This window comes from Carcharhinus amblyrhynchos, chromosome 30, assembly GCF_965287045.1.
Source record: "Carcharhinus amblyrhynchos chromosome 30, sCarAmb.v2.hapA, whole genome shotgun sequence".
Lineage (NCBI taxonomy): Eukaryota > Metazoa > Chordata > Chondrichthyes > Carcharhiniformes > Carcharhinidae > Carcharhinus > Carcharhinus amblyrhynchos.
In genome coordinates, this window is record NC_137353.1 from 31,861,920 (window position 1) to 32,433,707 (window position 571,788).

At 43.8% G+C, this 571,788-nt stretch overlaps 3 protein-coding genes across 5 annotated transcripts; 1 reads left to right on the top strand and 2 right to left on the bottom strand.

The window, feature by feature from the left end:
• Positions 1-49,749: 49,749 nt before the first annotated feature.
• On the bottom strand, positions 49,750-456,522 carry nphp4 (nephronophthisis 4). Its single transcript, XM_080214939.1, has 29 exons — positions 456,517-456,522; positions 455,824-455,976; positions 410,404-410,582; positions 381,914-381,978; positions 348,178-348,333; positions 334,205-334,341; positions 327,286-327,437; positions 322,932-323,058; positions 222,363-222,548; positions 216,016-216,151; positions 200,666-200,709; positions 194,909-194,989; positions 184,666-184,796; positions 158,407-158,598; positions 145,597-145,763; positions 142,403-142,563; positions 137,113-137,293; positions 98,531-98,659; positions 97,398-97,603; positions 92,588-92,814; positions 90,792-90,981; positions 82,457-82,534; positions 81,439-81,595; positions 75,918-76,003; positions 63,728-63,813; positions 62,156-62,327; positions 61,077-61,256; positions 57,519-57,662; positions 49,750-51,167 (listed from the first exon to the last, which is right to left on the bottom strand). Exons 1-29 carry the CDS (start codon positions 456,520-456,522, stop codon positions 51,027-51,029), a joined length of 4,050 nt encoding a protein of 1,349 aa, XP_080071065.1. The 3' UTR covers positions 49,750-51,026.
• A 49,422-nt stretch (positions 456,523-505,944) lies between these two features.
• c30h1orf174 (chromosome 30 C1orf174 homolog) lies at positions 505,945-536,793 on the top strand. 2 transcript variants are annotated; one of them, XM_080215023.1, is made up of 5 exons: positions 505,945-506,070; positions 510,830-510,940; positions 521,992-522,573; positions 525,850-526,008; positions 531,030-536,793. In XM_080215023.1, exons 1-5 carry the CDS (start codon positions 506,056-506,058, stop codon positions 531,102-531,104), a joined length of 942 nt encoding a protein of 313 aa, XP_080071149.1. In that variant the 5' UTR covers positions 505,945-506,055; the 3' UTR covers positions 531,105-536,793. The 2 variants fall into 2 exon arrangements, with proteins under 2 accessions (XP_080071149.1, XP_080071150.1); XM_080215024.1 differs by lacking the exon at positions 505,945-506,070 and adding an exon at positions 506,196-506,519.
• A 4,402-nt stretch (positions 536,794-541,195) lies between these two features.
• On the bottom strand, positions 541,196-563,675 carry dffb (DNA fragmentation factor, beta polypeptide (caspase-activated DNase)). 2 transcript variants are annotated; one of them, XM_080215215.1, is made up of 7 exons: positions 562,939-563,675; positions 557,267-557,356; positions 555,091-555,282; positions 553,373-553,452; positions 551,824-551,994; positions 545,848-545,948; positions 541,196-543,305 (listed from the first exon to the last, which is right to left on the bottom strand). In XM_080215215.1, the coding sequence occupies exons 1-7, from the start codon at positions 562,952-562,954 to the stop codon at positions 543,086-543,088; spliced, it is 870 nt and encodes a 289-aa protein (XP_080071341.1). In that variant the 5' UTR covers positions 562,955-563,675; the 3' UTR covers positions 541,196-543,085. The 2 variants fall into 2 exon arrangements, with proteins under 2 accessions (XP_080071341.1, XP_080071340.1); XM_080215214.1 differs by having other exon boundaries at positions 557,267-557,393.
• Between the last annotated feature and the right edge of the window lie 8,113 nt (positions 563,676-571,788).

The window sequence follows — 571,788 nt, forward strand, 5'->3', positions numbered from 1 at the left end:
TCACTCTATGCATCAATGATCCAGATGAGGGCTCTAAGGAGACTGTAGCTGGGTTTATAGATGATATGGAGGGACAAGTAGTATTGAGGAGTTGGGGAGGCTGCAGAAGGACTTGGACAGGTTAGAAGAGTGGGCAAAGAAGGGGCAGATGGAATACAACGTGGGAAAGTGAGAGGTTACACACTTTGGTTGAAAGAATGGGGGGTAGACTATTTTCTATATGGGGAAAGAATTCAGAAATCGGAAGCACAGAGAGATTTGGGAATGATAGTTCAGGATTCTCCTAAGGTTAACTTGCAGATTTTTTTATTATTCATTAGTGTCACAAGTAGCCTTATATTAACAATGCAATGAACTTACTATGAAAATTCCCTAGTCCACACTCTGGCGCCTGTTTGGGTACACTGAGGGAGAATTTAGCACGGCCAATGCACCTAACCAGTACGTCTTTCGGACTATGGGAGGAAACCAGAGCACCCGGAGGAAACCCATGCAGACACGGGGAGAACGTGCAGACTCCACACAGACAGTGACCCAATCGGCCCCGGTGCTGTGAAGCAGCGAAGCAGCAGTGCTAACCACTGTGCCATCGTGCTGCCCCAGTTGGTAGTTGATAGTTAGGAAGGCAAATGCAATGTTAGCATTCATTTTGAGAGGACCAGAATACAAAAGCTGAGTCTTCATAAGGCTCTGGTTAGACTACATTTGGATACCGTGAGCAGTTTTGGGCCCTGTTATCTAAGGAAGGATGTGCTGGCCTTGGACAGGGTCCAGAGGAATGTCACAAGAACAATCCCAGGGATGAGAAGCTAGACATATGAGGAGCATTTGAGGATTTTGGGCCTGTACTCGATGGAGTTTAGAAGGATGAGGGAGGGATCTAATTGAAGCTTACAGAATACTGAAAGGACTGGATTGAGTGGACATGGGGAAGATGTTTCCACTTGTAGGCAAGACTAGGATCTGAGGGCCTCAGAGTAAAGGGACAACCCTTTAGAACCAAGATGAGAAGGCATTTCTTCAGCCAAAGGGTGGTCAATCTGTGGAACTCATTGCCACAGTAGGCTGTGAAGGACAGGTCATTGGGTATATTTAAGACAGAGGTAGATAGGTTCTTGATTGGTAAGAGGACCAAAGATTACAGGAAAATTCTGAAGAATGATTGAATGGAGGAGCAGATGTGCTGAATGGCCTAATTCTGCATCTGTATCTTATGGTCTCACGGTTTTATTGGGAGGCTAGGGCCTGGCAGCCCTCAGGGAAGGCAGGGTGTGGGAAGGGGTGGAGGACGGGTAGCAGTGGCTGTGACTGGAAATTTGAAGTGGGCAGAGGGCTGGAGTTTAGCGACACCCAAGGAAAATGGGTGGGGTCTGAAAGTAACAAAGTCTGAGCCAGGAAGGTCTTGTGGAAAAGGCAGGGTTCAGGGTCTAATTGTATAGTCTGATCCTCAGGCACAGTGGTACAACCTGGGCCTCAGGCACAGTGGCACAACCTGGGCCTCAGGCACAGTGGTATAACCTGGGCCTCTCAAGAGGGCTTCTGGGTAGGAATTATCCTCTGCAGTCTAGAGGTCCAACCAATCCTGATGGTCCTTGATTATGTTAATGCCTCTATCGAGGAACAATGATTCTCCTGAGGTCTGGGCCCTATCAGCAGTGTTATAGGCAGGGCATTTACCCAACATTTGCCAGTGTACGAATGGGACAGTTTCTGTGAGCATATCAATCACCTCAGATTGTGCCCTCTGATTCTCGATCCCTCGATCACTGGGGGCAGTTTATCTCAATCTAACTCTTTGTGGGCCCCTCACAATTTTGAGCATCTCAATCAAGTGGGCAGCACGGCGGCACAGCACTGCTGCTTCACAGCGCCAGGGACTCTGGTTCGATTCCTGGCTTGGGTCACTGTCTGTGTGGAGTTTGCAGGTTCTCTCCGTGTCTGCATGGGTTTCCTCCGGGTGCTCCAGTTTCCTCCCAGAGTCTGAAAAATATGCTGGTTAGGGTGCATTGACCCAAACAGGTGCCGGAGTGTGGCGACTAGAGAAATTTCAAGGTAACTTCATTGCAGTGTTAATATAAGCCTTACTTGTGAGTAGTAAATAAACTTTAAATGTCCTCTCGACCTTCTCTCCTCGGAAAGCAACACCAGCTTCTCCAATCTATCCAAGTATCCGTTCAGTGATATATAGTAATATTCCTGTGAAATACCTGGGAGCATTAAAGCTGCTATATAAATACAAATTGTTGTTGTTTCCTCCTCCTCTTCATTCCTGGGACAGTTCTTGCAACTCTTTTCCTGCACTCTCCCTGTACGATCTTTGCAATCTTCCTGAAATGCGATGCCCAGAAGTTACACTCAATACACTGGTTAATGTTGAGCCAATGCTTTCTAAAAGGCTCGATGTAGCGTCCTTGTCTTTTCTATGCTGTTATTTATAATATTCTAAATCCCTTTTGCCCGCCGGTTAACCACTTTCCAAACCCAGATTGTGGCGGTGATTCTGAGCCCATCTGCGCCCCGAGCAAATCGGCAAGGTTGGCGCAAATTCTCACGTAGAGGAGGATATGGGCCAAACGCGGGCAATTGGGACTAGCTTAGGGGTTTAAAAAAAAGGGTGCAGCATGGACACGTTGGACCTCGGGGCCTGTTTCTATGCTGTAAAACTCTATGACTCTAATCAGAAAGCGAGATTCTTGCCAGCAAGACATCATTTCCTGGTTTTCCCCGTCCTCCCATCAATAATCTAAGAAGCAGGAAACAATTTAGAATAAATTGTAATAAATTTAAATATAATTAATGGGCTTCCCCACCATATGTTCCGTCCTCACTGAATATACAAGTCTGAAGTTTATTTATTAGTGTCACAAGCAGGCTTACATTAACATTGCAATGAAATTACTGTGAAGATCCCCTAGTAGCCATACCCCAGCGCCTGTTTGGGTACACTGAGGGAGAATTTAGCACGGCCAATGCACCTAACCAGCACATCTTTCGGACTGTGGGAGGAAACCGAAGCACCCGGAGGAAACCCATGCAGACATGGGGAGAATGTGCAAACTCCGTACAAACAGTGATCCAAGGCTCGATTTAAACCCCGGTCCTTGGCACTCTGAGGCAGCAGTGCTAACCACTGCCATCGTGTCGCCCCCCCCCCTCCCTCTAGTTATGACTATACATAATAGTCATGCGATGTCATGTCGTTGAGGCATACAACAGGTATTTAAGAATATGGGGCGGTTGAGGGGGAAGCTACTGGGGCATAAATGTCAATATAGCTGCAGGAGGAAGAGGGACATGCCAAGCCAGTACCTTGGCACTGTCCCCCTGGCATTGTCCCTTGCCATCGTGGCAGTGCTGATGTGGCAGTGCTGGAAGGCACTGCCAAGGGTATGCATTCTGAGGAGCCCCATTGGAGAGGGGGTCGCCGTCATACGTGGAGGACTGCTTTTAATGTATATTCATTTGTGGGACATGGGCATCATTGGCTGGCCAGCATTTATTGCCCATCCCAAGTTGCCCGAGGGCAGTTGAGTGCTAACCACAGTGCTGTGGCTCTGGACTCACGTAGGCCAGACCGGGTAAGGACGGCAGATTTCCCTTTCTACAGGACATTACTGAACCAGATGGGTTTTTCCAACAATCGACAATTGTTTCATGGTCATCAGTAGATTCTTAATTCCAGATGTTTGTTTATTGGATTCAAATTCCACCTCCTGCCGTGACGGGATTCGAACCCGGGTCCCCAGAACATTAGCTGAGTTTCTGGACTAACAGTCTTGTGCTAATACCACTAGGCCATCGCCTCCCCGATGATTGTTGGAGGAAGGTTGGCCCAATGTTAGGGGGAAGGGAGTCTCCCTGATGTTTGTGTGGTACGGTGGGGAATGTCTGGGAGGGGGATTGGAGGTGGGAGTGGGTTTATTTCAAATGCTGATCAGCAACCTCTACAGATGGTCCCTGTGGATCTAGTGTTGCTGGCACAGAGTGCCAGAAAATCAGGAGAGCAAACCCAACTTTGCAGCTGCAGAGCTACATGCTAGTTTTGGTGCTGAAACTGACACTGACTAATTATCGCAAGGTTCCGCCCTATGACGTTATTTCATTGTCATTCATAAAGGCAGGTCCCCGGGTTCAGTAATTAACCTTGAACCGTAAAATACCTGCGTACTGCGGAATGAAATATCCCATTACCTTCAATGGCACCAGCCCATCAATACAGGTTAAATTATTCAATCAAGTTTATTATAAATAAAAAAACTATATGGAATCAAAAATCATGATAATGAGAATAAATACAGTAGATTAAGTCCAGAGTGCGTTCATTTGGATTGAGATGATGATTTTGGTCTCAGCAAATTAAATTCTTCAACATTTATGGTTTAATGGTAACAATCTGAACTTGTTGCCCTTGGACGATTATTCGTCCTGGCAGCTACGTCAAGGCAGATTAGGGAACCAAAAGAAATGGCAAGGTTCTTCCAAGAATTACTTAGGCCTTCCGCCTTTAAAATAAAACAACACTTTTTTTTTTAAACTTGGCTTGTCAGAAATTGAACAATCTGTTCTTTTTATTAAACAAGCACCACTAATGTCAGTCAGGGATTAATTAGGTTCAATGTTTTATTCTGAGTTTGCAATACTTCAAAGGAATTCAACTGTCTCATCCTAAATTAAAGTAATTAGTTTTCCCGCTTTGAAGAGAACTAATTGTTCAAACCCTGTGAAATTTGTATCCAGTCACAGTTAACAATCCCATTTCATTGAACTTTATTCCACTTTGCTGTTTCACATCCCTGTTAATCCCGATCCAGTGTCGATTCCACTTCCTTGTTGGCAATAAATATAGAACAGAATCATAGAATCGCCGCAGTGCTATAGGAGGCCATTTGGCCCATCGAGCCTGCACCGACTCACTATGAGAAAGTATCTTAACCAGGTCCTTTAACCTACCCTATCCTTCTAACCCCACATACTTACATGGTTAATCCATCTAACCTACACTTCTTTGGGCTGTGGAAGGAAACCGGAGCAGCTGGAGGAAACCCATGGAGACATGGGGAGAATGTGAAAACTCCATACAGACATTTACCCCGAGGCTGGAATCAAACCGGGATCCCTGGTGCTGTGGGGCAGCTAGCTGAGCTATCCTTCAAATATAGCTTCTCTTTATCAATTATGGGTGGCGTGGTGGCTCAGTGTTCAGCACTGCAGCCTCACAGCACCAGGAGCCCGAGTTCGATTCCACCCTTGGCTGACAGCCTGTGTGGAGTTTGCACATTCTCCCCATGTTTGCACGGGTTTCCAAAGATGTGCAGATTAGGTGGATGGTCATGCTAAATCGCCCCTTAGGGCAGAGTTCTCCCGTCCCGACCACCACAGGAATCGTAGTGGAAGGGAGAGATGGACCATACAATTGTTCATTGACCTCAGACAGGATTTTCCAGTCTTAGGGCGAGTGCAGTTGGAAAATCCCGTCCTAGTGTCCAAGATGATTAGGGGGATTAGCAGGGTAAATATGTGGGGGTATGGGAATAGGGCATGGGTGATATTGGTTAGGAAGTTGGTTCAACGGTAGAAGACAAAAAGTAGAGATTGTAGTTGAACTGGGAGGAAGTGATTATCCCACAAGAATCTGGGTTGGCCTCTCAACTATGTGCGATATTTATTTATGATTTAGATAACACAATAGAGAAGCATATGTCAATTTGCTGATGACATGAAGCTTGGAGTAGGCTGTGTAGACAGGTGCAAAAAATGATGACGACACATTGATAGATGAAATGAGTGGACCTAATGTGGCAAATGAATTACAATGCAAGTGTAGGGGCTATCCATTTTGGAGCAACAAATGGGAGCAGATCTGAGTATCCTGTGAATGAATGCAAGTCGGAACAAAGAGATTTTGGTGTCCACCTCCACAGATCAGTATTCCTGATGTAAGGTTGTCAACCTGAAACATGGGGCGGGGCTTTCCAGCTGCGCTCATTCCAAAACTAGAAAATCCCCCCGCCCCGAGGTCACAGACCTTTGCATCGTCCGCCTCTCACCTGCTCTGTAGCAGATGGGACGGGATAACTCCCCCCATGACCTCTAGTTTTCTCTCTACATTGCCTGACTGACAGTGCTCCCGGTACTTTCTGCTTTTATCTCTGTAGTGTATCAATCAATGCTGACCTTTGCATGGTCCTGTCCCCGTCCACTATGATTCCCGTGGTGAGTGGGACAGGAAAATTCCATCTGAGTAGTTTAACATCTCATCTGAAAGACAGCATCTCTAACACTGCAGTGTTCCCTCAAAGTTTATTTATGAGTGTCACACATAGGCTTCCATTAACACTGCACAATCATAGAATCCCTACAGTGGCCAGCTGGCTCATCGTGTCTGCACAATCCCATCCAGGCCCAATCCCCATAACCCCATGCATTTACCCCAGTTAGTCCCTCTGACACTAAGGAGCACTTTAGCATGGCCAATGCATCTGACCCGCACATCTTTGGACTGTGGGAGGAAACCGGAACACCCGGAGGAAACCCACACAGACGCAGGAAGAATGTACAAACTCCGCACAGACAGTGACTCAAGCTGCAAATCGAACCCTGTTCCCTGGCACTGTGAGGCATCAGTACAAACTACTGTGCCAACGTGCCACCCTTAATGAAGTTACTATGAAAATCCCCTAGTCGCGACACTCCGCAACCTGTTCAGATACACTGAGGGAGAATTTAGCATGGTCAATGCACCTAACCAGCACGTCTTTTAGACTGCGGGAGGAACCTGGAGCGTCCGGAGGAAACCCATGCAGACACAGGGAGAATGCGCAAACTCCAAACAGACAGTGACCCAAGTCGGGAACTGAACCTGGGTCCCTGCCGCTGTGAGGCAGCAGTGCTAACCCACTGTGCCACCTCGCCACCAACTCAGGCACTGCAATAGAGTTTCAGTTTGTTGTGCAATGAATCGGAACCTTCTGAGCCAGAGGAAAAAGCATCGAATCTGATACCTCAGGTGGAAAATCAAGAGCAAACTGGAGATAGGTCCACCAGGCTGAGAGCAGGGAGCAATCCTTCGCACAAAAGGTGGGATCTTCCTGAAGATCGGCAAAGGCTGAGGGCTTACTTCACCGTGTTGTCCAGGATTTAGTAAAAAGAATGCCAACTGGGAATGTCCCATGACGCCATGCTGGCAGAGGAGACTGTGGCAGCAACTTAGTTTCCAGAAGGTTGGGATGACATTTTTAAAGGCCGCCCTAATGCGCAGGAGTTAACCAGAAATCTTCCCTTGCCCCCGCTCCTGCCACCCGGCCCGCCACCATCCCCAGTCACTGTCTGGACATGACCCTCTCACAACCCCCCCAACCAAGTGACGTATTCACCTGAGCCCCTCTAGAAGGTTTGCTAACCAGGCTACAGGCAGCAGGAAACCAGTGTTGATTGTCACTGGCCTGAATGTTCTTTGTTATGGTGGGTGGACAGGGGGACTGATTCAGGCATAGGGCCTGCTGAGATGTCGACATTACATTATTGGAGGGAGGGGGTGGGTGGGCGAGTTTCTAAGGCAGAGATAGTAAGATTCTTGTGAGGTCAGGCGAATTCTGAAAATGCGGGGCACAGTTGGTTAAATGGGATTGAGATGCGAATCAGGCTTCATTTAATTGAGTGCTGGAGTAGGCCCGAGGTGACTGAATGGCCAATTCCAGTTCCTGAAAGATTATATTAATTTTAGAATTGAGAGAACTATTTGATTCTCTTTGAAAGGAGCTAATTGTCCCCAGAAATGGGTAATTCTATATCCTGTCCTGGCCAATAATTCTGCATGATTAAAGTTTTACTTATTATGCAGCAATACTGAAAATCTCTAGTAACCCAGAGCTAAGCTAGGTTCCACCCTGCCGATCTAAGCCAACACACAGAACACACTGTTTTTAATGGGGCTCATCTATATTATCCTTTCCTATGGTGCCTGCATGAGGGCAGATCAGCCTCCCACTGAGGAGAAATGACTCTTGGCCTGGTTCTCCTCTGACTCCTGCTGCAGGGTCCCAAGCTTAATTAGCATTCTCAAATCCTGTGCCATTCGTCAGAAGCTTTCCCAGCGCAGCAGTCCCTCGTGCAGGCTACATGTCTTGTGACAGCTGGGTGGCTCAACGATGCCCTTTAGAGTAATACCTCCACCCCCCCTCCATCACTAATCCCAGCGAGCGTACCACTCAGCTGAGCCGCGTACAGGAACCGCTCTGACAACATGTTATGGTCTACACAGGGCAACCAGGCTGCCCTCAATCCACAATCATTAAAAATCTCTTGTGTTATAAACCGCAGTACTTACTGACAATACGCACGGTGGAATATGGAGACCATTCCTCCCTCCTGTTCTCAACTTGTCACTTTGAAGGGAGGTGGGGCATAATTTTCCAGGATGCTTCCTCGGCTGATTTCACCTGGCTGAGAATTGGTCAAATGCGACAATCGGCAGAAGACCCATTTCCATTAGCCTGTCTGAACTTGAAAACGACCTTCATTAATTGTTAAAAGCAGAGCAATGTACAAAAAGGCTTTCAGTGAAACTTATCGAAAAGGAAAAACGTGCAGAAGGTGGAGTTAAACTCTTTCACAAAGAGCCAGCACAGGCACGATGGACCGAATAGCCTCCCTCTGTCTTGCAAGGTTGCAATGGCGCTGGATTTGCCCTGCTGTTCCGGCTGGCTCGCTCAACCTCTGGCCTGACATACGCCAATACCAGCACCAAATCATAGACAAGAATGGACGTTTGCTTCACTGAGTCTATCCTACGCTCTCCGATGATAATCAAGCATCACGATCCCCTCTACCCCTCTCCTGCCAATGTTTTCCAGCCCCCCCAGAAGCCACGCCACACCCTGACAGCATCAGAAATACTGTTTAAACTTGTGAGGCTAATTCAGGGCACTGAATGATCCTGGGAAATTTCTTGGTAAGCATCGATGGTGATCAGAGTGATTTCCAGAAGGCCAGGGAGATCATGAAACACATTAACCTCCCCTTCCCCAGCCCCCATCCCTCCGCGACCCAGCCCTGAATCAAACCCACCTCTCCCAGACCCATACCCCGGCATGACACCCACCTCTTCCCAATCCCCCCCAAATCAGACCCACCTCACACCAACCACCCAAGTAATATCCACCTCATGCCAACACCCCCCCACCCCCGAGTCATACCACTTCTCGCCAACCGCCCCCCCCCCCCCCGTATGAGTCATACCCACCTCTCGCCAACCCCCCCCCCCCCGAGTCATATCCAACTCTCCCAAACTCGCCCACTGAGTGATACCCACCTCTTCCCATCCCCCCCAAATCATACCCACCTCTCTCAGGCTGTCTGAGTCATACCCACCTCTCACCAACCACCCCCCCACAAGTCATATCCACCTCTCCCAAACACAACATCCCCAAATGATACCCACCTCTTCCAAAGCCCCTCCCCCCCGAGTCATACCTGTCTTTCCGCAACTCCTCCCAAGTCATATTCACCTCTCCCAAACCTCTCACCCACTGAGTGATACCTGCCTCTCGCCAACTCCCCTCCATCGAGTGATACCAGTCTGGATCAAAACTGGTGGAATTTCTTGACACCAAAAACCTTTGCGAATCCTTCTTTCTCAATTTGTGAGTTGCCTTTTTCAGCTCCTGAGAGGGTTCATAAGAAATAGGAGCAGGAGTAGGCCATCTAGCCCTTCAAGCCTGCCCTACCATTCAATAAGATCATGGCTGATCTGAAGTGGATCAGTTCCACTTACCCACCTGCTCCACATAACCCTTAATTCCCTTGTCTATCAGAAATCTATCTACCCATGATTTAAACATATTCAACGAGGTAGCCTCCACCACTTCAATGAGCAGAGAATTCCAGAGATTCACCACCCTCTGAGAGGAGAAGTTCCTCCTCAACTCTGTTCTAAACTGACACTCCCCCCCCACCCCTTTATTTTGAGGCTGTGCCCTCTAGTTCTGGTTTCCTTTCTAAGTAGAAAGAATCTCTCTACCTCTATCCTATCTAGTCCCTTCATTATCTTGCAAGTCTCTATAAGATCCCCTCCCAGCCTTCTAATCTCCAACGAGTACAGGCCCAATCTACTCATCTCTCCTCATAAGCTAACCCCCTCATCTCTGGTATCAACCTGGTGAACCTTCTCTGTACTCCCTCCAAAGCCAGTATATCCTTTTGCAAATAAGGGGACCAAAACTGCACACAGTACTCAAGACATACACCATTGGCCTTTCCGATCCATTGTCCATCAACACTATCAACCCTTCACATGTTAGCTGCTAGCTTGTAGACAGGTCAAAATGCACCAAAAGCTCTCACAATGCAGCAATTGCTGTTAAAAGCTTCTTTCTGGGGCATCTTCTAAAACCCACACTGGTGCTTTTTTAGCAAAATATTTCAAGAGGGCCAAAAACGTGAACAAATTCAATAAAAACACCCATAGTAATTCACCATTCATAAATATAACTAGAGCTCAGATGTGTTTTGCTGTCTCCTTTCTGGCTCTGATCTTATCTTCCATGGTATGTAATCTTTCTACATCTGCACAGAGTAGCCCAGGTAGGCTACATCATACGGCACGGTAGCACAGTGTTTAGCACTGCTGCTTCACAGCTCCAGGGACCTGGGTTCGATTCCCAGCTCGGGTCACTGTCTGTGTGGAGTCTGCACGTTCTCCTTGTGTCTGCGGGGGTTTCCTCCGGGTGCTCCGGTTTCCTCCCACAGTCCGAAGATGTGCAGGTTAGATTGATTGGCCATGCTAAATTGCCCCTTAGTGTCCTGGGATGCTTAGGTTAGAGGGATTAGTGGGTAAATGTGTAGGGATATTGGGGTAAGGTCTGGATGGGATTGTGGTCGGTGCAGACTCGATGGGCCAAAGGGCCTCTTCCTGCACTGTGGGGTTCTATGATTCTATGATCCGTGGCTTGAAAGGTACATTTCTCTTTCTTGAGGAGAATTCCAACTTCTAAAAATCTCTTCCTCACCTCCTTTAAGTTCGCTAGGTGCTTGGCCTTTGTCAATCCAGTTATGAGAACATCATCAAGGCACACTATAACTCATGGCAGCCCTTGCAACAGACTTTCCATTGTCCTCTGGAACATAGCACATGCTATTGTGTGTGTTTATCATGACATAACCTTAGGAAGCATCATCTAATTCGATAAGATGGACTCCAGCCAGCTTTGCATACAGGTCTTTAATCTTTGAGATTGGATATTTATCCAACTTAACAGTCTGATTAACTTTTAACTTGTTGTCCCCATAAATGTGGATGGTCTTGTCTGGCTTCAACACGAGAACTATGGGTGCCGCCCATTCCACAAGCTGAACTGGCAATGTGAAGCCCAGTTTTTCCAATCTCTTTAATTCAGTATCGTCCTTTTCTCATAAGGCATGCAGTACTGGCCTTGCCCTAAAAAATCAAGGGGTCTTCCCCAGGATTCACATTGATCTTTACCTGCAGACTTTTTATCTTGCCTAACTCATCACTGAAGACATTATCCTAATTCCTCATCAGTTTGGACAATGCTCCTTCTGAACTTGGAAAATCTCAGTCCAATTTGACATGATTGCCTTCAGCCAATCTTGGCCCAGAAGGCTTTGTCCTTTGCCTGACACTTATTGTTGGGAGCTGGGCAGACGTAGTTTGCAGGTACTGTTGTTCTGCCCATTACTTTTATGACTTCTCCCGTGTAAGTTGTTAACTCTGCTGCAATACACTTCAAATTCAATAGCTGGGCTCCTTCTCTTAAGTACCAAACCATTTGGCAACCTATCACGTGAATAGACGCCCTGGTGCCTGCTTCCATCTTAAGAGGCTTTCCACTTACCAGGAGCATTACAGCAATGGGAGCTACCTTGCCCAATTTCATACTAAGCAGGGAGGGAGCGTCTAATTCATTGGTGCAAGCTTCTTTCACATTATATACTTGTGACACTGTACTGGCTACTGGGTAGGCTTGACTTGCGTTTGCACCAATGCCTTAACTGGCCCTCCCTGTGACTCAAAAAACATTCAGCACGTTATAGCTGCAGTATTCAAGGGAGTGATCGTTCCCCCAATGGTATCATTCTGCTTCACTCTTTGCCAAACGATTTCTGCTCCTAACTCTTCTTGTTTTATTTGCGGCTGAATTTGCCTTCCGCTTCACTGTGACATTTTCATTTTTGGCACTACTGCTGATTGTAGGTTTCCAACCTAACTGGTGCCAGTTTGCAAGTTTTGTAACTCTTCTGCACTCTTTCCATTTCTCTCCATTGCCAGCACTATCTCCAAAACTTGCTTAAAAATTATAGCTTCCTCTGCGAGTAACATCCATTGACCAGCCTCATTATTCACCCCGCAGACTAACCTCTCCCACAAAACATCATTCAAAACAGCTCCAAAGTTGCAGAAGATTTGCTTCATCTTTGGTGGTGTACATTGCAATAGCTTCCCGTGAGGCCATTCCCCTTGAATTAAACTTAAATCTGTGCAATATGACCAATGGTTTCAAATGGAAATATGACTCTAACCAATTCAACAATCTCACTGAATGACTTGGAGTCAGGCGCACTTGGAGTTCTGAAGGTGGGAATCGAATTGTAAGCCCGGGCCCCAAATACGGTCAGGGGGATTATCTTTCTCTTACCCTCCACCTCTACTCCATTGACCTGAAAGTAAAAGCCCAAATGCTCCCTGTTTTGCATCCAGCCGTGGAATCATCAAATCCCGACAGTGCAGAAGGAGGCCATTCGGCCCATCCAGTCTGCACCAAACACAGCCCCACCAAAGCCCTATAACCTGAAATATTAACCCTGCCAATCCCCTGACACTAGGGTCAGTTTAGCATGGTCAATCTTGCATACCTTTGGACTCCATGGAGGCATCAAGAGATCTATCTGTCTAAATCAGGGCATTTTCATAATCACTCTTCTTCAACGGAAAGTGTATACCCACAGTTCAGGGTTCGTTTTTATCCTTGTAGTAGGTAGTACCTACATTGTCGTAGGTAGGAGGAGGATTGGAATGAGGCACTCACTGCGTTAAAATGGGCGGCAGGGGCTTGTAGGGCTGAAGGGCCTGTTTCCTGTGCTGTGTTGTTCTTTGTTCTTGTCGCCACTGTAATCATTCTTGCTCACCGGTTTAGGGAAATCAACAACATGTTTATTAACAGGTAAAGGCTATATATACAGATGCTTACAGTCTCATGGCTACAGAGAGCTCCCAAAACGGTTCTGGAACAGCAATGCCTGCTTACCAGGGTGACGACCCCCTCCCCCCTTGCCCCACCTTACCCCCCCCAATTGGTTCCCCAGATCATATCACCCTTACTCTGCAGATTGATTCAGTAAATGCGTTTGAGAGCTGTGTGTAAAAAAAAAATCACAATTACAGATCATTTTCCTGCACTCAGATAAACAATTTCACACATTGTGAGAGATAGGGAACACACTTGGAACAGAAGAATGGGCCAAAGTCCTGAGACAAAGGTAAGGAACCTTGAGACTTGGCGTGGCAGTGGGACACAATGAAATAAGAACAACGAATAAAGAAAATTACAGCGCAGGATCAGGCCCTTCGGCCCTCCAATCCTGCACCAATCATGCTGCCCAACTCAACCAAAACCCCCTACCCTTCCAGGGACCATATCGCACTATTCCCTTCCTGTTCATGTATTTATCAAGACGCCCCTTAAAAATTACTATCGTATCTGCTTTCACTATTTCTTCCGGCAGTGAGTTCCAGGCACCCACCACCCTCTGTGTAAAAAATCTGCCTCGTACATCTCCTTTAAACCTTGCCCCTCGCACCTTAAATCTGTGTCCCCCTAGTAATGGACTTTTCCACCCTGGGAAAAAGCTTCTGACAATCCACTCCATCCACGCCTCTCATTATCTTGTAGACTTCCTATCAGGGTCTCCCCTCAACCTCCATCATTCCAGTGAGAACAAGCCAAGTTTCTCCAACCTCTCGCTGAGACCCCCGTCAATAATGTTCGCCCACCGCAGCAGCACAGCGGGATTCGAAACATCCTGAAATAAAACAGTAAATGTATGGGACAGAATATCCACTTTCAGACGCTGGAAAACGTTAAGGGTGCCTCGTTTGTACAGCGTGTTGAAATTAATCTGGAGCCTGGGGCCTTCCGTCTGTCATGGTCGTAGCTAATTAACAGCTACCACGAGCCAGTGTTGTCTTAGCAACGGAGCAAGAAATGATTCCATGCCAGTCTGTGGTGGCACAGGGGATCGAAAATGAAATCCAGGGCACTTTACGAACCTCAGCCACTCACCAGCGGATTAATAGCACAACCTACCATTCCATTCAGAATTTAAATAGGCTGAAAGACGCACCACGGAATTTAAATGTTGAGCAGATAGACGTGTAGCTGGTGTAATACTTTATGTTTGTTTATTCCCAAATGGTTCTTTCAATGTCACTATTGCCTTGTAAAGTCAGTCCCTTGTTCATTAATTTTCCATCCAGCATCTCTTGGCTGTTGAAAGCTAAGGCAAGTTGTCCTGGGCTCCACCTTGTCCTGGGATTGAAGTTCCTTCACACCTCCAGAATACCCTCCCCGTGCCTCTCCACTTCTCTCTGCTCGTTTAACCTTTCATCGCGCTCTTGCTCCCCTGTCCTAATCTCTGGTGTCTGCTTTTCGTGGAATCATAGAACCCTCCAGTGCAGAAAGAGGCCCTTCGGCCCATCGAGACTACACCCGAGCCGAGAATCGAACCCAGGTCCCTGGAGCTGTGAAGCAGCAGTGCTAACCACTCTGATTCCACTGTTGTGAAGCACCAAGGGATAATTTACTAGATTAAAGGCACTATATAAATGCGAGTCGCCGCTTTTATTGGCAATGAACAACATCTCTCAACTCCAGATTTACACTGGATAGATTATATTGGGATATCCAGTGCAGAAACAGGCCATTCGGCCCACCAATCCATGCTAGTGTTTATGGTCCATTCAATCCTCTTCCCATCTTGCCTCTATCCTTCCCTGTCTTCCTCTATCCATCTATCCCACCCACTCCCTGTAGCAGAGTTCCACATTCTCATCACTCTGAACACAGAAGGTTTTTTTTTCTGAATTCCCTGTTGGATTTTTTTAGTGACTATCTTCTAGTTAAGGCTCTTCCCCACAAAAGGAAGCACAAGAGGCATTAGGGGTCTTCCATTTAAGACGAAGATGAGAAAAAATAGTCTCTTTTGGAGGGTGGTGAATCTTTGGATCTTTCTGCCCAAGGGAGTGGCGGAGGAATAATTTCAAGGTGCTGCTGTTTCACTGCGCCAGGGACGCGGGGTCAAAGCCTGGCATGGTCTGTCTCCCACTCCACTATCCTTCCCGTGACAGGTGGGCTAGAAAATTCCACCCAAAGAGTTAATTTTAGCACGGCCAATCCACCTAACCCGCACATCTTTGGACTGTGGGAGGAAACCGGAGCACCCGGAGGAAACCTACGCAGACACGAGGAGAATGTGCAAACTCCACACAGACAGTGACCCGAAACTAGAATTGAACCCGGGTCACTGGGGCTGTGAGGGAGCTGTGCCAACCACTGTGCCATCATGCCACCCGTATTCATTCTGGAGATGTGGGCACAGTAGGCAAAGCTGGCATTTATTGCCCATGCCTTGATGGCGTGGCAACCTTTTCAAGGCCATTGTGCTCTGTGTGGGGTAAGTGCTCCCACAATGCTGTGAGACAGCGAGTTCTAAGGTATTGATTTTGATACGTTTGGTGGTACCCCCTCGGACACAACAGCAACTTGAGGCTTCCTTCATTCTACTGCCAACCTGTCCTGTTTTGTTGATAAGCCAGCAGACAGTCCAGATGGCCCAGAGGTTGTTAATCCTCCCTCAGCCGTGTTTACCTAACCTAATGGGTAACAGTGGCAGGGTTTCGAGTTACTCGATTGAACAGACAGCCGCAGAGGTGCTATCTTACAGCAGGCTGTTAATAGGCCATCACTGGTCAATGTACCTTTGCCTTGTTAAAGTGGACAAACATGCCCCAGGCAAGGATTGTGGGCACAGGGGAGTCTTAGAATCATATTTGAAACAACATGTGTAGTTCGTTGCCCAGTGGTTGGGCTGCAGAGTATCTGGATAGATTTATAACACAAATCATTTTGCAACTGGAATTAATCAACGGTGGGAAAATATCAGGAATATTTCAATGCATTTCTATAGCACCTTTCCAAACCTCAAATTGCCCCAAAGGACTTTACAATCAAGGAGGGTCTTTCTAAAAGTAATCAATTGATTTGATTCGATTTATTATTGATTCGATACAGTGAAAAGTATTGTTTCTTGTTAGCTATACAGGAAAAGCATACCGTATATAGAGGAAAATGAGAAGGGGAGGGTGCAGCTATAGGTAGGGTGAACAGAAAGATCAGTTTATGATCCTTGCCCTTCTTTGAATAGTGCTATGGGATCATTTACGCCCTCTCAGAGGGAAGACAGTGCCACCGTCTAACACCTCAACAGCAAGACAGCGCCTCCGACAGTGCGGCACTTACTTGCACTGGTGTTCAGTTTAGATTTTATTCTCAAATCTCAGGAATGGTGCTGGAACCAGTGACCCTTCTGAGTTGGGAATGCTACCAACAGCATTTAACAGGTAAAAATAAAATCAGATTAATTTCAATAATGCACTGAGGCGAAATTAATTGTTATATTGACTTTTTTTTTGAAGTGGAAGTTTCAAAAGTTACTACCAGAATAAAACTTTAGCATAAAATTGGCCCCGTGGAGTTTTGCAGCCAGATCTTTATTACAAGTCACCCTGTGTAAATCTACGGTTGAAGTGTGTATTTCGTGGGGTTGGAAGGGAGAGAAAGACCTTCAAAGCTAACGCTGCCACCTGTTTCTGCACAAGTCCCACTTTCCTTTGGCACTGCTGTGGCCATTCGCAATGCTAATGTGAACAAATAAGCAATCTCACAACACCAGGTTACACAATGTGAACAGTGGCCCTCAGTGCTAATGGGGAAGCGAAAACTCCCACTTGCTCCCCAATTACATTCCACTGACAATAAGACAGTGATTCACAGCATCAGCTGAACGGGTTGTAAGAGAGGGTGTCCCACTGAGGTTACCCCGCTCCCTTCCGCAATCTTAATTCTCCGTCTGTGCCTGAATGGACCCAAAGAGGGGGCACGTTATGTTCATCCCTCCACTTCAGACCTTCAGAAAGTGGATTGTACGACAGGACATAGAAAGAATAGCATCTCGAGCAGTGATGGACAACCTTGGCTTAGTGAGCGAGCCGCATGAGTGACCCTCCTTCATCTCAGTTGGCCGCAAGATTGAAATTGGCCTTGTTCACTAACCATAACCCCGTGAATAAGATTAAATACATTCAACACGCACTGAATATTTCATAACGAGTTATAGAAAATGCTCAATCATTCATGTATTAATAGAAATGTCATCAACTCCAAATGTTAAAAACAAAACAAATATTTACGCTTGATTGGACACAGAGGGAGCACACGGTTCTCAAAGTCAATCAAAACAAACCTCACCATAAAACTATCAGAAATAGGAAGAGGAGTAGGCCATTCTGCCCCTCAAGCCTGCTCCTCCTTTACCAAGATCACAGCTGGTCTATCACTCACTCAGCCCACTTTCCTGCCTTCTCTCCATCGTCCTGAATTCCCCGACGGATTAAAAACCTATCCATCTCAGCTTTGAAAAAGTTCAAGGGCTCGATCACCACAGCTTCTTGGGGTAAAGAATCCCAAAGGTTCACCACTCTGTGAGAGAAGAAACTCCTCCTCAAATCTATCTTAAATGAACACCCCCTTATTCTGCCACTCTCCCCTCTGGTCCCATGCCCTCCGTTCTGGCCCCACGCTCTCCGTTCTGGTCCTACACTCTCCCAAAGTGGGAACATAGAACCATAGAACATTACAGCACAGAAACAGGCCTTTTGGCCCTTCTTGTCTGTGCCAAACCATTTTTCTGCCTAGTCCCACTGACCTGCACCTGGATCATATCCCTCCACAGCCCTCTCATCCATGTACCTGTCCAAGTTTTTATTAAAATGTTAAAAGTGAGCCTGTTTCACCACTTCATCTGGCAGCTCATTCCACACTCCTACCACTCTCTGTGTGAAGAAGCTCCCCCTAATATTCCCTTTAAACATTTCCCCCTTCATCCTTAACCCATGCCCTCTGGTTATTTTCTCCTCTAGCCTCAGTGGAAAAAGCCTGCTTGCATTCACTCTATCTATACCCATCATAATCTTATACACCTCTATCAAATCTCCCCTCATTCTTCTACGCTCCAGGGAATAAAGTCCTAACCTATTCAACCTCTCTCTGTAACTCAGCTTCTCAAGTCCTGGCAACATCCTTGTAAACCTTCTCTGCACTGTCTCAACCTTATTAATATCCTTCCGTAATTAAGTGACCAAAACTGTACACAATACTCTAAATTCGGCCTCACCAATGTCTTATACAACCTCGCCATAACATTCCAACGCTTGTACTCAATACTTTGATTTATAAAGTTCAATGTACCAAAGGCACTCTTTACAATACTATAGACCTGTGAAGCCACTTTTAGGGAAAGCACATTCTCCCAACATTTACCCTGTCCAACTCCCTAAGAATTTATATGTTTGAATCATGTCACCCCTCATTCTTTTAAAGTTTTATTTATTATCGTCACAAGTAGGCTTACGTTAATGCTGCAATAAAGTTACTGTGAAAATCCCCTAGCCGCCACAGTCCAGCACCTGGATAAAAGCAAATTACTGTGGATGCTGGAATCTGAAACCAAAAGAGAAAATGCTGGAAAATCTCAGCAGGATTGGCTGGAGAGAAAAGAGTTGATGTTTCGAGTCCAGGTGACCCTTTGTCAAAGCTAAGAGGCAAAGAAAGTGGAAGATATTTATATTGCAGGGGGAGGGAATGAATGATGAGTAATAGCCACAGAAACAAGGTGAAAGGCATTCTTTTCGTACATTATCTACATGTGACTCCAGACCCATAACAATGTGGTTGACTCCCAGATGCCCTCTGAAATGGAAGGGATTTAAGTAAAATAAAGTTTATTTATTAGTGTCACAAGTAGGTTTACATTAACACTGCAATGAAACTACTGTGAAAATCCCCTAGTCACCACGCCACAGCGCCTGTTCAGATACACTGAGGGAGAATTTAGCATGGCCAATGCATCTAATGTCTTTGGACTGTGGGAGGAAACTGGAGCACCCGGAGGAAGCCCACGCAGACACAGGGAAGGCATGCAGAGTCTGCACAGACAGTGACCCAAGCCGGGAATCGAACCCAGGTCCCTAGCGCTGTGAGGCAGCAATGCTAACCACTGTGCCACCATGTCACCCCAACTCTTCAGAACTCCGAGGAGTACAGACCCAACCTGTTTAAACAGGGATGGGTAATAAATGCAGGGCCCAGCCAACCACACCCACATCCCGTAAAATGAATAATTTTTTTTAAAAATCTTCATATGTTTGCTGTTTTCATGGGCCCTCCTGCATCAAGTTTTGAAATTTCAGCCAGGTTGTATCTTTAGTCCTCCCTGTTCCTTCTAATCTCATTGCAGCTTAAGGTGCCTTTTAACCTTTCTACACACCCCTCTTACAATATCACCAAGAGTCAACATTACCCCTAGCGTCTGGGGAGATGTTAACCGTGAAGATACTGCATGTACCTCACAGGCACTGATAGCATGGCTCCTCCAGATGGCCACAAATCGCGTTCGCTCCCATTAACCCAGAGAGTGGAAGGTTTGAAGGAGCAAGGATCGCAGTTTAGCTTCTCACAATTCAATGAACAGAGCCTCCCAAAATAACAAGGTGTCAGAATCCTACCCAACACAAACAGGAGGCAATGGTCTAGTGGTATTATTGCTCGACTACCAATCCAGAAACTCAGTTAGTGTTCTGGGTACCCAAGTTCGAATCCCACCACAGTAGCTGGTGGAATTTGAATTCAGTAAAAAAAAATCTGGAATTAAGAATCTACTGATGATCGTGAAACCATGGTTGGAAAAACCCATCTGCTTCACTAATGTCGTTTAGAGAAGTAATCTGTCATCCCTACCTGGGCTGGCCCACGTGCGATCCACAGCAATGTCGATGGCTCTCAGGCAACAAGGGATAGGCAGCTAATAATGCCCATCTCCCACGAATAAACTAAAAAAAAAATTAATGAACCCGATGATTAGGATTGTATTGTCAAAAAGACAGTGTTCACATTTAATGTCTTGCTACACAGTCTATGTTCTGAATCATAGAATTCCTGCTGTGCAGAAGGCAGCCATTCATTCAATACAGTCTGCACTGACCACAATCCCTCCCCAGGCTCTGTTCCCATAACCCCATATATTTACCCCATTAATCCCCTGACACTAGGGTCAATTTAACATGGCCAATCCACCTAACCCGCACATCTTTGGAGTGTGGGTGGAAACCCACGCAGACACAGGGAGAATGTGCAAACTCCACACAGACAGTGACCCGAGGTCGGAATTGAACCCAGGTCCCTGGCTCTGTGAAGCAACAATGCTAACCATGTGCTACTATGATTGATTAACAGCCAGCCACACAACATAATTTTAATGGTTTCACAACTTACCAATGATGTATTAAGCAACCTCATCAATTTGTCATCTGTATCTCCTCTACTTGGAAAACAATCATACTATCAAATACTCCCAGGCCACAAGTCCAGGCCAGTGGGGTGCTACTCGGGAGAATTCATGCTATTTAAAAATGCATCTCTGATTACACAGGTGTGAAATATCCATTTTCTGAAAAGGACGCCAGCAAACCTTGCCAAATGAATCTCAGTTTGGCACCGGACTTGCATATATTAAAATCATTTCATATCCGGAGAGACTGAGGCAGCTTTAACTCATGAAACCATGGAAATTACATTGCAGGAAGACCATCCAACTCACTCTGCTTATTCAACTGGAGCTAATGATTTCAATCTCAACCCCATGATCTTTCCTCCCATCTTTCCATGTTTCTGGGTTTGAAGTCTCTTTGAAGTGGTTTTGTTCCCTGCTACAAATCTCCACTCACAGAAAACATTCCACTTTGCAGAACAATCTATGTGAAAAGAATTTGTTCCACCTTCTCCTTTCATTCCTCAAGGGTAATCCTGTCATTTACACGTAACCAGTGGAAGCAATTCTTTGCTATTTACTCTTCGTAATTTTAGAAAATATCTATTAGATCAGTCCGTAACCATCTCACTTCCAAATAGGAACACTACAGGCTTGGCTGAGAGCCCAGACAGCAATTATTATACAAGATCACCTGCACCCCAGAGGAAACACTGTTCAATTAACAGTTCAGACTCTCTGATCCCTGTGGTTCATGTCACAATGTTTATTTACACAAGTTAAATGATTTGCGATCTTTGAAACTTCAAGAGGAGTGATAATTGACACCGAATAGTTTGCAATCCAGATTCAAACAGAGGAAAAAGTTATCAGTGGTTTTCCTTTATTTAAAGCTTTTTTTAATATGCTCCACTGTACACTATGGGGGTTTGTGAGTTCTAGAAAGTGTATAGTGGGTCAATGGGCATGGAAGTGCTACGGCTTGACAAAGTGGGTACGAACAACATGAGGGATGGATGAAATGCAGAGCTTGGCACAGGGCGTATGAGGAGACATAGGAGGTAAATGGGGCATAATTCAGCATAGGGCACAGGAGAAGGACTTATCAAACTTATCAGTTAAGAGTTCGCCTCAGACACACTAGGGTTCACAACTTCTCTGAGGGGCCATTAACCACAATTAGCATCATATAATCCCTACAGTGCAGACTGAGGCCCTTTGGCCCATCAAGTCTGCACCGACCACAATCCTACCCAGCCCCTATCCCCATAATTCCACATATTTATCTTGCTAGCCCCCTGGCACTAAGTGGCAAGTTAGCATGGTCAGTCAACCTAACCTGAAAATCTTTGGACTGTGGGAGGAAACCAGAGCACCTGGAGGAAACCCACACAGATTATGGGGAGAACATGCAAACTCCATCCAGACAGTGACCCAAGCCAGGAATTGAACCCAGGACCCTGGTGCTGTGAGGCAGCGGTGCTAACCACTATGCCACCATTCTTGAAAAACCTGGCCCCTCTTCAAGAAAATTACGGAGGAGTAGGAGGTCCCTATCTCTGCAATGGAGCCAGCCAGATCAGGGGTGCATGGTATGAGACATACCCCCAGGCAGCACAGAGGTTAGCACTGCTGCTTCACAGCTCCAGGGTGCTGGGTTCGATTCCCGGCTCGGGCTACTGTGTGTAGTTTGCACATTCTCCTCGTGTCTGTGTGGGTTTCCTCCGGGTGCTCCGGTTTCCTCCCACAGTCCAAAGATGTGCGGGTTAGGTTGATTGGCCGTGCTAAAAAATTGCCCCTTAGTGTTCAGGGATGTGTAGGTTAGAGGGATTAGTGGGTAAAATATGTAGAGATATGGGGGTAGGGCCTGCGTGGGATTGTGTTCGTGCAGACTCAATGGGCTGAATGGCCTCTTTCTGCAATGTAGAGTTCTATGATTCCATGAAACATACTGACTGCCGATATAATAAAGTTGAATTTTAACCATTCCCCTTAAACATAACAATATATATGTTATATAATAACACTATTACCATCACACTCCATTACCCTTAACCCTGTACTGCCACCGGGCATGGAAGCCCTCATTATACTTGCAGGCATCGCACGCTCCATTTCCAAGGTCACCAGGGGTCAGACAGGAGGGAGTGGAAGAGAAGTAGGTCATGGAGCTGTGAGAGTATGAACAAGTCGGCCGGAGTGAGCCAATGTTGCACAATCTCAACAGGAACAATCAATCTGAGACTGTTCAAAATGACCCAGAACAAAAGCTGCCCAACATTGGGTAAAGTGTGGAGCCGGAATGGAATAAACAGGAAAATCCCAACCTGCGCTCCGTGTTGCTGGAGCTGATCTCACGGTGGAGATATTTGGGCCAGAAGTTTCCCATCCCGCCTGCCAGAGGAAATGTAACAGCTGGGACACTGGCCATACAAAAGTCTATTGATCTCCGGCGGGATGTCCTGAATTAGGGGTGAGAGCAGCCAGAAAAACCCATTCTAGGGATGGCTGTGTTCACCCTGGTTCAGAAAATTCCACCCTCGGGATGGGTCCCTGAAGAAAAATTAGAAATAAGGTTCCTGCTCCTTATCACTGTCTATTTAACCCTGCTGTGAAGTGCAGGTATGTCAATGCCAGCTGAGAATGAGCAGGACAATTGAATACAGGAGTTGGGACGTCTTGTTGAAGTTGTACAAGACATTGGTAAGGCCACACTTGGAATAATGTGTGCAATTCTAGTCACCCTATTATAAAAAGGCTATTATTAAACTAGAAAGAGTGCAGAAAAGATTCATTAGGATACTACTGTTAAGTTCATTTTTCACAAGACTCTTCCATCCTTGATGCAAAGGCAAACAGCAACCGCTGTCTGATTCAAAAGTTCTTTATTCTTCTTACATATGCAAGCTGGCAAGCCTTTGCTACCCAACTTCCACTCAGTGCTGGGAATCAGTTAGCAAAGGCAACCTGAACAATGGGACAGTCCTCCTTTATGTAGCTTTACAATCCTCATGGTCACATGTGGCCTGATGCAATATAGCTAATCACAAGATACCCTTTGTTCTAGTCAGGTTAACCATATCTAAGGTCATAATATGGCTATGTTTAAAGAAAGAGAACTGTTAATGGGTAAGTTCGTTCATCACAGATGTCTTAAGCTTGTCATTTACCCAAGCTGCTGGTTTAGCCAGTTTTTGTGAAAGCTCTTAGTTGCACGAGATATTAACCCCTTAATATCTCACTATCGGGACTTGATTTTTAGAGTTATGAGAGGTTGGATAGACTGGGACTTTTTTTTCCCTGGAACATAGGGGATTTAAGGGTGATCTTATAGAGGTCTATAAAATAATGAGGGGCTTAGATCAGCTAGGTAGTCAACATTTTTTTCCAAAAGTAGGGGCTTCTAAATCCAGAGGGCATAGGTTTTAAAATGAAAGGGGAGAGTTTCAAAAAGGTCCAGAAGGGCAATTCTCACAGAGGGTGATGTGTGTCTGGAACAAGCTGCCAGAGGTAGTAGTAGAAGCAGGTACAATTTTGTCCTTTAGAAAGCATTTAGACAGTTACATGGGTAAGATGGATATAGAGGGATATACTGGGGCAATACTGGCAATTGAGACAAGCATAGTGGTTAAAAAAAGGGTGGCGTGGACAAGTTGGGCTGAAGGGCCTGTTTCCATGCTGCAAACCTCTATAACCTATGGTTAAATGAGTCACATATACTTGCTGTCTAAAGTGATAGGGGCTGATGAACAAATAGCTTGGATGCTTAACACTGGGCCGAATTCCAACAGGAGTCAGTGCTGTCAGAAGTGAGGGAATCATAGAATCCCTACAGTGCAGAAGGAGGCCATTCAACCCATCGAGCCTGCACCAACCACAATCCCACCCAGGCCCTATCCCCATATCCCTACACATTTACCCACTAATCCCTCTAATCTATGCATCTCAGGACTCTAAGGGGCAATTTTTTTTTAAGCATGGCCAATCAACCTAACCCACACATTTTTGGACTGTGGGAGGAAACTGGAGTACCTGGAGGAAACCCACGCAGACACGAGGAGAATGTGCAAACTCCACACAGACAGTGACCCGAGCCGGGAATCGAACCCAAGTCCCTGGAGCTGTGAAGCAGCAGTGCTAACCACTGCGCTACCATGCCATCCACATCTGAGCAAAATAATAGATTAGCAGTCACTGCATGAAGGTCAGTTGGTGTAAAATTGCTAACAGGGCTTAACATAAGCCTCTTAACTTTACAGGGCAAATTCTTGACATGAATGTATTTCACTCCTAAAAACATTGAACACTTTGACAAGGAATGAATTTAAATTTATGTAAAATGTAATCTTCAACGGTTTATTTGTAGATGTTTTCTAGATATCACACTTCAAAACATCAATTTTTCTTTATCAATCACTTTCCTTTCACTAACCTGCAGTTGGATATTTACATCACCTCCAGGTCTTCCCTCATCAAATGGCAATTAGACTCAGACTGTCCCTCATCTGCGTTTACCTCAACCAATAACCAATAAACCAATAAATTTTGTAGCCCAATCCATCACGCAAACCAGCCTCCCATCCATTGACACTGTCTACACTTCCTGTTGCCTCGGCAAAGCAGCCAGCATAATCAAGGACCCCCACACACCCCGGACATTCTCTCTTCCAACTTCTACCATCAGGAAAACGATACAAAAGTCTCAGAAAATGTACCGACTGACTCAAGAACAGCTTCTTCCCTGGTGCAGTCAGGCTTTTGAATGGACCTACCTTGCATTAAGTTGATCTTTCTCTACACCCTAGCTATGACTGTAACACTATATTCTGCACTCTCTCCTTTCCTTCTCTATGAACACTGCTTTTTTGTCTTTATAGTGCCCAAGAAACAATTCTTTTCACTGTATACTAGTATCTGTGACAATAATAAATCAAATCAAATCAAAACAAATCAGCCTATTAACTCAGTGGCCTTAAAGGGACAGGCCACATTAGACACAGAGCCACATCAGCAGGATAAAATGATATACGAATTATGACATTATACCCACCTCCCCGCCTTCCTCAGACTTATCATTTGATTTTCAATGAATAATACCTCAGGCAAAATCCTATTGAAGCCAAAAGCAAAATGCTGGAATGTGAAACAAATACAAAAAAATCTGGAAAATCTCAGCCTCTGTGGATAGAGCCGACGTTTCAAGTCAGGGTAACCCTTCATCAGAGCTGGCGACTAGAATGGTCATCTGGTGAAGCAAATTCCTGACTCGAAACGTTGGCTCTATTCTCTCTCCACAGGTGCTGTCAGACCTGCTGAGATTTTCCTGCATTTTCTGCTTATGTTCCTGTTATTAAAGCCAGTTTTTAGTTGTAAGTTTATTGTCTGGAGTGAGTGGGAGAACTATAGAAGGTTACAGCAACAGGCCAATCAACCCACAATGCTACGTGCTGTTGTTTTCCTCCATGTGACATCTGCAATAAGTCAGCAGAGGCCAGTGTCCCTTCACTAGGTTCCCCTCCTAGTTGCACGCTCCAGTTAAGCTCATAGAGTGTTCGAAGCTCTGTGTCAGTGTCCGGAGCACCAGGAGACCTGCCACCCCCAGGTATACATACAGAAAAGACTCCCTGATTGGACAAGCAATCATGAGCTCAATCAGGGAGCTCATATTCCTGGAGGCCAACCTCAACAGGCCTCATAGAAGTCATTACAACTTCTATAATTTGTCACAGTTTCCATGATGGGGGGAAGGGGAATATTTTCTGGTCGTGTTAAATGGCGGCACGGGCTCGTTGGGCCGAAGGGCCTGTTTCACGTACTGTGTCGTTCTTTGTGTTCCCTCCAAGACCAGGAAATCCCGCCCGAGGTCAACTGCCCTCTGCATGCACCCACCCCCACCACACCCCCTCCGCCCCACACCCCCTCCCCAGGACAGGAAAACTCCCCCCAAGGCTGGCGTTGTTGGCATCACACCCAATCTCCAACCCTGGAGGCCAAAGCGCTGTGCAAGTATCTTCAGGATGCTCCCACCTTTGGGAAGGGGTGTCTGATAGACTCAGCACTACAGCAAAACAGACCGGGTCTGCACAGCAACAAGCAGAAAGCACAAATCGTAAGCTTCAGCGCACCAACAGTAACTCCGATCACCAATGATGGAACAATGTGGAGGATTCCATTTAACCTCAGGATCTGTAGAGTCGTAGAGATTTACAGCATGGAAATAGGCCCTTCGGCCCAACTTGTCCATGCCACCCTAAGTTAGTCCCAATTGCCCGCATTTGGCCCATATCCCTCTATAAAAGTCAAAAATGTACCTGCCTTTACTACTACCTCTGGCAGCTTGTTCCAGACACTCATCACCCTCTGTGTGAAAACATTGCCCCTCTGGACCTTTCTGTATCTCTCCCCTCTCACTTTAAACCTCTGCTCTCTAGTTTTAGACTCCCCTCCCTTTGGGAAAAGATGTTGACTATCTAGCTGATCGATGTCCCTCGTTATTTTCTAGGCTGTTACATTTTATGTAATGATCACAGTGCTAATAAGGACATTAAGACCAGGCTGTATAAAGCTAGAGTTACATTTGTCAGACTTTGAACCATCGGGAAGTCCATACAGTGCAAATTTCAGAACAAAATCAGACTCTACAACTATGAAGAAGTCAATCCTGCTGTAAAGATCTGAATGTAGGGTGGGGAAGAAGATATCGGCAAGGTTCATCCTTCACAATGGCTGCCCACATAAGGTCTGTAACATCTGGGGATGGCACAGTGGTTAGCACTGCTGTCTCACAGCACCAGGGCCTTGGGTGACTGTGCTGAGTTTGCACATTCTCCCCATGCCTGTGGTCGTTCAAAGAATCCCTACAATGCAGAAATAGGCCATTCGGCCCATTGAGCCTGCACCAAATGACAACAATCCCAACTAGACACTAGCCCTGTAACCCCAGGTATTTGCCCCTCTGACCTCCCTGACATTAAGAGGGAATTTAGCATGGCCAATCAACCTAACTCATCTCTGGACTGTGAGGAAACCGGAGCCCCTGGGGGAAACCCCAGGAAGATCACACGGGCTCCACACAGTTGGTGACTCAAGGCTGAAATTGAAACCAGGTTCCTGCCGCTATGAGGCAGCGGTGCTAACCGCTATGCCACCATTTTACTGCTTTCCTCTGGACGCTCCAGTTCCCTTCCACAATCCAAAGGTGCGCAGGTTGGGTGGATTGGCCATGGTAAATTGCCCATAGTATCCAATGATGTGTAAGTTAGCGAGGACTAGCAGAGTAATTACATGGGATTAATGAGATAGGTTGGGTAGGCCTGAGTAAGATGCTCTGTCAGAGAGTCAGGATAGAGTTGATGGGCTGAATGGCCTACTTCTGCTACTGACCAAGTAACATTTCCAATGAGGACCTGTACAAGAAGGCTGGCTCCTACAGCATCATCCTGGATTTTGGAAGTGCTGGGTAGGGTGGCTCAGACACATGTCCCAAGAGAAGATTGCTCAAAGATGGAAGCAAGTTGGAAAGGTAAACAGGGCAACGTCAAAAGCAACATGGCATGGGGCTGTGGTGATTAAACTGGAAGAGATAGGGCTTACATGAGGAGAGGCACAAACCATATCTCGAAACAGGGCTCAATGGGGGAACATTGCTGCTGCCTCATTTATATAGATGATCTGGAGGAGGGAACTGAGTGTAGGGTGTCGAAATTTGCTGATGACACCAAAATTGGTGGAACGGCAAATTGTGCGGAGGGTGTGGAGAGTCTGCAGAAGGATCTAGATAGGCTGGGCGAATGGGCCAGGAACTGGCAAATGGAATTTAATGTTGGCAAATGTGAGGTGGTCCACTTTGGTAGGAATAATGGTAGGAAGGACTATTACTTACATGGCGAAAAACTGCAGCATGTGACGGTGCAGAGGGACCTCGGGGTCCTTGTGCATGAGTCGCAAAAACCCAGCTTGCAGGTGCAGCAGGTGGTCAGGAAGGCAAATGGGATGCTGGCCTTCATAGCGAGGGGGATTGAATATAAAAGTAGGGAGGTCTTGCTGCGGCTGTATAGGGCATTAGTGAGGCCGCAGCTGGAGTACTGTGTGCAGTTTTGGTCGCTGCACTTACGCAAGGATATCTTGGCCTTGGAGGGAGTGCAGAGGAGGTTTACTAGGCTGATTCCAGAGTTGAGGGGGTTTAACTATGAGGAGAGGCTGAATAAACTAGGCTTGTACTCGTTAGAGTTTGGAAGAATGAGGGGAGATCTCATTGAGACATATAAGATGTTGAATGGGATGGATAGGATAGAGGTGGAGAGGCTCTTCCCACTCAGAAAGGACAGTAGGACTAGAGGGCACAGCCTCAGGGTAAAGGGGGGGCGGTTTAGAACGGAGTTGAGGAGGAACTTCTTCACTCAAAGGGTGGTGAATCTCTGGAATTCTCTGCCCGTTGAAGTGGTGGAGGCTGCCTCGCTCAATATTTTTAAGACGCGGGTTGATAGGTTTTTGATAGGCAAGGGGATTAAGGGTTATGGGGAGAGGGCAGGAATGTGGAACTGAGCCACGACAGATCAGCCATGATCTTATTGAATGGCGGGGCAGGCTCGAGGGGCTAGATGGCCTACTCCTGCTCCTATTTCTTATGTCCTTATGTCCCACCTGGGATGAGAAGGACGCGAAAGAGAGACAACCCTAATCCCATCTCAATCTCCTGTTAGCTTCTTAAAGTCAGTCAGTCTGTTTCAAGCAGCTGTACAACTTCTCTCCAAGTATTCCTGGAGCGTACTTTGCCAAGGATTTGTGGCAAAGGATTCCAGTCTTTAATAACATATCAATTGTTCTGGTATTCACCCCAAATTTGTACCCCCAGTGACTCACCCAATTTATCTTTCTGTAGTTTAATGTAACCATTTAATTACATTATAATTTTAAAACCTTTTTCTAGACTAGCCCTTAACATCCTTCCAGAGTTCACAACTCTTTGGTCTCGGTTTTTCCAGCCTGTTGTGCCGGTTGATCGGAGCTGCGAGCTGGGAAGGTGGTGCGCCAGGCTTTTGTGACAGGAGTGAGGAGGTCTCACGCCATCTTCCCAGCCCTGTTTTGCCAAACAGAGCGCAAAGCCACTTCAAAGTTTAATTATTATTGTCACGAGTAGGCTTAGATTAACACTGCAATTAAGTTACTGTGAAAATCCCCTAGTCGCCACACTCCAGCACCTGTTCGGGTACACTGAAGGAGAATTTAGCATGGCCAATGCACCTAACCAGCACACCTTTTCGGACTGTGGGGGGACGCTGGAGCATCTGGAGGAAACCCACGCAGACACGGGGAGAACGTGCACAGATGGTGACCCAAGCCGGGAATCGAACACGAGTCCCTGGCGCTGTGAGGTAGCAGTGCTAACCACCGTACTTAGCATGACATTAACATGTCCGGCAAGGCTGTTTACAGTCTGCCGGACGCTTCCGCCCTCAGTAGCGAGGGGTCTCGCCAATGAGAATCACTCATGCTCCCCGCCAACAGCAACCAGACGTGCTGGCCATGCGGGGGTGATCAGAGGTGACTGAAGCCCCTGGGTGGTCAGCGGCTTGGCCTGATGGGCAATGACACGGGGAGGCAAAGTAGGAACTCTGCAGGAGGCAAGCTCTGCGGGCAGAGGGGATTTGGGGTGGCGATTCCCATGGGGAGATGGTTAGGGGATTTCCCAGTTCAGTGGGAGATCAGGGCACCTGCGCAGTGATGCTCCAAGCAGTCTGTAGCTGGCTTCAGTGGCAACATAATGTATCACACACCCCCCCACCCCCCAACTCATCCAACTGGTGAGGATCGCACTTCTGTCCAAAAAAGCGACAAGAGTGTCATAAACTTGCATTTTCAAACTTGCCCAAAAAAACGTGTCTGAAACTCTCCCATTTTTGTGTTTGGCACTTAGAATTTTTGTTGAGAAAGGCCAGCACAGTGTTTGGCACTGCTGCCTCAGAGCGCCAGGGTCCTGGGTTCAATTCCGGCTTCAGGTCACTGTCCATGTGGAGTTTGCATGTTCTCCCCGTGCCCGCATGGGTTTCCTCCCACAGTCCAAAGATGTGCAGGTTAGGTTGATTGACCGTGATAAATTGACTTTAATGTCAAGGGGGATTAGCAGGGTAAATATCTGGGGTTACGGGAATAGGGGTTGAGTGGGATTGTGGTCAGTGCAGATTCGATGGGCCGAATGGCCTCTTTCTGCACTGTAGGGATTCTATGATTCTTTGATTCTAAGATCTGGCCCTTCAAGCCTATCATTAAGGTTGTATGTTGGCAACAAACTGGTGAATTTACATCGCACCTCTCTCATTCATTTCGCAAATGTATTTATGTATATTTTGTTGCATCTGCTCGTTCCATCATACCTACAATTGTAACCGTCACAAAGTTAAAGTAAAGTTTATTTACTAGTCACGAGTAGGCTAACGTTAACACTGCAATGAAGTTACTGTGAGAATCCGCTAGTCACCGCACTCCGGTGCCCGAGGCAGTGGGAGGGAACGGTCTGGGTTTATTGGCGATGGGTAACATGGCAATGAAAAGTTGCGAAATTCCGATTGTTGAGTTTTCTCACAAGATGCCTTAGGATGTAAAGGTAATAGATTGGAAACTTACTTCACCTGATGTGAATATTGAAATGATGTTGTGGCAGGCAAGAATGAATTGGAATAAAATTCAATTTCACTTTAGTTAACTGTGCTGATCATAAATATTCAGGATGCCGCCTGTTTAATCACCTGATGAAGGTATTCTGTGTATTTATTGTCTGTTTAAGCTTGATGAATATTCACTTCCACTTTACTAACTACAACACCGTGTTTTACATAATTACAACAATTATGGCTGCATGATTTCTAATGTAATTTATAACTAAAGATGACTCCTAGAAAATTAAAATGAGAGAACATGACTAAGAAATAAAGAGGAAGGGCTGGTGGTGCCACAAACAGAGGAGTTAGAATCAATGATTACAGTGCAGAAGAAGGCCATTCAGCCCCTCGAGCTTAAAACTTTAACATTTTCTTATGAGTGTCACCTTCCCAGCCCTGTTTTGCCAAACAGAGCATAAAGCCACTTTAAAGTTTATTTATTAGTGTCGTAAGTAGGCTTACATTAACACTGCAATGACGTTACTGTGAAAATCCCCTAGTCGCCACACTCTGTTCGGATACACCGAGGGGGAATTTAGCACGGCCAATGCACCCAATCAGCACATCTTTCGGACTGAGAGAGGAAACCGGAGCACCCAGAGGAAACCCACGCAGACACGGGAAGAATGTGCAAACTCCACACAGACAGTGACCCAAGCCAGGAATCGAACCCAGGACACAGCTCCTGTGTGTGGAGTTTGCACATTCTCCTCATGTTTGCGTGGATTTCCTCCGGGTACTCCGGTTTCCTCCCACAGTCCAAAGATGTGCGGGTTAGGTTGATTGGCTGTGCTAAGAAATTGCCCCTTAGAGTCCAGGGATGCGTAGGTTAGAGGGTTTCGTGGGTAAAATATGGAGGGATGTGGGGGTAGGGCCTGGGTGGGATTGTGTTCGGTGCAGACTCGATGGGCCGAAGGGCCTCTTTCTGCAATGTAGGGATCTATGATCCTATGACCCTGGCGCTGTGAAGCAGCAGTGCTAACCACTGTGCTACTGTATCACCCCCTGAGAAGGTCACACTAAAGAAACATCAGTTCACCCAAGGACTAGAGATCCAGTGGGGTTATGGAAATAGGGCCTGGGTGGGACTGTAATTGGTTTAGCCTTGATGGGCTGAATGGCCTCCTTCTGCACTGTAAGGATTCTATGAAGGAAAGGAGACGTGCCTGTGGTAAGAATAAGAAGAACATGAGGTTGTGACAGTGAGAAGAATGTGAGGGGGTCAAGGCAAGATGGTCATTCGACTGAAGACAAGGTTCTTTAAAAGGAATGGCTGTCAGCTGGGAAGAGGGTGAGGAAAGTCCCTGACCACCAAATCCTATAACGGCCAAACTCGAGCTGCCAGCCACATTAAAAATATAGGAAGAAGATGTTTCAGTCGCCCTTCTGTCAATTTGGCGATGATCAGGATTTGAAAGCTATCTTTGTAAGAATGGATTGTGCCTCAGTGATGCTGATTATGACAAGGAAGGCTATTTCCAAACTCAGCATGGATCACCCTTCACCATCACCTGGGTCTCTTCAGTGGGAGAATGGAGAATTAAAACTGACAAGGTCTTAGCTACCATTTCCCAAGTTGACCGTGCCAATTGTGCTAACAGTTGGGATTGGCAACACAACCAAAAGGCAAAAGAATAAGCAGTTGAAATCATCTTTAGACAACCATTACAGCTACGAATCTCACTAATGTTTACAGATGCATCATAGAAAGTGTACTTCCTGGTTGTATCACAGCTTGCAGTCTGTCCCAGACTGCAAGGAACTGCAAAGGGTCATGAATGAAGCCCAGTCCATCACACAAAGTGGGCACCCATCCATTGGCTCTGTCTACACTCTGGAAAAGCAGCCAGCATAATTAAGGACTCCACACATCCCAGACATTCTCTCTTCCACCTTCTTCTGTCGGGAAAAAGATACAAAAGTCTGAGGTTATGTATACACTGACTGAAGAACAGCTTCTTCCCTGCTGCTGTCAGACTTTTGAATGGACTTATCTTTACATCAAGCTGACCTTTCAGAACACCCTACATAAGAACATAAGAAATAGGAACAGGAATAGGCCATCTAGCCCTTCGAGCCTGCCCCACCATTCAATAAGATCATGGCTGATCTGAAGTGGCTCAGTTCCACTTTCCCGCCTTCTCCCCATAACCCTTAATCCGCTTGCCTATCAAAAACCTATCTACCTGCGTCTTAAATACATTTAGCGAGGCAGCCTCCACCACTTCAACGGGCAGAGAATTCCAGAGATTCACCACCCTTTGAGTGAAGAAGTTCCTCCTCAACTCCGTTCTAAACTGCCCCCCCCCACCTTATCTTGAGGCTGTGCCCTCTAGTCCTACTGTCCTTTCTGAGCGGGAAGAGCCTCTCCACCTCTATCCTATCCATCCCATTCATCATCTTATATGTCTCAACGAGATAACACCCTAGCTCTGACAGTGACACTGCATTCTGCATCCTATAGTTTCCTTCTCCCCTCTGTACTCTGTATGGTATGCAAGAAACAATACTTTTCACTGTCTACCAATACATGAGACAATGATAAATCAGATCAAATTAAATCAAATCAAATCCATTTGCAGTACAAGACTGAGGCAGTCTATTCTCTTCTCTGTCCCAGGCGTTAATTAATGTGGTTTTATTTATGGTTTATTGAAACAGAGAAAGAAAAATGTTCTGGTCATAATATCATCATTCAAAAATATGATATCTTTAATTCAAAAACATGTGTTATACATGCAGGGCATTGTATCATTAGCAGGTCATGTCTGCCCATTACCTTATCAGTATTTTATATATATATATATATAGGCCTATTGAACTCACGAATATTGGAAATGTGAGAGATAACCTGCTCTTTCAAACAAAATAATGCGCATTAAACATAATGCACACCAACCCATTTTGCAATCTGTATTTACCATCACCATCAGAGCAGAATGTCAGAATAAGTAGCCCTGAAATTAATTGTCAGACTTTGTCATTTGTTCGATTTAAGATGATTGTATCTGTGTTAAAGTCACAGAGCGTGGCGACAATTACCAAACATAAATAGATGTTTAGCAGTATGGCTACCCCTGAAAATTCAGCAATTTTCATGTCAACACGTTGTGAATTACCCAGCAATGCATATTGAGTATTCTTACTAACAAAGCAAGAATTTATGCATTGCTAAAATATTGAATTGTCGGGTAATTTAAAATCATAGACTAGAATCATAGTATCCATACAGAGCAGGAGGAGGCCATTCGGCCCATTGAGTCTGCACTGACAACAATCCCACCCAGGCCCTATCCCCATAACCCCATGCATTTATCCTAGCTAGTCCCTCTGACACTAAGGGGCAATTTAGCACGGCCAATCCACCTAACCAGCACATCTTTGGACATTTAAATAAAGCAAATTTGAAAAGAGACTAGATGGCTGTCCAAAGACATGTGAGTTAAGTGGATTGGCCAAGCTCAATTGCCCCTTAGTGTCGGGGGGACTAGCTAGGGTAAATACATTGAATCAAGGGGATTGGGCCCAATTGCAGGTTCGATGGACTGAATGGCCTCTTTCTGCACTGTGGGGATTCTGTGATTCTATGATTATAAAAGCCTTGAGACATATCTTAATGAAACTTAGGATGGGGTCAATAACACATTTCCACAGGATGGTTTATAGGCTTGATATGCTCAATAAAAAGGAAGCTAAGGAAATTTTGCATGTCTGCTGTGACTCTCACCAATGTTTACAGATGCACCATAGAAAGCATGTGTATGTTTTGTCTGTATAGCACACAAGAAACAATACTTTTCATTGTATTCCAATACAATGACAATAATAAATCAAATCAAATCAAATTGAATAGCTTCAAATCCTGGTGCACCCCTAATGCGTTCCCTTCACTTGGTTTACGTCATGCAAAATCTATTTTGTAAACCTTACCAAATTTCCAATGGAGCATACAGCGGCGAAACCCTTTGATCAGATGTTAATCAATTTCAATGAGGTTCCCGACCTTCCTGAGCAAGAAACTCAGTACATCACCGGTGAGGAGTGTAGAAAGTGAAAAAAAAGATCTCTCCAGCAAGATTCTTGTTTTCAGACTCCTGTGGGATGTTGTGCCCACATCCTAACTTTCATGTCATCCTCACCACATCTGTCCTACCTATCCTTATTTCATCCATAAACTTGGCAATAGTACATTCACTTCCGTCATCCAGGTCATTTATATTGTAAACAAATGTGACCCCAGCACTGATCCCTGTGGCACTTCACCAGTTGCCATCCTGAAATGCCCTTCTTATCCTGACCCTCTATCTTCTATCAATTAGCCAATCTTTTATCCATGTTAATATACTGCCCCCAACACTACGGGCTCTTATTAAGTAGCCTTTTGTGCAGATCGTTATCGAACACTTTTTGGAAGTCCAAGTATATTATATCTACTAGTTCCCCTTTATCCATCCTGCTTAATACCACCCAAAAAAAAGTCTAATAAATTTGTTAAGCCTGATTTCCCTTTCTTGAAACCACGCTGACTGTTTGATTCTATTAAATGCTCTGCTATTACATCCTTTATAATGAACTCTAACATCTTCCCAGTGACAAATGTTAAGCTAATTGGTTGAAAGTTGCCAGTTTTCTGTCTCCCTCCCTTTCTGAATAATAAGAACATAAGAAATAGGAGCAGGAGTAGGCGATCTAGCCCCTCGAGCCTGTCCCGCCATTCAATAAGATCATGGCTGATCTGAAGTGGATCAGTTCCACTTACCCACCTGCCCCCCATTACCCTTAATTCCCCTGTCTATCAGAAACCTATCTACCCGTGACTTAAATATATTCAGCGAGGTAGCCTCCACCACTTCAATGGACGGAGAATTCCAGAGATTCACCAACCTCTGAGAAAATAAGTTCTTCCTCAATTCCGTTCTAAACTGACTCCCCTTATTTTGAGGCTGTACCCTCTAGTTCTGGTTTCCTTTCTAAGTGGAAAGAATCTCGCTACCTCTACGCTATCTAGCCCCTTCATTACCTTATATGTCTCTATAAGATCACCCCCTCAGCCTTCTAAACTCCAATGAGTACAGGCCCAATTTACTCCATCTCTCCTCATAAGCTAACCTAACTGTTAATACCATTCTTATTTTCAGACTCCTGTGGGGTGTTGTTACACTGGTAATTTTCCAATCCTCTTTTCCAGAATTGAAAGATTCTTGGAAGATTCCTAAAGGAGCACAGCATTATCTCATGAGAAGACTTATTGGCCTTTAGCCCTATTACTTTTGCTCGTTACTTTGTCCTTAGTGATAGTTATTGCACTTATTTCTTCCCACCCTCCCTGCTTTGCCCCTGGACAGTTCAATATTTTTCTAATGTGTCTTCCACTGTGAAGACCTACACAACAGGAAATCTTGCAGTAGAGACAGGATTTGAGGAGCAGGTTGTTGTTTAGTCTGGGGTTCTGCTCCTTGTTGGTTCACTGGTTAGATGTTGGATTTCTCATTTCTCAAAGGAATATAGAAATTTCAAAGTGGTCCCTCAAGTCACGTGAGCTTCTTTTTCCACAATCATTTCAAAAGGAATGTTTTATCCAGTGTCCGGAACTGGCTTTGATTTCAGGACTGATAATGTCTCAGCCACTAGCCTCTGAAAAGCATTACCATCCACATTGAGATTCTTGTGTCCGGAAGCTATTGTTCGAGCAAACCCTTTGACTCCACTAGAGGTGTAAACTTATCAAGATACAAGTGAAATCCATTATCCCCTCAATAGTCCCCTTTTCAAATGGACATGGAAAATCTCTGGTGTGAGATGAGTTTGTTAACAGTTTGTTGGGAGTAATGAGTTTCAATACCTGTAAGTCCCCTCATATTGATTTTATGTATTACTGTCACGTATATTGGGTTACAGTGAAAAGCATTGTTGCTTGTGTGCTACACAGACAAAGCACACCAAAAATAAGGTACATTGGGCAAAAGGAAAGGAGAGGGTGCAAAGTATAGTGTTGCAGTTACAAATAGAGTAAGAAGAAAGATCATGATAGGACCATTCAAAAATCTGATGGCAGCAGGGAGGAAGCTATTCTTGAGGTGGTTGGCACGTGATCTCTCAGACTTTAGTATCTTTTTCCCAATGGAAGAAGGTGGACCCGCCTCACCAGAGAATGATCTGACCCGCCTCTCCCTCCCTCCCTCCACCCCACCACCAATCTGAGTCAGGGAGCTGTTGGAAGCTCTGAACTTACCTCTTCAGAAGCTGGGGCGCCCGGAACAGACCTTTAGCCAAGCACATCTGTTTTGCGCTGAATCTGGACGGGCGAACACGATGGTAAAGGGGGAAATGCTGATGAAGTTGGGAGGGCAGTTCATTCATTCAATTTAAATGCACTTAAATCACCTTTGCGCCAGTTTTGGGCACAAATTGGATTGCGACCATTCCTGGGCCTTGGTAAAGTGGGCATCTGCGCCGGCGTGGATTGCGTTAATGGCCTCCCGTCTGACTTTACCGCATTTTCATGCCCGAAAACAGGCGCAATGCAATGGTAAAATCGGGCCCTACATTCTGCACACTCTCCTTCTCTATGAAGGGTATGCTTTGTCTGTATTGTGCACAAGAAACAATACTTTTCACTGTGTACTAATACATGTGACAATAAGAACATAAGAAATAGGAGCAGGAGTAGGCCATCTAGCCCTTCGAGCCTGCCCCGCCATTCAATAAGATCATGGCTGATCTGTTGTGGCTCAGTTCCACTTTCCCGCCCTCTCCCCATAACCCTTAATCCCCTCTCTTATCAAAAACCCATCAACCCGCTTCTTAAAAATATTTAGCGAGGCAGCCTCCACCACTTCAACGGGCAGAGAATTCCAGAGGTTCACCACCCTTTGAGTGAAGAAGTTCCTCCTCAACTCCGTTCTAAACTGCCTCCCCTTTATCTTGAGGCTGTGCCCCCTAGTCCTACTGTCTTTTTTGAGCGGGAAGAGTCTCTCCACCTCTATCCTATCCATCCCATTCATCATCTTATACGTCTCAATGAGATCTCCCCTCATTCTTCTAAACTCTAACGAGTACAAGCCTAGTTTATTCAGCCTCTCCTCATAGCTCAATCCCCTCAACTTCAAAACAAAACAAATTTACCAAGCAACTTACAAGGGAAGGAAGCGAAGCAGAGAATTTATGGGAGGGAATTCTAGACCTTGGAGCCTGGATGGCTGAAGATACAATGACCAAAGAACAAAGAACAATACAGCACAGGAAACAGGCCCTTCGGCCCTCCAAGCCTGTGCCACTCATTGGTCCAACTAGACCATTTGTTTGTATCCCTCCATTCCCAGTCTGCTCATGTGACTATCCAGATAAATCTTAAACGATCCCAGTGTGTCCACCTCCACCACCCTGCTTGGCAGCGCATTCCAGGCCCCCACCACCCTCTGTGTAAAAAATGTCCCTCTGATATCTGTTAAACCTTGCCCTGCTCACCTTGAGCCCATGTGTTAACATAATGCGGATAAACACAGGAAAGGACAGTGTGTTAACGTAATGCAGATAAACACAGGAAAGGATGGTGCATTAACATAATGCAGATAAACACAGGAAAGGACAGTGTGTTAACTTAATGCATCCTAAACACAGAAAAGGACAGTGTGTTAACATAATGCGGATAAACACAGGAAAGGACAGTGTGTTAACATAATGCATCCTAAACACAGGAAAGGACAGTGTGTTAACATAATACAGATAAACACAGGAAAGGACTGTTTGTTAACATAATGCAGATAAACACAGGAAAGGACAGTGTGTTAACATAATGCAGATAAACGCAGGAAAGGACAGTGTGTTAACATAATGCAAATAAACATTACTGTTGACATTACTAATGACATTACTGTTACTAGAGAGGTGGTGCGCGACAGACTGGAGGGGCTGATTGTGGACAAGTCCCCAGGACCGGATGGAATGCATCCGAGGGTTCTGAAAGAAATGGCGGAGGTTATAGTGGATGCCTTGGTGGTTATTTTCCAGACGTCGCTGGATTCCGGGGAAGTGCCGGAAGATTGGAAAACGGCTAATGTTACGCCGTTGTTTAAGAAGGGTGCCAGGCAAAAGGCAGGGAATTATAGGCCGGTTAGTTTAACGTCTGTGGTAGGTAAAATGTTAGAATCCGTCATTAAGGAGGAAATTGCGAGGCATCTTGAAGGGAATTGCTTGATAGAGCAGACGCAGCATGGTTTCATTAAAGGGAAGTCGTGTCTGACAAATTTACTGGAGTTCTATGAGGATGTGTCTAGGGCGGTGGATAGAGGAGAGCCGGTGGATGTGGTCTTTCTGGATTTTCAGAAGGCGTTTGATAAGGTACCTCACAAGAGGTTACTGCAGAAGGTCAGAGGACATGGAGTTGGGGGTAGGGTGTTAGCGTGGATAGAGGATTGGTTGTCAAATAGGAGGCAGAGAGTGGGGGTCAATGGGTGCTATTCGGATTGGCGGTTGGTGACTAGTGGGGTGCCCCAGGGGTCGGTGCTGGGGCCTCAGCTATTTACCATTTATATAGATGATCTGGAGGAGGAAACCGAGTGTAGGGTGTCGAAATTTGCTGATGACACCAAGATTGGGGGAAAGGCAAATTGTGCGGAGGGTGTGGAGAGTCTGCAGAAGGATCTAGATAGGCTGGGCGAATGGGCCAGGAAATGGCAAATGGAATTTAATGTTGGCAAGTGTGAGGTGGTCCACTTTGGTAGGAAGAATGGTAGGAAGGACTATTACTTACGTGGAGAAAAACTGCAGCAGGCGACGGTGCAGAGGGACCTCGGGGTCCTTGTACATGAGTCGCAAAAACCCAGCCTGCAGGTGCAGCAGGTGGTCAGGAAGGCGAATGGGATGCTGGCCTTCATAGCGAGGGGGATTGAATATAAAAGTAGGGAGGTCTTGCTGCAGCTGTATAGGGCATTGGTGAGGCCGCAGCTGGAGTACTGTGTGCAGTTTTGGGCGCCGCACCTGCGCAAGGATATTTTGGCCTTGGAGGGAGTGCAGAGGAGGTTTACTAGGCTGATACCGGAGTTGAGGGGGTTGAGCTATGAGGAGAGGCTGAATAAACTAGGCTTGTACTCGTTAGAGTTTAGAAGAATGAGGGGAGATCTCATTGAGACGTATAAGATGATGAATGGGATGGATAGGATAGAGGTGGAGAGACTCTTCCCGCTCAAAAAAGACAGTAGGACTAGGGGGCACAGTCTCAAGATAAAGGGGGGGCGGTTTAGAACGGAGTTGAGGAGGAACTTCTTCACTCAAAGGGTGGTGAATATCTGGAATTCTCTGCCCGTTGAAGTGGTGGAGGCTGCCTCGCTCAATATTTTTAAGAAGCGGGTTGATGGGTTTTTGATAAGAGAGGGGATTAAGGGTTATGGGGAGAGGGCGGGAAAGTGGAACTGAGCCACAACAGATCAGCCATGATCTTATTGAATGGCGGGGCAGGCTCGAAGGGCCAGATGGCCTACTCCTGCTCCTATTTCTTATGTTCTTATGTTCTTAAACACAGGAAAGGACAGTGTGTAAACATAATGCAGATAAACGCAGGAAAGGACAGTGTGTTAACATTATGCAGATAAACGCAGGAAAGGACAGTGTGTTAACATAATGCAGATAAACGCAGGAAAGGACAGTGTGTTAACATAATGCAGATAAACGCAGGAAAGGACAGTGTGTTAACATAATGCAGATAAACACAGGAAAGGACAGTGTGTTAACATTATGCAGATAAACACAGGAAAGGACAGAGTGTTAACATAATGCAAATAAACGCAGGAAAGGACAGCGTGTAAACATAATGCAGATAAATGCAGGAAAGGACAGTGTGTTAACATTATGCAGATAAACACAGGAAAGGACAGTGTGTTAACATAATGCAGATAAACGCAGGAAAGGACAGTGTGTTAACATTATGCAGATAAAGACAGGAAAGGACAGTGTGTTAACATAATGCAGATAAACGCAGGAAAGGACAGAGTGTTAACATAATGCAAATAAACGCAGGAAAGGACAGTGTGTAAACATAATGCAGATAAACGCAGGAAAGGACAGTGTGTTAACATTATGCAGATAAACGCAGGAAAGGACAGTGTGTTAACATAATGCAGATAAACGCAGGAAAGGACAGAGTGTTAACATAATGCAGATAAACGCAGGAAAGGACAGAGTGTTAACATAATGCAAATAAACGCAGGAAAGGACAGTGTGTAAACATAATGCAGATAAACGCAGGAAAGGACAGTGTGTTAACATAATGCAGATAAACGCAGTAAAGGACAGAGTGTTAACATAATGCAGATAAACGCAGGAAAGGACAGTGTGTTAACATAATGCAGATAAACACAGGAAAGGACAGTGTGTTAACTTAATGAAGATAAACACAGGAAAGGACAGTGTGTTAACATAATGCAGATAAACGCAGTAAAGGACAGAGTGTTAACATAATGCAGATAAACGCAGGAAAGGACAGTGTGTTAACTTAATGCAGATAAACACAGGAAAGGACAATGTGGTAACACAATGCACCATTCAGAGGAGTACATGGCTGACCTTCCCAAACTTTACTATGAACTGAATTGTTCAAAATAAGATGATATTTCTCCTCACCTCTGACAAAAGCAATGCTTGGACTGTGATTTTTCAAAGTGCGCACATCTGTTTTGCTGATGTGTCCGCTGTGTAAATGTGGCAGATTCGTTATTACATTGTTTGGTGCTCATTACACTTACCAGCTTGCTGTGCGCAAATGCGCTGCAGAGCACAACAGATGGAATCAATTTGCATTCCCTTGTACTGCGAGTTGGGGCCCCATGGGGTCTGTAATAGGGCAAAAGAAAGTACATCTCCAGGGGTCATTTATGATGGCGATTAAGAGATTAATTTTCCAAACAATTGTTGTGTATGCGAACATTCCCGTTTATAGGCATACTGTACAGCTCTTGCAGAGACAGGAAAAGCATTACTCACTGCTGTGTTCCACCTGGTGTTGAAATGATACACTTTTGCACTAGATCCGCAACATTAAGTAAATAGTAATTTGTCAGGTGATGAATAGACATCGAGAAATCACAGTGATCAGAGAATTAGACTGCAATGAAACAGAGTGTCTGCGCTATTTTTTAATTCATTTTTGGGACGTGGGCATTGCTGGCTGGCCAGCATTTATTACCCATCTCAAGTTGCCCTTGGAGAGCAATTGAGAGTCAACCACATTGCTGTGGCTCTGGGGCCACATGTAGGCCAGACCGGGTAAGGACGGCAGATTTCCTTCCCTAAAGGACATTAGTCCATCGAAAGATCTATCCATGATGACATTAAAGCCTTTTAAGGAGAGGTGATGACCCAGTGGTATTATTGCTAGACTATTAATCCAGAAGCTCAGTTAATGTACTGGGGACCCGGGTTTGAATTCTGCCACAGTAGGTGGTGGAATTTGAATTCAATAAAAAACTGGGGCGGCACGGTAGCACAGTGGTTAGCACTGCTGCTTCACAGCTCCAGGGACCCGGGTTCAATTCCCGGCTTCAGTCACTGTCTGTATGGAGTTTGCACATTCTCCTCGTGTCTGTGTGGGTTTTCTCTGGGTGCTCCGGTTTCCTCCCACAGTCCAAAGATGTGCGGTTAGGTTGATTGGCCATGCTAAAAGCCCCTTAGAGTCCTGAGATGCTTGTGTTAGAGGGATTAGCGGGTAAATGTACAGGGATATGGGGAAAGGGGCTGGGTGGGATTGTGGTCGGTGCAGACTCGATGGGCCGAATGGCCTCTTTCTGTGCTGTAGGGTTTCTATGATTCATTTCTATGAATCTACTGATGACCATGAAACTGTTGTCAATTGTTGGAAAAACCCATCTGTTTCATTAATGTCCTTTAGGGAAGGAAATCTGCTGTTCTTACCTGGTCTGGCCTACATGTGACTCCAGAGCCACAGCAATGTGGTTGACTATCAACTGCACTCGGGGAACTAGGGATGGGAAATAAGTGCTGGCCCAGCCAGTGACACCCAAGTCCCATGAATGAATAACAAAAACACTGTTCTTTTTCAGACGTGAATCCACTTTTCCCTCTGTTGCTTTTTCTTTCTGGATATTCCAAGTCCTCGCAAAGCTCAGTGTAGGTGCCCCAACTCACAGAATGAAGGGCCACTGTCAATGTAGACCCCACTGTCGATACAGACCCTGTTTATGATACATTTTGGGAGGTCTAATAAGGGTTGGGTGTACACAATGAACAGCAGATCCGTATGGAGTATTGAAGAACAAAGGAATCTTGGTGTACAAGTCTATAGATCCCTGAAGGTGGCACCACAGGTAGATAGGGTGGTGAAGAAACCAAAAGGAATGTTTGCCTTCATTAGCCTGGACACAGGATATAGGAGCAGGGAAGTCTTGGTTATAAGACGTTGGTTAGGCCACTGCTGGAGTACCATGTGTAGTTCTGGTCGCCACACTGTGGGAAGGAAGTGATTGCACTGGAGAGGAGATTCACCAGGCTGCCCAGGATGGAAAGTTTCAGCTATAAGGAGAGACTGGATAGGCTGGGTTTGTTTTCCCTGGAACAAAGGAGACTGAGAGGGCGATCCGATATAAGTGTACAAAATTATTTGAGGCATCGGTAGGGTAGATCGTAAGAATCTTTTCCCCATGGCAGAGATATCTAAGACCAGAGGGCACAGGGTGAAGATGAGGAGTAAGTGGATTAGAGGGGATCTGAGGAAACTTTTTTTCAGCCAGAGGGTCTTGGAAGTGTGGAACGTGCTGCCTGAGGATGGTGGAGGCAGGAACTCTCGCAACATTTAAGAAGCACCTAGATGAGCACTTAAATTGCCAAGGCATAGCAGGTTATGGTTCAAGTGCTGGTAAATGGGATTAGTATAGATTGGTATCTGATGGTCAGCATTAACATGGTGGGCTGAAAGGCCTGTTTCTATGTCATAAGACTTTATGAAAGACCCTCGACTGTCGACATGGACCCCACTGTCAAAATCAACTCCATTGCTGATATTAACCCCCAATAGTCAGTACAGAGCTCACTCTAAATACAGACCCTGTTGTAATGTGTACAGGGGCAATACCTGAGACCCACATAATTGGGTGGGAGCCTATGGATAGGCAGTGTGGGAAGCCAGGCCACTGTGTGCAAGGACTTGCTTCCTGAGTCAGAGGGGGGAGCCCCAGTTGGAACCAGGAAGGAGTGGCGAATGATCGCAAATCCAGTTCTGTCAGACCCTTGTTTTGTAGATATAAAAATATCATTGTTCACAAATCCTTTAAAACAATGAGTTACCTTCAAAGTTATTACAGATCCTGATTGTAGATATTTCAGAGAAGATTCACTGAGCTTTTTGCTGGATGGCATGGTGGCACAGTGATTAGCACTGCTACCTCACAGCGCCAGGAACCTGAGTTCGATTCTCAACTTGGGTCACTGTCAATGACTGCACATTCTCCCCGTGTCTGCGTGGGTTTCCTCCGAGTGTTACGGTTTCCTCCCACAGTCCAAAAGCGTGATGGTTGGGTGCATTGGCCACACTCAATTCTCCCTCAGTGTACCCGAACAGGTGCCGGAATGTGGTGACTAGGAGACTTTCACAGTAACTTCATTGCAATGTTAATTTAAGCCTATTGGTGACACTAACACATAAAGGTGTTATGGTGAAAAGCTGAGCAGGTTGGGCTTATACTCACTGGAGTTTAGAGGGATGAGAGATGATTTTATTGAAACAGCTCAGACTCTAAGGGGGCTTGACGAGGTGGAATCTGAGAAGATTCTTCTTCACCAGGCAAAAGATTCTAGAACAAAGGTTTCAAAATTGGGTGTCACCCATTCAAGATTCTCTTCCACTGAGAGAGGGGTTAGAGCTGGGTCATTGAATAGACTCAAGGCTGAGTGAAATGGACTTTTAATTGGCAAGGATTATGGCAGGAAAGTTGAGTTCAGACCACAATCAGATCAACCATGAACTTATTGAAAGGTGCAGCAGGCTTGATGGGCCCAATGGCCTACTCCAGCCTGTGTTTCTTAGGTGGCATATCTCAGACTGTCAACCCCAACGCAATTATCAGTACTGATGATCAGTGTGAACACCCAATTCACTTTACATTCCTGACCATGGGTCATCCATGTGACCTGATGGAGGTTTATAAGATGTTGAGAGGTATAGATTGGGTGGATTCTCAGAGGCTATTCCCCAGGGCTGAAATGGTCGCTATGAGAGGACACAGGTTTAAGGTGCTGGGGAGTAGGAGATGTCAGGGGTAAGTTTTTCACTCAGAGGGTGGTGAGTGAGTGGAATCGGCTGCCGTCGGTGGTGGTAGAGGCAAACTCGCTGGGGTCTTTTAAGAGACTTCTGGATGAGTACATGGGATTTAATGGGATTGAGGGTTATAGATGGGCCTAGTAGGTTGGGATATGATTGGCGCAACTTGTGGGCCAAAGGGCCTGTTTGTGCTGTAGTGTTCTATTTTCTAACCTCTGAGGCCATTGTAAATAAGAACAGGAACACTATGCTGTTGGAGACTTGGACACTTTCTGTCCAGTGTAATCCCAGAATATAAATCAGACAGATAGTCAACATCTTTTCCCAAAGGTAGAGGAGTCTCAAATTCGAGGGCATAGGTTTGAAGTGAGAGGGAAGAGATACAAAAGGGTCCAGAGGGGCACTTTTTTCACACAGAGGGTGGTGAGTGTCTGGAACAAGCTGCCAGAGGTGGTAGTAGAGGCGGGTACAATTTTGTCTTTAAAAAAAGCATTTATATGGGTAAGATGGGTATAGAGGGAAATGGGCCAAATGTGGGCAATTGGGACGAGCTTAGTGGTAAAAACTGGGCGGCATGGACAATGTGGGCCGAAGGGCCTGTTTCCATGCTGTAAACCTGTATGACTCTGTGACTCTAGTGCAGTTCTAGGAATGTAGAGATACTAACTGCAGGATTTAGATGACAGCAAGTTACAAAACATCTCTACAGATTCTTCCTTGACCTGTGATTATTGTATTCAATAGTCCATTGTTGGCGGGGGCATGGCATTTAATTTCTGTACAATTATCAAAGTTTGCACAAAGGATTATTGAATAAACACAACAGTCAAGGAAGAATCTGCAGAAATTCCGCTATAATTAAGGATTCTAATGAACATTAGTAGTATTAATTCACTAATCTGCTTTTTAAACATTCAACATTAAAACCAAACAATATAGTTGAACAACTGGAAGATAACGCACAGTAGAAAAACTAAAGTGTGTCTGAAATCCAAGGAATAACACCGTAAAAATTCACAACGCTATCTCCTTGAGCAGCATTCAGAATCAGTGCTCTTGTGCGAAAGTATAGTATCTCATCCAGTCGGTGCTGGTAAGAAGAGATATCAGCAAGATCCTACATCAAGTGGTTTCACATGATTATACAGCATGATTAGATACTTAGTCACAAGCTCGGAACAGAGCATCTTACTGTTCCTGTTCAATAGCTCACACACCAGCCATCCTGTCCAGATGCACAGGAACACTGCCACTTGCAAGCTCTTCTCCAAGCCACAAGCCATCCTTTAATACAAGTGTACGAAATAAGAGCAGATGCAGGCCGTTCGAGCTTTCTCCGCCATTCCATAAGATCATGACTGATCTGTTTGAGTTCCACATTTCCAATCTACCCTCAATAACTTCCGATTCCCTTGCTTACCAAGAATCCATCTACCTCTGCCTTAAAAATATTCAATGGCCCTCCACCTCCACTTGAGGTAAATCGCGCAACCCTCAGACAAAAAAATTCTCCTCACCTCTGCCCTATAAGGGTGTCTGCTAGTTTTAAAAGAGTACCACCACCACCACCCCCCCAGTTCAGGACTCACCCACAAGAGGAAACATTCTTTCCACGTCCACCTTGTCAATACCGTTCAGGACGTTATATACTTCAATCAAATAACTCCCTCACTCTTCTAAGTTCAAATGGAACGGCACAGTGGTTAACACTGCTGCCTCACAGCACCAGGGTCCCAGGTTCAATTCCAGCTTGCGTCATTGTCTGTGTGAAGTTTGCATGTTCTCCCCGTGTCTGTGTGGGTTTTTTTCGGATGCTCCAGTTTTCTCCCACACTCCAAAGATGTGTGGGTTAGGTGGAGTGGTTATGTTAAATTGCCCCTTAGGGTCAGGGGGATTATCAGGGTAAATAAATGTGATTACGGGAATAGGGTCTGGGTGGGATGGTTGTTGGTGCAGACTCGATGGGCCAAATAGCCTCCTTCTGCACTGTGGGGATTCTATGGAGACGAGCCCAGTTTGTCCAGCCTTTCCTCATAAGATAACCTCCTCATTCCAGGTATCAATCAAGTGAACCAAAGCAGTTACATCCTTCCTTAAATAAGGAGGGTTTGGAACTGTAACACTGTTCCTTCAGTGTCACTGGGTCAAAATCCTGAAACTCCCTAACAGCATCGTGGGTGTGCCTACACCATATGGACTGCAGCAGTTCATGATGGCGGCTCATCACCACCTTCTTAAGGGGCAATTAGGGATGGGCAATAAAAATACTGGCCTAGGCTGCGATGCTCACATCCCAATAAAGAATAAAAAAACCTCACAGAGGTTGCTGAGTATGGCCAAGCTGGACCAAAGGCTAAGAGTTGCTCATGGGGACTCTGAAAGCCAACAAACCTTCTCTGATTGTCCTGGATTCGAATCAAACTCGGGTCCCAGACACTGAAAAGCCAATGTCAATCTCAGCTAAATTTTAATCGTCTCTTTAATGCCTTTCTAGAAGAAGAGAGACTCACTCCAACAAAGAAGATTGACTTTATTCTTTAAAAAGGTGTGAAAATAGCAGATTTCCACGCACTGCTAATTCGTAGCAAAACAGCGAAATACAAAATAAATAAATGATACAAACAGCCCTGAAGACCATTTGTACACACCCCAGTTTGATTGGGGCAAATCAGCATTTTCTCTTTTTTAAAAAAAATATATTGTGCTATTCATTCATAACAAAAAGGATCAAGTTATCCAGACAATTCCAAAAGCAAATTCCGTCTTGGACAGGGTTTTGTATGATATACTCATGCCAGCAGTGTGTTCCTACTGAGGTGACTGCACCTGACACAAAACACACAGGCCAAATAAATATTTCAGATTTCAAATATTTTTCTCCATACAAAAATGTTTCTCATCAGCTTTGTGTTTTTGAACCAATATCTGATATGCCGACTGTCAGTGAGGACAATACCTGTTAGCGTAGATGCCAATTGTCAGTGTGAACATTGCCTGTTAGTGTAAACACTGACTGTCAGCGTGAACGTTGCCTGTTAGTGTAAACACCGTCTGTCAGTGTGGACATTGCCTGTTAGTGTAAACACCAATTGTCAGTGTGAACATTGCCTGTTAGTGTGAACACTGACTGTCAGTGTGGGCAAGTTAGTGTGGACTCTGACTGTCAGTGTGAACAATGTCTTTAGTATAAACACCGACTGTCAGTATGAACACTGCCTATTAGTGTAAACAGCGACTGTGAACATTGCCTGTTAGTGTGGGGTGAGGATACAGCAGGAACCATCTGTATCAGGGGGTGAGGGTACAGCAGGAACAGTCTGTATCGGGGGGAGTGTACAGCAGGAACAGTCTATACCGGGATGAGGGTACAGCAGGAACTGTCTGTATCAGGGGGTGAAGGTACAGCAGGAACAGTCTGTATCGGGGGGTGAAGGTACAGCAGGAACAGTCTGTATCGGGGGGCTGAGGGTACAGCAGGAACAGTCTGTATCAGGGGGGTGAGGGTACAGCAGGAACAGTCTGTATCGGGGGGTGAAGGTACAGCAGGAACAGTCTGTATCGGGGGGCTGAGGGTACAGCAGGAACAGTCTGTATCGGGGGGGTGAGGGTACAGCAGGAACAGTCTGTATCAGCGGGGTGAGGGTACAGCAGGAACAGTCTGTATCAGGGGGGTGAGGGTACAGCAGGAACAGTCTGTATCGGGGGGCTGAGGGTACAGCAGGAACAGTCTGTATCAGGGGGGTGAGGGTACAGCAGGAACAGTCTGTATCAGCGGGGTGAGGGTACAGCAGGAACAGTCTGTATCGGGGGTGAAGGTACAGCAGGAACAGTCTGTATCGGGGGGCTGAGGGTACAGCAGGAACAGTCTGTATCAGGGGGGTGAGGGTACAGCAGGAACAGTCTGTATCAGCGGGGTGAGGGTACAGCAGGAACAGTCTGTATCGGGGGGTGAGGGTACAGCAGGAACAGTCTGTATCAGGGGGGTGAGGGTATAGCAGGAACCGTCTGTATCAGGGGGGTGAGGGTACAGCAGGAACAGTCTGTATCAGGGGGGTGAGGGTACAGCAGGAACAGTCTGTATCAGGGGGGTGAGGGTACAGCAGGAACCGTCTGTATCAGGGGGTGAGGGTACAGCAGGAACAGTCTGTATCAGGGGGGTGAGGGTACAGCAGGAACAGTCTGTATCGGGGGGTGAGGGTACAGCAGGAACAGTCTGTATCAGGGGGGTGAGGGTACAGCAGGAACAGTCTGTATCAGGGGGAGTACAGCAGGAACAGTCTGTATCAGGGTGAGGGTACAGCAGGACAGTTTGTATCGCGGGGTGGGGGGGTTAGGTTACAGCAGGAACAATCTGTATCGGGGGGGTGAGGGTACAGCAGGAATAGTCTGTATCAGGGTGAGGGAACAGCAGGACAGTTTGTATCGGGGTGAGGGGACTAACAAGAGCTCCATTTTAAGGCAAGTAGAGAAAGGTTGTTAATCAGGTTCCTTCCACCTGTGAATTTTGGGCTGTTTTTCTTGTGGAAATGAAAGATCGGGAAGAAACAAGAGCCAATATTTACGTGGGATGATGAATATAATGGAATGTCCTCAGGCGATTCACGTTGGAGAGCACAGACAAATTGCAGAAGGATAATTTGAAAAGTGAAGCAAAGGCACTTTGTGGCAACAGGAAATGGAGAACTGAAGCTGAGGGGCTTGGGGTTGAACTGCTGGGGAACCGGGTCAACACAGATACTCCCTTGGCCAACGAGGGTTGGATGAGGCAACACACAAAGGCCACGGTAAAAGACAGTGGCGGGGAGGTGAGCCGGGTTACAAGGGCAAAGGGGGTGAAGAGATTGGGCGAGGTGAGCCCATCGAGGGGCTTTGCTGAAATCCATGGGTCAGTGGAGATTAGCAATGACCTATTGAACTGGACAGTAGATGGACGGTGAAGTTCTGGGTAAACTGAAGTTTGTTTGGGATGGAGTTTGGGAGAAATTCAAGGCGATTGTTGGAGGAGGAGGATCTTGAGGTAACAGAAGGTGTGGCGGGAGTGAGGTAGGCAAGACTATGTAAGGGGGAGTATGCAGTCTTTGAGATAGATTCGGCATGAAGTTCCTTTGCTAGCCCTCATAAAGATCATTAAAGGGGCAAGCCTTAATAAAATTATTTTGGAATTGGAGCCAGAGACCTAATTGTGAATGAAGTGATTGGGGCAGGTGATGTAACACCAATCATTATATCCAATCTGAAGCAGGGTACAGGTCAGGGAGGTAACACTCACACGTACAGAAGGTGAGAGAGGAGATAAGCTGCTCCTGAGCAGCAGTCATGCCCTTATCCACCCGGTACTGACACATCGGGACATGCACACCAGGCTTTAGCAGTGACAGCTTGTCCGGGGAGCTTGTTGGAGGCTGTGGAAGAGGTCCTCACCTCTTTTCAAAGCGCAGTCACATCAAACACGCCGTGGTATCAGGCACTTAGGTGTAGTTTTTTTTTTATTGGTATGTAATTTTCACGCAGTAAGTTGCTTCATTCTTTTCAGTGTCGTCGTTAATTAGAATCAGGATTTCCTCCGTGCCGGGATTCTGGCCCGGTGCGAACCGCAGGCCGATGTGGTAAGTCTCACCACCACGGAGCTGAAAATAGATCAACACCTTGTGAAAAGTACTCCAGTCCCGTCCTCAGGACGATGACAATCCATGTTCATAAAAACATTCTACAGACAGGCTTTGGCAGTAAAAACACATTCAATATCGAATTGCTGGAATTTCGACAGGGGTTCCCTCCATCTGCAGGGTCAGGACAAACCTGGAGAAAGGCTGAAAATGCCACTCCCTTGGACTTGCTGTTCACCTTCCGGGAATCTGCATGGAAACGCTATCCCAGTGAATTCTATCTTTGAGGGACTATGCTGCTGTACAATTAACCCTGTTGCACTTCAGCCAACCGGTATTAACACCCAATGTAAGATTCACCTTCATTAGATGCAGAGTACTGTTCCACCCCAACACCTGATACTATAGACGGAACTTCATAGAATCCCTACAGTGCAGAAGGAGGCCGCTCGGCCCATCAGGTCTGCACCAACTCTCCAACACAGCGTTCCACCCAGGCCCTATTCCCATAACCCCATGCATTTGCCCCACTAAGCTAAACTTTTTAGGATCGTAACAGGCAATTTAGCATGACCAATCTACCTAACCTGCACATCTTTGGACTGTGGGAGGAAACCAGAGCACCTGGAGGAAACTCACACAGACACGGGGAGAATGTGCAAACTCCATACAGACAGTTACCTGAGGTCGGAATCGAACCCAGGTCCCTGGCGCTATGAGGCAGCAGTGCTAACCAGCGTGCCCTTAGTTAGCTTGTCGCAGTCATCTCATATTTAAACAGCACTCTTTCATCACTTACTTTCCTCTGTGCTGCTTTAAGCCAGTTATTGAATGATGGTCCAAATCTTTGACCTAAAAGAGGTCAAAGCCACCTGCCGCCACCCCCAGAGACAGCAAACAGCAAAAGCAATTGATTTGGAGGAACTTATCCTTTTCCATAATGCTGTCATGGTCGGAAACCCCAGAAAAGTCTTCTTCAATGAGGTGTTCAGTGGTCGGCACGGTGGCAAGCACGGCTGCCTCACAGCGCCAGGGATGTGGGTTCGATTCCGACCTTGGGTCACTGTCTGTGTGGAGTTTGCACATTTTGTTTGTGTGGGTTTCCTCCGGGTGCTCCGGTTTCCTCCCACACTCCAAAGATGTGCAGGTTGGGTGGATTGGCCATGTTAAATTGCCCCTTAATGTCCAAAGTTGTGCAGGTTAGATAGATTAGCCATGATAAATGTGTAGGGTTACAGGGATCACGTGGGGGGGTGGGCCTGGGTATAATGCTCTGTCAGGGAATCGGTGCAGATTCGATGGGCTGAATGGCTTCCTTCTGCACTGCAGGATTCTGTGAACTGGGTTTTTAAAACGATGATCTCCCACCTTGGGTCACTGTCTGTGTGGAGTCTGCACGTTCTCCCCACGTCTGCGTGGGTTTCCTCCGGGTGCTCCGGTTTGCTCCCACAGTCTGAAAGATGTGCTGGTTAGGCACACTGGCCGTGCTAAATTCTCCCGCAGTGCGTCCGAAAAAGGCGCCAGAGTGTGGTGATTTGGGGATTTTCACAGTAGCTTCATTGCAGTGTTAATGTAAGCCTACTTGTGAGATTAATAAATAAACTTCAACTTACGTGCTTTTGTCTGTTTGTAGAGCTAGGTCTATTTCCTGGAACTGGTTTCCAGCCTGTTGCCAGAGGCTGTAGCTTGAGGTGTGGTGCTCCACATCAGGCAGGGCTGACCAGCTCTTCCCGCCTGCCATAGGTGTAGACCTTACAGGGTGAGAATCATCCTGTTTCACCTCGTTCTGAATGCACTGTCTTCGGACATCAAGTCTTAGAGTGGGACTTGAACCCAGAGCTTCTGACTGAAAAGTGAGGGGTGTCACTCTTTGTGCCACGCGACCTCCCTAATATTAGTGTCCTTTGTATTAGCTTTGATGGGCCAGATAGCCTGTTCTCCTTGTCCATGTGCAGACTCCACACAGACAGTGACCCAAGGTGGGAGATCAAACTCAATTCATCTCTCGCTACTGATAAGAGAGAGATCCAAGTGAAGAAGGAGTATTTTGAACACTCCAACACCTTCCTCTTTGCAGCCTTGTCTGGAAGATTATTCCAAAATCAAGTTAGATAAAGAAGTTCTTATCAGCATCTGTTAAATTTACCTTAATCTGTAATTCCTGGCTCTGGGACCCTGATTTACTTTATACGGAGAAAGAAGGAACATATACAGTGTTTTCTCAGGTCACGTTTGCCAAAATCTTGTTACCATCCAAGCCAGCCAGATCTCACTGTCCTGCCAGAGGCACACCCCCGCTGGGGGTTTTGCAGTGGCCAGCGGTGCAATCATGGCCAAGTTGGGCCGAAGGGCCTGTTTCCATGCTGCAAACCTCTATGATCAACGGGAAATCCCATGGAAAGTGGCGAGGCCGTAAGATCCCACCACCAGCAAGCGCGCGCCACCTCCCACTGCCGTGAAACACACCGTGGACAGGGAGAAAAATTCCAACATTTCTGAAGCGTTTTGTGAGGTGAGATGTTACTACTTAAATAAATATGATAAGCAATATGGAGATGGCAGAGGTCCCAGAAACAAATTAAAGAGCAGTTAATTTGTATGCTAGTAGATTGGGAAATGAATATTGGCCAGAAGACAGGTAAATCTGCTACTATTCTCAAAATACTGCCATGGGATCTCTTAAATCCACACGAACAGTCAGATGGAGTTTTAGTGTCTTACTAAATACAATACTGAAATCTCAGCCTACATTCCGAGTTTCAGTGCCTGAGGGGGTGGCAAAAAGATTCGAAGTGTTGAATTTGTGTAAAAACTGGAGTAAATCATGTTTTTTACAGCAGGAGTTATAAAATGAATCTCCCATACTCTATGCATTGCTGAGCGCACTAGTGTGAATCAGTCCATAAATCAATGGGTAGGGTCTACTCCCGCTGGAGAGGCCGGCAGCGCAGCGCTGAGTGCGCCACTGCGCACGCGCCAATCTGTCAGCACCGAGATTGGCACATGCGCAGTTGCCTTGCACTGCCGGCTTCCCGATCGCTGGCCTACCCCACAGCCCCCGCATCGCCGGCTGTGTGACACCCCCACTGCCCGATCGCTGGCCCCCCCCGAACACGCCCAGGCCAGCCTCGACACTCCTCCTCCCCTCAGCAACCCCGGCCACCCCCTCAGCAGGCTGTCCCCCCACCCCACCCCACCCCAGTGGCAAGCCCGATTGCTGGCCTTCCCCTTCTGCCCCAACCCCTCCCCACCCCAACCAATTACTCCCAGAGACCCAGCCCCCATCAGGCCCCCCGCCCGGCATTGCACGATGGGGAGTTCCAAGGTGCTCCTGGGGTTTGGCACTGTGTCTCTTGGACGGTTCCAGTAAGGGGTGGGGGTGGGGCGGTGCCAAGCTGCCACTGCCAATGTGGCAGTGACCGGGGGCACCACCTCCCAGTGCCCAATCCTCTGTAGGGGGGGGGGGGGGGACCTCGATAGCTCTCCCTTCACTCCGGCTGGGTCAGACCGCCCACAAGTAGGGATCTATACTAAACCCTACTGGAGTGAAATACACCTGACCGGGGAGGCTAGCAGGCCTGGAGACTTCAGTCCTGGGCCCACCAATGGCATTTAAATTATTTTTGTAATTCATTAGGCAGCTCCGTGCTGATTTTTGGCACAGAGTTGATGGCGCCGGAAATCCAGCACCGGGAGATGTGCAGAGGTCATGGCGCCTGTGGGGAGCCTACAAAATGGCCTCCGCTAGAGCAGCACAGGGAGATGGGAGAATCACCCCCTCAGCCCCAGAGGCAAGCGTGCTTCCAACGGAGCCTAGCTGACACACAATACCTTGTCCACGACAGTAGGACCTGAGGACATGGGTGAGATAAGTCAGTGGAGGCCGGTGTCCCTTCACCAGGTTCCCCTTTGTTGACACGCTCTATTAAAGTTCATAGAGTGTTACAAACTCAGAGTCAGCATTCAGAGTGTCAGGCGTCCTGACGCTCCCAGTTACACATACAACAAAGGCTCTCTGATCGGACAAGCAATAATGAGTTCAAGTTTATAGTCCAAGAGGTCAATCTCAATGGCCTCATTGAAAACATTACAATGGCCTGTGCATGAGGAGGAAAAGCTAAGCTTGGAAACAACGACGGGAATCTTCTGATCCCAACTACGGGAATGTACTTTGGTTGGAGGCCAAAAGCCAGTTTCCCAACACTGGGGTGAACTTAATTATGTTAAAAGCGGGTCAAATTTCCTGGCCGAGTGTTGGAAAGCCCCTTTGAATACATGCACGAATGGCACGGACGACACGGCGGCATAGTGGTTAGCATTGCTGCCACCATGTCGTCCAGGGACTCGGGTTCAATTCCCGGCTTGGGTCACTGTCTGTTTGGAGTTTGTATGTTCTCCTCCTGTAGTCGTGGGTTTTCTCCAGTTTCCTCCCACAGTCCAAAGATGTGCGGGTTAGATGCATTGGCCCTGATAAATTGCCCCTTAATGTCAGGGGGACTAGCTAGGGTAAATATGTCAGATTACAGGGATAGGGCCTGGGGGGATTGTGGTCAGTGCAGATTCGATGGGCTGAATGGCCTCCTTCTGCACTGTAGGGATTCAATGATTCTCTACCATGCATGATCATTGAAAGGCCAGATCACTAGAATTAAGTTTCTCCTCCAAATTAAATTCCCTGCCAATGAGAAATTAGAATGGTCACAGTTACAACTGCATACAAAGTGGTATGTTCCTAGTAAGGGAGTGCCTCACCTGCACTATGGGGAATTACAGAGATTCTCAGTCCTAAATGTTTTTAATATGACTGTGATTCTGTGCCCCATCACCCAGCCAAGTTAAATATCTTTCCTGCATGGACCCTGCAGAGCCCTGTAAGACCTCTTGATACTTCACGTAGGTAGCCTTACAGTCCTTGGCACGGTCCAGCACACAGCCTGATTCTACTCATACTTATCTCAAGAGATAATACCTGGTCCTCCAATGATGTTCGGTAACTTCGATTAAAATCCCTTTGTGCAAATTCTGTTCCAAGCCTTGAGAAGGAGGCCCTCAAACCAAACAATTCTCCATGTGAGGTCTCAGTCAACTGCACGCAAACCTCTTTAATCCTACACTCAATCCCTCACGCAGTCAAGGCTGACTTGCTGGTTGCTGTGTTACTTGCTGCCTTCACCTGTATGTTAGCTCAACCTTACAACTGAACAAAGGCAACCAGGAACGATTAGTCATGCCCAGCTCATCATTCTCCTAATACCGAGGGAAGTCTCTGGTTTTCTATAGTTAAGGCCAGCTTCACTCTTTCAACTCTGAAACTGTATCTGCAATGTTGCTTGCCATTCACACAAACTGTTTAACTCCACGTGACGACTCACTGCCTCCAGCCACATCTCACATCGAGGCAACAGCAGCAGGAGGTGCGCAGAGAAGCAATGACTTCAGTGTACCCGAACAGGCACCGGAGTGTGGTGACTAGGGAATTTTCACAGTAACTTCATTTGGCCCATATCCCTCTATACCCGTTTTACCCATGTTACTGTCTAAATACTTTTTAAAAGACAAAATTGTACCCGCCTCTACTATTATCTCTGGCAGCTTGTTCCAGACACTCACCACCCTCTGTGTGGAAAAATTGCCCCTCTGGACCCTTTTGTATCTCTCCCCTCTCACCCTAAGCCTCCGCCCTCCAGTTTTTGACTCCCCTACCTCTGGGAAAGGATGTTGACTATCTAGTTGATCTATGCCCCTCATTATTTTATAGACCTCTATAATATCATCTCTAAGCCTCATACGCTCCAGGGAAAAAAAACAGTCCCAGTCCATCCAGCCTCCCCTTATGACTCAAACCGTCATCAAGTCCCGGTAGCATCCTAGTAAATTTTTTCTGCACTCTTTCTAGTTTAATAATATTCTATCTTTCGGATATCGGGACGGGCTGAGAGTCTCATTCACCCTTTGCTTATGACACCCCTGACAGCCCCTAACCTGTGAAATCACCCCTCCCTCCCCCATGACATCATTTTCCTTTTGCCTTGGTCCAACCTATGAGCCTGGGACTTTGGTCAGGTGCGGGGGGATGGAGGGGGGAACCAGCAGCAGCCATAGCCTCCTCCACGATTGGCTGGCTGCTCCTGCTGGGCTGGCGGGGGGGGCCCTGATTCCACAAGGCTGGCCGCTGGCCTTGCCACTGGTTGGCATGTGATTTGGTGAGCCTTCCGGAATTGAGATGGCGTGTTTCTCTCACCAGCTCTCCAGCCAAGACCGCTGGTGTCTGAACAATATTCCACCCGGTGTCTCTGCTTTTCCAGCTATTTTCACGCCTGACCTTGAGGGAAACAAGACATTCTACGAAACTGAATTACGTGCAGCACTCACCTCAAAAGAATCTTCCTTGTATTGCAGTAAATCGGGCCGATTGGTTTGCAGGAAGTACTTCTTCTTGTTAAGGTAGGGATTGGTGTAACTGATACGCTTGTTGATACCCCTCCCTTCTCCAATAGGAATAAAGATCTCAAAAGCCTTTGAACAAAGAAAGCAGCCTTAATGCAAACTGCAGGGAGAAGTCAGAAACATGAGTACGTTGACCTTATTACTTGGCCCCAATGTTTGTTAACACCAACTGTACAAAGGATTAGATTGAGGACTTTCTTCATTAGGGAGATAGGACCTGTAGTGGGCCTTTCAGCCCCTCAAGCCCTATTCCACTGTTCAATACAATTAATGACTGATCATCCACTTCAATGCCTTTTTGCTCCCATACTCTCCCCATATCCATTATCATTGGTACTTAGAATCATAGAATCTAACAAGGAAGAAGGAGGCCATTCGGCCCATCAGGACCACAATCCCAACCAGGCCCTATCCCCATAACCCCGTACATTTACCCTAGTTAGTCCCCCTGAATTGCCAAGGGGCAATTTAGCATGGCCATTCCATCTAACCCGCACACCTTTGGACTGTGGGAGGAAACCGGAGCACCCGGTGGAAACCCACGCAGACACAGGCAGAATATGCAAACGCCACATAGACAGTAACCCAAGTTGGGAATCAAACCTGGGTCCTTGGCGCTGATGAGGCAATAGATTTAGAAATCTGTCAATTTCTGCTTTAAACATACTCAATGATTAAGCTTCCACAGCCTTCTGGGGTCAAGAATTCCAAAGTTTCAGAAAACTTCCTGAGTTATAAAAAAAGTGGCTTCTCCTTTATTTTGAAATTGTGTCCCCTAGTTCTAGGCTCCCAAACCAGAGAAAATATCTCACGTTTCCCTCTGTCTGTCCCTACCGCCTCACAGCTCCAGGGACCTGGCTTTCATTCCCGACTTGGGCGTCAGTGTGGAGTCTGCACGTTTCCCCACGTCTGCATGGGTTTCCTCCGGGTGTCCCCGTTTCCTCCCACAGTCCAAAGATGTGCGGGCTAGCTGGATAGGCCATGCTAAATTGCCACTTAGTGTCCTGGGAAGTGTAGGTTAGAGAGATTAGCAGGGTAAATGTGTGGAGTTATGGGGGATCAGGCCTGGGTGGGATTGTTATCGGTGCAGACTCAATGGGCCAAATGGTCTCCTTCTGCACCGTAGGGATTCTGTGGTTTCTATGATTTTGATTTTTTTTTGCTCGTCTACATTCATTTCTACTCTTCCTTTCCTTATCAGTTTCTTGGTCTTCCTTTGCTGTACACTGAAATCCTCCCAATCCTTGGGTTTGTTATCACTGTTGGTAACTGCATAGGCCTTTTCTTTCACTCTTACACAATTCTTAACTTGCTTTGTCAGCCACAATTGACTGACTTTATTCTTGTGCCTTGAAGGAAGTTACTTTAAACTGTGTAATAATTATTTAAAGACATGTGCACCATCACCTTTTAATGTATTTTTCAAGTCCGCCTCAATCTATTTGCCCCTTGTGACTTCAGAATTTCCTTTGTTCAAATTTAACATCCTAACCACCTCACTTTCTAACATAATGTACAATTCTATCATATTGCGGTCATTCATCCCTAAAGGTTCTTTTTAGAATAAGTTTATTAATTAGACCTTCCTCGTTACATAACACACGATCTAAAATAGTCCATTGTTGAGTCAGTTCCTCAAGTCACTGCTGTAGAAAATCGTTCCGAACACACTCCAGAAACACGTCTTCCACAGCATTACTGCTCATTACATTTACCCAGTCTACATGCAGACTGAAGTCACCCATGATGACTGTATTACCCATGCTACACGCTTCCCTTGAGAAATATCATGTCCCACATGACCACCACTGCTTGATCACCTATAAACAAACCAATGTTAGCTGTCCCTTGCAGAGTCTCAGCCCCACCCAAAGATTCCACATTTTGTTCTTCCAATCTAAAATCCTCCCTTACTAATTATCCCTTATCAGTGCAATAGCACCTCCTCTTCCTTTTTTGCCTGTCCATCCTAAATGCTTGAATAAAGAGGAGTTAGATAGATTTTTAATTGGTAATGAGTCAAGGGTTATGGGGAGCAGGCAGAAAAATGGGGATAAGGAGCATATCAGCTATGGTCGATTGGTGGAGCAGACTCGATGGGCTGAATGGCCTAATTCTGTTCCTAAATCTTATGAACTTATAATTCCCAGCCTTGATCACACTGTAGCCATGTTTCCGTAATGGCAATTAAACCATCCCCATTTACCTTCATTTATGCCTTTAAACCATCTACCTTGTTGAACTTTGTCTTATTAACATCATTTCACATTCTAATCCTAGTCTTCGTCCATCACCCATCAGTCAACAGCAGGCTGATAATTTGTTCCTTCTCATTCATTGTATGCACATTTGGCTGTGTTTCCCTCGCTGTGGGCACAGAGGCATGGATGTCGACTGTAGCAGCCTTGACACTGCTTTAGCTCAGATCAACAATTCAGCACCAATCAGGATTGAACCTCCCCTCCCCGTGGTTTATAGAGCTCACTTTCACATCTGTCCATGCACTCAACAACTGAGGCAATCCTGGGAGCTGTGGTATTACGGGCCAGCAAAACAAAGGGCCAGAGGTCATGTATAATGGGTAGAAGTGTCTCTGCCATCTCGTACAACCCTGCTCGGGATTCAACTCAGTTGAAGTCAGTGAACTGAATTGACTTGCTTCAGGCGACTGCCCAAAATTATTGTCTCCCTTAGGGTGTGGGGTTTTTCACCCAGTGCGGGAGGCCTCACCTGTAAAGCCACACAATTCACCTGCGTACGTACTAATGGATTGGAGCAGCTCTGGACTTGTGATCCCAACCACATTCTGACCAGATGCCAATCTCGAGTGCAGCAATTCCAGGATCAGTGTAATGTTCAAGGGAGGCTTGATATCCAATGCCTCTTTATGGAAAAAATATCACACTCGCTAAATCTTATGGATAAATTACATATTGTGACCGAAAAAAATCCAGTACTTTATCAACACAGTTAAAGAGGCAGTACAATGCTATCGCTGGCATAAATTAATTGGATTAAAACACTTCAAATGACATTAGGATCTAGGCTGCTGCAACTCCATTTCTTTTTGTGTAATTAACATTTCATATCCAGCGAATGGACTGCACAGACTGGGCAGTGGAGGTCCCGGGGCTACAGGAGGTACCGGGGCTACAGGGGGGTCCCGGGGCTACAGGGGGGTCCCGGGGCTGAAGGGGGCGGGGGAGTATTGGGCAGTGGGACTATCAGGGCTGAGAAAGCCTTGGGAGGGCTAAAGGAGCAAGAAGCCCAGCTGAGCTCAGTTTTAGATGCAAGTCCACAAGCTGCTGAAGCTTGGCATTGTAGGAGAGGACACAGGGATACTGGGAGAAAACTAAAGCAGGCACTTACTGATGGGCAAGAAGAAAGGGCCTCATTTACAAGGCGGGATTCATGGAGAACAGACTGGAAAGGTGGAGAGAATAATCCTCCTAATAAAGATGGAACTGCATGAACTCTGATTACCTTACTGATGGGAGGCTGCCTACAAGTTAAGCAGATAAGCCAAGATGCCACCAACTGTCGGAAATCCACATCCACGACGTTCAGGTAGATGTTCCTGTCTCCTTCTTTCTGAGGCCGCAAACCAATGTGCAGATCCTTCACAGTGTGTGGTGGAAGCAAGAAGACATCTGATGGTACAATCTAGGTGATAATATCAACAACATTACACAGCTTTCCACCCGCTATGTATGAAGGTATATTTCAAACATTAATCAATAAAGATTGTCACACAGACAGAGCAGGTAACAGCAAAGGAACCTCATGTTTCTTCCCCATTCTCTCCTGTGGCTGCATGGGATACATTCTACTATTGCAGTTGTTTCTGCTACTGCATCTGAGTGACTATTTATCCAGAGTGGGATTTTTTTAGAACAGAATTCCCCCTGCCAGGTTCCCCCTGCACTCATTCCTGCTCCATGATTTGCAGCTTAACGTAACTGGTTGTCTCTAACTCAAAGGTGCAGAGTATTAGAATCATATCTCAAATAACATCTCTCTGCTCTCGATCATAACCAGGAGCTTCCTGCTCTGCAACCTTTGTTTGCATTGGACTTTTAGAGGGTCTTAAATGAGGTTGGGCCTCGATACGGTGGTGCTGGAGCAGCTCAGCAGATCCCCAACTCAGCCGATCCCCAGCGCAACCTGATTGTCACCTCACCTGATCCACAGTGCACCTGATCCCCAACGCAATCCAAATCCCACCTCACCTAATCCCCCACTCACTCAATTCCCAAACCATCCGATCCCCAACTCTTCCAATCCCCAGCTCAACCCAATCCCTAATCCACCTGATTGCTAGTCCACAAGAATCCCCAACTCAGCCAATCCCCATGCAACCTGACCCCAGCGCAACACGATCCCCAGCTCACCCCGATCCCCAGCTCACCCCGATCCCCAGCTCAACCCGATCCCCAATCCAGCCAATTTCCTTAAATAGCAAATGAGAAGACGACTAATCTTTATGCGGAATTTAAACAGAATTTCTTACAAGTAAGGCTTTATGTTCAGACCCAAAGGTGTGAAAATTGCTGAGAGTTTACCTGAAGCTCCTCGGGATTTGAGGTGTAAGCAGCCACTTTCCGGACAGTTTGGGTCCCTCGCAGGACTAGTGCGAGTTGGGTCAGCTCCCCGACCACACAGTTGACATCTATCCGTTGAAGGGAGTGAATGTAGAACTGCCATATCTGGACTGGCACAGCCAACCAGGGGTCCCTGCAAAATGAACAGGAAAAAGTTCACCCAACTGTTTATATACATTTCCCTCTCCCCTTATCTGAACAATCTCTAATAGCACAATGTGCGATAAATATTTATAACACGCTAGCCAATCTAGTCGTGATTCTAAGGGGGTAATTTCACAGTGTCCCCTGTCAGTGCCCCAATATAGCCTCCTACTGTGTTGCCGCTAAGAAAGATCACCCACATCTAACCAGGAAAATGATTCCCAACAGGTGATTCCCAATCTATGGTTCTGTAAGTGTAGGTCAGTGGGACTAGGCAAAAAATGGTTCGGCACAGACAAGAAGGACCAAAAGGCCTGTTTCTGAGCTGTAATTTTCTATGGTTTCTATGGTGATTATTGGTTAGGCAATTGAACAGAGCAAGGTGCAGCATCTGAACAGGAGAGATTGGCCAAACATTTTGTCAAAAGCAACTCAATAATTTTCTGACCTTATTTTCAGTTTTCCAGCTCTTGTTGTTTCCTTTGAACTCCTCCCAGATGAAGTAGACTGTGATAGCATGCATCTGAGGGGCTGAACAGCCTGCGTCTGTTCCATGTGATTCAATGACAGAATGCCCCCACCTTGGGCTAGGAGGCAGAATGAGTGCCACCCACAAAAACACACCTCCAACAGCGACCAGAAAGATGCATTACTCAAAGCTTCAGCTCTATAATCATGGACTCATAAAACCCCTACAGTGCAGAAGGAGGCCATTCAGCCCATCGAGCCTGCACTGACAACAATCTCATCTAGGCCCTATTCATGTCACCCCACATATTTACCCTGTTAATCATCCGAACACTAGGGTCAAATTCACATGGCCAATCAACCTAACCTGGCCCTGTTCCTGCCCTAACCCCATAACCCCACACATCTATCACGGCTAACCCATCTGGTCTACACATCTTGGGACACTAAGGGGCAATTCAGCACGGTCAATCCACCTAATCTGCACATCTTTGGAGTGTGGGAGGAAACCGGAGCACCCGGAGGAAACCCAAGCAGACACGGGGAGAATGTGCAGATTCCACACAGACAGTGACCTGAGGCTGGAATTGAACCTGGGTCCCTGGTGCTGTGACACAGCAGTGCTAACCACCGCTCCACCCATCCCCAGGCACACCGCTCCACATCCCCTGGACCCTCCCCCCATACTTAAACAAGGTGAGACGTGCAACGTGCAGACAGGAAAGTATATGGACATGCATGTGGTTCATATGGATATGCATGTTCTTCGTATGGACATACGTGATTGGTTTTAAACTGCACTAGACACCCACAGCTCAGTTACCAAGACAAATGCTTAGAAAGCAGCACTGATGTTACAGCAGACTCAGCTACATGGTCCAATGATGGGACAGTCAAATAGATTCAATGTTAGCTGCTCACATGTAAACAATGACAAAGAACTTCTTGATCTCCGGGCTGGGACCACACGCTACTTTTAGGAAAACATCCTGTGGCTCATTGACGGCCTGCAAAGGAAACAAAGATGAGATGCTTAAAGGGTTAATTGATACGGCATCGAGGATTACTCTAGTGTGTGACACCTGTATGTAATGTGAAGCACTAAATATATTGACACTAATGGGGCTGCAACTGTAATTGTAGAGAAATAAAAACTCCGGGTGCTAAAATGCAAAGCTTTCTCAGCCCTTTGATAGAAAAGAACATAAGAAATAGGAGCAGGAGTAGGCCATCTGGCCCTTCGAGCCTGCCCCGCCATTCAATAAGGTCATGGCTGATCTGTTGTGGCTCAGTTCCGCATTCCCGCCCTCTCCCCATAACCCTTAATCCCCTTGCCTATCAAAAACCGATCAACCCACGTCTTAAAAATATTTAGCGAGGTAGCCTCCACCACTTCAACGGGCAGAGAATTCCAGAGATTCACCACCCTTTGAGTGAAGAAATTCTTCCTCAACTCCGTTCTAAACCGCCCCCCCTTTATCTTGAGGGTGTGCCCCCTAGTCCTACTGTCCTTTCTGAGCGGGAAGAATCTCTCCACCTCTATCCTATCCATCCCATTCATCATCTTATACATCTCAATGAGATCTCCCCTCATTCTTCTAAACTCTAACGAGTACAAGCCTAGTTTATTCAGCCTCTCCTCGTAGCTCAACCCCCTCAACTCCGGCATCAGCCTAGTAAACCTCCTCTGCACTCCCTCCAAGGCCAAAATATCCTTGCGTAAGTACGGCGCCCAAAACTGCACACAGTACTCCAGCTGCGGCCTCACCAATGCCCTATACAGCCGCAGCAAGACCTCCCTACTTTTATATTCAATCCCCCTCGCTATGAAGGCCAACATCCCATTCGCCTTCCTGACCACCTGCTGCACATGCAAGCTGGGTTTTTGCGACTCATGCACAAGGACCCCGAGGTCCCTCTGCACCGTCGCCTGCTGCAGTTTTTCTCCACGTAAGTAATAATCCTTCCTACCATTATTCCTACCAAAGTGGACCACCTCGCACTTGCCAACATTGAATTCCATTTGCCAGTTCCTGGCCCATTCGCCCAGCCTATCTAGATCCTTCTGCAGACTCTCCACACCCTCCGTGCAATTTGCCATTCCACCAATCTTGGTGTCATCAGCAAATTTCGACACCATACACTTGGTTCCCTCCTCCAGATCATCTATATAAATGGTAAATAGCTGAGGCCCCAGCACCGACCCCTGGGGCACTCCACTAGTCGCCAACCGCCAATCCGAATAGCACCCATTGACCCCCACTCTCTGCCTCCTATTTGACAACCAATCCTCTATCCACACTAACACCCTACCCCCAACTCCATGCCCCCTTACCTTCTGCAATAACCTCTTGTGAGGTACCTTGTCAAACGCCTTCTGAAAATCAAGAAAGACCACATCCACCGGCTCTCCTCTATCCACCGCCCTAGACACATCCTCATAGAACTCCAGTAAATTTGTCAGACACGACTTCCCCTTAACGAAACCGTGCTGCGTCTGCTCTATCAAGCAATTCCCCTCAAGATGCCTCGCTATTTCCTCCTTGATGACGGATTCTAACATTTTACCTACAACAGACGTTAAAGTTCTCCTGACATGCTGATTTGCAAACTGTTAAATTTAAGTTTATCTGTTAGTGTCACAAATAGGCTTTCATTAACACTGCAATGAAGTTACTGTGAAAATCCTCTAATCGCCACGCTCCAGTACACTGAGGGAGAATTTAGGACAGCCAATGCACCTAACCAGCATGTTCTTTGGGCTGTGGGAGGAAACCAGAGAACCGGGAGGAAACCCATGCAGACACAGGGAGAATGTGCAAACTCCATACAGACAGTGACCCAAGCCGGGAATCGAACCCGGGTCCCTGGTGCTGTGAGGCAGCAGTGCTAACCACTGTGCCGCCGTGCCACTCCCTCTCCGCTGCTCCTAGTTGCAGCCCAATGATGACTCAAGAGGCAATGGCTTCAGAAACAGAAATATTTTCTGCCATTTCAACACAGCTTTAATTACATTATATATCAAACCAGCGCCTGCAAATTAACTTTTATTTTTAGATTGGGGATGGGAGATCAGCAAGCATTTGTGGGATTCCTGCCCCTGTGAGATCAACAGAATTGGGGGAATAGGAGGTCGGCACCTTATGACACTGTTGCATTTCATGTACTAAAAAATCAATTTGAGTTTTAGCTGAAAAACCTCCTCGTTTGGTATATTTCAGAAGCTGATAAAGAACCCTGTAATTACTCACTGCCTCTCTAGCAGCTCTTAGCAAAGAGCAATATGAAATGTCATGTTTTTCTGGTGCACATTAAAGTTCTGAGCAGTGAACCAACCACAAAGCTAAATATTCAGCCTCAACAGATGATCCATTCAGGTGGATAATTACCAAACCTCCTTCAAAGTGTCTAATCAAGAGGGGTCAGGCCTCCTTACCAGAATTTCTCTGTGTTTCTCTCCGATCTTCAGGTTACAGCGGAATCACCATTCAATTATTGATCTCGAATTTGTCTTAATTATTTGTCCCTTTCATCCTTCTTCCCACTCACTGATGGGAATGTCCTTATCCCAGTCCCGCAGAGCGATCCTGTGCCTGATTTCCACGCTCACAGCAAACTGTTGAGATTGTGTTACCATCCTCAGTAAGAAAGAGCCTACAGCATTTGGATGCTTCCAGGAGATTGTCCTGTTTGCAAATTAGATCTGCTGAACCTGGGTCATTCCCCCACACTGTAGGCTGAGCCTGGGACATTCTCCCACACTGCGGGCTGGACCGGGATCATTTCTCCCACACTGCGGGCTGAATTTATTTTGTCGGGTGCTGAGGGAACACATGTCAGAAAGGGAAAATGGAAGCATTCGGGGCCGTATTTTTAAATTTCCCTTCCAATTCCTGCTAGATCAGGAAATGAGGCTATTTAAGTGTCTTGTATAAATTCAAATTTCCCTGTCTTTGCTATTTTCATGGAGCTGGGTGGGTTCCCGCAGCCTGGGGGAACCACATCAAGTCTGTTGTTTGTGAACTTTGGGGAAACCTGCGGTAGAGTTAGAAACCTTGAACAGTGACCTCTAAAAGTTCTTGTTAGCTTCAGCTATAATAATGCAATGGAGTTTGATGACATAAGTATATTTAGAATGCAGTTATTTATAATGAGGCTCTGTACTAAAAAGATAAGAGACCATTGAGTTGGCCAGCACTTTGTAAGTGTTCAGAAGCATGACTGTCCTTTCTCCAGTGAAGAAAGTCCTCTTTTGCATTCTACGCATGAAGAATCATATGAGTGTCTGTGGGAACTCCGAAATGTGATTTTCATTTTGATAATTGACATCTCCTGAGCTTTGAAGCACTCCTCTAACATCCATTAGTAATATTCGTGCCACACAAGTGCCAGGCAATGGCCATCTCCAAGAAGAGAGAATCTCACTACCTTCCGTTGACCTTTAACAACATTACCATCACTGAATCCCCCATCATCAACATCCTGGAGATTACCAATGGCCAGAAACTGAACTGGACTAGCCATATGGTTATAAAGCAGGTGAGAGGCTGGAAGTTCTGTGGCAAGTAACTCACTTCTCGAATACCCAAAGCCTGTCCACAAGGCACAAGTCAGGAGTCTGATGGTGTACTCTCTACTGGCCTGAATGAGTGCAGCACCATCAAGCAGCTCATCATCTTACAGCACAAAGCAGCTTGTGCGACTGACGCCACATCCAAAACTTTCTTTATTAATTCTCTCCACCCCAATGCAGAGTGTTAGCAGTGAGCACCCCAGCAACTCACCAAGGCTCTTTTGACAGTACCTCTACCACCAAAAAGGACAAAGGTAGCAGATGAATGGGAACACCACCACCTGCAAATTCCCCTCCAAGCCTCACACCATCCTGACTTGGAACTATATTGCTATTCCTTCACTGTCGCTGGGTCAAAATCCAGGAACTCCCTTCCTAACCGCACCTTAGATGCACCAACACCACATGAACTACAGCAATCCACCACAGCCTTTTCAAAGAGAAATTAGGGATGGGCAATAAATGCTGGCCAAGCCAGTGACATGCACATCCCATGAATAAAAAAAACTGAACCAGTAAACCGTACAATAACCAAAAGAGAAAATGCTGGAAAATCTCAGGTCTGGCAGCATCTGTAAGGAGAGAAAAGAGCTGATGTTTTGAGTCCAGATGAGCTTTTGTCAAAGCTGAGTCCATACAGTATACAATTAAATAACACTGGCAAGTCTATGAAGTGCTCATAAAATTATTTAAAAAAACTACATTTGAAAAAATGTTCCCCCTTATATTCCTACAAAACTATCAAACACAGCCAGTGAAAGTTTCATTGGAAAACAAAACTTCAATCTTGCCCGAATAAACACATAGGCATAGAAAAAAACACTTCAAACAAAGATAAACCCATCATGTCTGGCCATCGGTTCTTGCTGCTTCTCTTGATAGTTACCAAATGTCCTTGTTCTGAATGCATGGCTGAGCTCTAAGACTGACTAATGGACTTAACAGGCAAGGGGTTGTTTACACATTTACAAACAGGACAGGCAACTTTTTAAATGATAGCTTCATCAGATTATAATAACTTTGTGTTTGAAATGGTTTTTCAATGCATCCGTGTTTATTTGGATTAAAGATTTATATAATGGGAATTTTCTGTCTGTTTGGCAATTTTATGAGAATTAAAGACAGAGTTTTCTTCAAAGGAAATGCTGAGTATCTATTTTGTTTAATGAGAATTTCAAAGGTATACCAGCGTTATTATAATGGCTTATGTTCTGCACCTGATGGCTACTGGGTGACTAAGCATGGTAAGGTACTGGAGAATTTTTAGGATATGGGGGATCTGAGGAGGCATGAGAGATATCAGGGGGCAGTGGAGGTACCATGGAAGTGGGTGAGGACTAGAGAGCCTAGAACCATAAATTGGGTTCATCTCCCAGTAAATAGAGACAGGTCTTCTAATCTCTGGCCTGGCCATTCACCTACCTCTGTAGCTGCCGCAAGCTTGCCTTGGGAAGTGGTGGCTCTGACATACCCTGCACCTGGACTGATTTTTAAAAGTCAGGATCATAATGGTGGAAAATGGCCTAAATCACGGTTCAGGAACTGAAGACAAAATTCCCACCATGTATAACAACAGGACTCATTCTCATCTTTGCTGCCCGGTGGAACCATGGAAACAATGAGATGAAAATCAGGACGTTTTACCCAGGGGGATGAGACTTCTTCTGTCAGGTTACTGCCTGAGTCGTGAAGGTAACAATGGCTCCTACTCTTTGCGTTCTGTCAGATTTGACCAGTTGTAGCAATCTTCCCTCTGAGTCAGAAGACCCTGAGACCTAAGCACAAAACTTAATTTTATAAGACCCTTGTCAGACCCCACTTGGAGTACTGTGTGCAGTTCTGGTTGCCTCACTACAGGAAGGATGTGGAAGCTATTGAAAGGGTGCAGAGGAGATTTACAAGGATGTTGCCGGGATTGGGAGGCACGCCTTGTGAAGATAGGTTGAGGGAGCTAGGCCTCTTCTCCTTGGAGAGACGGAGGTTGAGAGGCGACCTGATAGAGGTTTATAAAATGTTGAGAGACATAGATAGGGTGGATTCTCGGAGGCTATTTCCCAGGGCTGAAATGGTCGCTACAAGAGGACACAGGTTTAAGGTGCTGGGGAGCAGGTACAGAGGAGATGTCAGGGTAAGTTTTTCACTCAGAGGGTGGTGGGTGACTGGAATCGGCTGCCGTCGGTGGTGGTTGAGGCAAACTTGCTGGGGTCTTTTAAAAGACTTCTGGATGAGTACATGGGATTTAATGGAATTGAGAGTTATAGATAGTTCTATGGCCTCGTAGAGATGAATATGATCGGCGCAACTTGTGGGCCAAGGGCCTGTTTGTGCTGTAGTGTTCTATGTTCTAAAACCTTAGGCTGACACTCCAGGGAAGGCTGCGCTGTTGAAGGTGCTGTATTTTAGAGGTGAAGTTAAACTGTGGCCTCATGTACAGCTCCAAAGATGTGCAGGTTAGATGGATTGGCCATACTAAATTGACCCTAGTGATAGGGTATTAGCGGGGTAAATATGTGGGGCTACGGGAATTGGGCCTAGGTGGGATTGTGGTCGGTGCAGGCTTGATGGGCTGAATGGCCTCATTTTGTACTGTAGAGATTCTAGATTCTATCTGAGGTGCATGTAAAAGATGTTATGGTATAATTGGAAGAAAAGCAGGCATGATATCCCTGGTGTCCTGGCCAATATTTATCCCTCAACTCCTAAAGCAGATTTTCTGTTCATTATCTCCTGGCTGTTTATGGGAGCTAATAATGTGGTAAGTAACTCTGCCTACACCGACATTACTACAATGGCAAGACTTCAAAAAAAAAACTGGCTGTAAAGCACTTTGGAAATCCTGATATTGTGGAGGATGCTCAGCTGGGAATAAAGATGCTCCAGTTGCAAGAACTAACTTCACAAAGCAAATCAAAGAAAGGCTTTATTAAAAGAAACTTCACTACACCCACAATCAGGGCCACACCCTGGGCCACACATGCTCTCCACAATCCCCATCTGCTTTCTGTTTATACCGGATCAGCTGAACACATTGTTTTGACACTGGTTACACTGTCTACTGGGTCAGCTGAGCTTCAGCATGCTACCCTTAGTTACATAACAGAAGACACTATATAAATGCAATCTTTTCTCTCGTACATAAAATAAATGAAACTAATCCTATATCTGCCAAACACTATTTGATTTAACTTTCACTCTGTGCCAAAAGAAATCTATTACCATTTTTACTGATGGGATCTGGAATTTTCAATACAGATTCTGAAAATTAAAAGACTTGAGGTAGCAATAGAATCCCTACAGAGCAGAAGGAAGGCATTTGGCCCATCGTGTTTGCACCGACCACAATCCCATCCAAGCCCTACCCCACTGCCCTACATATTTACCCACTAATCCCTCTAACCTACGCACTAAGGGGCAATTTTTAGCACGGCCAATCAACCTAACCCGCACATCTTTGGACTGTGGGAGGAAACTGGAGCACCCAGAGGAAACCCACGCAGACACAGGGAGAATGTGCAAACTCCACACAGACAGTGACCCGAGCCAGGAATCGAACCCAGGACCCCGGAGCTGTGAAGCAGCAGTGCTAACGACTGTGCTACCGTGCCGCAATAATGAACTGTTCAGCGGGCACGTTGAAATGCTTGGCCAAGTTCAAAAGGTATCATAATTGGTGAAGCCTGCTGAGAACTAACAGCTGCGTTAGTCAAGGTAAAGATCCATGATTTGCTTGACGTCTGAAGGACAAGGAGAGATAAGGTTACGGGAAAAGTCTTTTTCAAGGAAGACAGAGAGAAGGAATACAAACAGGCAGCAGACAGCTGTTCCTGTGGCAGCAGGGGGCTACGAAAGCAGCCATCTTTTAAAGTGGAGCACTTCACAGCAAACAGAATTAACCCCTCAGTCTCACCCAGAGCAGAAGCCGTAACAGCGACGAGGGTGAGAAATATCTATCTGTACAACCGTTCACCATTGAAACCGGTTACTTTGAAAAGTTTAAGCCGCTGTTACTTTTTGCCTTGCAGTGTCCTGAAGAATAACAGGAAGTTAGAAAAAAACCCTGCATTCCTCATAGAGCAGTATTTTCACTTTATAGGTCACTGAATCCTTTGATGTTGCTTCAATGTCAGTTTATTTGCCAGCATTATGGATCACTGGCTTTGCAGTCTTATTCATTCTTGCTGGGAGCAGGAGAACCCATGGTGTGCTCCAATTACCAGCCGTACAGCTCTCCCAATACACGCTCCCAGCAGAGAAAGCTTCTTGCCATGAATAAAGCTGTCTGCATAATATTTATGAGAGTTCCTGATTAGAGTAGTGGCTGGCTTAGCTAAATTGTCTTTCTCTGGAACTTGGGAGGAGTCCATTCAGCCCCTTGAACCTGTGCCATCATTCAATTAGATCTCGCATTTTCTGGGTCATTCATCTGCCTTGATTCCACATTCCTTGTATTTTTTTTAAAATCTATCAAAAGATGCTGGCGAGGCCAGCAGTTATCACCCATCCCTAATTGCCCTTGAGAAGGTGGTGGTGAGCTGCCTTCTTGAACCACTGCAGTCCATATGGTGTAGGTAATTGTTGGGGAGGGAGTTCCTGGATTTTGATGCGATTTAGGAGCGCTACTACACTTTCGCCATCAGAGTGATCGTATTAATGTGAATCACTGAAAGCAAGAATTCTTATCATAAGCACAATTTCATTTGTGGCAGATCAAATGCAACAAGAATTAAATTGTTTTATTTTTATTATTTATTTATTAGTGTCACATGTAGGCTTACATTCACACTGCAATGGAGTTACTGTGAAAATCCCCTCGTCTGTTCAGGTACACTGAGGGAGAACTTAGCATGGGCAACGCGCCTAACCTGCACGTCTTTGGACTGTGGGAGGAAACTGGAGCACCCAGAGGAAAGTTGTGCAGACCCAGAGAAAACATGTGGACTCCACACAGTAACCCAAGTCAGAAATTGAGGCTGGGTCCCTGGTGTTGTGAGGAGCAGTGCTAACCACTGTGCCCCATGCCAAATAACCTTACATATTATTAGATATGCACCCATTATACGTAATTGGTATATATTTACATATCCCAATTATATATGTATATATAATTATTCTATGTATATATAGTACGTAGTATAGGAGTAGGCCACTCAGCCACTTGAGCCTGCTCCACCATTCAATAAAATCATAGCTGATCTAATTGTAACCTCAGCCCCACGTTCCCACCTATTCCTTATAACCTTTCACCCCCTCGCTTATCAACAATCTACCCTCTTCCGCCTTAAAAATACTCAAAGGCTCTGCTTCCACTGTCTTATGAGAAAGAGCTCCAGGGACACGCCACACTCTGACAGAAAGAAATTCTTCCCCTCTCTGCCTTAAGTGGACAACCCCCTTATTTTTAAGCAGTGATCGCAAGTTCTAGATTCTCCCATAAGAGGAAACATTTTCTCCACCCTGTCAAGACCCCTCAGGAGCTTATATCTTACAATCATGTCACTTCTTAATCTTCTAAACTCCGGCAGATACAAGCATTGCCTGTCCAGCCTTTCCTCATAAAACAACCCTCCCGTTCCAGGAATTAATCCAGTAAAACCTTCCCTGAACTGATTCCAACATATTCACATCCTTCCTTCAGCATTAACATGGAAAGGGACCATTCTGCCCAACAGATCAATTCCAGCGTTTATCTTCCACACAGATCTCCTCCCGGCCATCTTCATCTCAAGCATCAAATTATCCTTCTATTTCTTTCTCCCTCATGGCCGGAATACTCTGGCTGTTCACGCCAATGGGATTCTCCAGTCCCGCCGGCAGCACACACCTGCCCGCAGGTTTCCCATTGACAGCGGCGGGACCAGAGAATTCTGCCACTAGCCAACAACACACCACCTCCTGCCAGTGGGAATACGCGGCTGGGAGTCCAGAGAATCTCACCCAATGTGTTTATCTGGCTTTTCTTCAAATACGTCTATGCTATCCACCTTGTGAGTGTGCATTCTAACCTTTCTCCCTGTCTCTCCCCGCTCTGTCTCTCTCCCCCCCCTCCCCCTCTTTCTCACTCTCTGTCCCCCACTTCTCCCTCTCTCCCCCCTCTCCCCACCCTCCCTCTTGCTCTCTCTCTCCCCCCTCTCTCGCTCTCCATCCCCCACTTCTCTCTCTCTCTCTCTCTCTCTCTCTCTCCCCCTTCTCTCTCCCCACCCTCTCTCTCTCTCCCTTCCCACCCTCTCTCTCTCTCTCGCTCTGTCCCCCACTTCTCTCTCTCTCCCCTCTCTCTCTGTCCCCCACTTCTCTCTCTCTCTCCTCCCCCTCCCCCTCTCTCCCCCTTCTCTCTCTCCCTCCCTCTCTCCCTCTCCCCCCCTTCGCTCTGGGTAAAGGAGTTTCCCCTGAATTCCTTGCAGGGTTTATGAATTACTAACATTTATTTAAGCACCTGACCCTGGTCTCCATGTAAGTGAAAATATCTCCCTCCATCTACTCAGTCAGACCCTATTAGAATTTTACAGAACTTTATCAGATCACCCTTCAGTCTTTTTAAAGAAAAAAGCACAAGCCTTAAATTATTGTCACTATGCGGTAAATCTTTTTTTCACCTCCTCCTGTGCCTCAGTATTCTCTTTATAATTTATACACTAGAACGGCTCAGTGTCATCTAACCATAACATTCTAGATAGCTTTAAATAATTTCTCCACCTTTCTATTTTAACCAGATCTCAGTTAGCGCACTCTGCCACCTATTCAACCAAGACAATCATCAAAACCAAACATATTCCACCACACTCGCTGAAATACTTCTCTCTAACTTTTAGTTAGTTTGTACATGACAACACCCAACTCTACCTCACCACTACTGCTGTTGACCCCTTTGTTGTTGCTCAATTATCAGACTGTTTGTTTGACATCCAGCATTGGATGAACAGAAATTTCCTTCAGTTAAATACTGGGAAGACTGATGCCATTATTTCCGGTTCCCATTCTAAGCTCCGTTCCCTAGGCACTGATTCCATAAGACGTAGGAACACAATTAGGTCACTCCACCCGTCGAGTCTGCTCTGCCATTCAATCATGGCTCATATTTTTCTCATCCCCATTCTCCTGCCTTTTCTCCATAACCCCTGACCCCCTTATTAATCATGAACCTATCTATCACTGCCTTAAAGACACTCAGTGACTTCCCAATAGCAACAATTTGAGACTAAACCTGACCTCAAGGTGAGTTTCTGACCTCATATCCACACACCATCATTAAGACTTATTTTTGCCTCTGTAACATCATCTGACTTTATCCCTGTCTTAGCTCATCTGCTGCTGAAACCCTTAACCATGCCTTTGATACCTCTAGTCTAGTCTGAGGGTTGGTTCAGCTCAGTTTGGCTGGATGGCTGGTTAGTGATGAAGAGCGTGTTCAATTCATGACCTTCTCAACCTTGCCCCTCGCCTAGGGTGTGGCAATCCTCAGGTTAAATTACCACCAGTCAGCTCTCCTCCTCAAAGGGGAGAGTAACCTATGGTCATCAGGGATTAATGGAGACCTGACCTGGTTAAAATAGAAAGATAGAGAAATTATTTAAAGCTATCTCGAATGTTATGGTTAGATGACACTGAGCGGTTCTAGTGTATAAATTATAAAGAGAATACTGAGGCACAGGAGGAGGTGAAAAGAGATTTACCACATAGTGACAATAATTTAAGGCTTGTGCTTTATTCTTTAGAAAAGACTGAAGGATGATTTGATAAAGTTCTGTAAAATTCTAATAGGGTCTGACTGAGTAGATGGAGGGAGATATTTTCACTTATATGGAGACTAGGGTCAGGTGCTTAAATAAATGTTAGTAATTCATAAACCCTGTAAAGAATTCTGGGAAACTCCTTTACCCGGAGAGAGAGAGAGAGAGAGTTGTGGGGGGAAGAGAGAGGGAGGGAGAGAAAGAGGGGAGAGAGTGAGAGGGAGGAGAGAGAGAGGAGGAGAGAGAGAAAGGGGGGAAAAGAGAGAGGTGGGGGAGAGAGAGGGGGGGGGAGAGAGAGGGGGGGAAAAGGTTAGAATGCACACTCACTACCACAAGGTGGATAGCATAGATGCATTTGAAGAAAAGCTCGATAAACACATTGGGTGAGATTCTCTGGACTCCTAGCCGCATATTCCCGCTGGCAGGAGGTGGTGCACTGTTGGTTAGTGGCGGAATTCTCTGGTCCTTCCACTGTCAATGGGAAACCTGCGGTCAGGGGTGCGCTGCCGGCGGGACTGGAGAATCCCACTGGTGTGAACGGCTGGAGTATTCCAGCCTCAGGTCTTGACAATTGCAATACACTGTCCTGCCAAATTCTACCCCCTGTAAATTTGAAGTCAGCCAAAACTTCCCTTGGGTCCTGCACGTGGTGAGTCAAATAATGCCCTAGTGTGTCCATCCAGACAGCTCAACTCACTGCTGGCTGTTTGCACAATTGGCCCTAAAGTCTTCCCACAGTTTCCAAAAAGATCAAAAGCACTCAGATATTTGGATCAAAAAAATTTATAGGTGCATGAGTAAAACGAGAACCTACCACTTTCCTGGTCTCACAAATGATGTTGTAATCACTGCAGCGAACGTGGGTCTGAATGTCAGAATTTGGCGATTGTACGGTCATACCTGAAAAATTTCAAACAACACGAGCATTAAGGGCAAACGTAGGAATAGCACGCACCCAGCAGATGCCCCTCTCCTCCCGTAATAACAGGAAATATGAGCATGTGTAGAATAACCGACTGTGAGGTGGAGGATTATAAGGAGTGGTGATACAAATGGAGACGAGGTACGTTTGCTGGTACTTTTATTTAATTCACTCGTGGGGCAGGGCTGGGCCAGCATTTATTGTAAGAAGTCTCGCAACACCAGGTTAGAGCCCAACCAGTTTATTTGATGGTAATCTCACAAGCTTCCTCTCAAAGCTCGTGAGGTTACTATCAAATAAACTGGTTGGACTTTAACCTGGTATTGAAAGACTTCTTACTGTGTTTACCCCAATCCAACGCTGGCATCTCCACACCATCAGCATTTATTGCCCATCCATAGTTGCCCTTGCAAGGCAGTTAAGAGTCAATTACATTGCTGTGGCTCTGGAGTCTCATGTTGGCCAGACCACGTAAGGATGGCAAATTTCCTTCCCTAAAGGATACCAGATGGATTTATCCAACAATTGACAATGGTTTCACAGTCATCAGTAGATTCTTAATTCCAGATATTTGTTATTGAATTCAAATTCCGCTGTGGCGGGATTTGAGCCCGGAACACCAGAATACTAGCTGAGTTTCTGGATTAATAGTCTAGCGATAATCCCACTAGACCATCGCCTCTCCGTGTCAAATTGGTTCAACTGACAATGACATAGTTTATTGCGTTTCCAGAATATTGTCCCAAACTTCTACTACTTTTTCTGTGAAGGAATGTTTCCTCAATTCACTCCAAAGGGATTTAAATCGTCCTGTTAGGCTATTTCCTGCAGTCCCCACCCAGTAACAATAGCTTCTCTTTGCGCAACTCCCTTTGGTTCCCCTTCGTATCTTAAATTTCAAAAAAAAAATCACAATCAAAAAATAAATTTCAATCCAACTGGGGAGATGTTCCCTGGTGTTCCGGCCAACGTTTATCCCTTAATCAACACCAATCAAAACAGATCATCAGTTCATTACCACACTGTTGATTTAAAGTTTATTTCTGTATTGTCACAAGTAGGCTTACATTAACACTGCAACGAAGTTACTGTGAAAATCCCCCAATCGCTGCACTCCCGGCGCCTGTTCGGGTACACTGAGGGGGAGTTTAGCATGACTAACCAGCACGTCTTTCGGACTGTGAGAGGAAACCGGAGCACCCGGAGGAAACCCACGCAGACATGGGGAGAACGTGCAGACTCCGCACAGAAACTGATCCAAGCTGGGAATCGAACCCAATCCCTGGCAATGTGAGGCAGCAGTGCTGTCCACGATGCCACCATACCATTCTGTTAGTTAGTTAGCTAACAAACTTCTTGAATGTTTTTTTCAGGTTCAGTTGGTGGAATAGATACACTTGATAGCCAGGGACGCATACACTTCCACCACTAGTCTGGTTCACTGTCAGTAATTTATAACCAACAAATTCATAATCTCTCCGATTCCCTCACGCAAGTTCAAATGGAGTTGCAGTGAAACTCTCCCTGTTGAAATCCAACAGCTCAAATGAAATATAAATTAGTGCCATACGACCCAGTGCAACAGAAAGGAACTATAAAGTGGTGTTCAATTTACAAGAGCAATCAATCATAAAATGAACTTACTCAAGTGCTGAAATTGTTCTGTTTGATGAGGTTAACTGGGTGGGTGGGGGAAGGGGGGAATGGCAGAGGATAAGAAAATGTCAGCTGCAATAAGAGATTGTAAGCAATTGCTTTGATGTACTCTTCCAGTGGTAACCTATCAGAATCTTTTCCCATAGCTCTAGGTAGCTGCACCCAATTGATGGAATAATATTAAAACTGAATCCATAAAATACCATAAATCGTGGAAAATAAATCCTCCCGCTGTGTAAGATGACCACATTTTTCCAGTCCCCAAAACCATGTTTATTACGTATACATCGACTCCAAAACCCTGTTCAGCCACGATGATTTAGCATTAGTTTTCAGCCTCAATTTTTTACCCTACAAATGAACGTTTTACTTACTGGTACCTTATAACTGGGTGTAGGAGACCAAGCCAGCCACACAGGCTCTGTTGCGAAGTTGCCTTGGGAGTTTGAGACATGCACCCTTTGCGTCAGATGCCAATGACATTTTAAAGTGATGACCGCTCACACCTACACCAGCGGTTCACTTAGCTATCTGACGTTAATGGAGAATTTTGAGGCTTCAACAGTCAACTTAGATGCCAACATCTGCAGAGATCTTGCGCAACTGAAGTTACTTTGTGGAAGCCATGAAGCTCAGGCAGCTGCTCAAAATCATCCTGCAGTGTCTCAGTTGATATATGCGCTGTTCTATTTGTTCGCATAACGAAGTCAGAGTGATTTAGAAGTCTGGATATTATGGCCCCATGACGTGGAGATGCTGTTGTTGGTACACTTCTTTGCAGTATTCCGTTCCGGGATCTTGGGTTCATGTCACACTATCTATAACCCCTATGACTTGCCTGGGCTTGCAACATCTCACTTACTGTCCTGTCTGGAGACAATACACATCTCTTTAACCCTTGCTTAATGCTCCTCCACTCACACTGTCTGCACCTTTAAGACTTGAATAGCAGATCAGTTGTAAAGACTTGCATTCTCATCAGTATTCTGTAAACTGCGTGCGCCTTTATATGCCCTTCCCTGATCAGAACTTCCCACTCACCTGACAAAGGAACAGCGTTCCGAAAGCTTGTGGGTTTACTATCAAATAAACTTGTTGGACTTTAACCTGGTGTTGTGAGACTTATTATGATGGCTCCGTGCCGGATGTACTTTTGGCGGGGTTGTGGGGTGCGGTGGCCAGCCCACCATTTGTTTGCTCACCCCCAACCCATTCCACATAATACAGTGGGTGAGTATGGTGCCCATCAGCCTGCCATCCTGAGGCCTATTCAGGCCCTGAACTGCCCAATTAAGAGCCGACACCCCACTGCCACAGTACGTTGGGCAGTGGTAGATGGGTGAGAGTAGATGGCCCACTTTTTCCACAATCTCCTTCGGGATCTGTCTTACATACATCCACTCCACCAGGATCCAAAGATGGTACCCTCTCCTGCTGCCTCTCGATCTCTTCACCAGCCTCCAACCCCCTCCCTAGGGTATCCGATCTTCCTCTGCAGGAAACTCCAGGGATGTACCTCACTCCGGTCACCGTCAATCTTCTTTGGTTTGCTTGCAGTCCCAGCAGTGCCCACAACTGAAGTCTGGCGCTTGAGGCTGCAAAACCGCCAGCCAATCTGAGAACAGGACCTCTGTCTACTGAGGGGCAGAAGTGCTGCTTGCTAGTAATCAGTAATCTCTAAACTGTCTGTGCTTTATATGCTCTGTCTGAGGCCAGAACTCTCCATTCACCTGACGAAGGGGGTAACCCCGAAAGCTAGTGAGTATATTATCAAATAAATAGGTTGGACTAAAACCTGGTGTTGTCAGACTTTTTACTGCTAGTCTTCCAGCCATACACATTGGCCATAACATTCATTCCATTGTATTCAATTAAACGCTCTGTGAACATGTGTTAAGGACCCCACGCACCCCAGACATATTCTCTTCCATCTTCTTCCGTCGGGAAAAAGATATAAATGTCTGAAGTCACGTACCAACAAACTCAAGAACAGCTTCTTCCCTGCTGCCACCAAACATTTGACTGGGCCTACCTCGCATTAAGTTGAACTTTCTCCACACCCTAGCTACGACTGTGATACTACATTCTGCACTCTCTCCTTTCCTTCTCTATGAACGGTATGCTTTGCCTGTGTAGCGCGCAAGAAATAATACTTTTCACTGTTTGTTAATACATGTGGACAATAATAAATCAAAGGCACTATATGAATGAAAGATTCTTCATCAGAGTCAACTGTCAGTTTAAGTTTATTTATCAGTGTCACAAATTAGCTTACATTAACACTGCAATTAAGCTATTGTGAAAATTCCCTAATCGCCACACTCTGGTGCCTGTTCCGGCTCACTGAAGGAGAATTTAGCATGGCCAATGCACTCAACCAGCACATCTTTTGGACTGTTGGAGGAAACAGGTGCACCCAGAGGAAACCCATGCAGACTTGGGGAGGACATGCAGACTCTGCACAGATAGTGACCCATGCTGGGAATCAAACACAGCTCCTTGACGCTGTGAGGCAGCAATGCTAACCACTGTACCACCGTGCCGCCCCACATCTCAGTACACTGGTCAACACCCGTAGACCATCAGTAAATTTCCACCTCCTGCGTTTCAGAGAGTCCAGTGGACAATTAAAACTGTAGCCCACAAAGAAGTAGAGGAGCAGTGCCAAATCAGAACCAATTAAGAACAGCCACACTTCACTAAAATTGCAACTAAGCTCTGGGGTCCACTTCTAAAACAAGAGCATTGAAAAGAAGAGAAGTTATCTTAACCTTGTGTTGAACCATGATAATACTACACTCGGAATACTGTGCAGTTATGGATTACCATAGAACCATTGAACCACAGAACCCTACAGTGCAGAAAGAGGCCTTTCGGCCCATCGAGTCTGCACCGACCGCAATCCCACCCAGGCCCTACCCCATATCCCTACATATTTTACCCGCTAATCCCTCTAACCTATACATCTCAGGACACAAAGGGGCAATTTTAGCATGGCCAATCAACCTAACCCGCACATCTTTGGACTTGGGAGGAAACCGGAGCACCTGGAGGAAACCCATGCAGACACAGAGAGAATGTGCAAACTCCACACAGACAGTGACCCGAGCCAGGAATTGAACCTTTTTCTGAATAGGTTTCTTTTCCTCTGCAGTTCCATGCTTCCTATTGCTATTATATGGCTCTCTAGTTATGTACGCAATGTATACTGAGTGAATAGGCATGGAACAGGCATGAGTTAGCATTCATTTGGCACAGAGGGCATGTGGGGTTATGGTAAGACCTTTTGAAGTTACCTTTCAAAAGGTTCGCAAATGCAGACTGCAATTCTTGACTGCTTGGGCTTTTGATTGACAAGGGAGTCGAGGGTTGTTGGGGGGGGGGGGGGGTAGACAGGAAAGTGGAATTGAGGTCATCATCAGATCGGCCATGATTTGATTGAAGGGCAGGGCAGGCTCGAGGGGCCAAATGGCCCACTCCTGCTCCTGTTTCTTATGTCAACACCTATTACTGCTGACTCCCTGGACATACGCACCTATTCCATGCTCGCATCACTGGCCAACTGGAATGGAAAATCATGCTATCAAGAGGCGACTACTTAGCTGTGATCCAGTGGGATCTGAAGTGATACCTTGGGTACTGTTGTACTATCAGAGTTTGTTGATAAAAGGGGAATAAACATACAGCAATTTAGTGCAATTGATGGAAATATATAAACTGAAATATAAATACTATATTACAAGGATCAACACAATACCTGATAGAGCCTGCAGTGGAGCTAGGCGGATGGATTTCTTGAGGAATGTGAGCTCTGGGTGATAGAAGCGGAATGTCTGATCAATAACATACGGCTGATCCTCAACATTCACCTGCAGGATGGCAATCGGCTTCTGATTTTCAATTTTAAAAGACACCTGAAGAAAGGAAACTTTACCATTGAACGACAATTTGCCAAAAACTATACTGACGTTGTGATTATTTTCTTCAGAACTCCTCGCGTGCTGTGTGAAGCAATAAAAATGACAGATTAATAAACACCCACACTTATCACAGCATCGTTCAGGGGTTCGGACATTGCCTCTGAGTCCAACTCAAATCCACCCTCCACCCCACAACCCCCAGCATCCAAAGGATAAAATCTTCGGTCTAACACTGAGAAGGGAACTGTTGGGCATTCACTGGATTAAATGTTAAACCACGGCTATGTCTGCCTCTATGTCTGGATGGCACAGTGGTTAGCACTGTTGCCTCACAGCGCCAGGGACCTGGGTTCAATTCCCAGCTGTTTGTGTGGAGTCTGCACATTCTCCCCGTGTCTGTGTGGGTTTCCTCCGGGTGCTCCAGTTTCCTCCCACAGGCTGAAAGACGTGCCGGTTAGATGCACTGGCCGTGCAAAATGCTCCCTCAATGTACCCGAGCAGGCGCCGGAGTGTGGCGACTAGGGGATTTTCACAGTAACTTCATTGCAGTGTTAATGTAAGCCTACTTGTGACACTAATAGGTTAAGAAAAACTGGGTGAAGAAAGTTGTCCTCAGCTCAGTGTTAAATGCCCCGCACTGCCTTACTCTAAGAAATGGGTGGCAGAAACGGAGAGGTCACATAGGAGTACCAAAACAGCAGTATGATTTTAGTGATGTTGTCCATGGAATTATAGGGCTCCATTGGGCCTTTCCAGGGAGTCTTCGAGTGCTTACTCAGCAGGGCTGACTATATGGGTTAGCACAAGGTCCAGATGCCCAGTCTCTCCCCACCCGCCCCACACGATGATACATACTTCAATCATCTTGTGTGGGGAGTTAGGCTGCTGCTGATTATCAAAGTCCTTTTTTGAAAGTCTCCCATCAGCCGGTCCCTGAAAGAGAGAAAAACATCAACAATTTAAGGCGAAATGGAAACAGAAAATGCTGGCAAATCTCAGCGGGTCTGACAGCATCTTGGAGAGAGAGAATAGAGCCAGCGTTTCTAGTCTGGATGACTCTTCTTCAGAGTTCTGATTGTTCGTCATCCAGACTCAAAACGTTGGCTCTATTCTCTCTCCACGGATGCTGTCAGACCAGCTGAGCTGTGCCAGCATTTTCTGCTTTTATTTAAGATTCTGGTATCTGCAGTAAGTTGCTTTTATCAACAGTTTAAGATGGCTGGCCTGAGCGAAATAAAGTCAGATATATACTGGATCTTTTTGGTCTCTTGAAAAGCCCCACTTCCTCGATGCAATGTAACATTTCCTGTCAAGAGGGCAATCATGTGACCTAAACCCAGACCTTTGCCAATTTTTACACCATAACTGAGGAGCTTAAGCAATAATGCACCCAGGATGATTTGACACTTGAAGGTGGGAGTCCTTATCGTTGCTATCTTTAGTAACGAGTTTGGTGTGTAAAGAACCATCTGCTGACCTGTACCGTCTTGCTAAACTAAGCAAGTAGTCATTTCGTCCTTGCCTTCTATCCAGTCTTGCTACGATGGGTGAGACTTACAATTTACACTATGCAAATGATAGTTTGACCTCAAGAAAGAGGAACAGGAATAGGCCATTTAGCCCCTCAAGCCTGCCCTGTCAGTCAATATGTTCATGGTTCATCTCCTGCTTCAACTTAACTTTCCAAGCTGCTCCCCATATCCCTCGATGCCCTGAGAAATCATAAACCTCTCTACAAAGCTTTGAATGATGATGAAGCATTCACAAGCCATTGGGGTACAGAATTCCAAAGATTCACCACCCCTCTGAGTGAAATTTCCCTTCGTCTCAATCCCAAATGATCAATCTCTTACCCTGCAACCGTGCGTGATGTTTTAGACTACCCAGCCAGGGAAAACAACCTCTCTTCTTTTATTCGATCATGGAATGTGGGCATCAACAATTGGGCCAACATTTGTTGCCCATCCCTAATTGCCCTGCCCAGCTGCCAGGGGGTAGTGCCAGGAAACTGTCCAGCCACATCCTTGACAATGCAAGGGCTACAAATGTCTCTGAGCACACCGCCCCTCCCCCTTCAACACGGTTGTCATGTCTATCCAGAGAATTGAACCATGACTGCAAGAAGGTCTTCACTGAGGAACATCCGCACCTCACTATCTGTGTGGTGCCAGCTGCTTGCAGGGTGGAACACCACCTCCAGTACAGGCTTTCTAGGCAAAGGAGATTCAGAAAAATCCACTCAAGAAAAAAACAATCCGGGATCAGACAGAGCACCTGCTCTTTCTAGGAAGCACTTCAGAACAAAGGGAAATCCCCTATGACAAAATAACAGTGGTCAGACAGAATGCCTGCTCAAAGTGGAAGCGCTTTGGAATGAATGGACAATGAAGTGACGTGGTAAATGCATGGGGTTACGTATAGGGCGGGGGGGATAGCCTAGGCGGGATGCTCTTTCGGAGAGTTGGTGTAGACTCGATGGACCAGGTGGCCTCACTCTGTACTGAGGAGCCTATGGATATTATTCTCATGAGGGTCTTAATTCATTTATTTGAAATGGGTTAGCATAAAGCTATTTGGAACCTCTTGTCTCAGAACTTGTGAAACTTTCCTAAGTGGCTTGAAAAGTTGCAGAAAGTCCGCAGAGCTCTTGATTCAGCATGACATTCGCTTAAAACAAAAAGGAAAGCAGGAAAGCGATAAATTAGTGTTCTCCGATGAATGGAAACCTGCGACGAGAATGCTCCATTGAGTAAGCTGCAGATTAACATTTAAATATTGTCTCCCCTTTTGGTCTGGTGGTTAAGTTCTTCACTCTGTGTTACACTGAGTCTGATCAGCACAGCTCAATAGCACGGTCGGAACTCGCTGCACCACTGGGACAGTTTCCTTCCCTGGTGATTTTGGGGGAGTTTTCTGTGCTTTCTATTGTGTTCCTGAATCCACATCAAATTACACACATCAGTTCAGCTCAGCGCATAGTAATTGCCTTCCCCAGCATTTGTTTTGCTACAGCACCGGATTGAAAATGATGACAAATCCCATCCTTAGCAGGCATGGGGAAAAGAATATCATTTCTCAAGGTGAAAAAATAATGTTCGTACTGCAAGTCATTTTTTATCGTGTGAATACCAACATTAGGTCACCGCGCACCTCATTCATAATTTAGTGTTAGACTTTCGCTACCTCATATCACGGAAAATCAATAAGAATCAGATTGCATTCCTCTGATGCACTATGGAGAAATGAAACTGCTGCAGCACAAGGCCATTGCTCAGGGTTCACTGAAAAAGGACATTTTCAATAAATAGATCAGCATCTTGCCTGATCTAAACCTTGTACACACTGTGCATGGATTATATACCTGTTGACCAATAATAACCTCTTTTTCTAACTTGTTAATTATTAGAGTCCCATGCGCTCTTTGAGCACATTGTCCCGTAACATCTCTTAGGGCACCATTCAGGCTAAAACAAGCACCAAACTCGTGCCCATAGTTTCAGTCTAATGGGTGTGACTTGATTCCAAAATGGTGTTTACACCCGGATGCAAACTCTTGCTGTGGCTCGTGACGCCATTTTGGTGAAGGTGTTAACCTGGGCATTTGGTGTGTGCTCCAGGAGTATGCAGAGTACACAGATCGTAACATCGCTCAGCAAGCCAGACTGCTCTGACACCAGGGTCGTCATTATCAACCTCGCTGCTTCTGCAAACACCCACTTCCCAGACACACACACACACAATATATCCCCCATACACATACCCCCACGCACGTGCACACATGCATGTACACACACACACCCACCCACCCCGCCCCCACACACACACACTCAGACACACACACCCCCTCCACTCACACACTCCCCCCTACGTGCACACACGCACACAGACACGCATACACACACGCATCCCCCCCCCCCCCACACACACACACACACACACACACACACACACACACACTGCACCCCCGCCCCCCTCCCCCACACACACACACCCCTAAACATGCATTCAACTGCTGAAAGGGCTCACCCACAGGTCATTTGCAGATTAATGGGCCTCTTTGAGTATGTCAAAGTATTTGCTGTTCTGCAAAATGGCTTAAAGTTGGTGAACTCTATCAAGAGCAGTGCTGGAATTAGAGAAGGCTTTTGTTCTGTATTCAAGTCCTCTGCTCAGGTCATTTGCTCCCAGTCATCAGTGTTGTAATGACCTTTCCCCTTGTGCTAGGGGATACGGAGCAGGGGCAGCACAGAAAGGAACAAGTTGCCGACAGAGGGAGAAGAAGCCCATCCACGTAGGGTCTTACGGTTACACTTCCTTTACCTCAACCTAAACCAGGAACTGTGTGCAAATTGCTTGCAAGGAGATATAGAGATATATCACTTCTCGCAGGCAACGCTGCGGCTTCAGAACAGGGGGAGGACACCACTGCTGGTTCTTAGGGAAGCAAAATTAGTTTTTTGGATTTATATTTGTATTGGCAAACATTAGAAATAAGGATAAAAGCTTTGACAAAGGGTCACGTAGACTCGAAACATCAGCTCTTTTCTTTCCTTACAGACCTGCTGAGATTTTCCAGCATTTTCTCTTTTGGTATTAGAAATAAGGTATAGAGTTAAGAGGGTTTAATTTAATATTTTGGTGCAAGGAGGGATAACCTACAGTCGATTCATTATGGGCAAAGATGTTCATACGTGTGGGGCTTTTGATTTCAATTCTAACTGTGCTTCCATTGTGCTTAGAGAGAATTACGGCGTGAAAATTAAGCTGACAGAATCATGTACCATTACTTAGCAACTGGAGTCCCTATTACGGTCAAAAGGCTTCTTGAATTTAGCTTTAACTGAATTTGTTTGTCATTGGAGACAGGAAAGTGGGGAGTAACTATTTCTCAAGTCTGGGAGGAACAGGGAAACTGGGCAGGACAAGGGAGCTGCAAAGAGGCAAACTTCCCAAAGAACCAGATGGAGTTCAGACAACCAGGGAATTAGGACAGAAAGAATGTCTTAAGAAGCCCAAAGACAGTCATTAGAACAAAGAACTGTTCAGTAAAGACAGGCAGAGCTGAGAAGAAGGCAGAGTTAAAGAGACAGCTACAGTAACCAGATTTAAAGTGGGAAAGCAGACTTCAGAGGTTAATCAAAGCTTTGGTGTTGTTTTAATAGAGTGTGGGAACTGATAGTTAAAGCAACTGTGAAGACAAGAAACCCTGAAGGGGGATGGTGCAAAACCTGTAACGAATGGACGGCTCGGTGGCAGCCTCACAGCGCCAGGGAAGCGAGTTCGATGCTCGGCTTAGGCCATTGTCTGTGTGGAGTTTGCACATTCACCCCGTGTCTGCGTAGGTTTCTTCCGGGTGATCCGATTTCCTCAGGCCGATTGGCCATGCTAAATTGCCCCTTAGTACCAGGGGAACTAGCTAGGGTAAATGCATGAGGTTACAGGGATGGGGCCTGGGTGCGATTGTGTTCAGTGCAGACTTGATGGGCTGAATGGCCTCCTTCTGCACTGTCGGGATTCTATGATTCTATGAATCATTGATGGACAAACAACTGAGAGAAAGCACTATTTAAAAGAAGATTTGAAAGTGTCTCTTTTTGAAAATGGAACTTGAAATCCAGAACTCAGTGAGACAAGATGGCTCACAGTATAAGAATCATCCAGGGGGATTTCGGGGTCAAATCTACGGACTTTCACTTGGGTTCAGAGAAGTGTGTGTCTAACCACAGCCAACTTATGTGTTTAAAGGGACTTGGTGTTACTGAGACCATTGTAGTTTAAGATATACTTGGTAATACATGTTATTCTTAAAATCTGTGTGTATTTGTTAAACTAAGGGAGGGAGTAAAGGAGTATTGCAACATAATAAACATTTTTTTCTTGCTGTTAAGACTAATCAGCAGTTGTGAGACTCTGATCTTTCACATTTTCGAAACAAAAGTCACAGTCTTTTAAGAGAGGGTTCCGTTTTGGGATCTTCCCATCCTGTTATATCATCAACTGGGATCGTAACACAATTGCTGTGAAGGTGACCACAGCCATTCTTCAAGCTGAGAGCAAGTGACATTGATAACGTTTCCCAGTTCACTGTCAGCTGTCCCACAAGGAAGGTGATCAAAGCTCTTTGTGCCAGGAGAGGAGAATTCATTACCTTCTCTCTGACCACAGAGAAGTAGACATGGCAGGCATGTGGCTTTGCAAAGACAGTGGACTTTCCCATGGTGTAGGGTACCACAGCCACACATAGCATTGTTGATTACACATTAAAGCATTGAAATGTACCACAACATAAAGGATTCCAAAGCGTATAGAGAGGGTGATAACAGTATGGAGGGGGAGACTGTACCTAAGTACAGAGAACCGTGAACAAAATTGGTCAAATGGAGACCAGGAGGGGATGTTGGGTGATCAGTGGGAACAGGGTCATGAGAGCAGGAGGTGGATAAGATGCACTCGGAGGGGGTATGAGTGCGATAGGGGAGAAAACAGAAGAAGATGTGAACTCAGATTAATGATGGGGGGCATTCAAGGAAGTTTGGCTTGGTGAACTAGAGAAAAGGAACAAAGTGGAAAAGGCAGCTGATCGATCTGTCTCAATCTTAGTGACAAAGAAGTCCATGAGCCTTTGGCCTTTGAACATCAGTTCGGCTCCATAGGTCATGTTCAGATACAAATACCCTGGTCATAAACGAAGAAGGAAGGTGAGACGTACTCAACTGAAACAAAACTCTCCCAAATATAACGTGTCTCCAAAATCTCATTCTCCACAGTCCATGCCCATTTCAAGTCTACGAGTGACAACATCGATGCGTACACACAAATTGGAGAACAGTTAATGCTGCCTTCAATACTTCAGATCAAAGTTATTTTTCTAACAAGACAAGCAGCCATCGGGTCATCTTTCAGGTCATTCTCAAGCAGCCCATTTTACCTGTCCTTTGCTTGACAAGGATATCTCAGTGTACGTAAGATATTTTGGCTCCACGGGAAACCCTAAAATTCAAATTGCTAAGTTTTGAATGAGGTTAACAGTTTAAAAATAAAGTAATTTCTGATGCTTGTAAGAGAGAAGGTGATGACTTCCATTCAGGAAATTATCCATACACCCTCCACCTGAAACTTGTAGAGTGGGATATTCTAGTCGCGTTCACCCCGAAACTGGAATATCCCACCCTAGGTCAATGGATCTTTCCATGGTCCACCGCTGAGATTGTCCAGCATTTTCTCTTTTGATATTAGAAATAAGGTATAGTGTTAAGAGGGTTTAATTTAATGTTTTGGTGAAATGTTTGGTGTTTGGGGGCGGCACGGTAGCACAGTGGTTAGCACTGCTGCTTCACAGCTCCGGGGTCCTGGGTTCGATTCCCAGCTCGGGTCACTGTCTGTGTGGGGTTTGCACATTCTCCTCGTGTCTGCATGGGTTTCCTCCGGTTTCCTCCCACAGTCCAAAGATGTGTGGGTTAGGTTGATTGGCCATGCTAAGAAATTGCCCCTTAGTGTCCAGGGATGCGTAGGTTAGAGGGATTAGTGGGTCTAATATGTAGGAATATGGGGGTAGGGCCTGGGTGGGATTGTGTTCGGTGCAGAATTGATGGGCCGAAGGGCCTCTTTCTGCACTTAGAGTTTTAAGATTCTAAGAAAGAGCTAAATTCAAAAAGCCTTTTGACTTTAAAAGAGTTCCCCCAGTTGCTAAGTAATGGTACATGATTCTGTCAGCTTAATTTTCAGGCTGTAATCCTCTCTAAGCACAATGGAAGCATGGTTAGAACTGAAATCAAAAGCCCCACAATTACGAACATCTTTGTTCATAATGAATCTACCTATAGGTTATCCTTCCGTGGCAGGCGGAAGGGGAATTGTGAGACAGACTTGGAGGTTGTATTTCAGCTCAATAAAAAGATTACAGAGAACAGAAAACAAGTCGAAATTCATCGTACTTTGTGGTGACTGGAATATACAACAGAAAATCATCTGTCTTGATGCAAGGCGGAACTCTGTTTTCCGTCAGATGAGTTTCAATTGCCAATCGTTGTTTGATAACTCAGTCAGTAATGTGGGGTTACTGCTGCCCTCAGTATCACCGGGCTCAGCGGAGAGGGATGAAAAAGGACGCCATTCCATCTCTGATCGTTACTTAAAACTCCCGGGTTGGGTAAATCCAGTCTAGTCTCTCCTTGCTGAGGAACAAGAAAAGGAGAAGGAATAGTCTGGTATCTCAGAGCCGAGTGGATGAGGGATGGAAGCCCAGTGACTAATGAGGCAATAGATTTTACCCGGTGCCAAGTTCAAGGGAAGGTGGGACCTAAATGGCTTGCTGAGTTATGAGAAAATAAATGAAATTATGAAGCATCATTTGTGACCTTATGGGGTTTTGAAGAATTTTTTTTCACTTTGGAAATGTACCTTTAGGCAAATTAGGTTGTAAATATTGTACAACAATATCCATATGTCAGCACTTATTGCATAATGTTTTTCCATACATTATCAAAGATTTTAAGGTCGCAATCTTACCATTTTGCCCCACCGACAGGGCAAGCCGGTAAGACTGCAAAAGAGTCAAGAAATCAGGTTCGCGCCCGACTTCTCACTTCTTGCAACCTTACTGGCACTGGATATTGGGCAAGATCAGCCTTGCACCCAAAATGGGCACGGACTGATTGTTATATTTAAATTCTACTTAAAATAGAATGGGTATGGGCGGGGAGGTTTTGGCACGGAGGCCTCCCATAGCAGAGGGAGGCAATGAATGAATCTTGGTCTTTACAGAACAGAGACCTGCACATGCACAATGGTGTCCTCTGCTGCTTTCTGCTGGCTTTTGGCGAACTAGGCCCAGCCCCTCTCCCCGTGGCCCTGAGTTGTGTTAGTGTCTGATGCAGAAACAATGGCTAAACCTCACTGGCTGTAAAGTGTTTCACAACATCGTAAGTTTATAAAAGACGTTATGTACGTAAATATATTATTTTTGTAATTGTCCTGTGCCACCAAAATTAATATTTGCTAAATTAACACAAACCTGGAACTGAACCAGAAACCACATTGGTCTTTATGTCTTAGCTTAATATTGACCCTTGCCACCTGAGTCACTTGGGGAGCTTTCATTCATTTCTTTTTAATTCAGAAAATTGGAATGGACTCGGATTAAAGGAACCATAGATATGAAAAGTTACCAAACCTTCAGACTGGAATGTACCTGTGGAGCGACGGAGTGGTCAGCACTGAAGGTCTGGAATTTAAATGGGATCTGGACAGTCTCCTTTGGCCTGAGGTAGATTTGTGGGAACTGCACTCCTCCCTCTACATGGAACATATCCTCTTCCAATGGAGTCAGGGTTTTGGTGAGGTTCTTGAAGTACTTCCATTCTCTGCTGTTTACAATTACACTGCAGAAGATACAAGTCAAGACACTGAATGTCCACTCTGAAGAAAGAGTGATTACAGTTTGTTGTGGTGAGGTTTACATTTTTTTGCATGATACTGCGCAGAGAACAAAAGGAAAGAAAGGAAGTGGTACTTTCTGGTTGTCTTGAATTCAGATTTAACCCAGAGCGATGGGTTAAATCTACGGGCGCTTTGTGAAATGAGTTGAGTGGGCTCAATCCAATTTTATGGGGAAAATTACTGTCATTCATTCAACACTAAACTGGCAGTCTCACTTGGAAAGTTAACAACAGGAGGAACAGTGGCACAGTGCTGAGGGGGAATGTGCTCTCCTGGGGTTGGAGCTGCGGCATATCAATGGGGAAGAGGAATGGCAATTTTGGTCTGCGTTCAACCGTGTTGAACCTGATTTGGGAGCGATGGAATGATGGATGGCTGTAACAGAAAGTGCTCAATTGGCCAGGATAAATAGTGCTTTGAGTACAAAGTTAAGGAGGAGTTGTGGCACGATGCCACTCCAACAGGGCGCGCCACTGTGCCTTTAATTCGCTAGCTGAATTTTTTAAAATATTCATTCGTGGGATATGGTCGTCGCTGGCTGGGCTAGCATTTATTGCCCATCCATGAGGGCACTTAAGAGTCAACCACATTGCTGTGGCTCTGGAGTCACATGTAGGCCAGACCAGGTAAGGATGGCAGATTTCCTTCCCGAAAGGACACTAGTGAACCAGATGTGTTTTTCTTTACAGCAATGGTTCTGTGGTCATCGTTAGACTTTTAATTCCAGATTTTTTTTTAATTTAAATTTCATCGTCTGCCATGGTGGGTCCCCAGAGCATTACCCTGTGTCTCTGGATTACTAGTCCAGTGACAATAGCACTACGCTGTTGCCTCCCTGAGTACAAAGGATAACCAGTCTCCTGTTTTAATATGCGAGATTAGGTAGATCGGAATTGCCCCTTATTGTCCCCGGATTAGATGAATTGGCCATGGTGAGTGTGTGGGGTTACGGGGATAGGGGCAGGGAAGGGAAGGGCATGGAGAAGATAATTGTGTCAGAGAGTTAGTACCGTTTCGATAGGCCGAATGGCCTCCTTCGGCACTTTAGGGATTCGATGATTCTACCAGGATCACGCATTCCCAGATCAAATACTGATGGGAGGCATGAAAAGGAAAGGGGGAGAGTGATTGCAAGTCAATGCTGTACTCCACCTGATGCCCAGGACAGGACAGACACACCGTGGAAGAAGCCTACAAGTGGGAAATTGTCCTGTGGATGGGCAAAGGCAGGAAAAAGTGCCGAAATTTTATCTGATCGTTTTCAATACTTTTGAGCAGGAATATTTAAACCATTGGTCAAATCCTAGTGGGTAATCCTAATCAGTGACTTGCTCAAGGCCCATTCTCATTGATCAGTCGTCACTGCGTCTTGCTTAAATTCTTAAACATTTCCTCTGGCTCTCAATCCCCTCACTCCCCCTTCTAACTTTAACAAAGACGGGAACTAATCAAATCCATAAGATTTGCTCAGAGTCAAAGGGGAGTCTTGGGTGAGCATGCTGCAGTTTTTGTTGCCAGGTGGGGATCAGACTTTCTCCACTTGTGTACCTGAGTTCTGGATGTTCACATTCAATGGTTACTGTGTGCTGAACATTGTAGGGATTTTTCAGGGAAAATTCAAAAAATTCAGCATTTCCAAGGGTGGCGTACAAGGTGTATTGCGTGGTGATGGCCTGGGACAACATCTTGCTGATGCTTTCCATTTTAATCCGCTCGCGGTACGTATCTACGATTTGTAAGTCTCTCTCGTGGTGGAGTCGCTCCTCATGTTTTGCCTGGAAAAGAATAGAGCACCACTGAGTATGGGCAGTGCACCTCTCCGCTGGAAAAGAACAGAGTGTCACCAAGCATGGACACAGCTCACCCGGTCTATCGAAGGACAGGTGGTGGCCTTACACGTTCTGACAATGGTATGGCAAAGTGAAGGCCAGGGACAGTCCATTCACCAGTGGTTAATTTGGAAGCAGATAGGGAAACATTTCTTCCACAATAAGTAAATTATATTCAGGAATCACAAATAATAATTGGTTATCCAGCCCTAAATCGCAAGCAAACAAAGGATGGATAAAAGAAGAACAGGAGACATGAAACTCTTTTAAAGCTCGTTCTCTTAAGCCCCAAAATACAAACAATCATTGTGGAGTAAATTAATTCCAAACTGAAAATGGGGAATTATTTTGATCCTACATTGATTTGTTTTCACGTCACTGGCAAGACCAGCATTTGTTGCCCATTCCTAATTGCCTTTGAACTGAGGGCTTTGTAGGACATTTCAGAGGGCAGTTAAGAGTCAACCGCCTTGCTGTGGGTCTGGAGTCTCATGTAGGCCAGACCAGGTAAGGGTGACAGATTTCCTTCTCTGAAGGACCTTAATGAACCAGATTGTTTTTTTGATGGTGGTTTCAGAGTCACTATTACTAAGACCTTCTTTACGTCCCCGATTAATTAGCTGAATTCGAATTCCACCATTTGTTCTGGTGGGAACTGAGCCCGTGTCCATGGCATTAGTTTGGGCCTTTGGATTACTAATCCAGTGACATTACCACTATGCCATCACCTCCTGACAAAATGACCAGTAAAACACGGCTAAAACTAATTGCTCCTGAGGTGGTGGTTATGAGCTGCCTTCTTGAACCACTGCACTCTGTGTGGTTGAAGGTGCAGTCACAGTGCTCTTAGATAGACAAGTTCCAGGTTTTAGACCCAATGATGATGAAGGAACAGTGACAGATTTGGACGTCAGGATAGTGTATGATTTGGAGGCGAACTTGGAAGTGGTGAGATTCCCATGCATTAATGGTCAGGAATTTGGGAGATGCTGACAAAGGCGGCTTGGCAGGTTGCTCTACTGGATATTGTAGATGACACAAACTACAGCCACAGTGTACCAGTGATGGAGGGACATTTAAAGATGGATGTGGTGCCAATCAAGTGAGCTCTTTGTCCTGGATGGTGTCGATCTTTTTGAGTGTTGCTAGAGCTGCACTTATCCAGACAAGAGAGCATTCCACCACTCTGGAAGGTTATCGACCTGAAGCATTAACTACATAGGAACTACCTGACCTTTTGAATGCCTCCAGCATTTTCTGTTTGTATTTCGGTGACTTGTGGATGGTAAAAACACTCTGGGGAGTCAGGAGGTGAACTTGGTGGATTGAGACCAAAGGGGTTTGAAAGCAGTTTCACAATTCTAGATAATACTGTGTTCCTTTGTTTAGATGATATCAGTCTTAAGGCTGCACAATGTGCTCCCTGAGATAACATTTCCAAGGCCATCCCAAAGAAAGTGCTGATATTTGCAGTCAGGAAATGTGTCAATGTTTGCAGGTCCCTGGAAGCAAATCCATATTTTCAAGAGGGTGTTCTAGGAGGATGTCTATATTTACAGAAAAAATTGGAAATCCATTGCTATAGATAATGCACAAGTAACAGGGAAATCAGCATAATGCGTTTTGGATCACAGATAAGTACATGTTATAAAATTTATTTATTAGTGTAGATTAGACCTGAAATCGTTGGAGTTTAAAAGGCTGAGAGGAGACCTTATAAAGATATATAAGATAATGAAGGGGCTAGACAGGGTAGATGCAGATAGATTGTTTTAAATAAGGTTCATTAGCATTGGGGCGTCCTTGGTAAGGTAAATGGATATGGTATGATAATAATGTTTTTTCTCTTTTCATTTACAGGTTTTAAGTCAGTCCACCTCGTGTCCAATGAGGGGCATACACGTGATGGGTTGTACTTGGGCTGCTCTTGGTTGTTCGAGATTGGCCTAGTACTATGTCATGTCATGTCATTAGTGTGTGCTTAAACTGGACCAGATGCTGGGCAAGACGACAGCTCAGTGACTATCACTGTTTGCTGTGCAGACACATGGATTTGGGCCAGTGTCTGTGGGAGTTTGTGCATTCTCCCCGTGCTTGCATGGGTTTTCTCTGGGTGCTCCGGTTTCCTCCCACACCCCAAAGATGTGCTATCAGGCTGATTGGCAGTAATAAATTGTCCCTAAATTAGTTTCCCTCAATGTGGATAGCCACAAAACAATAGATAAGGGTCATGGGTGGAGGGGGGGGAACTGGTGGTGTTAAAATGGCGGCGCGGGCTCGTTGGGCCGAAGGGCCTGTTTCCCGGGCTGTTTTGTTCTTTGTTCTTAGATTATTTCCACTTAGAAAGGAAACAAGAACTAGAGGGCACAGCCCCAAAATAAGGGGGAGTCAATTTAGAACAGAGTTGAGGAGGAACTTCTTCTCTCAGAGGGTAGTGAATCTTTGGAATTCTCTGCCCATTTGAAGCAGTGGAGGCTACCTCGTTAAATGTGTTTAAGTCACAGGTAGATAGATTTCTGATCAATAAGGAAATTAAGGGTTATGGGGAGCGGGTGGGTAAGTGGAACTGAACCACTAACAGATCAGCCATGATCTTACTGAATGGCGGGCAGGCTCGAGGGGCTAGATGGCCTACTCCTGCTCCTATTTCTTATGTTAAGTAGGCTTACATTAACACTGCAATGAAGTTACTGTGAAAATCCTTAGTGGCCACACTCTAGTGCCTGTTCGGGACCTCTGTCCATTGAGGGGCAGAGATGCTGTTAGCAACTCTTTCAGTGATACAAGTTCACTATAAAATTCGTTCCATTGTATTCAATGAAACGCTTTGATACATCCCTCAAAGGTGTGTTCAGGCACTACATAAAAATAAGATTTTCCATCTGGGTCAACTGTCAGTTTAAGTTTATTTATTAGTGTCACAAGTAGGCTTACATTAACACTGCAATGAAGTTACTGTGAAAATTCCCTAGTCGCCACACTCCAACTCCTGCTCGGATACACTGAAGGAGAACTTAGCATGGCCGATGCACCTAACCAGCACGTCTTTTGGACATTGGGAGGAAACTGGGATACCCAGAGGAAACCCATGTAGGCATGGGAAGAACATGCAGACTCTACACAGACAGTGACCCATGCCAGGAATCGACCCAGGTTCCTGGCACTGTGAGGCAGCAGTGTTAATCGCTATGCTTCCAAAGAGACTTCTAATTCCACTACTTCAATCTATCAATTAATAGCACATTTCAGCACCATAGAGTATCATGCAACTTTATGCCTTGTCTCACATGTGTAAACATGACATTTGTGATAAACCACTTACTTTTCTAGACAGAGATCTATGGGTTTAAACAGCTGGGCCAGCTCATACACACAGAGGGACCACTGAGTCAAAGACCATGCATTAGTTTATCAAGCCAAGTAAAGGAAAGCAAGAAACACAAAATATTCATCCAGCATTTAAATTTGACTTGTTTCTTCCCGTGTGAATAACACACTGGGAAAAATCAGGACAAGTATGTCCTGACAAAATCACAACAAGTATGTTGGGTCCAAGTGAATGTGTGAACGAGAATCCATCTGCATCCAACAACCATTCCCAAATGCAGTTGTAAGGATCAATGTCACCTGGTGGGGACTTTCCTGGTGCGCAAACTATGGTGGCTCCCAGTCGGTACGATGCAGCATCTCACCCACAATCCTGGTGGACAGTTACAGGGCTGATTTAGCACATCAAATTCCTGCTCAGATGTCTTACCAAGGCAAAAAAAAGGGAGGAGGGAATAAAAAGTACGGCGACACAGTGGTCAGCACTGCTGCTTCACAGTGCTAGGGACCCAGTTTCGATTCCCGGCTCGGGTCACTGCCTGCACGGAGTTTGCGCATTCTCCCCATTTCTGCGCGTGTTTCCTCCGGGTGCTCCGGTTTCACCTTCAACGACCCCTTCAGTGATTTGCCAGGAGCAGATTCTGAGAAACCACAGTCAGGCCGCTTGGGAAATGGCCATGAATCTCCGACTGGACGTCCATAATGACCGGGAATTTTGTACCTGGTTCTGAGCGCTGGATCAAGGAAGTCACTTTTTAGGTCAAAGGACCTTCCAAAGTTAAAGTTAAATTATTAGTTACAAGTAGGCTTACATTAACACTGCAATGAAGTTACTGTGAAAATCCCCTAGTCGCCACACTCTGGCGCCTGTTCGGGTACACTGAAGGAGAATTTAGCATGGCCAATGCACCTAACCAGCATGTCTTTCAGACTGTGGGAGGAAACTGGAGCACCTGGAGGAAACCCACGCAGACACGGGGAGAATGTGCAGACTCCACACAGACAATGACCCAAGCCGGGAACCGAAACCGGGTCCCCGGCGCTGGGAAGCAGCAGTGCTGACCACTGTGCCCCCGTGCTGCATAATCAATCGTATTATCTGTCACTAAGCATTTGCGTATTATGTAAAATCTTGAGGTTTCCTTATGAGTGCACCATATTTTCCTATTGTTGAAGGAAATTAAATCAGAGTTCCTTATTACCAGGATGTGGGTCTTTGATTTAAGATCGGCACCGGATTCGAGCTGTCGGACAGCCATCATCCTCTGCAGCTTCCGTTTCCGCATGATATCCGCATCACTATCCAGGTCCTGATGCCCTTGGGCATCAATCCGTGCTCTGGCGAAAATGACCGAGGCCAGTTCGCTGTCCAGGTCTATTAGACGCTGCGCTCTGTACGTGTTATGACCTGAAAAAAAAAACACAAACACAAACAGCAAGCTAATCAGCAGAAAACCCAGGAGGGAGTTTGGATGGTGCTTTCATTTAAACACAGTGGGTCGCGGAGTTTTCTGCTTTCTTTTCTCAAAGTGCTGACTCAGGCAAGAAACGCGGCGTGCAGCTCGCCAGCTGCAGTGCCAACTTTTCCTGTCCTGTTTTCCCGCACTCTTGTACGCTCTGCTCCTATGAATAAAGTCTACAAGCTTTATTATCCGTGCCCTCAACCTGTCCCGCCATTATTTATGTATTTATATACCCAGGTCCCCCTGGCCCTGCATCCCATTTAGAGTTGTGCCCTTTATTTTGTCTATCCACGCTTTTCCTGCCAAAATGAACCACTTCACACTTCTCCACTTCATCTGCCGCTTGCCTGCCCCATGTAGTTTTGAAATATTCTCCACAAGGTTCACAATGCTCCCAAGTTTCTTACCACCAGCGCATCTTATCACCTTTACACCAAAGTCTCGGATGTTACATAGAATCAATCGTAGAATCCCTACTGTGCAGAAGGAAGCCATTCAGCTCATCGTGCCTATACCGACCACAATCCCGTCCAGGGTGTATTCAGGTAACGCCACATATTTACCCTGCTGACACTAGGGTCAATTTAGTATGGCCAATCAATCCAACCCCCACATCTTTGGATGCATCAGGAAGGAAGAATAAGGGTCCCAACACTGAGGTTGCACAGACTGGGCGACCTAATACAGTCATGTCACTGTCTGAGATGATTGCCTAACCCTTGAGAAGCAGGAAGCTAATTCTTTGTCGAGTACAGCCTGATCACCTGTGCTGCACTTTAGTAAAATCAGATCCCTTTGCCCCACTGCTGAGCATCTTGTGCTTACTGAACTACAGAGGGAAGGGTGCTGATTAATAGCAGACTAACACTCACCAATGAGTCTCTTCGAGTTCACTACAGACAAGCTTCCACCAGAAAAGCTGCTAATTCCAGCATGGGACGAGATTATCCTTGACTGAGGAGCAGGCTCAGAGCTTTTTTCTGTCCGCTTGGGTGGGTGCCCTGTGAAGACAAAACACACAACAAACATTACATCACTACGAGCAATGGTGATGTTCGACAAAAAAAGGGCTTAATTATTTGTTTAAAACTACACTCCATTCACGAAACGGCACTCTGTGATGAGGAACGGCACATTTCTAGCTCTTGGCAACCTTGCCTTATGAAGATAGGTTGAGGGAACTAGGTCTCTTCTCCCTGGAGAGACGAAGGTTGAGAGGCGACCTGATAGAGGTTTATAAAATGTTGAGGGGAATAGATAGGTTGAATTCTCAGAGGCTTTTTCCAAGGGCTGATTTGGTCGCTACGAGAGGACACAGGTTTAAGGTGCTGGGAAGCAAGTAGAGAGGAGATGTTAGGGGTAAGAGGGTGGTGAGTGAGTGGAATCGGCTGCCGTCAGTGGTGGTAGAGGCGAACTCGCTGGGGTCTTTTAAAAGACTTCTGGATGAGTATGTGGGATTTAATGGGATTGGGAGTTACAGATAGTTCTACGGCTTGGTAGGTATGGATGTGATCAGCGCAACTTGAGGGCCGAAGGGCCTGTTTGTGCTGTTGTGTTCTATGTTTAACCTGGGAGGTGGCAGTGAGGATGGGACAATTGCCCTCAAAACCTTGTGCTCAGGAAGGGCATAAAGTCAGCCTGTATTTCCTATCTGAAGACTCCCTGGAAAGCACATACAACAACAATGGAATGAAATACGATGTTGTCACAATTAAACTGCTTCCTGACAATCGGTGGAGCGACCTATTGTAAAAACGGAGATGGTAGGGAACTTCATTCACAGCTATCGTGCCTCCGAATATTACAGGCAGCACGTCCATGACTTTCGGAGTTGTGATGGTTGGTAGGCGAGATTTCCAGGCACCAATCCAGGCTGGAAAACTGGCTGTTCGCTGCCCAGGCAAATGCACATGGCGTGGGATAGCTGGCAAAAGTTATCAGAAACTTGTCAGCATCAATCGAAAACAAGTCAGCCTTTTGGAGAGGGAGAACAAAACAGAAAAGAGTTGCAACTTCAGAAGTAACTGTGCGCCCACCTCCCTTTGATGGAATCAATATCCAAATCATGACATTGCATCCTCAGCATTTCTTGTCTGCATTCATTCACCCAATCAGCAACACAGTCTACATACAAAAAGTCCATATGCTAACAAAAGGCACAGTGCTACAGTGGGTAGCACTGCTGCCTCTCAGCGCCAGGGACTCAATTTCAATTCTGGCTTTAGATGACTGCCTGTGTGGAGTTTGCATGTTCTCCCCATGTCTCTATGGGTTTCCTCTGGTTTCCTCCCACAATGCAAAGATGTACAGGTTAGGTGGATTGGCCATGGTAAATTGTCCATCTGTGTCCTAACGTTGGGGGAATTAGCGGGTAAATATGTAGGGTTACAGGGATAGGGCCTTGCTAAGATGCTCAGTCAGAGAGTCGATGCAGACTCAATGGGCCGAATGGCCTCCTTCTGCACTTTTGGGATTCTATGATTTCACCCTGCCTGCACATCTTGGAAATCCTGTAGGTAAAAATTCGACCCTTAGTGGTGTGCACCCTCTTTGCATGGGATGTGGTTTTAACTCAAACAAACGCAAAGTACTGCAAATGCTGGGAATCTGAAATAGATGAGATGGCTGGGATCATAGCCTGACAGGAATGTGGCAAAAACAGCAACCTCAACTAATACTGTCACCAATCACCCTTGGGCAACTTAGCAGTAAATAAAACTACCCATTACATATTGCTGCACGTCTTTCATTTTGGTCTGAATCACACTACAAGCACAGGCAACATCTAAGAAAGCGGCACATAAAAATTACAAGATGTGGCTGTCTTATTTGTAGGCAAAAACATTTACTGTGACATCCTCAGATGTCACCGAGAGAATAACTTCCCATTATTCTTAATGGGAGGGATTCTGTACCTGATTTCCATGCTTTCCAAATTCACCCTCTTATCAACAATTGTAACTGTGCAGCATCAGAGGTCAGCCACTGGCTTCGACAAGCACCAACTGAGTGTCCACACAGGTCACAGGGTCAGATTTACACCATTGACCTGAGTGAAATGCCCTGACGGCAATCTGTCACTCATTAACCGCAGATACAGACACCAGAAACCCTGTCAAAATGCAGGTTGGAAGGGGGTTCTGGGTTAACTAGTAGAACCACAGGCAGCATCTTGGGTTTAACAGCCAGGGAGGAAAGGGTTAAAGCAATTCACACCGCACTGGATCTGTTAATGGCTTGTTCATGTGCGGATGCATTAATGAAAGAAAGATGAATATAACATGATTTTTAAGTATTAAGTTAATATCAAAGTACTAAGCGTTGTATTTTAACAAATTAAAAGTATTTCAACATAGAGTCATCTCAGTCGGAAATGCGAATGCTGCAGAAAATGATGATTGAGGTTCAAAAGTATTGTGGTTGAGTGAGCAAGAATACAATAATTTCAAGTTTTGGGTACACAGGATGACACATAGTGTACTTGAAACAATGAGGCTTCCGTTGTCCAAGGCATAGAGTTGTGTCGTCGTTTGGGCCTAGGGCTGACATATCTCTATCTTGGTAATATGCTGTTGGGAAAATAGCCACATGGCAGAGTCCTTAGCACCATGGCTACCAGGAAGTGGGTTATACCGGAGAGGGGGTAAAGATACAGTAAGGGGAACAGGTAAACAGTAAATCATCATGACAAGCAGCGTATCACAACTGGCTGAGGTAATCTATCATAATGTGAATTGACATAGTAATGTGAAATGAAATTGAATTAAGCTAATTAGTAGGAATATCAGAGATGAGCAGAAACTATAATTGAATTGCATTTTGGCTCAGTGCCTCAGATCTTTGCAAAGGTCTTCTAGCACCAGCAGGCGTTCATTGACCCTCCAGGGAACTCCCGTGACCGAGGTTAATCTCTTGTGTGTCTTTTATGTTTTTAAAATAAATTCCGAGTACGCCTTCTAAATCAAAAATATTGCCTTTTGTGAAATTAACTCTAGCTTTTTCAAGTTCTTTTTAAGGGAACTCAGTCACCATTAGAGAAATTCCCTACGACAGCAGGTGATCGGGTAATTGTACAGTCAGTCACGCCTGGAGACCACACTGCTGGGGTGGCACCTTAGCACAGTGGTTAGCACTGCTGCTTCACAGCTTCAGGGCCCTGGGTTTGATTCCCAGCTCAGGTCACTGTCTGTGTGGAGTTTGCACATTCTCCCCGTGCCTGCGTGGGTTTCCTCCGGGTGCACCGGTTTTTTCCCACAGTCCAAAGATGTGCCAGTTAGGTTGATTGGCCGTGCTAAAAAATTGCCCCTTAGTGTCCAGGAATGTGTAGGTTTGAGGGATTAGTGGGTATAATATGTAGGGATATGGGGGTAGGGCCTAGGTGGGATTGTGTTCGGTGCAGACTCGATGGGCCGAAGGGCCTCTTTCTGCACTGTAGGGCTCTATGATTCTACTATAAATGGTTGTGATTATGTTAAACACACAATTTCTGTTGTGTATCTATCCTCCACTCACTGCATTTTTCTTGGGACAGCGTCTTGCTTTTTCTAGACCAATTTTTCCATAGTTCTGGCAAGAATTGTTGCAGTTCTAGAAATTCTGTTTACCGAGGCCTTGTCTGCTATGATCCCTCCCTTAACGTCGCCCTGTGTTAGTGGCTGTTACAGAGCATCTCAGTGGCTGATAGAGTGGTAGCAATGCTGGAAGATACACAAAAGAAATCATAACAAACGTAACAATCTTGATATTACAATTGCAGCTCAGGTGTTTCATGTAAAGTTTGATCTTTCCACTATCAGAAACATGAGCAGCAGTGTGCCGACTCTGCCATAAAGCAAGATCATTGCTGAACTTTCTACTCCGACTCCACTTTCCCAGCCTATCCCCATATCCCTGGATTTCCTCATGCTCAAAGATCTGTTGATTCTAGACTTGAACAATGCGGTGAATATATGCATTGACTCAACATCTACAACCCTCTGTTTCCAAATATTCACAATTCTTTGAGTGAAAGAATTGCTCCTCATTGTTGGGATACCATGCAAAGTTAGGATTTACAGAGTAAATCGATAGTTTATACAATTTTCAAAACATTAGCAATAATGAACATTTTTAACACGGTTCATCAGAAACTCAGTCTATCAGAGGAGTTTCTCTTCCTCTGCCAGCAATGTAGCATACTGGTTCAGGTTGAACTGCACAGATAGTTTCAATTGGATTTGCTTCACTGGGACTCTCCTGATACGACCACATCACTTTCCACTATTTCCACAGTTCCACTGGACCGGCACTTCGATCTGCCATTGACTGATCAGCCGCCTTATTCCTTGGACAAACAGCAACACGACTTGGTGGCACACTTGGGCAGTAACACCGGCTCTTGGGACGGTCCCATCTCTGCAAATAATCAACTCTTCCTGCACTTCCATTTCTATAGGACACTGACCCCATCCTGGTCACAACAATTCCTGGACTAACTTGGTCCGCCTTCTAAAATTCTTTCCAACAATTGGATCAGCTATCTCAAATGCTCCTTCCACTGCTGACGAATCATGGTTTGCATCAGTTGTAAAGGGCTCAGTTACAATTTGCTTTGGACAGTAAGGAGTACTGGGCTACGTGACCTGGTGATCCTTGACCTGGTGGCTGTACTAACGGGAAGGTGGGTAAGGTCTGAAAGTGGCAGGCAAAAAGGAGAACTGCAGACACAAATGAAAGCTACAAGAGTTACTGTTTACCCATTCCCCTTACTGGATCCTATCCCCCGGCATAACCCACTTTCTGGTAGCCACGTTGCTAAGGATTCTGCCGTGCGACTATTTTCCCAATGGCATTCTGCCAAGATTGAGATATCAGCCCTGGGCCCAAAAGACTACGCAATTCTATGCCTTGGACAATGGAAGCCTCATTGTTTTAAATACATTATGTTTCATCCTGTGTACCCAAAACTTAAAATTATTGCATTCTTGCTCACTCAACCATAAACTTTTGAACCTCAATCATTATTTTTTGCAACATTCGCATTTCCGACTGAGATGAATCCATATTGAGGGTGAAGGCGACCTCCGCATATATGCGGACAAAGAAAGAAAGAGGACAGACACAGAAAGAGGGAAAGAGGGTATTCTTGTGAGCAGTGCAGAGGGACCTGGTGGTCCTTGTGCACGAATCACAAAAACCCAGTCTGCAGGTGCAGCAGGTGATCAAGAAGGCGAATGGAATGTTGGCCTTTATAGCGAGGGGGATAGAATATAAAAGCAGGGAGGTCTTGCTGCAACTGTACAGGGTACTGGTGAGGCCGCAACTGGAGTACTGTGTGCAGTTTTGGTCCCAGCATTTGCGAAAGGATATATTGGCCTTGGAGGGAGTGCAGAGAAGGTTCACCAGGCTGATGCCGGAGATGAGGGCGTTAGCTTATGAAGAGAGATTGAATAGACTGGGTCTGTACTCGTTAGAGTTTAGAAGGCTGAGGGGGGATCTTATAGAGACTTACAAGATAATGAAGGGGCTAGATAGGGTAGAGGTAGAGAGATTCTTCCCACTTAGAAAGGATAGCAGAACTAGAGGGCACAGCCTCAAAATATGGGGGCGGGGGGGCAGCTTAGAACAGAATTGAGGAGGAACTTCTTCACTCAAAGGGTGGTGAATCTCTGGAATTCTCTGCCCATTGAAGTGGTGGAGGCTGCCTCACTGAATATATTTAAGTCACGGGTAGATAGATTTCTGATACACAAGGGAATTAAGGGTTATGGGGAGAAAGCAGGAAAGTGGAACTGATCCACTTCAGATCAGCCATGATCTTATTGAATGGCAGGGCAGGCTCGAAGGGCTAGATGGCCTACCCCTGCTCCTGTTTCTTCTGTTCTTAGAATAAGCAAATAACTCTCAGGAAGAGGTCAGTTTTTCTGCTGGTCAGAAAACGTGACAGGAGTGCTTGTTCTGAGCAAGCTGGGGTAAAAAGGTTTTAAACTAGAAATCTGCATGAACAGCTCGGAGATGCTAAAGAGTTGGGTGTTTTAAGAGAAGCAGCCATGCATGAACCAGGATGTCACTGGTTGGTTCAAAAGGAAATCTGGAAAGCTACACCATCAGGATTATTGTGACCCCAGGGAGGGAAGATTTATACAAGGGTGTCTTGCTGTTGGTAATTATAGCTATGAAACTCTAAGGTGAAATCTGCTGTCGGGTAGGACTCCTGATCTTTCTGCCTGAATAAAGTGCAGCATATTGTGGAACTGTGTAGGCAAGCAGTGTCAACATTTGTGTGGGGAATAATGTCATTGCTTGAATTGTGTAAGATGCATCTTTGCCATATCACTATTTGAAGTGAAATTTATCTTTATATTTGAAGTATCATTTTTCTGTTAATTCACACATAATTTGTGATAGCTCTGATTCATGCTAAAGCCTGGCAATTTCTTCATTTGGGAGCTATTCAGTAATATTGGTTTACAGTTTCCCCTGAGGATCATGACACTCATCAAGCATTCGAAACCACTAAATTGCACATTTTATTTTTATTCATAACTAATTATCCTCATGTCCAATGGCCAACTGTTATACTTTTTCACAACAAGGATAGCAGTGGCATTGTCACTGGACTCATAATCCAGAGAACCACAGTAATGCTTTGAGGTCTCAGGTTTAAATCCCACCACCGTTGATGGTGGAATTGGAATTCAATTTTTAAAAAATCCATTGTAAATTGTTGTAAAAACCCATTTGGTTCACCAATGTCCTTTAGGGAAGGAAATCTGCCGTCCTTACCTGGCCTGGCTTACATGTGACTCCAGAGTCACAGCAATGTGATTAACTCTTAACTGCCCCTTCAAGGGCAATAAATGCTGGCCCAACAATGCAGAAGGAGGCCATTTGGCCCTTCGAGTCCGCACTGACTCTCTGACAGAATACCTTGTTATAGAATCTCTACAGTTCAGAAGTAAGCCATTCGGCCCATCGAGTCTGCACCGACAAACAATCCCACCCAATCCCCGTAACCTCACGTATACACCCTGCTAGTCCCCCTGACGCTAAAGGGCAATTTAGCATGGCCAATACACCTAACGCATCTACACATAGGCAATCCACCAGAACAACTTTGGACTGTGGGAGAAAACTGGAGCACTCGGAGGAAAAGCCACACAGATACAGGGAGAAAGTGCAAACTCCACACAGTCACTCAGCTGAATTGAACCTGGGTCCATGGTGCTGGGAGGCAGCAATGCTAACCACAGATCCCCAAAATTCATTTCAGACAGCAGAGGCGGAAGCTGTTCAGCCACTTTTTTGGGCTACCATCAGTTGGTCATGCATGACAACTGTAAAGAAGGCTACTGTAAAAATGACCCTATATTTCATCCTGCCTAATAGATACACTAGTATTACACACGTTTAACTTTAAAGGTGGGGAGTAGTCAAAGCTTCCTCTGCACTATAGTGATGGTGACCCTCGTACTGGAAGAGTGCTCAAAAGCAGCACAGGTTTACGAGTTCTGCCTCACTGCTGAACAAACACAGCACTGGGAGATATGGAGAGCGAAGGTAGAAGAACAACTACTGGTGCTTATATGCCACTTTTAAGTGTAGTAAAAAAAAATCATGAAATAATTCATATGAATGTCATCAGAGTAAATTTGAGACCGAGTCACATAAAGCAGATATTGGAAAGTTGACCAAAAACATGGTCAAAGAGATGGATTTCAAAGGAAGGTCTTAAAAGTGGTAAGAAGTGAAGTGGTAAAGGACTGAAATCCCAGAGTTTAGACCATAGCTGGCAGAAGGCATGACTGCCAATAATGGATGGCTGAAACTGGATGTGCACAAGAACCCCCCTCCCCTCCCGCAATACTGAGTTTCTTCTGTGATGTGGCTGAGTTTTCACAGAAAAACAAATCTGACATTAGCTTAAACCCGACTGAGCCAAAGACCTCAGCTTGTTGCAATGGACAGCTAAGATTTTTAATATTCATTCTTGGGATGTGAATATCACTGTCCAGGCCAGCATTTATTGCCCATCCCTTATTGCCCTCGAGGAGATGGCGATGAACTGTCCCAGTCCATGTGGTGTGGATACAGTCCATGTGGTGTAGATACACCCACAGTGCTGTTAGGGAGGGAATTTCAGTATTTTGTACTGGTGAAAGTAAAGAAATTGCGATATATATTGACTTGGAGGGGAACTTCCAGGTGATGGTGTCCCCATGCAATTGTTGCCCTTGTCCTTCTAGATGATAGTGTCAGGTAAGGTGCTGTCTATGGAACCTCAGTGAGCTCCTGCACTGCATTTTGTAGATGTGACATACTAGTGCCATTGTTCATTGGTGATAGAGGGAGTGGATGTTTGTGGATGTGGCACCAATCGAGCAGGCTGTTTTGTCCTGGATGATGTTGAGCTTCTTGAGTATTGTTGGAACTGCACTCATCCAGGCAAGTTGAAAGTATTCTATCACATTCCTGATTTGTCCCTCGTAGATGGTGGACAGACTCTGGGGAGTCAGCAGGTGAGTTACTTATCACTTGATTCCTAGCTTCTGACCTACTCTTATAATTACAGTATTTGTATGGATGGTAACCCCCAGGATGTCAATAATGGAAGGGTTTCAGCAATGTATTAGGGACCAAATCAGAAACTGCAAGGTATGAAGTTAGCCCAGACCACAACTTATTTTAATTTTGGCATTAGTTTTTTTTCTTATTCATTCATCAGACATGGGCGTCGCTGGCTGGCCAACGTTTATTACTCATTCTAGTTGCTCGAGGGTAATTGCTGTGGCTCTGAATTCACATGTCAGCCAGATCACGTAAGGATGGCAGATTTCCTCCCCTAAAGGACATTAGTGAACCAGATGGGTTTTTACAACAATCAACAATGGTTTCATGACCATCAGTAGATTCTTAATTCCAGATTTTTTTAAAGAAATTAAATTCTACCATCTGCCGTGGTGGGATTCAAACCCAAGTCTCCAGAGCATTAGCTGAGTTTCTAGGTTAATAGTCTAGCGATAATACCACTGGGGCCATCGCCTCCCCACTTTTCGTGCGAGCATCAGGTATTTCATTGCAGGTGTGATTTAAATGACCCATCAGGAATCTTTTATTAAAGGTGCTTTAATTAACACCACAATTAAAATATAAAAAAAGAATCAGCATAACGTTTACCAATTGAAAATATTTAAACATGACAAGGTGTAATCCTTAACAGCTAACTATCTACGTGAACAACAACCCCGCAGACATATATCCCTCTTCAGACGAAGTTAACACAAAAAAAAGCCTCAAGTGGATGCTAGAATTCCAGCCTTTTAACTCTTCTGGATAGATACAGAAGACACTCTCCTGACTCCCATACAGCAGAGAAAGGGACTTATTTCCTGGCAGATCCTAGTCTCCAAATCCAGGGAGGAAGAGAGACCCAGAGAAAGCTACCTCTCTCTAAAGATCTCAAGGAGCAACTGACTTTATTTCTCTGTGTAAGCCGAGACTCTCTCAATCACATGATTTTTCCTGTCAATCAAGTGCAAACCCCCAGCAGAAAACACTAAAATAGCAGAATAGCATTAGCCCAGATTGAAACAAACATTCCAGTAATTAGGATTCATCATGCATTTGCAGCATCACCAGGGCTGCCTGTTACAGACAAAACGGCACCAATAAATTGAACTGACTGCTAAAAAAAACCTGCACAAGAAACATGACACAAATACATCTCTTCGAGGCACAGTATTATCACAAATGGCAATGTCATTGAATGACATGGGGTGATGGTTAGAGTCTCTCTTGTTGGAGATGGTCATTGCCTGGCACTTGGGTGGCGTGAATCTTACTTGCCACTTGTCAGCCCAAGCCTGGAACTGTGAGGAATGTGAATCCAAGGAGTCGCAAATGGTGCTGAACATTGCGCAGTCATCAGCTAACATCCCACTTCTAACCTTGTGATGGAAAGGTGAAGCAGCTGAAGATGGTTGGGCCTAGGACACTACCCTGAGGACCTCCTTCAGTGATGTCCTGAAATGGAGATACCTCCAACCCTTTGTGTCAGGCATGACTCCAACCCACAGAAGGTTCCCCCCCAATGCCTACTGACTTCAGTTTTTGAATGTGCTAAACTTGGTCCAATGCTGCCTTGATGTCAAGGACAGTCACTCTCACCCCACCTCTGGAATTCAACACTTATGTCCCTGACTGAACTAACGTTGTAAGTTGGGTGTGGCAGATTGGGTTACCTTGGAAGGAAAACCTTTTCCTTTCACAATTTTGTTTTGTTTTTTCAAAGGTCCTCAAGGCACATCATGTAATAGATCTATAGTCCAGCCAGCAGGTCCCTGAGCAAAGCCATCTCCTCTTTGGAGATTGAACTGGTATCTCCCTCTTACTGACTGCACAGACAAGTACAACCTCAATTCAAACATGAAGACAATGGAGAGGTCAACAGTTAAGAGGAACCACCATTGCAATAAAAGGTCTCTTGTGCAGATAATATCAGATTAAATAGATACATATCTGATAATCGAAAATATTCATTAATACCCTGGACTGTATCACTTGCACTCCAAGGCCAAAGAAGATGAAGAGAAGATTTAATCGAGGTATGCAAATTTATGAGGGATTTTGAGAGAGAAATAAAGAGAAGCCATTTCCAATGGAAAGAGGGGCGGTCATCAGAGGACAGATGACTGATAATAAAAGCCAGCAGGGATATTTAGTCTACGCTGCAAGTTGTTGCAATCTGAAATGTGTTATCTGAAAAGGCAATGGGATCAGGATCAATAGCAGCTGTCACAAAGCAATTGAATAAATATTTGAAAAGGAAAAGTTGCAGGAGTACGGAAAAGGGGTAGGGAAGTGGGATGATTTAGTTCACTCTTTCAAAAGAGGCACAGTCGGCCAAATGATGTCCTCCTGTGCAGTATAATTCTATCACTTTATGCCTCCGGCTTTCGGAATGACACCGAGAAATTGAGTACACCGATAAAGGGACACGAGTGTGAGCCATACTGAGATCATCAAAAGGGGAGAGAAGACAGAGAATAGGAGGGAACTACAGGAGAATGGTGATGGACAATGAGAAAATAATTGTACAGTATTATGATCTTGGTCTAGACAAGTAAATGTGTTCTTATAAACATAAATCCAAAATCCCAGTTATTTATTGAAAAAAAATGATGCCACAAGATTTCATGGTAAAACAAAAGAATTTTGCTATACAAAAGTCACAGCACTAACTACTATCTTGGGTAATCTGTGCTCTAAAACCTAGAACTAGCATGAATCAACAGGTAAATTGCAGCTGACTACAAGTTATAAGTGACACATTTAAACTGCAGAAACAACTCCAACAGATCTGACAAATTGGCTCGACAGTCCTTTCTGCAAATATGTCAACAACTTCAGGCACAAAGTCCTTCGAAACTCTATTCTCCTCATGAAGAATTTCAGCTCTTCCAGGATTTAGCCTGATCCCCAGGCGACAGCAGCGCACAACCAAGGCAAGGTCCACGGGCTTATCACCAGAAACGGCATGTCTCCAATCACTGCTCAGCTCTGCTCACCACAATCTGAATGGTGCAGCTCCACCAACATTGTCTTCAGAAACAGGTAAGGCAACTGTACCTTTCCCTATTCTCCACATCTGGATCTGGCCTCCGTCTTCCTGAACCTGCTTGAGCTGCACCACTGGGATCATCATCCGATAGCTCTACGTCCTTTTATATGCTTTCAACCAGTCTCATTCTACCCAGGTGTTTTGGCTTCCAATCTCAGTTTCAGCCTTAATTTCCTGAGAAACTGGAAAGTTCAGCTTCCCTTTTCAGTTCCGGGCTGTCTCAAAGAAAATACAAGCTTTGAAACCACAGAATCCATCACCACAGAGTGGCGCCAACAGCACCATGAGAAAAATGTCACTGCCAGACAGGAAGAGAACATTTTTGTATTGACCGGAGGCAAGAGAAACTGTGCATGCATTGGGTGCTAGCTGGAAGAAGGCTGTCATAAAGACAAAACAGTCTGATTACCAACTTTCTGAAACGGTGAGGAAAGACAATGTCGACCATAACCCCCTCAATAAGTCCCACAGTGCTTTACATCCAATGAAACACTACGGAAGTTTAGTCACAGTTGAAATGTAGAAAGTGTGGCAGCCAACTTCTGCACAGCAAGCTCCCACAAACAGCAATGCAGTAATAAGATACTGCCAAGCAATAACTATCCCCAGCAATCACCCCCTTGACATTCAACAGCATTACAATTGCTGAATCCCCCACCAACATCACTGGGGGTGGGGGGCCAGGGGGGGTGGTGGTGTTACTATTGGCCAGAAACTTCACTAGACCAACATTTAAATACTGCTGCAACAAGAACAGGTCAAAGGCTGGGAATTCTCAGGAAGTAACCTTTTGGCTCATAGGAGAATAGGAGAAGGAATAGGCTATTCGGTCCCTAGAACCAGTCGATAAAACCATGGCTGATCTGATTGTGGCATTATCTCTACATTCTGTCTACCCCCAATAGCCTTCGGTTTCCGTGTCAATCAACAATCTCTCTGCCTCAGAAGGGTTCAACAATCCTACTTCTATCGCTCTGTGGGAAAGAATTTCCAAAGATTCATAACCCTTTGAGGGAATTTTTTTTTTAATCTTACATGGCAAGCCCCTTATTTTTAAACTGTTTCTCCCAGTTCTAGTCTCTCCCTCAAGCATCCAACCTGTCAGTTCCCCTCAGGATTGTATATGTTTCAATAAGGTCACCTCTCATTCTTCCAAACTCCAAAGGATACAGACCCGGCCTGTGCAATCTTTACTCATAAAATAATCCTGCCATCCCAGGTAACAGAAATATAGAAAAATTACAGCACAATACAGGCCCTTCGGCCCACAAAGTTGTGCCGAACATGTCCCTACCGTACAGATTACTAGGCTTACCTATAACCCTCTATCTTACTAAGTTCCATGTACTTACCTAAAAGTCTGTTAAAAGACCCTATCGAATCTGTCTCCACCATGTTGCCGGCAGCCCATTCCATGCACCCACCACCCTCTGAGTGAAAAACTTACCCCTGACATCTTCTCTGTACCTACTCCCCAGCACCTTAAACCTGTGTCCTCTTGTGGCAACCATTTCAGCCCTGGGAAAAAGCCTCTGACTGTCCCCTCGATCAATACCTCTCAACATCTTATACACCTCTATCGTGTCACCCCTCATCTTTTGTCCCTCCAAGGAGAAAAGGCAGAGCTTCCTCATCCTATCCTCATAAGGCATGCCGCCCAATCCAGGCAACATCCTTGTAAATCTCCTCTGCACCCTTTCTATGGCTTCCATATCCTTCCCGTAATGAGGCGACCAGAACTGAGCACATTACTCCAAGTGGGGTCTGACCAGCGTCCTATATAGCTGCAACATTATCTCTCGACCCCTAAACTCAATTCTTCGATTGATGAAGGCTAGTACACCATACGCCTTCTTAACCACAGCTTCAACCTGCGCAGCTGCTTTGAGCGTCCGATGAACTCGGACCCCAAGATCCTTCTGATCTTCCACACTGCCAAGAGGCCTACCATTAATATTATATTCTGACATCCTATTTGACCTGCCAAAATGAACCACTTCACACTTATCTGGGTTGAGCTCCATCTGCCACTTCTCCGCCCAGTCTTGCATCCTATCAATGTCTCACTGCAACTTCTGACATCCCTCCACACTATCCACAACACCTCCAGCCTGTCTGTCATCAGCAAACTTACCAACCCATCCCTCCACATCCACATTCAGGTCATTCATAAAACAGACGAGTAAACCATCTCTGAACAGCTTCTAGAACATTTATGCCCACTTTTAAGGAGACCAAAACCGTACACAGTGCCCCAGATGTGGTCTCACCAATACCCCAAACAACTGTAGCAAAACATCCCTACTGTTATATTCCATTCCCCTTGTACTTCCCAAAGCCTGTCCACCAATTAGTTAGCATAATATTGGAATACTCCCCCAACAAAACTAGGGAGGCGGTGGCCTAGTGGTTATTATCACAAGACTATTAATCCAGAAACTCAGCTAATGTTCCAGGACCCGGGTTCAAATCCCACCATAGCAGTTGATGCAATTTGAATTCAGTAAAAAAAAAAATCTGGAATTGAGAATCTACCGGTGACCATGAAACCATTGTCAATTGTCAGAAAAACTCATCTGGTTCACTAATGTCCTTTAAGGAAGGAAATCTGCCATCCTTACCTGGTCTGGCCTACATGTGACTCCAGAGCCACAGCAATGTGGATGACTCTCAGCTGCCCTCGGGCAACTAGGGATGGTCAATAAATGCTGGCCAGCCAGCGACGCCCATGTGTCATGAATGAATAAAAAAAAGACTCATGAAGCTCAATGCCATCCAACACAAAGCAGCCCCGCTTGATAAGAATCCCATTCACCACCATAAATATTTACTCCCTCCGCCACAGTTGTGACGATGTGCACCATATACAAGATGGACTGCAGCAACTTGCAAAGGCTCCTTTGACAACACGTGTCAAATCCATGGCCTAATGATTTGGAGATGCCAGTGTTGGACTGGGGTAAACACAGTAAGAAGTCTCACAGCACCAGGTTAAAATCCAACAGGTTTATTTGGTAGCAAAAGCCACTAGCTTGCTACCAAATAAACCTGTTGGACTTTAACCTGGTGTTGTGAGACTTCTTACTCTATTACCTAGACAGAGAAGGGCAGCAAACACACAACAACACCACTATCTACAAACTCCCCACCAATCCCCACACCACCTTGTCTTTGGAGCTCCATCACCATTTCTCCATTGTTACTGGGTTGAAAGCTGACACTTGCTTCCTAACAGCACTGTGGGTATACCTACACTATTTGCAAGCAACGGTTCAAAAAGGCAGCTCACCACGACCTTCTTGAGGGCAACTTGAGATGGGCAACAAATGCTGACCAAGCCAGCGATGTTCATATATCACAGATGAATCAAAAATGATATCCAGATAATCAGATTCTTAATGAGTACTTGAGGAATAAGTGCTGGGCAGGATGCTGAAGAGACCCTCCCTACTCTTCTTCGAGTAGTGTCATAGAATCTTTCACATCTTCCTGAGAAGGTGGGCGGATATCCCATTTAATAACTCATCTGAAAACACCACGGGTAGTGCAGCCCTCCCTCAACTCTGCACTGAAGCATCCGTCTTATCTGCTCACATCTCTGGAATCTGACAGCCCGTAACTTACAAACTGGAAGGCAAATACTAACAGCAGGAAACAGTCACTCAGTACAGCTCCACTGAGCTGACTTCTATACCGGCACTGACTTAGTTTGGGTTCTAAAGATGTGCGGGTTGAGATGATTGGCCATGCTAAATTAGTGTCGGGGGAATTAGGGGGGTAAATATGTGGGGTTACTGGAATAGGATCTGGATGGGATTGCAGTCGGTGCAGGCTCGATGGGCCGAATGGCCTCCTTCTGCACTGTAGAGATTCGATAATTCCTGTCACAAGGAAATAGTGGATGTTTCCTGCAGTTTACAGAGATGAAGCTGCTTCTCTTGCTGTTAGAGCCACGGGAAAGTGTTCTCACTAAATCCAAACCAAAGCACCCCCAGAATAGCGGTGGGCTGACAGTGTGTTCAAATACAAGCGCGTGGAAGAATTACACAAAGCACCGTTATCCTTCTCAAAACATGGCTCACTTCGGCTTTCAATTTCGATCACAGCACAAGTCCTTTGCATGCTGATATTTTTCTGATTGAGTGACCAGTCATCCACGGGAATTTAATTTAGTTGCTGGGCAATTCAGTTTCAGCTTGGCACGCTCACTCAAACAGACTCTCTAACCAAGGGTCAATTTGCATGATGCTACAGATAGCGATGTGCCTGATTTTTAGAGTGTGTCTATAGGTGGAGACAGCAGTCTGTATCCAGTAACGGCGTGTTCAAAAACATGGAGTGAATAATTTTATAAATTTGGCAACATTAAAGACTCTCCTTCAGCTCACTGACAGCTGTGCAACCTTCCTATAAATGAAGGCACGGTGGTTAGCACTGCTGCCTCACAGTGCCGGGTTCGATTCCCGGCTTGGGTCATTGTCTGTACAGAGTCTGCACGTTCTCCCCGTGTCTGCGTGGGTTTCCTCCGGGAGCTCTGGTTTCCTCCCACAGTCCAAGAGACGTGCCGGTTAGGTGCACTGGCCATACTAAATTCTCCCTCAGTGTACCTGAACAGGCAACTGGGGGATTTGCACATTAACTTCGCTGCAGTGTTAATGTAAGCCTCTTGTGACTAATGAATAACCTCAAATTTTAATAAATCTTAAAATTTACAATTCCATTGAAATACTCCTTGTGTGCCCCATCTCCTGGAACCTGGTTTTTCAGCCTCTTTAGCTGTTTGATGTGGCCTTCTCAGATATTTTTCTCTCCTTTATTTCCTTCCCAGTGTTGGCTCAGCTGGTGGTACACTCATCTCTGAGGCACATGGTTCCAGCTTCAAGTCCCACTCCAGGGCTTGGGAACAGAAATCAAAGCTAACACCTCGGGGAGTGCTGCACTGCCGCAGGCTCTGCCTTTCAGATGAGACACTAAGCCAAGGCTTCAAAGAAGAACAGGGGAGCTATCCCAGTTATCCTGTCCAATGTTTACAGCTCAATCAATATACAATTTATTTGGAGGATCGCGATGCTGGTTGTGGGATGCTGTGTCTAAAATTTGATCTGCATTATAGAATCATAGAATCCCTACAAAACAGAAAGAGGCCATTTACCCATTGAGTCTGCACCAATCACAATCCCACCAAGGACCTATCCTCATTTATTTACCCTAATCCCCCTGACACCAAGGGGCAAGTTAGTATAACCAATCCACCTAACCTACTCATCTTTGGACAATGGGGGAAACTGGAGCACCTGGAGGAAACCCACATAGACATGGGGAGAATGTGCAAACTCCACGCAGACAGTGACCCAAGCCAGGTATCGAACCCAGGTCCCTGGTGCCGTGAGGCAGCAGTGCTAATCACTGTGGCACCGTGCCACCCAGGGTGCTGTCTGCTGCATAATCATTATTCCTTTAATTCTGGAGTTCCCACTGTCCATCTCTCTACCTCTCTTTCTTAAAACCTATTTCCATGGGTGTGTTCTCCGGCCTCCCACCCACGTTTTTCCTGCTGGCGGGAGGTAGGGCATTGTTTGCTGGCGGTGGGATTTTCTCATCTGTCAATGGGAATTCCCATTGATGTCACCCCATGCCAGCAGGAAACCCGCAGGTGGGGGTGCGCTGCCAGCAAGACTGGGGAATCCCAATGACGTGAACAGCCGGAGAATCCCAGCCCATATGTGTGAAATTTTTAATCACACCTGTAAAGTTCCTCAGGGCACTAAAGGAGCTCCCTAATTGTAAATAGTCGTTATTTCCAATTCATCCATCTGCTGTTACTTTCAACCACTTCATCAGTCACAAGGCAAACCCAATCGATGTCCACTCAGCTTCATGGCAGCTAAAGGCGAGTAAAGAAGTGGATTTTGCTGTGACATCCCTTGGCAGGAGCTGTAGATTGGTGGTTAAAATCTACAGCACTGCCTCAAGCTTTGTGCTGGGTGGCACAGCAATCATGGGCAGCACAGTAGCACAGTGGTTAGCACTGCCGCTTCACAACTCCAGGGACCTGGGTTCGATTCCCAGCTTGTCTGTGTAGAGTTTGCACATTCTCCTCGTATCTGCATGGGTTTCCTCTGGGTGCTCCGGTTTCCTCCCACAGTCTAAAGATGTGCGGGTCAGGTTGATTGACCATGCTAAAATTGTCGTGAGATGCTTAGGTTAGAGGGATTAGTGGGTGAAATATATGGGGATAGGGCTGGGTGGGACTGTGGTCGGTGCAGACTCGACGGGCCGAATGGCCTCTTTCTGTACTGTAGGGTTTTTATGACTTGTCCCTGCAGTGGGAGTTTTCAGTGTATCTGTACCATGCTGGCCATGTGGGTTCATTGTCACTGCCCTGGTAAAGACTGACCCACAAGGGAAAGGCAGGACGGGCCCTATGCACATCTCTCTCTCATTGACTGCTGCATAACCAGGCTACGTGCCTCAGCCCTGGGTACCAAAGTTTTTAAGGAAAAACTATATTCAGAATATTAAAGCTTCAGGAGACAGGCTTTATCCATTACTCTTAGTGGGATCAATTTTGCTTGCAACACATTTCCTGAGCATTTTGTTCCCCTGTGAATGGTTGTGCTCTTTGAGGCGAGAAATCTGTGCTGGGAGCAGAACACCTCAGCACTCTGTCCAGCGCTAAGCACTCCCAGGTTAATATACAGGCCCCATTAGGCACCGAATAAAGCTGCATTGCTCCAACTATGTATCACACTTTAACTTCAGGGCAATCCATCACTTAACTTTCCCTTCCATCTTTTACACCTCACAAGCTCCTGAGTAAGCATGGTTAATTTGCCGATAGATTGCATCGAGCAGCTCTTACGTCCAGCAGCCACATTAGGCGAGTCAAACCAGGTCATAAAAACCCTACAGTGCAGGAAGGGGCCAGGCAGCATTATCAAGAGCGGTCTTTTACTCCGGCATTAATGGGACACAGTGGCTCAGCTTAGAAATAGTCCATTCTCTGGCCTCTTTTTGGTGAAATGCAACTCAATAGGAATGAATAGTGATGTATTAAAGTGTGCCACAGCTCGGCAAGCTGTGAATGTGGCATCACAGACATGCGAGATATTAAATTGGATAACCAACAGAAAGGGCAAGGGGATCACAAAGAACAGTACAGCACAGGAAACAGGCCCTTCGGCCCTCCAAGCCTGCACCACTCATGCTTCCAACTGGACTATTCGTTTGTATCCCTCCATTTCCAGTCTGTTCATGTGACTATCCAGATAAGTCTTAAACAATCCCAGCGTGTCCGTCACCACCACCCTGCTTGGCAGTGAATTCCAGACCCCCCCCCACCACCCTCTGTGTAAAATACGTCCCTCTGACATCTGTGTTAAATCTCGCTCCCCTCACCTTGAACCTGTGACCCCTTGTGTTCGTCACCTCCCACCTGGGAAAAAGTCTCCCACTGCTCACCCTATCTATGCTCTTCATAATTTTACACTCCTCTATTAGGTCGCCCCCTCATCCTCCGTCTTTCCAGGGAGAACAACCCCAGTTTACCCAATCTCTCCTCATAGCTAAGACCCTCCATACCAGGCCAACACTCTGGTAAACCTTTTCTGTACCCTCTCCATGGAGTAGTCCACTCCTGCAGCAACCCGCAGGATGCTGAATAAAGAACCCCAAAAGAGAAAACGCTGGAAGATTTCAGCAGGTCTGGCAGCATCTGTAAGGAGAGAAAAGAGCTGATGTTTCGAGTCCAGGTGACCCTTTGACAAAGGGCCACCTGGATTCGAAACGTCAGGTCTTTTCTCTCCTCACAGATGCTGCCAGACCTGCTGAGATTTTCCAGTGTTTTCTCTTTTGGTTTCAGATTCCACAGTAATTTGCTTTTATTATGTTGAATTAAGGATGTCACCGACTGATATCCATGACTGCTGGGTGCACCCAGTGCTATCCAGTGGCTGCATATTGCCATGTTGCAGGCAGCTGGTTTTACACAAAACCACCCTGTACCCTCTTAATGGGGAGATACATTGCGACTGCAAGAGCATAGGAAAATAGGAAAGAGGACCAGGTCATACACTCCCATGAGCCTGCTCTGCCATTCAATACGATGGGGGCTGAACTTCAAATCAACTCCACCTTCCCGTCCTGTCCCCATATCTCTTGATTCTTGATTGCTATTGTAAAAGCGCGGTCTGACTGACTCTTTCACAGGGCAGCTGTTTTATTTTGAGAACAGGTTTTGAATGGGTGTTCTATTCTTATATTTCATTGTTTTAATTACCCCACCATCTCCACAAGCACATTAGCCAAGTTTTAAGCCAAAGCCTTTGCCAGTTTTTCAATGTGTGCAACTGGTTTTAGATGCAGAATTTCACCACCCCAGTGTCCCCAGAATCTCATCTTATCATCTGTTACATTTTGTCCAGAGTGCTTCTATCAGTTTGGCAATGGCGCCTTCATCCTCAGGGTTGACCTGAGCAGAAGCCAAGTGGTTATCCTGTCTACCAGCCTGCCTAGATCAGCCTTCCCCATTACGATGCAGTATGGGACCCCAGGTGAGGCAGGAATGCTAACCATTGTGCCAACATGCTGCCCCGTTCAGCTTCGCCCAGGGATGCAGCCTCCTCATTTTTGCTTGTTTGATTTCAAGCTGGTACTTGTGGGCAACTCTGAAGAGTTGCACGGCTGTTTACCTGTCCAGAGCCTGGTTAATAACCGGAGGCACCTTCAGACCACTCTCCGTAAAGGCAAACATAGTGAACCCACTTCACAAATCTGGTCATGTCCCTCCTGTGCTGAATGTTCCAGCCAACACCAAAGTTCTTAGGTGACTTTCCAAAGTGTGAGTTAACTGTTTATCTTCTGTTCCTGTCGCCAGAGGGCTGAAGGCTGTTCCTTTCAGTCTGAGTTTGATCTTTGGCCCTGGGAGTGACCTGGGAATTTGCTGGCTGTGAAGTTACTGGCAATGTGAAGCAGTCGAGGACAATTGGGGGTGGGGGACACGGATAATTGATAGCCCGGTGAGAGAGGGGCATATTCGGGTAGTGTCCTGGCACTGCTAGACTGGCACAGCTAGGGGTGGGCCCTTTGGGGAGCTCCATTGGGTAGTGTGGTGGCACAGTGGTTGACATTGCTCCCTCACAGTGCCAGGAACCCGGGTTCAATTATAGCCTTGGGTGACTGTCTTCATTAAGTTTGCACATTCTCCCCGTGTCTGCCTGGGTTTCCTCTGGGTGCTCCAGTTTCCTCCTATAGTCTAAAGATGTGAAGGTTAAGTAGATTGGCCACACTTAGTGCCCAAAGCTGTGCAGGTTAGGGGATTAGTTCAGTCAATACATGGGGATAGGACAGAGCTTTTGCTCTGTCGGAGAGTCGGTGCAGACTCAGTGGACCGAATGGCCTCTTTCTGCACTGTGGGGATTCTATGGGAGGCGGTCCCCTTGTACATGGGGGAGGGTTCTTCTTTTAATCTTAAAGATTGGAGTGAACATAAGAACATAAGAAATAGGAGCAGGAGTAGGCCATCTAGCCCTTCGAGCCTGCCCCGTCATTCAATGAGATCATGGCTGATCTGTCGTGGCTCAGTTCCACTTTCCCGCCCTCTCCCCATAACCCTTAATCCCCTTGCCTATCAAAAACCCATCAACCCGTGTCTTAAAAATATTTAGCGAGGCAGCCTCCACCACTTCAACGGGCAGAAAATTCCAGAGATTCACCACCCTTTGAGTGAAGAAGTTCCTCCTCAACTCCGTTCTAAACCGCCCCCCCTTTATCTTGAGGCTGTGCCCCCTAGTCCTACTGTCCTTTCTGAGTGGGAAGAGCCTCTCCACCTCTATCCTATCCATCCCATTCATCATCTTATATGTCTCAATGAGATCTCCCCTCATTCTTCTAAACTCTAACGAGTACAAGCCCAGTTTATTCAGCCTCTCCTCATAGCTCAACCCCCTCAACTCCGGCATCAGCCTAGTAAACCTCCTCTGCACTCCCTCCAAGGCCAAAATATCCTTGCCTAAGTGCGGCGACCAAAACTGCACACAGTACTCCAGCTGCGGTCTCACCAATGCTCTATACAGCCGCAGCAAGACCTCCCTACTTTTATATTCAATCCCCCTCACTATGAAGGCCAGCATCCCATTCGCCTTCCTGACCACCTGCTGCACCTGCAGGCTGGGTTTTTGCGACTCATGCACAAGGGCCCCGAGGTCCCTCTGCACCATCGCCTGCTGCAGTTTTTCGCCACGTAAGTAATAGTCCTTCCTACCATTATTCCTACCAAAGTGGACCACCTCGCACTTGCCAACATTAAATTCCATTTGCCAGTTCCTGGCCCATTCGCCCAGCCTGTCTAGATCCTTCTGCAGACTCTCCACACCCTCCACGCAATTTGCCATTCCACCAATCTTGGTGTCATCAGCAAATTTCGACACCATACATTCGGTTCCCTCCTCCAGATCATCTATATAAATGGTAAATAGCTGAGGCCCCAGCACCGACCCCTGGGGCACTCCACTAGTCACCAACCGCCAATCTGAATAGCACCCATTGACCCCCACTCTCTGCCTCCTATTTGACAACCAATCCTCTATCCACGCTAATACCCTATCCCCAACTCCATGCCCTCTTACCTTCTGCAATAACCTCTTGTGAGGTACCTTGTCAAACGCCTTCTGAAAATCAAGAAAGACCACATCCACTGGCTCTCCTCTATCCACCGCCCTAGACACATCCTCATAGAACTCCAGTAAATTTGTCAGACACGACTTCCCCTTAACGAAACCGTGCTGCGTCTGCTCTATCAAGCAATTCCCCTCAAGATGCCTCGCTATTTCCTCCTTGATGACGGATTCTAACATTTTACCTACCACAGACGTTAAACTAACCGGCCTATAATTCCCTACCTTTTGCCTGCCACCCTTCTTAAACAACGGCGTAACATTAGCAGTTTTCCAATCTTCCGGCACTTCCCCGGAATCCAGCGACGTCTGGAAAATAACCACCAAGGCATCCACTATCACCTCCGCCATTTCTTTCAGGACCCTCGGATGCATTCCATCCGGTCCTGGGGACTTGTCCACAATCAGCCCCTCCAGTCTGTCGAGCACCGCCTCTCTAGTAACAGTAATGTCATTGAGACCCTCCAGTCCTACCACCTTTCCATCTCTAACACCCGGCAAATTATTCACGTCCTCCTCCGTGAAGACCGAAACAAAAAAGTTATTCAAGACCTCAGCCATTTCCCCATCCCCTACCACTAAGTCCCCCCTCTGATCCTCTAAGGGTCCAACGTTCACCCTAGCCAGCCTCTTCCTTTTTATATATTTATAAAAACTCTTGCTATCCTTTTTTATATTAAGCGCTAGCCCAGCTTCATAGTTCCTCCTACCCTTCTTTATCAACTTCTTTGTCAATCTTTGTTGACATTTAAACCTCTCCCAATCCTCTTCTCGCCCACTACTCTTCGCTACTCTAAACGCCTCCGCTTTTAATTTAACATTTTCCTTCACCTCCTTCGTTATCCACGGCTTATTACCTCTCCTCCTACGGTCCTTTTCAACCATCAGAATAAATTTCTGCTGAGCACCAAGAAAGATCTCCTTAAAGATCCTCCACTGCTCCTCAGCAGACCTACCTTCCAACGCGCTCCCCCAGTCAACATTCGCCAATTCTTCTCTCATCCTACCGTACTCCCCTCTGTTCAAACAAAGGACGCGTGTCCGGGAACCCACTTTCTCCTCCTCCATCTGCACCAGAAACTCCACCATACAATGATCACTCTCCCCAAGAGGATCCTTCACCACAAGGTCCCCCAGTTCTTCCCGCCTCATTCCTCTATTGCCAACTTTAAGGACGTTCAAATGGTCAGTGGATAGACATATGGATAATATTGGAATAGTTTAGGTTAGAGGGTCATTAGATTCATTCCACTGTTTGGTGCAACATCGAGGGCCGAAGTGCCTGTACTGCGCTGTAATGTTTTACGTTCTATCTCAGGATTCCCGGCTGCTTTTCCAGCCCTGCCAGTGTGACGGCATGAACAACCTTTGACACACCAATCCAGCATTTTATTTCGGTGCTACACGTATGGCGGGAAAAGCCACAGCAGTGCTGTCGGTAAGCTACACACCGCTTCTCTCACCTGAGCCAACACTTTGGAAATTAAAATGCAAAATCAACAATGGCTTTGACAGTTTTTTAAAAACCCATCCAGTTCACTGATATACCTGAGGGAAGGAGATTTGAAGTCTTTACCTGCTCTGGCCTGGACGTGACTCCACGCCTGCAGCAATGTGGCTGATTCGTAATAGCCCTTTGGAACGGTCAAACAAACCACTCGGTTCATGGGCAATTAGGAATGGGCAATGCGATGCTGACATCCCATAAATATTTTTTTAAAGCACAATGATAGTGCTCTAACGGATTGCAATCTGACTTGATTCATAAGAACATAAGAAATAGGAGCAGGAGTAGGCCATCTAGCCCCTCGAGCCTGCCCCGCCATTCAACAAGATCATGGCTGATCTGTCGTGTCTCAGTTCCACATTCCCGCCCTCTCCCCATAACCCTTAATCCCCTCGCCTATCAAAAACCTATCAACCCGCGTCTTAAATATATCTAGCAAGGTAGCCTCCACCACTTCAACGGGCAGAGAATTCCAGAGATTCACCACCCTTTGAGTGAAGAAGTTCCTCCTCAACTCCGTTCTAAACTGCCCTCCCCTTTATCTTGAGGCTGTGCCCTCTCGTCCTACTGTCCTTTCTGAGCGGGAAGAGCCTCTCCACCTTTATCCTATCCATCCCATTCATCATCTTATACGTCTCAATGAGATCTCCCCTTTGACACTCCACTATATATTCTTTATAGTAGGCTGCTAATTGTTCTGATTCTTGGCATTGAAAGATTTCACTTGATTGCTGTGAGACCAGGGAAGGGAATAAAACAATGCCTTGAAAAACGTGGAGCTCTCTTCTGTGGATCTGCTGCGCCAACAGTCAAAATATTGTTACTGGCAGAGCGAATTAAGTCAGTGAAATCACACAGGGCCACTGCTCGCTTTGAATATTGAAACATACAACCAAAAGTTTAATGAATTATTAACACCTAAAGATCTGGGACCGAAGGCATTGCCTTATCGTGCTGTTTTCTCCACAAAGGGTAAGACAGGGATGAGAAAATTCTAACCAAGCTCTGCTGCTTGAGAGAGCTCGGGTACAACTCCTCCCGGTCAATGGTTGATGAATGAATGTTCTTGATCCCATAACTGCTGTTTTGTGGAATTTTCAATCGTGTGATGTTTATGCAATTGCGGCATTCTCGAGAATCACCGGTCCTGGGAGAATGGGGGCGGCAGTTACTTCACTGATAAATAACCTTGAAATCATCCGAAACCCAAAAATCACACAGGTTGTCAAAAAGAGGCTTTCACTAGTGGGAGTCTCTCTATATTCCACTTAACTCATTTTTGGGACACAGCCCCACAGGGCCCAGCTTTGGTTAATTGGATGTATTTGCAAGCCCCAGGCTCAATGGGAAGGATCTACACACTGTCTAACAGCCGGAGGCATGAAAGCAAAATGCCTGCTTGTAAATAAAGTGTTTGAAAGCAAAAGGAGGTAAATGCTGTCACTTGTGATACACGGCAGACAAAATTATGCAGCATTATGCAAGGAGCAGGGATCAAATAAGATACATTCTTAAATCAAAGTTAATGATTGAGTATTTTGCCTCTGTCTCCACGAAGGGAAACACTGCCAATGAAACAGGTGGTGGGAGAAAAATTAGGTAGAAGAGAAATGAATAGAAGAGGTTGTATTTGAAAACTTGGCAGTAATCAAAATAAAAAAATTTAAAATCTAGATTGGTGTGTCAAAGGTTGTTGAGGTAATGAAAGGGGCAATCGAACTTGTGTAGGCCATACTGCCGCTTGAGTCAGTCCCATCATTGAATTAAACCAGATTTGTATCTCAACTCCAACCACTTGCCTTCTGTCCATTGGTACCCCATGTCTAGCAAAATCAATCAAACTCAGATTTAATCTCAGGGGCACAGTGGTTAGCACTGCTGCCTCACAGCACTAGGGACCTGGGTTCGATTCCTGGCTTGGGTCACTGTCTGTGTGGAGTCTGCGTGTTCTCCCCGTGTCTGTGTGGGTTTCCTCCAGATGCTCTGGTTTCCTCCCACAGTCCAGAAGATGTGCTGGTTACACAGATTGGTCATGCTAAATTCTCCCTCAGTGTACCCGAACAGGCGCCGGAGTGTGGCTACTAGGAGATTTTCATTGCAACTTCAATGCAGTGTTAATGTAAGCCTACTTGTGACAAAAATAAATAAACTCTAAACTTAAAGTTATTGGGCAGGATGCTCCCCATGGGTTTCGCCATTATCCCAACAAAACTCATCTCCAAGCTCTGTGGCGGTCTTGGCTCCTCTGTGACTTGATCCTAGACTTCACAATGCACAGACCACAATCAGTAAGGATAGACAACAACATCTCCTCCATGATTATCCTCTACATCGGTGCACCGTGAGTCTGTGTCCTCAGACTCACTATACTCCTTACACACCTATGACTGTGTGGCCAAATCCAATTTCAAGTTTGCTGATGACACCACCGTAGTGCAACCGATCTCAAACAATGGTGAGACAGAGTACAGGAAAACGATAGAGAATCCGGTGAAATGGTGCAATGACAATAATGTCTCCTTCAACATCAGTAAAACAAAGGAGATAGTCATCAGTTTCAGGAAGCGGAGTGAAGGACACACCCGTCTACAGCAACAGTGATGCAGTGGAAATGGCCAAGAGCTTCAAGTTTTGGTGTCCAGATCACCAACAACCTGTCCTGGGCCCTCTGCATTGGCGCTATAGTTAGGAAAACCCACCAATGCCTCTGCTTTCTCAGAAGGCTAAGAAAATTCAGCATGTCCGCTACAACTTTCATCAATCTTTTACAGATGCACCATAGAAAGCATCCTTTCCGGACATATCACAGATTGGTAATGGCTCCTGCTCTGACCAGGACTACAAGAAACTACAAAGGGTTGTGAATGCAGTCCAATCCATCACTCAAACTAGCCTCCCATGCATTGACTCAGTCTATACTTCCCACTACCTCAGAAAAGCAACCAGCATAATCCAGGACCCCGGACATACCTTCTTCCAACTTCTTCCATGGGGAAAAATATACAAATGTCTGAGGACACGTACTAACTGACTCAAGAACATTCTCTTCCCTGCTGTCATCAGACTTTTGAATCAGCCTACCTTGTATTAAGTTCATCTTTCTCTACACCCCAGGTATGACTGTAACACTACATTCTGCACTCTCTTATTTCATTCTCTATGTACAGTATGCTTTGTCTGTACAGCACATAAGAAACAATACTTATCCAAATACATGTGAGAATAATAAATCAAATCAAAAAAAAATTGTTCCAAAGGACAGGAAGATTGCAAATGTTACACTCCTGTTCAAAAAAGGAAATAGGAGAAACAACATAAATGCAGGTCATACAGCATGAAGTAGATGGTGAAAAAAAAAATAGTCTTGGAGTGTGGGTATCACTGACAAGGCCAGTATTTATTGCCCTTGCGCACATGATAGTGAGTTGCTTTATTGAATCACTGAAGTCCATGTGGTGCAGTAACACCACAGTGTTGATAGGGAGGAAGTTCCAGGGTTTTGATCCAATAACAATGAAGGAATGGTGATATATTTCCACGTCGGGACAATAAGTGGCCTGAAGGGGAACTTCCAGATGGCAGAGTTCCCATGTTTCTGCTGATCCTGTCCTTCTAGATAGTGGCAATCATAGGTTTGGATGGTACACACTGCTGCCGCTGTTCATTGGTGCTGGAGTAAGTGAATGTCTGTGATTGGGATGCCAATCAAACAGGCTACTTTGTCCTGGACGGTGTCAAGCTTCTAGAGTTTTGTTGGAGCTGCACCCACCCAGCCAAGTGGAGAGTATTTCATCACACTCCTGACTTGTGCCCTGTAGATGGTGCACAGGTAGATGGCCCAGGGTAGATGTGCCCAGCCAGGAAATTTCCCGACTGGAGCTACCCATCTTAGTAGTGAAAATCCAGCTCTTAAGGGGGAAATGGGGAGAACTGTTTTACACTCAGAGTCATTGGGATCTGGAACATTCAACCTAAAAGGGTGGTGAAATTTAATTCCATAAATAATTTTTAAAAAGGGAGTTGAGCAGGTCCTGAGGATGAGGAACTTCCTCAGGTAGGAACAAAGAAATAGGGATGTGGTATTAAGCATAACTGCTGCTTCAAAGAGTGGCACAGTGATTAGCACTGCTGCCTCACAGCACCCAAGTTCAATGCTGGCCTCAAGTGGCTGTATGGAGTTTGCACATTCTCCCCATGTCTTCATGGGTTTCCTCTGGATGCTCTGGCTTCCTCCTACAGTCCAAAGGTGTGCAGATTAGGTTAATTGGCCATGCTAAATTGGTCCTTAGTGTCAGGGAGGCTAGCAGGATAAATACACAGCATTATGGGGATAAGACCTGGATGGGATTGTTATTGGTGCTGGCTTCATGTGCCAAATGGCCTCCTTCTGCACTGTAGGGAGCCTATGATTTTAATCACTCTTATGCGGAGAGCTATTAGAAGTTGGAATGCACTGGCTAAAATGATGGTAGAAGCAGATTACAGAATAACTTTCAAAGGGAGCTAGATGAGTACTTGAAGGGAGAAAATTGCAGGGCTATGGGGAAAGAACAGGGCAGTGGGACTAATTAGACAGCTCTATCAAAGAGCCACCACAAATGGGCCAAATGACCTTAAGATCCTGAGGGATCTTGTTAAGATGGAAACGGAAAGCATGTTTCCTCTTGTGGGAGAATCTTGAACCCGGGGTCACTATTTCAAAATAATGGGTCGCTCATTTAAGACAGAGATGAGTTGAGCTGAGAGTCACTGGAACTCTCTTCCTCAAAAGGCAGCAGGAGCACAGTCTTTGGTTTGTTAAGGCTGAGCTAGATAGATCCGTGATTAACACAGGGTGAAAGGTTATCAGGGATAGGAGGAACGTGGGGTTAAAGTTCCAATCAGATCAGCCATGATCTAATTGAATGGCAGAGCAGGCTCGAGGGGCTTACTCTGATTCCCGTACGTTTGTATGTTCCATATTGTTTATTCTATGGCTAAAACTGGAATAACGCAACTGAACTGGTCTTATCATGGCAGAGTTGGGGCTGATTTTAGGGTATTAGCCTCAACCCAACTGGCAGCACTCGCAAATATCCATTGGGGCCGGGTTGGGGGGGTGCGTGCGGGCACAGAATCCCAAAACCCATCTCCAGAAATCTGAGCTCATGATATTGGTTGAGAGCAGTGGACAGTAATGAGGAAGTGCTGCTTTGCCAGATGCTGCCTGTTGTATGGTGTGGACTGAAGAACGCTCTATCCTCTCAGAGATTAGAAAATATCCCGTGTCACTACTTAAAGAGCTGGAATGCTCCCCTGGTGCTATGACCAGCATTTATCCCTCAAGCAACCCCAGTAGAACGGATTATCTCATTTTTTATGTAATTGCTGTTTGCAGGCTGTGTTATGTACAAGTTGGTCATCATATCTACCTTCATTGCAATGCAGCTAACCTTTTAAAGTACTTTACATCCTGTGAAGTGGCTTGAAATATCCTGAAGACATAAATAAATTCAGGTTCTTTCAGTTTTTGATGCATGGACTGTAAGTATATCAGTTGTACTTTTGCTAAAAAATACTGTCACAAATTCTGGACACCTATAGATATCTTCTGGAGTTCTGAGGCAGCAGACGTATCCATTACTGGTCTGAGTAGTTTCCCGATGCTGTCTCCACATCTACTTGACTCAGGAATGCAATAATGAGACTCCCTTGTAAATTGAACCAAATATCTGTGTCTTACAAACATGTAATCACCAATCCAAAGGGAATCAAAACCTGTTGCCGTACAATGTCACAATTGGTCGATCTACAAGATGTTTTGGGACTGCGCTTTAACTTAAAAATGTAAAAATGAAGGGGATCACGTGATTCGTATTGATAGCCCGGCAGGGAACCTCATTGGTATGATTGCTAAAGTTTAAAAGGGGTGATACTGTTTTATGGGAATAAGATGTAAAGTGTTCACATTTGGAGACAGTGGCCACCGCCTGTCTGTTAACAGTGGATAGGAGTCTCAAAAATCCCTGAAAAGTGTTGTGAATGTCTGGTTTGTGAACAGTTGTGCTTTAAACTGTAAATTCTCTTACAAAATTTTAAATTTGATTTGATTTATTATTGTCACATTTATTAACATAGTGAAATATACTGTTCTTGCACGCTATACAGACAAACCATACCATTCATAGAGAAGGAAACGAGAGGGTGCAGAATGTAGTGCTATAGTCATAGCTAGGGTGTACAGAAAGATCAACTTAATGCAAGCTAAGGCCATTCAAAAGTCTGACAGCAGCAGGGAAGGGGCTGTTCTTGAGTCAGTTGGTACGTGACCTCAGACTTTTCTATCTTTTTCCTGAAGGAAGAAGGTGGAAGAGAGAATGTCTGGGGTGCGTGGGGTCCTTAATTATGCTGGCTGTTTTGCCGGGGCAGCGGAGAGTGTAGACAGAGTCAATGGATGGGAGGCTGGTTTGCATGATGGATTGGACTTCATTCATGACCTTTTGTAGTCCTTTGTGGTCTTGGGCAGAACAGGAGACATACCAAGTTGTGATACAACCAGAAAGAATGCTTTCTGTGGTGCATTTGTAAAAGTCAGTGAGTCGTAGCTGACATGCCAAATTTCCTTCGTCTTCTGAGAAAGTAGCGGCATTAAGAGAGAGTTGGAGTCTCAGGGCTAGTTGATAATGATTCCTACCTGGATACAAGGCCCGTGTGATTCATGTCACAATGGGGTTGCATTTTACATTGGCCAGGTGGGCACACATGCCCAACCTGGAAGCATGTTAAATATTACGTGATGACATTGGGTGTGTGTCCCAATGTCATTGCACAGTTGCACAATATTTTGGTCAGTGGGCGCAAGCGCAGAACAGCACCGTGCCCACTGACAACTATACTGCATGTTGAGGGGATTGAATCCCCTATTGATTAACATTCTATGCGCCGCTTGAGTGATTTCAAATTCAGCACATTGGGAACACAGGCAGATGGCCAAATTTTGTTAACATTTTGGATTTAAGGAAAGGATAAAAAGGGGAATGGAGCAGATGCTGGATGAGGTGTTGGGAGTTTCAGAGAGTGAGTTGAGGTGGTGTTTTGGGGTTTGAAGAGAGTGTTTCGTGTTAGGCTCAGCACAGTGTCGAGCTCTCAGGATATCTCTCTCCTCCTACCTACTGCGTCTACTAGCAGTGGCAATCTGCAGTGATGCCTCTACACTCTCTGAATGCTGCCTTTAAACCTTGCGGCAGGTCACCATTAGACACAGCGACTGCCTTGCACCTGCTGGCCCAATCATGCCACAAGTTATACTGGCTGCCACTTGAGTTGACCAGCCAGTGTAATCTCACGATTCTGAATTGATCTCAGCCAAGACCGGGAATCATAGCCACTTCCGATTCCACCCACCAAGTACGGAATTCCACTCATGAAGACGGGCTTCAAGAGCGGAAGATTTCCTAAGATTTCCCTGAAGGCTCACAGCCAGGATTTGGGGAGAGGGAGCAGCTGGAGACTCTCGGGCTCATTGTACAGGAATGCGGGTGGGAGTTTCTCACGGATTGCAAAGGGCAAACTTGTGAGGATGTGAAATGAGGCTGAAAGATTCACCTGGCCTGTGCTAGAGGAAAAATCACCAGGAAAAGCCCTCACCGTGAAATGTTTAAACTATGTTGGTAAGAAGAAAGGAATAGACATAAACCCTCAGCATCTAAGAATCACTTTGGACTGGATTTGGGAAAATCGAAAGACTACTTATTAAACATCATAAAGTATACTTGGAAAGCATATTTCTCAGTTGTGTTAAAGTAAAATGGGAAAGGTTTGTTCTATCAATTGAAGTACAAGTTGCTTACAAAAATAGTTAACGGTGCTTTTAGCCTGCTCATCACAGTAAATATTTTAAAACATAAATTTTGTTGTGACATCCTTTCAGCTATGAACTAGAAATTCAAATTTCTATTTTTCAAGTTATTGGTCGTAACAACAATCCAGCTGCTTGTGTGGCCTTGAACGCTGGATGAAGTGAAATCTCCTCCAGGTCAATGTTTATAAAGCTGAAGCCCTTTCTTCATCGACCTTCTTGCTGAACCTGGTAGTGTACAACCTCAGCATTCTCCTTAATCTTGAGCCAAACTTCAAAATCTCACATCTGGTCCACCATCAAGACTCGCACTTCTGTGTCACCAACAGTTCCCACCGCTCCATTAATGAAACTCTTTGTCCAGACCTTTGCATCCTCGCAGCTTAAGTTTCAAATATTGTCTTCCGCTGCAGAATCTATCAATCTCAGTGTTGTAATTTCGAGTGTTCTGGGAAGAGCACTCCAGTTTGCCACAGTCATTTGTGTGAAGAAGTGCTTTCTGATGTCACAACTGAATGATGTATCTCCAATTTAACATCAGACCCTCTTATCTCCTACCAGAGCAAATGGTTTCTATTGACCATATAACAGACTGGAATGATCTCAAACACTTCAATTGTATCATCCCTTTATCTTCGATACTCAATATAAACCTGGTTCAGTTTCTTTTAAGTTTATTCTTCCCTACTGCCATCAGACTTTTGAATAGATCTACCCCACATTAAGTCGACCTTTCTCTACACCCTGGCTATGACTATACTACATTCTGCACTCTCTTCCTTCCATCTCTATGAACGGTATGTTTTGTCTGTACAGCATGCAAAAAACAATACTTTTCACTGTATACTAATACATGTGACAACAATAAATCAAATCAAGTAGGCTTACATTAACACTGCAATGGGATTAATTGAAAACTCCTAGTCGCTACACACTGACGTCTGTTTGGTGCATGGAGGGAGGATATAGCATGGCCAATGCACCTAATCAGCATGTCTTTTGGACATCTTTCAAACAATATGTCCTCATAATTAACCTTTTTAATCCCTTTATCATTCTGGTAAATCTTCACATCACCCTCTCCAGGGCCAACATATGCTCTCTTGCTCCATTTATAAGATTGTCTCTAGCCTCTGTTCTGTGTTTCTTCCCTTCCTTCTCATTGCCCACCTTATCCCTTTTGTGAGACATCCATCTATTTGACAAATGCCGTGCAAATAAATCACTGTTGTATCTACTTCAGTGCTTTTGCCAAATGAACGCGAGGAAATAAATTCCAGTTTAAGTTCAGGGCATGTTGATTGAGTGCTTGAATCTCTTTCTTTCCCGAGGACAGATTTGTCCGGCACTAAGATCTCACAACCAGCTCACAGCTTCAGTCAATACTGTGAGCTGTGCTCGCTGCTCTAATACATTCAGAACATGGTCACACCAAACAAGTGGCTGCAAAGCTTGCATGGAGGAGTACAGTAGGTGCGGAGAATTGGTGGAGCCAGTGGGGCAGGAGGATAGGTCAAATAGATCAGAGCAGAAGGCGGAAATTCTTACAACATGCGCACCTGTCGCAATAAGTTGTCATTTTTGAACTATTTTTGTTAACCGTCACTGAACCTTTTATCATTCACGCCTGTGAGTCATGATTGGTTGCCTTCCTGTCCTTCCCATTAATTAGGCCAGGTTTCCAAATTTATCCACGGGAAAATGACATTTTGACAGGCGATTGGAGAAACCCACATTACTCGTTGTGTCAACGACATGATGTGACACATGATTTTGCATGTTTGAGCTTATAAAAGGTTCAGTGTATTTTTTTAAATTCTTAGTTTAAATTCTTAGTGATGTTCCGCAGGGCTCTGTACTGGGACCTCTGCTGTTTCTGATATATACATAAATGATTTGGAAGAAGATGTAGCTGGTCTGATTAGTAAGTTTGCGGGCGACACAAAGATTGCTGGAGTTGTGGATAGTGATGAACATTGTCAGAGAATACAGCAGGATATAGATAGGCTGGAAAATTGGGCAGAGAAATGGCAGATGGAATTTAATCCAGATAAATGCGAAGTGATGCATTTTGATAGATCTAATGGAGGAGGGAGCTATACAATGGCAGAACCATCAGGAGTATAGACACACAGAGGGAGCTGTGTGTGGAAATGTGCAAGTCCACAGACCCTTAAAGGTGGCAGCACAGGTGGAAGAAGTGGTGAAGAAGGCACATGGCATGCTTGCCTTTATTAGACAGGGCATAGAGTATAAAAGTTGGCATGTGATGTTGCAGTTATATAGAACGTTGGTTAGGCCACATCCGGAATACTGTGTCCAGTTCTGGTTGCCCTACACTACCAAAAGGATGTGGAAGCTTTGAAGAATGTGCAGAAAAGGTTTACCAGGATGTTGTCTGATATGAAAGGTATCAGCTATGAGGTGAGATTGAGTAAACTGGGGTTGTTCTCCCTGGAAAGACAGAGGTTGAGGGGTGACCTAATAGAAGTTTATAAAATTATGAAGGGCATAGATAGAGTGGACAGTTGGAAGCTTTTTCCCAGGTCAGAAATGACAAACACAAGGGGTCACAAGTTCAAGGTAAGGGGGGCAAAGTTCAATACCGACATGCGGGGGACGTTTTTTACACAGAGGGTGGTGGGGGCCTGGAATGCACTACCACGCAAGGTGGTTGCAGCAGACGCGCTAGGATCATTTAAGACTTACTTAGATAGCCAGATGAACAGACTGGGAATAGAGGGATACAAACAGATGGTCTAGTTAGGAACACATGATCGGTGCAGGCTTGGAGGGCCGAAGGGCCTGTTCCTGTGCTGTATTGTTCTTTGTATCCGTCAAATATCTGAACTTCGAAGACAATGAAAACCTTCAGGCTTTGCCTACTCCTTTTGGGGCCTGAACAGCCAGCAAAGAGAAAGACAGGCTATCACAGGGTGGCACAGTGGTTAGCACTACTGCCTCACTCCTCCAGGTAGCCGGGATCGATTCTGGCCTCGGGATGACTGTGCAGAGTCTGTATGTTCTCGCCGCATCTGCGTGAGTTTCCTCCGGGTGCTCCAGTTTCCTCCCACAGTCCAAAAATGGACTGAACAAGCAAAATTGCCTCTTAGTGTCCCAAGATATGTAGATTAGAGGGATTAGCAGGTTAAACACATGGGATTACAGGGATAGGGTCTGGGTGGGACACACCTTTGGAGAATCGATGCAGACTCCATGGGCAAACTGGCCTGCTTCTGCACTGTAAGAATTCTATAGACCATGTGATCAGTCAAACCTGGGCTTGGAGTCAGGCCCTAGAAATGAAAAGGAAATATACACAGGTTTAAGGTGCTGGGGAGTAGGTACAAAGGAGATGTCAGGGTAAGTTTTTCACCCAGAGGGTGGTGGGTGAGTGGAATCAGCTGCCGTCGATGGTGGTGGAGGCGAACTTTTTGGGGTCTTTTAAGAGACTTCTGGATGAGTACATGGGATTTAACGGGATTGAGGGTTGTAGGTAGGGATATGATCGGCGCAACTTGTGGGCCGAAGGGCCTGTTTGTGCTGTAGTTTTCTATGTTCTATATACTATCCGCACTGTGATAACCAGCGCCGCAATAACCAGCGCCCCGTTAGCCAGTACTTAAGGACCTTTACATAAAATAATTTTTAATAATTCAATGTAGTTGCCACCAGCAATGTCTTCAAAACCATTTGTTAAATAAAAGCATTCCTGAGGTGGAAAAGTGGTATAAATTGTACCTGAAAAAACAACAGGTGAAAATATCAGGTCAAAACAGCTGGATAGCTGGACTGATATTATCTTTTGTCTGACTACAACCATTGCTCTCAATTCCAAACATTCTCTCAGTAAAAGTTCCATTTTCAGTTCAAGTGCTCGCTGCAGTGGTTCATGTTTCCGAGTAACGAATGCAATTCTGCCTAAATCTCACAACAGTAATCCAATAAAGACGAGAACCGAAACCTCAATAGGACGAAAACAAGTTTATCAGGAAATGTTGTGCTGCGGTCACAAGTTTATTGGATGACTATTCCTACACAATACCCATAAATAACTTGGAAAAGCTTGGATTCGATCACTCAAATCTCCAGTTATTACTGCAGCTGCTTGCAATGACTTAGCAGAATTCATTGTTATATTTCTGTAGGTTAGGTGCAAGCATCGTTGTGAATCCTGAGGCCACAAACATAAAGATGCAAACATCTGACTTGAACATTTAAACCTTGAAAATTTAGGGTTAAGGCCCCAAACTAATATTGTGCAAAGATTAAGGTACAAAGACTTAGGATCAGACTTGTATGTCTGAGGCAGAATCTGTAGATGGAGCTACTGTGGGAGATACAACGGGCAATGAAGAAGGCAAATGGTACTTTGCTCTTCATAACAAGAGGATTTGAGTATAGAGATGTTGTGCTGCAATTGTGTAAGGCGTTGGTGAGGCCACACCTGGAGTATTGTGTGAAGTTTTGGTGTCTTTATCTGAGGAAGGATGTCCTTGCTATAGCGGGAGCACAGTGAAGATCTACCAGGCTGATTTCTGGGATGGCAGGTCTGTCATATGAGGAGAGACTAAATTGGTCAGCGTTACATTCACTGGAGTTTAGAAGAGTGAGAGGGAGAAACTTATCAAATTCTAATAGGGTTAGACAGGGTAGGTTCAGAAAGAATGTTCCCAACAGTGGTACGACAGATCTGCCATCCCAGAAATCAGTTTGGTAAACCTTCGCTGTACTCCCTCTATAGCAAGGACATCATGCTGAGATAAGGACACCAAAACTGCACACACTACTCTAGAACTAGGGGTCATAGTTTGAGGATAAGGGGGTAAACCTTTTAGAACTGAGGTGAGGAGAAATTTCTTCACCCAGAGAATGGTGAATGTGTGGTATTCGCTACCACAGAAAGTAGTTGAGGCCAAAACATTGTGTAATTTCAAGAAGAAATTAGATATAGCGCTTGGGACTGAAGGGGTCAAGGGATATGGGGGGCGGGGGGGGGATCAGAATTTTGAACTTGATGATCATAATGAATGGCGGAGCAGGATGAAAGGGCCAAATGGCCTACTCCTCCTTCTAGTTTTATGTTTCTGTGTAATCCCACCATCTAATTTCCATCTTGAGACTGTCAGAAGATGGGGGGGGTGCAAAGGTCTAGGCTGTAAGTGACCTGCAGGCAAGCATCCAGAAATAGAGATGGGATAAGACAGAAATGGAGGTGGATCATGTCATGAGGCAGGCGGTTAAAGGACCCTACCTCTCCTCCCAAAGCATCCCAGTGTTCCCAATGCAATCAGCACTCATTTATATATAACTCAGCCTTTGGACCATTTTCCTCACGCTTCTGCTTCATTCACACTTTCACCCATCACCACCGCGCCGCCACCCCCTCCCCCCCCAACCCCCATCACTTCCACCTAGTTGATTCATTATCCAATTCACAAACAGCGCTCACAAGCCCTATTATAACAGTTGGAAACCATCGAATAGCCCATCAAACTCCGAGTAAACAAACCTTCAAACCTCTTGTGGAAACAAAGTCAGGCCCTTATGAAATAATTAGGCAGTTGAATTGCAGCCAAGAGGCCATGAAACCCCTCATGTAAATAACCAGATTTCAGAACTGCTCTGTCAACAGATGTCTAGGCTGAATAAATAAAGGCAAGGGAAATTCTAAGCAATTATACACAGTTATCATTCCACACTGCCTTTTCAATAGTGAAACGTGTTCTATCTTTTTAACCATTAAAGGAACTACTTAAAACTAATCTGAAGACTTTACCAACTTTTACTTGATAACTTGCCAGGTGACAGAACCAACAATCTAACAAACATATTGTTTAAAGGGGTTCTACATCTACCAATCACCGCACTTTCCTGACTCAGCTCAATGAACATTAAGGATACAGAATTTAATAATGAACCGTAAAGGAGGCAAAACAATTTTTACCATCTTTTAAAACTGTACCTCGCTTCCAATCCAAGGTACACACCTCTCAAGTCCATGAGAATTAAAAGAGAACTTGATCTGGGGCAGGCTGTTAGTGTGTCCACAATGTATTCAGCTGCCCCCTTAACAAGAGCGGACAGCTTCTGGAAGGTGAAAATGGCAGAGTGCGGAAACAGAAGAGGGGGAGGTGCAGGAGAAGGCTGATACCGGAGATGAGGGGGTTAGCCTATGAAGAGAGACTGAATAGACTGGGTCTGTACTCGTTGGAGTTTAGAAGGATGAGGGGGGATCTTATAGAGACGTATAAGATAATGAAAGGGATGGATAGGGTAGAGGTAGAGAGATTCTTCCTGCTTAGAAAGGATAGCCGGACTACAGGGCACAGCCTCAAGATAAGGGGGGGGTTTAGTTCAGAGTTGAGGAGGAACTTCTTCACTCAAAGGGTGGTGAATCTCTGGAATTCTCTGCCCGTTGAAGTGGAGGAGGCTACCTCGCTGAATATATTTAAGTCATGGATAGATAGGTTTCTGATAGACAGGGGAATTAAGGGTTATGGGGAGAAAGCGGGAAAGTGGAACTGAGCCACTTCAGATCAGCCACAATCTTATTGAATGGGGGGGCAGGCATGAGGGGCTAGATGGCCTACTCCTGCTCCTATTTCTTATGTTCTTATGTTCTTATAGGAGGACCTTTCTTTCCAATCCCGCCTCTTTTTGGTCTCAAGCAGGACTGCCAAAATCCAGCCCTTAATGTGTGTTTAATTAAATTCCTCAATCCAATATTTCAACCAATTTTACATGCTAATCTTTTCAAGTACAATTTTCAGTGCTGAGTTCTCGCTTTTGTGTTGCCCGGCCCAAAATAAAGATGTCAGAAGTGTAAGGTTTCTCACCAACATTCCCGAGGCGCATGTGTAGCCTTCCCTTTGTTAGTGTCGTCATTCCATGAGGCTTAACCGTGCCATGCTTTGTGATGTCAGAGAAGGCCATTGGTACATCTGGGGCATATTCTGTGCTTATGACTGCCAGTTCATGGGAAACCTGGACTGCAGTGCGACCCTGACGTAGCAAATACTGCAACAATAAAACGTTGTTTGCCGATTATACTGAACGTTGCAATAAAACACATACAAAAGAACTTTGATAGGATGAACAAACATATTGACCCAAGAGTTAAGGTGGGCACTGAGTGAATGGTGCAGACATTCATTACACTTAAACTTTCCCACAACTTTTTTAGGCCTTTTGCACTGAAAATTGTGGCAATTAGATATCTGTTTCTGTCCATTTCCCCCTTCAGGTGATCTGGGACTTAGGTAAACACAGAAAATGACAGCATGGCTCTCCAACATGCGACACGGTGGCACAGTGGTTTTAGCACTGCTGTCCTACAGCGCCAGAAACCCAGGTTCAATTCCAGCCTCTGTTCACTGTCTGTGTGGAGTTTGCACGTTCTCCCGTATCTGTGTGGGTTTCCTCCAGGTGCTCCGGTTTCCTCCCAAAGTCGGAAAGGTGGGCTGGTTAGCTGGATTGGCCATGCTAAATTGTAGTAAGTCGTCTCACAATGCCAAGTTAAAGTCCAACAGGTTTATTTGGTAGCAAGTAAGTGACGTTTGTTACCAAATAAACCTGTTGGGCTTTAACCTGGTGTTGTGAGGCTTCTTGCTGTGTTTACCACAATCCAACGCCGGCATCTCCACATCATAATAAATTGACCATAGCGTCAGGGGGTTATCAGGGTAAATATGTGGAGTTGCAGGAATAGTGTCTGGAGGGGATTGTGATCGGTGTGGACTCGATGAGCCGAATGGCCTCCTTCTGAGCTGTAGGGATTCTATGATTCAACCAGATGCAATGGAGAATTCTGAATGAGTGGTGCAGAGTCTGAACCAGAACATTCAAACTAGAATAGTTAATTCAATGTCGAATCACGTACAGAAACGAAGGGAGAAAAAGAAAGAAAATGGAGAGGGAGACAGAAATAAAAAGTTTTTTTTAAGATCTCCAAAATGAATTTAAATCTGAAGGAGTGAGATGTCACACTTACAAAAGTTAACTTGCAGTGCCAGAGATGTTGTTCGGCCGTAATTAAGACTTATCACTGAATTAAAAATCCACTTATGAGAGACTGGGCAAGTCCCAGTTTTTTTTTTACAAAGGCTACAAACTGCAGATGCTGGAATCTGAAACAAAAACAGAAAATGCTGGAAAATCTCAGCAGGTCTGACAGCATCTGTGGACCGAGAATAGAGCCAATGTTTCGAGTCTGGATGACCGCTGTGAAGAAGGGTCATTGGACTTGAAACGTTGTCTCTATTCTCTCTCCACAGATCCTGTCAGACCTGCTGAGATTTTCCAGCATTTTCTGTTTTTGTCCTAGATTTTTATGGTGTGCTTAAGTGGGTATCATTTGGCTAAGTACTCTAATTTCACCTTTATTTCGATAGTAAGTCTCTACTTAAAATATCAGTATAGAGGAGCTTCTGGTGGGATAGGGCAACTTAGACTGCAAGTTCCAGATTTTCATATTTAATTGCCCTGTCTAATTTACTTTTTAATAATGGCTAGCATTAAAAATCTTGATGAGGTTATCAGTGCCAGCCATTATTAAAGAGTAAATTAGACAGGGCAATTAAATGTGAAAATCAGGAAGTTGCACTCCAAGTTGCCCTATCCCACCAGAAACTCCTTTATACTGATATTTTAAGTAGAGACTTACTATCCAAATAAAGGTGAAATTAGAATATTTAGCGAAATGATACCCCACTTAAGCATGCCATAAAAATCTAGGACAAAAACAGAAAATGCTGGAAAATCTCAGCAGGTCTGACAGGATCTGTGGAGAGAGAATAGAGACAACGTTTCGAGTCCAATGACCCTTCTTCACAGTGGTCATCCAGACTCGAAACATTGGCTCTATTCTCGGTCCACAGATGCTGTCAGACCTGCTGAAATTTTCCAGCATTTTCTGTTGTTGTCCTAGATTTTTATGGTATGCTTAAGTGGATATCATTTTGCAAAGTACTCTAATTTCACCTTTATTTGAATAGTAAGTGTCTACTTAAAATATCAGTATAGAGGAGCTTCTGGTGGGATAGGGCAACTTGGAGTGCAAGTTCCAGATTTTCACATTTAATTGCCCTGTCTAATTTACTCTTTAATAATGGCTAGCACTGATAACCTCATCAAGATTTTTACCGCAAAATCCCACTGAATGTTAACTCTGAACTTCTAATATTTCGAAAGCCCTTCATTGAGGCAAATACTGTACAGAAAATAAACCACTTACCATAAAAGCAACACCCTCAAGCATGTTTAAAAGTGCTTCCAATTAACAGTAGAACATAAGATTTATTTAGCTTTTAACTGAAGGAATATTTTAGCCATTAAGAGTGAATTATATATGAATGTGCACTGTTGAAATCATTTTACAGCTCAAACCTAGTTTATAGCATTAATAATTTAAAAAAAGTGAGTATGAAAAGCCAGATTGGAAGTAATTTTTCTATAGCACACATGTTTAATAGAACTTGAGTGGTGCAGAAAAAAAAAAGACATGCCGAAGATTTTTCACCTTGAACTTATCAGGTCAGACTCACAAGAATACCAAATCTCAAAGGGATTACACTGCATGGCAAGTGGGGTCTGATTGGCAGAGGCATTGCCATAAAGAACGCACCAGGGAACAGTTAACTGACAAGTTTCTTTTTAAATTTAAACCAGGCAGATTGAATCTGATTAGTCATGGCATTGACTGATTATGATGTGGGTATGCCGGCGTTGGACTGGCGTAAACACAGTAAAAAGTCTGACAACACCAGGTTTTAGTCCAACCTATTTATTTGATAATATACTCGCAAGCTTTCGAGGGGTTACCCTCTTCGTCAGGTGAATGGAGAGTTCTGGCATATGCTCTGTCTGAGGCCAGAACTCTCCATTCACCTGACGAAGAGGGTAACCCCTCGAAAGCTTGTGAGTATATTATCAAATAAATAGGTTGGACTAAAACCTGGTGTTGTCAGACTTTTTACTGTATTGACTGATTAGTCAAGGGAATGAACCACTCCCACTCCCCCCCGCATCACCCCAAGTCTTTTTTTAGTTGAAAAAGGTGCAATGCTTGGGCTAATTATTTCTGTTTGCAAATGATAGGGCCCTGTGTTTGAATATATATATAGCTTTTAGCATATCTTTTTATCAACAGAACTTATTTTAGAAAGGTAAGTCAATATAATTCATTACAGCAAACTAATTATTTGCACAAGTTATCTTTCTGCATTTGTTGCTGTCATCCAAAAGGTGTACTTAATTTGCCTGCAGCTAGGGAAATCTCTTTAGGTTCATGTGCCAAGGTAGCATTTCCTCAGTGGTACTGCTATAACAGCAATGGTTAAAGGAAGGGTGAAGGCAGTGTGTTTGTGACCCCTGGATGCACTTCATATTGTAATAATGGGGTTAAGTCACATCTTATTTTTGCCTTTTTAACACTGGATGCTCATGTCAGAACAAATAAGAATTGGCCTTGCCAAAAAAGGCAAAACAGAATAAAAACCAAAATCTAAATGAAGAGAAAGAATAAGCTAGTTTTATTTTATTCATTCATGGGACATGGGCATTGCTGACTAGCCAGCATTTGTTGCCCATCCCAGTTGCCCTTGAAAGGGCAGTTGAGAGTCAACCACATTGCTGTGGCTCTGGAGTCACATGTAAGCCAGACCAGTTAAGGGCAGTAGATTTCCTTCCCTAAAGGACGTTAGTGAACCAGATGGGTTTTTCCAATAATCGGCAATGGTTTCAGGTCATCAGTAGATTCTTAATTCCAGATATTCTTGCTTGAATTCAAATTCCACCACCTGCCGTGGCAGGATTCGAACCTGGGTCTCCAGAACATTAGGTGAGTTTCTGGATTAATAGTGTAGCGATAATACCACTAAGCCATCGCCTACCCTGCAGTTGTGTGACATTAGAGAGGCAAATCTACATCTACACAAATCTAATGCAGATTCTGCTACTTTATCAGTTCTAATGTGCATTGTTTATTGAAGGATACCTGTCTCTTTTAGTTGCTACACATGCAGACTAAAATCTGTCCAGTAAATTTCAGAACACATTTTCTGGTCAGTATTGGAACTGAATCCTATCTCTATGGCTGACAGCAATGGCATCTGGAGATCACCTGCCCTGTTTGGTGAGCTCCCAAATTCAGCCCTGCCATTTTGGGAGCTTTGAAGCATTCTATCGATCTGCATGCACCAATATCTCCGTTTCAAAGGTCAATGCAACTGATAAAGCAATTCTTTAAAAAGTGCAGATAGATTTATTTGTGCTAACGTTAATCTACCCTTACATGTGCTTTGGCAGTTGATGCTGGAAACGTCCCTCCTAGGGTGGGATTTTCTGGTCGCGCTCACCCCAAAACCGGAAAATCCCACCCGAAGTTAACAGACCTTTGCACGGTCTACATCCTCACCCACTACGATTCCCATGGTGGACGGGACAATACTATTCCCCCAAAGTCTCCAATACTGTTATGCTCTATACACCCTAAACCTCATTACATCTTCATGCTTTGCAATCATGATCCCCATCTCCACAAATTTTCCAGAACCTCCCAACGATGGACTCTTTATCACCTTCCATCTTTTCTGCCTCCTAGACTTTTACAACCATAACTCGATATAATCTGACCACTGTTTCTGATCTGCATTGTTATCTCTTTCGAACCTTGGTGGTACCATTTACTTTGGGCTTCAGACTTTATCTAAATGTTAGGCACCAAAGTAGATGTTTTAGAATAGAATAGAATCCCTCGTGTGCAGAAGGAGACCACTCAAGCCTGCACCAATGATAATCCCGCCCAGGTCCTATCCCCGTAACACCACATATCATCCCCCTTACACTAACTTTAGAATAGGAAGTAATATTCAGAATTAGCCAAATGTAGTCTGTTGTTATTTACATTAAGATAGTCATTTTTGAGGTCTAGGCGTAACAACAAAGAATTGCTCAAAAGCATTAACACAGAGCATTTCCAACTCTGAGGACATCAGTATTACTTGGGTTGTGTAACGTGGGAAAGTATTTTGAAGTAATCTGACACTCAACTGCTTTACCAACAAAATCAACTTGACTTATTCAATGCCTTTAACCCTTGTTCAAGTAGCATGCTTTGATAATCTTTACCTTTAGTTCCACGGCAGCAGTGCCAATCAGAAGCAAGGATTCTGCATCCCAAACGTCAATTTGCAGTGTCTGCATGGCCAGGTATTGCATAAACCAACGCTGCTCTCCTTCTTTCATGTTACTTGGCTCCACCATGAATTTCAGCTCCAACCCTGGAGAATCTACAGCAGACGGAAATGGGAATTAAGCAGGTATAAAAACTCGACGAGTTGACTATAAAGGAACAATGCTTTATTACACCAAATAAAGTAAAGCAAAAACCACAAGCCTATGGTGAACACTAACAGGTCCCAACTGGGACAATGCAATAATGGATCCGCTCAGAGGCCTGCTTTATAAAGGGTTCAGTATACAAGATCTGTTTGGTTGGTTTGTTACCAACCCCCAGGGAGCAATGAGTCCTCAATGAGTCCTACAGGGTGGTCAATCAGTGATTCCCCATGCAAGTCCTGCAGGCTATCGCAGAGGGCGAGGCTAAATTAATTCAATGAGACAATACTTGTGGAGATCAGAGGGGTGGATATTAGTGAAATTCACGCTAGTTATCCCCTGGTAAGAAATTTGTATAATACCAATCTTTAAACGTTAACAAAACCAAAAGTGCTGATGTAAACTTCTTGAAAAGTGAAGCACCAGAATTCCTACAGGTGGCAAAAATCAATTATAGCCCATAACCTTCTAGAAATCAAATCTGTAAAAGTGTTTGCTTTTGAGAATAAAGATAAACAGTTTTATAAAAAGAAACCCGGTGAAAATTTACACCGGAAATAATCATATAAAAATGGGAAGGTGGAACAGTAATAAATTTCATTATTTTTAAAAGGAGTTGTTTTTCTGCTGTAAGGACAGTCCCTTAAAATGTACATCTCAGCTCTCCTGGCTTTTACAGTCCGAGATATGAAACAGAACTTTGAAAAAGCAATCAGGCCTCTCAACAGCAACTATAAGCATCACCCTCCACAAACATAATGGAATGTTAACTCCACAGAAGAGATGGTGTTTGGAGGCAGAAGAAAAGCCCTTTGAGCAACCTCAAGATCTCCGTCATAAATTCCTCCCCAATTCTGAGCATGACTGTGTTTCAATTTCCTTAGGAATGTAGTGTTAGAAATACTAAGGGAGGTTAGTAACCAATTATATAGTTAAATCAGGAGGGGTTAAGTTCTAACGTAGGAAGTCGAGAACAAAACATTATGCGAGAGCTACATGCATTTATATCCAATTGGCTACTTCACCCTGGGTCCAGTGAGATTTAACTTATGCATCAACCCACAACGTGATTTGGTGCCAAAGGCCTTGCAAAAGTCCATGTAGACAACATCGACTGCACTGCCCTCATTTACCTTCTTGGTTACCCCTTCAAAAAACACGATCAAATTTGTGAGACATGATTTTCCACTCACAAAGCCATGCTGAGTGTTGCTAATCAGTCCTTGCCTCTCTAAATACCTGTACATCCTGTCTGTCAGAATACCTTCTAACAACTTAACCATTGGCCAGGGAACTACTGGCCTGTAATTCCCTGGCTTTTCCCTGCAGACCTTCTTAAACAAAGGCATGACATTTGCTACTCTCCAATCTTTAGACATCTTACCTGCGGCTGTCGATGATTCAAATATCTCTGGTAGGGGAGACGCAATTTCCTTCCTAGCCTCCCACAACATCCTGGGGTACATTTCCTCAGGTCCCGGGAATTTATCTACCTTGATGCATTTTAAAACTTTCAGCACCTCCTCCTCTGTAATATGTACATTCCTCAAGACATCGCTATTTATTTCCCCAAGTTCTCTAACATCCATTCTTTCTCAATAGTAAATACCGATGAGAAATATTCATTTAGGATCTCACCCATCTCTTGTAGATCCACACATAGATGACCTTGTTGATCCTTAAGAGACCCTATTCTCTCCCTAGTTACTCTTTTGCCCTTTATGTATTTGTAAAACATGGGTGAGAAGGGGAAGATGTCTACAACTCCTGGCATATTTATGTATTCCTCTTCCATACTGCAGGTATGCTTGCGTAATAACCTTATACATTATATACCCAAATGTATAAAGGCAAGCCACACTGTAGGGATTTTAAATGGTCCTGAAGAGTCTAGTGTGATTAGTCAGGCTTAGCTCAGTTAGCCGTACGACTGGTTGGTGACACAGAGAATCATAGAAACCCCACAGTGCAGAAGGAAGCCATTCAGCCCATCGAGTCTGCACTGATTATAATCCCACCCAGGCCCTACCCCCTACATATTTACCCACTAATCCCTCTAACCTACACATCTCAGGATTCTAAGGGGCAATTTTTGGCATGGCCAATCAACCTAACCTGCACATCTTTGAACTATGGGAGGAAACCGGAGCACCCGGAGGAAACCCACGTAGACACGAGGAGAATGTGCAAACTCCACACAGACAGTGACCTGAGCCAGGAATCAAACCCGGGTCCCTGGAGCTGTGAAGCAGCAGTGCTAACCACTGTGCTACCGTGCCGCCCCAGCATGAGTTCAATTCATGTTCTGGTTAAAGTTATTCGTGAAGGCCCTGACTTTTCAGCTTTGTCCCTCACCTGAGGTGTAGTGACCCTCAGGCTAAATCACCACCAGTCATCTGGAACTAGGGTGACTTCACTTTTAAGTTATATTTTCACTACATATTTTTGCACATTGTGACATGACCAGCGTTGGCAAAATAAGCCAATTATGAAGACCAATCTCCATCAATTCTCAGATCTTTGCACCTGTCATGCAAAAGAATAGTCCTATACCAAAATATACCCTTTGGTCTAATTGGTATCTTAGAGACAAATTAGGCTAACAGTCATCTCATAATTTATATTTCTCATTATCAACTGAGGTGACAATGATAATCCGTCTCTTTTCAATCAATGAAGGCACATGCTGCTAGATAAATGAGTTCAATTTACAAAATAAATTAAGCAAGTAATAAGTAATTCAATTAGCAAGGCATTTGCATCAATTCCTGTGAACCTGGCGGTTAGAGTGTGGTACTCTACTACGGAAGGAGTGAAGCCCAAAAGCGCAGATACATTTAAGGGTAAGCTCAATGAGGAAGAGAGGAACTGATAGGCTTAGATGAAGAAGGGTAGGAGGAAGATCTGGTGAAGCGTGAATCTCAGCATGGAGCTGTTCAAACAAATAGCCTGCCAGTGTGCCGTAAACATATTGCAGTACTCACTTAAATTACCGGTGCCATTTTTGTTCAGGGGCACAAGAATGAAAAGGCTAGACTTTTTCGTGTTGTCCATCTTCTCCAGTTTCAGCTGCTGCGTCGTCATGGGTGGAAAGCGGTAAAACTGAAAGGTAAAGTAGATTGATCTTGGCTGAAGGCTATCCACAGGTACTCTGAAAGAAAAAAAAATTAAAGCAACTTACTGAGAGTGCATACGCTTTACTCAAATAGTTATCTCTTGCATGTGTCAGATGGGCAAACTCCAATCATTTTGCACCTTGGTGGCTAATGGGGCAGGTGCCAGTTGCTGAATGTAAAACTAAGTTAGTGAGTTGAGTTATAAAAGATACCAATGGAAAGAGCAACCTTGTGTAATTGTGAATTCCCACTTTGAAATATTTTAAAATGTAGGCACACACATTCTCTAACAGGTAAAACAGGAGGCAATGCCACACAGCTCCACAAGGGCCTCATTTCTGATTCATTACTGGAGGTTGGCCTCACCATTAAGACCAATATTTGGCAGAGGGTGCTAATGTGAGCATCACAATCATACACAAAAAATCCTAAAGGCAGCAAAAATATATGGATTCTAAGCGGACTTGTGCAGTAACCAGTCATTTGCCCCGGCCATGGTGTCTGTTGGAGACTTTACAATCTTTTCTCTGATTTCCCTAGGTATAAAAAGTCAAGAAAAGGTGGAGGAAGAGTCGTTTCACCAGGTTTACATCCCTTTCATGTTGCCCCTGAGGTTTCAGGGATTTTGCCTCCAGGAGGGGATTGGCCAACACTAAGTGCAGGTCCGCTGGAGTTTGCGAAGGAGATGAGAGAGTCATAGAGGTTTACAGCATGGAAACAGACCCTTCGGCCCAACTTGTCCGTGCGAGTTAGTTTGAATCTTCGTGTGTCAACCACATATTACACTTTGTGTAAAACCCACGAGCCCAAGCATAGTTGGGGCATTACACTCTCCCACAAAGGGAAACATCCTCTCTGCATCCACCAGTACACCCACTATCTCTGTAGCTATTTCCTTTAATACCCTGGGATGCCACCCATTAGTTCCACGGGCCTTATTGGCCTTTAGCCCCATTAGTTTCCCTAGTACTTTTTCTCCAGTGCTAGTTGTTTTATTAATTCCCTATCCACCCAAACCCCCACCCACCCTACTTCTGCTCCTTGATCATTTAATATTTTTGGAATGCTATTAGTTTGTTCCACGATGAAGACAAACGCAAAGTATTGGTTTAACCCTGCAATGTCCTCACTATGAAAGGGGCCATGGGCATTCCCAGCTTCCCACTGATTTTCCAGGCTAAGCTCCGGCTGAAACTCGGTGTTATGGGCTGGTAGTGTTAATTCAGCCAGCAGTCATCTTGCCTTTGGTGAGGCTGAAGACAAGGTGATAAGCATGCCTCATTTTTTTTAGGACTGTCTTTCCTGACAAGGTCATTAGAAGCAATTGAAACCTTCCGACGATAGATCCTTTGATTTGATTTATAAGAACACAAGACGTAGGAGCAGGAGTAGGCCATCTAGCTCTTTGAGCCTGCCCCGCCATTCAGTAAGATCATGGCTGATCTGAAGTGGATCAGTTCCACTTTCCCGCTTTCTCCCCATAACCCTTAATTCCCTTGTCTACCAAAAACCTATCTATCCGTGTCTTAAATATATTTAGCGAGGTAGCCTCCACCACTTCAACGGGCAGAGAATTCCAGAGATTCACCACCCTTTGAGTGAAGAAGTTCCTCCTCAACTCCGTTCTAAACTGCCCACCCCCCCCCTTATCTTGAGGCTGTGCCCTTTAGTCCTGCTTTCCTTTCTAAGCGGGAAGAACCTCTCTACCTCTACCCTATCCATCCCTTTCATTATCTTATACGTCTCTATAAGATCCCCCCCCCAACCTTCTAAACTCCAACGAGTACAGACCCAGTCTATTTAGCCTCTCTTCATAGTCCAACCCCCTCATGTCCGGTATCAGCCTAGTGAACCTCCTCTGCACTCCCTCCAAGGCCAAAATATCCTTGCACAAGTGCGGCGACCAAAACTGCACACAGTTATCATTGTCACATGTATTAGTACACAGTGAAAAGTATTGTTTCTTGCACGCCATACAGGTAGAGTATACCGTTCACAGAGAAGGAAATGAGAGTGTGCAGGATGTAGTGTTACAGTTATAACCAGGGTGCAGAGAAAGATCAGTTTAAGGTGAGGTAGGCACATTCAAAAGTCTGATAGCAGCAGGGGAGAAGCTGTTCTTGAGTTGGTTGGCACATCCTGGTCATGGTTTTTAAAGGTGACTAAATCCATTCATTTGAAAGCCATTGTTATGAAACTTCATGGTCTTTTGTCCTTGCAGCTGTGGCCAGAAGACCCCATGCTCCCTCCAGCTCCACACCAGTTCTGGAACTGGAATTCCCTTCCTGGGGCAGGATGGTGGCGCTGTGGTTATCACTTGGGTCACTGTGTGTGTGGAGTTTGCACATTCTCCCTGTGTCTGAGTGGGTTTCCTCCGGATGCTCCAGTTTCTTCCCACAGTTCAAAGATGTGCGGGTTAGATGGGTTGGCTTTGCTAAATTGCCCCCTAGTGTCAGGGGGATTAGCTAGGGTAAATGCATGGGATTATGAGGATAGGGCTTGGATGGGATTGTAGTCAGTGCAGGCTCGATGAGCCAAATGGCCTCCTTCTGCACTGTAGAGCTCTATGATAATACCTCAAATCAAGTTGTGGTAAATTTTATTGCAATTGAATCTACATATAATGATAATTGAATAGGATACCTCATTGAAGAGAATCATTGAATCCCTACAATGCAGAAGCAGGCCATTCAGCCCATTGACTCTGTACTGACTCTCTGACAGAGCATTCCACCCAAGCCTCATTCCCGTAACCCCACGTATTTACTCTGTTCTTCCCCCTAATCTTTGGACACTAAGGGGCAATTTTGCATGGCCAATCCGTCTAACCTGCACATCTTTGGACTGTGTGAGGAAACCAGGAGGAAACCCACACAGACATGAGAAGAATGTGCAAACTCCGCACAGACAGAGACCAAAAGCCAGCACTGACCCCGGGTCCCCAGCACTGAGAGGCAGCAGTGCTAACCACTGCGCCGCCCTACGTAAATCTCATTTAGAATTGTGGTAAATCCCACAACTACAACAAGGAAAGTGATCAAAAGCACTCATAACAAATGATACTCTTTGAATCTGATCGATGAAACATGCTCCAGGAATCAACTGTTTGAAAGAACAGAGACCATGTCGAAATCTGTCAAAACATCAAGTATCAAAAAAAGCTTTTGTTCAGTGACAACTATCCACGTGACACCAGGATGCTCAGTTAACGCACAAAAAGAAAAACAGTGCAATAGATTTGATCTTTTGAGCCTTTCCCTGAAGTTTTTATGAGCTTTGCTGTCAATAGCTGAGTAATTCAAAGCACAAAACTCTGACTGGCCGGCCGAAGGAAAAGTGCTGAAATCATTTCCATGCTTCATTGACCAATTTAATACATCCTGCAATCTGCAAAGCCTATCTCTGAGAATAAATGAATGGACTGTTGCAGGTTCTTGCTAACTCCATGAACCTTTGAAAATGTTGGGTGAAACCCGGATGCCAAAGACTCCCAATTTCTGACAGATTCGATATTTGTCAGCAGCAGGAAAGGAGAGGGACAGATTCACACGAGGGGAATCAGAATTCAGCAGACACACTTGAACTGAGTGCTGAGTTCAAACAGACTCCATTTTCTCTGTTGCGGTGTGGGAGTCTTGAATAAATGGAATAGGTGCAAATGCTCTTGAAGGCTGGATAAGGACTGCTTAAGTGTCATGATCAGTTTTCTTTTAAAAACTCCATTCTTTAAACATGAAAAAACACCTTTTCTGGCAAAGCTCCTTCCAAACTACATATCTCCTCATCTCTTGCCATTAAAGATTGACTGGATCCCTTATCTCATATGTATGTTTGTGCATATGTTTCCTTTTTAACCTGAAGCAAACTGCCCTTACCATCTCCAACGAGAACCTCCTTACCTTAACCGCCTGCTGATTTCTCTTTCCCCCAGTTTCTATTCTTCTCAGATTGAAATTGATGGTTGAAAACCAAACCTTGCTTGATGAACTAATACAAAATCATGTGCCATTTCTGCTGCTAATCTCACAATTTTAACTCTTTGTTCTTCCTCGTGTGTTCTCACTACTGCGGGAAGTGAATATTAAATTCCTACAAAATAATCATTTCACTAAGAGCGTCATCCCTCTGGTTTATTTTCAGTGTTCTTACCCACCTATCGAAGTTATTATGTTTAATTCTTTAAAAATTCTATAAATCTCTGACCTGGTTCTTTCCTAAACGTCAGTCTGTCGACTTCTGGCACTAGTTAATATGCACTTAAGGTGGCTTTTGTCACCTCATCATAATCCCTAGATACCTCCTCTGATAGTGATGCAAACACTTCACTAGCTCTACCTACTAACTTTGCTTGAACCAACAGTATCTATATGGTCTGTGGTTATTTTAACTGTTTAGCCACTTTCTCAAATGAAATGAAAAAGGCTTTTGCATCCGTCTCATCAAATCTCGGTAGCGCTTGAATAAATTTAAACATATTCCCAGTAGGCTTTTGACAAAGGGGCCTACATCTTTCCGACCACTTTCTTCATCACTTTTCTCAACTACCATCTTTGCCTCCACCATTTTAAGTTGGTGTTCTCTTCAGTTTCTGAAGTTCAAATGCTCGCACTCTTTCCTTTGCTTCTAATTCAAGCTGTCTCATTTCTTTAGTTTGCTGTTTCATTTGTAGTTGAATTCTAGAAACCCCACCTTAAACATAAAATATATCAAAATAGCACAGCACCATCACGCCTGCCAGCGATGCCCATATCCCAGACAAAATAGAAACATTTCTATATCTCTGAATGTATAATGGCAGTTTCTCCATTGAGAAAGGATCTGTAACGCAGGTCAACATTTACACGACAGTCAATGTAATAGTGAGCTTATCTTTGCAGAACCATGTTCAAACACTGCATTAAAAATGCATCTACATTACTATACAGCATCTACTGGTGATATTCAAAGATGTCAAAATAATTCACGCTTACCTTGCAAAATGTTCCTAACTCCTCAGCAGGTACTGAACTTAGAATCATAGAATCCCTACAGTGCGGAAGGAGGTCTTTCGAGCCATTGAGCCTGCACCAACAACAATCCCACCCAGGCCCTATCACCTCAGCCCCATGTGTTTACCCTGCCAATCACCCTGACCCTAAGGGGCAATTTAATATCAGGGCAGGGCCTGGGTGGGATTGTGGTCGGTGCAGACTCGATGGGCCAAATGGCCTCTTTCTGTACTGTAGGGTTTCTATGATTTCTATGAATCAACCTAACCCACACACCTTTTTCTGTGGGAGGAAACCCATACAGATACAGGGAGAACGTGCACACAGACAGTCACCCAAGGCCGGAACTGAACCCAGGTCCCTGACGCTGTGGGGCAGTGCTTTTTGGAGAGCAGGGCAGCTATCAAATCTGCACCAGCGCACAAAAATAGCACGGGAAAGGAAATCTGAATTTCCTACGGTTCTCACAATAGTGACTCTGACCTCAGAAGTGCTGCATGCACAATTTTCACCCAAGGCCTTGATGATCCACGGAGAGGCTGTACAAAAACGGCGTGGGTTCCAGAAGGCAGAAGGAAATTGTTTTTCCAGTAATAAATAAAACAAGTTTGGCATTTCACAACCAGAATCAAAACTCCCCGAAGGGACAGTTAGGGTCTTGGATTAATGCCTCGTGCTACCTCAGGACATCCAATACATCCCCAGTAAGCACTGAGTGTTAGCTAGACTGCATGCTTAATTCATTTGACTCTCTGACTCAGGGGCGAGACGCTCACGTTGGCAAAGTGAAATCTAAAAAATACTTACTCTTAAATTATGGCAATTTAATGTTTCATTGTGACCAAGTTAAAGAAAATTATTTGTTGCTAACTGCATTCACACTGCTCAATAAGGCACAAACGATTTCAATAATTGAAGAAACCAGTGTTTAAGATGATTTATGGTTCATTTAAGTGCCGGCTTCAAATGCTGATTACTGGACTGAATTATTGAATCAATTTGTCTACTAAGTACCACTGAGTAACAAGCAAACAGTTCTTTGTGGGAGAACACATTATTGTCAATTTAACAGGGAGGGCCATGTTAGTTATTGACACAACTGCATCTGATCAATTCATTGTAGGTTGGCGAGGGTTTTTACGTCTTAACTGTGGATTAATAATAAATGAAGAAAGTAATGCTACCTTCTCCATGAATACCCTGTGATTAGAGCTAATGTTCTGGTCTCTCTTTGCTGTTTTGTTCTGAGTTAGAGTTGGGGGAGTGGTTTCTCAATGGTGAAACAGGCTATGTGAACTTGGACTATGTGATCCCTTGAGAAGACAATAAGTTCTGATATCACATATTATATATTTATTTTATATATATATATATAAAAGTTTGTTGGGCACAAACGGTATTAATCCAACTAATTCTCACTTTGAATTTTTGAGCACTCTAAGTAGAGAACCCAGCGATGCCTCTAAAAATTGATCAAGTCTCCTGGTTATTTCACTCCATGGGCAGAATTTCCTTATGTTATAAAAACCACTGCACTTCAGAAATGCTGCATTTGTCACAAGCTTGGGTAGTGACCTTGCTGCCAACTAAAACCCAAGTGCCATTCGGCCCATCGATTCTGCACTGACCACACTCCCATGCAGGCCCTATCCCCACAACCCATTTACCCTAGCTAATCCCCTTGACACCAAGGGGCAATTTTAGCATGGCCAATCCACCTAACGCACATCTTTGGGCTGTGGGAGGAAACCAAAGCACCCGGAGGAAACCCACACAGACACAGGGAGAACGTGCAAATTGCACACAGACAGTGACCCAAGCCGGGAATCGAACCCGGGTTCCTGGCACTATGAGGCAGTAGTGCTAACCACTGTGCTACCATGCTGCCTCATCACATTACCATTGGCAATAATCCAGTGGTGGGCAGGCAACTTGCCACCTAAGATGCATGATTAAAAAACATGTAGGGTTGTTGTGGGATCCTTGAGGGAGGTGGCATGGGGGTGCCAGCAAATGATGGGGAAGATCTGATTGTTTTGATTTGATTTATTATTGTCACATGTATTAACATAGAGTGAAAAGTATTGTTTCTTGCACGCTATACAGACAAAGCATACCGTTCGTAGAGAAGGAAAGGAGAGATTGCAGAATGTAGTGTTACAGTCATAGCTAGAGTGTAGAGAAAGATCAACTTAATGCGAAGTTGTAGGTGTATAAGGAGTATTGTAAGGGGCTGAGGACACAACCTTGTGGGACTTTGGTGTTAAGGATGATTATGGAGCAGATACAGTTGCCTATCCTTACTGACAGTGGTCTGCGGGTTAGGAAGTCTGGGATCCAATCACATTGGGAGGAGTCAAGTCCCAGGCCATGGAGTTTGGGGATGAGTTGTGTAGGAATAATCGTGTTGAAGACTGAGCTGTAGTCAATAAATAGGAGTCTGACATAGGTGTCTTTGGTATTCAGGTATTCTAGGGTTGAGCATAGGGCCAGGGATGTGGTGTCTGCTGTGGACCTGTTGCGGCGGTAAGCGAACTGCAGTGGATCCAGGCAATCTGGAAGGCTGGAATTGATTTATGCTATGATTAATCTATCAAAGCACTTCATAATGATGGATGTCAGAACCACCAGCCAATAATCATTAAGGCACATGAGACCTGAGAGTCAACTCTCTGCCTTTTCTGCCGACCCCCTTCTCCGCAATCCCTATCCCATGATCCCGCCGTCCTCCTGCCATATCTCATCTTTGATCTGGGATCCAATAAAAATCCTGATCCTTGGTTGTGTGTCATACGAACAGTGGCCACTGCCTCCCTGATGGTGCTGTCATCCAATTGAGCTGCTAGTCCATTGGGTTGGACTTCCGATCACAGGGTCCTTGATGCCTGGGAAGGCCTGCTATTGTCCCGTTAAATGCATGAACACCATTTAATTTGGTGGGCCTTTCCTGAAGGCGGTGACATGCTGGACTCTCAGCAGCTCTCCAGCCAGCAGACGAGACACCATCACCTCACAACAGCGAACGAGGACAATACACTTCCAAACTCAGATGATGTGTGATTTAAATTGGAGCTCAGAGGTGATGGCATTCCCAATGGACCTTTTGCCTTTGTCCTTCTAAGCTGTAGATGTCACAGGTTTGGAAGGAACTGACAAAGGAGCCATGGTGAGATGTTGCAGTGCATCTTGTACACACTACTGCCACTGTACGTCAGTGATGCACAGAGTAAATGTTTAAGGCAATGAATGGGGTGCCATTCAAGTGGGGTGCTTTGTCCCGGATGGTGTTGAGCTTCCTTAACATTGTTGGAGCTGCACTCACCCAGGTAAACAGAGAGTGTTCCACGACGCACCTGGCTGGAGTTTGTAGATGGTTGCCATGGCTCACCTGATGAAGGAGCAACGCTCTGAAAGCTCGTGCAACCAAATAAACCTGTTGGACTTTAACCTGGTGTTGTGAGACTACTTACTTTGTAGATGGTTAATAGGCTTTGAGTCGGAGTTACTCGCTGAAGAATTTGCAGCCTCTGACTTGATTTTATAGTCACTGTACTTATGAGGCTAATCCAGTTGAGTTTCTGATTATTGGCAACCCCCAGAATTTTGATGGTTGGGATTCAGTGATGGTAATGCTGTTGAATATCGAGGACAGATGGGAAGATTCTCTCTTGCTGAAGACAGTCATTGCCTGGCGCTTGTGGAATACAAATGTTACTTGCCATTTGTCAGTCCAAGCCTGGATATTATTACCCAAGGCTTGATGAATACAGGTACAGACAGCTTCACCATCTGAGGAGTTGTGAATGGTACTTCCATAATTAGTGAACAGCCTCACTTCTAACCTCACAGAGGGTAGGCTATTGATGAAGAAGGTGAAGATGCTTGCATCTAGGACATTATCCTGAGGAGCTCCTGCAGTGATGCCCTGGGGCCAAGATGCTCATCCTCCAACAACCACAACCATTGCCTTTTGTGCTAGTGATTTTTCTATAAATATTGAATGGAGGAAATGTTGCTATAAATAGTAAACAAAAGAAATATTCATAAGCTGCTGCGAATAGTGACCACGACAATACCTCTCAGCAATCGTGGTGGTGAATCCAAATCGTGCTGCTCCACAGCCCTGGTTATTGCTACAGCTCTTTATTTAAAGTTAAAAATCATTCATGCTGTGCATCATCTTTTGACTCTCTCTCGCCTCCATCAGGTTTAAGGTCAGCTGCTTTGGCAAATGCAACAGTCAACCTAATTTGGCTGCTTATCAGCTGTGATAACACATCCCTGCAGTTGTATTAGCAAACCCTGCCAGAGGCTGCTTTAGGGCTTAAATTGATGTTCCACTTCTCAGTTTCAGGTCTCCTTCATGTGTCACAGATTTAGCCTTCGAGGGACACTCTGAATTGAGTCATCTGTGCCTGTAAGAATATTAAATTGAAATGTCTCGGGGTGGATAGCTACTGCTTAGCTTTTCTCTGCTGGCTCCATTTATTTTCGCCAAAGTGCTGTAACTGTAAGTTGCAAACGCGCCATTGTGGACAATAGAAGCATAAGAAATAGAAGCATGAATAGAACAATCGGCCCCTCAAACCTGCTCTGCCATACAACAGGATCATGGCTCATCTGAGGTCTCAATTTCACTTGCCTGCCTGTCCACCCAAAACCCTCATCTCCCTCGTCAATCAAACATTTGTCCAACTCAGCCTTCAATATGACCCATGGATATGACCCAATGCTCTAGGGTAGAGAATTCCAAACACTGGTGACCCTCTGAGAAGACATTCTTCCTCACCTCACTCTTAAATGGGAGATGCCTTATTTTTAAACTGTGCCCCTTATTTCTCGAAACCACCGCCCCGCCCAGGGGAGGAAACATCCTCAGAGCATCCATTCTCTGTTTTGAACAGCAGGCATCAACTTGACAGTAGTTAAGACGGAGATAAAAAGGTTCTTGATCAGTAAGGGGATCAAAGACTACAGGGAAAAGACGGGAGAATGAGGTTGAGAAACACATCAGCCACGATCGAATGGCAGGGTAGAATCAATGGGCCAATGGTCCAATTAGGACCATATAACCATAGAACATTACAGCACAGAAACAGGCCTTTTGGCCCTTCTTGTCTGTGCCAAACCATTTTTCTGTCTAGTCCCACTGACCTGCACCTGGATCATATTCCTCCACACCCCTCTCATCCATGTACCTGTCCAAGGTTCCCTTAAATGTTAAAAGTGAGCCCGCATTCACCACTTCATCTGGCAGCTCATTCCACTCTCCCACCACTCTGTCTGAAGAAGGCCCCCCTAATATTCCCTTTAAACTTTCCCCCCTTCACCCTTAACCCATGTCCTCTAGTTTTTTTCTCCCCTAGTCTCAGTGGAAAAAGCCTGCTTGCATTCCCTCTATCTATACCCATCATAATTTTATACACCTCTAGCAAATCTCCCCTCATTTTTCTATGCTCCAGGGAGTAAAGTCCTAACCTATTCAGCCTTTCTCTGCAACTCAGTTTCTCAAGTCCTGGCAACATCCTTGTAAACCTTCTCTGCACTCTTTCAACCTTTATAATATCCTTCCTGTAATTAGGTGACCAAAATTGCTCGCAATTCTGCTCCTGTGTCTTAAGGTCTAATCAAACCGGTAGACTGGTGTATGTCTGACTGATGCCTAGCAACCACTTATCATGGATGTCCAGCAGTGAGCTCAAGTTTGGCATTCACTGTCACAACGCCTGTGGCCACCATCTTTGTTCCCAGGCATGAACAATTTTACTAGGCCCAAGTGACAACTCTTTTAGTTTTTGTGGGCGATTACTAAAGCACACTTACCCATATTGTCAGTTGCAACTCGTATCACTAAAAAGTAACGTGTTTTCTTTTGGGGGAAAAAAAAATCTGGCCACTTGTGGAGAATTTTGGTGATGAAGTGTTTAAAGGGCAATTCAAGACTGAAACATTCGGTAACTCCTGATCCTCGCAGAAAAATTGCTGAGGGTTGTTTTATAGTTGTCGACAGCCAATGAAATGTTGGATCGTGAGAAATGATCACCGCAGCATTGCTACTGAGCAGTAAGGAATACAATAGCGCTACTGTTCAGCTGAAAATCAAAATAGTCAATGGCATTTTGCTTTTGAAAATGACCTGACACATACGATATTTGCTACCTGTCGAAGAACGAGGGCCCTCCTTTTCAATAGCGTACCGGCCACCCTATCCTGTAATACCTCTATTCAGTGGACTCAACACCCCATCATTATAGTGAGCTGTGCCCTTCCGGAGGTTGCAACTACTTTGGATGGGAACTAGACAGAGGAAATAACCTCCGCAGGGTGTCCCGCCTTTGAAGCTAAGAAGGACTTGCGTTTATGGAACGCTTTCCTCAGAACATTCCAAAGCATTTTACAGCCAACGATTTACTTTTAAAATATAGTCACTGATGTAATCCAGAGAACAGAGGGTGGTGAACCTGCGGAATTCTCTAACACAGAAAGCTGCAGAGGCCGAGTCACTGAATATACTTAAAGAGGAAAGAGATCGATTTCTAGACTCAGAAGGTATCAAGGGGAGAATGCGCAGCATGGCGCTGAGATAATGGATCAGCCACAATCATGTTGAACGGTGGAGCGGGATAAATGGGCTTAAATGACAGCTCACAGGTTCATTTCTGGCCTCAGGTCACTGTATGTATGGAGGCTGCACATTCTGCCTGTGCCTGTGTGGGTTTCCTCCGGGTGCTCCAGTTTCCTCGCATACTTCAAAGATATGCGGGTTAGGTGGATTGGCCATGATAAATTGCCCGGGTGTAAGGGGTGAATATATGGGGTTACGGGGATGGAACCTGGGTGGGATTGTTGTCGGTGCAGGGTTGATGGGTCAAATGGCCTCCTTCTGCATTGTAGCGTCTATGACCTACTTGTGCTCCTATTTTCTATGTTTCTAGAGACAGAGGTGGAGTTCGACCTCAGCCCCATCCTCCTTGGTCACCTCAGATGATGAGGCAGAACAACCATTTGACGAAAACCCTTCAATGCATTCACCTGGACCCCCCATCAGTGCACATACAGGCACCTCAATGGATCTAGTTCCAGACTAGGTTCAGTGTCACTATCTGGTGATCACTCACAGACATCTGTCCAAGCAGAGACAATGATAGCCATGAGGTCCATGGCGCTCAGAGGACCACTGGAACCCAGACTCCAGCACAGCCTGAATCTAAGGACAAGCCTCTGCAATCTGCCAGAAGAAAATGTTGGAGATGCAAAAACAGGCAGGAAAAAAATCAGGCAGAGATGCCAAGTGCTGTCACCAGACTGAGTGGAGCATTCAGTGCACATCAAAGTCTCCATGAGAAGAGTGATGGCAACCTTGCTGGTGGCTAGCATGACCTGCACAGCACCAGGAGAGTCTTTCTAATACTCTCCACATAGTATGGCCTCAACTACAGGACAGTCACTCCAATATTACCCAGACAGTGTGGCCCACACAGCACCAAGACAGTCTCTCCAATATTCCCCACACAGTATGGTCTGCATGGCTTCAAGACTGTCTCTTCAATATTACCCAGACAGTGTGGCCTCAGCGCAGGACAGTCTCTTTAATATGGCCCAGTGAACATGGCCTCTTCTGCAAATCAACACACGTCAGCTACTCAAGGTAATGGACAACTAAGAGCGCAGACATTCCAGTCCTCCTTACCTGCCGAAAGCCAGAAATTGCAGAATAATCTCATTGCATTGAAGATTATCTGATTTTTCCCTCTGCAGATTAAAGTTTGAAAGTTCATCAGGGTCAATCACTGTGGCCAGTTCATTGTTATCATCCAGGATCTCAGGGAAGCCAACACCATGCATCTGCGCTAAAGCTGCTCTTGAAACCACAGTGGTAGTCCTAGGGACCAAACACAACAATCGTTAAGAAGATAGCTGCTATTCAGGTAATGTTCGGAGCGATACTCTTTGCTCACCAGCACTCAGTTTAAATTCATCGAGGCCAGCTAAGCCAAGTTCTCCTTTTCAGCATTCGCAGTGCAATTAGTTCAAGGATGAACAAACTCGGAGCAGAAAATTCCAAAGAGTGACAGTCACCACCCAACTAAAATAAAGTTTATTTATTAGCGTCACAGGGAGGTTTACATGAACACTGCAATGGGGTTACTGTGAAAATCTCCCTTGAGCCTGTTCGGGTATGCAGGTGGGTACTAGGCGACACAGTGGTTAGCACTGCTGCCTCATAGTGCCAGGGACCTGGGTTCAATTCCCAGCTTGGGTCTGTCTGTGCATGGGTTTCTTCCCACAGTCCAAAGATGCGTAAGTTAGCTTGATTGGCCGTGGTAATTTGCCCCTTAGAGTCCTGGGATGTGTAGGTTAGAGGGATTAGTGGGGTAAATGTGGGGATAGGGCTTGGGGTGGGATTGTTGTTGGTGCAGACTCGATGGGCTGAATAGCTTCCCTCTGCACTGCAAGGTTTCTATGATGCACTGAGGGAGAATTTAGCATGGTCAATGCATCTAACCAGCACATCTTTCAAACTGTGGGAGGAAACCGCAGCACCTGGAGGGAACCCATTCAGACATGGGGAAAATATGCAAACTCTGCATAAATACTGACCCAAAGAACAAAATCAGCCCGGGAAACAGGCCCTTCGGCCCAACGAGCCCACGCCGCCATCTCAACACCACCAGCCCCCTCTCCACCCACGACCCCTGTCTAATGCTTTACGGCCATCCAGATTGAGGGAAACTGATTTAGGGACAATTTATTCAGTTTCCCTCAATCTGGATGGCCATGCCAGGAATTGAACCTGCATCCCTGGCACGCTGAGGGAGCAGTACCATTCTGCTCCTACTTTTTAGACCTTGCGCCGGAGCACTGCATTCCCAACAGGGAATGCCAAACTAAACCTGTTCTGGGAGTTCTGTTCCTCAAAGCAGAGGCTCACATCCCTATTTCTAGCACTTCCCACCATATTCTGGGAAGTCTTCATTCACTAACACAGTGGAAAGCTTTGGGACATTTAAACAGCTTTTCACTGTGTTCACGAATGAGTGAGAGTGAGGTAAGGGTGCCAGCTGGGTAGATTGACAGGGTGGGTGAGGTAATAAGATGATGAGATCAGGTAGTTGGTATAGGGGCAGGTGAAGTTGGAGGGTGGGGAGTCTTTTGGAAGTAAATTCTGAAGAAGGTCACACATTTGTTAGACCCTGTGGGAATTCTGAAATAGGGCTGGTTACTCCATACCCACTTCACTGCGTTAAAATTCGTCAGCGTCTGTCTCGCCTGCTAACTTCCAATGAGATCTTTAAGCTCAGCTGCTTTGCAGAAGCTAGTGTCGTAATAAAGCGACAAACAGAAATAGAAAGTTATAGAAGTTTATAGCATGGAAACAGGCCCTTCGGCTCAACTTGTTCATGCCGCTCTTTTTTTTAAACCCCTAAACTAATCCCAATTGCCCGCATTTGGACCCTATCCCTCTACACCCATCTTACCCACGTAACTACCAAAGCACTTTTTAAAAGACAAAATTGTAACCGCCTCTACTACCACCTCTGGCAGCTCGTTCCAGACACTCACCACCCTCTGTGTGAAAAACTTGCCCCTCTGGACACTTCTGTAACTCTCACCATAAACCTCTGCCCTCTAGTTTTAGACTCTCCTACCTTTGGGAAAAGATATTGACTATCTAGCTGATCCGTGCCCCTCGTTACTTTACAGACCTCGACCAGATCACCCCTCAGCCTTCTTCGCTCCAGAGAAAAAAGTACCAGACCTCTTATAACTCAAAGAAATTCTGGAAAATCTCAGAAGGTCTGACAGCACCTCTGGAGGCAGAACACCTCAGTGGAGTATCGATTCCGGCCAGGTGAGATTCGGACAGCACAACACGTCCCCAGTCCCAAAGTAAAAGTACAAAAGAAAGCACAGCGAAGGAGCACACAGCCCTTTGTTCACAGTAAAGGAAAAGCAAAATACTGCAGATACTGGAAACTAACCCTGAAACACGAAATGCTGGAAAATCTCATAACAGTCTGATAACATCATGGAAAGAGAATAGAGCCAACATTTCAAGTCTGGATGCAGGTTCAGAGCAGAGTCATGCAGACGGAGGGTCAGGGGAGAGTAGGAGGGTCCGGGAAAGCTAGACATTCAGGGGAGAGCCGGAGGGTCTGGGGGAGAACCACAGTTTCCAGGGTGAGAGTCAAAGGGTTGGCCGATTTTTATGTAATTGAGTAGAACCTCCCTGCTCTTCTCCACCCCTACAGCACTACTTCAAACTGCATTTTCCCACATAAGCTTATACCCAACACTGTCCCCACCTCCTTTCAGCTACTGCTCTGAATCCTGGCAGCTGCTAATGTCCAGTCACCTCACTAAAGATCAGTAAAGCTACTTGGGACTAGTTCTTAATGAGTATTAACACTGTATTAGTAAGTGAAGGCTGGCTCCAAAGCCCGCTGACCCTGCCTGCAGGAAAACGGCAGGGGGCAGAACTAGAAATCGCAGTCCCTAACACACTCCTCAGTGGCCACTGTTTCCACCATCGCATCTCCACTCCCGTCTCCTCGGGGCTAAGAAAATCCGGATCCAAGTCTCAGATGAGGTGTCCAATTTTAACTCTTTGGAAGTGAATGGATTTTGAGTTAGTTGAAATCCCGCCCCTGTAGGTCCCAGTAAATTGGTGGTGTTTTCAGGCCTTGTTTTCCCAATTGAATCCAAGTTTTCTAAAACCATGGATATCAACATGACCCAACTCCTGTCATGTGTTCAGTATAAAAGCTAACATTACCTGTCAACTGTGTTCTCAAGAAATAATTGATGAGGAAATTATACATTTTATATATCTCTTTAAAGTGCTTGTCGTTGGTTGACCATTCAGTAATGGTCACAGCGGTTAGCACTGCTGCCTCACAGCACCAGGGACCTGGGTTTGATTCCTGGCTTGGGTCACTGTCTGTGTGGAGTATGTATGTTCTCCCCGTGTCTGTGTGGGTTTCCTCCAACTGATGTGGAGATGCCAGCATTGGACTGGGGTAAATATTGTACGTCGTATCACAACACCAGGTTAAAGTCCAACAGATTTATTTAGTAGCAAAGAGAGCCCCAAAAGCTACTGGCGTTAGCTAACAAATAAACCTGTTGGGCTTTAACCTGATGTTGTGAGACTTCTTACTGTGTTCCTCCCACTGTCCATGGATTGGCCATGCTAAATTACCCCTTAGTGTCAGGGGGACTAGCTAAGGTAAATGCATAGGGTTATGGAGATAGAGCCTGCGTAGAATTGTAGTCAGTACAGATTCGATGGGCTAAATGGCCTCCTTGTGCACAATAGGACATAGGATTCTAAAGACTCGGTTTCGTGTTCATGGACAAGAGAATACTCTATATACAAATTTATTGTCCGCAAACATTGTAGAAATCTAATTCTCAATTTAATGTAACCTATATTGGGACAGGTTAGTCATTTTGTTTCACTGCATTATTGTGGTCTCAATTAATTGCTGAAAATCAAAATATATCAACAGGCTCTGAAATTAAATGGCACTGCTTTCATTTTCAGAGACAAAATGGCATCATAGCATCCAATATGGCAGGCTACGTATACACACTCATTACGCCTCTGTCCGCCATATTGGCAAAGGCAGGGAAAGTGGTGTACAGGGCCTGCACCTCACACAAGTTCTGGGAACTTTGCACATAAAACAGCAGGACAATTTGATCCTTCGTTTGTAAAACTGGACTGCCCTAGAAACAGGGCAACTACATCCAAGTAAACGTGATCCCTTAGACTGCAGTCTGCCAACAAAAGGATAAGTTTAAAAAACATACTTACCCGAATGTGGAGTCAGGAGGTTCAGAAACTCTCAATCCACATTAAAACTACACAGTCAGACGCTGAACCCTGTTTGCCCTTCTCTTGATTGTCCCCCTCGTTCAGTCACCCCTCCTTCCTTCCGCCCATCCATGTGTCAGTCCCTCCTGGTCCCCTACCCAGCTTCCTTCCTCCTGATTACTTTGCTCCCTCTCCCAGGTCCTAACAAAGGTCTCCGCTGGTATGAGGGAAAGATGAAGAAGAAACTGGAGAAGGTGAGGGTTTGGGGATTGGACTTTGGCTTAGTAAATATGTCAATGTATTTCCCAGAAACATCACTGGTTCTAACCCTTGTGCAAGCATTGATGACACCTCCTGGGTCACAAAAAAATTCTCAATGCACAGCTTGCAATCTTTGTGGTTCACAATGTGCAGAAATACAGAGAGGCCATTCAGCCTGAATTCAAATACAATAACACTCCTTCCATGCTGCAATTTTTTTCCTGCTGGAAATAAAACATTGTTCTCAGAGAGTGAGCATGTTTCAGGCTGCAGAATGGCATGGTTCACAACAACTCTTTTACAAAGAAATACGTGTTCTCTTTCAAAGGCTTTGACAAAGGGTCCCCGCGACTCAAAACATTGGCCCTATTTTCATCTTCATAGGTGCTGTCAGACCTGCAGAGATTTTCCAGCATTTTCTGTTTTTGTTTCAGATTCCAGTATCCGCAGTATTTTGCTTTTATTCTCTTTCCATACCCCCCACCCGCCCCCACACATGGCCATCAGTCCCTTGTTGGTCAGTTTTGCTGCCACTCTGAACATAAGAAACATAAGAACATAAGAAATAGGAGCAGGAGTAGGCCATCTGGCCCTTCGAGCCTGCCCCGCCATTCAATAAGATCATGGCTGATCTGTCGTGGCTCAGTTCCACATTCCCGCCCTCTCCCCATAACCCTTAATCCCCTCTCTTATCAAAAACCCATCAAACCGCGTCTTAAAAATATTTAGCGAGGTAGCCTCCACCACTTCAACGCTGCACTGATCTCTGTTCCTCTATTAACACATTCTTATCTTTTGCCACTATGAGCACTCTTCACTCAGTCCTTAATGGCACCATTAACATTCCCCTTGTCTTGAGTCCATTAAGAAGTCTCACAGGTTTTTTTGATCTCCCAAGCTTTTGGAGCACAGCTCCTTCAGCAGGTGAGTAGAGAGCTGGGTTCACAAGCACAGCATATATAGACAAAGGCACAATTGCAAGATAATGGTTGGAATGCGAGTCTTAACATGCTGTACAATGGCATGGAAAGCATCTCTTTGTTTTGTTAAATGATAAATATTCAAAGAACAAAGAAAAGTACAGCACAGGAACAGGCCCTTCAACCTTCCAAGCCTGTGTCGATCATAATGCCCTAACTAAACTAAAAAAACCTTCTGCCCTTACTCAGTCCACATCCCTCTATTCCCTCCTTATTCATGTACCCATCCCGATGCCTCGTAACTGTTGATAATGTGCCTGCTTCCACCATCTCCTCTGATAGCAATACCTAATTAGCTGTGATAACTATATTATGGAGCTCTTCCTGATGGTTTTCCAAGGGATGATATCTCCATGATCTTTGAAGCTCAGGAATCATTGTATGCCATAGTTCAGTAAAGAATCTCCATCATTCAAGCACTCAATCCATTGCTGGCCAGATATACATCCACCTCTTTTCAAAGAAGTTAAACGACACTGCATTAATTGCTGCTGATGGAAGTATGTGAAACATATCCACTACCATGTCAGAAAATCACTTTATCTAATCTCTAGTCTTGCTTTCACTGTCCAATTTGTATAGCCGCTAACACATGTACATTATTCATGTCCCTCAGGACTCTCGAAAGACCTGAATCACGACCCTAATCAATCTTTCCATTTGGTGCACTCAACATCCTGAGGTCTTTTAGCCGTTTAATATCGCTGCACTTAACTGAGATTTGGACAGACCGGAGTCTCAGAGCTGTCTGAGATTCAGGGAGGCCAGTGTCTAAGAGCTGAGCATCTCACTTAATGTTGCTGAGTCCTTATTCCGGTGCAGGCCAGAAAATAAACTTTTCTTCGAGGAATTTGAGATGATTAAAAGCGTTAAAAGATAGACCAAGAGAAACTGGTCCCTCAGGTGAGGGTGTCCAAAACATAGGGCTATAGCCTTAAAATGAGAATGAGCCCATTAGGGAATCACTTCTGCGTGTCAAGTGTAGTGGAAATCTGGAACCCTCTCCTCCCAACAGCTGATGGCATTGGGAATGAGTTGAAAATTTCATATTTGGGATTGGGAGGTTTTTAATGGGCAGGATTAGGTGGAACTAAGGTGGGTAGATGAAAGTAAGAAACAGATTGTCTATGCTCTAACTGAATGGCAGAAGAGGTTTGAGGGGATGAATGGCCATTTCTAAAAGACGATGAGGCTTCAGCCCAGAAGGCAGAGTTAGCATCGCTGGCAGCCTGGCCATGAGCTGCAACCCCCTGAAATCAAAACTAAAATAGTCAGGAAGTTGGCCTTCTTCTCGAATGCTTTGGAAAGCCATTAAAGTCCTTTTCGAGATGAGGAGACACACATTTTCAGGGGCATGGGTCAAACAGGAATTAGAATCTGAGTGGGCCACAGTTAGAAATTGAGATTGAATCTGTCAGAAAATGCTAAAGCCCCCACCTTTGTTTTCTGTATGCCGGAGTGTTCCAGTGAATTGGGAGGATGCCTATTATGTTGCCGCACAGATTACATAATACAATTCTCATCCATCTGCACTCTAGTATAAGTGGGATGCAAGGATCATCTGTGCATCACCAGGTTGCTAGAGGTATTGAAGGACTTAAAATTTATAAGAATTATTCACAGAATGATTGTTGACAGTGAGCTGTTTAGAAATCAGTGAGTGTATTTAAAATTTTAGAAAAGTCCCCAACTGGTTCTCAAAGACTCTAGCCTAATTTTGTTTTGTTCATTCGTGGGCATGGGCATGGTTGGCTCACCAGCATTTATTGCCCATCCCTGTTTGCCCGAGGGCAGTTGGGACTCAACCACATTGCTGTGGCTCTGGACTAGGCCAGACCGGGTAAGGATGGAGATTGCCTTCCCTAAAGGACGTGAGTGAACCAGATGGGTTTTTCCAACAAACAATGGTTTCATGGTCATGAGTAGACTCTTAATTCCAGATATTTCTTATCTGGATATTTCAAATTCTACCATCTGCTGTGGCAAGATCTGAACCCGGGTCCCCAGAACATTAGCTGAGTTTCTGGATTAGTAGTCTAGCGATATTACCACTAGGCCATTGCCTCCCTCACCTTGGGAAAAGGGCAGTGGTGACTCTATGGGTTCGACAGAAGTATCATTTTTTCATCCAAAACTATCTCCAGTGGATAACTGGCCCGAAAGATAACTCAAAAAAAAAAAGCTAGGTGTGGTCTAACCTCATGAATGCCTGACACAAAGCCCACTTTTAATCAAATGCTCTTGAGATACACCCAAGTATGTGGATTAGTCTTGTAAGTCATGCCATCCTGACTGGAAACACTGGGCAAATGAAACAAAATTACTTGAGGGGCTAACGTTTATGTAGCAATTTATCACTCAGATAAAAAAACTCTTCATATAGCAGTTACTTGGAATTGTACTAACTTCATATCATCACAATCAAATCCCTCTATAATGGGCACTTCTTCATCAAGCACCACATTTCATGCTTCTTGCTCCACTCCAATTTAAATTACGCACATTAAAATTCATCTGCCATTAATTAAGCCATCCACAGAACTAGTTTAAAGACCTTTGATTCCCGTCAATCACTTCAACTCATCACCAGGTCACATAACATAGTACCAGCAGTCAATATTAGAATTAGCTTCCTACTTATCATTTATAAATAGCACAAATGGCAAGGGATTCAGAAAAGACCAATCATCCATTTCTATCCCTGACAGAGTTTCTTCCATTTACCATATAATCCCCACAGTGCATAAGGAGACCATTTGGCCCATTAAGCCTGTACTAACAACAATCTCATACAGACCCTGTCCCCGTAACCCAGTTAATCTCCCTGACACTAAGGAGCAATTTAGCATAGCCAATCAACCTAGCCGGCACATCTTTGGGCACCAAGAGACATCGTAGCATGGCCTACCCACCCTATCTGCACATCCTCGAACTGTGGGAGGAAACTGGAGCACCTGGAGGAAACCCATACAGGCATGGGGAGAATGTGCAAACAGGCAGTCACCCAAGGCCAGAATTGAAGCCGGGTCTGTGAGGCAGCAGTGCTAACCACTGTGCCATCTTTTGCTTACTCCAGCCAAACGAGCTAACTTGCCATTCGCTTTCTCATCCTTAATCTTCTCGAAAAGACTTAAATGTGGAACTTTAACTGTTTTCCCAAAACACACTTTATTCACTAGATAATCTCAGAAAGAGGTTCAGTTGCTACTTCATAATGTTATCAAGAAAATGGCTCTGTTGCATCCAAATCAGCACTTACTCTTCCCTAGGACTGTTTTGATGAGGTTTCATTTCCTCTGAGTGACGTGAAGATAGTGATTTTTTTAAAACCATCCATTAGAAACTATTCACAAAGCGCTCATGTTAAGCACATTGCTCTGTAGATTTGCTGTACTTGGCAAGTTAGTGCACTGTGGGATCGCACGATCCATATTTTCTCAGCAGTTCAACCTGAGCCAGCAAAGAACAGTTACAGTGTTAATCACCTCCTGTGTCTACTTGTGGACTGATTAATCTGCAAAGTACCAGGACCAAACATCTGACACTGCTGCCACGCTCACATCTTCTCTATCTCCATTCTCAGTGTCTTCCTGAAAGTTAACCCACGGAAAGCAACTGTCCCAATGGGGTATCTGGACAGGCACTCAGGTGCTGCTAGCGGGGTTATTTGCAGATGTCTTTAACCTCTCTTTATACCAATCTGAGGTCCCTACCAGCTTCAAGAAGACAACCATTACCCCTGCACCAAAGAAAAGCTAGGCTGCATGCCTTAATGACTGTCATCCAGCGGTTCTGACATTCATCATCATAAAGTGCTTTGAAAGGTTAGTCATGGCATGCATCAACTCTGGTCTCCCACATTACCTGGATCGTCTCTAGTTTGTCAATGGATGCAACAAGTCCACAGCAGATGCCATTTCCCTGGCCCTGCACTCAACCCTGGATCACCTGGATAACAATGCCACCTATCTCAGGCTCCTATTTACTGACTACAGCTGCGCCTTCAATTATTTTTATACCAACAAAACTCACCTCCAAGCTCCGTGACCTAGGGCTCAGCTCCTTCCTCTGCATCCTAGACTTCCTAATCCACAGACCACAATCAGTAAGGATAGGCAATGACATCTCCTCCATTATTATTTTCAACACCAGTGCCCAGCGAGGCTGTGACCTCAGCACCTCACTATACTCGATATACACTTATGACTGCATGGCTAAATTCTGCTCCAACTCAATTTTCAAGTTTGCTGATGGCACCACTGTAGTGGGTCGGATCTGAAACAACGAAGCAGCAACTGAACCTGTTTATGAGATTATCTAGTGAATAAAACATGTTTTGGGAAAACATTTAATTAAAGTTTCACATTTTTAAGTCTTTGAGAAGATTAAGGATGACCCATCGTAGTGGGTCGAATGTCAAACAATGACGAGACAGAGTACAGGAATGAGATAGAGAATCTGGTAAACTGGTGCGGCAACAATAATCCCTCTCTCAATGTCAGTAAAATGAAGGAAGTAGTCACCAGCTTCAGGGAGAGTAGTGGGGAACATGTCCCTGCCTACATTAAAGGTGATGAAGTGCAGATGGTCAAGAGCTTCAAGTTTTTAGGAGTCCAGATCACCAGCAATCTGTCTGGGTCCCCCCACACTGACACCACCAACACCTCTACTTTCTCAAAAGGCTAAGGAAATTCAGCATGTCCACTATGACTCTCACCAATTTATTCAAGCCTGTGAGCTGAGGTCAAATGAATGATCCAATGCCAGCTTGCCAGGTGACTAAGAGGGGAATTCAGTGATGCATAATTAATGAGGCTCCAAATGCAAAATCCAGCAGGGATCCTACCATTCTGATTGGCAAGACAGGTCCCACCGAGTCGCTCACTACCGTACTTTCTCTCAAAATAGGAGAATTCCACTGATTTGCGGAGTGAATCACAGAATCCCTACAGTGCAGGAGGCCATTCAGCCCATCGAGCCTACAATAATCCCACCCAGGCTCTATCCCTTTAACCTACGAAATCCCCCTGACACTAAGGGGCATCCACCTAACTGTGGGGGGAAGCTGGAGCACCCGAATGAAACCCACGCAGACATGGGGAGAACATGCAAATTCCACACAATCACCCGGGGCCGGATTTGAACTTAGATCCCTGGTGCTGTGAGGCTAACCAGAGCACCACCCTGCCGCTCTTTAAGTCCTAAGGCATTGCAGTATACAATGCAATGGTGGGATTTGAACCCATGCCCCCAGAGCATTCGCCTGGACCTCTGGATTGGTAGTCCACTGACATTAGCACTGTGCCACCATCTTCCCCAACAAATTCAATTTTTTTTTGGAACTTACTCTCACACTGAGATAATGAGTGCTGTTAACGTTCCTATCCAGTTTCAAACCCTGGACCTCCTGTGTGTAAAGCAAACGTGTAACCACTTTAGGAACAATGGAGTGGGATAGCAGCTTCTCACAACAACTAATCTCTGGGACGAAACTCCCACAGTGACCCAAAAATCAATGAAAAGCTGATTCAAGAGAGAAACCTTCAAGATTTGAACAATCACAACTCTTTGAAAAGACAACAAACTGACATTATCTCTGTGGTCTTCTTCTGCATTGTACACTGGAGAAATGTGGAAGCGGTGGAAAACGGAGCACTTTCAGCTCCGATGAATAACTTTTCAGTTGAATCACTCACTGCTGCTGTGATGACAAGAGAAGCATTCAACACCTGAAACATGACTGAATCAGGTAGAAGAAACCAAAGAATGTCCTGAAGGCAGAGCAATATGCAAGAAAAGTAAGACTTCCCTACTACTCTTAGGATAGGGATCTCACCTTCTCAAACTAATGGTGTCATTTCCAAGCTAGCTGCAGCGTGAGGCCACTCTGCTGAGGACAATGGGATCTCGGGGTTAGCTTGAGAAAGGAGAATTCCACCGTTTCCAATTACCACTGCCCCTCAGCTCCAGAATCCTCCCCCTACCTCACACTCCTTTTTAATGTTCCTAAAAACCCAACTTTCTGATCAGATTTTTGACATTTCTTGCTTCTACTGGCAAAAAAACGGCAAAAATGTTTGTATTGATATTGCTCTTGTTAAGCACCCCGCAGTGTTTTGCTGTGTTGAATGCTTGTTATAAGTGTAAGTTGTCGTTATGTTGGATGGAAGATCGGAAAGTGGTCAGAGGCATATTGGAATAATCAAGTCTAGGGATAGCAGGGACTTGGCTGAGGGATACAGCAGCACATGAGCTGAGGCAGGTTCAGAGTCAGACAATATTCCAGAGATTGGGAGTCTTTTTTTTATTCATTCATGGCTGGCCAGGATTTGTTGCGCATCCATAGTTGCCCTTGATAAAGTAGTGGTGAGCTGTGTTCTTGAATCGCTGCAGTTCCACATGCTGTGGGTTGGCCCACAATGCCTTTAGAGAGGCAATTCCAGGATTTTGACCCAGCAACTGTAAATGAATGGCAACATATTTCCAAGTCAGGATGGTGAGTGGCTTGGAGGGAAACTTGCAGTGGTGATGTTCCCATGTATCAGCTGTCCTTGTCCTTCTAATGGAGCACAGTAAGAAAGCTCACAACACCAGGTTAAAGTCCAACAGGTTTATTTGGAATCACAAGCTTTCAGACCACTAATCCTTCATCAGGTGAATGAATGATGAAGCGGCGGCACTCTATCAACTCATGATTTCAAATAAACCTGTTGGACTTTAACCTGGTGTTACGAGATTTCTTACTGTGCTCTCCAAATCCAATGCCTGCATCTCCACATCTTCTAGATGGAAGTGGTTGTGGGTTCAAAAGGTGCTGTCTAAGAATCTTTGGTGAATTTCTGCAGTGCATCTTGTAGATAGTACACAGTCTTGTTGATGGGCTGGATTTGTGATCACAATCTCATCCCAGGATCAAACACAATACTGAGGTTACAAATGATCTGACTCAGCTTCAAGTGGAAACAGTAGTCAGGGAATGGAGATGGCAGTGTGGACCAAAAGGTAATGACTTTGGTCCTCCTAATATTTAGTTGGAGGAGATTTCTGCTCCCGCAATACTAGATGTTGGACAAGCTGTCTGAGGAATCAGAGAATGGAGGTGAGGGGGTGAGTCCAAGATGGCTAGACAGATCAGTCTGTATGTGGAACCTGTTGTTATGATTCTGTGTATTATCATTGCGGGGCCATATATCGGAGAGTAGAGAGCAGTTGGAGGCAATGCTAGATCTTTGGGGCATGCCGGAGATATCAGAGCAGGATTGACAAGAGCAACCACTACAGGTAATTAATAATAAATAATAAGTTATTACAGGTAATTATCCTGCCGTGATTCAATAGGTATGAACGGGATCAGGCATAAGAACATAAGAACATAAGAAATAGGAGCAGGAGTAGGCCATCTAGCCCTTCGAGCCTGCCCCGCCATTCAATAAGATCATGGCTGATCTGTCGTGGCTCAGTTCCACTTTCCCGCCCTCTCCCCATAACCCTTAATCCCTTCTCTTATCAAAAACCCATCAACCCGCGTCTTAAAAATATTTAGCGAGGCAGCCTCCACCACTTCAACGGGCAGAGAATTCCAGAGATTCACCACCCTTTGAGTGAAGAAGTTCCTCCTCAACTCTGTTCTAAACCGCCTCCCCTTTATCTTGAGGCTGTGCCCCCTAGTCCTACTGTCTTTTTTGAGCGGGAAGAGTCTCTCCACCTCTATCCTATCCATCCCATTCATCATCTTATACGTCTCAATGAGATCTCCCCTCATTCTTCTAAACTCTAACGAGTACAAGCCTAGTTTATTCAGCCTCTCCTCATAGCTCAATCCCCTCAACTCCGGTATCAGCCTAGTAAACCTCCTCTGCACTCCCTCCAGGGCCAAAATATCCTTGCGCAGGTGCGGCGCCCAAAACTGCACACAGTACTCCAGCTGCGGCCTCACCAATGCCCTATACAGCTGCAGCAAGACCTCCCTACTTTTATATTCAATCCCCCTCGCTATGAAGGATGGATAGTAGTTTCCATAATAAAAATTAAAAGATGATAGAAATACTTAACAGGTCAGGCAGCAGAGAAGAACAAAGTTAACTTTTCAGGTTGAGATGACCTTTCATCAAAACTGAAGTAAGATAGAATCATAAGAGTTCTTAAACCAGTGGCAGGAGAGAGGAAGAGTGAAAGGGAAGGAAGGAGAGATTCAATGACAAAAGATCTCAAGCAACAGCCAGAGAAAGTGGTAATGAGCGTGGTAAAGTTGTGCCCAAATGAGGTGTAAATGTCTGTACAGCAAACATTTAAATGCAACATGAAGGGATAGAGAAAGAAACGAGACAAGCCCCATCCAGCAAAACAAAAGAAAATTTTAAAAACATGTAGAACAATTTGAAGGCAGAGGTTATGATCGAAAGTTGTTAAACTTGATGCCGAATCCAGAAGGCTGTAGAGTGCCAAGTCAAAAGATTTTCCTCATATTTGCATGGAGCTTCACTGGGACACAGCAACAGCGATATGGAGATGCCGGCGTTGGACTGGTTCTTGGAAAGCTGCCGGGATAGTTTCCTCGAACAGTGTGTGTTGGAGCCGACGAGGGAGCGAGCTATCTTGGATCCGGTATTACGTAATGAGGCGGGTAGAATTAGGGACCTTGTGGTGAAGGATCCTCTTGGGAAGAGTGATCATTGTATGGTGGAGTTTCTGATGCAGATGGAGGAGGAGAAAGTGGGTTCCCGGACATGTGTCCTTTGTTTGAACAGAGGGGAGTATGGTAGGATGAGAGAGGAATTGGCGAATGTTGATTGGGGGAGTGCGTTGGAAGGTAGGTCTACTGAGGAACAGTGGAGGATCTTTAAGGAGATCTTTCTTGGTGCTCAGCAGAAATTTATTCTGATGGTTAAAAAGGATCGTAGGAGGAGAGATAATCAGCTGTGGATAACAAAGGAGGTGAAGGAAAGTGTTAAATTAAAAGCGGATGCGTTTAGAGTAGCTAAGAGTAGTGGGCGAGAAGAGGATTGGGAGAGGTTTAAATGTCAACAAAGAAGTTGATAAAGAAGGGTAGGATAAACTATGAAGCTGGGCTAGCGCTTAATATAAAAAAGGATAGCAAGAATTTTTATAAATACATAAAAAGGGAGAGGCTGGCTAGGGTGAACGTTGGTCCCTTAGAGGATGAGAAGGGGGACTTAGTGGTAGGGGATGGGGAAATGGCTGAGGCCCTGAATGACTTGTTTGTTTCGGTCTTCACGGAGGAGGACGTGAATAATTTGCCGGGTGTTAGCGATGGAAAGATGGTAGGAGTGGAGGGCCTGAATGACATTATTGTTACTAGAGAGGCGGTGCTCGACAGACTGGAGGGGCTTATTGTGGACAAGTCCCCAGGACCGGATGGAATGCATCCAAGGGTCTGAAGGAAATGGCGGAGGCGATAGTGGATCCCTTGGTGATTATTTTCCAAATCTCATTGGTTTCTGGGGAAGTGCCGGAAGATTGGAAAACGGCTAATGTTACGCCGTTGTTTAAGAAGGGTGCCAGGCAAAAGGCAGGGAATTATAGGCCGGTTAGTTTAACGTCTGTTGTAGGTAAAATGTTAGAATCCGTGATCAAGGAGAAAATAGCGAGGCATCTTCAGGAGAATTGCTTGATAGAGCAGACGCAGCACGGTTTCGTTAAGGGGAAGTCGTGTCTGACGAATTTATTGGAGTTCTATGAGGATGTGTCTAGGGCGGTGGATAGAGGAGAGCCGGTGGATGTGGTGTTTCTTGATTTTCAGAAGGCGTTTGACAAGGTGCCTCACAAGAGGTTATTACAGAAGGTCAGGGGGCATGGAGTTGGGGGTAGGGTGTTCGCGTGGATAGAGGATTGGCTGTCAAATAGGAGGCAGAGAGTGGGGGTTAATGGGTGCTATTCGGATTGGAGGTTCGTGACTAGTGGAGTGCCCCAGGGGTTGGTGCTGGGGCCTCAGCTATTCACCATTTATATAGATGATCTGGAGGAGGGAACCAAGTGTATGGTGTCGAAATTTGCTGATGACACCAAGATTGGTGGAACGGCAAATTGTGCGGAGGGTGTGGAGAGTCTGCAGAAGGATCTAGATAGGCTGGGCGAATGGGCCAGGAATTGGCAAATGGAATTTAATGTTGGCAAATGTGAGGTGGTCCACTTTGGTAGGAATAATGGTAGGAAGGACTATTACTTACTTGGCGAAAAACTGCAGCGTGCAACGGTACAGAGGGACCTCAGGGTCCTTGTGCATGAGTCGCAAAAACCCAGCCTGCAGGTGCAGCAGGTGGTCAGGAAGGCAAATGGGATGCTAGCCTTCATAGCGAGGGGGGTTGAATATAAAAGTAGGGAGGTCTTGCTGCAGCTGTATAGGGCACTGGTGAGGCCGCAGCTGGAGTACTGTGTGCAGTTTTGGTCGCCGCATTTATGCAAGGATATTTTGGCCTTGGAGGGAGTGCAGAGGAGGTTCACTAGGCTGATTCCGGAGTTGAAGGGGTTGAGCTATGAGGAGAGGCTGAATAAACTAGGCTTGTACTCGTTAGAGTTTAGAAGAACGAGGGGAGATCTCATTGAGACGTATAAGATGATGAATGGGTTGGATAGGATAGAGGTGGAGAGACTCTTCCCGCTCAGAAAGGATAGTAGGACTAGGGGGCACAGCCTCAAGATAAAGGGGGGGGGGCGGTTTAGAACGGAGTTGAGGAGGAACTTCTTCACTCAAAGGGTGGTGAATCTCTGGAATTCTCTGCCGTTGAAGTGGTGGAGGCTGCCTCGCTCAATATTTTTAAGACACGGGTTGATCGGTTTTTGATAGGCAAGGGGATTAAGGGTTGTGGGGAGAGGGCGGGAATGTGGAACTGAGCCACGACAGATCAGCCACGATCTCATTGAATGGCGGGGCAGGCTCGAGGGGCTAGATGGCCTACTCCTGCTCCTATTTCTTATGTTCTTATGATGACTGGGGTAAACACAGTAAGAAGTCTCACAACACCAGGTTCAAGTCCAGCAGGTTTATTTGGTAGAACAAGCTTTCAGAATGTCACTCCTTCTTCAGGTGAAGGAGCGACGTGCTGAAAGCTTCTGCTATCAAATAAACCTGTTGGACTTTAACCTGATGTTGTGAGACTTCTTACACAGTAATAGGCCATGAATGGAACGGACAGAGTGGGGACAAGGTGGAGAATTACAATAACAAGCAACTGGAAGCTCAGGCTGGTGCTCGTGGATTAAACAGAGTAATCCACAAAGTAGTCACTCAGTTTTACGTTTGGACTCTAAAATCAGATTGTGAACAGTGAATGGAGTATACTACATTGAAAGAAGCGCAAGTAAATCAGTTCTGGTGGCATTTTTTTCACTTGTGCTTAGGACCTTGGACAGTGGGAAGGGAGAAGGTGAAAGCATAAATGTTGGAGCCTCTGCTTGGAGAGATGCTATGGGGAACAGAAGGCAGTGTTAAGGGTGACTGAGGAGTGAACTAGGTTATTGCTGAGCGAGCAGTCCCTTTGGAATGGAGGGGGCAGGGCAAGAAGTGTTTGGTGGTGGCGAGCATGGGAAATGCAAAACCTATCCTTTCACCTTCTCAAAGTCAAAGATCCCAAAGTCTTGTTAACATTCAACATAATTTTTAATCGAAAACACAAGCAAAGGTTTGACAACACAATCAATAAACTATTTCTGCTCTGCAGAAGGAAGTTCTTGTTAAGCCATATACTGTGGACCAGCATTCCTTAATGTTAGGGTAGATGATTTGGCAGAATTCCACAAATGAGTTTTTGCAATGTGTATTAGTTTGTGAAAAATCTCCCAGAAACAGTAAAAATGCCAATTTCTCAGCCATCAGAAAGAAAATCCTACATTTATATGGAACCTTATTTGTCTCTCAGGACATCCCAAAGTGTGTTACATACAAGGAATTATTGTGAAACACAAGCGAACAGGATGGATGTTTCTGAATTACAACAATTCACTCACTTTCGCTCACTGGGCTGGCACGATAGCACACTGGTTGGCACTGCTGCTTCACAGCGCCAGGGACCCAATTCCTGGCTTGGGTCACTGTCTGTGTGGAGTTTGCACGTTCTCCCAGTATCTGTGTGGGTGTCCTCCAGGCGCTCTGGTGTCCTCCCACATTCTGAAAGACGTGCTGGTTAAGTGCATTGACCCGAACAGGCGCCGGAGTGTGGCGACTAGGGGAATTTCACAGTAACTTCATTGCGGTGTTAACGTAAGCCTTACTTGTGACTAATAAATAAACTTTAACTTTACATTGAAAGGAGGGGTGGAAAGCATTAATGACCATGACAGGGGAGTACTAAATTATGCCTTATTTTCCTTCTCATCTACTTTGGAGGCTTTACTTTAACGTCCTTTTGTACTGACAAGAGGAGTCATAAATGTACTTCAGCCGGAGTTGCAGCATGTCCACACTCTGAAGGATTAATTTTACAGCATCTTTAAACAGAATGTTTTACACAAAGTCAGCTTTACACGGCAACGCAGTTCAAGTTTGTTTGTGTGGCTACTCCTAAGAATTAAAGGTTGCTGAAATAAACAAGTTGCAATACAAAAAGAGATAATATATTGAAATCAAATCATATAATTCCTCACTGCTGATTGGGTTACAATTAAATCACTTAATATAACAATAAAGTACAGGCCCAAAAGGCAAGAGCATAAGAACATAAGAAATAGGAGCAGGAAGTAGACCACCTAGCCCCTCAAGCCTGCCCCACCATTCAATAAGATCATGGCTGATCTGAAGTGGATCAGTTCCACTTTCCCGCTTTCTCCCCATAACTCTTAATTCCCCTGTCTATCAGAAACCTGTCTACCCGTGTCTTAAATATATTCAGCGAGGTAGCCTCCACCACTTCAACAGGCAGAGAATTCCAGAGATTCACCACCCTTTGAGTGAAGAAGTTCCTCCTCAACTCCAATCTAAACTGCACCCCCCCCCTTATCTTGAGGCTGTGCCCTCTAGTCCTGCTATCCTTTCTAAGCGGGAAGAATCTCTCTACCTCGCTACAAGAGCAACTGTACATTGCTCTTGCACTGACGTCTCTGCGAGGAACAGGCATTGATAGAAGTTTCGGTTTACAACATCAGCTAATAGCTTTTCTAGTGTTTGAAATATTCCACACGGTCAACTCTGGTGATTTGTGTGTCTTCTGCAGCAGTGGTTTATGATGCAAGTGAGAAAAAAAGCATTTAAAGTTACTGAACCTTTTTATTAACTCTCTGCTTCACTGTGCACCTCCATTCCCTCTGCAAGTGAGAGTAAACTCCAAACAATATTACAGCAAACATCGGCTGCAACCAAAAATTAGTTTCAAATTCACAAACTGCGTAGTTTTAACACTGAATAAGTCAGTTCAAGGCAAGCAACAATACCTGCACCAGAAATTTAAGAGATTAAATTTCAACTGGGGCAGAAGTGACTCTTAGCTGGTCTAAACTAGAGTATCTGCATCTTGCAGCCTTCACTCTCCGTGTACAGATAGCAAGCAGTAGAAAAGTCCATTAAAAGATTACAACATCAAATAATTACATTGGGAATATTGGTGATTTGAGGATACTAGCTCACTTCCTTCAGCAGTGATTGATTAAGTACCTCAAAGACGTTGCAGACAATTTGTCAGGACTTTGAGATTAATGTGGGGTTTTTCGATAAGACTGTCAGTAATCCTAACTTAATCAATAAGTTATTCCTTCTCGGCAGCAGAAGATTCGTGCTAAGACATTATTGAGGATCAGCATTCCTTATTGTTAGGGCAGGTAACTCGGCAGAATCCAGAAAACATCACCTGAATGTTTGCAATAATTGTTTGCAAAATCTCCCAGAGACTGTAAAAACATCAGTTTCTCAGCACTCAGAAGTAAGTATCTGGATTTGTATAAAACCTTACATGTCTCTCAAGATATCCACAAGGGGCTGGGTTAGCTCAGTTGGCTGGATGGCTGACTGGCGTCGCTCCAACAGCATGGGTTCAGTTCCCGTACTGGCTAGGAGCCGGCATGAAGGCCCCCACTTCTCAACCTTGCCCCCTTGCCTGGGTTGTGGTGACCCTCAGGTTAAATCAGCTCTCCCCCTCAAATGGAAAGCATCCTCTGGGACTATGGCAACATTTTGTTGCATACAAGGAATTACCGCGAGGTATAGTTGTCATGCTGATGAACATTGAAGAGACTGAATAAATCCATTTCAATGAAGGAGATAACGGGCTATTAGTTCCATGATGACAGCAATGGGAGTTTGGAGAGGTAAGATCATTGGACCTGTAGTTTTCCTACGTCCAAAACATTGCTATATATATCACCGTGTAACATGATGGCCATTTCGTATATAAAGTTCACAAACAACCGTGCGTCACTTAGCCAGCTTCTTATGTTGTTTCATGATTGGCTAGCACTGCTGCCTCACAGCACCAGGGATCCGGGTTTGATTCCCAGTTTAGGTCACAGTCTGTGAAGAGTCTGCACGTTCTCGTCGTCTTGCACGGGTTTTTCCAGATGCTCTGGTTTCCTCCCACAGTCTGAAAGGCGTGGTGGTTAGGTGCATTGGCCGTGCTAAATTCTCCCTCAGTGTACCCGAACAGATATCGGAGTATAGCAACTAGGGGACTTTCACAGTAACCTCACTGCAGTGTTAATGTAAGCCTACTTGTGACACTAATAGAAAAAAAGGATAGATTGCTCATGTTTGAGTATCTCCAAACCGTAAGTAATTTCATCTGTGGACCTTGTCCTAACTGAAGAGTCCTATGAAGGATCAACATGGATGTCCACAGAACTGAGAGTTCATTCTGCCATTGTTGGGGAATTTCTGCAGTTGCACTACCTCTGACCTTCCTTCAGACATATCAGATGTGAGTTTTGAAGTAGATGGTCCTTGAAACACAAACTGCTTAAATCCACATGAGGAGGCCAGCTGCAGTCATTTCCTAGAGGTGGTGGCCTCGAGTACTGCAGAAAGAAAGGCATTTTGTTGAAGCTTTTCATCTTGCACTCATCAGGACAATCACAAGAATACCAATGCCAGGGGAAACAACTTTGTACTGTATGAGAAGAGTGCTGATTGGTAGAGGAAGTACCATGGAGATGGTTGATGCTGACTGACAGTTAACTGCCCAGCATTGTTTAAAAATGATGGAGATTGACTCTGATTAATCAAGGCATTGCCCTGAAGAATGAACCAGCAAATGACTATCAATAATATAACGTTTGCATGTTCTATCTGCCAAGAGCAAGAGTTTATGCATTAATATATGTCATTTCCAGTATGTGCAACTGTGCCACACTGTGAGCCCGACTGATAATCTTGAATTGGTTGTCAGCGTAATTCTTAGCACACTGAGGGTTATTTAGCAAAATGTAGTGCAATCACTTTTAAAGCTTCTGCGACACCATTAACAGTTAGAGACACTGATTTGGAGAACAGAGTTTTTGATAGCACTCAAGAATCTGTTTGTCAGAGTTTGGAGGTCTTTCTTGTTGTGGGCAGTGAGGGTACCATCACCTGTGAACAAAGAACAACCCAGCACGGGAAACAGGCCCTTCGGCCCAACGAGCCCGCGCCGCCGCATCCTCCTACACCTACCCTGCCCTGCGTGTATGCGAGTGGAACCCCTAACTTAGCCAGATTCAGGGGAGAATAGTGTCAATTTGGTAAACCAATCAGCCTAAGAGCACATCTTTGGGGTGTGGGAGGAAACCGGAGCGCCCGGAAGAAACCCACGCAACCACAGGGAGAATGCGCAAACTCCCACAGACACAGGCCCAAATCCATGTATCTGCACAGCTAGCAGTGCTAGTCACTGAGCTGTTGCGGCGCCCGTCTACCGGTTCAGGATCAAGCACACACACCGACACGAAGTACTAGGCCACTCCCGGAACCTCCAAGAGCAGCCCACGCACGACCCACCATGTGCATGCCCCTTGTTTGACAACAAGGTGGACCGCCACCTGCGGAATAAAAAGACAAAAACATTAACATGTAAGTCTGCATTTCCGGTGTCTCCCGAGGCTCTGACCCTATTTAATACCCCCTACTATAACCCTCCATCCTTGCTTCGCTCATGTGTCTATCTAAGTAAACCTTAAACAAGTCCAACGTGCCTGCCTCCACCACCCTACTTGGTAGCGCGTTCCATACCCCCACGACCCTGTGCACAGCAGCTCTCTGACTGCTGCCCAGTCTGGAGAGATTGGCGAGCATCTTTGAATGGACTCTAGTATCAATGCAGCAGACATGCCTCTGGAGGCGTCCTTAGGCATTGCAGCAAAGAAGAGACTGAAGAGTTGGGGAGCCATGATTGATCTTTTGCCACTGGTTACTGCAAAGTCATTGGGCATCTCACATAGGCATAAACATCTCCAGCTGATTTTGACAAGCTTGTTTGGATATTCTAGCATAGACAGCAATTCCCTTAGACCAGGTCAACTCATCATCAAAAGCTTAAGTTAGGTGAGTGAACAACATGCATAGATCCTGATGTTACTTTCTGTGATTTTCTTGTAGTTGGCTTCCAGCAAACACAATATCAGCTGTCCTAACGTTAGACCTAAAACTACATTGTAATTCCAGGAGCATAAAGGAGCTGTAAACTAGAGGGCATGGGTTTAAGGTAAAAGAGGAGAGATACAAAAGGGCCCAGAGGGGCAATAATTTCACACAGAGGGTGGTGAGTGAGTGGAAAGAGCTGCCAGAGGTAGTAGTAGAGGCAAGTACAATTTGTCTTTTAAAAAGCATTTAGATAATTGCATGTGTAAGATGGGTATAGAGGGATATGGGCCAAACATGGGCAATTGGGACTAGCTTAGTGCTTAAAAAGGACAGCATGGACAAGATGGGCCGAAGGGCCTGTTCCATGCTGTAGACCTCTATGACTATATATCATCTTCAAGGCTGTCGAGCAGACAGTTCAGTCGGAGCTTAGTGAGGATCCTTCCAGCAGTTAAAAGACTTATTCCTTGATATTTGCTGTATCCATTTTTGAATTCTTTCCACTTCCAGATGTTGATTGCTCACATCCCGCCGAACATTTTTCTGATCTCAGATACACTTGAAGACAGCTGTAAGTTTGTAAGCAAGCTCTGTGCTATCCCACTTTCAAATATCTTCACTCGAGAGGGTGGTATATCTTTGGGATTCACAGTTCCAAAGGGTTGAATTATTCTCAATCACTGAGCAAGTTCAAAACAGTATTGGACTTTTGGATATTAATGACATTGAGTTATGTGGGGATAGTGGGGAAAATGGGCTAGAGGTTGACAATCATCCATGACCTGTTTGAATGGTGGAGTACTGGCTCGACGGGCCAAATGGCCTACTTCTGCTTCTAAGTTCCTAATTTCTGCTGGAATGCTGTCTGGGTCAGAGGCTTTACTCTTGTTTGATTATCACCTCTTCAGTGGAAGGAGGGAAAGAGAGGCTTCCCTTCTCTGGAATCTGCCCAGTTTGATGCAGAGATTTTTGCTGAGATGGGGGAATCTTTGTTAAGCAGCTCAGCAGACCTCCTGCCACCTGCCCATTCCAGCTACCGTATCAGAGATTAGGATAGGAGCAAAGATCGTGGGAGGGTAGGCCGTATACAGTCTTCAGCACATTATAAAAAAGTTGGATCATGCCGCTCAGCTCTTACATCCCACTGTTCCTCTTATTGCACGCTGGAGCTTACGTCTGAACATTTTTATTGTCCTGGTGCTTGGTTGTCGATTGCTAGAAGATTTGCATGTGCGAGCTGCTCTGTTTGATGATGCAAGTTGAGGAATAAACATCACCCATCAACAGAACCGCCTCCTGTGCTTCAAACATGTGTTGTGGTATTTTTTCATATCTGCTGGAAAAGGTAGATGAGCCCTTAGTTTAATATCTCGTCCTGGTACAGCACTGAACTGTCAGTCTGTGTTTATGTGGTCAAGTTCCAAAATGGATTTGAACCCATAGCCTTCCAACTCAGAGGTGAGTGTACCAACTCAGATGATACAAACTAAAATCACTCCGTTATATCCCAGATTGCAAAACTGTATTGTTTTAATACTCATTCATGGGATGGTTCTATGTAATACTGGAAAAATTATTAAAAATAGAGATCATAGGACACTATTCCTTTTGTGCCTTGCTCCAAATAAATATAGATTGACCAATCTAACACTCCTCTTCCATTGTCCCTTTTTAACGAGGCAGTACATCAGGCACTCTTCCTTCTCAAGCATGACTCACTAACTCCCGTCAAAAAAACGCCCCAAAAAGCAGTCAGATCACACAGGTATCATTTCAACAGCCTTAACATAATAATCACCATGTTTAAAATTATTCTCTGAGAAAGAAGAGTCTAAACACAGTGGCCAAAATCTCTGCTGCCCAGATTCAACTCCAATGCGGAATTCTTTCACGGGATGTGGGCGTCGCTGGCTGAACCAGCATTTATTGCCCATCCCTGATTGTCCTTGAGCTGAGTGGCTTGTTGGACCATTTCAGAGGGCAGTTAACCACAATGCTGTAGATCTGGAGTCTCACATAGGCCACAGTGGGTAAGGGCAACAGATTTCTTTCTCTGAAGAACATTAGTGAACCAGACTGTTCTTTTTTTAACAACAGTCAACAATAATTGCATGGTCACCGTTACTAACTTTAAATTTCCAGATTTATTAATTTTATTTAAATTCCACCAGCTTCTGTGGGATTTGAACCCATGTCGATGATCATGAGCCTAGGCCTCTGGATTATTAGGCCAGGATGAGAATACCACAAAACCACCATCCCAGCAATTCAGGCTATAAACTATACATTGGACTGTGCACAGCCCACATCATGAGGATACAAAGACCTATGGCAATACAATGAGAAATAGATATTTTAGGCTTTGTTTGCAATATTTCACCACGTAAGACTGAACATTGGAATGAGTTTTTTCCATTGATTGAGACTACATCTACAATTTGATGGACTAACTGATCAGTCTTACTTTGCCACTAAATAAAGAAGGATCCAAGTGCTCTCTCGAGTCTCAGAACGCGCAGACTAAAAGCTCAATTACTGCCTCTTCGTGAACAATGGACGCAGTACTCAGCTCACATGGACCATCCATCAGATTAAATGTTACATCCCTGGCTAATTAAAGCGGAAGGTGACATTTCAGTGTCCCAATTAACTGAGATCCTCAAACTCAAGTATACAACTCCTGGGTCATTCATTGTAACCATTATTTAACAGTGCGCATTTTCACATCCAAAAGTAATCATAAAATTGATAGTTTTACATTATGCTTTTCTAAAGTTGATAACAGCCTTTGAATAGATGACCTGGAAATTAATTCTCAGTTCTTCATTACACCACTTTAAAAAAAAGTTACTCACCGAAATCTAAAGTATTCCAGCAAAAAACAGGTACAAAAAGTTGCATCTTTACCGCCAGTTATTTCCACCTCTGACAGGTTTCAGCATGATCTGATGTACCTAGAACCTTGATAATCTTAATTCCATCTTTTCCACTTCTGCAGCATCGAGTACAAACTTGCACCAGGCTAAAATTAAATGGCAAGGAACCTCATTACATTGTTCTAATGTCGTGGATCTCAGAAATCTAAGAAATCTGGAGACATGGAGTTTTGAGCAGAATATGTAAGTGCAGGTACTGATGATTTCCCCTGTGAGTTACTTGCAATGTAGAAGATGGCATGAGATTGATTGAAAGTAAATTTTACCACTGCAAAGCTAGGAAGTCCGCAGAAAAACATTTGAAGATATTGATTGGCTTTGGTATGTGACACCATTGTGTAAATTAAGGAAGTATTTATGAAAATAAAACTTATAAAGCAAGGGAAGATTTTCAATTGCCTGAAGAGGTATTGTTAATGTCTCATGGATTCTGTTTCTGGTTCTTCTTAATTTAAAATCCTGGACATGTTTTCCTTCAATTTACAAGTAAAGGGGATTACTATGCAGCTATACCTATCTCTACATTACGTTTGGCTCATGGTCTTAGTCAACTTGCCATTTTTCAGCAAGCAATGTCAAGATAAAATTCTGGGGGCAGCCAGGAAAGGTGATATAGATCTTCCACAGTCATTAGCATAAAATAGAAATCATTAACATGTCTAATCCATCAGGAGTAGACCTGCAGCTCCGTCCATTTGTTTGATTGACTTTTGTAATTGAGAGTCAATGCTCATCTGAATGAAACACAGTCAAATGAATGGAGTTCAGGGAGCTGGTCTGATTGCTCTTTGTCCCAAACATACATTCTTGACCAGAAATATTTTCTTAAAATGGCTTAACAAATGCATGAGCATAAAAAAAGCTCACTCTGTTAATAATTTCTCCAACATCTCTTCTTTATCCTCCATATCCCCTGAAAAATATCTCGGACGGCACAGTGGTTAGCATTGCTGCCTCACAGCACTAGGGATGCAGGTTTGATTCTTGGCTTGGGTCACTGTCTGTGCAGAGTCTGCACATTCTCCCCGTGCCTGCGTGGGTTTCCTCCAAGTGCACCTGTTTCCTCCCACAGTCCAAAAGACACGCTGGTTAGGTGCATTGGCCTTGCTAAATTCTCCCTCTGTGTACCCAAACAGGTGCCGAAGTGTGGTGGCTAAGAGATTTTCACAGTACCTTCATTGCAGTGTTAATGGAAGCCTACTTGTGACATTAATAAATCAAACCAATAGATTCAATAAGCTCCTTTTCAAAAGCAACAGTTGACTCTGAATCCACTACCAACACTGACTGGGAGTCCATTTCACAAAATGTGTGAGACCATCGTGGCTAAATGTCGTTAAACTAGCCAACCCAGCTAGAAAATAGTAGAATATTTCCCAATTTCAACTTACATAGCCTTTTCTGGAGCTACATTCTGCAAAGGCTCAGGCTGATTTTGATACAAATGGATGCTTACCTTCCAGCCTCTGATCTCAGGGCAAGGATTGGCACTTGCGCTGGTGTGAAGGGCAACTCTTGCAAGTGTTCATCTGCTTGGAACTCTGGCCCATCAGTGAGGTCCGATTTATCGATGCTGTCTCTACGTTCCTAGAAAGACACAGGAAGTGGATCCAACTGAAAACAGTTTTCATCATTACAAGATGTAGAACACAGAATGGCTCATGTTTTCCAAGGGACTTGCATTGTTACACTGACTCAGCTACAATAACGGACCCCTTAAACACCATCAAAGAAAGAGGAAGTAATTGACTTTATGGCACTGGTTATGGTGGTCTATACTTCCCTATGCTTCCGCAGTTCTCCGCTATGATCCAGCATTGACAGTTGGAAGCCTATTCAACATAGCCCGACCATCACTGAAAGAATTGGTGATTACAATTTGACTAGATTCTCATCATTTTTCCCCACAGCTCCCACTTGGACTTAAAGGGCGCTAATTTAGTTCATTGCTCCATTTAAGGCTTGTCCTTGACTTCCCAATGAACCAATGGCACTGCATCTCCTCTTGCTCATCTGCAACACTAATGCCTCCACACACCAATGGGTCCATCACTCTGGAACCTTCTGCCCACACTGATGTTCACATTGCAATAATTCACACTGCAGCAACATGTGTGCACAGTTTCCTTTTAAGATGCGGCTTGCCTTTAAGAACAATAAACAGCACTACTGGGACCACACTGCCCTGCACAGAGGCACCAGAGTGAGCAATGTTGAACCTGCTCGGGTTAAGGCTGCAATTAAGTTGACTTATTAGTGTCACAAGTAGGCTTGCATTAACACTGTAATGAAGTTACTGTGAAAATCCTCTAGTCACCACACTCCAGCTCCTGTTTGGGTACACTGAGGGAGAATTTAGCATGGCCAATCCACCTAACCAGCACATCTTTCGGACTGTGGGAGGAAATCAGAGCACCTGGAGGAAACCCATGCAGACACAGGGAGAACGTGCAGACTCCGCACAGACAGTCACCCAAGCAGGGATTCGAATCCGGGGCCCTGGCGACGTGCAGCAGCAGTGCTAACCACTGTGCCATCATGCCACCTTGATGCAAATGAGGTGATCACACAATAATTGCAAGTCTTTGATCTTCATGATTGCAGGAGGATTGTGAATTCTGATCTATATGCTCAAAAAAACTAGCACAACTCCATAGCCCAAAAATACTGGGACCAATGTCCAGGCAGCAGCCTGTTTTATAGCTAACACAGCAGGTCAGAGAGCTGGGGATTAAGTACTAAACATTATGTAACACATCCTCAAGCCACCATTATCCACCTTACATCATTTCAGTGGCAATGAGTTTCGCGGCAAATTAGTGTCCTGCTCACCTTATGATGTGGGTATGCCGGCGTTGGACTGGCGTAAACACAGTAAAAAGTCTGACAACACCAGGTTTTAGTCCAACCTATTTATTTGATAATATTCTCACAAGCTTTCGAGGGGACAGCCTCTTCGTCAGGTGAATGGAGAGTTCTGGCCTCAGACAGAGCATATAAAGCACAGACAGTTTATTGTTAATAGCTTGCTGTTATCTCTAAACTGTCTGTGCTTTATATGCTCTGTCTGAGGCCAGAACTCTCCATTCACCTGACGAAGAGGCTGTCCCCTCAAAAGCTTGTGAGAATATTATCAAATAAATAGGTTGGACTAAAACCTGGTGTTGTCAGACTTTTTACTGCTCACCTTAAGCAGGGCAGTTCATTTACCTGTGAAAATGAGGATGGGGCTGACTCTCTCTGCACACGTAAATAAATTTAAATCCAAACGTAAAAATTGCAAACATACAAGAAGTCCCAATTTTCCTGCAGCCCTGAACATTTTTCCTTTACAGATAATAATATAATTTCCTTCCAAATGATCAATTGACCCTATCGCCACCACATCCTCAGACAGGGCATTCCATATGTTAACCACTCGTTATGTTAAAATCTTTGCCCTCATGTCACCACTGTTTATTTTGCCAATTATCTTTTTGTGGCTTCTGGTTCTCAATCCTTCCACCAATGGGAAGTGTTTCTCTGCTCTGTTCACATCCCCTCACGAGTTTGAGTATCTCCATCAAATCTCCTCTCAGCCTTCTCTTCCTCAAGAAGAACACTTCCTTTCCTCTTCTCTGGAACCATTCTAGTGAATCTTTTCTACCCTCTCTTTGAAGCCTTCACAACCTTCCTGACGTATGGCACAGAGCTCTGGATTCAATACCCTAGCTGAGGCTGAGCCAGTGCTTTCTACAGATTTAACATAACTTCCTTGCTTTTGAATTCTATGCCCCTATTGATAAAGTCCAGGATGAAATATATACTTCATTAACTGCTTTCTCAACCTACCCTGACACCATCAATGACTTGTGCACATATGTGCCCAGGTCCCTCTTCTCCTGCACCCCCTTTAGAACTATACTTATTTTATATTGCTTCTCTGTATTCTTTCCAAAATGAATAATTTCCCATTTTAATCTTAATCTTCCACTTGTCCACCAATTTTACCAACAGGCCTTTGTCCTTTTGAAATTCTACACCATCCTCCTCATAGTTCACAATACCTCGAGGTTTCGTGTTGGCTGAAAATTTTGAAATTGTGGCCCCTACAACCAGGTCTAGGTCACTACTGTTTATCGGAAACAGTAGGATCCCTAACGCCAACCCCTGGAGAAAGAAGCCCGCTATAAACCTTCCTCCAGTCTGAAAAACAACTATCCACCGCTGCTCTCTGATCTGTGACGCTCAGCGAAGTTCCTAGCTGTGCTGCTGCTGCTATCTCTTTTACTTCACAATCCCAAACTTTGCTCACAAGTCCATCTTGCGTCACTTGTTTGACGCGAATCTTTTTCCTTCAAATTTTATGTAGCAAATCTCCAGCAAAACGGCATCATATAAATATCTCCATTTGCGTTTCTGATGGACATTTACTGAAATAGTTTAAGTACGGGGGACAATGCAATCAAACTTGAACATGATTTGAGAATATGACTGAACAGCAACGATACAGCGCGATCGTGCCGTGCCAACTCCAATTGTGTCCTGGAGTGAACCATCCATCTCTATGCAGTGTCAGTTCCACATAGGGAATTGTGATCTTAGATTAAATCAGAGGTGATCAGCTCCATTATTTCAGTAATTAACTTAATGGTTGAAGTTCAGTTGCCAGAAGAACCTGAACTTTAAGCACTCAACTCGTTCAGGAGTATTTTGCACGGGAGCAGTTTCACTGCAATCTTGAAAGCAGCGCTACTTTCACAACCACCCATGCAACATCAAAGCCTGCAGTCACGTGGGGTCCTGGTGGTCCTGTAGCTTGCTTGCTTCAGAAAATTCCGAATTTTTTCTAGTGCAAATTTCTGTGTGCCTCTTCAAATTTCCAACACGTAATCATGACATTGGATGGCACGGCGGTTAGCACTGCTGTCTCACGGCTCCAGGGATGTAGGTTCAGTTCCAGCCTCAGGTCACTGTCTGTGTGGAGTTTGCACGTTCTCCCCATGTCTGCATGGGTTTCCACCGGGTGCTCCGGTTCCCCCTCTCAATCCTGCAGGTTAGGTGATTGGCCATGCTAAATTGTCCCTTAGTTTCCAAAGATGTACAAGTTAGGGGGAATTGGGGAGTAAATACGTGGGGTTATGGGGATAGGGCCTGGGTGGGATGCTCTGTCAGTGCAGACTCAATAAACCAAATGGCCTCCTTCTGCATGGGCTTCTTCTGATGCTGCGGTTTTCTCCCACAGTCCAAAGATGTCAGGTTACCCTGATCGCCCATGCTAATTGTCCCTTAGTGTCAGGGGGATTAGCAAGGTAAATATGTGGGGTTACAGGGATAGGGCCTGGGTGGGATTGTTGCCGGTGCAGACTCGATGGTTCTCCTTCTGCATTGTAGGGATTCTATGATTCTATTTTATGATTGTCACACATCATGTGTATGTCACTGCAACCAGTCACCTGTCAGAGAAGCACACTCAGGATTCTTTTGCACAATTTAGTCCTGTGTATCTGCACTTCTGTCGAGGAAGGAAACAGCAAGCTATTAACAACTCCCTGTGTGCTGTTTGCAAACAGTTCTCCAGCTGGACAGTCCTATTGCATGACAGTGATTAATGGTGCAAAACACATTCAACTCCCAGCTCATTAATCATACATACTCTACATCTGCATTGTGATATCCATACCAGATCATGGAGTTTGACTGCTTTGAATGAGTGAAACAGTATGTATTCATCAGAAGTACAGTTGAGCGTCTTTTTTCTATAACAAGCGTGATTAATTGTTATTTTCCTTTAAGAAAATGTTAGGATTGGAATAGGACTGATGTAGGCAGCAGGGTGGCACCGTGGTTAGCACTGCTGCCTTACAGCGCCACCGACCTAGGTTCAGCCTCGGGTCACTGTCTGTGTGGAGTTTGCACATTCTCCCCGTATCTGCATGGGTTTCCTCCGGGTGCTCCAGTTTCCTCCAACAGTCCAAAGATGTGCGGGTTAAGTTGATTGGCCATGCTAAAATTGACCCTTAGTGACAGGAGGATTTGCAAGGTAAGCGTGTGGGCTTACGGGAATAGGACCTGGGTGGGATGTGGTTAAGACAAGCTCGATGGGCCAAATGGCCTCCTTCTGTACTGTAGGGATTTAATGACATATGCTGCGGTACTGCCTCGTTACACTCATAGTTGTGGTATTGAATGATCAATGATCACTCTGTTGGACATGGCTGACCATCAATCTCCGAAAGACTGGGCTTCTTCACTCAATGAATGTGCAACCCAGTCTGATACTCACAGCTGCATTCTTGGTTCTGTCTGGTTGGTACCTCCATTTTACCACCTGGTGCCCACACAGGACAGGGGTAATTGTCTACTTGCCTATATCAGTTGAATAGAGCCGTCTTCTCAACGTGGGGGCACGTCTCTAAACTTTTATGGCAACTTTAGATTAAGGAGTTCAAGAGATTTGCTGACCACATTCTATACCAGACTCAGCTGGAGGCAAACCTGATCCAGTGTCAAAGTGAGATGAAAGTGCATCATTTGGGTCTTTAACAAGGTTTTCCACTACACATTTAGCATTTCTCCGAAACAGACATGGTTTCACTTTAACTCTAAATTTCCAGCAGAAACTCACCATCTGATTGTTTTCAGAGAATTGAACAGAAGACTTGCAATTGTACAACACCTTTCATGATCCCTGAATGTATCAAACCACTTTACAGTCAATAAAGTATTTCTGAAGTGTGGTACATTTTATATCCAATTTTCCCTTCTCACTTGAAGGCATTGATGTATGTCAGGATAGTTTCACATGCATTCCAGCTGCTCGCCAGTGTCTCATTTAGAGTACCCTATAGACCTGCTGTCGAAGGACTATTCAACTACAAAGACAAGACATCAAAGACAATTCCTGTTCCTGCCCAAAGTCCACATGCCAGTTCTTGCTAGCTTAGGCAGCCAAAAGCTGCAGGTATGCATGATCAGAGCTGCCCCTACCTTTGGTCCAAATAGCAAAGCCAGTTTCCATTCTACACTAACCGAGTTCAAGCTACTGATCTACCCTGGGATCTCACCGGGGTATGTGGCTTGGTTATAGACTGCTTATTATTTGTTAATGTCACATGTAGGTTTACATTAACACTGCAATTAAGTTACTGTGAAAATCCCCTAGCTGCCACAGTCCAGCACCTGTTCAGGTACACTGGAGGAGAACTTATCATGGCCAATGCACCTAATCAGCACGTCTTTTGGACTGTGGGAGGGAACCGGAGTACCTGGAGGAAACCTGCACTGACATGGGGGGAATGTACAGACACCACACAGACGGTGACCCAAGCCAGGAATCGAACCTGGGTCCCTGGCACTGTGAGGCAGCAATGCTAACCACTGTGCCACTTACATATTGCTTTGGTTCACTTATCTACTGGAAGCTACATTTCCAGAGTGCTTAGCATGATATAACTCAGTTTCTGTAGGTTTCACAGCCTAATATAAATTCAAGCGTAATCTGTTGCATCATAGCACCCGCACAAAGACACTTTTAATCGGTCATTTGTTCTATAAACCTTTGCTTTAACTATCTGTTCTTCCAAGAGTTCATCCATAACTGTCGAGGAAATCAGGCCAATAGATTATTCTTTTTCCTATTCCATTCACAAAGTGGCATTCCCAAAATGTAACAATGTTCTCCTGTTGAAAAATGTCATAAAGATTAATCCTACATGCTTCTGCCTGATCACTAATCCCCCATCACTATAAGGCTTCAGAAGCATGATTGTAAAATTAGTTGCAACCCTTGATTTGGTTTCCAGTAAAGAGAATGATTATATGGGGCAGAATTTCATTAAGTTTCAGTTTATTTATTAGTGTCACAAAAGCAGGCTTACATTAACAGTGCAATGAAGTTACTGAGAAAATCCCTTAGTCGCCACACTCTGGCGCTGTTCTGGTACACTAAGGGAGAATTTAGCATGGCCAATGCACCCTAACCAGCACCTAATCAGACTGAGAGAGGAAACCAGAGCACCCAGAGGAAACTCACGCAGACGCGGGGAGAATGTGCAGGCTCCACAAAGACAGTGACCCAAGCTGGGAATCGAACCCGGGTCCCTGGCTCTGTGAGGGAGTGGTGCTAATCACTGTGCTGCCACTCCCCTTTTGTGAGTTTGGGCTTGGGGGAGAGGGGGGGTGGGCATTCAATTAGGTGGAAAGATGGTAGGAGGGATGCCAGCCCTTTCTTCCCGACTGGTAGATCCATGGCAGGAAGGACCGTGGACAGCAATCCTGCTCTGTTGCCAATTAAGGCCCTTAAGTGGGCAATTAATGCTCACTTAAGGGCCTCATCTCGCTGCTACTGGTACTGTCCCAGAGGAGTAGGTGGAGGGGGCGGTCGTCATGCAGGGAACACAGCAAACACTTGTTTGAGTTGCTTACCAGCTCCCAGAGGCCATATCTTATTCAAAGGAAATCAGTACCTGATGACAACTCTTTTGCTACCATCACTCATCTACAGCCTGGGATCCAGTGACAATATAGGGTGGGCGTGATACTGGGTGGCACTACCACCACCCCAGTGGCGCTGTCGTTCATTAGGTCTCTATCTTTCAGGCAGCAATCAGCCTTGGGACCTCTGGTCCAGTACACCTCGCTGTCTAATTAAAGGCATGGATGGCATTTCACTTGGCTAGTATTGGCATAAGGAGGTGACACGAAGCTCTCATCAGCTCTCCTACCAGTGGACAAGACCTCCATTGCCTCCAACAACTACTGTCCATGGGGAGGGGCTGTGTAAAGTTTTTAAAGTCTAAAGTTTATTAATTAGTGTTAATTAATTATTAACATTATATTAACACTGCAATGAAGTTACTGTGACAATCCCCGAGTCACCACACTCAGGCACTTGTTCGGGAACACCGAGGGAGAATATTGCGTGGCCAATGCACCCTAACCAGCATGTCTTTGGACTGTGGGAGGAAACCGGAGCAACTGGAGAAAACCCACTCTGCACAGGCCTAAGCTGGGAATCAAACCTGGGTCCCTAGCACTGTGAGGCAGCAATACTAACCACTGTACTGCCTCATATTGTGATGCACAAGGTCTCTCAGTTGGGGGGGTTGGAAGGAGGCGGGAGGAGTGGGGGGGGTGGGGAAGGAGGCGGGGGGGAGAGCACGATTTCCAGACAATATGGGGGTCTTTACCTATCTGTTATTGTTCATATGAACAGATGGAAGATTGAAGGCTCTGCTGGCCCAGATTCAATACGAGATCTCACTGGGCAAAGATCCAAACCTGAAGCACAGCAGTGGAATGTTTACCTCTCAGTATCTTACTGCTCAAACCCGTCCAAATTGTTACCTTTCCAGAATTTACTGCCAGATCTTCCATCCCGCATTTTCTACTTTTGTTTATTGATAACTCTCAGATCTGGTCTTCCCTCCTCTCTCTCTCCCTTTTTAATTCGATCTAGTCTATTTGCTTCTATCGAAGTGTCACCATCTGTCTTTCTCACTTCCAATCCTCTCTAACCTCTGACCTTTACCATACCCCCCCTTCTTACTATGTGTTATTAACAATTTCCTCCTTTTTTTTTCCTTTCTCCTGAGCGCAGCACTCAATATCACTGCCTCTAATCCTTTTACAATAGATGTTATCTATTGCTTCCTTTCATTTCTTAATTCCATAAGCTTTACCTGTCATTTCCTTTTTTCAACACACGTCCCATTATTGGTCTTATTTCTGTCTTCACACTGTCACACTGCTTCTGAGCTTCTACTGTTGAGCACAATTTAAATTGAGCTGACAGTGGACTCAGTCAAGTCTGTTGTGCCAGCCTAGCCAACAGAACAGCTCTCCCCAAAGAACAACATCCCAGCTTCTACTCCTACTGAGTCTTAACAAGTTCGGCTTCAACATGCACCGGGTTCAAACTCTTTACAAAACTCAAATGACATATTATCACTTTCTGCTTCAACTTTACAAAAGAACATAAGAACTAGGAGCAGAAGCAGACCATCTGGCCCCTCGAGCCTGCTCCGCCATTCAATAAGGTCATGGCTGATCTTTTCATGGGCTCAGCTCCACTTAGCCACCCACTCACCATAACCCTTAATTCCTTTACTGTTCAAAAATTTATCTACCCTTGCCTTAAAAACATTCAATGAGGTAGCCTCAACTGCTTCACTGGGCAGGGAATTCCACAGATTCACAACCCTTTGGGTGAAGAAGTTCCTCGTCAACTCAGTCTTCAACTCCGTCCTAAACCTGCTCCCCCATTTTTTGAGGCCATGCCCCCTTGTTCTGGTTTCACCTGCCAGTATAAATAACTTCCCTGCTTCACTCTTATCTATTTCCTTCATTATTTCATAAGTTTCTCTAAGATGTCTCTCATTCTTCTGAATTCCAATGAGCATAGTCCCAGTCTCCTCAGTCTCTCCTCATAAGCCGACCCTCTCAACTCCAGAATCAACTTAGTGAATCTCCTCTGCACCCTCTCCCAGTGCCAACATATGCTTTGTACCCTTGTGATTTTCCTGAGGGTTATAGATGGCTCCTATTGGGATTATAATTCCATAGTTGCTTATCTGTGTCTTTGCTGAAGGACAAGAAAAAGTAAACACTATTTAAAAACATTAAACAGAATTTTAAAATTAATTGCACTAGATTCCCATACAACTTGGTTTTAAAATTTCAGCACTGAATATTTGACTTGGATTACTCTCACTTTAAAAATACTAAATCAGCAGAATTGCATTAACCTGGTGCATGTTTGAAAGGATATATTTTAGGTGTCTGAGTTAGTTATTTTTAACTGATTCTTTTCACAATGAATTTATTTCATCAAAGGAGATTGAAGGGAACGGATCTCGAATTCTAGTGCAGGGACTCAGGCAAATCAGAGGTGAGTAGCAACGCTCGACACTTGCAAAGAACCAAGATGAGGGGCTTAAGGTGGCAGCGGCGCTGAAGCAGGGGTGGCAAAGAGCCCAGATTTGTTGGCAATATGGTGACTCACACAAACTGCAATGTGGTTAGGGTTCAACTCAAATTATGGGGTCTCAGCTGGATGAGGTGGTCCATGACTATCAGGGGAGGTCTATACAAAGTCAGGGATATGCGGTGGGAGCCAGTGAGTATGGTTAGTCATGCACGGGAGTGGGGAAGTCATTACAGCAATCAGAGGGTGGAATTGATTAGGGAACAGTGTGACAGTGCACATGTTTGTGAATTTTATTTTCGGCAGTGGCTGGGGAATGACCATTGCGATTATATCTAGGCGACTTACTTTCGAGTGGAGTCTAACTGCAAATTTGTTTGGTGGAATGTGCAGAGAAAAATTGATTAGCCAGTAACAAAAGTAGGAGGTAAATTAGAAGGCTGAATAACAGTGATTTGAGCATATGCCCAATGCTGTCAATGTACATATAAACATGAAATAATATAACAACCCTCTTATTTGAAATTTAATTTTCAAATAATAAATGAACACAAGAAGATTTTCCATTCAGGCACGTTACCATTTCATCGAGGCTATTTCGAATCTCATGAAAGTTCCAAAGTGATTGTGCAGGAAACTATGTCCAAAGTCGATGAACCAATAATAATGAATCAACAAAAATTTATGACTTGGACAAATTAAAAATTAACCCAGAGATGGAAATAGGGAACATTCTTTTGTTAATCACTGAAGATCCTACCTTATGCACTGAAGTCACAGCTAAGCTACCAACCTGCTTCTGCAATGTTGTCCTCTTGGGAAGGCTTGTGACTGAGTACCAAGGGGAGACTGAGCTGTGTTGGGAAAAGGGGGTCTGCAGATGGACAAAAAACAAGTGGCAGCTCAGCTGTGATCGGGAAAACATGTTTCTTGACAACTCTCTACAGATGGACTTCTTGTTACAATGGTAACTGCCTCTAACATTATTCCCCACCAGCCCTCAGTTGTAATTTGCCTCTTCCCATCTCCCTCCATCCCCACACCTTGTGAAAGCAGATGCTGTTAGCAAATTGTCAGTGCTGAAGCGTCTCAGGTCAAGTGGCCATTTAAAAGGGTTGCATGATTGCTTTAAGATCTGCTCACATGATTTGATGGTGGGGTCATTTGCAGAGGTGGCTGTTTTACTTTCAGTTTGTCCTTGGTACAGGCAATGGCGGCACAGTGGCTAGCACTGCTGCCTCACAGCGCCAGGGACCCTGGTTCAATTCCCAGCTTGGGTCTCTGTCTATGTGGAGTTTGCACATTCCCTCCGTACCTGCGTGTGCTTCCTCTGGGTGCTCTGGTTTCCTCCAACAGTCCGAAAGATGAGCTGGTTAGGTGCATTGGCCATACTAAATTTTCCCTCAGTATACCTGAACAGGTACCAGAATACGGCAACTAGGGCATTTTCACAGTAACTTCATTAGTGTTAATGTAAGTATTGCTTGTGACTAATAAATAAATAAACTTTAGTTCCTAGGACAAACCTTGTTAGTTTGAATCTCCATGTGCAGACCATGTCTTTTCTCTTTGTTAAAGCCCACAACATAGTTAGAACATTACAAAAGGAAAATTGGTGACGAGTCGGAATGTTGTTTCATGGGCGGAAAAAAATATTGTGGGTCCTCACATTTTGAATATTAGGAGGCTAGAGAGAAGCAACATTCACAGAATCATAGAATCATAGAACCATACAGTGCAGAAAGAGGCTCTTCAGCCCATCGAGTCTGCACCAAACACAATCCCACCCAGGCCCAACCCCCATATCCCTACATATTATACCCACTAACCCCTCTAACCTACGCATCCCTGGACACTAAGAGGCAATTTCTTAGCATGGCCAATCAACCTAACCCGCATATCCTTGGACTGTGGGAGGAAACCAAAGTACCTCAAGGAAACCCATGCAGACACGAGGAGAATGTGCAAACTCCGCACAGACACTTAAATATTTAAGTGCCAGTGCAGGAAGACGAGAAAAAAAAAACTTTCTGTTTGGTTTTAAAAGAGGATATCTTTCTGATTAGAGAAGGATGAGATTCCAGGCAGTAACTGGCATATTTAAAAAGAGAAGGGAAGCTTCTCTGCACAGGTTGCGTCATTTGAGAAAAAAAAATGTCAAGTCAATGGCTTCCAGAGGAGCACTGGGGAGACAATAATAAAAAATACATGCTGAACAGTCTCACGTCGTTCGTGCCTGGAAAATAAATGGTGGGTCAATTAGGATCCATGGGGCCTTTCAGTAAAGAAAATGAACCATGGAGTTTATAGTCTCTTGACACTTTGAGATAATACCGTCTTCAATACTTTGTACAAGCAAATAAAATTGAAAGCGAGTTGCTTGTACCAGCTTTCCTCAGTGCAATCAGAAGTAAATCCTACGTGGTCCAAACGTAGTTTATCCAGTAAAACCGGAAGCCAAAACTCACGGTGACTTGACAAAGGTCCTTGAAGAACATTACCCTCCAAAGTTACTGACTATCGCAGAACGAGTCAGGTTCGATCGAAGGAATCAAGTGGAATGCAAAAAAATTGCTCAATTTGTGGCAATCTTAAAAAAGGCTGGCACAACATTGAGAGTTTGGTGAGTCATTAGAAGACCATTTTTGAGATCAACTAGTTTGTGGTCTACTAAATGGGGCTATCCAAAGAAGATTGCTAACTGAACATGCTTTGACTTTAAAGACAGCAGAAGAAATCGCAGCATTGAAGCAGCTCCAGAATTTGTTGCAGAAATAAAGATCCACAAGTTGGGAACTGCCCATAAGTCAAGAAAGCAAAAAACATGTCACAGGTGTGTCAAAAGGGCCATTCAGAAAGTGAATGCTGGGGCAAAAAACTTGAAAAATCTTTGCAAGATTTGGTAAACTGGAACAGATGGTTAGTGGTAACGGTTCACAGTTTATATCACAAGAGTTAGAGGATTATCTCAAATTAAATAGTATTCAGCATATAAAATCTGCAGGCCTAGATACTTTAGTCCCAGGCCCACTAATACCATTCAAATTTGAATTTAAATAATTTAATCAGCTCTACACTGATGTGGAATTAACGATGTCAGAATTCCGGTGGTTGAAGGCGCACGGAAGCCATGGCATCCAGCTGGGAGCCCACTAAATGGCATTTGCTTATGTCTGCCAGGATGTGGAGATGCCAACATTGGACTGAGGTAAACATAATAAGGAGTCTCACAACACCAGGTTAAAGTCCAACAGGTTTATTTGGTAGCAAAAGCTTATGTCTGCCGGCCCACTGCACTGCTCTGGCAATGTAGCAGGCTGGGAGAATCACCCCCCCAACATCTTTTCTCTGTATTAAAACCCACAACCCCGAACATAGTTAGAACATCACAGCCTTTTCTTTTCATTCCTCTGTGTACAATGTCAGCAGGGTATTTGTCTGTGGCGAAGCTGACACTGACACAACTTTCTGATGGGGACGGTGAGTGATCGAGAGTAGGAACAATAGTTGGTTTCTTCTTTTTGTAGCTACAAGCGGCACCAAGAGGATTTGCAGCATCTGAGTCACTACTTCAGTCAAGATAAGCATAGAGTAGGAATCGAACCTAGTCTCCTTTGACCTGGATAACTCAGTGCCACACAGGACTGTGTCTTAATCATTAAACCTTTCCTGTGCACCTAGCTGCCTTTTGTCTGCCGTTGCGTTTACTAGGCAGAACACTGAAGCTGGGAAGTATTGCAAAAGCCATCAAAGACTAATAGGCTTTTCCATCCTGTACCTTAACAGCGACAAGTCAGTCAGGGGTGAAGAGCAAACCAATGAAATACACAAACAGGCTTAAACTTGAGCGTAATACAGTAAACGTTCTGAACGATTACTTCCTCAACATAGTCACAAGGGAAGACTTTAACGACATGCCCTCACCAGACTAATGTATGCCAAGTAAAGTCAATGGCTTCACTGTAAACCAAATCCTGGACAGACGAAATGTGCTCAAAACAAATAATTCCTCAAGGATAGGTGGTATTATCTCAAAGTGTCAAAAGACTAGGGGGGCGATCTCCTAGGGACAAAGGAACAGGCAGAAGCTATTTAACTCCTCGGGACAATGCCATCAATCAAAGAATTGATGTTAATTTGCAACCCAACTCCCTTTACCTGCCTTTGCCCTGTATCCCTTAATATATTTGGATAACAAGAATCTTTCAATCTCAGTTTTAAAATTAGCAACTGATTTACTATCAAGAGAGTTCACAACTTCTACCACCCTCTGGTATGTAGAAGTGTTTCCCCATTCCACTCCTAACGGATTTAACCTTATTTTTTGGACTATTCCTCCTAGTCCAACAAGCAGTAGTTACTCTCTGTCTGCTCTATTTTTAGTAGTTCAAAAACTCTGATCAAATCATCCCTTAACCTTTTAAATTCCAGTGTGCGTAATCTCTCCTCATACCTGGACTCCAGGGCTTAAGTCATCATTCTAGTTAACCTACACTTGCACTTTCCCAAACGCCAATATATTATTCCAATGGTACAGCGCCTAGATCTTCACACAGTACTCCAGGTGTGGCCTATTCAGGGCTTTGAATGGCTGTAGAATAGCTTCTGTGCCCTCGTGATCTCATGCAGTGCATATGGAGCCTTTCGTTTCACTAGTCTTTTCATATCTGTTCAAGACATTTTAAAGAATTGCTAATGAACCCAACAATCATTATGAGGAAACCATTGTGCACTGGACAGAGACCAGGGAGTGGAATGAGATTGGCGAATTGGAACAGGACCACATCCAAAGAGGGTGACAAAACAGACACATCCAAATCAAAAATTGAAGGAGTGCAGAGAAGGTTCACGAGGACGTTGCCGGGACTTGAGAAGCTGAGTTACAGAGAGAGATTGAATAGGTTAGGACTTTATTCCCTGGAGCGTAGAAGAACGAGGGGAGATTTGACAGAGGTGTATAAGATTTTGATGGGTATAGATAGAGTGAATGCAAGCAGGCTTTTTCCACTGAGGCTAGAGGAGAAATAAAAAGAGGGCATGGGTTAAGGGTGAAAGAGAAAACTTTAAAGGGAATATTAGGGAGGGGCTTCTTCACGCAGAGAGTGGTGGGAGTGTGGAATGAGCTGTCGGATAAAGTGGTAAATGTGGGGTCACTTTTTAACATTTAAGAAAAACTTGGACGGGTTCATGGATGAGAGGGTGTGGAGGGATATGGTCCAAGTGCAGGTCAGTGGGACTAGGCAAAAAATGGTTCGGCACAGACAAGAAGGGCCAAAAGGCCTGCTTCTGAGCTGTAATTTTCTACAGTTTCTATGAACATTCCTGCCATTCTGCCAAAACTCACAGAATTGATTATCAGGGTGAGCAATGTCACAATCAACAATAATCTGCATTGATTCAGAGGGTAAATCCTACTTTGCTTCTGGATTTTTTTTAATGAAACTCACAACCCAGGCAGATAGGGAAAGCCCCACTGCACTGCACACCGAGACTCCAAAAGGTTCCAAAATGGCAAATGCTTAATAAACTCAGAAATCTCACAAAGGAAGTGCAGTAGGCCATTCAGCCCTTCAAACCCATTCCACTACTCAAGTAGATGATGACAGATCCATATCTTAGCTCCACCTACCCACCTTCATTCCATAATTCTTTGCACTCCTGCTCGACACACAACGAATCAATCCCAGTTTGGGATTTTCACTTGAATGAGCCATACAGTTTCTTGGGAAGAGCGTGCCACAGATTTCCATTATCCTTTGTGTAAAGGAGTGCCTCCTGAAATCACCCAGGAACAGCCTCGCTCTAATATGGAAGGTAGGCACTCCTGTTTTGAACTCCTCGCCAATGGAAATAGTCTCTCCACAGCCACACTGCCAATTCATTTGTTCATCTAAAACATTTTAGTTAACTCAACTAAATCACCCCTTAATCTTCCATACTCAAGGAAATGCAACCTGCCCTAATGATATAACCCTTTTAGCCCTGGTATCATTCTCCTCCCATCCCCAGTAGTGCCCAGGACTGTATGCAGTGCTCGAAATGGGGTCTATTTATTATACAACTTTCACACCTTTATAATCCAGCCTGCTTGAGACAAAGGCCAAATAACATTTGCATTTTTAATTGCCTTTTGCACAAAATGCTGTTAAGATTTAAGTTAAACCTGGAAATTGGATCAGGGGTTAACTGATGATAAGAAAACATAGACAAAAATGTGAAGAATTAGGGAGACAAAAATAGTATTTGAAATAACGAAGGGTAACACTGAGAGTTATGAATTCTCATAGATTTGATGTTAAACATGTCCAGTCAATACCGTTTGCATTGCTGTTTTATGGTATTAGCCCACTAATGACTAGATGTTGAGTATTTAATTTAATTTCTTGACTTGCTGTAATGGGACTGAACTTGTGACCTTTAAGTTGTTAGTTCAGTTCCATAAACCTCTCGTTACAATAAGAAATAACACATGCCACGGAACAAATTTAAAACTTGGGTGGGGCTAGAGAAAATTAAAGATTTCAAAAATGAACACTAAAAACCCACTCACCAATGGCCCACGTTGTGATTCAGAAACATCTGAGAGTGTTCTGCCTGAAGATTAAAAGAAAGACACACATAAATCATTTAGGACAAAAAAAGACTGTCTACCATCACTGACCAAATGCCTTGAAGATTCACAAGAAGGGGTTTTCCTTTTCCAGGTGGCACAATGGTTAGCATCGCTGCCTCACAGCACTAGGGACCCGGGTTCAATTCCAGCCTCGGGTCACTGTCTGTGTGGAGTTTGCATGTTCTCCCTGTGTCTGTGTGGGTTTCCTCCAGGTGCTCCAGTTTCTTCCCACGCTCCAAGAATGTGCAGATTAGGTTGATTGGCCATGCTAAATTAACCCTAGTGTCAGGGAGATTAGCAGGGTAAATATGAGGGGTTACAGGAATAGGGCCTGGGTGGGATTGGAGTCGGTACAGACTCAATGGGCCAATTGGCATTCTTTTGCACTGTAGGGATCCTTTGATTCTAGGATTCTTTGATTTTCCAAGTACTTTCTCCTTCCTCGAGTACAGTTGCATACCTACTGGGAGCTCTTCAATGCCTCCCTCAACTGGCCATTGTTGATGTCTGATGCTCTAACAGTCAGCACCGGAAGCCTCATAAACTACAATCATAAATTGTACCATAGCTCAAACCTACTCTGCCCTCATCCAACCCAAACATTCCCAGCAACAATACTGATGGCTCAACTTTCCCAGCCCAAACCTAAGGTTCCCCGCCCAAACCTAAGAAAATAACTGCAGCAGAATCAAACGTTTATTAAAACAAGTGGTCTATATTACACCAGACAAAAGGATTGGAAAGATTGCAATACAAGCACAAGACGACAATTCAAATTCCCATTATTCCTTTACACCAGCAATATCTTTACAGACGCAAATATCAGTAGAATCACCACAAGTTAGACCAAAAAGTCTCGCTTGGAACTGGCACAATTGCTAACGGTTTTCTTCCAGTCAATTTCTGAGCATTCATTTGAAGCTTCTCACCTATCTCCCCAAAAGCCACGCTCTAAACTCACTGTTTCTTCAACTGCAAACTAATGAGTTCCCTAAGCTCAAGCTTCAGCTAACACCTCTACTAAACTGAACACTTGAGTCCCAAAACTGATTATTCAGTTAACCGCCATCACACTAGCCTTGCAGATTTTTTTTTCTCTGATTCAAATATCTGTCTTCTCTCTCCGACACACACAACCCGGCCAATTATCGCTCCATCAGCGTACTTGCGATTGTCAGTAAACTGATGGAACATAACCAGTGCATTCAAGCAGCACTTGCTTAGCAATAACCTGCTCACTGATGCACAGTTTGGGTTCTGCCAATGTCACTCAGCTCCTGATCTCATTACAACCGTGGGTCAAATATGGACAAAACAGCTAAACTCTAGAGGTGAGATGAGGTGAGGGTAAGTGTCCTTGACAATTGACCAAGTGTGGCATCAAGGTGCCTTAGCAAAACTGGAGTCAACGGGGATCAAGGAATAAACTTCCAGCTAGTTGGAATCATACTTGGCAGAAAGGGAGATGGTTGGAGATCAATCATCTCACCTCCAGTACATCATTGCAGGTGCTTCTCAGAGCCCAACCATTGTCAGCTGCTTCATCAATGACCTTCCTTCCATCATAAGGTCAGAGCTGGGGACATTCGCTGATATTACACAATGTTCAGAAGCATTAGTGACTTCACAGATACTGAAGCAGCCCATGTCCAAATGCAGCAAACCTGGACCATATCCAGGCTTGGGCTAACAAGCGGCAAGTAACATTTGTTCAACACAAGTGCCAGAAAATGGCCACCTCCAACAAGAAACAATCGATTCATTGCCCCTTGACATTCAGTGGTATCACCACCACTGAATCCCTTACTATTAACATCCTGGGGGGTTACCGTTGAATGGTAACTCACCTCCTGACCTGTCCATTGTCTACAAGTATAAGTCAGGAGTGTGATGGAATACTGTCCACTCGCCTGGATAAGCGTATCTCCAACAACAACGCTCAAGAAGCTCAACACCAACCAGGACAAAGCAGTCCACTTAATTGGCGCATCATCCACAAACATTCACTCCCTCCATCATCAACGCACATTGGCAGCAGTGTGTACTATCCACAAGACGCACTTCAGGAACTCATCATCCTCAGACAGCACCTTCCAAACCCAAGACCACTATCATCTACAAGGACAAGGTCAGCAGACAGCACCACCTGGAAGTTCCCTCCAAGCCACCCATCATCCTGACTTGGAAAAAAAAACCTGAGTTCAATTCCAGGTTTGGTTCACTGTCTGTGTGGAGTCTGCACATTCTTCGCGTGTCTGTGTGGGTTTCCTCAGGGTGCTCCAATTTCCTCCCACAGTCCAGAAGATATGCCAGTTAGGTGCATTGGCCATGCTAAATTCTCCCTCAGTGTACCTGAACGGGTGTCACTGAACTTTTAATCCATCTCTTTCACTTCAGAGGTTGTAAGAACCTGTCCTGATCACTTCTCGGCCTTTTGGTTAAGTCAAGCATCAGATCAGGCCTTAGACGGGGTCTAATGCCTCATCTTGTCAGCTTTGGTCTCTCTTGTGGGGACCATGAATTGGATCCCATTTGAATTTGTTTTTTTGGAGCAAGCAAGGAGATAAGTTCAGGTTTGTTTGGTCCACTCTGCACATTGGCTTTGTAACTTAAAGAACGGAGTAAAAATTTAGTCTTGGATGACACTTAGTTATCAGCAGCAGCATTCAAGCAATAGAGGTGAGATTTTTACCACTGTTTGGGAAATCTCCTGACCGCCAGGGTTTAAAGGGCCCTATTACACCACGGTGGATTGGGAGGCTGTTTAGAATTGTGCTCAACAATCCCGGAGGCAGATCTTAAGAGGCCATGAATGTGGATGAGTACCAAGCAGGTCTAGTTAGAAGGCCTGCCTCAGTTCTTTGCAACTTCATCCCAGTTGTTGGCTTTGCCAGTGACAACTGCATCCCATGATGGAGATGGCCTACTGGTATTATTGCTAGACAGTTAACCCAGAAACTCAGCTAATGTTCTGGGGGCCTGAGTTCGAATTCCGCCACAACAAGTGGTGGAATTTGAATCCAATAAAAAATATCTGGAATTAAGAATCTGCTAATGACTAATGAAACAATTGCCAATTGTCAGAAAAACATATCTGGTTCACTAATGTCTTTTTAAGAAGGAAATCTGCCATCCTTACCTGGTCTGGCCTACATGTGATCCAGAGCCATAGCAACGTGGTTGACTCTCAACTGCCCTCTGAAATGGTCTAGCAAGTGACTCAGTTTCAAGGGCAATTAGGGATGGGCAATAAATGCTGGCCAGCAACACCAATGCCCCACAAATGAATAAAAACAATGAAAGAACAAAGGAAAAAGAAAGTGGCACCATATTTCAGACTTCCTCCCAACACTTCCAGTCAGCTAAAAGCCGTCAGACTCTCATTGACCAATCCGATGGTGCAGGAAGAAGTGCAAGAAGTGCAAAAATGCCAGAGGAATGCAAAGCAATGACTGAAGGTGGCAGGAAAAAGCTCCTGCCTAATGTTCCCGCCACAAAACACTTTCTTGTTCCACTTGTACCAAAAGGGCAAGGAGATCCACTTCCTGATATCTGACATCTCAAGCGATACTGCGGTATGATTGCTTTCAGCTGCATCAGGAGTTTGAAAGACTTGTGAGAGCCAGAAAAAAAGGGAGTACGGCTTTGATCCAGAAGCAGATGGTTTTACATCAACTGCTCGCAGTGAAAGGAATCAGGTCGGCACAATAATCAACATCTCACCAAATGCCTGAAAATTCAATTTTCCCTGACAACCTGCAGTCCACAAATCAATCTCAGTTCACGGGGGACCCTTATCAAATCATTACACCCGACAGGAGGGAGAAAGATGTCTCTTTGGCAAACAACTAGCAAAGCACAAATAAAATATGGCAGACATACTCCATCATGGAACGAGTTAATTTGAAAAATGACTGTGCGTCGGAAAGGAGTTGGGCTGCAGGGGATGCAGCAATTTTTGCTCGCTTTGATAGGAATTCCGTGTTAAAACTGATCCCCATTATGGCTCTGATGTAACCCAGTCGCAGTCCACTCCCACCCCCCTCCTAGGATTTCTTTTAGACATTTGGCATAGCGGCCAATAAAACTAGTTTACAACCATTGAAAATCCCATGACAACAACCTCCAGGCAAGTCATCAAGATAAAGGAACCCAAAACAGTTAAATTTTAAAATGTAGGGGGAAACAAACAACCTATGATAGGTAGGTTAGGGGCAGACAGGATTTAAACAAAGTTAAGTCAAGCAGTAGGAAAATAAAGAAGGAAGCAAATAGAGACAAGGGGTAATCATATTAATGATGTGGAGATGCCGGCGTTGGACTGGGGTAAGCACAGTAAGAAGTCTGACAACACCAGGTTTAAGTCCAACTGATTTATTTGATAGTAAACTCACTAGCTTTCGAGGTTTACCTCTTCGTCAGGTGAATGGAGAGTTCTGGCCTCAGACAGAGCACATAACAGCACAGACAGTTCACAGATTACTGATTAGAATGTGAATCTTTACACCTAATGTAGTGTACATCCACACACAAGAGGACGGTCTCAACGGGGATCTTAGGTTCATGTCGCAAAATCTGTAACCCCCATGACTTGCCTGGGTTTGCAAAACGTCACTTACTGTGCTGTCTGGAGACAATACACATCTCTTTAACCTGTGATCAGTGCTCCTTCCACTCACATTGTTGGCCACTTTAAGACTTGAATAGCAGGTCAGGTGTAAAGATTCACATTCTAATCAGTAATCTGTAAACTGTCTGTGCTGTTATATGCTCTGTCTGAGGCCAGAACTCTCCATTCACCTGATAAAGGGGCAAACCCCGAAAGCTTATGAGTTTACTATCAAATAAATCAGTTGGACTTAAACCTGGTGTTGTCAGACTTCTTACTAATAATATTAAAACAGCCAGTCTTTTTACATTTCAACATAAAATTGTGTTTTAAGTAATTAAATTAGTTGCTTAGAATTGTTAGTACAGTAATGGTGTTACTCCTGATGGCTTTACTATTGTAATCTTAATGTTCATTTCAACAGCACAGTGAATGCGTTGAAAGCAAACAAACAATACAGATTAGCCCAGAGCAACAGAAGTTTCACTGATCCTGCTCCTGAGTTTAAAGATTGGATGACTAATGACTGCCTGCAAGGTAGGTGAAGTTTCATTTTCTCTTTATACTGATACCAGTTCATATTGTTGTTTGCATTTGCCATGAAGCACTACAATAAGATCAAATGATGAAATAATTTTTCCTATCCATGACATGAAAAGATGCTCACTGGTTTCATATCAATGTGGTTATACAACTGCTGCTTATGGGTCCTGGTATTTATAGAAAGGCAGATTTATAGCACGGAGGTTGGTGAAATCTAGAAATCCCAGAAAACAATTTTTTTTTATTTATTCGTGGGACATGGGTGTCGCTGGCTGGCCAGTATTTATTGCCCGTCCCGAGTTGCCCTTGAGAAGGTGGTGGTGAGCTGCCTTCTAGAAACGCTGCAGTCTTCGTGCTGTGGGTTGACCCACAATGCCGTCAGGGAGGGAATTCCAGGATTTAGACCCAACGACTGTGAAAGAACAGCGATATATTTCCAAGTCAGGATGGTGGTTGGCTTCAAGAGGGACGTGCAAGTGGTGGTGCTCCCTTGTATCTGTTGCCTGGGTTTGGAAGGTGCTAAGGATCTTCGGTGAATTTCTGCAGAGAATTTCACCAGGACCTCCACGAGTTTGCGTATCCCACTTCCCTCCTGGCAGCTGGACAGATTGGCAAGCTGGCTGACTGTCAAGATGGAAAACCTGGGGCAGGGAGTCACAACCAAGGATCTCGGGCAAGAAAGAAAGATCAAGCGTTGATGCAGGGCTATGGGATGAGAGTTCAATAGTTAGGAGGGTGGGACAGGTCAGGTGGTAGAGGGTGATGGGGGATAAGGTAATATCCCCTGCTAGAGATAAAAGATTGGTTGGTTGGGATATTGAGGAGAGAAAATATTGCTGAAGAGAACACTCTTGCTCCTCGACGTGGCTCCAAGGGGAGAGATCTCTTGCCAGCTCAATCCGGCTGCTCCCATTTCCAGTTCAGTGCCATGTTTCCCCAGTTGAGAGAAACCTAGCCAGCCACCATTAAACTCAAATCAAGCTCCTAATTGGACAGTGGGAGACTGATTTAAATAATCTATTAGACTGTCTTGCCAAACCCAACTGGGACATTTGTACTCCACACAAATAGCAGCAGATTGGGGGCCAGATAACAATTTTAAATTAACCTCACCCACCCACCTGGGAGACGTCTGCAAGAGTTCAATTTGTCAGGCATCCAGTGTGGGAAAAGGATGAATGATCCCATCTGCTCCGCCAAGGTAAGTCAAACATTCAGCTCACTCCAATCTCAGACTCTCATAATGGCAGGCTCATAGCATACTTTTTTGAGAGGAGGCAGACGAAACCTAGGAATCTCAGGAACGCAATTTCAACAGCAGCACTTAAAGGGTGTGCAGGAATCTCACAAAATATAAGCAGGGGACACACCAGCACTGATTGTCTCGTGGGCACCTCAATATCACCAGTACCTCATCAATCATTCTTCACAAACTCCATCTTCAGCCCTTACTGGAGAGAGCTCAGCACACTCGGCAAGCAAGCATGCTTCCCAACCTCTCATCCACCTCTGCTCATCACTTGTCTTCATGCAGGCCAACCTTGCCCACAAGAGGGAGAGATCGCAGACTGGAGGAGAAGGCCTGACGTACAGGAGACCTCCAAATTTGAGGATGCCACCGAGTTGGCCGAGGAGGACAATCTGTGTAGAAGGCGAGGTCAGCCTCTCCCAGCGACCCCTCCATGAGTCAATCACATCCTGACATTCTGAGTGAGTGACATGCAACGTTCATGAACTACCTCTACCTGTACTCTCTCTCAGGCACCAGCAGATCTACAAAGACCAGAAAGGCCAACATAAGCCCACCTCAGATGAGGAATCATTTGACAATCACCTGTCACTGCACTCGCCTGCACCCTCCACCGGCACAGAGACAAACACCTCCGTGGCTCATGGTTATAGATTAGACTCTGGGTCACATTCTGGGGAACACCTCATGGACATGTCTCCACGGCATGTCAGCAGCAGTGACAGCCCAGGAAACTGCTGGAGACCAGGCACCCACTGAGTCCAACTGTAATGATGAGCCTCTGGAAACAGCCACATCACGCATGCTGGAGATGCGACAGCAGAAGCGGACAATCAGATGAGGGTGTGAGAGGCAGTCAGCAAACTAGAGCGAAGGATGGCGTGCATCCACATTCTGTCTAATGCCATGCAAACACCTCAAGGTCTCATGAAAAGGATAGTGACAGCTTTGGAGACATTAGTCCAGCAGATGCTGTACTGCACTGCACATTGTTGGGATTGGGATCCATCAGAAACTCAACAAGAAGGAGACACGACACTTTGACCTCCCTCCAGGAGCTCTTTCTCAGGAAATCAGGCAAGGACTCTCAGGCACCCATGAGGAGGAGGACCAGCAGCTGGAGACCCCAAGGTCATCCATCCAGGAGACCCTAAGCATGTCCAGCCTTACCTAAACCCCTCTGCCTATGAGCCAATCACCTCGAGCTGTGCGGACTGAGGAGCCCAACAGCAGGAGGCCAGGGATCTCAACGTTTCCACTCTCTACAGGTCTCAAAAGTCATCAAAGGCAACAGGGTGAGACAGTCCGCAGGCTGCCTCCACCAATGCTGCAGATATTGGGGATGGCTCCAAGATGTAGCAATTGGGTTAGAATGATTACAATATCATTCCTGGGTCATGGGGTGTTCAATCGCTATTTATATTTTGCATCTTTATTAATATATTTGCTGTTCATGAAAATGATCTCATCATCTGGAAGCATCATGCATCTATGGGCCCTCTTACTGAGAGGGTCAGCCATGCTCCCACTCTGTGATCACCTCCCTTTGTCAGCCTCACATTCATGTGATGTGTAGCTGCCTCATTACAGTTACTCTATTCTTATGATGTGTCAGGGAGATGTGGCAAACACTTTACTGGAAGAATCTACGAAATGCATTAGTAATCAATACTCCTCTCGGGCAGCATGGAGTTAGGCGTACTCAACAGCTTTGAAGGGTTAGCTGTAATTTTATCTCAAAATGAGAAGGCTGCCTTCATTGGTAACGCCCAAGCCAAGACTTGCAGCCATGAAGCTCTCCCTGCGATGCGTGCATTACAGTGTCTGCTAAACGTTCCTCATTAAGGTGACAACTGCATCAAGTCCTTTGACGCAGCATTTGCGCTGGGGTGATCACTTTCATTTCCCAGAGCTCATGGATACGGAGTTCGTCACTGGCCTTTCCAAAGATTAGGGCCTAGTGAATCACGAGGAATGAAGGTGCAAGCCCGAATGCTAAACTTCGAAACCCATTCTCTAAACCCCATTTACAGATTGCAGATGCCTCCCTTAACCATAACCATCCCACCTGCAGACCAGTATCAAGCCAAACAACTCCCATAGCCCCCCATACTGACAATAAGACCATGACCACACCCCTTACGTTCCAGAGTATCTGCATGCATCCTCTCCCATTCACACAGTTGGATTTGCACCCACCTCCTTCTGTCTCTGCAGTGTAGTCTTTCATGTCACGTTCCAGCTCATCAGCCCACCCTTAGCCCCTTAACTACTCCAAAAAAAAAGTCCTCTTAGGGACAAAGGAGGGGAACTATGTTTAGGGCGGCACGATAGCACAGTGGTTAGCACTGCTGCTTCACAGCTCCAGGGTCCTGGGTTCGATCCCCAGCTCGGGTCACTGTCTGTGTGGAGTTTGCACATTCTCCTCGTGTCTGTGTGGGTTTCCTCCAGGTACTCCAGTTTCCTCCCACAGTCCAAAGATGTGCGGGTTAGGTTGATTGGCCATGCTAAGAAATTGCCCCTTAGTGTCCAGAGTAGCAGAGGTTAGAGGGATTAGTGGGTATAATATGTAGGGATATGGAGGTAGGGCCCGGGTGGGATTGTGTTTGGTGCAGACTCGATGGGCCGAAGGGCCTCTTTCTGCACTGTAGGGTTCTATGATAAAAAGAAATGCCCCTATTAATCCTGATTGATTTCCCACCGGCGGGATTCTTCTCCCATCCGTCACTTAGGCCGATTCCGGGGATGGCGAGACTGATGTATGAGGAGAGATTGACTAGGTTAGGATTGTTTTCGCTGCAGTTCAGCCAACTGAGGCGGGTGGGGGGGGATCTCATGGAGGCTTATAAAATTCTAACAGGACTGGACAGGGTAGATGCAGGGAGGATGTTCCTGATAGTGGGGGAGTCCAGAACCAAGGGTCATGGGCTGAGGAGTTAGGGTAGACCATTTAGGACGGAGGTGAGGAGACATTTCTTCACCCAAAGCATAGTGAGCCTGTGGAATTCATTACCACAGGAAGTAGTTGGTGCCAAAACATTGGATGTATTCAAGAGGTGACTGGATCAAACACTTAGGGCGAATGGGATCAAAGGTTATGAGGAGAAAGCAGGATTAGGCTATTGAATCGGATGATCAGCCATGATCGTAACGAATGGTGGAGCAGGCTCGAAGGGCCAAATGGCCTCCTCCTGCTCCTATCTTCTATGTTTCTAAAACCTGCCACCGGTGGGACCGGGAACTTATGCCTAATGACCATTTTTGAGGTTTTATACAATTTATTACCAGCTCCAGAATAAGTTCACAAAATCCCCAAAAGCAGCAAGTCGTATCAATGAGCAAGGTTTCCTGGTTCCAATGAGTTAACTGCTCCCACCCGTACTAACGTACTGCCTCGGAGGAAAACAAATGGAAGAAAAATTTGCATTTCTATAGCATCTTATCACGCAGCATTCCAAACCAATGAATTAGCTTTCAGAATTCAATCACTCTAGTTCCCTTCAGCTAGTTTGCACGTCACCAGGTCCCAAGAAACAGCAAACAAACTAATAAGAAAGAGAAAAGCAAAATACTGCAGACGCTGGAATCTGAAACAACAACAGAAAATGCTGGAAAATCTCAGCAGGTCTGGCAGCATCTGTGGAGAGAAAATACAGCCAACGTTTGGAGTCTAGACGACCCTTCGGCGGCAAAGAGAATCAGCAATGAGGGTGGGGGGGTGCGGATGGGGGGTTTTGGGGGGGATAACTGGATAAAGGGAATGTAAATGAGGAAATAGAAGGCTGACAAAAAGCCTAAAAGTCCAAAAGTGTCCATTAAGTGGTCAGAATGTGTAACGCAGAGCAGAGGTACAGATGGTTAAGGGACTGCCTGGGGATTATGGCAGTTGTCCTGAAAAGTGCGTGTGTTGCGGGGGGGAGGCAAGAAGGAGAACTGGAATAGAGAAATGGAAAATGGAAGTGAGAAAGAAGGGTGATTAAAAATGGATGAATGAGATGAACAGAAGGAACAGAAAAAAGTAAAATAGATGGAAACGGGGTGAAGCTGGCAGGGAGAGTTCATGCTCTGAAGCTGTTGAACTCAATGTTCAGTCCAGAAGGCTGTAAAGTGCCCAATCAGAGGATGAGGTGCTGTTCCTCTAGTTGGTGTTGGGGTTCGCTAGAACACTGCAAAAGGCCAAGGACAGGCCTGTGGACAGGAAAGCAGGGTGGTGTGTTGAAGTGGCAATCGACAGGACGGTCTGGGTCCTGCTTGCAGACAGACCAAAGGTGTTCAAGCAATGTGGTCACCCAGTCTGCGTTTCGTCTCTCCGATGGAGAGTAGACCGCATTAGGAGCAGCGAACGCAATAGACCAGATTGAAGGAGGTGCGTGTGAAGCACTGCTTCACCTGAAAGGAATGTTTAGGACCTGGGATGGTGAGCAGGGAGGTGGTGAAGGGGCATAGAAACTAGAGGCAGGCATAGGCCATTCTGCCATTTGAACCTGCTCTGCCATTCATTGTGATCATGGCTGATCATCGAATTCAATATCCTAATCCCCCCTTCCCCCCATATCCCTTGATCCCTTTAGCCCAAGAGCTGTATCTAATTTCTTCTTGAAATTAAACAACGTTTTGGCCTCAACTACTTTCTGTGGTAGTGAATTCCACACATTCACCATCCTCTGGGTGAAGAAATTTCTCCTCACCTCAGTTCTAAAAGGTTTACCTCTTATCTTCAAACTATGACCCTGAGTTCTGGACTCCCCCACCACTGGGAACATTCTTTCTGAATCTGCCCTGTCTAACCCTGTTAGAATTTTATAAGTTTCTATGAGATCCCCTCTCACTCTTAGAAACTCCACTGAATATAATCCTAACCGACTTAGTCTCTCCTCATATGACAGACCTGCCATCCCAGGAATCAGCCTGGTAAACCTATGCTGCACTCCCTCTATAGCAAGGACATTCTTCCTCAGATAAAGACATCAAAACTGCACACAATACTCCAGGTGTGGCCTATGGCCTACACAATTGCAGCAAAACATCCCTATCCCTCTATTCAAATCCTCTTACTATAGAAACATAGAAGATAGGAGGCAAGGGGAGGTCATTTGGCCCTTCGAGTCTGCTCCGCCATTCATTATGACCATGGCTGATCATCCAACTCAATAGCCTAATCCTGTTTTTCCCCCATAACCTTTGATCCCATTCACCCCAAGTGCTCCAGCCACCCCTCAAATACTTTCAATGTTTGGCATCAACTATTCCCTGTGGTAATGAATTCCACAGGCTCATCACTCTGTGTGAAGAAATGTCTCCTCACCTCCATCCTAAATGGTCTACCCTGAATCCTCAGACGATGATCCCCGGCTCTTAACTCCCTCAACATCGGGAATATCCTCACCGCATCTACCCTGTCTAGTCCTGTTAGAATTTTGTAAGTCTCTATGAGATGTCCCCTCATTCATCTGAACTCCAGCGAAAACAACCCTACCTTAGTCAATCTCTCTTCATACATCAGTCCCACCATCCCCAGAAACAGCCTGGTAAACCTTTGCTGCATTTCCTTGGGAGCAAAAACATCCTCCCTCAGAAAAGGAGGCAAAACTGTACACAATATTCTAGGTGTGGCCTCACCAAGGACCTGTATAATTGCAACAGCAAATTACATCTTCAAAGAATTCCAACAGATTTGTCAAGCATGATTTCCTTTCATACATCCATACCAGGTCTGTCTGATTCTACCACTGCTTTCTAAATGCTGTGCTATAAAGACGCTGATAATGGGTTTGAGCATCTCTCCCACTGCCAATGTTAAGTTTACTGATCTATACCTCTCTGTTTTCTCTCTACCTCCCTTTTAGAATATTGGAGTGACATTAGCTACCCTCCAATCTGCAGGAATTGTTCCAGAATCGATAGAATCCTGGAAGATGACCACCAATGCATCCACTATTTCTAGAGCTACTTCCTTAAGTAAGCCAACATACTATTTGCCTTCTATACTTCCTGCTGTGCCTGAGCGCTCACTTTCAGCGACTGGTGCAGAAGGACTCTAAGGTCTCGTTAAGAATCCGCCTCTCAATTTACACCCATTTAAGTAATAATCTGTCTTCTTATTATTGCTACCAAATTGGATAACCTTATACTTATCCATGTTATACTGCATCTGGCCACACACTCAGCCTGTCCAATTCATGCTGAAGCATCTCTGCATCCTCCTCATGGCTCACCCTCCCACCCAGCTTTGTATCATCTGCAAATTTGGAGATAACACATTCAGTTCCCTCTTCCAAATCATTAATAGTTAATGTGAACAGTTGGTCTCCTAGCTCAGGTCCCTGCAGAACCCTACCAGTCATTGACTGCCAATCAGAAAAAGACCCATTTATGCCAACTCTTTAGTAACCAGCTTTCCACCAATCTCAAGGTATTACCTGCAATCCCGTGTGCTTTAACTTTACAGAGTAGTGTTACAGGAGACCTTGTCAAAAGACTTCTGGAAGTCTAAATAAACCACATCCACTGGTGCTCCTCGGTCAACTCTACTAGTTACATCCTCAAAATATTCCACTCGATTCGTCAAACCTGATTTCCCTTTTGTAAATCCGTGCTGACTCTGTTTGAGTATACCACTGCCTTCCAAATGCCGAGTTATGAAATCCTTAATAACATACTCTAGCAACTTTCCCAGTACCGATGTTAGGCTCACTGGTTCCCTGTGTTACCTCTACTTTCCTTTTTGAGTAGTGGGCTTATATTAGCTACCCTCCAATTTGTAGGAACAATTCCAGAGTCCAAACAATTTTGGAAAATAACCACCAGTGGATCTATTATTTCTAGGGCCATTTCCTTAAATATTCTGGGATGAAGGGTAACAGATTCTGGAAATACATCCACCCTCAATTCCAACAACTCCCCCAAAACCATTTCTCTGCTGATGTTGATTTCATTCAGCTCCTGAATATGTTTCTCGAGTACATTACTCAGGTCTTCCTTTGTGAAGGCTGAAGCAAAGTAAAAATTTAATTCCTCAGCCATTTCGTTATTCATAGAACATAGAACATTACAGCCCAGTACATGCCCTTCGGCCCTCGATGTTGCGCCGACCAGTGGAACCAATCTAATGACCCTCTAACCTAAACTATTCCGATGTTATCCAAATGCCTATCCACTGACCATTTGAACACCCTTAAAGTTGATGAGTCCACAACTGCTGCAGGCAGGGCATTCCATGCCCTTACTACCCTCCGGGTAAAGAATTCCCCATATGAATTCTCTCATTTCTGACTGTAAGGGGCCTACATTTGTGTCTGTCAATCTTTTTCTCTTTTTATGTCTACAGAAACTTTTACAGTCAGTTTTGGTGTTCCCCGCTATCTTACTTTCATACCCTATTATTCCCTTCTTAATCAATCCCTTGGTCCTCCTTTGCTGAATTTTAAACTGTTCCCAATCCTCAGGCCTATTGTTTTTTCTTGCCAATTTGTATGCTTCTTCCTTGAATCTGATACAATCAGAGGGCCTCCGTCTGCACTGCGGGGATCCTATTCTCTGATTCTATTACATTTGTGTATATGGGAGATCACAGGGGATGCCTAGCAATCTGCAGACGGCTTCCCCGGCGAGTTGAAGCTCTGCGACCCCCGTCATCACCAGTGTGAAACTCCCAATTGCCAAAAGATTGTCAGAGTCTGGTAAAATTGTGCTGTGCACCTCGCTGAAAAAACCAGAGTGAAACACATAGAGTCAAAGAGGTTTACAGTATGGAAACAGGCCCTTTGGCCCAACTTGTCCATGCCACGCATTTTTTTAAATCCCTAAGCTAATTCCAATTGCCTGCTTTTGGCCCCGATCCCTCTATACCCAAGTTACTCATGTAACTGTCTAAATGCTTTTTAAAAGACAAAATTGTATCCACCTCTATTACTACCTCTGGCAGCTCATTCCGGACACTCACCACCCTCTGTGTGAAAAAATTGCCCCTTTGGACACGTTAAACCTGTGCCCTCTAGTTTTCGACTCTCACTTTAAACCTGTGCCCTCTAGTTTTAGACTCCCCTATCTTTGGGAAATGATATGGACTATCTAACTGATCTATGCCCCACATTATTTTATAGACCTCTATAAGATCACCCCTCAGCCTCCTATGCTCCAGAGATAAAAGTTCCTGTCTATCCAGTCTCCTTATAACTCAACTCATCAAGTTCCGGTAGCGTCCGAGTAAATCTTTTCTGCACTCTTTCTCTTTTAATAATATCCTTTCCATAATAGGGTGACCAGAATTGCACGCAGTATTCCAAGTGTGACCTTACCAATGTTTTGTACAACTTCAATAAGACGTCCCCCAACGTCTGACCGATGAAAACAAACATGCCGAATGTCTTCTTCACCACTCTGTCCATCTGTGATTCCACGTTCAAGGAGCAATGAACATGTACCCTTAGATCTCTTCATTTCAGACTTTTGTGGTACTTAGAATTTTTTGGGGGGGTACATTCGGTCCTATATGATAGGATGGGACTTGAACACCCAAACCTTTCACTGGTAGCTAGCTTTGGTTGGAATGATCAACTCATTTCCTGAAAGGATTTAACTTGATCTGATCTTCATTAAGGTCCCACTCCACCAGTAATTAGAACCTCTTCCTTAAAGAAAAATCAAAATGTTGAATGCACGATGGTTTCCTCTTCTAGTTTACTTCAAACTGGTCAAAATACTTCCCACTTCCTCAAAGAGATTTGAAATGCTTGTTTAGAAACAGTACAATGTAACAAATTACAAGGTTGAAAATCTGTGTTACATCTGTGTTCTGCTAAACACATGAACACAAACTGCTTATTGTTGCTTTACTCACAATGTGTGCAAGACCACAGCTTCTAAAGCAGCTGGCAAGTAACTTACGGAATACGGAATGCTGTGATCCTTGAAACCGGTTTGATTTCCTGGACGCAGTTGATCGCTCGTACGTACTGCCTTCTTGCTTCTCCAAGCGACACGAGAAGCGGAAGGTGATAGTGCCTGATTCCACCTGCTTTACCTGAAAATAAGGAAGTAGCTTTGTGAAACTTTGCACTAAAGAAAGAAATCCTACTTGGTTACAGCTGGGTTTATCAGTCAAGGGTGCACTGAATCTTCCCAGCACAGGGAAGACGGTCAAAGAACTTAAATGACACAAAAAATATTCGCAAGTCACTGCTGCATGTACAACACATACACAGTGTGGCACAGTGGTTAGCACTGATGCCTTCCACCGCCAGGAATCCAGGTTCAATTCCAGCCTCCGGTGACTGTGCAGAGTTTCTGCGTGGCTGCGTGGGTTTCCTCCGAGTGCTCCTGTTTCCTCCCACACTCCAAAGACGTGCAGGTTAGGTTAAATGGCCTTCTAAATTGACCTTAGTGTCAGGGGAATTAGCAGGGTAAATTCATGGGGTTACGGGAATTGGGCCTGGGTGGGATTGTTGTTGGGAGCAGGCTTGACAGTCTGAACAGCTCCAGTGAATTCATATTTTAAAAAGATACAGGTTTTTTAAAAAACGCTGAGGCAGTTTCTGTTGCGTTGCAGGTTTATTTTTAATTTATTTAATATTTTTAAGAAGCGGGTTGATGGGTTCTTGATAAGAGAGGGGATTAAGGGTTATGGGGAGAGGGCGGGAAAGTGGAACTGAGCCACAACAGATCAGCCATGATCTTATTGAATGGCGGGGCAGGCTCGAAGGGCTAGATGGCCTACTCCTGCTCCTATTTCTTATGTTCTTATGTTCTTATTTTGTAGCAAACTTCTGCTCTTTGCTGATTTAGGAAAATTAACATCTTAGCCTGGGGTAGATGGAGATTGGCTTCCGAGTGTGGGTCCAGGCACACTGTTGGAGAAGAGCTGAGTTGGCTTTATTTTTCATCCAACCTTGTTAAACCTGTAAGTTCAAAGTGACCTCTATCTATTCTCCCAGCACCATTTGGTACTGCAGGAACATCTGGGTACAGGTACACTTCAGGGCAACTGCCTCTACTGAAACATATGAAAAGGAAGATTTGGAATTGTATTGTGCCTTCCATCACCTCAGAATACCCCAAAGCACTTAATAGTCAATTAGCTCAGAGTAATGAGGTAATAATAATCTGTTCTGGTGATGTTAAGTGAGAGTTAAACCTTGGTCCAGACACTGGGAAGAACCATCCAGCTTTCTCTCAAATGGTACCAATCTTAAATTTCATAGGGGCTGCACAGTGGCACAGTGGTTAGCACCGCTGCCTCTCAGCACCAGGAACTCAGGTTCCATTCCAGCCATGGATGACAGTGTGTAGTCTGTACATCTCCCCGTGTCTGCGTGGGTTTCCTCTGGGTGCTCCAGTTTCCTCCCACAGTCCGGAAGACGTGCTGGTTAGGTGCATCGGACACGCTAAATTCTCCCTCAGTGTACCCGAACAGGTGTCGGGAGTGTAGCAACTAGAGGATTTTCACAATAACTCCATTGCAGTGTTAATGTAAGCTACTTACATAAGAACATAGGAACTAGGAGCAGGAGCAGGCCATCTGGTCCCTCGAGCCTGCTCCTCCATTCAAAAAGATCATGGCTGATCTTTTTGTGGACTCAGCTCCACTTACCCACCCACTCACCATAACCCTCAATTCCTTTACTGTTCAAAAATCTACCTATCCTTGCCTTAAAAACATTCAATGAGGTAGCCTCAACTGCTTCACTGGGCAGGGAATTCCACAGTTTCACAGCCCTTTGGGTGAAGAAGTTCCTCCTCGACTCAGTTCTAACTTGCGACCCTAACAAAATAAACTTTAAACATATTTATGACCCCTAGTTTTATCCTCTCCAAGTTTGTGTAGTTTAGCAATTATCTCCCTTCTATCTAATAGATTCTAGCGAATGGGAAAGTGACAAAGAATAGCAAAGGATAGCAAAACAGAGGTAAGAGCAACAAAATAGAGAATGAAAAGAAACTTGCAACAGATGTGAAAATCAATGCAAAATACTTATAATTTCATTAGGAGAAATAAGGCGGTCGGAAGCAATTGTGCCCCTTGAAAACCGATAACAGCATTAGTGACAATGAAAATATGGAAAAGGCAGTCATGCTGAATATTACTTGGCAGCAGTAGTTATGGTAGCAGAAGGAGACAGCATGCCAAGCGTCACAAAGGAACTATTATTGAATTAGGGACTCAACAAAATTAATGTAAGCAAGACCACAGTAATGGAGAAATTAATGGCACTTAAAAGTGATAAATCCCCAAGGCCAAATGGTTTCCATCTCAAGATTTTCAAAAATGATGAGAGCATTGTCGACGCCTAACTATAATAATCCAAAGTTTTATCGATTAAGGAACTACTCCTGTAGATTAGAAAACTGCACAAGTCACTCCACTATTGAAGAAAAGGGATAAAGGGAGACCAGGGAATTATACTTAGTCTAACATCTGTGTTCAGGGAATCATTATGAGTCTATGATTAAGAATCAGGTGAATGGAAACATTGAAAATTTTCAGCCCGTCAGAGAAAGCCAAAGTGAAGTTATACAGGATAGATTATAACTTATATGGGGAGACAATAGCTTTGTGATATCATCACTAGACTATTAATCCAGAAACTCAGCTAACGTTCTGAGGAGCCGGGTTCAAATCCTGCCATGGCAAATGGTGGAGTTTGAACTCAATAAAAAATCTTGAATTAAAACTCAACTGATGACCGTGAAACCATTGTTGATTGTTGAAAAAACCCATCTGGTTCAGCAATGTCCTTTAGGGAAGGAAATCTGCTGTCCTTATCTGGTCTGGCCTACATGTGACTCCAGAGCCACAGCAATGTGGTTGACCCTCAATTCCCTCTGAAATGACCTAGCAAACCACTCAGTTCAAGGGCGACTAGGAATGGGCAATAAGTGCTGGCCCAGCCAGTAATGCCCATGTCCCACAAACGAACAAAAAAATGGCGAGTTTGATTGAACTTTCAAGGGGATTATAACATTGGGAAGCGGAATGTTGATGGCTATTATTTATATGGACTTTCAAAAGTCACATGATACACTCCTTCACAAGAGACTGTTAAAGTTGCAGCTCATGAAAGTAAAGGCAAATTATGAAACCATGTAGAGAATTAGGTTAACGGAGGGGGACAGAGAGTAGACGGAAATCGGCAGACACGCTAGTTGGCAGGAAGTGACCAGGTGCCTGTGTTATTCATTATATTTATTAATAACTTAGATAATTGAATAGAAAACAAAATATTCCAGTTAGTCGATGACACGAAGACAGATGCATATTAAACAGTGCAGCTGGAAACATTAAAATTATAGATTTGATTAATTAAGTGAATGGGCAAATGGATTATGATGCAAGTAACTGTGAGATTGTCCATTTTGGGACCTATGAGGGTAAAACGGGGTACTCTCCAAATGATGAAAAGCTAGACTTGAGGTTCCAAGTACAAAAATCATTAAAGTGTCGCAATAAAGTATTTAAAACAATCAAAAAGAATAGAAGGTTGGCTTTCGTATCTAGAAGAATGCAAAGATGATTTATGAGGATGTTGACCGGACTGGTGAGCGTGGGTTATAGGGAGCAGTTGGCCAGACCGGAGCTTTATTCCTTGGAATGTAGGAGAATGAGGGGTGACCTTCTCGAGCTGGACAAAATCATCAGGGGCATAGATAGGCAATTCTCCCAAAAAAGTTCTAAGAATATGCGTAAAAACTGGAGTAACTCACACTGATTTTTTCAGGGGATATTCAAAATGAATCTCCCACATTCTGAACACTGTAGATTGTCTCAGAGAGATACATACTGAAAATCAGGGGGCAGGGCCTATTCCTGCTGGAGAGGCTCGCTACATAGCGTGGAGCAGGCCACTGCATGCGCTGATCTGTCAGAGCAGAGATCGGTGTATGCGCAATGGCCCCACCCTGCAGGCCTCCCAATCGCCGGCCAGCCCTGCGACTCTGCATCGCTGTCACTCCAACCCCACCACCCCCCACGTCAGAATCACTGTCATCCCGGATCCCTCCGAACCAGCACTGATGTTCCCCCCTACCATCTCGGGGGACCAACCCCGACCTCCCCGCAGTCCCAATTCCACCCCATCCCCACCCCAACTACCCGGATGGCCAGCCTGATCACCCCACTCTCTTCGTCTGCCACCAATCCTTTTGCAGAGTGGATCGGTGGCAGACAAATGACTCTGCACCCCGCTGATCTTTGTTAGGCAGTGTCAAAGTGCCCCAGGCAGTGCCAGGGGGCCAGGCCGGCACCAACAGGATGGCAATGCCCAGGTGGCACCCCCCCTAACCTCCAGCCTCCTCGGAAGGTCTCCATGGCCTCCGTTCCCTCCAGTGGGATCGGCCATCAGTTCCCTGTTAATGGGTAGCTGTTGCAAATCCCGCTGGAGTGAACTACTCCTGGCTGGGAGTGGGGGAGAGAGGATGGTGGGGGGGGAGGGTGGGGGGGAAGAGAGAGGATGGTGGGGGGGGGGGTAGGATGGTTGGGGGGGGGGGGGAGAGGATGGTGGTGGGGGGGAGAGAGGATGGTGGGGGGGCAGGGAGAGAGGATGGTGGGGGGAGGAAGAGAGGATGGTGGGGGGGCAGGGAGAGAGGATGGTGGAGGTAGAGAGGATGGTGGGGGGGTAGAGAGGATGGTGGGATGGGGTGGGGGGGTGAGGATGGGGGGGTTTACGGTTGGGGTGTTGGGAGGCAGGGGGGAGGTGGTGGTGGAGGGTGGTGGTGGAGGGTGGCAGTGGAGGCACTTGCAGGCCCAGAGACTTCAGTCCCACGCCCGCGAATGAAATGAAAATACAAATTTTAATATTTAAAATTAGCTGATCGGCGCAGAGCTGATGACACTGAAAATCCTGGCCCTGGAGACGTGCAGAGAAAGTGGCGCCCAGCATGGAACCCACAAAATGGCCTCCGCTGATGTCTCCCAGCCCACTGCTCTGCTGCAGCAACGCAGTGGGCTGGGAGAATCACCCCCAAGAAGTCTTTTTCCCGGAGAGGAGGAATTGAAAACTAGGGGGCATTGGTTGAAGGTGAGCGGAGAAAGATTTAAAAGGGACCTGAGGGGCAACTTCTTCACCCAGTGTATGGTGCGTATAAATGGAATGAGCTGCCAGAGGAAGTGGCTGAGAGAGATACAACAGCAACATTTAAAAAACATTTGGATAAGTACATGAATGGGAAAGAATTAGAGGGATATGGGCCAAACACGAGCAACTGAGGCTAGCCGGGAGGGCACCATGGTCAACATGGACTGGTTGGTCCGAAGGGCCTGTTTCCATGCTGTATTGCTCTATGACTCTAAGACTAGAGCACAAGAAGCGAAAAGTCATGTTTCAGTTACACAATGCACCGACAGTTCTGGGTATCACACCTTAGGGAGGATATATTAACCATGGAGGAACTGCAATGTTGATACCCAACTCCAGGGGTGTGAGGAAAGCTTAAAGAAACATCAACTTTACAATGTTGATTTCAACTTTACAACACAATACAGCATGGAAACAGGCCCTTCGGCCCAACCAGTCCATGCTGACCATGGTGCCCTCCCAGCTAGCCCCAATCGCCCGTGTATGGCCCATATCCGTCTAATTCTTTCCCATTCACGTACTTATCCAAATGTGTTTTAAATGTTGCTGTCGTATCTCTGTCAACCACTTTCTCTGGCAGCTCATTCCATATATACATGATGTGCCGTCAGATTCTTGCAAACGCACTGATGTTCTGTATGACTCAACAGGGTGAACCATCTTTATTAATTGGAAACAAGTGTTTTGTTCTCTTATATCTTTTTGGCATGACCATCACGATCTGTATTTAATATGCACTTAAACTCACAGAAGTCCTGGGTTAAGCCGGCAACTGACAGTGATCTATGGCTTCATTATGAACCCATACCAATGAAGAAACTTATGCTAAGGTGTGCAGACATCAGGAGTTGCCTCAACGACTTGCCAGGCAAGAGTTGAGAGCGCTTAGCACCACCAGACACCTCCTGAGTGATTCCTGGCCCTGATTCAGAAACAAATCCCCCATTCCAATGGGAAAATCCGATGGTTCCAACTTACGATGTTCCGACTTACAACGTGGGTTACAGGAACCAATTACGTTGCAGGCCTGAGGACTTCCTGTAGTGGCAAAATGCAGCACCACCTGAAGAAGTGACTGGGGCTCCAACCCTCCAGCGGGTTCAGCTTTGCTGTAAAGTACACGCGGCACGGATAAACTCATATTGCTGAGCAGAAACCACCTACCTCCTCTGAGCTCATCTCAGTGGAGGGAGATTTGTAAACCAGCAGGTTGCTGGGATTAGATGAAGGTCCGCCATGAAGTGCCACCGTTATGTCAGAGGTATCCGATGCCAGGAAGGGATTCCAAACAGCCCAGCGCAACGTCTGCATGTACGCCATCTTATCCAAGGAACTGGTAGAACTGGAGAGCTGTGGACAAAAAGATTCCCTCCTTTAGGAAACGCAACATGGAGCTCAGCATTAATCAATCTCTATGCATTTTTAACAGCAAAGGAACTCCAGGTATTCCACGCGCCATTACCTATATCAGGCTTAAAGAGGCATCGCCCTTTATTGGAAAATGTTTGTCAACTTGTTTTTCGGAATCAGAGAATTGTTCTGTTGCAGAAGGAGACCATTCAGCCCATCATGTCTGTACTGAGCCTTCAAACGAGCATCATGACTTAGTGCCATTCCCCTGCATATTGTTTCTACTCAAATAATCATCTAAAGCCCTTTTGAATACCTCAATTGAATGGCTCCTCCGCCACACTTCCATGATGTGGAGATGCTAGCGTTGGACTGGCGTGGGCACCGTAAAAAGTCTCACAACACCAGGTTAAAGTCCAAATAAACCTGTTGGACTTTAAGCTGGTGTTGTGAGGCTTCTTACATTGACCACACTTCCAGGCAGAGCATTCTAGGCCCAAAACACACGCTGCGCGAAAAAGATATTTTCTTTCACGTCGCATTTGCTTCTTTTGCAAATCACTTTAAATCGCAACCCTTTCATTCCTTAAGAGCTGGAACTGTTTCTCCTGATGTAGCTCCCCAGCCCCCTCAAGACTTTAAACAACTCAATCAAAACTGTCTTTTTTTTATCAGAAGTATGTTCAATAAACACATCAAAAGGTAACAGTGCGCTACTGTCAATACGTTAAAATCAATACAGAACTTTTCTACAGTGACTGGTGGGTTCAGTGCAGTAATTAGAATTCAGCCATATTGTACCACCTCATGTCAGATGTACAGTGAATGCCTCATTGCCACATTATGCTCGAGTGACTTTCTATTCCTTATTTTCCTCTTTGGTGATCTTCTACATCTGGATCACTAAGTGGTGTATAAAAGTTCTCCTCAACACACTCTGCTCAACACCATTTGAGAATCTTGGAACGTGGAACGGAAGCGTTCCACAGAGCTCAAGTATCACATTGTTCTACACACCAATCAGCTAAATGATAACAGCAGTTTAATGGGGCAGTGCACTGCTGAGGGATCCATAAGATAAAACCTCAATCAGATCCAATTATGGTCATGCAACAATGGAGCGGTTGCTAATTATGCTCACTTTTTTGTAATAATAATTATGACATTACGTAGAATGTACAGTTCAGAAAAAAAAACCCAACCCTTTGAATGGGTCAATCTCAATGTTTATGCTCTTTCCACATCTCTTTGAACCATAGAATCCCCACAGTGCAGGAGGAGGCCATTTGGCCCATTGAGTCCACACTGACCACAATCCCATCCAGGCCTTATTTCCATAACCCCATGTCCATAACCCCAGCTAGTCAGTCCCCCTGACACCAAGGGGCAATTTAGCATGGCCAATCAACCCAACCCGCATGTCTTTGGAGGAAACCGGAGCAGCCGGAGGAAACCCACGCAGGCACGGAGAGAACGTGCAGACTCCACACAGACAGTGACCCAAGGCTGGAATTGAACCCAGGTCCCTGGCACTGTGAGGCAGCAGTGCTAACCACTGTACTACCATGCCTCCCTTCTCGTCACTGAATCAATTCCATCTGGCTTAGTGATGGGCAGCCTTGGCTTAGCGAGTGGGCCGTGTTAGTGACCCTCCTTCATCTCAGTGGGCCGCAAGATTGAAATCAGCCTTGTTCACTGACCGTGACTCCATGAATAAGATTAAATACATTCAATACACACTGAATAGTTCATAAGTTATAGAAAATGCTTGATCATTGATATATTAATAGAACTGTCATCAACCTCAAATGATAAAAACAAAAGAAATAATTACGCTTTGGACACAGAGGGAGCTCTCGTCTCTCTCAGTCATTTGTTGTAAGTAATCAGCATGCACCTCACTTCATGTGCTCTGGCTTTACATATGTATCACTTCAGACATATCGTCAGGAAAAAAAACCACATGGATGGAAATCAGCAGAACGTGGCAACCCTGCACATGGGCATTGGTCAACAGAATGTCCTGTGGGCTACATTCAGAACCCAGGGGGCTGCTGGGGGGTTGTGGATTGCCTACCACTGATCAAGCTTTCCATTCTTTCTGCCCTTGTCTTCATTGAACTTCCTCATAAATATTTCCCTGCTACTCACCTCATCTACACCTTTCTGATAGTGGGTTGCACATAATAACCACTCTAAGCAGAGGATTTTTTTTTCCCCCAGTCTGATGGGCCCAGTCATGACATTTTGGAGACTTCATCCACAAACCTAAATAATCTCAATAGGAATGGCACTCCTGAAGAGGTTTGCTAACCATTTCTGCTTATTGTGCCTATTCTCAAAAGATTTGAGACACGAATATAAAAGCAGACAACGCAGTGGGGACACTATGACGGCACATCACACTATTGTGCATGGAGGGACCAGAGAAGGGGATCAACATCATTTTAAACATGCCGTTTTGAGTGCTCACATAAAGGCTTCAGCATGCATTCAATGTCAGGCTTACTCACCTGAGGAGCGAATTCAGAGGCCAGCTTAATCTACCTTGGAGCACTTTCAGGAGGTTAGTTCAAGGGCAATCCTGAGGGACAGACCATGTAACAGTTGACTGGTTCCCCCACCCCCTACCCCCTTTGGGGGGACTAAACGGCTGCAGGAAAGCAAGTTAAAATGGGATAAACTTCAGATTTACATTTTTACACAACACTGCTTGACATCGGATACGATAGTAGGATTGGCCACATTATCTATCAGGTATAATATTACAACTAAACAATCGTTATGAATAGATAGGAAATACATGAAACACCTCAAATAGCATGAAATTAACCTTTGGTGAAGGGGCTAAATGCGTGATTCTAAATTGTAAGCCCGTTTTATACTCAATGGAAAAGAAATTTGAGTGAGTGGTAAATCAGACTGCCGACACATGGGTACCTATCTGCGCTACTGCAGAAGATGTGGAGATGCCGGCATTGGACTGGGGTAAAACAGAAAGAAATCCCACAACGCCAGCTTAAAGTCCAACAAGTTTATTTGTAGCAAATGCCGCAAGCTTTCGGAACAGACTGTCCCTTCATCAGGTGGGATGTAAGAACTCCCAGCCACCTGACGAAGGGGCAGCCTGTTCCGAAAGCTTGCGGCATTTGCTACAAATAAACTTGTTGGACTTTAAGCTGGTGTTGTGGGATTTCTTTCTGTTCTACTGCAGCAGACCCAATCTATTCTGAGTGCCTCTGAACCCATTAATAATAATTTTATTTTTTTTTCTTAAAAATAAACCTTTCATGTTGTAGGGTTAGTTCATTGGCGTGTCGGTATGAGGAATAAGTGACACAGTGGCTATGTCACGGGACTAGTAATCCAGAGGCCCGAGGGCCTTAATTCCAAGTTGCATCATGACAGCTGATGGAATTTAAACTCAATTAATGTTAAAAACAAAAAGACCATGAAACTATCAATGAGTGTTGTAAAAACCCATCTGGTTCACTAATGCACACGGGGGAAGGAAATCTGCTGTCTTTACCTGGTCTGGCCTACATGTGACTCCAGATCCAGGGAAATGCATTTGACTCTTAAACTCCTCTTGCAGTCAATTAGGGGTGGGCAACAAATCTTGGCCTTGCCAGCGATGCCCACATCCCACCAACATTTTTTTTAAAAACGTGTTCATACTATGGAGCGATTTAAGAAAAAAACAAGAGATTTAATTTCAAACAGATAGGATTGAGGATGTGCAACTTGTGCCAAGGTCGTGGAATGTGAACACATGCAGTTAGCTGCTCCCTGACCAGGCTCAGCAGCCAGTATTAGCAACCCATCATCGGTTTAGTTGATATTCATTTCTGGAAGCAGTGGGAGGATTAATTGCTAAAGCCCCTGACATTCTGTACCCGGCTAATAATTCAATGCCGTATTCACACTTCCAAAGAGAGGCGACATAGTGATCGAGAGGTGACATATTCACTGTGGCAACCACAGTGTGGGTGCTGCTACAACTCTGGAGAGCGGCAAGCTTTAGCAACAAATAGGACAGAAAAAAAACAGAAGAGATCAAAAACTCAATCGGTTTATTAAATCAGAATAAATTAATCATGAAGACTTCAAGCTTTTACGGTTCCCCGCATTTAAATTTTTAATTAAAAAAAAATTTTCAATTATTCTCCAATTGGGTACTTTTTGTTTGTAAATTAGTTTCCTAAGGCTACAAGTAAGCTACAAATCAATCATACGAACGATGAACTTATTAATAAACAATGCAATGCTTAAGTAAAGCAGGTCTCAAAGGACAGGTTTAACTTGCGATGTGAGGGGAAATTTATGAGTGTGTCATTGTGAAAAACAAAACAGTAAAATTGATTTTGGAACTTTAGTTATGAGGCAAGTATTGTTTGATTAAAATGCAATTACTAAAAGGGCCATCAATTTGGAAATCATATTCTGGCTAAAGTTGGACTGTGCAGATTTTAATTGCTTAAGATTTTCTCAATATTACAAAGCCTCTGCCTGATTTGTAATTGCTTTCCGTCACAAAGTAAACATAAAATGGGGCAAGTGCTTTATAGTTTAATTTGCTGGTAATATTTATTAAACGGAGGTGGTGAAGATTTTTTTTTAAAAACAGGATTTGAATTCAGGTTCCACGTTAAGTCAAAAGCTATGATAAATCCCTGTGCTAAAAATTATAGGCAAGAAGTGGATCATAAATTATTACTGTCCAAGATCCTGTTTTTAAGCATGTTCTGTATATTATTTCATAAATTGCAAATTAATTGAAACTAAATGAGAGTCAGGATTGGTCCATGCATTTGATTGTGTTTTTGACCTGCAGCAAATTGATGACTGCATCAAATTCTGATGAAGCATTAGCGGACTGCAATGGCATTTTTTAAATTAATTAGTGGGGCGTCAGCATTGCTGGCAGGCCAGCATTTATTGCCCTCCCAAGTTGCCCTTGGAGGGCATTTGAGAGTCAACCACATTGTTGTGGTTCTGGAGTCACATGTAGGCCAGACCAGGTAAGGGTGGCAGATTTCCTTCCCTAATGGACATTAGCGAACCAGATGGGTTTTTCCAACAATCGACAACGGTCTCACGGTCATCAGTAGATTCTTAATTCCAGATTTTTTTTTATTGAATTCAAGTTCCACCATCTGCCGTGGCGGGATTCAAATCCAGTTCCCCAGAATATTAATAGTCTAGCGATAATACCACTAGGCCATTACCCCCTCCGTTGCTCATGGTGAGGCAGATTTGAGGCTTGAATGTTTCTCTCAATCTTGGGGGCAGGGAGTGGAATTTCTACATGGTTCAGCCATTCCGCTCTTCATTTAAGCCCCACGTCTCAGCTCACAAGGTCGGCACATAACTCTCATCCTTCTGCCCTCTATGCCATGTTGCTGAAGGGTTCATGGGAGGAAACCAGACAGAACCCATCCATTCATGCAGGGGAAGTGCCAGGCCTTGACGGAATGCCTCTGTTTGGTGGTATTGCCAAGTCAGACAAACCAAAAAGGTGCCAACTTCAAACCCTGGCTGATTCATCTCATAAGCCAACACATTTGGGATGCTACCATTGGCTTGGAGTTAAGGGGGGCAGGGAGATGGGTGGTGGGAGGGCAGGTGAAATCAGCCAGAGTTCCTGTTCCTGATTAAAACTACAAAGTGCAAGCTGGAACATCATTGATGGTCGAACAGCCTGTCAAACATGCACGGTCAATCCCACTGCGTTGAAGTTACATTAATTATCAGCACGCATAAGCAAAACCTCAACTTGATTCAATGACTTCAGTCTAGGAGAATGAAAGGGAAAACATTTTTTTTGTTTATATCCAACTCAATCCAATCAAAGCCCAATTCAAAGTCTCAGCAAGTGAGACATTCCTGATCCAAGCTGACAAGACAAGCTTCACACTTCCTGTCTTGGGCTTGATCTAGATGATCCAAGCTGTTTGGAGCAAGCATTGCACCTTCTCCAAGGCTTCATCTTATTTGCATCTAAGCCAAAGGCCTAGATGCCACTTTAAAAAATTGGCCCAAATGGAGCCTCAGTGTAACCTCATGACTTCAACCAAGTGCACAATCCAGATCTACACTTGATCTTAGCCAGAAGGCCGAGAAAAAGAAAAAAAATGGCATTTTATAGTAATAAGTTCCCTCAGAAGGTGGTGGAACTGAAATGCTAACTCTGGCTGGGATTTCCCACTGCTGCTCTTCTTGGCAGGGCTGGCAACAGGAGTAGAAAATCTCGTAAGAAGTTTGACAACACCAGGTTTCTTACTGTGTTTACCCCAGTCCAACGCTGACATCTCCACAAGTAGAAAATCTCGCCAGAGATCCAAATCACGTTTTTTTTTGTCGGCAGGAAGTCTCATCACCATTGCGCCCCCCCCCCCCATTCCCCGCCCCCACCAGTGACATAACGGGAATCCCAACATTCAATGTTGGGAAACCAATCAGAATAAATTTGCATGTCATTATCAAGCACCTGATATTCCCCCTGCGTTGGATAATCCATTCACATCGACACGAGAGCAAGCTTCCCTGCAGGGTCTCCCACAGTGTGCGCCTGCCGGGCAAATCCACCGGAGCTGCCCAGCTGAGTGCATCGCTCAGGGGAGAAGGTCATGGATGGACAGTATCCGGGCACTGTCCCACAGTATCAGAAGGCAGTGCTGGTGGGTGGTACCAAGGTGGGAGAGGCAGGGGGACGGGGCTTCCCATTTTAACTTTAGTGCATCGGAACGGCCTTTAAAAATGGTGCCACGATATTTAAAAAGTTAATTTGCTGGCTCAATCACAGCCCACACTGCCAGCATGAGACACTAAGGTCCTAGCAATATGGTGAAGAAAGCCATAGTTGGTGCCCACTGCTACGCTCTACAAAAATAGGTACGAATTCCGCCCACTGTTTTTCACTTCACAGATGTTACCAGACCTGCTGAATATTTCCAGCGTTGTCTCTTTTCATTTCAGATTCCCAGCACAACTTTGGATATTCTCTCTTCCACCTTCTTCCGTCGGGAAGAAGATACAAAAGTCTTCCCTGCTGCCATCAGACTTTTGAATAGACTCACTCTATGAACGGTATGCTTTGCCTGTATAGTGCGCAAGAAACAATACCTTTTACCGTATACTAATACATGTGACAATAATAAATCAAATCATTTTAAATCAGCTGCAGCATCTTGCATTTGTGTTGACATTTTATCGTGATGTGGCGGTTATGGGGACTAGTGGGGCAAATGTGTGGGGTTACGAGGATGGGGGGGGGAGTGGGTCTGGATAAGATGCTCTGTCAGAGAGTAGGTGCAGACTCAACGGGCCAAATGGCCCCCTTCTGCGCTGTGATTCGATTCTATAATTCTACTGTTCTTGTTGTGGTCAACTCTGCTACAAAATCAACACGCGTTCGACAAGATCACTGAGTGATTAACTCTCCATTCATGAAACTAATCTGGAAGTGACAAGCAAGTCATTATGGAAAAAAGGACACTTCTATTGTGAGAATTCAAGGTTAGAGAAAGAATAGCAGCTTCTTGGAATTAATGTGTTTATCACATTAGCATTCCTTGGGTCAACTGTGCAGCCTTAAGCGACCAGGGTCCGTTTCTTGGTCTATTCCTTGCTGGCCTTATCTACATTGCTTCTTTTTCTTGCAGGTACAACAAATCCGCAGCATAAATCTATAAAGCATTACGTGATCACTGGTGACTATCTCCATGATAACAAAGGCAGTTGATTTATATTGTGGGCTGCTGGGGTCCTTTGGGGTTTCAGACCCAATGAAACAGTCAGGCTTCCAGTTTAATTGCATTTACCATGTGTTCGCAGATTAATTGCATTTACCATTGCTAGAGTGTAAATTGCAATTACAACCTAGCAACGTACAACTTAATCATTGTTGTTTTAAAGTCATTGTTGTATCGGATTCTGGCAAGCATGAAGTTTTTTGATGCATTAATCTTTGCTAATAACATTAGTTGCAGCAATAATCCAAGGGGTGGGGAGTTCAAATAAATATAGATAAAATGATCATGCAGGCGATAGCCTAGTAGTATTATTGAGAGACTATTAATCCAGCAACTCAGTTTATGTTCTGGGGACCTGGGCTCAAATCCCGCCATGGCAACTGGTGGAATTTGAATACAATAAAGAAAAAAACCAGGAATTAAGAATCCACTGATGACCATGTCGATTGTTGGAAAAACCCATCTGGTTCATTAATGTGCTTTACGGGGAAAAAAACTGCCATCCTTACCAAGTCATAAGAGTTATAGAGTTTTACAGCATGGAAACAGGCCTTTTGACCCAACTTGTCCATGCCATCCTTTTTTTTTAAAACCCCTAAGCTAATCCCAATTGCCTGCATTTGGCCCATATCCCTAGCTTGTTCCAGACACTCACCACCCTCCGTGTGAAAAAATTGCCCCTCTGGACACTTTTGTATCTCTCTCCTCTCATCTTAAACCTATGCCCTCTCGTGTTAAACTCCCCTACCTTCGGGAAAAGATATTGACTATCTAGCTGATCTACGCCCCTCATTATTTTATAGACCTCTATAAGGTCACCCCTCAGCCTCCTACACTCCAGAGAAAAAAAGTCCTAGTCTATTCAGCCTCTCCTTATAACTCAATCCATCAAGTCCCAGCAGCAACCTAGTAAATCTTTTCTGCACTCTATCCAGTTTAATAATATCCTTTCTATAATAGGGTGATCAGAATTGCACACTGTATTCCAAGCGTGGCCTTAGCAATGTCTTGTACAACTTTAACAAGATGTCCCAACTTGTGACTTGTCTGGCCTACTTGAGACTATAGAGCCACAGCAATGTGCTTGACTTCTAATTGTCCTCTGAAATGGTCTAGCAAGCCACTCAGTTCAAAAGCTACTAAGTATAGGCAATAAATGCTGGCCATCCAGCGATGCCCATGTCCCACAAGTGAATAAAAAACACTGAAAGGGGTTGAACTAAAGACAAGAGAGCAGAATTCAAGTCATACAATCCCTATGGTACAGAAGGAAGCCAGTCAGCCCATCAAGTCTGCACCAACTCTAAAATAGAGCATCTTGCCCAGATCCTATTCCCATAACCCCATGTATTTACCCACTAATCTACACATCTTGGAACACTAAGAGGCAATTTACCATGGCCTTTCAACCTAACTGCACATCTTTGCTGTTGGAGGAAAACTGGAGCACCTGGGTGCAGAAACAGGGAGAACATTCAACTCCAGGCAGACAGTCACCTTAGGTCAGAATCCCTGCTGCTGTGGGGCACTAACCACTGTGCCAGCGTTCCACCCATGGTGTAGGGAGCAGGTTAGTAGTATGTTCTCTGCACTGGCAAATGCTGAATAACAAACATAAACTCTCAAATGTTTACCTCTTCCTAAACATAGCCAGGAGTTCCTTCATAGCTGTTTCCACTCCACTGCATTGACTTTGTTGGCAGGGTGACAGTGGTCTAATTTACATCTATTAAACAAGGTTCTACTGAGTTTCCAATAAAGTTACAAGAATGGAACCTGGATCAGCCAGAGCTTAAACAAATTTTCAGAAGATTAGGCACTTTACAGCAATCGGGGCTTAATATGAATTCAACAATTTCAGGTTGTGATCTCTGCTCTATCTTGACCCGCTATTGTAATCCCATTTTTTTTGTCACAATGCCAGTCCTACACAGGGCCATAGAGTCATAGAGATATTCAGCACAGAAAAAGTCCCTTCAGCCCATCACATCTGTGCCAGTCAAAGACATACCACCTAACTATTCTAATCTAATTTCCCAGCACTTGGCCCATAGCCTTGTATGTCTAGGTATCACAAGTGCACACCTAAATACTTCTTCAGTGTTATGGGGGGGCTCTGTCTTCACCAGCCTTTCAGGCAGTGAGTTCCAGACTCCCACCTGCCCCTTACCTTAAATTTGTGCCCCCTGGTTTTTGATTTCTCCAGCAAGGGGAAAGGTTTCTTCCTGTCTATTCCATCTATGTCCCTCATAATTTACACATCACAATCATGCTCCCCCACTCAATCTCCTCTGCTCCAAGGAAACAACTCTAGTCTATTCAATCTCGATTCATAACTAAAACTCTCCAGCCTAGGCAATTGCCTCTGCATTCTTTCCAATGCTATCATATCCCTCCTATAATGTGGATTCCAGAACTGCACACAATACTTCAGCTGTGGCCTAACCAATATTTTAAAGAGTTCCAGCTATGCCTTTATAATAAAGAATATCAAATTGCCTTCTTACTCTTTTATCCACTTGTCATGCTATCTTAAGGGACCAGTGTACATGTACACCAAGGTCCCACTGAACCTCGGTGCTTCCCAGGATTCTGCCATTCATCAGCTATCCCTTGCCTTGTTTGTCCTGCCAAAGTGCATCACCGCACACTTACACAGATTGAATTCCACTTGCCTCTGATCAGCCCATCTGACAAGTCCATTTATATCCTCCCGTAATCTAAGGCTATCCTCTTCACTATTTACCAACCTACCAATCCACAAACCACCTGACACTTCTTTGTCAGTTTTGCTTTCACTGAGTACTGAGCGTTGTTCTGCTATGAGCACATTTTGCCATCTTACCTTTATCCTATCAGTACCTTCTTTAGTCTTTAACATACCATTAACACTCTCTTTTGTCTCGTGTTCCATGACATCTTTGTCAATCCTCTCCCAGTTCTCACCTATCCCTGACCTTCTCTTTTGCTCCACCCCCTCTTTAACAGTATAAAATCCATCACATGTCCCTCTCTCTAGCTCTGAAGAAGTCATATGGACTCGCAATGTCAACTGTTTCTTTCTCCATGGATTCTGCCAGACCTGCTGAGCTTTTCAGCATTTCCTGTTTTTATTTCAGATTCCCAGCGTCTGCAATATTTTGCTTTTGTCCCAGAAGATGTTAATCCGACAAGAGTACAGCCATAATGGCACTCAAAGTGTGAATGGTGGGCATTGCAACAATATCCGACAAAAGCTAAAAGTACACAAGAGAGGTAGATTAATATTTCTGCTTGGGCTCCAAAGACTTGAGCATAAAATCTAGGGTTAGGGTTAATTGGCCATACTAAATTGACCCTAGTGTCAGGGGATCAGCTGGGTAAATGTGTGGGGTTATGGGAATAGGGCCTGGATGGGATTGTGGTCATTACATACTTAATGGGCCAAATGGCCTCCTTCTGCACTGTAGGGATTCTATGATTCTATGAACACTCCAGTGCCTTCCCGATGGGAGTAATACACTGGACTGAAGGAACAGGAGAAGTCCATTCAACACCTAAAGTCTGATCCACCATTCAATCAGATCATGGTTGCTCTTTCTCTTAAGTCCAAGATTTAGCTCTGTAACTCTTAATAACCTTGCCTCATGAAAATCTCCCAATCTCAATCTTGGAATTTTCATCCCCAGCCTCTAGATTTTTTGGCAGGGAGCTCGGCTTTCAAATATTCTTTGGGTAGTTCCCTGATATCACCTCTAATTGACCTAGTTCTAATTTTAAACATATACTCCCTTATTCTAAACCTTCCCACCAGAGCAAATAGTTTCTCTTTATCTAGCCTTTAATCACATAAAACCCCTCAACCAGATCACCCACTAATGTTCTATACTCAAAGAAATAAAGCCCAATCTATGCAACCTTTAACTGAATAATTCAATTTAGCCCTTTTAACCCTCGTATCATTCCATGTTGCACCACTTCCAGGGCCAATATGTCCTTCTGGAGGTGTCTTTCCCAGATTCCAAAATAGAATCTAACCAGGAGTTTATACAGCTGTAACAAATCTACCTCTTAGTATTTTAAATCTCTTAAAATTAAGGCCAACATTCCTTCAACCCTTGAAATGAATTTTCTGAGTGGTCCATTAGATTTGAGTGATTTCTATGCTTAGATCGCTAAGAGTTCTTCTACTGAGGGATTACACCCAAGCCCAAGGCCCATCTACAATCTCAGCTGGATGGAGAAGATCCCAGGGATGTGTAGGTTAGGTGGATTAGTCATGGTAAATGCATGGGGTTACAAGGTTAGGATGGAGGATGGGACTGGGTAAGATGCTCTTTCAGAGAGTTGATGGGATGAATGGCCTCCTTCTTTACTGTAGGGATTCTATGTTGGAAACACAGAAAATAGGAGTAGGATTGGTACATTCAGCACTTTGAGCCTGCAATATGATCATGGCTGATTCTCTATCTCAACACTATACTACCGTTCTCTCCTTATACCCTTTGATGCTTTTACTGTCCAGAAAGCTATCTATTCTCTTCTTAAATATATTCAGTGACTTGGTCCCCACATCCTTCTATGTAGAGAATTCCACAGGTTCGCCACCCTCTGACTGAAGAGTTTAGTGCTCATCTTAATCCTAACCAGGAGTTTATACAGCTGTAACAAATCTACCTCGTAGTATTTTAAATCTCTTAAAATGAAGGCCAACATTCCTTCAACTCTTAAAATGAATTTTCTGAGTGGTCCATTAGATTTACCCCCCCATCCTGAGACTGTGATTCTTTGTGGGAGCTGATTGGGAGGTGGGAAGGGTGGGCGGGTCAGAAAGTAAAGAACATCACTGCATCCAGTTTGTCCAGCCCAGTCAGAATTTTATACATTTCCATGAGACTTCTCATTCTTCTAAAATCCAGTCAATACTGGCCCGGTTGACTGAAACTCTGCTCATCTCATTTACCATGTGCATGTACGTATGTGAGAGTGTCACATTTTACTTTGACAGCTGCATCCTGCAAGAGTCCTGCCACAGAACTGAGTTTTTCTGGAGTTATCCTGTTACTCATCACAAACTGACTGCCTTTTACACAGTCAGACTCTCCTCTTAAAATAGGCACACATTAGTTTGATTACTGCCCCTGTTAGAATGATGTTCTTCTGAACACAAGTAAAATTAATCGTTGAGATAGAGGCGAATGCTGGAATCTGAAACAAAAACAGAAAATGCTGGAAAATCTCAGCAGGTGTGACAGCGTCTGTGGGGAGAGAATAGAGCCAACGTTGAGTCATCTTGTTTAGAAACAAACAAACCCAGTATAACAAACACAGGTGTAGCAGTGCAGAAGATCATAAGGATCTTGGGGTCCGAGTTCATAGGAAGCTCAAAGTAGCTGCGCAGGTTAAAGCTGTGGTTAAGAAGGCGTATGGTGTACTGTCCTTCATCAATCGAGGAATTGAGTTTAGGAGTCGAGAGATAATGTTGCAGCTATATAGGACCCTGGCCAGTCCCCGCTTGGAGTAATGTGCTCAGTTCTGGTCGCCTCATTACAGGAAGGATGTGGAAGCCACAGAAAGAGTGCAGAGGAGATTTACAAAGATGTTGCCTGGATTGGGGAGCATACCTATGAGGATAGGTTGAGGGAGCTCGGCCTTTTCTCATTGGAGAGATGGAGGATGAGGGGTGACATGATACAGGTATTTAAGATGTTAAGAACATAAGAAATAGGAGCAGGAGTAGGCCATCTAGCCCTTCGAGCCTGCCCCGCCATTCAATAAGATCATGGCTGATCTGTCGTGGCTCAGTTCCACCTTCCCACCCTCTCCCCATAACCCTTAATCCCCTCTCTTATCAAAAACCCATCAACCCGCGTCTTAAAAATATTTAGCGAGGCAGCCTCCACCACTTCAACGGGCAGAGAATTCCAGAGATTCACCACCCTTTGAGTGAAGAAGTTCCTCCTCAACTCCGTTCTAAACCGCCCCCCCCCCCCTTTATCTTGAGGCTGCGCCCCCTAGTCCTACTGTCTTTTTTGAGCGGGAAGAGTCTCTCCACCTCTATCCTATCCATCCCATTCATCATCTTATACGTCTCAATGAGATCTCCCCTCATTCTTCTAAACTCCAACGAGTACAAGCCTAGTTTATTCAGCCTCTCCTCATAGCTCAAATTGGTCGAGTGGATAGTCAGAGGCTTTTTCCCAGGGCTGAAATGGTTGCCACAAGAGGACACAGGTTTAAGGTGCTGGGGAGTAGGTACAGAGGAGATGTCAGGGGTAAGTTTTTCATTCAGAGGGTGGTGGGTGTGTGGAATGGGCTGCCGGCAACATGGTGGAGACGGATTCGATAGGGTCTTTTAAGAGACTTTTAGATAAATACATGGAACTTAGTAAGGTAGAGGGTTATAGGTAAGCCTAGAAATCTGTAAGGTAGGGACATGTTCGGCACAACTTTATGGGCCGAAAGGCCTGTATTGTGCTGTAGTTTTTTTCTATGTTTCTAGTCCACTTTATTTACACTTGAGCACCTTTTCAACATTTTGGGTGGAACTTTACTAAAATTTGTCAGAGTTCTGACTCTGACTGAAAACCGGTGTACAGTTCCCCACAAACACAACCGCGTTTTCAGGACATATTTTTCTGTGGCTTATTGACTTTCAACACCCACCTCTAGCAGGATGGGGCCTGATAGAGCCAGCAAGGAAGTATCAGGGGCAGGCACTCACCACCCTGTCCAACCATATGGAAGTATTGGGGGGCACCTTTCCCCCTCTTACCCCCTCCCACACCAACACTGGGGTTCTCCCCTCTTTCTTCGCCTCCAACCACACCAGGGGAAACACCCCCCCCTCCTAGGGAGGAGGGTTACCCCCTCACAATGCCCACTTGACACTGCCTCCTTGGGTGCCAGGAGGCAATGCCTGGCCCTCAACCCACTGGGGTCTCCAGGCACTTTCGCACCCCTGGGATTGTCATCACAACTGGTTTTCCCTTTTGAAACCCAGAAGAGATGCGCACTGGTGCGTGGTGGTGTGGGTTGGGTGGGTGGGTGAGAAAGGAAGGATCCATCCTGGGCAAACACTACAGTGTAAAGCCACTTTAGTACATTAAAATTTATTCAAATTAAAGGAAATCAGGTTCACATCAAGTCATCAGCCAGGTGGGGGTGGGATTTGCACTCACAGCAAACAGGGCCATGAGATCTCATCTTTTATGTTAAAATAAATAAGTGAAAGGACACAGCAACCCAGTATTAGGTTCTTTTACAGTTCAATTAAAAACAACGGTTACTCAGTCCAATTATCTATTTAGACCATATAAAGCTATTGTGACTATCATTTATGACGGCACAGTGGTTAGTGCTGCTGCTTCAGATTACCAGGGACCCGGGTTCGATTCCTGGCTTGGGTCATTGTGTGTGCGGAGTCTGCACATTCTCCCCGTGTCTGTGTGGGTTTCCTCCGGGGGTCCAGTTTCCTCCCACAATCTAAAAGACGAATTTGTTAGGTGTGTTGGCCGTGCTAAATTCTCCTTCAGTGTACCCCAAAAGGTGCCGGAGTGCGGCGACCTGGAGATTTTCACAGTAACTTCATTGCAGTGCTAATGTACTTGCGACACTAATAAATAAATTTAAACATAAAAAACAGCCACTCAGTCAGATTATTTATTTAGACCATATAAAGTTAGAGTGACTATCATTTACTTTAAGGCTACACATCAAAATAATGAACTCCCAAAAATAAAAATCATAAATAAATTAAATTATGGCAAATAAAATACTTCCTGCTTTTACTTAAGAACTGAGTAATTATCCCCAATATAACGATGACTGATGTATGAGAAGCTGGAATCATTCAATGGTGTAGTAAACATCTGACAAATTTAATTCCGTAAATCTTCACTTTGACTACAAGTACAATTCAAGGTGGAGTGACGACTTCAGAAAAACGATATCACATTCAAGTTATTAGCTTCTTCTGTTGCCAAATGGCTCACAAACTGCGCTCTATGTGTTTGCCAAACAGCCACGCATCACCATATTTTCCAACCTCTTTCTGCCACCTACGCTAATGATCAGCACTCTGTGACCTCCTTCAACACCCACCAGCCCCCAGGCTGTTTTCACTGGTGTGTCCTCAATTACAAGATATTGGAAGCCAGGGGATGGTGCCAGTCAATAGCAGAGGACAACAGAAACAAATTAACACAGCAGCGTGCGTAGGTTTGCCATCTGTGTATCTCTCTGCTGCCTGAGGCAGCTTCCACCACCTGACAGCAAAGGAAGAGATCACTTTTTACCAGAAAGAAATTACTTCAAATCACCTTCGCAATTTGCAGGATAAAAAGGGGGCAGATTTCTTTGCTGCCATCCTAACAGACACAAATTTAAAGTTTATTTATTAGTGTCACAAGGAGGCTTACAATGACACTGCAGTGAAGTTACTGTGAAAATCCCCTAGTCACCACACTCCAGCACCTGTTTGGGGACACGAAGGGAGAATTTTGCATGGCCAATGCACCTAACCAGCACGATGTAGAGACGCCGGTGTTGGACTGGGGTAAACACAGTAAGAAGGCTCACAACACCAGGTTTAAGTCCAACCAGTTTATTTGATAGTAACCCCACAAGCTTTTGGAAACGGTGTTCCTTCGTCAGGTGCGTTCTTGCGGGATTACTATCAAATAAACTGGTTAGACTTAAACCTGGTGTTGTCAGGCTTCTTACTGTGTCTAACCAGCACACCATTCGGACTGTGGGAGGAAACCGGAACTTGTGGGAGGAAACCCAAGCAGACACGGGGAGAACGTAGAGACTCCACACACACACTGACCCAAGCCAGGAATCAAACCCGGGTCCTTGGTGTTGTGAGGCAGCAGCGCTAATTACTGTATCGCCGTGCTATCTTCTACAGAAATATTTTCACATGCTTGCTAAGCGTAGCAGTAAATTTGACCTTGAGATTGAAAAGTCAAACTTTGAGGAACAAGTTGAGCATTGTAAATTAGCATTTGTACACAACATAGTGGGATAAAAAAAAGGTATTATTCTTTCACAGAGCATTTCCAGCCAAGTGAAAAGGGGCTGATAAAAATCAAATTTATATTTAAAATCAGTTCTATTGCCCACTTAGAGTCGTTGCAAAATGGAAATGTACTTATTTTAAAAAAATGAATAAGTACATTTCCATTTTGCAACCACTCTAAGTGGGCAATAAAACTTGAGATTTCTGTGAAGAAGGGGGTCATATTTTCCTCTTCCTCTTCAAGTTGTACCATCAATCATTTACATCAACTTGGACCCTCTGTTTAATTAGAAACTCTAAGTATCGGCTTGGGTCACGTGCTCATATCTGGCAATGGGCTTTGAACACCAGAACCTTCCAGCTCAAAACAAAATAACAAAATGGACAAATGGGCAAGAAAGTTTGTGATGAAGAGGCACGAGTTGAAGCAGAAAAAGAGGAAGTAGTTTTGGGTGATCACTTGGAACACCATAACGCCATAGGATATGGGACAAGTGCTGGAAAATGGGATTAGCAGAACATTGGTGGTGGTTATTATCGGTGTAGACTTGATGGGCTGAATGGCCTTTTCTGCACAGTACATCTCTATGACTATGAAAGAATTTAGGAATCTCCTCATGACATATTACCACATGAACCAGTAGCAGAAGGTGCAGAGGGGGCATGAGGTAGAAATTCTTTTAAGCAAAGAGTGGTAATCACGGAGATAGGAGCTGGGTGGGATTGTTGTCAGTGCAGGCTCAATGGGCCAAACTACCTCCCTTCAGCACTGTAGATTCTATGACTCTATGATTTGCACCTAAAGTGCTATAAGCTACAAGGCTATGGGCTGGGTGCAGGAAGATGGAATTAGAAAAGGCACCTTGATGTCCTCAGGCTGACACAGGCAAGGTGGGCCGAAGGCCTTCTTCTGTGCTGTAACTTTTGTATGGTTCTATGTTTCTACATTTGGAGGGAATCTCTTCTCCACTGCAGTGATAATGGCAGACTAAGAGATGGCCGGAGGGAATTACTGAAATAGCGTGTTGTCCTGTTTGGATGATGTTGCTTGAGGAATTAATATTTGCCAACATGCAAGGAGGAATCCCGACCCTTTTCCAACTAACACCATAGGCTATTTCTATTCAAGTGAACAAGGAACAATGGTCTCAATTTAACATCTTATTAAAAAGATGGCATGCGCAACACTCCATCAGCACATCACCAACAAGGAAAGGATCATTTAGCAATCCCTAAGATTATCTTGCATACTGTTCAGGCTGCTGAGCCAGAAACAAATATCTGGTACAAAAGAGAAAATCACAAGCTTGATTACGAATGGACGAACCAAAGGCAAGTAGAGGGAGCTGTCAACAGAACAGTAAAGCCACTGCCCCAAAGGGAGTCATTAACCCTAATCCATGTAAAGGCATGCCTCTCCCTCATAACCACTCTTAACAGGTAGTCTCCATTCTGCACATGTTTTCACTTTCACTCAGAAGTCTCTTCTTTCCCTCCTTAGAGGAGAAGATAATGCCAAACATGAGGGAGAAACGGAGAAGTGGAGGAGATCTCCTGGCCATCTTCCAACTCACAAATGCGAAGGAGCAGGCACAGGACACTGGACCCTGGACAACAGTGGACTCTCAGAGACCCAACTCATCGCAGATGGGGAGATGGGGGCCTCCCAGCTACAAGGAGGCAAAATGAGGTATCAGACAGCCACACGACAAACAACACTGAGGCATACTGGTTTGATGTCAACCATGAGAGAAGTATGATAACAATAGTGTTAAACTTTCTCACTTTGACAAGTATTTATCCACGTTCTTTATCTTTCACAAGGCCTTCAAACATCCCACACGAGTGACTAGCTGACCAACAATGAAAACAATGCATCAGGGAAGGGCATTCCTTCTCACAGTGCACCATCACAGGACTCATGCAGACCAGGCACCCACTCAGATCCTTTGCTAAGGCCAGTAAGACAGAGTTGGGTTTTTGCCTGTTGACTCACATCACCAAGTTGAGAAAATGGTGGAGACAGGGGCAGCAGAGGAAAGGGTGAGGAACTGACCAAGCTCTGTGCGGCTGGAAACAGTAACTGAATATTGGGGCTGTCAGCAAGCGTTACATTTGCATTCCAGCCACACTGTGCATGTTTGTCGAGAGCTTGGAGGAGTCTGTCTGAAAGCATGAGTGACAATGATATCACAGGTCTTTCCAACAATGTCTTCCTCCATGGAAAAAGAGGCCATCCGCTCGGTGCATTAAACGTGGCAGTCACACCAGTGCAGACGTGACCTGACCAATAGCTCGCACACCCTGTATGCTACCTTCATTGCAACGCAGAAGACCAACATTAGCCTTCCTGCACCCTATTAATACGCAGCCAAATGATATCCAGCTTATTGTCAGCAGGAAGAGTGACTAACTATTACAGAAAGTCTGCAAAAGGGGGTGTGGAAATGGGAATTCCTGTTATTGCATCCCCACCCCTCAGACGGTACCCCACTTGCTGCCTCATATCCTAGTGGCCAACTCTGCTCTGCACTAGTCTAGGTGCGGCAATCTTTGATGGGGTGTTCATGGATTCCAAAACCAGAGGACATCAGGCAAGTATATGAGTATCACAGCCTGGATTGGAGAAGTCTGTCTCTGCCTCTACTGAAGCCACAGCTGTTCACAGAATAATAGAGACCCTACAGAGCAGGAGGAGACATTTGGCCCATCGAGTCTGCACCGACAACAATCCCACCCAGGCTGAATCCCCATAACCTCACATATTTACCCTGCTTGTTCCCCTGACACCAAGGAGCAATTTAGCATGGCCAATCAACCTAACCTGCACATCTTTGGAGTGTGGGAGGAAACTGGAGCACCCGGAGAAAACCCACGCAGACACGGGGAGAGTGTGCAAACTCCACACAGACAGTGAACCAAGGCTGGAATTGAACCCGAGTCCCTGGTGCTGTGAGGCAGCAGTGCTAACCACTGTGCCAGCATGATGGCCTTTGTTCTATGTAAAAGTGTTAAGAAATGAAAGAGTGAAGATTTGTAGTTCTACAAGGATATTCACACAGGTGTGTTACATAGTGTTAGACCTGTAAGTTTCAGCTGCACATGTGGGCCACATAAATATTCCTTTGCTTCACTTTGACACCTTGCCTATTTTCCTTTGCTGGCTACCAATGGTCGCTTTAGTTGTACGATGATGAGTGAGAAGATGTCAATTGGTACTGAGCAATGGGAGGCTGGTGAAGGGAAGCTTGGTGGTTTGTGGGACTGTTTGATGTTACTGGTAATTAGTGGGCAGGGGAGCAAGAATGCTTGCGGTTGTTAGATATGTGAACTAATCGAGTGTATGTGAGCCTCAAAATAATGAGAATATCCAGAGCAGTGTTCTGCACCACTTGTGGTGCATTGGTCACAGCACCTTCCTCCTCTACCTCCCCCACCAACCCATCTTTCTTTAACTCCACCGCAGAATCATCTGAGGATGTTGTGTACTTTGCACCTTGTTCCCCCTCGGCAATGTAGTGCCGAGCGCAGCATCCCACAATCATTCTGGAGACTCTGCGTGTATTGAGTGTTGCTTCCAGATCTGTCCAGATACCTGAAGCACATCGTCAGTATATCAGTCTATGGTTGATTCAATTTCATTGTGTTAAACGCTCAATTAGAGCGATATTGATGCCAGTTTTGTCACTTAAATTTGACCCCGTGGGTTTCTCAGAACTCTTCAGGGAAACCAAGATGAGAAAGAAAAGTTTATCTATCAGTCACAAGTAAGGCTTACATTAACACTGCAATGAAGTTACTGTGAAATCCACCTAGTTGCCACAGTCCCATGCCTGTTTGGGTCAATGCACCTAACCAGCATGTCTTTCACATACACATAGCTGCATTCTTAACTGCTTGTGTGGCCCACGTTCACACAAGTAGTTAAGAATGTAACTATGTGTACTCAGTACAAGTTGGCATGTCCCACTGTCCATGTCCTCAGCTCCCTCAGTGCACAGTGGTTAGCACTGCTGCTTCACAGCGCCAGGGACCCGGGTTCAATTTCCAACTTGGGTCTCTGTCTGTGCAGAGTCTGCACATTCTTCCCATGTCCGTGTGGGTTTCCTCCGGGTGCTCGGGTTTCCTCCCACATTCTGAAAGACGTGCTGGTTAGGTGCATTGACCCGAACAGGCACTGGACTGTGGCAATGAGGTGTGTTTCACAGTAACTTTATTGCAGTGTTAATGTAAGCCTTACTTGTGACTGATAAATAAACTTTTCTTTCTCATCTTGCTTTCTCTGATGAGTTCTGAGAAACCCACGGGGTCAAATTTAAATTACAAAACTGGCATCAATATCGCTCTAATTGAGCGTTTAACACAATGAAATTGGTAATCCAGTGCTAATATTTAATGTACTAAATGGATGTTAGTGGGTTGGAACTGGTTAGTAACACACAAGCATTTTTTCTAGATGTTATGTCCTAACCAAATCTGCTCTATAAATTTAACAGGTACAGCTGCCACAGCGCCATGGAAAACATGACAAAACCTTATACTCACAGAATCCCTACAATGCAGAAGAAGGCCTTTCAGCCCATCGAGCCTGCACCAACAACAATCCCACCAAAGCCCAGTAACCTCATGCATTTTCTCCTGTTAATTCCCCCTGACACTCAGGGACAATTTAGCATGGCCAATCAATCTAACCAGCACATCGTTGGACTGTGGGAGGAAACTGGAGCACCTGGAGGAAACCCACGTAGACACGCGGAGAATGTGCAAACTTCTCACAGACAGTCACCCAAGCCAGGAATCGAACCCAGGTCCCTGGAGTTATGAAGCATCAGTGCTAACCACTGTGCTACTCATGCTGCCCAACAACACTGCACATTTTAGATGCAAATTAAACAAATTAAATGTAACGTCAACAAATTTAACAGGTACAAATCAACAGCTTTAGTGTAAACAGAACTCTGACAAAGTAGACAGTGTTCTTTTTCAACCTCCAAAAAAAAAGATTCCTTGGGTATCAATTTAACATTGCTGGCTGCTCATTAGTCCTTAACATGTGAAGAACATGTCTTCCTTGAAATTATGTATTGATGCATCCTGTTCTTTTAACAATCAAAAAGAATCAAATGCTTTGTGAAAAAAATAACATTAGCAAAGATCTTCCAGGTTCCAGATTGTCGGAGCTCAGGCGTACAATCCAAGATGTACATCACCCCCAACAAGTCCCAACGCACTACCTCCGTGGGAACTGCCAGGGAAGTTTCAAGTTCCTGCTCGCCAAACCTTCCAAAAATGTCTCCACGTCTGTGTTAGCGTCACAGACTTTGGACTATTCTGATTTACTCATTACCCAGGGAATGTTAGACACAAAAATCTGACTCTAACTCCTGAGTAATGATACAACTGAGCATTTACATGCCCCTCAACACCTCCCCCAACTAACCCCCTCAATCTTCTCTGAACCCCCATCCTCAAAGCAACCTGATTGGCCCCCAACTCCCTGCTCCCAACCCTACCTGAGCTAGCTGACCTGACAACAGCTCCTGAAATGATACAACCTGACTACCCCCCCACCCCGATCCACCTACCCACTCACACCTCACCCATCTACCACCCTATCCATGTAACCACCTCATTCACCTGAAACCCCGTCGCCTCATCCACCTGCCAAATCACCACTCGACCTTCTTGCCTCACCCACCTTACTGTCTTACATCAGCCACTTACCCGCCCCAACCCATTCACTCATTCATTCACTCACCCATTCACTAACACTTACAATGGACATATAGACGCACTTGACAGCAATGAGTGCCATAAAAATGTTGTAGCTGCTGCGCTGATTCTCTTCTCTGCACCCGTGGGTGAGGATTCCAATGCTGAGGGAGTTCTTCTGCACCGTGGACTGGAAGTCAGAGTCTTTTCAACGTATCCAAGTGGCTAGTTTTCTGTCTGGAAAGCATTGGACACAGGGGTCCTAACTCTGACCAGAAGTTTTGGGACTACATATACAGCTGGGCAATTTCTATCAAAACTAATAAAGAAGTCCATTTTATGATATAGACCAACTAAACCCCTGTAGCATCTGTCCCTCTCACTGTCATTGGAAGGCCTGAAAAAGCCTTCACCCTCAGAGTTTCCTTTCTTCTCAAAATACATTGTACCCCTTCACCCCACTTCAAGAACCTTTCCCTGGTTTCAACAGATCCCTTCCATCAAGATTCTTCAGCTTTCCTCACTCCTCACAAACAGACCTCCCTCTTCCTTGGGTCAATAGAGCTTGCAACTCTTCTTAAAAGTACAGCTTTCCAAAATGATATTTATAGCTCCATCAATATACATAATAAAATATTCTGTCAGGTATCAAGAGAGCCAATTCAAGAACATATTGATTCTTTAACATAAGTGGCTCATTGCGTAGAGAAATTCAGCATAGCTCTCATGCAAGGAAAGAGCTAGAAAGTGAGATATTTGAAATACTCAGGTAAACATCGTCCTAGGAGGAAATGCTTTGGAGAGGAATCTGCAAGACTGCAGTCCTGATTCAGCACTTCCCTTGAGCACGGTTCCGCTGGGGTACGGGTTAGAGAGCTTACCCACCTCTATCATCGCTAGGGTCAAACTGACAAAATTATTTTACAATGTTAAATCTGGGGGTACGTGTGGCAGAATGAGTTAGCATACGGCACCCAGACTGAATCCAGACTAATGAAATAAAAGGTTAAAGCTCTCCTGAAACTGCAGAGTGGAATTTGGTCTGAGCGTGTGCAGATTTTAACAAATCCAACATCTACCATTGTGATGGATGTCTCGTTACATTCCCTAATTAACATGCGATCTTGGATAAATGTTGTTGAAAAAAAAAAGACCAACTTTGAGTATCATAGAATTCCTACAGTGCAGGAGGAGGTCATTCGGCCCATCAAGACCTCACCAACTCTCCATCAGAGCAACTTACACAGGCCCTCTCCCCAGCCCTTGTAACCTCACATATTTACTCCACTAACCTATACATCTTGGGACAATTTAGCATGACTAATCCACCTAACCTGCACATCTTTGGAGTGTGGGAGGAAACTGGAACGCCCAGAGGAAGCCCACGCAGACCTGGGCAGAACGTGCAAATGCCACACAGACAGTAACCCAGGGTCCTTAGTGCTGTGAGGCAACAGCACTAACCACTGTGGCATCGCACCGCCCATGGGTGTGGGTACACCCACAGTGATGTTAGGGAGGGAGTGCCAGGATTTTGACCCAGTAACAGTGGAGGAACGCTGACATATTTCCAGGTCAAGATGGTGTGTGGCATGGAGGGGAATTTGCAATTGGCGGTGTTCCCATGTGTCTGCTGCCCTCATCCTTCGAGATGTTGGAAGTCAGTGTAAAGACAGGGCTTCATCTCCCCAGGTCGTTTGGTGAGTGAAAGGGTTAAGAATCACACAACTTTAAAAATTACTTAAGCTGCAAGATATTAAACTCAGACATATAGGGAAAATTCTGAGAAAAACGCAGATCTTGATTAAAGCAGGCCCAGGCAAGACTCAGGTGTTGTCAAGCAGAGACACCTGGGGTGCAGGTGCAAAGTTCCTTGAAAGCGGAGTCACAAGTAGACAGGGTGGTGAAGAAGGCGTTTGGAACACTTGCCTTCATCATTCAGAGCACTGAATACAGGAATTGGGATGTTATGTTACAACTGTACAAGACGTTGGCAAGGCCACATTTGGAGTACTGCGTACAATTCTGGTCACCTTTAGAAGGATGCCTTAGAAGGAAGTTATTAAACTGGAAAGGGTGCAAAAAAGACTTACTAGAATGTTCTGGACTGGAAGGTTTGAATTATAAGGAGAGGCTGGATAGGCTGGGATCTTTTTTCCTGGAGTGGAGGAGGATGAGGTTCCTAAAATCACGAAGGGCATAGATAAGATGAATACCCAAGGTTTTTTCCCCCAAGATAAAAAAGTCCAAACCCAGAGGGCATAGGTTTGAGGTGAGAGGGGAAAGGGTTAAAATGGATCTGAGGGGCAACTTTTCCACACAGAAAATGGTACAAATATGGAATGAGCTGCCAGGGCAGGTGGTAAAGGCGGGTACTATTACAACATTTAAGAGACATTTGGGCAGGTACATGGATAGCAAAAGTTTAGATGGATATGGGCCAAACGCAGGTAAATGGGACTAGTTCCATCCATCGTCCATTTGTTTACACTTATTGCTGCCTTGGCAAAGCAGCCAGCATGATTAAGGACCCCATGCACCCCAGACATTTTCTCTTCTACCTTCTTCCATTGGGAAAAAGATACAAAAATCTGAGGTCATTTATCAACCGACACAAGAACAGCTTCTTCCCTGCTGCCATCAGACTTTTGAATGGGCCTACCTTGCATTAAGTTGATCTTTCTCAACACCCTAGCTATAAATGTAACAATACATTCTGCACTCTCTTGTTTCCTTCTCTACGAATGGTATGTTTTATCTGTATACCGTGCAAGAAACAATACTTTTCACTGTACGTTAATACGTGTGAGAATAATAAATCAAATCAAATCCAGTTTCGGAAATCTGGTCAGCAAAGACGAGTTGGGCTGAAGGGCCTGTTTTCATGCCATATATCTCAATCTTTGTGACTATAATGTTCTTAGTTACAAAGAAGGCTTCAGCACAGCATTCACACAAGGCCTTTATTGAATTATGCACAGCTGCAGGTTGTTAGTATCTGTTCTAACAAGAGACAGTGAGACAGGGGAGGGCATGAAGGGTTGATATACCACTGGTTAGAAACATAGCTATCATAATCGGGTCTGGAAGGGACGAGATAAATAGAACAAAATATATCCTTGGTGAAACTAAAATTAGGGTAGATGTGCACAAGCTCTAATTGGACACCTATGCCCTTACGTTATATATCAAGTAATCCCAATTGTTCGTTGTGAGTGGATATAGATAGCCTCCATACAACTGTACATCACTGACTGGTATATGCAAATTACTTGTAATTTCTGATTACTTGTACAGTGGCGCACTGTCTAGCACTGCTGCCTGACAGCGCCAGGGACCGTGGTTCGATTCCAGCCTTGGGTGACTGTGTGGAGCTTGCATATTCATCCTGTGTCTGCATAGCTTTCCTCCGGATGCTCCAGTTTCCTCCCACACTCCAAACGTGTGTGGATGAGGTTGATTGGCCACGCTAAAGTGCCCCAAGATATGTGGGTTCAGGAGATTAGTGGGGTAATTATGTGGACCTACGGGAAGGGGGCCTGAGTGGGATGCTCCGTCAGAGTCAGTGTAGAGTCAATGGGCTGAATGGCCTCCTTCTGCACTGGAGGGATTCTATGAAATCTGGAAATATATTTGTTTATATGATGCTGTATTCAGTGCTCTGGACTGCATCACCAGCTGGTGTACTGGAGCTCAAGCTATTGCTTGTATTAAAGGCCAATTTCAAAAGGCTGAAATTCTTTGTCTGGTCATTTGAAGGGAACAAAGTCCATCAGCAACTGGATGCTAATTTTGCCCCACGACAGTGAGGATGAGGTCAAATAGATTTTTCCCTCTTGTTGGTTCTCTCACCGGCTGCCACAGGCCCAGCCTGGTAGAAATGTCCTTCAGGACAGCTCAGTCAGTAGGTGCTGCTGTTGGTGATGGACATTAATGGCCCCACCAAGAGAACATCTGTTAGCTTCAGTGTTTCTTCCAAATGTTGTTTAAGTGGAAGAGTGTTGGCTCATCAGTTCAGGGATGGGGGTAAGTGGTAATCAGCAGGCAGTTTCCTTTCCTAAGACTGACTTAATGCCAGGGACTTCATGCAGTCGAGAGTCAATGTTGAAGGCTCCCAGGGCCACACTTTTTCCAATTGTAAATCATTGCGCTGCTACTTCTAGTGGATATGTCCTGCCAAAGATGGTGGTCATGGAGGAGTCTCAGACATTGGTTGTAAATGGCAATTTTGAGAGTATGGCTATACCAAATGGTTGGGTTGACTAGTCAGTGAGGTGGCTCAGGTAGTTGGGTGGTGGGGGTTAGTCAGGTCTGGTTCGGGGTAGTTGGATCGGCTCGGCTTGGGGAGTAGTCTGGAGGTCAGGGAGAATAGTCCAAGGAGTTGAGAGGTGAGCTGGTGTGGGGTGAACTGGGGTGGGATGGGGTGGGGGTGGTCAGGAACTAGCATTTTTCTGTTTAACATTCCTTCCAGGTAAACACATTCAAACTGTCCATGTAGTCTCTGATTCTGACTCAAATTCAGAGACTTTATCAAGAGGGTCTAGGCAGAAGAATTGCCCATCAGAAGTTGAAACTACCCGAGCAATTTCCATGGAGGTCAGCGTGTCTTGACATCCACAGAGTCCCAACACACATCCTAGGTCATGCATCCGGTCTCCAATGGTCTGGATTCAGCTTGATGTAAACTAAGTCTAGCTTGAAAAGACTTTAAAACTTTAAACCTTAAAAATTTCAATAGAATAATGACAGAAGGAGGCCATTCAGACCATCATAGCTACACCAGCTCCTGAAGGAGCAACTCAGCTAGTCCCTTAAATAAGGTACCCAAACTGAACACAATACTCTAAATATAGTTCTGACCACATAAGGGTACAAGAGCATAAAAGTAGGAGGGTGACTTAACCTTATTGAAGTTTATTTATTAGTGTTAAATTAACACTGCAACTAAGTTACTGTGAAAATGCCCTAGTTGCCACATTCCAGTCCTGTTCAGGCACACTGAGGGAGAATTTAGCATGCCCAATGCATCTAACCAGCATGTCTTTCAGACTGCGGGAGGAAACCTACACAGACATGGGGAGAATGTGCAAACTCCACACAGACAGTGACCCAAACCAAGAATCAAATCCGGGTTACTGGCACTATGAGACTGCAATGCTAACCGCTGAGCCACCCCTGAAAGCTCTTGAAATAAAAGTTTTTATTGGTGATGGAATTCAGATGAACTGTGTCTGGGTTGAGTGAAGGAACAATAAAGGATCAGCTGGTATATTGAGAATCATTTTAGACAGCCAAAAAATGGGAAGGAAATAAAGAGTGTAACGTGTAGGCCTTTTTTTTAAACTCCATCGTTAAAGTTACAAAGTCAATACTCAGAGCAGACCAGGCAAACCCAAATCCATCCCTTTCTTGCTCCAAAATCCAAATTCAAAGTCCAATAGAATCCAATTCCTAGTCCCCAAAAGAGGAACAAACAAGACCCAAACTGACAAGGTAAGGCATTGCACCCCATCTTGGGCTTGTTTTGACGCTTGACCTTAGCCAAAAGGCAGAAAAGTGGAGGCCATTTAGAGTGTTGGAAACTGCTTTGTTATGTTTCGTACCTTCACAAAACCATGCTAGAAGGGCATAAGGTAGATGTAGTCAAAATTGAGGAGGATTTACAGAAAAATTCAAAAGTAGCATTTTTCGGCTCCAACAAAGAACTACACAACAAATAAGCAAGTTACGTAGGAGAACATTTGGGAAATACTGAACACAATCTAATTAGGTTCACAATGAAAAGGACAAAGAGAAAGAGGCCTTCCAGGAAGATAAATTATTGAATTACAGGTGGAATAAAAGAACTCCAGAACAATCGATTGGACTAAAATGAAAAATTCAACATCAGATCAGTGAGAGAACAGAGAATTAGATAATCTTACAGGACAAAAATATGCCATTTGTCCCATCAGCTAAAACCAATGTTTTACTCCGTGGGGAAAACGTGCACGTGGTGCCCCGATAAAGGATCGATCTGCACTGTGAACACTTTGTATTTGTGTGATTTATTGCTTCAGGTTTCTAATCAGATCTTACATTCCTGATTATTTCACGCCTTTAATATTTCTCTCTCCTGAGTGGCTTTCTACAGTTTCTGATTCAACAACAGTTTATGATAGAGAATTCCACACTACAAATACTCTCTGGCCACATATCCTCAACCTGGTCATTCCAGGTCAATAAGAAGTCTCACAACACTAGGTTAAAGTCCAACAGGTTTATTCGATAGTAAACGCCACACCAGTTCAACTGCAGTCTAACCAGGGCTGCTTAAATGGACATCATTGTAAACTGTTACTAAAAAAAAAGACTTATCTCCATGTGGGCCAGATGGACAGAAAATTGGAACCGTGATGCAGATCCCTGTTGTTGGTCCAGGAAGTTCTACCTGCTGCATTGTCACCTGCTGACAGGATCCATCAATGAATACCCACCTCCAGTGCGTAACCACACACGTCTCTGTGTGGCAGCCTTTATAACTTTTAATTTGAATTGTGCTTGTGTCGGGTCCTAACACGCAAGTTGAAATGGCGCTCACTTCCAGTTCCACCAGTAGAAGGTGGGCCCCCAGTAATTAAGTAAAAAACATCACTTTGCAAAATCTTCCTTCCATTATTATTAAAACCTCCCCTTCTCGGCATTCTCAAAATATGAGTTTTACGAATCTCCCACACCTCTAACTTACTCCTCCCCAGTTCCACGCTTTATCCTCCAAACCATTCCTTTTTCTCATGTAAGCTGTGGGCGTTTAAAACTGGGTTTCATCCCTTCACTCCTTGGCTTTTTTCCCACTCTTCGTATTAAATTCCACCTCATGTCTGGGTAGGGGAAATGAAACACCCCCATTATGTCAAAGATCTAAGCTGCCTGTGGGATCAGTGCACGATGAGTTGAAGGAGATTTATCCTGAGTATGGGATTGTAAGCTATGTTTTATATAAGGGGGTCACACAGAAAGAGAGGGTAATGTAACGTGTGAAAATTACTCAGCCACATCTTCGATGGTCTGGAATAGCTCAGTTTGGTCAGCTGTTGGAGAATGTGACTGAATTCAAGCAGGCAATATAACTGTGGTTGCAAGACGATTGGAAGTGATTAAGAATGATTGAGTGTATTTTGCTGGACCTGATCTATAGGTATAGATCATAGAACCCACAGTGCAGAAAGACGCCCTTCAGCCCATCGAGTCTGCACCAAACACAATCCCACCCAGGCCCTACCCCCATATCCCTACATATTATACCCACTAATACCTCTAACCTACACATCCCTGGATACTAAGGGGCAATTTCTTAGCATGGCCAATCAACCTAACCCGCACATCTTTGCTTCACTACATTTTATTGATAGCATGCATGAAATCAAGTGATCAAATATATATAATCAAATCACTGATAGCAGACTGATTTGGGAAAAATGAGCGTGATACCCCAATACAGACCCGATCTTGCACAGTTCAAGTATTGATTTGTGTAATTTATTGTTTTGGGTAAGTAGTCCAGCACAATACTGTGGGAGTTTATTCCATCCTGCCTGTAGACTGAGTGGTCAGTCACGTGATGACGTGAGTTCAGGTGACAGAAGCGTGGGGGTTCTCCCCACAGCACAGGCGGAGTACATTTATTTATTATTTATTAGTGTCACAACTAGACTTACATTAACACTGCAATGAAGTTGCTGTGAAAATCTCCTCATCACCACATTCCAGCGCCCGTTCGGATGCACTGAGGGAGAATTTAGCATGGCCAATCCACCTAAACAGCACATCTTTCGGACTGTGGGAGGAAATTGGAGCATCCGGAGGAAACCCACGCAGACATGGGGAGATAATGCAGACTCTGCACAGACAGTGACCCAAGCCTGGAATCGAACCCAGGTCCCTGGTGCTGTGAGGCAGTTTTTGATAGAGTGCTACCCACTGTGCCGCATGTAATAATTGCTCAACAAATCAATAAACTATTGTTTGTTGTAAGTTCTTGTTCGCCAGTCTTTAGGAACCCAGCACTTCTCCACCGCTGACATGGTTTTTGATCTATGCTGTAATGTGATCAATTGAAACGATCTCCAAGCACATCAGTGAATCTGCAGATTGAGGCTCTGGTCATTAAGCAGTGGATTCTGTTGTGCTGTAAACTTGGCCACATCATGAGAATCACTCAATGATATATTAGAAATCCAGCGCTAAACATGCACTTTCTGCAACTGCTGTATTTTTTGTACACTTTCCCCAGCACACATTTTGACTATTTTTGACAACAGCAAACCATTGCTATAAAGCAGGAAACCTGCAAGTTACTCCAAACAACGCCACAGGAATTTTAATGAAAACGAGGTCTATAAAAGCAGAAGCGCCTTTCTAATACACAGATTTCATGAAATGATTCACTTATTTTTAATTCCTTGTCATTTCACAGGAACACCAGAAAAGAACACAAGAAATAGAAGCAGGAGTAGGCCACTAGGCCCTTCAAGCCTGCCTCACCATTCAATACAATCATGGCTGATCTCTGCTGGCCTCAACTCCTTATCTGTGCCATTTCCCCATAGCCCTCTATTCCTCCATCTATCAAATATTTCTCCACCTCCACATTAAATACTTCTAATGATCCAGCCTCCACCGTCCTTTGGGCAGAGAATGCCAGAGATTCACCACCTTCTGTGAGAAGAAATTTCTATGCACCCGAGTTTTAAATGACCAGCCCTTCATCTTGTAGCTACGTCCCCTCATTCGAGACTCTCCCACTAGTGAAACACCTCACCATCTATCCTGTCAACCCCCCCTTAGGATCTTATATGCTTGAATAAGGTCACCCCTCACTCTTCTAAACTCCAAGGAACACAGACCTTACTATATTCATTGAAATACAAAAGAATGAGGGGAGATGTTATAGAAACATGTAAGATTATGAAGGGAATAGATAGGATAGAAACAAGGAAGTTGTTTCCACTGGCGGATAAAATTAGAACTAAGGGACATAGCCTCAAAATAAGGAGCAGCAGATTTAGGACTGAGTTGAGGAGGAAGTTCTCCATCCAAAGGGTTGTGAATCTGTGGAATTCCCTGCCCAGTGAAGCAGTTGCGGCTACATCATTTTTAAGGCAAGGATAGATAAATTTTTGAACAGTGAAGGAATTAAGGGTTATTGTGAGCGGGCGGGTAAGTGGAGCTGAGTCCACAAAAAGATCAGCCATGATCTTATTGAATGGTGGAGCAGGCTCGAGGGGCCAGATGGCCTACTCCTTCCTGCTCCTAGTCCTTATGTTCTATTTAGTCTCTTTTGATACCCAGGAATTATCCCAGGAATTAGCCTGGTGAATCTCCTTTGGATTGCCTCCAATGTTACTATATTACTTTTTAGGTAAGGGGACCAAAACTGTACGTAGTATTCCAGGTAAGACCTCACCAACACCCTGTATAAATGCAGCAAAACATCCTTATTTTTAAACTCCAAACTCTTTTCAATAAAGGCCAAAGTGCCATCTGCCTTCTTAACCACCTGTTGGTTCTGCCTGCTAGCTTTTTGTCATTCATGCATTAGACACCTAGATCCCTCTCTACTTCATTCACCTGCAAGCTCTCTCTTTATTTTGATAATAATCTGCCTTTTGATTCCTCCTACCGAAGTGCATGGCCTCACACTTCCCCACATTAAACTCCATCTGCTATCAATATCCCATTGCAGAATCACAGTATCCTCATCACAACATGCCCTTCTACCTATCTTCGTATCATCGGCAAATATGGAAACCTTACATTCTGTTCCTTCTTCCAGCTCATTAATGTAAATAGTGAACAATTGCAGGGCAACAACTGATCCCCGACGTCCTCCATTAGTTACATCTTTCCAGTCTAAAAAGGACCCATTTATTCTAACTCTTTCTTTTCTATGGGACAGCCAGTTTTCAATCCATGCTAACACACTACCTCCAATTCCATGGGCTTTTGCTGTATGCACCAGCCTTTTATGCACACCTTGTCAAATACCTTTCGGAAATCTAAATACACTACATCCACAGGTTCTCTTCCATCCATTATCCTTGTTACATCCTCAAAGAATTCACGCAGATTTGTCAGATATGATTTACCTTTCATAAAACCACGCTGATTAGGTTTGATTAGATTCAGCTTTCCAAAATGATTGGCTATTTCTTTTTGATTATTGACTCCAGCTTCTTGTCAACAATAGATGTTAAGCAAACAGGCCTATATTTTTCTGCATTCTGCCTTTCTCTCTTTTTGAACACCCAGGTGGGTCACATTGTTTGTTTGCTCCCGGAATTTAATGAGTTACTAAAGGGTCCACTACCTCTGTAGCCACTTCCATTAAAACCCTAGTGTGTAGGTCATCGGGTCCTGGCAACTTGCCTGCCTTTAGCCCCTTGAATTTCTCTAATGATCTCTTGTGATTGGGGTTTTTGTCAGTTCTGCCACGCTAATTGAAATCAGCCCATCTGATATCTTAGGGATATTTGCAATGTCTTCCACAGTGAAGATTGATGCAAAAAATTTATTTAGCATATCCACCATTTCTGTGTTTGCTGTTATGACTTCACCTGCTTCGTTCAGTAGAGGTCACACATTTCCTTTAACCACCCACTTCCTACTTATATTTCCTACAAAAGGTCTTACTGTTTGTTTTTATGCATGTTTTCTCAACAAATTCATAAGAACATAAAAAATAGGAGCAGGAGTAGGCCATCTAGCCCTTCGAGCCTGCCCCGCCATTCAATAAGATCATGGCTGATCTGAAGTGGATCAGTTCCACTTTCCCGCTTTCTCCCCATAACCCTTAATTCCCCTGTCTATCAGAAACCTATCTACCCGTGACTTAAATATATTTAGCGAGGCAGCCTCCACCACTTCAACAGGCAGAGAATTCCAGAGACTCACCACCCTTTGAGTGAAGAAGTTCCTCCTCAACTCTGATCTAACCTGCCCCCCCTCCCCCCCCCTTATCTTGAGGCTGTGCCCTCTGGTCCTGAAATTCATTTTCTCCCTTCTTATGAACTCATAATCTTTTGCTGCTGGATTCTAAAAACTACCCAGTCCTCTGGTCTACCATTACCCTTTGCGACTTTGTATATCCTGCTTTTCAATTTAACATTATCCTTGGCCTCCTGTGTTGACCACGGATTTTGCCTCTTTCTCATGGAATCCCTCTTTTTGATCAGGATAAACTTCTACTGAGTATTTTGGACCAGCTGTTTGAATATCTGCCACTGCTCATCACTGACTTGTATCTTCGTTTGTTTATCCAGTTCACCTTAGACAAATCCTCCCTCATACCATTATAATTGCCATTCAATTTGATTTATTGTCAAATGTAATTGATATACAGTGAAAAGGATTCTTTCCTGTGTGCTTTACAGACAAAGCATAGTGTTCGTAGAGTACATAAGAGAGAAAGAAAGAAGATCGTGCAGGATGTAATGTTACAGTCATAGCTAGGGTGAAAAGCTTAATATAAGGTAGGTCCATTCAAAAGTCTGATGGCAGTAGGGAAAAAGCTGCTCTTGACTTGGTTGCCACGTGATCTCAGACTTTTGTATCTTTTACCTGATGGTAGACGATGGAAGAGAGCATGCCCTGGGTTCTTGATTATGCTGGCTGCCTTTTAAGGCAATGGAAAGCGTAGACAGTGTCAATGGATGGGAGGCTGGTTTGCGTGATGGCCTGGGATACGTTCACAACCCTTTGTAGTTTATTGAGGTCCTGGACAGAGCAGGAGCCATACCAAGCTGTGATGCATTCAGGAAGGATGCTTTTAACGGTGCATCTATAAAAGTTGGTGATAGTCATAGTGGACCTGCTGAATTTCCTTAGATTAAGAGGAAGTAGAGGAGTTGGCGGGCTTTCTTAACTAGTGTTGGTGTAGAGGGCCCAGGACAGGATGTTGGTGATCAGGACACCTAGAAACTTGAAGCTCTCTACGATTTCACCTTATTGATATAGACAGGGGTAAGACACTGGGTTATGGACCTAAAATGTTCACCTTCAAGTTGTATCTGGAATTCTATCATATTGTGGTCACTACCTTGTAGGCGATCCTTAACAACAGGACCCCTTATTAATCCTTCTTCATTACTCTAAACCAAATCTAGATTGGCCCATTTCTGGGTAAGTTTCACAACATACTGCTCTAAAAAAGCAATCCATAATGCAATCCGCCAATTCTTCTTCCACCATCCTTGCTAGTTTGTTTTGTCCAAACAGCATGCAGATTAAAATCTCCCATAATTGCAGTTCCATTCAAACGTGCCTTTGCTATTTCCCCATTTATGTTCTGACTACTTGAGAGGGCACATTTTGGGGGTCTGTAGACCACTCCCACCCTTGTGGTTTCAAATTATTTTGGGTTATGATTGCCGTTTTGTTTGCAACAGGTATTAGGGTAGTCCACGCAACCTCTCGCGAAAGTACTCTGCTTAAAAATTAAATCATATTGGATCGATAAATTTAAAATATGTGTAAGCTACTTTTAATTTAATAGCAAACAGTTTACACGAAGTTGGACTGGCATCACTGAAGTGCTCTATCTCTCTTACTATGTTCAAAGCAGTTCCACTGGGTGCATTGCAAAAATCAATTGGCTTTAATCATCATCTCAAGAAAACTGCTTCATTAAAATAAATCCAATGCATAATTTAGCAGCTGAGTGCCTATTTGTCTTATTTCCATCAAATCCAAATCTCAGTTCAGTGAACTTGCATAATAGAAAATGATTACCAGAATCAATCACATACACAGAAACACTAAATTCCCTGTAGGTGGTGTAAAGAAAACACTTGCATTTATTCTGTGTGGATTCATAGGTAGGATAAGGAAAACATAGAAAACTACGGTCTCTTCATATATTGCTGAAATACACTTTCCATTTTAACGTAGCAGTAGGCCACCAGACCCAGGAGAAGAAGTAGGCCATTTGGCCCATCGAGTCTGCTCCTCCAATCAATGAGATCATGGCCAATCTGATATGATAATCCTCAACTCCAATTTCCCACCTTATCCCCATAACCCTCAATTTCCTTACTGATTAAAATTCTGTCCATCTCAGCCTTGAACATACTTGTAGGTCTACAGTCCTCTGCGGTACAGAATTCCACAATTCATGACCCTTGGAGAGAAGAAATTCCTCCTCATCCCTGTCTTAAGCAGGGTGACCCTTTACTGAGATTATGCCCTCTAGTCCTGGACTCTCCGACAAGAGGAAACAACCTCTCAGCATCTACCCTGAGAATCCGACATGTCTCAATAATGTTGCTACTCCAATAAATGCAGGCCCAACGTACTCAATCTCTTCTCATAAGAAAATCGCTCCTCACCTGGAATCAACACAGTGAATCTTCTCTGAATAGCTTCCAATGTCATTATATCTTTCCTTAGATAAGGGGACCAAAACTGTTCACAGTAGTTCAGGTGTGATCTAACTAATAACAAGTATCTAACTATCTTGCGTAGCTTTAGCAAAACTTCCCTATTTTTGTACTCTATTCCCTTTGAAATAAAGGCAAACATTCAATTTGCTTCCCCTATTAACTGCTGAATTTGCATGCTAGCTTTTTGTGATTTATGCACAGTGACCCTGAAATTCCTCTGATCTTTCTTTCTGCAGTTTTTCTCCATTTAAGTAATATCCAACTCCTTTATTCTTCCCATCAAAGTGCATAATTGCACATTTTCCTACAAAACATTGAGTTCTTCATGTCTAGTCCAACATTCAATAAGATCATGGGTTATCTCCTATCGCAAATCCACAATTCCACCCTATCCATATCTACCTCTGTTCCATTAGTAACCAAGAGAACATTTGTTACACTCCTTTTAAGTGGACCCTTCCTTGGGTAAGAAGACCAAAACTGTGCACTGTTGTCCAAGTGTAGTCTCACCAAGGCACTATATAATTGTAGAAATACTTGTTTACTCTTATATGTCAAACACTATGGCTGGAACTTTACCATTCTGCTCGCCACGGGAATTGGAAGAGGTGAAGGGCAGACCATGGAAAGGTACGTTGACTTTGGGCATGATTTTACAGTTTCAGGGTGAATGAGGCCATAAAATCCCACCCTATGTAATGAAGGCTAACATACCATTTGTTTTGCTAATTGCTTGTTCTGCCTGCACAGGGTTGAAGTGGAAATGGTTAAGAGTTTCAAGTTTCTGGGTGTCCAGATAACCTGTCCTGATCCGGATGCTTAGTTAAGAAAGACCACCAGCACCTCTACTTTCTCAGGAGGCAAAGGAAATTTGGCATGTCTACCATGGCTCTCATCAATTATTACAGACTTTTACCACAAGAAGCATCCTTTCCAGATGTATCACAGCTTAGTTTGGCTCCTGCTCTGACCAAGACCTCAACAAATTATAAAGGGTCAGGAACGAAGCCCAGTCCATCACACAAACCATCCTCCCATCCACTGACACCGTCAACACTTCCCACTGCCTCGGAAAAGCAGCCAGCATAATTAAGGACCCCACGCATCCGGACATTCTCTCTTTCACCTTCTTCCATCAGGAAAAATATTCGAAGGTCTGAGGTCAAGTACCAATTGAGTCAAGAACAGTTTCTTCCCTGCTGCCATCAGACTTTTGAATGGACCTATCTCACATTACGTTGATCTTTCTCTACACCCTAGCTATGATTGTAACACTACAAAGAACAAAGACCAAAGAACAAAAACAGCCTGGGAAACAGGCCCTTCGGCCCAACGAGCCCGCGCCGCCATTTTAACATTACCAGTCCCCCCTCCACCCATGACCCTTATCTATGCTTATGGTATTCCACATTGAGGGAAACTAATTTAGGGACAAATTATTACCTCCAATCAGCCTAATAGCACATCTTTGGGGTGTGGGAGGAAACCGGAGCACTACATTCTGCACTCTGTCCTTTCCTTCTCTACGCTGAATAGCGCAAGAAACAATACATTTCACTGTACACTAATACATGTGACAATAATAAATAAAATCAGGTTGTTAACAGTTGTGGTTCGCACACAAGGACTCCCATCTGAAAACCAATCACATTATTTAAAACATAGTCTGCTTTTCTATTTATTCTCCCAAAGTGGCTACTGTCACACTTTCCACATGATTCCATTCTTCTCACAGTTTATTTCACACTTAACTTTGTAGTGTTACGAATGCGTGACTTTACAAGGCAGATATATTTTAAAATGTCCTCTTTGACTTAAGGTGAAACAGAATGTTATCATAGAATCTCTACTGTGCAGAAGGAAGCCATTCGGCCTATCGAGTCTGTACTGCCGACAATCCCACCCAGCCACATTCCTATAATCTCATGTATTTACCCTGCTAGTCCCTGTGACATTAAGGGGCATTTTAACATGGCCAACCAACCTAATCCGCACATCTTTGGAATGTGGGACGAAACTGGAGCACCTGGAGGAAACCCACACAGACACAGGGAGAATATGGAAACTCTGCATAGACAGTGACCCACTGTGCCGCCTTGTGGCCCATGGTTATGGATAGGGAGATTTTGACCAACCCCTGCCTGGGGACAGATGTGTGATCGGATTACCATGGGGAAAGAAATCCAAAGTGAAACCTATTGAAAATCAATTTACAGTTTTCACACTGCAACATAGAAAAGGGACAGTGACAATTTTAGAGTCAGATGGTGTGGGGGCGGAGGGGAGGAGATAGTTAACATCGTGAAATAAAATGCAGAAAAAAAACAAGGATTCTGGATAGAGTTGACTCTCAGTTTGAATGAAGATGATGGCCTTTCGAAATTTAAGGGACAGGATGAGTCTTATGGAGGAAGTCAGTTCTGAACATTCAGGCCGAGTGTAAACATTTTTGGAGAACACGAGACAATTCGACCTGGACTGGTCGGGAATAATAGAATCATAGAATCAAAGAACTCTACAGTGCAGAAAGAGGCCCTTTGGCCCATCGAGTCTGCACCGAACACAATCCCACCCAGGCCCTACCCCCATGTCCTTACATATTTTACCCACTAATCCCTCTAACCTACGCATCCCTAGACACTAAGGGACAATTTCTTAGCATGGCCAATTAACCTAACCCACATATTTTTGGACTTGACCTTGCAATGCTATATATCTGCAAGAAGTGAGGCACACAACGAAAAGAAGTGTAAGACATATCTTGATTGCATTAGTTAATGCACAAGTACCTTTTATTTAGTCTGGTGTATTAGTTGCCTCCTAAATAATGTTTGATCTATGTTGATTTTTTTGTTTGCTGGAGTAAGAGTCTTAAAATGTGAAACTTAGGTCTCTTCCATTAGTCACCAGGAAATTAGCCACATTTAAAAAGTTATCAGTCTCCACATGGATTGTAAGAAGTGTCAATAAACTTCGATAACTTGGTCCCTTCATGCAAGACAGTAATTTAGATAGTAAGTAGCTGACGTCCAAGCAATGATTTTTGTGTAGTCCATTATTAAAGCCTGCCAAATCAAAAATAACCCATTTATTCCTCCTGTGTTTTGTATCCATCACCAAACTGCAATCCACGCTGTACTATTAACCTTAAGAGTCTTACTTTTATGTAATAACATCTTGTGTAGCACTTTATCAAATACTTTTCCAAAATCCAAACACATTACATCCATTGGTTTCTCCTTAGCTATCCTCCTAGTTACAACCTGAAAAAACCCCAACTGATTTGTGAAACACAACTCCCTTTTCATTAACCCACATTGTCTCAGCCCAGTCATTTTATAATTCACTAAATATTTTGTTATCACCTCTTTGATAATAGATTGTACACTTTCCCTACTACTGATGTTAGGCCAACTAGTCAACAGTGCATCCTGTTTTCTCTCTCTCTCCCTTCATAAATAGGGGGGTTATATTTGCTATCTTCCATTCTATGCGGACCTTTCTAGAATCTAGCGAATTATGGAAGATCAAAACCATGCAAGAACTGCCATTGTAGCTGCCTCTAAAGCGCAGATTATAGGTCATCATGCCTAGAAGACTTGTCAGCTTTTCAGCCCATCAATAAGACTAATTTATTTAAGTTCCACATTCTCACACGGCACTAGGTTTTGCACCATTTCCCGAATAGTTTTTTTGAGTCTGCCACCGTAAAGACAGATGCAAATTTCTTGCTTAATGTTTCTGCCACTTCCTTATTCCCAATTGTCATTTCTCCCATCTCTGCCTTTAAGGGATCCAGGTTAAGCTTCACTAATCTCTTCTCTCTTTGCATTCCTATCAACTTTTTCTCAATTATTAACCTTGGTCGGACCTCTTTTCCTTTGGGGATTTTATGCCTCAAGGAAATGTATATTCTCAAGAATCATAAATTGGGTTATCATATTGGAATGAATATCAATAAACCAAAGTATAGCATGATTCCAGATTGCCGCTGGGAAGGAGAAAAGTGAATATGTATTAGAATATACCTGTAAACAGAAGCAGGTAGCAAGATGAGAGGGATTCACTTGGGTACAGCAATGTCAGGATATGGGAATGAGAAGCACAATTTCAAAACTTACGGATAACACTAAATCTGGGAGCGTAGAAAGAGGAAGACGATGACAAAATGCAATCACACTAAGTGGTAACACGAATGTTCAGAGTGGGGAACATATCGGGAAGCCTTTCCAACGGGAGAATCTGTAAGTTTGCTCCCAGCACCCTTACTTTCCAAGGAGAATGCGTCCTCCTTATCCTTCCTACAAAATGCATTTCTCGCACTTAATGATATTAAAGCTCATTAGCCATTTATATACCCATTCAGCAAGTTCTTTTTATATGACTTGTTCATAGGTTGTGGGCATTATTGGCAAGGCCAGCATTTATTGCCAATCCCTAATCATGTGGTGGTATATCACTTCCTCAAACCGCTGCAGGATATGTGCTGTCGACACAGTGTGTTTCAAAAGAGAATACCAATATCTGACCAAGCAAAAGGAAGGAACAGTGATATAGTTGCATGTCAGGACGGTGTGTGACCTGAAGAGGAATTGGCAGGTTGTGGTTCCATGCCCTAGGCCTTCTAGGTGGCCAAGGTCATGAGATTGAAAGATGCTGTCAAAGGCTCATCGAGTTGCTGCAGTGCATCTTGTATATGATACACACTGCTGCCACTGTGCGCTGGCGTTGGAGGAAGTGACTGTTTAAGGCGGTGAATGGAGTGCCAAACAAACTGACTACTTTCACCTGGTTGGTGTCAAGCTTCTTGAGTATTGCTGGAGCTGCATTCATCCAGACAAGTGCAGAACATTCCATCACATTCCAGATTTATGCCCTGCAGATGGTAGATGGATGCATTTAAATCGCCGTTGTGCCCATTTCAGTCGCGAATCAAATTGCAGCCATTTTCGGGCCTTGGTAAAGTGGGCATCTGTGCAGACGCGAGCACGGATCGCATTAATGGTCTCACATCCAGCTTTACCACATTGGCGCGAAGCAAAGGTAAAATCGGGCCCTTAGTCAAATGCTGCCTTGATGTCAGGAGCAATCACTCTCACCTCATCCCTGCAAATCAGTCCTTTTGTCCATGTTTGGACAAAGGTTGTAATGAGGTGTACTGCCAGAATATCACCAGTCCCACACAATTTGCTACACCTATCCTGTGCCTTCAACATTTCCTTGATATCACATGGGTTTAATTGAATTGGCTGAAAACTGGCATGTGTGGGGAGCTTATGAGGAAGCCGAGATGGATCACCTACTCTACACCTCTGGCTGAAGACAGTTGCGAATGCTTCAGCCTCGTCTTTCTTATTGATATGGTGGGCTCAGCCATCATTGAGGATGGGTATATTTGCGGATCCTCCTCACGCCTATTATGTATCTTGCACCAGAGCTCCATATTTCTCACCCAGACTACCAAATTGAGCCTCCTCAGAAACGAGGAGCGTAGAGTCCTCCTCCATAGTGGGGAAACGTCCAGGGAAGTCAAGTCACACCTTTCTTTTTTACAGCATTGGTTGTTGTATTCCACGCAATTTGAAAATCCCTAAAACACATTGAGAAGATACAGAGAAAAGGTAAACATGTGAGGGTTGAGGTGTTATGGTGGCAATTGGGTAGATGAAGGAGTAAAATGTCAGGTAAGTGGATGAGGGGGCAGAGCGTGTTGGGGCGGATTGGCAGCATATGGGAGGGTCACAGGCATAGTCGGGTGGTTGAGAGTAGTTGAAGGACTGGTCATGAGGATTTGGAAGCATTGCTGATTGGTCAAGGAGCAGTCAGGGGAAGGGGGGGGGGTATAATCAGTGGGATGGGAAAGTAGTTGGAGGTGTGCAGTAGGGGTCGGCAGTATTGCTACCCAGGAGCGAGAGCTGGCTTTAATCCTTCTAACTTTCCCTTTGTAACCACTCTGATTACTCATCAGACACATTCAAAGTCTGCAACATTTTCTTAGAGTTTCAGAGGTTCCAGACAGAGGGAAACTGTCCTTCGGAACTTAAAACTCCTTGGGCAGTTCTTGTGGAGTTTTGCATTGGGATTTCCATCTGCGTACTCCCAGATCATTTTCCAGGGTATCTCTGAGATGCAACCTTCTGGACATCAGAAGCATCTAGATCTTCATCTCCACAAGGACTGGTGATCACTCCTCCCAGTACTGTCATGGACCAAACAGGTTATCCCCTCTTGTTGGTTCCATCTCCACTGCTGGAGGCAGATATGTTATTTGTGCATTTTGTCCTTATTCCTTTTTATTGTCGTGTGTTATAAATAGCTTAGGTTACAGGGTTTCGGTAGTCCACAGTGAATTGAAAAGGTTAATGATCAAGTACGGTATTTTCAAAGTTCAAACAAGATAGTTTTCTTGCTCGTTGTTTCAATTAAATATTATTGGGAAGCCAATTAGCAGATGTATTTCGCATTAATCGGTTCAATTTTCTGTAGCATTGCATGTAATGCACTTGTATAAATTACTGTCTGCGTGCACTCATTGTATAGAGGTAGTAGCTCACTGAAGAAGAATGCTTTCTGGGGCAAAAAGGAATTTATCCAAATATTAACACCAGCGTAGAAAACAATTAACCAGCAAACATAGTGCTCCCAAGAACTATTGTCGGAGCTAATTCACTCGCAAAATCTATTTAATCTGTTTCTTGAATTCCTGACTGACCAGCTTATAAAAGTCACGATTTAGATCAGTACACAGGAATATTCATATCCAAGAACTCTTGGATGTTGTAAAGATTATATATGCAATTGGTATTTTTCACAATTTCATGTGTCATGATAGGTCGCTGATTTAATTATCTGTCATCAGTAATTTAACGCACTACACTGAAAAGCATGAAAATAGCAAATTAAATGTTGTGAAGTAATTGCTTTAGTTATACCCCCTTCCAGTTTTACAGATGTTACATATTTAGAAATTCCTGTATTTGAGCATTGCGTTGCAATTGGCAGGTTAAATGCTTTATATTGTTTCTTGTCACCTTCATTTTGTATTTTTATTAATCGGGCGCAATCTGTACCGGAGATAGAATTAGCATGTAATGGACTACAGATTATTTCTTAATAAAGCAGTAATACTGACGTCAATCCACTAACCCTGCAGTATGATTGTCAGCAGGCATCGGTGACACAGAGTGACAACTGCTATTTGCACTGACAGCCACTTTCAGCATCAATCTCAATCTTCACCTTTCCTCATACATTCCATTATGCCCCTGTTCTTATTGATATTCTCTTCTCTTCCTCAGCACCCATGTCCTCCATCTGCTCCCACAGGAAATGTCTCTTCTTATAACTCTCTCATTCTGTCTTTATCGCTCTCCCCATTTTACAACTGCCAAATCTAAACGCTCGGTGCCTTTTGGGTCAAGCGTTAAACTGACTCAGCTATCAAGACTGGTTGAATCAAGGGCAAAACAGAAATTTCCGCGAAGGAAGAAATGAATTAAACATCACAGATATTCAAAAAATTTCCTTGAAGTAATCCCAATAAGATGCAAAACCAGGTTTGATGACTTTTCAAAGTGCAATGATTAATCAGCATAATTATTACCAACGTCACTCAATGGACTCTTTACAGATGAAATACTCTGTTCCAGAACATGCTTATCGCACTAAGTTTTTATTGAGGGAAGTAGGTGAAGGCTACGTCACCAAGTGCAAATGTCAGCACAGTTGGAGAATGTGGATTCATCTTCTTCAATAACTCATTAGTTTATTCAGATAAAGCAGTTCAAGATGTTCTTGGATTGGATACTCATCTTTGCCGAATGATTTGGTTTCAGTTAAGCACAGCAGGAGGCTACAGAATTAGCCTGAAACACCCAGAGGTAGGGTTGGAAAAAGCGCCCAGGGTTTTCATTCTCGATTGACATTCAGTGACCACTGCTGGAAATGGATATCCAGTGGGAAGACAATTGGGCTCAGTTGTGATGCCGCGATGTTAATTAGGCCACGGATACCCCCTCTGATAAGACTGTGATATGAATAACCACTCCGCCTTGTCACTGAAGATCAAGTTCGCCGGCATTGAGCTAATTACGTTAGGAAACAAGTGATGGGGGAGAAAGCTGGAGGAAAAATAGCAGAGAAGATCAGGTAATTGAAAGATAAGATGATTAAGTATCAAACTTGGCAGCAACTGTTGGTTCGAGCCCTGTTCCAGGTAGTTGAACGTACAGGGCGAGAATTTCAGCTGCCATTCACCACGGGCAGAAAAGGCGATGTCAGTGAGAAATCCCACAAGATCGCAAGAATGAGAATCTCGGAGACAAGATCTCATTCTGAGATTTTCCTCGCCCCTTGCTGATGATGCGCTTGTAGGCCAGAACCTCAGTTGAATACATGCTTGTTGGCCGGGGGGAAGACCCCCATGTCCGTGAGGGGGCGGGGGGCAGAGGGTGAATTGCTTTCCAACACAGATCGGGCTGCCCTTTAGACTTGGCAGAAACCACACCGCAGATTCCCTATGCACAGAATGCCAGAGGATCTGGAGCGAAAACTCCGCTGTGCACCTGGTTTTCTCACCGAAACTGACGCTGACAAGATTCCGCCCGTAATGTGGGCTCCTACCTCACTGCAATACTGAGACTGCACTGCACTCCATTGTTACCTTTCAATTAAGAGATTAATTAAAGGGCCTGCTTTCCCTCTCACGTGAATGCAAAATAGGTTCCTTGAGTAGGAGGAGGGGAGTTCACCCTAGGCGTGTGGTTTTTCAGTCACACATTAGATCTTCGCTAAAAGGTTCACTTACTGCAGAAGGGAGCCCCTGAGGCAAGTCTTCCTTTTGTCCACAGCAGCTAGCATTGTGATGAGATGCAATTTTATCTGTCAAAGATTGCCACGCAGGAAAAGGACAGCTATTAAACTGTTACTTTTCACCATTAATGACGCATCTACCTGAGCTCCTAGCAGCATACAGACTCCCACTGCAGGGGCACAGCTTAATTAGAACAAAAATATAAAATGAAAACATTACCAAAAACTTGCAGAAGCCAATAAATACAAGCAATTGATTTTTCAACTATGACATATTTTCAGAGCTCAGAACACAGTCCTAAAGCTGTTTGAGTTTACTTGTGAGCTTTACGTTATCTTGATTAGATTTCCACTCTTGTAGTCAGCTCTGGTATGCATCATTTTATACTTGCTGCATTTTGTGACAGCATTTAGCTTTCAATCATTTCACGTCAGAATACACAGCAGATATATTTTGTACTGTGTGGTCATTGTCGCACTGGATTTATTACAAGCTCACGCAATTCAAAACTAAATGTGACTAACTATTCTCTAGTTTTACGCTGGAAATATTCTGAATGGCATGTACTTATTAATAAAAAGTCCAGTTAACTTGGGCACCTTAAAAAAGATTCAGATGGGCATATATAAAACCAAGGCATAAAACAAATGTGATACTAAAGACGTTATGGAAAGCACAGCAGTAAACTGCAGATTTAAATATTTATTCCGAGAAGAGCAGAACTAACAGTTGACAAATAACAGAGCCTATGAGTTAGGTAAAAAATGAAATAGGGCAGATGTTGGATTCACAGCAGATCACGCAGCACTGGTGACGGACAGGTGAAGGCATCATTAGACTGTTAATTTGAATACAGTCAATAGTTTCAGCATCATTTTCTCTTTTTCAAAACTACTGTCCTTAACCTCATCTAAAAAAAAATTTCCATGACCCTTCTTTGCAAACTGCCACCTCATCTCCAACCTCCGCTGAATGTGTCAGTTGTCTCTCTCTTATAATGTACTGTTTCAATCAAAGAATCAATGAGTGCCCACAGCACCAAAAGGCCCTGAGTGAAGTCATTTGTCTTCTATGACCATGACTGCTCTTCTTACTACTCAGTCAGAGCAGCACGGTGGCACAGTGATTTAGCACTGCTGCCTCATAGTGCCAGGTTCGATTCCCATCTTGGGTCACTGTCTGTGTAGAGTCTGCACGTTCTCCCCGTGTCTGTGTGTGCTTCTTCCGGGTGGTCCGGTTTCCTCCCTCAGTCTGAAAGACATGCCAGTTAGGTGCATTGGCCGTGCTAAATTCTCCCTCAGTGTAACCAAACAGGCACCAGAATATGGAGATGCGGATTCTCACAGTAACTTAATTGCAGTGTTAATGCAAGCCTACTTGTGACACTAATAAATAACCTCTAAAATTTAAACTCTTCAGACTTTGACACCATCCTCTTCCTCCTCTATAGTATAGTCCAGTAGCACTGCCCTCACTTTGTTCCACTCTTATCTAACCATGGCCACTGAATCTCTACCAATTGTTTCTCTTCTCATTCGCAAAAGTTACCTCACAATTCATTCAAATATCAATTCTTGACCCTCACCTTTTCCTCATCTATATGTTTTCTGTTAGTTATTAGTACACATTGGGACAGCTTTCAGATGTACATGGATTAACCCAGCTCTCCCTCTGCACCATCTCACTTGACTTTTGCACTGCCACAGTGCTGTCAGGTTGTCTCTCCAACATCCATTATTCATTCATGTGTTGTATCCTCCAGTTAAAGGTTGAATAAGTTGAGGCCATCAACCACAGTCCTGCAAATCGCACCGTCCCTTTGCTATTGACTCCATCTCCCTTACCAATTTGAACCAGATGATTCAAAGCTTCAGCATCCACTTGAACCTCACACAACTCATCTCCATTTTCAGTTCAATCACTTATCACCGAAAGCCTCTGTCACCTTCAAACTCACCTAGGCAATTGTTCTTCGAGCCAGCTACCTTCCAACGATGGTAAACTACAACTCATTTCAAACCCATATCCTAACCCAAACCAAGTCCTCTGTCATGAACCTGTGTCAAGTCCCTTGACATACATTGGTCACCGTTCCTCCAGCACCCCAAACTTAAATTTTTTATGACATTTAACCTGCTCCATTTCATTGTAACTTCCTCTGTGACCTTGTACAGCACTGTACAACAGTCTCAATTCCTCTGAGTTCAACCTGTTGAAGATCCCATTCCCTTCTTTTCACCATTAGTAGCGCAGCCTTCAGTGGTCTAGGTTCCACACTCTGGAATTTCCTCCCTACGTCTTCTACCGCTGTCTCTCTTCCTTTAAGTCTTTCCATAAAATGTAACACAGTGACCCTTCCTATTATGTCTTTCTTATACTCAGCGCCCATTTTTCTTTCCTTGCACCTTGGTACATTTTGCCACTAAAATTGCTACATAACAGCAATAATTTGCCTTTATGCATAAAAAAATCCAAAAGCATTTCGCAGCAGCGTAATCAAAGAAACGGATGTTGAGCCAAAAACAGAGATATTAGGACGATCTTTAACGTTAGCAAAGACAAATCCATTTTAACCTCATTAATATGGACAGTGAAGACGGTTATCTTGGATTGCAATGGGATCTTGATCAATTGGGCCAGTGGGCTGACAAACGGCAGACGGAGTTTAATTTAGATAAAAGCGAGGTGATGCATTTTGATAGACTGAACCAGGACAGGACTTACTCAGTTATTGATAGGGCACTGGGGAGAGTTATAGAGCAAAAAGATGTCAGGGTACAGGTTCATAGCTCCTTGAAAGTGGAGTCACTGGTGGACAGAATGGTGAAGAAAGCATTCAACATGCTTGCTTTCATTGGTCAGAACATTGAATACAGGAGTTGGGACGTCTTGTTGAAGTCGTACAAGACATTGGTAAGGCCACACTTGGAATGCAGTGTACAGTTCTGGTCACCCTATTATAGAAAATATATTATTAAACTAGAAAGAGTGCAGAAAAGATTTACGAGGATGCTACTGGGACTTGATGGTTTGAGTTATACGGAGAGGCTGGATAGACTAGGACTTTTTTCTCTGGAGCATAGAAGGCTGAGGGGTGATCTTATAAAGGTCTATAAAATAACGAGAGGCATAGACAAGGTAGATAGTCAATATCCTTTCCCAAAGACAGGGGAGTCTAAAACTAAAGGGCATAGTTTTAAGCTAAGAGGGGAGAGATATAAGTGGGTCCAGAGGGGCAATTTTTTTCACACAAAGGGTGGTAAGTGTCTGGAACAAGCTGCTAGAGGTAGTAGTAGAGGCGGGTACAATTTTGTCTTTTAAAAAGCAATTAGACAGTTACATGGATGGTATAGAGGGATATGGACCAAATGCAGACAAATGGGACTAGCTTAGGGCTTTAAAAATAAGGGGCCGCATAGACAAGTTGGGCTGAAGGGCCTGTTTCCATGCTGTAAACCTTTATGACTCTAATATGATGTTTTTCTAGTACAGATATTACTGCTACGATTCATTTCAGAATTGATCGCCACATTATCAAATTTATTACTAAATGTGGGGATTTGATCAATAAATTCCAATATGTTGGAGATGCCGGAGTAGGACTGGGGTCGACACAGTAAGTAGTCTCACAACACCAGGTTAAAGTCCAACAGGTTTATTTGGTAGCACAAGCTTTTGGAACACTGCTCCTTCATCAGGTGAGTGCAGGATTTGGTTCACAAACAGGGCATTTATAGACACAAACTCAATTACAAGATAATACCTGATAGGAAGGGGAACACTTCAGCAGTCAAGGGCAATCAGCCTCTGATCTTTGTGTAAGCGTTCCCCAAGGCCACCTTCAAGACACACAACACAGAATCGCCAAACAGAAACTGATAGCCAAGTTCCACACACATGAGGATGGCCTCAACAGCAATCTTGGGTTCATGTCACCCTATCTGCAACCACTACGACTTGCCTGGGCTTGCAAAATCTCACTAACTGCCCTGGCTTGAGACGATTCACACCTCTTTAACATGTACTTCACCTTCTCTCTACTCATCTGCACCTGTACAGAATTGATTACCTATTAAGACTCACATTTCAACCATTAACTTGCAATTGAGTTTGTGTCTATTTATGCCCTGTTTGTGAAACAATTCCTGCACTTATCTGATGAAGGAGCAGCGCTCTGTAAACTTGTGCTACCAAATAAATGTTGGATTTTAATAAATGTTGGTGTTGTAAATTCCAATATTTCAGGAACTTTGCAGAGTACCAGACCAGTTTCATTGGACACATTTTCTTGGAGTCCCTTTGCTACGCAATATAGCACTAGTTTGTAAGTGAGTATGGAATCTGCATGTGTGTACTTGAAATTCTCTAGAGGCACGGGAGCACAATGGTTAGCACTGCTGCCTCACAGCACCTGGGACTCAGGTTTGATTCCCGGCTTGGGTCACTGTATGTGTGATGTTTGCACATTCTCCCCATGTCAATGTGGGTCCCCTCCGGGTGCTCCAATTTCCTCCCATAATCCAAAGAGGTGGGATTAGGTGGGTTGGCCATGCTAAATGGGCCTTTAGTGTCAGGGGGACTAGGTAGGGTAAATTTGGGGTTACGGGGAAAGGGCCAGGATGGGATTGTGGTTGGTGCAGACTCGATGGGCCAAATGGCCTCCTTCTGCACGGTAGGATTCTATGATTCTATGAACTATGATTCCCAGGGAGATAAAGACTCAGGTGATGAGTTAAAAACAGCTGCCTTCCTGGGCTACTACTTCTCTTACCAATCATGCCATTATCCGCTCATTAAGGATACTGTGCCCTTTGCTAAGAGTGTATGATCAATGGGTTTTTCCAAGTAAACAGACAGAAAGAATTTTCTGTCTATCTGTTGAAAGCCAACAATTGTAATGTGGAGAATTAATTGCTCAGTTCACAGCCCTGTGACTAAAGCACTCTGGCAGCGAAGGCTCAGTTTTAAACAGACCAATGGTTTTGTAATTAGTTTCAGCGATCTTCAATCACAAGGTGGGCCAACTCGCAATCCTTTTATTTGGCCTGTATCTATCAACTGGACATGCAGTAATAATGGCCTTGGGAGTCACGGAGAACTGAATTCAACTTTCCGCTGCTGAAATGGAATCTGTGAAGGGGGTCACTGAAAGGGCAGGGTAAAAAAAAAGTGCAATAAACATTCCTTCAAAAAGTTGATACTCAAAATAGAATTCCAGATGTTACCCTTGTTATTGGTCAGTGTTCAGGAACAGAGAATCAAATAATGGTGCCTCCCAACTGATTTGATCTTTTTAACGTATTGTAAACTAATGCCCGTAATTGAAAGGATGTCACTTCAGAGTCCTGTTCATCAAGAAACTATTAATCTGCATTTGCTGCCTGTCTGTGTGTTTAGGAGCAGAATACTTTCTTTCCAGTCTGTATCCAGTGATGCCACTGAACCTCTGATAGTTAGATGCAATGTAATGACTTCTCATAATACGCCAATACACACCTGAACCAAATCTGTTGCTTTCTATCTTTGCAGTTTCCAAATGTGAAATTATGCAATTGGTTTAATCAGTGGAAAATGACAGTTTATATTATGTTAAGGCACGATTGCACAGAGAATATGCTACAGCATCACTTAGCTCACATTTGTTGCATCAAGGTTCTGATGATAAATGTGGTAAACGTTGGCCTGTGTATCTGTCCATATCTATGCCACTGTGGTTTGTGACTTATTTCAGAAACTAATTAAACTCCTTATTCCCTCAACTCATTTTACTCAACATTTTTCAAGGAGGAGGCTAAAGAAGAATTGTTAAAATATCCCTTCCATCTGTCTGTCAGGAAAGGGAAATGCAAAGTACTTTCACACTGATGAAATTTCATTTCTGCTTTTCACTGGCCGGTGCCAAGTTTCCAGAGTCAAGACCTAACATGACTTTCCCCTTCCCTCTCCGTTAATACTTAGACAGGATTTTTGTGGAGTAGGGAACACTCTGCAGGTCTTTAAATAGGGCGGCGGGAGACAGATGTGGAGGTCTTGCACCCCCCCCCCCCCCCCCCCCCCCCCGCCTCGTTTCTGACAGATCCTATTTTTACCAGTGGGGGTAAAGGGACAGGGTGTGATTCACAGAGACGGGCACTTGAACCTAGTGCTGAGTTCAAACAAACCTCATTTTAGCTGTTTAAGCCGTAGTGCGCGAGTCACTAACGGATGGAGGAGACATCAGCCCCTGGAATCGAATGTGATGCAAAGAAAAACCTTTTTCTCTTCTGATATTAATGACATTAATCTGCTCACCATTATAGCACCTCAGTCTATTTCTGGTATACAACTCGTGGTTTCCACTGTGGAGACAGGTAAAAAGGGCCGGAGTTCTCCGGCCATTCACACCGGCAGGATTCTCCGGATCCGTCAGCAACACGCTCCTGCCCGCGGGTTTCCTATCAGCATGGAGTGACATCAATGGAAATTCCCATTGACAACAGTGGAACCAGAGAATCCCGCCTCGAGCAAACAATGCGCCACCTCACGTCGGCAGGAACACGGTGCTGGGAAGCCAAGGAATCTCACCAAAATATCTGTTCAATGCCTCTGTCATTCCCTCATTCCCAGTGATAATTGCTCCTGTCTCTGTTTCTAAGGGACCAACACTTACTACTCATTTATATACTTATAAAAGCTCTTATAACATTTTTATATTTCTGGCTAGTTTGATGTTATGTTTTATATTTCTCTTTTTTTTAAAATCAACTTTATGGTGCCTCTTTGTGGTTTTTAAAAAAACTCCCAAACCAAAGATTCACTACTCACTATAAGTTTTTTATTATTCATTCGTGGGACATGGGTGTCACTGGCTGGCTAGCATTTACTGCCCGACCCTAGCTGCTCAAGGGCAGTTGAGAGTCGACCACGTTGCTGTGGATCTGGAGTCACATGTAGGCCAGACTGGCTAAGGACAGCAGATTTCCTTCCCTAAAGGATATTAATGACTAGATGGATGTTTCTGACCATTGACACTGGTTTCATGGTCATCAGTAGATTCTTATTCCAGATTTCTTTTCTATTTTGCATTCAAATTCCACCATCTGCCAGGGTAGAATACCGTGCATAGATAAGGAAAGGAGAGGATGCAGAATGTAGTGTTACATTCATATCCAGGGTGTAATTAAAGCATCGTCACAGTGTTTAAAGGAGTTAGAATAGAGATTTAAAAGCATAGAACGAGTAATAGAATTAGAGGGTATGCTGGACTCAGATCGCAAGAAGTCACCTCGCTCTGGAACCATCTTGGATCTTTATGAAAAGCTTTGCACTTCCTTTCTTATTAAAGGAATGGAAGAAATGTTTAAACAATTCTCTTTCTCCTTACGACATCTCCTTAGATACCCGATGCTCAGTTCCATGGGTAAACAGGGAACCAAGGTGGCTTTCCAGTGATAGCCACTTGATTAGCACTAGCAGTGCATATCCACTTTGCAGGAGGTCTTGTTCCAGGAGGCTGTAGATGTCAGCAATGGCCTGCTATGAAAACCTGAGCCCCAAGTGACTGGTGTTCCGACATGTCGCCTGCTCTGATGTGGGGGGGGCGGTCTCTGTGCTGTGGGGCGACATGTAGTTGGGGAGCAGGCAGCTCATCAGATTCAGGGTAAAAGCTGCATAAGCTGCTCCCATGCTGGGAGTCCTGGTGAGGTCCACAGCTCAAGGAAACATCTGCATTTACCTTTAAAATGAGTTGAGAGAGTAAGCTGTTTACTACCTGCAAACTTGCTGTTAGTAGTTGACACTGTTTTCCTGTTGTGACCTGTAAGTGCAGGTGAGCAAGCACACCCACTAGCAACAACCTCACAGAAAAAACTTCAAACTGCACAATTCCCTAGTCTAATCGTCATCACAGTCTCGGTGCAGCATTATACTTGATGAAAGGGAAACAGTGAAAGGAATAAAGACTGGAAATGCTCAGCAGGTCAGGCAGCACTTGTGAAGGCAGAAACACATTAGCATTTCAGGTTTTCAGCAGGTACAGAAGCAGGGAAAGAGGAAGAAGTTCAGGGTCTCGCTGCTCACGATGCGACCTCCTCCACGATGGGGATTCCGCGTTTAGACCAGGTAACCGCTTTGTGGACACATTCATTCAGTTCCCAAGGGAGACTCACGGAATCATACAGATTTACAGCATGGAAACAGGCCCTTCGGCCCAACTTGTCCATGCCACTCTTTTTTTTAAACCTTGAAGCTAGTCTCAATTGCTCGCATTTGTCCCATATCCCTCTATGCTTATTTACCCATGTAACTGTCTAAACGCTTCTTAAAAGACAAAATTTTACCTGCCTCTACTACTATCTCTGGCAGCGCGTTCGTATCTCTCCCCATGCACCTTAAACCTATACCCTCCAGTTTTAGACTCCCTTACCTTTGGGAAAAAATATTGACTATCTAGCTGATCTATGCCCCTTGTTCTTTTATAGACCTCAATAAGATCATCCCTCTGCCTCCTACACTCCAGAGAAAAAAGTCCCAGTCTATCCAGCCTCCTCTTATAACTCAAGACATTAAGTCCGGGTAGCATTCTAGTAAATCTCTTCCGCGTTCTTTCTAGTTTAATAATATCCTTTCTATAATAGGGAGAACAGAACTGTACACAGAATTCCAAGTGTGGCCTTACCAATGTCTTGTACAACTTCAACAAGAAGTCCCAACTCCTGTATTCAATATTCTTACCAATGAATCCAAGCATGTTGAATGCCTTCTTTGCCACTCTGTCCACTGTGACTCCAATTTCAAGGAGCTGTGAACATGTACCCCCTAAGATCTCTTTGTTCTGTAACTCTCCCCAGTACCCTACCATTAACTGAGTAAGTCCTGCCCTGGTTCAATCTACCAAAATGCATCACCTCGCATTTATCTAAATTAAACTCCATCTGCCATTCGTCAGCCCACTGGCCCAACTGACCAACATAACTTTCTTCACTGTCCACTATGCACCAACCTTGTGCAAACTTACTAATCACGCCTCCTATATTCTTATCCAAATCATTATTATAAATGACAAATAAGTGGACCCAGCACCAATCCTTGAGGCACACCACTGGTCACAGGTCTCCAGTTTGAAAAACAACCCTCCACAACCACCCTCTGTCTTCTGTCATCAAGCCAATTTTGTATCCATTTAACTACCTCACTCTGGATGCCATGGGCTTTAACATGATGCAACAACCTACCATGCAGTACCTTGTCAAAGGCCTTGCTAAAGTCCATGTAGACAACATCAACTGCACTGCCCCCATCTACCTGTTTTTGGTTATCCCTTCAAAAAACTCAATCAAATTTGTGAGACATGACTTACCACTCACAAAACCATGCTGACTGTCTCTAATCAGTCCTTGCAACTCTAAATGTCTGTAGATCCTGTCTCTCAAAATAGCTTCCAACAGTTTACCCACCACAGCTGTGAGGGTCACCAGCCTGTAGTTCCCAGGCTTTTCCCTGCTGCCCTTTTTAAACAAAGGCACAACATTTGCCATCCTCCAATCTTCAGGCACCTCACCTGAATCGATGATTCAAATACCTCTGCTAACGGACCCGCAATTTCCTCCCTAGCCTCCCACAATGTCTTGGGATACACTTCATCAGGTCTCAAAAATTTAGCTACCTTGATGCGCTTTAAGACTTCCAACACCTCCTTCTCTGTAATATGTACACTCCTCAAGGCGTCACTATTTATTTCCCCATGTTCCCTAACATCCATGCTTGGAGACTGACCCTGAACTTTCCAATATAATTCTCCAGTCCACCCCCACTCTGTCCATGGCCTCCTACACTGCTCTAATGAAGTTTCTTGTAAGCTCGAGGAATTGTACATCAGCTTTTACAACCTTCCAAACTCAGCATCCAGCTGCACAATTTCAGATCATAACCACTGATGGAAATTGTTTCAGACAGTAGCTGTCAGTGATGCATCAGCTATTGCCTTTTACGCTTTCTCTAATTCAAACTCAAGTCTCTTTGCTTGTCCATTCCAATTCCCTTTTATCCATCATCATCTCTTTTGTCATGATGTGGAGTTGCCGGTGTTGGACTGGGGTGGGCACAATAGGAAATCTCACAACACCAGGTTAAAGTCCAATAGCTTTATGTGGAATCGCGAGTCCACTCACCTGGATGAAGGATCAGCGCTCCGAACAGCACAGGAGGCCATGAACAGAGTGGCGGGTGGACTGCAGAATTATAATGGAAAGTCCAGGGTCGGTCCTCAAGCATGGATGTTAGGGAACTTGGGGAAATAAATAGTGATGTCTTCATATTACATGTACATATTACAGAGAAGGAGGTGTTGGAAGTCTTCAAATGCATCAAGGTAGATAAATCCCTCGGACCTGATGAAGTGTATCCCAGGACATTGTGGGAGGCTAGGGAGGAAATGGCGGGTCCATTAGCAGAGATATTTGAATCATCGATAGTCACAGGTGAGATGCCTGAAGACTGGAGAGTGGCAAATGTTGTGCCTTGGTTTAAAAAGGGCTGCAGGGAAAAGCCTGGGAACTACAGGCCAGTGAGCCTCACATCTGTGGTGGGTAAATTGTTGGAAGCTATTTTGAGAGGCAGGATTCCAAACAAACCTGCTGGACTCTAACCTGGCCTTGTGAGACTTCTTACTGTGCCCACCCCTTTTGTCATTTAAACAATCTTGCTTTCCACCCTGCAGCTGATCGCAGCTTCTGTTCCCCTTTTCCTGCCGCTGTACTTGTTTAAAACTTGCTACGTCTCTGACGTTTCCCAATTCTGATGGAAAGTAATCAAACTTTGGCTGGGATTATTTTCTCCTTCGTGGTGGGGTTTTCCAGTGACGGAGCTGGATCGCCAGGGTCCCTGGCAGGATCTTCCGCTGTCACCAAAGTCAATGGCCATTTGCGTCACTCACTGGCCGCGCCATTGGTGAACCCGTCACGGGAGGTCCAGCCTTTTCTCTCACCACAGATGCTAGTCTGGTCTGCTGAGTAGTGGCAGCATTTTTGTTTTTTTATTCCAGATTTCTAACATCCACAGTACTTTTCTGTTGTCACACTGAAAGCAACTTTCAAGGAGATCGATCTGTCGGAACTTTCAATAAAGGTTGGAAAGTTTTGTCTATCTGTACGCCCAGTCCTGTCAATGTCACACAGTCACAATTCCATAGGACCTGTGGGGTCTGTTCCCTTCTTAGAATAGGCAAAACTGGTTCGAAGTAAAACTTCTTTTATTGATCATCATGTAAAATTAACAGAGTGGAAACAAAAGAGACTGATTTCCTGGACAGAGAGAGAGAGAGAGAGAGAAGAAAGAGTGGGGGGTACCCAAAAGCTGGTCCCAAAAAGACTTGAACTTGTACAGGATTCAACTGAAAAACTAATAGCTGTATAGAGCATTACCTGTGTTATGAAATTTCAGTGAATGAAGTACAGACTGTCTCCCAAACTACCACAAACAATCGTGAGCGTGAAAAGCTTTCTGGTCATGAAAAACTTGGCGAAGAATGTGGTCAATTTCTAAGCTCATCCCAGAATTCCCAGCTGATTTTAAGACGTGGTCAAGTTAGCTTTAAAGCATAGCGTAATTGGTTACAGCGGCAGAAATACATGAAAATGAAGCCTTTTTTAACTGAAGCAAAGGATCCCATTGGATCCTCTCCGTCGGGGAGAGAGAGAGAGAGAGAGATGTTTTGGCAACTTGTAGCTTGAGGGATGGCACTTCGCCATCACAGGGCAAGGCAAATGGCCTCCATGAAATACCCTAGCCAGTACGGTGACTGAACCAGTTGGTGTGAGTCTACAGCACACTCTAACCATCTAGCCCACTGAGCTAACCATCCTGTCCTGGAGGTAAGATTAGGTCATTCCAACATGCTGAAAAATTGAGTCTTTTATGCACATTTTTATTAATAAAAAATATTATACACTACATCTTGCTGTAGATTTGACTGAGTGCATACCAATACATGTTTCTTTGAAGAGAATTAACAAAGAATGCATTAACAATGCCACTGAGTGAACTGTACCAATGCATATCAGCAGTGGGTTAATGGACCATATCATTCACATCAATGTAAGAAATTACATTTTTAAAGAATTCCTATGCTGTGCCTCCTTGAACATGATGGTAATAGGTCGAGCCTATTCACATAGATAACAGAAAACTCTGTTCAGGAGTCCACAGAATAGAATCCCTACAGTGCAGAAGGAGGCACCTTACCAAGACCCACCTCGCCCTATCCCTGTTATCCTACATATTTTACTCCACTAACCCCCTCCCTCCCTAACTGCTTGGGACGCTAAGGGGTAATATGGCATGGCCAACCCACCTAATCTCTAATCTGCACAACTGTGGACTGTGGGAGGAAACCAGAGCACCGGAAGGAAACCCATGCAGACATGGGGAGAACGTGCAAACTCCACACAAACCGCCGCCCAAGGCCAGAATCAAACCCGGGTCCCTGGCTAGGCAGCAGTGCTAAACCACAGTGTCACCCCAAAATCTACTATATTCAGAAAATTAATATGTACACAGAAACTAGAAGCAGGAGTAGGCCATTCACCCCTTCGAGCCTGCTCCACCGTTCATTTTGATCAATATCCTGATTTCTCCCCCTCTTCCCCCAATATCCCTTGATCCCTTTAGTCCCAAGAGCAATTTTTTTTTAAATCAGACAACGTTTTGGCCTCAACTACTTTCTGTGATAGTGAATTCCACACATTCACCATCCTCTGGGTGAAGAAATTTCTCCTCACCTTAGTCCTAAAAAGGTTTACCTCATCCTCAAACTATGATCCCTAATTCTGGGTTCCCCCACCATTGGGAACCTTCTTTCTGAATCTACCCTGTAAACTCCTGTGAGAATTTTACAAGTTTCTATGAGATCCCCTCTCACTCTTATAAACTCCAGTGAATATAATCCTAACTGACTTAGTCTCTCCTCACCTTTGCAGAGCTTCTGGGAATTTTAAATAACCGGGTGTTTTCAAAGATGAAAGGAAATATCATATTTTTGAAACAATTTCACTAATGCTACTTAATTATCACAGAACTGTTACAGCACAAAAAGATTATCTTCATTAATCCTTCTTATGCTAAACCTCTGGAATCTGCTTCCGTGTTTTAGTTGTTGAGGAAATTATTTAATAATGTTTTAAGCTTTTTTTATGTACTAAGCTGTAAGTAAGCAAATATCAATGTAAGATACAAGTAGAGTCAAAAGTTTCATCAATATAACCCACAATATTATTCAGAAACCTCTGTCCAGTAGCCAGCACCTAATCTGTCATTTATAATGTCAGCTTTGGAGTTTAACCTCTGAATCAAGCAAAGGCATTTAAGTTCTACTGCCAACATAATCTAAATCAACGCTGCAGCGTGGTACAGAGAGGGAGCGCTGCAGCGTCGTACAGTGGGAGTACTGCAGGGTTGTACCATGAGAGTGCTGCAGTGTCGTACTCTGGGAGTACTGCAGTTTTGTACAGCGGGACTACTGCATTGTCAGAGGTGCTGTCCTTTGTGTGATACATTGCACCATCACTTCCCTCTGTCTTCTCAAGTGGGAAAGAGATCCCCGACACCACTTGAAGCAGGTCAAGAGAGATTTCCAGGTTATCTGAACAACATTGCTACTTTGACGAACACAGATTAATTATTCATTTATCTTATTGCTATTTTTGAGTCCTCACAAATTAGCCACTGCATTTGACTAAGTAACAACAGTGACGCCACTTCTAAAGCAATTAACAAAAGGAAAACCTGCATTTATATAGCACCTTTCACAATCACCGGATGTCAAAACAATTTACATCCAACTAAGAACTTTGAAGTATAGTTACTGTTGCAATGTAAAAACATGCAAGAAAATCGCAGCAGGTCTGATAGCATCTGTGGAGAGAAAATAGAGCCAATGTTTCGAGTCAGGATGACACTTTTGTCAGAGCAGAGTTACTGCTGCATTGTAGGAAACACAGAAACATACAGCAAGCTCCCCAATAAACAGCATTGTGTTAAGGGAAGATAATCTGTTTTCCAATGACGCTGATTAAGCTAACTATCGGCCAGAGCATTGAGGATAACCCTGGCTTCTCTTCGAAATCGTGCCATCTGATCTTTTACATCCACCTGTGAGGGCAGACAGGATCTCAGTTTCACATGGCATCCAACAATGACAGTGCAGCACTCGCACAGTACTTCGTTGGAGCATCAGTCTTGATTTCGTTTATGAGCTCTCAAGACCTGAAATGGGCTATAAAGTGACTTGGAACATCTTGAGAAGTTGAAAAGTGCAAAATAAATAGTTATTTCTTTCTGTGAGATCGTAATGCTGGACGATCATGAAATTGGTCTAAACAGTAAACTGCTGCGCAGTACAATCCATATTCTTGTCTTCATTACCTCTTCTCCCTGTACGTTTCCAAGTCACTCTCATGGTCAAGCCAAATATGAAAATCAAGATCCTTCCGCATCTAATTTGAATTATAAGAACATATTTCCAATTGAAGTATCTTAAACTGAAGACTTACTCAGTTAATGGCAGGGAACTGGGGAGAGTTATAGAAACAAAGAGATCTGGGGCTACAGGTTCATAGCTCCTTGGAAGTGGAGTCACAAGTGAACAGGGTGGTGAAGGCGGCATTCGGCATGCTTGATTTCACTGGTCAGAACATTGAATACAGGAGTTGGAATGTCTTGTTCAAATTGTACAAGACATTGGTAAGGCCACACTTGGAATATTGTCTACAGTTCTGGTCACCCTAATATAGAAAGGATATTATTAAACTAGAAAGAGTGCAGATAAGATTTATTAGGGTACTACCAGGACTTGATGGTTAAGTTATGAGGAGGGGCTGGGACCTTTCTTCCCTGGAGCATAGGAGGCTTGGGGAGTTCGGTTAGAGGTTTATAAAATAATGAGGGGCATAGATCAGCTAGTTAGTCAACATCTTGTCCCAAAGATAGGGGAGTCTAAAACTAGAGGGCATAAGTTTAAGGTGAGAAGAGAGAGGTACAGGAATCCAGTGGGGCAATTTTTTCATACAGAGGGTGGTGACTGTCTGGAACAAGCTGCCAGGGGTAGTAGTAGAGGTAGGTACAATTTTGTCTTTTAAAAAGCATTTAGACAGTTAAGATGTATATAAAGGGATATGGGCCAAACGCAGGCAACTGGGACTAGAATAATGGTAAAGAAAAAGGGCTGCATGGACAAGTTGGGCTGAAGGGCCTATTTCCTTGCTGTAAATGTCTGTGACTCTAATCTCTTTAACTGAATATCTGATTGCAATTATAGTTATTAAAGATTTTTATATCAGGTGTTTCTGACAGCCATTATATAACTGTGCATAGCTGGTGATGTGACATGTGACAGTGATGGCAGGGCAACCTTGCTATTTTGCTAAATTACTTACATATCTATTCTTTTTAAACTAACTACAGTTAATGTAGAATTAGAACTGGAATATTGATGTAAGTTGCGTAGATGCGACTACACGCAAGAAAAGGAGGCTTAAGGCAAGAAGGGTAATTTTACTGTGGATTAATTTACTTTCCAGAATAATTTTGGATTTGTGCATTATTTTATTGGGAAATTATAATGCCATCAGGATAGCAGGAGAAAGCGATACAATATTCAACAGCCTCGTCATCTAAGGGAAACAGTGGAAAAAAAAATTAACAGTATTGTGAGTTTCACTGAAGGAATATTTTGGGTCTGCATCAGGTTTGTGTCCCCGACATATTGCTGAAGTTGTTAAAAATTGATTTCAGACCAATTGAGCAGTTGATAAATAATAAATACAATAGCAATTTAGATAAATAATAAATACAACAGCTGGAGAAACTGGAACACATTTAACTCTTAATGCGAAAGTGTTGATGGAAAAGCCACATTTCTGAACTGGGTAGAAGCATGGAATACTAATGCTTGCTTTTGATTGCACAATGCACCAAGTCCCTAGGTTACAGGGATTTCAGAGGAGATTCCGTGTCCTTGCTGAGCATCCACCAGGACCAGTTTGGTCAGTATTTTCAGGCAGGCATATTGTCCCCTGCAGCTCCAGTGGGTGAGACATGTCTAACAGACAAAACGTATACAAGTGTAGAATAGGTTACCTCGCCACAAATTTTCCATTGATTGGCACCACTAATAATATCTTGCTGCTAAGCAACTATAAAACCAGGCGCACAGTAGGAACAGAAAAAAATACAAATGACCCTTGACATTCTCGAATTTTTATTCCCATTTGCCTCTTATTGCCATTTTATCTTTTACTTTTGTTTCTTTTTCCAACACCAAACATTTAAGGGAGTTTTATTGCGGCTTGTAACAAACCCAGTGTTAAGGTGGGCATTCCTTTTGGAACTCACACTGTTCCTCAGACCCACTATTATCCAAATGTACAAGCGTGTCAGAGGTTATGCAGCTTCACCACCCATAGTGGACAGAAGGTGTCTTTCTTCAATGTGTCATTGTGCCTTCAGGTTGCCATCTTGTACAATAGTAGAAACATTGGACAGGATTTTCCAGCCCTTCCCACCAGTGGGATCTTCCAGTCCTGCCACAGGTCACCCCATGTGGTGGGTTCTCCAGCAGCTGAACGGGCGAGCCGTACAAAATGCCATAGACCTCGGAGGGGCCTGACAATTTTTGGGCTAAATCTAGGAGACACCGTCTCCAGCCCGCCCCCTGCCCCAGAAGACAATGACAAACCTTCCTGCACATGGAGGTCATCTATGTAACAACCAACCAGTCTTAAAGTGGTTTGAAGCAGAGCTTCCTCCCTATCAGGAAGGGAGTTCTGCCCCCAGACCTGTCAGCCAATCGGATGGGGGGGGGGGGGGGGGGGCGGTGCGGGTGGCCACTACTGGGGCTGCAGATAGCCCCTGAAGAGTAGAAGCAGAGAGCCCAGAGTTACAGACTTGTCCAGGATCTCGCCATAACCAGGCTGGTAGGCCCTAATGAGGAGGGGAACAAGATTAACAGGACAGCAGAGGAGGGCATAACACAGGGTTCGGGACACTTTGGGGAAAGCCTTCAGTTGATACAGGATGCCCAACCAGAAAGGAAGCCCTGCTCATCCTGGCCAGTAGGCCTGCTGAGTTGTACATTGAGCACCAATCTCCCCTGCTGCAGATAAATACTCAGCGGCAACAGGCAGTGGCTCTGAAGTGGTCTTTAATTGATCATTTAAGGACTTGAATTGACCCACGAGCAAGCGGGGCACCAAATGCCATCAACAATGCTGAGGGTAAAATACCCACAGGGGTAGATAGATAGCAGACATGGTGCCACTAGCATAGTTCCCAATTTTATAGCCCCCCTCCCCCCACTGCTGCCTGCCAACTCACTCCCAGGGCGATATAATATTCCAGGCATTATTTCTCTTCTAAAGTTTGCTCAGCGTGTTCCCAACCTGGGCCTGTTCACCACCAAATGGTACCATAATATCCTAATTGTTGCATCTCAGCCTGCATCATTCCCATCTGCGCCAACCCACCATCACCCGCACAATTTCCAGGGAAAGAGTCTTAATTCCAACCTTAGTGAAGCACTCAGTATTACACTAGCCATCCTGGGTTCCCTGAGAGAGACTTCCAATTCTTCTATGGTCCCAATGCCCATTAGATTCAGAGCCCCAACTAGATCTCGTGCACAGGATGATAGAGAGACCCGGGTTTTAATCTAATCAATCTTGGTTGGATTTTAAGCCATGTCGCAGAAGTACAGAACATTTCCTTGCCAAATCTCATTATTCAATCCCCAAAATGCTATTTATGATATAAAAACAAAAATAACAATTACTTTGTATTCGACAAGATCAAACTGTGGCTTAAGTTAAGTTATTTTTATCAACTAAAAAGGTATAGCTGAAAGATCGCCTCATCTTGGCTCATACAGCAAGACAAGAAGTGTTAACATTCTACCGTCTGAAACACTGATAGCAACCCTCCCATCAGCCCCACAAGACCACAAGCAGAAGGAAGAATAATGGAACATGTGTCCTCCTTTTCTTCCTTGCCAGACCCATCATCTTGGAGCCAAAACATATCACGCTCATAAATTCCAAACATTCCCTGTAGAAGCCCACAGCTTAATAACATATGGTATACTTAAGTTATCTATATTGCTGTGACCATCATTCTGCCTGGTCAGATAATGATATAGACATTGCAGATCTCCTGTTGAATAAAGTTAACTTAATATTGGGTTTTAAAAACAGAGGCACTTGGGGAAACCTGACTAAGTAGATGCTGTATGTCATTAAGGCTGACATAGTGGCACAGCACTGCTGCCTCACAGCGCCAAGGGGCCCAGGTTCCATTCCGGTCTTGGATGACTGTCTATATGGATTGTATGTTCTCCCTGTGTCTGTATGGGTTTCCTCTAAGTGCTCTGGATTCCTCCCCACAGTCCAAAGATGTGCCCATTAGGTGGATTAGCCATGCTAAGTTGTCCCTTAGTGTCCAAAAGATAGCTCAGTTAGGGAGATTAGTTGGGGTTATGAACACATGGGGTTATGAGGATAGGGCTTGGGCAAGAGTCAGTGTGGACTTGATGGACTGAATGGCCTTCTTCAGCACTGCAAGGACTTTATGATTATGGCCTCAAGTAAAGAGCAGAAGTGCAAACTGGACCATCTATGAACTGGAGCTGAATTTTCATGTTACGCTGACCCCAACTCTAGAACTCTGATGCTGAAGTGAGTGGATAAAATAAAACATTTAACAATTCAACTGCAATATGGTTCCACTTAAGCAAGTGATTTATACGTTTCAAAGTTTCTGACAGAAAGAAATTATCATAATTAACTACAAACATACATTTCATTACAGCCACTTTAAAGGACAAAAGTTGAACTCTCTTGACTAAAAAAAGCACGAAAACAAAGACAAATGTAATCTAACAAATTTTCTATTCACCATTAAAAATTGGATCCCAGAGTTGAACTGCATTATGGAAATGTGAATTACATTGCTTTGATAGTTAGTAAAAAGCAGTTAGAAATAAGAAGTTATGTTTAATGAAATGGACTAAAATTAATCATATTTTTGTGACTGGATTAAATGACCCTGAAATCACTTTCATCAGAACACAACATTTGAATCATTTAGAACACAATGCTTAAAATTATTTAATTAAAAAAAAAACTCAATGCTCTGTTCCAAAAAAGAGGTTTAACTCATTACGATGACAAAGTCAAAAATTGTACATTTGCTTTCAAAAGGAGAATATTTCTAAAGTAATTCTGGGCCTCTGTAATGATCTGATTAAATTCAGATTTCAAGTTGTTATGTAAAATGACTTGAACTAGAGGGAATAATTGCTTCTCACACATCTGCACGGTAGCAAATTTAAATCTAAGTGGTGATGACCCCAGAGTCGCTTAACAATGTACGCAAAGCACCTCACACCACTAAGGAATAATAACATCAGCAATAGCAGCTTTCTGTATAGTAGAACATGTCCTGGAGACTGGGACAAAGGCACATAGTTTACTGCGTGTTTTTTTAAATTTTCTATCCAGGGAATTTCATCTTTTCTTTCTTCATACCTCCGACCTCAACTGATTATATATTCCCCTTTGGGACAATGATTAAACAATTCATCACTTCATTCCCCGCCCCCCCCCCCACCCCCCGCTCTCCCAAGCCAATCATGCTTAGTACTTGCTAATCTTAACGCAGAGTTGGCTTTTTGGGAAGCAGAATAGGTTAAAAGGTTCAGGAGTTCACCCATAATAATCAATCCCGTACATGTGGGCAAGCAGTGGAATTCTCGGCAAAGCAATTGCTATCAGTCCAAGTGCAGACTGAAGACAGATGTTCCAATTCACTTGGGACTAACTTCCATCTGTTTCTAGTTGTTCGCTGTGTAAGAACAGAAACTCGACACCGCTCTTATCAATCCTTACAAGAGTGCTTCTTGTTGATTGAATAAAGCTGCAGACATATCAAAAGCTATGGAAATTATTATTCAGATACTATGCCGATTTGTGGGGAATACTACAGAGATTAAAATGACACCGAGGCAAGCCAATTAAAAGCTATTAGGCCTGACCCCTGCTCCTAATATGCATGTTTATATGGAAATGAAACTCCTGAACTCTTTCAGAAATTAGTGTTTTTTTTAAGCCGTCAAATTGTTTTCTTTTTCTCTGTAAGAAGTAACTCCTTTCTCAATCTTACTCTCTCTCTTACATCTACACCCCTTTCTTATGACTGCTGCTACCTGAGTTTGAAGATGTTGAAGTAAGTTGGTCTCTATTCCTACCAAGGAGAACTTCCGAGACTGTCTCTGCAAAGAAATTTCGAAGCATTTATTAATCTTCAAAGCATTTATAAGGAAAATAGACTTTTCTAGATACAGAGGGGCAGGCGGAAAATACAAATAACTTTGATGTTAAATTGCACTCAATAATAAGTCATTCAATTATTTTTTTTCGTTCAGGTGATGAGAGAGTCGCTGGCTGGACCAGAATTTATTGTCCTTGAACCGAGTGGCTTGCTACGCCATTTCAGAGGGCAGATAAAAGTCAATCACATTGCCGTGGCTCTGGACTCACATGTAGGCCAGACGAGGTAAAGACAGCAGATTTCCTTCCCTAAAGAACGTTAGCGAACCAAATAGGTTTTACAACAATTGACAACTCCAGATTTCTATATTTCAACATCTGTTGTGGTAGGATTCGAACCCAGGTCCCCGGAGCATTACCCTAGGTATCTGGATTACAATTCCAGTGACAATACCACAACGCCATTGCTTCCTCTAATTATAAAGACTATAAAATACGCTTTGGAAAGGTCAACACCAAAAGGGTCGCTACATTGCTTCTCTTTTGGAGATCCTGACAGGGCTGCAGGAAAATCAGCAGAGTGGTCAAACTGACCACATTTCTCTTTAGGGGATGGGGGTACAAGGGACAAACTCATCCGTGGCCACCCCACTGCAAATGAAAATGGAGAATTTGCTGTTCCAGCCAAAACTACATTCACTTTCAGCGGCACTGGAGAATCCCAGCCGCGAGGGTAGGGTTTTCCAACACCGGTGGATACCAGCATCTGGTTCAATCTCGGGAAGATGAGCTGGTACCATGGCCAATTGGGGTCTATAATTTAGGCAAAAAAAGGTGAATGAAAAGCTGGGGAAATAACTTGTACTCAAATGCAACAAAGAATAAAAGCAGAGAAAATAAATTGGTTCAAATCTAATACCACTGGTATTCTCCTGTGTGTCACAGTGAATTGTGTATCTGCTGTGGAATGATAATCCCTGCCTGACAGTGGAACTCTGATGATCAGAGGAGCCAATATTCAATTATTTAGTATAAATGAAGTAACTCACCCCTACTGAACATTGTGGGGAGGCTTTAGAAATAACAAGGAGCCACAAATATCATTCTAAAATTCTCATCTGCCGGTTATAATGCAGCTACTCTGATGAATTCCACCTCCATATTTTCTGATTGCTGTTCAGCATGCAAGTTGGCCCAAGACTTTCATTGTTTCGCTTGGGGAGGGTTTGCAGTGCATTTTGCGATGAAGTTTGAGAGGAGTGTGGGTGCAAGCGGGCTGGTTGGAAGACCCGCCTAGTTCTCGAGACAAAGCAGCCCAGCTATCAACGTTGTTGAAAGGTCTGCTAAACCTCACCCCTTCGCCTCCCTCAACCAGCCCACTGCCGCCCTGTGCTTCCTCAGATTGCTTACGTTGCCCCCGTGCCCCCACGTATCTTCCATAGCCACTCAACCAGTACGCACTAGGTATCATCCTCAGGAGCCATGTAATAGCAATGGGAATGGATTTAAAATTATTGGGAAAAAGAAATTAAGCCTCTAACAATTGAATTCAAACACAATATCGTGGACACAGGAAAGAAAAAAATGTAAAAGAAAGAATTCCTCAAGTGCCTGTTAGGTTTGTGAAGAAACAAGTAAGCACATCAAAGATACATTCTGATTTTGCATCTGCCTAAAAGTTTCAATTGTTCTTGGATCAATAGGTCAACAGCTGAGCTGAAGATGTCATTTTGAAAGCAGACAAGCATTCATAATGGTTACAGCTGTCGTAATGAAAACCTTTCAGCAACATTGCCTGAAACTCACAACAGAATAGTGCCCCATTTCCATTTCAAAGCAAACTGCATGTCAATCAATGGAGGAGAGCTGGTACAGATTGCTTTAGCTTTCAAATACAGATATTTTTATTACTAGCTGAGCTGTCAGTCAATTTAACATTCACCTGATGAAGGAACAGTGCTCTGAAAGCTCGCACTACCAAATAAACCTGTTGGACTTTAACCTGGTGTTATGAGACGAGGTACTGAGTCAATTTAAATCACAGCACAAACGTAACAGACTGCAAAGGCTGACAATATTTTATTGTCATATTTTAATGTATTAAGGCACTTTCTCCATGGGAGAAGTACTGGATATAACAGATGACAACACCTACACAATGGTGATCAACGCAAGGGCCAACTGATTTCTGCAGGTCAGATCCTATGAGGAATTATTGCATTAAAATACAGCTACATTACAATACAGCACCTACTGGCACTTGAAGACGTCAAAATATTTTACAATTAGCTTTCAGAATATTCTGGATTCCTCAGCAGGTTTCCCCAGTAGTCTCAAACTCTCCAAAGAGGCGCCTTTTGTTTTTATAGAGCTTTTCCAAAGCCCACACCGGAAGCTGGAAATTGTGTGTGGGAAGAAATTATATTTTTCCTGTGGTCCTCGCATTGGGGCCCCCCCCAACCTCAGAAGAGGTGCCTTTCAACCTGAGGCCACAAAAAAGGCCACATGAAAATGATGTGGGAGCGGGAAGGCACAGTCAAATTGTGGGTGCAAGCAGGCTGACAGAAAACCTACATTGAGTGTTTTGTATCTCCTCCACTGAGAGACAAAACTCCAGCTCCATGAATCAAAACAGCTCACGGAGGGGTAGATTCCGCCATTCACAAACTGCAGGTCAAATTTCTTGAAGACAGAGGATAAAAAAAATCCTATATAAAATAACAGCACCTGGACTGCTTCTGATCATCGCCCCAAGTTTAAAAGTAACGAGCGATCATTATTTCCATATGCCTCTGACTGATCCACATTTCCATTTCATTTACAATTTGAATGAGGTACATTCCTTTTAAAATTCAGCTCCATTATAACTTAATAAATCAAATCGAAATAAAGGTATTTGCAATTCCAGCTTAAATTCGTACGATCACAGATTCTTACAGAGCAGAAAGAGGGCATTTGCTTCAACGAGCCTGCACCGACAACAATCCCACCCAGGCCCTAACCCCACATATTTACCCTGCTAGCCCCCCTGACACTAAGGGGCAATTTAGCACCGCAAATCAACCTAACCCGCACATCTCCGGAGTGTGGGAGGACACCAAAGCACCCGGAGGAAACCCACGCAGACACAGGGAGAACGAGCAAACTCCAAACAGGCAGCGACCCGAGTCCGGAATTGAACCTGGGGTCCCTGGCGCTGTGAGGCACAGTAAGAAGTCTCACAACACCAGGTTAAGGTCCAATAGCTTTATCTGGCAGCACTAGCTTTCAGAGTCTCGAGTTGCTACGAGGCAGCAGTGCTAACCACTGTGCCGTCCCACTGCGTCACTGTCAAAAAAATAAAGAAGTAAACCTTCTTAAAATGTCTCCCTGGAGAGACGAAGGATGAGAGGCAACCTGATAGAAGTGTATAAGATGTTGAGAGGTATAGATAGGGTGGATTCTCAGAGGCTATTTCCCAGGGCTGAAATGGTCGCTACGAGAGGACACAGGTTTAAGGTGCTGGGGAGTAGGTACAGAGGAGATGTCAGGGGTACGTTTTTCACTCAGAGGGTGGTGGGTGAGTGGAATCGGCTGCCGTTGGTGGTGGTGGAGGCGAACTCGCTGGGGTCTTTTAAGAGACTTCTGGATGAGTAGATGGGATTTAATGGGATTGAGGGTTATCGATAGGCCTAGTAGGTAGGGATATGATCGGCGCAACTTGTGGGCCGAAGGGCCTGTTTGTGCTGTAGCGTTCTATGTTCTATATCTTTAAGTTGCCACTATCCTTGAATGATATTTCAGCATACAAAGCAGTCAACTGAAAACGTTGTGAGGCAGACCATTTCAAAACAGACGATCACAAGTGAGGACGTTTATTCATTCACGGAACATGGGCATCACTGGCTGCCCAGCATTTATTGCCCAACCCTTGTTGCCGGCGGGCAGTTGAGAGTCAACCACATTGCTGCACATTTCTACAGCTAGTTGACGCTCAAAATATTTTACTGCAACTCAGCCAACCACAGCGCACATTTCACATCTTCGCAATTTATTTATTACCATGAAACCAACCTTCCTAAGATCCAGACAATCTGACTGATTTCATACCTTCATTCGACCCGCAAGTCAGATAGATGAAAGTACGTTCCTTTTAAAATTCAGTTTCACTGTAATTTATTAGTCAAATTGAAGTAAATGGCTTTTGCGCCAAGGTTAAATTTTCACTTTATTTCAAAAGACACATACATCTTTTTTTCTATAGACAGACGCCTTTCTCATTTCCACATTCAGAATTAATTTTGCCGACCGACACAGTGCAGTTGCAGAGGCTAGGCACTAGATAGGACTATCGAGCAGGTTTCTTAAGAGTGTAGCAAAAACATTCCGGGCAGGTTCATCGCACGACAAGCCAGCACGGTTGCGTGCAAGGCCAATGATTCAGTTGGCGCTGGGCATGAACGAGTTTGGCACCATATGCAATTGTCCCAGCCCTGTTTTGCCAGTGGGATCGGCTTCACACCCCTTTGGGATTAAACATATTCATGGTTGGGCACATAAGTGTGCAAGGGGCACTGTCAGGGGGTGAGGCCTAGGGGGAGGTGGGGCTATGATCGGGGTGGGGGGGGGGGGAAGCGGAATGCACAATGACAGGGATCTTATGCAGGAGGGAGCTCTACAAGGAACCACAGAGTCACCGAGCGGTCAGGACACCCTGCACAATGGCGCCCCAAGCAATCTGAAGCCGGCTTTCCCCCCTCCCTCACTGGTGCAAATCTCACTGCTGTCAAGAACTAACAGCGCATGGGAAGATTCCCCTGCCAAACTCACCCAACAAAATCGGTGTGGAACTCTACCGCATTTGAGACTTTTATGACACTTCGAAATTTTTTGGGAAGATGACACCCAGAATAAGAATTCGTTGAAATTCAGCTTGGCCATTGACATGAAGTGACACTGGGCTAGAGAGGTGATCCTTCTTACTGCCAATAGGCATATTATTCCTTCCTCAGGTTATACCTGGAAAGTAACTTTGTGACCAAAGCATGTGCCATGGTTCAGTGGTGTGCCATGAAGCCCTTCCCCCCCCCACTAGATATGCCATGAAAAATGATTCCAAATTCATAGCATTGGACTGAATCTAACCTACGTCATCAGCTCTGTGGTTGGCATCTCCAAGACTCGACGAATCTTGGGCCTCCCGGGCACGTGCCAGCTGGGAAAGAGCCACTTAAGGGCAGTTTAGATGTTCCATGTTGGTCAGGCCCATGCGCACGCGCAGCGGGACTTAGAGCTGAAGGCAAAAGTCCCCATGCGTGTCCACACAGAAAGCAAAAACTCAGAAAGGGCGCACAAACCTGGAGAAGCGAGAGTGACGGGAAGGTAACAAAATAAATTTCCCAGCAAGGGAAGAAGGCAGAGAAAATAGAAATCTTTCTCATAGCAAAGAAAAAGGTTAGGAATGACTGATTTAATACATTCTCACATCATTCATTCCACCGGTTCAAATACTTGGGATAAAAAAAACGTAGCTTTTACAAGTAAATTAGCTTGCAGTCGGTCAACTAATTGGAAAATATTGTGACAACAATACAAATTCATGTTAAAACTGCAAATCCAAGAATAGGACTGGTCTTCGGAGGCTGGGGAATAGTGAGGGAAATGCATTCTCTCGTTACTCGGACTTCCATAAAAATTTACAGGCCGTAAGTGAGCAAAGCCTCTGGGTTTGAAAGATCAAGGTTACTTAAACAGCGCAATGAATGTCAGATTGTATGTCCTGGAGTGTACGCTACATTATCTGCTGAATGATGGGAGGAATTTCAGGGTTGGAAGGTTTGCCTGTGATGATGCACATTCCTCCGGAGATGAAATGGACTGGACTGAATCCATTGCAGTGAAGATTACACATGGTCCATTGGGTGGAGCAGACTCAATGGAACATAAAGCAATTTTCTTTTGCATAATCTCATGTGAAAAACATAAAGTAAGGAGATGAAGGAAACTTTGCAGAATGTATTAAAAAGTACAAAAGGCTGTTCAGAAAGAACAGAAAGGGGGAGATCATGCTGTGTGTGACGGTCTCAATTCACAAATAGGGATTTTTTTTTTATTCATTCACATGGGTGTCGCTGGTTGGCCAGTATTTATTGCCCATCCCTAGTTGCCCATGAACTGAGTGGCTTGCTAGGCCATTTCAGAGGGCAGTTGAGAGTCAACCACTTTGACCTGGCTCTGGAGTGATGTGTAAGCCAAACCAGGTAAGGACGGTAAATGTGTGTCGTTATTTGAAGATGGAGAGGGCACTGTCCCAATGTTCTTCCCTCAACTAACATCACAAAAACATATCACGCACTCAGCCATCTCATTTGCCTGGAGGAAGCCCTCAAGTGCCCAAATTAGATGGCGTGTTAGTCAGAAAACCACTTCAAAAGTAATTTTTTTTTATTGTGAGGGGATTGCACCACAAAACCAGTCAAATGTCTTCACCCGATCTCCCTGGGCAGGGGGCAAGCTGGTGCTAAAAATTGCAATCTCACAAATTTCCTCTGTTTAGCTTTAGGTTGCATTTTTCCACTTAGAGTTACTTTGCATCGGTACTTTCTATTCCCCAGCAGCACCTTACTTTAATAAAGATCTAAAAATTCATCACATAACCTGTGATAACACACATTCCTCCTGAGATGAAATGGACTGGACTGAATCCATTGCAGTGAAGATTACACATGGTCCATTGAACATAAGAACATAAGAAATAGGAGCAGGAGTAGGCCATCTAGCCCCTCGAGCCTGCCCCGCCATTCAATAAGATCATGGCTGATCTGTTGCTGCTCAGTTCCACTTTCCCGCCCTCTCCCCATAACCCTTAATCCCCTCTCTTATCAAAAACCCATCAACCCGCGTCCTAAAAATATTTAGCGAGGCAGCCTCCACCACTTCAACGGGCAGAGAATTCCAGAGATTCACCACCCTTTGAGTGAAGAAGTTCCTCCTCAACTCCGTTCTAAACCTCCCCCCTTTTATCTTGAGGCTGTGCCCCCTAGTCCTACTGTCTTTTTTGAGCGGGAAGAGTCTCTCCACCTCTATCCTATCCATCCCATTCATCATCTTATACGTCTCAATGAGATCTCCCCTCATTCTTCTAAACTCTAACGAGTACAAGCCCAGTTTATTCACCCTCTCCTCATAGCTCAACCCCCTCAACTCCAGTATCAGCCTAGTAAACCTCCTCTGCACTCCCTCCAAGGCCAAAATATCTTTGCGCAGGTGCGGCGCCCAAAACTGCACACAGTACTCCAGCTGCGGCCTCACCAATGCCCTATACAGCTGCAGCAAGACCTCCCTACTTTTATATTCAATCCCCCTCGCTATGAAGGCCAGCATCCCATTCGCCTTCCTGACCACCTGCTGCACCTGCAAGCTGGGTTTTTGCGACTCATGCACAAGGACCCCGAGGTCCCTCTGCACCGTCACCTGCTGCAGTTTTTCGCCCCGTAAGTAATAGTCCTTCCTACCATTCTTCCTACCAAAGTGGACCACCTCACACTTGCCAACATTAAATTCCATTTGCCATTTCCCGGCGCATTCGCCCAGCCTATCTAGATCCTTCTGCAGACTCTCCACACCCTCCGCACAATTTGCCGTTCCCCCAATCTTGGTGTCATCAGCAAATTTCGACACCCTACACTCGGTTCCCTCCTCCAGATCATCTATATAAATGGTAAAAAGCTGAGGCCCCAGCACCGACCCCTGTGGCACTCCACTAGTCACCATCCGCCAATCCAAATAGCACCCGTTGACCCCCACTCTCTGCCTCCTATTTGACAACCAATCCTCTATCCATGCTAACACCCTACCCCCAACTCCATGTCCCTCGACCTTCTGCAATAACCTCTTGTGAGGTACTTTGTCAGACGCCTTCTGAAAATCTAGAAAGACCACATCCACCGGCTCTCCTCTATCCACCGCCCTAGACACATCCTCATAGAACTCCAGTAAATTTGTCAGACACGACTTCCCTTTAATGAAACCGTGCTGCGTCTGCTCTATCAAGCAATTCCCTTCAAGATGCCTCGCAATTTCCTCCTTACTGACAGATTCTAACATTTTACCTACCACAGACGTTAAACTAACCGGCCTATAATTCCCCACCTTTTGCCTGGCACCCTTCTTAAACAACGGCATAACATTAGCCGTTTTCCAATCATCCGGCACTTGGGTGGAGCAGACTCAATGGAACATAAAGCAATTTCCTTTTGCATAATCTCATGTGAAAAATATAAAGTAAGGAGATGACCACTTGCATGTACAATGCTTTTTGAACTGGATTGAACACAATCGCTGAGCAGAATGCACCATTTTCAGTGTTATAATCTGAGATAACCTCTTGCCATCATTACTTCCTAGGCTTGGAACGTGCAATGTACACAGGGACAACATGATGAGGTGGTAACAGTGGTTAGCATTGCTGCCTCAGTGCCAAGGACCCAGGACTAGAGGGCACAGCCTCAAGATAAGTGGGGGGGGGGGTGCAGTTTAGAATGGAGTTGAGGAGGAACTTCTTCACTCAAAGGGTGGTGAATCTCTGGAATTCTCTGCCCGTTGAAGTGGTGGAGGCTACCACGCTAAATATATTTAAGTCACGGGTAGATAGATTTTTGACAGACAAGGAAATTAAGGGTTATGGGGAGAAAGCGGGAAAGTGGAACTGATCCACTTCAGATCAGCCATGATCTTATTGAATGGCGGGGCAGGCTCGAAGGGCTAGATGGCCTACTCCTGCTCCTATTTCTTATGCTCTTATGTTCTTATAGGTTCAATTCCAGATTCAGGCCATTGTCTGTGTAGAGTTTGCACATTCTCCCCGTGTCTATGCGGGTTTCCTCTGGGTGCTCCGGTTTTCTTCCACAGTCCAAAGATGTGCAGGTTAAGTTGAATGGCCATGCTAAATTGCCCCTTAGTGTCAGGGGGACTAGCAAGGTATATTTGCGGGGATAGGGCCTGGGTCGGATTGTTGTCGGTGCAGACTCGATGGGTCAAATTACCTCTTCCTGCACTGTCGGGATTCTGTGACTCTGGATGGATTTCCAGACAAGTTTTCTTCACTTTTCTGTGAGCGGAAAGCTCACTGCCTTTCACTCGGCACTTCCAACTGACTGCAGTGCTAAAATCAAGGACTAGATTATGCAAAAGAAAATTGCTATTTGCTCCATTGAGTTTGCTCCAGCCAGCGGACCATATAAAACAACCATTAAATCATCTTGCACAACTTTCTGGCACACTGAAGCAAAAGCACATTTGCCAGCACACAATCTACAAGCATCAGCCTTAAACAGAGCAGAAAGGAAACGACTGATGCAGTGTCCAAAGTAAGTTTCATATACGCATTGTGCGATGACTCGTGGTATTCAGGACATAAGAACAAGTTGCAGACCCAAACTCGAATTTATAGATCTCTCCGGATAGCACAGCAATGTGCTCATAATGACTGAAGCACCCCTGCCAATGTGTTTCCAAAGTAAAAAGTCTGACAACACCAGGTTTTAGTCCAAACCCACTGCAATCTTAATCAGGCCCCCCACAGTCTGTATCAGCTCACTCTTCACTTGATGTCTTTATTCTTTTTGGTCTAAGATGCAATGATGGCAGATTTTCTGAACTGCTGATTAAACTTCCGCAGCCAAGAATCGTGTGTGTGAAGTTAATAGCTAGTGGGATTGATTTAAGACATCAAAGTCATTGCCTGGCTGTCAAGCCAATCCAAAATTTAGAGCTCGTCAGGGGTTAGAAACTGCTGACATTGTGCTTTACGAGACCAAAGAACACGTGCAGGAGGGAGTCAGTAACAGTGATGGACCAGCTTCAGAAACATCTCTTGAAAAAGCTATAATTTCAGACAAAGGATAAGGCAGATTTTATGCTGCACGCGCTATAATTGAAAAGCAATGAAGCAAATGTTGAGTTTTAAAACAATGTTGGAAATAATCAGCAAGTCAGGCAGCATGTGCAGTAAGAGAAGTGGAGTTAATGTTTAAGGTTGATAAACATTCATTGTGGTGGGAGTACCCACTGGCAATAACTCTTAGTGTAAACAGCACTATATCGTCGTTTTTAGGAGTGGCGCAGAATTTGTGATAAACACATTCAAACTATAGTTAGAGAATTGTGTGCAGCTTTACTCATCTCTTTACAGAAATATAATTTTAGGTTTGAGAAAGGATTAATACTTGAAAAGGAAAAATACGTAGGGATAGGGGGAGATAGCGCAGGAAAGATGAGCTAATTGATCAAAGAGCAAGCACTGATACAATTTTCATTTTTGATTTGATTTATTATTGCCGCGTATATTAATATGCAGTGCAAAGTATTGTTTCTTGCCCGCTATACAGACAGACCATCCCGTTCATAGAGAAGGTAATGAGAGCGCAGAATGTAATGTTACAGTCATAGCTAGGATGTAGAGAAAGATCAACTTAATGTGAGATAGGTCCATTCCAAAGTCTGATGGCAGCAGGGAAGAAGTTGTTCTTGCAAATAGCTTCCCCCACTGTTGTACAACTCAGTTCAAAACTAGACTTCTACAAGGTGCTGTGGGTCATCAGCAGCAGCAGAATTATATTCAGTCACAATCTATAACTTCATGGCCCAGTATACCAGCTACTCTACCAGAACCACCAAGCCAAGTATGCAAGCGTGGTTCAATGAAGAGTGAAGGAGCGCATGCGGGGCTCCTTCAGTCACACGCAAAAGTGAGATGTTAACTTGGTGAAGCTACAACACTCGTTTTGCAAACAACAGAAAATAGGTGCAGAAAGCAGAGCTGATGACCCCCATAAGCAAAAGATTGCATTTAAACTCTGCAGCCTCGTCACATCCAGTCATGAATGGTGATGGACCATGAAACAACCAACTGGAGGAAGAGGCTCCACAAATATCCCGACGCTCAATGATGGGGGAATCCAGAACATCAGTGCAAAAGGTAAAGCTGAAACACTCACAACAATCTTCAGCCAGTTCAGCCAGCAGTGCTGAGCGGATGATTAATCCCAGCCTGTTCTGGAGGTCTCCAGCACCACAGGTATCAGTCTTCAGCCAATTACATTCACTCCATATGATGACCTCTAGAGAACAGCTCACCCTAGACTGGGTATTGTAAATTGAGAAAGGCATAATTGACAATCTAGTTGTGCGAGATGCCTTGGGGATCTGAGACGAGCGTCCTGAATCTAAATAAAAGAAACTAGAATAGCCTGAGGCGTGATTAGCGATGATGAATTGGGGAACATTACTTCTCACTTAGTCAGAAGTCAGCCGTGTGATGGAATAGTCTCCATTTGCATGGAAGGCAACGATTCCAACAATACTCAAGAAGCTCAATACCATCCAGGACAAAGCATCCTCTTCACTGGCACCCCATCCGCCAATTTAAACACTCACTCACTCCATCACCAACATACACCGCAGCAACTCACCAAGACTCTTTCGACAGCACCTTCTAAACTCAAATCTCTACCACTTAGAAAGATGATGGCAGCGGATGCTTGGGAACGCCATCACCTGCAAGACCCCTCCAAGCCACACACCATCCTGACTTGGAACTGTATCGTCGTTCCTTCCCTGTCACTGGATCAAAGTCTTGTAACCAACTCCACATAGATTGCAGCGATTCATGAAGGCAGTTCACCACCAGCTCCTGAAGGGCAAATAGAGGTGGGTAACAAATGTTGTTCTTGCTGCGCTGTCTACACAGATGAAAGAATAGGGGCGGAATGGTGGCACAGTGATTATCACTGCTGTCTCACAGGGCCGGGGACCCGGGTTCAATTCCAGCCTTGGTCACTGTCTGTGTGGAGTTTACACATTCTCCCCATGTCTGCATGGGTTTCCTCCAGATGCTGCAGTTTCCTCCCACAGTCCAAATGTGAGTGGGTTAGGTTGATTGGCCATGCTAAATTGATTCTAGTATCAGGGGGATTGGCAGGGTAAGTATGTAGAGTTAGGGAATAGGGCCTAGGTGGGATTGTGGTAGGTGCAGACTCGATGGGCCAAATGGCCTCCTTCTGCACTGTCGGGATTCTACGATTCTATAATTTAAAAATCTATCTCTCCATGCGGACAAAGAGAATAATTGCTGGGAGGGATGTGAACCAAAGTTATGAGTACAGACTTGTGATACTGGGACTATTTTCACTGAAGCAGAAAATAAGAAGGGGAGATTTAAGCAAAGCATAACATCTTCTATATTTCTTTCCAGTCGTATAGTGACAAATTCAAAAAAGTTATAGTGGAAAAGTTCTCATGGCTGTTGGTTACTATGCAAACCACTTCCAACAATCATTTTAAAAAATGAGAATGAATATTTAAAAGGTAAATGGCAAAGCACCCCACCAAACCATGACCATATCCTGTAATGTCAATGGTGTATTTAACAATGACTCACTAAAGGGCAAATAAACATTTAGGCATTTCAACCTACGTTCTGACCTACAGCCTTAAGGGCAAACAAAGTTAGGCAGCTAGAAGGCTTGAACTTAACCAGAATATTGATTACTATGCATTTTCCAATCTCAAAAGTTCCCTGGTCAAACAAGTAAACTCTAGTCCATGTGTGATTAACGATAATCAGATTAATATGTTCGACATTATACGGTATTCTACTTGACATTGACACGACCACCTGGGAAACGCTGGCACAAAACCGCCCTACCTGGCGCTGCCTCATCCACAAAGGCTGTCAAGCTCACGAAGGAAGGTGTATTGCTGAAGCACAACTTAAGCGCGAGCTGCGCAAGTCCAGAGCCACCAGTGCAACAACTACAGTGTCTACACAAGTCTGCCCAATATGTACCAGGACATTCCGTGCCCAAATTGGCCTGATCAGTCATCTTTGGACACACCGCAACCAGCCTCAAAATGACTAATGGCGTCGAGGTCATCATCGATGACGATGGATGGACAACATTCTACTTATGATGGAACTTACAAGGATAAAGCGTCGGTGAATTCACCAGAATATAAAGAACATCTGCCATATAGTATATACTCAATATGTGTTCAAACATTTTATAATGATATAATGCGATGTTAAAATTGCAGGGAAAGTAAAACCAGTCATCCTGAGCTGATTTTCTGGCCTCAAGTCAGGAAACTTACAAATATCTGCCTAGCAAAGAAGTGGCTGTGGAAATCTACATGCAGCTACAACTCCAAAAGAGATACGGGTGTCTTCTTATTCTATTCTCTCCCCTCAGATTCTGTCAGACCTGCTGAGATTTTTCAGTATTTTCTGCTTTTGTTTCAGATCCCAGCATCTGCAGTATTTTGCTTTCATCTTCACGTTTAACTCACTGCCACTTCTCTTCTAGGGATGCCTTCTCTAAAGAAGTACTACTCTTCTCTCTGACAGAATTTCCATTTGTCTCTCTCAGCTAGTGCACCGTAACTGCTCTGCTCCCAATGCCGTCTACTCTGCATCGGAGAGAGCAAACGCGGACCGGGTGGCCGCTTTGCTGAACACCTTCAGTCCGTCCGCAAGCAGGACCTAGACCTTCCTGTCGCTTGCCACTTTTAACACACCGCCCTGCTCTCCTGTCCCCTTGGCCTTTTGGAATGTTCTAGCGAACCCCAATGCCAACTGGAGGAACAGCGCCTCATCTCTCAATCGGGCACCTTACAGCCTTCCAGACTGAACATTGAGTTCAACAACTTCAGAGGATGAACTCTCTCCTCCGCCTTTACTCCATTTCCATTTATTTATTCCATTTCATCGGGTGGCACGGTAGCACAGTGGTTAGCATAGCTGCTTCACATCTCCAGGGACCTGGGTTCGATTCCCGGCTTGGGTCACTGTCTGTGTGGAGTTTGCACATTCTCCTCATGTCTGCATGGGTTTCCCCCAGGTGCTCCGGTTTCCTCCCACAGTCCAAAGATGGCGTGGATTAGATTGATCAGCTATGCTAAAATTGCTCCTTAGTGTCCTGAGATGTGTAGGTTAGAGGGATTTGCTTGTAAATATGTAGGGATATGAGGTCGGGCCTGGGTGGGATTATGGTCAGTGCAGACTTGATGGGCCGAATGGCCTTTTTCTGCATTGTAGGGTCTGTGTTGAGTATAGGGCTAACGGGAGGACTTTGAATAGTGTGGATGAACAGAGGGATCTAGGTGTATGTGTACATAGATCCCTGAAAGTTGGGAATCAAGTAGATAGGGTTGTTAAGAAGGCATACGGTGTCTTGGCGTTTATTGGTAGGGGATTGAATTTAGGAGTCGCAGCGTCATGTTGCAACTGTACACAACTCTGGTGCGGCCGCACTTGGAGTACTATGCGCAGTTCTGGTCCCCACATTACAGGAAGGATGTGGAGGCTTTGGAGAGGGTGCAGAGGAGGTTTACCAGGATGTTGCCTGGTATGGAGGGGAGGTCCTATGAGGAGAGACTGAGGGATTTGGGGTTGTTTTCGCTGGAAAGAAGGCGGCTAAGAGGGGATCTTATTGAAACATATAAGATGATTAGAGGTTTAGAGAGGGTGGACAGTGATAGCCTTTTTCCTCGGATGGAGAAAGCTAGCACGAGGGGGCATGGCTTTAAATTAAGGGGGGGTAGTTATAGGACGGATGTCAGGGGTAGGTTCTTTACCCAGAGGGTGGTGAGGGATTGGAATGCCCTGCCTACTGCGGTTGTAAATGCGCCTAGTTTGGGGGCGTTTAAGAGATCCGTGGATAGGTTTATGGACGAAAAGGGGTTGGTTTAGGTTAGTGGGTCATTGTTTTTTAACTGGTCGGCACAACATCGTGGGCCGAAGGGCCTGTTCTGCGCTGTAATGTTCTATGATCTATGTTTCTATGATTCATTTAATCTCATTCATCCAATCTCATTCATCCATTTTACCATCTTTCTTCTTCACTTATATTTTTCCATTCGCCATTCCAGCTCTCCTCCTTTCCACGCCCTCCCCACCCCGCAATCTTCAGTGCAAATGCCACATTCCTCAAGCAGTCCTTTAACAATCTGTACCTCTGTTCTGCCATTCTCACATTCTGATCACTTAATAGACACTTTTAGCACCTTCTCAGCCTTCTATATCCTAATTTACATTTCCTTTATCCAATTACACACCCTCTCCCCTCCCCACTGCTCCAGTAGTATCAATCTCTGCTGTTTCTCTTTGCTCTCAGCTCTGACAAAGGGTCATCCAGACTCGAAACACTGCCTCTATTCTCTCCCCTCAGGTGCTGTCAAACCTGCTGAGATTTTCCAGCATTTTCTGTTTTTGTTTCAGATTCCAGCATCTGCAATATTTTGCTTTTATCTTTTTATTTACCTGCTTAAGAGGATTGCATATGTGTGGCACAGTGGTTAGCACTGCAGTCTCACAGTGCAGGGACCCAGTTTAGGTCAGTGTCTGAGTAGAGTTTGCACATTCTACCCACATCTGCATGGGTTTCTTCTGGGTGCTCCAGTTTCCTCCCACAGTCTGAAAGATGTGCTGATTAGATGCATTGGCCATACTAAATTCTCCCTCAGGGTACCCAAACAGGTTGGAGTGTGGCAACTAGGGGATTTTTATGGTAACTTAATTGCTATGGTAACGTAAATCTACTTGTGACACTAATAAATAAACTTTAAAACTTTAAAATATGTGTGTATCTTGAGATACAATGACTAACCTCAGGCTGTTTACATTTACATAAATCAGAGCTGTTTTCAGTAGGAAAGGCCAGGTTACACACATCCTCAGTTTACGAACAGATTAATTTGTTGTGATGGCCTTATATAATTCAAATGTCCTTTAAACCAGTGTATTTTTCATCTTAGTATAATCAACACTGTGGGAGATCTGCTAGAACGAGGTACAAATATTATGGGGCGGCACAATAGCAGTGGTTAGCACTGCTGCTTCACAGCTCCAGGGTCCTGGGTTTGATTCCCGGCTTCGATCACTGTCTGTGTGGAGTTTGCACATTCTCCCCGTGTCTGCATGGGTTTCCTTCGGGTGCTCTGGTTTCCTCCCACAGTCCAAAGGTGTGCGGGTTAGGTTGATTTGCCATGCTAAAATTGTCCCTTAGTGTCCTGAGATGTGTGGGTTAGAGGGATTAGTGGGTAAAATATGTGGGGATAGGGCCTGGGTGGGATTGTGGTCGGTACAGACACGATGGGCCCAATGGCCTCTTTCTGTATCGTAGGATTTCTGTGATTTTCTATGAAATATTTAAGCACGTTCATTGAGACTTCAGAAAAATTTAATGGGATTTATGCAACCATTTTGCACTTTGTAAACATGGACTTTGGGGAAAAAAGTCAAATCATGGATATTGACTTTCCTAAAGTAAACCCAATTAGAACCAATGCCGTGGAGACTGAATTCCTGGAATATGTACAAGATGGGTTTCTGGGGTGCTATGTTGAAGGCCTGACTAGGGATCAAGCTATTTTATAATTAGTATTATATAATGAAAAAGGGGACACGATGGCCTCGTGGTATCATCGCCTGGCTATTAATCCAGAAACTCAGTTAATGTCCTGGGGGCCCGGGTTCGAATCTCGTCACAGCAGATGGTGGAATTTGAATTGAATAAAAGAAATCTGGATTAAAAGTCTACTGATGACCATGAAACTATTGCTGATTTTCCAAAAGATCCATCTCGTTCAGTAATATCCTTGAGGGAAGGAAATCTGCCATCCTTATCTGGTCTGACCTACATGTGACTCCAGGGCCACAGCAACGTGGTTCACTCTCAAGTGCTCTCTGAAATGGCCGGGCAAATCACTCAATTGTCACCATCACCTCGTCAAGGGCAATTAGGATGGGCAATAAATGCTGGTCAGCAACGTCCATGAACATGAATGAATTTAAGAAAAGAAAAAGGGCTAATTCATAACCTTGCTGTACAGCTGTCTTTGGGAAATAATAGTGGGATCTTGCATTCAGTTTGAAAGCGATGTAGCTCATTCTGAAACGAGGGTCTTAAATCTGAAAATTGCTAACTATGGAGGCACGAGGGGCAAGTTGGCTATGTTGGATTGGGAAAATACACTAAAACATTTGATGGCAGACAGGCAATGGCTAACATTTGAATAGTATTACATGGTCTACAACAAATATACATTCTTCAAAAATACTAAAACTCAATAGGAAAGGTGAATCAACTGTGGGTAACAAAAAAAAAAGATTTCATTAGATCAAAGAAAGTGGCTTATAAGGTTGCCAGATCAAGTGGTAAGCTGGAGGATTGGGAGCAATTTAGAATCCAGCAAATGAGGACCGATAAGGAAAGGGTAAAGAGAAAGGGATGCAAGCGAGCGAGAAATATAAAAGTAGATTGTAAAAGCTACTTGAGATATACGAAAAGGAAAAGATTAACAATGACACATGTGGGTCCATTACAGGCAGAGGCAGGAAAATTTATCATGGAGAATAGGGACATGGCAGAGAAACTAAACAATTACTTTGTGTCTATCTTTATGAAGGAAGATACAGAAAATCTCCCAAAGTTAACAGGGAACCGAGGGACTTGTGAAAATAAGTAACTGAAAGAAAATCGCAATAATAAAGATATAGTCTTCAAAAATTAATTGGATTGAAGGTTGCTAAATCCCCTGGACCTGATAAGCTATATTCCAGAGTGTTTCTGGAGGTGGCTACACAGATAGTGGATGCATTGATGGCTATCTATCAGAAGTCAAGTTTCTGGAAAGGCTCCTGCAAACTAGTTAGTAGCATGTGTAACCCCATTATTTAAGAATGGAGGGAGAAAGAAAACGGCGAACTGTAGATCTGTTAAGTTTGAAGTCAGTCATAGCAAGAATGTGGTGGAATGGCACCTAGTGATTAGCACTGCTGCCTCACAGCACCAGGGACCTAGGTTCAATTGACAGTTTGGGTCATTGCCTGTGCGGAGTCTGCACATTCTCCCCGTGTCGGCGTGAATTTCCTCCGGGTGCTCCCGTTTCCTCCCACAATCCAAAAAAGGTGCTGGTTGGATGCACTGGCCATGCTAAATTCTCCCTCAGTGTACCCAAACAGGTGCCGGAGAATGGCGACTAGGGGATTTTCACAGTAACTTCACCACAGTGTTTATGTAAGCCTACTTGTGACACTAATAAATAAACGCTAAAAACTTTTAAAAAACTTTAAAAGATGTGATAACTAGTCACTCTGATTTGGCAGAGTCCACATGGATATAATGAAAGGGAAATCAGGTTTGACAAATCTTTGGAGATTATTGAGTATAAATAAAAGAGAATCAATGAATGCGATATGTTTGGATTTTCAGTATGCTTTTGATAAGGTCCCATACAGGAGGTTAGTGAACAAAATAAAAGAGCAGCTGAGATTGGGGGTAATATCCTGCTATGGATTGAGAATCGGTTAACAGGCAGAAAACAGAGAGTGGGAACAAATGGGTCATTTTCAGGATGGTTGGTTGTTACTCATGTGTTACGGCAAGGATCAGTTCTGGGGCCATAGCTGTTCACAATCTATCAAAGGTTTGGATGTGGACACCAAATATAATTTTCCTAAATTTACTGATGATACGAGAACAGAAAATGGTAAGGTTTAAGAACAGGCAAGGAGGTTCCAAATTGAGAAATTAACTGAATGGGCAAGAACATAGAATCCTACAGTGTCGAAGGAGGCCATTCGGCCCATTGAGTCTGCACCAACTACAATCCCACCCAAGCACTATCCCCATAGCCCCAGGCATTTACCCTAGCTCGTCTCCCTTAGTAACACTAAGGGGCAAATTTAGTATGGCCAATCCACCTAACCTGCACATCTTGGATTGTGGAAGGAAACCCACACAGACATGGGAAGAATGTGCAAACTCCACACAGACAGTGATCCGAGGCCAGGAATCGAACCTGGATCTCTGGTGGTGGAAGGCAGCAGTGCTAACCACGCTGCCCAAACATGAGATAGAATATAATTTAAGTGTGAAGTTATTGCAAAGTGGTTTGAACACAGGGGTAAAGATGTCTTGCTGCAATTATTTACAGCCTTGGTGAGACCATGTGTACAATTTTAGCCTCCTTATCTAAGGAAGGACATATATACAATGAAGGGAGTGCAATGAAGGTGCACTAGACTAATCCCTGGGATGGTGGGGTCATCTTATAAGAACATAAGAAATAGGAGCAGGAGTAGGCCAACTAGCCCTTCGAGCCTGCCCCGCCATTCAATAAGATCATGGCTGATCTGTCGTGGCTCAGTTCCACATTCCCGCCCTCTCCCCATAACCCTTAATCCCCTCTCTCATCAAAAACCCATCAACCCGCGTCTTAAAAATATTTAGCGAGGCAGCCTCCACCACTTCAGAGAATTCCAGAGATTCACCACCCTTTGAGTGAAGAAGTTCCTCCTCAACTCTGTTCTAAACCGCCCCCCCCTTTATCTTGAGGCTACGCCCCCTAGTCCTACTATCCTTTCTGAGCGGGAAGAGTCTCTCCACCTCTATCCTGTCCATCCCATTCATCATCTTATACGTCTCAATGAGATCTCCCCTCATTCTTCTAAACTCTAACGAGTACAAGCCTAATCTATTCAGCCTCTCCTCATAGCTCAACCCCCTCAACTCCGGCATCAGCCTAGTAAACCTCCTAGTGAGGTCCTGTATTCCATTGTGAGGAATGGGGAGTAATCTAGAAACTTGCAAAATTCTTACAGGGCATGATGGGGTAGATAAGATAGGATGATTCCCCTGGCTGGTAAACTGAACACCAAGTGACAGAATCTCAGAATAAGGGACAGGCTATTTAAGACAGAGATGAGGCGGACTTTCTTCACTCAGAGGCTGGTGAGTCTCACCCTCTGAGGACTGTGGAAGCCCATTATTCAGCAGGTTCAATACAGAAATCACTAGATTTCTGGACACCAATGACATCAAGGGACATGGGGATTTAATCGTGATCGAGCAGGCTGAAATGGCAAACAGCCTACTTATGCTCCTATGTTCCAATCTTTCTTCCAAACTTGCATTGTATCAAGAGAGTGCCCAACATGAATTAACGTACTCATGGTGACAGATCTGTCACTGGTGTTGATAATCTCAGAATCACTACTGTGAAGGCGGCGACCATTCGGCCCATCGAGCCTGCATCAACAACAATTCCACTCAGGCCCTATCCCTATAACTCCAGACACTTACCCTGTTAATCCCCCTGGCATTAAGGGGCAATTTAGCACAGCCAATCAACCTAACCCATACATCTTTGGATCTTGGGAGGAAACTGAAGCACCCAGAGGAAACCCAGGCAGACACAGGGAGAATACGCAAACTTGACACAGATAGTCACCTAAGGCCAGAATTGAACCCAGGTCCCTGGCAGTTGAAGTGCAATGTGTCCTACAGTATTCTGGTAAGAAACATGCAAACTGCTAATATACCAGAGATAGTGACAGTAGCTGCCTGTCTATAACCGATGGCAGCGCCAGGGACCCCAGTTCGATTCCTGTCTTGGCTCACTGTCTGTGCAAAGTCCGCATGATCTCCCCATGTCTAGGTCAGTTTCCTCCAGGAGCTCCGGTTTCCTCCCACAGTCCGAAAGACGCATTGGTTAGGGTGCATTGGCCATGCTAAATTTTGTTGGAGTGTGGCGACTAAGGGATTTTCACAGTAACTTCATTGCAGTGTTAATGTAAGCTGACTTGCAACACTAATAAACAAACTTTAAAACTGCATGACAACCTGACAAAAGAGCAGCTCAATGACAGCACCAAAAGCAACTCACGAGTCACTTACAGGGGATGGGAAATCCACATGGTGGCTCACCTGCAATAGAAAACGTGTGCTACAAAGAATTAATGAGAACCATAAACAATGTTGGCTTTAGTGGAGGTCATGTGGCGGAGTGTGATGGGCGTTCTTAGTGGTAATGTTGAAACACTGACTCCTCTGTGATTCATATGATCTTCACCTGTCTCACTTATACAACAGGTGTTAGGATTCAGTCTGCACATCTATGTGCATTTTCAGATTTAATACCACCTGCTTAAGCAGTTACAATTTACAGGACACATTTTAATAGGAAATAGATTTTTTTCACATCACATTAACAGATTTGTACGCAAGAATAATTTGACATAACCAAGGCAATCCAATGGCAAGAACTAATTAAATTGGCACATTAGTTTTGGTCAAGCAACTGCTTACAAGCAACAATGTGCAAGCAGGTAAGCAGAATTAAATTACTGTCTGTCTTATTTCAAATCTAATTATCTTCTGTGAGTAAGCACAGTAACTGATTGTATAAAGGAGACCAGGCTAGCACCATCATACAATCCAAAGCCTAATCAAATGCATTTATATTCTATCATTAATAATTTTAAAAAAAGAATTGCCCTGAACTTACCAACAGGCAAGAGTGCATTGTTAAAAGCATATGGCTTCTTTCATACATAGTAATATAAATTGGCTTTATCTGTGGAGTACACTAAATTGTCTTGCTGCGTGGGGACTCAGATGCAAACCCCCCAGGAGGACGTGCAGACAGCATACTGATAGTCTACACTCATCGCTCTCTCACAGTACTAAAACCTGTCGTGCACAGGGCTTACCTCTCATTTTTAATTTTATATTATTTGATTATAACAATAGTTGGACAGGAAAGATAGGAGGGGAGTCAGAGCGAGGTTGCATTATCTGTTAAATAAAAAGCAACATACTGGAATCTGAAACAAAAACATAAAATGCTGGAAAATCTCAGCAGGTCTGACAGCATCTGCGGAGAGAGAATAGAGACGTTTCGAGAGAAGGGTCACCCAGACTTGAAACACTGGCTCTATTCTCTCTCCGCAGATGCTGAGATTTAACAGTACTTTCTGCTTTTGAATTATCTGTTAAACTTATTTATTAGTCACAAGTAGGTTTACATTAACATAGCAATTTAACACGGCAAAAATCCCCTAGTCGCCACACTCCTGCGCCTGTTCAGGTACTATGAGGGAGAATTTAAAGTAGCCAATGCACCTAATCAGCACGTCCTTTAACTGTGAGAGGAAGCCGGAGCACCCGGAGGAAACCCACGCAGATGTGAGTAGGACATACCGACTCCGCACAGACTGTGACTCAAGCCAGGATTCAAACTCGGGTCCCTGGCCCTGTGAGGCAGCAGCGCTAACCACTGTGCCACCCAGTATTTATTTTAAAGGCCTTTGCAAACATTTGATGCACACTTAATTTTTCCCAATTATTTTCTTCCCTCTCCCGGAGAAACTGGTATTGGAATGCAGTTTCCTGTGACAACAACCTGCAGAGTGAAACATACCAAAGGCCTTCTCGGATACATTATCAAACAAAATTTGACATTTGATGATATTAGGACTGGCAATCAAAGGCTTAGTCAAAAAGCTAGCTTTTAAGAAGCGTCTTAATGGAGAGAAATAGAGAGGAGGAAAGGATTAGAGACGGAATTCCAGAGCTTAGCGCCAAGGAAACCAATGGCACAGGTGCCAATGGTTCCCAATTGGTGGAATGGAGCAATCTCTGAGAATTGTAAATTTGGAAGAGGTGACAGAGGTAGGGAGGGGTGAAGCCAATGAGATTTGGAAATGAGGTTGAGAATTTTAAAGTCAGGCATTTCTAACTGGGATCCAACAGAATTCAGTGAGCCTAAGGTGAGCAGAAAATGATGCAAGTTAGGCAACAGCAGCAGAGCTTTGGAAAGGTTCATATTGGATGTAGGAAAGATGGCAAGTTATCCAGCAGATGATTGGAACTATCAAGCCCAGAAGTAACGACAACATTAGTGAGGGCTTTAGCAGTAGATGAGCTGAAACAGGAGTGGAGATGGGATGGAGATGGAAGCAGGAGATCTTAGCGATTGAGTGGATATGTAGTCTGGAGCTCATCCCAAATACAACACCAAGGTTGCAAACTGTCTCGGCTCAACCGCAGTCAGCACGAGGGCTGGTGTCAGCGGCTATAGAATGGAGTCTGAGGAAGGGACAAAGATAGTAGCTTCAATCTTTGTAATATTCAGCTTAGAGGAAATTTCTGCTCATTTAGTACCAGATGTCAGACAAGTAGCTTAACAAATCAGAAACAGTGGAGGGATTGAGAGAGCTGTTGGTGAGGTAGAGCTAAATGCTTTTAATGCAACATAGAAACTGCAAACACTTGAAACTTCTCAGCCAAGAATACATAATGAAGCTTTACTGAGCACCCAGACATCTACTGGAGTGCTGAAGCAACTGCACCTCAAGGAAGACCATGCTTGATTGACAGCTCTCTGATCTCTCATGTTAATTTCACAATATTTACTTACACATGAAAAAGAGGTTAAAGAGCTCGTAGTTTCTGTTATTGACACTGTTAGCAGTCAAGATGATTGACATTTTTATTGGGCTGCAGTAAAGGTATTTTATATGAATCAATTACTATTTAAAAGCTCTTTTAATACATATTGTTTGATAGAGCAGACGCAGCACGGTTTCGTTAAGGGGAAGTCGTGTCTGACGAATTTATTGGAGTTCTGTGAGGATGTGTCTAGGGCGGTGGATTGAGGAGAACCGGTGGATGTGATGTTTCTTGATTTTCAGAAGGCGTTTGATAAGGTGCCGCACAAGAGATTATTACAGAAGGTCAGGGGGCATGGAGTTGGGGGTAGGGTGTTAGCGTGGATAGAGGATTGGCTGTCAAATAGGAGGCAGAGAGTGGGGGTCAATGGGTGCTATTCAGATTGGCGGTTGGTGACTAGTGGAGTGCCCCAGGGGTCAGTGCTGGGGCCTCAGCTTTTTACCATTTATATAGATGATCTGGAGGAGGGAACCGAGTGTATGGTGTCGAAATTTGCTGATGACACCAAGATTGGTGGAACGGCAAATTGTGCCGAGGATGTGGAAAGTCTGCAGAAGGATCTAGATAGGCTGGGCGAATGGGCCAGGAACTGGCAAATGGAATTTAATGTTGGCAAGTGTGAAGTTGTCCACTTTGGTAGGAATAATGGTAGGAAGGACTATTACTTACATGGGGAAAAACTGCAGCAGGCGACGGTGCAGAGGGACCACGGGGTCCTTGTGCACGAGTCGCAAAAACCCAGCCTGAAGGTGCAGCAGGTGGTCAGGAAGGCGAATGGGATGCTGGCCTTCATAGCGAGGTGGCTTGAATATAAAAGTAGGGAGGTCTTGCTGCAACTGTACAGGGCACTGGTGAGGCCGCAGCTGGAGTACTGTGTGCAGTTTTGGTCGCCGCACTTACGCAAGGATATTTTGGCCTTGGAGGGAGTGCAGAGGAGGTTTACTAGGCTGATACCGGAGTTGAGGGGGTTGAACTATGAGGAGAGGCTGAATAAACTGGGCTTGTACTCGTTAGAGTTTAGAAGAATGAGGGGAGATCTCATTGAGACATATAAGATGATGAATGGGATGGATAGGATAGAGGTGGAAAGGCTCTTCCCGCTCAGAAAGGACAGTAGGACTAGAGGGCACAGCCTCAAGATAGAGGGGGGTCGGTTTAGAACAGAGTTGAGGAGGAACTTCTTCACTCAAAGGGTGGTGAATCTCTGGAATTCTCTGCCCGTTGAAGTGGTGGAGGCTGCCTCGCTAAATATATTTAAGACGCGGGTTGATAGGTTTTTGATAGGCAAGGGGATTAAGGGTTATGGGGAGAGGGCGGGAATGTGGAACTGAGACACGACAGATCAGCCATGATCTTATTGAATGGCGGGGCAGGCTCGAAGGGCTAGACGGCCTACTCCTGCTCCTATTTCTTCTGTTCTTATATTATGGTCACTATTGGTTTCATTGATTCTATAGAATTTATAATGGGTGAATGGGCACAGAAATACCATAGCTTGGCATGGAGTGGGGGAGTGGTCATGGGAGGGATTGGGTGGAAGGACATAGCTTGAAATTGGAGGCTTGATGGGCCATGGGGGCTGAGTGGAGGGCATGAGGTGGCATGGATGAGACATGGGGAGCATGTGGGAGATAAGGATCTGTGAGGGTAAAAAGGCCTGACTATTTCAATTATAACTGGGACGAAGTCCCAAAGCACCAAGACAGGCATTTTAAACAAGAAAATTACAGCACAGGAACAGGCCCTTTGGCCCTCCAAGCCTGCACCAACCATGCTGTCCCATGGAACTAAAACTCCCTAACCTTCCAGAGACCATATCCCCCTATTTCCATCCTATTCATGTATTTGTCCAGATGCCCCTTAAAAGTCACTGAGCATATCCACTTCCACTACCTCCCCCGACAGCGAGTTCCAGGCACCCGCCATTCTCTGTGTAAAAAATCTGCCTCGTACATCTCCTTTAAACCTTGTCCCTCACACCTTAATCCTGTGCCCCTTAATAATTGCCTCTTCCAACCTGGGAAAAAGCTTCTGACTATCCACTCTGTCCATGCCCCTCATAATCTTGTAGACGTCTATCAGGTTCACCTTGGCACTCAGCAGCCCCTGTGGCTGCCTCTGAACTCCCGATTCCAGCACCCACCCAAGTCGAGAACAACTTCCTGCCTTTGCCTGCCCTGCTCCAGAAGGGTAGAGGGTTTTAGTTCAGTTGGGCAGCATAGTCAGTGCAGGCTCGGTGGGCCGAAGGGCCTGTTCCTGTGCTGTGATTTTCTTTTTGTTTTGTTCTTGTTTAAAATGCCTGTCTTGGATTTCAGGATTTTTCTCCTGAAACGGGCATGCTGTGCCTGAGAAGGTCCTGACTCCCGCTACCTGCCTCAAAGATGAAACTTTGGCCCAAAGAGTCAGTCAGGGTACCCTAGCATGGATTGCCAGATAATTATACCTGATGTCAAATACAGGCATGCGGACACCAGTTTGGCTCTGATTACAGTCACAGACCATTCTCTTGCGAACACTCACTGCATCGGCTGATGCATGAAGACTGAGAACTGGGACAAACCAGGGACCTGTGGAACTGTTCCCTGGCTTGACTCTGCATCCTCCAGGGAGATGGGGAGACAATTGTGGAGCAAGTTCAGAAATTATTAACTTTTAACATCTCCTTTCTTCTCTTTGAAATAGTTTTATCTTAACAATTAATGCTAAATACATCATTAGGAAAGCTTCAAGGGAGGAGTAAGTGATCTAAAACAGAGGAGGTTTACTAGGCTGATACCGGAGTTGAGGGGGTTGAGCTATGAGGAGAGGCTGAATAAACTAGGCTTGTACTCGTTAGAGTTTAGAAGAATGAGGGGAGATCTCATTGAGACGTATAAGATGATGAATGGGATGGATAGGATAGAGGTGGAGAGACTCTTCCCGCTCAGAAAGGATAATAGGACTAGGGGGCACAGCCTCAAGATAAAGGGGGGACGGTTTAGAACAGAGTTGAGGAGGAACTTCTTCACTCAAAGGGTGGTGAATCTCTGGAATTCTCTGCCCGTTGAAGTGGTGGAGGCTACCTCGCTAAATATTTTTAAGACGCGGGTTGATGGGTTTTTGATAAGAGAGGGGATTAAGGGTTATGGGGAGAGGGCGGGAATGTGGAACTGAGCCACGACAGATCAGCCATGATCTTACTGAGTGGCGGGACAGGCTCGAAGGGCTAGATGGCCTACTCCTGTTCCTATTTCTTATATTAACATAGAGCTGCGTTAGCATTGTCACTTAAGTACTCGATGCTAATGGCTTTATCCACTGATGTTAACTCAGCTCCAAACTTCAAGGCTCAGCAGCTCCTCCAAACCAGCTCCCACCGCAATATTACCCGTAGTTATACTATTTAAAGGTAATTATAATTTCCTGGAACGCGTATTTCGGAAAACAGGCACTGACTGGCTCCTTTGAATGCAAGCAGTCACGCCAATCTGACACGTTACAACTCCAATCATTTTACAGCATCAAAAAAAAGCGCAGAGCTGCTTTGTCTGTGCCACAGAAACATATTCAAGATGTTGTTTCTGTTCATGGTTGAAGTGTTACTCCCACTCGATCACATTTTCACATCTTTCAAAGAAAACAATACCTCAAATCAGCAAGCAACTGCGCGGCAGCCATTTACCACTGTATTAGCATTCCCGATGTGTAAAGTTAAGTGTAATGAGACATAATTACAATCTATTTTCACTGAAAGTAAGTCTGTTCACATAGTCTTCCAATTAAATTTTTCATTTAACTTTCTCAGGAAGCAAATTTAATGATACACTCCTTGAAAAAAAAGCGTTGTTTGTTGGCATAAGGATCTTTGGTATTCAAGATGAATTGTGATTATGGAGATCAAGGAGGGTGCATTTAATAGGACACCGGTTTCACTCATCTCACAGACAATTCCATTCAATACAATTCAAATTATATGCATTGGGAATAGGGAGAGGATCACAAGATGTGCAAGCCTCAAACCACCAAAAAGAAATGATGACCTTGGAGCCATAGGAGATGCAGTACAAAGGAGGCCACCTGGCCCATAAGATCTTGATGTGAAGATGCCGGCGTTGGACTGGGGTAAACACAGTGAGTACTGTCTGGAGACAATACACATCTCTTTAACCTGGGCTCAATGCTCCTTCCACTCACATTGTTGGCCAATTTATGGCTTGAATAGCAGGTTCGGTGTAAAGATTCGCATTCTAATCAGTAATCTGTAAACTGTCTGTGCTGTTATATGCTCTGTCTGAGGCCAGAACTCTCCACTCACCTGACGAAGAGGCAAACCTCGAAAGCTTGTGAGTTTACTATCAAATAAATCGGTTGGACTTAACCCTGGAGTTGTCAGACTTCTTACCATAAGATCTTCACCAGAACCCTTTGAAACCCATCCCAGTTAGTCCCATTTCTCTGCCCAATTCCCGATAACTTTTTTCACCTTCAAATATTTACCATTCCCTTCTGAAGGCTACTCGTTTCTTACTCCTTCAAAAGATGTGGGCATCACTGGCAAAGGCTGGCATTTATTGCCCATCTCTAATTGCCATAGGGAAGGTGGTGGAAAGACACTTTCATGAACCGCTGCAGTCTATGTGGTGTGGGTACACCCACAGTGCTGTTAGGAAGGGGGTTCCAGGATGTGGACACAGCAACTCTGAAGCAAAGGCAATATATTTCCAAGTCAGGATGGTGCGTGGCTTAGAGCGGAGCTTGCAGGTGGTGGTGCTCTCATACAGTTGTAGCCCTTGTTCTTCTCAGTGGCACATGATGAAAAATTGAATCAGTTTCCATTTGGAATGCAGTGCATTCCAAACTCTAACCATTCGTTGAGTGAAAATATTTTTCCTCAAGGCACCTCTGCGCCTTTTGCAATTTACCTTCAATCTATACCCTCCAGCCACACACTATTTCTCTCTATTCATTTATACAAAATCTTCAAGGTTCTAGATACTTGTAGCAATCCTCTCTGCTCTTAAGAGAACAACCTCAGTTTCTCCACTTTACCCATATAACTGTAATCCCTTATCCCTGGAACCATTCTTGTAAAACTCTTGTGTGTCTTCTCGATAGAATTCCTAAAATGTGGTGTACAGAATTGGACAGCGTATTCCAACAGGACTGACCGGGTGAGAGAGAAGTGCTACAATTCCTGCTCCCTTACCAACGGTGCAGTCAGTAAGCTTTTGAGGAGAATAACCAGCAGCAATCATTCGTGGGTGTTAATAAATTGGGTAGAACGGGCACAAGCACACATTGGAGAGAATAACTCACTATTACAGGATATAACCAAAAAAAAAGTTCCTAATTCATGTGATTGTCTTGTCCTGGAAAACACTTCCGATGAAAAAAGGTATTCGCTCAGCAAGGGTAGTTTAGGTGAATTTTACACTTGAAGTTGTTCCAGGATTCTCTTGAAGGGAAGGAAACCTCTGAAGGAGAGCACCAATCTCCACTTGGAGAGGCAAAGCCTGATCAGGGAGAGTCAGCATGGCTTCCTCAGAGGGAGGTCATGTCTAATAAATTTGATGGAATATTTTAAGGAGGTGACCAGGTCTGTAAACAAGGGTAGTGAAGTCAATGTAGTTTACATCGATTTCAGCAAAGCTTTGACAAGGTTCCACACGAGAGACTTATGAAGAAGATAAATTCACATGGGATGCAGGATAATTTGATGAAGTGGATTCAAGATTGGCTCAGCTGTAGGAGACAGAGGGTGGCGACAGGAGGCTGCTTTAGTGACTGGAAGCCAGTGTCCAGTGGCATACCACAGGGATCTGTGTTGGACCCCTTACTATTCATCATTTATATAAATGACATTGATGACTAAGTAGGAGTAGGATTAGTAAGTTTGCAGATGACACAAAGATTGGACAGATGGTTAATAGTGAGGCAGAGTGTTATCGGGCTAAAAGAAGATATAGACAGAATGGTCAAATGGGCAGAAAAGTGGCAGATGGAATTTAACCCTGAAAAGTGTGAGGTAATATGCTTTGGAAAGAGTAATTTGACAAGAAAGTACTTAATGAATGGTAGGACACTAGGAAATTCTATGGAACAAAACAGACCTTGGGCATGCTTGTCCACAGATCTCTGAAAGCAGAAGGGCATGTTAGTAGGGTGGTGAAAAAAGCATATGGGACACTTGCCTTTATCAATTGAGGCAATTTTGTGTCGTTAATACCTTTTCATCCTGAAAGCCTTTGTTAGACGGTGAGTCCGTTTTTGAAACATGGGGGAGGTTGAGCAGCTATCTTTGCAACATATTGAAATTGGCTTTTCCTTTAACGTGAAGTTGAATAAAGTTTGTGTGTTAGAAGTTAGGAATATTATACGTCTTTATAGTGAATAACAAGGGGTTCAGTATAACCTCCTAGCTTTTATTCTCTATCTCTATTTACAAAGCCTGGGATCCAATATACTTTATTAATTGTTTTGTTAACATGATTCCTGTACCACCAAAAATTTATGCACAAACTCTTGAGTCACCTCCTTCTTTAAAACATTGCCATTAGGTATGTATTGTTTTTCTCTGTCTGGGGACAGCACAATGGCACAGTGGTTAGCACTGCTGCCTCACAGTACCAGGGACCTGGGTTCGATTCCAGCCTCGAGTCACTGTCTGTGTGGAGCTTGCACTTTTTTGATTTGATTCCAGAAACAAAAATTCTGGTGATTCAGGAGGTCATCGCTCTAAGTCACGAGGAGGAAACTGAATTTATTTTCAGTGGAGAATAGTGGGGACATAAAGTTTTAAAGCTTACTTATTGGTATTACAAGTGGGCTTACATTAACACTGCAATGAAGTTACTGTGAAAATCCCCAAGTCTCCACACTCCGGCGCCTGTTCGGATACACTGAGGGAGAAGTTAACACGGCCAAAGCACCTAACCACCAGGTCTTTTGGGCTGTGGGGGGAAATCGGAGCACCTGGAGGAAATCCAAGCAGACCATGGGGGGAACGTGCCACACAGTCAGTCACCCAAGCTGGAAATCGAACCTGGGTCCCTGGCACTGTGAGGCAGCTGTGCTAACCACTGTGCCACCGTCACAGGTCTTTCAAACACTGAGATTTGAGAATACTTTAAATGTAAGCAGATACCAAACATGGTGTGTAACTCCAAAATAAGTCTCGACATCACTGATCAGAACTTCTCTCCACAAACTTTTGGGCGTGCAGAACTGCTCCTTAAAAAAAGGTGAATGGTTTTTTTTAAATGTTGGATAAATTCCTATTTCAAAATGAACCGAAAGGTTTTTAGGACAGATGCTGTGAATACAGGAGCTCCTGTGCTTCCCAGAGAGTAGAGCCGTTATCAAGAGAATGCTGCAGCTTAGAACGCAGTGGCGCATTTTACAAGTACATCTTCGGATGTCTCATAATGTGAGTTATGGAGGGATATTTTCTGCTTTTGAGGTCTGTGTCTCGCTCACAGGTCAGTTCCCGATGATTGGTCGCCCTTGGTTAAGGGCAAATTGTTCAAAGTCTGTGTATTAATTTCATGAACCCAGTGACCTTTCCTAATTCAATACTCTCCCCAGTTGTTCAGAAATCAAGGAGCAAAATGGGAAAGTCAGTGGCCTTTACTCTGTATTCTTTCGCATAAGCTGATCATCCAGCTTCTCAATGCTCAGAACATGCATTAAGCAATGTTTGTTGCAGTAAAGTAATGACTGTGCTTCTATGAGGCTCGTTGGATTTGCTAAATTTGACATCAAATTAAGAGTATCATGAATTTTTATAGCTAATACATTTCAGGTTTAACAGTAACAAAGTGTCTCTAAAGAAGTAATCAGAACAGCCCAGTGACCTGTAGCAGTGATGAAATGCTCTAACGTACCATTTAATTAATCAGAAATGTTCCATAAAGATTCTAAACAAGATACGTCGCTTGATTACATTTTATGCACTAAAATGGCACCAGCCTTGCAAAATATGTTAAGCAGAGTTATCCAACCAAAATGAATTAGGGCATGCGTAAATAGATCTATGTTGTAAGTTAGAATTTAGGGCCCAGCATGAATTACTTAGCAGTTCATAAATTAGTTCAAACACTTGCAATCATTTAGCTGTAATATCAAGCAGATCAAGTCTTCCCCCCTCTCTGCACAAGCTTTATCACTTAATAAACCATGCAATAGTGCCACCTAACGTCACTCAAATGAAATTTCTGGGGTAAAGCATTCACCTTTCTTCAGTAATGTATCTGTTAGCAATCGTATAACCAGCCTCCTTCAGACACCAGTGGGGCTTACTGTTCATTCTGAGATCTTATCTTCCTTTTACACTGCCATCTACATGTGGCACAGTATTATCAGCAAGGACGTCACCTCCTATCAACAGAGTGGAATCACACAGTGACTCATCGGAAACATCAGTTTCACAAGTCCAGAGCCATAAGCAGCTCCTCCGCATCAACATGCATGTCCAACATGCAACAAATATTTTGGTGCTCGATTAGCTACCTCTAAACACATCACACCCAAAATTTAACACAATGAATTCTAGTTCATGTCACGGTCATCTTCGATAACAAAGGACAAACACCTGCTGTCAACTATAACATAGAGCGGTGCCAGTTGTCAATGCAATTTAATTTACAATGAACAGTGTTCATAAATGCAAATGGACATGGAGTGGACCAGAACAGGTTTTGCCAGGTCAACGGTTTTTGGTACTCTGAGGAACTTGTTGCAACTGGCTCCAAAATTATATCGGAACTGACTCAGATCCACTACTTCCAAGGGATTCATAGCTGGCTTCTTTAGTGATATGACACTAAAAGGCAGCAAAAGGTTAGCACAAGATGCACTAGGCATATATACTGTATATTTATTATGGTCACTAAGGCATATTCTTACAAGTTGAGTTAATAAACGAGGGAGTCATTGGAAACCAGGGACAGTGCTGCAGAAAGAGAGATGGAATCTCAGTTAGAGTGGCATCCATTGCCACTCAGGCAGCTTCCTCAGAACGGCACTGGCAGATAATGAGGCACGTCGCAGAATCACAGAACTGTCACCGCGCAGAAGATGGCCATTCAGCCCATCGTTATGCACCAGCTCTCAGAATGAGCAATTCACTCAGTGGCATTAACCCACATTTTATTTCTCCCTAAACATTCCCTCTCTTCGTATGACAGTCTAATTCCCTTCTGAATTGTTTCTGAATGCTTCAATTGAACCTTCCTCTGCCACAATCTCAGGCAGCGCATTCGAGATCTTCACAACACGGTATCGAAAAGATTTTTCCTCATATTATTTCTGCTTCTTTTATCAATTTCCCTCTACCCTCTTGTTATTGATCCTCTCACAAATGGGAACAGTTTCTTCCTATCTTCTCTGTCCAGATCCCTTTGATTTTGAATACCTCTATCAAATGTCCTCTCAGCTTTTTTTGCTGCCAGGAAAACACTCCTAGCTTCTCCAAGCTATCTTTATAGCTGAAGTTCCGCACCCTGGAACCATTCCTGTGAATCTTTTCTGCATCCTCTCTAACACCTTCACATTGTTCCAAAAGTGCAGTGCCCAGAACTGGATCAAATACTCCAGCTGAGGCAGAATTGGTGTCTTGTATAAATTCAACAAATCTCTTTGCTCTTGTACTCCATGTCCCTATTAATAGAATCCAGAATACTGCATGCTTTATTAACTGCTCTCTCAACCTGTCCTGCCACATTCAATGACTTATGCACATATATACCCAAGTCCCTCTGCTCCTGCAAGCCCTTTAGAATTGTGCCTTTTGTTTATATTGTCTCTCCAGGTTCTTCCTACCAAAATGAATCACTTCACGTTTCTCTGCATTAAACTTCATCTGCCACTTGTTCACCCATTCCATCAACTTGTCCAAATCCTTCTGAAGATCTACATCATCATCCTCACAGTTCACAATGCTTCCAAGTTTCATAAAGTCCGCAAACTTTGAAGTTGTGTCTGTACACCGAGGTCTAGGTCAGTGATATGTACCAGGAAGAGCCAAGGATCCCAACACTGTCCCCTGAGAAACTCCATTCCAAACCTTTCTCCAGCATGAAAAACATTTGTTAATCACTACTCTCTGTTTTCTGTCATGTGATTCCACATCCATGTCGTTTTTATTCCGTGAGCTATAACTTAGCGCACAAGTCAATTGTGTGGCATTATCAATTGCCTTTTGGAAGTACATGTACCCCACATCAACAGCGGTGCCTTTATCAACCCGCTGTGCTATCTCTTCAAAAAGTTCCAGCAAGTGAGCTGAATATGATTTTCCCTCAATAAATCTATGCCAGCTTTCCTTAATTAACTGGTCCACGTGAGTATTAATTTTGTCCCGAATTACTGTTTCTAGGAGTTCCCCACCACGAAAGTTAAACTCACTGGTTTTACTTTCACACCCGATTTTGAAGAAGAATGTAATAATTGCAATCCTCTGGCACCACTCCCTAGTCTAAGGAAGACTGATTGTCAATCCTTTTTGTCTGGGCAATGCCTGGTGTGAGGATATCAAAGAGAAAGGCAGTGAGGAAATCCTGAATTATTGCTATACTGCAGCTACCAACTCAAACCTTCTTCCACTGATTGTGCATTTAGCAGACCAGAGTTATACAATGAACTGGCCTTGCACAGGTCACACTGAGGTCAATCGCAATAGAACCCGAAACATGTATCTTCGGATGAACACAATATGCTCCACCTCTTGGAATTAATTTCCAACGTTGCAAGAGACCAGTCTCTAATAAAATCCAGTACTAGTTGATGGACTGGTCACTTTTAAATCGCAACTTTCAACTTGGCCATGAGTTAAATTTTTCTCTTTCAAGAGGCATTTGCTTGTCTGAACTTGGGAGACCCAACTCAGAGTTCCACTGTGGATTTTGTATCCACGGTCACCACTGCACTCTTAAAATGAGGAACTCTCACCAGGACAGAAAAAAAGCTATGTTGATTGACTACAGTCATTTTAAACCTCAAAGCAAATAGAACATTTGGTTCAATATTCTAAGCTATTCGCTTGTAAAAGAGCCTCCAGTGTAGCATAGAATCAGGAATATAATATACGGATCTTATGGTCTCCTTTTAAGTCATTTAGCTGTGGGAACAGACCCATGTTTCGCCAGTAAGACATGATTCTACAAAACCTATTTCCAGCAACTGGACTGAAATGGTAGAATGAAGGTGCATGCTTGAGGTTTCAACGTGGTAAGATTCAGATCTTAGCTGAGTTGCCCAGGGCAAGGGCTAATTGAGGTCAGAGAGATGACTTTCAAAAGTCAAGACCCAAATAGAAAGCTTTTTAATCGCAGAATATTCTGTAATCACGTTACATGCCATATCTGCATTTGACCACGCGAAATAAGAGCAGATTTAGGCCATTCAGCCCCTTGGGTCTGTACCACTAAAACGTCAGTCATACAAGTGTTTGTAACAAGCAGTTTCACCTTTGTCCTCAGCTCCTGATGAAGTGCTCTATAGGGGGGTAGCCACTGTCACTGCTGAGAGTTCTCCCACATCACATCGAAACAGTTATCATCATTCATTACTATTACTCTCATTAATTTGGGTCGAAATTTAAAGAAGCATTTTTTTTTAAACAGAATGTCACCAAATGTCCATTTCAACTGAGAATAAAATTAACATATTGAGTGCTGAAAATCAGATAATAAAAACAAAATTTTTGCAGTGGGCTGATCAATATTCAAACAAAAATAGTTAATATTTCAGGATTAAATCTCCAATAGAAGTAGAACATCCTCCACAACTGAGGGGAAGGGAATATTCACTAATGAATGACACCAGTAAGGCAACGCTTTTCCTCTTGCACTCATCAGGACACTTTGCAAAAGTACCTATATAAGGGGAAGAGAATGCTGATTGGTTGGCCTCTGGTTCATAGAGGCGTTGCCATGGAGAATATATCAATTGATGGTCACTGACAGATGGCGAATAAGCATTGTTTGAAATATAAAACAGGCAGCTTGATCCTGATGGGCCCTAGGGAATTTCCTACTCAAGTTAAATCCTAGATAACTAACATCAAATAGCAGTTACATGGTTACTTCTAGAATCGCGTCACAGGAATGTTGCAGTTCAAGTAAATCCAGGATTCATTGACTCACCTTCCCATCTATTCCTGCGGAGCTGGAGAATACATACTCCAGGTGGAAAACAATGCAGTACATTGGGTGTTTTACCAAATCTTTCAGCTGGATATGGCTCCTGAGAACTAGAGACTTCTTTGGCAAACTGCAGTGAAACAAGAAACATCATTTTTCATTAAGGGAGCTTGCCATTAATCACACCTACAAGTGCCTTGCAGTCAACACTGATTTATTTAATCCCATTCAGCTTGGCCAACTTGTGCTCCCATTTCAGATCTTGCCATAAACTGTGTTGTACTATAAACAGAGATACTTCCAGAATCAAAATAATATTCTATCCTTTGATCCTCTTCTCAAAAACACATTCTCAAGAAAATGTTTCTCTCCTGATTAGACACACAACTGCAAATCATTTTCTCTTATACGCTTACAAGAGGGAGGAAATTAAAAATGGTATTTACTACTGAACCACAGTTCTACTTGATAGAGAACGATTACAGGGAATCTTAATGAACCTTTCAGCAACGATTCCTCGCTGCCTGTATAAAAGGGTGAATGCACAGTCTATCCTTTTAGCTCTACCTATGAAACATGGTCACAACTAAATAAACAGAAATAATTCATCTTTACCATATAATGAATGATAATTTGCTTTTATAGCGGCGTGATTTTTTTTTTTATTCATTTGTGGGACATGGGTATCGCTGGCTGACCAGCATTTATTGACCATCCTGAGTTACCCTCGAACTGAGTGGTTTGCTTGGCCATTTCACAGGGCAGCTGAGAGTCAACCACATTGCTGTGGCTCTGAAGTTACATGTAGACCAGGTAAGGGCAGCAAATTTCCTTCCCTAAAGGACATTAGTGAACCAGTTGGGCTTTCCGACAATAGTTTCATGGTCAGCAGTAGAATCTTAATTCCAGATATTTTTACTGAATCCAAGTTCCACCATCTACCATGGCAGGATTCAAACCTAGATCCCCAAACATTAGCTAAGGTCCTGAATTGATAGTCTAGCAATAATTCCACTAGGCCATCACTTCCCCTATTCTCAGGTGGATACTTCAAGTTCATTTTCTTTATGCCGGAATATCAAAACAACTATTCTGAGTGGGCTAGGAGCAGCAAGTAGGTGCAGAGTTTTAAGTTTATTCATGAGTGGCACAAGTAGGCTTCCATTAATACTGCAGTGAAGTTACTGTGAAAATCCCCGAGTCACCACACTCGGGTGCCTGTTTGAGTACACTGAGAGAGAATTTAGCATGGCCAATGCACCCAACCAGCATGTTTTTCAGACTGTGGAGGAAACTAGAGGAAATCCAAGAAGACATGGGGAGAACGTGCAAATGTCTCACAGACAGTCGCCCAAGGCCGGAATCGAACCTGTGTCCCTGGCGCTATGAGGCAGCAGTGGTAACCACTGTGCCATCGTGCTGAGGGTGATTTGCAGTCAGCTAGCTGGGTACTGTACTCTGGATTCCTATTCAGAACTTGGCGTGTTTCTGTATGTACATTCTCTTCTCGGCTGATAAGCCTGCAATGTTCTGCTTGCTTAAAACATTTAACAAGTATTTAAAAACAAAGGTGAGGGGGTTGGTAAGCAGAGTGCGGAGTTGAGGCCCACAATCAGATTGGCAGTGAGGGGCTGAATGGCCTTCTCCTACTCCTAACTCATGTGTTACTATTTAAAGAATTACGCTGAAGCAAATTTATGAAGAGCTCAGAAGCTTCACCGATCCTCTTAAGCACCTTTTAAATCCAGCTTCACACCAAATTGGAGTATAGTTCACACTGGGTCCAGTAAGACAGCTTCCCAAAAAGAACTGCATGTCATCGTATTCCAGAATCTGCTCAACGCCCAATTCCAAAATGATGCCGACCCAGTTTGACACAGATACCCAGCAGAGAAAACAATGTGTTGAGAAAGCAGCAGTATATGTTTACAGTTACTTCGGCGTTGCACAATAGAGAAGTATAGTCCAAGTTTCCTTTAAAGTTCTGCACAGCTGCAGAAGTAAATTACAGAAAGAAAATAAACTGTTCTACATCAGTGGAACACAGGTAGTGCATGGCATAGAATTGTATAAATCAATCTAACACCAATCCGAGCGTGTTCCACTGAAACAGATTGCTTATTACGTACTTCTCTAAGGTATATTTTTTGTCCAAATTAAATTATATCTGTCCAGGTTTTCTGACATGCATTTAGCTACTTGCGTCTGCCGCTCAATTTCTTGTCTGAATCCACCCTATATTCCACCAATCAAACGCAATCTATACAGAATTATTATTTAGTAGTGAACTGCTATTCAACTTCTGGATAAAAGCAAATTACTGCGGATGCTGGAATCTGAAACCGAAAGAGACAAAGCTTTGCTTTGAGAAAAAGTTTAGCTTTGACAAAGGTATTCTGGACTCGAAACACCAGCTCTTTTCTCATCTTACAGATGCTGCCAGATGTGCTAAGATTTTCCGACACTTTCTCTTTTGGTTGCAATCGAACTTCTGCCTTTTGTTAAAAATCTGTGTTTGTAAGGGGCTGCAAGTTCCAGCACCTCAGCTCCCACAATTTCATTACAATTAAAAAGATGAATTTTTATTATTATTTTTATTTATTGGCACAAGTAGGCTTAAATTCACACTGCAATAAAGTTACTGTGAAAATCCCCTAGCCGCCTGTTGGGGTACACTGAGGGAGAATTTAGCATGGCTAATGCACCTAACCAGCAGGTCTTTCAGACTGTGGGAGAAAACCAGAGCACCTGGAGGAAACCCATGCAAGCATGGGGAGAACGTGCATACTCTGCAATAGTGACAATGAATTTGAGAGACCTCCTGCAGTCAAACTGAGAGCATTCACTTCACACAGTCCAGAAATCAAACCTGGGGTCTCGTTGTTTGACTTAGCGCTCCACTGACTGGGACTTTTGACTTCCACAAGCATTGGCACCTTGGCGAAGAAAATTGTAGGCTTCCTAAGAGTTCTGAATGTTTATCTGGACATAACCATCTGAGTAGCAAGATGAGAGATGGCAGAGCCTGGGTGTACCCACATCACATGGACTGCAGCGGTTTAAGAAGGCAGCTCACCACCGCCTTCTCAAAGGCAATTAGGGAAGGACAAAAAAAATCTATCTAGCCCAGCAACCTCCACATGAGCTAAACAAAGCACAAGAGCAATACGTTCTCACACCTAGGTGAGTATCCACACAGCCCGAAATTCTTAGGTGCAAGAGGAAGCACCTCATTGGTGCCTTGTGTAAATGTGTTCAAGATCTAAGATTTCTAGAAAGGATTAAAATCATAATGAGAAAATTAGAGGGTTAAAGAATCAAGAGAGGGGATGAGTGAAATCATTAGGAATAGGTCCTCCTTTAAGGTCAAGTTTAAAAGACTGATTACCGCATCATTAACTCAAAGCTCCAGCAGTATATTAATTCATGCCAATAACCATCAGAGCATATTCACAATTTCATTAACTTGTGAATTATGGACCTTTCACATTATGATAAGAACTGCCATAACTCACTGTCACTTGGGAAATGGCCTCCATTAAACTTATGCAGCAATTGAAAATACTTACAAGTCTTGGAGTTTTACATCACAGAAAGAGGCCATTCGGCCCCCTAAAATATATCACCTCATATTTGTCAGGGTTAAATTCCATATGCCAATGTTCTTCCCATCTGACTAACCTGTATCATTTTCAGAGCTACCAGAAACAAAACTAAAGCAGCCAACTGTGTAATAATGGTTCACACAAACTTAGCTCTGACAGCTCAACTTACAAAGGCTTTTTTATCCCTGCAATAAATTGCTTGCAGATTCAAGTGGTTCTTCCTGAAAACTAAGTTGGCATGAATTGATTTTCCGTTGATTCTGAGATGCCCGTGGCGATGCGTGCGACCAGCAGGATGAGAAACTCAGTGGTGGGCTGCACGGTGGTTAGCACTCCCGTTTCACAGCGCCAGGGACTCAGGTTCAAATCCGGCCTCGGGTGACTGTCTGTGTGGAGTTTGCACATTCTCCCCGTGTCTGCGCGGGTTTCCTTTGGGTGCTCCGGTTTCCTCCCACAGACAAAAGATGTGCAGGTTAGATTGATTGGTCATGCTAAATTGACCCTAGTGTCAGAGGATTAACAGGGTTACGGAGAGGGGGCCTGGGTGGAATTGTGGTCGGTGCAGACGCCAATTGGCCTCCTTTTGCACTGTAGGGATTCTATAACATTGCAAATTTACTTGGAGTTATTGGCGAATACAAAATTTAGTGGCTTAGATAGTGTCTCAGTTTTTGTGCCTTAACAATGGTGAACATCTTTGAGCGAAGCTTGGCATTTAATATAATAAACACTTCACTTACAATGAAGCTTACCTTTTGGAGAGGTTCACGGATTTTCTCTTTATCATCCCAGGTATCAAAACTACCACCTGTGGCTTTTGAACATAGCACCAGCCGTTGTGAACACAAACATGGAGTCTTCGTTCTTGAATAACGACTGTGTTTCCATCAGAAACTTGATCATTCTGTGCGGAAAACAAAACAGATTTCTGCACTTCATAGTCAAACGGGAACAAACGAAATCACAAAATCCAAAGTGTTCAATTGCAAATGCTGCAAATCCGACATAGAAACAATGAATGTCAGAAAACACTCAGCAGGTCAGACAGCATCTATGGAGAGAAAAATCGGATGGGATTTTCACCCCACTCGCCACACTATGGGCGGGATTTTCCGGCCACTTTCATCCCGAAACCGGAAAATCCCGCCCGCGATCAACAGACCTTTCCTTGCCGGCACGGTACCACAGTGATTAGCACTGCCGCTTCACAGCTCCAGGGACCTGGGTTCGATTCCCGGCTTGAATCACTGTCTGTGTGGAGTTTGCACGTTCTCCCTGTGTCTGCGTGGGTTTCCTCCGGGTGCTCCGGTTTCCTCCCACAGTCCAAAGATGTGCTAAAAAAAAATTGCCGCTTGGAGTCCCAAGATGCGTAGGTTAGAGGGATTAGTGGGTAAATATGTAGCGTTATGGGGGTAGGGCCTGGGTGGGATTGTGGTCAGTGCAGACTCACCGACAAATTGTCTCCTTCTGCACTGTAGGGTTTCTATGATTTCTATGATTTCCATGGTCCACTCCTCACCCACTACAATCCCCATGGTAACTGGAATGGGAAAATTTGCCCCAGTGCGTTTTGCGGCAATGTAGATGACTGCCATTAATGAGCAACAGAATCTTCCACGCCTGCTTCTATCAGCCACCGGGGAACCTGCGGCAGTGCTCACCGTCAGGGGGACTGGATAACCCTGCCGGCGGGAACACCTGGAAAATCCCACCCAAATGTTTTAGGTCCCTGAAGCACTGTTATCTCCCCATGTGGGAAATTGTGATATTTATACTCCGGGGGCTTAGTACAAGCACATCTACAACGCAAAAGTAATCAAGCAATTCTAATGCAACCCGCAGAGTTGATCAAAGGGCTGGTCTGTTTTGGACTTGGCCAACCAATAAACAGTAGCTACATCTACTTTGCTCACCAAAGTTTCCAACGTTTATCATGAAAATGGTTTTACCAATAGACAGGAAGATAAAGTGGAAATTATAAAGTTAATTTTGTTTGACCTTTAGCAGTAGCCAGAATCATGCAAAGTAGCCCGTGAAAGTCTCATCATGAATCAAGGCTCAAAACGAGTAGAGTAAAAATCGGCCAGGATAAGCTATCACTGGCATTATCCCGCAGAATGAATCACCGCCTTTGGGATAAGCTAGGGTTGTTTTCCCTCAAACACAGGAGGTTTGAGGAGTGACCCCCCCCCCCCCCTTGTGGAAGGGGGAGGAATGATATTTATACTACAATGTCGCTTTGCAGTTAACCCACTGTGTGTATCAGTGAGTGAGAGAGGGAAGAGTTGATATGGAGCAGCTAGATATGGAGCCAGTATCAGATATAGGGTTCCTTGCCTGGGTGGAGCTTCCTGTTCCAACATTATGCAGGTAAGAGACAGTTTGGGCCTGGACACCGTGTGACTAGAGATGATCTGTGGGTCATAACACTAACAAAGAAGAAGGCACTTCAGAGCTGAGCATTAAGGCATTTATATTTGAACTTCTCCTTCGAAATGCTCCTTGTGCAACAGGGTGGGTCTCTAGACTGCAGCTCCACTCATTCAAACAGAAATATATATTTAAAGAAAGGCATCAGAAATGACCATTGGGTAATAACCTCATCTCCAGGCAGATATATCTGTTAGTCCTGCGATTTAAAATTTCATCTAAATCCTGAATGCGATCTCAGCTCACAAATCACTCTTAAGTATCTACTATTCTCTCTCACTCCCCAAATCATAAATAAACACTTGTACATTTTCATCATCTTCCTTTCGGGTATTTCTCATGTTACAAAAGGGAATAGGATGCATTTTTAAAGCAACCATGATGTGATGGTTAAGAATTTCTTCCCACAATAGTTCACACAAACTTAGATTCTCCAGCCAATTATCCCAAATATTCTTTGTACAATAGCAACCTCTGAAGATCACTTCTTAATCTTCAATTAGTTCTGTAGATTTTACTCTCAGAAGCCCAGTCACTACATTCAGCACTACATGATGCCAAATCATGACTAATTATGCGTAATCCTTTGAGTTTTCCATTACATCAACAACGTATTCTCCTCATCTCACTTGCCTTGAAATGAATAATTCATCCTGTGCTGCCTACATTGCTAATATATAAAACACCTAGTTAAATCTCCAGACTGTAAAGGTAATGCTTCTTTGAAAATGCAAACTTGGGAGAAGAAACTTGTTTGCGTCTGTGTGTGCTATGATAAGAAACCCTCATGTATCTTTGCACAGAGAGTGTCATGACTTGAAAGGTACAACATTGTATATGTGCAGCTCATGACCAATTCAGGTATTCATCAGAAAATAGTGTTTTATCAAACTATCAATATAACATATTTAAAACCTAAAAATGGCAGGGATGCAGCAGGATACATCACCATTGAAATAAATTGTGGACTTGGAGCATGACTGGCTTTTAAACTTTGACAGCAGTAAGAATACGAGTTTAAAAAAAAAACTGACGCTACTTCTGAGTGCTCCAGTCAACACTGCATCCCTTACCCTTGGAATAAATCTAACAATGATAATGTGAACTCTGCTATAGATTCATGGCAGTAGAAAGAAGCTGAGTGCTCTCACCTGAATAAAACTTCCATGAGCAAGTGTGGGGGAAATTCATAGTAGGTTTGATAAATTTCAAATAATCAGGGATTTAGGTCACTAATAAAATACTAACAATGAATGAAATGACCTTAGATCAGACTGACAAGCTAACAGGGGAACAGTCTACCAAAAGACACAGATGAACACAGTAAGAGATTCAACTAAGAATGAGATTTGAACAAATATCCCTGATTTAAACATGTATTTTGAATTTTTAGTGTATTTTAGCTGTATGTTAAAGATATTTGTACATTTTAGCCAAAAGCAGGTCACCACGAAGCCTTATTGAAAGGAACCACGTTCTTTGGAACAATTAAACTACAGAATTATATTTCTTATCAACAAAAGTTACCAACAGTAAGTTCTCAGAGCCCCTTTATGAATAGGGTTGTTCACACTGTTCAGATAAGGACAGGTCTAGGAATGTATATCTGTCTGGTTCAGCCATTGAAATAAGCAAGTGGTGGGAACATTAACTTTGATCTTTGCAGCCAAGTGTCAGGGGTTGCTAAGCAATAGGGGAAGTAGCATCAGTGATAGAGGGAGGAAGCATCCTCCCTGATGTCAGAGGGTAAAATGCAATTGGCTCAAGCATCTGACAGGTATGAACAACGATTGATTTGTACTGAAAATGACTGGTTCATAACTAATGGAAGGTAGGAAACGTAAACTTGAGAAATGTATAATGTTCAATGCATTGCAACCTCAGAGTGGTGTTGGAACGTTCAAGGCCTTCTCTTGGAGCAAGGCATTGGACTGCCCCATGTTCACTCCCCCATCGATCATTGGTTAATAAAAGATATGCCTTTAACTGGGACACTGGCTTTCATGAGTCTTTGAATTGTCTGAGGTTTTTGGCAATATCTAGCCTCCAGAGAACTCCACAACAGCAACTCAGTCTGGTAGCTCAAACTGGAAATAACCCTGGAGATAAATACTTTGAATATTAAGTACTGACTTATAAGTCATAGTATTAACAACTCTGAACAGGTCCAACATGGAATCCTATAGATACACTTGGGACGATACCAAAGGGTTCCAGTTGTAAAACCAGGTGAATCCCTTTGAAGTGAATTATTTTCCTAGCATTGGGATCAAAAGCAATGCAGGCTTCATTTCAAAATACAGGCCAGAATTTTCCAGCCTCAAGTCACTGACTGTGCAGAGTTTGCACATTCTCCCCACGTCTGCATGGGTTTCCTCCGGGTGCTCCAATTTCCTCCCACACTCCAAAGATGTGCGGGTTAAGTTGATCGGCCATGCTAAATTGGTCCTAGTGTCAGGAGAGTAGCAAGGTAAGTATGTGAGGTTACGAGAATAGGGCCTGGATGGGATTGTGGTCAGTGCAGGCTCAATGGGCTGAATGGCCTCCTTCTGCACTGTAGGCATTCTATGATTTCTGTGGCAGGTTATCCCGCAGCGGAGGCGGCTCGCCACTGGTCACCACCAGGATTTTCCAGTCCTGCCGAAGAATACACCATTTTGCATGGCTCGCCCATCCCCCAGCAGTGGGGGTCGTTGGGACCAGATGGGCTGGAAAATCCCACCCATTGTCTCCTTTACTCTGTCTGACGCACATCAAATTCGACTGGTCAATAGCATCCTTTCCCCCTTTCTACACTTTTAGCAGCCTCTCTCCTGCCCTCAAGCTCCCTCTCCTGCAGGCTGGCCACTCCCACTTCCCACCATGTCAGTATCTAACTGCTTGCATGCAGTTGAGGCCTAGGAGTTAAAATACCCTGGGTTCAAACTCAGGGCAGTGAGCACATTTTCTGTTCACCCAGCTCCTGCCCAAAGCCCACGTTTAACTTTGTGGTTAAAACATACACAGGGATAACAGTCTGTCGATGTTATTAAACAAAAGAACCATTTCAGTCTGATGCAAAATTGTATGATTTAGAGTCTGTATCCTTGTCTCCACATCTCCAGGTCAGCATTCTTAGATTAATATTAATGGATGATCATTTTTGTTTTATTGCCCGCTAGCTATTATATTCTGGCTGGTAATTAATGCCCTCTGCCATGGTGAGTTTGGTGTTCTGGACATTTAATTTAGTGGGATACCTCAACGCAGTTAAACCCAGGATGACTGCGGGTGGTCTTCCTGTTCAGGCACAAATTGGGGTGGTTGAGTGAGCACCTTTGGCCATTTAAGGGCCTCAACCCACCACAAGATGAGGCCCAACTAGCAGCAGGAGAGGCGTAGAATCATAGAACTCTACAGTGCAGAAAGAGGCCCTTTGGCCCATCGAGTTTGCTCTGAACACAGTCTCCCCCCAGGCCCCACCCTCATATTATACCCACTAATCCCTCCAACCTACGCATCCCTGGACACTAAGGGGCAATTTCTTAGCATGGCCAATCAACCTAATCTGCACATCTTTGGACTGTGGGAGGAAACCCACGCAGACACGAGGAGAATGCGCAAACTCCACACAGACAGTGACCCGAGCCGGGAATCGAACCCAGGACCCTGGAGCTGTGAAGCAGCAGTCGCCACATGGGAAGGCTGGAAAGCAAACTCTGTTGGGTTTGGCTTAGTGGGCCCCTAAAGACCTGATAGGACAGGCTAAGGTGTTGGAGGTTCTCCAAGAGCCACACTACTGTCCAGTCTACCGACCCCACTTAGCCCCATTTAGCCAGTGACACGCCTCCCCACGTCCCCCATCCATCTTCATCGTCCATGACCTTGGTGATCCTCGGTGCCACCATTCCCACTGGTACTGGTGGGCAATGGAAAGCAGCTGGCCTGATAGGTGTGCAGCTCTCGAGGAGGAAGAGGGACAGGATTTCTGCCTCTGCTGTCCTGAACCTCAGGGTCCTAAGCCTGCCATTGGTCAGTTAAGTACCTAACAGGCTCTTAATCCTGCAGGATTTCACTAACACAGTGGACCCAGGCTCCCGCCAGTTCTCCAGCTTCTAGGCAAGCTCTCATCATCCTGTTGGCAACACTGAATTCAACCCATTCTCTCTGGGAGGGCTAAACCAGACAAAATTGCAAACTGCCATTTGTAGATGTTTCTCTAATCCGCGATTATAATCGCCCTCTCAATTCCCCACACCTGTCCTCCCAATTACCCCCAACAATCTCCCCAATCTCCCCACACCAGCCCCCGCAATGCACCCAGACCTCCCCCACCAATCCCCTGCACCTGCCTTCCCAATTCCCCCGCATCTCTCCTCCCAATCTCTCACACCTGCCCTCCCAAATCCCCCACACCCGCTCCAATTCCCCCACACATCCCCCCACACCCACCCTCCCAATCCCTCCACACCTGCCCTCCCACTGCACCCACACCTGCCCCTTCAAATCCCTCCACACCTTCCTTCCCAAGCCTCCACACCCACCCTCATTCAGAAGATTGGGACTGGGGGCGCAGGTGTGGGGAATTGGGGGTGGGTGTGGGGGGATTGGTGAGGGAGGTGTGGGTGCATTGGGAGGGCAGGTCTGGAGAGGGATTGGGAGCGTCATGAAGTTATGAAGCCTTTAAAATATCATTTGCTGTGGCTGGAGTTCAGAAGTTCACATCCAAGGCGGCCGCTGGTTTTGCTTAAAGGGAGAGATAGACAGGTGATAAATGAGAAAGGCATTGAAATGTGACTAAATGATTAAAAACTGAAAGTCGCCTCAAGTTACGTGACATTTTTATTCCCTTAACCAATATAAACACCTCACCGTGCAAGAAAATGAAGTTGAAGTTGAGAAAGGTCCCTTGAAAAATCCGAACAATTATCTGTTAGTCGAATTCAGATCCCCTTTACAGATATGTTCAATAAATTTGTCAACCCGATTATCGACGTTACTTACGTTATCCTGAAGCTCGCACTGCAGCAGAACGCGAACAGATGGGCTAACACGCGGCTCGCGCAGTTTGTAACCAGGAAAGTTGGAGCTGTTGCTGTGAACTAACTGAATAACATACAGCGAAAACAGAGAAGGTCTCCTATAACCATTACCCCACCGGCAAATTGTGTCATTTGGGAACAGCAATAGAGACAGCAAGTGAAGGATCAAAATGATAACAAAATAGTACAAAGCCAGCAATTTTCAGAAGCTCTGCCATACCTTAAGTAATCTGTCTGCATTAAGCAATTCCACCAGCTCCTCTTCGAATTTCTCCAGTGTTGGGTACAGCTGGAGGGACAGCTTCTCCAAGTAGCAGGTTATAGTCTTCATTAAACTAGGTTTCTTCAAAATATTGCCTTCAATCAAAATACAAATTGATTTGTTACAATACAAACTGAGGGCATGCTTGCCCATGCCCATTAATCTTTTGGGCATACAGCAAGATTTTGGCACCAAAGTAAATAATGTCAAAGCCATTCGGAGAAATGGACTCAGATTTTGATTCCTGTAACCAAATGATCCCATGAATCTAAGTAGCCATTTTGTGTTCAGCATATTTTGTATCACTGCTCCAGAAATGTTATCCTGCATTTCCAATTTCTTATTGTGAATATGTATGCAAGGACCAGACCCTTTCTCCAGTGTTCCCAAATAATAGGGCAGCACGGTGGCACAGTGGTTTATCATTGCTGCCTCACAGCGCCAGGGAGCCAGGTTCAATTCTGGCCTTGGGTGGCTCTCTTTCTTACCCCATCTCTGCATAGGTTTCCTCTGGGTGCTCTGGGTCATCCTGCACTCCAAAGATGTGCAGTTTAGGTGGATTGGCCATGCTAAATTGCCCGTTAGTGTCAGGGGACTTGCAGGTTAAATACGTGGGGCTACAGGATAGTGCGTGGGTGGAATTGTTGTCGATGCAGGCTCAATGGGCTGAGTGGCCTCCCTCTGCACTGAAGGGATTCGATGCTATGATTCTACTAACTACATTCAGAGCAGGTGCCCCAAGTAGCAATTTGAATAAAACCTTTTCATCATTTATTTTATAGATTATAAATACATGCTGGGCCAAAGGGCCCAAAATCTTTACATTTTTTTAAAACATTACCCAGCATTCAGGAAAATTAAATGACTACACAAACTTATATTTACATCTTCTAATATCCAACATCACTCTCTGATTATTGTTAAAAAGACAAATCACTAAATAAGAATGGATGTTTTGTCAACAGGTTCCTCTGGCTCTGATGCAGTCACTGTTCCCCATCCTATCCAACTCGCCTGCTATTACGCTCCAGATTGGCAACAGGCAATCGAAAGTTTTAATGCTGCTGTCCTAGTCTTCATCAGGCCGCCACTCAAATTCAGCATGAAGGTTTTTAGCACCCAAATTGACCCCCAAGCTCAGCTTTCATACCCAGATTCACTCCCTCTGCCTTCACAATGTTGCCTACCTCCTTCCACATCTGCCCCCACCACTCCTAAGACCTTGGTCCCTGCCTTCATCATCATCATGTCTTTTTAAATACCCCCTTTGCTGGATTCACTGCCTCCATTCTACAAGTACAGAATGCTGCAGCCCATGTTCTCTACTGCATCAAACACCGTACACTTACTCTCAGCAAGGTCCACTCGCTGCATTTAAACAATTTAATGATAGGTCCTTTGCCACCATGGTCAAATCCCTCACTGACCCACCATACCCTAATTCTCCAGCTACAGACAGTTTAAAATGAAGTAGGCATTCAAATGTGGCTAAGACTCTGAGTTGCCTTAAGCTACACAACAGTTCTAGTCCAATACAAACTTCACTGTGCAAGAAAATGAAACTAAAATTGAGAGAAGTCACTTGAAGCACCCTGAACGATTATCTGTCCATCTTCATGGGGAAGATGCTGGGGAGTAGGTACAGAGGAGATGTCAGGGGTAACGTTTTCACTCAAGAGGGTAATGGGTGCGTGGAATCAGCTGCCGGCAGTGGTGGTGGAGGCAGATTCGATAGGGTCTTTTAAGAGACTTTTGGATACATACATGGGACTTAGTAAGATAGAGGGTTATAGATAAGCCTAATAGGCAGGGATATGCTCGGCGCAACTTGTGGGCCAAAGGGCCTGTTTGTGCCTTAGTTTTTCTATGTTCTCTATGTTCATCTGGATCCCATTTTCAGATTATGTAAATATCTGCAAATGAGCTACATACCTTTAATAAAATGTTACCCATTATCCACTTCATAAGAAATAAGAAACATAAGAAATAGGAGCAGGAGTAGGCCATCTAGCCCTTTGAGCTTGCCCCGCCATTCAATAAGATCATGGCTGATCTGAAGTGGATCAGTTCCACTTTCCCGTCTGCTCCCCATAACCCTTAATTCCCTTGTCTATCAGAAATCTATCTACCCGTGACTTAAACATATTCAACGAGGTAGCTCCACCATTTCAATGGGCAGAGAATTCCAGAGATTCACTGCCCTCTGAGAGAAGAAGTTCCTCCTCAACTCTGTTCTGAACTGACCCCACTCCACCAATGACAGCCACTCCTTTTATCAACTGTTCCCTGTTCTTCTGAAATTTTCCCCCCAAAATCCTTCTACCTCCCTCTTTGCTATCAAAAGCCGCCCTCAAACCTCAACTTTGATACTATCTTTGTTTCACTTCCTACAAGACTTCTCTCTCCCACCCACTGTATAATTTTTGGTATCGTGTTTTGAAACATTCCCAATGCTTAGAACACCATACACGTTGTTAGCTTATTACATCTCTCTGATTCTGCTCTATAATATTCAGCAGAAATGAAGAAAGACTTGCTCTATTTTGATTGATAGCGCTCAGAAATTGATAGCTTGCAAAGCATTCAACATTGAGTGCTTTGATGGAGGCGAGGATAGCGAATTGGCTGCTGCATTTGAATGGACAACATTGCACCAATTTTACTGAGTCACAGCTGCTTGGTTCCACCACTTGCTCCTCCTGGGTAACACAAGACTTCTGTTGCTTAGCATAAACCGCAGAATTCAATTCCCAGTGCTGTCGAATTCAGAACAAGAGGCTCAATTCAAAACCTGCTCTGTGTTATATTTAATATTCATAAATGAAAAACAAAATAGGGTAGCATCTCCCCAGTGGTTCATGGATTATTTCAGTACATAGACGATTTCTTGCATCACGTAAACCATGAGTGTCCAATATCTAATCCCTGATCATTGTTTGCAGCTGATCTCAACTGTGCTGACAGCCAGGGCACTGCATTTGAAGTCAGCATCCCCAGGTTAAGGCGAGAGATTTTTAAAAATGAAGCAAGTCAGGGATTCCACTCCTGATCATTATCCAGTGACCCTATGGAGAATTGTACATGCATAAATGCTAAAGTGGCCTCCACAGTCAAATAACCCACAAATATTTGAGTCGGTGATACACTTGAAGCCTTGCCTTTTTAGGAGACAAAGTCAAAACATCAGTTGGATGTACTGGGGGGAAAGAGGGAAAATTTGTCTTGTTCCGACTCCATGCCAATTTATGCTTCAACATTGGCTGAAGGGAAAACAACTTGCTCTGAATCATTTTCCAACAGCACCTTAGGTTGGAATTACATGGATTTCATCTCCTCCTAACCTTCAGTGGGGCTCAGCACAGCAATTGGTGAAGCCATCTGTTACACATTTAAGTAGTTGCATGACGCTTTAAGAGTGGGTCATACGATTTAACGGTGAGGTCATTGGGTGTTTCATAGGCTTCTGCCTTCATTTCGTTTTCTATTCTGTCCAATCAACATCTCCCACAATAAACCTGTTGTTGTTATTTTGAAGTTACATGTACAAATCACATATTTTTCTGTTTCATAGACTCCCTACAGTGCAGAGGGAGGCCATTTGACCCATCAAGTCTACACTAACTCTCCAAAGATCAGCTTATCCAAGCCCGCCTCTGCATTATCCCCTTAAGAAGTCTCACATCACCAGGTTAAAGTCCAACAGGTTTACTTGTTAGCACAAACCACTACCTTGCAGAGTGCTGCTCCTTCATCAGGTGAGTCTGATGGAGGTGGTTATGGGCGTAGAAAGCCTCAAAATAAGGGGAAGCAGATTTAGGACTAAGTTGAGAAGGAACTTCTTCACACGAAGGGTTGTGAATCTGTGGAATTCTCTGCCCAGTGAAGCAGTTGACACTACCTCTGAGTGTTTTTAAGGCAACTCAGAAATATCCCCTCAGTACTGCCATAATGTTTTCCCTAATCAAAAGCACATTTCCCCCTCCTCTCTTACCTCCTGTTCCATCTTTTCTGTAGAATCTGTTTTCTGGAACACTGAGCTGCCAGTTCCGTCCCTCCCTTCGCCATGTTTCAGTAATAACTACAATATTCCAGTCCTGTGTACCTATCCATTTCCTGAGTTCATCTGTCTTGCCTGTCAGGGCTCTTACACTGAAATAAATGCAGTTTAATCTAGAGTTCCCTTGCTGTCTGCCCTGCTTTTGCCTAATCTGTCTGGTACTAGGATTATTGACACTGCCTTTACTACTTAATGTGCTCTCTTTAACTTCCGTGCTGCCCCAACCTTCTCTTCTGTCTCCCTACTGCTTTGGGTCCCTCCCTCCCAGCAAACTAGTTCAAAACCTCCCAAGTGGCTCTAGCAAATCTCCCTGCCAGGATATTAGTTCCCCTCCAGTTGAAGTGTAACCCGTCCCTAACCATGTCCCTGCTGCTGTGAGACAGCAGTGCTAACCACTGTGCCACCATGCTACCCTTTTTGTTTACAATCCCAACCCCTCACAAAGTTAGGGCATTATGCCATCTCACTGCTTTTTCAGAGCTCTGCATCTAACACCCAGATATCGTAGATATTATTTAATTTGCCACTTCAGTCAACGAAACGAAGAACCGAAGACAAACATTCTTAATTAGTGAAAAAGAAGTGGGCAGTTCTTAATTCAAACAATTCTATCTATGAAATCGAATGAAGTCAGTCCCAAAGACAGTCTTTTGGCGTGCGTGAGGATTTATAACAGCAATCTCTTCCGAAATGACTGTTAAACTAACGTTACATCTGTCAGCAATAAACATGCTGACAGCTTACCCACCTCTACATATGTTTGGTGCCATAATTATACATGTAACCAGCCACCACCCCCTCCACCAGTGCTTTTTCCTGACAAATTTTCCTCTGCCAAGTCAAGGTGCAGTACAAACTGTTGCAATTGCTGATGCATCACTGCAAGTCGTAACGCATCATTAGTTAATGCAAGTTCATTCTAAAAAATCGTTCAAGAGAAAATGATCATAGAAGAACATAGAACATTACAGCGCAGTACAGGCCCTTCGGCCCTCGATGTTGCACCTACCAGTGGAACCAATCAAATGACCCTCTAACCTAAACTATTCCAATGTTATCCATATGTCTATCCAATGACCATTTGAATGCCCTGAAAGTTGGCAAGTCCACAACTGCTGCAGGCAGGGCATTCCACGCCCTTACTACCCTCTGAGTAAAGAACCTACCTCTGACATCCGTCCTATAGTTATCACCCCTCAATTTAAATCTATGGCCCCTCGTGTTAGCCATCACCATCCAAGGAAAAAGGCTCTCACTGTCCACCCTATCTAACCCTCTGATCATCCTGTATGCCTCAATTAGGTCACTTCTTAACCTTCTTCTCTCTAACAAAAACAACCTGAAGTCCCTCAGCCTTTCCTCATAAGACCTTCCCATCATACCAGGCAACATCCTGGTAAACCTCCTCTGCACCCTTTCCAATGCCTCCACATCATTCTTATATTGTGGCGACCAAAACTGTATGCAATTAATCAAGACCAACATGGATAAGGAGGAAGCAACAGTATGACTAAATAAAATGTTATAATGGTAGAAAGGAGTAATTGCTTTTAAAAATATAAATCTAGTTTTAATCATGTCGTGGTTCTGATCATTATACAGTGACTGCTCTTGAATGGTGCTACCATGCAGATATCAGCAGAGGACTTGATTGGGGTTTGTCATCATGTGCCCTACAAACGAAGAGCCCGGCAACACTCATGGTCTACAGTTGCTAATGAAGTATGGGAGGGCTGCAGACACCAATGTAACCAATATGCCAACCAGTATTAATGATTTAGAAAGAGTACAAATGAAAATATTTATTCACCTACACTGAAGACATAAGAACATAAGAAATAGGAGCAGGAGTAGGCCATCTAGCCCTTCAAGCCTGCCCCGCCATTCAATAAGATCATGGCTAATCTGAAGTGGCTCAGTTCCACTTTCCCGCTTTCTCCCCATAACCCTTAATCCCCTCGCCTACCAAAAACCTATCTACCCGCGTCTTAAATATATTTAGTGAGGTAGCCTCCACCACTTCAACAGGCAGAGAATTCCAGAGATTCACCACCCTTTGAGTGAAGAAGTTCCTCCTCAACTCTGTTCTAAACTGCCCCCCCCTCCTTATCTTGAAGCTGTGCCCTCTAGTCCTGCTGTCCTTTCTGAGCGGGAAGAACCTCTCCACCTCTACCCTATCCATCCCTTTCATCATCTTATACGTCTCAATGAGGTCCCCCCTCATCCTTCTAAACCCTAACGAGTACAAGCCCAGTCTATTCAGCCTCTCCTCATAGCTCAACCCCCTGAACTCCGGTATCAGCCTAGTGAACCTCCTCTGCACTCCCTCCAAGGCCAAAATATCCTTGCGCAAGTGCGGCGACCAAAACTGCACACAGTACTCCAGCTGCAGCCTCACCAGTGCCCTGTACAGCTGCAGCAAGACCTCCCTACTTTTATATTCAATCCCCCTTGCTATGAAGGCCAGCATCCCATTTCCCTTCCTGACCACCTGCTGCACCTGCAGGCTGGGTTTTTGCGACTCATGCACAAGGACCCCCAGGTCCCTCTGCACCATAGCATGCTGCAGCTTTTCGCCCTGTAAGTAGTAGTCCTTCCTACTATCATTCCCACCAAAGCGGATAACCTCACACTTGCCAACATTGCATTCCATCTGCCAGGTCCTCGCCCACTCACTCAGCCTATCTAGATCCCTCTGCAGACTTTCCACACCCTCCGCACAATTTGCCGTTCCACTTATCTTTGTGTCATCGGCAAATTTCGACACCTTACACTCAGCTCCCTCCTCCAGATCATCTATATAAATGGTAAATAGCTGAGGCCCCAGCACCGATCCCTGGAGCACTCCACTAGTCACCAACTGCCAATCCGAATAGCACCCATTGACACCCACTCTCTGCCTCCTATTTGAGGGCCAATCCCCTATCCACGCTAACACCTTACCCCCAACTCCATGCCCCCTAACCTTCTGTAACAAACTTTTGTACGGCACCTTATCAAACGCCTTCTGAAAATCGAGAAACAAAGACATGATGGAAAGACATGACGGAATAATACAGCAACAATGAAAGACAGTGTTCATAGAATCATCATAGAATCCCTACAGTGCAGAAGGAGGCCATTCAGTCCATCAAGTCTGCACCGACCATAATCCCATCCAGGTCTTATCCCCATAACCCCATGCATTTTACCCTAGCTAGCTAGTCTCCCTGACACTAAGAGGCAATTTAGCATGGCCATTCCACCTAACCCGCATATCTTTGGAGGAAACCAGAGCACCCAGAGGAAACCCATGCAGACACGGGGAGAACATGCAAACTCCACACAGACAGTGACCCAAGCCGGGAATCGAACCCGGGTCTCTGACACTGTGAAACAACAGTGCTAACCACTGCTCCACCACCCATGACGACTTTTTTTATAATTCGTTTATAGGATATGGGCGTCACCAACTAGACCTGCATTTATTTCCCATCCCTAGTTGCCCTTCAGAAGATGGTGAGCTTCTTTTGTGAACTGCTGCAGTCCCTGTAGGTACACCCACAGTGCTGGTAGGGAGGGAATTCAGGATTTAGACCCAACAACAATGAAGGAACAGTGATATATTTCCGAAACAGGAATATGAGTGCAGCACAGTGGCACAGTAGTTAGCACTGCCGCCTCAGCACCAGGGACCCAGGTTCAATTCCAGCCGCAGGTCACTGTCTGTGTAGAGTTTGTACATTCTCCCCATGTCTGCATGGGTTTCCTCCAGATGCCCCAGTTTCCTCCAACAGTCCAAAGGTGTGCAGGTTAAGTTGATTGGTCATGCTAAATTGTCAGGGGATTAGCAGGTACATACGTGGGTTACGGGAATAGTGCCTAGGTGGATTGTGGTCGGTGCAGACTCGATGGGCCGAATGGCTTCCTTCTGTGCTGAAGGGTTTCTATTATTCTTTTCTGAGTGGCTTGGAAGGGAACCTCCAGTGATGGTGGTATTCCCAGATATCTGCCACTCATGTCCTTCTAGATGGTAACAGTCATGGGTTTGGAAGATGCTGAAGGAACACTGATGAGTTCCTGCAAAGTATCCAGCAAGTGGTACACCCTACTGCCACTGTTTGTCAGTGGTGGATAGACTGAATGCTTGTTGCAAGGATCGCAATCAAGCCAAGCTGCTTTGCATCATCCATCCAAGTGGACAATGTCCCATTATATTCCTGACTTGTGCCTTATAGATGGTGGACAGGCTTTGGGAAGTCAGAAGGTGAGTCACTACTGCAGGATTCCCAGCCTCTGACCTGATCTTGTACCTAAAGTATTTATATAGCTAGTCCAGTTCAGTTTCCAGTCAATGGTAACCCCATCATGTTGATAGTGGGAAATTCAGCAATGGTGGTATCACTGAATGTCAAGGAGAAATGGTTAGATCCTCTCTTGTTGGAGATGGTCATTGCCTGGCACTTGACAGCCCTAGCCTGGACATTATCCAGTCTTGCTGCATTTGGACATGGACTGCTTCAGTATCTGAACAGTCTCGAATTGTACTGAACGTGCAGTCAACTGCAAACATCTCTACTTCTGTTCTGAAGGAAGGTCATTAATGAAGCAGTTGAAGACAGTTGGACCTAGGACACTATGCTGAGGAACACCTGCAGTGATGTCTTGGAGCTGAGATGATTGACCTCCAACCACCCCAACAGCCTCCTTTTGTGCCAGGTATGACTCCAACCAGCAGAGGGCTTTCCCCCCTCACTGATTCCATTGTGCTTGGGCTCTTTGGTGCCACATTGGGTCAGATGCTGCCTTGATATCAATAACAGTCACTCTCACCTCATTGGCATTCAATACTTTTGTCTATGTTTGAACCATGACTGTAATGAGGTCAGGGGCTGAGTGACCCGGGCAAAACCCAAACTAAGCGTCAGTGCGCAGATTATTGTTAAGCAAGCACTGCTTGAAATCGTTGTTGATGACCCCTTCCATCACTTTACTGATGATCGAGAGTAAACTGACGGGGCAGGAATTAGCCGGGTTGGATTTGTCCTGCTTTTTGTGTACAGGACATACCTGGGCAATCTTCTACATTGCCGGGTAGATGCCAGTGTTGTGACTGTACTGGAACAGCTTGGCTAGGGCAGCGGCAAGTTCTGGAGCACAAGTCCTCAGTGTTATTGCCAGAACACTGTCAGGACTCATTGCCTTTGCAGCGTCCAGTGCCCTTAGCCATTTCTTGATATCACATGGAGTGAATCAGATTGGCTGAAGACTGGCATCTGTGATGCTGGAGATCTCTGGAAGAAGCCAGAATGGATCATGGGGAGCCAAAAAAAACTGAATAAAAATTCAAAAAGTAAAGCTTTGTCAGCAGCAAGAATCAAATTTGTTCAAAAACATGGCATTAAATTGGCAAAGTAAAACTTTTAAAAACTTTCTTAAACTGGGGGCCTGTGACCAGCGGTGTGCATCAGGGATCAATGCTGTTATTTGTCATTTATATTAATGATTTGGATGAGAATATAGGAGGCCTGGTTAGTAAGTTTGCAGATGACACCAAGATTGGTGGCATAGTAGACAGTGAAGAAAGTTACCTCCGATTGCAACAGGATCTTGATCAATTGGGCCAGTGAGCTGATGAATGGCAGATGGAGTTTAATTTAGATAAATGCAAGGTGATGCATTTTGGTAGACTGAACCAGGGCAGGACTTACTCAGTTAATGGTAGGGCACTGGGGAGAGTTACAGAACAAAGACATCTAGGGGTACATGTTCATAGCTCCTTGAAAGTGGAGTCACAGGTGGACAGAGTGGTGAAGAAGGCATTTGGCATCCTTAGTTTCATTGGTCAGAACATTGAATACAGGAGTTGGATGTCTTGTTAAAGTTGTACAAGACATTGGTAAGGCCACACTTGGAATACTGTGCGCAATTCTGGTCACCCTATTATAGAAAGGATATTATTAAACTAGAAAGAGTGCAGAAAAGATTTACTAGGATGCTACTGGGGCTTGATAGTTTGAGTTATAAGGAGAGGCTGGATAGACTGGGACTTTTTTCTCTGGAGACAAAAGGAGGCTGAGGGATGATTTTATAGAGGTCTGTAAAATAATGAGGAGCACAGATTAGCCAGATAGTCAATATCTTTTCCCAAAAGTAGAGGAGTCTAAAACCATAGGGCATAGATTTAACATGAGAGGGAAGAGATACAAAAGTGTCCAGAGATGCAATTTTTTCACACAGAGGGTGGTATCTGGAACAAGCTGCCAGAGGTAATCGTAGAGGTGGGTACAATTTTGTCTTTTAAAAAGCATTTAGACAGTCACACGGGTACAATGGATATAGTGTGATATGGGCCAAATGTGGGCAATTGGGATTAGTTTAGGGGATTAAAAAAAAAAGGGTGGCATGGACAAGTTGGGTTGAAGGGCCTGTTTCCATGCTGTAAACCTCTATAACTCAATGCCAGTGAACAGAGCCCTGCTCTCAGTGTTGGCCTCATACCTAACCTTAGTGCCTGTTGCTTTAACTCACCATTGTTACATAAAACACAGAAGGTTTAGGAAGCCAGATTTAAACACAAACTATCACCTTGTAGGCACTGCACAAACAAAAAGTAATCACATTCACAAACTAAGTTGTCCAGAAGTTCTGCTTTAGCCTCCAACACAGAGTCAATCATTCAGCATGAACCCCTGGCACTGATTCTCAGGATAAATGAAGCAATATATATCTGCAGGTCAGAGAAAACAAGACCACTTAGCACCAAGTTTCTTCTGGCAGGTCTGAATCCCTGGTGACTGAGCAGCAACTGTGATCATTCTTCCATTTGATCACAAGAAGAGGACAGAAGTAAGGAATGGTCAAAGCTTGCTGACACTCTAATTTGGAGAAAAGCTTGAATAACCAGGATGAATGTGAATATTTGGTCCCCTGCACTTCAGGGTTACAGCCTAGAATACTGAGAGTGAATCTACATTTATCACTGTGAACATTCCATTCATTTTGTGAAATAAAATTCTTAGCATAGCCAGAAGCAGAGAGGAATAAACTATGGCCAGTTACAAATTGTCTCTGCTTTACTTTGCTCTCCTCATCTTGCTTTTTGTTCTCTGTCTGTTTATTTTTACTCCATTTCCCTTGTTTCCTTCTGTCTCCCCCTACCCCATTCCTTCTGCTTTTCAATCTCTCTCTTTAACTTTTTTCTCTCTTGTTCTTTACTTGACCTTCCCTTCTGTTTCTCTCTCTCTTCTATAAAGCTGTTCCAATTAGTCTGCTTTACATGACTGTCTGCTTTGCATTACAGGGTGACAGGAGCAGTGAACAAGAGAGCCAAGGAGGAGAGCAGGGCTACTGGAAGAGAACTTACAGGAGCGTCAAAGCTGCTCAACCAGCAGCAAAAAGAGTGGGTTGGATGGTACAAAGAGTGCTCGTAGGGCATTACTGGAAGAGTACAAAGCCAAATAGATACATAGAAACTAGAAGCAGGCATAGACTTCGAGCCTGCTCCATCATTCATTTGGATCATCGCTGATCATCAAATTCAATATCCTGATCCCACCTTCCCCGCCATATCCCTTGATCCCTTTAGCCCCAAGAGCTATATCTAATTTCTTCTTGAAATCACCACAATGTTTTGGCCTCAACTACTTTCTGTGGTAGTGAACTGCACACATTCACCACTCTGTGGGTGAAGAAATTTCTCCTCACCTCAGTTCTAAAAGGTTTATCCCTTATCCTCAAACTATGACTCCTAGTTCTGGATACACCCACCATTGGGAATTTTCTTTCTGAATCTACCCTGTCTAACCCTGTTAGAATTTTATAAATTTCTATGACATCCCCTCTCATTCTTCTAAACTCCAGTGAATATGATCCTAACCAACTTGGTCTCTCCTGAAATGACAGACCTGCCATCCCAAGAATCAGCCTGGTAAACCTTCGCCATACTCCCTCCGAGGGGCTGCTGAGGCTGTGTGTGACAAATCAGTAGCAGACCACCACTTTTCTGCAACATTTGAGCTGCAGGCGCAGCTCAGACAGATTCCTGGGATGTGGGACTGACTTATGAGGAGAGATGGAGTCATTTGGCGTTTAGAAGAATGAGGGAGGATCTCATAGAAACCTATAAAATTCTAACAAGTCTAGGCAGGGTAGGTGCAGAAAGGATGTTCCTAATGGTAAGGGTGTCTGGAACTAGGGGTCATAGTTTAAAGATTCAGGGTAAACCTTTTAGGACTGAAATGTTTGGGGGGTGGTGGGGGGGAGAATTTCTTCACCCATGGAGTGGTAAGCTTGTGAAATTCTCTATCACAAAGAGCAGCTGAGGCCAAAATATAGGATGGGCTAAAGGAATCAAAGGATAAGGAAGAAGGCTGGATCAGGTTATTGACTTGGATGATCAGCCATGATTATAATGAATGGTGGAAGGGCCGAACGGCCTCCTCCAGCTCCTACCTTCTATGTTTCTATGGTTCCCCAGAACCTATTTAGCTTCACTACATTCCAACAATGCAAGGAGGAGGATGAAAACAAAAGGCTTGCTTTTTGTCCAGCTTGTACATCCATCATCATTTTAAGAAGAAAATTATCGAAACTTAGCTGACTGATTAGTTTAGAGAACCACTATCTTGTCAAATCATGAAGCAACAAACACTGGAAGTTCAGCAAGATCACAGAATCCCTACAGTGCAGAAAGAGGCCATTCGGCCCATCGAGCTTGCATCGACAATAATCCCACCCAGGCCCTTTCCAAGTAACCTCACCTATTTATCGTGCTAATCTCTCTGACACTAAGGGGCACTTTAGCATAGCCTATCAACTTAACCCACATATCTTTGGACTGTGGGAGGAAACCCACGCAGACATGGGGAGAATGAGCAAACTCCACACAGTCGCTCAAGGCTGGAATTGATCCGGGTCCCTGGTGCTGTGAGGCAGCAGTGCTAACCACTGTGCCACTGTGCAGATCATGTTAAGTTTCTTAAGTTTTTATATTCTTCATATTTCAAAAGAATCTCATTTCTATTGAATCATTAAGAAACAAAGAAAAAGCTTCCATTCATGTAGCACCTTCACATCCTCAGAATTCCCCACAACATTTCATAGTCAACTGAGTCCTTCTGAAGAAGGAGGCAAGCAGTTTAAGGTCCCAGGAACAGCAACAAGGTAAACGATCAGGTATCTGATTTTGCTGGTGCTGGCTGCAGGAAGAATTTTGCCGGGAGAATGGAAGAATCCCCAACCCTTCTTCGAATAATGCCATGGGATATTGCACATCCACCTGAGTACACAGGCGGACCTCAGTTTAAGGTTTCACCTGGATGACAGTATTTCCCCAAATGAGTCATTCTCTCAGTAACCCACTGCAACGTCAGCCTGGAATATGTGCTCACGTCCTAGAGTGGGTTCTGAATGCCAAGCTATTGACTCAGAGCTGAGACAGTTACTGGGGTGTCAAGATGAGAAAACTACAGCCCTTCATAATTACTCTACACAAGTCCATCTGTCTGAATCAACAGGAAAAAGAACAAGATTGTTTGGTTTCATTGTACAGAGACCAGGGTGAGAGAGCGGGCAAGACAAGTGTGAAAGAGGTCTGCCCACAGTAATTAAGTTGAGACATTCAGTTTAAGGGGTCAGCTGGCACGTAGTTTAAAATAACACAAAGCATGGGTTCAATTCCTATTCCAGCTGAGACAGACTTGGGACCTGCTCTGTACAGTGCAGGATGGTGGCAAACCACCACTGAAAAACCGCATCAAATAAGGACTGGTGTTTGGGTAGAGCATACATGAATTAATTTAATCAAAATAAAATCTAAAATAGTTGCAATAACATGCTTCAGATTTCCAGCCATTCTCTGCAGCAAATAAATACAACGGTTTCTGTTACTTACTTGTGGTTTTGGAAGGTGCAACCACTCCAGGAATGGCGTCCGTCCCAGAGACCAATATGTTTTCTGGGATGAGGTGGCTAATTTCGATTAGGGGAGGGTGGGACGACAACGAGTAAAAAATGTTGCTCCCCTCAATTAATGTCATAAATTCATTCTCTAAAACAGAAAGAGAGAAATACACTGGTGAGTTACCTGTCATCCAGTAACACACTGGGCCAAGTTTTCATTCAGCTACGGAAGCTGGTGGACCCATAATTTCCCACTACTGCCTGGTGTGCTGGTCTCCCCCACCATGTTCCCACCTCTGGGTAATTTTGATGGAGGATGGATTGGGAGGTGGATGGCGGTGAAAGCTATCCACCCATAAACAGCAGTTAGCCCCTTAGACCAATTAAGGCTACTCTGTATATGCCAACTGCCCGCACCCCGTCTCCCTCCCAGATAAGGTTGAAAACCAGAAAAATAAGGCAGTGAGAAGGCTGTCACGCCAGCTGAAAAGACATGCTGATCTCTGACAAAACCCCACCTCCACCCACCCCCCACACACACCCAGCATAGCCACCGGGTCTCAGCTGTGGCCACTGGCATCCAACACCCCACCCTCCCCCACCAATGACAGCCTGGTTGCTGTGGCCTCTTTGATTTGAGAGATCTCTGAAGGCTCCTCCAAGTGTGGTCTTGTATTGGCCCTCCAGCCTTGGAAGCTCACCCTCCATCATGGATTGCTTGTGCTGTCAAAGGCAGTCACTTAATCGGCCACCTCCTTTGAAAATGACCTCTGGGTGTCCCAGCACTGACTTGTACGAGTTTCCGACTCATATTTCCTCCTGACGACAGGAATAAACTAAGATCAGCCCAATAATTGCTTCTTTCAATATACCTTCAATCATTTCCATGGAAGAGTGTTATGCCTCCTTTACACCAGGACACTGGTGAAATAGAACGCAATATTTACCCTTTGTTACGACAGGGCGAGAATTACTTTACTCTTTTCAACTCACCTGCCAATTAGACACAATGGCGTGGGAAATTGCCCAAGCCATTGGAGTTGTGTTTGGAGAGCGGGGCGAGTGGAAAAATCAGGAGAAAACACTAAGGGGTGGATTAACAATCTTGTCTGCATGGCAACAACATATTTGAGGAGGCAATCGACAGAAATTTTGCACCTGCAATGGCTATTTGCCAACATGACATGCAGCATCTAGAACACGACAGCATCCAGGAGGTCAGTGCATAGCATACTCTCTCTCTGTGATATTAATGGGGAGGGGAGTTACAACCAGAATCAGCCACAGGCGGAGGCTTGTAATGGCAGGAGCAGGTCAATGAGGCTGGTGTTAATGATCGTGGGCTTGGTAAGGAAATTACTGTCAATTCCTGCAGAAGACTTTCAACTCAACAAGGATACAGACATTGCTCCCCCGTAACACCTTGTCCTCTTCCGCTTTCTTCAAGAGCTGCTCAAGTCGCGACCTTTGAAATCCTACATATTCAAACACGGCCCCTGCCAACTCTGCCTGATGGATCGGTGATCCACAAGGAGGATTCCTTGCTGGACTCCTTCAGAAAGTTTTATTGGAAGGCCCACTACACAATCTGAGATCCCAATCCCCGAAATCACCCTGCCATTCGTGCAAAGACTAAGGTGGTCATATTCTATCCATTGTGCTCACGATTCAAACCTGGACACTAAATATTGGCTATTTGACTGTAGGATGCATCACAATAGATTAGGGTCAAACATTGACTCTGTTACTTTCTCCACAGATGCGGCCAGACCTACTGAGTGTTTCCAGCACTTAGTTTTCATTTACACTCAAATCATTCCCACAAAAACAGCGACCAGCACAGAATATTGAAATTGCCACAGATCAGCTTCAGGTGAAGTGGTGACTGTTTGTGGCACAGGTTAAATGTTCCTTTTGTATAATTAGTCACTGGGATGCACCAGATTCAAGCTCACCGACCAGCCCTTTCATCTCCTGGTGTTCCTCTTGAAGTTTCAAGATTTATTAACAAAAACAATTAGCACTTGCTTGCATTGTTAGATCAATCGGGAGAGTGTGTGTACATGCCCACAAGAGAGGAGACAACCTTAATGAGCGGAAGGTAATGGAAATCAGTACAAATATTTTTAAAGGTTATGGAATTGATTTGATTTGATCTGCTGAAGCTCTGTAAAGAGTGTGGTGATAATGTTGAAGGCAGTGGGAGATATGCTGTGCTGTTGCCAGCATTAAACAAAAACGTAAAATGAAAAGGCACTTTGGGCAAAATCCCCACATTGAGTAAATTAATTATGCTAATGATGTAAATTAAGAAGTGCCTGGCCGTTCCACAAGTATTCTGTACATTGTGGGAAGCTGTGTGAAATTGGGCTGACTAACCTGGCTCTTTCACATTTTTAGCAGGCAGTAGATTGTGTATGTAGGACACCAACTGTTCTACTAAAGATAAATGGCCAGGCCTGTAGGGCAGCCAGCAGCATCAAAGGAAAATTCTGGGTGTTTGGATCCGCTATTACATCTGTCTTTTAGAGATGTGAAACCAAAGCTTTCTCTGCCCATTCAGGTTGTGCAAAAGAGGAGCATGGGAATCCTCCATGGTGCCCAAGTCAATTTGCATCCCTGAACCAACCTCAGCTCCAGAACCATTCCTCAGTTATCACCACCTTGCTGGGGCACATTGGCTGCCATCTTTCCTACATGGAGAACAGCTGCCTTGTTGTATCTTCCATTGTGCCCTTAGGCTACTCAACAAGGGAATCAAGGTTTATGGGGATGAGGTGGAAAAATGGAGTTGAGGATTATCAAATCTCACTAAATGGCGGAGCAGACTTGATGGGTCAAATGGCCTACTTTTGCTCCTACAACTTACAGTCTTATGAGAAACTAGCTCTTATCAGATGGCCTTTATTATTAATGGGAAAGGAGCTGTTAGATATACACAAAGTGGCTTTCAGAGAAATGCAGAGTTGATAGTTATTTGAGGCAATCACCAGAACCTTGGATAAAGGAAATCTAGTGGACATTGTGTACCTGAACTTGTAGAAAGCCTTTAATAAGGTTCCTCAAACTAAGTTGCTTCACAAGGTAGAATCTTGGGACACCAACAGGAATTTGAAACATTGAATTAAAAATAGATTCCAATCTTGTAGCCGAGATATCGTAGTCAATGGATATAGTTTACTGGATGCCTGGGGACAGGTTACCAGTGGCCTTCCACAGGAATTGGGCCTAGGCTCACACTCTTTACCGCCTTTGTTAATGACCTGGATGGTGATGCTGGAGGGGATGTTCAGGGTGTTTACAGATGACACTAAAATCTGTGCAAGGGTTAAGCTCATAGTGGAGTGCAATCAAATGTAAAAACAAAAAATTGGCTTGCTCGAAAAGTAAGCCAACCAACGATAAATAACATTTAACTCATGCGAATATAATGTCAGACAGACAGGTAGGACCAACACAGAATATATGTATAACCTGCAAGGAACGCTAACTGAAAGTGGTTATTATTGAGCACAGACGACTGAAAGTTCCAGACCAATGTAGAGAAAGTGGAATACTATATAATAGAGTCATAGAGGTTTACAGCATGGAAACAGGCCCTTTGGCCCAACTAGTCCATGCTGCCCCTTTTTTTGAAACCCCTAAGATAATCCCAATTGCTCGCATTTGGCCCATATCCCTCTATACCCATCTTACCCATGTAACTGTCTAAATGCTTTTTAAAAGACAAAATTGTAACCCCCTTTACTACTACATCTGGCAGCTTGTTCCAGACACACACCATCCTCTGTGTGAAAAAATTGCCTCTCTGGACATTTTTGTATTTCTCCCCCCCACCCTAAACCTATGCCCTCTAGTTTTAGACTCCCCTACCTTTGGGAAAAGATTTTGACTGTCTAGCTGATCTACGTCCCTCATTATTTTATAGCCCTCTATAAGATCACCCCTCAATCTTCTACACTCCAGAGAAAAATGGCCTAGTCTATCCAACCTCTCCATACATGTCAAACCATCAAGTCCTGGTAGCATCTTAGTAAATCTTTCCTGCACTCTTCCTAGCTTAATAATATCCTTTGTATAATAGAGTGACCAGAATTGCACACAGTATTCCAAGTGGGGCCTTGCCAATGTGTTGTACAACTTTAACAAAACATTCCAACTCCTGTATTCAATGTTCTGACCGATGAAACCAAGCATGCCGAATGCCTTCTTCACCACTCCTGTCCACCTGTGACTCCACTTTCATAAGAACGTAAGAAATAGGAGCAGGAGTAGGCCATCCAGCCCTTCGAGCCTGCCCCGCCATTCAATAAGATCATGGCTGATCTGTCGCTGCTCAGTTCCACTTTCCCGCCCTCTCCCCATAACCCTTAATCCCCTCTCCTATCAAAAACCCATCAACCCACATCTTAAAAATATTTAGCGAGGCAGCCTCCACCACTTCAACGGGCAGAGAATTCCAGAGATTCACCACCCTTTGAGTGAAGAAGTTCCTCCTCAACTCCGTTCTAAACCGCCCCCCTTTTATCTTGAGGCTGTGCCCCCTAGTCCTACTGTCTTTTTTGAGCAGGAAGAGTCTTTCCACCTCTATCCTATCCATCCCATTCATCATCTTATATGTCTCAATGAGATCTCCCCTCATTCTTCTAAACTCTAACAAGTACAAGCCCAGATTATTCAGCCTCTCCTCATAGCTCAACCCCCTCAACTCCGGTATCAGCCTAGTAAACCTCCTCTGCACTCCCTCCAAGGCCAAAATATCTTTGCGCAGGTGTGGCGCCTAAAACTGCACACAGAACTCCAGCTGCGGCCTCACCAATGCCCTATACAGCTGCAGCAAGACCTCCCTACTTTTATATTCAATCCCCCTCGCTATGAAGGCCAGCATCCCATTCGCCTTCCTGACCACCTGCTGCACCTGCAAGCTGGGTTTTTGCGACTCATGCACAAGGACCCCAAGGTCCCTCTGCACCGTCGCCTGCTGCAGTTTTTCGCCCCGTAAGTAATAATAATAATAAGTAAGTAAGTAATAGTCCTCGTGAGGCAGGTTCTGCCACATGTATTTACAGTGTAGAAACAGATCATAGGTCTGTGCACTGTTTATGCTTCACACAAGCCTTCTTCCCCCCTGCCCTTCATCAAATCCTTCTATTCCATTCTTCCTCATAAGACAGAAGCACAGTAGGCCATTCAGCCCATCACATCTGCTCTGCCATTCAACGAGATCATGAATGATCTGATATGATAATCCTCACTCCACTTTTCTTCCTTATCCCCATTATTTTTGATTCCCTTGCTGATTGAAAATCTGCCTATCTCAGCCCTGAACATACTTCATGGCCTACTCTCTACAACCTCTGCGGTCAAGAACTCCACACAATCAGAGAAGAAATTCCTCCTCATTTCCATCTTAAATGGCGATCCCCTTACTCTGAAGTTATGCCCACTGGCCTTCGATTCTCCCACAGCAAACAACTTTTCCTCATTTACTCTGTCAAGCCCAGAAAATCGAATATGTCTCAATAAGGTCACCTTTCATTCTTCTAAATGTCAATGAGTACAGGCCTAACCTACTCCACCTCTCCTCATAAGAAAATGTCTCCATACCTCATGTGCTTACTTATCTTCTCCTTGAATGCATTTATGCTATTAGCTCAAAAACTGCTGATGTTAACAAGTTCTACATTTTAGTCACTCTCCAGGTGATGAGGTTTCTCCAGAATTCCCTACTGGATTTATCCGTGACTACCATATACTTCAGTGCCTCGTTCTGGTCTTGCCCAAAAGCAGAAGCATCCTTTCCACATGTCGACTGTCAAATCCTTCCACAATCTTGAAGGACCTCTCTCAATATGTCTTCCCTTTACTAGAGAAAAGAGGCCTAACCTGTTGAATCATTTCTGAAAGGTATATTAGGGGGTGGTGGTGGTGGTATAGTGGTAATGTCACTGCATTAGTAATCCAGAGGCCCAAGCTAATGCTGGTGAAATTTAAATTCAATTAATAAATAATCTAGAGTCAAAAGCTAGTTTCATTAATCGTAACCATGAATTAATCATCAACTGTTGCAGAAACCCTTCAGGCTCATTAATTCCTTTAAGGAAGGAATTCTACCATCCTCACCTACTCTAGCCTATAGTGACTCCAGGTCCACAGTAACGTGGTTGACTCTTAACTGCCCTCTGAAATGGCCTAGCAGCCACACAGTTCAAGGACAATTAGGGCTGGGTAACACATGCTGCCCTTGCCAGCAATACTCAAATCCCATGAAAGAATATTTTAAAACCTAGCAGGTTATTGGATTCTATTAATACAATCATTCAATATAAATAAAAGGACATCATTTTGACAATGTACATGTTTTTGGTCAGTCTGTATGTAGACATCTGTGCTCAGGTTTGGTCCTCACAAGCTGGGTGATATCGTGGCCTTGAAATAGGTCCAGAGGAGAATGCTACGCGTGATTCCTTACTTAAAGAACTTCAGTTACTTAGATAGATAGACTTTAGGACATTGCTCAATTTAATTCAGAGCAGACAGATTTAGAAACTCATCAACTAGACAGAAGTTTATAAAATATTAAAGGGCTGGATAGCGTGTTATTGATAGACTATTGCGATTGGTGAGGATTCCAGTGGCACAAGTATAAAAAGTAAGCTAAATGTTAGGCAGTTCCTCTTTTCCCAGAGAATGGTAACAACGACTTCACAACTGAATACCAATTAACACATGATATTGGTAAATTACCTCAGTACTGACAATGCCTGTGAAACAAAACTCCAGCATGAGTCAAGAGAGGACTTAGGCAAACTGATGGGGACACTAAAAATAATAAACAACAAATTTAAGTCCATGGTGTAATCTACATTTAACTAGACATTATGAAAGGAGGGAAGGTACTAGCTAATTGGCTGTCTCCATGAGAATGGAAATTATTTTGTAAACAATTTACATGCAAGAAAAGATCTGACAACTATTTTATAAAGTAACAAATGATAAAGTGCTGTGGAGAGTGGGCGAACAATTAAGAAGGCACAGAATCTGGAGGGGACAAAACACAGTAAGAAGTTTCACAACACCAGGATAAAGTCCAACAAGTTTATTTGATAGTAAACCCACAAGCTTTAGGGGTTTGCCCCTTCGTCAGGTGAGTGGAGAGTTCTCTATCAAATAAACTTGTTGGACTTTAACCTGGTGTTATGAGACTTCTTTTTACCCCAGTCCAACGCCGGCATCTCCACAATATGGGACAAAACAGACATGGAAGACACTACATAGGGAAGATTTCAGGGAGGAGGAGAATGAGGGAGGAAGGTTGGATGGCTTGGAAAATGAAGAGAGTAAATGAAAAGTCTGTCCACAGGATAGAGAGGTGTAGAAAGGCTGCTATAAGCCAAGGACCTGCCTTCAGAAAGAGCACACATGATGATAATGCGGCAGGTAAACAAAATCAAATTCCCCAACAGCCATCAGCTCAAGTAAGGAACAAGGGTCACTAAACGATAAGACAGAATCCAAATGAAAGGGTTTTGATGACCATATAAAGTGCAAGAGAAAAGATCGACTTTGTCATACTTATCATCCCAACCCCTTATAAATCACTGTCAGCTCTGCCAGAATTATTTATAATGGAGGATAATGACTCCTGGATATTTTTTATAGCTCATATTGACAGCTACCTGATGATCTAATGCCATACATGTCTTTCTTTATAGTAGCAACACACAGTTCATTTTCTGTAATATATTATGCAACATTCTTTAGCACTTCAAAAAATTAATTTAATTTGCTTTTTCAATCATGAACCAAGTTGTTCAACTATCCAGACCTGAAGGTTCCAAGCTTGACTTGGAAGCATTGTAAACTGTTAGGAAGACAGCGTAGAACTTCAAAGATAGGAGACAGATTTGTGGAGTGGGCGGGCAAGCAGCATATGAAATTTAATGCAAGGAAGTGTGAAATGGTTCATTTTGGTAAGAAAAACATGAAGAGGCAGTATAAAATATAGGGGACAATTCTAAAGGGAGAGCAGCGGGAGCCAGGTGTATGTGTACACATTGATGATATTAGGACAGGTAGACAGAGCAGTGAATAAAGCCTACATTACCCTGGGCTATATTAATAGGGAAATAGAGTTTATTTGGGTGACACAGTGGCTAACACTGCTGCTTCACAGTGTCAGAGACTCGAGTTTGATTCCAGCCTTGGGTGATGGTGTGGGACATGCAAGTTCTCTGTGTCTGCGTGGGTTTCCTCTAGGTGCTCTGGTTTCCTCCCACACTCTAAAGACGTGCAGGTTAAGTGGAATGGCCATGGTAAATTGCCCTTTAAGTGTCCAAAGACGCAAAGAGTCAATGCAGACTCAATGTGCCAAACGTGGGGTTTTATGGTTCTATAAAAGTAACGAGTTGAAGTACTATAGAACATTGGTTTGGCCTCAGTTGGAGTAATGCATTTAATTCTGTACACCACGCTTCCGGAAAGATGCAAAGCGAGCGCAAAAAAGCTTCAGGAAAATGGTGCTAAGGATGATGAACTTCAGTTATGTGGATAGATTTCAGAAGTTGGTACTGCTTTCCTTAAGAAGGAAAGGTGGAGAAGAGAATTGATCGAGGTATGGAAAATCAGGAGAACCAGATTGCTCTCAGCGTTGATGCACAGCATGATTGAACTGCTTTGCTGTTGCTCCGTTGATGTACATTGGCACAGGGGTGAGGTATCAGGATAATGGGTATCCATGGAATTGCATCATGGCGCAGAGTCAATGCAAGAAGTCAGAGGAAGAGTAGACCATTTGCTCCTTTAAGCCTGCTCCACAATTCAATAGATCATGACTCATCATCTACCTCAACTCCAACTTTCTTCACTCTTCCCATATCCCTAAATTTCCTCAGTGCCCAAACATCTGTTGACCTCATTCTTGAATACTCAAGAATGGAGAATTTCCTGCACTCTAGAGTAGAGAATTCCAAAGATTTACAACCTTTTGAGTGAAGATGCTCAATTCAATCTGAAATGGCTAACTGTTTATTCTTAGAGACTGTAATCTACTGACATAGTGGTGTCATCACCGAACTGGCAACCTAGAGACCCAGGGTACTACTCTCAGGACCCGGGTTCGAATTCCACCATGGTAGATAATAGAATTTGAATTTAAATAAAAAAAAACTGGAATAAAAAAATCTTATAATAACCATTAATCCCTCGAGGGAAGGAGATCTGTTGTCCTTGGCTGGTCTCTCTGGCACGTGACTCCAGATCCACAGCAACGTGGTTGACTCTTAACTGCCTTCTGAAATGCTTAACAGGCTATTCAGTTGTATCAAACTGCTTCAAGGGCAATTAGGGATGGGCAATAAACGCTGGCCTAGTCAGCAATGCCCACTGTTAAATTAATTTTTAAAAATGTTCCATAGAAGCAAATTCAGATTTTTAATATTCAGCGAATGGCACTCCCTAACAGCATTCAACTCAAAATTACTTCTGATTACAAGAGTTCCAGTTCATGGGTTATAAAGGCTACGAAGAAGAACAAGAAAAGGAACCTCAGATATCATTCACTGAACCTTCAAATACAAGATAAGAGCAAATTACTCTCTCAAAATAAAAGATGAGCTTCAATTTTTGAACTATGAGATAGAACATTAGTGATCAAAATTGGACAGCAATTGAAAATATTAGAAGTGTTGAAGTGGAAATTTTCCTGCTTCTTGACTGTGGTAGAAAGACTCAACAAAGTCCGTTCCAACAAAATAATGTCTTTATTTCCAAAACACTGCATTCAGTATTGGCAAAAACCTGAGTTCAGAGAGCTGTCGTTATGACTTGCTAATTCTTCCTCAAGTCCGCACTAACATAAAGAATCAATTCAGTATTTATACATAATCATTATCAGTTTGGGTGACCAGAGCTTATTGAGGAATTTGATCAGTAATAGCATCACAAGCAATGTCATAAATCATGTTACAGCCTGCAGACCTCCCAGAACTCCTTGTCTCATCAGTCATACCTTTACCCTTGTCCTTTGATAGAACAGAAGAGGGTCGATGACTCCTTCATCCCTGACGTTATCTTGTCTTACTCATACAGCCCAAGGTTATGTGGAGTCAGCTTTATCAGGTCTTGACCTTCTCCGGTCTTATTCACGTCTTAGATTATGCAGAGTCAGTTTTCCTTATTTTGTACCAAATACTTGACCAATTTTCTCATCATGCCCCTACTTCATTAGTACAACTTCACAGAAGAAGTTTTTTCTTTGAGGTTTCAGTTATGGAAAATGATATCATCACCTAGTCGAACAGGTTTATAGATTCTGTCAAGGAAATATCTCAAGCTCTAAGTCAGCGGTCTCCAAACTCTGATCTGGATACGGCTCGCGAGCTGTAGTTTGCAGACCCCTGCTCTAAGTTAACCTCTGTTAGCGTTTTCCAGCAATAAGTTGCGGCACAGTAGTTAGCACTGCTGTCCCACAGCACCAGGGATCCAATTTGATTCCAGCCTTGGGTGACAGTGCACATTCTCCCTGTGTCTGCATGAGTTTCCTCCCACAAAGATCAAAGATCTGCAGGTCAGGTGGATTGGTCCTGCTAAATTGCTCCTTAGTTTCCAAACACATGTAGATTAGGTGGGTTAGTCGTGGTAAATGCATGGGGTTAGGGGGATAGGGCGGAGGGGAGGACCTAGGTGGGATACTCTTTTGGAGAGTCAGGACAGGCCCAATGGGCCGAATGGCCTCTTTCCAGCAACATAGGGATTCTACTCTGTGAAGACCAAATGAAGATGTTGCATAGAAAGACAAAACAGAAAATACAGATCCAGATTCTAAAGGTGTTTGAAGGTTATATTCTAAGGAGTAGAAAATGAGCAGATATTACCTTTTGCATCATCACATCTAGCTATGTCAAACTGATGGGTAGAGCCAGCTGACTGAGCTGAATGCCCTATTTCACAGTCCACAGATTCTTGAAGCCTTAATTACCACAAATCACTTTTAACCTTCTAAACTGGAAAAGAACAAATTCATTGTTGGCCGAAAGATACATCAAACAGAAAGTTAATTTGCAACAAAAGAGGCGAGGTGAGAGTGACATCGAGGCAGCATTTGACTGAGTGTGGCATCAAGGAGCCCTGGTTAAAAAAAAATGGAGCAAACGAGAATCGTGGAAAACTCTCCACTGGCTGGAGTCATACCAAAGGAAGATAGTCATGGTCGTTAGAGGATAATCATCTCAGTCCCAGTGCAGGAATTGCTCAGGGCAGACCCAATCACTCTTCAGCTGTTTCATCAATGACCTTGATGGGGAGGCAGTGACGTAATGACATTGTCACTGGGCCAATGCTCAAACGCAGCAAGACCTGAGCAACATCCAGGTTTGATAAGTAGCAAGTAACATTCACATCATACAAGTGCCAGGCAATGGCCATCTCCAACCCCAAGAGAGAATCTAACCATCTCCCCTTGACTTTTAATGGCATTGCCACTACTCCCCCACTATCAACATCCTGGGAGTTAACATCGACCAGACTCTGAACTGAAGTAGACATATAAATACTGTAGCTACAAAAGCAGGTCAGAAGCTCGGAATCTGCTGGCGAGTAACTCACCATCACTTGACCCCCAGCCCCCAAAGTTTGTTCACCATCTACAAGGTACAAGTCAGGGTTGTGATGGAATATTCTCCACTTGCCTGGATGAGTGCAGCTCCAAAAACACTCATGAAGTTTGACACCATCCAGGGCAAAGCAGCCCACTTAATTGGCACCCTATCCACAAACATTCACCCCCTCCACCACTGATGCACAGATGCGGCAGTGTGTCCATCTACAGATGCATTGAAGGAACTCATCAAGCCTCCTTAGAACCCATGACCACTACTATCTAGAAAGACAAGGGCAGCAGTCACACAGGAACACAAGAGCCTACAAATGCCCCTACAAGTCACTCACCACCCTGACTTGGAAATATATTGCCAACCCATCACTGTTGCTGGGTTGACATCCTGCAACTTGTACCTACATCACAGGGACTGCAGCAGTTCAAGAAGGCAGCTCACCACCACCTTCTCAAGGGCAATTAGGAATAGGCAATAAAAGCTGGCTTAACCAGTGACACCCACATCCCAAGAATGAATTAAAAATAATTAAGGTAAACTTGCTACAGTTTTACCCCCCATATTGAAGTATTGCAAAAATTACCTTCCTCTCCCTTATTGTTGCAAAAATTCATCCTGAATTTTGTTTTCTTGTTAACAAAGAAATCTATCAATACGCTAAAACTTCCCTTAATTTGAACTGGGTTCTTTATTTGGTGTGACTGACTGTCTGCACTGCAGAGATAGCAACTTGATATACTTGAAATGTCTCTTGTCAGCTCTCTTCTAGACATACCCAATGCTGGATCCTATAAAGTTCACTTCAGTCAAACAATTGCTTTTAAATGAAGAAATCTAACTATCGCATGCATACTGACTACAACTATTCTGTAATAATTCTTTGACACAAAGCCCACAAACCTGTCACTGCTATAACCTGTAGCCACTAATCCCTGTTCTTAACTGATTTCAGTCTTCCTGCAAATAGTTATCAGGAGTTTTACCTTCCTCCAAATCCATGCATTTATTGTTTCCTAGCCTGGTATTTTGTTATGATGCTTAGATAGAAAGTTTCAATGCATTCTTCATCAGTCTGTGTGCACCAATATACTTACAGTAACTCCACCGCAAATCCCTGGTGTATAAAGATACTCCCAAGCGGAACTGAAGACCAAACTGTGCAACCCAGCAAGCTATTAATCAATGACAAAATGATACGGTGGTCAACTGACTCAGTATAAATACTGAGGTTTGTGGGAGCTTGGAATGGCCCAGTGCAACGTAAAAAAGCAATCTTCATATAGTACGAGGTAAAAACCACATTTCATTGCACACAATTTCAAATTGCATGATAGATTTTTAGCTCTTTGTGCCAGCGCATTCGGATTTCTTACAGAAAATATCTCACTATGTTGCACACAAAGATTTTCTAGACTTGCTGTTCATCAAACAATGGCTCAAACACACAGATAAGCTGGTGGCTATCCTCCTTGAAGAGGAAGCTGGCTGATTAAGGGGACACTAACACGGTAACTGGTTGTTGTACGTATGGACACAAGCATTAAATTATAAAACCTACTATTTCCTAGTTAACTGAATAATGAAAATTATAGAAAAATAAAAACTAAAATACCTTATGAATAAAAAAAAGTCATGGATGTTGATGCACCAGAAGGAACTCTTCAGTTGTATCCATAAAACAAGACATACTCCAACTTAGAAATCAAAGAAAAAGCTTTAATAAAGAAACGTCATTACTCCAAAACTTGAGGCCTCACCCTGGGCCTTTCCAAGCTCCCACAAACCCCAGCAACTTCTTATTTATACTGAGTCAGTTGACCACCACATCATTTTGTCATTGATTACATAGTTTACTGGGTCAGCTAACCCTTACAGCAAGTTACCATTGGTCAAACTATAACAGATCCAATGTTATCATTGGTTAAATTCTAACAATGAACACATTTTTTGGGTAAATTCTGCACTCCCACTTGAAAGCTGCAGTGCAATGGGACATGGAGCAGTTTTGTACTAGTTCTCTGATTTGGTTGTATCCAGGTTTACACTGAGGAGAGGACAATCCAATTTGACTACAGAGAGTTACCATAACATGGGAGACAACAATTACAAGTGATAAGCCCAACTCAATTGATGTAGTCAACTTGAATTGTCCTCTCCTCAGTATAAACCTGGGTGGTACACTCTGTGTCTGACAGTTGTAGGGACCACCATGTCCCACTAGTCAGCCACCATCTACCTCTAGCCAAGTAACCTCTGACTAATAAGGTGCCGACTCACCATAGTTTATTTACTTCAATCATTGCCCAGGATCTCTGCTAAGCAAGTGGACCAAATCTATCACACCAGGCATACAAACAAATAAAACAGAAAGAAGATGCCAATTCTTTGGTTGGCAAACTGGAACCGTCAGAAACGTGTACAAGGAACTGACAGATAACTTGCAGCTCATCAATAACATGCACAAGACAGCTCTGATCGCCAGGGAACTTGAGAAGATGGACATTGAAATAGCATCCCTCTGTCATGACAACAGACCAGAGCTCAATTACTTACGGATGTACTGAACTTTTAAAAATAGGATATACAAACTGGCTGAGATGCTAAGCAACCACACCAGGCAATGCTTGACATTGAGTTGACCACCACAGAGCAAACCATCCTTTTACAAGACGAAGGCTGCCACCAATTCTAGGAATTCTGAAGCATGAAGCAGAATTGCTGGTAAATAAGTCTTCTACGCTACCAGCATATTCTGCATTGGAGTTTGTGGCCTTCGAAGAAAGATTATAAGTACCCTACTCGGTCCCAAGTGCCTGTGTCTGGGCTGAAGTTGAATTCAATCAGGATCATCCTCTCCCTTCCCACCCCAAAGTACAATAATAACAATCGGGAGAGATGTCTCAGGTAACTAGAATCCACACTGGTATTTCTAACGTGAGTCATGTCAGCACAGAGCTCCACATCTGCCCATTGAACAGGTTGTTCAGAGTTCATACTGCAGATAGCACAGCCTTTCCAACCTCCATGCAGCTGGATTCTTACTGCAAACTTTTGAATCTGACCTGACAATTTCCCTCCAATTGTGCGAGAAAATACCAGGTATGTCATTCATTGAAACCAAAATCCATTTTTACCAAAACAGCTTTTGACCTCACACTCTTGTGAATGAATACAACCACTGAACCGGCTTCATCTGATTAATAATGCAGCTGACAGGCTGTATCACAGTGCACCTTTATAACACCTCTTGACTGTTTAAACAGATCTGCTTTTGCTCCGCTTGCTTAAGGTGGTGGGCCCTGATATATTAACTTGCTCAAAGTTTATTTCTGCCTTCCACTGCTGCAGGAAGTAGATCACTGGGGTCACATCACCTGGGGTCACATCACCTGGGGTCAAATCTGGTCCTGGCATTGAGCTGGGGTAAAAATCATCAAAATCCATCTCACAACTAGAAGCCTTGGTTTGATTACTCATAGTAAGAAGTCTCACAACACCAGGTTAAAGTCCAACAGATTTATTTGGCAACACTAGCTTTTGGAGTCTCAAGCTCCTTCATCACTCACCTGATGAAGGAACTTAAGACTCCGAAAGCTGGTGCTGCCAAATAAATCTGTTGGACTTCAACCTGGTGTTGAGACTTCTTACTGTGCTTACCCCAGTCCAACGCCGGCATCTCCACATCTTGATTACTCATTCCAAGGAATGCGGACTTAGCAACCTTCTGCTTCCCAATGATGCTGAATAATGTCAATAAAAAGGAAGCTATTCACCCAAGAAAATGCTTTTTTCACAGGAATCAAATAAGCTTTGCTCCAGATGCTGTACCACTCTGTCTAAGTTAGGAGCAGGGCAGGGGCAGATTGACAATGAAGCACACTGTGCCAAGGCACAGGGCCCCCACTAATGGAGAGACCCTTCTGCCAGCTGACATGTTATACCTGTCGGGCCTGGTATTGGAACACTCCGAGTCAGTTCACTGGAGTGCACACCAACATGGCCAACAGTTAGCTCGGCATCCAGAGGCTAACCACCCCCAACATTCTCTGCTGATCGGCTCACTTTGAGCGAAATCACAAGTCTAGGAGGGTAAGTAACGGTTGGCAGCAGGCACATGAGGCGAGAGAGAAGCCACAATGACAGATTCATTTTAAAGAAATACAAAAATGTAGTTACTGCTAACACTTCAGGGTCAAACGATGTCAGACATCTTCTGGATAGCACAGAACACATTTCGTCACAACATCTATAATCCTGGTTTTTGTTCAAATCAACAAAGCAACGCCTGGGGTAAGAATGTAAACATGTCTGCAGAACATCAAAGTAACCCTGCTTATGTTATTTCATGAATTACCACTGCTCAAGTCAAGTGAATCCAAATTCTCCTTGATATGCCTTGCTTCATGCAGGAATACCACAAAGAGATACACTTTACTAAATCTGCTCACCACCTGAGCGTTCAGTTTGTTCACAGCGATTCATGGTGGCACAGTGGTTAGCGCTGCTGCTTCACAGCGCCAGGGACCCGAGTTCAATTCTGGCTTCGGGTCACTGTCTGTGTGGAGTTTGCACATTCTCCCCATGGTCTTTGTGAGTTTCCTCCGGGTGCTCCGATTTCCTCCCATACTCCAAAGATGTGCTGGTTAGGTCGATTGACCATGCTAAATTGACCCTAGTGTCAGGGGAATTGGCAGAGTAAATACGTGGGATTACGGGAATAGGGCCTGGGTGGGATTGTTATTGGTGCAGACTTGATGAGTCAAATGGCCTCCTTCTATACTGCAGGGCTTCTATGGTCTAATATGCCAAAAGCTTCATCTCTTAAGAAACAAGTGGCCAAAATCAACTGCAGTCCTTTGTTTTAGAGGCATAACGGGAGCAAGTTCTGTTACTTTCATTATTGTCTTAGCTGAAGTTGTTCTTGTTTAGAATCAATAGAGATTGCTGCAGGCAATGCAGTTGATAAATGTTTGTTCAACATTTTCCCAACTATGTACAGCATAAGGTTTAGCATTAGTGTTCACATGGAACTATCCCTCAGCATAATCTGTTGTCATGCGACTATACATTACTAATAGTTTAAACTATTTACATTAACTCTTTAAAGTTTTTAAAGTTTATTTATTAATGTCACATTAACACCACAACAAAGTTACTGTGAAAATCCCTTAGTCGCCACACCTGATCGGGTACACTTAAGGAGAATTTAGCATGGCCAATGCACCCAACCAGCTCATCTTTCTGATTGCAGGAGGAAACCAGATCACCTGGAGGAAATACAAACAGATATAGGGAAAACATATGCAAGCTCCGCACAGACAGTAATCCAAGCTGGTAGTCGAACCCAGGTCCCTAATGCTGTGAGGCAGCAGTGCAAACCACTATACCACGCTGCTGTAAAGTGTACAGTGTACAATTTAAACAGTATATTAAGATGGTAACTTCTGATGCACAAGAGTTTATTGGTCAGAAGGGTGTGAGTGGCAGAAATTGACATCCTTAGTGGTGGAGCAATGAATAGGCATTGTTGAATAGGTAGGGCTTAAGATTCCCTGTTAGACAAAGAGACAGCAGTATCCATTGTAATCCAGCTGAGCATTTTGACTTCAGCGGAAACTGGCTGGTTTACTGTCGCCAAAATAGAGTTGGAGAAGCTGAAATTGAGCTGGAGTTTAAAGCCCGGTACAAAAGGGAAGACAGACTGGGCTGAGGAAAGTAGCTGAAACTTCCACCCTAGGAAGAACAGGAACAGTTGAAAAAACAAGTTCAGAAAGAGTGGAGAGGATTTACCCAGCTGTGGGTGTTGGAATTGGAACTGTTAGTGCAGAGAGATAAGAACCAAGGGCTGTTGAGGCTGCCAAGAGAAATCTCACTCTGCCTAATGATGCTAAAACCCCCTGAACCCCAAAACTGGCCTCAAAGCTCTAAAACATGCCCCCAAATTTGAAGAGGGAAATGTAGAATCAGCTCCATTTATTCCAGCATGTTGGAGTCTCTCGGTTGCTGTGGAGTAAACACGAGTTCTGCTTCTTGATAAAATACCTTTATTCCTTAGATCTAACTTCACACGCAATTCTCCACTAACAAAGTAGTGCCACCTGTGACTCCTTTATAGATCAGTTGAATGAGTCACATCAAATTAGGATTTAATTGCAACTCCTGTTAACCCATTCCTAAGGCGGCAAGTGTGGACACTGATGATCCGGGGTCAGATAACAGGAAAAGCTCGGGAGACATTCTCCACGTTGGCTGCTGAAGTGATTGCTGATTACAAACAGACTAAGGATGCAAACTTGAGTGCTGATGAACTAGTGTCAGAAGCATATTGTCAGCAATTCCGAAGTTCCTACAAAAAGCCCATGCAAACACATCTGAAATTTAAAAGAGGACGCATTTGGCCGATGGATGAACAATTTAAAGACTTCTCCCCTCCCCAGCTTCATAGTACACCGACTTTGAACAGAAATCGAAAATTCTAGCCTGTGATTCTATGATGAGTAGACAAATTGCTTTTTCTTCAATTTGGCAGTTTAACCTTTCCAAATTCATTCTTTCCTGGAAGGCAGTAGTATTTTATTAACTGCTAGAATCTAAGGTCGCCCTTTCAGGAGTGAGGCCATCGATTGGGATCACTATGCTCAATCTAATTACTCTTCTGGGTCGGAGAACCCTTCCAGTGCGGAATAAGTAAGTTCAGATTGCTGCCAGTGCTCAGGAGGATGAGCAACTAACACAGGACCACCAGAATAGACATTAGCTCCACCTCTCTTCATTGAATCACAACAGTACAGAAGGAGGCCATTCAGTCCATCGAGTCTGTACCAACCACAATCCCACCCCGATTCCCATAACCCCATTCATTCACCCTGCTAATCTCCCTGACACTAGGGTCAATTTAGCCTGGCTAATCAACCTAACCCGTGCATCTTTGGACTGTGGGACGAAACTAGAGCACCCGGAGGAAACCCATGTAGACACGGGGAGAATGTGCAAACTCCCTGGTGTCCCTGGTGCTGTGAAGCAGCAGTGCTAATCACTGTACCACCCTTGTCAGTGATCTGTGAGGTGAGAAGAAACAGACAAGGAGCGCATGAGAGCCTAACCTGCCAGGATCTCCTGAGATCAGGAGAACTCAGAGAATGAAGAATGCAACTTATCTCCAGAATTTCTGCAGATCAATACCCAGTACCACTAGGAGCAGATCAAGGCATGTGTGGTCAATATGGACATGGTCACTTTTGTGTAGCCTGTGACTATAGAAAGAAAGCCTTGCATTTATGTGAAACTTTCCTGAGCTCCCAAAGCACAGTCGATGAAGCACTTTTGAAACGCAAGTTGCAATTTAGAAAGCATCCATTCAGCAAAATAAAGTTACAGAAAACTGCAAATTACGGGGATAAATTACGATGTACTAGGTCGGATGCAGAGCTCTCGCATAAAAACACACTTAAACAAATATAAATTAGTCCATGCTGACAGCTTTCACACACTGAGTGAAAATGTATTGCTGCTACAATATTCACGTGGCATAGTATGTGCATTACGTTTCTTGGTTGAGCTACAATTCTGAGCTGATTAATGTGCAGATGTTTGCCAGAATTTTACTTTTACATCGAGGCGTGGGTAATTCAAAATGCAAATGCAGTCAGTGCACAGTGATAATACACCACCCTGCCAGACTAAGAATGTTATTGCTCTCAATTTATAAACTGGAAAAGCTCACTTATTCAACTATAGATTAACTATTTACAAATAGTTAATTTGGGGGGGGGGGGGGGGGGGGGGAGGGGGGAAGGAGGAGGAGGAGGAGGAGGAGATGTTCAGGGTATTTACAGATGACACCAAAATCTGTGCAAGGGTTAAGCTCATAGCACAGTACAATCAAATGTAAAAACAAAAAATTGGCTTGCTAGAGAAGTAACGCAACCAATGATAAATAACATTTAACTTGTGTAAAGATAGTATCATACGTATAGGTAGGCCCAACACAGAATACGTGTATATAACCTGCAAGGAATATTAACTGAGGGTGGATCGAGGGAAAAATTATCCAGGTTTATTGGGCACAGATTACTGAAAGTTCCTGACCAATGTAGAGAAACTGTAACACTACATAATAATATGCCATTTTCAGCATTCTTCCATCTATGAAAGATGCTGGACACACAGTAAACAAATCCATTTGAGATGGGATGTCTTCCTTTGATGTGGCTTTGCTGATGGTTGAAGAGGTCAATCCTTGTGAGGCAAGTTCTGCCACATGTATTTATAACGCAGAAACAGATCAATCAAGCCCTAAAGGTCTATGCAGTGTTTATGCTTCACACAAGCCTTCTTCCCCCCTACCCTTCATCTAATCCTTCTATTCCATTCCTCCCCATAAGACAGTAAGACATCAGAGGGAAAATAGGCCATTTGGCCCATTGACTCTGCTCTGCCATTCAATGAGATCATGACTGATCAGATCTGATAATACAACTCCACTTTCCTGCTTTATCCCCATAAACCCTGATTCCCTTACTGATTAGTCCAAGGGCGCTATCCGTGATCCGTGTTGAACAATGGAAGATACAATAAGGCAGCTGTTCTACATGTAGGAAATGTGGCAGCCCCAGCAAGGTGGTGATAACTGAGGAATGGTTTTGGAGATGATGTTGATTCAGAGATGCAAATTGGCCGGACACCACAGAGAATTCCCATGCTCTTCCTCTCATGTGGCAGCACAGTGGTTAGCATTGTTGCCTCGCAGCACCAGGGACCTGGGTTCGATTCCCAGCTTGGGTCACTGTCTATGTGCAGTTTGCAAGTTCTCCCCATGACTGCGTGGGTTTCCTCCCACAGTCCAAAGACGTGCCGGTTAGGTGGATTGGCCATGCTAAAATTGCCCCTTCGTGTTAGGGGACTAGATAGGGGAAATGCGTGGGGATAGGGCCTGGGTGGGACTCAGTGGATCGCATGGCCTCTTTCTGCACTGTAGGATTCTATGATCCTTCAAAAGAGTACCACTGGATCTTTTACACAACCTGAACAGGCAGAGAGAGCCTCGGTTTCACATCTCTAAGAGACAGATGTAGTCGTGGATTCAAACACTCAGAATTTTCCTTTGATGCTGCTGGCTGCCCTACAGGCCTGGCCATTTATCTTTAGTAGAACAGTTGGTGTCCTACGTACACAATCTACTGCCTGCTTAAAATGTGAAAGAGCCAGATTAGTCAAATGCCAGCTTCACTCTTAAATAGAATTTCACAGTTTCCCACAATGTACAGAATACTTGTGTAACGGTCAGGCGCTTCTTAATTTACGTCATTAGCATAATTAATTTTCATTTTGTGTTTCATTTTACTGCTGGCAACAGCACAGCGTATCTCCCATTGCCTTTAGTATTATCACCACACTCTTTACAGAGCTTCAGCAGTTCAAATGCAGTTCCGTAATCTTTAAAAATATTTGTACTGATTTCCATTGCCTTCCCTTAACCTAACCTTGCAATCATCAGGGCTGCCTTGCCTCCCCTTGCAATTATAGGGGTACCCGCCCCCCCCCACCTCTCCCCTTGCAAACATCTGGACTCCCCTCCTCTTCCCTTGTAATCATCAGGAATCCCCACCTCCCTTTGCAATTATGGGGGTACCCCCCCTCCACCTCTCCCCTTGCAAACATCGGGACTCCCTCCTCTCCCCTTGCAAACATCGGGACTCCCTCCTCTCCCCGTGCAAACATCGGGACTCCCTCCTCTCCCCTTGCAAACATCGGGACTCCCTCCTCTCCCCTTGCAAACATCGGGAATCTCCTCTTATCCCCTTGCAATCAACAGTATTCTTCCCCCCTTCCTTGCAATCATCAGGGCTTCCCCCCTTTCCCCTTGCCATCATTGGGGCTCCATCCCTCTCCCCTTTCTATCATCGGGACTCTCCCCTTCTGTCCTTTGCAGTCATTGAGACTCTCCTCTCTAAACCCCACCAGACAAAAGGGGGATCTCGCCAAATGGAAGAGGGTTAGCCCCCTTGGCACTGCCCACTTTTGGCTATGCCCAACCTTGATCCTCAAACCCCGGGGCTTCCAGGAACCTCCTCACCCTCCTGTGTGATTATCATGACTGGGTTTTCACTTTTCAAAACGAACAGTGATTCACACCGGCTTGTGGTCATGTTGCCAAAGGAATAAGGTATGTAATGGGTGGATGGTATAGCGTAAAGCACTCTAATTTTAATATTTATCCAAAATCATGGAAATCAGGTTCACGCCCTCACTGGGTGTACCCTCATTAGCAGGGGAGGTGGGGAAGATCTCAGAGATCTCACCAACACAAGTCCTGTTTTTGGCTCTCTCGGGAGTTTTAGCAGCCCTAACAGAACTTGGGTGTACAGAGCAGAGCACAGGGCCACTACGTCGCAGCCAAGGAGTCTGCAAAGGGACATAGATAGGTGAAGCAAGAGGGCTAAATTTGGCAGATGGAGTATAATGTAAGAAAATGTGAACTTGTCCACTTTGGGAGGAAGAACAGTTTGCTGATCGTATCTTACCTTCCCTATTTCATTTGCTTGGAAATAAAACCTGAGGCACTCGATGTATTGTGTTCTGTCCTCCGTGGAAGAGATAAATGGGCATTCTGGTGAATATATTTTTTCTTTTTCTCAGACTTTGTTTAAAATAGGATACTCATAGGTGCTGGGTCTAAGGCAGTAGGATCATTTATCCTCGTCGCCAGATGTAATTATTTAATTTTGGGGACTTTATTTATAAGACAGTTACCGGAACTGCACGTTTGTATCTAATCCAAAGTCTCTTAGTACAAGGAGAACTCTTCCCCTTGAAATGATTCCCCTCTTCGGGTCCTGATTGGTCACCCAAGCCACGCGCCATTACTTAGTTGTTTTGTCCTTAAACATACAATCACCACCAATAGAAAAACAGCATATTATTAAATGGAGAGAGATTGAAGATCTCTGAGGGAAAATTTAGATGTCCTGCTACATGAATCAGGAAAAGTTAGCATGCAGGCATAGCCAGTGATTAGGAAGGCAAATGAAAAGTTGCTGTTTATTGTAAGGAGAATGGAACGTGAGTGTAATGACGTTTTGCAGTTTGGGTCTCCTTATTCAGGGAACAGATATAAACGCATTAGAAGTGGTTCAGGGAAGGTTAGCTCTCCTGATAGCTGAGGTGGGAGAGGATTTGTCTTATGAGGAAGAAAGGTTGGACAGACTGGGCATGTATATACCGGGGTTAAGAAGAACGAGAAGTGATCTTATTAAAAGATATTAGATCCTGAGGGGACTCGACAGGCTGAAACGACGAGTGGGAGAAACTATAACTAGGGGACAGAGCTTAAAAATAAGAATGAGACTTTTTTTCTCTCTGAGGGTCACGAATCTTTGGAACTCTCTTGCATAGTGAGTGGTGGAGGCACGATCATTTAATATTCTTAAGGCAGGGATAGATAGATTCTTAACTAACAAGGGAAGAAAAGGTTACAGAGGGTAGACAGAACGTGTAGTTGAGACCACAAACAGATTAGCTATGATATTATTGATTGACAGAGCAGGCTCAAGGGAGTTTGGCCTACTCCTGCTCCTAATTCATATCTGGATGTATTTATAATTTTAAAAACTCAGTTCAAGGAATGCTCCGCAAATCTTGATTAAGGAGTCATTACCAGAAATCAGAGTCAATAATAACAATTCCACTTACATTACACATCAACTTGACAAACTGATGCTGGCTTTAGCCTAAAAACAAACATAAGACAGGAACTTCAGGGGTAAAGTGAATACAGCAGTGACACACTTAACAGTGAGATGTTCTGTGCCCAATCTGAAATGCATTTGGACCACTTCTAATTTAGTCTGAACCATTTCTCAGGTATCATTGCTGTCCGTCTAAAACGGACATTTAGACCTCTTGCATTTTTAAGCAAACGACCTAATGCCAAAATTGATTGGTGGTAAGTGGAGAAGAAACCTGGCATCCCTCACACAGAACTCCTTGGGGCGGCACCGTGGCAAAGTGGTTAGCACTGCTACCCCACAACACTAGAGACTCATGTTCGACTCCCGGCTTGGGTCACTGTCTGTGCGGAGTCTCCATGTTCTCTCCACGTCCATGTGGGTTTCCTCCGGGTGCTCCGGTTTCTTCCCACAGTCTGAAAGACGTGCTGGTTAGGTGCGCTGGTCACACTAATTTCTCCCTCAGCGTACCCGAACTGGCGCCTATGATGTTACAATCAAATAAGTGAAGCGATACGGGCAACCCAGTATTAGGTTCTTTCACAGTTCAATTAAAAACAACATTTACTCAGTCAGATTATTTATTTAGGCCATATAAAGCTATAGTAATTATCATTTACAGTGGCAGTGGTTAGTACTGCTGCCTCAGAGTGCCAGGGAACCAGGTTCAATTCCCAGCTTGGGTCACTGTCTATGCAGGGTCTGCACATTCTTTCCGTGCCTGTGTGGGTTTCCTCCGGGTGCTCCAATTTCCTCCCACATGCTGATTATGTGATAAAAGGTAGGCCGATTAGGAGTATAGACATACAGAGGGACCTGGGAGTGCAGGTTCACAAATCCATGAAGGTTGCGTCACAAGTGGAGAAGGTTGTTAGGGAGGCTTATGGGATGTTAGCCTTTATAGGAAGGGGCATAGAGTACAAAAGCTGCCGTCTAATGCTTCAGTTGTACAGAACGTTGGTTAGACCGCATTTGGAGTACTGCGTCCAGTTCTGGTCACCTTACTACCGGAAGGATGTGGAGTCTCTGGAAAGGGTGCAGAGGAGGTTTACCAGGATGTTGCCTGGCATGACGGGACTGGGTTACGAGGAGAGATTGAAGAAACTGGGGCTATTCTCCCTGGAAAGACGGAGATTGAGAGGGGACATGATAGAAGTATATAAGATACTGAAGGGAATAGATAGAGTTAATAGTGAGAGACTGCTCCCTAGACTGGGTACGAACACGAGAGGTCATCATTTAAGGGTGAGGGGGGAGAGGTATAATTTGGAGGTGAGAAGAAGGTTCTTTACGCAGAGAGTTGTGGGGGTCTGGAACGCGCTACCGAGTAGGGTGGTGGAGGCAGGGACGTTGGACTCGTTTAAGATGCAGTTAGATAGGCACATGAGTGAAACGAGAATGGAGGGATATGGTAGGGGCTATTAAATAGGGTTAAACCTCGGGAGACACCGGAAGGGCAGGCTGTAAGATTAATATTTTTGTCTTTATTCCACAGGTGGAGGTCCACCTCGTGTCAAACGAGGGGCATGCACACGGCGGGTCGTGCGTGGGCTGCTCTTGGAAGTCCAGGAGTGGCCCAGTACTTCATGTCGGTGTGTGTGCTTGATCCTGGACCGGTAGACGGGTGCCGCAACAGCTCGGTGACTAGCACTGCTGGCTGTGCAGACACATGGATTTGGGCCTGTGTCTGTGGGAGTTTGCGCATTCTCCCTGTGGTTGCGTGGGTTTCCTCCCACACCCCAAAGATGTGCTCTTAGACTAATTGGTTTTTACCAAATTGACACTATTTCTTCCCTGAGTCTGACTGAGTAGGGTTCCATTCGTAGACATGCAGGGTAGAATAGGTGTAGGGTGATGCGGCGGCGCGGGCTCGTTGGGCCGAAGGGCCTGTTTCCCGTGCTGGGTTGTTCTTTGTTCTTCTTTGTTCTTTATTAGGTGTATTGGCCATGCTAAATTCTCCCTCAGTGTATCCGAACAGGCGCCAGAGTATGGCGAGTAGGGATTTTCACAGTAACCTCACTGCAGTGTTAACGTAAACCTACTTGTGACCAATAAATAAACTTTACTTTACTTCAGCAACCCCTGGGCTGCCAATAAACAGCAAGTTTGTAATTCTTTAAAATGCATAGCTAATTACTGCGAGCTAGGAGGAGCAGGGCTGCTCCAAAACATTATTTACTAAGCAGTTGATGTAGTAGTGACAGATTTAGATACAGTTACTGAATTATTACAGGCCAAATTCTGGGCCTATGTAATTAATTTCCTCTCATGCTTAACACCAAAAATGTATCCCATTATCGCTCTGGATCTAGAATTTATATGTCTGCTTTTAACTAAGTGGAAACTCATCCTTCTTTTTCTTAGATAATCCTTCAGGAATGAGGATAACTTGCTTTCCCTCCGGTTCACTGGATTCTCGGATGGCTGCTAAATCCAATGAGTGATCCGCAGGCTCTGGCACAGACGAAGTTGGTGGTGCCTGGAGGGTTGGGCAGATGAAATGTTTGGAAGCTTGTCCGTCATCTCTGACGCCTCTACTTCGCCTCTCCATATTTCGAATAAAAGAATCTTGATGCATTTGGTGCCTTCTCCACTTTGGTCATTCACAAGCCAGAGAGTTTTGTGGGGCAGCAAGGATGTTTGAGCTCTTCTGGGATGCTTTGAAGACATCCCTAAAGCATTGCCGCTGTGGTCCTAGGAATCTGTTACTGCAGCCAAGTTCCAAGTCGAATTGTTTCTTCGGGAATATGGTGTCAGGTAATGACACGTTCTTTCCAACAATGATTGAGTGATTAATACCTCAATGCTGAACAAGTTGGTTTGGGAGAGGATGGTGCACCTTTCTTGCCACTGGATTTGAAGGATCTTGCACCAGCACTTCTGGTATTTCCCCAGTGCCTGCTATATGTTGTCCAATATTCCAAAGCATATAAATTCACAGAACTATGAGGACAATCGTGCCCGAGCTGGAAGTTGATCTTGCTAAGTATTGATCGATGGTATCGTTAAATGTGCAGCAAGTACAAAGTAATTTTCATGAATGTTTAGTCGTATCTGTTACTTCCCTCCTCATGGTTTCCATGGAATTTCTCCACACCTACATAAACGTCCTTCCTGTTTGTGTCCTCTCCTTGCCCATCTGTTTTGCCCTTAGAAGGGATTTTCCTCTCCTCATTTGTCATTCTTGTATCTTTAAATGATTTTACAAAATGTTTAAGGCTTAATGAAATTAAGTACATTACAAGTGAACGAGCTGCCCTTTCACGTGAAGCCTCAACATTTGAATGTGAGGAGTACGAATCCACTTTCCCTGCCAGTAATTGCAGGCCAGTTCCTGCACAGGTTAGATTTTAACATTTTGGCCCACACAACTGTGATTGCTGAAGTAAACACAAATAACATTTTGATTCGATTTATTATTGTATTTGTATACAGTGAAGCATTGTTTCTTGCGCCCTATATAGACAACTCATACCATTTGTAGGGAAGGAAACGAGAGAGTGCAGAATGTAGTGTTACAGTCATAGCTAGTGTGTAGATAAAGATCAACTTAGTGCGAGGTGGTCCATTCAAATGTTTGGTGGCAGCAGGGAAGAAACTGCCCTTTATTATGTATTATCACATTATTTAATTCAGGAGGGATTTTAGGGTAACATTAACCACAAACAACATTTTAAATGAAATACAGGAACAAAATTACATAAGAACATAAGAAATAGGAGCAGGAGTAGGCCATCCAGCCGTTCGAGCCTACCCCGCCATTCAATAAGATCATGGCTGATCTGAAGTGGACCAGTTCCACTTACCCGCCTGCTCTCCATAACCCTTAATTCCCTTATCGATCATAAATCTATCTACCCGTGACTTAAACATATTCAACAAGGTAGCCTCCACCACTTCAATGGGCAGAGAATTCCAGAGATTCACTACCCTCTGAGAGAAGAAGTTCCTCCTCAACTCTGTTCTACAACACTTCCTTCTGGTTGGCCTCTTCCATTCTCCCTCTTACCTGTCTGGTAATGACACGTAATTTAACATTCATTCTTTTCCCATCCAATATAATCTATTCCATAAATTGGAAATGTGTTTTCCATCTTAAGTATAAATCCCTCAATTCTTTCATTCTGTATGTTTTGCAGTGGGAGCAATATGTTTTTGATGACATTTGACCTACTTAAGACAGCTTCCAGAATCCAGTTTGCAAAAAAAAATTCTGTAACAAAAATGCAAGAATTGGACTGGAAGGTCAGTCAGTCTGATGCATCAAACTGCAAACGGGTTGACAATGAATCAGATACACATCACCAGTGCACATACCTAACTGGACCCAACGACTGAACTACTCAATGTAAAATACTACAGTTAATACTTTAATTCCTCAAGCAATTACTATCCAACAAAGCAACATTCAGTTGTTTTTTAACCCTCGTATTATTACCTTAAGTTTCTCAAAATTAAACGCTGCTGCACTTCATGTACAATCACCCTGATCCACTGGCATTGAACATAAGAACATAAGAAATAGGAGCAGGAGTAGGCCATCTAGCCCTTCGAGCCTGCCCCACCATTCAACAAGATCATGGCTGATCTGAAGTGGATCAGTTCCACTTTTCCGCTTTCTTCCCATAACCCCTAATTCCCTTGTCTATCAAAAACCTATCTACCCGTGACTTAAATATATTCAGTGAGGTAGCCTCCACCACTTCAATGGGCAGAGAATTCCAGAGACTCACCACCCTTTGAGTGAAGAAGTTCCTCCTCAACTCCGATCTAAACTGCCCCCCCTCCCTTATTTTGAGGCTGTGCCCTCTAGTTCTACTAGAACTAGAACTATTGCCTCGCCAGATAAAAGCAACAACCTTTGTCGATGAGGATAATCCCAATAATTTGCAAGACTGTACTTGGTTGCATGATGACCAAGATTGAGAACTAAGTATGCTTGTGCTGGAAATCCAGCAGTCTGACAGGACTAGGAACGAGGTTCTGCTGTTTGAGGATCTCGTTTCCAAATGAATAAGGTAACAATCCCTGCACTGCCAACTGAGGAACACACAACCGGCATAGTGTTAAATAGATCAGGGAATTGAATAAACGAGTGGCTTGTGAGAGGGATATTAGCCGAAAAAGGCACTTAATTGAAAATCATTCCCAGGTTCCTACCAAGAGCAAGAAAGTAAACTTGAGGATTGGAAGAATCGTAAAATCCCCACTTTGCAGAAGATTGCAATTTGGCCATTGAGACTGCACCGACTCCGACAGAGCATCTTACCCAAGTTCCCTCCATTCCTCATAACCCTGCACTTCTACCCCACTAATCCCTTAAGAAAGCCCACCACCACTTCAACTTTCTCAGGAGGCTAAGGAAATTTGGCATGTCCGCTACAGCGCTCTCAATCTTTTATAGATGCTCCACTGAAAGCATTCTTTCTGGCTGTATCACTGCTTGGTCTGGTTCCTGCTCTGCCCAAGACTGCAAGGGACTACAAGCATCAGTCCTGGCAGCTCAGTTATTTACATTTTAGAAAACGACTAAAGGGACAGATATAATGTATTCAAATTAGTTGCCAATAGAAAGCTGGCTGGGAAAGTAAGCTGTAGGAGAGAAAATAGCAAGTAGAAATAAGCAAAGATAACTGAGTGAGCAAGAAAGGTTTTTGATTTACAAAGGAATCAAGGATTATGGTTGGGAAAGGCAGGGAAATGGGATTGAGGTTACAAGATCAGCCATGGGCGGCACAGTGGATAGCACAGCTGCCTCACAGCGCCAGAAACACGGGTTCAATTCCAGCCTTGGCTGACTATCTGTGTGGAGTTCACACGTTCTCCCAAGTTTGCAGGGTTTGCTCCGGGTGCTCCCATTTCCTCCCAACTCCAAAGATGTGCGGGTTAGGTTGATTGACACTAGGAGGCAATGTAGTATGGCCAGAGTGAATACATGGGGTTTTGGGGATAAGGCCTGGGTGGCACTGTTGTCAGTGCAGGCTCCCTCTGCACTGTAGCGATCTTATGATTCTATGATTTTATTGAACAGCTTTGGGGGGCTGTTTGACTTACTCCTGCTCCCTTTATAATTTGATTTATATTGAAAATTAAAAAAAGTATACAGAGATCAAAATTGAAAAAATGCTTGCAAAATATTAAAGGCAACAGAAAAAAAAATGTAAACAACATGAAGGAAAATAGTGTTAAGAAGGAAATGAACGTTCGTAAAGATTATAATGGACAACAGTTAGAATTGTTAAATAATTTATCCATTGTCATTGCCGTGGAAGAGGACAACATACCACCATTGCAATATAAGTGGCACTTATCTGATTTAATACGAGGGAAGCTGCTGGTGGAGAAAATAATGCTACACAAATCTCCCGTGTAAAAGAAATACATGTCAAAATTGCAGATGCTTTAATCATAATTTTCAAAAACTTTTTCAAAACTGCAAGATTGTGTGTTGGCAAATGTACGCCATTATTTAAGAGGGAAAGCAGGAAGCTATAGGCCGTCAAGTTTGTTTAGAGTTTAAAGTTAAAGTTCATTTATTATTAGTGTCACAAACAGGCTTACATTAACACTGCAATGAAATTACTATGAAAATCCCATTGTTGCTGGGAGGTACACTGAGGAAGAACTTAGCATGTCCAATGCACCTAACCAGCACATCTTTTAGACTGTGGGAGGAAATCAGAATATGATGTGATGTGGAGATGCTGGCATTGGACTGGGGTAAACACAGTAAGAAGTCTCACAACACCAGGTTAAAGTCCAACCAGTTTTATTTGATATTAAACCCACAAGCTTTTGTGTGTGCCTTTTACATGGCTCTGTTTGAGACCAGAACTCTCCACTCACCTGACGAAGGGGCAAACCCCGAAAGCTTGTGGGTTTACGATCAAATAAACTGGTTGGACTTTAACCTGGTGTTGTAAGACTCCTTACTGTGGAAACCAGGATACCCAGAGGAAACCCATGCAGGCACGGGGAGAACATGCAGACTCCGCCCAGACAGTGACCCAAGCCAGGAATCGAACTCGGGTCCCTGGTGCTGTGAGGCAACAGTACTAACGACTGTGCAATCATGCCATCCCTCACACCTTTGATGAGTGTGGGATGTTACTGAAATCTATCATTTGTGATAAAGTAACTAAATACTTGGAATGTTTGCCTCTGACCCTAGGGTAAAGGAAAGAAGGTTTGGTTCTATTTATAGAGCCTTGCTCAGATTCCATCTGGAGTAATGTGTCCAATTCTGGGCAACTTGTCACAGGAACGCTGCTTTGACTATAGAAGTAGTACAGTATGGATTCGCAAGAATAATACCAAGAATAATAATAATAATGCCCTTACGGATGAAAAATTGTTTCAAGTGGTGTTCCACTGACTTCAGTATTGGGACCCGTACTATTTGTGTTATATATTAATGATTTGGATGTGAACAGGGTGGGGGACACGATAGGGAAATTTGCAGACGACACAAAGATTGGCTGAGTCGTGGATAGTGTAGAGAATAGCGATAATCTCCAAAGTGATATAGATGGGTTGGTGGATTGGGAGATAAAGTGGCAAATATATTTTAACATGGAGAAGCATGAGGTAATGCATTTAGGGAGGTCAGGTAGTTATACACAATAAATGGACATGTATAGGAATACACAATAAAGGGGAATATACTAAGAGGGATGGATGAAGTGAGAAATCTTGGTGTCTAAGTACACAGGTTCCTTATTCCAGTAGTTCAAGTAGACAAACTTGTAAAGAAGGCATGTGGAATGCTCTCCTTCACTGAAAAAAGAAAGAATATGTCAGAATTGTATAAAACACTGATGAGGCCAACACTGGAGTATTGAGTGCAGTTCTAGTCATCAGGATGTAATTGCTCTGGAGAGAGAACCAGGAGGTTTACAAGAATGTTGCCAGAAAAGTGGAACAAAGGAGGCTGATGGGTGATTTGATTGAGGTGTACAAAATTATGAGAGGAAGGGAGTGTGTACAGGATTAAACTGCTTCCTTTGGTGGAGAATTCTAGAACCAGGGGACAGAGATTCAAGATAAATGACAGAAGGTGTAGAGGGGACATGAGGAAGAACATTTTTACGCAGAGGGTACTGGGTTCTAGAATTCGCTGCTCGAGTTGGTAGTGGAGGCAGAGATCCTAAACTCTTTAAAAAAAAACCTGGATCAGCAGCTTCAGATGTTTGCCAATGTTTCAGCCTTGTCTTTTTGTTATAATGTGCTGGGCTCCCCCATCAGTAAGAATGAAGATTTTTGTGGCGTCTCCTCCTCTGGTTAGTTACTTAACTGTCCATCATCTTTCAAGACTGGATGTGGTAAGACTGCAGAGCTTTGATTCGATTCTTTGGTTGTGAGATTGCTTAGCTCTGTCTATCACATACTGCTTTTGTTGTTTGGCACACAAGTGCCGTAGGTTCCCCAGGCTGACGTCTCAGTTTTAGGTCTGCCTGATGCTGCTCTGGGCATTGCTCTCTTGCACACCTCATTGAAGCAAAGAAGCAGCATCTTCAAAAGTAAAAAGGGAAGTGGGGAATACCTGATGGAAAGATGGAGATATATCTTTGTTTTCACTTGCAGCTTAAAGCTATTTTTGTTTGCTTGATCTGTCATAGCTTACAGCAGTGGGGATAGCCATTTATCAAATATTTCCCACTGAGGTACTAAACATCTTGACTTTTCTTTGTTTCTCCCAAAGTCACTACACAGAATATCTTCTCACTCTTTTTTCCTTTGTTAATTCTGTTATGAAAAAGTGACTCATGTCATGTATTGTTCCCTCAGCAAGGAAGACTAGTGTGATTGATGTTAAGACCATGACACATCACTCTTGCCTCACCTATACCCAAGCTATGATTATCCAAAAGCTCTCTCTCTAACGAGAGTGTCAGTCATCACGGGGAATCAAACCCTCATCTACACCTTGTGAAGTGATTGATTTTAATATCATACCTGCAGTTTGCTCACTAATACAATGTCTTATTTCTAGTTTTTACAAGAGCTCTGATAATATTGGATTTCCAGCATAAGTTCAAATTTCTCAGAGATTACTTGAAAATGGTACTAAACTTTCAGTGATCTAAACAGTTTGTTTGGCTATATTATATGAATCGTGTATTCAATCATAGAAACAGTACAGTGCAAAAAGAGGCCATTTGGCCCATCAAGTCTGTACCGACCACAATCCCATCCAGAGCAGAATCATTTAGGGCAGAATCCTGTGCCGATAGCAAGGATCACAGCCATTGGCTCAGCATCCTGTCAGACCTCTGCTTCCTCACTATCTAGGGGGCCCAGCACCTATATGTGACAATCACGCAGTTCACATCAGACCGCTAGGCCTAGCCCCAAAATCAGGGACCCCCCACTGAAGTGGTGGCCAATCAGAAACCTTTTAAACGGCAGCACAACCAGTGGTGGCTGCTGCCGGAACCAATCAGGAGCAAGGCCACAGGTGAGTGATGATGGGAGGGGGTTTGAGGGGTGGGGTTGTCGGGGAGGTGGGAGGGAGCTGGCTGTAAGGTCAGGGAGTTGGCTCTCAGCGACTTTCCCCCCATCCCCCTTCCCAATGCTGAGTCCCTCGAATAAAAACTGAATGCCTTTGAATGCTCCCCCACCCCCCAAACACACCCCCTCCCTGCCCCTCAACCCCTCACACGACCCAACCAGCAGGAACCAGCAAGGAAACACGCCAGGATTTACTTGTCACACACCGCTGCCAACTACTTGGATGAGGTTCTTTAATTGACCGTGAATTGGTCACTTAAGAGCCTTAAATTAGCAGCGGAGCAGGAAACCCATCCACAGACAAACCCAGCACTGTCCCCCGCCTGACTGACTGCGCCCCTGCCCCTTAAAGTCAGCTCTTCAAACTCATTGAGGTAAGGAAACAGAATCACCCCAGAGACGTTGGTATCTTCTGAGCAAAAAAAAAGCTGTTTACTTGAGTAAATAGCATGCTTTGTATCTGTGCCAATAAGCTGTTCTAATTTACTTCTTACCAAGTCTGCTGATTAAATTAGAATTATTAAATGATCAAAACTTTAACAAATGATTTTCTAGTGTTTAGTGCCGGAAATGTTCAATTTGCTGCTTGACTCCATGCAAGGGTTCATTTATTGAGCACGCTAACTGCTTACTGAAAGGAAGAGTAGAGTGGAATTTTAATTATGACAACTGTTTAAAACACAGAAGATATCTTTATCAAACCCAGGTCTACCCATCACGTCACGAGGATAAAAACATGATTACAGCTGCTTATTTTGTTTGGCAGGACCTTGAAACATAAACTCAAAGGCTCGTATTTTATGACAGTAATTCATCTTTGGTCCGTAACGTTTCAATAAGTGAAGTCAGCATCCTGCACTTCACAAAAGAACACACTTACTCTCAATGGGGTCCTGTAACGCTGGATGCAGCAATGCCCTCGGAGTACCATGATAGAGACTCAATCTGGAGTTTTGAGAAAAAGGACAAAAAAAAAACCTGTTAACTTTTTTATCTTATTAGATCAAGCAGCAGCTATAGGGTATAGCTTTATTAAACTTGCATTGAAAAGAATGTGATGAAATAAACTCCAATTCCAGATGGTATTGATAAATGCTCCAAGACAATAGCCAACCACAGCAGGTTCCAATATCTGGTATTAAGGAACTTTGAAATAGACCTGTAACTACATGGAGGCTGCAAGCCACCATGAACATAGCAATAAAGGCAATACAAAGAGGTGACAAATGCCATATTTCCCACAGGAATACAAGAATTAAATCAGATCGACTCAATCTGGATTAGCTGACTTTTTCACTCTTGCCTTGAAGGCACAATAGATTAACGTATGACGGTGAAATGGTGGAGTCTTCAATGCTCCTGTCGGCCTCTTTTCCACAATCTGCCTGCCAATTTCAAGTCAATTTCATACGCTGACCGGGGGCGGAGAAAAGGAAAGGAAGGAAGGGAGAGGGGTTGCAACGGTGAGCTTTAGGAGTGCAGCTGCACTGAAAATATTTCCAAGGAAAAGGCAGTCAATTTAAAACCAATAGTAAATACTTGCTCTGCATGAATATTACAAAGATATTGTAAAAAAAACTGTATCTTTTTCCATTAATGTTAAAAAATATTCATCAGAAAAATAATTCAGAAATAAGTAACTGTGTAATGGAATGTGCTGTGGACTGCAGATTCGAAATTTAATAAGAGGGTTGATTATCAATAATGCAAAACAAGTTGACTAAAAACGCCAAATGTGTGTTTGTCATCTGTTCCTAAAAGTCACATCTTTTGCAGCTTCCACTATTCAGCTTACTCTCCCTGTCGGGTTCTATGCCAGCACTTGGCAATTACTTCTCCACTAAATTAGGTGAAAGAAACCATTCGTAAGACATCAGCAAATCATCTCATAGTTACTGTGAGCATGGTCAATAAAGTGAGATAGATTTAACAGTTAACAAATACAGTCGACACGCAGCGGTTTAAAATAGCAACACTTTGGCAATGGGAAAGAGAAATAATTTATGAGAAACCAAGCAGATAGAACTATATTACCAATGAGATCAGCTTTTTAGCATTCAGGTCAGTGCAGGATTCAATAGCTCAAGGCCATATTCCAAATAAATCAAATCTGATAAATTGACTTCAGTGTACTAAGTAACAAATCTAAGTTAACTACTGATGTAAATCAGCAATAACTAATCCTATTTATGTCAACTCATAGATTCTTTTATTAAAATTTTAATACTCAAAAGTTTTAATGAACTATATATATATATATTTGAGTGGCACTGTAAAATTGACATTGGTGCACTGTGTCTTATCCCACTAAAGCCATGATTTGAATTCCATTCATTCTCTTTCTTGATCCGTGATGTAATTAGATGGGATAGAAGGAGGATATATTAAGCATTTGAATAAGCAACAGGTCAGGTTACAAAAGTTTTGCTCCAAGCTCAGACACTCAAAGTATACAAAGAACAGCACAGCACAGGAAACAGGCCCTTCAGCCCTACAAGCCCACGCCGCCCACTTTAACACTCAGCGAGTGCCTCATTCCAATCCACCTTCTACCTGTGACTTTTGTCTACATCTCGTGGACTCCACGATAAAGGGGTGCAAATTTAGGGAATATCTTAAGTGACATTTGGAATTTTGATTTCCACAAGCTAAAAGCAGGGAGTGACTTTGAGGTACGCAATAACTATTCAATCTTGTTTAGGGGAAAAAAAAAATCAACATATCCATTTTAGAAGCTCCCTCAATCTCCATCAGCGTAAAGGCACGACTCAGTGTAGTACTGGACTCTACAGACCGGAAGATTCCAGCTGGACTGAGTTTCCAGTCTTCAGCAGTTAGGATGTTACAATCAATTGAGTATCAAAAGCTCAGGGAGCAGAGAAAACTAGCGCTTTGCTGCTGCTTGCTATCCAAATTGTTTAATGTACAAGGACAGCAGTTTTCATCAGTGCCTTGTCTCAGTGAGAGGCTTTATTCAACTGGTGTTAAAATCTCTGCCTCCAGTGACAGCTTCATGGCAATGTCACATTACAAAAGAAAGCCAGATGTGTCAATTAGGCTGGTTGCTTTGCAAATCCAAAACATCCCCTTTTCACGTCAAGCAAAAAAAATACAAACACAAGTGTCCCCAGTACCGTGGGTGGCACGGTAGGACAGTGGTTAGCACTGCTGCTTCACAGCTCCAGGGTCCTGGGTTTGATTCCTGGCTTGGGTCACTGACTGTGTGGAGTTTGCACATTCTCCTCATGTCTGTGTGGGTTTCCTCCCACAGTCCAAAGATGTGCAGGTTAGGTTGATTGGCCATGCTAAGAAATTACCCCTTAGAGTCCAGGGATGCATAGGTTAGAGGGATTAGTGGGTATAATATGTAGGCACTGGGTGAGATTGTTCGGTGCAGACTCGATGGGCTGAAGGGCCTCTTTCTGCACTGTAGGGTTCTATTCTGTCAAAGCACAGGGGCAGGTAGACATCCGGTAAAGATTCAGATTCAGCTGTGACGTCCATCAAATTCAAACAGCCTAATTTTCACTGCCTTACCTCCTTGTGAGACAGAGGAGTTTAAGTGCTAAATTAATCAGGATGATGAAAGACTGTGAGAGACTATAACAGTGTAAGATTATTTCCATTGGTTTGTAAATTATAAACAATAGGAGAATAGGGAAGCGAGGTTTTTTTTCACAAAGATTATTAGTCACATGTGATGTTATATTGTGAGCAACAATTGGGGCAGAAACTATAGAACAAAGAGAATAATGATCTAAGAACAGGACAGCACAGAAACAAGAACTTCAGTCCACCAAGCCTGTCACATGACACCTGACACCTTTCGAAAGACCTTTGCTTCCATGTGGTCCGTATCCCCTATTCCTTGCATATTCCTTGTATCTGTCAAGATGCCTCTTAAACATTGCTATTGTATCTGCTTCTACCACCTCCTCTGGCAGTGCACCCTTTATGATGTAGAGATGCCAGCATTTGACTGGGGTAAGCACAGGAAGAAGTCTCACAACTCCAGGTTAAAGTCCAACCAGTTTATTTTAAACTGGTTGATCTCTAACCTGGTATTGTGAGACTTCTTACTGAGCGCACCCTCTCACAGCTCCTTTAATCTTTCCCCCTTTTACCACACACCAATGTCCCCTAGTAAATGACATTTCTACCCTGGCAAAAGGACTCCGACTATCATTCTCTCCAGGCCTCTCATAATTTTATAAACTTCTAGCAGGTTGTCCCTCAGTTTCTGACATTCAAGTGAAAACAAACCATGTTTGCCCAATCTTTTCTCAGAGCTAATACCCTCCAAACCAGGCAACCTCCTGATAATCCTGCTTTGCACCCTCTCCAAAGCTTTCACGTTCTTCTGGTAGTGTGGCAACCAGAACTATACGCAATATTCCAAATGTGGCTTCACTAAAGTTCTATACAGCTGCAACATGACTTGCCACTTTTTATACTCTATGCCTGACCAATGAAAGTAAGCATGCCCTACACCTGCTTGACTAACTTATCCATTTGTGCTGCCACTTTCAGGGACCTGAACACCTAGATCCTTCTACACGTTAATGCTTCTAAGGATTCTACCATTTATTGTTCATACCCCTCCTGCATTAGACTATCCAAAATACATCACCTTGCATTTGTCTTAATTAAATTCCATCTGCCATTTCTCTGCTCAAGTCTCCAGTCTATCTATTTCCTGCTACATCCTCTGGCAATTCTCGCTATCCACAACTCCCACAGACATTGAGTCATCCCGCAAACTTACTAATCAGACCACCTACATTCTCCTCCAAATCATTTATATACATTACAAACAACAGGGGTCCCAGCACTGGTCCCTGTAGAGCAACACTGATGATAGATCTTCAGTCAGAAAAATACTCTTGCAACGCTACTCTCCATCTTCTATGGCTAAGTAAGAACTCTCACAACACCAGGTTAAAGTCCAACAGGTTTATCTGGTAGCACAAACCACTAGCTTTCGGAGCATTGCTCCTTCATCAGGTAAGTGGGAGTTCTGTTCACAAACTTCTGTGACTAAACCAGTTCTATACCCATCCTAATGGCTCACCATGGATCCCATGTGACTTCATCTTCTGTATCAGCCTACCATGAGGGATCTTGTCTAAGGCCTTGCCAAAGCCCATGTAAATAACAGTCACTGCCTTACCCTCATCAATCATCCTTGTCACTTCCTCAAAAAACTCAATCAAGTTTGTGAGACATGACCTTCCCCGCACAAAGCCACGCTGCCTATCGCTAATAAGTCCATATTAAATCCTGTCCCTACAAATCTTCTCCAATAATTTGCCTACCATTCACATGAGGTTCACCGGCCTGTATTTTCCCAGATTATCCTTCTTTTAGCATTGATTAAACAAGAATTGGGCCATTTCGGAAAAAACGAACAATAAGAATTATGGAAGCAAGAGCAGGGCTGGGAAATGGAAATCGAGCACGCAGTTATGGTTTTCCATGTGTCCACACAACATCCAACAAATCCTATCTGATTCATTTTAATGGACCAGAAGGTCACACACTGGTGAGCGCACAATTGGAAAATCCCTAGTCAAAAACTCCCGTCGAAGAGCTGGCATGGCACAGGTGTGATGGATGGAATGACCTCCTCTGCTGTGAATTTTCCAAATCGGTAAGGAAGCACGCTCCAGGAACTTAAGTACCTTAAGAAATGGGGGGGGGAAAACAGAGTGAAAGATCCATTATAGGGTAATTAAATTTCCCAATGCAAGTGCTAAAATTATTTACTTTTTTAAAATAAATCAAAGAGGTTCCAGTAACATTATACCATCATCTGTGAATTGACAATGGTATAATTTAATGGTTAACAGTGATTTGTGATATTCAGATTGTGATGTTGTGGCGTTATATTGTAAGTTCAGCCAGCTTTTAAGTGTTCAGATTACTAACAACCTGTCCTGGTCCCCCCATGTCAACACCATAGCTAAGAAAGCCCACCAATGCATCTACTTTCTTAGAAGACCAAGGAAATTTGGTACGTCAGCTACGACTCTCACCAACTTTTACAGATGCACCATAGAAAGCATTCTTTCTGGTTGTATCACAGCTTGGTATGGCTCCTGCTCTGTCCAAGGCCGCAAAAAGCTACAAATGAAGCCCAGTCCATCATGCAATCCATTGATTCTGTCTACATTTCCTGCTGCCTCGGCAAAGCAGCCAGCATAATCAAGGACCCCAAACACCACGGACATTCTCTCTTCCACCTTCTTCCATCAGGAAAAAGATACAAAAGTCTGAGGTCACGTACCGACCGACTCAAGAACAGTTTCTTCTTTGCTGCCATCAGAATCTTGAAGGACCCACCATGCACTAAGTTTATTTTTCTTTACACCCTAGTTATGACTGTAACACTACATTCTGCACCCTCTCCTTTCCTTCTCTATGAACGGTATGCCTTTCTGTACAGCGCTCAAGAAACAATACTTTTCACTGTATACGAATACCTGTGATAATAATAAATCAAACCAAATCAAATTTTTTACAACATTATAATGGTGCTTGCAGCTGCTCCTGCCAGGAGATCTGTTGCCTTGGTATATCACTCTCACATGCCATGCTCACACATCACTGGAGTTTGTCTGCAATCACTCCGCGACCTCAATCATCCGACCACGCCTAGGTCCACCCATCTTTCTGCGGCCCTCCACTTCACCCTCTTGAAGGGATTCCCTGTAGCTTTTCAGCTCTGACCAGGTGGTTGAAATACTGATATTTCCTTGTTGGGAAGTCACATTTTAAATTTATTTTTGCTCCTGCGATTTCAAGCCCCTCTTCATTCGTCTTACAGTCTGTATATGGAATTTTGAGCATAGGTCTTGGCTTCCTTTATCTTCTTGTACAGATCCAAACTTATTTTCCAGGTGTCTGAGTCATACAGAAAAGAGGACAGGATGTAGAACTTATGAGCTTTTTCCTTGTTACATTTCATAAGAATTTCATCAGTTGTTGAGGCAGCCCGAGGTCTCAAAAGGCTCAAATTTAAATGCAACTTCCTTCTATTCTTTTATTATAACTTATAATTCCGTTCTGAATGTTCAGACACCCAGCCTGATCACCACCAAATAAAAACTGTTCGAGAAGCTGACTCAAGGGCAATTGGGGGTGGCTAATAAATTCTGGCCTTGCCAACAAAACCCACAGCCTTTTGAACAAATTAAAAAATACATTATTTGTGAGTATCAATGCACAAAATAACACATATCCTACCTTTAAAATCACAGTTTAAAAACAAAATGTATTTCTTTTTGGATGTTTAAATGTTTGTAATATCAGAGGTCAAATTGCTTGGGAGTCTGGCAAGCTAAGGAAGATGTAACCAAACATCATGGTAGATCTAGTTGTTAACCGAGAATGTGGCACGGTGGCACAATAATTCGCACTGCTGCCTAACAGTGACAGAGACCTGGGTTCGATTCCTGGCTTGGATCACTGTCAGTGCGGAGTTTGTACATTCTCCCTGTGTCTGTGTGGGTTTCCTCCGAGTGCTCTGGTTTCCTCCCACACTCCAAAGATGTGCAGGTTTGGTTAATTGGCCATGCTAAATTGCCCCTTAGTGATAGGGGAACTAGCAAGGATAAATGCATGGGGTTATGGGGATAGAGCCTGGGTGGAATTGTGCATACTTGATGGGCTGAATGGCTTCCTTCTACACTGTAGGATTCAATGACTCTATGAACTGTAAGTGTTACTTCAGCTCTGACACAACTTCTCTGATAAGGGCCACTGTAATGTATGGTTTGCATGGAAATCAGCAGAAATGCAGAAAATAACTGTTATAAAACAGAAATACTTACTTTGATTTGATGTACACAAACTCCACTTCGCAGGGATCCGTTAACAATGCAAGAACAACGCTCCTACACCATAAGGGGATGCATCACAAGCTAACTTTAGGGATAGGATAGGATCAAAATACGTAAAAACTTTGGTTTTGAGTATCACTTCTTTGACTTGCACACAGGCATCATCGCAGTGAACCGACCACCTCCACATCAAGTTCTGTTATGGTTTCAGAATGGTTGCCTAGTTTGGGACAAATCTTCCATAGTAGATCAACAATCCTGGGAAGGAACAGAACTGATAAATATCCTGAATTGCAGGTGCTTCTGTAATAGCCTTCACGTTTGAGGAGATCTGTGAAGGCCCATGGCATCAATCACATGTCCCAAATACTCAACAGAGGATTGGCAAAATTCACACTTGTCCTTCCAGACTCTCAGACCATGGTCTTCCGATCGCCAAACAGCAGCATCCAAATTCCGAACTCTTCACCTGTTCCAGTGACTAGGATATCATCCGGATAGCACTGGACTCTGCTCAGTCCACTCAGGATCCACTGCTATTTAAAAACAACTCCAAAGCTGAGGCGATACCAATTGGTAATCCTTGGTATCGGAAGATACCTTTATGTGTTACAATTGTTAGAAATTCCTGTGACTTCTTGTCTACATCCATCGGTAAGTAAAGCTGACTCAGGTCAATTTTACTAAAATGTTGGCTGCCAGTCAATCCCGAAAACAAGTCTTCAACATGAGGTAAAGTGTACAGTTCCATACACAACACTGGATTAATGGTGATCTTGAAGTCTCCACATAGATCCATGCTTCCCGATGATGGAACTATTGGCATGGTCCATTCACTACAGGTTTCGTGACTCCCGTCTACACAGTTGTTCCATGTTAGCGTCCACCTTCAGCATATGGTACAGACCTTTGCCTTCAAGCATTTTGCTCGTCTTCCTTCTTTTCGTTTAATTGTAATGTATTTCGTGCTCCTGAATTCCCCATTAAAAACAAATTTTTTTGTGAGGCCTGATTTCCCCATCGGTCATCATATTGACTTCAGCCCAGTTCAGTTGCACCTTCTCCAGCCATGTTCAATGCTGGATAGTTGCCCTTTACCACTTAGAGACAAATCTGCTGCCCATTCAGTTGCACAACTACTTTGATGCAGCCCTTTAGTGAAGCCTGCGTATTATCCTTGATGGCTTCAAAAGAACATGTTTATATTTCTCCTTGTGAACAGTTCTAGCTGTCCCAGTGTCAACTTCCATCATTCCTGGCTCTCCATCCAACAGTGGAGTCACCCAATGTGTAGTAGCAGCAGTGGCCAGCACAGTCACTAACAAGTTAATAGTGGGGAAGGAGGTCAGGTGACAGGAAGAATAAGATGGGTTGGACAGATGGGCAGATCAGCGGAAGATGGAATTTAACCCTGAAAGATGCTAGGAAAGAGTGACAAGACAAGGGAGTACTCAGTGAATAGCAGGACATTAGGAAGGTCTGAGAATCAGAGGGATCTTAGGGCTTTGTCCATAAGTCCCAGAAAGAAGCAGGACAGGTTAATAGCGTAGTTAAGAAGATATATGCACATCTGCCTTTATCAGTCGTGGCACAGATATAAAAGCAGCAAAGTTATGTTGGAGCTGTACAAAATGTTGGTTAAGCAACAGCTGGAGTACTGACTGCAGCTCTGGTCACCACACTTAGGAAGGATAGGATTGTACTGCAGTAGACGGAGGGGAGCTGGTGGATGTGGTGTTTCTCGATTTTCAAAAGGTGTTTGATAAGGTGCCTCACAAAAGGTTGCTTCAGAAGGTTAGGGTGCACGGAGTTGGGGTTAAGGTGTTAGCGTGGATAGAGGATTGGTTGTCTAATAGGAGGCAGAGAGTTGGTATCAATGGGTGCTATTCTGGTTGGCGGTTGGTGACTAGTGGAGTGCCGCAGGGATCGGTGCTGGGACCTCAGCTATTTACCATTTATATAGATGATCTGGAGGAGGGGGCTGAGTGTAGGGTGACGAAATTTGCTGATGACATGAAGATGAATGGAAAAGCAAATTGCGCTGAGGGTGTAGAAAGTCTGCAGAGGGATCTGGATAGGCTGAGCAAGTGGGCGAGGACCTGGCAGATGGAGTATAATGTTAACAAGTGTGAGGTTACCCACTTTGGCAAAAATAATAGTAGGAGGGATTACTATTTCAAGGACAAAAAGCTGCAGCAAGCTACGGTGCAGAGGGACCTGGGGGTCCTTGTGCATGAGTCGCAAAAACCCAGTTTGCAGGTGCAGCAGGTGATCAAGAAGGCGAATGGGATGCTGGCCTTTATAGCGAGGGGGTTGGAATATAAAAGTAGGGAGGTCTTGCTGCAACTGTACAGGGAATTGGTGAGGCCACAGCTGGAGTACTGTGTGCAGTTTTGGTCGCCGCACTTGCGCAAGGATAGGTTGGCCTTGGAGGGAGTGCGGAGGAGGTTCACTAGGCTGATACCGGAGATGACGGGATTGGACTATGAAGAGAGACTAAATAGACTGGGTCTGTACTCGGAGTTCAGAAGGCTGAGGGGGGATCTTATAGAGACGTATAAGATAATGAAAGGGATGGATAGGGTAGAGGTAGAGAGATTCTTCCTGCTTAGAAAGGATAGCAGGACTAGAGGGCACAGCCTCAAGATAAGGGCGGTGGGGTGCAGTTTAGATCAGAGTTGAGGAGGAACTTCTTCATTCAAAGGGTGGTGAATCTCTGGAATTCTCTGCCCGTTGAAGTGGTGGAGGCTACCTCGCTAAATATATTTAAGTCACGGGTAGATAGGTTTTTAACAGACAAGGGAATTAAGGGTTATGGAGAGAGAGCAGGAAAGTGGAACTGATTCACTTCAGATCAGCCATGATCTTATTGAATAGCAGGGCAGGTTCGAAGGGCTAGATGGCCTACTCCTGCTCCTATTTCATATGTTTTTATGTACTAAGGAGTGTTATGATCTCTTAAAATATTATAACACCTGTGACGATACTGTGCCTTTAAGAAATGTATTTTAATCATGCTTCTCTGTAGCATGTTTTTAGCCGTCCCTAGCATTTTGTTAGTGCCCTTTTGGCTGTAGCTGGTGTCCTCTATTGTTACTGAAGCAGTATAATTGACATCATGTTCGTTTTAACCTGAACTAACGCAGTGTTCTGTTGTCTTAATGTTCCCCTGGGATTGCCGATTAGAGCCCAATTGGGATAATTAATAGGTCAGGTCATATGACTATCGACGGCTACGTTCTCACAGAGAATTCCAGCTTAGATTTTCAGATGGTTTGGACGCTGAAAAGAAAGACTTCTCCTTTGTTGCTAAGTTTGCAGATGATACAAAGATATTTGGAGGGACAGGTAGTATTGAAGAAGCAGGGGGGCTGCAGAAGGACTTGGACAGGTTAGGAGAATGGGCAACGAAGTGGCAGATGGAATATAATGTGGAAAAGTATGAGTTATGCACTTTGGAAGGAGGAGTGGAGGCACAGACCATTTCCCAAATGGAAAAATGCTTAGGAAATCAGAAACACAAAGAGACTTGGGAATCCTTGCTCAAGATTCTCTTAAGGTTAACGTGCAGGTTCAGTCAGCAGTTAGGAAGGCAAATGCAACGCTAGCATACAGGTCAAGAGGGCTAAAATACAAGAGCAGGGATAAGGCTGTATAAGGCTCTGGTCAGACCCCATTTGGAGTATTGCGAGCAGTTTTGGGCCCCATACCTATGGAAGGATATGCTGGCCTTGGAAAGTGTCCAGACGAGGTTCACAAGAATGATCCCCGTGGAATGTCATATGAGAAACCGTTGAGGACTCTGGGTCTGCACTTATTGGAGTTTAGAAGGATATGGGGGATCTTATTGACACTTACAGGATATTACAAAGCTTGGATAGAGTGGATGTGGAGAGGATGTTTCCACTAGTAGGAGAGACTAGAGCCAGAGGGCACAACCTCAGGCTAAAGGGTTGATCCTTTAAAAAAAGATGAGGGGGAATTTCTTCAGCCAGAGGGTGTTGAATCTGTGGAACTCTTTGCCACAGAAAGTTGTGGAGACCAGGTCATTGAGTGTCATTAAGACAGAGATAGATAGGTTCTTGATTAATAAGGGAATCAGGGGTTATGGGGAAAAGATAGGAGAATGGGGATGAGAAAATTATCAGCCACGATTGAATGACGGAGCAGACTTGATGGGCTGAGTGGCCTAATTCTGCTCCTATGTCTTGTGGTCTTATAGTATTTCCTGTTTCTCAAGTCTGAAGGCTGTTTTGCTGCCTTGAGGATTTATCCTCCTCTGAAAATAGCTGATTGGATTTCTGTCCACAGGTGTTAAAATCTGGAAATCTAGTATCACAGCAGCATATTTATCACTAACTAATTCTAAAGAAGGGTGTATGCCTATGATGCTTTTAAATCGGAACAACAGGGATAGCGAGCTGCTAAGAGTTATACTGTGTCACATTTAAGTATTGTAATTGGTAAGAGTTATGCTAATTCTTTTCATTACATTCCAAATGTGTTCTTCAATAAACTTTATGTGATAAAAGCTTCCTAGTGGGTCACTTGAATCTTAACTGGAGTGAAACACCCTATGCTCACCCATGCCAAACTCAATAATAAAACTTAGGGACTAGGTTAACTTCACAAACATCTTGGAGTTTCTGGCCTGGGTTTAACACATTCAAGAGTGTGGGCCAAGTGGGATTAAAGCAGATTTAGTGTTGCTTTGTCAGTGCAGACTCAATGGGCTAAAGGACATGTTCTGTACTGTATGACCCTATGACTCCAAAATTCCTTTTCCGATTTTAAGTCAACTCATTTTTTCGACCCTTCTCTACAGCTTGAAGATTTCTCCTTTTGTTCTGCTTAGAATCATAGAACCCTACAGTGCAGAAAGAGGCCCTTCGGCCCATTGAGTCTGCACCAGCCACAATCCCATCCAGGCCCTACCCCCATATCCCTAATATATTTTACCTGCTAATCCCTCTAACCTAAGCATCCTAGCACACTAAGGGGCAATTTTAGCACGGCCAATCAACTTAACCTGCACATCTTTGGACTGTGGGAGGAAACCAGAGCACCCGGAGGAAACCCACACAGACATGAGGAGAACGTGAAAACTCCACACAGACAGTGACCCGAGCCGGGAATCGAACCCAAGTCCCTGGAGCTCTGAAGCAGCAGTGCTAACCACTGTGCTACCATGCCACACTCCAGATGCTGTCTTGGTTTGCTCTTGTTGCTTATTTTTACTTAGTGCTGGCTTTTTCCTCCAGCAGGCATGCTCTATATGTCCTTTATTTCCACAGCTTTAACATGCCATGTCTTTACATCAGCAGTCAGCTGCAGAATGCCCTGGCTTTGCGCACCAGTGACATGCACAAATTTTGAGGTTCATGGGTGTCAATTCAACTACACAAACTCAATTGCTGAACTTCTTTTGCAGCTCGTTCCATCAAAACAGTTAATCTCAGTTAGCAAACATTTCTGTGTTGCCTCACTGTGCAACCCACAGACAAACCTGTCCCGAATTGTGTCATTCAACCTATCCCCAAAATCTTAATATTCTGCAAGACCTTTAAGCACAGGAATGAATTGCGCAATCGATTCCCCCCTCATTTTGATTTTCTTCTGTGGAATCTAAAGTCCTCTGCAATCCCAAAGCCTTTGACAAAAAATGTGTTTACAAAATATCTATGATCCACTCAATGGAGTGTAGGACCAGGAGGATAAAGTTACAGAATAAGGAGGCGTTCATTTAACACAGATATGAGGAACATTGTTTTCTCTCAAAGGGTGATGAATATTTTGAATTCTTTACCCCAGAAGCTGTGGACTCCACATCCTTGAACATTTTCAAGGCCGAGATCGATAGGTTTTTTTTAATCAGTAGGAGCATTAACAGTTATGGAGATAAGCAAGAAAGTGGACTTAGGGTGGGATTTTATGGCCTTGCTCATCCCAAAACTGTAAAATTCCACCTGAGATCAACAGACTTTCCCACTGTCCACCCCTCACCTACTCTGATTCCCAAACCAGACATGGCGGTAAAATTATGGCCTTAGAGTCAGATCAGCCATGATCTTATTAACTGGTAGAGCAGGCTAATTGGCCTACTCCTGTTTCTATTTGTTATGGTCTAATGGTGAGGTACATGCTGAATGAACACAGCATTGACTGTGAGAGCCAAGCACTTCCTTTGCGTCCAATCAAGTGTAAATATTTATTTTGTTTTTACCACTTAAAGTTGATGACAGCTCGATGAATAAATGAATGATTAAGCATTTTCTATATGGCGTGTATCATGGGGCTATGGTTCGTGAACAAGCCCAATTTCAATCTTGCAGCCTACTAAGATGAAGGAGGGCCACTCATGTGGCCCACTCACTAGCATAGGTTGCCCAAGGACAAAGACAGCAGACACACAGGAACACAGCCATTGGAAGTTCCCCTTCAAGGCACCCGCAATTCATTCACTGTTAGTAGGTCAAATTCCTGGAACTCCCTCTCCAACAGCACCTCAGGGGCTGCAGCAGTTCAAGAAAAAGTCTGACAACACCAGGTTTTAGTCCAACCTATTTATTTGATAATATACTCACAAGCTTTCGAGGGGACTGCCTCTTCGTCAGGTGAATGGAGAGTTCTGGCCTCAGACAGAGCATATAAAGCACAGACAGTTTAGAGATTACTGATTAAAATACGACAGCGCAGAGTCACTGAACAGAGACTGATAGCCAAGTTCCGCACACATGAGGACGGTCTCAACAGGGATCTTGGGTTCATGTCGCACTATCTGTAACCCCTGTGACTTGCCTGGGTTTGCAAAACCTCACTTACTGTACTGTCTGGAGACAATACACATCTCTTTAAACTGTGATCAGTGCTCCTTCCACTCACATTATCAGCCACTTCAGGTCTTGAACAGCAGGTTAGGTGTAAGGATTCGCATTTTAATCAGTAATCTCTAAACTGTCTGTGCTTTATATGCTCTGTCTGAGGCCAGAACTCTCCATTCACCTGACGAAGAGGCAGTCCCCTCGAAAGCTTGTGAGTATATTATCAAATAAATAGGTTGGACTAAAACCTGGTGTTGTCAGACTTTTTACTGTGTTTACGCCAGTCCAACGCCGGCATACCCATATCATGACTACTATCGGCAGTTCAAGAAGACAGCTCATCACCACAGGCAATAAATGCTGGCCTAGCCAGTGGAGCTCAAATCCTTTGAACGAACAAAAGATAACGTACTCAGGAGAGGATCAAAATACCATTGGAGACCTAGTGTGTATCATGGGGCCCCAATGTGTATTTATTCATGAGGTTGCCTTTGGAGTCTGGCATATCCACCTCCAAATTCAGCAGCATCAAGTTCTCAGGAGATGGAACCATTCTGTCTTAACTGTTCCCCTAATTATGGAGCTTAACTACAATGTTATTTATAGATCACTTGCAAAGACAAGGATGGACTCCATCATGGTTCATGATAAAGGATGATAAAATGGTTGTTTGTAAAGACAAACATGATGAATATTTAGGCCATCCATGCTGCAGCCTGTACAGCCTCATTTCTATATCTGGTCACATTTTGTGGTCAGGTAACACAGGTAAAAGTACAAAGGTTCTAACGGCACTGCTCCTGGCCTTCTCTGCTACAGAACCACTCACGTGCTTGACAAAATACAAAAAGGAAAACATCAGATAGATTTGCATACAAGAAATAAATGATTTATTAGCTATGGTAATCATCAATGCACACAAGCTTAGTACTTTCAAGTCTGCGGAAAGTGTTTCCAAGTTCATTAAAATTCGATTTCTGTGTTAAAAAAAGCAACTTATCCCCTGATTTAAATTGAGCAGTATAAATAATCCAGTAAATGCGAATTTAGTACAAAAATGTTTAGATTGTCTGATTCAAATGAAGTAACAACAAATTAAGAGTGGAGTGTCTTCAATCAGTCATCAAAACCTCTCCACAGCAGGAAAACGTACCGCAGATCTGAATTTATTAAAGTCTATCTTAAGATTGCTATCGATTCTGTGTCAAATCGTGCAGATTTAAATCAAGATATCTGGACCACTCATGACATAATGTTTACCCAAATCTACTCTAACAGCAACTTTTTTACAAGTAACAAATATTGAACAATTGACAAAAGAAGCAAAAGCATTTCAAGAAAAACCATTTTGACGCAGCGAGTGGTTAAGGTCTGGAACGAACTGCCCAAGACTATTGTGGTAAAGTCAGGTCCAATCAAAGCATTCAGAATGGAATTAAACTGTTAAAAGACCATCAAGCATTGGAGCAGAATTAGGTCATTCAGCCCATCACGACTGGTCTGTCATTCGATCATGGCTGATATACTTCTCAACCTCATTCTCCCACCTTTTCCCCGTAACCTTTGATCTCCTTACCAATCAAGAAGCTATTTATTTCTGACTTAAGTACACTCAATGACCTGGCCTCCACAGCCTTTTGTGGCAATGAATCCTACCATCCTCTGGCTAAAGAAATTCCTCCTCATCTCAGTACTATATGTCATTCCTTTACTCTGTGCCCTTGGATCCTCGTCTCTCTAACTAATGGAGGAGGGAGAATTTTCTGAGTTATTGGGGAAAGGGCACCAAGTAAATCATCCATTGGGACATTCTGTGCAGACATGATGGGCTGAATAGCCTCCTTCTGCTTCACAACTAATGACAAAAACCACAGGATTGCTATGACAACAAACCAGCAGCACATTTTACCAGCCACCAACACATCAAAAGGCACAAAAATCTGAAATGCTTTTGGGTAAATGTCCATGTTCACTGCCTGGCCGTAATCAAGTGGAATAAAACTCACACTCATTATAACTGAAACCAATGGAATGGGCAGCATGGTGGCACAGTGGTTAGCACTGCTGCCTCCACAGCGCCAGGGACCCAGGTTCAATTCAAGCCTCTGGTCACTATCTGTGTGGAGCTTGCACATTCTCCCCATGCCTGCGTGGGTTTATTCTGGGTGTTCTGGTTTCCTCCCACAGTCCAAAGATGTGTGGGTTAGGTTGATTGGCCATGCTAAATTAATCCTAGTGTCAGGAGGATTAGCAGGGTGGGGTTACGGGAATAGGGCCTGGGTGGGATCTGGTCGGTACAGACTTGATGGGCCAAATGGCCTCTTTCTGTACTGTACGGGTTCTATGTCGATTCTACGACTCCGCAGAAACAACAGGAGAGGTTTATCTGTGCATGATTGTTGAGAACATCTTGGATTTATTATTGCCAAAGTAAAGTGGCCTTAAGTTGTCACAGAATTTCTGATGATACGGCTGACTATTAAAAAGTAATTAATTGTGTTTGTCACGGATACATCCGGATTACTGGCTGGAAATTGTAAGTTTAAGAAAAATTCTTGCTTTTCAGAAAAAAAAATCTCTGGTTCATTTAAAACTAGAGGAAAGTTGCCCAACATCAATTTCTAATTCTAATCAACAGAATCAGATACATGCAACACCTATTACTGACCAAACAATCTCAATATGCAAGGGTGTTGGCTGGCTTGACAGCAAGTCTTACAGATCAAAGAAGTAAAGTTTATTTATTCATCGCAAACAGGCTTACATTCACATGCAATGAAGTTACTGTGAAAATCCACTAGTCACTGTACTCCGGCACCTGGTCGGATACACTGAGTCAGAAGGCGTGGGTTAATGTTACACCACAGGGACTCTTAAACCTTTCTCCCTCTGTTAAAATTGATATCCTTTCTGGGAAGGATCATTGCATAGTAATCAGCACACCTTTAGACTGTAGGAGGATATCAGAACACCCAGAGGAAACCCACGGAGACATGGGGAGAACGTGCAAATTTCACACAGACAGTGACCCAAGCCGAGAATCGAACCTGCATCCCTGGCGCTGTGAGGCAGCAGTGTTAACCACTGTGCCACCATGCCACCCCAAGTTTGCTCAATACTAGTTTAGGTTGGAGTCATAACTAACACAAAGGAAGATAGTTGGGGATGTTAGAGGTTAATCAGTCCCAGGACACCACTGCAGGTACTCCTCAGAGTAGTATCCTAGGTCCAACCATTTTCAGCTGTTCCATCACTGACCTTCCCTCAGGGAGGTTCTCTCATGATTGCATAATGTTCAGTATGATATGCAATTCTTCAGATACTGAAACAGTCGTGTCCGTATGCAGTACGACATGGACAACCTTCAGATTTTGGCTGGTAAGTGCCAGGCAATGACCATCTCCAACAAGAGAGGATCTAACTATCTATTCTTGACATTCAATGGCATTATCATCACTGAATTCCCCACTATCCTGGCAGCTTACCATTGACCAGAAACTGATCTGGTCTAGCCAAATTAATACAGTGGCTAAAAAAGCAGGTCAGAGACTGGGAATTCTACATCAGAGTTTCACCTCCAGACTCCCCAAAACATGTCCACCATCTACAAGATACAAGTCAGGAGTGTAATGGAATACACTTCCTGGATAAGTGCAGCTCCAACAACAATCAAAAAGCTCAACAACATCCAGGAAAATGTAGCCCGCTTGATTGCTACCTCTTTCACAAGCATTTGTTCTTTTCACCAATGATAAACAGTGACAGCAGTGTGTACTATCTACAAGATACACTGTGGAAACTCACCAAGGCTCTTTGGACAGCACTTTCCAAACCCATGATCATGACCATCTATTGGGACAAAGTCAGCAGACACATGGGAATGCCATCGCCTGGAAGTTCCCCTTTACCATCCTAACTTGAAAATATATCGCTGTCCCTTCATAGTCACTGGATCAAAGTTCTGGAGCTCCCTCCCTAACAGTACTATGGATGCACCTACACCTTAGGGACTGCAGTGGCTCAAGACGGCAGTTCACCAATTCTCAAAGCCAATTCTCTAGGCCAACTAATGCTGGCCTAGCCAATGACACTCACAATAAGTTTAAAAAGATCATGAATGCTTGACGTCCCTGGATAAGGAAGGAGTAAAAAGAAGTCAGCAACCGATCTCTCCTGAATATTATGCAATGATCCCTCCAGATAGGATGTCAGAGCCAGAGGTTTAAGAGAGTCCCTGGAGTGTAACATTAACCCACGCCTTCTGACTCAGAAGTGTGAGTGTTACCCACTGAGCTGTAGCTGACTAATATGGCAAAATGAATCCTTACATAAAATACATGTTTTTATCCACACTATTTAATGAAGGAGTGTCATTTACATCATCCATTCTTCAGTTTTTGTACTTGCTTGAAAAATATATTATTTCTATATAATAAGATATCTAAGTTTTAATCCCCAATTACTCTAACAGCCTGTCTATTAAAACGCATAAATAATTTCCTTTTCCCAGTTGTTATAACTTCTGGCTTGTAGTGTGCTACAACTAAAGTAATTTCTGCTCTCCATTGAATTCCTATAGTGCAGGAGAAGACCATTCGTCCCATCAAGTCTGCACCAACCCACTCCCCTGCCCTATCCCCGTAACCCCACACATTGATCATGGCCAATACCCCTAACCTATACATTTTGGGACACGAAGGGGCAATTTAGCACGGCATATCCATCTACCCTGCACATCTTTGGACTGTGGGAAGAAACTGCAGCACTGGAGGAAACCCACCCAGATACGGGGAGAACGTGCAGACTCCACACAGACAGTGTCCCAAGACTGGAATTGAACCTGGGTCCCTGGCGGCAATGCTAACCACTCTGCCACCATGTCGCCCTCACAATGCGGCATAATAAACAAGGTCTGTTTCTCAGCATGATGATCGAATTCACGTTGAGCAAACAGCAACATCTAAAAAGGTGATCTGGTCATTCACCTCATTGCTGCTTATGGAACTTTTCTGTGTACAAACCAGCTGTCATGTTCCCCCCACCTTGTGGCTACACTCCAAAATCACTTCAGTGGCTGTAAAGCGCTTTGGGGCAAGGTTGTGAAAGGCACCAGCTTAAAGTTTGAAGTTTATTCATTAGTGTCACAAGTAGGTTTACATTAATACTGCAACAAAGTTACTGTGAAAATCCCCCAGTCGCCACAGTCCGGGTACACGGAGGGAGGATTTAGCCCGGCCAATGCACCCTAACCAGCACTTCTTTCAGACCACAGAAGGAAACTGGAGCACCCAGAGGAAACCCACGCAGGCACAGGGAGAACGTGCAGACTCCACACAGATAGTGACCCAAGTCGGGAATCAAACCCAGGTCCCTGCGAGGCAGCAGTGCTAACCACCGTGCTGCTCTAATTACATGTTTGTTTTTCACATCTTGGGCATGGAAAATTTCATGCAGCAGCAGCAAATCAGAGTTGTGTTTTACTGAAAGCTGTGGACTCAAATAACTGGTGTACAGCACAAACTGTCGCTTTGGTGTCAGCTTTGAACAATTTTAATCCATATTTTTGTCAATTTTATTCATGTTTGTATGCACAGTATATGCTCGTCAATGCCAGCTTGCAATGATAACGTGCTTTTAGAGAGGCAACACATCTCAAGGTTCCTAACAAGGAGGTTATCAATGGAAACCTTTGACACGGAGCCTCAGAGGGTGATATCAGGACAAGCGACCAGAAGCTTGGTCAAAAGGTTAGTTTAAAGAAGCACGCTAAGGGAGGAGAAAGGGGTAGAGAGGAAATTCCAAAGCCCAGAGCCAAAGCAGCTGAAGTGCCCACCAGTGATGGATCACAAGGTGCTAGAAATGAAAGAGTGCAGAGATCTTAAAGGCTTGGAGAGCTGGAGGCAATATAATGGATCAACGCCACGGAGGAAGATGAAACAAAGGATGAAGATTTTAAAGATGTCAGAACGGGAGCCAGTGTGGGTCGGCACGGGTGGTGGATGAACAAGACGTGATATGCGGTACGATACCAGAAGCAGAATTCTGGACAGGTACAAATCTACATCAGGCAGAAGGATGGCTCTGAGAGCATCAGAGCAACCAAGTCGCAAGATCGTGAAAGCTCGAATGAGGATTTCAGGTGATGCTTCAGACGTGAAAGGTGTTGAAGGATGATGTTGCTTTATTTTTCTTTGCAGCCGCCAAGTAAGTCTTCTGAGGAAAGGTTGAGGGAGCTGGGCCTTTTCTCTTTACAGCAGAGGAGGATGAGAGGCAACTTAATAGAGGTTTATAAGATGACGAGGGGGATAGATAGAGTGGATGTGCAGAGACTATTTCCTCAGGTGGATGTAGTCGTTACTAGGGGCATAACTATAAAGGTTTATGGTGGGAGATATAGAGCGATGTCCAAGGTAGATTCTTTACTCAGAGTGGTTGGGGTGTGGAATGCACTGCCTGCAGCGATAGTGGAGTCAGACACTTTAGGAACTTTCAAGCAGTTATTGGATAGGCACATGGAGCACACCAGAATGATTGAGAGTGAGGTAGCTTGATCTTGGGTTTGGGCATAGCTCAGCACAACATCGAGGGCCGAAGGGCCTGTACTGTGCTGTAATGTTCTACGTAAGTACTACAGGCAACAATGTGATGCAGTGTCTACCGAAGTGACCTGAAAAACTGCCCCAATCAGGACCAGTGGATGGCCAAAACTTAGTCAATCTGTGCAGAAATCTTCTGCTGCCTACTCAGTGTTCGTTCCCAACCAAAAAGCTGAATCAGCAGCAAGTGTCAGGCTCGAGGCCAGGATTTGTGCATTCAGTCTGAGTCGCTGTACTTTAGACAGCTGTACTCTTTTATCTAGCGTGATTAGGGAGATTAGATAATAATTCAGTCGTACCTTCAAAAAGCTGTCAAATAAAATTTGAATTATAAAAAGGTTTTGTTTTAATTACATGAGGTGGTGGTTAGGCAGAGCAGCCTTTACCATCACTCGGCAGTACAGCAACAGATGTGTAAAGATCACTGGAGGCAAGGGAAAGAAATAGCACAAGCTGGATTAAGAGATCAGTTCTTTCGTTACCAACAATCCAGGTTCTCGTATACGCAACGTTAAAACAGAAACTTCTGCAATTATTTAACAGATCTGGCAGTGTTCTATGGAGAGAGAAACAGAATTAACGCCGCAGGGCTGGAAATGAAAAAAATTAAAATTGCAATACAATTTAAACAAACAGAGAGGCAGGAAAGGAGGGGAGAGAGGAGGATGACAATAAAAGGGAAGGTATGTGATAGGGTAGAGGTTAAACGGCCAAAGAGCTCATTGTCCAAGGCAAAAAGCCTTGGTGAGTCGAGAGAAGCTGGAAAAGGACGGAAACACGGAAGCTGCGATCTGAAATAAATGGGGTCAGAGCTCAATCATCTTGGTCTCAGGATATCGCTGCATGAGTTCCTCAGGGTAGTGTCTGTCCTAAGCCCAAGCATGTTCAGATGCTTCATCGGTGACCCTTCCTCCATCATAAGTTGAGACATGGAGATGGTCACAATGTTCAACACCATTTGCAACTCCTCAGATGCTGAAACAGTTGTATTCTATGCAGCTATACTTGGACAGCTTGCAAACTTGAGTGGCAAATAACATGCACAAGCATAGGCCAATCAACAACATGTCCCCTCAACGTTCAAAGAATTACCATCATTGAATCTCCCAGTATCAACATCCTAAGGCTTACCATTGACCAGAAACTGAACTGAACCAGCCACAAAAAACAGAAAATACTGGAAAATATGCTGCGATTTTCCAGCATTTTTCATTTGTGCTTCAGATTCTGGCATCCACAGTCTTTTGCTTTTAGCTGGGACCAGCCATATGCTGTTACGGCTAGAGTAGATCAAAGGCTGGGAATTCTGGGCTAAGTAACTCACTTCCTGACTCCTCAAAGCTTGTCAACTATCTGCAAGGCACAAAGTCAGGAGTGTGATGGAGTACCCTCCACTTGCCTGGATGGGTGCAGCTCAAGCTACACTCAAGGAGTTCCACACCATCCGGGGCAATGCAGCTCTACCTATCCACCACCTTCAGCATTCACTTCTTCCACCACCAATGCATCTATGAGATGCATTGTAGCAACTCACCAAGGCTCCTTCAACAGCACCTTCCAAATCTGCAACCTGTACCATCTAGAAGGACAAAGGCAGCAAATGCATGAGAACACCACTCCTTGCAAATTCCTCTCCAATCCACACACCATCCTAACTTGGAGCTAGATCGCCATTCCTTCATTGTCGCTGGATCAAAATCCTGCAACTCCCTTCCTTACAGCACTGTGGGTGTGCCTACGGCACGTGGACTGCAGCTGTTCAAGAAGACGACTCACCACCACCTTCTCAAGGGTGATTAGGGATGTTGCCTAGCCAGAGACACCCACACACTTTGAACAAATAAATATAAACACAGTTATGATCTGAAATTGTTGAACTTAATTTCAGTCCAGAAGATTGAAAAGTTTGTAATCAAAGGATGAGATGCTATTCCTCCAACTTGCATTAAGCTTTATTGGGAGAGTGTAGGAAGTCAAAGACAGAGAGATCAGAGTGGAGTAGAGAATCAGTGTGACAAGCCATTAGTAGCTCAAGGATTTTAAGCTCACTTTTTCAGCACTTGTAACATCTTACTTTATATTTATTATATATTTCCATCTCCTTTAAGCTACACTTCAAGCTTGATTAAGCTAGCCCACATGAATTTGTGAAAAATGTTTATCATTTCCCTTAACAAAGGAAAAGGTACCAATTTCTCAGTGAGAACGCAGGCTGCTCAAGGCTTGCTGTATCAAGATGTACACCAGTAAAGACCTATTGAGGTGATGTATCTACCATATCCTTCAATCATCTTAACTCATGTTCTGCTACTCCATGAATCCCTCCTCCTTGCTATATCAGCCTCCATCTCTAAAAGCCACTTCTTTAATCACGCCATGAGTCACTTCTGCCAACTCTCCTACAACTGCTTTGTATTCACATCTCCTCTGTTAAAAGCCTTGAGATGGTACATAAACACAGGTTAGTATCTGGGCAAGTCTTGTTTTATGCAATAGAAGAGACATCCTCCCTGCTTCCCAGTGCTAATCCCAAAACCAAGAGTCATCAGATGCGATTTGGAAGATCTACTGCAGAAGGAAAGTATACAGTAAATGGTAGAGCCCTTAGAAATATTAGCATACAAAGGGACCTAGGCGTGTAGATCCACAGTTCCCTGAAGGTGGCAACTCAGGTGGACAAGGTGATAAAGGTGGTGTGTGACATGCTGGCCTTCATTGGTAGGGGCATTGAGTATAGGAATTGGAAAATCATGGTGCAACTGTGTAAGACTTTGGTTAGGCCGCATTTGGAGTGTTGTGTACAATTCTGGTTGCCTACTGGAAGGATATTGATGCATTGGAAAGGGTGCAGAAGAAATTTACAAGGATGTTGCCAGGTTTGGAGGATATGGACTGTGAAGAAAGGTTGAACAAACTTGGATTGTTTTCATTGGAGCGTCGGATGATGAGGGAAGACCTGATAAAGATTTACAAGATTATAATAGTCTTGAATAGAGTGCATAGTCAGAGTCTTTTTCCTGGGGGACATAGATTGAAAGTGAAAGCGGGAAAAGTTTAAAAGAGTTTTTCCACACAGAGGGTGGTGAATGCCTGGGATGCGCTGCTGGAGGAAGTGGTCGAAGCAGATTCTATAACAACATTGAAGAGGCATCTGGATGGATACACAAATAGGCAGGGAATAGAGGGATACGGACCATGTAGAGGCAAGAAAATATTAGATTAGAGTGGCATCTGTGGGCACAGGCTTGGTGGGCTGAAGGCCTATCTCTGTTGTGTACTGTTCTTTGTTCATTTACAGAGTTGCGTAATCCATTGTTATTATCATTTATTTCTGGGATGTCGGCGTCACTGGCAAGGCCAGTGTTTATTACCCATCCCTAATTGCCTGTGTAGGCCACCTTTTTGAACTGCTGGCGCCTCCATGGTGTAGGTACACTCATTGTGCTGTGTAAGGAGAGGGTCTAATAAAAGGTTACTCAAAACATATAGCTTACCTAACACTTCAGTCAATTAGGCTGGGATTTTCCAGCCCCTCCACACACCGCCAAGATCTTCCAGCACTGTCAGAAGTCAACTGACGTTTGGCTGACCTGCCGCATTCCCTACGGTGGGTCTCGCCGCAGCGGGAGTAGGAAATCCCAGCCTTAAATTTCTTCAGTAAAGCCATGTTTGCAATTTAAAAATGTACATTCCATGTTTTAAAACCACTGAACGCAAAAGTATTCTTGCCACCTGGCAAAATCTATCCAACACTTCTCAAAAAAGGTGGCAATTGAAAAACAGTTTTTGTGAAAATAAACAATTGCACCCAAAGTGGTTTATGACCCAAGCTTGTAACTTGAGCTGTAGGTGAACATTTATTTACTTGTCTTTTGAAAGAAAATAATCAGAGATACATGAGAGCCAAAGCCCTTCCAAAAATGTTTTGATTTTGATGCTGGACTTTCGAAACTACATCAAACAAGAGCAGTGCATTTTTTGCCAACTAAAAAGGTCAGATTCAAAACTACAATGCTTGCCATTTAGGAATTAATTGTTTTCTTTGTGTTTTTTTTCCACTGAGTACAAAGAGAGATGGAAGCAAGAGAAATAATTAATGTCCTTTTTCAAAATGCCAACCAGCAAATGGAAGTGACCAATGGACCATTCTAATTAGGGCTGCAAACAGCAAATTCTTGAATTCTGCACACACCTTCCAGGTGCTGGCCTATTCCTTCACTGTGCCAATAACTGTTGCTGACAAAGAAAAGAAGCCCCTTGAAAGAAATTCAGGGCAACAACTGACAAGACTGCCCCATCACACTTCACTGTAAAATGACCTGGACTGAAGAAGCGACCTTTGTGCATCATTTTTAAACTAAACCTCACCAATCCAAGAGACAAAAACAAATGTCACAGAAAAGAATGGGGATTACGGGCCAGATCATTATGGTCATTATGAAGACTGCGCCTTGCGCTGAGGCAAGGTGATCCAGCAAGATATCAACATCTTTTCTTGGAAAATTGACTGTATGCAACCTCACATAATGGGTAACTATTGGGGAAAAAAAACAGAAGTTGGACAACTCTCCGGACAGACTCAACAAAGGACGCAGAACATAACATGCTTTCAAATGAAGCTCCATAGAGCACTGCAGCTTGTCAGTGTGGAAGAAGAGCCCACTAATTGTTGGAAGGAGATTTCAGAAAGAAAAAGAGAGAGAGAGAGAGAGAGTGTGTCTGAATGATCATCAGGAAAATAATCTACCTCCACAGAAGCCGACCACTTCTGTTGACTATATGATCACAATCTACCTGCATGGAAAAGGTATGATGCAACGTTCTGAAACTTGATATCAGTGAAGAGCTGGGAATAGTCTAATGCAACATAGAAGCATAGAAACCCTACAGTACAGAAGGAGTCCATTCAGCCCATCAAGTCTGTACTGACCACAGTCCCACCCAGGCACAACCCCCATATCTCTATATATTTGATCTACGCATCTCAGGACACTAAGGACAATTCTTAGCATGGCCAATCAACCTAACCCGCACATCTTGGACTGTGGGAAGAAACCGGAGCACCCGGAGGAAACCCACACAGACACGGGGAGAATGTGCAAACTCCACACAGCATCTCCTGGGCACAGGGGTACGAGAAAAATATGGACCTGTGAGTTATGGACATCGAGGGACTGGCATCAACTGTCTACATTTTGCAGGTGTTCGTATTTCACAAATGGTCAAGTATGTAGTATTCTACGTAATTCGCAAAGAACAAATACAACCCGATGCATGCTTGGGAGGCTGGGGTTAGGAGGCGGGGTGGGATGGCGATTCTAGAAATCAATAGTTAGGTCTGTCCATCAAAGTCTGGAACTGTTAGAGGTGTTTTAGAGAAGGCAGATGTGGTGATATTCAGAGGTTCGGTGTGGGACACCCAATTAATGGAGCACTGACCTTTAGAATAAGACAGGTTGGACCACCCATCAAGAGAAGAACAACACCTAGTGAAACAATCAATCAAGGTCCTGGGCAAAGCAATGGCAGCAGAACAAAACAGGTATCTCAGATCGAGCTGTGCAATCAGTTGGAGGAAACAAAAGATTGAAATTCAAACGCATTAGTGCACACCTGGAGCCACAGTCTGATGCCAACTCCCTGCCCAAGCTTGTTGTCCAACATAAGATAGTGGAGCATTTGTATCATTATCATCAAGGGCAACTGGAGCTGAATTAACCAGTGGCAGCATTTTCATATGGGTTCATGCCAGATAAAACTGTCTGAACCATATGTCAAAGCCTTCATCAATGGCCCATGTTTTTAAAGTGCAAAATAATCTAAATAAAGAAGCTTGGCACATTGAAGGTTGACAGTAGTCCATAATTTGCTTGTGTCTGCCATTTCAGTGTTCCTCTTTCATCTTTGATAATATATAATATATGCATTTCCTATCACAGAAGTGCTGTTGAAGATTTTCATCTCCTACTCATCAGGAAATATGCAAGAAGACCAAATTTCAAAGGGTACAATAAGTTACATTTCAAGAAAAAGGATGCTGATTGGTTGGCAAGTCAGTACTGAATGGTCCAGATATTTCCATGGCAAATGCTTCAGGGAGGTATTCCTCATGATTTTGTTTATCCAATTAAACGTTGCAGTGTCTGAACATATTCCTTTTACCTCCAGAAGGCAGGTCATACCATATAAATATATGTACCTCTAGCAACCCCATGTGAGCTACATTGCCAGCCTGGCTGATTACCTTAAATTGGTTGTTAGTAACATTCTGAACACACTCAGGATTGTTCAGCAAATGCTCCCCAATTGCAGAATCTCATCTTACAATAGACATTATATTCTGAGTTTTGCAAGTAAGGGATGGTTGAGTACAGTCAGTGCACTGCCTATCGCAAACAGCTGAAGAGATATGCAGTTTGATACGATTCCCCCCATCACTGGGATGAATGGTCTACATGTCTGGCATCGCAGCCAGAATGAAATTCATATCACACATTATTCATTTGTGTGCTAAGCAGAATGTCTTTTTGATTTGACAGCAGTACCTTGTCATTGGAAAGCACCATTCGTGTTGCCACTGCAAAGTAGCAGCATGAAATGGCTATTATCATCCGTTGCTGAAATTGCATTGCATCATAGAGTCATACAATGCAGAAGAGGCCCTTCGGCCCATCGAGTCTGCACCGACACATGAGAAACGCCTGACCTCCCACCTCATCCTATTTACCTGCGCTTGGCCCATAGCCTTAAATGTTATGAGTGGCCAAGTGCTCATCCAAGTACTTTTTAAAGGATGCGAGGCAACTCGCCCTCCCAGGCAGCACATTTCAGATCATCACCAATCTCTGACTAAAAAAGTTCTTCCTCACCTCCCCCCTACACCTCCTACCCCTCACCTTGAGCCTAACCTTTCAACTAAGGGGAACAGCTGCTCCTTATCCATTCTGTCCATGTCTCTCATAATCTTGTTCACCTCGATCAGGTTGTCCCTCAACCTTCTTTGTTCCAACAAAAACAACCCAAGTCTATCCAACCTCTCTTCATATCATAGCATAGCAATCCATGTTACAACTGTACAAAACGCTGGCGCAGCCACACTTGGAGTATTGCGTACAGTTCTGGTCGCCGCATTATAAGGAGGATATGGAGGCATTGGAAAGGGTGCAGAGGAGGTTTGCCAGGATGTTGCCTGGTATGGTGGGAAGGTCTTATGAGGAAAGGCTGAGGGACTTGAGGTTGTTTTCATTAGAAAGAAAGTTGAGAGGTGACCTAATTGAGGCATACAAGATGATCAGAGGGTTAGATAGGGTGTATAGTGAGAGCCTTTTTCCTTGGATGGTGACGGCTAACACAAGGGGACATAACTTTAAATTGAGGGGTGGTAATTATAGGACGGATGTCAGAGGTAGGTTCTTTACTCAGAGGGTAGTAAGGGCATGGAATGCCCTGCCTGCAGCAGTTGCGGACTCGCCAACTTTAAGGGCATTCAAATGGTCAGTGGATAGGCATATGGATAACATTGGAATAGTTTAGGTTAGAGGATCATTAGATTGGTTCCACTGGTTGGCGCAACATTGAGGGCTGAAGGGCCTGTACTGCACTGTAATGTTCTATATGTGCCAACATGTTCTGAATCTGTATTCCTTGAGCTTATGAACTTGGTAACCCCACTCAGCTGATTTTAGCTTTCACTAACACATTTGTTGGTATCCATAAGAAACACATTTTCAGTGGAATGGCCCATTACCTCCTTCCTGCCCTTGTATATTTCTGATACATAGATGGCATTCCCTTACACAGCTTAATGTGCTCCATCCCACACTCAAATTCACCTGTGAAAGAGAACAGTCTAATGAGCCTCTTTTCCCTTGACTTGCTAGTTCAGAAATCTGCTGTTGGGTTCTCACCTACTGTCTACCTCAAGCCTATATTCACTGGGCAATATATGCATCGGGATTTCTACAGCTCCGTGCACTACAAGATTAGAATTATTGGAAATCTCATAAATAGGGCCCCAGCTATTTGCTCACATATCCCCCTCACAGGACCAGGCTTTGCTGTAGTCCTAATGTAATTATGGTAAAACTACAAACAGTAATCCGAAGTACTGACCGTTTGACATTTTGATTTTTAGCTGAATCTGACGTAAGCTTCTGCTTGCTGCGCAGGTGGAGAATTCCAAACCCACAGGAGAGGATTTGCTCATTGCCTTCACGAATCTTCGCAATAGCCACCACTTCCACAATGATTGCAATGTGGCTGCAGTTGAGGGATGTATGGAAGTAAACTGCCTGACAGAGACACAAAATAATGAGAAAACGTTACAACTTTTAAACCACTCCTTCTGTCCCCACTAACGATCTCCTCTGACAACTGCTCCAGATTCATCTTATGAAAATTATAGCTGCCTGCTAGGATAATTTTATGAACCTATCTAACTGTATCTCCCAGTTTTCTTTCAGAACGTAACAACTTAATACAGACATACAGCATTTTCTAATTTTTCTCACTTGAATTAATCTGTAAATTGGATTGGATTTGATTTGATTTATTATTGTCACATGTATTAGCACACAGTGAAAAGTATTGTTTCTTGCGTGCTATATAAGCAAAGCATATTGGTCGTAGAGAAGGAAACGAGACAGTGCAGAACGTAGTGTTACCGACATAGCTAGGGTGTAGAGAAAGATCAACTTAGTGCAAGGTAGGTCCATTCAAAAGTCTGATGAACTTCTGAAGTCTGAAAAAGCGAAGAAGCTTTTCTTGAGCCGGTTGGTACATGACCTCAGACTTTAATATTTTTATCCTGACGGAAGAAGGTGGAAGAGAGTGAATTTCTGGGTCAGTCCAAAGAAATGCAGGTTAAGTGAACTGTCCATGCTTAATTGCCCCTCAGTGTGTAAATTGGGGGATTAGTGGGGTAAATGCACAGGGTAACAGGGATAGGGCAGGGGATGGGCCTAGGTAAGATGCTCTATCACAGAGTTGGTGCAGGTTCAAAGGGCCAACAGCCTCCTTCTGCACTGCAGGGATTCTATGATTCAGTGTTGGCAATGCTGAGAAATGGGACAATTCTCACAACAGTCCAAAGATCATCACTACCCTAATCAGGCAAAGCTTGCCAAGGTGAATTACCCCATTACTGTTCCAATGATGTGCTTTAGATCCAATTTCAAAAGAGAGTTCCTTACCATACCAATGTACTGCTTTAGTATCCCACATTAGCCAGCTACGTGGTTTTTATGCTACATTGGACTGTTTTGTGGCATGGGTTCATAATAACAGGAAGTGATTCAGACCCAGGTTCATTTCATTTAGGAATCAAAGAGTCATAGAAGATCTACAGTGCAGAAAGAGGCCATTTGGCCCATCAAGCCTGCACCAGCAATAACCCCAACCAGGCCTTAACCCCGTGTATTTACCCTGCTAATCCCCCTGACATTCCCCAACCTAACGCACACATCTTTGCACCGTGGGAGGAAACCAGAGCACCCAGAGAAAACCCACACAGACATGGGGAGAATGTGCAAACTCCACACAGACAGTGATCCAAGGCCAGAATTGAGCCCAGGTCTCTGGCGCTGTGGAATAAATACATGAGACAGCAATGCTAACCACTCTGCCACCATGTATCATCAGTTCTGGCTGGATGCAAATCCTATTGATGCAGGTAAAAAAAAAGCACGTACCATCCTGTCTCACCCAGGGTAAACTTGTGTTACTTTTATAAATTGACTCTTATCAAAACAAGAGGTACTGGGTATCAATCAGCAGAGGTCCCTAAACCCTGACAGGTCATCAGGGTATGTAATGCATTGGATGGGAGCTCTCTTACTCCCATAGGTCACACGAAATGGCCAACTGTTAACTTTTGCCAGTGCTAGACCCAGACTTTAATCAGACCTAGACCTAAATCAGGCTTCTTTCAATAAACTCAGAATAATTGATTAGAAAAAAACTTATTTTTTAAAGCAAATTAAAAAACCAGTAACACCCCTTTTAAAATCCCAAAGCACATGCTCACACATGTACATAAAACAAATGGCAAGACAAATTAGATCTCTGCAGAGACTGACATAAGAAAACACCTTATGAAGAAAAGATCAATTTCAAAAAGGCCTTGACACTTTTGATTTGCATGCGAAGGCTGAAATTCCTTTCCAAAAGAAAGTCTTTGTTGCTTATCACAGTTTTGCAGGCTTTCAAATACAGACAAGTTATACTGAGATATGAATTGTCAGGCTGAAGGTGAACACCCACTCTGAACTGCAGGCAATGCAGACAGTGAGAAAGAGGGACAGTAAAAAGTCTCACAATACCTGGTTAAAGTCCAACAGGTTTATTTGGTAGTAAATGCCACTAGCTTTCGGAACGCTGTTCCTTCGTCAGGTGAGTGGGGAGTTCTGATCACAGACCGTGATCAGACTAGTGGCGTTTACTACCAAATAAACCTGTTGGGCTTTAACCGGGTGTTGTGAGACTTCTTACTGTGTTTAACCCAGTCCAACGCCGGCATCTCCATGTCAGTGAGAGAGAGGGACAGAGAGGGGGCAATCTTCCTTCACAGTTTCCTTACAAGACACTGACAAATTAAAAAAAGGACAGATTGAGACAGAATTTCTCCCAGAACCAGGTGTTTTTCAACCAATCAGCAACTTTTTTATTTTAGCTCAGCTGAACAAAAACAACTCTCATCACCCCAGTTGGCTTAATGGTCATTTGGCTGAAGTCATGTGATTTTTTGGAGAAAAGCAGCTGACTTACAGATTCAAGTGAACAAAGAACAGCACAGCACAGGAAACAGGCCCTTCGGCCCTACAAGCCCGCGCCGCCCATTTTAACACTCAGCGAGTGCCTTATTCAAGTCTTTCATCGATCGATGTTTTTGTCTACCTCTAATCTCCACAATAAAGGGGGTGCAAATTTAGGGAATTACATGTACGCCAGATTAAGGGAGATCCAATTCAGGGACAATTTATTGAACTTGTAACATTCTAGAAACAAGCTCAGGAGAGAGTGTCCAAATAATTCAGTGCCTTTCCAATTATTTTAGAAACATCAGCTGGACTTTTCCGGCCGTTCACACCAGCGGGATTCATGGGTCTGGCAGGCAGAGAGCCCCTGCCCACAGGTGTCCCACCAGCGTGGGGTGACGTCAATGGGAGTTCCCATCGACAGTGGTGGGACAAGGGAATCCTGCCACTAGCAAACAACGCACCCCCCCCCCCGCCCCCCCCCCCCCCCCCCCCCCCCCCCCCCCGCCCCCGCCCCCGCTAGCAGGAAACATGGCTGGGAGACCGGAGAATCTTGCCCATGCAGTTCTTGGTGATATGGAACCCTAGTGGGTACAGGGGCCATCGGAAGCCTACCAACAGAACTATAATCACTTATCTTGTGTTGTTGATGGGTTTCTGCCGTGCAAATATTGACTGCGGTGTTTCCCTAAATCGCAACCACGACCACACTACCTTCAAGGTCATGAAAGGAGCTTTGTAAGTACAATTATCCCCCCCATTGAATCAACATATACAGATTACACAAACCAGATGAAATGGGGTTTAAAATTAAAGAGGTATACTCAATCTTTTAACGCCCTGCGGTCACATTAACATTGATATTTTCTTGGGCAGTTGCTGCGATTGCCTGACACGGGTCATTTGCAGTCCCCTGATGTGCGAAGCAGCTTAACTGGGTAAGTATACTGACATTCAACTCTGGCTGGCAAAACGCCGTGGCATTTATTGAGAATTGAAAAGTTAGGAGTCCTCGTCCAGGCCTCACAAGGAAGGTTTGGACTGCCACCATCCCAAGGCTGTTAATCTTGATCCAGCAGTAGAACAGGTACGTGTTAAAACAGCACAAAATAGCTTCCTTATTGGTTCCATCCCTCACCACGGAGCAATAGAATTGAAGCACATCTCTAAAATGCCACTTAAAGCTGTATCACTTTAACAGTAAAGAGGTTACATGCACCAGATATTGCAACAATTCATTTACTCTATATTGACCGAGATAAATAATAGCACGCTGGGATAACAAAGTGGAGGGCTTCATGAATGTTTTAGCAGTCAGTGGGTTGTCTAGACACGAATATCAGAGTAGCTATTGCGTGGCAACAAATTCCACGTCATTTACTTTTCAGTTCCCCTGAAGTGAAGCATCCAGCCACACTGCATTTTCCATCTGGTCGTCAACCAATTTCCTTCAGCCAAAAAGACAGGTTGACCTTGCCCCGCGGACATTTCTCTTCACGGTAAACCAGCAGCAAGCACAGTTCAAATATGAGCTGACTGGGTCAGAGCTTCTATCTTTTTGAACCAAAGTATTTATCCTTAACACAGTGCCCCATCAAACCACCCAACCACGAGCTAGTTAATTTCACAACAGTGGCGGGGATTCTCGGGACCACATCTGAACGAAGCTGTTGGGAAGTAGCTGCACTGATTTCATTAAAGTGTGTTCTAGAGTTGTAGAGATTTACAGAATATAAGCAGACCCTCCAGCCCAACCAGTCCATGCTGTCCTTTTTTTTAAAACCACTAAGCTAGTCCCAATTGCCTGCATTTGGCCCATATTCCTCCATACCCATCTTATCCTTGTAAATGTCTAAATGCTTTTCAAAAGACAAAATTGCACCTGCCTCTACTACTATCTCTGGCAACTTGATCCAGACACTCACCACCCTCTGTGTGAAAAAGTTGTCCCTCTGGACCCTTTTGTATCTCTCCTCTCTCATCTTAAACCTATGCCTGCTCATTTTAGATTCCCCTATCTTTGGGAAAAGATATTGACCATCTAGCTGATCTGTGCCCCTCACTGGATTACAGATAATGAACTTACAGTCTCAATTCATAGACATGTGGCAACTTTTACAGATGCACCATATAAAGCATCTTTTGCAGATGTATCACTGCTTGGTATGGCTCCTTCTCTGACCAAGACTGCAAGAAACTACAAAGGGTTATGAATGAAGCCCTGTCAAACACGCAAAACAGTCTCCCATCCATTGACTCTGTCTATACTTCCTGTTGCCTCGGAAAAGCAGTCAGCATAATCAAGGACTCCACGCATGCTGGATATTGTCTCTATCATCCTCTTCCATCAGGAAAAAGACACAAAAGTCTGAGGTCATGCACCGACCAACTCAAGAACAGTTTCTTCCCTGCTGCCATCAAGTCTTTGAATGGACTACTTTATATTAAGTTGATCTTTCTCTTCCCCCATAGCTATAAATATAACACAACACTTTGCACCCTCTCCTTTCCTTCTCTATGAACGGTATGCTTTGCCTGTATAGTGCACAAGGAACAATACTTTTCACTGTAAATTAATACAAGGCAATAATAGATGAAATCAAAAATCTAATGTGCTGACTTTGCTCTGCAGCTATTTTAGTCAGAAATGTATGATGAGTGGCTTGACACCAAAGGAAGGGTTAAAGACATGAGGATGAAAACTATGAACTAAATTTGCATAGTGTCATCAGCGTCTGTATGAACGATCGCGTACATATGCCTGTGAGAGACTAAATTATCTCCATGTATAATAAATAGGTTATTAAGCAATGTGCCACCAGAAAAATCTTGGCGTCAAATCACAGCAGTGACAGGGAAAGCTAACGGGCAAGACATTTAGATCAGTTTAGTATAAATAACCTTCCGTAATCTACTACTGTCAATTAATAAAAATGAACATCTGTGGTTGACAAATAGGCAGCCATGAAGAAGTAACGCTTTATTCAACCAACTGGCGTAATCTGAACAGAGGGTCCCTCTGGCAATAATTTAGTCTTTACCAAAATTTCAACAGCAAAATGCTCAACCTAAAATGAATGTTCCTTTAACAGTCAAAGGTTGCTGTAATTCAGGGTCATCCTTCTAAAGTTAGATGAGGAAATTAGTCATAAAAGCCTTATGTAAATTCAAGGAATTAGACCTCGAATGCAATGCTGTTTGTACATCAAAGCTTCTGGATTAGCTAAACTGTACTGAAAGCCATTTTCACATCATAATTAACAGCTAAGATCAAACACAAAAAGCTCAGTTACAGACTTCAAGTTAGCATGCCATCTTTTTGACATATAAAATTGTAATCATCTGTCCAGGATTGAGGTTCACGTTAATATTTTCTGGTGCTGACGGAGGTTTCTGTAAGCTACCAGCATCAAGCACATTTTGCTAATGTAGTTTAAAATTTCATTTGCCTGACCCACAGCAGAAAGGCTTCCTTGCTGGAAGCTCGCATGGTGGCTAAATATAATAGAAAGAATACAAAACTGCAACTATACAACACCTTTCATGTGAAACGTCCCAATGTGTTTAAGGCAGGGAAAGAACTTTCTACCATCAGACCCTGGAAGGGATGAAGGTGGGCTTTGCAACACAGCACTGAGATGGAAGACTTAGGCAACAAACACACAATAGCCCTTTGAGAGTCAGCGAACGTAAGGGACCCAAGGTGGTGGTGGCTGGGCCAATCCAGGAATGGATCATAGCACCAGTTTCTTTTGGTCATCCCCCCCCATTCGCTTTCAGAGTTTTGCTATTTCTTTCCTTTCTTGTTTTGTGGGTTGGCAAGAGTGGTTCTGTTCAACACACGTTAGTCAAATGAACAGATACATGGCAGGTGCAATGTGGCTCAGTGAGTTGAGCTCTTGTTTTTGAATCAAAAGTTGGCTGGTTCAAATCCCCCTCCGGAGATTTTAGGGTGGCACGGTGACGTAGTGGTAGGCACTGCTGCCTCACCATACCAGGGATCCGGGTTCAAATGCGGCCCTGGGTGACTGTCTGTGTGGAGTTTGCACATTCTCCCCGTGTCTGCGTAGGTTTCCTCCGGATGCTCTGGTTTCCTCCCGCAGTCCAAAGGTGTGCAGGTTAGGTGGACTAGCTATGCTAAATTGCCCTGTGGTGTCCCACAACGTGGAGGTTAGGGGGATTAGTGGGGTAAATACATAGGGTTATACAGGTAGGGCATGGGTAAGATGCTATGTCAGAGAGTTGGTGAAGCTCGAATGGTCTCCTTCTATACAGTGCAGAGGGAGGCCATTCAGCCCATCGAATCTGCATCAACAACAATCCCAAATATTTACCCTGATAACCGCACCCCCCCCCTGCCGAAATGAGGGTCAATTTAGCATGGCCAATCCACCTAACCTGCACATCTTTGGAGTGTGGGAGGAAACTGGAGCACCCAGGGGAAACCTACACAGACACAGGAGAATGTGCAAATTCCACACAGAGAGTGACCCAAGCTGGGAATCGAACCCAGGACCCTGGCGCTGTGAGGCAGCAGTGCTAACCACCGCATCACCGTGCTGCCCCATTCTGTGATTAAATTTAATGCTGAGAATTGTGAAATGATGTACTCGAAGAGGAAGCATCAGGAGAGAAAATAAAGTTGCACAATTTGAAATTTTGATGGAAGTATTTTCCCGTAGAGTTTGATACTGATGCCCTACATGCGAAGACAGCCCATGCCCATACAACAAAATGTTTCTTAATGAAGACTGAGGGGAATAATACCCATACGAATAATTATGGAGGTGAATAGTGGCCATATTAATAGCCCAGTGAAAAGGTTAAAAGAGACAATCCACAAAAACCTGCACAATGTTTAACTGCAGTGACATGCATATCAGGATAGTAAGCAGCTAGTTTCAGACACCTGACCTTCAGATAAGAAAGGGAAATCGATATTATAGTGTGGGGTTGTTCATGTTGTTGGCTGGGATAGACCATTAAACCAGGCGATTGGAATGGGAAGGTTTGTGTTTTAACATTCAGACGCAGCTGTAATGTTTAAGGATAATTGGAAACATACTCCATTGATACAATTAAAAATTTGATGCCAATTGGATATTATAATTAAGCAAATGTAATGTGATTGTGATTGGTTTTAATATCTGTACTTTATAAATGATGTAACCTTAATCAATATCCATGAGTGCACAGAGCTAACTCCTATGCCTTGATTCTTACATGCTAATTACTTGTAATCAAATTTGAAACTATTACTGCATGTGTATTCCTGAATTCTGTACTCTGGCCTTGAAGGTCTATGTCAGAGTCTCATATCTATAGTCTTCAATAAATCACTTTTGAACCTTTTCATAACTTTGTCTCGATACTTGAAGGGGAATGGTAGTTTTAACTGCAACAATAGATTAAACATCAAAGAAGCCCTCTTAAAGACTAGGTTCAATCTAAAAAATATATTTTATTAATGAGAAAAGAATGGCTCATGGTACAAGGCATGAAGGTATCGAGAGTGTCATTTCCATCAAGCAGCAGGAGATCCATAACTCCACAGTAGAAGGTAACATTAAGTATTCCATATCTAAGTGGCATTTCAGTTTATTTTGTTTTTTCTTTATTCTTTCACGGGATGTGGACATCACTGGAAGGACAAGCATCTATTTAAATGAGTGGCAAGAGAATCACATTTCAGTGGCTTTGGAGTCACATCTAAGCCAGATCAGGCAAGGATGGCAGATTTTCTTCCCTAAAGGACATTAGTAAACCAAATGGGTTTTTACAGTAATCAATGATAGTCATCATGGTGACCTTTACTAGGATTCGCTTTATATTCCAGCTTCATTAATCAATTTCAAATTCCACCAGCTCTTGTGGTAGATTTTGAACCCATGTCCCCAGAGCATTGGCCTGGGCCTCTGGATCACTTATCTCTAGTGACGTTACACTATGCCACTGTCACCTTTTCTTTGTTAGCAGAGTTTTTGGGAGCTCCTGTAAAATGCACCACTTTGCTGCATTGCAGGGCTTAACAACCTTTTCATTTATATAGTAATTTATCACATCTTTGGTATGTCTCCTGCTCTGCCCAAGACAGCAAGTAACTACCAAAAGTCATGAATGTAGCCCAACCCAGCACTCAAACCAGCCTCCCATCCATTGACTCTGTCTACACTTCCCATTACATCGGCAAAGCAGCCAGCATAATTAAGGACCCCACGCACCTCGGACATTCTCTCTTCCACCTTCTTACATCAGGAAAAAGATACAAAAGTCTGAGGTCACGTACCGACCAACTCAAGAGCAGCTTCTTCCCTGCTGCCATCAGATTTGTGAATAAACCTGCCTTGCATTCAGTTGATCTTTCTCTACACCCTAGCTATGACTGTAACACTACATTCTGCACAGTCTCATTTCTTTCTCTATGAAAGGTATACTCTGTCTGTATAGTGTGCAAAAAACAATTCTTTTCACTGTAAACTAATACATGTGACAATAATAAATCAAATCAAATCCAAATATCATCAAGAAATTCACCCAATTAATTATTTTCGGAATATAGTGAGTATTGTTATCCAGTCACCATAAGTCTTCTTGCAAATAATATAAAACCTTGCTGGATATAAGATGCAATTGAGAATATTTTGTCCAATAGTTGGCATTTAATAGCTTGAAAAACATTTCCTATTTTCCGAAACCACTGACATTGGTAATAGTTCTCTTTGTTAATTTGTAACTTGCGACCAAAATTAAAGCCCATGAGGTTGGAGAAACAGTGAACAGAATTGGTTGAGACAAAAAACAGAATAGTAGTGATCTGTTTCTTTTTGATGTGAAGTACATGCTTGGGTCCCTAGTATTAAGGCCATTACCCTTTTTGATGGATATAAATCATCTACTCTTGGGCACGGGGCACATTTAGATTTGTTTCCAAATAACAGCAAGCCTGAAAATGAATCACACAGTAAGGAAAATATCAAAATACTTCAGAAGGACAAAGACAGACTCAGGAAATGGGCAAACACATTGCCAGATGAATTGCAAGACAGAGAAATGCAAAACATTACATTTTGGGAGGTAGAACGAGTCTCGAGAGAATTTAGAAATTTAATGGTATACTTTTAGAGGGCATGTAGCAACATAAAGGCATGGGGTAAAGCATACTCAAATCCTTGATGGTTGCTGGATAAGTTGATAACGTTGTTAAAATAACTTCATCTGAGCACAGAAGTAAAGAGGAAAAAGAAATTGCATGTACAGAACTTCTTTCATGGTATCAAAGTGTTCTAATTTGATTGATAGGAGTGTACTTTCTGAAATATAGTCACTGATGTAATGTAAAAAATGCATCAGAGAATTTGACACACAGCAAGGTCCCAAAAGGAGCAACATGATAATGACCAAATAATCTGTTTTTGCAAAGGCAGGATATTGCAGATCCCGGAAATCTGAACTGCAAACAGAAAATGCCCCAAATAATCAGCAGATTTGGCAGCATCTGTAAAACAAAATTAATATTTCAGGTCAATGACCTTTCAAGTGATGACCTTTCCCATGATGTTGATTGAGGGATAAACATTGGCCAGGATGCTGGGATAACCCTGCTGCTCTTCTTTCAGGTACTGCCATGGGATTTTTACACCACCTGCAAGGTCACATGAGACCTCGGGCTAATGCCTCATCCAAAAGATGCCAACTCCAGCAGCACAGCACTCCTTCAGCTTAGGTCTTGTTCTCAAGTCTGTTGAGTGAGACTTGAACGATCCATGTTCTAAACCAGAGATGAGAGTACTACTAGTTAGCTAGGGCAAGGACATTATCCTAAACCTTTATAAATTATTGATCAGACCTTAGCTGGAGTAATATGTCCAAAGCTAGGCTTTACATCTCAGGAAACTGGGTATCAAGGCCTCAATGAGGGAATACAGGAGATTTACCAGAATGAAACCAGGGATGAGAGATTTCAGCTATCCAGAAAGATTAGGAAAGCTCGGATTATTTTCTTTACAGCAGAGAAAGTTATGGGGGATTTAAAAGAGGTGTTGAAGATAATGAAGGACTCAGAGTGAATAAGGCAAAGCTGTCCACTGGCAGGCAAGTCTTAAGAGGCACAATCTGATTATGTCTCTTTGTAACTTACTGGTCCCAGTTATGTGATTTTCTGCATCTCCCAATTTAGTTTTAATTCTAAATTTCAACACACAATTCTTCACACAAGTAATTGATACACATGTTAAAAAACTCAGGTTGTATAGATCACCATGCATCATATTTTGATTTGATCTATTGCCACATGTATTAACATACAGTGAAAAGTATTGTTTCTTGCACACTATACAGACAAAACATACTGTTCATAGAGAAGGAAAGGAAAGTGTGCACAATGTAGTGTTACAGTCATAGTTAGGGTGTAAAGAAAGATCAACTTAATGCAAAGTAAGTCCATTCAAAAGTCTGATACCAGCAGGGAAGAAGCTGTTCTTGACTCGGTTGGTATGTGACCTCAGACTTTTGTATCTTTTTCCCGACGAAAGAAGGTGGAAGAGAGAATATCCAGGGTGTATGGGGTCCTTAATTATGCTGGCTGCTTTGCCAAGGCATCGGTAAGTGTAGGCAGACTCAATGGATGGGAGGCTGGTTTGCGTGATGGAATGGGCTACGTTCACGACCTTTTGTAGTTTCTTGCGGTCTTGAGCAGAGCAGGAGCCCATACCAAGCTGTGATACAACCAGAAAGAATGCTTTATATGGTGCATCTGTAAAAGTTGGTGAGAGTCGTAGCTGACATGCCAGATTTCCTTGGTCTTCTGAGAAAGTTGGTTGATATTTGTCATTCAGAGTGCATTCCCTAACACTTGGTCTCCTACATGCCAAACAATTACCAACCCTTTTCAGAAGATTACCTCCCATTCCACGTGCTCTCATTTTTGCTAACAATCTCTTGTGAAGAGCTTCATCAAATGCCTTCTAGAAGTCCAGAGAGATAAATTCCATAGATACTTCCCCATACATCTTATTAGTGACTTCCTTCAGCAAGATGAGCCAGTCATGATATCTCTCTCTGCATGGGCATTGGTGACCATGGACTCCCATGTTAATCTTGCCCGAGAGGTGTGACTCACGTTTGTTGGTGGTACGTTCATCCAATTTGTGAAGCCCTTGAGAAAGGTCGTTCTTTGTCTACCTCAATTTTTTCCATCAGCATCAGACTTTCTAAATCACGAGTTCTTCTTACGTGACCTACATTTGACACGTGCTGCCAATACTCTATGATCAGCTCAAAATTGCTCAGTTACTCTGTTCCTAGTGATAGATTCAGTGTTCATTATGGGTGAAGGTGCAGTCACTGCATGATATTCCACAGTGCCTGCATTAGTGGGAGGAGAGGTACCTCATAGTGGATGGGTTTTAGAAGAACAAGACTATTCTTTGCAAATTTTGCTGACCTGTTGGAGAGATTGCCACATGAAAAGGAACAGCAGCATGTATCTTTCGCCCTGCCTCCAGTTTCCCAGCAAGAAGAAAGTGAGATACAAGGCAGAAATAATGAAAATGTGTGGGCAAAAGGGCAACCTTTATGCTGGAAATGGTATTTCTCTAAAGATACAACAATTATCATTTAAGGCTTGTGTCATGCTTTCTGAGCCCATGGATAATGCATATTTAAGTGAAGAACACATGAATACACCTTGTTAGTGACACCAAATCGCTCCACCCTCATTTATAGATAAATACAAAGGAGCCCTTAGGCCAAAATACATCCACCCTCCTTAGGTGTAGCTCCCTCAGTGGAACCTATTGGGCCCTCAACCATTTACAATTTAAATTGCTTGGATGAAGGTACAGAATGCATCATAGTAAACGTTGCTGATAATACAAAAATAGGCAGAAAACAAGTTGAAAGGAGGAGACAGAGTTCGCGAAAGAATTAAATTGGTTAAGAGAGTGGGCAAAATTTGACAGATGGAGTAAAATGAGGGAAAACTTTGGAAGGAAGAATAGAAAAGCCAAATATTAAGGTTGAACAGGTTAGGGCTTTATTCCCTGGAGCGTAGAAGAATGAGGGGAGATTTGATAGAGGTGTACACAATTATGATGGGTATACATAGAGTGAATGCAAGCAGGCTTTTTCCACTGAGGCTAGGGGAGGAAAAAAAACCAGAGCACATGGGTTAAGGGTGAAGGGGGAAAAATTTAAAGAAAATATTAGGAGGGGTTTCTTCACACACAGAGTGGTGGGCGTATGGAATGAGCTGCCAGATGAAGTGGTGAATGCGGGCTCACTTTTAACATATAAGAGAAACTTGGACAGGTACATGGATGAAAGGGGTGTGGAGGGATACGGTCCAGGTGCAGGTCAGTGGGACTAGGCAGAAAAATGGTTTGGCAGAGCCAAGGGCCAAAAAACCTGTTTCTGTGCCGTTATGTTCTATGGTTCTATATTGTTTCAATGGAGAGAAACTACAGGGCAGAGGGATCTGGGTGTCCTCCTATATGAATCACGACAAGCCAGCATGCAGATCCAGTAAATAATTAGGAAGACAAATGGAATGTTGGCCAAGAGTGGAGTCCAAAGACTTTATACATGTATAGGGCATGAGTAAGACCAACTGCATCCAGTTTTGATCTCCTTATTTAAGGAGATGTACTTGAAAGAGAAGGTTCAATGGATCAATTCCCAGGATGAAGCGATTGCTTTATGAGGAAGGAATTGAGCAGGTTTTGCCTATACCCATTGTGGTTTAAATGAATATGGGGTAAACATATTGAAACATGAGAGATTCTGAAGAGGCTTGAAAGGAGAGCTGCTGAGAGGATGTTTCCCCCGGTGGAATAATCTAGTACCAAGGTTTCAAATAAGAGGTCTCTTATTTGCAGCAAGGAGGTTTTTCTCTTGAGGTTTGCTAATCTTTGGAACCTTCCATTCCAGAAAGTACTGGAGGCTGGGGTCACTGAATATTTTCAAGGATGACTTTGAGACGGATTTTTGGTCTACAAGGTTGTCAAGAATCAGGGGGGACAGACGGGAAAGTGGAGTTGAGGCCATAACAGGATCAGCCAAGACCTTATCAAATGGATTTGCAGGCTTGAGGGGCCAAATGGCCTACTCTAATTTCTCTTGGCTTCTGTCTATAGCGAGCTGCTTCCACTATCCAGCCTGCCTGCTGTAGCTTCACTCGATTGAGCCTCTCAAAATTATAAAACCGCCGATAAACTGACATCGTTTGCACGAGGGTTCACTGCCCTGTGACAATTTCCTACATTTAACTGGGATAAAAGCTTTTATGATGTGCCGTAATGAGTTTCAATAAGTGCATAGAAAAATTAACCAGAGATTGTGGTTTTTCATTGATCTATGGGATGCATTCAGTTACCTTCACTGCCTAAACAATGGGTGGTCATTCATGCAATTCAGTTCCATAGCCTGTTAATTGAAATGTTGCTTCTTTTCACTCTGGGAGAAAAAAAACTGATGCGGGTAAAAACCTATGGCTGGTGCAAGAGCTAAGCACAAGCCCACTGCAAGACCAAGGGGCAACGAGTGATATCAAAGAACAACACAGCATGGGAAACAGGCCCTTCGGCCCAACGAGCCCGTGCCACTATTTCAACATTTTGAGTCCCCTCTCCACCATGACCCTTGTCTACGTTTACGGCACTCCACACTGGAAACCAGATTGAGGGGAGACTAATTTAGGGACAATTTGTTACACCAATCAGCCTAAGAGCACATGTTTGGGGTGTGGGAGGAAACCGGAGCACCCGGAGAAAACCCACGCAAGCATGGGGAGAATGCGCAAACTCCCACAGACACTGGCCCAAATCCATGTACCTGCACAGCAAACAGTGATAGTCACTGAGCTGTCGTGTTGCCCAGCATCTGGTCCAGTTTAAGCGTACACTAATGACGTGAAGCACTAGGCTACTCTCGAAACATCCAAAAGCAGCCCTCGTACGACCCACCGCGTGTATGCCCCTTGTTGGGCAACAAGGCGGACCGAAGCACTGTGGATTCAAACAGAAAAACATCAATAACATGCACATCCTTATGCAAACCTTAATATCAATAGCCACTGGCATCCCAAGGAGAAAATAGTCACGTGCTGCACATAGAGTATTCTCCAAAACTCTCTCAAAAGCAAACAATTTTGTGCAGCAGTACATTTAATGGCTACATCTAAACTGAGAATGCCTAATGCCACGGTTTCTAAAACACTAACCCTGATCCCTGAGGGAGGCAGGATGACAGAATTATTTCCAGCCTTAAATATGTACTAAAATGTTTATAGGAGCAATGTAAAAGAGAATCTAAAAAGCCCTGAAACGAAGTTATTTGAAAGGTACCGCTTGTGCAATTTAATGGTAGATCCAAGTCTAAGAAAGCGGAACAAAACCAGTTTGTGGATAATTAATCTCATCTGACAATTACTGCAGTGTTATATTGTTTTAGCAATTACCGAGTTATCATCATGAAATATATTATCACGTCCAGTTCACATTAATGTGGTCAATCTTTTTTGTCAATGTTGTCACTACGAGTCGAAATATCCGTGCTTGCAAAAACACAACGACTAGCAAATTACAGTACAACTGCTCTGGGACCTTATTAAACTGGTACTTCATAAAGTCCTGCAGAAAGAAAAGGTGTAGCGGTTGAAAAACCACTTGCTTTTTTCACTCCCCCCACAAGTCCACATGTAATCTGAGACTTTGAAGTTGATGTAATAGCACGTGCATCTCCAGAAAAGGTGTCAATGCTAAGTACATTTACAGGCACAGAAGCCCATTTCACAAATATTTAGTGCACCAGAAATCCAGTGAGCCAGACTGCTTATCTGCATTTGACAGCAATATGGAGCGAAGGGATAAACAGCTTTAAAAATGGTTTGAAGAAAACCAGTTCTTTATGCATTCAGCTTGCGTCACCTGTAAAATACTTGATTAAAAAAAAAATGATGTTCCATGGTTTCTTCTCTTTGCTGTGTAAAATATTCAATTTGAATCGCGTAATTGTAGTTAATGGCATAATTAAAATTTGCCCAGTACAAGAAGTGCTGTACGTGGATTGCTGCATTTATTCAGGTGGAATTGGTGATAAAGTGGCACAACACATGTTAATCGCCAGCCTTGCACTGTGTTTAAACAGAACATGTCATTTTGAACAGCTGCACTTGACAAGTGGATCAAGACAGCAAGCTGTTGACAGGTGTCTCATTGTAGCGGGTGCTCTCAGTTGAAATGTTTTTCTGAATCGTGCACACATGCATCCTTTTTAGCCAAGATGTTCCCCCCCCACCAACCACCATATCCCTCCCCAATGTTCCACACCACTGTTCAATTCACTTTAACAGTCACATCCCCAAAGAGACTGAAGATCAAGTATATTTCGGCAAAAGCAGACAGCCTGAAACAGGCAATACTCTGAATTTTATAATCAGACCATAGGGAGCAGCACAGTTACATAGTGGTTAGCACTGCTGCCTCACAGCACCAAGGACCCGGGTTCAATTCCAGCCTTGGGTGACTGTCGATATGGAGTTTGCACATTCTTTTTGCATCTTTGAGAGTTTAGTCTGGGTGCTCTGGTTTCCTCCCACAGTCCAAAGATGTGCAGATTAGGTGCATTGGCCATGCTAGATTGCCCCTTAGGTACCCAAGAACTGTATGTTAGCTGGATTAACCATGGTAAAGGCAAGGGGTAACAGGGATATGGCAGAGGTGCGGGCCTGGGTAGGACAACCTGTCAGAGAATTAGTGCAGAATCGAATGACCTCTTCTGCACACCAAGGATTCAATGAATTGCTCAATGAGAAAAACCAAGGGCAGAATGTGGTGGTGGTGGGTGGGATAAATGATATAAATCACTGCTAGGTGATAGGATAGCTTCTCGTGCCCAACTGGCGTGCTCGTGAGCTGCTCTTCAAATCACATTATGGGATAGTCATTGATACATCCACCCTGCCATCACTTCATGCATTCGAAGGTCCTAGAACTATATGTAAACACCACCCAAACAATATTCACTCTCTGCAGCCCAGCTGTGCGCTCTGGATTTCCTAAGATGACCCCCTCAGGAGAAAGAAGCCAAACGTCCCCAGATTCAGCCACAATCCCTGGTGGCTCTCCTCAACGCCATGAACAAATGTCATGATGTTCTCTTCCCAAGGGACAGAACCAGAAGGTCAAACAACCTCACCTTGCCAGGCTAGAAGGGGTTTGCAGTGGAAGTCTGTGCCGCTGGGAACCAAAAAAGAAATGCCCTGCAGTTCAGGAAGAAGGTGAATGATCCAATCTGTGCTGCCAGAGTAAATTAATCTTCAGCTCACTCCGAAGTCACACTCTCACAATGGCAGCAGGCACTCAAAGGGTCATAACTGCTCTTGGATCTCACACACAAATAATGAAGGAGACATCAACACCGAATGTCTCTCTCACACTTCAATCACCACCATCTCATTGGTTATTCTGCACAAACAGTACCTTCAGTCCTTACTGGGGAGAGCTCAGCACTCACAGGGGACAGGCATATAGGTTAGGTGAATTGGCCATGGTGAATGTGCAGGGGATAGGACAAGGGACTGGAATGGGCCTGGATAGAATGCTCTTTCAGAGAATTGGTGTAGACTTGATCGGCCAAATGGCCTCCTTCTGCACTGTAGGGTTCTATGCTTCCCAACCTCTCCTCCATCTCTTCACATCACATTCCATCCACTTGTCTCCAACAGGAGGGAGAGATCCCAGATGGGAAGAGGAATGGCGAACACCAGGAGCTCACTATCTTCGAGGAAGAGGCAGTCCAGTTGGCTGGAGTAGACAGGGATCGCTTTTATGGTGAAGGTAAGATCGACTTCCCCCAGCAACTCAGTACAGATGAGCCCTCCATGAGTTGGTCACATCCTGACATTCATAGTGATTGACAAATTATGGTTCAGGTCAGAAACTCCAAAGTATATTACAATGTCCACCAGATTTATAGATTTTGCCTCTTGAATTTGGCTAGAATAAGCATGAGCTGTTTCATTTCAGTTATGATTTAAATGACCCACTAGGAAGCTTTTATCAAACAAAGTTTATCGTATGTGTTAACTATATTCTTAAATAAGAAAATTAGGAAGAACTTTTATCAATTACAAACCAGAAACAGAACAACCACTACAATATATAGCCCTTAACAGATATATCTAATGTGTTCTAAGTAAACCAATCCCATAGACAAAAAAACCCTTTTCACAGGTTTAACACAGCAAAAACTAATGCTCACGTAATACTGGACTTGGGTCCTTTGGATGAAGTCTGCAGTTCTCTAGACAGACTTAGAACAATTTGAAATCAGAACAGCTTCCCAAAACACCAGGGACTCAAGGCCAGCCACCAATAGCTGATTTACCCCTTCAGAAAGGCAAAATCTTTCTTTCAGATGACTAGCAGAATTTCCAAATCCTAGGAGAAAGACTTCTTTTCAGCTTGGTATCCTGTCTAAAACTAAAACTCAAGCTAAATAGCAGCTCAGAATGAAAATGAAAGAACTCCTGTCACATGACCTGCCAACCAGCTTTTCTCCTAACAATGCAGAGGCATAAACATCCCAGTAAAAATAAAAAGAGTCTCATAGACAGCCCGGCAACAATGAGAAAAACAAACTGAAAAGGTCTGCTTACAACTGCAGAATGCATGATTTAAAGAAAACACTTCTTAAAGGTACACTAATGTCACAGACATGCACTGTTGCATTCTGTTAATTCATGAACTACATCTGTCTTCTCTGCCTTACAGGCACTAGCAGGTCAAGAACCCATTCTGCTAATTCTCCAGCCTTCCCCAAAAGCACTGGTACCCAGAGTGATTGTTGTGAACAATTCTGCTCCCCAACTCCACCCCTCCACTCCACTGTCCCCATGCCATGCCTCAGGTGGCCCTCACCCTCTCCAATTTAAAGTCCCCCTTCCCACAACCCCCTTCTCCACTTGCCACTGAGCACTTCAAGTATCCTGTCCTTTATTACATTTTCCACATTTATAGGCTACAGATATTTCCCCCAATTTTGACTGTTCCGTAGGCTGCCCTGTACTGAGCCAGCCACTCCCAGGACCTGTGTGTAAGGCACAGACCATACCCCGCACACCATGTTGTTCATGACCCCCATCAATCAGATAGGCCTTGTCCCTCCCTGGACAGGGTCCACGACATGCAGACCATGCACAGCCCTGTTGCATGGCTCGCAAAGGACTCACTCCAACAACGTGGTCAGTAGAGTCCCAAGACTTTCTTTTAACCTCTCACCCTGACCATTCGGATTCAGCTGCAGTACTACAACTGTCCGACATTCATTCCCCCCTAGATTCTTGCAGGATTCCCCACAAGAGACTCCCCAAGTCTGTGTACCTGTTCTCTCTCGTGCAATACTTATCCCACTTTTCCCCAGCATCCCTGTCCTCCGTGCCATACTAACCACACATACCACATCCCCAAACAGATCAGACTGCATTGTGAGCAGCACACACAGTATACTGTAGTCTGAAAACCCAATACAGAAATCACTGTTACACCTGGGAGGAGCGTTTGGGAGCTGGATAGAGAGTAGGGAGTAGGTAATAGGGCAGATCCTGCACTTGCATTGAAAGGTGCTGTGGGAATGTTGGATTGAAGAATGGACTAGAACATTATGAATGGAACAGTCCCTTTCAAATGACATAAGGGCAGGGTAGGGGAAGATGTGTTTGGCAGTGGCATCACATTAAGGATGTCAAAAGCTGGAGGGGATCCATAGAACCATAGAACCCTACAGTGCAGAAAGAGGCCTTTCGGCCCATCTAGTCTGCACCGAACACAATCCCGCCCAGGCCCTACCCCCATATCCCGACATATTATACCCACTAATCCCTCTAACCTACACATCCCTGGATACTAAGGGGCAATTTCTTAGCACGGCCAATCAACCTAACCTTTGGACTGTGGGAGGAAGCCGGAGTACCCAGAGGAAACCCATGCAGACACGAGGAGAATGTGCAAACTCCACACAGACAGTGACCTGAGCCAAGAATTGAACCTAGGACCCTGGAGCTGTGAAGCAGCAGTGCTAACCACCGTGCTACCGTGCCGCCAAAATCATCCATTGGATACAATGAAGCTGTCAAATAGAAGGTGAGGAAAAGGGAAATCCTATCATGGTTCGGGGCGGGGGGGGAGCGGCAAATAGGTGGACCTGCATGAGGGGCCTGGCAACCATGGTGGTGGTGGGAGGTGGTGGGAGGTGGGGGGGGGGGGGGGGGGGACCCAGGTCACTGGGCGCTGTGAGGCAGCAGTGCTAACCACAGTGCTGCCAAGGTGCAGGCTGTTACATTGGTTCCTGCCAAGTAAAAAGGCTAGGACTCTCTGGGAGTGTTTCCATTGGTCTCCAGATTAGTGTCCAAATACAGCTCATCTACTAATTCTCACGCACCTCATACTTACCCTAAATGTTAGAACGCAAGATAAATCAATTTGCAAAATGTATCTTCCTTAACTCGTAAAATTTTTTCTTTGTTTATTCAAACCCCATGGAGTCCTGTGGCTTTATTCCAAAAGCAGCAGTCTTGAATCTCAAACTTTATCTACTTTAAACAAAATGCTATTTGTCCCCAATTCCACCTCCTCCAACATTCTGAAGGTCTGGCCAAAGATCATAACATATTGGCAGAGCTTTCAAAATTAAAGGGCATTAAAATAAACTAGGCGGTAAGTTAATAATACAAGGTATTTGTTGCTGTTTCTGGGCCTATAAAATCTTTTTGTATTCACCCAAAACATAAATCAGTTGAACAATGTTGGCTGAGAGATTAGAGAGGGTGCATTTGTCTTCTATTTTTACCAGGCACCCTATACAGGAATAGGCCTCTGGCAAAGCTGAAGTAACTCTGTGTTTCAAATTATTTTTCATCCCGGGTTTTGGAAGTGATTCCGCAAGATGCCCTACAATTCACCAAACACACATCTAACGTGCCCTGTAAAAACAAGATAACTCAAAACATCATAATCCTTGGATTCAAAGCTTGGGATTCTGTGCACGCACATGCGAGACCACAGCGATCCTGAATTTCTTTTTGTGCTTGGTTGTCACTTCGGTCAGATAAGGATGAATGAAAAGGGGCTTTGATGAAGAAAATTATGCACCTCGAGCGCCGGGAGCAGACCTGTTGTGGCATCGTCAGGAAACAGCTGTAGTGTGAAGCGAGAATGTCAAAGTAATAAGTGATCTGCTCAAACAATCACCAGTGTTGGAAGGGACAAGAAGTTTGCAACACTGAACAGTTCGTTTCTCTTCACTGGTACAACACTGCCCTCTACAGAAAATCTTCACAACGTGAACACATTTTTATCAGGGTGTTTATGCATGAGGATTCTTTTGCCAGCAAAAGGCTCATTTGTCACAGCACAAGTGGCATATTATTAGGGAAATGCAGATCTCAAAGCAGAAGCTGAAGGTATGGGAAAACATACATATTTTTCTCACTGGTCTGCAATGAGATATACAAGTGCCAATAAAGGCAATGTACCGACTTGTGTCACCCTCCACCTTTTACACTGAATATTATTAAGGTGTGTGGGGCACCTCTGTGCAACACGGTATCTCAAAATGCAAATGTCTAGGGACCATCTTCCTGTTTTCACTTCATTGTCACTGCCACTGTAGACATCTCCTGCATCTACTATGCCTCCAGCTCCCCAACGTTTGACTCTTTAACACTCAGGAATTCAGCCACCAGGAGGAGGAACAAGACATAGACTCCAGTTGAACTCCCATTCAGTAGAATCGCCTTAAAACACTGAACATGATGCCCAGAGGCCACAAGTCTTTGATTAAATACCGTTCTCAGAGCTAGAGTGTAGAAGTGGCTTTGTGCAGACACTGTCAGAGTCATACTGGGCACAAAAGGCACTTCAGTTAGTCGAGACTATGTTGACAATAATACCACCAAAAGCACGCTAATCCCATTTTCCTGCACTTGTCCCATGTGCTTGAAAGTTCCAATATCTCAAATGCTCATCCAAATGTTTTTTAAAGGTTGGAAGGTTTCTGGCCTCCACTACCTGCCCAGGCAGCGCACTCCCAATTCCCAACACCCGCTGAGCGAATCTCTTTTTCTCAAATCCACTCTGAAACTCCTGCCCCCTTTCCCTAAAACTATGGCCCCCTTCATGATTGACCCCTCAACCGAGGGGAACAGCTGCTCCCTACTCACCCTGTCCATACTGCTCAATCTTATACTCTTCAATCATGTCCCCCCAGCTCCACCCCACCCCACCACACCCCCTCCCCCCAACCAAGCCTTCTCCGCTCTGAAGAAAACAATCCAAGCCTATTCTCTTTTTTTGGCTGTACTGCTTCATTCCAGGCAACTACCTCGAGAGACTCCTCGAGTGCTTTCATATTCGAAGCTCTGAATTACAGGTATGCAACAGCCTACGGAAAGAGACCACAATTTTTCCAAAATATTATGAGTTTGAATATGCCATGTGTTCATAATTTCAACATAAAATTGAGCGATATTCGCAATGCCACTGTACATTGCTGGAAGTCATAAATAAATAGCACATCAGAAGTGTCAGATGTGCACAACCACATACCTGTTGAATAACTCTCCCCACTGACGGTTCGTACACACCAGGTACTCCTGTTTGTGGCCTGGATTTGGTACCAGTCCACACTGAAACAACACTCTGCGCTATTCACCATGCTGACATCCGGGCCACAGGGTTTTCACCAGCTTTTGAGCCGAGACCTGCTGTCACTAGACATGCGATTCAGCGTGGCGCCTTGTACAAGTGTTTAGTGCATTTGTAAGCAGGACAAGCAACAGTGAATCTCTTCAATCAGACTGAAGAATTCTCACTGAGACATGCAGAGTCCAAGCAGGAAATATCAAGTAAATTTAAATCAAATACAGACAACAGAATAAAGACGGGAAAGGAAAGATGGAATTCAAAGAGACAGATAAAAGAGACAGAGAAAGTTTTTTTTTCAAAAAAAGTTTTTTTAAATCTCCAACCGTAATTCAGAAGAAATGAGACTCCATAACTTGAAATTAAATATTAATGGTCAGATAGAATATTAGGCAGTAATTATGCCTGATCACAGCATTAAAAATTTACTAACACCCGATTGTACCAGCCTCAACTTCTTCTGGCTTGCTTGATAGATTATTAATCGGAAACTTCACCGTTACATTGAATTCAATGCTGATTGTGGAATGGTACCAGTGTAACCCGGCCTGTGGCACAGCATGCTAACTTGCAACTTCCAGATTTTCGTATTTTGACTATGAATGTTTTGATGATAGCAGTTGATACAGATATGCATATATTATATTTAAGAAGATCCACCAAAACCACACATCTTTGGACAGCGGAAGACCTGCACAGGCAGGGAGACAACATGCACACCTGAGGCCGGATTCGAACCCGGGTCCCTGGTGCTGTGAGGCAGCAGTGCTAGCCACTGTGCCGCCGTGCTGCCCACTCGAGGTTGCTGTCCACTCCATAATAATATACCTTGCCATTATTCGCAATTCAAAATCCAGGTCTATCCGTTTAACAGAGCGTCACCTTTAAATTGGTTGCACGTGAGATAATTTTGTCAAATACTTAAGTGAACAATATCTTTTATGTGAAAATTGAAGTGTGGTAATTTAGGGATGACACATGTAGTTGACATTGATTACTTATATCGAAACGTGCCTTTAGCATCCTAAAGCAAATTGCTTAATTCCTCACCTTGATCACCTTAACATGCAGTCACTGATACTAAAATTCTTAAAATGTTCATAATACATGTGGGCTAAAGTGTGAAAACATGTCAGCCAATGTCAAATTTATATTAGTTGTAAGGGGAAAATATTTTGTCTGTTATTCCTAAACTCTGTAGCCAATAGACTAAAATCAGGGACCTATCCGCAGGAATAGAGATTTAACAAAAATACAATCAAGCACATACATTTACATTGAAAATCCAACCAGTTAAATGAACTGAAATATTGTCTGTAATGTATCACTAAAACTAAGAACGCAAGGACAGGGGTAGACAGTTCAGTTTCTATATACTTCACTGTTGATCTGTACCTCAAGTCCATTTATCCAACATATTTAAAGTTTTAAAAGTTAAAGTTTATTTATTAGTGTCACAAGTAAGCTTACAAATTGCTGTGAAATTGTCCTAGTCATCACACTCCGGCACCTGACAGTGAGGGAGAATTTAACATGGTCAGTGCACCTAACCAGCACTGTGGGAGAAAACCATAACATCCACAGGAAACCCACACAGGAAGAAAATGCAAACTCCACACAGACAATAACCCAAGGTGGGAATTCAACCCTGGTCCCTGACGCTCTGAGGCAGCAGTACTAACTACTGTGCCGTTGTTTCTCTTAATAGCCTCACCTAATAAATACTTGTTAATCTCAGCCATGATGTGGAGATATCGGCTTTGGACTGGGGTAAACACAGTAAGAAGTCTCACAACATCAGGTTAAAATCCAACAGGTTTATTTGGTAGCACAAACTTTCGGAGTGTCACTCCTGCCTCAGGTGAGTGAAGAGTTGTGTTCACAAACAGGGCATACATAGATACAGACTCAATTTACAAGATAATGGTTGGAATGCGAGTCTTTACAGGTAATCAAGTCTTAAAGGTACAGACAATGTGAGTGGAGAGAGGGTTAAGCACAGGTTAAAGAGATGTGTATTGTCTCCAGACAGGACAGTTAGTGAGATTTGTAATGACAGTTTCAATTGGCCCAGTGTCTACCACATTCTTGGGGAGAGAATTCCACGTTCCTCGCACATTTTGTGTGAAAAATCGCTGCCTGATTTCACTCATGATTAACCTGGGTCTAAGGTTTTTTAGGTTGGGCTCTGTTGTTCTGGATTCCCAGTAAAAAGTCTGATTCCCCCACAACTGGAAATAGTTTCTCTGAATCTACTGTTCTCCATCAAATCCTTTGAACATTTAATACCTCAACCAGATCATCCACCAGTCTTCCAAACTCAGAGAAATGCAAGCCAAGTTGATGCAACAACTTAATCCTTTTAAGCCCAATAACATTCTGGTGAATCTGTTCTGTACTATGAGTAAGATCAGGATGTCCTTCCTGTGGTGTAATAACATCTGTCCTGAATGGAATACTCCAGACAGGGTCTGTACAGCTGAACACAACTTGGTATTTCAACCCTTTTGAGATAATTGGGAATTTCACTGTAACTGCATTGCAGTCTTAATGTAAGCCTACTTGTGACATGAATAAATAAACTAAAAAAGCACTAAACTAATGGCAAACATCCCTTTCTCCTCTCTGATTAGCTAGCTGTGGACTAGTTTTTAGCGATTTGTGCACTTTGTTTTCCACAATTTCTAGTTTTTCAATTAAAAAAAAATCCAATTTGTCTTCCTTGGGCCGAAAATGAATAACCTCAAATTTATCTACATTTAATTGCTCGAGTTTTGCTCACACACATAGTCTGGTTCTGTCCCTCTAACTTTCTGCTTTGAACTTTACAATTTATTTTTCCTCATTACACAAGTGTCATCTGCGAACCTGGGCGTGCGACTTGCTATTTTTTCACTTGTCAACACAATACCATTAACACTCTGCTTTGGGCAAGCTTAGATTTCAGGTCATACCCAGTCTACATTGCAAAACCTTTTTGTTGATTGTTATAGGCTTGTTTTAGGCCAAGTGGTGGCAGATTTTAAAACAGAATTGAGGAGGAGTTACTTCACTCCAAGGGTCGTGAATCTGGAATTCTGTACCCCAGAGGGCAGTGGATGCTGGAATATTAAACAAATCTGAGGAGAGAGATGGGTTTTTAATTAGTAATGGGGTGAAAGGTTATGGGGAGTCGGCAGGAAAATGGAGTTGAGGCTGTGATGCGATCATAGAATCATAGAAACCCTACTGTGCAGAAAGAGGCCCTTCAGCCCATTGAGTCTGCACTGACCACAATCCCACCCAGGCCCTACTCCCATATTCCTACACATTTACTCGCTAATCCCTCTAACCTACGCATCCCTGGACACTAAGGGGCAATTTCTTAGCATGGCCAATCAACCTAACCTGCACATCTTTGGACTGTGGGAGGAAACCGGAGTACCCGGAGGAAACCCATGCAGACAGGAGGAGAATGTGCAAACTCCACACAGACAGTGACCCAAACTGGGAATCGAACCCAGGTCTCTGGAGCTGTGAAGCAGCAGCGCTAACCACTGTGCTACCGTGCCACCCATAGGTCAGCCATGATCGTATTCAGTGATAAATCAGGTTTGAGGGGCTGAATTTCCTACGCTTCCTCCTAGTTCTTATGTTCTTGTGAAACATTTCAATTATAAATGACTGGAACCATCACTTCATCCTTCCAAGGAAGTGACTATACCTGTTGCCTTCCTCACCTTCATGCCATTAAGCTTTTCTCTAGTGCCCGGTGACAGCCTAAACCTTCACCCCTCACCCACCAGCCAGCTGACGTTTCTACCCTTCATAAATGGGCAGCGATTGGCAGTACCTCAATGAAGCCCTGCAGTTAAAAACATCCTAGGCCTAAAATCTAGGTTTGCAAGTGGGTTTTCTTCTCAACTGATGCCCCACCCATCCAAAAATGAAGTTAAAACTAGAAGTTAAAACTGATCCCCAAAGGCAGCTAACCTCAAGGCCGGTTAATTCACACTGACTACCAAGAAACTCATCACTATAGAAAGTGTTGTCAACATCAGGGAAGCATTTAGTTTTAGAATTATGACGAAAAATTGAAAGACATAATTAAACATGGATGGTTTTTTTTCCAAATTGAACACATTAAAATATGATAAGATTTTATGACATTGGTTTCAAATCTAAGAGAAAGGATCAGTAGGAGACTATCGAGCCTGCACTCCATTTTCCTACCTGTCCTCCACAACTCTTGACTCCCTTGTACATCGAAAATCTATCTAACTCAGCCTTGATTATATTCAGTGACCTAACCTCCAATGCTCTCTGGGGAAGAGAATTCCAAGATTAACAACTCTTGAGAATTGTTATCATTAAACAATGCCCCCTTGTTCTGGAGTCCCCCACAATATAAAAAAATTCATAGGGGCAAAAAAATTACAGGTACATTTTATATATTATGATATTAGTGCACATTTAAGAGTTCTTTTTTAATTCATGCTCACAGCCTTAGGTGATGGCGCTGTTGGGAGGAGGAAAAAACTGTGGGCAGGTCAGGTGACAGGAATTCCTTTTCAGTTTGGAGCTGCAGGTTTTGAGTTAAGTTTTAGAAGGGACAGCAAGCCAATAAGAAGGTTTTCCCTCTCTCCCTGTGGATTTGAAAATTCTGTTGGTTAACTGAAAACAAAATCTTGTTTTCCTGAAGGGTGGAAACCTGCTGTTGCTGGGGGCTGGACCAGAGTCTCTCTGGTGTTTTGGGAAGCTGTCTTGTCTTCAAATTGTTTGAAGTGAATCCAGAGAAGTGTAGACTTCAACCAAGGGACTCAAATTTCCATTATCATGTGAGCAATAGTTTTTGCTATGTTAAACCTGTGAAAAGGGCTTTTGGTTGTCTAAGGGTTTTGGTTTTAACAGGAACACATTAAAGATATCCACCAAGAGTTATATATTATAGTGGTTGTTTCATTTCTTGTTTGTAATTGATAAACGTTCTTACTAATTTTCTTATACATGTTAACTATATTCATAAATAAACTTTGTTTGATAAAAGCTCCTCCTACTGGGTCATTGGAATCATACCTGAAGTGAAACATCTCATGCTTATCCTAACCAAAATCAAGATGCAAAACGTATAATCCAGGCAGGCTTCATAAAACACTTTGGAGTTTCTAACCTGAACCATAACAAGATGTATAGTTCAAATATGCGAAGGTGAGGTGGATTGACCACGGGAAATGTGTGCCCTCAGGACAGGGGAGAGGGCCTGGGCAAAATACTGTGTCAGAGAGTTGGTGCAGAATTGATGGGCTGAATGGCCTCTTGTGGATTCTATGATTCTATAGGTGTACATTTACATATATCTGTGAGATTACTGAAGACTCCCTCCAAGTGAGAATGACATTTTGGGAGCAGCGTCACAGCAGGACATTAATGGTGATAGATTGCAGAGCTTAGTTCCGGCATCCTTCTATGAAAGATGATCGACACGCAGCAAAGAATTCCATTGCAGATGGGAAGTCTTTCATCTGGTGCATCTTTGCAAATGGCTTGAGATGTCAGTCTACGAGAAGGAGGTTCTACCACAAGTGCTGCACATGAAGCAAGTGCCATTGTGGTCTGCTGCTTCCAGCTTTATTGCTAAAACGCTATGGCCACTGGTCATTGTGGTGGCACACGCCAGCCCACAGGAGGTTTCCCGGGTGTGATAATCAATGTCTCAGGTCCTCATGTCGTGCCTGCAAGCATCCTTGAAGTGAATATTTGGAGAGTGTTCTACTGGTCGTCAGGCTCCAGCTACCTCACCATACAGAAAGCCATTGCGCGTGCAATAACTACAAGCTGATTATTAGGAGCAACCTAACAGTTTATAAGGCCTGTGTTCTGTGGATATGCAAGGATCAACAAAGCCACCTCCATCTGATGAATGCTAAACAAGGAGGGAGCTCTGCTTCAGGGAGGGCTGCCCCACTGGTGATTCAGTCCTGCCAGGATACACCACAATGCACCTCAGAGAGCAAAGATTGAAATTATCGGGCTTCTTTTCTTGATAGTTTACATCGTTATATTTCACAGCAACACAACAAGGTGCTGAGAACACAGACCTTACAAACCATCAGATTGCTCCTAATGGTGGGCTTGTAGTTATTGCGTGCGTATTTTACGTGTCATCAAAGGTAATAGCTGCTTTATCTGTGCATGTATCAAGGGATAGATTGTCCATCACTGTGACCCAAGGGAGCCAAGTTCCCAAACCACTTCCGGTGTGGTGTTATCTAGTGCCTAGCTGTTCAAACTATACAATAAAATCAATTGTAAATATTTTGGCCATCGGGTTGTCATCTGATGCAACCCATTGGAATGTGAGCATACGGATGAGACGCAATACCAGGGTTCAATAACAATGTACGAAGTACAAAAACAATGAAGGTGATAGATAAAGTAATGACATTAGTGTTAACACATTATAATCAATCCAAACACACAATGGCACCGCGAATAAGTTGGAATAAGGTACAAAACATAAAAATAAATGCAATGACATAATTTAGAGCTTTTTCCAATATAATTTAGTGCATTTTTCTCACTGTAATCAGTCTGCTCATTATCACCTATCTTCTCCATTTGCTGTGTGTCAATTGTCCCTTCTGATGTACTGCCATCATCTCATCCATCTCTTAATTCTCATTTCACACATCATCTTCTTCACAATATTGACTTTTCTCCAGGTGGAAGACAAGTGGCTCATGCTGCTTTTGTACTTAACCTCTTGGTACAAGTGTTGCCCTGAGTATTCAGCGCAAACCTAGCCACATTAGCAATGCACGATGCACTGTGTATGTGTCTGCATTTGATCCAAATTTCAGACAGAGCCAAATGCGTCATGTGTATATAATACAAACCATATATCTATGTAGAGACACATAATTTAACGGTTAGAAGAATCAGGGTTGTTCTGATAGATATAGCTATGAATGATGGCTCAAGCCAAACTTATTTATATGCAGGGCTCTCTCTGTTCAGCTACGTGTGGACATTTTAGTTAAGTCACAATTTAAGGCCAGTATAAGCAAGGGATTGAAGCTGAAGTTTTTCTGGTCCGTTAAGCTCAGCCTCACATCTGTGGTACAGTTATACACTAATCATTGTAGAGCTGTTGGGAAGGTTTCAGGGATAACCTCACTTCCTTTTGTCACTTTAGATATTAAGTGTGAATCACCACTACAGCAAAAGCAGATTATAAATGGTGCGAGAGGCAGTGATAATGGAACTGCACCAGAACTTTTTCCAATTATACTGTAAAACTCTTCAGAAATGTCAAAATTTTACAAAGATGTGAAAGCTTCAACAATGCTCACTCTCACAACTCACTCACTGATAGCTGCAGTTACCCAGCCACTTTTAACTAAAATAATTTAAGTATCCCTCAGCTAATGGTACCAAGTTATTTTCTGTGAAACTTACAGAATTAGGTCCTGCCAGACTATTTTTGGGTCAGGAACCCGATTTCCTAATCAACAAAGTTTACGCAGGCTCTTTCACAAAGCAACAGCGCTGCATTTCACCTTCAGGTTCCCCAACAATTAGGGAGGGTGGGCAGATCACATTTCTATTCAATCAAGGAAAGGATTTCTAATTAAATGGGCCATGGCATGGGTTACATTATGTTGTGTGGCACCTTAGGATTTTCAAGCGATTTCAGACAGAAACGAGACGTTATTTATTGATAAGATAAACTAGGTGCAGGAATTGCAGCACCCGGTTGCCCTGGAGTCTTTATGATGTTAACTACACGGCTGCTAGATGATTCTGCCTGAGAGACAACTCCACCCTCTGGGGTGATCACTCACTTTCGGATCCCACTGGTTCCTCAAGTCTTCTGCTGTACTGTCTTAAAGACTCAGACACCACATACACAACATTCCTCCCCCTTTAAATTTCTTATACAATCTTCAAAATTAATTTACTCAGCCCACATTCTAAATAAACATTATATTCACATTTGTAAATCAATGTTCAATGGAGGGATGTTGAAGTATACACTTCTTCTAGAAAGCTTCAACAATGCACAGTTCCAAATATAGTCCTGCATGGAATTCTTCCATGCAGGCCTGGTATTCTCCGAGTTCTGTCCCAGATTCTGCACTGACCAAGGACTATATATTCTATGGACAGTGGTCCTTTTCTCTGTCAAGTATCTTACTCCACAGTACAATTGGCTACTAGAGTTTTGTTTCCTTGCAGTTTATTGCTAAATTGTTCCAGGCACTTCTTATTATAATACAAAAAGATGGGACGCAACTCAGTTTTGCTCGCTTTCAGCACTCCATTTAGTATCTTCTGTTGCTCTCCTGGGGTCTTTTGTTGTCCTTCTCCTGGCATTATCCCTCTCTGAAAATTCTCAGTACCCAGCCCCGTCCCCCCAAACTCGGGGACTTTCACTGCCTACGCTAAGTCTGGTGTTACCCATTACTTGAGGGCTTAATTTCCTCCTTTGAGGTCTTGTGTTGCTTAAGGAACCCCTTTTTATAGTTGCCCTCTATCTGTGGTCTTTTCTGTTTTTTTTGTCCCTTGATCCTTCTTGCGGTTAATTCATTAAAGATTGTGCAACTTTAAATGCATTACCACTTTAAGAGTGTCAACTTTTTTTTAATGATTTCGGGGCTGCTGTTATTCTCTCTCTCCACATGCAGTTTTGGTGGGAATTACAGCTCTTCTTTCTTGGATTTTTTTTAAAAAGGACTGTTAACTTATTTGTTTGCTGTCAGAAGACCTTTACTTCGAATTCTACAGTTTTCCCATTTTCCTGGCTGGAAAGTCGGTTTACTTTCTCTAAACCAGCTGTTCTTTTTGTTAATTTAACTCCGAGATCGGCGCTGTCCTTTCAGAACCATAAAATTCTTTAAGACGTTTTAACTTATTTATAACAGGTAGAGGATTTCCCCTCGCCTGCAAATGGTTCAACTTCACTGCCTGCAGTCGCTGAACAGAGACTGATAGCCAAGTTCCGCACACATGAGGACGGTCTCAACAGGGATCTTGGGTTCATGTCGCACTATCTGTAACCCCCATGACTTGCCTGGGTTTGCAAAACCTCACTTACTGTACTGTCTGGAGACAATACACATCTCTTTAACCTGGGCTCAATGCTCCTTCCACTCACATTGTTGGCCACTTTAAGACTTGAACAGCAGGTTAGGTGTAAAGATTCACATTCTAATCAGTAATCTGTAAACTGTCTGTGCTGTTATATGCTCTGTCTGAGGCCAGTACTCTCCAGTCACCTGACGAAGAGGGAAACCTCGAAAGCTTGTGAGTTTACTATCAAATAAAAATCGGTTGGACTTAAACCTGGTGTTGTCAGACTTCTTACTGTGTTTACCCCAGTCCAACGCCGGCATCTCCACATCATGCAGTGCCTCAGTGCAGGGGTGGCTCCCTTCAGCCTCTGTGGGGATCTGCAATGTGGAGATGCGGTGTTGGACTGGGCTAAACACAGTAAGAAGTCTCACAATACCAGGTTAGAGTCCAACAGGTTTATTTGTAGCAAACGCTACTAGCTTTCGGAACTGGCTGTTCCTTCATCAGGTGGGTAGGGGTTCTGATCACAAACAGGGCATATAAAGAGTATAGATATAAAATATTAGCTGTAAAGACTCACATTCCAATTATTATTCATGTAAATTGAGTTTGTGGCTTGAATTTAACAACTTTCGTGGAGTCAACTCATCCAAGAAGCAAGTAGCCTTCTTTTCCAAATTCAACTAAACCAGATGCTAACAGTTAGGCTCTGCTATTCAATCGATTCCAAATCGATGCCAATCGCTTCTCGGCCTTTTGGCTAAGGTCAAGTGTAGTACTGACTATCGTTGAAGTCATTAGGTTACATTTCAGCTTCATTTGAAGCAATTTTTTAAAGCAGTACCTCAGCATTTTTGCTAAGATGCAAATAAGATCAAGCCTTAGAGGAGGAGCTACTCCTACTCCAATCAGCTTGGATCATGTAGATCAAGCCCAAGGCCGGTGGCGAGGGCCCTGTCTTGTCAGCTTGGATCGGGAATGTCCCAACTTGTTGGGACTCTGAATTGGATTTAATTTGACTTGATTGGATTGGAATAAAGTTTAAAACAAAAAAAAATGTTACATTGTGCAATACTTTAGGCTTGTCAAGAGATTTTAAACTCTGTTAGGAACAAAAGGTATTTATTGACAAGAGAAACAAGAGTTGCAGCCCTTGGATGTCCTGGAGTCGTGCTCCAGTTTTTGTGTGTCCTTGAGCTGAAACCTTCACATTTGCACCATCTGGAAGGGTCTGTGGTTGAGGAGAAGGCATCCACAGGCATTGCTCCTACTGGGTCTGTTGGGTGCTGGTGAGTCCTGTACTTCAGCAGCTTCTCTGACACCATGTCAGCAACAAGAAGGTTAATGCAGTGCTAGACATGTTAAAGTTAGCAGTTATCATACAGCAAAACCACGATCCAAGGAAATGAGAGTGTAATTGATCAAAGCCTTCACAGCGAGTCTTCATCACTGAGGAAGCTCTTTGTACTGTGCACTCACCCTGCTGACCCTGGTGAGTTGGAGCCACAGTGTGGAATCTGTGCTGTGCCCCTTGGTGAAAAAGGCTCTTTGTTTCCTTTTTAATCACCTTAATTACTTTCCCACCAGACCCATGGGAGTTCACCGTTGGACTTTTATCCCATTACAGGGACTGACGGAAGAGGATGGGATGACATTGGAATCTTAATCTGATACCAATTTCAGAGACACCAAATCCCGACCTCTCCTGACTGGGAAAGATATGCCCTGGGTGTCCCACCAAGTCTGCAGATTTTGGAAAAAGCCCCTCCTGATCTTTTGTGCGTTGCAGCCATTTGATGGAAGAGACTTACTTGTTCCCTTTCAAATAATCAAACTGGGAAGTGGTTTGTATTTTGAATTTTTCTTGGGATTTGGGTAATAATTAAAAGATAATGTCCCCTAAGTTGATCTGAGAAGGTCATGGTGTCCCAATTCCCACCCAAGTTCAACAAACCTTTAAACGATCCACCAAAATTTCCTCTCTCGCCTGCTCAAGTCCCGTGGTGGGCAAGACAGGTGAATTTTGGCCATAACTTAGGATTGACTTTGTTGACAATATCCTGAATTTTATCCAAGGATTTGTCATTGTGACATGTTTATAATGCGGTACTTTGTGATGTAAACTGACCAAACCAAGAACAGAATGGCTCAAAAAGTGATTCTGATGGCTAATTGCACATGTCATGAGATGTAGTGGTCACAACTTGATCAGTAAATTCCAAGATGAGAGGACAGGTCCTCTATATCAATATGCCCCCAAAAGGATTTCAGCGTAAAATAAGTAGGGTTCAAGCTAGATCTGAATGGGGTCAATATTTCCAATGAGTCACACTGCTCAACCCAGTGCACCAAACAATATCAGATCCACTGCAGCAACTCACCAAGGTTACTTAACATACCTCACGTCCCTGCAATGTCAAGGGTGAGAAAGGGAAAGCAGCATCATTCTAGAACCACTATCACCCCCAGGTTCTCCTCCAAGTCACAACCACCCTGACATAGGTATACGCTGCCATTCCTTTCACTGCCACAGGGACCCTAGAGTTCATTCTCTGACCCAGCACTATTGTAGCACCACCTTCAGATGGACTGCAGCGACTCAAAGAAAAGACCCACCACTACCTTCTCAGGTCAACTTACAGGAGATCATCAATAATTATCACCCAAATCCCAAGAAAAATTCAAAATACAAACCATTTCCCAGTTTGATTACATGAAAGGGAACAATTAAGTCTCTTCCATCAAATTTTCTTTAACCCAGAGGTAAATCAACTAAATAATTTTTAACAGATTTAATCTTTCATGGGATGTGGGCAAGACCAGCATTTGTTGCCCATCCCTAAGTGCCCTTGAACTGAATGCCTTGCTATTTCAGAGGGCAGCTCTGAAGTCACATATGGGCCAGATCAGTTAAGAATGGCAGATTTCCTTCCCTCAGTGACATCAGTGAACAATATGGGTTTTTACCATAATCAATGATAGCTGATTTCAGATCATTAATTGAATTCCACCAGCTGCCATGGTGGGATTACAACCCTGGGTCTCTGGATTACTGAGTGGTTTTAGTGAGTACATTTTTAGACCCCATAAAACAATCAATGTTTACATGGAGAAGCTGCAAATTTTCCACAGAAAACTTTTGATTTGACTTGAATTACTGTTGTCACACATGTTAACATACAGTGCTATACAGAAAGGCACACCTTTCATAGAGAAGGAAATGAGAGAGTGCAGAATGTAGTGTTACAGTCATAGCTAGGGTGTAGAGAAAGACCAACTTAATGCAAGGTAAGGCCATTCAAAAGTCTGACAGCAGCAGTGAAGAAACTGTTCTTGAGTCGGTTCATACGTGATGTCAGAATTTTGTATCTTTTTCCAGACGGAAGGAGGTGGAATAGAGAATGTCCAGGGTGCATGGAGTCCTTGATTATTGTGACTGCTTTGCCGAGGCAGCGGGAAGTGTAGACAGAGCCAATGGATGGGAGGCTGGTTTGCATGATGGATTGGCTACATTCCCAACCTTCTGTAGTTCATTACGTCTTGGGCAGAGCAGGAGCCATACCAAGCTGTGATACAACCAGAAAGAATGCTTTCTATGGTGCATCTGTAAAAGTTGGTGAGAATCGTAGCTGACATGCCAAATTTCCAAAGTTGCCCGAACTTAGAAGTTAAGGCAGCCTCACTGTTCTACTTTCAAACTCCAACTACCTTGTGATATATTGGACACCATGTAGAGTTGGTTCTGAATTCAAATGTCCTTTATGCGGACTAAATCCAGAGAACTTGTTTTTATAATGATTCACTTGGTGTTTTGTAAATATAGGTAGCAATTCCTTAAGATGACGCAGTCGGCCTGTCTTAAATTCTGACAATCTATCTATATTGATATAAGAGGACAGAACGCATCCTGAACAGTTTCGTGTTATTTTGATTCATGTGCATTCCAAATTAAGTCTTACATTTCCAATTACACAGACCCCGTGGTTAGCCTTCAAAAGTAGTTTGTTGACTATGAGGCTATTTGCGACAGGAAAGATATAATTGCAAGTTCATTCTTACTGAGGAAACCAAAAAGGTAGCCATCCTTTGCTTTATTACTGCATTGTGTCTGGGTAATATATACTGAACTACAGGACTCCAGAGGACAATTACAAGTTGTAACTCATCAAGATGACTTTGAGCACTGTGAAACACCTGGTCCTTCCTACAAGGCCCAAACAGGACACTTACCCCGGGACGTCAGTGATGTCATTGACCCAATTGCTCTTCAAAGAAAACTTAACACTTAATACTTGCTGTTAACGAAAAATATCAAATACCAACTGATGGCAAAGATGAATCTGTGCGCACAATTGCCCAAAGATGTGCAGGTTAGGTAGATTGCCATGCTAAATTGCCCCTTAGTGTCAGGGGATTATCAGGGTAAATACGTGGGGTTACGGGGATAGTGCCTGGATGAGATTGTTGTCGATGTCAGCTCGATAGGTCGAATGGCCTCCTTCTGCGCTGTAGGGATTCTATGAATTGCTCTCAAATCACCTGTTTAACATGAAGCAGCTGTAATTGTGAAGCGTGGTGTATCCCTCTCACGCAGCAATGAGCTGAGCTTCCTACTAAGACATATGCTGCACAGAGTTACTCACTCCCGTATTCTCCAGCTGGTGTAGGATTGAGCTTCCTGGACTTCTTTCCTGGAGCGTTGCTGAAGGCACACATCTGCTCCTAGCTTAACCTTACCAACCTCCTACATGCACACTGTGAATTAGTCAGTCAACTTTTAGTCAGGATATTTGACGTAGGGATCCTTTGCCTGCACGTACCATCTGGAGAGGCTCAGTTTGCCTTGCAGTGCCATGTATCTGCTATGGTTCACTTATTTCACTAAACAGCTAGGTAATTAAGTGATGACTTTAAGGTTTTAGAAATCTGACCATATCTATGTCTTCACAGGACAGGACAGACAGCAGCTATAGGAAAAGATAGAGTTAACATTACGAAAGATTATCAACCTGAATTATCACCCCAGTTTTTCTCCTTATTGACCTGCTTAGCCTGCTGAGCACTTTGCCTTTATTTCAGATTTTCAGCATCCACACTATTTAGCTTTCATATCAAAGTTGCAAATCATTTGTTCGGACAATTTCACCTGAACTGCTAGAAGTGGCTTCAGTTAAGATATTTTCTATCATGTACAAAAGCCCCAGGCAGCATTCTCGCAAACAAACTACCTCTACCTCTCAAATCATTAGTTTTCTTTTCAAATCTCCTTTATATTCACTGCCTCATAAAAACACTGACTAATCATGGAATCATAGAATCTCTGCAGTGCAGAAAGAGGCCATTTGGCCCATTGAGTCTGTACCAATTCTCCGACTGAACATCCCACCTAGACCCTATCCACGTAACACCATATAATTACTGCTAAACTTCGCAACTGTTCCATGTCTCAGAGAATCATAGAACTCTACAGCGCAGAAGGAAGCTACTCAGCCCAATGAGTCTGCACCAACCACAATCCCACCCAGGCCCTATCCCCATAATCCCATGCATTTACCTGAGCTAGTCCCCCTGACACTAAGGGGCAGGTATCAATAATGTAGGCAGAATGAGGAAAGAGATTCTGCAGAGGTAATACAAGCAGATGAGTGCTATATTAATAAGCAGAATCACAAAGGATATAATCTTTGGATTACAACTAAGCCACAAACTAATTGGCATAGGGTCAATAAGATTAAGAAGGCAAATGGATGGCTCAAAGATTGGTGTGGGAGAGATGGGTTCAAGTTCATGGGATATTGGCAGCAGTACTGGGGAAAGAGGGAACTGTTCCACTGGGACAGGCTCCACCTAAATCATGCTGGGACCTGTGTCCTGGCAAATCAAATAACTAGGGCTCTAGATAGGGCTTTAAACTAGATAGTGGGGGGAAGAGTTCGGTTGCATGGAGATTTAAAAGTCAAAGTATATGGAAAAGATAGGAGTACAAGTTAATAATGAGGCTAATTGTTACCAAATACTGAAAGGAAGGGACAGAGCCTGTGAATGTCATATTAAAATACAGTAAAAAGTCTGACAACACCAGGTTTTAGTCCAACCGATTTATTTGATAGTAAACGCACTAGCTTTCAGGTTAGTCCCTTCGTCAGGTGAATGGAGAGTTCTGGCCTCAGACAGAGCATATAAAGCACAGACAGTTTACAGATTTATATCTGTGCTTTATATGCTCTGTCTGAGGCCAGAACTCTCCATTCACCTGACGAAGGGACTAACCCGAAAGCTTGTGCGTTTGCTATCAAATAAATCGGTTGGACTAAAACCTGGTGTTGTCAGACTTTTTACTGTGTTTACCCCAGTCCAACGCCGGCACATCCACACAATGTCATATCAACCAAGGGATTGCACAAGAGTAAGGAAAATTAATAATAGAACAAACTTAAAGGCTTTGTATTTGAATGTGTGTAGCATTCAGAAAAAAATTAATGAGTCTACAGCGCAAATAGAGACAATGGGTATGATTGTGGTAATTACTGATGCTTGGCTACATGGAGACCTGTTCTGGTCGCTGAATATCCAAGATTTTGGAAAATATTCAGAAAGGAAAAAGAGGTAGTGTGGCTTTGTTAGTGAAGGAAGGGATCAGTGCTGTCATGAGAAATGATACTAGCACTGGACATGAAGATGTAGAATCAGTCTGGGTAGAAGTAAGAAATAGCAAAGGAAATAAGTCCCTGGTAGGAGTAATCTAGAGGTCTCCCAATAGTGATTCCACAGTAAGACGCAGAATAAATCAGGAAATACTGGGGAATTCGAAGAAAGGTACGACAATAATCATGGATGATTTTAATAAGTATTGAGAGAGGATTAACTAAGTTAGCAAGGGTAGCCTTAAGGGAGGGTTCATAGAGTGTATTAGAGATTGTTACTTGGAACAATATATTGTCAAACCAACCAGAGAACAGGCTATTTTGGATTCAGCATTGGGTAATGAGGTGGAATTAATTAATGATCTTGCCATTAAAGATCCTCCAGGGAAGAGTGATCATTACATGCTTGAATGTCAAATTCAGTTTAAGGGCAAGAAGATCGAGTCCCACACTAGCGTTCTGGGGTTAAACCAAGGTAATTACATAGGTATGAGGACAAATTTGGCCCTGTGAATTGGGCAGAATGAGTAAAAGGTAGAACAGGTTGATGGACAGTGGCAGATATTTAAAGAGCTATTCAACTTCTCCCAATTAAAATACATTCCAGAGAAAAAGAAAGATTATAAAAGGGGGAAATGCATCCATGACTATGCAAGGAAGTTACAGATAACAAAGGCAAAAATTAAGGCATTCCATATTGCAATGGTCAGTGGCAGGATTGGGAAACTTTTAAAGACCAACAAAAAGTAATAAAACAAAGGTAAATTCTGAAAATCTAGTGCAAAATATAAAAATGAATAGCAAAAGATTCTATAAGAATATAAAAAGGAAGAGAATAGCTAAAGTTAACATGGGTCCCTTTGGGGACAGGACTGGGGAGTTAATACTGGGAAATACAGAAATGGCTGAGACACTAAATCAATATTTTGCCTCAATTTCCACAGCAGAGGAACCACCAGAACCATCCCAAAAGTAATAGGTAGTGCGGAGGTTGTTGAAAAGGACGAACTTTAAAACAATCGCCATCACTAGGGAAAAAGTGCAGAGCAAGCTATTAAGATTAAATGCAAACAAGCCCCCAGAGACTGATGGCTGACCTCTAGGGTCTGAAAGGAAATAGCAGCAGAGATAGTTGGAGGCATTGTTTATAATATTCCAAAATTCCCTTCATTCTGGAAATATTCCAGTGGCTTGGAAAAAGGCTAATATAACGCCCCTGTTCAAAAAGGGAGAAAGGCAGAAAGTAGGAAATTATAGAACAGTTAGATTAACATCAGTTGTTGGGAACTGATGGGATCCATTATTAACAAAGTAGTAACAGAATATTCAGAAATATAGGAATTAGGAGCAAAAGTCGGCAAATTCAACCCTTCGAGCCTGCTCCACCATTCAATCAGATCATGGCTGATCTCTCCCTGGCCTCACATTCACCTCTCTGCCTGTTCCCCCTATCCCTCTTTCTCTTTTTTATTAGAAATATATCCATCTCCTTCTAGAAGCCATTCAACGATTCAGATTCCACCACGCAATGGGGAATTGAGTTCCACAAATTCACCACTCTCTGAGAGAAGTAGTTTCTCCTCATGTCAGTTTTAAATCTACCATATCGCAACCTCTTGTTCTGGATTGCCCCACATTAGGAACCATTTGGTCTAATTTACTTTATCAATCCCCTTTACAATTTTAATATATCTCGATCAGATCCCCTCTTATTCTTCTAAACGCCAATGAATACAAGCCCAAACTGTTTAATCTCTCCTCATACGAGACTGCATCTGGAATAGTGTGTGTAGTTTGGTCCCCCTATTTGAGGAAGGACGTAAATGCATTAGAGATGGTTCAGAGAATGGTCCACTGGATTGATTCTAGGGGTGATGGACTTGTCTTATGAAGACAGATTGAGAGATTTAGGCCTATACTTGCTGGAATACTTGCTAGAAGAATGAGGGGAGATCTAATTGAGGTACATAAGACGCTAAAGGGGATTGACAGGGTAGACGGAGAGCAGATGTTTTCCCTTGTTGGGCATTTTAGAACGAGAGGCCATAGTTTTAGGCGAAGCGGTGGCAGGTTTAAAACAGAAATGAAGAGAAATTACTTCAGTCAAAGGGTGGTGAATCTGTGGAATTCTCTGCTCCAGAGTGCAGTGGACACCGGAACACTGAACAAATTTCAGGAGTAGATAGGTAGGTTTTTAATTAGTAACAGGATGAAGAGTTATGGGAAGCAGGCAGCAAGGTGGCGATGAGGCTGAGATGGGATCAGCCATAATCAAACTGAACAGTGGAGCAGGTTAGAGGGGCTAAATTGCCTACTCCCGCTCTGAGTGCTTATGTTTTTATGTAAAAGCCACTGAAGGATTGAATAAAGTGATGGCCTACAGAATGTTAGAGAAACGCCGAGATGAGGAGTGAATACTGAACTTGAAACAAATACTGCACTATAAAATTCATATGCAGGAAATGATCAGTAAAGGAAAAGGTGTTAAAGGAAATACTGCAATTATCCCACCAGCTGCTGAGTGGTCGGGCTCGATCTGACAACACTGGAAACAAAAAGAAATTGTTTCAGCAAATTTAATTAATGAATTGAGCAACCTTTCAGAATAAAACACAAGCTCTTCAGTTTCATTCTTCACATTTGGTTAAACTAAAGGTCAAATAATCAGTTGTTGATAACCAAAGAGCATGTGAAAATATTCATTATGCATCATTCGTTCCCACTTCCACAGCACTGTTTTCATAGCACCAGTACCTCAAGTAATCCTGACAGTCTTTGCATTCTTACTACTGATTATGCTTGAATCTGACCTCTTGCCAAGGCTAAACGGACTTACTGTCATGGTTTAAGCATGTTTGTGTCTTTCATAATGATTGCCTCTGGAGGCTGAATGTCTTTTCTGGCTACTGTGCATTCATTAAGTTGACACATGGCACCTACTCCACTTTTGGCATCCACTGTCAATGTACAACACAGTAAGAAGTCTCACAACACCAGGTTAAAGTCCGATAGGTTTTATAAACCTGTTGGACTTTAAGAAGTCTCACAACACCAGGTTACTGTGTTTACCCCAGTCCAATGCTGGCGTCACCACATAGCGGATAACATAGCCCAACAACAATGTGCATTTATACTGTGTAAAACATGCCAAGGCAAATCACAGCAACATTATCAGGGAACACTTGATGTTTGACTAAACTAAAGGTATCTCACTAATAATCCTGGAAATGAGATAGGCCCCTATTCACTAGCAGAAATGACCCAAACTCTCCATTAAATGAGCTCAGTTCAGGATTAGAGAAACAGCTACTTAACCTGCACAGGCAACAGTCCCTGCCTCCCTTTCAGTGCTGATTTTCATACTACTGGCTATCCCTGTAGCAATGCTGAATTTTAAATCAGGCTCCCAGCTGGACTGTGGAAGCCGGCCAGCTTTTATTATCCAAACTTAATTACTGGGGTGAAATCAATTTGTGCCAACTCTGAAGCCTTGAAGGCCAGGATAGAGTAAGAAGCCTCACAACACCAGGTTATAAAGTCCAACAGGTTTATTTGGTAGGTTTATTCAACATACTCAATTAATATATTTAACTCCAGCTTCCACAGTGCAGCTGGGAGCCTGATTTAAATCTTGAACACAGTAAGAAATCTCACAACACCAGGTTAAAGTCCAACAGGTTTATTTGGTAGCAAAAGCCACGAGCTTTCGGAGCACTGCTCCTTTGTCAGGTGAGTCACCAGCAGTGCTCCGAGAGCTAGTGGCGTTTGCTACCAAATAAACCTGTTGGACTTTAACCTGGTGTTGTGGGACTTCTTACTGTGTTTACCCCAGTCCAATGCCAGCATCTCCACATTAAATCTTGAACCCAGCTCATCGATCAGAGTGTGGGTCATTTGCAGAAAGTGAGGAAGGCCTCATATCATTTTCAGTATTAATAAGATATCTGACCTGGAGGGGTGAGGAATTTCAGTGTGGCATCTTTGCCGATATGTCCAACAGGTTTATATGAGTCACCTGAGGAAGGAGCAGTGCTCCGAAAGCTCGTGTTTCCAAATAAACCTGTTGGACTTCAGTCTGACATTGAGAGACTTCTTACTGTGCCAACCCCAATCCAACGCCAGCATCTCAACATCAGGATAGCGTGGACTGGGAAGCTGGTGTTAAACTATGTAACTCCAACACCCCATGCATGCACCCACTGCCTCTTTAGCCCAATGAATACGAGGCATCAGGTTTACAGCATGGAAACAGGCCCTTCGGCCCAACTTGTCCACACCTCCTGTTTTTTTCTAAAACCCTAAGCTAATCCCAATTGCCCGCATTTGGCCCATATCCCTCAATACCCATCTTACCCATGTAGCTATTTAAATGCTTTTTAAAAGATCAAGAGTTGGGGAGCTCCATTAACATACTTAACTTAACTTCAGCTTCCACAGTATAGCTGGGAGTCTGATTTAAAATTCAGCACTGCTGCAGGGGTAGCTAATGGTATGAAAATCAGCACTGAAAGGGAGGCAGAAACTGTTCACTGGGCAGTTTTCCAAGTGTGATCTTACCAATGTCTTGTACAACTTCAACAAGACGTCCCAACTCCTGTGTTCAATGTTCTGACTGATGAAACCAAGCATGCCGAATGCCTTCTTCACCACTCTGTCCACCTGTGATTCCACTTTCAAGGAGCTATGAACATGTACCCCTAGATCTCTTTGTCCTATAACTCTCCCCAATGCCCTACCAGTTCTTGCTGCAATCTTGGACCCAGCTCATCGACCAGAGTTTGGGTCATTCGCAGAAAGTGAAGAGGACCCCATATCATTTTCAGTGTTAATAAGATGCCTGACTGAGAGGGATGAGGAATTTCAGTGAGGTGTCTTTGCCAATATGTTTTGGGGCCGGCCATTCTGGCCAAAGAGCATTCAAAAGTAGTTGACTGCTACTTTCCCAATGATGATCCAGCGCTCAGTAATTATTCGCCATTACAACCCTCACATCGACCAGGATCTGGTCCTGGCAAGCAAACATGCCTGCATCATGCAATTGTACTTAACGTTGGGGGTCACTGGAGAGAAATAGGTAGGATTTTAACAGATGACATTAGGAACAACAAGGAAATAAATGAGATGAATCTTAGAGTAACAGAGTCATAGAGGTTTACAGCATGGAAACAGGCCCTTCGGCCCAACATGTCCATGCTTCCCTTTTGTTTTTTAAATGCTAGGCTAATCCCAATTGACCACATTTTGCCCATATCCCTCAATACCCATCTTACCCATGTGACTATTTAAATGCTTTTTAAAAGATAAAATTGTATCCGCCCCTACTATTATCTCTGGCAGCTTGTTCCAGGCACTCACCGCCCTCTATATGAAAAAATTGCCCCCCTGGACACTTTTGTATCTCTCCCCTCTCACCTTAAACCTATGCCCTCTAGTTTTAGACTCCCCTACCTTTGGGAAAAGATATTGACTATCCACCTAGTCTGTGCCACTCATTATTTTATAAACCTCAATAAGGTCACCCCTCAGCCTCCGACACTCCAGAGAAAAAAATCCCAGTCTATTCAGCCTCTCTTTATAAATCAATCCATCAAGTCCGAGTACCTTCCTAATAAATCTTTTCTGCACTCTTTCTAGTTTAATAATATCCTATGATAGGGTGACCAGAATGGCATACAGTTTTCCAAGTGTGATCTTACCAATGTCTCGTACAACTTCAACAAGATGTCCCAACTCCTGTATTCAATGTTCTGACCGATGAAACCAAGCATGCCGAATGCCTTCTTCACCACTCTGTCCACCTGTGACTCCACTTTCAAGGAGCTATGAACATGTACCCCTAGATCTCTTAAGAACATAAGAACATAAGAAATAGGAGCAGGAGTAGGCCATCCAGCCCTTCGAGCCTGCCCCGCCATTCAAGTTGCGGCCTCACCTGTGCCCTATACAGCTGCAGCAAGACCTCCCTACTTTTATATTCAATCCCCCTCGCTATGAAGGCCAGCATCCCATTCGCCTTCCTGACCACCTGCTGCACCTGCAAGCTGGGTTTTTGCGACTCATGCACAAGGACCCCGAGGTCCCTCTGCACCTCTTTGTTCTATAACTCTCCCCAGTGCCCTACCATTAACTAAATAAGTCCTGCCCTGGTTCAATCTAGCAAAATGCATCACCTTGCCTTTGGCTAAATGAAACTCCATCTGCCATTTGTCAGCCCACTGGCCCAATTGATCAAGATCCCATTGCAATTGGAGATACTTTCTTCACTGTCCACTATGCCACCAAACTTGGTGTCATCTGCCACCAAACTTACTAACCATGCCCCCTATATTCTCATCCAAATCATTAATATCTTGAGAGGGTGAAGATAAGCTACACAAAGAGATAGATATTGGGCGGCACAGTGGTTCGCACTACTGCCTCACAGTGCCAGGGAACCGGCTTTGATTCTTGGCTTTGACGATTGTGCAAACTCCATGCAGACATTCTCCCAGTGTCTGCATGAATTTCCTCTGGGTGCTCCGGTTTCCTCCCACACTCCAAAGATATGTAGATTAGGTGGTTTGGCCATGCTAGATTATCCCTTTTGTCTGAAAGCGTGTAAATTAGGGGGATTAATAGGGTAATTATGTGGGGTGACGGGGATGGGGTGGGCGTGGTAAAATGCTCTTTTGGAGAGTCGGTGCAGACTCGATAGAACAAATGGCGTCTTCTGAACTGTAGGGATTCTATGATTGTAATAGAAATTACTAGTATGGAGTATCTAAATTCAGGAGCATGCTAAAGATTAATCAGGTCAACATATAGAGAGCCGCATTAGATAGTCCTATCCTTTCATTTAAGTGACGGTCACAAGAGCCCAGGAGACAGGGAGTAGTCAGGGCAATAATACTGATGCATGACAATGAATATAAAACATAGCATAAACAGTACTCAGGGGACAGGTACCTCTGTATTACAAGCCACAGCCTCATCAAGAACTTGTGAACTAAGTCCCTTGACCATTCACAGTAATTCGTTTTTAGCAAAATCACTCAGGAGTCCCTACTGTTTCTTGGTGTCCACTATTTTCACATTGTTCAGTACAGGATTAACTCTATGTTAGTGTCCAAGTAAAACTTCTTCCCTTCGTGCATGTGGCTCAAGCTGCTTATTACTCTTCAAGCATTATCCTTACCTTGATACAGCAAAAACAAAAAAAAAAATCACCTCGGAAATAATCTCTATGTGTGATCCAGCAAGGCCAAGTTCAGACAGTATACAAGATTAGCTGTGGCAGAAATACACCCTCAATCTACCATCAGTAAATCAAAGCAGGTACAATGTCAACCATATCACAAGGTGAGCAAAGCCCCCGAGAATGACACTCGTTGAATGCTTTCTTACCTGATTGAAGAACACTTTGGCTGGCTGGCCATGGATACGTTTTATGGGCTGTGGACAACTCTTCCAGGTTCTGCCAAAGAAATGGGAGTATGTGGTATCAAAGAGGGTGAGTCGCAGCTGACACTGGACATTTGCCACTCCCTCCAATAATCCCTAGAGAAGGAAAAAAGGGGATTAATATAATTGATATATTGATACTGTTAAAATTCAGTAGCATTTGTGGTGCTGGACTGGTGCTTATGGTGCTGGATAAGTGTTTATGTTACTGGACTAATGCTTATGTTACTGGATTAGTATTTGTGGCCTGAACCAGAGCAGCTGAAGAAATTAGATTCAACTAATTAAATAAATCTGGTCTGAGTAATGGTGACCATAAAAGCTACTGGATTGATGCAAAAACCCAAATGGTTCACTAATGTGCTTGAGGGAAGGAAATGTGGCATCTTCACCTGGTCCAGTCTGTATATGACTCCAGATCTACAACAATTCTGAACTGTCCCTGAATGGCCCAGCAATCTACTCAGTCAAGGACAATTCAGGATGGGCCAGTTTCACTGGCGACACCCACATCCCATCAATGAACGTTAAAAATAACTAATTGCCAGCTCGGCAGGTCTAACTTGATATCAAAATATGGCACAAGGATAGAAGAAGATACTCAACTGCTCTTCATTCCAGATTCAAGCAGCTAACTATCATTGCATAAATTAGTAGTAATCACAACACAGAACAATTAACCTGTCAGGATAAACAAGAGTGGGCCCAGCATAGAACCCCAAGCACACCAATAACCAGATCCAGAACACATTATATAGAATCATAGATCCCTACAGTGCACAAGGCGGCCATTCGGCCATCGAGTCTGCACCGACTATATTCCCACCCAGGCCCTATTCCCCTAGCCCCAAGTATTTACCCTGTTAACCCTCTGACACTAGAGTCAATTTGTCATGACCAATCGACCTAACCCGCACGTCTTTGGACTACAGGAGGAAACCAGAACATCTGGAGGGAACCCATGCAGATATAGGGGGATTTGCAAACTCCACATATACAGTGACCCAAGGCCAGAATTGAACCTGGGTCCCTGGTGCTGTAAGGCAGCAGTGCTAACCACTATGCCACTGTGCCTCTCAGAATCACATCCATTTCATCCTGTGAAAGGGTTCCTTGCCAAAACAGTACAAATCGTGATAAATGTCAATCAGCAGAAGCTGAGGTTATTTTAAAACCATCAAAACTAATAAGTGATTTACATATATTAAATAAACTTTTAAACTGGTACAACAAAAGCTTACACACGCACACACAGAGTCAGTAGAAGTCTGCACAGAATGTTGGTAAATCAATTAGATGACAACTACATTGAACTTTGCTTAAGTAACAATTCCAGACGTGCTCTGGAGTGTGATCCCTAATCTATAAATCTGGTTATCAATAATTAATTCCTTTGAGGGAATTAAATCATCTGCCTTGTTTGTTAGACAGGTTACAAATGTTCCAGTATCATTTTGTTCACTGTAGGAATTAAATATCCTCATTAAACTTCTGCATCAACAGACTGACATTGCCTTTGGTCACATTTCTTCTCATAAGGGTTGGGGAAGCGGAGGAAAGGCACTTCCCCACAGGTATAAAAATCAATCTAACAAACAAGCGAGCAAGAAACCAGCAGGTAAATAAATCTGGGCGGGTCTTGCACAACACCAAGTGGCCAGTTTAACTGCACTGATCGAGAGAGACAGAGGACACAGTCGGTTTGTTATCTGCTCAGTAAGGTTTCTCCGGGCACTCCAGTTTCTTCCCACAGTCCAAAGGTGTGCGGGTTAGGTGGGTTGGCCATGCTAAATTGCCCTTTAGTGTCCCAAGATGTGCAGGTTAGATTGATTAGCCGTGGTATGGGGTTACATGATAGGATGGGATGGTGGGGCTGGGGAGGATACTCTATCAGAGAGTCGGTGCAGACTCGATGGGCTAAATGGCCTCTTTTGCACTGTAGGCAGTCTATGATTCCACGTTAACTTGAAAGCTAAAATCTGCCAGATTTTGTCAAACCTGAGATAATTCAGATGTCAGACTGGCATATTTATATAAACATGCTGTTTAAATGTCAGCAGTGAATGACACTGCTACTTAAATTTGGTTCTTGAAATTCTTGCTTGTCTAAGGCAAGTATTTTAATGCTTCCCTGTGCCATTTATGATTGATAACGAGCTATATGGATGAGAGAGCACACTCGACTGTTTGATAGCTGTCCCACAGACTGAATGAAATTCCTGCAGTATTGACCCAGCATATTTGAAGAGTCTACTAAAACGCTCTGCAGGCATCCCCTGATGTTGTGATTAAGCTTTATTGGTATGCACAGCATTCATTTGCTGCTGCGTTTGGAAAAGAGTGGAAAATCATCACTTCTACCACATCAGCAGGTATCTGCAATTGTTTACCTATAGCGTTACTCGTATTCCTCATCTTATCCTGTGGTTTGTTATTTCTAAAGCACAACAGTGTGCCAGAGCACGGCTGCTGGCTCCAGTTGTGTTGCAGGTTTGCTTATTTGAAAGTGCAGGATCTACAAACTTCAGCTATTCAATGGAAATCTGACCCTGGGGAACTGGAAGAAAGAGAACTGACCAAGGCCATTTCAGAGGGGCAGTTGAAAGTCAACCACATTGCTGTCACTCTGGAGTCACATGTAGGCCAGACCAGATAAGGACGGCAGATTTCTTTCCCCAAAGGACATTAGTGAACTAGATGGGTTTTTTTTCCGACAATCAGCAATGATTGTACGGTCCTCAGTAGATTCTTAATTCCAAGTATTTTTTATTGAATTCAAATTCCACCATCTGCCATGGCAGGATTCGAACCTGGATCCCAGAACATTGGCTGAGTTTCTGGATTAATAGTCTAGCAATAATACCACTAGACAAAACTCTCCTTATGGGGCATGTTGTAAATATTCAGAACAGTACAACATTCAAACCAAGAAGGAAGAAAAGCACAAACAACAGAAGGTGACTACTATGTATTCTGAAGGCAGGAAGCTGGAGTAGAAGTAGACCGCTTAGTCCACTGAGTTTCCTCCACCATTCAAAAAGATTACGTCTGATTTTGGTTTTCAACTGCATTTTTCCGCCTACTCCCCATAACCTTTAGTTCTCTGACAGACCAAACTGGTCGCAAAATGCCATGTAAAATTCTCTGCCACCATCTGCTGGTACAGAACAACACTGCAGGAACAATCACCATTCTGAAGCACACCAGAGGATTACCAACAGGGAAGATTTCTATTTAGAAACAAAATTCTGCTGCAATTCAGCATTCCTCTGTCTGCATTGTCATTACAAAACTTTACAAAATTATTATACATTTTTACTGTTTTATAAAAATGGCGAATCATTCATCAGAAGAGTTAAGTTAATTAAGAGCAATTTAAACTGAAAATATATCAGGGCAAGGCTATTTTATAGTATCAGCATTATAAATGTTTTTGAAATTGTACCATGATAAACTATTGTGCTATCTTAATACACACCCATCTGAAGTGCAAACTGCAAATTTCGACTCATCAAGGATCTTCCAATCTCACCTTCCAAACCCGCAAGTCATATAAATACTGTGGCTATATGAGCAGGTCAGAGACTGGGAATTCTTCAGCATTTAAAATCCAGATTTCCCAAATACCATCCGCCACCACACAAAAATCATAGAATCCTACAGTGCAGAAAAAGGCCACTCGGGCCACCGAGTGTGCACTGACCACAATCCCAACCAGGTCCTATCCAATGACTCTGCATTTATCTTAGCTAGTTGCCCTGACACCAATTTAGCATGGCCAATCCACCTAACCGTCACATCTTTGGACTGAAGGAGGAAACTGGAGCACCCGGAGGAAACCCATGCAGACACAGGGAGAATGTATAGACTCTGCACAGACAATGATCAAAGCCATCAGGAGTGTGATGGAATAGACTCGCCTTGCCTGGATGAGTGCAGCTCCAATGACACTCAACGAGCTCAATGTCATCCAGGACAAAGCAACCTGCTTGGCTGGCATCCCATTCACCACCTTAACCACCCACTTCCTCCACACTGATGCACAGTGGTTGCAATGTGTATTTTCTACAGGATGCTCTGCTGCAATTCACCATGTTTCCTTCAACAGCACCTTCCAGACATGTGGTTTTTACAACCTAGAAAGACCAGGGTAGCAAAGGCATGGGAAAACCACCATATGCAAGTTCCTCTTCAAGCCATACACCATCCTGATACTAGTTTTCCTAATACTTGCTCTCCAGTGATGTTCCTCCCTCCCTTTTGCTTCTTGATTTTGCACTATTCTCGAGATACTTTGCTTGTAATAGAATCCCTACAGTGCCAAAGGAGGCCATTCGGCCCATCATATCTGTACTCACTCTTGGACAGAGTGTCCCACCCAGGTCCTATCCCTGCAACATCATGTATATTTACTTCTAATTCCCCCTAATATAATCCTGGGACATTGCAGGGCAATCTACCTAAATCTGCACATTTTGGACTATGGGAGGAAAGCAGAGCACTTTAAGGAAATCCATGCAGACAGGAGGAGAATGTGCCAACTCCACGCAAACAGTTATCCAAAGCTGGAACTGAACCCAGGTCCCTGGTGTGGTGAGGCAACAGAGATAACCACAGTGCCACCATGCCACTTTGTTGTGTGAAAACAGATACAAAATTTTTGTTCAGTGGGCCAGCATTTCTTTTTATTGCCCATGTCTAATTGACTTTGAGAAGGTGGTAGTTAGTCACATACTTGAACCGTTGCAGTAGATACACCCACACAGTGCTGTTGGGGAAGGAATTCCAAGATTTTGTTCCAGCAACAGTGAAGGAATGGCACTATATTTCTAAATCAGGATAGAGTGTGGCTTGAAGGAGAACTTCTAGGTGGTGGTGTTCTAACTGGGAAAGAAAGTTCAGCTGATCAGATAAGCTTCTCTTGTACCCTGTCCAGGTGTGGAAGAGAAGCATATCATTCCAGTCTGATATTTTATACATACTTACATTATCTAAGGTTTATACTCCACAAGTAAAAGCCATTAGAGTGCAGCAACAAGGACAGAGTAAGAAGTGTCACAACAGCAGGTTAAAGTCCAACAGGTTTATTTGGAATCACGAGCTTTCAGAGCACAGCTCCTTCATCAGGTGAGTGGGCCTTTAACCTAGTGTTGAGACACTTCTTACTATGCACACCCCAGTCCAACTCCGCATCATGCCAAGGAGAGAAGTATGCAAGATGACTGGCAAACACTGCAATGGAGATTCTATCTTTAGGAAGGGCATCATCTTAATCTCACTGAGAAAGACAGATCTCAAACAATACAAAGATGCTGCCTTTCCTAGCATAGTAAAAGACCAACAGTACCATCCCAGTATCAGGAATGCCTGGTTATCCATGCTGGGGAACAATTAAGGGTTTTTTTTAAGCAGTATATAATTGTGTATAAAATCTGAAAGCAACTTAAAGAAATCTGTGATACACCTTTATAACTAAATGTATGGGCGCTGCAGTTTACAAATCATTAAGCTTTATATCCATTTTAATAAATTATATAATTTTCAAATCCCTCTTTAAATGAAGACTGCAAGATGGCATGCCAGGAACAACACGAGGCATACCTAAAAATGAGGTGCCATCCTGGTGAAGCTACAACACAGGACTACTTGCATGCCAAACAGCACAAGCAGTTTGCAGTTGACAGCTAAAACATTCTACAACCAATGGATCAGATTTGAGCTCTGCAGTCCTGCCGTAGATGGTGATGGGAGAATTAAACAAATCCTTGGTGGAGATGGGTCCACAAATATCCCCATTCTCAATATCGGAGGAGCCTAGCACATCAGTGCAAAAGATAAGGCTGGAGCCTTTGTAACTATCTTCAGTCAGAAATGGCACATACGCCAGTCAGTTTGATTCACTTTACGTGATAAGAAACAGCTGAAAACCATCAGTCTACTCCTGGCCATTAGAAAAGTAAAAGGAAGGGCCATCAGCAACACTATCAAGCAGCACTTGCTTAGCAATAACCTGCTCATTGACACTCAACTCCTAACCTCATTACAGCCTAGATCCAAATATGAACAAAAGAGCTGAAAGCTCTGGCTACTGCAAAGGCTATGGTTCCTGACACTATTCTGGCCACACAACTGTAGATTTATCTACCAAAACCAGCCATTCTTCTAGCCAAGTTGTTCCAGCAGAGCTGCAAGACTGGCATCAACCTGATAACAAGGTGGCACAGTGGTTTGCATTGCTGCCTCACCTGACCTGGGTTCAATTCTGGCCTTGGGTGTGTCTCTCTTTTGGATTTGCATGTTCTCCCTGTGTCTGCATGGGTTTCCTCCGAGTGCTTAGGTTTCCTCCCACAGTCCAAAGATGTGTAGGTTAGGTGGATTAGCCATGATCAACACACGGGGTTACGGTGACAGGGCGGGGAATTGGGCATAGATAGGATGCTCTTTTGGAGGGTCGGTGCAAATCTGATGGACTAAAAGACCTCTTCCGCCCTGTAGAGATTCTACAATCATATGAAAATTGCCTTGGTATGCCCTGTCCACAATAGGCAGGACAAATGCAACCCATCCCCATCAGTCTACTCTTGGCTATTAGTAAAGGAAGGGGCCGTCAGCAACGTTATCAAGCAGCACCTGCTTAGCAATAATCTGCTCATTGACACTCAGTTTGGGCTCCATTAAGGCCACTCAATCTCATTACAGCGCAGATCCAAACATAAACAAAAAAAGAGCTGAACTCAAGTAGGGAAGTGAACTATCACTGACATCAAGGCTGTGTTGGACAGATTGTGAAATCAAGGAGCCCCAGCAAAACAAAGTCAATGGGAATCAGGGGATAAACTCTCCACTGGTTAGGGTCATATCCAGCACAAAGGAAAATGGCTGTGGTTGTTGAAAGTACGCATGCCAACCTCAGAATATTGTCACAGGGACTCCTCAGGGTAGCATCCAGGGCACAACCAGCTTCTGCTGACATCCCCTCCATCGTAAGGCCAGAAATGGAGATATTCACTGATGATTGCACAATGTTCAGCACCATTCGCTACTCCTCAAATACTGAAGCTACCCATGTCCAAACGCAACAAGACATGCACAACATTGAGTTTTGGCTGAGAAGTGACAAAAAAAACAATCAGGCCACACAAGAAGTGCTAGGCAATGACCATCTCCAACATGGAGAGAATCTAACCATTGCCTCATGACATTCAATCACACCATCACTGAGTTGCCAGTATCAACATCCTGTGGGGTTACCATTGACCAGAAATCAAAATGGAGTGACCATATAAATACTGTGGCTACAACAACCGGTCACTGGCTGGAACTTGTGCAGCAAGTAACTCACCTCCTGACTGGCCAAAGTCTACTACCAACAAGGGTAGGTAGGTAAGGGTGTGATGGAATATTCTCCACTTGTCTGGATGAGTGAAGCTCCAGCAGCGCTCAAAGCTTGACACCATCCAGGACGAAGCAGCCTGCTTAATTTGGACAAAATCCACCACCTTCAACATTCAGTCCCTCCACCAGTGGCAGCAGCGTATGCAATCTACAGTTTAAAGTTTATTTATTTGTCGCAAGTAAGGCTTATATTAACACTGCAATGAAGTTAAATGTGAAATTCCCCTAGTCACCACATTCCGGTGCCTGTTTGGGTACACAGAGAGAATTTAGCACGGCCAATGCACCCTAACCAGCACATCTTTCGGACTGTGGGAGAAAACTGGAGCACCTGGAGGAAACCCATGCAGACACGGGGAGAACGTCAATGTGGAGTCTGCATGGTGACCCAAGCCAGGAATCGAACCTCAGTCCCTGGCACTGTGAGGCAGCAGTACTAACCACTGTGCTGCCCCAGGATGCATTGCAGGAACTTACCATGGCTCCATTGACCGCACCTTCCAAACCTACAACCTCTACCATCAAGAATGACTAGTGCAATTGCATGTAAAAACCAACACCTGAAAGTTCCCCTCCAGGCCAAACACATCCTTACTTGGGATTATATCGCTGTTCCTTTACTGTTGCTGAGTCAAAACCCTGGAATTCCCTCCCTAATATAACTGTAGGTGTACCTACACCACAGGGACTGCAGAGTTCAAAGCAGCAGCTTACCATCACCTTCTCAAGGGCAATTAGAGATGGACAATAAATGCTGGCCTAACCAGCGATGCCCATATCCTTTGAACGAAAAGATTACAATCAGTGCTTCAGTCAAATGTTACCTCAACCGGAATGGGTAAAGTTCTGCATGCAAACGTGAGCTTAATAGCAGAACTGAGTTTATCCATGAGGCTCCGTGGTGAATGGTCAAATAACTAGGTAATCTCTGGGCTTACACATTAAGATAAGCCAATCCAGTGATTGTCAAATGGCAGCCAACACTCTGCATACTGTAAACCAACACACATTAGATCTTTCAGAAAGCAAGAGAAAGGAAATTCAATGTAATAACAAAAACATCTCCTTAAGGGCTGAGAGAATGCATGAGCAGCAACATGACATCATTAGCAGAGCAGGATAGTTCCTGAGCTTGGAACTCAGTGCAGGAAGGATCCAGTAAGGGTTAAATGATACAGGTTGAAATACTTGACTAAGAAGCAGAATCTTTGCTAAATTGCTTGGAGATCAGAGAGAAATGTTAGATTTTTAGTATCTTAGATGTTTTTAAACTGTAATTAGCCAACTCTTAAGTATAGCAGATAAAAGTCTCATCACTTTGATCTTATTTTTGATCGTGCTTTTCTTGAATGTAAATTGATGCAATCTGAAAGATCAGGCATTTTGTTTGTTTTATGAAATCCCTCAGTATTTTGCAGGAAAACTCATTGTTCCGTCTTCATACGACTTTATGTTTGATATAGCTCAATGATTTGCACAGATGTAAGGAACTGAATGAAAGAAAATCCATACATGGATCTTTCCAATCTTCACAATTAAAATTACATGAACATAAGAGCTTAAAGTAGGCCATCTGGTCCCTCAAGCCTGCTCCGCCATTCAATAAGATCATGGCTGATCTTTTTATGGACTCAGCTCCAATTTACCTACCCACTCACCATAACCCTTAATTCCTTTACTCTTCAAAAATTTATCTATCCTTGCCTTAAAAATATTCAATGAGGTAGCGTCAACTGCTTCCCTGGGCAGGGAATTCCACAGATTCAAAACCCTTTGGCCAGACATTCCTCCTCAACTCAGTCCTCAGTAGGTTGTTCCTCACACATGATTTTATTTCTTTTCATTTCCTGGCACTCCTCTTCTCCGCTGAAGCCACAGAAGGCAGCATGGTTAGCACTGCTGTCTCATAGCGTCAGGGATCCGGGTTCGATTCCCAGTTTGGGTCACTGTCTGTGCGGAGTCTGCACTTTCTCCCTGTATCTATGTGGGTTTTCTCTGCATGCTCCAGTTTTCTCCCACAGTCCAAAAGATGTGCTGGTTAGATGCATTGGCCATGTTAAATTCTCCCTCAGTGTACCCAAACAGGTGCCGGAGTGCGGCGATTAGGGGATTTTCACAGTAACTTCATTGCAGTGTTAATGTAAGCCTATTTGTGACACTAATAAAGCAACTTTAAACATATCACTCCAGTTACCAGCAATCATCCTTAACAGGAAAGTCATAAATGTGCTGGTCAACAGCAGAGGGCATCATGTTTATGTCTAACCCAAACCAAACCTGGCATCTGCACACAGATACCACCCATCAGGGTTCACTGACAGCCATAAGGAGCAAGAATACGGGTGCAGGAACTCCAAAACAAAGATTAACATCTTTATGGTTGCTGTAGGTGCTGAACTTTACCAGATGATTATGTTTTAAAATGTTCCCTTAACTCACAATGGTTCCGGAAAAGCAGGTGGTGAATTCTTGGTAAAACATCTCAGCTTGGAGAAGCGCCCATGTGATTTCAGGTTGTCATGGGGATGAGGATTGAGAACAGATAGAGAGCCAAATCAAACCTATTGAGGCAGCCAGTTGCAGTTTTTAAGCACCTCTCACAGAACAGAGGAGAGGCTGTTCTTTTTTCTGCTGTTCTTTTTTATTTGTTCATGGGATGTAAGCATCACTGGCTGGGCCAGCATTTATTGCCCATCCCCGAGGGCATTTCAGAGTCAACCATTTTGCTGTGGATCGAGTCACATGTGGGCCAGACCAGATAAGGACAATAGATTTACTTCCCTGGTAAACATTAGTGAAGCAGATGGGTTTTTATGACAATGGCTTCATGTTCATCATTACATTTCTAATTCCAGGTTTTTACTGAATTCAGATTTCACCGCCTGTCCTGGTGGGCTTTGAACCTGGCTCCCCAGAGAAGTACCCTGGACTTCGGGAGTACTAGTCCAGTGACAATACCACTAGGCCACTGTTGAGGAGCAGGGAGGGGAGAGTTGGAACTATGGTAGGAATAGGTCTTCCCCATTCTGTCAGAAATGATGAGTAGCAGAAGTAAATTCTTTATGGGGATTCCCTAAGCCACGTAAACCAAGACTGTCATGACCTAAGGCAGAGGGATGGGGGGGAAATTCATTGAAGAGTGCCTTGTTGATGAAAATTGTATTCAGAAAAACTCAGATAAAGTAGAATGATTGTCAAAAGAAACTGGAAGTCTCGACCTGGCCTGGTGGAGACTGGCAATCTTCTGCTGGAGTGACTTTGAGACTGTCAAAAGAACATAAGAACATAAGAAATAGGAGCAGGAGTAGGCCATCTAGCCCTTCAAGCCTGCCCCGCCATTCAATAAGATCATGGCTGATCTGTCGTGGCTCAGTTCCACTTTCCCACCCTCTCCCCATAACCCTTAATCCCCTCACTTATCAAGAACCCATCAACCCGCTTCTTAAAAATATTTAGCGAGGCAGCCTCCACCACTTCAACGGGCAGAGAATTCCAGAGATTCACCACCCTTTGAGTGAAGAAGTTCCTCCTCAACTCCGTTCTAAACCGCCTCCCCTTTATCTTGAGGCTGTGCCCCCTAGTCCTACTGTCTTTTTTGAGCGGGAAGAGTCTCTCCACCTCTATCCTATCCATCCCATTCATCATCTTATACGTCTCAATGAGATCTCCCCTCATTCTTCTAAACTCTAACGAGTACAAGCCCAGTTTATTCAGCCTCTCCTCATAGCTCAATCCCCTCAACTCCGGTATCAGCCTAGTAAACCTCCTCTGCACTCCCTCCAGGGCCAAAATATCCTTGCGCAGGTGCGGCGCCCAAAACTGCACACAGTACTCCAGCTGCGGCCTCACCAATGCCCTATACAGCTGCAGCAAGACTTCCCTACTTTTATATTCAATCCCCCTCGCTATGAAGGCCAGCATCCCATTCGCCTTCCTGACCACCTGCTGCACCTGCAAGCTGGGTTTTTGCGACTCATGCACAAGGACCCCGAGGTCCCTCTGCACCGTCACCTGCTGCAGTTTTTCGCCCCGTAAGTAATAGTCCTTCCTACCATTCTTCCTACCAAAGTGGACCACCTCACACTTCCCAATATTAAATTCCATTTGCCATTTCCTGGCCCATTCGCCCAGCCTATCTAGATCCTTCTGCAGACTCTCCACACCCTCCGCACAATTTGCCTTTCCCCCAATCTTAGTGTCATCAGCAAATTTCGACAACCTGCACTCGGTTCCCTCCTCCAGATCATCTATATAAATGGTAAATAGCTGAGGCCCCAGCACCGACCCCTGGGACACCCCACTAGTCACCAACCGCCAATCCGAATAGCACCCATTGACCCCCACTCTCTGCCTCCTATTTGACAACCAATCCTCTATCCACGCTAACACCCTACCCCCAACTCCATGTCCTCTGACCTTCTGCAATAACCTCTTGTGAGGTACCTTGTCAAACGCCTTCTGAAAATCCAGAAAGACCACATCCACCGGCTCTCCTCTATCCACTGCCCTAGACACATCCTCATAGAACTCCAGTAAATTTGTCAGACACGACTTCCCTTTAATGAAACCGTGTTGCGTCTGCTCTATCAAGCAATTCCCTTCAAGATGCCTCGCAATTTCCTCCTTAATGACGGATTCTAACATTTTACCTACCACAGACGTTAAACTAACCGGCCTATAATTCCCCGCCTTTTGCCTGGCACCCTTCTTAAACAACGGCGTAACATTAGCCATTTTCCAATCTTCCGGCACTTCCCCGGAATCCAGCGACGTCTGGAAAATAACCACCAAGGCATCCACTATAACCTCCGCCATTTCTTTCAGAACCCTCGGATGCATTCCATCCGGTCCTGGGGACTTGTCCACAATCAGCCCCTCCAGTCTGTCGAGCACCACCTCTCTAGTCTGCTAGAAACCTGGTGTAAAATTAAAGAAATTTTCTATTGTTTTAGTTGATGTACCATTTGCTTGTTAATTTCAATATGTTGTTTTGCATTTGTTACGACAAAAGTCTTAAGAAGTGAAATTTTGGAAAAGTCACATTTTCTAAAAAGTTATCGCTCTCTACAGGGGTCATAACACTGTCTAGTCCATTTCATTCTTAACTCAGAACAGACCAGGGATCTTACAGATTAGTTGAGCTAAACTACATTAGAGAGGTCAGCGCCTTCCAAAAGATTCAAGTGATTTCTGATCTCTCCAAAGGAAGAGCATTTAATGAAAGAAAGATGGATATTGTTTGAAGCTACCACATTGGCAATATGTATGAGGTCTTTAGAAAATTTAGTTGGTGTTATAAACAATTCATGAAAGAATGGGGTACATCAGATGAGAAATGTTAAGCGTCTCTAGTTTGACTCTTGCGGAAAAAGAGTTTTAGAAGCAAAGAAATTGAACACAGCCAAGACTGCAAGCATCAAGAGAAGGAATCAGATAAGTGCAAAGATCTGCCTTAATTATATAATTTTCAAATGGTAAGCTTATTGAAAATGTTGATAAAATGTTAAAACTAGTACAAAAGTGGTCCTTTGATCCCATCAGAGAGATTATATTAAGGCATATCTTCCATTTTGTTCAGCCTTGAAGTCTCAAATCAGTATTGCTAGGAGTATTTATGCCAAAGAAATCTTCAAAGGCACGACCTAACATTCTTCATTTTTCATAATGGATGCCCTTGTCCCATAACACCAATTGGCATTCGATTAGTTCATTGAAGAGAAAAAAATCTCAAAAATAAACAAATCATTTATTGCTTTAAATCATTTTGGCTGCAGTTGCTATTTCAGAAATCAGTATTGCTAGGATCTGAAATGCTAAAGCCCGGACACAATTTTCTTTGGCCTACAGAGGTTTATCTTGATGTGTGTTGCTCAGTTCAGATCAGCCCACACGTGCAATCAAATGCTACAAGATTATTTTTCTTTGCTCAGTGTTAACTATGATGGGGGAACAACAGTGTTGGGGATAAGGGACAAATAATTAAGTCAACTCAAATGAGTCCTAAATTCAGATCCTCTGAAAGGAAGTCCCAAATCAGAATTTTACAAATTGCATTACTCAAGTTAAAATGATGGCACTTCCAGCTTGTATCTTACAGCCTATGTGGATCTGCCCCAAAGCCATATTGAACTTCACTAAGGATCACTGCAGATACAACTCCACTGTTGGCCCAGTGGATTTATAGCAAGTGCCTGGGCCAGAGGAATGTTTTCTGTTCTGTGCCAAATTGCCTGGCCATGATGTGGAGATGCCAGCGTTGGACTGCGATGGGAGTAAGGAGTCTCACAACACCAGGTTAAAGTCCAACAGGTTTATTTGGTAGCACAAGCTTTCGGAGCACTGCTTCTTCATCAGCTGAGTGATGAAGGAGTGTCACCTGATGAAGTAGCAGTGCTCCGAAAGTTTGTGCTATCAAGTAAACGTGTTGGACTTTAACCTGATTTTGAGAGACTTCTTAAATTGCTGGCTTGTCACCTAGGTGACACGTCAGGCACTGGAAGTGGCCTCAGTACTCTTGGCTTCATAAGAGTAAACTTGGACTGGCTGTCTACTAAGGACCCATATCGAAAGTGCATTTGTACACAGGATTGGGTTTGTTGGGTCAATATTTGCCCCACACATAAATGATCTGCATTTTGGAGAAGCAACAGAATGTTAATTCAACACTGCAATGTCATCATGGTTCATTTCATCTCATCTCAATTAGATTGTCTCCTTGTAACCAGTTCAAGGTAACAACTGTTCTCGAATAACTGGAATTCTCTTGAAAAATAAGGTTAAACAATAAATGGTCATGAATGCTAAAGCCTCTATCTTGAACTCAAGTATGGATTCACTAGAGCTTTAACACAATGGAGGTGAAATTGGATAGCATCTACTGCTATGAGTTGGACACGGTGCACTTTGCCACTCCTTTGCTCAAAGAGATAGGCCCAAAGTTCAGAAGGTACTGGATCTTGGGCTTGAAATAAATTGGACTGGCAAGGAGCAGCTGCTCACTGCATAACACCAGGCAGTTTACCAATTAAATAGATTTAAATTTTGGACAATTAGTTAACTGATTCTTGGGTTGGGCATGGAAGAGGAGGAGGAGGAAAACAAAGGTGTGCCAGTTAATAGGAGGGGTAGAAAACAGCAGAGGGAGAAGCCAATCATGATGGGGTCAAGTGGGATCAGAAACAGTCCTCCTGGTTATTACTGGAGCCAGAAGGAGTTCTTCTCAAGTTCATAGAATCCCTACAGCGCAGAAGGAAACCTCTCTGTCCCTGGTGCTGTAAGGCACCGTGCTGTTCTCTGTCTGAGGGCAGAACCTTGGCAATTATTCACCAAACCACAGCAGAGTGCTGTGATTTTGGGAAGCAGCCTCGAACAGAGGTTAGGCCCCTCCTGGCCATGCTAAATTCTCCCTCAGTGTACCCAAACAGGCACCAGAGTGTGGTGACTAAGGGATTTTCACAGTAACTTCATTGCAGCGTTGATGTAAGCCTACGAGATTAATAAGTAAATAAACTTTCCTCCCAGCTGCCTGCAGTGTCTCATGCCTGTTTCAAATGCAGGCCCTGGATATGATTAACAATATATCAGCTGTATATTTGTGATGTGGAATGTGTTTAATCACACCACTCACCATCTTGAATGCTTAGGTATCTATTTTTATGCCTTTAAAACAGAAACTGCCCAAAAAAATTATTTGCTAATTAATGTCTCTTGAAGAGACATCTTAATGAAAGTCCACAGCTCAAGCATTCACCTGGAGTTCTGTGTACAGCTCATGGTTTAATAGCATCCAGTGTCATATCATATATTGCACCAACACAAAATAGTCAATCTAAGCTCTCCTGTATCTCCTAATAGCAAGATTGACAAGTGCCCCAAAGCTGCTTATCTTCCACAGCTCAAAAAAAGGCAGCAAACTAGATAGACAGCCAGAATCCCACTTTTTTCATTCATTCCTGGTTATATCAAGAAACAGCTGACAGTACAGGATGCAGCAAAGTCAATATGCCCTGACAACACAGTGTATTGAAGACTTATGTGAAAAATTGCCCAGCAATCTCCTGTCCACAAAAGGCATGGCAAATCCAATACAACCAATTACCACCCCATCAGTTTACCCTTAAATCATCAGCAGAGTGATGGAAGATGTCATCAACAGTGCTATCAAGCAGCACTTACTCAGCAACAACCTACTCATCAAATGTTCAGTTTGGGATCTACCAAGGCCACTCAGCTCTAGATTTCATTACAGCCTTGGTCCAAAAACAGCAAGAAAAATCAGATCAGACCAATTACTGTCCCCTTCAATCTACTGATTTGGAACAACTTTGCCGCCTCTTCACTGTGGAGGGGTCAAAATCTTGGATCTCCCTCCCCAATAACACTGAAAGGGCCAGGCAAGCCACACAAGCGGTATCAAACCACTACAACTTTCAATACACAGACTGCAATGGTTCAGGAAGATTGCTCATCATCAGCTTCTCAAGGTTGAACCAACATGATATGAACTGCAATCGTTCAAGACAGCACCTCATCACCATCTTCTCAATATTAGCGTACCAGAGCAGAAACCCTAATGTGTTTAATGAAGCTCGACGAGACCCCAACAGTTTTTTTATATTTTGCCATTTATGTAAGGATAATGTGTTTTACCTCAGGTGTGATTCTACTGACACACTAGGAAGCATTTATCAAAACAAATTTGATTTAACTATATAGTTTAACTATTAAAAAAATTAGTTTAATACTTACCAATTGAACAATACTTAAAACGTGACAGGATATGGTTCTACTACTAACCTATCTCAATTTGTTTTAACTCAAGCAATGTGTTTCTCTGATAGACTTCAATTTTTCTTCAAAAACAGTTAGCAGCACACAGGCTTATATACTTGGGCTTGGGCTGCCAGCCACCAAGCCTTCAGAACACCTCTGAAGAGACAGACAGAGACAGAGACCTACTTTTTCTAGCAGGTCTCAAAGAGCAGCCTCCAGAGCAAGAGTGAGAACTCTTGCGTCTTTCAGAACCCAGCAGTAACTGCCTGCTTTTCCTTGCAAGCTTAACTCTTCTCCTGAAGCACACTGGCTCTGTCAATCAACCTAATTAAAACCCTACTCTTAAACCCAGGAGAAAAACCAAATAAATAGAAATGCACAAGATCAGATTAAAACAGACACATCCCTAGCTAAAGTCCATCATTACCCTACATTCTCAGCATGTGAGCTGCCTGTTGTGCAGACAAATTGGCACCATGTAAAACAGAGCTGAGTCTTAAACATACCCCTCACAAGAAACATGATAGAAACATATTTCCTAAAGGCACAGCATCATTATATCAAAGGCAATTAGGGATGGGCACTGAATGCTGTCCTTCCCACTGATGCTCAATCCCAAGAATGAATTTTAAAAATTCATAAGATGCAAGTGTCATTGGGACATTCAGCAGTTATAGTGCTTCCTAAATTGTCCGACAAGATGATAGTGAACAATCCTCTTGTAGCCCACATGGTGAAAGCTTACTATAACTTGCTACACCATCTCAGAGGGTAGTTGAGAGTTAACCACATTGCTGTGGGCCTGATGTAGGTCAGGTCAGGAAAGGACAGCATATCTTCTTCCCCAGGTAAGTATTTTATGACAATCAGGTAATCTCGTGGTTACCATCGCTGGTACTGATTTTTATTCCACATGTATTTAGTTAACTGAATTTGAATTCCTTAGCCGCCGTAGTCAGATTTGAACATAGGACTCCAGATCATTAGCCAAAGTCTCTGGATGACGAGTCCAATAAGATAACCACTCTGCTACCATGTTCTTATTCGAGAATGATGGCATCTTGGTTCTTCCTGGTCTGTTTAACTGATGGAGTACATGTGATCTAATCAAAGTTAACACGTTTTGTCAAAAGCAAAATGCAAAGGATACCGGAAAAAGAGGAAATGCTGGAAATATATGATGTGGAGATGCCAATGTTGGACTGGGGTGGGCGCATTAAGAAGTCTCAAAACACCAGGTTAAAATCCAACATGTTTTGGGAAAGCTCATGATTCCAAATGAACCTGTTGGACTTGAACCTGGTGTTGTGAGACTTCTTGCTGTGGAGATATACAAGTCCTGATGAAAGTTCATCAACTCCAAACATCAACTGTTTTTCTCTCCACAGATGCTGCTTGCCTTGCTGAATATTTCCAGCATTTTCTGAACATATTTTTTGCTATTTCATGTTGTTACTACAGCTCCTGAAAGAACTTGAATTTTCAAGCACTCAGTCCTTTTTTTGCCTCAAACCCTGAAAAGAGGTAGTTAAAACATGCAAGGGGCATCAACTTTAATGACCATGCTACCACAAGTTCTGAGATGAGCGTGGCCTAGACTTTGCAGTAATGATAATGAAGAAACTATTTGGCGCTCACAGGATAATTAGATAGCAACTTCGGGAATCCGCACGTGCGTGTAAACAAAAAAAATCCATAAGTTATTGACAGCAATACAAAGCTCCTTTATGGAGTATATTGTAACAGTCCTTGTCATTAAACTTTTCATCCTTCTTTTCAAATCCCTACATAGCCTTACTGCTCCAAGCCTCTATAATCCCTTCCAGCCCCACAAGCCTCTGAGATACCCGCACCCCCCTAATTGCCCCTCTGATTCTGGCCACTTGTACAACCCAATTTTCATTGGTCCACCATTGGTGGCCCTGCCTTCAGTTGCCTAGGTTCCAAGCTCCAGAGTACTCTTCCCACACTACCCCGCCTTGCTGTCCCACTGTAAGACACGAGTACAAACATAGGACTTAGGAGCAGGAGTAGGCCACTCAACCCCTCGAACATGCTCCACCACTCTAAGATCATGACTTATCAATTTCACATTCCTGCTTGCTTCCGATAATCTTTCGCCCCCTTGCTTATCAAGAATCTTTCTACTTCTGTCTTAAAGATATTCGAAGATTCTGCCTCGATCAGCTTTTGAGAAAGAGAAATCTAAAGTCTCACAAAATGCTTTCCTCATGTCTGTCTGTCCTTTAGGGGAGGTGGTCATATAGTGGTATTGTTACTTGATTACTAATCCATGGCAATTATCTGGGGACCTGGGTTCAAATCCCACCATGGCAGATAGAGAAGTTTGAATTTTAAAAATGTAATGGATGTCCATGAAACCATTGTCAATTAAAAACCTATCTGGTTCATTGCCATAAGCCCATCTGTGGCTTCATAGACACAGCATGCCCTCTCAGACACTCAGTTGGAGGACAATTAGGAATGGGCAATATATACACTTCAGGTAAAGCAGCGGGGCAAGAAGGCAGTTCACCACCACCTTCTCAAGGGTAACTAGGAATGAGGGATAAATACTGGCCAAACCAGTGGCACCCAAATCCAGTAAATGAATTTTTAAAACAATGCGAGGCCCCTTATTTTGAAACAGTGTCCTCTCATTCTACATTCTCCTACAAGAGGAAATATCCTTTTCACATCCACTAGGATCTTATAGGTTTCAATCAATTCAAAATTTCAGAATTCCAGCAGATACAAACCTAGCCTGTCCATCTTTTCCTCACAAATCATCCACGGCATTCTAAATATTAATCCACACACTAACATTTTGTGGTTCATGCACTAGCATCAACACCCAGACTACAACTTCTGACGACACCTTGCCAAATACCATCTGGAAATCAAAGTACAGTACATCCACTGGATTCCCAGCACCCAACTCCAATTAATTGATTTCAATTTCATAAAACCATAATGACTCTGCCATATTTACCTTGAATTTATCTAAATGCCATGTTATAACGTCTGTAATAATAGTTTCAAACATTTTCCCTATGACATATGTTAAGCTAACTTGTCTAAAGTTTCCTGCTTTCTGAATGAAGAAATTACATTAGCTTCTTCCAATCGAATTGAACCTTCACTAGATAGTGAATTTTGGAAGATTAAAACCAATGCATCATTTATCTCAGTTCTTTTAAGACCCTAGGATGAAATTCAGAGCAGGGAAGTTGTCAGCATGCAGTTCCAACAATTTACTCAAACACTTCACTAGAATTGTAACTTTCCCCCTCCCTTCCAATGTCTGACTTGTAGACACTACAGCAAGACACTCCTTTAAGCCTACCACTTTGATCAATTTTTTGATTATCTGACCATATATCTCCTTATCTGGCTCAGTGTCACACAGAGGAAAAAGTACCGTAAGATGCCTTGGAACATTTCATTTTGTGAACAAATTTTCATTTCACGGGTTGCACGGTAGCATAGTGGTTAGCACTGCTGTCTCAGAGCACCAAGGACCGAGGTTCGATTGGGTCACTGTCTGCGTGGAGTCTGAACGCTGTGTCCTCCAAGTGCTGCGATTACCTCCCACAGACCGAAAGACGTACTGGTTAGGTGCACTGGTCATGCTAAATTCTCCCTCAGTGTACCCAAACAGGTGCCAGAGTGTGGCAACTAGGGGTTTTTCACAGTAGCTTCATTACAGTGTAGTGCAAGCCTACTCGTGACACTAACAGATAAACGACATTAAAGATGCCATACAAATGTAACTTGTTTTTGTCCTCACCAACAGACTTGGCATTGGTATGACTGCAATATTATGACACTTCCTGTACTTGCTCACTAGTTTTGATGGTGTGATAAGTGACCATTACTTCTGAACAACTCTCTATCCTGAAAAAGTTTACAAGTTTGATGTCTCATTTCTTTAGAAGAAAATTAATGGAGATTCTCAGAAACATGAAAATTGTAAAATATGCTTTTTTCTGTTGTCCTATTTATCTCTCCCTTAATTCTATTAGTGTAGTGTTTGTTCATGCTTCAGAATAGACGTAGACAGCACTCAGTATGATCCTTAAAAATTATTTTCTTTATTGAATAAAACTTAAAAATTTAAAACTACAGCAACATAAAAAAATTACTGGACAGAGAGAGAGAGAAAGATACCAGCAAAGTCAGTCCCGATACAGACTTGAATTCAAACTCACACTGGGCCAAACTAATTAAACTGCAGTACAACTGTTACTACAATACATGAGTTCTTATCTGTGTTATTAAAACTGCTGGTACAGACTGTGTCCCTAACTTTCAAAAACAACTGGCAGCTGTGTGACAGTGAAAACTTCCGCCCTGGCTTATGAGAAAGCCTGACTTGCAGCATTACTTTCAAAGAATGCAGTCAACCCAGCATTCCTAGCTCAGTTTTAAAATTGGCTAAGTTAGCTTTAAAGCTTAGCAAAGCTAGTTACATAGGCAGAAATATTTTAAATGGAGTCTTTTAACTGAAAGAAACCGTACAAAGGGTCCCAGAATTGGTATTTTCCAATCTTCATTCACCTTTTTGAATATTATTTAAATCTAATTTATATTTCCTGCTTTCTTCCTCCTGGTTTGCACTCAGTGCATCTCAGTGAGAATTCTTCAATCTAATTAGCTAACAACACTGCAGGTCTCCTATAGAGGGCACAGCACTGGAAAAGATGCCAGATTAAAAGAAAGCTCAAAAAAAAACTCATGACGACTCTTGTGGACAATGGTCAGCAAGATGAACAGCACTAACTATAAAATTGGCACCATTATCCCCTTAGCATTCATTACTGTAAAAATTTCATATCAAAGGTAAATTACTGACCTGCATTTTGGTGTTGCACCATAAACCCAATAATTGGCTGAATACAAGGCAATATGAGACTGATTGCTCATTAAGCATTGGTGCTCCATATCTCAGAATAGCAGGTATAATACAGCCTCTTTTTAGCAATGTGCGGAACTGTTTCAACCAGTGTTTTTGCAACCTGTGCTGCTCAAAGATTCCCAGTTGGTCACGCTGCGCTTCCCCAAGCGATTCCTCCTCGGAGCTTTCCTGGGCAAATCTCACACGAGGAATATACTGGTTCTTTGCAGAGGTGGACAAAGCAAGGAAGAAAGCTCTATCCATTGTCGTCGCAGGTCCCCCACACACCACTCAATCTCTCGAGGTTCCTTTTGGTTAGCTTGCACTTTCTCACACCCAATTTAAGATCTCTTCCACGGCTGAGAAGGTAGCAAGCCTTCCACTCGCAATAATTGATTTGGACAAGTTCCAGAAAACAAAAGAAAATAGCACAGATATCAATAGGTTAAATCCAAACGGGAAGCTGAAAACATTTCATGGCACCTTTGCTTGGATCCCAGTGAAGAGAATAAGGGAAACCTCAGCGTGGGATTCAAGTAGGGGTCATGCATCAAAGTAGAAGGACCATGGGTAACTTTCATTTTCTGAGTTCTGCTTCAGTTCAAAACACTGGCCTCCATTGTTGCATCACTTCAGTTTCTCGCTGCGTTGCGTTGATTAGCGAAGCCATCAAGTCACCACAACTCTGTTTATACTGTGCCAGGCAACCAACTGTTCTCGTTTCTCTGTATCCATCTATATTTCAAACATCTGCCAAGTGCGCCAGTGCTCAACTTCTTAGCCAAAATAAAACTTGGCGATTTTTCCTTCTCCTTCAATTGCACCAACTGCGTTGGGCTTCCTGAAACTGCAACTGGCTGGGTGAAAAAAAAAACAGGGTACAGGCCAACTTGATCAGTCAGGCACCCGGAGTTTGGCAAATAACACAAGAAGCCAATAAATTTGCTGCACAGCTCCAGTACGGTGTTGCCATAGAAAGAAAACATTAACCTTTACTGTTCATTGGGTAAACACTGGTTGCTGTGCTTATCTTCTATCACTGCCTGAAACTGTTTAATATTTATAGAGACCTGCAGAACACAAAAGCACTTTACAAATAGCAATGCATGAGCAGTGCGATCAGCTCTGTCAGTGAGCCAGCAAGGCTGGTCAAGTATTGGTTCCTGTTGCTAGGCCATGCAATGTGGCAGTTTGATAATAACAAAGCGGCGAAACACAGCAGGATGTCTCGCACATTCTGTGTCAGCTTGCAAAAGGTTATGACTGAACTCAAGACAGACAGGACAAGCAGAGGATAAATCATCACACCGCAATAGCTGCAGCCTATTATTGTCAGAGAAATCCCTCTAACTAGGCTTACATTCACAGAGATGTAAGGATATTGCTATATGCTGCCAAATGAAAATTAAATGCTAGGAGAGGTTACCTCTGATAACTCCCAGTTCAGGAGGGATGATTGAGTAAAGCAGCTTCAGGTTTTTTTTTAAAATATAGAACATAGCTTGAGCAGTCGACTGGCTATCTTTGAAGACTCCAGCGGCTTCAGACAATAAAACATTATTTCCAATTGGCTGATGTATGTAGTAGTTGATGCCATTGGGGCAGACTCAAAAAAATGGACTAGCCCAACACCTGGAGTTAAATTGCAAACCTTGGACAACAAGAGAGGGGCAATTACTGTACAATTGGGCCATCAAATTAATTGCAAAGAAACAACTGATATTTCTGTGACATTTTTCACAACTTTGATATTCCAGGGTGCTCACAGTCAGGGGAGTACTTGTTATTGTGACTACATTTCATAACTGAAACGGAGCCTACCAACACATATCCTTCTGAAATCTTCAAACTGAAAAGTGATCATCAATATTTCACTTTGAATGATGACAGGACAATTTCTTATTTCTTTCTGAAATCTGTCAGAATTGATTTCGTTAAACCCTGCCCCATGTTTGCCCCATCTTCTTCAGAAGACCCAAACTCATGAAGACACACTGTTCCATAAGCAACCTCTTTGGCCCTCGCTGAAGGAGTCATTCTTCATTTGTATGGACAAGAAGGGCAGGCTAGTTGGCAGTGGAGGGCATCACCGCCAAGCCAATTCTTCCACGGCACCCAAACACACTTCCGATGAAAATGATGAAAATGATGAAAATGATGAAAATGATGAAAATGATGAAAATGATGAAAATGATGAAAATGATGGCTGTCTTTTCCTATTGCTGAGGTGCGGATGCACAGAGCTGAGCAGTACCACTCTATTGCAGCCCTGTCTGACATCACTTCATTCAATTCAGAACGGAAACCCTTACTGGGACCTGCTGTAAAATGAATCCCCACTTGCACAAAGCACAGTGGTTAGCATTGCTGCCTTACAGCAGCAGAGAATCAGGTTCAATTCCAGCCTTGGGTGACTGTGAGGAGTTTGCACGTTCTCCCCGTGTCTGCGTGGGTTTCCTCCAGGTGCTCTGGTTTCCTCCCACAGTCCAAAGCTGTGTGGGTTAGGTTGATTGGCCATGCTAAACTGCCCCTTATTGTCAGGGAGACTAGCAGGGTAAGTACATGAGTTTGTTGGGATAAGGATAGTTGGTGCAGTTTTGATGGCCAAGCAACCTCCTTCTGTACTGTAGCTTTCTATCTTCTATTCTACTTCTTCATTAGCTCTCCACTTAAAAATTTATTTTTGAACTGTACAAAATATGTTGCTTTAAGACAAACATGCACTTACCAGCTTCTGCTTGACAGCAACTTGACTTCAGAAATGGACTGGTTTTGTAATTTTTAGCTCTCACAGGAAAATTAAAATACAAACTGACTCAGAACACAAGCAGAAATCTTGATCATGCAGCACTGATATCAGTTCAACTTTACCAATTTGCAATACAGTCGCATGTGTATTAATGTTACTGCTACATGGTACACGCTATAAACAACGTCAAAAGAATAAGCACAAATATTTCTCACAATTCTCCCTCGAGCAAATATAAATCAGAATCAGGATTGGCAGGAGCTTCGATAGAGTGTTTCATTTTCCATTCTAGAGAGTAGGTGAAAAACAAATAAATATAAACAGCGAGTGGTGGATTAAAAGCTTCCTCCATTCACTTTTCAATTACGTCACTTTTGGTTAATTTCTGGTCATAGATTGAGATATATAGGGGTGATTTTCCGGCCTCGCTGAACCTGGTGCAGATTGCACCAATCCTGGAGAATTGCATGTGTACCTACTCGGGTTTCGCACCCGACACCAAACAGTTTGAAACTGTCCTGGTCCCTTTTCACTGGTACAAACTGGATCGCACCCAGAAAGTTACATGGTCAATTAGCATGTTTAAAGTTGCATTTAAATACGCTTGGCCTGTTTGACACCAGATTCTCCTGGCTCCTAGGATCTCCTGACCCTCAGGTATGGACCCAGCAAGAATCACTACTGGTCTCCATTCACAAAGACCAGGCATGATGACCATGCTGGGAGGCTCAGAGGCCAGTCAAGCCCCCCCCTCAGTGATTGGGGACATGGTTGGGCAGTGCCTGGGGTAAATGTCAGTTGGGCAGTGCCAACGGGGTGGGGTATGGATTTGGGGGGGGGGGGGGGTGGTCTTCCAAGCCTTCAACATGTCATCGATGAAGATGAACATCTCACCAAAAGGCACCTCCACAACTTGTCTTCAAACAACCATGCAACCTCAAACAGACTATTGTTCACAGCAAACTATGCTGCCTTCAGGGGAACAGTGACCACAAGACCACACAACCCTACCACGACAACCTCGGCAAGACACGCTGGATCATCGACACGGATACCACCAGACAAGGCCACCACTCACTAGGTACACTCAAGCAACTCGGCCAACGTTGTCTACCTCATACGCTGCAGGAAAGGATGTCCCGAGACGGGATACATCAGCGAGACCATGCAGAAGCTATGACAACGGATGAACGGACACTGTGGGACAATCGCCAGTGTTCTCTTCCAGTCGAGGAACACTTCAGCAGTCATGGCATTTAGCCTCCGATCTTCAGGTAAGCGTTTCCCAAGGCAGCCTTCAAGACACACGACAACGCAGAAGCGCTGAGCAAAAACTGATAGCCAAGTTCTGCACATGAGGACGGCCTCAACAAAGATCTTGGGTTCACGTCACACTACATTTCACCCCCATCATTCGGCCTGAGCTTGCAAGATCCTATTAACTGTCCTGGCTTGAGGCAATTCACACCTCTAACCTGTGATTATCCCTCCTTCACTCATACCGTCTATATCTTGAAAGACTTGATTACCTGAAAAGACTTGCATTCCAATCATTAACTTGCAACTGTGCCTTTGTCTCTATACACCGTATTTGCGAAACCTACCTCTCCACTCACCTGCTGAAGGAGCAACACTCCAAAAGCTTGTGATTCCAAATAAATCTATTTGACTTTAACCTGGTGTTGTGAGACCTGTTATTATGTTATGTGAGGGTGGCACAATAGCACAGTGGTTACCACTACTGCCTCACAATGCCAAGGACCCAGATTCAATTCCGACCTCAGGTCACTGTCTGTGTGGAGTTTGCACATTCTCCCAGTGTTTGCCTGGGTTTCCTCCAGGTGCTCCGGTTTCCTCCCACATTTGAAAGATTGGGGTGTTTGATTGGCCATGCTAAACTGCCCCTTGGTGTCCGGGTGACTAGCACAGTGAATATCTGGGGTTACAGCAATGAGTCCTGGGTGGGATTGTTGTCAGTGCAGGCTCGATACATCAACTGGCCACATTCTGCACTGTAGGGATTCTATGATTAAAGGTACTCTATTAATGCAAGTTACTGATGAAATAGATCATTTTTTTTTAAATAAGGTTTTCTTGATTTCCCATATCCTCCCTCAACAACAATATTTCCCTTGATAGCTGAGAACTGGTACCAGTTACAATTTTGCACATGACTCTCCAGTCACTTCAATTCTGAATTTTACAGGGTGGGTTCTTTTCAAGCAGCAAGATAATTTGTCCTTTCTACAGTGGATAGTGGATTTAGGTATTAATAATTACAAAGAATTAAACTTACAGCCATGAAAGGGCTGTCACATCATAGTATGAAAACACTTAACTTCATTAGCACTTTTACTGCTGCTTTTTTTCCCCTTTGTTTTGTTGCTACTCTCCGACCTCAGTCTCCACTCTGCACCCTTATTCAGTGGGGAGTTTTCATCATGATTGCTATCGCTGGAAATCTGTGGACAAAAATCTATCTTCTAGGATGCTGCATCTCTGAAGATGGAGGACTGTAAAGAAAATTCTGACTCTCAGCTGTAAAATGGGATCCTACCACACAATTCTCTGGATTTGTGGGATCGATACTTTCTGCACTACAACATGAGACATATCAGCTTTACTGCTCTAAGGACACAAAAATTAAGTAAAAAATCAATGGCGCAGAACAAAACCTTCATCTAATTATCTGATTTTTTTAATATTATTCATATTACCAACTTTAAATTCCTGGCAGCATCAAGCACTGTCATTCTTTCAATTCACTTCCCCGAAAAGATTAATCGCATACCCTGCAGAGAGACAGCAAACAGGTTACAGCATCTACAAGAGCTAAACTCAGAATACTGCAGAATATTGTATTAACAGCTTCAAAGCTATGGGAGTAATTTTAACTTAATGTGCCAGGCAGGAAAACTGACAGATGTTGGAACATCAGTTTTATACTCTGCCACTTATTACTTTGCATTGACTTTAATAGGGAATAAAATCAATCAGGATGTTACACCAGCATTACACTCGATCACGTCTGTTCACATAGGAGTGCACTAAAGTGGGGAGACTACATAAGCTGAGGTTGATCATTATTGAGCACAGTGACCTGAGGTCGGAACTGAACCTGGGTCCTTGGCCTTGTGAGGCAGTAGTGCTAACCACTGTGCTACCGTGCCACCCTAACATAACAAAATAAGAGGTCTCACAACACCAGGTTAAAGTCAAACAGGTTATTTGGAATCACAAGCTTTCCGAGTGTTGCTCCTTCATCAGGTGAGTGGAGAGTTAGGTTTCACAAATACAGTATATAGAGACAAAGGCATAGAGACAAAATAATGAAGGGAGTTGATAAGAGTTAGAATTAATCAGGAGAAACCGCTTATACCAATAGCTGGGCCAGTATTGAGGGGACACAGGCTTAAAGTAATTGGCAAAAAGAGCCACATAAATACACAGATTAGAAGTAGGTCAATTGGCCCCTTGAGTCTACTCTGCAATTCATTGAATCATGGCTGGCCTGATTGTGACCTCAACTCACTTTCCTGCCAACCCCCAATAATCTTTCACCCCCTTGTTTATCAAAAATCCACTTATCTCCGCCTTAAAAATATTCAAAGACTCCGCTTCCACTGCCTTTTGAGGAAGCGAACTCCAGGGACAAAAAACCCTCAGCAAAAAAAAACTCCTCATCCCTGTATCAAATGAGTGATCCCATATTTTTAAACAGTTACCCCTAGTTTGAGATTCTCCAACAAGACACTCTGTGAAGACCCCTCAGGACCTTAAAGGTTTTGATCAAGTCGCCTTTGATTCTTCTGCACTCTAGTGGACACAAACCTAACTTGTCAAACCTTTCCTCATTAAGACAATCTGCCCACCCATTGTTTTAGTCTAGAGAAGCTTCTCTGAACTGCTTCTAAAGCATTTAGATATTTCCTTAAATAAGGAGGCCAACACTGTGCAATTTAGGAGATTTTCTTTTAAAACACAGCAATTTATTATCTTGAATGTGGTGTCTGAACACTGGCAGTAACAGATTCAGTGTTACCTATTATAACAATTTAAATGAAACACCCATTTTGTTAATGCAAGATGGGTGTTTCTTTTAAAATGAAAAACAGTATCATGGACCGAGACAAAAGCTCAGCTCCTTTGATCACTGAGGTTTCCATCAATCTTGTGTCCTGTGCAGCTTTGCCCCACTACGATCCGGGCACAATTTAGAAGCTTCCCAGTGATAGTTCTAAAATTCCCTTTGCAAGCAAGATTCCACAATTTTAGAAAATGTAAGACGTGAGAGAATTTTTCCACAGCTAAAGATCAATCCATTTGAAAAGCTTGATTCTGATGCAGAACAACTATGCCAACTATTTCCATGGTAACAGTCAGATCAGACAGCTCAACTTAATCCTCCCAATATGTAATTCACACTAAAATGCAAGTCAATGTCTTTGAAATGAATGGGAGAATGGAATGCTAACTCATTTACAATTTCACTGAAACATTTTTCTAAAATAGTAACAGTAGTGTCACAGGGTTGTGGGGTGGGGGGGAAGGTTGACACTCTTTCCCATTCAGCAACAGGTCACATACAGCAGAGAATAGACACCAGCCATCCCATGGCTTCTGAGTGGGATTATTCAGGTTGAGATTTGAACATATGCTAGGGCGATTAGAGATTCAGGTCACAGGATAGCTACACAAAACCAGCCTTTGAGACTGACCACATTTACACTGGTCTTGAGCTCAAGTGAGTGCAGTGATACACATCGTAGGTCTCAGAAAAATTCAATCTGCTTTTGTCACTAGAAGCAATGCATTAGCTCCAGCCACTTAAATAACATGTATGGTGATATCAATAGTAAAATAGATTTTTTAACAGGTCATTGGTTCTGACTCTCGCACCAGCAATCGTAATTGAAAAGTAGAATATAAATCTGACACTTTACATCTTAATACCTCAGGAGTGAAATGAAATTACAATATTACTGAAGCTACCAAGTACCACTGATTTCAAAAAAAAATCTTTAAACTCTTCACAGATGCTTTCAAAGGAGACCAACAATTACTGAATGCATTTAACATAGAAAACATCCCAAGGCGTTTGACACAGATGCCAAGACAGAGGAGAGATGAGGAGGAAAGAACAGACGTTTGGTCAGATGTATTAAAGAAGACTTTAAGATATGGTATGTTATGGAGAGGTGGGATAAATCCTCCACTGCTGACTTGTTTTGATGATTCTGGGCTCAAATAAAATCCTGATGCTTTCTGTACATCTCATTGCTTCATTTTCTTTTTGCAATAACTGCCCTCCCTTTCATAGAATAAAATGCCGACAGTGCAGAAGGAGACCCTTCGGCCCTTCGAGTCAACACCAACCACAACTCTCGCCAGGCCCTATTCCCATAACCCCACATATTTACCCTGCTAATTCCCATGTCATTATGGTCAATTTAGCATTGCCAATCAAACCAACCCACACATGTTTGGACTAAGAGGACACCAGAGCACCTGGAGAAAACCCACACAGCCAGTGACCCGAGGCCAGAATTGAACCCGAGTCCCTCGCGCCGTGAGGCAGCAGTGCTAACCACTGGGCCACTCCTTTGCCTCTCTCTCTCTCTTTTAAAGCACCATAAAGACGAGTTCACAATTACAAGCAATTCATTCCGGACTGTACTCTTCGCGAGAGCAACAACAGCATCGAGCGGGCTATCCTTCACGAGAAATAGAAACTCAAAAGTTCATGATTTCCAGAGAACTTTGGTTAATTACTGCCACACACAAGAAGCAGAAACACTCTATCCATGTCAACATTAGATTCAATTATTTTTAAACTCTTTTGATCCTGACAAGGGACAATTCCCATTTTCAATGATGCAACTGAAATTCAATGTCAAGGGGGCTGATGGTATAGAGGTCTTCCGCAGCCGATGTGGGTGCCGAATTCAACAGCACCAACCACCTGTCATTCATGAATTTAGACAGCAGAAAGTGGAAGCACTCGTCTCAATTCATTCAGACAAATGCAGCCAGCGTCCACAGATGGTGGAATTCAAATTCCAATGTGAAAAGGTACCTGAACGGGAACAGAATGACAAAAGTGAAAAGTGAACATTAGGGAATACGCCATGTTCCACTGCAAAACATTTTATCAGTTTCCTTCACCAAAGAAGATGGACTTAAAGTTTTCAGCACAAGGGTCAGTTCATAACTGCTAAATTCTGAAGGTAATTTAGGCTCAAAGAGAAACTTTCTGACAACTTCCCTCAATCAGCACATTTTCATACTTAGCACAGAGTAACTTTAACCTTCCATAGACAATTAATTTGGTTGGGGAATTGGAAAATCATAATGTACGTGGTTTGAAGTAATTGGGCCAAAAATTGTTTCAAAATTTAGAAATTGCAAATAATTGGTGGACCTTGTCAAAACAGGAAAGAGAACCAAGCAAAAATAGTGAAAGAAAATCCAATGTGGAGGCGGGAGCCTAGACTTCCTAACCCACAGACCACAGTCAGTAAGGATAGGCAACAACACCTCCTCCACAATCATCCTCAACACCGGTGCTCCACAAGGCTGTGTCCTCAGCCGTTTACTATATCCTTATGCAACACAGTACAGGAAAGAGATAGCAAATCTGGTGAGCTGGTGCGACGACAAGATTCTCTCCCTCAATGTCAACAAAACGAAGGAGATTGTCATTGACTTCAGGAAGACATCTAGCTTCACCATTTCCTCTAACGCAGCAACAGCATTGTACAGTGCCTGTAAATTAGAGCTTCATGTGGTGTTTTGCAAAAGTAGTAATAAAGTTATCACACTGCCCCAAAGCCAGGCCAAATTAATGGGTCAGAAGGATGGCAGATGTGACTGGAATTTCAGTGCCACAATTTCAGTCATTTTGCTTTGATTTTAACAAGATCAGCTTGGAGCTTAGAGCTACTCGTTGGAGTTTAGAAGGATGAGGGGGGGATCTTATAGAGACATACAAGATAATGAAAGGGATGGATAGGGTAGAGGTAGAGAGATTCTTCCCGCTCAGAAAGGGCAACAGGACTAGAGGGCACAGCCTCAAGATATGGGGAGGGGGCTGGGCCGTTTAGAACGGAGTTGAAGAGGAACTTCTTCACTCAAAGGGTGGTGAATCTCTGGAATTCTCTGCCTGTTGAAGTGGTAGAGGCTACCTCGCTAAATATATTTAAGACACGGGTAGATAGGTTTTTGGTAGGCAAGGGAATTAAGGGTTATGGGGAGAAAGTGGGAAAGTGGAACTGAGCCACTTCAGATCAGCCATGATCTTACTGAATGGCAGGGCAGTCTCGAAGGGCTAGATGGCCTACTCCTGCTCCTACTTCTTATGTTCTTATGTTGTCCTGTGCCCGGTGTAAATCCAACAGAAGCATTTCAAACAACGACCAGTGAAAAGAGCATGGAGTTGGGTAGTGATACTTTAAGCCCTACATATTGAAAGGAGTTGGTGACTTGGTGGAGAGGGTGGAAGGTTTAATATTTGATTTGAAGAATGGCTGATTACTGCAATCTTGAAATCTGGGAGGATAAAGTCTGACAAAAAGGAGTCCCTGTGTTGAGCAACATACCAAGGGCAAGCGGTTATTTGGCGAGGAGCTGAAGTTGATAGGCCAAAAGGGGAAGATGTAAGAGAAACTAAACAGTACCATGACATTAGGGTTGGGAAGTGGAAAGAATTAATCTCTTGAAGCAAGTGATGCTTACTGAGTGGAAGGACTTGATCTTTTGAGATAGGCCATTTGAGTTCCTCACATTTGGAATGGGGAAGGGGAATTAGGATGTTGCTAGTTATGGAGCTGGCTGGAGTTGTCCTTATAACCTAGAGTGGTAGACAGAGGCATGGCATTCAATCAGAAGTTGAGAGCCAGATGCACCCAAATCCACAGCTGTCAGATTTAATGGTTTGGAGATGAGGACTGTTGGGTATTCTGTAGTAGTAAATTGGTCTGCTTTAGAGGCAAAACAAAAAATGTCAGGTTGGGAATATTTCTTCAAAGTGCTCCAACTCCACGCAGGCCTATTTAAAATGTTAATTTGAGTAGCAAACTTTATTTATTTAAAGACAATTTACTTACACTTGAAGAACTGGCAAAGTAATTTGAAACTTTCTGCGAGATATTTGTCATTCATGTTGGTAAAGTTCAAGTTACAACATTATGCAATAATCTGATGTTGAAATGTAAAGCTAACATTAGATAAAAATTATTTTGTAATAATTCCAATTAATTTGCTGGTGTAAACTTTTCAAGAAGGTACCTTTGCATGGTCATAAAAGAACACTGGAAATCCGAGTTGGTGATGGTGAGCAGAACAGACCTTCCAGGACCTTGGACAAAAGAGTTGCTAATGGGCAAGAAACAAGTGAATATGAGGGATGCAATCTGAATATTCATGCTAGCTGAGATCAAGAACAATGCTTGGCAAGTTTAACATATTCAATCATTCTCAAGTATAGCTTGTTGGAACAAGAAAGGTGTTTAATTGTGTCAGGATCAGGCTGTGCATTTTTGATTGAGTTACATATTTTTTTTTTCCAGCATCAGGGAGCCACAATCCTCCCACAGTCCAAAGGTGTGCGGGTTAAGTGAATCAGCTATGCTAAATTGCCCTTTAGTGCCCCAAAATGTGTGGGTTGGGAGATTAGCGGGGTAAATATGTGGAATTAAGGGGATGGGGATAGGGACTAGGTAAGATGATCTGTTGGAGAGTTGGTGCAGGCTTCAGTAGCTAAATGGCCTCCTTCTGCTTTGAAGGGATTCTATGAAGCGTAATGGAAAACATGCGGGTCTACATCAACAGGGGTGAAGTGGAAATGGTCGATAACTTCATGGTTTTTAGATGTCCAGGTCACCAATAACCTGTTCTGGTCCCTTCATGCAGACACTATAGCTGAGAAAGTATAGGCTTTGATGGACTTTCTTAGGAGACGAAGAAGTTTGGCTTGTTTGCTACAACTTGCATGAACTGATGCAAATGCATAGAAGGTATTATTTCTAGTTGTATCTCAATTTGGTGTGGCTCCTGCTCTGTCAAAGACCACAAGAAACTACAAAGGGTCATGGATGAAGCCCAGTCAGTCAATCACTCAAACCAGCCTCCCATTCATTGACACTGTCTACACTTCCCGCTGCCTCGGAAAAGCAGCCAGCATAATCAACGACCCCACGCACTCTGAACATACTCCCTTCCACCTTCTTCCATCAGAAAAAAGATACAAAAGTCTGAGGTCACGTACCAACAACAGCTTCTTCCCTTCTGAATTTTGAATGGACCAACCTTACATTAAGCTGATGTTTCTCTACACACTAGCTATGACTGTAGCACTGCATTCTCCACTCTCTCCTTTCCTTCTCTACATATGGTATGCTTTGTCTGTATAGTGTGCAAGAAACAATATTTTTCACTTTATACTAATACATGTGACAATAATAAATCAAATCAAATAGAGTCAGGGAGAAAGTGACACAGAAGAAAACCACTGTGCCCTTCTTGACTGCAGTCCCTCTTTGGACCCCTTCAAATCAGCTTTCTGCCATTATTAAAACGATTGTGAAATATCCCAAACCAAAATCTTGAATTGGGATGCCCCAATTCAAGAAAGGTGCTATATAAATGCAAACCTTTATTAGATCTCTTTCACGGTCAAATGGAACAAGGGCAATTCTTCCGTTGCAACCTGTAGGCCAATAGGAAGACGAACAAAATGGACTTAGTCTTTTCCAGCTTTGTGATTTTCTATTTTTAAATATATATAAGAACATTTAATTGCCACACTGTCTGCCAATCTTGCTCTTAGCCTTTCTAATCTCTATCGTGGCTTTCAATACATTTTTGAAACTTTTATCTGTATTGTGTCTCTCACACTCATCACATCTCAGATCACCAAACCTCAGACTGAATTTGGCTCAATGGTAACATTCTCACCGCAATCAAGCCACGTTACATGGCCTGATCACATTAACCAGATGGACATTTCAGTGTAGTATTGAAGGAAGGCATAAAATCTTCAGCCAGTTTATGAGACAAAACCATCCAGAGAAGCACAGGAAGTTCTGTTGGCCAGCATTTATCCTTCAAAAGGTAACCAAAAACAGATTAAAAGGACATTCACCTTTTTGCTGCTTGCAGGATGTTTGAATGTACATTGGTGGTTGCTTTTGCCTACGGTAGTACAGTGGTTAGCACAGCTGTTTCACAGTGCCAGGGACCTGGGTCACTCTGCGGAGTTTGCACATTTTCCCAGTGCCTGCATGGGTTTCCTCTAGGTGCTCCGATTCCTCCCACATTCTGAAAGACATGTTGGTTAGGTGCATTGACCCAAACAGGTGCTGGACTGTGGCGACTAGGGGAATTTCACAGTAACTTCATTGCAGTGTTACTTGTGACTAATAAATAAAAACTTTAACACAAACTACACTTCAAAAACAATTCAACGGCCACAATCATTTTCAGATGTTCCAAAAGATATGAAAACTATAACATTGTTAACTTTCTTTTTAATATTAAAGCAAAACGTCATTCAGTATCTAAACCTTGGAAGCGACAATAAGGCCACTGGAAGAAAACTGTCACATACAAGAGCTAAGGAGATGGAACTGGTCCTTGACTCAATGGTCAGCCCAACAAGGCCTGTTTTAGATACAAATGCACACAAACCGGTACATCATGTCAGAATATAGCACATGGGACAGAGGTGGCAAACCTGAACAACTGTTTCAACATATTACTACGAGAGAACCTTTTCTTGAAGCAGTACTGGTATATACGTTGATATCCCATTCTATTTCAAGGGTATTTTAATTATAAAGAACTTGACAAATCTTATTATCTTTCATTCATTCATTCACTTATAAACACAATGCAATTGCACAAAGCCTGCTGAAGCATGTCAACCTGTCACTTGTCTATGGTGTACCTCCGACAAAAATAACGCTTGTTGCTCCTTCCACAAACAAAGAAGTGTTTCTAGGCATTTTTACACAAATACTATGGCCCCTGTAATATTGGGCAAATTGATTGTTATAGCACAGATGTGTGACTCATTCTGAACAAGCAATTATCTTCAGCATTTTAAAATTACTGAACAAATTAAGGAAAAAAAAACCACCAATTTTTACCCATGTCAAAAATAGAACTAAGGCATTTGGGAAGCTTCTTGCATCCTTGTGCAAAAACTGCACAGCCATAAGTCCTCAGCACCATTGGTTATTGGCATTTTGTAAATTCTAAATAATATGCCATGCATCACATTGATACCCAGCTTTAAGCTACAATAGTGGATTAAACTCCTTAACTGAATTTAACTTTTTCTAAAAAACATCATCCAAAATGGCATCGCTTAACACACACACACACACACACACACACACACACACACACACACAGAGGCTATACAGACAAGTGGTACCAGGTTCAATTCAAAGGTTTGTGTTCTTTTGTCTGATCACAACCGGGTTACTACAATTAGTCTAAGCACCCATGGGCTAAGGTGGCAGGAGAGGACAATAATCAGTTCGGTTCACTTTCCCGATTGCTTTTCGGATATATCCATTAGCACGTACGCTGACGCAAAGATCTGGCTAGAAGGGGTCCAAGAATGTTGTCCCAAAAGTATGAAAAATTACCATTTGAATGAAGGTTTGAAAGGCTACTTCTTCCAGGGAGATTTTCCTTGAGCAATACTCAATTTCTCCAGAAAAAAGGGAGGATAAACTCAATGGGCGGGATTTTCCGGCCATGTTCACCCCAAGACTGGAAAAATCCCACCCAAGGTCAACAGACCTCTGCATGGCCCTATCTTGCTCACTACAATTCCCATGGCAGCTGGACTGCAAAATTCCACGCGATATCCATGTGGATACCATTCAGAACATGATTCTTTTAGAATTAATTCATGAGATGTGAGCATCACTGGCTAGGGCAACATTTATTGCCCACCCTAATTGCCCTAACATTGTGACAGTGCATTTTTCTGCATGTACACAGCATATGACCAATCTAGGTTGATAAGTGAATAGGTTTACAGGATTATAATTGACTATCGTCATTAAATCTCAATACTTTCCATTTGAACAGTCCCAATGTCAGCTGGAACATGCGGCTGAACCATCCAGGAAGCATCAATTTATTTCAGGTAGTGAACAGCCACCATGCTTCAGAATCCATTCTGAGTGTAAAAAGACTGCCAATGGAGAGGCAAAACATGACACAGGAGACATGAGAAATGTGTAATAATTTTACTTCAGAAATATCAATTTCATTTTTTAAATATGTCAAAAAAAGTTACAATCTTCAAAGATACATTTGAAATGTTTCAGTTAAGAATAAATATATAAACTTTCTACAAAGTCACATATTATATATGTAAAATACTACAAGACGAAAGATAAACTCACTGTCTACTGAAAGTTTATGAAAGCTATGAATGACCTCAGTACTGAAACTCGGTTACTCATTTCCATTTGCAGCTTTACAAAGCAGCTGCTGAGGTTTGGAAGGATGTTATACTGACCTTGGTCTAGATCAAGAGTCACATTAAAAAAACGCCAGACACACAAACCCAACAGAGGAGCCTACAAAGCATTCATGGAAACGCCAAACAGCAGCATTCTAGATTAATGAGGGCATTTCACAAGACTTGAAAAGTAGATTGCCCCTCCTAGACAATATACGCCACCAAATTTGTGACCTAAACTAATAATATTATGGAGTTTAACCAGAGTAATCTTCACAAGGATGTTTCAGATTTACACTGGCACTGACATTGTTCAGTGGTCTCCATCAAGCAGCATGAACCCTCATCTGTACAGCTTTGGAGTGGCAGTGGGGGTGTTAAGGAGTCACCTGCTTTATGTGGATGATGTATTTTTGGAGTCCCTCCTACATTTGCAGTAACTTAGACAGGCCTTTCACATAGTCCCACAACAGAAATGGGTCTTCTCACAGCTCAGCAGCAGGCTGCAGATTTCCCTTCCTAAATAGTAAATGCTTGGTGGGTGTGGATGATTTTATTCCTCTTTCAAAGCTCTTCTCTCAAGCATCTTTTTGTTATCTTCTGAGATGGCTAAAATTTTGTAGATGGATTCAGCAGAGCTGGATGTGCATTACTTCACTCTGCGGATAAAAATATTATAGAATTTATGATACAAGGCCATTGGAAAAGAGAAAATTTCTGCAGATACTAAGCAAGTGGAGCACAACATGCAAGTCATGTGTATCTGCGGAACATACATGTATAAAAAATTGTGTGTATTAGTGACCTTATAAAGCTTTGGCAAATTAACATACACATCATATGCAATACTTTCCAACTATGTTTACTGTACAAGATGTGAAAAAAACTCTAAAACTCACCACATTGGGAATGAATTTTGTCCTTCCTGAAGTATTTTGAGCAGCTTAACTATCAAGCTTTTTAATTACTAAATGACATCCTCTTCAGTATGCCTTGGATCTTTGGCAATTAAAGTCAACTTTCTTCTTGCCACTTTGTTTGGGGTAAACAAGAACTTGCATTTATAACTTGTCTTTCACGACACCAAGACAACATGAAGCACTTTACCATCAATTAAGTACTTTTGAAGTTGGTCACTGCTGTAATATAGTTAGTTCCCTGTAATTCTACAGGGTTTTTTCCCCCAAATTCGCAACTTCGAGATTATTTTGAAATGAGAATTCACCTACATACTTACCTTTCTGGAACTAGGAGAGTGACACCTTGAATTTGACAACTTGATCTGAATCAGCAATAAAACGTACCAATGTATTGACATTGCTGCTTCTCAAACTGAATTTCCTTCTTTTATCATCTGCGCTACTGGCACTGTGTGCCATATTAATCAGCATTAGTCATAAAGTAAAGTGGCTCACCAAAATGATAAATTTGCATAGGCCAATAAGTTTCCAAATAGATTACTGTCCTGCGATATTTGTCAGAATATCCAGCTGAGCTGCATCACTGAAATCCTCCAGAAACATGCAAGTGAGAATATGACCCTCATCTTTTTATAAATTACTTATCTTCTGTTTTTCGTTGATGTGTAAATATAAATCATTGTTAGACACTCCAATATTAATATTGGTATTAATAAACTGGAGAGCCCTTTGTAACACCTGCAAAGATCAAATAGCAGAACATAACTAAGTTTTGTCTCAAAACCATCTCCAGAGTTGTCATTCTGCACACCGTCATATCAAATGCTCCTCTGAAGTGCATATTCATGCACACATGAAGAAATCAATAGTTTCACTACTGAAAGCTATCTGCATAAACAACATCCTGCCACATATCATTGACTAACAGTAACTTTGTCTCTGCCACCTTTGAGGAAGGGAATTCCAATGTTTCCATAACCTTGAGGGGAAAAGCTTTCCTTCATTTCTGTCCTAAATGGGCCATATTATGAAAGAGTAGCCCCCTTTGTCATAGATTCTCCCAGAAGAGGCAACATCCTTTCCACATTCATCTTCTCAAGTTCCCTCAGAATCTCATAAGTTTCAATCAAGTCACCTCTAGTCTAGTCTTTCCTCATAAGACAACCTGCCGATTCCAGGCATCAATCTAGTAAAATTTCTCCAAACCTCTTCAAACTCATTTACATCTTTCCATAAATAAGGTGGCCAATACAGTACATAGTATACCAGATGTGATCTCACCAAAGCCTTGTGGAACAGCACTATGGCATAGTGGTTAGCACTGCTAGCTCACAGCACCAGGTTCCTGGGTTCAATGCCACCTCCGGTGACAGTGTGTGGAGTTTGCACATTTCCCCCATCTCTGTGTGGGTTTCCTCTGGGTGCTCCGGTTTCCTCCCACATTCCAAAGATACGCAGATTACATTGATTGGCCATGCTAAATTGCGCCTTCGTATCAGGGGGATTAGCAGGGTAAATATGTGGGGATAGGGGAATAAGGTCTGAGGTAGGGTTGTTTTCAGTGCAGGCTCAATGGGCCAAATGCCTCCATCTGCACCGTAGGGATTCTATGATACGAACTGAAGGGTAACCTCCCTACTCCTTATCAATTCCCCTCACAGTAAACAATAACATTCTATTCACCTTCCTAATTACTTGTTGCACTTGCACATTAACCTTTTGTGATTCATGCACAAGGACAGCCAAATCTCTCTATATGAGAGGCCTGCCATCTCTCACTATTTAGAAAATAGGCCTTTTTGTATTTGTCCTGACAAAATGAAGAGCTTCACATTTGCCAGATCTTTGCCAACTCACTATAAATATCCTCTTATCACCTCCTTATGTCCTCTTCACAACTTACTTTCTGAGCTTTGGGTCATCAGCAAATTTAGCAATTATGCCATCAATCCCTTTATCCAAATTATAAAAGAGTTGAAGTCCCAATACTAATCCCTATGGCACACAATTTGTACTTATCCTGTCAACCAAAAACTGAGCTATTTATGCCTACTCCTTTCCCTGTTTACTAGACAATCTTCTCTCCATGCCAATATGTTACCTTCTACACCATGATCCTAAGCCACTGCTCTGCTGTTATTTGGTTTTCAACATGGCAAAGAGTTGCTACAAGTCCTCTTTTGGCCAAGACAGTATGTTTTATTGGTATAGTTCATAAAAAAATTATAATAGGGAATTAGATAAACATTTGAATAGATTTTAAAAAAAGGTTATGAGGAAAGAGTAGGGGAATGGAGCTAATTGGATAACTCTCCTAAAGATCCTATTCAAGCACGTGGATCCAATGCCTCCTTCTGTATTATATGATAGTCTGCTTATTTAAAATTACATCTGTATTGCATGATGCAGTTTCTTTTTCTTTATTCTTTCATTTGATGTTGGTGTCAGTGGAAAAGCCAGCATTTGCTTTCCATTCTGAATTTCCCTTGAATTGAGCATTTCAAAGGAAAGTTAAGAATCAACCACATTCTATGTGACTCGACCCATAGCAATCTGTAGAATCCCTACAGTACAGAAGGCAGCCATTCAGCCCCTCGCGTCTGCACTAATTCTTTGAAAGATAGGCCAGGCCTAGACAAGGACAGCAAATTTCAAAGAACAAAGAAAACTACAGCACAGCAACAGGCCCTTTGGCCCTCTAAGCCTGCACCAACCATGCTGCCCGACTTAATTAAAACCCCTACCCTTCCGGGGATCATATCCCTCTATTCACATCCTAGACGTGTATTTGTCAAGACGTCCCTTAAAAGTGACTACTGCATCCGCTTCCACTACCTCCCCCAACAACGGGTTTCCTTCCCTAAAGGGCATTGGTGAACCAAATGGGTCGATACGACAATCAATATTCTAGATTTTGTTAACTGAATTCAAATTCCACCAGATGTCATGGCAGAATTTAAACACATGCACCCATGAATAGTCAAGTAATAACTGCTGCTACTTCAAAGCAGTAACTACCAAAAGAACTCTAGATTTGGCAGTGGAAATAAGTGAGGCTATTAGTGCTCATCGTTATTGAATAATGTTCTGCCATCTGTACATGTAGAGTTATATGTAGGAATCAGAAAGTTGCCATCTGAGTTTCCCTGCTCCTCCAAACACTGCACTATACCAGTATCTCACAACAGATTTGGCTTTGAAATATACGAATGGTGTAAAATTGCTGTACTTACTAACTAGGCATTCAGAGAAAGATAGGGTAAAAAGATATGATTTTTTAGTAATATAATAAATCTTAATTATTTCCAAACAGCCTCTCTAGCACAGAAGATTAACGCGCACAAGTGTGAAACTTAATTCCTTCAGATTTAGTGAAAGTTGGAGATTTTCAAAAATTAAAAATATTTATTTTGTTTACTTATATTTACTTTTAAAGTAAATATTTAGTTTTGTCTTTAATCTACCTCATACATGAAACCTCATCTTTACCCCAGCTCTACATATGGTTTGACATTGAGTTGATGAGTCCAACAGACATTTCTGAGCTCTCCAAAGATTCTTCAATCCGACTGCCATACCATTTCTTGTTCTTTTTGCACAGGTCAAGAAATCCTGTAGAGATTACACCACTATGTTGGCTCTCTTAATAACCACAAAGTCCACTACAAAAACACACAGAGCCTCGCACCTTCTGACCATACAGATCCATGACAGACAGATTTGCCATTATTAGTGAATCCATCTTGTAGCACAATGTTCTGGACAACCATGCAGATAGAATCATAGTACCAAATCGCAAGACCAGAAATGATTATTAGTTGATCTAATTTAGTAGGCAGAAGGAAAGCTACAATTTGCCTCTGCATTTTTAGGCTAGGGGGATTAATTAGTTCAGTTGGCTAGACAGCTAGCCTGTGGGTCAGATTAACACCAACAGCATGGGATTTGGGGCCTACCTCCTTATCCTATCTATAGTAAAACAAATCACAATATTCCACCATGGTTCAGCAAATAGTCACCACAGCCCTACTTTCAGCCAGCAAACTTAAGATTCTTCGACTACAATGAGAAATCCAAATAAGGTCAGGACTCCAATCATCATCCATTGATGATGCCCATTTGCCATCCTGAGTTACAAGATGATGACCCTTTCAGCAAGCTTTCAAAGACTTGGAGGCAAGAATTGAAAATAAAAATCAGATAAATAAGAGACAAAATAACGTGAACATTTCCAGGATTCAGAGAACATTGGTGTGTATTCTGTAACTTTTGCAACAGATGTCAAAAAGTTAGTTAAAAGCAAAATACTGCTAACGCTGGAATCTGAAACAAAAATAGAAGATACTGGGAAATCTCAGCAGGTCTGACAGCATCTGTGGAGAGAGAATAAAGCCAAGGGTGACACTTTGTCAGAGCATCTAAGCTCAAAACATTAGCTCTATTCTCTCTCAAGAATAGTTAGTCGTCGATTGTTATTTTAAATTTCTTTTATGGTCCGAGGTGCTTGGAAACTAGAGCTAACGAATTTTGAAGGAAAAAACACTGAACACTTAAAACAGTAACAGAAACTAGGTTTAAGTCTAATTCAGAATGAGAATTACATTTCTTCTGGACACATTAAACATGTAACAGCACTCATAATCAAGTATGAAGATTAAAAAGTAGCAGACTTTTTCAAAAGCTCTTCAGTCCATAGATGGTCCATCTCCTGCTCTCCATTTGACGGGTTTGAACAAAAGGTGAGTAACTCTGCCCTCATCTCCCAAAGGATTCACAGCACTGCAGGGGACCATTCAGCCCATTGTGACTATGCTGCCCCCTCCTCCTATCCCAGGGTCCCTCCTGCCCCGTCCTTACCGCTCTGAAGGGCAGTCCCTCCATGGTCCTGAGCAGCAGCTGAAAGCCCTCGGGCGCGTCCACCAGGCCGGCGTACCGCTGAAAGTGAGGTGGGAGGCCCCAGCTGATACGGTCGCGCCAACACACCGCCGTCACCCCCTGCTCCCGTTCCGCCGCCATCTTAATAACGGCCAGCCGGGCCCGGGCCCGGACTGTACCACCGCCGGCCCGGGGGAGCCAGCAACCTACCCACCCTCCCCAACAACAACAACCGGGCATACACAGCCGGCACAGTGTAGACATAATAACATCCTATCTGGAAATTTTCCAGTCAGGAACGACTGCTCAAATTGTTGTCCAAATAAAAGCTGCACTCCTCCCCGCCCCCCCCCCCCAACCCCGATCGAATGAAGTGGTCGAGGCAGCGTCGCCGGCTGTCCATCACCATGGAGACCGCCGTGAGGGAGCCGGGGCGAATGGGGAGAGAAAGGGGCTGCGGGGGTGGTTAATATACAGGGGCTTAAAGGGTGGGCGGGGGGTTGGAGGATTGGAGGGGGCTGGAGGAGGGAGAGCTGGGGGGATTAGTGGTGAGGGAGGAGGGGGGATTGGTGGTGAGGGAGGAGGGGGGATTGGTGGTGAGGGAGGAGGGGGGCTGGGGGTGTGGAGTGGACTGGGGGATGGGGGGCGCTGGGGCTAATGGAGGGGGGGGGGCTAACGGGGAGTGGGAGCTGATGATGTTAATAGGGAGCGGGGTTGGGGGCGTTAATGGGGAGGGGGGTTGGGGGGGCGTTAATGGGGAGGGGGGTTGGGGGGGCGTTAATGGGGAGGGGGGGGTTGGGGGGGCGTCAGTGGGGAGGGGGGGGTTGGGGGGGCGTCAGTGGGGAGGGGGGGGTTGGGGGGGCGTCAGTGGGGAGGGGGGGTTGGGGGGGCGTCAGTGGGGAGGGGGGGGTTGGGGGGGCGTCAGTGGGGAGGGAGGGGTTGGGGGGGCGTCAGTGGGGAGGGGGGGTTGGGGGGGCGTCAGTGGGGAGGGGGGGGTTGAGGGGGCGTCAGTGGGGAGGGGGGGGTTGGGGGGGCGTCAGTGGGGAGGGGGGGGTTGGGGGGGCGTCAGTGGGGAGGGGGGGGTTGGGGGGGCGTCAGTGGGGAGGGGGGGTTGGGGGGGCGTCAATGGGGAGGGAGGGGGGTCTGGGGCGGGTGTTAATGGGGAGGGGGAGGGAGGGAGGGGGTCTGGGGGTATTAATGGGGAGGAAGGAGGGGGGTCTGGGGGGTTGTTATTGGGGAGGGGGTCTGGGGGGTGTTAATGGGGAAGGAAAGGGGCTGGGGGGTGTTAGTGGGGAGGGGGCTGGGGGTGTTAGTGGGGAGGGGGCTGGGGGTGTTAGTGGGGAGGGGGGCTGGGGGGTGTTAGTGGGGAGGGAGGGGGGCTGGGGGGTGTTAATGGGGAGGGAGGGGGGCTGGGGGGTGTTAATGGGGAGGGAAGGAGGGGGCTGGGGGGGTGTTAGTGGGGAGGGGGGCTGGGGGGGTGTTAGTGGGGAGGGGGGCTGGGGGGGTGTTAGTGGGGAGGGGGGCTGGGGGGTGTTAGTGGTGAGGGAGGGGGGCTGGGGGGTGTTAATGGGGAGGGAAGGAGGGGGCTGGGGGGGTGTCAGTGGGGAGGGGGCTGGGGGTGTTAGTGGGGAGGGGGCTGGGGGTGTTAGTGGGGAGGGGGCTGGGGGTGTTAGTGGGGAAGGGGCTGGGGCAGTGTTAGTGGGGAGGGGGGCTGGGGGTGTTAGTGGGGAGGGGGGCTGGGGGGTGTTAGTGGGGCTGGGGGGTATTAGTGGGGAGGGGGGCTGGGGCGTATTAGTGGGGAGGGGGGCTGAGGGGTGCTAGTGAGGAGGGGGGCTGGGGGGTGTTAGTGGGGACAGGGGCAGGAGTGTATTGGAGTGAGGACTATGGGGCTAATGGGGAGGGGCTTGGGTGTTAATGGGGCAGTGGGGTAAATGCGGGGCACGGGGGTTAATAGGGAGGGGGCATGGGGGGTTAATAGGGAGGGGGCATGGGGAATGGAATATTGGGGAGAGGGTATGGGGTGATAACGGGGAATCTGGGGATAATGGGAAGAAGGAAGAATGGAATGGGGGGATGTGGGGTGGGGAAATGGGAGAGGGTGGAATGATAGGGAAAAGATATTTGGGGGGTAGGGGAAATGGTGGGGTTGAGGGAGGAATGGGTAACGATAGAGGGAGTGGGTCATGAAGAGATAAAGGGGAGGGGGAATGGTGAGGGGGACATGGGACGGGTGCGTGGAGTAACAATGGAGGAATGGTGGATGGGAACATGGGGTGATATGGTGGAGGTAATGGGAGGTAGACATGGGGAGTAATGGAGAGGGGCTGTGATGGCTAATGTGATGTGTGGACAAAGGGGATTGGGGCTATGAGTTGGGAATGTGAAGCAGGAATGGACAGAGGGGAAAATGGGCTGAGGGAGAATGGGCATGGGAGGAGGAAAATGGGGATGACAGGAGAGTTTTAGGGGAGGGAGGGAGTAGTTGAAGGGAAAGATGAGCGGAAGAGGGTAACGTGGAGGGGATTGGGGTGGGGCATGATGGTGTGGGGAATAGAGGGATGGAATGAAGGGGAGAAGGAGGGGTTAGATTGGGAAGGGGAAGCAGGAATGGGACAGAGGGAAAGGGGAACTGGAGGAGCGAGGGGTTGTGGGAGTGAGAGATGGGAATAGGGTAGTGACAGATCGGAGAAAATGGAGAGTAAGGGCGTGAGTATATGAAGAGTGGAGTGGAAGGGTTTATGGGCAGGAGGATGGATGTGGGACTGAGGGGAACAGGAATGTGGGGAGCAGACAATAGGTTTAGGATGAGGCCATTCAACGCATTGAAACAATTCCATCATTCAATATCTCCTTATATTCCTCTTTGCCCCATATTGCTCATACCTTTGATTAATGCAAATCTATTAATCTCAGATTTTAAATTAACACTTTATTTAGCATCAATGGCTCCCTGCAGAAGAGTTCCAAACTTTGTGTGTAGAAGTGTTTCCTAATTTCACCCCCAACGTTCTAGTTTTTACTCTGTTCCCCCTAGTCCTAAACTACCCAACTACTATAAATAATTTCTGTTTCCTAAAAAAATGAAAACTTTGCTAATAATGGTTCCTCCCTTAACATTCTAAATTCCAAAGAGCACAAGCCTAGCTTATGTAATCTTTCATAGTAGTTTAACCTTTGGAGTCTAGGTATAGAATCACTACAGAAGGAGGCCATCCAGCTCACTGAGCCTGCACTAACAACAATCCCATCCAGACCCTATCCGCAAATTTACCCTGCTAGTCCCCCTGACACTAAGAGGCAATTTAACATGGCCAATCAACCTAATCCGCACATCTTTGGAGTGTGGAAGAAAACTGGAGCACGGGAAGAAATTACAAACTTCACACAGACAGTGACCCAAAGTTGCAATTAAACCCGGGTCCTTGGCGCTGCGAGGCAGCTGTTCCAACCACTGTGCCACCCAAACAATTTGAGTACATCCATACTGCATTCTCCTCAAGGCCAAAAATACTCTTTTAAGGTGTAGAGCCCAGAATGGAACTCAGAGCTCTTGGTGTGGGCTAATCAGAGTTATGTATAGCTGAAGCATGTATTTATCCATTTGTTTTGAAGATTTTATTCAAGAAAGATTGTCTCCAAGTTGTATTTAACTTCTCTTTGCCAAGTCACTCATGTTTCATTCATGTGGAATGTGATGAACAAAATTTGGTTTTAAAACGCTCCTGTGACCTACAATATTTATTGACTCGCAATAAAAATTTTAAAAGCTGAAATCTTGTCCATATATTGGGATTGTTCAGAAAGTTTGATTCTTTCCTATTATTGGTCTCCATGGTGACCATAACACTTGATTGTGAACATAAACTGATCCCTTCCTCCACATTCCTTCTGAAATATAACAATTCTTCAGTTTGTTCCTGAACGAAAATGGATAATGGTGTCTCCATACAGTGTTTGTGAACATCTGTCCCTTTGTTTCAATGCAGGCTGAGTCTGTTCATGGAGACAGCAATAGGTGGAAGAACTAAGATCGAGCAACAGAGTACTGTACAACTGAGCAGTTGGCTTCTTTACTGCAAATACTCAATAGTTTTTCTTGCAGAGCACATAAAGGACCAAAAGCCTCAGGATATGATAATTTTGTCAAACTCATTGATGGCAGTCCTTTATTCCTCAAATTCAGTTGTGTTTGCTGTGCCAATGATTTCCATTTGGGACTGGCACACTCATTCCTTGGCAGATGATGGAGCTCCATTATGCACAATCAGATTTCTCATTAAATAGCACTGAAAATTTCACTCTCCTTTGAGGGATTGACAGGAACAGATTCCACCGTTTTCTGCACATCAGTGGAACCTGATCCAGAAGCTCAGCACAGTTTTTAATTATGGCTTCCGTCATCACCATAGATATACTGGAACTACTGGGAAGTGGATCATCCAGTCCCTTGAAGTGCAGAGAGAGAAATTTGCCAAACCAATAATGGAAACTTTGAAATTATTTTTGAAATCTCACAGTGCATTTGACAGAAGGCTGAGCTGTCACAAGTATAATATCTATCCTCTAATTGTTATCAGAATCTCTATTTGTTCATTTTCTGTATTCAATCTGAAACTTTGATCACGTAATTGAATGTTATACATTAAGTACAAAATGTCAATGGCTTTTCTGCTAGACTATAAATACTGGATCTGAACGTCTTGGTCCCAGCCATCCAATTACAACTTTCAAGTTAATTAAAATATGTTCCATCTCTAATATTAATCTCTTCCAAGTAGAATTCCAGATGTTTTGGGATGGTATGCACTGCCGTTTCCAATCATAATCCAATATTGATGTTGCCCACAAACTTAGCTGCATGAAAACTCAGGGACACAAATGAAGTAAGATTTAATTCAAGAGATCTTAAGGAGTGATCATAGTTTCAATTTAAATTGTCATTCTTACTTTTTTAGGTATCATCTGACTTTTAACGTAACAAAATGTCCCAAAGTGCTTAAGCGCATTATGATATAAAAATTTGACAGTGAAATACCGAAGAAGGTATTAAACTGGATGACCAAACATTTGGTCAGAAAAGGAGGTTTTAAGGAGCATCTTAAAGGAGGAAAGATCAGAAGGACAGAGAAATTTGAGAGAAGTCCACAGCTTAGGGTCTTGATAGTTGAAGTCACAGCTGTCAATGATGGAGTGGTTGACATCAGGAAAGCTCAAGAACCTGCCTGCAGGTAGCCCATATCAACACTTAAAAATTAACCAAACCTATGTTTCTATTGATAAAGCTTGATCAACTCAGCACAGACACAGAAGCGTTTCAATTCTGATTTAGTACTTCCGTTATCAGCATATATTTAGGGTCAATGTAGTTGCTTGGCCAGATTATTTGTTGGTGTTCCAGTATGACATTATAAAGTTAATCTCATAGTATCTGATTAGTAATAGTTTATCCCTGAGTGAAGGACATTCTAAATATAGAGCTGCATAAAAGAGTTGGTTAACAAATTTATCATACCAAACAAAGTGAGAGAAACTGCAAAGTCTTTAAAAAATGAGAAGAGGTCAACAGAGGTATAGATCTACTTTGAATGAAAAAACAGCATGAGGGCACTACATAAAGAAAATCTAAATGTTTCTCAGGACAGATAATTTAATCAAAGGGGATAATATCTAAAATAATGGTAATCATTTGAGAGAAGAGAGGGGTTATAATAGATTTCACTTTTAAAAATAAGAGGCTGGATGGATTGGGGTTGTTCTCCTTAGAGCAGAGAAGGCTTGGGGGATGATGTGGGTGGGGATCTGATGGAGGTATACAAAATCTTGAGGGACGTAGATAGAAAGAATTTTTTTCCCCTTAGTAGAGGTTTACAGCAAGGAAACAGGCCCTTTTTTTATCCCCTAAGCTAGTCCCAATTGCCCACATTTGGTCCATATCCCTCTGTACCCATCTTACTCATGTAACTGTCTAAACGCTTTTTAAAAGACAAAATTGTACCCACCTCTATTACTACCACCAGCAGCTTGTTCCAGACACACCACCCTCTGTGGGAAAAAAATTGCCCCTCTGGACCCTTTTATATCTCTCCCTTCTCACATTAAACCTATACCCTCTAGTTTTAGACTCTCCTTTCTTTGGGAAACGATATTGATTATCTAGCTGATCTATGCCCCTCAGCTCCCTACACTCCAGAGAAAAAAGTCCCAGTCTATCCAGCCACTCCTTATAACTCAAACCATCAAGTCCAAGTAGCATCCTAGTAAATCTGTTCTGCACTGTTTCTAGCTTAATAATATTCTTTCTATAATAAGGTGACCAGAACTGTAACAGGGTCAATAATCAGGGGCATAGCTTTAAGATAAGGGGAAGGGGATTTGAGAAAAAGAGAGTAGTGGGAATCTGGAACTCACTGCCTGAAAGGGTGGTAAAGGCGGGAACCCTCACAACATTTAAAAAGTATTTAGGTGAGCATTCAAAATGCCATTGCATTCAAGGCTATGGACCAAGTGCTGAAAAATAGGATTAGGATAGATAGGTGTTTGATGGCCAGCACAGACAGGATGAACGAAGGGCTTTTGCTATAGAACCACAGAAAATTACAGCTCAGAAACAGGCCTTTTGGCCCTTCTTGTCTGTGCTGAACCATTTTTTGCCCAGTCCCACTGACCTGCACTTGAACCATATCTCTCCACACCCATCTCATCCATGAGCCTGTCCAAGTTTTTCTTAAATGTTAAAACTATGCTATAAAACTATGATTTCTTAGTCCCACACAACTGCTTTGGAATGTACTGAATGTCTAAAATAAGGAACTGTGTGATTCTGTTTTACAAAGGTAAAATACCACAGATGCCAGAAATCTGAAGTAAAACAGAACACGTTGGAAATACAGAGCAGAACAGGCAGCATATGTGGACAGAGAAATAGAGCAAATATTTCAGGGCAACGTCATTCCATCGGAAAAACTTAGAGATGTAATAAGTTTTAAGCAAGTGAAAGGGACGGTGGTGAGATAAAGAACAAAAGGCAAAGTCTGTAATCAGGCGAAGGACAGGAGAGATAAAAAGAAAGCTTCACAGTGCAAGGGTAAAAGTGCAGTTCTAATGGCACAACTGAAGAAATAAAAGTTCCGTCGAGAGGAGGTGTGAATGGCAGAATGATGAACAGTTACCGTCTGAACACAAAATGGGGGGTGGAGGGAGGAGAGGAACAAGGGCAGGGGGGGAAGAGCCAGAACTAACAAAAAAGTCAACAAGAGGGGCAGAAGTAACAATCTAAAATTGTTGAACTTAATGTTGAGTTTGGGACACTAAAGTGCCCAGTCAAAAGATGAGGTACTTTTGCTCCAGCTCTAGTTGTTATTTGACACACTTATCTCCATTAATTCGCTGTGAACATGATCTAAACATACTCAAAGCGACACCCTTTGGACCCTATATCGAATTTAGGATGATGCGAATAAACGTTAGCTCATGGTAACCTGCAATAATTCGTACAGCACTTTATTTCTGTCAATTACTTGGTAGGCGAGTAGAAATTAACAAGAGTTCTTCGAGGGACACTGCATTCTTACCTGAATGAAGCAGATAGAAACTTTAAAAAAAACATGGTGCAAACAGTATGTGCCACCTTAATACACAGAGAAGAGTTGTAAATGTGTCGTAGACAAACATATACATCGAAACTCTTACTACCTAAGCTGCAGAACAGCTTTACAGAGGTGTGGCAATGATTACAATCTCCGTACTATTTGTGCTTTAACAAACGATCAGGTTCTGGTTGACCATCATCTGCTCCAAGCACTGAGCCGTGTTTTTGTGTTGGCCGCTTTGAGCAGCCAGGTTTGACATTTTTCTGCTTCTTGCCAATCACAAAGATGGCGAGGTCCATTTAATGTGGGATGATGGACGCGAGGTTTGACTAATCGGATTGAGAGGCTGGCCTCCAGCGGCCATTCAGGGAGCTGCCTGAGGGGGCGGTGCCTGGGATGCTGAGTTGGGCTGAAAGTTACAATGTTTGTTACAATCCAGTTTGTAGCGAGTGAGTGATTACCGCGCGGAAGGCTTGCCAGGATTATCATTGAACATGAAGACTAAGCAGGTAGGGGCTTACTAGCGCTCGGGTTACAGGTGCCTTTGGTGCTCACTCTAGCCACTGGCTGTTATATAAGGGACTCCCCGAGGCTTTCGCACTGTTTCGCCTTCGCAAAAAAGTTGACTCCCAGCAGCTGCCGCCTTCCGAGTCCTGAGCCTTTTTCTTTTCAACGATGTAATTCAAGATAAATGACTCAACTTCACCCTCTTGCCTTCCAGCCGGCCCTAAGTGTTTTAGCAGAAGGTCTAAAAAATGTCGCCGGCAGAGAGGAGTCAGGAAGTCCGATCAATGCAGGCAGTGAGGTGTCCACCACAGTTGGCCCTCCCTATCTGAAACAGGTTGGCACGGGCATTGCTGGAATGGCAATCTAAAGTCAGAGTGGCACAGACGGAGCTGGGAGGAGGGTAACTTTCTTTGTGGTGGTGATCAGGACACTGCTGGAGGCTGTTGACGAGGTTTAAAATACAATTGTTATTATCTGAACGTGGCTGTTGTCACAGGGAGAAAGGTGCCAGCTAGTAAATTGTATAGTTTGTTTACCAGACCCAATCTATGCTGTGTCCAGGAAGTGTTTTGTTTTAAAGCTGCATTCTCTTGGTAAGTGACAGAGAATGTGAAAGAGTGTGTCTAAATTAAACCAATTAGAGGCCTTTCCCTGTATCTGTAGAGCATACTTTATTTGCATTTCAAATTCTGACCATTATAAAGTGGAACAACCGCTTGTTGTTAGTCGTTTATCTCCCCCATTTGGGAAAATAAGGTTGTAAACCGCAGTGATGCCAAAGATTTGCAGTGGTCCTCAAGAGAGTTGAGGCCCAGTCACTTTTTTTCCATTTGTGTTTGGCACCAAGAGAGTGGTTTGTAAACATTCCAGCAGGCCTATGTCAGTCGGGTGGTGCACATGGAAAAGCTCTGAGTGTAGATTTTGTCATTTTATAAAGGTGCTTTGTGTAAACAGTGAAATCACTGGCGGGATAGTGTCAGGCTTCCAGCAGTGAGTGGGCGAGTCAGACATAAATATGAGGTCACATGTTAGGTTCTCGAAGGTTGTCTAGTCATTTTGTTTTTTTTTATAAGAGTTTTTGTTTTACCCACACCCTCTCCCCACAGTTTTTCTCCCACTCTGTAACAATGCTGGGGAAGTGTTCCTTCAGCACCAGCAGTTTTCAGTACTTTGGGCATCCTACCCAGTTTGGGTTCAGACAATCAAAGATCAAAGAAAATTACAGCACAGGAACAGACCCTTTGGCCCTCCAAGCCTGTACTGACCATGCTGCCCGACTGAACTAAACCCCCCTACCCTTCCGGGGACCATATCCCTCTATTCCCAACGTAGAATCATAGAAAGCCTATAGTGCAGAAAGAGACCATCTGGCCCATCGGGCCTACACCAACCACAATCCCACCCAGGCCCTACCCCCATGTCCCTACACATTTACCTGCTAATCTCTGTAACCTACACATCTCGGGACACTAAGGGGCAATTTTAGCATGCCTAATCAACCTAACCCACACATCTTTGGGCTGTGGGAGGAAACTGGAGCACCTAGAGGAAACCCACGCAGACACGAGGAGAACACGCAAACTCCACACAGACAGTGACCCAAGCCAGAAATCGAACCTAGGTCCCTGGAGCTGCGAAGGATCAGTGCCAACCACTGTGCCGCCTTATTCATGTATTTGTCAAGATGCCCCTTAAAAGGGGAAGAAATTCCAACTTCAGTGGTAGCGGAGGGAAGGGTGGGGGCGGTGGGAACAGAGGGGCCACCTAAAATGAAAAGGGTTGCAAAGTGTATAACAACAACTTGCATTTTCAGTCAGCTTAACCAGCCACACTCGTCAACACTCTGCTGCCCACCCACCTCCATCCTGAATTAGTCCATGACTGGAAGGCCCAAGGATGGCCTTCCTACCCCGCTGCCAATGAGCGTTCTTATGTGGGCAATTAATGCCCATGTAAAGGCTGCATCCCACCGTTACTGGTATTAAGCTAGCAGCGGGAAGGAGAGCTCACCTTGCAGCATTACAATAAGCAAGGATTGCTTGCAGGCTCCTGAGGGGGTGGGGGATGGGGGGGCCGGAGGAGATAGGAAGGGGTGAGTATGGGGAATCCTTTGTTTGAAGATACTGAGCCCTTGATCCAGTGGTTGCATTGATTTGATTTTGTTTATTATTGTCACATGTATAGGGATACAGTGAAAAGTGTTGTTTCTTGCGTGCTATACAGACAAAGCATACTGTACAAAGGGAAGGAAAGGAGAAAGTGGAAGAGAGTATGTTTGGAGAGGACCCCATCCTCCCCAAATGGGGATGGGGTCCTTGATTATGCTGCCTTTTCTGAGGTAGTGGGAAGTGTAGAGAGTGTCAATGGATGGGAGGTTGGTTTGAGTGATGGACTGGGCTTCGTCCACGACCCTTTGTAGTTTATTGAGGTTTTGGACAGAACAGGAGCCATATCAAGCTGTGATACAATATGCATCAATAGAAGTTTGTGAAAGTTGTAGCAGACATGCCAATTTCCCTTAATCTCCTGAGAAAGTAGGGGCATTTGTGGGCTTTCCAAACTATAGCATTTGCTTGCAGGACAGGTTGTTGGTGATCTGGACACCTGAAAACCTGAAGCTCTTGACTTTGTCTACTTCATCCCATTGATGTAGACAGGGGTACGACATCCATTACGCTTCCTGAAGTTGACGATTATCTCCTTCGTTTTGTTGATATTGAGGGGGAGATTATTGTTCACCAGATTCTCTATCTCTTTCCTGTATTGTGTCTCGTCATTGTTTGAGAGCCGACCCACCATGGTGGTGTCATCAGCAAACTTGAAAATCGAGTTGGAGGGGAATTTGGCCATACAGTCAGAGGTGTATTAGAAGTATAGTAAGGGGCTGAAAACACAGCCCTGTGGAGCACTGGTGTTGAGGATGATCATGGAGGAGGTGTTGTTGCTTATCCTTACTTGGCCCTCCCTGTCTGTCCCATGTCCCATGTAATCATTTTTTGATCTCTCCAATCAACTCTGATAGCCTCCAGCATTGCAAGTTTTGCCAGCTCAACTGGCCAAAAACATTTTCATATACCACAAAACAGGTGCACACTTTTGCTGGCGTTTGCTTTCTTTCTCTGAAGGTTCTTATCACTGCCATATCTGGAATAGCAGCTAAAGGTGTTGATAACATTTTAATACATTGCAACTTAAAAACTGAATGTTTTCCTTTAACTTTGTTAGAATTTTAAACAAAGTGAAAGGATTTGCAGATTGTTTTGCCTCCCCATAAGATGCACACAATTTGCAAAAGGCTTGAGGCGAAAAGCAAATATTAAAATATACTACAAAAGGTATTGGTGCTTTATAAAACATAACGTGTTACCTGAATGATTATGGAAATTGGAAGTTGTGTGAGTCCCTTGTGGAGTCTCACTTGGGTTCAGAGTCATACAGGAGTAAGTGACAATGCAAAATAATGTGTTAAAACAACAATATGAATAATTAAAATAAAAATACAGATATAACAATTCTAATTTATATTACAAAAAATAACTTTATTGAAATATGAAAGCGCATAGTAAAAAGACCACTCTACATAATGTAACACTACATTACAGATATGTGTGATATATACTGCGTCGCAAACATTAACCCCAAATTAATCTCTTCCACGGCAGGAACCCAATTTGGTAAAATCCGCCTTGGTTTGTATATCAACAAGCCTCCGAGTAACCTTACAACAGTTGAGCACTATGGTCGGTCACTCCATTCCTGGTCCTTCCTCCTTTGGTCTCCAGTGGTTGACCATTCCACTCTGGCACAGCAGTGCATCCTGGAGACAGTGCCCTTTTAGGCCAAATTTCTGGTTCCATTCCAGGCTTTTGGAGGCCTTGTTCAGACATTGTCAAAACAGGTCTGATAAATGTACATCCTTCTCCTCACAGGCACTGCAGACTTTCGTAGACTTTGCCATATTCAAGTTGATTATCTATCCTTTGAGCTGCCATCAAGCAGACTGTTCATCCACCAACCAAACCTCATCTCCTGATTCCACACCATAGTTGACCACTCCACGTAAGGCTACGCAATGTCCTGGCTTGCACTACAAGGGGTGATGGAATGCAATAATAAAAAGGACTTCTGAGAAAGGGAGAAAAAAAAAGAGATGATGGTCTATATGGAAAACAAGTCACCACTGATTCTTATTGATTAATTCGTCAAATGACAACCATGCTCGGTTTAGATCAATGTTTCAATAAACTCGAGAACAAAGCAAAAATGCATGCCTGAAGCCTACAAAGTGATTCTTCAGAGTTGAATAAGAGTGATACACCCATGCATCTATAGAGCAGGCTTGAGGGAGTATCTGCTCTTCTCTTATTTCCTATTTTCTTCTGAAAACCTAATCAGAAAATATAGCTGAAACAGATTGAAGTGTTGAAAGTGAAATCCGACTTCACAAAATATTTAGACAATTTAATTGTATAATTTGTCATATCCAAAAATGTAAAGTTTTAATATTTTAAAAATAGAAACCTTAATTATGTTTATGATGCACCAACCAAGAACCTTGTAAAGGAATCATTGAACATTGATGCAGCGCTGTATTATACAATGCATCCGTGATTATTGTTTCAGGAATTTGCTTCTCAAATTTCGTATTGTACATTGACTTTCTGTCTGTGTTTTTTAACGTGTGTGTGTGTGTACATAGTCTGCACATATATTTTTGTATTGCTCCTGTTTATGGTAAATTTCCTAAACCTCTTGTTTAAGGTTGGGACCCGTCGTTCAGCACGCCTCAGGAATAAAGAACTCTGTTCCGCAGCATCGAACAGCCCCAAGCAGGATGTAAAGGATGACAGCTCGATGCAGAAAACAATTGTGGTAAGGATAATCGTAGCATCATCCCACCTAACCTTTCCTCTGATATAAATCCATATCCACAAATTAATTGCTTCGTTTCTGAAAATTGTTGTAACAGCAGTAACTTGTACCTTTATACAGCATCTTTAATGCAATAAAAACATGCCAAGATGCTCATCTGAGCATTTTCAACAGAGTTATTAGGCAAAATTTAGCAGCAAGCTTTATAAAGAGATACGACTACATGTCGGCAAAAGCTTATCAGAGGGGTTTTTAAGGAGCACGTTTCAGAGTTTGGCTGTAGGCAGCTGAAGGCACAACCCCCAGTGATAGAGCGAAGGAAATTGACAATGTGCAAGAAGGGAAGTTGAAGGATTGCAGCAATCTGATTGTGTGATAGGACTTGAGGAGATTACAGAGATAGGGAGAGGCAAGGCTACGGTGAAATTACATAAGGAACTTTCAGAGTTTGGATGTAGGCAGCTGAAGACACAACCGCCAATGACAGAGCGAAGAAAATTGAAAATGTGCAAGGAGACAAGACCCTGGTGCCAATGAGCACTGTGAATGAAAAGACCTGAGGTTAAATTGTCCTTGTTACTTCCTGTGTGTCACTGCCCTGGGTTGTGGAGCTCAGCTTATGAAGAAAGGCCTATTATTAGGCTCCCAGACCAGAACTCCAATTTACACTAAGAAGTGAGACTCCCAACTTTTTTTTTGTTTTGGCAGAGATATGAGGAAAGGATACTTCCTTCCAGGAGTGATTCCACTGACAAATTAGGAATCTTTTATAATGAAACAAACTTCATTTATTAACACGGTTTAAATATAACTCTAACAAATGAAGCAGTTTAACCATTAACAGTTGAACAGTATTTAAAAACTTAAAGGAAACAACTTTAATTTCTAACTTATCACTGTTTCAGTTCCAAATACGTAACAATCCAATAACAAACTTAAATGCCACTTTTAAATACAGCTAGCAACCATAAATATACTTGCTATAATGAATGTAGACAATCTTGAAGCTTTCAGAGAGAAATAAGAGTTCCAGAAGCCTGCAAAATCCTTTGAACTTCAAACAGGCTTCAGCTGCAAACGAAACTGCTTTCTGCAAAAGCATTTTCTCTTTCTGCTAAAAATCCAGGACTGCACATAAACCACATCATCACATGACCCTGAAAATCACTCTAACCAGAAATCCCAGGAGAACTTAAGTAAACAGAAGTCCATTAACTCAGCTTAACTATTTACAAGACTAAAACGAGTAATTATCCTGCATCAGAGTTGTATTCCCCCATACATACTGACTACCTGTACAATAAAGCTGAATTTTTAAACATTCCCCTCAAATACAAAAATACAGTATGTATATATCCATACCAATTGCACTACTTTAATCACTCTACCCCCATTATAATTTATAAGGATCTGAAGTGATCTTATTGAATCCTGTAAGATCCTGAAGTGACTTGGTATGGTAGATACCTTGCAGGGGTGTCTAGAACTAGTGGACACAGTTTAAAAATAAGAGGCCTATTGTTTAAGACAGAGATAAGTAGAATTTATTTTTCTCTGAAAGCGTCATTGTTATGTGGAATTCTCTTCCCCAGAAAGCAGTGGACACTGGATCATTGAAGACAGATTTTTGATAGACAAGGAAATCGAAGGTTATGGGAGGAGAGGAGCAGACAGGAGTTGAGATGAAAGCCAGATCATCCCTGATTTTATTGAATGGTGCAGGAGGCTTGAAGGGCTGAATGACCTACTCCTTCTACTAAGTCCCATATTTCCATGCCTATTGAATCCCAGTGATCAGAATGAATTCCAAATGGTCCTCAGTCCCACTTGAAGTGGTGTCCCAGTTTTAACATTTTTTGGGGGTCTGGCAGGACATGGATTTGGGAGGTTTCAACATGCTCAAGGATGCTGGAAAGGAAAATGAGGTTGGAGATCTGGTAGTAAGTAATTCACAAGGTAGTTTTTTGTTTGCAAAGGGTGATGATAACAGATTTGAGGTGGAGTACCTGAGGAGTAGTGACTGTTAACATGGGGTCTGGGGAAGGGAGGTTGAGTGGTCAGCAGCTTGTTTGAAATGGGAATAAGAGTTCAGGAGCAGAATCTCACAGGCGAGGTGAGTCCAGAGACGGCATAGGAAAAAAATAGGAGAAATATTCAAGAAAGTTAAGTTTGGGGCTATGTAAGTGTTGCCATGATATCATTCAGTAATGCTCCCACAAATTGTTGCAGTATGCCATCTTCAATTTTTACGGGTCTTACGAAATAAATGGCATGCTTCAGGGAGAAAATAATAGTTTGGGTTGGAGACTTGAACTAGGAGACACAGTTTAAGAATAGGAAAGTCTTCCTTTTTAGACTGAGGTGAGGATGTTTTTTTCTTTAATGGTCATTTGTATGTAGAATTCTCTTGTCCAGAAAGCAGTGGAGGCTGGATCATTGTCTGGCTCTCTCTTAAATAAATTCAGTTTTTGACAGGCAAGAGAATCGAGGGTTATGTGGGAGCAGACAGGAAAGTGAAGTTGAGACCACTGCCAGATCAGCCATGACATCGCAAAGGATTTAGTTATCAGTCCAGGTGGCACAATAGTTGGACTGCTGCCTCACAGCCCCAGGGACCTGGGTTCGATTCCTGGCTTGGATCACTGTCTGGCTGGAGTTTGTACATTCTCCCCGTGTCTAGGTGGGTTTCCTTCGGCTGCTCTGGTTTCCTTCCACTGACCGAAGATGTGCAAGGAAGGTTGATTGACCATACTAAATTGTCCCAAGATATATAGATTAGGGGGTTCAGCGGGGTGGAGTACCCGAGGTAACCAGTTAGGGAAAACTCAGGCAATACAAGACACATAAAGCCGGTGTTTCTGAACCAAAGACGTAACTTTAACTAGCAGCTGCTAGGAGATTATCAGAGAGTCGAGTCAGCTCTGAGATGGAGCAGATGAACCACTCCAAATAAGCCTGACCTTTATAATTCAAAACAGATCAATTATAGGTTCTCTTATCAATCATTCCCGCCTTACATTAACATAAAATCAATCACCTTTAGTATACGCATATCAATAATAATACCTGTAATGCATCTCAGCCAATTGCATTTTACCATCTAACATAATAGTTTCTTAAACATCTATTAAATCTAGACCCTAAAGTCACTTCCCCATTGCCAGGTTACCCTAGACACTCACCATATGGGTCAAAGTGTATGTTCCCACCGGATCATTGCCAAATTGGATGGACACATAATCCCATGTCCCAGCACATTTCAATTCCAAATCTGGACAATGAATACACCTGTTCATAAAATTGCAACATGTGTTCTCGCATAAGAAATTTTCTGATATGAATTTTGGCTAACTATAGGGTTCCCAGGGTTTTGGTTCTGAATTATCCGCCTTTACCATCACACCTTGCGGTAACCTGCCTTAGGCTAAAGTGAACAATAATTTATACAGTACTTAAAATGCATTTAAAATATCAGCTTATATCTTTTAAATCATAATTACTTGTTTAATTCTCTTACTGCATTCATGTGTCTGTAACCTGTTCTCTTGTTAGCTTACATTCTTGTTTTAAGAATCATTTAACTCTTTCCTTGTAATTCTGTCAGTGCCTTAATGTCTACTGTCTAAAAATCATATTGGTTTGTTAGGATTTTCCCACATCATGGGCTAAATACATGGGGGTTAAAAGGATAGGGACTGGTAAGATGCTCTGTTGGAGAGTCGGTACAGATTCGATGGGCGGAATGGCCTCCTTCTGTACCGTAGGGATTCTATGATAGTACACAACTCTTTATATCTTTATATTTAGAAACATCATTACTGTTTCCTCTATGTACCATTGAGGTGGAATTAGCCAATTTAAAAATGCTATGTTGGATATCTATTTGTGCTTGTGAGTCGGAAGATTGTGGGTTCACGTCTCACTCTAGCCCTTAAGCATAACAATTAAGGCTGACGGTCCAGCACTGAGGGAGTGCTGCACTGACAGTGAGCCTCCCAAAAAAATGATTTGGTCATTGTCACATTGCTGCTGTATGCAAATTGACTGTTGTGTTTCTGATGTTACTGCAGTGATTACACTTGAAAATAATTTCATTGGCTGGTAAAGAATTTTGGCATGCCTGGTTACCTTGAAAGTTTTTTAAAGTTTACTTTTGAGTGTCGCAAGTAGGTTTACATGAGCACTGCAATGAAGTTACTGTGAAAATCCCCTCATTATCACACTCCAGCACCTGTTTGGGTACACTGAGGGAGAAATTAGCATGGCCAATGCACCCTAACCAGCACATTTTTTTGGATTGCGGGAGGAAACTGGAGCACTCAGAGGAAACCCATGCAGACATGGGGAGGACATGCAAATTCTGCACAGACAGTAACCCAAGCTGGGAATCAAACCCTGGTTCCTGTTGCTGTGAGGCAGCGGTGTTAACCACTGTGCCACCATGCTGCCTCGAGTGCTATACGAATGCAAATCTGTTTATTTTCTTTATGACAGGGTTGACAATTGGAAAGTGTGTGCTTACCTTTGGTTTGTGTTGATATGTATCTAGTCACATAACCCAGGAGCTTGATGACCATATTTTACTGGTAATTTCAGAATGGTGCACACGTTTAACTTAATGATGTCCACCTCACTGTATCTTGCTTCTTATAAATCTTTCTGTTGGACTGTCCCACCTGTAAGATGGCATCATTTGCCTGTAACGAAGATTGTGTCAGAGATTTGGGGAGGAATATGTCAACTCCGTGTTAGAGGGTGAATTCATTTTATTCCTGGGTCTTTCCTCCACTCCTGAAGATGATATGTAGAAGGCTACAGTCCATTGGGGCGAACATCTCACACACAATTCTTCACCTGTGATACCTCGCAGAATATTTGCTCATGGTGCATGCCTCACAGGCGCACCTAATCCTAAATTCACAAATTACTCAGATTTTGTAATGCTTTATATGATAATGGATTGCATGCTGTCAACTGGGTAATACAAAGAGGCAACAAGTTTGAGTTTGAAAAGCAAAAACATTGTTGACTTTTCTGGAAGGAGATTTTATCTCTTTTATCTTCTCCAACTTCTTATGAACATACATCTGGCAATCAGAAATCATATTATCCTACAGTTCAGAAGGAGGCTATTCGGCCCATTGAGTCTGCATTGACCACAATCCCAACCAGGTCCTATTCACGTAACCCCATATATTTTACCCTAGTGTCAGAGTGACTAGCTAAGAGACAATTTGGTATGGCCAGTCCACCTAATGCACGCATCTTTGGACTGTGGGAGGAAACCGGAGCACCCAGAGGAAACCCACACAGACATGAGGAGAACGTGCAGACTCTGCACAGCCAATGACCGAATTGGGAATCGAACCCGGATCCCTGGCACTGTGAGGCAGCAGTGCTAACCACTGTGCCACCGCGTCATCGATTATAATCTCTACTCAGAAATGTTGGAAAAAGTATTAGTAAAAAATTAGCTGCAAAAAGCTGACTGAGCAAGTACTCATTGAAGGAAAACTGAGGAATTAAATCAGGAATTCTTACTGTTGTTCCCAGCATTGGAACAAATCAGAAGGTGATCCCAATGAGACATCTAACATCAATCTTTTTGATTTCCTCTACAACTGAATAGCTTCAGGATTTATAATCAGAATTGGTTAATATCTTTCTACTGTAAGTTGTGATTTGAAGTCTGGAACTATAGTGGTATGTTTTCTGCATCCTGCTCTTGAAAGTTGCTGACTCTTCTGGGTTCTGGTTCTACAAGAAGTGAAAGTCCCTCTTCCATGCCACTCCCAATCACCCTTCCACAAATATGCCTGTGACCATTCTTCATCAATTAACCTAAACAGTGAGTCTGGACAGCCTTTTAGACTGAGGGCACATTGGCATTAAACATCATTCTCCTTTTACCAATGTTTATTTCACCGTGTAGCACAGGTCAAGTTCAGGAGACAAGAATGAGAACTGCCAAGTGTAGCATCTTTATATTGCTTTGAGATGAGGTAACTCAGAACAGCATAATGATGGAACCTTGGGTCACCCTGGCCTCGTACTTGGCTCTACCCCTAAGTCATCGATGAAGATAAAATATACTGTTTTAATTAATCTGCTGCACCAGGTGGGTGGCCTTAGTTAGCCAAGCATCAGGAAATTAATTTATATGCCGGTAAACTGTCTTAGTTCAATTCCATCGCTGAGTAAACCTGGGGTCCATAATTCTTGGCTAATGCCAACCTTCACTTGAAGTCCCTGGACTGAGGCAAATGAGATGTTTATCTCTGAAGACAAAGTGTTGATTTACCCTGTACGAAGCAAACACAAACAACCTTGTCCAGGTTTCTCAGTAGCTAAATTTGGCAAAGTCTAAACATGGTGATGGTTTTCTGAACATGACAGAAACTCACCTGATTAGAAACTTAATTAAACTTCACAAGGGCAACCTTCATCTCTGTAGCATGGTCTCCAGCACTCAACAGTGCAGCTCACTGTTACACAATGTCCTCTTTTGTAAGACATGTTTAAGGAAGATCAATTCTGTCCTAGAATTCCTTTCATTTCTAAGTTCCTTCGACTTACTTGTGATTTATGAGCCATGTTTTGAATGAGCTCTTGTTGTGTGAATGCAACCTTCAACCAGACAGATTCCATTTGCATTGGTTTTTCCTTCAACCTGCACTTATGATTGGTAACTGACTGTAAAAGTAAATAATTACTGTAACAATACCAGCAAAATGCTGTGACATCCATTCCTTTGCACTGAAGTTAGAACTATAAAAACTATATCCAATAAGCCAATGTCATAAAATCTTTTTAAGTGTCAGGCAAAAAGACATTAAATCCTCCTGCTGTACAGTGTTTCTTGTGCCCCTCAGAGAATTCAGTGTTAATACTTTAAAGGTTGAAGGTTTCTTCTGAGTCATCATCACACAAGAACGTACCAGAGCGGGAACACCAGAAACACTTAGAATCTACCTGTGATCTTAAAGCTGCCTATTAAAGGAATGCATGTAGAATGAGCCTCTAAGAGTTATTTTAAAAAGAAACCACTGGTCCCACTTTTTCCAGTGTAGGATTACTGATTAAGTTTATAGACAGATGGTGATGCACTGGGGGCATATTTTATAGTTGTTTTGAAGTCAGTGGAGTGTGCCGGTGATGTAACTCCATGCCTCTACGAACTCTGCTCTGTGTGCAGTAACTCAGACCACTTTGTTTTGAAGGGGGATCATTTGGATTGTGGTTGATACAGATTTTCTGTAAAACCAGCAATTTTATACTTTTGCTTTAAGAGTTATCATATACCATTGTAACTTTCCTGAGTGGTAAAATGCAATCTTTATGGCAGGTTTGATTTTCATTTATTGTATTTATCTCCCTTCCCTCGTTTGTGTCCCCTCCCACACAATTGTTACAGGAACTGCAGTGGATGATATGATCTGTTACACCCTGCCTCTGGACCTTTAGTAAACATGCTTTGTGTTGTACGTTTAACATGCTAGACTTTGTTCCTTGAACACACTCTGCAGCTACAATCAACAAAATGCCCAGTCTCCCAGACTGTTCTATGACCTGACTCCATGGTCTAGTAATTAAGAATAAGGATGGGACCAGTTTTTGGAAGTTTATTTATCAGTGTCTCAAGTAGGCTTGCATTAACACTACAATGAAATTGCTGTGAAAATCCCCTATTCGTCACAATCTGGTGCCTGTTTGGGTGACACCGTGGTTAGCCTCACAGTGCCGGGGACCCACGTTCAATTCCCAGCTTGGGCCACTGACTTGGGTCATCCTCCCACAGTCTGAAAGAGGTGCTGGTTAGGTACATTGGCCATGCTAAATTGCCCCTTAGTGTCGGGGGGGACTGCTTAGGGTAAATACATGGGTTATGGGCGTACGGCTGGGTGGCATTGTGGTCGGTGTAGACTCGATGGGCCAAATGACCTCCTTCTGCACTGTAGGATTCTATAATTCTACGCTGAGTCAGTGACCCAAGCTGGGAATCGAACCACTGTGCCACCGTGCTGCCTGTAGTGAATGCTGTGTTGATAGTCTAAGCTGTCCACGAGATTTCTCATGATCACCAGCAGTGACTGTCATGGCATTGTTCATCGTAAGTCAAAAATTGTGGTTTTATAAGGATAGGATTATTACAGTAAGTCTTAAAATGGTCTGCTGCTAAAGTGGATCTGTCCCCATCTTTTAAAGCATTTGAGTTGAAATGTTGTAAAGAAGCACCTCTCCTGTTTAACTGTAAGCTAAAAGTTTCTCTGCATATCAGCAGATGCGAATAAATCCTAACTCCTCCCCAGGCTCAGGAAAAAGTACAGCTCTCTTTCCTACTTGCATTTCTAAAAATACTGTTTTGCATCTATAACAATGCATAGCAGGTATAAAACATGGATCCGCTAGCAGATCACCTGTGATGTTACTCGGATCTACAGCACGGCTGTAATGTTTGGCTGCCTACCTAAACTGGGCCTCAGGGAATTCTAGATGGGCAAATTCAGTTAATTGTAGCTACTCACAATGCACTGAGTCCAATTGCAGTATTGTAACCACTTGGAAATGTCGACCATCAATTTGTGATAGTTTCTTTGTTTTTCATATCATTGGCATACACTGGACACCACTTTGTTCCCATGTACGTAAACTGATGGAGCTAGGAATTATGACACAAAAACGTAACGACTGTGTTAAATATCACAGTGGTCTAATTTGCAAGCAGCTTTTGGAGAGTTCTGGTAGACAGTGCTTTAGCAGGGGGCAGGTCTGCTGTTCTCTCTGATTTTCATGTATTGGAAAGGACCCAAATACAATCATAAATGGGAATTGCAGTGCATGATATGATAAGCTTGTTTTGTATTGTACATGTGGACTGTTGGACTTTGTTCCCAAACAAACTGCATCTACCAACAATAAATTGGGGCGGCACGGTGGTTGGGACTGCTGCGTCACAGGTCCAGGGACCTGGATTCGATTCCCTGCTTGGGTCACCGTCTCTGTGCACGTTCTCCCTGTGTCTGCGTGGGTTTCCCCTGGTTGCTCCGGTTCTTCCCACAGTCCAAAGATGTGTGGGTTCGTGAAAGATATGTGGGTTAGGTGCATTGACCATGCTAAATTGCCCCTTAGTGTCCCAGGGTGCATAGATTAGAGAGATCAGTGAAGTAAATTTGTGGGGTTACAAGGATAGGGCCTCGGTGAGGTTGTTGGTGGGACAGACTCGATGGGCCGAATGACCTCCTTCTGCACTGTAGGGATTCTATGATTCTATTCTATGATAAAGATTCTGTTCCAAGCAATGGTCTTTCAAATTTTAATAAAGATAACGGTGATTTTTTTTTTGCACGCTTCATTTTTTGTATTCATTCATGGGATGTAGGCATCGCTGGTTGGGCTAGCATTTATTGCCCATCCTTGAGGAAATTTAAGAATCAACCACATTGCTGTGGATCTGGAGTTACATGCAGGCCAGACTAGGAGAGGACTGCAGGTTTACTTCCCTAAAGGACATTCATGAACAAGAAGTGCTTTTATAACAATCGACAATGGTTCCATGATCATATTAGATTATGATTCCAGATTTTTATTGAATTCAAAGTTAATCATTGGCCATGGTAGGGTTCGAACCTGGGTCTCTGGATTACTAGTCCTGTGACAATACCACTACAGCACTGCCTCCATGGAATGTACAAATCACCCAGCAGTGCAATAGTAGGTTTTGTCCTTCCAAACATGAGTTGTACTTAGAGAATTTATTACTACTTCTTAGGCAATCTTTCAGGATCGAAGAGGGCTTGCCTTCACTCTGCTTTGGCGGCTGATGAGTCCAGAGCTTGAACTGCAGACTCTGCCACATGGAAGTCAGGTGGTGTTTGAAAGGGGTGGGTAGAGGAGTTCTTTGGAGGTTTGTCCACTGTCTGCCACGCCTCAGATAATTTATGTGAGACCGGAGCAATGGGCTGCTAGTTGCAAATTTATCTCTGCTATTATTGGACAATTTCAGATGATGAATTAATAGTAACGTTAAAAAAATTGCAAACTACTAACTTACGTTGGCTTGAATATGATTCCCCCCCTCCCCCATCCGGCCCAACTGTAGAATACCAAAATCTTAAACATGTCTCACAACAATACAGAATGGTATCTTTTAAGTAATCAAGATCCTTTATGAGTGGTACAGTGGTTAGCAATGTTGCCTCTCAGCGCCAGGGACCCGGGTTCAATTCTGGGCTCAGGTCACTGTCTGTGTGGAGTTTGCACATTCTCTCCGTGTCCACATGGCATTCCTCCAGATGCTCCAATTTCCTCTCACAGTCCAAAAATGAGCAGGTTAGGTGGATTGGCCATGCTAAATTACCTCTTAGTGTCCCAAAATGTGCAGATTTGGGGGATTAGCCAAAGTAGATGTGTGGGGTTATAGGGGTAGACACAGTAAGAAGTCTCACAACACCAGGTTAAAGTCCAACCAGTTTATTTGATAGTAAACCCACAAGCTTTCGGGGTTTGCCCCTTCGTCAGGTGAGTGGAGAGCTCTGATCTCAAACAGCCATATAAAAGGCACACACAGTTTACAGAATACTGATTAGAATGCGAATCTTTACAGCTAACCTGCTATTCAATTAGCTTCAATTAATTATTCAATTAATTCAATTCAAATTAGCTGTAAAGACTTGCATTCTAATCAGTTTTCTGTAAACTGTGTGTGCCTTTTATATGGCTCTGTTTGAGACCAGAACTCTACACTCACCTGACGAAGGGGCAAACCCCAAAAGCTTGTGGGTTTATTATCAAATAAACAGGTTGGACTTTAACCTGGTGTTGTGAGACTTCTTACTGTGTTTACCCCAGTCCAACGCTGACATCTCCACGTTATAGGGATAGGACAGAGGACATGGGGAAGATACTCTATCGGAGAGCCAGTGCAAACTTGATGAGCCAAGTAGTCTCTTCTGCACTGTAGGGATACTATAATGTGTTGTATTCCAAAGTGAAGTTGATATTTGGAGTGATACAATGTTTAGTAATTTTTTTTTTACTTGTTTTTGCTACAGCCTTCACATGAAGCACTGCCCGCGCAGGATAAATTAGCTCCCAGTGCAAGTAACCATCCGTTAAAAAAGCAGAAATGTGAAAGAGTAGAGACAGTGGAGAAAACTGCCCCTGCTGAGCAGGGGGGTCTGGAAGATTCTGCAATCGCCCTTCCTCACAAACCATGTCACAAATCGACAGAGCAGAACGAGAAGCCAGTTACTAACGAGGACTGTGCAGAAGTGACCCCAATAGCTCCACGAGATGAAGCACCCTCCACGACCACCATGGCGTGGAGGGAGACAGAAGTACAAGTGGAACACCAAGCTGAAACTGAAGAATTGATCAGTAGTCACAACAATCCTCCAACAGAGATACCCGCTAAGAAATTATCGGAAGTTACCGATAAGGGCACGTTGGAAAACAAGGAAGACGTTGAGAAAACAGAGAAAAGTGTGGAAAGTGACATGGGAAGGAGAAGTAGTATGGAGACTGATCAGCCAGCAGGCAGCTCATTCAAAGTGGATAATAGCATTTTTCTGGATGAGGACAGCAATCAGCCGATGCCTGTTGGCAAGTTCTTTGGAAATGTAGAGATCATGCAGGTAGGTGTCATCAAAAAAGTGTTCTTCCTTATTCATTCAGTTTGCACATGGAAGAAGTAGGATGTTATTTTGTGGAAGTTAAAAAAAAGGAAAATTTTCCTTTTCAAGAAAAAAAATGTTGCCTGAAAGAAGCTTTTTTAAAAGTTTATTTATCAGTGTCACAAACAGGCTTATGTTAACACTGCAATGAAGTTACTGTGAAAATCCCCTAGTTGCCACACTCCAGTGACTGAGGGAGAATTTAGCATGGTCAGTGCATCTAACCAGTACATTCTTCAGAAGAAACCGGAGCACCTGGAGGAAACCCACACAGATGTGGGGGAGGATGTGCAGGCATGTGGGTGGACGTGCAGACTCCACACAGTGACCCAAGCCGGGAATCAAACCCAGTGCTAACCACTGTGCCTTACTACCATGATGCTCGGCACTGCAATAGAGTTTCAGTTTGGTGTGCAATGAGCCGGATTCTTCTGAGCCAGAGGAAAAAGTTGAATGTAAAATGTATAGTAAGAAAATTAGCAAGAATTCTTATCAGTTACAAACAAGAAACAAAACCACAGCTATAATGAATACCCTTAACAAATAGATCTAAAATGTTCCAATCAAACAAAATCCTTGCCATAGACAAAACCCTTCAAACAAGTTCAACGCAGCAAAGACTAATGCTCACGTGATACTGGAAATGAGTCCTTGGTTGAATTCTGCAGTTCTAGGGATACATCCAGAACAGTTTGATGTCAGAACAGCTTCCCAGAACTCCAGGTAGACTCTGGTCAAGCCATCAACATAAGATGTTCTACTTCAGGAAGGCTTTCAGCTAACCTGCTGAATTTCCAAAACCAGGCAGCTGGAGACTGCTTTCCAGCTTGCTGTCTCTTCTAAAACTCAAACCTGCAACTCCAAATTGAAACTGAAAAAAACTCTTAGCGCCTGACCTACCAACCAGTTTTTCACCTAGCAATGTAGAGTCATAAACATCCCAGCAAAAATAAACTAACTCCTGTTTAAGAAGCAATAAAAGCACATCTCCAGTCAAGCCGGTGCCATAATGACATTAGCTAAGGCAGTGAGCTGAGAAAACGCTGAATCTGTGAGAGCTGTAGAGATCATGGTTTAAAAAAAAACTTTTTAAACGATAACACTAATGTCACAATAGCTGTGACTTCCAGCGTTAGCTCCAAAATTAGATAGAAAACCAGGCACAGAAAAGGTGGTCCCAATATCAATTCAAAAGAACCAAATTAATTGGTTGATATACATTTTATAAACTCAAAAAGCTGGAGATAAATTATTGATGTTCTTGCAGTCTTGGATCAACTCCTTTGACTCTGGCCACAATACAGATTAAACCTAGGTTCTTTATTTGCTTTCAGACAATTGCAAGCCAACTAAGCCATGTTACTAAGGGCTTAAAACCATTATAAGCAAAGCAAATCACATTCTCCAAAGATGTGTGGGTTAGGTTGATTAGTCATTTAAATTGCCTTTTAATGTCCAGGGGTCGAGTGGGCTAAATATGTGGGGTTATGGGGATAGGGCCTGGTGGGATTGTTGTCAGTGCAGACTCGATAAGGCAAGTAGCCTTCTTCTACACTGTAGTGATTCTATGGATTCTAGTTATTCTAGCAATTCTAAATCATCTACCAGTGCACATGTTTTTGGAGCTGTATCCAACAGTATTATGAAACTCTTTAGTGTCACCAAAGCTTTCTCTTGAAAGAAAGATTTGACTGAAATGAAAATCACTCAATAACCTTGTCAAAGAGAATCTTAGCCAGGAATGCTTGTGATTAGAAACTGATGATATCAGGAAATTTAGCCACTGTGCATTAAATTGGGAAATTGTAATCCTCATCTGTAATGTGTCTTTTTACACATCTAACAGTGAGCCAACTTAACACTCCTTCAGATAAAAGCAAGATACCATGGATGCCGGATATCTGAAATAAAAACAGAATTTTCCAGATAAGCTCAGCAGGTCTGGCAGCATCTGTGGCAAGAAACAGAGTTAGTGTTTTGGATCTTAATGATTCATCTTCAGATCTGCTTTTAACCGGTGGGCAATTTGTCTGCATTTTGTCCAGAACCATAGGGCGATTGATGACCAGTGAAGTAAGAAGGTCTTTACTATTTTCAAGCAACCAAATTCCATTTGAATTCAAGGCAGAATCTAATAACTGACAGGTCCAGAGCAGGATCAGGTTGTTATTATCCATGAAGCAGTTTTAAAGTTTAAACACGTGCATTTATTTTTGAAATATATTCTAGAGGGAGATAAGGGGCATAGGTTTAAGGTGTGAAGGGCAAGGTTTAAAGGAGATGTATGAGGCAGATATTTTACATGGGGGGGTGGGGGGGGGCGTGGTGGTGGGTGCCTGGAACTTGCTGCTGAGGGAGGTAGTGGAAGCAGATACGTTGGTGACTTTTAAGGTGGGGGGGGGCTGCGGGGAGCAAATGTATGAGTAGGATGGGAATAGAACCCTTACCGGAATTAAAATCCCTTACCGGAAGGCCAAGGGGTTTTAGGTCGATTGGGCAGCATAGTCGGTGCAAGCTTGGAGAGCCAAAGGACCTGTTCCTGTGCTGTAATTTTTTTTTTGATATCTGTCGGGTTTATGCCAGAGATATTGTAAAGGTGCATTGAAGAAACTCTTTAAAATTACACCATTGTCACCGATTCATCATTTAATTTTTAGCACTCAAGTTTGAATGTCCAAATTTGTGAAGCTCCAATTAATATACTATATAGATGTCAGAGTTCTGAATAATTCTGTGACAGTGGTTTATAATCCTTACGAGCAGTTGAGATTAGCATTCATCTATATTAATCCTCTAGACTGATGGACAAAGGCAAGCATTCTGCCATCTGCCTGCACCTGATTGAGTCAGTGCACCAACCTTAATGTTCATGTTACAACCCCCTCGCAATGAAGTGAGTGTTCTAGTTGTAAGTGAGAGCAGCTCTTCTCAAATGGGCAACGATTAGAGCATTATTCTTAAGAATATGTAAGAACTGGTTGCTACCACTTGGGGCAGGAAAGGGAGTCCCTGCCTGTGTTCTTTGTGTTGTGTGAATAAACCTATGTTAAGGAAAGTGAGTGAGCAGTGAGTTCTGACACTTAATTCCCCTTTCCCCCCAGAAGTATGCCTAAGACTAGTAAAAATATCACAAGGTCCTCACTGGAACTTTATAATGCATTCGTGCCCTATACGGGGGCGGGGGGGGGGAAGGTGGAATAAAAGATATGGTGTAACACAGCATCATGAATGTTTCAGGATCTTCCACAGTCGGTGCCTCTTGTGGATTCCGTCACCAGGCGAGAGTACAGGAGGCGGCATTTCATTGCAAAAGATGAAGAGGATGAAGAACTGGAGGACAGGGCAGTGGTGGAGAGAGCAGGAGAGTCAGCAGCCCTGCCGCCTTTGGAAAATGAGGTATGACTCGACTTGTTGTTATGGGAACTGCTTAATGATGGGAGTGTTTTCACCAGCAGACATCAACAGGAAGAGTGACACTGAGTCAGTGGGAGTACCTCATGGTCCAGCTCGTGGCTGACACCAGTTACGCGTACAAAAGCAAAATACTGCAGATGCTTGAAACCTGAAATGAAATAGAACATGTTGAAAATGCTCGGACAGTATTTATGGAGAGAGAAACAGAAGAGGGGAGATGAACAAAATAGCAGGAATAGTAGTTACACCCACCCCCTTCACAGCACAGTTTTCTTTTCCATAAGAATTTGTCTGGGATTTGAATGAATGTAAAGCAATTGAGGTCTTTTGTTCCAGATCCCAATGTTCTACGTTTGACTTTTGACTAAGTTGATAGCAAAACTGACTTATCACCATCAATGCTCTATCATGAACTGGAGTGAGACACCAGTAGCAATGAGGAGAAATTGCATTCAAGGGAGAAATTTGACTTTTGAGTTAAGTTCAGAAATGCACATTCTCAAATGTTAATGGCCAACCAGAATGAAAGCCATTCTCCTTCGATGGAAAGCAATTACAATAAAATTGCTTCATTTGCTGTGCTCGAATTATACTATCTGGTGATAAACCGTGGAGTGCTATTCTGTAGAATTTCTCAGTAGCCTTTATTTTTATTCATTTTCAGAATGTGGGCAATGCTGACTCAGTTAGCTTTTATTGCTCACTCCATATTGCCCTTGAGCGAGTGGTGGTGAGCTGGTGACATGGAGTGTGTGTACATCTATAGTGCTGTTAGGAAGGGAGGTCCAGCATTTTAATCCAGTGGCAGTGAAGAAGTCAGGGTGGAATGTGGCTTGAAGGGGAGTATGCTGGTGGTGATGCTCCCATCATTTGCTGCCCTCGTCCTTTTAGGTGGTAGAGATTGTGGGTTTGGAAACTGCTGTCAAAGGAGCCTTGGCAAATTGCTGCAGTGCATCTTGTAAATGGCACACACTGTATCATTCTGCGTTGGTGTTGGAGGGAGTGGTTGTTGGAGGTGATGGATGGGGTGCATTCGAGCCAGCTGCTTTGCCCTGTATGGTGTCAAGCTTCTTGAGCACTGTTGGAGCTGCGCTCAGCCAGGCAAGTGGAGAGTATTCCATCGCACTCCCGACTTGTGCCTTGTGTTGTGGCATGGCCCCAAATCGCAAAGGGAAACTTGAAACAGCTGCCAGAGTGGTTTTGCAATTAATGTATTATATGGAGGTTTTCTGAAATCGGAAGTCACTTCTCAGACCAATTGTGATGGTTTTATATTAAAGTGAAACGTTATTGAAATAAAGAAATGTTATACTTAATGTCTTACACTTAACACAATAATGTCTTCACATCGTTAAACAGTAATTTTAAAACAGATTTTAAACAGATTTTGGCTTAAAATATACTCAGGGCTAATCCCCCCTCTCATGGCAACAGTCCTTTATAGATTTTCTAATCTATTAAATTCCAGTAACCTTACTACACAATGTCATGCTGCTCCGAGGGTGTTCTCTGAGGGTGATAGCAATCTGATTCTCATAGCTCTGGTCTTGTCCACACCTCTGAATTCTCTGTGATCTCACCAGTTAATCCTGTTATCTTCTTTGCGATCTCATCAGCTACTACCAACACAGTCTTCAATGTTTTTTCAAATCTACTTTTTTACCCTGTGATCTTAACCTCTATTGTTTCCTATAATTCCTAGATTAGAGGTTCCTTTTTCCCAGAATTTATCAATCCTTATTTTTCACATCACGGCTCCTATATTTTTAGATGTGTTTACCCTGTCTTTCCTCAACTATTTACAATCTTCCAATCTGCAGATGTTGTGCTTTGAAATACCGCAGCCAGCTTCAAACCATTTCTCTCTTTAATGATGTGTAACTTTTCATTCACGTTCTTCTGGCTTACTCTGATTATCACCCTATCAAACCAACTGCCTTCGCACCTTATTAATACGTGACTTTTTCTCTAATCCAGTAAAACCTATCACACAACTGCAAGCTTGTTTTCCAATATATGAGAATATGACAGTGATATTACAAAGTAAAAAATACTAAAACTTGTTTTCCGAACACTTCCAGATGGTGGATAGGCTTTGGGGAGTCAGGAGATGAGCTACTTGTTGCAGAATTCTCAGCCTCTGACCTGCTGTTCATAGAATCATAGAACCCCTACAGTGCAAGAAAAGGCCATTTGGCCCAGCAAGTCTGCACGGAGTCTCCAAAGAGCATCTTACCCAGCCCGCACCCCACCCTATCCACGTAGCCCCATGCATTTACCATGGCCAATCTCCCTAACCTACACATCTTGGGACACGAAGGGGCAATTTAGCTTGGCTAATCTATATAACCTGCACATCTTCGGAGTGTGGAAAGAAACCAAAGCACCTGGAGGAAATCCACGCAGATATAGGGGAATGTGCCAACTCCACACAGACACTCACTCAAGGCTGGAGTTGAACCCAGTCCCTGGAGCTATGAGACAGCAGTGCTAACCACTGTGCCACCATGTCACTCTTGCGGCCACACTATTTATATGACTCGTCCTGTTCAGTTCAGTTTCTGGTCAGTAGTAACTCCCAGGATGTTGATATGGTGGGGTGGGGGGGATGGTTTCATTGAATGTAATGCCACTGAATGTCATGGTGAAATGGTTAGATTTTCTCTAGCTGGAGATGGTCATTGTTCGGCACATATGTGACGTGATTGTTACTTCCCACATATCAGCTGAATCCTGAATGTTGTCCAAGTTTTGCTGCTTATGGACACAGACTGTTTCAGTATCTGAGAAGTGGTGAACGGTGCTGAACACTAGACCCCCTCCCACCATCCTGGCTAGAGGGAGATTTGTTGACTTGAAGTCTTCAAAAGAAAAACCTTGAAGAAGAAAAGATGTCTTTTGTGGCTAATCCACAGAATAGCAAAAGTACATGAAGCTTTAAAGGAATAGAAACATCAAAACTAGAAGCAGGAGTAGGCCATTCGGCCCTTCGAGCCTACACCGCCATTCGTTTTGATCATGGCTGATTATCGAATTCGAATCATCCTGATTTTGCTCCGCCTTCTCCCCAGATCCCTTGAGTCCTTTAGCCACTAGAGCTCGCTCTAATTCCTTCTTGAAATCAGACAACGTTTTGGCCTGAACTACATTCTGTGGTCGTGAATTCTCCACATTCACCACCCTCTGGGTGAAGAAATTTCTCCTCACCTCAGTTTTAAAAGGTTTACCCCTTATCATCAAACTATGACCCCCGAGTTCAGGACTCCCCCACCATTGGGAACTTTCCTTCTGAATCTGCTCTGTCTAACCCAGTAAGAATTTGACAAGTTTCTGAGATCCCCTCTCACTCTTCTAAACTGCAGGAATATAACTCTAACTGACTTAGTCTCTCCTTGTATGACAGACCGGCCATCCCAAGAATCAGCCTGGTAAATCTTTGATGTACTCCCTCTAGAGCAAGGATGTCCTTCCCCAGATAAGGACACCAAAATTGCACACACCACTCCAGATGTGGCCTCACCAATGCCTTATACAATTGCAGCAAAACATCCCTATTCCTATACTCAAATCCTTTCTCTATGAAAGCCAACATACCATTTTGTCTTCTTTACTAACTGCTGTACCTGCACACTTACTTTCAATGGCTGATGCACAACCAAGGTCTCGTTGAGAATCCACCTCTCAGTTTACACCCATTCAAGTAATAATCTGTCTTCCTATTATTGCTACCAAAGTGGATAACCTCACATTTATCCACATTGCACATGCCCATATGCAACCTGTCCAAACCATGCTGAAGTATCTCTGCATCCTCCTCGTGGCTCACCCTCCCACCCAACTTGGTATCATCTGCAAATTTGGAGATAATACATTCAGTTCCCTCTTCCAAATCATTAATATATAATGTTAACAGTTGGGGTCCTAGCACAGATCCCTGGGACTAGTCACTGACTGCCATTCAGAAAAAGACCTATTTATATAAACATTTTACTTCCTATCTGCTAACCAGCTTTCTCTCCATCTCAAGATAATACCTGCAATCCCACGTGCTTTAACTTTACTAGTTGTCTGTTATGTGAGACATTGTCGAAAGCCTTTTGAAAGTCTAAATAAACCACTTCTGCTGGTTCCCCTGAGTTAGCTCTACTAGATACATCATCAAAGATGCATGATTTCCTTTTTGTAAAGCCATGTTGATTTTGTCTGATTGTACCAAATGCCGAGTTATGAAATCCTTAATAATGGACTCTAGCAACTTCCCCAGTACTGACGTTCGGCTCACTGGTTCATAGTTCCCTGTTTTCTCTCTGCTTCCTTTTTTTTGAATAGCGAGCTTACATTAGCTACCCTCCAATCTGTAGGAACTAGTCCAGAGCCCAAAGAATTTTGGGGAAAAAACAAACACCAGTGGGGATCTACTGTTTCCAGGGCCACTTCCTCAAATACAAGAGCAAGAGTAGACTGAATGGTCTGTCAAGCCTGCTCCACCGTTCAATACAACCGTGGCTGATCTTGGGCTTCATCTGTACGTTCCTACCTGCTCTGCGTACCTCTGAGAGAACAAAAATTTCAGCCTCAAGGCCCAGATGGTTCCAGGGTTCATGAAAAAGAAAAAATAGCAGGACTAGAGGGCACAGCCTCAAAATAAGGTGGGGGGGCAGTTTAGAGTGGAGATGAGGAGGAATTTCTTCATTCAAAGGGTGATGAATCTCTGGAATTCTCTGCCCGTTGAAGTGGTGGAGGCTACCTCGCTGAATATATTTAAGTCACGGGTAGATAGGTTTCTGATAGACAGGGGAATTAAGGGTATTGGGAAGAAAGCGGGAAAGTGGAACTGATCCACTTCAGATCAGCCATGATCTTATTGAATGGCGGGGCAGGCTAGAAGGGCTAGATGGCCTACTCCTGCTCCTATTTCTTATGAAATTTCCTCAGCTTGTCGTCAGTTGAGGAAGGTGAAAAATACCAACCTGGCAACTAATAACAATGTTTTGTCTTCAAAGGTGCCTGTGGGAACCGAGACGAAAGTAAATTCTTTGCAGCAAAATGCAACAGACATGGTGGAGAAGTGTTTGTGATGATCTGTCGAAGCGCAGATGGGAACTGTTAACCAGTCAAGTCAAACCAAAGATGTCTGATTTCGTACCTAATAATAGCGGAGCGTTATTTTTGTGGCCTGGCTTGTTTTGGAAGCCAATTTTAGTAGTCGTCCAGCTAATACATTTTCTATGATTGCACAACCTAAATCTGTGGTATCCGGTAATCAAAATTTTGGCTTTGTTACTTTAGCTCTATTCTGTGATTTTTATGCTATACCTTGCCTTTTATAATAGCCTTTTATTTAAGTTTGCACTTAAAATAATATAGCCCTGGCATTCACATCTATAGCTTTTAATAAATCAAAATAAGGCTGGTTACGTTGCATCAACTGTTCTAAGTTAAAAATGGGAGTAAACGTCAGAATAAGTTTGGCATTTGTTCAGAGTCTTTGCCAATATGAGTATTTGGACTGTTCTGCCACTTAATTGCAATTTAAAACTGGCATTCTGGATTTTGTATATTTTCTTGAATAATTATTGATTTGAAGTTGAGAGCATTTAGCTAAGCATCACATTTTGAATTGTAGTATGGCTTGGAAAATCATCTTTTACACATCCCTTTGGTTATACTAAAATGGCTTGTATTTCTGCAGATTTGAGGTAACATATCAAAATTCAGTGAATGGTTTGCAATTCAGGTAAATGATTCATTGTAGCTTTGTAAGTTGTGGGATGGGGAGGTGTTAGAGATTGTTATGAATGGTGAATGAAGTGAAATGATCTTTCTTTTTTAAATAATATCTTAACAATTATTGCACCGTATTGGGACACCGCAGCAAATAATGAAGACGGGAGTCGGAGAGTGGCGGTCCTCACTGTGGCTGTGTTCGAAACCCAACAACAGGAATAGGTGGAGCATCTCAACATTTTGTTGCGTAGTTTACCTTAATTGGCACAGAAGGTATTTCTTATCAAATGATAGGGACGATTGATAATTTTCCAGAATGTTCTTAACTTTGGAAGCCAACGCTATAACTCATTTTCGGTTACACTTCTTTCCTCTAATTCAGTTATCCTCTGTTGTTTGTTTAATCACTTAAGTTTTTTTTCATTTAAGTTTTTTCTTCAGTAAAATTTAGGCCTACTGTTGCTTCACCTGGTTTCCTCTTCAGTAAAGGAAGGAAATTGTTAAGACTTGTTAACTTTCGATTTAATATTGAGCATGTGATTCCTTTTCTCGGGTCATTTTCTTGTTTGGGTGCTGTATCAGCCAATGGTCACCTGCGAATGCTATTTGAAACTGTTCAATAGGAAGCTTCCTACCTCTAAATATTATGCCTGGTCTGTACTCAGCACCACCACCACCACCACCACCACCACCACTGCCCCCCACCACCAGCACCACCACCATGTGGGATAAATGATGTTGGCAACACTCTTTCAGAGAATTTCTACCTCCCCTTCGCCACGGTTTCTGAATCAGGTGTGAACCCCCAGCTGCAGTTAAATTGGTGTCAAATACTTCAATCATAAGTTCAAGCCTGCTGACTGACCTTCAGAAATATCAAAAGAAAGCCCAGTGCAGTTTTTTTAGCACCCAGTTAGCAGTAGGTGAAGAATTGTGAACAGTGTTTTCTTCAAGCAGAAATACAGAACTGAACATGCAGCACATCATTTTACTGCTTTAAGATAAAGGAAGAAAGTTGGAAGTGATGTGATTGAGGTTCAATTCAGAAGTAGTTAATTTTTCAGTCAGCCATCAAAATCGGTTATTTTTATATCGCATGGATTAAAACAAATAAACTATTTCATGAGAGCTGTTTTTGAAAAATTTTTCTTCTCTTTAAGCTCATTGATTTAGGAGTAGGTCTGGACGGTTGCATTCTGAGACCATGGTAGATTGTGATGTTGCTCCTGGCTCATATTAAACATGGGTCGGGTTGCTCTACCCTTTCACAATGGACAGGAACTCTGGTTATTGTGCTGGAAATCAGCTAGTATGTTGGATGACAGAGAGATGGAATTTGAAATGATTCGGGGAACGTACGGGTGTCAGATGGTGTGCAAAAGTAAAGCAGCCGGAGGAAAGCCATTAACTTGGTTAGGAGAGGTGCAGAACCAGCAAGAAAGAAGTTATTGTTGCAGGGAGATGGACTTAGTGAAGGAAGAGGCACACATATCAAGTAATGATTTTTACAGCATCCTGTGTGATTGCTCTGTGATTCCTTGTGGCTTATATTAATGATCAGAGTGATAAGCATTTGAAGATTGTCTGGGAGTTTTGTTCTTGAAATCAGAAACCTTTTATGATAATCCTGGAGAATGTTGGTCTTGATCATTAGAACGTATTCTGTTTCTTTACATACTTTGTTTTTACGTCTTTAACAAGCAGAGTGTCATGGTGGCACAGTGGTTCACACTGCTGCCTCACAGTGGCAAGGACCTGGGTTCGATTCTGGTCTGTGTGGAGTTTGCACGTTCTCCCCGTGTCTGCGTGGGTTTCCTCCAGGTGCTCCAGTTTCTTTCCACTGTCCAAAGATGTGCAGGTTAGGTTGATTGGCCGTGATAAATCGACCCTGGTGTCAGGCTGATTAGCAGGGTAAATATGTGGGGTTACAGGGATGGGGTCTGGGTGGGATTGTTGTGGGAATGGCCTCCTTATGCACCGTAGGGATTCTATGAAGCAGGTGAAAAATACGTTTTTAAATACAGCAGATAAATGTTAAGAGTAGCTTACACCAGAAATAAATAGCTGCTACTCCACTGATTTTGTTGTTTTATGTATCTTCCCATTGCCTGTTCCCTTTCTTCCAGTCCCGTGAACTGGTTTGTAGGAGCCCTCCCAACATATTGGAATAGCCACCCTACTCTCAAATATAGAAAGAAGTTCTGACAGGTGACCAGTTTGATGATCCTTCTGCTACTTCCATACTATTCACTGAGGGAAGGCAGTGGATATGCACTTTTTAAAAAAAAAGTTCCATTCTCTGATTACCATCCCCCACCCCAGTGACTCCTCTGTGAACCCACCACTCTGACGTGCAGCCGACCACGTGACCGAGCTGGGATCCGATATTTGTCATAGGAGAATTGGTGAGGTATAAAGATAAAGATTTGTATTTCTGAAGGGTTCTTTTCACAGCCTCAAAGTCCAAAGGCACGTTGCAGCAAATTAAGTACTTTTTGAAGTGTAGCTGCTCTGCTAATGGCACATTGGGTTAGCACTGCTGCCTCACAATGCCAGGGACACGGGTTCAATTCCCGGTCGGGTCACTGTGTGGAGTCTGCATGTTCTCCCCATATCTGCGCGGGTTTCTTCCAGATGCTCTGGTTTCCTCCCACAGTCTGGCAAACGTGCTGGTTAGATGCATTGGCCACGCTAAATTCTCGCTCAGTGTACCCGAACAGGTGCCGGAGCGTGGCAGCTAAGGGATTTTCACAGTAACTTCACTGCAGCGTTAATGTAAGCCCACTTGTGACACTAATAAATAAACTTAAAAAAGAAACACAGCAGCAAATTTGCACACAGCGAACCCTCACAGACAGCAATGTGATAATGACCAGATAATCTGTTTTAATTATGTTGCTGGAGGGTTAAATATTACCAGGGCATGAGGGAGAACTCCTCTGCTCTTTTTCAGAACAGTAACGTGGGGTTTTATACTAATCGGTAACATTCGGCAGAATCAGTCTAGAACAGGCGCCTGGGCCTCTGCAGTGGGACTTGAACCCACAATCTCCATTACCCAGAGATAAACCACTGAACTTGGGCTCATTGAAGAAAGCGCTCTGCACTGGGGAATGGTGGGTGCAGTACCAGTGTTCCCTGGGGCAACGTATCTGGCAGGTGGCCCAGAAGATGTGCTAGGGTCGCCACACAAACCATCCCTGCCATGCCACCCCCCCAACCGTGTTTACCCCCCCCCCCCCACCCCCTTCCTTTCCCCAAAAAAGGATTGTGTGGTGGGAACTGATGTAGAGATAGATGCTGGCAGTGGACTGGGGTAAACACAGTAAAAAGTCTCACAACACCAGGTTAGAGTCCAACCAGTTTATTTGATAGTAAACCCACAAGCTTTGGGAAACAGTGTTCCTTCGTCAGGTGTGTGGAAGGTTCTGATCAGAGAAAGGCACATAAAGACACACACAGTTTACAGAACACTGATTAGAATGCAAGTCTTTGCAGGTTAGCTGCAAACACACCTGATAAAGGAACACCTTTTTCGAAAGCTTGTGGGATTACTATCAAATAAACTGGTGAGAATTGCCCAGGAGGTTTATATTTCTAATGGACAATTATCCTGCAGTGGCCACTATCTCTTTAAAATCAGAGGCTTTGGATGGTTATGACTCTCTTAACAGAATAGTTATTCAGGAAAGTTAGTCAGCTTAAAACCGCTTCTAACTCCTGGATAGACACACTGATGGCCACCTACCGCCCCCCCCCCCCCCCCCCCGCCCCTTACACATCTACCTCCTCCCTGGCTTCTCAAAGAGGCTGAGGTCTTTGAGCTTCCTGGTTTATGGCAGCATAAAAACAGGATGTGGCTTCACCTCCTCTGACACTGCTGTCCCGAAGCTTCCCAGGAGCTGGCATGCTGCCCGATTCCCAAACTCCAGTCTAAAGGTCATGCAAGAAGTGCACAGCTCCTGACGAAGGTCTGTAAAAAAGGAGCAGAGTGGCAATCCGACTATGATTACCGCTCCGTGGAAATTCTAGCCCCTGGTGTAATGAGTAACGTAGCCCCACCATCACCCAGAATCATTCAGACTCCCTGTATCCAGTTAAAAACATTTTCCTTCACTGGCCTTCCTTCTCATTTTCTCTCCATTACATAACCTTCCTTCGTTTGACATATGTGCCGTCGTACACACAGTCACAATACAGGACTGGAACTTTTCCCTGGAGGAACTGTGCAAGTATACCAATCTGTATCTATTTATAAACTGAAATCTAAGACTGAGCAATTAGAGGAGCCTTCACTAATTTAAGCTTGTGGCACAGTCTTTCTGCACGAGGTAAAATAATGCCATTTTTATTTCAGTAGTAAAAGTGTCAACTCGTGCAAAAAGTAATTTTGGTATAACTGAGTCTAGTTAAGAAAAATTGACTGAGATTATTCAACAAAAGGGAGAGAAAACATGAGTCTTAACTTCTGTCATTGGGAAAATGTTTGAGTCCATTATAAAGAAAATTACAGAGTGTTTAGAAATGTGTAATATAATCAAGCAGGGTCAATATGGCTTCATGAAGGGGAAATCATGCCTGACAAATTTATTAGAATTCTTTGGGGTAGTAATGAGCAGGATAGATAAAGGGGGAGCAGTAGATGTAATATAGTTAGATTTCCAACAGCATTCAGTAAGGTTCTGTACAAAAGGCTGTTCAATAAGAGGCTATGGTGTTGGGGTAGTATATTAGCAAGGATAGAGGATTGGCCTAACCGGTAAAGTTGGGATAAGGGGGAAATTTCCAGGATGGCAACATGTAACTGATGGAGTGCCACAGGGATCGGTGCTAGGTCACATTTATTTACGATACAAATGACTTGGACGAGGGAATTGCTAAGTTTGCGGGTGCCACAAAAATAGGTGGGAAGGCAGGTGGTGAGGATGACACAAAGAGTTGACAGGGGGATATAGATAGATAGATTAATTAATTGAGTAAATGTGGCTGTGTAGGTTTACAAGACTGATAATAAAGTGATGTTTTCACATTTCTGTACCAGTGTCCCAAAAAAAAGTGAAATGGCTTGGGAGGAAAATAAATGACAGATTCCCAGCTTTCCAGTTGAGGTCACTTTGCCACAAGGTGTTACCCTCTGCTTTCTATAGCGATGGTGATTTCTTGAAATGGTTTAAATGTTAAAACATTTGCTGTTTGACAAATAAGTGGTCAGTCTATTTAGAGAAGTTGGATGACAACTAGGCACATTTTGGTTGTGAGACCTATAGCATCTATTGGACAATATTCGTAATACGATGGATACTGATTGATTTCTTGGAGGTTAGATTAAGAATGTACTGAACACTCATTCCCACCCACTCCCTGACACCACCCCCCACCCTACCCCAGACAATGATGGATCAACAAATTGATGCAAGAGTTGAATAAGCCTTACCAAGAACGTGCCAAAGGAATGTACCAAATTAAATCCATAGTGAGGTAGCTGGTAGAGAGTGGGGTGAGGTATTCAGCAACTGCAGTTAGCTTTTATCCGCCTGGGTTAAGGAGATTTATTGGGTTTGATTGGCCGGTCTTGTCCGTGGTTGGACTCATTGCGAGTGAGAATGAAGAATTTGGCGTTCCAGCCAAAACTCCATTCGCTTTCAGTGGCACCGGAACATCCCAACAGCGAACAAGTAAAATTACAGCATGAGAACAGGCCCTTCGGCCCTCCAAGCCTGCACCGACCATGGTGCCTGACTGAACTAAAACTCATTACCCTCCGGGGGACCATATCTCTCCATTCCTTTCCTATTCATGTCTTTGCCAAGACATCCCTATCACACCTGCTTTCACTACCTCCCCCAGCAGTGAGTTCCAGGCACCCATGACCCTCCGTGTAAAAAAAAAACCTTCCTCGTACATCATACAAGGATGGAGAATTAAGCCTGATTATTGATAATTCATGTCCAGTGACCCCCATGCATGTGTAGGCAATAGGTGGGGGCAGAACCCACTTCCTCAACACAGTAAACAAGCCTGCCAGCACACACTCGTCAAGGCACACACAACACGAAGAATCGTTATTTAGATTAGGTGTTAAAGACAGAAAGTGCACAATAAGACACTGCCTTCCGGAGAGGGGAAAAAAGACAAATCTTGTGGGCTGATTAGGAAATGATTGATATGAAGTGTTATGAAGAATAATGGGCGTAGTATCAACATCAACTCAACCTTTTTATATAAAAAAATAAACTTTTCAGTCAACATTGGTGCAAATTGTGCTGTAAAAATAAAATTCAAATTGAGAACTTTTAATTCATACTATTTTTGATATTTGCACTATGAAATTTAGAGAAAAATGTTTATAAATTCAGAGATTGAAAAGCGTTTGTTCTTGTGGATCAATGTTAATGAATTTAGATTTGATTTTTATTTCCTTCATTGAAACTTTTTTGAGAGATATTGCCTCCCCTGAGCTGCACCTGTTATGAAGATACAGGAATCTGTTAGGGATGGGTTTTTTTCATTGTAGATCAAGATGAATAAAAGGAATTAACTTCTTAAACAGAGGAGTGATTGGTTTATTGGAGTGTATGAGAAATGTATGTGTAATGTGCTTGTATACTCTATTTGTACAATTGCTTTAATTCAAATAAACACTTCTGGTTTGAAAATAAAACTGTAACTCATTTTTATCCCCCTACGCTTTAAGGTTACCTTAGAAATGAAATCAGTTTGGTTTCGAGGAAACTTTTTATTTTCTATTCCTCATCATCATCTTTATATAGCAATCACACAGGAAATAAGAAATTGTTTCTGACCAATATTGTTATTTTAATGATACAAAGAGGTTCAGTTCAAACATAAGTCTTGGACGAATGGCATAAAGCCACGTCAGAGAGTCAAGAACAAGGCAGAGACAAAAGGAAGTTGAAGTGCTTAAGTTTCCTTATGAGGAATTGCATTGAGCTGCCTGTTTAGGGGAGGCAGTGGCATAGTCACTGGACTTGTAATCCAGAGGCCCAGGGTAATGCTCTGAGGACCCAGGTTCGAATCCCACCGCAGCAGATGGTGAAATTTGAATTCAATACAAATTTAGAATTAAAAGTCTACTGATGACCATGAAACCATTGTCGATTGTTGTAAAAATCCATCTAGTTCACTAATGCTCTTCAGGGAAGGAAATCTGCTGTCTTTGCCTGGTCTGGCCTACATGAGTCCAGACCCAAAGCAACTGCCCTCTGAAATGTTGGACTGAGCCACTCTGTTCAAGGGCAATTAGAGATGGGTAACAAATGCTGGCCTTGCCAGTGACACCCATGCCCAATAAAATAATAAGATACAACCTCTGACAAACCAGTGAAAGCCCAAATTCAATCCATTGATTTATTGGCTGGTAGCAGGGTTCTGACCTTGGCATCCATAATCGTGTACACAGAAAGAATACATTTACCCATTTTCTTTCTTCAGCATGAGCTCATTTAGTCGGAGCCATCTGATTCACTCATGTCCTTTAGGGAAGGAAATCTCCCACCCTTACCTGGCTGGCATGACTCCAGACCTACAGCCATGTAGCTGACTCCTAACCATGTCTGGAACTATTGTAAAGTTTATGTATTTTATCACAAGTAGACTTACACTAACACTGCAATGAAGTTACAGTGAAAAATCCCCTAATCGCCACACAGCGGTATCTGTTTGGGTACACAGAGAGAGAATGTAGCATAGCCAATCCACCTAACATGCACATTTTTGGACTGTGGGAGGGAACTGGAGCACCCAGAGGAAACTCACGCAAACACAGACAGAACGTGCGAACTGCGCACATGACCAAAACGCCAATGACCGAGTTCAATTCCCACCCTGGGTCACTGTCACTGTCGGTGTGGAGTTCGTATGTTCTCCCCTTGTCTGCGTGGGTTTCCTCCAGTGTTCTGGTTTCCTCGCAGTCCAAAGATGTGCAGGTTAGGGGGATTGGCCATGCTAAATTGCCCCTTAGCGTCAGGGAGACTAGTTATGGTAAATGCATGGGGATAGGGTTTGGGTGGGATTGTAGTTGGTGCAGACTCAATGGGTTGAATGGCCTTCTGCACTGTATGATTCTATGCTCCTATCCTGTTCCTCAATCATCTCTATTCCAAATGGGTTTTGTAGTGTTGCTATATATAGTCACATATTATGGCAGTGAGGATTACAGATACCAATCAAATAAACAACATACAAAATACTTTTAAAATATTCATTTAATCCAACTCAGTATGTTCAGTATGACAGCAGCAGTCTAAGAACTTGAGCAGATCAATTCTGTAGCAAAAAGGTAAAATCCATTGATTGGTTTGAAGCTTCAATTTTTTTTCACCACATAGAGAATTGTCTTTTATATTTCCAAATGTCCGTAACTGTTGTAACATTTCAGAACCTGGCTGTTTGTTGAAAATTAAATGTGAATCTTTCTGTAATTGTAACGGAGATGGTTGGGAAAAAGTAAGATCTGAGGTCACGTATCAACTGACTCAAGAATAGCTTCTTCCCTGCTGCCATTAGACTTTCGATACCTCATATTAAGTTGATCTTTCTCTACGCCCTAGCTATGACTGTAACACTACAGTCTGCACCCTCTCCTCTATGAATAGCATGCTTTGCCTGTATAGCGCGCAAGAAACAATATTTTTCACTATACTAATATACACGTGACAATAATAAATCAAACCAAAGTCAGCATTAGAAATCACATGATTCAAAAGCATATAAAGTTACAAAGGAGTGGCACAGTGGTTTAGCACTGCTGCCTCACAGCACCAGGCACCCGGGTTCGATTCCCAGCTTTGGTCACAGTCTGTGGGCCGAATGGCCTTCTTCTACACTGTAAGGAATCTATGAAACCCAGACTCAAATTCATATTGATCATTACACATGTCAGACATGTGTTTGTACCGTCAAGTGTGAGATTATGTAGCACGATAAGAAAAATCACAATATCAAGAACACAAGAATAATCAAAAAAACAATTCCCCAGACACAAGAATGGTCAAAGACCATCAACAGGGGATTTGGACAAGTTTGCGACATTATTTTCTGTATTAAAAGTGATACTTTCCTCAACAGAATTAAACAACTACATTTATAGAAAAATAGATAATAATTATAGGACATAACTGTGGCTCAGTCAACAGATGCATCATCAATTATTGTACAGTAATGCAAACTTTACTTGGTTCGATCTTCTGTATGGAATGAATTCATTGTGGTTAAATAGCAGGATGGTAATAAGTGCCTTCACCACCACAAACCCCAGGAAGGAAAAGATCAAACATTTATAGTCCCTGATAGCCTCTGATTGCTATCAATTCCAGCAATTCGGAATGGAAATTCTGTCAGAACACGTGGTTTTAGTAAATTCACACCAAGGCACCGAGTGAGTTCTCACAAACCATCCACCCACCCACCCCCCCCGCCCCACTCAATTTCACCCTTCAGGTCAGTTACAGGGCATTTTACCAGAAATTCGTGTGCAAAGCCATTGAGGGAAAGTGAGGAATGCACAAGATGGGACCTCTGTGAATCAGCAGACTCCCTCTCAAGGCACATGGGTAGAGTGGCCATTTGGGTGAGGTTTGTCATGGATACTGCAACCCAGCATGACCAAGTGCATTTGTAATACTGGACAAGGCATGTTTTTAAAATTCATTGTTGGGACTTGATTGTGGCTGGCAAGGTGAACATTTATTGCTCACTCAAGACCACTGGAGAAAGGTAAAAGGCAAACATATAAAGGCCAGACTTGGGCAAGGATGGACAATTTCCTTGCCGAGTATTAGTGAAGTAGCCGGGGTTTTAACGACAATTCGATAACTACATTCAAATTCCCAAACTGGCAATGATAAGCGTTTGAACTCACCTTTGGGCTACTGGTCCACTACCATGAAATTGTGTCACAATTATAAACTTTTCACATCGTCTTGTGAACAATCCCAGACACTAAAAACAATGCGAGTATTTTAGAAACTGGAGATCAAATAGGATCAAATGAGAAGTCAAAGTGGAATGTTCTCATTTACACATTTTGGTCCTGAACTATTTGGCCTCATTTTGGGTTTACAGCACAAATAAAAATGTCAGTTGGCCAAATCGGACTTTCCAATGGTACAAACAATAACATAATTGTGAGGGGACAACTGGTTAAATATTGGCCCAGATTTTCACTACGGAGGAAGAGCTTCCCCGTTGTGGCAAAAATCCCAGAAGTGGCTGGAAATTCTAAGTCACATCATCAAAAATGGCATTTCCTATTTTCACCGAGGCACAACTGGAGTCAGGCTGGGTTCACACACACGCACAGTTCATAACACAGCTGGCCATTTAAATCATCAGCTTCTTCCACCAAAGTGGGATTTTGGTAGGTCAGGTGGGTGAAACCCAATGTGTGCAAATTACACCAGGTAAGAGCATGTCTGAACTTGGATTAGTTCGGACAGCCAGGGTATCCCGTAGGATAGGGTCCCTGAACACCTTTTGGAGGTAAGGTAGCTTTTTGGAGAGGTAAGAATCCCTTTGGGATTGTTAAAAGTAAACAAGTATAAAAAGTGCATTAACTCATTGGAACTGTCAAAGTTGTAAAATCACTGTCATAGGATACTGGGTAATTTGGCCTGATGGAGGCAAATTGTCAAATGTAAAGAGCCATGGGAAGCAGGAGGCATGGGGGCGTGAGAGGCCATGGGAGTGGGTGGAGGGGCATGGGTTGGCATGGTGGTATAAGGGAGTAGGTAGGGGGGCATAAGTTATCACAGAGGGACCAGGGAGGTGGTTGGGTCCATGGGTTATAATTGGGAGTATGATGATCCATGGGGGCTGGGTAGAGGGGCATGGATTGGGAAGGGAGCATGAAGAGATCATGGAGTGGTTGAGGCATGTGGTGGCATTAATTGGCATGGGGGCACCATGCAGAGTGTGTGGGGACTGCCATATAAGGTTAGGGACTGAGATGTAAGGCCGGGAGGGCTGTTCTTCTATTTTGAACTTTTAAAAGATACCTTAAACAAAGTGCGGGAGCATGCCTTCTGCCCAGCCCACCCCTGCACCCAGCAGCCTCTGCACTCGTTCCATAAGCACAGGCCCAACCTCTAATCCAGTCACCTACCCAACAAACACCCCCATCGCCAGAACAAAATTCTGCTTTGCAGGCAGCCATTTTTAAAGTCCAGGTGGGTAGATTCGGGAATCATCCCGTGCCTGCGCAACAGACACAGGAGCGAAAATCTGAGCCCCAGTATTTATCCCAACACAGTAAACAAAACCCTTCTCAGATAGCACCCAGGAAACTGATAAAGCCTGCTTAACTTAGTACCAGTTACAACATGTTATTCCTCTTTCTTTTCTTTCTTTTACAGGTCGTGGGCGGATCACAGGAAAGTTTGTGCTCAGTTTTCTTGTGACAGACAATGTGAACCAGCTTCAGATTGGCCCAAGTAAACAAGAGGCTGTAGAAATGTTCGACCTTCCTGTCATCAATTTTCCGCTGTTTGACAGTATTGACTATTGTTGGGATAATGGTCCTTTTCTTCTCAATCCTGTGGAGAAAATGTTGAATGAGGGATAGTGAAATAAAACGCAAGGTCCCTGTGTCTTGTTCCAAGTGGAACTTCACAATTACAGTAAAGGATTATTCAGCCAACCAGAGGTTAAAATTAATATGGAACTTCTGAAGCTTCCACTCAACAGAGAGTCCATTTCCAAGCACTGACAGACTGTTGTTGGAGTGAGGAAGGAAGGCACAGTCTGAGAAACACCTCGCCTAATTTCCTGTCCAACGAACATTTATAGCAAGAAACAGGATAAAGTACAAGCCAACTGTGGTGTTAACTCATTGTGACTTCAGTACGATCACGGCAATCAAATAGTGTTTTCTGAAACCAAATTATGCCTGGAGACTTTAGAGACAACTTTAACAAGCTGTTGAAGTCGACTGCGAAACTCATCCACCGACAGCCTGGTGGACATGCCGATCCCCCCAAGATATGACTTTAATCCCCTCCTCGGAGGGTCTCTCGTTAAATATGTGGACCAGACGCTGATGATGTCGTTTGGATCTACTTGCTATTTTAACCAGAGGCCAAGGAAAGGGAACTGTTGTGGATTTTCGGACAGGGGGTGAACTTGGGACAAGAAAAACTATTGTTTTGCAATGGCTTGCCCTGGAGTCTAGGGATAGGACAGCAGCACAGTGGTTAGCACTGCTGCCTCACAGTGTCAGGGACGCGGGTTCGATTCCAGCCTTAGGTGACTGTCTGTGGGGAGTGTACATGTTCTGTGTGGGTTTCCTCTGGGTACTCCAGTTTCCTCCAACAATCCAAAGATATGCGGTTTAGGTGGATTGGCCATGTTAAATTGCCGGCTCGTGTCAGGGAGATTAGCACCAATGAATACATGGGGTTACAGGGATAGAGCCTGGGAGGGACTTTGTTGGTGCAGTCTTGATGGGCCCAATGGTGTCCTTCTGCACTTGGGGATTCTATGATTCTGTGCTGTGGCTGCTTTAATTTCCATTACCTTGGGCAGCATCGCTTGACTGTGAGGGTGGGCTGGCCTTGTGCTGCCTAAGCCATGGTGGCTGTTCTCCAAGCCCACTTAAATCAGGTCTAGCAAAGGGGGCTTCTAAATCACACCATTGAGAAGCACTTCCCAACTGCTCTGCACAGTAACTTGTCAAAATTGTTCGCAAACACATTGTTGTAAAATCTTAAAAACTTTCAAGAAAATGTTTCATTCAAAAGTGAATGATTTGATAGATGGAAAATTTATGAATGATAGTGAAGATTCCAAGCATCGGAACGACTGTGTTTCGTAAAACTGCTCATTCATACAAGAGATAATAGATGAAAGAAACAGTAGGAAGTCTCACAACACCAGATGAAAGTCCAACAGGTTTATCTGGAATCCTTCTGGATATGAGCTTTTGGAGCGTTGCTCTGGGTGACTCACCTGATAAAGCAGCAAACGCTCCAAAAGCTCCGATTCCAAATAAACCTATTGGACTTTAACCTGGTGTTGTGAGACTACTTATTGTGCCTACTCCAGTTGTCCACATCAGGTAAAAGAAAGACAGCACGTAGTGAGAGAATTAATGCTAAGAGTGAACAAGGGTAAAAAAGAGTGAACGAGGGAAGAGTGAACAAGGGAAAAAAAGAGTGAACGAGGGAAAAAAAGAGTGAACGGGGACAAAAAGAGTGAACGGGGGCAAAAAGAGTGAACGGGGGCAAAAAGAGTGAACGGGGGCAAAAAGAGTGAACGGGGGAAAAAAGAGTGAACGGGGGAAAAAAGAGTGAACGGGGGAAAAAAGAGTGAACGAGGGAAAAAAGTGAACGAGGAGAAAAAAGTGAACGAGGGAAAAAAGAGTGAATGAGGGAAAAAAGAGTGAACGAGGGAAAAAAGAGTGAACGAGGGAAAAAAAGTGAACAAGGGAAAAAGTGGAGTAGATATTCATTCCCTTTTTACAAATAATCAGAAAACAAAAATACAAAAAAAGGATCATTTTAGAATCAAATTCCACAAATAGCTTTTAACTCCTACATCAAATCTGAACATTAAAACTCAAAACATTTCTGTGAAAATTAGGCAAACCCTTTTGAACTGAGAGGCACAAACAACAGCCTCAAATTTTGCAGAGAACCACAATTCATTCTGGGGTGGCACGGTGGCACAGTGGTTAGCACTGCTGCCTCACAGCGTCAGGGACTCAGGTTCAATTCTAGCCTTGGGTTACTGTCTGTGTGGAGTTTGAATGTTCTCCCCGTGTCAGCGTGGGTTTCCTCCAGTTGCTGAGGTTTCCTCCCACAGTCCAAAGATGTGCAGGTTAGGTGGATTGGCCATGCTAAAATTGACCCTTGATGTCCAAAGATATGCAGTTTAAGGGGACTAGCCATGGTAAATGTGTGCGGTTACAGGGATAGGACCTGGGTAAGACACTCTTTCAGAGGGTTGATGCTGATTTGATGGGCTGAATGGCCTGTGCTGCACTGTAGGGATTCTATGACCTTAGGTTCTCAAACTTCAAAAGTTATGGCTGAAAGTGCATCATAGATGTACACAAAATATGCACAGATCTCCACCTACACATGATCCAGGTTCCAAGTGCTAAAGACAATTCTCTTTTCTCTGCTACCATATGGGTTGATGGAATGGATGAAGCTGCAGCTGTCCTCATCAAAAGCCCCCTGAAAATACAGAGATTCAACTGTTAAATTCCAAGTTGACAGCCTGTTTAGTCTTGAATGAAGATTTGTTTGAAACTGTTGCTTAAACATTAAGGGATTGTGAATATTTTGTGCTGGAGGTGAGAGCTGGCTCTGAAACCCCCTGAACCAGCTCAGCCCAGGCTAAGATGAACCATTGCAGTTCTCCAGAATTGCTTCCTGAACCTGTCAGTGCATTCGGAGGAATGGAGAAATTCGAATTTGGGTATCTGCTGGGGCTGAGACGGCAGTACACTTGCCTCTCAGTTCGAAGGCTGTGTATCCAAGTCCCACTCCAGTCCAAACTCTCGGCTGACATACTGCAGCATTGTCTGAGGTGACATCTTTCAGATGAGACTTTGAACCAAGACCCAATCTGTAACCTCAGGTGGATGTAGGTCACCACCAATAAGAGACACTAACAACCATCCTTTGATATTCAATGGTATAATCATCACTGAATCCCCCACTGTCAACATCCTTGAGGTTATCATTGACCAGAAACTCAACTGGACTCACCACATAAACACAGTGGCGACAAGAACTGATCAGAGGCTCGGAATACTGCAGTGAATAACTCACGTTCTGACTCCCCAAAGCCTATCCACCATCTACAAAACATAAGTCAGGAATGTGATGGAATATTCCCCACTTGCCTGGGTGGGCGCAGCTCCAACAACACTCAAGAAGCTTGACACCATCCAGGACAAAGCAGCCCGCTTAATTGGCACCACATCTACAAACATCCACTCCCTCCACCACTGAAGCTTAGCAGCAGCCATGTGTACCATCTACAAGATGCACTGCAGCAATTCACCAAAGATCCTTAGACAGCACCTTCCAAACCAACAACTACTTCCATCTAGAAGGACAAGGGCAACAGATAAATGGGAACATCACCATCTGCAAGTTCCCCTCCAAACCACTCACCTGGAAATATATTGCCATTCCTTTGCAGTTGCTGGGTGAAAATCCTGTAATTTCCTCCCAAATGGCATTGTGGGTCAACCACAGCACATGGACTGCAGTGATTCAAGCAGGCAGCTCACCACCACCTTCTTATGGGCAACTAAGGATGGGCAATAAATGCTGGCCAGCCAGCGACACTCATGAGCCATAATGAATAATTAAAAAATGGTGGATGTAGATGAATCCGTTACACGGTTTCAAAGATGAGCTGGGGAGATTTCCACTGTGTTCCCTCCACCAAAATCAAATTATCTGGTCAATATCACAATGACTGCAGCACCAATTAGCTCAGTTGGCTAGGCAGTTAGCATGTGGATCTGATTTAACACCAATAAGACAATCTCCATTCCAGCTGAGGCAAGTGGCGGAAGACTGTGCAGGAACAAAAGTATTTTGGGGTTTGTATACACAAATTAATAAAAGCACATGTACAAAAAGCATCCAGCTTAGAATTTAGAAGTGAGTTGAGAAGCAATGAGAGGTGCTCTCATCGAAATGTACAAAATTCATGGGGGTGACAGAGGGGAGAGAGTGGGAGGGGGCTTGACATCCTAGGTACAGAGGCTGCTCTTGCTGGTTGCAGAGTCTAGGACGAGGGATCAAAGCCTCAGGACGAGGGATCAGCCATTTTGAACTGATGTGAGGCGAGATCTCTTGCCTCAGAGGGATGTGGATCTTTGGACTTTCCGACCTGGAGGGGCAGTGGGTGGTTAGTCAAAGAGTACATGCAACAGATAGATAAACTATTGGGCATGAAGGGAATTTAGGGAGAATTTAGACACCATGGGAAAGTGGAATTGATGTAAATGTTCAGCCGTGATAATGTTGAATGGAAGAGTAGACCCAAGGGCCTTTCTACATCTTATGTGAATGCTAAGTAACCAAAATGGAATGGCATTGTGAAGTCTATCAAAGTGGGAAGATATGTGGGTCGAAACCTTCATTAGAAATTATTTTGGTGAAAGGGTATTTTCTATCCTGTAGCATCCTAAACTTTCTAATTCATATACAGTGGTAAGTTGGAATGCATTGAGTTGTTGGAAGTCTGAATCTGCCTTTTGCCGCAGGCGTGAAGTATGTTATGAAAGAACTCAAATTGTAACATTTTTGACTTCTTATGGATAACTGCATATTTTTTACAATGTTACTTTGTAGCAGCATTAGGGAATTCTTTCTGTCATGAATTTTGCTTGCAAATTGCATTTTACTTATGTTGGTTTGACTGATTTGATTTCACTTATTGTTGTCACGTGTATTAGGATATAGTGAAAGTATTGTTTCTTGCGTGCTACAAAGACAAAACATGCTGTTCATAGCGTATGTAAGGGAGAAGGAGAGGGTGCAGAATATAATGTTACAATCATAGCTTGGGTGAAGAGGTTGGAATGAATTATAGTCCTATTTTTAACTTAGCAAAACTTTTAATGTATAGACCATAAATTCTCCACCAGTGTACCTGAACAGGCATTGATGTATGGCGACTAGAGAATGTTCACAGTAACTTCATTAAAGTGTTGATGCAAGCCTACTTGTAACACTAATAAATAAACTTTAAAACTTTAAACTTTATAGTACCCAAGATAACTTTTTTATACGTGTTGGCCTTTTGGCTAAGGTCGAGCATCAGATTGAGCCCAAGATGGGGTCAATGCCTTATCTTGTTAACTTGGATCTTGTTTGTCCTCCTTGTGGGGACTGTGAATTGGATTCAATTAGAATTTGAATTTGGTTTTTAGGAGCAAGCAAGGAATGGATTTGGGTTTGCCCGGTCTGCTCTGAGCACTGGTTTTTGTAACTTTATGAATGGAGTAAAAAAAAATTCTTACACGTATTACAGAATGGTTATGCAGATACACGCTGAAGCACTTATCAGTCTTCCGTTTAGGAATAGTTCATCACAGGATGGGTTGCAACCCAGGGGTAGTTTTGAGAGATAATGGGTGCTCTCCCAAAACTGATCAATGAGTAGCCAATTGAGTGAAGTCAAAATTGATATGGGAATTGGAAAGGAAATCTGAAGTAACTGCACAAAACAAATGACACTAGACATAGAAATGCCATATATTGCAGGGAGCAGTAGCCATCCTAGCATCAGGCAACGGGCGGCACGGTAGCACAGTGGTTAGCACTGCTGCTTCACAGCTCCAGGAACCTGGGTTCGATTCCTGGCTCGGGTCACTGTCTGTGTGGAGTCTGCACATTCTCCTCCTGTCTGCATGGGTTTTCTCTGGGTGCTCCAGTTTCCTCCCACAGCCCAAAGATGTGCGGGTTAGGTTGATTGGCCACGCTAAAAAAAATTGCCCCTTAGTGTCCTGAGATGCGTGGATTAGTGGGTAAAATATGTAAGGATAGGGCCTGGGTGGGATTGTGTTCAGTGCAGATTCGATGGGCCAAAGGGCCTCTTTCTGCACTGTAGGGTTCTATGATTTTATGATATGGCGTCTGTTAGACCTGCTGAGATGTAGTTCAGATACATATTAGCCTTGATTTAATTGAATGATGGAACAAGTTTAAGGGGCTGAATACCCTATTCCTGTTGCTAGGTTACAAAAGGGTTTAACCAAGAAAATTTAGATCAGAGTAGCCCATGAAGTTTGGGGTGACCTGTTGGTGACAGGTGTAATTTTTTAGCAGGACAAGGGCAAAACTCCCAGGAAATTCAGAGCTGGGAGCTCTTAAGAGCGAATCACCAAATTAGTTTGAGGACATTTGTGTAATCAATTTAAGATTAGACTACTTTCAAATGCCTTGCAAAAGCAAAAGCAGAGGTGGGTGGACCAAAGGCGAACACCTGCTTATGTCACTTGAAAGAGCATTCAATTTATCTTGTGGCATTTTTGATCTTCAAAATTTATAGTTCTGTGCTTTTAAGTATTTTGATATCTGGCATGCTACAGGATAGGGGATTTGAATATTTTGCTTTTGGCACGAACAGGCAGAAGAGAACTGTCAATTCACTAAATTGTAAGAAGTCTGACAACACCAGGTTAAAGTCCAACAAGTTATTTGATAGTAAACTCACAAGCTTTCAGGGTTTGCCCCTTCGTCAGGTGAGTACTGATTAGAATTCTTCTGTAAACTGTGTGTGCCTTTATATGCTCTGTTTGAGACCAGAACTCTCCACTCACCTGACGAAGGGGCAAATGCTGAAAGCTTGTGGGTTTACTATCAAATAAACTTGTTGGACTTTAACCTGGTGTTGTGAAACTTCTTACTGTGTTTACCCCAGTCCAACACCTGCATCTCCACATCAGTTCACTATATGACAGACTCAGCAAGTGATAGTGATAGTATCAAAACTGAACAATAGGCCGTCATCATTCAGTTCCACCTTGCAGACTCTACACTGAATTTCAGACCGTAATCTTTGCTCCCATTTTTGTTTCGACACGGTAGCACAGTGGTTAGCACTGCTGCCTCACAGCTCTAGGGACCTGGGTTCGATTCCTGGCTTGTGTGGAGTTTGCACATTCTACTCGTGTCTGCGTGGGTTTCCTCTGGGTACTCCGGCTTCCTCCCGCAGTCCAAAGATGTGCGGGTTAGGTTGATTGGCCATGCTAAACTGCCCCTCAGTGTCCCAGGATGCATAGGTTAGAGGGATTAGCGGGGTAAATATATGGGGTTGTGGGATAGGGCCTGGATGGGTTTGTTGTTGGTGCAGCCTCAATAGGCCAAATGGCCTTCTTCTACACTGTAGGGATTCTATGATTCATTTGCAGTTTTTCAGTCTAATTCTATTTGTTCTCTTCATTTTGCAATCAGCTGGTAGCTGTTTACCTTTCTGCCATTCACAACTCCTCCAGACACATTGGCCAGAACTTTACCATCCGGCCTGCCACGGAATCAGGGCAGGCGAGGGGTGGATCTGTTGACCTCAGGCAGCATTTTACGGTTTCGGGACAAGCAAGGCCATGAAATCCCACCCATTATTTGTTCCATTATCTGTCCCATTACCACACCCATTGGCTTAACATCATTTCATCTCTCCTTTTTTTCCTGTCCTATCACACTCTACACCCTAGCTATGACTGTTACACTATATTCTGCACTCTTTCCTTCTCTGTGAACAGTATGCTTTGTCTGTATAGCACGCAAGAAACAATATTTTTCATTGCATGTTAATACATGTGACAATAGTAAATCAAATCAAACAGACCAACCCCCTTGGTTCTTTTCTCACCTTCCTCCATTCCACTTGCTTTAAACTTACGATATTTATAACTTTTCCCAGTTCAGAGGAAGGGTTGCCTGTAGCATTAACACAGTTTCCCTCTTGACAGGTGCTGCCTGAGGTGCTGAGTATTTCCAATTTTCTTTTATATTTCAGATTTCCAGCATAAGACCAAAAGAAATAGGAATAGGACATGGCCATTCAGCCCTTTGAGCCTATTCTGCTATTCAATAGGATCATGGCTGAGACTGCATTCCTCATATCTACTTTCCTGTCCTTTCCCTGTAACCCTTATTTCCCCTCGTGATCAAAAATCTATCCATCTCAACCTGAAATATGCACAAGGACTCTTCCACCACAGCTCTCTGTGGCAGGGAGTTCCAAAGACTCTCAAACCCGCTGAGAGAAGAAATTCCTCCTCATCTTAGTCTTAAATTGGTGCCCTTTTATTCTGAGGCTCTGCCCTCTGGTCCAAGACTCTTCCATGAGAGGAAACATCCTCCCAGCATTTACCCTGTCGAGCCCCTTAGCAATCCTATATGTTTCAACGAGATAGTGCCCTCTGTATTTCGCCTTTGCATCGATAATGGAGTTGTTGATTAAATCTCGATGAATTTAGCCTACAATGGATCCAGATATTAAACAAGAAAAACCCCAGGCTCCAGGACAAGATTATTACCAAGAGGAAATGTCATCTGATTGTCAACCAACACTTGCCTGGCAGGTAAACCATCCTTGGGGAGTGCAGAGTCGTTTGTTGTCATTTTCTCTTCTGTCAAAGTAACATCCATTGCACTTATTTTGTTGAAGGTGCCTCTCTACATTTTTTACAAATAGACAGTAATTTATCTTGATGTCCCCTTCGAGTTTGTCAGCATGGTTCTTCACCTGTGGATGGAAAAACAAACATGTTCTTGTACCTTCAAAAGCCAAATGTGTTCTAGTTAGTGAATCAGTCCCAGGGACTGTGAAACAAATGAGCTTTCACCAAGGGTAGGGGGGAGACATATGAATGGGAATATATTATCTTAATCACTCCACAGCACGGTGGCATAATGGTTAACACTGCTGCCTCACAGCGTCAGGGACCCGGGTTCGATTCTGACATTGGGTGCTGTGTGGAGACTGCACATTCTCCCCATGTCTGCATGGGTTTCCTCCAGGTGCTCCAGTTTCCTCCCACAGTCCAAAGATGTGTGGGTTAGGTTCATTGGCCATGCTAAGTTGCCCCTTGGTGTCCTGAGATCTATAAGTTAGCGGGGTAAATACGTGGGGTTACGGGGATAGGGTCTGGGTAGGATTGTAGCCGGTATAGGCTCGATGGGCTGAATGGCCTCCTTCTTCACTGTAGGGATTCTATGATTAGAGGCCCTGCTTTCAATTGCTTAAGCCGAAAGCTCTGGAAGTTCCTCCCTGCAAGCTCTCCAACTTTCTCTCCCCCATTTTATAAAACCTATTGTATTGACTAAAGATGTGTTGGTTAGGTTGACTGGCCATGTTACATTGCCCCTAAGTGTAGGAAGATTGGTGGGGAATATGCCTGGGTTACGGGGATGGGGCCTGGGTGGGATTGTAGTTGGTGCAGGCTTGATGGGCCGTATGGCCTACTTCTGCACTGTAGAGATTCTATGACTAAAGTCATGGTCATCAGCTCACATATCTTCTTACATTTGTTTGAGAATGTTCCTGGGTCACTTCCATGGGATGGTTTACTATGTTAAGGGTGCCATATAAATGCTCATAGTTGTTGAAAGCATTTCCACAGAAGAATGCAACGTTTGTGACCTTGTGTGGATCCACCAGTGTGTAGGTCCCATGATCAGCTGACAAAGTACCACCTCTTGAAGAAATGTGACATGCGCAGACCTCATTTTTGAAGAAAAATTAATTAAAATCAATCTTGCTCTGAAATCCCCCACCGCCCACCTCTTGTGTATTTGCAGTGCTGTATCTTAACAAACCTGATTCTGCTAATAGTCTACACACAAACCGGGGGAAACTGTAAGGATGGCGGTAGGGTAGAATTTTGAAATGATCACATTTAACAACAATAACTGGAACTCTCTGACCTCGCCTATGGTTTTCCAGTCCTGCTGCTGTGAAGGGAGATTTGGCCGAGGGCCAAATTCTCCGTTCTCGCTGGCAGCAGTGGCGGGGTGTGCGAGACCAGAGAATCCTGGCCAATATCTGCAAACGGCAGATTAGGCAAAGCAAAAGGTTCGTGCAGAAAATTCCATCTGAAGTTTAAATCATTCCCATTCCATACCTCTGTAAGGTAGCTCCTCATTCTTCTCTGACAGCTGAAATTCATATAATCAGATTTGGTTTTGAATCTCGAGTTCAGACCTGCAATGCAACAGATCCCATCGTTAGCGCTTGTAATTTATGATAACAGATTTAAACCACTTTGAACTGAACTCGCAAAAGGGTTCAGTTCAATGAAACTGTCTGTTTCATTGTCTCCTGGCTGGATCACTATGACAACACCAGATTTAAGTCCAACCGGTTTATTTGATAGTAATCCCACAAGTTTTCGGAAACAGTGTTCCTTTGTCAGGTGTGTGAAAGGTTCTGATCAGAGAAAGGCATATAAAGACACACACAGTTTACAGAATACTGATTAGAATGCTGATTAGTAATCAGTATTCTCTAAACTGTGTGTGTCTTCGTATGCCTTTCTCTGATCAGAACCTTTCACACACCTGACGAAGGAACACTGTTTCCAAAAGCTTGTGGGATTACTATCAAATAAACCGGTTGGACTTTAAGCTGGTGTTGTGAGACTTCTTACTGTGTTTACCCCAGTCCAATGCCGGCACCTCTACATCTGGGTCACTCTGAAGCACAGATACTGTAGGCCAGCAGTTAGTTACTTTGTACCTCCTGATTATGTGAAGTTACAGGTTCTACAACCAACCCAAAATGCTGCCTTTTCTCTCCATCTTGAACGATTCTTCTCCCCCCTCACATTGGCCTGGATTTTCATGAGATTGACTTGGGAATGGCAGGACGTTCTCGATTCTGAGTTTCCTGATCCCATTCCCGGACTGTGAGATTTTTGGGACTTCCTTTAACGGGTGCAGACTACTTCCTGTCAGAAGCCTGCATCCGGCACTCAAACTCCCCACTGCGGAGGTAGGTGTCTCCTACTCCTCCACAATTTTCATGGTGGCAGGGCAGTTTTTTAAGGAGTCATGGTTCCCGTCCCCTTAGAAGAGTCATGAACCTCAATATGCATGCGGGATTTTTTTAAATATCAAGGTACCCATTGAACTCTACCCCCATTGTAAGTTGGCATCTTTAGGAAAGAATGGAAGAATATTGTTGGGGAAGCTGAGGCATGGATTGTGATTGGGAAAATTGTGTATGGTCAGTGAAAGGAATTCGATAAATGGGCTGAATTATAGATAGACTCCTGCAATGCAGAAGGAGGCCAGTTGGCCCATCAAGTCTGCACTGACCACAATCCCACCCTGGCTCTATCCCCTTGACTACACGTATTTACCCTACAAGTTCCATTGACACTAGGGGGTAATTTAGCATGACCAACCAACCTAACCCACACATCTTTGGAGTGTGGGGGGGGGAACCAGAGCACCCGGAGGAAACCCACGCAGACGTGGAGAGAATGTGCAATTTCCACGCAGACAGTGACTCGAGGCCGGAATTGAACCCAGGTCCCTAGTGCTGTGAGGCAGCAGTGCTAACTACTGTGTCGCCCCGAATGGTAATGTCTCACTTCACTTGAATACAACTCCATCTCTTGTACACGGTGGGTGGGATTTTCCAGACATTCCCGCCGGCAGCAAGCCCCCACCACGGGATCCATACTGACAGCGACAGGACTGGGAGATTCTGCCACTGGTCAATGGCAGGCCCCCTCTGCCGCCTCCGCAAGGCATGCCATGATGTGCGCGGAAAATCCCATGTGGTGTTACTGAACAACCAAGTCCGAAATTACTGCCAACACCAATTGCAACTCACCTTCAAACCATTTCTGGTCGTCCTCACGACGTTCAGCTGTAATATTTTCGACAGCATCTTCAACAAAATACTGCAGCAACTTCCTCTTCCTGGGTTTTATTTCTTCAGAGAGCAAGTTGCTTGCAGCCGTAATTAATTCGTCATTGCAGTTATCGTACTCCTGCAATATTTTATTTAAGCAGCACCGAATCTCTGCATAAGTGATAAAGAACAAGGAAAATTACAGCACAGCAACAGGCCCTTCAGCCCTCCAAGCCTGCACCTACCATGCTGCCCAACTGAACTACAACTCTTTACCCTTCCGGGGACCATATCCTCTCCTCTCATTCTTTTCATGCATTTGTCAAGACGCCCCTTAAAAGTCACTAACGCATCTGCTTCCAGTACCTCCCCTGGCAGCGATTTCCAGGCACCCACCACCGTCTGTGTAAAAAAAACTTGCCTCGTACATCTCCTTTAAACCTTGTCCTTCGCACCTTAAACCTGTGCCCCCTAGTAATTGACTCCTCCATTCTGGGAAAAAGCTTTTTACTATCCACTCTGTCCCATGCCTGTCATAATCTTGTAGACTTCTTTCAAGTTGTCTCTCAACCTCTGTCATTCCAATGAGAACAAACCAAGTTTCTTCAACCTCTCTTCATTGTTAATGCCCTCTATGCCAGGCAATATTCTGGTAAATCTTTTCTATGTCCTCTCCAAAGCCTCAACATCCTTCTGGTAGTGTGGCGACCAGAATTGAACACTATATTCCAAGCGCTGCCTAACTAAGGTTCTATAAAGCTGCAACATGACTTGCCAATTTTTAAACTCAATGCCCCAGCCAAGGAAGTCAAACATGCCATATGCCTTCTTGACTACCTTCTCTACCTGCGTTGTCACTTTCAGTAACCTGTGTATCTGTACACCCAGATCCTTCTGCCTATCAATACTCTTAAGGGTTCTGCCATCTCCACCCAAGTCTCTAACTGATCTATTTCTTGCTGTATCCTCTGCTATCTGCAATTCCATCAACTGCAAACTTACTAGTCAAACCAGTTACATTTTCCTCTGAATCATTTACATATGTTACAGCAAAGGTCTCAGCACTACTCTCTGAGGAATGCCACTTATCACAGCCCTTCATTCAGAAAGGCACCCTTCCACTGCTACCCTCTGTCTTCTATGACGGAGCCATTTCTGTATCCAGCTTACCAGCTCACCTCTGTGAGGTAATGCATTTTGGATGGTCTAATACAGATGGGTTATACACAGTAAATCCAACAGGTTTATTTGGTAGTACAAGCTTACGGAGTGTCGCTCCTGAAGACATGCCCCTGAAGAAGGAGCGACACTCCAAAAGCTTGTGCTACCAAATAAACCTGTTGGACTTTAACCTGGTGTTGTGAAACTTCTTACTGTGCCGTCTGAAACACACACATCTTCCTCCAACCAGGATTGCAGATCGCCCTGACTCCAGTCTTCAGGGATTAGTGACTGTACCCCCCACACTCCATTCTCCCACTGTCCCAGCTGTGTGTGGGCATCCTTGCCATTCTTGGGCAGTGCCTCCTTCGCAGGATTCCCCACTCCACAGGGTGTCATAGAATCCCTACAGTGCAGAAGGAGGCCATTCAACCCATCTAGTCTGCACTGACTCTCCGACAGAGCATCTAGCCCCTGATATTTACTCCGCTAATCCCCCTGACCTACGCATCTTGAGACATTAAGGGGCAATTTAGCATGGCCAATCAACCTACCCTGCACATGTTTGGAGTGAGAGAAAAAACTGGAGCACCCAGAGATAACCCATGCAGACAGGCAAGAACGTGCAAACTCCACACAGCTAGTCACCCAAGCCAAGCATTGAACCTGGGTCCCTGGTGCCGTGAGGAACATATCTGTGGGCGGCACAGTGGGTCTGCGTGGGTTTCCTCCCACAGTCCCAAAGATGCGCGGGTTAGGTTGATTGGCCAAGCTAAATTGCCCCTTAATGTCAGCGGGACTAACTAGGGTAAATACATGGAGTTATGGAGATAGGGCCTGGGTAGGATTGTGGCCAGTACAGACACGATGGGCCAAATGACCTCCTTCTAACTGTAGGATTCTGATTCTATGAAAAACAGCAATGATTTCCAGGTTTCCCGAACAAAGCCTCCACTCACAACACCCCCCCCAGTTGAGATCAGGGGGCACTTACCTCCATCCCACTTCTGTCCTTTTTCCAGGATGACGAGCTTGCAGTTATCTTTCAAATACGAGAAATATTCAGCATCAACTTCTGTCCCATCTTCAAATAAACATACACGACACCCTTCACGTGAGAGCTTTCCAAGATAAAATGAATCGTCACCATGAAGTATCAACAAACTATCACCATTTTCATGTCAACATTTTGTACCAGAGACTTTGGTCCAAATTCAGACAAAAATCTACCTTCCTCTCATTTTTTTTCTGAGGAATTTTCCCCTACAGGATTCTTCCTGACTGACTTGCAGCAAATCTCAGAGGGAGAGGTGGAGAGAATCCACGCAGAAGCCATTGAGTAACTCCAGCTGCTTTATTCTGGTTAGTAAAGAGCTTAAATGTTCCAAAGCTTCTTTGAAAAGCTACAGCAAGAAAGGCAATATGGAAGGGGTGGAAGGGGATAGGATGGGTAAGGGTGCAGTGTGGGTAAGATAAGGTAATTGGATAAGGTGGCAAGGCGGCTTGTTTTGGAGGTTGTGGAGTGTCAGGCGGATAAGGTAGGTGAGCTGGATAGGACGGCAGGTGGGTGAATGTATAGATAGGTAAGTTGGGTCAGGATGGGTTGTCAGGGGTTGAGGGGTGAGTCAGGGTGTATTGAGGGAAGTCAGAGATCAGGGGGTAATTGGTGGGGTAATGAGTGGGCAGTCCACGGTTCAGTGTTGGTGAGTGGTAGTGTCAATTGTATAGTTACCCTGGAGTTAGTTTTGTTTTCCTATCTAATATTTCCTGGGTGACTACACGGGTCAGTAAGTTTGAACCATCTCAAGTCATCAACTCTAAGGCCGGAATTTTACCAGCACGCCCATTCCGATTCCAGGGCGGGCAAGGCTCACAGAACGGCATTTTTGGTTGGCATCAGGCGGGATCTTATAAGCCTTGGGCAGGCATTCTGCCATAAGTCACAGCTGGAGACTTTTCGAAATGGTCCCATGGAGCAGGGGAATTGCTTATCGGAAGCTCTGACCATCCAGAGACCGAAAGTTATGGGCCATTATGTTATGAATGAAACCAAATTTTTCACTTTTGGAAGTTACTTTTAAAGGAATGATTGGTGGTCCTTTCACCTTTCCACTTGGGTTTGGATCTAACCTACATAATGGAGTAACTACATCCTTTCTCTCCCAGCTTCAAGTAACTTTTGTCCGGGAACACTCAGCCCAGTTCCCAATGAGTTCAGACACGTGCTGCCCATGATTTGGATCAAATCACCACTGCACTGACAGAATCACTCCGCACAGAGTCATCTTGACAAATACATGAATAGGCAGGGAATCCAGGGATCCGGACCACCTAGAAGCCAAAGGTCTTCAGTAAGAAAAGTGAAATATGTCAGTACAGGCTTGGTGGGCCAAAGGGCCTGTTCCTGAGCTGTACTGTTCTTTGTAATTTTCTCACAGGTAACAAAAACTGGTGTGTGAAATGGGAACACTGACACTGATGCATTTGGGACAGGGGTTTCCTGAGATTGTGTTAGACATATGTCCTCGCCTCTAACCAGATATACAATTAAAACGCAATTATAAGATAGTAACTAGACTGATAGATTCATGGAGGTATAATTTGCCTTATGGAACTTGTCCTATTATGAAGTGATATTGTAGAAAGAAATGCTTTATGTCTTAAAACTGTAATTCAGAATTAAGTTGATCGCATGGCTACATGGATCAGCTTCTCCAAAACAAATCAAGTAATATAACTACATTTGCTAGACAGTTTGCAGTTCCTCATTAGCTATGCTCTTTCCATGAATAGACTGGATGTGTTCAGACTGCTCCATCAAATGACTGACTGACTCCCTGAACGACATGGCTCCTACGACAAAAGTTTCAAATAAAATACATTTCCCGATGGATCTAAACTTTACTCCTGGGTGTTTGTGTTTTTTTTTGAATTGCCGATTTTATGTGACGATCGTATCTATCTGCAATCTACAATACCATGTAAAGCATGAAGCAGGTAAACTCACCTACCCGTAGTTTGCAGCATTCAGCATAACTGCCAGTGTACATGATGTGTGGGTCAAATTTACAGGAAGTGGAAAGAAAGTAATAGAAAAGTTTTTTTGAAAAAAAGAAGCCAATAGAATCAAGGAATGGTTACAGCACAGAATGAGACCATTGCGTCTGTGCTCGCTTTCTGCAAAATTAACACAGCACTGAAATTTTCTGTCTAGGGGCTTATCCAATATCCTTTTGAAATCCATGATTAAATCTGCCTCTCCCACATTCTCAGGCAATGCATTCCAGATCCTATCCACTTGCTGCATGTTTCCTCATGTTCCCATTTATTCCGTTGCTGTTTACCCTAAATTGGCGCCCTCTACTTCTCCCTTCCGTCAATGGGAACAATTTCTCTATATCTATTTTATCCTAGCCCTCGTGATTTTGAACAGTACTTCTGTCTAATCTCCTCTCAACCTTCTGTTCTCTAAGGAGAACAACCTCAGCTTCTCTAATCTAGCCACCTAAGATCCCACATAGATCTCTTCTCATGTCCCTCAAAAGTCTTTATATCCTTTGATTCATTGGTTATTATTTGGTCAGTGCAACAAATTACCACTCAGGAAGTGGTCTTTGACTAAAATTAGAGGCCAACCAAAATACATAAGCATTAAGTGCATTATCCAGCAAGACCACAAAGTCACTGCAAATTCTAATGATTAAGTATAAATAAACTGGGCATAATATCCATACTGTATTACTCACTGTGTATCCAAACACATAAACTTAACTCAGTAAAACTGAATGTCTTCCAACATTCAATTACAAATTGTTTTGTAACCATCAATAAATACTAAATATGGAAATCAGAATAAATCATCTTCATTATGATAGCCTGTGAAGCATATTCAGGTTAATTTTGTTCCTTAATCATTTACAAAATTAAAAAAAGTTTAAAATATATTAATATTAATAATATATTAAATATATTAATATTAAAGAGAACAAGCTCAGAGTTTGTTAAAATGATTGGTCTAGAATTAGAGACTCTTACTCAACAACAGATGGATCACATATGTTAGCATGAGAAATTTAATAAAGGCAACACATCAATTGTAAAATACCAAGGAAAACTGCAGGACAAAATTCAATAATGTGAATCCATGTGAAGTACACAAATTGACACTAAAAATAATCTGTGTAGGTAAAACTGCAGAGCTAAACTGAGATACACAAGAAAGAATATATTGAAATTGTGTTTCAATTACATTCATCAAATATCTATTGTGTTCCTGTGATATGTTACGTTGTATCACTAAGAAATAGCTACCATGTATCCCAAGCTGCTGAACTCTAAACCTACTTAACTCAGCACCTTGTTTACACGTCCATTGTTCGCCCACTGCAAAGTCCCAGTGAAGTCCAATGCAAATTATCTTCCAGTAAAATGCACCACAGCCCTCAAGACTCGAGAACTTCAGACTGTGATCTTCCTCCTCCACCGTAAACCATTATTTGTCTCTTGTTCATAAGGTTGCTACATCTTGTTGTAATCCCTCCCAGCTACAGTTTAACATCTAACACATTTTCCCTCTCTTTAATTCTGATGAAGAGTCAAATGGACTTGAAATGTTAACTCTGTTTCCTCTTCTTACTGCTGCTGCCAAACCTGCTGGGTTTTTTTTTTAACATTCTCTGCTTTTGATACTGAACTCTACGCAGTTTCAAGACCTCTCTCTGTCCCTGTACAGGTAGAATGTACTGAGTAATGTAACATGACAAATTTCCAACTCCTCACAGTGGGTGAGTGCACTTTTTTGATGCAGCAAGCAGCCACGTACATGTTTAAAGAAAGACTTGCATTTGTATAGTGACTCAAGGCTTTGAGTTCCAAAGAGCTTTACGCCACCGGAATATGATTTGAAGTGTGATCACGGTAACGTAAGAAACAGCACAACCAGTTTGCACACAGAAAGATCCCATAAAACAGCAATAAAATAATAGCCAGATAATCTGCCATTGAGATGTCGCATCGGGTGGCATGGTAGCATAGTAGTTAGCACTGCTGCCTCATAGCGCCAGGGACCTGGGTTCGATTCCCGGCTTGGGCCACTGTCTGTATGGAGTTTGCACATTCTCCCTGTGTCTGCGTGGATTTTCTCCGGGTGCTCCGGTTTCCTCCCACAATCTGAAAAATATGCTGGTCAAGTGGATTGGCCTTCCTAAATTCCCACTCAGTGTACCCGAACAGACAATGGAGTGTGGCAACTAGGGGATTTTGATAACAACTTCATTAAAGTGTTAATGTAAGCCTACTTGTGACTAATAAATAAACTTTAATAATCTCAGGAATAAAGGACACTCCCTGCTCTTCTTCAAAATAGTGCCATGGGATTACATCCCTGAGCGGGGTTTCAAATTAAAGATGGCATTTCTGACAGTGTAGCAGTCCCTTAACACCGCAGTCAATATCAGTCGAGATTCTGTGTTCAAGTCTCTGTAACGGAATCATTCAAAATATTACCATTTCCTCATTTCTGATCACCTAAAATGTAAGGGCAACAGACCTCCAGTTCAAAGGACAAGCGCAAATATGCATTTTAAAGATAATTAGATGTAGCATTCACTTTAGGGCATAAGAAATTACAGGTACAATGTGGGGCAGCTTAGCACTGCTGCCTCACAGTGCCAGGGACACAGGTTCAATTCCCAGCTTGGGTCACTGTCTGTACATATTCTCCCTGTGTCTACGTGGGTTTCCTCCACTTTCCTCCCACAGTCCAAAAGAGATGCTTGTTAGGTGTATTGGCTGTGCTAAATTCACCCTCAGTGTACCCGAGTGTGGTGACTCGGAGAATTTCACAGTAACTTCATTGCAGTGTTAATGTAAGCCTACTTGTGACACTATTAATTTTTTTAAAAAAGTAAAGGACAGAATTTGATCAGATACTAATGTTAACCTTACAAAATGTAAGCAGTAATTAAATGCTCAAAATTATACCTAAGAGTAATGTGGGGTGGCACAGTCAGCACTGCAGCCTCACAACACCAGGAACCTGGGTTTGATTCCCGGCTTGGGTCACTGTCTGTACGTTCTCCCCGCGTCTGCATGGGTTTCCTCCGGGTGCTCCGGTTTCCTCCCACAGTCCAAAGATGTGTGAGTTACGTTGATTGGCCATGCTAAATTGACCCCAGTTTTGGGCGGGGGCGGGGCGGATTAGCAGTATAAGTATATGGGGTTACAGGGATAGGATGGGATTGTTGTTTAGTGCAGACTCGCTGGACCGTAGGGGCTTTTATGAAATGCCACCCTACCCCCACCCAAATTCCTGGAAATAACACTTGGGGTGAGAGTGTGAGTCTGGATTCTATGCGGAAGACAAATGCTTAGCACCAAAGTCCAGCCCCACTGTGAATCTACTCGGGGACAAGGTAACCCGGGATAACTGGGGAGGGTTTCGTTTCTGCTGTAAAGAAAATGCAAACACGGGTAATGTGTAAACGACATCTCCTTCTCCGCACACACAAGGCGGATCCACAGCGGTGTAACTGCAATGAAGTTACTGAAATGAATTAACAAATTCTCTCTTTCCGGGTTGCCCCCACAGGTACCGAAGGTTACGTTCGTGAAACTATTGATTAAGCATTCTGCATTCTACACTCTACACAGTGCATTAAACCTCACCCGCAATTTCTGGCATCCTTTGTTCATCAGACTTTTCAGATCGCTGGCTACGATCCCATACTGACTGTCAGAGTTCAAGCTCGTCACTTTAAATTTGGATCCCATGTTCCAAGTTTGTTACAAAGGAAGGCAAGTGCGCGTGCGCAATCCACACCCCCAGAGTTTGACGAGTGACGTGGACGGAGAAGTGATTCTGGAGTCAGTGCAGAGGCAGCCATTGACTAAACATCCAGTTTGTGTCTTTCACTTGTGCACATCTGGTGGTAAATAGGGTTGCTTTATTTTCAATAGAAACAGAAAGTGCTGGAATTGCTAAGCTGTTTGGCCAATTTCCATGGAGAGAGAGTTAACATTTCAGGTCTAATAATTGTCCTGTAAAAGAATCATAGAATCCCTACAGTGCAGAAGGAGGCCATCCAGCCCATCGAGTCTGCACCAACTCTAATACAGAACATGGGGCAACACGGAGGTCACGATGTGGCGATGCTGGCGTTGGACTCGGGTAAACACAGTAAGAAGTCTGACAACACCAGGTTTAAGTCCAACCGATTTATTTGATAGTAAACTCACAAGCTTTTGAGGTTTGCCTCTTTGTCAGGTGAATGGAGAGTTCTGGCCTCAGACAGAGCATATAACAGCACAGACAGTTTACAGATTACTGATTAGAATGTGAATCTTTACACCTAACCTGCTATTCAAGTCTTAAAGTGGCCAACAATGTGAGTGGAAGGAGCACTGATCACAGGTTAAAGAGATGTGTATTGTCTCCAGACAGTACAACAAGTGAGATTTTGCAAACCCAGGCAAGTCATGGGGGTTACAGATAGTGCGACATGAACCCAAGATCCCTGTTGAGACCATCCTCATGTGTGCGGAACTTGGCTATCATTCTCTGCTCAGCAACTCTGTGCTGTCATGTGTCGTGAAGGCCGCCTTGGAGAATGCTTTCCCGAAGGTCAGAGGCCAAATGCCCATGACCACTGAAGTGTTCGCCAACAGGAAGGGAACAGTCTTGCCTGGTGATTGTCGAGCGATGTTCATTTATCTGTTGTCATAGTGTCTGCCACAGTAACATGCAGAGAAATATTGCCATGTAGTGAACAGGTAGTTCTGTTAGCGACTGATTTTACCAGCTCACCCTGCCCATTGATGGGTGGAGCAGACCAGCAAAATTGCATGAGAACCAGGAAATCAGCCAATTTCTCAGCTCTCATGATTTTACCGGCTCTGGATATCTGGCGTGGTCAGCCTCGCACCCATTTCTGGTGAGAGGCAGAATAATTTATTCAAATGTATGTTAATGTTAATTTAAATGGCATGAGTGAGCCCTGTCCCCTATTGTCTGGGCTCACTTGCCTTCATTGTCTCACCAGGACAGGTTCTCTTCAGTGAGGAAAACATCTCCTCATGAACGGGGATCAGTCGCATTGGCCTCACTGGTAGAAACGGAGACCACTGAGGCCTCCTGGGGAGATCAAGGGCAAGAGGGGGTGCCCCTTGGATTGTGTCAACCTGGTAGTGCCAGCTTAACTCGCCAGCCAGCATGATCAGGCAGCATAGAGAGCTATGATGCATGTGCAGACCTCTGTGGCTGCTCATGCACAATTGCAAAAGCAGAGGTCTGTCAGACATTTGCCACAGGGAGGGAAGGGGTGGTGGTGTTGGAACCTACATGTGGTGACACAGGCCCCCTAGTGACCAAAATGCATGGTGATCAGGGCATGGAATGCCTGGGAATGGAATCAGGAAATGGAATGCTGGCCTTTATAGCGAGGGGGATAGAATATAAAAGTAGGGAGGCCTTGCTGCAACTGTACAGGGTACTGGTGAGGCTGCAGCTGGATTACTGTGTGCAGTTTTGATCGCCGCACTTGCGCAAGGATATATTGGCCTTGGAGGGAGTGCAGAGGAGGTTCACTAGGCTGATACCGGAGATGAGGGGGTTAGACTATGAAGAGAGACTAAATAGACTGGGTCTGTACTCATTGGAGTTTAGAAGGATGACGGGGGGATCTTATAGAGACGTACAAGAGAATGAAAGGGATGGATAGGGTAGAGGTAGAGATTCTTCCTGCTTAGAAAGGATAGCAGGACTAGAGGGCACAGCCTCAAGATAAGCGGGGCGGGGGGACAGTTTAGATCGGAGTTGAGGAGGAACTTCTTCACCAAAGGGTGGTGAATCTCTGGAATTCTCTGCCCGTTGAAGTGGTAGAGGCTACCTCGCTAAATATATTTAAGTCACAGGTAGATAGGTTTTTGATAGACAAGGGAATTAAGGGTTATGGGTAGAAAGCGGGAAAGTGGAACTGATCCACTTCAGATCAGCCATGAAATGGCGGGGCAGGCTAGATGGCCTACTCCTGCTCCTATTTCTTATGTTCATCCCTCCCTGCCCTTGCATGCCTGACCTTTGATGCCGCCGGCTCTCCAATGATTGCACATCATTGTCTTCCTCCTCCTGCTGGCTGGCCTCCTCTGCAGCAACAGCCTCCATATCCTCCTCCTCCTCCTCCTCCAAAAGTTCTCCTCACTGCTAAGCCAAGTTGTGTAGGGCAAACCGCACCACCAGAATGCAGGACGATATCAGGGGGCTATGTAGGAGTGCTATTCGCTTTCATTTTCAGGCTCAATGGGCACTTAGGATTTTTTTTGTAAGACTGCCCCCTTTTTTTAAATAAACAAAGATCTTAACCTATTTAGGCTATTTGATAATCCCAGAAAGTGCTTGCGTCTGGTGCCTCTGATGTAAACTCATTAATCATTGAGTATCCAACGATTAAAACCATCAAGCCCGGGCACAAGAAATTAAAATTGATGGAATAATTTTAATTAATTGAATTGGTATCCTAAAAAAAAAGTCGAGGGGGAAAAATAACCAACATTTAAAGGAATTCCGGGCCAGAATCCTGCAGCTGTTCACACCAGCAGAATTTTCTGGTCCCATTGCGGCAAATGGAGATTTGGCTGGGTGTCAAATTCTCCACTCTTACTGTAGCGGGTGTAGTGTGTGAACAGCAAGTAAGATCACGCCCCGAGCAAACAAGAAAAAGAATTAATAAATACCGGATTTCTGCCCTGTCCACCACAGAATTGGAGCAGACGACGGAAATGTCCATTGACTTTGGCTGGGATTTTCCGGTCTCGGGCCAAGCGAAGATGTAAGATCCTGCCCTAGGTGTTTTCTATGGAGATAAGGACAAAATTTATTTTGAAGTGATAAAATAAACATCAGTAGAAACCTGTCAGCCCAACAACACCGTTGTTTAAATTGGGGCTGTTTTGAGGTGTGAGAGTTGTGCTGTAATCTAGCAAGTTATTTTTAAAAATGAACAAGCAATCATAATGTGTTACTGTCTAGAATCAAATAGAAATTTGATTTCTGTTTTAAAGACTTGAGAATATTTTATTGGACTGCAAAATTTCTGCAGAGCTCATGACTGGGATAACTAGTGGGATGCATCAAATTAGGTAGGATTAAGTAATTGTAGGTAAAAGATAGACAGAAAATCAAAACAGCAAATGGGAATTGGGATATTGAATGCAATCAAATGATGTACATTCTAGGAAAGTATAGATGAAGCTAATAAATTGCCAGCGTTATCTTGGTGATATTTGTGTCCTTGTCCAATCTGACGCTCTGGGCACCACCCAGAGCATCTGGACCACAAATTTTTTTAAAAAAGTGGTTTATTTATTAGTCACAAGTGAGGCTTACATTAACATTGCAATGAAGTTACTGTGAAATTCCCCTAGTCGCCACACTCTGGTGCCTGTTTGGGTCAATGCACCTAACCAGCATGTCTTTCATGGGAGGAAACCAGAGCACCCAGAGGAAACCCACACAAACACGGGGAGAACGTGCAAACTCCACACAGACAGTGACCCAAGCTGGGAATCGAACCCAGATCCCTAGCGCTGTGAGGCAGCTGTGCTAACCACTGAGCCACCCATAGAGAAAGATAAACAATTATTTTGAGATCTTTTGATAAGATCACAATTTAAGAATGAGTGACATGAAGCTTGGGGCACTGTGCAAGTGGGCAGATGAGTTACATATGAGATGACTAATACGCACAAAACCAGTTCATAAGAACATAAGAAATAGGAGCAGGAGTAGGCCATCTAGCCCTTCGAGCCTGCCCCGCCATTCAATAAGATCATGGCTGATCTGTCGCTGCTCAGTTCCACTTTCCCGCTTTCTCCCCATAACCCTTAATCCCCTCTCTTATCAAAAACCCATCAACCCGCGTCTTAAAAATATTTAGCGAGGCAGCCTCCACCACTTCAACGGGCAGAGAATTCCAGAGATTCACCACCCTTTGAGTGAAGAAGTTCCTCCTCAACTCTGTTCTAAACCACCCCCCTTTTATCTTGAGGCTGTGCCCCCTAGTCCTACTGTCTTTTTTGAGCGGGAAGAGTCTCTCCACCTCTATCCTGTCCATCCCATTCATCATCTTATACGTCTCAATGAGATCTTCCCTCATTCTTCTAAACTCTAACGAGTACAAGCCCAGTTTATTCAGCCTCTCCTCATAGCTCAACCCCCTCAACTCCGGTATCAGCCTAGTAAACCTCCTCTGCACTCCCTCCAAGGCCAAAATATCTTTGCGCAGGTGTGGCGCCCAGAACTGCACACACTACTCCAGCTGCGGCCTCACCAATGCCCTATACAGCTGCAGCAAGACCTCCCTACTTTTATATTCAATCTCCCTCGCTATGAAGGCCAGCATCCCATTCGCCTTCCTGACCACCTGCTGCATCTGCAAGCTGGGGTTTTGCGACTCATGCACAAGGACCCCGAGGTCCCTCTGCACCGTCGCCTGCTGCAGTTTTTCACCCCGTAAGTAATAGTCCTTCCTACCATTCTTCCTACCAAAGTGGACCACCTCACACTTGCCAACATTAAATTCCATTTGCCATTTCCTGGCCCATTCGCCCAGCCTATCTAGATCCTTCTGCAGACTCTCCACACCCTCCGCACAATTTGCCGTTCCCCCAATCTTGGTGTCATCAGCAAATTTCGACACCCTACACTCGGTTCCCTCCTCCAGATCATCTATATAAATGGTAAAAAGCTGAGGCCCCAGCACCGACCCCTGGGGCACTCAGAATGAACCTATTCAAGGGTGTGAAAGTACTTGGAATAATACATTGAAGAACAGGTCTCAGATATGCACACTACTTGACTAACAGCTTGGCATAAAAATGGTTAATGGGGCCAGTGAAACACACCATTAAATGGTCAAGGCATTGACAATACTCTACAGAGAAATCAATTTTAAAACAGTTGCAATGGAATTAAACACACCAATACCTAGCTAAGTTAAAGTGAAAGGTCAAATAATTTGAACTGGAACAACTAAGTCTGATGTATGGGGGCTAAATTTGGTTACTAAAACACAATTATGTCTTCTAGAACACTAACACAACACTGACTTAAGTGTGAGTGATTGTAGACTATAGAGAATGCTGATGAGAGCTGTCATGATATAGGACAGCTCTAAATGAATAACAAGTATTCCTCATTTAAAACATGTATTTTGAGTTTATAAAATGGATGCAGTTTGCTTTAAGAACATGTTTTGTGAAACTTCAGCCAACTGCAAGATACAGCAGGGTTTGATGGAATGTGGTAGCAGACAGGGTCTGCATTCCATGGGACAATGGTTCTACTGGATGCTGCTAATTTATCAGCAGTCGTTGGGAACAAGATGGTTACCAATGCCCATTTGATGAATAGAACTATATAGCTTCAAGCAAATAACACAGGTGCAAGGCAGACATAAGGATTTTCTCAGGGTCGTATGAGTGTTGTGGGGGTTTGAGTCTGAGGATCATTCTCCCATCTCACTGTCCAGTGTCTTGTGTTGCTGGGCAACAGAAGGGAGGGAACTCCTGTAATTAAGGACAAATCAAATTCCATGAGGTCAGGATATATGTTATTATTGGCTGGAGTTAGTGACTGTGATGATTATTGACTGATTTGTATTCATGTTTACTAGATTATGCCCACCAAAAAGGTGGGAAATATGATTTTGGAAATGTATAATTGCCATCACAGAGGCATTGTTTTTCAGAATGATATTGGGCTGCCCGCATTCTCTACCTAGAGTGTTGGGCTACTTTATATCATTCTCCCATTTGATCATTTGGTTAATAAAGTCATGTCTTAAAATCAGTACACTGCATTTCGTGAGTCTCTATATTTAGCTTAAGTTTAGCAATACATAGCTTCAAGAGAAAACCCCTGTTAACAGGGCAAGTAAACCTAAAGTGACTTCTGTTAAACACTTGTGATGTTTAACAGAAGTCACTTTCTTTCACAGTGTAACCATTTTTGATTTTGTAAGTTTCATATTAAGTTTTGTAATCTATTTTTGCAATTCTTGGTTCTTTAAATTTTAATATCTGTTAGCTGAACGTACTATGTTATATTTAGCAGACCAATGACTTTCAAACATTGATATGCATTTTGTATAGATTTTGTGTCATTTAAATGTAAAGTAACTAATTTCAAGTAACCGGAGAGGAGTTATAGCAACCATCAATTAACCTGTTTAAAACATAAAGGCACCAACTGATTTAATACCAATTCAATGAGATTTTGAGACATAAGAACATAAGAACATAAGAAATAGGAGCAGGAGTAGGCCATCTAGCCCTTCGAGCCTGCCCCGCCATTCAATAAGATCATGGCTGATCTGTTGTGGCTCAGTTCCACTTTCCCGCCCTCTCCCCATAACCCTTAATCCCCTCTCTTATCAAGAACCCAGATAGCAATCATGGAAGCATAGCAGCATATTTCCTCCATCCTGAACAAATGGGCAAGGGAGATAGCAAAACATTATTTTATTTTAGCAAGAAGTATAGAGGAAGATGGTTGTGGTTGTCGCATTCAATCATTGCATTCCCAGGGCATCACTGCAGAAGTTCAACAGGGTAGCATCCTAGGCTCAACCACCTACAGCTGATTCATCAATGACCTTCCCTCTATCATAAGATCACAAATATTTGAAGCTCATTGATGACTGGATGATATAAATACTGTTGCTAAAAGGGCAGCATGGTGCCACACTGCTGCCTCACAGCAGCAGGGGCCTGGGTTCAATTCCCACTTGGGTGACTTTCTGCATGGCGCTTGCACGTTCTCCCTGTTTCTGCGTGGGTTTCCTCCAGCTGCTCCAGTTTCCTCCCACAGTCTGAAAGACGTGATGGTTAGGGTGCATTGACCATACTAAATTCTCCCTCAGCACGCCCGAACAAACAGGTTCGGTCCGTTGAGAGGAAGAAGGTGCGGGGGACAGGATGGCGGTGATGTTTGACCGTCTGTTGCCTCCCTCTTTCCTTTGTCCTGTTGTCCGCCGTATGATTCTCTTTTGTCCCATTCTGCAGGCTGGAGCCTTAACGGCTGGAAATTTGCATGTCTCCTTGGCATTAGTCAGGTTGGCCATTTTGTCTGCTTGGCTATCATTGCCTGTGTGTCGGTAAGGCTGAGTTTGGGGCAGGTCTTGTAGAGATGGATTGCCCTGCCACACAGCTTGCAGCACTCAGTCTGCTTGTAGTCCATAGAGTATATAAGGGGGAAGGAAAGGATAGGGTACAGAATATAGGCATCATGGCACAGTGTTAGCACTGCTGCCTCAGTTTCAGGGACCCAGGTTCGACTCACGGTTTGGGTCACTGTGGAGTTTGCAAATTCTCCTCGTGTCTGCGTGGATTTCCTCTGGATGCTCCGGTTTCCTCCCACAGTTCAAAAATGCGCGGGTTAGGTTGATGCTAAAATTGTCCCTTAGTGTCCTGACATGCATAGGTTAGAGGGATTAGCGGATAAATGTGTAGGGATATGGGGATAGGGCCTGGGTGGGATTGTGGTTGGTGCAGACTCGATGGGCCGATGAAGGATACTCGATGCAGACGATGAAGGGTATTCTGTCCACCGTGCCCCGTGTTGTCATAGGATATGGTGCTCGACTCATCGATTGACAGTTCCGACATGCCACAGTGAAAAACCGCAGTGACCTCCTCAAGACAAACACGGGACACGATGGACAGAGTACCCTTCGTTGTCCAGTACTTCCCTGGAGCGGAAAAACTAGGACATCTTCTCTGGAGTCTTCAACATGTCACTGATGAAGACAAACATCTCACCAAGGCCATCCCCACACCCCCATTTCTTGCGTTCAAACAACTGCACAACCTCGAACAGACCATTGTCCGCTGCAAACTACCCAGCCTTCAGGAGAACAGTGACCACAGCAACCTCTGCAAGACATGCAGGATCATCTACACAGATGCCTTTATCTCACATGAGAACACCATCCACCAGGTACACGGCACATACTCTTGCAACTCGGCCAGCATTGATTACCTGATACACTGCAGAAAAGGATGTCCCAAGGCATGGTACATCGGGGAGACCATGCAGATGCTACGACAATGGAAGAACGAACACTGCTCGACAATCACCAGGCAAAACTGTTCACTTCCTGTTGGCGAACCCTCCAGCGGTCACAGGCATTCGGCCTCTGATCGTCAGGTAAGCGTTCTCCAAGGCAGCCTTCATAACTCATGACAATGCAGAGTCACTTAGCAGAGACCGATAGCCAAGTTCCGCACACGGCCTCAACCGGGATCTTGGGTTCACGTCACACTATCTGTAACCCCCCATGACTTGCCTCAACTTGCAACATCTCACTTACTGGAGACAATACATATCTCTTTAACCTGTGCTTAATGCTATCTCCACTCACACAATTTTTGTCTTTTAAAATGCATTTAGACAGTTACATGGGTAGGATGGCTATGGAGCAAACGTGGGCAATTCAGACTAGCTTAGTGGTTTTAAAAAAA

Excerpts from the sequence above, each read along its gene's own strand:
- nphp4 (XM_080214939.1), bottom strand. Across the intron at positions 194,990-200,665 it reads AATCACAACGTGGGCCATTG|ACCCCCTTTTCCCAACACAG; the intron begins GTGAGTGGGTTT and ends GTCCATCTGCAG. Across the intron at positions 142,564-145,596 it reads AAATGGCACCGGTAATTTAA|ATTCTCCAGGGTTGGAGCTG; the intron begins GTGAGTACTGCA and ends CGTCTGCTGTAG.
- c30h1orf174 (XM_080215023.1), top strand. Across the intron at positions 510,941-521,991 it reads CGATGCAGAAAACAATTGTG|CCTTCACATGAAGCACTGCC; the intron begins GTAAGGATAATC and ends TTTTTGCTACAG. Across the intron at positions 526,009-531,029 it reads TGCCGCCTTTGGAAAATGAG|GTGCCTGTGGGAACCGAGAC; the intron begins GTATGACTCGAC and ends TTGTCTTCAAAG.
- dffb (XM_080215214.1), bottom strand. The coding sequence starts at position 563,043 with ATGGGATCCAAATTTAAAGTGACGAGCTTGAACTCTGACAGTCAGTAT. Across the intron at positions 557,394-562,938 it reads AAGGATGCCAGAAATTGCGG|CTCTCACGTGAAGGGTGTCG; the intron begins GTGAGGTTTAAT and ends TATCTTGGAAAG. Across the intron at positions 551,995-553,372 it reads TGAGGAGCTACCTTACAGAG|GTGAAGAACCATGCTGACAA; the intron begins GTATGGAATGGG and ends TTCCATCCACAG.